The sequence below is a fragment of the Heptranchias perlo genome, chromosome 28 (genome assembly GCF_035084215.1).
Source record: "Heptranchias perlo isolate sHepPer1 chromosome 28, sHepPer1.hap1, whole genome shotgun sequence".
NCBI classification, from domain to species: Eukaryota; Metazoa; Chordata; class Chondrichthyes; order Hexanchiformes; family Hexanchidae; genus Heptranchias; species Heptranchias perlo.
The window spans coordinates 9,282,294-9,859,009 of record NC_090352.1 but is presented as its reverse complement, the minus strand read 5'-3'; the positions used below and the strand labels follow the sequence as shown (position 1 = coordinate 9,859,009).

At 44.5% G+C, this 576,716-nt stretch overlaps 9 protein-coding genes and 2 long non-coding RNA genes across 29 annotated transcripts; 4 read left to right on the top strand and 7 right to left on the bottom strand.

The window, feature by feature from the left end:
- Positions 1–10,615: 10,615 nt before the first annotated feature.
- nsun5 (NOP2/Sun RNA methyltransferase 5) lies at positions 10,616–28,220 on the bottom strand. Of its 2 annotated transcripts, XM_068008043.1 has the most exons (10): positions 28,073–28,216; positions 25,264–25,386; positions 22,832–23,003; positions 20,019–20,127; positions 18,927–19,065; positions 17,804–17,919; positions 15,638–15,816; positions 14,508–14,721; positions 12,559–12,723; positions 10,616–11,342 (listed from the first exon to the last, which is right to left on the bottom strand). In XM_068008043.1, the coding sequence occupies exons 1-10, from the start codon at positions 28,163–28,165 to the stop codon at positions 11,207–11,209; spliced, it is 1,446 nt and encodes a 481-aa protein (XP_067864144.1). In that variant the 5' UTR covers positions 28,166–28,216; the 3' UTR covers positions 10,616–11,206. The 2 variants fall into 2 exon arrangements, with proteins under 2 accessions (XP_067864144.1, XP_067864145.1); XM_068008044.1 differs by lacking the exons at positions 10,616–11,342; positions 12,559–12,723 and adding an exon at positions 13,937–14,148 and having other exon boundaries at positions 28,073–28,220.
- Positions 28,221–36,757: 8,537 nt separating this feature from the next.
- LOC137344844 (E3 ubiquitin-protein ligase TRIM50-like) lies at positions 36,758–61,436 on the top strand. Its single transcript, XM_068008045.1, has 6 exons — positions 36,758–37,162; positions 41,172–41,267; positions 43,222–43,452; positions 46,967–46,989; positions 55,574–55,698; positions 58,203–61,436. The coding sequence occupies exons 1-6, from the start codon at positions 36,758–36,760 to the stop codon at positions 58,748–58,750; spliced, it is 1,428 nt and encodes a 475-aa protein (XP_067864146.1). The 3' UTR covers positions 58,751–61,436.
- A 6,748-nt stretch (positions 61,437–68,184) lies between these two features.
- Positions 68,185–134,262, top strand: lig3 (ligase III, DNA, ATP-dependent). Of its 5 annotated transcripts, none has more exons than XM_068008042.1 (21): positions 68,185–68,275; positions 80,837–81,447; positions 84,437–84,544; positions 86,328–86,522; positions 88,773–88,924; positions 90,730–90,896; positions 97,783–97,860; positions 99,667–99,835; positions 103,950–104,105; positions 106,279–106,410; positions 108,229–108,308; positions 108,834–108,921; positions 110,063–110,140; positions 117,577–117,700; positions 118,905–119,047; positions 119,192–119,266; positions 121,735–121,881; positions 123,960–124,119; positions 126,037–126,128; positions 128,134–128,208; positions 132,392–134,262. In XM_068008042.1, the coding sequence occupies exons 2-21, from the start codon at positions 80,868–80,870 to the stop codon at positions 132,626–132,628; spliced, it is 3,036 nt and encodes a 1,011-aa protein (XP_067864143.1). In that variant the 5' UTR covers positions 68,185–68,275; positions 80,837–80,867; the 3' UTR covers positions 132,629–134,262. The 5 variants fall into 5 exon arrangements, with proteins under 5 accessions (XP_067864143.1, XP_067864142.1, XP_067864138.1 ...); XM_068008041.1 differs by having other exon boundaries at positions 123,960–124,131; XM_068008037.1 differs by having other exon boundaries at positions 123,960–124,134.
- Positions 134,263–136,076: 1,814 nt separating this feature from the next.
- Positions 136,077–142,856, bottom strand: LOC137299250 (hydroxycarboxylic acid receptor 3-like). Its single transcript, XM_067967912.1, has 2 exons — positions 142,811–142,856; positions 136,077–137,282 (listed from the first exon to the last, which is right to left on the bottom strand). Exon 2 carries the CDS (start codon positions 137,262–137,264, stop codon positions 136,275–136,277), a length of 990 nt encoding a protein of 329 aa, XP_067824013.1. The 5' UTR covers positions 137,265–137,282; positions 142,811–142,856; the 3' UTR covers positions 136,077–136,274.
- A 2,111-nt stretch (positions 142,857–144,967) lies between these two features.
- On the bottom strand, positions 144,968–152,396 carry LOC137299249 (hydroxycarboxylic acid receptor 3-like). The gene is made up of 2 exons (XM_067967911.1): positions 152,381–152,396; positions 144,968–146,354 (listed from the first exon to the last, which is right to left on the bottom strand). The coding sequence occupies exon 2, from the start codon at positions 146,334–146,336 to the stop codon at positions 145,362–145,364; it is 975 nt and encodes a 324-aa protein (XP_067824012.1). The 5' UTR covers positions 146,337–146,354; positions 152,381–152,396; the 3' UTR covers positions 144,968–145,361.
- Positions 152,397–158,253: 5,857 nt separating this feature from the next.
- LOC137299248 (complement factor B-like) lies at positions 158,254–207,887 on the bottom strand. Its single transcript, XM_067967910.1, has 18 exons — positions 207,733–207,887; positions 202,828–203,034; positions 198,509–198,694; positions 195,465–195,635; positions 191,871–191,945; positions 190,521–190,657; positions 188,922–189,054; positions 187,720–187,854; positions 182,997–183,077; positions 181,185–181,337; positions 178,561–178,691; positions 176,929–177,031; positions 173,315–173,465; positions 167,832–167,917; positions 165,202–165,332; positions 164,966–165,047; positions 161,794–161,843; positions 158,254–158,537 (listed from the first exon to the last, which is right to left on the bottom strand). The coding sequence occupies exons 1-18, from the start codon at positions 207,836–207,838 to the stop codon at positions 158,415–158,417; spliced, it is 2,241 nt and encodes a 746-aa protein (XP_067824011.1). The 5' UTR covers positions 207,839–207,887; the 3' UTR covers positions 158,254–158,414.
- Positions 207,888–211,146: 3,259 nt separating this feature from the next.
- rad51d (RAD51 paralog D) lies at positions 211,147–232,698 on the bottom strand. Of its 3 annotated transcripts, none has more exons than XM_068008034.1 (10): positions 232,328–232,698; positions 225,869–225,930; positions 223,675–223,793; positions 221,633–221,714; positions 219,015–219,149; positions 218,691–218,786; positions 216,248–216,338; positions 214,054–214,124; positions 212,961–213,125; positions 211,147–211,832 (listed from the first exon to the last, which is right to left on the bottom strand). In XM_068008034.1, the coding sequence occupies exons 1-10, from the start codon at positions 232,449–232,451 to the stop codon at positions 211,731–211,733; spliced, it is 1,047 nt and encodes a 348-aa protein (XP_067864135.1). In that variant the 5' UTR covers positions 232,452–232,698; the 3' UTR covers positions 211,147–211,730. The 3 variants fall into 3 exon arrangements, with proteins under 3 accessions (XP_067864135.1, XP_067864136.1, XP_067864137.1); XM_068008035.1 differs by having other exon boundaries at positions 232,370–232,698; XM_068008036.1 differs by lacking the exon at positions 214,054–214,124.
- Positions 232,699–239,317: 6,619 nt separating this feature from the next.
- On the top strand, positions 239,318–381,516 carry clip2 (CAP-GLY domain containing linker protein 2). The gene is made up of 19 exons (XM_068008033.1): positions 239,318–239,888; positions 240,065–240,276; positions 286,768–287,315; positions 326,144–326,268; positions 331,149–331,362; positions 332,216–332,413; positions 335,318–335,421; positions 337,112–337,172; positions 339,358–339,462; positions 343,531–344,445; positions 350,413–350,470; positions 350,585–350,668; positions 351,706–351,862; positions 361,742–361,901; positions 364,755–364,925; positions 366,187–366,273; positions 370,166–370,269; positions 372,137–372,245; positions 379,672–381,516. The coding sequence occupies exons 2-19, from the start codon at positions 240,174–240,176 to the stop codon at positions 379,681–379,683; spliced, it is 3,315 nt and encodes a 1,104-aa protein (XP_067864134.1). The 5' UTR covers positions 239,318–239,888; positions 240,065–240,173; the 3' UTR covers positions 379,684–381,516.
- Positions 335,326–366,845, bottom strand: LOC137344840 (uncharacterized). Of its 2 annotated transcripts, none has more exons than XR_010968479.1 (4): positions 366,566–366,845; positions 338,633–338,713; positions 337,821–337,917; positions 335,326–335,372 (listed from the first exon to the last, which is right to left on the bottom strand). It is a non-coding gene; the product is annotated as an uncharacterized lncRNA (long non-coding RNA). The 2 variants fall into 2 exon arrangements; XR_010968480.1 differs by lacking the exon at positions 366,566–366,845 and adding an exon at positions 364,774–364,839.
- Positions 381,517–407,906: 26,390 nt separating the features above from the next.
- On the top strand, positions 407,907–565,692 carry gtf2ird1 (GTF2I repeat domain containing 1). Of its 10 annotated transcripts, none has more exons than XM_068008024.1 (31): positions 407,920–408,089; positions 440,838–440,978; positions 451,564–451,705; positions 453,819–453,965; positions 457,368–457,551; positions 458,671–458,987; positions 474,544–474,642; positions 481,247–481,330; positions 489,339–489,522; positions 492,037–492,062; positions 495,672–495,716; positions 495,829–495,937; positions 503,625–503,653; positions 505,619–505,699; positions 507,514–507,603; positions 510,311–510,364; positions 524,778–524,843; positions 525,965–526,148; positions 527,603–527,652; positions 531,120–531,185; positions 532,490–532,582; positions 533,982–534,065; positions 538,448–538,631; positions 539,535–539,563; positions 543,121–543,288; positions 548,715–548,762; positions 551,504–551,581; positions 554,123–554,315; positions 558,479–558,516; positions 559,490–559,605; positions 565,458–565,692. In XM_068008024.1, the coding sequence occupies exons 1-31, from the start codon at positions 408,063–408,065 to the stop codon at positions 565,524–565,526; spliced, it is 3,225 nt and encodes a 1,074-aa protein (XP_067864125.1). In that variant the 5' UTR covers positions 407,920–408,062; the 3' UTR covers positions 565,527–565,692. The 10 variants fall into 10 exon arrangements, 9 of the variants coding, with proteins under 9 accessions (XP_067864125.1, XP_067864130.1, XP_067864124.1 ...); XM_068008029.1 differs by having other exon boundaries at positions 531,117–531,185; positions 543,154–543,288; XM_068008023.1 differs by having other exon boundaries at positions 407,921–408,089; positions 531,117–531,185.
- Positions 421,461–440,356, bottom strand: LOC137344838 (uncharacterized). 2 transcript variants are annotated; one of them, XR_010968477.1, is made up of 3 exons: positions 440,079–440,356; positions 436,940–437,613; positions 421,461–427,282 (listed from the first exon to the last, which is right to left on the bottom strand). It is a non-coding gene; the product is annotated as an uncharacterized lncRNA (long non-coding RNA). The 2 variants fall into 2 exon arrangements; XR_010968478.1 differs by lacking the exon at positions 421,461–427,282 and adding an exon at positions 430,382–433,604.
- Positions 565,693–576,716: the final 11,024 nt, after the last annotated feature.

Below are 576,716 nucleotides of genomic sequence, written 5' to 3'. Positions count from 1 at the left end.
CCCCCCGTCTTCGTCTCGTTTCCCCCCCCGTCTTCGTCTCGTTTCCCCCCCCCGTCTTCGTCTCGTTTCCCCCCCCGTCTTCGTCTCGTTTCCCCCCCCGTCTTCGTCTCGTTTCCCCCCCCGTCTTCGTCTCGTTTCCCCCCCCGTCTTCGTCTCGTTTCCCCCCCCGTCTTCGTCTCGTTTCCCCCCCCCGTCTTCGTCTCGTTTCCCCCCCCGTCTTCGTCTCGTTTCCCCCCCCGTCTTCGTCTCGTTTCCCCCCCCCGTCTTCGTCTCGTTTCCCCCCCCGTCTTCGTCTCGTTTCCCCCCCCGTCTTCGTCTCGTTTCCCCCCCCCGTCTTCGTCTCGTTTCCCCCCCCGTCTTCGTCTCGTTTCCCCCCCCCCCCCGTCTTCGTCTCGTTTCCCCCCCCCCCCGTCTTCGTCTCGTTTCCCCCCCCCCCCCCCGTCTTCGTCTCATTTCCCCCCCCCCCCCCCCCCGTCTTCGTCTCAGTTCCCCCCCCCCCCCCGTCTTCGTCTCGTTCCCCCCCCCCCGTCTTCGTCTCGTTCCCCCCCCCCCCCCGTCTTCGTCTCGTTCCCCCCCCCCCCCGTCTTCGTCTCGTTCCCCCCCCCCCCCCCCGTCTTCGTCTCGTTCCCCCCCCCCCCCATCTCCCTCGCGTTGACCTTTCCCCCCCCCCCCCCCGTCTTCGTCTCGTTCCCCCCCCCCCCCCATCTCCCTCGCGTTGACCCCCTCCTCCCCATCCCAAGTTATTTTTCATGTTGCTGGCAATATTTGGTTGTTCATACCCTTGTTCCCTCATGGTTAATATCCAGTAACTAACGAGGCCTTGGGTTGGGTCACATAGTGAGTCAGTGTTTTTCCACACAGACACATCTGTGTGCAATACTCAGTCATCTTCTGTTGATCAATCTGGAATTGAGTCACCTCCCCATCTCCATGACTGAAGACTGACTAACTTAGAGAGGTGGAAATAATTTAGAAAATCAAGTGCCATGTATTGGAGGGAGGACGAAAGTAAGTAAAGGGAGGGGCAGAAGATAAAAAATTGAGCTGACTTCTTTTGCAATACAACATCCAATCATTGATCGCATACATTGCTCTGTTCGAAGACACTACAATCTAACCATTTATAAATTATTTTCAGAGAATGTTTGTACTATTTCCATTGGATTCATCAGCAAATGTTGGGAGCATTTTACTTTTTAAAACAATTCTGGCTGGTCCAAGTGGCTGGGCAGATTGAAAGTTCCTCCTCGTCCCAGTAAAATGGCTGCCATTTTGTGACGTCTGAGTATGAATGTGTGCGGGTGATTGGCAACTTCTAAATTTAGATAAAATTGTTAAAAAAACAAAATAAATTTTATTTTTATATTTAAGCAAAAACTGCCTTCTACGTTCCTTCAAGCTTGGTTCATTGAGACTTAATGCTACACTGGTTAAATAGTATGATACTTCTGGTAAACAATTGTATGTACAAATTGGTTTTTAAATATGGAATATGAAGTTGGTGTGAGTAAGTTTGGGCAAAGAATTAATGGTGTGTGGAAAAACAGTTGGGATGCTGTAATTTTTCTTTGCTGAAAGTTGCACATAGGTTGGTAATACTCATGCCTGTATTTGGGCCAAAATAACATTGGATAAAATTTGGATGCCATTTTGTTAAACATATGTTTTTTTTAAATTTCCTTTTGCTGTCTCAGTAGATAAAGGTACATTCTGATTTAGCACTAAGCCATAGAGACAAAAAGTCCCAGGTTCAATTCCTAGCCTGTGCTGGGTTAGCGGAACACAGCTGGGTTGGCTGTATGTGCATTCAGCCCCCTAGACTATGGAAGGGAAAAAATATTAGCCATGATCTTTGTTTCTGATTGCTATCCAGTGACTGTTGAGGCTCACGTTTGAGCAGGAATGAAGGGAGCATTTCAAAGGATTTTTAAAAAGCCCAGACATTTTCTTTGATTGTTACGATACCCATTATCAACTGTATGGGGTGGAAGTGAAAATCTAGCAATGCTGTCCACGTCAACAGCTAGTGCTTTATTTTCTTTCAGTTGGACAGGACGAAAAGGGTCAGTGATTATTGGTATTCAGTGGAGAGTTTTCTACTATGTCTTGTGCATGATGGAGCATTGAAATTATGTTTGAAGCTACCAATCATTCTGAACAAAGTAAGATTGTTCCTCCTCCACAAAAATAACTTCGACATTCTAGATAAACATTTTTTGACAGTAGAAACTTTTTTTTTGGGATGTAATTTGTTCCTTTGTTTTGCACTTCACTCCTTTTTCTCCCCTGAATGTGTTACATAATGACTGAGAGTACATTAATACACTCATCTGTTGACTGACTGCTCCCCCCCACCTTTACCTCACCCAAATGATTGTTCCTTGATTGTCAGCAGGAGCAAGAACTCCAGTGGAGCCTTTCCCCAAAGACAGCAGACATTGAAGCCAGTTGTATTCACCCTACCACCATCGCATCAGAGATTGATTAACTCAGCACAGGACAGAGTCTGAACCTAGGATCTTCTTAGTCTCTATGGATTAGATCACATTTGGCAGTGCATTTAGCTGCTGACTTAAGGGAAGGTTGGGGGGAAGCTACTCCTTGGAACTAGTTTAAATCCATTTTGTGCATAAATGCATTGCTTGGCATGGTGCTGAACCATAAAAAGTAGGACAGAATTGGGTTCATTCTCTGGCATTTCCTGAGTTAGTGAATCATAACGGGTAGTCGTGTGGGGACTACAAATCATCAAGCCCCAGGAGGGGGCAGGGGAGGAAAGTGATTCAAGTTGCTTCTAATCATTTTCCAGTGCCTCTGGTAGAATGTCTGCATGTGTGGTGTCTGATGAGAACAGTTGGGCTCAACTCTGACCAGTTGGAACAGCCTGCTGACCCTGTCTAGGCTCACTCATGAAGAATGCCCAGTTGCAAGGTACCAGAGAGAGGCTGGTCTCTGAGAGATTGTACCCCACCAAGAGACTGCCTTCAGGTGAGGAAGGGTGGGAAGTGGAAGAAAATTCTTGACTTCTAGCTGTGGATTAATTTTTACTTGAACATGTGATTAGTTTTATTGCTTTACTGCCAGACATGCACACTGGAGTCTTGATTCTGATTTCAGGTGCCTGTTAAATGTCCACATTGAGTTTAACACTAACTATGAAGTCAGCAGTCACGAGCACCAATATTGTCTCGATCAGTTTTCTGGGGGCGGTCATGTGTCCCAGAAAATGGTGGTCGCGATTGCTGCTTCCCCAAGCCAGTTGTATAGGTGAGTTTCAAATTAGGCATCTTTAAAATTAGAAGTATGTAAATACATTGAATTGCTGCTCAATAGATATTAAGTGCAAGACACTCCTGACAACTTTGTGATGGGCAGCTTTGGTTTTAACAAGGTTATTTCCCTAGAATTAAGTAGATCATGGGACAGTAAATGAAGAAAACTGGAGACATCTGACTTTTTGGATTATTTTCCAAATTTAGTTTGCATCCCTGTTTTCTCCACTTTTAACTTGCTTGCATGACTTGTTTACTATCTTCAGCTTGGAGAGCAAAAACAAGTCTGAGCCACTGATCCCTCTAACAGTCAGCGTCTGTCAGTATTTTCCCTTGTAGAGTTAACCATTTTAGACCATTGCCTTGCCCTTAAGAGAGAATGTCATGCCACAGTAAGGTACTGCCATTTTCTACATCATCGCACAACTCATAACACTCATACCCAGCAGTGGCATGTGTGCTTGTGCTGCTGCCTTCTCGCTGCATTATTGAAGCATCAGGTCCAGTCCCCTTTATTTTAATAGCTCCAAGAATTTCAGAAATGTTTGAGTTATATTGCAGGTTTTAATGGAGGAGACTGCACACATGTACTAAAGCTGCAGACACTATTTGCCAGGCCCTTAGTACTTTTACAGTCACTGTCATTATTCACCTCTTCCCCTATCTTCTGCCCAATATTGTTAAGTGTTTAAAACTTTTTTCATTTATTATTTGCTTGAGTGGATAACTCAAAGGCACCACTCCGTGTTGTACACTGAAGTCCATTTAGGTGAATATCAGTTAAGTGAATAGTTTGCTTAATTAAATTACATCTCACTGCACTAATCATTTTCCTTCCCATTATCCAGATCATTTAAATCAGGTTAATATGCATGTATCTCGGGTTGCTGAGACTAACAGATCTTGGTTTTCTGGGTTTAGGATTTATCCTCCAATGAGGCAACAGCATTAAAAACAGCCCTTTCCAAACCCCTGGATCCAGGAAATTCAAACCAGCAAAATGAGAAATTGTAATGCAAATACAGCTGATGGTTGGCGGGAATCAAAGTGTGCTGGACTTGGCTAAGTGGGGTGTAACCCTACCAGCGGGAAAATAAAAACTACACCTGTCTGGATTTCTCAGTAGCTTAGTTTGAAGACTCTTGAACCCAGTGATGGGTTTCCACAAGAGCGAAAATAAAGGCCCTTTTATAGAACTTGGGGAGGTGTAAAACCCTTTTGCTTCGTCAGCTCTGCAGCTGATAGGTTATTATGCCTCACCTTTCCCAGAACCAGGATTGCAGCATGACAGCTGAGCACCTGATCAGTCCATTGTGACAGTCCACACGCACTTTGAGAACTTGCTTTGAATTTCTGCTTGGAGAGTTTGTTTATTAGATTTGTTACAATGGCACTTTCTTCAACAGCTGATCAGCTAGCTGCAATGTTCTGATTTTTCAAACTTGTGTTGGTCTGGTTTAAAATGGCTTTGAAACAATCTAACATTAGATGTTTTAGTCATTTCAAGGAATGGAAAGATCATTTAGGAGCATAACTCAAATAAGTGATGGCTGAAATGTGCTCTTGTCACCAGAATGTCACTGCTTCGTTTCCCAATCTGCGCTGAGTAAGCTGATCTCGGATGTGGTGCACTGCTATTGACCTCAGTAGCACTGGATTGAGGGGCTGGGGGGAAATGGCCAGGATCCTTGTTTCCACTTACTGTCCAGCGACTCCTGCTGGAAAGTATGCGTGTGTGGATGTCGGGTGCAAAGAAGACTGGGTTCAGCTGTGGTGCCATACACAGTTGAATAGCCAGTTCTCTCACTGTCTAGGCTTGCACATGGAGAATGGACACTCTACTGAGTTGCCATTTGAAAAATGGAACTGTAGCATGATTTGCTGTGATCAGAACAAGCAGAGAGAAAATAGGCAAAAAATGTATTCTAATCGCTGACTTATTCTTAGAAACATTGGGTATTTTGTAGTTTAGCATAATTTAGGACTGACAAAATGAGTGTGATTTACACTGGAGATTAGAATTAGTATTTTGCATTTGCAATGAAAACTGAAAATCTGCAATCAAAAACTGTGTGCACTTGACACAGCCTTTATGGAAGTGAGTAGGCTTCCCTTCTCCGCACAGGTTTACAGCAGAGAATGGGTTTCTGCTTATAACAAGAATAAGATCGTTCTAAGCCAATATTGAAGAATTTTTTTTTAAAGTATCATGTTGGTGTTGCTGCACCAGTGCATTGTGCCATGTAATAACAAGATGGTGGCTCTTGCCCTGGGGCTTCCTTCTGTGGTCCTGGCTGGACTAATGGGGAGTGAAGGCTCTTCACTTCTCGAAAGGCAAGGAAAATATTAAGACCCGAGATGACCCGAGGAGCGCTCACTGCCACACTCCCCCTTTCCTCAGTTGAAGTGTGGTGTTGATAGAGACCCAATGGGTCTCGCCTGCTCTCTTGGCTGGTGCTAGTAGTATGAGGAGGCAGATTGAATTACAAACAGTGGGATGGGTGTGCCAGTATTTGACGGGTGCCCCCCTACAATCAGTTTTGGTTCTTTTTACATAATCATTTCTTGCTTTGGTCAGCTTTAGTGAGACCCTGCACACTGCTGATCACAGGCTCGAGTCTCAGGACTGTCTAATACATGAAACTGCAAGTGTTAATTCTGGATGGGGCCATTAGGGAGGCACTGTAACAACATTGTATGTTCAATTCAGGAAGAAAAACTGACTGCCTTACATGCTGAGTTACAAGACCACTGGCTGTACTAATTCTTATCGTTTAGTTTTGTAATATTCTGATCTTTCCTCTTTTTTTTCAAATTGCTCCTTGGGATAATTTCAGACTGGGATATATCCAAAACAAAAGGACAGCACTAGAGCACCTTTTTGGGTGACTCATATTGTACAAGAACTGGGAGTGACTGGTAAATTCTCTCTGTAGGAGACACTTGAGTATGAAACCATGTCAAGCCAGCAATTTGAACTCTGGTTTCCCACGTGCATTATTACCAAGTCATTCTGCCTTAAAATCAGCAGTGTCAGGTGTGCTTTTTTTTAGTAAATAGAATAATCATCATAGTGCGAGCTAGTTCCCCAAGCAAACTTGTCGTGGTCCTGTGAACAAGGTTTTTTAGTGACCAGTTTTTACAGTTATTTTAAATGACTAAAGTTGACCTTTTCTTCAGACCACCTCTCTTTAAAAGATTTGATGCTGCATGCGAATCCTGTGGGGGAGGTTCCAGTATCTCCATCAGTACGGCACTAAACTCTGAAGTCATGAGTCTGAATCCCAATTTCACCTGTAATTCAATTTTGGTTTCTTCGTGTTAGCCCTCTGCCAAGCCATTAGATGGAGCACTTTCATGGCAGAAGTGCTGCCTTTTAGCGATAGGGAACAAAACCAGCACCACTGCATGTCAGCTGATCACTTGATGGCCAAAGAAATGTGGCAGGAATGTAGAAAGCTAAATTATGATTTGGGTGGGGAAAGGCCAAAGAACAAGCAGAAATAGTTTAATTGGAGTGTTTTGTTGTTTTGCACCATGTATGCTGTTAGATTTATAGCACTGAATACCCAACCATGAAAAATGGGCATATATCCCACTTGCACTTACATCCCACATTTCCACCTAAATTCTTTGTAGTAGGTGGGGAATTGATGTGGTTTACATAATTTCATAACTGACTACCTATTCTAAAGATCCATTTATACCTGGCCTACATTTTATCACTGGAACTTTTGAAAGTATCTCAATAAATAACTAGATTCCATTGATTCCCTCAATCTCAGTAACCCGTGAGGTTTGTTTCTATATATAGGAAATGTCTTGTGCTTAAACAACATTTTGACCCAGAAGAGGCATTTACAGAGTAAATACCTATGTACCTCTACTGAATAAATGTGGCAAGAAATTACACTGCTCCCAACACCATGTATGGTCCCCAGTGACTTTGAATGGTAACAAACATGTCTGAGTGACGAGTGCTGATGAGTAAGTTGTAGAACGGGTGGATGTGGAGATTTGTTAGTATGCTTTTTTTTTAAAAAGTTGTAAACTTCTATCATTGCTGCCTAGACTGATAGAACTAGTGAGTGAATGTGCAGAGGTAGAGCTGGCTGCGAATGGGCAGAGATCTGATTTTTGCTTATGTCATTAAATGGAAATGGTTTTAAATAAAAAGCTGTGATCATAATAGACTGACTTTTTTTTGCTCAAACTCTGCATTCTAACACCATTCCCTGAAGTTCCTCAGGGAAGTGGCCTTGACCCAACTATCTTCAGCTCCTTCAGCAATGACCTTCCGTCTGTCACAAGGTCAAGGGTGGGGCTGTTCGATGATTTTTCTGCACTGTTCAGCTCAATTTACAGCTCCTCCAGTAGTGAAGCAATGCATTCCAGCCTACAGCAGGACTTGGATAACTGCAGGCTTGGCTTACGGGTGGCCAGTAACATTTGTTCTAAGTACTAGCTAATGACCAACTCCCCCAAGACCTTCAGTGATCCCACCATTGCCATCTTGGGATTATCAGTGACCATAAGTTGAACTTCACCAGTCACATCATCGCCTTGGCTAAGAGAGCAGGGCAGAGGTTGGGTACTCTGATGTGGCTCACCTTCTGACCTCCACCCGCTACAGGGGTCAACTCAGGACCGTCGCGAAGGTACAACAACCTTCAAGAAGCTTGACACCATCCAGGACAGAGTTTGATCGGTCCCACGCCACTGGATTCCATATCCATTTCTATCACCAACGCACTGGGGCTGCAGTATGTACAATCTACAGGCTGCATTACAGCAATGCACCAAAGTTACTTCGATAGTATTTTCCTTCCCAGTGACCTTCACAATTAAGGACAAGAGCAGCAATGTCATAGAAAACTATCCTCCCCAAGTAACACGCTATGCTAACTTGGACTTGTATAACTGTTTTGTCAAAGCTGGGTCAATACCCTGGAATTCCCTACCTATTACGGGAGCACCATCACTACGAGGACTCCAGCGATTCTAAGACTCACCACCAACTTCTCAGGGTCATTAGGGATGGACAATAACTATGCAAGCATTGCTCATCTGCTTAAGAATAAAATAAACAGAAACTTGACTTTAGATTTCTTTACCAGTGGGGCGAGTATGGAAACTATTTTGACTCCCACGCATCGTGATGACCTGAAACTAGCTTCAGTTTTGATTTTTAAAAAAACTTTTGGATACTTTTGATTATGGTGCTTGCTCTATGTGCACAGTTCTACAGCAGTCCTCGCATACAGAGAAGGCCCAGCAATTTTCAGGGCTGTGGATCACGACTAGATCCCATCCAGGAGTGTGCAAGAAGAATGCTGTGGTCATAAAAACTTACAAGGTACGTTATCTAAACATCTCAGATGAATCTTTAATACTTTCACCTTATTCATCAAAGAGTCTATTGGAGATTTACCATCTCCTTGTAGGGATTATATTAGGTGTCTAAAATTTAGCTCACTGTTACTTTCATTAACTATTCCAAATTACATTAACAGTTACGCAAACCAATTCCTCCAAACTATTGGTAAAGTATTGATTTGGCAAGAAAAAGTTAACTCATTCATTTATCAAGAAATCTTGGACTAACATTCCTTTATGAACATACAATAGTACAATTAACTATTTTAATATTAAACATAAAAGTGCACAAGGTACTCCAGTACCTGAGGATGCAAAGACTGATGTTTATCACAGTAACCCAGGCTCTAATTATTTTGAAGTTGACATTACACTCACTGTCCAAGACTGACTAAGTCAGTGAGGTTAGCTTATGGTTAGACGCCACAGCTGATAAGTTAACAGCTTTAAATAGCAAGTCTACTAGATATGTTAAAGTCTAGTTAGTTCAGCTTATTACTGGTAATTTGCAGCTTTTAGCAATGATTCTTTGATTTTAAAACCTTAATCTTAACGACTGTGTGATTCTTAACACTGACTGTTTTCCAAGAGTTCACCAGGATTGTTACAAACATTTTTAGGTAACTTTTAGGCCATTTCTCCCACAAAGAGGAAAAGGACGAGAAGCAGAAGAGTCAAAAATCGCGGTTGAGAAGTAAGGAGGGTTTTAAGGAGACTTTAAGACAGAGGGAGGTGACAAGGTAGAGATGCTGAGACAGGGAGTTTGAGGATGGAGACATGGTGGCTGAAGGATCTGTTGCTAATGGTGGAGAGAAGAGTGCAGAAACAATAAGTTGGTATTAGGGGCGTGTATACAGAGGGATATGCAGTTGGATGAGATTCTGGAGATAGGGTGGGATAACTGCGAGGCTGATTGGAGCCTAGGAAGGACTGGGGTGATGGGCCTTTGTGAGGGCAAGGACACAAGCTGCAGCATTCTGGATGGCTTGTAGTTTATGGAGGGTGAAGAGAGGAAGACGAGCTCAGATCACTGGTGAAATCCAGCCTTGAGATGATAAAGATGTGGATTAGGGGTTCACCAGCAGAGGGGTGGAGGTAGCCAATATTTCAGAGATTAGGAATCTGGGTAGGAGGTAAAATAGAAATTAGGATTGTGGGGAATATAAAGCACAATAAAAAGTGAAAGGCTTCCATAAATATTCAAGATGTGGAGATGCCGGTGATGGACTGGGGTTGGCAAATGTAAAGAATCTTACAACACCAGGTTATAGTCCAATAATTTTATTTGAAAAATCACAAGCTTTCGGAGGCTTTCTGATGAAGGAGAAAGCCTCCGAAAGCTTGTGATTTTCAAATAAAATTGTTGGACTATAACCTGGTGTTGTAAGATTCTTTACATATTCAAAGCAGCAAGTGCTCATCAACAGTAGGGGTGCTGGAGGGATCCTAAGGGTGATGTGATAATATAGCTGGCACTTGGCCACCCCCCAAGTGACTGTCAGTGTTTACAGAAGAAACCACAGGCTACCTTCCCACTGCTAAGGTTCATTTCCAGGCCCTCTGTTGGAGCTTTGCCAGCATGTCTTTTAGTCTCAAATGTGATGGTCAAGTTCTCTGTTTTCTATTTCCCTACGCCCCTCTCTGTCTTCGCTCTTTACGTGCCCTTGGTTTAATGTTTTTCATTTCTTAATACTTTCTATTACTTCACTCAAATGATCTGTTATATCATCCAAAAATCACTCCACTGCTACTTCTGCTCTTACTCTTTACCCTTTTTTCAGATTCTACAACTATCCTTGTTCATCTCTCATTTAAGAACGGCACACACCCAAAATGTTGATTGCCTGATCTGTGTTTGCAGCTTTTTCTGTTTTTGTTTCTGAACTGTTTCCAGAGTAAGAAAAAAACACTGCAATGGAGAGTGAAAACCGAGTCTGGCTGTTCACACAATAAGTTAACTGTTTAACTTTTGTCTTCTCTTGTGCTTTATTTTTCCAATTACATTTCAGCCAGAGTTCAAATCAGGAGAAAAGAAATTTATAGCAATTTAATTGACCATATATAACAACGGAACAAAAATAGTGAAAAAGATTCAGCTGCAAAGGTATGACTCATCAAGAAACTTTACACCTTTTCTTTACTCCCTCAAGTCTTAGGGGTGTGAATTTCAGCAGATGTTGTGCACAACTGCCAGCCATAAATTTAGATCTGGCTAGACCACAGAGCTCTACTGGGCCTCAATCTCCTCTGCCAAAACCACCCCACTGTAGGATCCTGGAGAGCAAAGATAATGCACATCAGCTCTGTCCACTGGATGTGGATAGGGAATAGTAGCAACCCTACACAGGCTGAGGACTGAACCTTGAGATATTCCTGGTCTACAGTGTACAAAAGGGCTCATTTATATTCAGAACAATAAGATACACCCTATTCCATTCATGCTTTGTTTTAGTCCAAATAATTGCTAATGGACCTGAAGAGCCCGACAGTGTTGTTCCACAACGGATTCTTATGCTTTTCAGATTCCCAGTTCATCTCCTCCACACTGCCTGCAATGGTTAAACTTTCTGTTTCTTCACTTTTCTCTGTTTCTTCTTCCTAGTCCGAGCAGGTGAAGCAGCTTCGGGCTTTCCTTCTGATATGTTCACAGGAGCGAGGCCAAATGCAGGAAGTGACATCACCCCTTTAGCAGATCTGCAAACAATACAGGGAGTGGTTTCAATTTTACTACAAGCCCATTGCTTCGAACAAACCATGGCCACTTTGCATGATCAGACTACTCAACTTATTTAATCTCAAAGCAGGAGTGTCAACTTGTCCTCACACTTTTAAAGATGTGTTTCTGAAACCCTTAGGCTCTACTCTTCCACTCCTTTTGATGTCTTACCATTTAATCTATATTTCCCCTCATTCTTCCAAAATGTATCATCTCACATTATTAGAGTCATAGAGTTATACAGCACGGATAGAGGCCCTTCGGCCCATTGTAAATTTCATCTGATCTCTATCTACCCATTCTACTAACCTGTTTCTCTCAAGTTGCTTACAGCTCTCTTCATATCTAACCAAGTTCCATACTTTTGCATCATCTACATAATTTGATATTCCACCCCATACCCAAGTCCAGATTTTTTTTTAATACACAAAAAAAAAAGCAATGGTCCTATTGAACCCCAGGGAAGACTACTGTTTAAATTCCCCAGTCCAAAAAACATCCATTAACTGCTACTGTTTTCTGTCCTTCAATCAACTTTCTATCCATAATACCATGTGCCTTTATTTTATCAATAAGTCTCCCATGTGGCACCTTATCAAACATCTTTTCAAAAAATCCAGCATAGAAGTCAGCTTTACCAACCTTCTTTGGAACAACCCAAAACATCTCTTTATAACTCATACGCGACTCCTGATCCAGACTGCCAGCAACGTACTATGGGAAGTAAGCAAACCGCATCTAAAGCCTCAGATTTTTCCACCAAACCTTGCCACTGACACTGCTGTCTCTAACTGCACGAGTCCTAATCACAAATCATTAAACACAAACTATAAAGAACTTGGACTTGTATAGCCTCATCAAATCTCAAACACCTCAAAGTGCCTGTGCATGCGCGCACACACACACACACACACACACACACACACACACACAGCAACCAGACATGTGGAATCAATGTACTGAGTGCAGGACTAGATTGAGACTGTAGGTCGCTGAATAATCAGAAAAATCTGAACAAAGACACAGTATCACTCAACTGCCCTGGAGAATTGAACACATCGCCACCTTTACTTTTATGTTGCTTAAGAACAATACATAATTATTTCTACAATGCCTTCTCCAAGGTTTTACTTCACTAAAGGGATTGTTAATCAGGGTTTTGTGGGGAATGTGGACATTTTATAGAATTCTTACCTCTCTCTGTTTTGCTCTGTCTCCTTCTCTCCACTTTGCTTTTCAAACATGGCAACAAAAAACCCATTTGTCAGGGTGTCATTAGGTGTGGCCCTGATACACCGGGGACCTTCTGGGAATGAGTCCAGACCACGATATGGCCATGAGGGCATCAGATTAACCAGGCTGTATGGAAGAAACCAGTGACAGTCAGGAGCTTAATCGAACAGCAAACACTCCAACCCCTGAAATACCGTGCACTTTCCCACTAGCTTGTTCTCACAGTGTGAGCTTTTTATTTCCCAAATTTCTCTCCTCGATAGGCACCGACTCTCACTGGGGTCTGGTCTCACTGGCAGCCTTCCAGTATCTCAACCGAGTGATCACTCCTTGTGTGTGAACCTAGATGCGGTTGACAGGCTATTTAAATGTGGAAGAGATCACAACCAAGTCTGATCCTTTCCTGCCCCAATACCCACATACAAACTGAACAGTGGTCAGGAAACCTTGGCTGATTTTTTTTGCTGGGCCCAGGGGCCAATTGTAACACCACAGTAAAGACAAGGAATCTTGAACTGAGTCAGTGTAACCCAAAAAAGTTACTAAGGTAAAGATATTTGCTTATAGATTACCATTAAATGCAGCACTCCATCTTCCTGGAATCATGCACTATATCCAGCCATTACCCAAACAAGTCAGGAGCCGCTCTATAGGATCTTAGTGTAAAATGTCCATTTCGTCCTTGTAAAAGACCAGAATTCACCGCTGTATTCAACCTGAATCACTCCAGATTGAGCTCAGTGTGACTGAGAGTGAACCTGGATTCACTCCAGACCAAGGAGATCAATGTGACTGAGAGTGAACCTGGATTCACTCACTGGGCAAAAGTGAGTGAATTGTAAACACTTATCCCAGCCCATAATGATTATCTTTATATATTACTGACCTCTGGCTGATGAGACCCTGTATCTGACATTTATTTAAAGCAAAATACTCCAGGTGCTGGAAATCTGAAATAAAAATAGAAAATACTGGAAAAGCTCAGCAAGTCAGGCAGCAACTGTGGAGAAAGAAACAGAGTTAACGTTTCAGGTCGAAGACCTTTTGTCAGAACGCCCTGATGAAAGCTCATCGACCTGAAACGTTAACTCTTTCTTTCTCCACAGATGCTGCCTCACTTGCTGAGCTTTTCCAGCATTTTCTGCTATTTTATTTAACTTTTGTTCAACAAAAGTATCAAATCAATTGAATTAACATTAATTTCATGTGCACTTTGCAAATTACCAATTCACTTTGCCACAAAGCTCTATGAAAGAAGCCGGTAAGTTTAAGTCCAGAGCATTTTAACAATTAGAAGGAACACATTTCCATCAGATTAGGATTAGGCACACTGGCTTACCCGGTGGTTTAGGTGTTAACGGATGCGAGTAATTGAGTCAAACAATGCAAGAAGATTCCAGGTTCCACTTCAGCCAGGTTAGCTGGTCTGAGCTGGGGAAGCAGAGGGTCACTACCATTGGTCTCAGCAGCCCCCCGGCTAAAGGAGGAACCAATTCACCCAAGGCTCCCACGGCAGACTACCAGCACTGATCCCCGCTGGAAAGAGCATACCTGTAAATATCAGCGAGGACAGAATCAGACTTGGGTCTGTTGCAAATTCCTGCCCTTCTCAGCTGGATAACACGTCGTAGCAATGAGTAGTAATTGCTTGTGAGGAGTGAGAGAGTAACTGATGTTTCCCAGGTTTGTGTGGGCGGGAGGAAAGAGATAGTTAAAAATTGGCAAAAAATCCCACAAGTTGTCAATTCTAATCATTTAGAGTGGGGGGAAGGAGGGGGTTATAAATTGTGAAAGGTACTTTTGAGAACAAAGAATGTAACTGCTCGTGAAATGTCTTAAATGAGATAATCTAGGGATGGGGTTAAAGAACACTGCACTGAACTCCTCATATCAGATCATGGGGCCTCTACCTGATCTGGTTGCCGTGTTGCTGCAGTATCTCCTCAACGACATCCTCATTTTCCTCTCGATGGACCGAACAAGTTGAGTAAATGACCCGCTCCACGCTCGGAAAGCTTAGTGCATGATTGAGGGCTTTGCGCTGGAAACTTGCTAACGCCTGTAGACGTTGTGTGGACGACGACGACTCATCATCAGTGAGCTGATTCAAGCGGTTCACAATTCCTTGTTTTTGAAAAAAATTATTAAAAGCCTCAGTATTTGTGGATTAAATGAATTCCTGACATCAGAGCTATTCGGCGTCTGAAAGTCATCCAGTGGAGCTTGGATTCCATAGGACCAATAAGTACAGTTCAACAGATGTAGGAACCAATCTAACACCAACAGAGCAGAACTATTTTTGCCACTTTTCTCCTGACGGGACCACCTCACTTACACTGTGCTGCCAAACCACCACACCTCACCCAAATGGCCACTCTTTGCAGTAAGGGTCACAGGACAGAGATAGCTCGGGTGTTATCCCTCTCTTTGTTCTCAACCATCTCCTGAAAACCCATCGATTCAACCATGGCTTTGGTCTCTCTCTTTCCCCCATTCCTGCTCTGTGTCAAACTTTCCTTTTGTAAATTACTGATTACTTTAAGATTGCTACATAAATGCAAGCTGCTGTGGGTATCCTTCTGTTTTATGAGGGTACAAATCCAGCTATTTTCTCTTCAGTCTCTGAAGCCACATAGCTGTGACATGAAGTGTACAGGTGACCTACTCCCAGTCCTCCTCCAACACTGCTCCAACCTAGGCCTTGTTTCGAACCAGACAGTCTAGTTTCAAGGGTGACTGTTCAATAATTTTGAAGAATGAAAACCGTTTCGGAAAAGTGTTTTCAAAAACTGCAATTGCAAACAATCCTTTTAGAAAATTTCTCTTCTCTTAACTCATCCAATTAAATGTGACAGCCTTCTCTAATCTGGCTACTGAGAGGTAGGGTAGGAGCAATCCATCAAATCCTCCCGCCAAAACCATCCCCAACTGTAGCGCAGCAGAATCCAGGAACTCAGTGGCATCAAGCTGTAACCAACTCCCATCCCCTAAGGCACAACACCACTCTGCTGCCCAGCTGGTAGTAAGAGACTCTCCTCACCAGAGCCACTGCACGATGGGTCCAGTAGAATATGTTTTACATCATGGTACTTGGGGTTGCTGGCATCCACAAGTAAGAAGTCCTGATTGGCCAGTTCATGGCACGTAACCCCAGCCCTCAACAGCAGGGTGCCCATTGTAGCCAAGCGCTTGGTGTCGAGGTCAAAGGCAAAGAGTTTCCTTAAAAGAGGATTAAAACAGAGACAGGGTTCCATTGGTATTTTCAGAACAGACAGACACAACAGAAGACACATGTCTGGAGACAGATCACAAACCAGAGCATTATAGGACATGTCTATATACCATTCATATCACAAGCAATTTACCTGACACAATCCTCCCTCCCCCATGGGTATAACGTGACACCACCTGTCCTCTGCCTTTGTTCGGAACAGTAATGGCCCCTTTTGTTGCCACTTTCAATATTTTTGCAGCTGCTTATGTTGCATGGAGTGGGATTGTTGGCAGGTGCTAGATCGATTCTGATGCACTCTGTCACGAGTGAGGGGTGGGCGTGGTTGGTCGGTTGGTCAGTCGGTCATTCTGCTGTATTGAAGCCCTTGGTTCACACTAGGGAATTCTATCAAATTGATGTGGAAAAGAATGTGCCGGGAGGGAAGGGACGCCTGGAAAGACCTAAAGACAAGCAGAAGCACAAGCCTGGAGATGAAGTTCTGCAGCCAGGAAGGGCAGGTTGGGGGTGGACGTACTGAAAAGGTTCCCTGGAGCAAGTGGTGTAAACGTGAACATGTACAACTGAAAAAAATAAAACATTCATACCGTGGCTTTAGCAAAATTCATACCATTTCCTTGAAAGTGCGAGTGCAGGGAGAAAAGGCCATTGGTAATTTGGGTTTTATAAATGAGGGCACAGAGTACAAAAGCAAAGTAGTAATGGTAAATGTGGAGAATGTGGTGGTTAGACCACAGTTCGAGTACTGTATGCAGTTTTGGGTGCCCAATTATAGAAAGGACATTAAAGCCACAGAGCACATGCAGCGTTGATTAGTCAGGATCATGCCAGGGATGGGAAAACTAGATTGGAGGAGAGACTAGAGATGCTGGGACTATTTCCACTGGAGCAGTGAAAGCTTAAGCAGATTTGAGAGAAATTATGAAGGGTGAATAGGAAAAGACTATTTCCTCTGGTTATGGGAGTCAGTGATTAGCAATATTGTCAATGATAGAGGGAGGAGAGAGCTTAAGAGATCACGGTATGTTTTGCCACAGGGAGTGGTTGAAGCAGAGACCACTGCATCTTTTATGGGAACACTGGATAAATATTTTAAGGAGAGGAAGATACAGGGCTCTGGGGAGAAAGCAGGGCATGGAATTAATTTTTGGATTGCTCTAGCAATGGACCAACTAGCCTCCTTCTGTGCTGGAAACTTCTATGGTTCATGTGGTACTTCAACTTGATATTTCATGCACATTTTCTCTGGCACAGTACTATAAAATATACCAATCTTGTAGCTCTGGTGCTCGTCTCTCTCCCAACCCCTCCATGGAATTCCCAGTTGCCCTGAGTTCCATCCGCCCACTGCCTCCCCACTATGATGCTCTCACGGCCATGCTCCAAATTACCCCTCACCACCCAAGGATATTTCCAGATTTTGCCTGTCTCCACCCCACCAGTAACATTACCACATATTTACCCATGATACTTAAAGAAAGGGATTCATTTTACAAATATCACTTGTCTGACAGGCTGAAGCTGCTGTTATTCCCAGTTACCCAAGATCCCTCCCAGTGATATTCCCAGTGTTTCCTGATTGCCCCCGTCATACTCTCACACAGTTGCCCAAGTTTCACCTCCCCCTCCCACCCAGTAATATTCCCGACCAGTAGCCCCAGTCTCTCTTGTTTCCTCCCCTCCCAAACTGCAAGCTCAGTCCACCACCAGCAACCTGAAATGCGTGCAAAAGGGTCAAGTGTCACTGCTAGTAAGAGAGCTTCACTTTATAATGATATCGTTTAAAAATGTAACTGGTTATAATGGTGTCTGTATGGGAGAGCCACCTGCCAGTTTTTGGGCAGTTGTGTGATCATAGATTCAGCTCCAACCGGAAAAGGGCATTGTATTTGTAAAAGGAATCCCTTTCTTTAAGTATCACAGGGCTTCCTTCTTTCTTGTTCTTGAAAATACTGCGGCCAGACCAGGACTTACCCTTTATTACAGAGAATAGCAGCAAGATGGCTGGTCTTGTTCCCAGGGGCTGCACAAGCATCAATCACGTGAGAACCTCCTGGAGGGTTCAAGAGATACGCTGGGAGACAACTGGCCTGGAAATAATGGGGAGGGGAAAAAAAAGGCATTCAATGGACCTGTGTCAAATCTGCCCAGGAGACCCGGCTACAGTGAGTGATTCACCTGGTAGGTACGGACCACACTACAGCAGATTCATTGGGAGATACTGGAGCTGAGGCAGGACACAGTGTGTTGGAGCACCCAGAGTCCACCATTTACAACATCAGTGAAGCATGAACAGGCTGTCAGCCCATTACAAAATCATAACATTAGCAGCATAAGAGCTTTACACACTGCTCCTCCTGCTTGTGCAGCTCACTTGCAGATAGTTTACCATTCAATGAACCAGGGTTGCTGCATCAAGCACCAGGGCTTGGCAAATCGGTAACCATTAGTGTGCCAGTACGACTTCTCCTGGTGTTCCCAGAAACCCACCCCACTCCGTCAAATTCAGGAGACATCTGTCCTTGTTACCAGACACCACTGGTAATAAAATAGCCTGCAGTCCACCCCGGACAAGGGCTGAGATGGTTCCTCCATCTGATAGTGTAGGAGATAAGTAAATACAGGAGTGGATCATTCTACATTCCTTACAGTAAACATTGATTCCAGTGTCACAGGCGCCACGTGTAAAGGCATGAACATATGGAGAAAGAACACACGACACCATGAAGTTAGGAAAGGCCACTCAGCCTGTTGAGCTTACTTCTTTCATAGACCATAAGCAATCAACCCGATCATGGACTCTACCATTTCATCTTCTGAGGGAACATTCATAAATACTCTCCGATCCCCAAAGTTATAGGAATGTAGGAACATATTAAGTACGACTGCAGAATATTCATCCGTCGTCCTATCTCCACTGCTGCCCTCCACCACAACACCCGCATTCTCCCTCCCCAACAGGAGTATTTGATCTTCTCAGTCTAATGGGACATAAAAGCTCTCGAACGCTCCGGTATATCAGTTCCTATGAAACCCTTGCGGCCACTGTTATTCCAGTCCATCGTATGCAGCATCGGTGAAGTGTGACCAGGCTTACCTTATCCTGCAGAATGATATGCCCTGCTGTGTACAGGAAGTGTTCATGAAGATCAGTCTTTGGATGGAAAACCAGTAATTCTGGGAGGTGATGGTCACAGATGAACTGTTTACGAGTGAGATGCCTCAGATCATCTACACTGTGTGAAAAAGACTTCAGCTGTGAGAATATTGGACAGAAACCTGGGTACCTACAGACCTGTTAGTTTTGTATCAATAATTGGTAAAATAATGGAATTGATTATTCGGAACAAACTTGATGAATAAATATATGAAATTAATCTGTTAAATGGCAGCCAATACGGCTTCAAAGGATTCAGATCTTACTTGACTAACCTCTTTGACTCTGAAGCAAGTGACATCCCAAGTAGACATTGGAAAGTCCCATCATGTGGTGTACCTAGATGCCCAGAAAGCCTTTGACAAAGTTCCACATAAAAGGCTGTTGAACACAGGCAGTGGATATCTAGGTAAAACTTGGGGGTGGATAAAAAACGGCTAGAGAGGAAGTAGTGGGTACTAGTTAGGGAAGTGGTGTTGGGCTGGGGAGTAGAATGCCCCAGGGATTGGTGTTGGAGTCCTTGCTATTTCTATTCTATACAAACTGGATTTAGAAACACAATAGTAGTTTGTCAACCGCTCATGATACTAAACTGGTGGGTAGTCAAGCCTGAAAAAACAGCCACGGGATACAGAATGACCTTGCCAAATTTGCAAATAGGCATAGCTATAACAAATGAAATTCAATACAGATACGTGCACAGTGTTACATACTGGAAGAAGAAATGGGGGAACGTGCTTAATGAATGCTGCTCTAGCTACAGAGGATGAAAGAGATTGGGAGTGATAGTAGACTCAGCACTGACCATGTGAAGTCATTGCAGAGCAGTAATCAACAAAGCAGAAAGATCGCTGAGCTATGCTGTGAAACTGGTAAAGTCCGAGACCTTCAAGCCGAGTTCTCTGGTCAGGCTTCTCCAGTCCCTCTGAATGGCAGTCATGGGCTCTGGAACCATTGTTAACCTGCCCCGCTCTGTTCAACTCCCTTTGAAATCATTTCATGCTTGACCCTGGAGTAACAGATCAAACGTACCTGGTGGCCCGGCCCAGGTAAGTGTAATCCTCACGTTTGAAGTAGTCAATCACATCCTCCATGTTGTTTTTCAGCAGATTTACACGGACATAGCGAGGCAGCTGGCAACCTGGGAAGAAAGAAGCAGTTAGGGAAATTACAGAAGTGCAGCAGCCAATTTGAACACATGCCAACAAAATATGGTGCAGTCACAGAGTGCAAGAGGGAGGGGAAGGGAAAGGGAAAGGGCATCTGCCACGCTGATGGTAAAGGCCCTAATGCTAAATGTGACTAACCAGACTGTCCTGAGGAAGCTGACTGCGACAGCAGAAAACTATTTTGTCTTTCAATGCACTCCCTTCAAACGTCACTGCTGGTAATACATTTAACATAACAGCAAATGTTCAGGGAGAGATGATCGCAGAAATGGCAACATTCCCAGTGTGAAATTGAGCCAAACAAACCAAGGAAGTCTTAGGTCTGATCCCTAAAATGTGCTGAGTTAGCCAATCTCAGCTAACGAAGTAGTAGGGATGTTACAATTAGATAGACAAGGGGAGAAATAATCAGCCAGGATTCACAGCCCCAATTACTATCCTGGTAGAAAGTGCACGTGTGAATGGCAGGTGAACACAGGATCGTGCTCAGCTCTGATGCCACCTCCTACGAAGAAGAGCCACTCTTGGTTGTGATACCAAAAGCAAGCAGATGTCTGTGGAACTGTACCCAAGCAAGAGCCAGTCCTCCAGGAGAGGAGGGGGTAAAGTAATTTGGGGGTGGGGGGGGGGGGGGGCATGTTTAAAACAACAGCACTGCTGGGAATTCTTTTAAGAATTATTGTCTTGAGCCTTCTTCAACTTCTTACTGGGTTTTAAATAAAAGATACACAGATATGCACAGTAATGAGCCCGTTAACAACAACTTGCATTTATATAGCGCCTTTAACGTAGTTAAATGTCCCAAGGCGCTTCACAGGAGCGTTATCACACAAGATTTAACACCGAGCCACACAAAGATATATTAGAAAAGGTGACCAAATGCTTCAGAAGTAGGTTTTAAGGAGCGTCTTAAAGGGAGAGGTAGAGAGGCGGAGAGATTTAGGGAAGGAATTCCAGAGTTAAGAGCCTAGACAGCTGAAGGCACAGCTACCAATGGTGGAGCGATTAAAATCGGGGATTCGCAAGAGGCCAGAATTGGAGGAACGCAAAGATTCCGAAGTACTTTCCTCTTCCTTCAGTATCTTGGGACATTTCAGTGTCAGATTGGCTCAGTAGGCAGCATTCTGACCTCTGTCTCAGAAGGTTTTAGGTTCAAGTCCATTCCAGGCACAGCATAAATCAGTGCAATACTGAGGGAGTGAAGTGCTTTGTTTCATAAGACATTAAACCGAAGCCCTAACTGCCTGTTGAGGTGGATGTTAAAGATCCCATGGCACCATTTGAAATGATGTGGAGATGCCGGTGATGGACTGGGGTGGACAAATGTAAGGAATCTTACAACACCAGGTTATAGTCCAACAAATTTATTTTAAAATCACAAGCTTTCGGAGATTATCCCCTTCGTCAGATGAATGTGTGAAAAGGTTCTCAAATCGCATATCTTATACTATGTTGGGACAGCATCACACCAATCAAAAGGTGTCGTTGTTATTCAAACAGGCCAGTCACGGAGTCCCAGTACACTGGATATACATTGTGTCGATTACACAGGCAGGCAGAAAGAAACTCAAAAATGGCAGAGAGAGAGAGAGAATTTTAAAAAACATATAATTTTTTCACCCCCTTTTTGCTGGTGGGGTTACGTGTAGCGTGACATGAACCCAAGATCCCGGTTGAGGTCGTCCTCATGGGTGCGGAACTTGGCTATCAACTTCTGCTCGACGATTTTGCGTTGTCGTGTGTCTCGAAGGCCGCCTTGGAGAACGCTTACCCGAAGATCGGTGGCTGAATGTCCTTGACTGCTAAAGTGTTCCCCGACTGGGAGGGAACCCTCCTGTCTGGCGATTGTTGCGCGGTGTCCGTTCATCCGTTGTCGCAGTGTCTGCATGGTCTCGCCAATGTACCATGCTCCGGGGCATCCTTTCCTGCAACGTATGAGGTAGACAACGTTGGCCGAGTCACAGGAGTATGAACCATGTACCTGGTGGGTGGTGTCCTCTCGTGTGATGGTGGTATCCGTGTCGATGATCTGGCATGTCTTGCAGAGGTTGCCGTGGCAGGGTTGTGTGGTGTCGTGGACGCTGTTCTCCTGAAAACTGGGTAACTTGCTGCGAACGATGGTCTGTTTGAGGTTGGGTGGCTGTTTAAAGGCGAGCAGTGGAGGCGTGGGGATGGCCTTAGCGAGGTGTTCGTCGTCATCGATGACATGTTGAAGGCTGCGGAGAACATGGTGTAGTTTCTCCGCTCCAGGGAAGTACTGGACGACGAAGGGTACTCTGTTGGTTGCGTCCCGTGTTTGTCTTCTGAGGAGGTCCATGCGATTCTTCGCTGTGGCCCGTCGGAACTGTCGATCGACAAGTCGAGCGTCATATCCCGTTCTTATGAGGGCGTCTTTCAGCGTCTTTTGAAAAGCAGCAGGGAATTCTCTCAGTGTCCTGGCCAACATTGCTTCCCTCAACCAACACCACCAAAAACTGGTTAACCGCTCATGCGTCTCATTTATTCCTTCTGGGCCTTTGGGGTGAATAAAATGGCCGCCCTATTTTCTACAAAACTACAGTGACTGCACTTTAAGTGGTTGTGAAGCACTTCGGGACGTGCTAAGGATATGATAGGATGTGATAAATGCAAGTAGCTTCTTATATTTTGCCCTCGCTGTGCCAGAAGGATCCATACCTTTCGTGCTGGAAACTTTTGTTTCTATAAGGTCCTCATTGCGACTGACTTTCCTTTTCACCTTCAGTCTGGCGAGTGCTGATTTTAACTGAGAACGATGTTTCATGATCAGTGCTTTCCAACTCCCGCCACACTTCAGGCCCTTCCCAAAGAGGAGGTCGTACACCAGTACCTGTGTTTAAAAAGTCAATGTATCCTTTTTATCAAAGTTGAAAAACAGCTGTCTTATTGTATAAATTTCACACAAACAGGGTATCTATCAACAACCCTCTAAGATTGAAATACACCGTTCAGCACATTCTTCTCCCACTATCCCTATGTTGAAATTAAGACTTATCTCCGACTCTAACTCATTCTCTCAAAACTGTGGAAGTCCTTACCTCTCTGCCTTCCCTTGGGTCACTGGGCAATTGTAGTAGTTCAAGCTCTCCCTCTTCAAAACCTATCTCGTGTTAAGCCAGTTAGCTTAACATCTGTCATAGGGAAAATGCTAGAATCTATTATTAAGGAGGTCATAGCAGGGCACTTAGAAAATCTCAATGCAATCAGGCAGAGTCAACACGGCTTTGTGAAAGGGGAATCGTGTTTGACTAATTTATTAGAGCTCTTTGAGGAAGTAACAAGCAACGTGGATAAAGGGGATCTTGTGGATGTGGTGTACTTGGATTTCCAGAAGGCTTTTGACAAGGTGCCAAATAAAAGGCTACTACACAATATAAGAGCTCATGGTGTAGGGGGTAACATATTGGCTAACCAATCTTTTATCAACGCTAACAGGAAGCAGAGAGTAGGCATAAATAGGTAATTTTCAGGTTAGCAAGATGTAACGAGTGGAGTGCCACAGGGATCAGTGCTGGGACTTCAACTATTTACAATCTATATCAATGACTTGGATGAAGGGACCAAATATATGGTTGCTAAATTTGCTGATGACACAAAGGTAGGTGGGAAAGTAAGTTGTGAAGAGGACATAAGGAGTCTGCAAAGGGATATGGATAGGTTAAGTGAGTGGGCAAAAATTTGGCAGATGGAGTATAATGTGGGAAAATGTGAACTTGTCCACTTTGGCAGGAGGAACAGAAAGGCGGTATATTATTTAAATGGAGAGAGATTGCCAAACTCTGAGGTACAGAGGGATCTGGGTGTGCTAGTACATGAATCACAAATAGTATGCAGGTACAGCAAGTGATTAGGAAGGCAAATGGAATGTTGTCATTTATTGAAAGGGGAATGGAATATAAAAGTAGAGATGTTTTGCTACATTTGTACAGGGCATTGATGAGACCACATCTGGTGTGCAGTTTTGGTCTCCTTATTTGAGAAAGGACATAATTGCTTTAGAGGCAGTTCAGAGAAGGTTCACTTGACTGATTCCTGGGATGAGGGGGTTATCTTATGAGGAAAGGGTGGATAAGTTGGGTCAGTATACACTGGAGTTTAGAAGAATGAGAGGTGATCTTATTGAAACATTTAAGATCCTGAGGGGACTAGAAGGGGTAGATGCTGAGAGGATTTTTCCCCTTGTGGGAAAGACTAGAACTAGGGGCCACAGTTTAAAAATAAGGGGTCTCCCATTTAAGATAGAGACAAGGAGATTTTTTTCTCTCAGATGGATGTGAGTCTGTGGAACTCCCTTCCCCAGAGAGCGGTGGAGGCAGGGTCATTGAATATTTTTAAGGTTGAGTTAGATTGAATCCCTTGTTAATCAGGAATCTAAAGTTATAGTAGGTAGACGGGAAAGTAGGGTTGAGGTCACAATCAGATCATGATCTTCTCAAATGGCAGAGCAAGCTTGAGGGGCCGAATGGCCTACTCCTGCTCTTAATTCCCATGTACAACTAGAGTCCAGCTTCCATAAGCACACCAAGTCTTCTATGAATCTAAACCTGCATCTTTAGTCTCTGCTGTGAATCTCAGTCAAACACCAATGGAGAATATGTGGGATGCCCACCACATTCTCCTGTCACCTCAGACAGCAGAAAATACCATGCCACGAGCCCATTGCACGCAGTCTATACTATTGTTCACATTTATTTACTGATAAAATAATATATAAATAGAAATATCAGCAAGGCACCACACTTTAAAATGTATGTTATTGTAATGAGTCAACAGTTTGCATATAATGTGTCTTCTTCTTGCAGCTCCTTAGAGTTCCTATTGGCCCCAGCACATAAAGCAACACAATAAATAGAAAAATGAAGACCCCACATATTTTAAAGGGAACAACATGGCTGATGCCAGACCATTCTAACAGCGTCTTTGAACTTGGCTTTCTAGAAGAAAGATGAGAACTCTACACAAGGTAGTCATCTGTCTTTTGACACTTAACATGGGGAAAGATCCATGCAAGAAAGGTTAAAGGGGAAGGGTCATGATGGAGAAAATGACCCTAAAAGCCCCTATCCACCTAGCCATAGAAACATTCATACCTTGGCGACATTGATCTGCAACTTCTTCTCCTCCTTCAGCAGGTTCGTCGTGCTAATGAGTTCCTTCAACACAGGAGTGTATTTCAGTGTTTCGCACACCAGTGCAAAAAGCTGCTTAATGTTCTGAAAGGCAGAAAAAAGTGACCATTTTCTGTTCAATTCACCCCCACCTCCTTTATACCTTCTTCCCATTTTCAAGTTCACTTGGTCGACACCTGGCTGGGAAGCTGCATCCAGGCCTCGTACCAATGTTGCTTTGTTAGTGGCCGCCAGTAGGAGGTGCTGTGGAGTAACTGAGGAGACTCATTTTATAGTTTCTCTTGTGGAGAATGGGAAACGTCATCTCCTCACCCGGACAGCCCGGCCAAGATCAGGAATTCAACAGGTCAGAAATCTTGGGACAGGACTCTTAGCCCAAATCATTTCTAATTGAATTTTTCAACTCTGGACAAGAGAAAATCGGCAAGCACACCTGCGTTAGGTATGCCACAGGGCAAAAGCATATCGAACTCTCCCTGCTCTACCCGATAATGCCACAAGTACAGCAGAATGCCCATATTTCCCACCCTATCCACACAACTACACAGACTGTGTCACATTATTAATGCAAAGGGAATTGGACAAATACTCAAAGGGCAAAAATTTGCAGAGCTATGGGGAAAGGGATGGGGAGTGGGACTAATTGGATAGTTCTCCCCAAGAGCCGGCACAGACACAATGGGTCGAATGGCCTCCTTCAGTGCTGTATCATTCTATGATTCTATTCATAAACAAAACACACAGCCAGGTATGGTACTGAAGTGCTTTGGGACGTTTCACTACGTTAAAGGTGCTATATAAATGCAAGTTGTTATTGTTTTGGATTACATAACAAAAGTGATGAAGCAGAGACCATTTCAACATTTAAGAATAGGTTAGGTAGGTAGTTGATGGAAAAGGGAATAAAGGAAAATGGGAACAGGCCAGCACATGATATTCGGACAACTGCTCGTGTGGAGGAGGACCACCAACACGGACTGATTGGACAAAACTGCCTGTCTCCATGTTGTGATTTCCATGTCATTTCTATATAAAATTACGTAAAAATGCAGGAATCCCAGGTGATAAAACCACGATTTCGCTCCCTTCCATCAGAACAAACCGGTAGCAGGTTACCAGCCCCGACCAGGGGTCCCCGAGACACTCTCACCCGGCGGATCCCCCCATAAACTCTCACCCGGCGGATCCCCCCACAAACTCTCACCCGACGGATCCCCCCACAAACTCTCACCCGACGGATCCCCCTCACAAACTCTCACCCGGCGGATCCCCCTCACAAACTCTCACCCGGCGGATCCCCCCCACAAACTCTCACCCGGCAGATCCCCCCCACAAACTCTCACCCGGCAGATCCCCCCCACAAACTCTCACCCGGCGGATCCCCCCCCCCACAAACTCTCACCCGGCGGATCCCCCCCCACAAACTCTCACCCGGCGGATCCCCCTCACAAACTCTCACCCGGCGGATCCCCCCCCACAAACTCTCACCCGGCAGATCCCCCCCACAAACTCTCACCCGGCAGATCCCCCCCACAAACTCTCACCCGGCGGATCCCCCCCCCCACAAACTCTCACCCGGCGGATCCCCCCCCACAAACTCTCACCCGGCGGATCCCCCTCACAAACTCTCACCCGGCGGATCCCCCCCCACAAACTCTCACCCGGCAGATCCCCCCCACAAACTCTCACCCGGCAGATCCCCCCCACAAACTCTCACCCGGCGGATCCCCCCCCCCACAAACTCTCACCCGGCGGATCCCCCCCCACAAACTCTCACCCGGCGGATCCCCCCCACAAACTCTCACCCGGCGGATCCCCCCCACAAACTCTCACCCGGCGGATCCCCCCCCACAAACTCTCACCCGGCAGATCCCCCCCACAAACTCTCACCCGGCGGATCCCCCCTCACAAACTCTCACCCGGCGGATCCCCCCTCACAAACTCTCACCCGGCAGATCCCCCCCACAAACTCTCACCCGGCGGATCCCCCCCACAAACTCTCACCCGGCAGATCCCCCCCACAAACTCTCACCCGGCAGATCCCCCCCACAAACTCTCACCCGGCGGATCCCCCCCCCCCACAAACTCTCACCCGGCGGATCCCCCCCCACAAACTCTCACCCGGCGGATCCCCCTCACAAACTCTCACCCGGCGGATCCCCCCCCACAAACTCTCACCCGGCAGATCCCCCCCACAAACTCTCACCCGGCGGATCCCCCCCCCCTCACAAACTCTCACCCGGCGGATCCCCCCCCACAAACTCTCACCCGGCGGATCCCCCCCACAAACTCTCACCCGGCGGATCCCCCCTTACAAACTCTCACCCGGCGGATCCCCCCCCACAAACTCTCACCCGGCGGATCCCCCTCACAAACTCTCACCCGGCGGATCCCCCCCCACAAACTCTCACCCGGCGGATCCCCCCCCACAAACTCTCACCCGGCGGATCCCCCCCACAAACTCTCACCCGGCGGATCCCCCCTTACAAACTCTCACCCGGGGATTCTCCCCACTCCCCTGAGCACACGGCCCTCCATCCTCCTTTAATCTCCCGGTTTCCCTCAGTGTCTTTCCCCCTGACTGGAACACGGTGCTGTCATTCTTCCGTTACCCGGACCTGACCCCCCCCCCCCCCCGGGGCCGCCCCTAGTGCCGGGCCTGACCCCCCCCGGGGGCCGCCCAGAGTGCCGGGCCTGACCCCCCCCCGGGGGCCGCCCCTAGTGCCGGGCCTGACCCCCGGGAACCGGGGGGCCGCCTGATCGCCCTCACCTGATGGCCGCTGTTATAAACCAATGTTTTGACGGATCCCCGTTTCTGCTCCACTTGCTCCAGAATCGCAGCCGCCTTCACATAGAGAGCCATGGCCCGGTGCGGGTCACAGGTCACTGTCTCTGCCCACGTGCTTCTCCGCGGCATCTACATTTGCGGCAAAGACGTAAACGACATCTCATTCGCTCTACCGTCGATCAGTTTACGGTAAGAGTCCGGGCCTCTGTGTGAAGCTGCTGGGAGGAGAGCCTTCAATCAGTCAATCAGTCACGTGAGGTTGTTTAATATTTTTATAAACCCATCTTTGTGCTTCGTTCACGAGTAAATCTTGTATCAAACTGAACAAGTGGACTTTTTTCTGAAGCAGCTTCTATATTCTGTCCAAATTGGTTGCACCAAACACTTTATAAAATTTGTTGTCAGGATGTGGGTAATAAGGTCATGGGGAGAATTATTGCCCATCCATACTTACATAGGAAGGTGGTGGCGGCCCTTCCTGAACTGCTACAGTCCCTCAGCTGTTGGTGCTCCCACAATGGTGTTAGGTAGGGAATTCCAGGACATTAACCCAGTGATTTATATCTCCATGTAGGGATGGTGTGAGACTTGGAGGGGAAATCAGAGGTGATAGTGTTCCCACAACATTGCTGCTCTTGCCCTTCTCCGTGGTCGAGCTCGCAGGGGAGAGAGGTGCTATTAAAGTAACCTTGCTGAGTTGCTGTAATGCATCCCATGGCTCGTACATACTACAGCCACAGTGGTGATGGAGGGCATGGGCCTTGTTTCCAGTGCCAGGGGCACTAGTCAAGGAATTCCACCTCAATAATATTGCCCATCTTTGCCCCTGCCTCAGCCCATCTGCTGCTGAAACCCTCATCAATGCTTTTGTTATCTTCAGACTCGACTATTCCAATCCTCTGCTGGACGGCCTCGCACTCTCCACCCTCTATAAACTTCAGCTCATCCAAAACTCTGTTGGGCCATATCCTAATTTGCACCAAGTCCCGTTCACCCATCACCACTGTGCTCGCTGACCTACATTGGTTTTCGGTCCAGCAATGTCTCAAGTTTAAAATTCTCAACCTTTTGTTCAAATCCCTCCATGGCCTTATCCCTCTCCATCTCTGTAACCTCCTCCAGCCCTACAACCCTTCGAGAACTCTGCATTCCTCCAATACTGGCCTCTTTCGCATCCCCGATTTCCTTTGCCCCACCATTGGCGGCTGTGCCTTCAGCTGTCTAGGCCCTAAGCTTTGGAATTCCCTCCCTAAGCCTCTTTACCTCTTTATCCTCCTTTAAGACGCTCCTTAAAACCTACCTCTTTTACCAAGCTTTTGGTCACCTGTCCTAATATCTCTTAACGTGGTTTAGTGTCACATTTTGTCTAACACTCCTATGAATTGCCTTGGGACGTTTTACTACGTTAAAGGCATTATATAAATACAGGTTGTTGTGGATATTGTTTTCTGCTCTGTCTTGGGTAGTGTTTAGGTTCTTGAGTGATGCAGCTGCACCCATCCAGATGAATATTCTATAACTATCTTGACTTGAGCCTTGTAGCTGATGGAGAGGCTTTGAGAGGTTAGGAAGTGGGTCACTTGTCACAGAGTACCCTGCCCAGTGCCCTGCTCTTGCAGCCACATTGTTGTTATGACTGGTCTAGTTAAGTTTCTGGTCAATGGTGACCCTCCCCCTGTCCCCAACATGTTGATGGTGGGGGACAAGGTGATAGTGATGCTGTTTAAGGTCATGGGAAGATGACTGTGCTTTCTCTTGTTTGGGATGATCTTTACCTGGCACTTACGTAGTGTGGGTGTTACCTGCTATTCGTCAGCATAAGCATGGATGCTACACAAGTCCTGCTGTAGGCTGGTATGCAAGTATCCTTATCAGGGGAACTGTGGGTGGTGCAAAACACTGGATTGTCAGTGAAAAGCCCTCCTTCTTCAGCAGATGGCTGGGTTTAACCCTAATCAAACTGTCACAAGGTTGCAAGGTCTGGGGCAGCAGCACAGTTTCAGTTTGTAATTTGTTGTCCATTCATTTGAAGAACGCTATGAATTTGTTTTATGGTTCTCATATAGGCCAACCTAAAACTCAGAAAAGCTAACGAACAGTTTCAAAGAAGTTGGCACAGCCTCAAAAAAAGCTGACAACTCAAAAAACAATGTACAACTGAAAGGCAGCCCTGCATATATGCCTAGGACCAAGGCCACTGAGTAAGTTAAAAATCCTTTCTATTACACGGATTCCATGATTTTTAAGTGGCTTCAGATCGCACTCCACAATTTAGTTGTTTATTTCCGTGAAATCTGAAACCCAATGGCCTCACATGTGACAAACAAAAAGAAAAGTAATTACAGTCGATGCAGTGAGACATAGGAAAGAAAGGATTTGAGTTTATATGATGCCTTTCGCGACCTCAGAATGTCCGAAAGTGCTTTACAGCCAATGAAGTACTTTGAAATGTAGTCACTGTTGTAATGTAGGAAACTCGGCAATCAATTTGCGCACAGCAAGGTCCTATAAACAGCAATGTGATAATGACCTGCTAATCTGTTTTAGTGATGTTGGTTGAGGGATAAATATTGGCCAGGTCATCCGGGAGAACTCTTCAAAATAGTGCCATGGAATCTTTTATGTCCACCTGAGAGGGCAGACGAGGCCTTGGTTTGATGCCTTCTCCGAAAGAAGGCTCCTCCAACAATGCAGCACTCCCTCAGCGCTGCACTGGGAGTGTCAGCCTAGATTTTGCTGTTCTGCTCTGAATGAAATAGCTGATCAGACTGCAAACCAGGAGGGGGAGGCCGTATCCTGTCAAACATGGGTTCAATTTCGCAGTTATGCAAGCAAGTTTCGAAGAAGATAGCTGTACAATACCCTGGGGGTTATAACAAACAGTACTAGCAGGAAAGATTAAATAAGAAACTTGGTAAAGTGCACGTCCCAGGGGTGATGGCCCCACCAATCACATGACAACGTTGTTTGCCACCCACGGATCAACATGGTGACTGGATCTATTTAAGGCACGAGGCAGGTTTTGTTCAATGGAGCTTCGAAAATGGAGCTATTAATGATAACACCTGATAAGTGAATCATTGCAGTGATCAGAATACGTGATACCGGTCAACTGAAAAAAGATTGCACATACAGTACACAGTGCAACAGTAAAATAAGCCATTCGGATGTTCATGCTGGAAAGCAAACAGTGTTGAAATGAATGTGGCTTAATAGCATAGCAGTAATGGGCGCACTTTACATACATTTTATTACATGTATTGTCACAGAGATTCTATGTCCTCATTTTACTGTATGCTTTAGCTCCTTCTGTGCTGCTAAACTTCCTGGGTGGTTCCTCCCAGTCCTAGAATTTTTAATGAAACAGAGAGCTGACTTGGAGGTAGAAACTGCTACTCTACTGAAAGATTTATTATATATTAAAGATGCTGAGTGGGCTATAACATTCCATTTCAAAATGCATTAAAAGTTCCTGTCCGGTTCTGCCTGTGGAAAAACCTATTGTAAAAGTGTCAACAAGTACCCACTCTACCAGTTCAGCCCCCCCGTGGGATGAGAGTGTTTCTGGGTCACCAAGGAAAACGTCGTTAACTCCTAACACACTCCCTCCCTCCCAATTTCCCTCAAATGCTGGTCCGCTTGGTCAATGATGCAATATTATGGGTCACATGACCTCTCCCCTGCCCCCTCCCCCGATTAGTTACTTACCGAGAGTTTGGCAGCCGAACCAGTCCCGCCCCTTTCCCTCCTCTGATGAGACAGTTCATCAGCTTGTACCCCTCTCCCCTTCATACTCAGTTTGATAATGCCTTTTATTCCATCCTCTCACTTTCTTCCTATTCCTCCTGTCTTCTCCTCCCCATTCCCCTTTTCTTACCCTGTCTGCCCTCCCCATCCTCCCTGTGCCCCTCTTCTGCCCTCCCTTTCCCGTATACTCACCCGCTCACCCTCTTTCGCTCATCACCCCCCTTCCCCCCTCCTCTCCACCCCATCCCACTCTCCTATCCCACTCTCCTCTCCCCCCTCGCATTCCCTGTCTCCCCCCTCGCGCTCCCTCTCTCCCCCCCTCGCGCTCCCTCTCTCCCCCCCCCTCGCGCTCCCTCTCTCCCCCCCCCCTCGCGCTCCCTCTCTCCCCCCCCCTCGCGCTCCCTCTCTCCCCCCCCCCCTCGCGCTCCCTCTCTCCCCCCCCCCCTCGCGCTCCCTCTCTCCCCCCCCCCTCGCGCTCCCTCTCTCCCCCCCCCTCGCGCTCCCTCTCTCCCCCCACCCTCGCGCTCCCTCTCTCCCCCCACCCTCGCGCTCCCTCTCTCCCCCCACCCTCGCGCTCCCTCTCTCCCCCCACCCTCGCGCTCCCTCTCTCCCCCCACCCTCGCGCTCCCTCTCTCCCCCCACCCTCGCGCTCCCTCTCTCCCCCCACCCTCGCGCTCCCTCTCTCCCCCCACCCTCGCGCTCCCTCTCTCCCCCCACCCTCGCGCTCCCTCTCTCCCCCCACCCTCGCGCTCCCTCTCTCCCCCCACCCTCGCGCTCCCTCTCTCCCCCCACCCTCGCGCTCCCTCTCTCCCCCCACCCTCGCGCTCCCTCTCTCCCCCCACCCTCGCGCTCCCTCTCTCCCCCCACCCTCGCGCTCCCTCTCTCCCCCCACCCTCGCGCTCCCTCTCTCCCCCACCCTCGCGCTCCCTCTCTCCCCCCACCCTCGCGCTCCCTCCCCCCACCCTCGCGCTCCCTCTCTCCCCCCACCCTCGCGCTCCCTCTCTCCCCCCACCCTCGCGCTCCCTCTCTCCCCCCACCCTCGCGCTCCCTCTCTCCCCCCACCCTCGCGCTCCCTCTCTCCCCCCACCCTCGCGCTCCCTCTCTCCCCCCACCCTCGCGCTCCCTCTCTCCCCCCACCCTCGCGCTCCCTCTCTCCCCCCACCCTCGCGCTCCCTCTCTCCCCCACCCTCGCGCTCCCTCTCTCCCCCCACCCTCGCGCTCCCTCTCTCCCCCCACCCTCGCGCTCCCTCTCTCCCCCCACCCTCGCGCTCCCTCTCTCCCCCCACCCTCGCGCTCCCTCTCTCCCCCCACCCTCGCGCTCCCTCTCTCCCCCCACCCTCGCGCTCCCTCTCTCCCCCCACCCTCGCGCTCCCTCTCTCCCCCCACCCTCGCGCTCCCTCTCTCCCCCCCACCCTCGCGCTCCCTCTCTCCCCCCACCCTCGCGCTCCCTCTCTCCCCCCACCCTCGCGCTCCCTCTCTCCCCCCACCCTCGCGCTCCCTCTCTCCCCCCACCCTCGCGCTCCCTCTCTCCCCCCACCCTCGCGCTCCCTCTCTCCCCCCACCCTCGCGCTCCCTCTCTCCCCCCACCCTCGCGCTCCCTCTCTCCCCCCACCCTCGCGCTCCCTCTCTCCCCCCACCCTCGCGCTCCCTCTCTCCCCCCACCCTCGCGCTCCCTCTCTCCCCCCACCCTCGCGCTCCCTCTCTCCCCCCACCCTCGCGCTCCCTCTCTCCCCCCACCCTCGCGCTCCCTCTCTCCCCCCACCCTCGCGCTCCCTCTCTCCCCCCACCCTCGCGCTCCCTCTCTCCCCCCACCCTCGCGCTCCCTCTCTCCCCCCACCCTCGCGCTCCCTCTCTCCCCCCACCCTCGCGCTCCCTCTCTCCCCCACCCTCGCGCTCCCTCTCTCCCCCCACCCTCGCGCTCCCTCTCTCCCCCCACCCTCGCGCTCCCTCTCTCCCCCCACCCTCGCGCTCCCTCTCTCCCCCCACCCTCGCGCTCCCTCTCTCCCCCCACCCTCGCGCTCCCTCTCTCCCCCCACCCTCGCGCTCCCTCTCTCCCCCCCCTCGCGCTCCCTCTCTCCCCCCACCCTCGCGCTCCCTCTCTCCCCCCCTCGCGCTCCCTCTCTCCCCCCCCTCGCGCTCCCTCTCTCCCCGCCTCGCGCTCCCTCTCTCCCCCCCCACCCTCGTCCCCCCGTGCTAGCCCTCGCCCCCACCGCGCTCGCCCTCGCCTCCCATCTCGCACTCGCACCCTTTCCCCTGCCCTCCTCGCTCTCTTTTGCCCCCCCCCCCTCACCAAAGGATGCAGATTTAAAGTATTTGGCAAAAGAAGCAGAGGGGAGGGGGAGAAATGTTTTTACGCAGTGAGTTGTTATGATCTGGAATGCACTGCCTGAAAGGGCGGTTGAAGCAGATTCAATAATAACTTTCAAAAGGGAATTGGATAAATACTTGAAGGAGAAAAAATTGCAGGGATATGGGGGAAGAGCAGGGGAGTGGAACTAATTGGATAGCTCTTACAAAAAGCCCACACAGGCACAAAGGGCTGAATCCCTCCTGTCCTATATGATTCTATGAATTGATATTGCATAACTGAGGGGTGGGTTGATAGTGCATGTAGGTTGCACCATACCTTGATGGGACAGGCTGGATGGAGCAGTTGGTCTTTTCTTGTCCATTTCTATATGTTTGTATAACTAGATCCCTGAAAATATTTGTTGACTTTTTGCATGGTGAAACATTACCATGGAGTCAAACTATCTAGAATCTGTGCTGGCTTTAGACTGACTGACAATCTGTGCTCTATGAGCACACGGGGAATTGGGGCAAAATGTGATCTAGGAGCACACGGGGAACTGGGGCAAAATGTGATCTAGGAGCGTAAGTTTACTAGAATGATACCCGGACTTCAAGGGTTAAGTTACGAGGAGAGATTACACAAATTGGGGTTGTATTCTCTGGAGTTTCGAAGGTTAAGGGGTGATCTGATGGAAGTTTATAAGATATTAAGGGGAACAGATAGGGTGGATAGAGAGAAACTATTTCCGCTGGTTGGGGATTTTAGGAGTAGGGGGCGCAGTCTAAAAATTAGAGCCAGACCTTTCAGGAGCGAGATTAGAAAACATTTCTACACACAAAGGGTGGTAGAAGTTTGGAACTCTCTTCCTCAAACGGCAATTGATACTAGCTCAATTGCTAAATTTAAATCTGAGATAGATAGCTTTTTGGCAATCAAAGGTATATGGAGTTAGATCACAGATCAGCCATGATCTTATCAAATGGCGGAGCAGGCACGAGGAGCTGAATGGCCTACTCCTGTTCCTATGATCAGCTCATATTTGTCCAAATGCTCAGTCACTTTGTCCCTAATAACAGATTCTAGTAACTTCCCCACAACCGACGTTAGAGTAATAGACCTATAATTTCCTAGTTTATCTCTCCTACCCTTCTTAAATAATGGAGTGATATTGGCAATTTTCCAATTCAAGAAGACAATTCCTGAATAGAGAGAGTTTTGGAAAATCACGACTAACGCATCTACAATTTCCTCGCCTACTTCTTTTAATACTTTGGGGTGGAAACCATCGGTCCTGGAGATTTGCCTATGTTTAGTAACATTAGTTTCTCCATCACCATTTTTTTTTACTAATTTTGAATCTAGTTAGTTCCTCCCTTTGATTTATTTTTAGTTTTTCTTGTATCTCTGGTATTTTGTCCTCATCCTCCACTGTGAAGACCAGTACAAAGTAGCTATTTAGTAAGCTTGCCATTTCCTGATTTCCAATTACAGTATCACCTGCGAATGTCTTTAAGGGACCCACCCTCTTTCTCTTAACATATTTGTAAAAACCTTTAGTTTGTCCTTGATATCCCTCACAAACTTTTTCTCATATTCCCTTTTTGCAGCTCTTACCACTTTCTTTGTAAGAGACCAGTTCATTGCTTCACAATTAATCTTGTCTCACTACAGAGTTTATCAGTCTGTCTTCCAAAGATAGGAGAATGCACATGGTGGTTATGTGAGTGATCACAGTGTCCAGTAAAGCAAGAAAGAACTTGCATTTATGTAGCACCTTTCACAATCTCAGGATGTCCCAAAGCACTTTACAGTCAAAGAAGTACTTTTGAAGTGTAGTCACTTGTAATGTAGGAAACGCAGCAGCCAATTTGTGCACAGCAAGGTCCCACAATCAACAATGATATTAATGACCAGATAAGATGTTTTAAGTATTGGTTGAGGGATAAGTGTTGGCCAGTACACCGGGAGAACTCCTCTGCTCTTCTTCAAATAGTGCCAAGGAATCTTTTACGTCCACCTGAGAGGGTTTAACGTCTCATCCAAAAATCGGCACCTCCGACAGTGCAACGCTCCCTCAGTACTGCATTACATGCTTGAGTCTCTGGAGTCGGGCTTGACACATACGAGGGCTTTTATTGTTATGGTCCCTGGGTCATGCTATTATTTAACTAGATATTGGGTGGAAAGGTACTTTACAGTTTGTAGGGGATGCAGGGTCCATTTATACGAGTGACCAGTGATGCTGACCCCAAGATAATATCTAGTGCAGACCCGAAATTCATAACAGTGAGGTACCTGACAGTAGCCACTACCTATGGAACTGTGCCCCCGTAAAAATCACTGTTTCAGAGAGGAAGGTTAGAACAGAGAGCAAATTGGAGGGAAAAAAATAGCAAAACTAAAGACGGTTTTAGATTTCAAAGGCACACAGTCAAATGACCTAATTCTAATGGAATCTACAATAAATATAATGCCACCAGTCAGTCTTAATAAAAACAAGATAATATGATTACGGTGCTCAATGGTACCTTCCTCCGCCCTGTTGAAACTGCTTGAAACAAAGATAAGAGCTTCAGCCTGGTCAACACACTGGCAGGAGAGGAGCGATCACATTTCCAGTTTAAGAAATGGCAGCGAAGCAGAATTTTCAGTGCCTGGAAGACCAGCTCTTGTGCCCTATTTGTCTGGAGGTCTTCAAGCAGCCCTTGATGCTGCAGTGTGGTCACAGCTACTGCAAGAACTGTGTCCTCTCTCTTTCTGGAAACCTGGCCAGCTGTTTCACTTGCCCCGTGTGTCGGAAGGCGGTGGACTGCAGCAGATCTCCCCCCAATGTCTCACTGGCTCGTGTCATTGACACCCTGACGATAATGAGTGGGTCCAGCAGCGACCAGGAATCCTGCAGGGATCACAACAACCCCCTGAGCCTGTACTGCGAGAAGGACCAGGAGATAATCTGTGGGCTCTGTGGAATTATCGGACAACACAAGCAGCACAAAATAACCCCACTCTCCAGCGTGTACGAGAGGATGAAGGTAATGATCATTATCAGTGTATTCACCTTCTGCATATTAACCCTCAGAAACAGCAGACTTCTCAAGGTCCCTTTGTTGCCATTTATGAGAGAAATAGTGCAACACGTTGCAAACTGACTGAAGTGAGTAAAGCTGCGACGGTGAGATGCAGAAACTTTTTCCGTTTTCCCTCACAACAATCAGCGACTCTTGGCGGGGCTGAAATGGTTTGGTGTCAGCTTAAGGGTAAAGGTAAAAAGGATCCAGTATATTTTTTTTAAAAGTTCTCAGTAGAAAAAAAAATCAAGATGTGGCAAAACGATAGAGGTTGGAGACAGGAGATTGGGCCTGCATCACACGAAGAAAGGAACGGGGGGGGGGGGGGGGTGGGGGCGCTCATGGCCAAAGGAGAAGCCATGGAGACAAGGTCAGTGGAAGAAGAACCCAACATCTTGTTGACCCTTCAGTTTGTTGAGGTGCTGGTGGAGGACAATGAAGTTGAGTCCTTGCTGAGGCCAGATACTTTAGAGTTGGAAAAGAGAGGAGGGGAGACGTGGGTAAATACAGCATAGAGGCAAGGGTGGGGTTAATGGAGATTTGGTCAGAAGGAAGTAGGTTTGACATGGAATCCCATGTGGCCTGTGAGTCCTTTTGAGTTAAAAAAAAATCTGATTTTGTTTTGTTAAAATGGCAGCCCCATATTCACAGGAACTCACAAATTCTAAGCTAGGGTTAACCTGTGTATGGACAGGGACAATCAAAGAAGGAAAACTAGCAATAACATAGGTTGAGAAATCCATTGGAGCGTGTTTAGTGAAAAGCAACACAGATGATTCTGGGATTACATTTTGATGAGAGACTTATACAGCTGAACTTATTTTCATTGGGTAGAGACAAGATAGAGAGTGACATGATCCAGGTCACCATTAATGTGTGAGCCTAGAGAGCAGGCAGGATTTTCCTATCGTTTCCACTGGTCTAGCGGTAGTAATGGGTCAGGTTGAGAATCCCTACGTGGTCAGTTTTCAGTAAAATATTAAAATGTCTACGTGGCAAAGAAGCAGAATGCAAAATGGTTAGAAAGGGTTAATTAGTTAGTAACTGAGATTGGTACAGGTGGCCTGGCCTCCTGCTGGGCCATATGTTTGCGTAGTCAGCAGGTTTGCATGGTCTTATCAATGTAGAGTCTTTGATGTGATTCAAGGACTGGTCTGAATGTCTCCATGTTTATGGCAGATCAATATAGGTAACGAGCTTAGCCAAAGTTGAAAGACATTCCAGGTTGGGAGATAAGGAACAGAAGGAACAGGGAAGAACATTCCAAGTTGGAAGGTGAGGAAGTATCCCCTTTGATGTCTAACAGCAACATGATCAGCACATGGACGATCTATGATTGGCCGGAAATAATGTAACCCCGCATGGCAACCTATGCCCGGCTTATGATTGGTGTTGACCCTCGTTAAGTATGTTCCAACCCTATTGATTTGTATAAAAACGTGTGGATTTCTGTATGTTTCTTGTTCTTGCTCTGCCAGCATAGAGGGACTCTATCAGGAGTCCAAATCCATGCTGCAGATTAAAAACCCTGCTATTAAAGTTGTGCTGAACTTTAAAATGTATGCGACTTCAGTTTTTACTGAACCAGACTGAGGGGAAAGAATCCGGATCGTCAAGGTGGGGGTGAGATCTATTTCTGAGCTTGGCATATTTTCTGGCGTCACTTTCACCAGAGGCACCTGGCCAAGTATGGACAGGCACATTTATACAAAGCAGATGGAGTAACGTCATATGTCACACTTACCGTGACTATCGCCGTGGTAACGCAGGACACTACTTATGTCAGTGTTCAACGGGTGTCCATTGTTTCTGGCAGAGGCCGAACATCGTAAAGAATTTAAAGATCCAGATCAGGAATTAATTTAGGGACAATGGATTTAGCAGTTCTACGTCAGTAGATGGTGGGGGGGAAGTGTAGTAGAGACCATTTGAATTCCATACAATGGTAATGAATGCCAAGTGGTTTGGTTCATTGGAATCTACTCTACGACTAGGTATCTGTTTATCTTCAATCAAGTTAATTTGCATTAGATAAAATTTGTTGTATATACATCACCCTACAAGTTACTGCTGCTGATATCTGTGGATAGATGCTTAACATGTTCATATGGTACTCTCCTGCCTGTCATTTTAGTGGCGGCATTAACGCATTTCATATAACTTGGTAGGCCAACTTCAGGTTGACCCTTTCCATTACAAGCCTTGCACTAATAGCAGCAAAGAAAGAAAGACCTGGAAATGATTGTGCTAATGATCTATTTAAAGATCTGGATACATAGAAGTTATCTCTAGGTAGCATGAAGCTATTCATTTAGTACCATCAAAGAGAATGGAGGAGTAAATGGTGCCTCAACATTCTGGAGTATGTTTTCTGATGTTAGATCTCCAATACATCATTACCTACACACAGACCAAACCACACAACAAGGTAAAAGGAAATTAATTATATTCCAACAGTCCTTAGAGGCCAAAAAAAGTACCGACTTGGCAACAACACAATTGCAGAACCAAAGTCACTTTGTGGGAAATGATTGTTCTCAACTTAAAAGAGACTTTCCCAAAAACTAGTTGAAGAAACCTATGAAAACAAAAGACCGGAAGAGATCAGCTGGTCCATTGTACTGTTCCCAGTATATGGAATTCACCAACATACCCATAGGCCAGATGGTAGTTTGGGCCATTTCATCAATGGTATATGAACTATTATCATTTGGCAGCCTCCCCATGATTGCATCACTGGCAGCCTCCATAGATGTTCTGGCAGTTCATTCACCTTGTTTGAAGCTGAAGAGTCAGCTTGCATACATTCATTACTCTATGTATTTTAGTGGGATTGAAATGATTATCTGCATTATTGTCTTCAAAACAATGCCCTGGTTTTATTTGGGATTATCAGTTAAAGAACAAAGGGGGAAGTTAGAAGATATTTCTTCCACACAGAGCTAATAGAATATGGACTGCGATTGAGGCAGAGAATGCACCATCATTGACTAAGTATTTGAAAAGAAAGACTATAAAATGATAAGGGAAAGAGCAGGGAAAGCTCCAATTGGAGAGCTGGTACGCACAGATGCAAATGGCCTCCTACTGTGCCTTAATTTCTACAGCTCAATAAAGGAGAAATCTATTATGACTGGGCTATATATATCTCTGGTGTCAACTCAACTCAAATGGAACTCATATGCCATTCAGCTTACAAAAATGTAGATTTGTTTGTAAATCCCAATCAATCTGATGCCTATTTTGTAAACTAATTCTGGGAAACTCCCAAACTACAGATTGGCCCAAATCCATCTTAGCTCTTGGTGTGCAACCTGAACCAGTTAAAGTCTTGAGCAGAAAACAAATGCTTGGGCTCAGCAGTTGAATGGCATGCACTTATTAAATGGCCATTGCTGTTTGGGCCCCTTTGCTGTTTTGTAGCTGACTATTTTCCATGCCTTTCAGCAGTCTTTTGTGTAACTTTCTTTAAAAAAAAATTGTTTTCAATATTTTGAGTCACTTCAACTAATGGTTGTGCGCTAGCCAAGGTAGGTAGGGGAAAATTACTGTACAGAAGGACAAGCTGATTATGGGAGAGAATCTTATTTAGGCTAGGCCACAGAACATGCATTGATTTCCCCCTTGAGCTGCATGTGATACCATGTAATATCAAAGTGCTGCATTGACATCTTGCATAATAAAAGTGTAAGACCAAGTACTTGTAGCAATGAGCTGCAATGTTTTGGATTCTGAAGTGGCTTTAAATACAATCTAAGCAACCTATGTAATCCCACCAGATTTGCTATTACATGTAGATCTCTACAACCAACAGATGTAAGAATGATTGTCACTAACTCATGAGTGAGTATGATGAAGGAAGGTTTTCATTCACAGAGAAAACTTCCTCAGTCTAAATCTTTGGGTTGGGAAGGATGATGGTCCTGAGAAGAGACATTAGCTGCAGCCTAATTGATGTTGCATTTCTTTATAGGAACAACTCGCTTTGCTCATAACAGGAGCTCAGGTGCAAAAGAACAACCTGAAGGGGCACATGAACAAACTGACACACAACAAAACCCGTATCATTGTGAGTCTAATTTCACTGGAGATTGTTTATGAGGTCTAGTGCATGCTTTTTTTGAAGAGATCACCTTTGTACTGTTCCTTTTTGACCTAACATTTAATATGAATGGATAGATTATCCTTAAAGGAATTGTATCATCAGTCTTATGGGCAGACTTAATCCCTACCACAGTCAGCGTGTTCTGAAATGTGTTTTTCAAAACTGTCCTGATGGGGAACAGTTGACGCTGTAGTCTACACATAAGTATTAGATTTAACACTTTCTACTATGACCAGAAAATGATACCCGCGTGCATTCTGTGAATGGGTGATGTGTGCCACAGGATTAAAAAAGCCCCTTTTACCAATTTATTTCGCACTGGATGTTGCATGGTTTGCCCTCCGTGCACTCCTGTCCTCTCCAAAAGACAGAAAACACCACATTCAAGACCATATCATTCAGCCTAAAACTAATAAATCAAATTTATTTACAAGACTTATAATTACACATTATGCAAAAATAACACAGCAGAATAATTAACAAAACAAATACTTAACTGATACACTATTTTAAAATGTTAAGAGTCCTTTCTGGAATCTTTTAGCTGAAGACCGTAACATGAGTGCTTCTATGCTTCACAGAATCCCGTTTCACTGTTGAAATGGGGAAACCTGCAGTTGAACTGGGGAACTGGGAATTGATAAAACATGAAAAACTCTCGCCTATTACCATTCCTATGAGTCTCCAAGTCAGAATACAACATCTAAGATCAAAGGAGTTCTTTCCCACTCGGGGGCAGTTATATTATTAACCAATCTTGCCATTCAGACGGAAGAGTGTGAAATCCAGCCTTCCCAATTTAATGGGCTTTATGTTTGCTTTTGATACCTCACTTGCATATTAAATACTTTGGTCCCAAGAACAATTCTTAGTGAAGATTATGTGCTGAAATCTTCATAAGCATCAGTCATTTGCAAGCCCGGCAGAACTCCTGATGCAATTTGAAGGAGTGGGCAATTGTGAGGGTTTCGTTTTTGGGACTGGCCAGATAAACTGCGAGGTCTTTTCTATGTTCCTATTAAGATATAGTGGCTTCCTTCTCGACACCAGCTAGCTTGAGGGCCCACATAGAAATGTCTATTTCCCTAGACATGATGTGGAGATGCCGGTGATGGACTGGGGTTGACAATTGTAAACAATTTTACAACACCAAGTTATAGTCCAGCAATTTTATTTTAACTTCACAAGCCTAGACAATACTTGTGTATTGTTTTAATTCACTTCACCACCCCGCCCCCCACACACACAAGACAGAAAGCATTCCTTTCAGAAAGCAACTAACAGAGTTTCATATTAAATTCACAATACATTTTCTTGTTTTTCTGTATTTTATCAATAATACTATGGTCATGGCTCCTCTGATCTTTCTCATCTTATTCCTACCAAGCTCCAAATATGCTGCCTTATATTGTGCCCCCCCCCCCAACACACCGCATCCTCACTGTGTTGAAATCAAGAGTCATTGCAATGTCTTTTGCTCTAACTCATTCTTTCCCAGAACCTCAAAACTGTGGAACTGCTTTCCTCCCTCAGTTTCCCCTTCCTCCTACAATTTACCAGCTTTTAAAAAGCAATCTTGCCATTGCCTATTTATCACATTGCCTTCCCTTACTCTTTTCAACCTTTGCGGTGTATAGCACCATGAACCTTTGCTTACATCATCTCAGTCTCTCAATAAACAAAATTGCTTAGAGCCTAGAATATCGAAAACAGAAAAAACTCACCTAGAACCATACAAGTTTACAGCAGAGAAAGGAGCCATTCAGCCCTGTCTGCTGGCTTTGTACTTGAGCAATCCAAAACAAATCCTACTGTCCCATGTTCTCCCCAGTAACACTGTATCTTCTTCTGCTTCAAATGTTAATCCGATTTTCCTCTTGGGAGATTCCTACCTTTTATTTTCTCTATATTTCATAAGAATGAATCTGATGTCTGTAAATTGGTGATTCAAAAAGAATTCCAGGAGCTCAGAAGCTTTGTCGATGACGAAGAGGCCAACTTCATCCAAACCATACAGTCAAAGTGCACCAGTGCCATTGAATCAATTGATGAACAATTGGAAGAGATGTCCAAAACACTAAAGCAGTTTGTAGAAGTTGAGGTTTCATTGAAAAAACTGAGCAATGAAAATCACCTGGATTTCATAAGAGTGAGTACAATTAATTTTCTCTAAATCATGTTTAATTGAGATGTACCACTAAAGATAATTGAGCTGTAAAAATAGAAGTGAAGGTAAATAGATGTCTAGAAAAGAAATAAAAAGGAAATTTAGAAAGAAATATGGAAAGATGTTGGGTACAGAAGCTGTTGTGGTGTAATGTTGGACATTCAACTAGAAGATCCACCATTTCTAATCCCATCCTTGATTGTCATTCAAATGCTCTGTATTGAAGTTTTACCAGTTCAAAATTAGAGCATGCCATCCTAATGAGCAAGAAATACTATCTGGACCAGTCTGTCCAGCAGAAGCACATCTCCCGTTGCCTGATCTTAGATTGATGGGATCTGTTTCTGTTTTCTTACAGCTGAGCAACTAGGAGCTGAGGAACAATAATATCCCCAAAATATAGATTAGCACCTCAATAAAATGAAAGCCTGCGTAGGGAAAAGTGATCAACAAATCAGGCCACTAGTGAAATGATTACAATTAACACAGCACTAATGAATCAAGCAGATCATACTTAAAGAAAGCCATCAACAGATCCCAATGGCTCATGGGTAAATGCAGGGTTGGTGTGGTTACTGATCCATACAGATCAGATGATTCCAGGCTCAATCCCTGGTCTTTACTGAATTAGCTGATCTTAACTGGGACAGGGGAAAAGAATTCTGCAGTGGCCTCAGCTCTACTGGTTTATGGTGGGGAAAACTTAGTGAGGGTTTCCATTCCTGATTGTTATCCAATGACTGCTGGAAAGTGCAGGTGTATGAGCATCAGATGAGAGGCCCTCTATGGTTAAACACTTATTATGGAGGCTCAGATGTGCAAAATGCCCTCTTGGGTAGGGTCCTAACACCCATGGCACTGTTCCCTCGTAAGAGTCAGAACTCTCAAGGGAGGAGGAGGAGAACATTTTGAAAACATTGATTGCATGATGACCCACAAACTAGTCAGCAGTGTTTGCAGAAGTTCCTCTGTAGCCAGTATGTGATGCATATCAATAGCATTTACATGTCCATTTTTGTCCGTTTGACTTTCTGTGACTAAGATGTTCTGTTGTTAACACTATGCTGGTTTCAAAGTGGGTGGTGTCATGTTTTACAATAGATTTTCAGACTGTGCGATGTTTGGCGAAATTTTACCTGGTTTCTGAATGAATATTACATCCTTTAAGGCTTCACTCAAAAGTTATCCTGGAAACTTTTCCTCTCAGCCCCACTGTCCTTTTTCCTATCATTAGCTAACTGTCAAATACAGCTTTGGGAAACAGGTTGTCTGACGTGCGGACAACATGTCTGACCCACCAGAGTTTGCCTGTGTAGCTATGGTTTTGAACGCCTTGAACAGCACTCTGTTTTGGCACCTGATTTTCGTAAGTGTCTTTGGTGGAATCTAACCAGCTGCTTGTTGTGCCAATGGTAGAAGTTCAAGTTTCACAGCCATATAAAAGTGTAGTGAGCACAGCCACACTGTACAAACACAACTTGGTGATCAACTTTCTAAGCTGATGGTATGCTGCGTTGGCCTTTTTAATGTGGCTGTTGATTTCTTAGTTCAGCTGTGCATTGTGACTGAGTATGCTAGGTATATTAATCTAGCCGCAACATTTAGCTTTGTGTCCCTTGTGGTGACATTGAGTTCAATGTAAGGCTGATCTCGTGCAATTTGGTGCATAATTTCAGTCGACCCAGCAAGACGATTGGTGATAAACTAGAGATTTCCTTCTGGGTATTGATCAGTAAGTTCATGAATGGCACACAAGGGGCAGATTTTCAAAAGTGCGCTGTTGGCACGGACCCTCACCCGTTGGATGTGCATACCAGGATAGTGCGGACGTGGCCCCACAATTTCCCTCCATTCAAGTTAATGCCTGGTAAATCATGGAGAGAGTAGCATGATTGCATGATATACATGCCTGATGGGCACAGTTCTGTGCCAGAAACAAACATGTGGAAAGTTGGCCTAATTGTCTTATCTTAGTTTTGGCCCTTTGTCTGTTGAGGTTGAAACTATCACCATTTGTCCAGGTGCCCTTGTTTAGATCTGATATGCAATCAACCAGCTTGGCTTCAAATAAAAAACAACCTGAAGGGGTAGAGGGTGAGCACACAGCTTTGCTTTGCACCATTTGTTATGGGGAATGCATTGGATCCATCACCATCACTGTGTCCACCATGGTATCGCGGAATTGCCTGAATATGTTGTTAAGCCAAATTTGCTTAGCAGCTTCCAGAATCCTTCTGTACTAGTCATGTGGATAGCCTTTTATGATATCAATGAATGGCAACGGTATCTGTTAGGCCCTGAAGGCCATGTCAACCAACCCGCAGTTTTCACAAAATCCCATTGTGCTTCAGACAATATGTTATCCACAAGGTTTACTAAAAGTCAATTTCCTATCATTTAACTTGGATTTTCTCCCGATGATGAGAAGAAAGATGTGTGAAACAACCTGCAGATTACATGGATATAATAATTTCCGTAAAATACACAAAGATAAATACCCTTGTATTGTTTATATGTAATACATAGAATCCTGTTAATTCAGTAACTCATGATAGACATAAAAGCTGTATATAAGTCTGGCTTTGGTACTTGGTCGGTGACAAACTAATTGGAACTTGGAAGCAATGTGCGTGTATGATGAATGTAAAGAATCTTACAACACCAGGTTATAGTCCAACAAATTTATTTGAAAATCACAAGCTTTCGGAGGCTTTCTCCTTCGTCAGGTGAATGTAGAAATGAAATCCATGAACGTTTCGCATTTATATTCAGAGAACAATACCTGGTGATCACAGATAATCTTTCCAACTGCCCGTTGTCAAGGCAATCAAAGTGTTCAGACAGAGAGGTGTTACCTACAGGACCACCGAATATACAAACGGCCAGAACACAAAACAGAGAGAGAGAGGGAGAAACATTCTAAAGGAAGAGAAAGACAGAAAATGACCCGATGTATTAAAAACAGATAACTTTTATTCGCTGGTGGGGTTACGTGTAGCGTGACATGAACCCAAGATCCCTGTTGAGGCCGTCCTCATGGGTGCGGAACTTGGCTATCAAGTTTCTGCTCGACGATTTTGCTCGTCCATTCATGTATGATGATTTCACCTGTGTGAAGAGCAGAGCACTGGTGCTACACTTCAAAGCATTGACGTGGCACTGTGGGATGGTGGGACACAGGTTTGATCCTGCACACTGCTAACTTTCGTATCTCACTTACCCCTGTTACTATGGGGAAACTGTGAGCTGAGCCCAGGCATCTCCCCACCAGAGGGAGATGGAATTGGACAGGGAGTCTCTGCTGACCAGCTCCTGGTGGCTGATCGAGAGATATTAGCAGTGACTAATGGCAGATCCCCCAGCAAGAGAAGTGTGACCTGAGAGTGTGGAGATCTGATAGAGTTAAAGATGAAGAGAAAAATATTAGTTAACATCTTAGCTTTTTTTGTATCTATCATTTATAATGTTTTAATTTTATTTTCTATATATTTTGCAGAAGTACAGTTCGATCACCTCGGGGTAAGAGTAATCTCCAGTTTCTCAGTTATTTTATTTGGTGCTGATGGAGTGAGATTAAGAAGGTTGTTGACTGTATTTTTTCTGCTTGATCCTGGGCTTTTCCTGTCTTTCCCTAAGATCTGTCAAAACTCTCAATGGCCCAGAAGGAAATGACAGCGCCTGATGTAGTACTAAGTCATTCAGACCAGAAAGTGTGAGTGCCAGGCTTCTCGGCGTTAACTGAGCCCAAAGTTGGCCTTGGCACCCCTATGTTGGGGAGCAAAAAAATCCTGATTGCAATCTAGTGACCCCTGGGGGAAAGTGTGGCTATTGGATGAGGACAGGATGGGGCTTGGTTGTGATGATCCCTACAGCCAAACAGCCTGATGACATTCAGGGGCTAATAATGCAGCCCCCACTCAGGACTGTGGTGCTGGCACTGTTCAGGCACTCTGTGCAAATGAGCTAACCTTACTCAATAAGAACATAAGAAATAGGAGCAGGAGTAGGAATAGGCCATACGGCCCCTCAAGCCTGCTCCGCCATTCAATAAGATCATGGCTGATCTTTGGCCTCAACTCCACTTGCCAGCCCGATCCCCTTATCCCTTGATTCCCCTAGAGTCCAAAAATTTATCTTTCTCAACCTTGAATATACTCAATGACTCAGCATCCACAGGCCTCTGGGTTAGAGAATTCCAAAGATTCACAACCCTCTGAGTGAAGAAATTCCTCCTCATCTCAGTCTTAAATGGCCGACCCCTTATCCTACAAACCAAGGTAATCTTATTTGATTTCTTTTTAGGGGGAGATCTGAGGCTGGAATTTTGCACCAGCAGCCAATGAAGGGTTGTTATTTGGCCGCGAAGCACTGGCAGTTTCACCTGCCGGGGAAGGGAAAGGAAGGGGGTGGCTGGGTTGGAGGGGAAGCAGTGGAGGAGTTGAGGGAAGATAGATTTTTTTAAAATTTGGGGCCTCCCTCTCAGTGACAGTTCCAACTGGGTGATTGGAGTGCTGCTCAGGTGCCCCAGGCCCATTATGGAGATGCCCCGTAATTTAAATATTTTTCGGAATGCTAGTGATCCTTAAGCAGCGCTTGTGTGAAGGCTCCCAGGGTGGCCACCAGCATTGGCATACTGGGCACCTCGGGCATGTTGGGGTACCCCGACACTCTCTCTAATTATCCATGGTGTCCATTCGTATTATCAGCCCCTCACTGTCCAGACTCGGGCATGAAGATTCATCACTTGGATGATAACTGCTGGAGCTAATGGAACCCTAATCCAATAAGGACTCAGTGAGTTTGGGGAAGCTGGGGAGAAAATGGGAAGATACTCATTACTGGGTTATTGACCCAATTTTTTGTGAAGCCCTCATCACCAAATGAAAATTTAAGCAAGTCAGTGACCCCTCCCCCTGATTGTGAGGGAATGGGTTCAGTATGCACTCCAAATTCATTGATGAACTCTTGACTTCAAGTAAAATAAGTGTCTCCTTATCTCCAGTCATTCATTTCCTTCATTAATGGTGGATTTGATGACTCCCCATCCTCTTCCCATGCCAGCAGATTATACTTCATTGTTTACATCAAATCAGTTTGAAGATTTTACATTCAAGGTCTCCTCTCTCTACATCCATCTGAGCAATTTTCTTCATTATTTTAAAACCTGAAATATCCCAAATGAGAATAGAAACCTAGGAGTCGGGGATCGTCAGACAACTGGAGGTAATTGTAACCTAACTCGCCCGGTGGGAAACTGATGCAATTAATGGAAAGTAAAATCAGGCGGCTAATCTGATTGCGTCAGTTTCCCATCGGGCGGACTGGGTTAAAACTACTCTTGTTTCAACACACTGTCCTAACGCATTCTTTTCTTCAATTACTGAGAGGTAATGCCCAGTCTATGTAGGTGAAGAAACATCAGTTTGAGAAAATGCTAAATAAGATCAGGTGCTAATTTAAGAGAGGTGACCGCTAGATAGGGGTGAGCATCAAAGTAGGTTTGGTGATTGAGGGAATTTATTTGCTTTAGTACAAAAGCCAATGTGTGTGGGTGCTGCATTCCTCACTGATTAGACTAGTCTCTTTATAATAGGCCTGGTTCTGTTGTAGCAAACTGCAGATGATTCTTATCACAGCCTCAAATATTTACAAAAGTCATTACCTAATACAGAATGAGTGTTACTAATGCACGCCAACAAAGCCAAGAACAAATAGATTTTCTCACAAATAAGCTTACTACATTAGCATGATTGCAGTATTTACACAGTAAAAGATGTTTACAATTTTTAGTGCAGTGACTTTGCTCATATGACTCTATGGACTGTTTTCATTTCCAAATGCAACAATGACTACCTAAAATATATACAGGAGGCCGAGTCCCTTTCTGCCATTGGCAGCATGTATACAGAAGCAAGGAAGCGATGTTGAATTTGGACAATAGTAAACAATTTTACAACACCAAGTTATAGTCCAGCAATTTTATTTTAAATTCACAAGCTTTCGGAGGCTTCCTCCTTCGTCAGGTGAAAATGAAATCCTCGAGGATTTCATTTTCACCTGACGAAGGAGGAAGCCTCCGAAAGCTTGTGAATTTAAAATAAAATTGCTGGACTATAACTTGGTGTTGTAAAATTGTTTACAATTGTCAACCCCAGTCCATCACCGGCATCTCCACAATTTGGACAAGACATTGGTTTGGCCACAGTTGGAGTGGTTCTGGGCACCACATTATAGGAAGGATGTTAGAGCTATAGGAAAGGTACAGGGAAGATTCAAGAGTGGTTATATGAGTGCAAGATTATATAGTTATAAAGAAAAGCTTGAAAACTTAGGACTTTTCCACTAGAACGGAGAAAGTTAAAAGGAATCTTCAAAATTCTAAAAGATTTTGAGAGGGTAAATAGTGCAAAATTGTTTCCACTTGGTGGTGAATTGGATTGGATTATCAGTAGAAGAATGAAAGAGGAAGTTAGAAGAATGGCTTTTCACAAGTGGGTTAATAGAACATGGAATGCTTGACCATGAATTGAGGCAAACTATAGCATCAATTAAAATGGAATTGGATATGTATTTGACAAGGAAGAATATAAAAGGATATGGAGAAAGGGCAGGGAAATGGGATTAGAGTAGATAGCTCTAGCATTGTGCAAAGGGCTTTTATGAAGCATTTTATTGAAGGGATATTGATTGTGGTGAATGAAACATTTCAGGCACTCATTGTCCAGATCAAACATTTCTAGGTTAGGTACAGCTTTGCTAGATGCAGAGTAAGGCTCTCCAACAATGTGCCTTACTCCCTACCTCAAAAGAGTACCCTCCACTGCACCATAGAAAATTTACAGCACAGAAGGGGGCCGTTCGGCCCATCATGTCCCGCCAGCTGAGAAACGAGCCACCCAGCCTAATCCCACTTTCCTGCATTTGGTCCGTAGCCCTGCACGTCACGGCTCTTCAGGTGCACATCCAGGTATTTTTTAAATGAGTTGAAGGTTTCTGCCTCTACCACCCTCTCAGGCAGTGAGTTCCAGACCCCCACCACCCTCTGGGTGAAAAAATTTCTCCTCATTTCAGTTCTAATCCTTCTACCAATCACTTTAAATCTATGCCCCCTGATTATTGACCCCTCCGCTAAGGGAAATAGGTCCTTCCTATTCACTCTATCTAGGCCCCTCATAATTTTGTATACCACAATCAAATCACCCCTCAGCCTCCTCTGTTCCAAGGAAAACAACCCCAGACTATCCAATCTGTCATCATGGCTAAAATTCTCCAGTCCTAGCAACATCCTCGTAAATCTCCTCTGCACCCTCTCTGGTGCAATTACATCCTTCCTGTAATGTGGTGACCAGAACTGTGCGCAGTACTCAAGCAGTGGCCTAACTAGTGTTTTATATAGTTCCAGCATAACATCTCTGTTTGATATTCTATGCCTCGGCTAATAAAGGAAAGCATTCCATATGCTTTCTTAACCACCTTATCTACCTGTCCTGCTACCTTCAGGGATCTGTGGACATGCACTCCAAGGTCCCTCACTTCCTCTACGCCTCTCAGTATCCTCCCATTTATTGTGTATTCCCTTGCCTTGTTTGCTCTCCCCAAATGCATTATCTCACACTTCTCCGGATTGAACTCCATTTGCCATTTTTCTGCCCATCTGACCAGTCCATTGATATCTTCCTGCAGTCTACAGCTTTCCTCCTCACTATCAACCACACGGCCTATCTTTGTGTCATCCGCAAATTTTTTAATCATGCCCCCTACATTTAAGTCCAAATCGTTAATGTATACCACAAAAAGCAAAGGACCTAGTACCGAGCCCTGTGACACCCCACTGGAAACAGCCTTCTAGTCGCAAAAACACCCATCGACCATTACCCTTTGCTTCCTGCCACTGAGCCAATTTTGGATCCAATTTGCTACATTCCCTTGGATCCCAAGGGACTATACTTTTTTGACCAATCTGCCACATGGGACCTTGTCAAAAGCCTTGCTAAAATCCATGTAGACTACATCAATTGTGCTACCCTCATCGATTCTACTTGTCACATCCTCGAAAAATTCAATCAAGTTAGTCAGATACGACCTCCCCAAAACAAATCCGTGCTGACTGTCCTTGATTAGTCCGTGCCTTTCTAAGTGACAGTTTATCCTGTCCCTCAGAATTGATTCCAATAATTTGCCCACGACCGAGGTTAGGCTGACTGACCTGTAATTACTCGGTCTTTCCTTCGCTCCCTTTTTAAACAACGGTGCAACGTTAGCAGTCCTCCAATCCTCCGGCACTACGCCTGTATCCAGTGAAGTTTGGAAAATGATTGTTAAAGCCTCCGCTATTTCCTCCCTGGCTTCTTTTAACAGCCTGGGATACATTTCATCCGGCCCTGGTGATTTATCCACTTTCAAAGATGCTAATCCCCTTAATACTTCCTCTCTCACTATGTCTATCCCATCCAATATTTTACACTTCTCCTCCTTAACTTCAATCCCTGTATCATCCCTTTCCTTTGTGAAGACAGATGCAAAGTATTCATTAAGAACCATACCCACATCTTCCGCCTTCACACATAGTTTACCTTTTTGGCCTCTAATAGGCCCTACTCTTTCCTTAGTTATCCTCTTGCTCTTAATGTATTTATAAAACATCTTTGGCTTTTGTTTGATTTTACCTGATAATATGTTTTCATGCCCTATCTTTGCTTTCCTAATTTCCTTTTTAACTTCACCCCTGCACTTTGTATACTCTTCTAAGCTTTCCCTAGTATTGAGTTCCCGGTGTCTATTATAGGCTTTCTTTTTCTGCCTTATCTTACCCTGAATGCTTCTTGACATCCAGGGGGTTCTAGATTTGGCAGCCCCTCCCATTTACTTTGTGGGAACATGTTTACCCTGAACCCCTTGAATCACCCCTTTGAATGTCTCCCACTGCTCTGACACTGATTTACCTTCAAGTAGCTGTTTCCAGTCTACTTCTGCTAAATCACATCTCAGTTTAGTAAAATTGGCCTTTCCCCAATTAAAAACTTTAACTCCTGCTCTGTCTTTGTCCTTTTCCATAACTATGCTAAAACTAACTGTATTATGATCACTACCACCAAAATGCTCTCCCACTGCTACTTCTTCCATCTGCCCCTCTTCATTTTGTAGAACTAAATCCAGAACTGCCCCCCCCCCCCTCTCGCTGGGCTTGCTATATACTGGCTAAAAAAATTCTCCTGTATGCAATTTAAGAATTCTGTGCCGTCTATACCATTCACACTGTTTGTATCCCAGTTAATATTAGGGTAGTTGAAATCCCCTACTATTACTGCCCTATTGTTTTTGCACTTCTCAGAAATTTGCCTACATATTTGCTCCTCTATCTCTCCCTCTGACTGTTTGGGGGTCTATAGTACACTCCCAGTAGTGTGACTGCCCCTTTTTTTATCCTCATTTGTGCTCTCATTTTCTTCATCTCTGACAACAACCATCCTTTGGTCTTTTTGAGTGACATTGCCATTTAGTGCTGAACTGGGGACAGTTTTGTATTGTCGGCCTGTGCCCATTGTGAACTGTACTAAGACTGCCCAAACTCATTTTGTATAGCACCTTACAGACAGAGGAGACCACCATACCATCAACCTGGGCTGGATTTGAACCTAAATCCCAGAAGCGAAAGGCCAGTGCCTAAACCACTACACTGCCCATCTGTATTCTATGTAACTTTGTATTTTTCACATTTTAGTCTAAGACTATAGGAATATAGGAACAGGAATAGGCCATTCAGCTCCTCGTGCCTGCTCCGCCATTTGATAAGATCATGGCTGATCTGTGATCTAACTCCATTTACCCGCCTTTGACCCATATCCCTTAATACCTTTGGTTGCCAAAAAGCTATCTATCTCAGATTTAAATTTAGCAATTGAGCTAGTATCAATTGCTGTTTGCGGGAAAGAGTTCCAAACTTCTACCACCCTTTGCATGTAGAAATGTTTTCTCATCTCGCTCCTGAAAGGTCTGGCTCCAATTTTTAGACTGTGCCCCCCTACTCCTAGAATCCCCAACCAGCGGAAATAGTTTCTCTCTATCCACCCTATCTGTTCCCCTTAATATCTTATAAACTTCGATCAGATCACCCTTTAACCTTAGAAACTCCAGAGAATACTAAGTCCAGTTTTGAACCCGTAAATGTCTTTGTGCTTCTAAATTTTGTAGAGCATCATTTCTTTTTCCTGATTGAGATGTATGGTGTCACTGTTGGAGAATAGAACAGTACCCACTTTTTGAAAAGCAATGGTATCTGAGTCAATTAACTCCGTCCGAAAGCAGCCAAATAAATATGTCTGTGAATACCTGGCATTTCCAGGGATGGGTCAGGCAGAAAAGATTAAATGCTCTATGAGACACTTTGGGGGTAATTTTAACTTTTGAGGATAGTGTATAACCAGCGAAATCAGATCGGCTGCCTGTTATACATCTCTCTCGATTGATATTTCCATTGATTTCATTGAGTCTTCATAGTGCCGCGGGATTCAGAGGAACACAGATAGAATTACATAGAAATTACAACATGGAAATAGGCTGTTTGGTCCCGCCAGTCCGTGTTGGGAATATGTGGCCTTGGTTTAACGTCTGCTCTGAGAGATGGCACGTCTGACAATGCAGCACTCCCTCAGTATTACACTGAAGTGTCAGCCTAGATTATGTGCTCAAGTCCTTGAGTGGAGCATGAACCCGCAGTCTTCTGACTCCTGAATAAATGTTATGTAGTGCAAAATTATGGGTAATTTTCTGCTGTGCTAATGGAAGCAACAGCAACTTACATTTCTCTGCCGCTCATTTGTGCAGACCCAGGGAAATCTCCCCTATTACTACAAAGAGATATCTCATAGTTCTTTACAGGGTGAGCAATGGCCCCTGACCAGGTAGAAACCGAGTTTGGGGAGGGGGGTGGAAATCACCGTTAAGGAGATTTTTTGAAGGAAGGGAGGGAAGTGGCACTTGGAACTGGATTGAACCTGCTGTACCTCATCTCATGTAGGACTCTCATAGCCAGCAGAAAGAGAGTTTCATCCCTTTAACCTGCCTTTATTTAAAGCAAGATCCCAGGGGTGAAGGAGTGTGCTACTCATTCCTCTCAACCTAGCTCCATTGTTCGTAACCAAACATTTGCTCCCTCCTTTAGTTTACTTGCTCCTGTAGTTTGCTTACTTTTGGTGGCATCTTGGTCATTATGAGGCTCTTTATTTTACAGAATAAAGGAGAAAAAATGAGTTAGAAGCTAAAAGAAAAGTTTTGAGTTGTAGTGAATGTGGAATGTTTGCATCTACACTTTTTTGAAGATGAGATTTAGCAGTCATGGGTCAGTCGGTAGTAGTCTAGACTTGGTACCAGATTTATGGGTCAGTCAGTAGTAGTCTAAACTCTGGGTACTCGATTTATGGGTCAGTCAGTAGGAGTCTAGACTCTGGGTACCAGTTTTATGGGTCAATCAATCGGAGTCTAGATTCAGGGTACTAGATTTATGGGTCAGTCAGTAGAAGTCTAGACTCTGGGTACTAGATTTATGGGTCACTCAGTAGGAGTCTAAACTCTGTGTTCCAGATTCAAGCAGATGGAGCAGCTTAAACAGGTCAAGGTGGAACGAAAAGCAGTAACGATAAGACTGGAAGATCGGTACGATATTAAGAAACTCCTTCATGTCTCCATCGCTCAACCTGGAAGGAGTGAAAAGGAAAAATATATAAAACTAAATTTTAAGTTGGGAAGTATATTCACTGTCCTCATTCATGATGTCAGGGGGTGGAACTTCATGATGTCACAGGAGGACTGGGCCTATGTAAAGTGCTCGCATACTGGCACCACCCAGCAGTTCTAAAATATTATGCAAAGCAAAAAGAGGCGACTGAGAGATCTGAAGATTACATGGGTACCTCCCCCTGTTACCTTTAGGATTACAAGGCAATTCCGCAGAATGCACTTCCTCTTAAATTGTAGATGCAATCTCTTTCACTGACAGTAGATCCACTGCAAAACCAAAACTGGTCTGTTCAGAAAAACATGAAGTTTCACAATCTGAAACTAGTGTGTACGGTTTGACTGTTTAATGCATTTATGATTCTTTTAGGTGCGAACAGGTGCCACAGCCAGTGTCGGACAAAACCTTCAGCGCCATCTCCTTCAAACCTGGCTTTAGATATGATGATATCAAACTGACAGTGTGGAAGAAACTGCAAAAGAGGATTTTACCAGGTGAGTTTGAATAGTGTGGTCATGTTATCAAACAAGATTTAGTTGAGGGATCATGTTACCAGGTGAGATAGAGTAAAGGAATCATGTTTACCAGGTAAGAGCGAGTAAAGGGATCATGTGCCCAGGTAAGATTGTCGAAAACTTAATTACCTATTATACACAATGCATTAACTCCAAACACTTAAATCAGACAAGTAATAATTTATTAAGAAACTTGTACAAGTTGGAAGCTGTGTCCAAGCAATGGTTGGAACCACCTCTTCGCTGAGCAGATGAAATGGTTAACTTTTATACAGTTCAATTAGTAATGTCTGTCCATCATAGAATATGGGCGTACATGTACACTCTCATTGGTTCAAGTGGTTCGTCAATCAAAATTAGGGAACCTACCCTTTTGGTTCCCATGCCTGTTCAACATCACGAGACAATGTCTAGGGGAAAGTGGCTTTCCCCTAAGAAAGTGTCTTTATTATCAGTTTTGTACTCAGTCTCAAGGCTATATGGTCATTCATTTCTGCTAGTCAGACAGTTATCTCATAAGCAGACAATAGCTCTTCTGTGTGTCTTTGCTGGGAACCGAACATAAGCGTTCTATTGTATTCAGCTGGTCAGCTAACATGGTCAACTTATTCCAACATGCTTTGCTTCTTTTATGGTTCAGTATTTCTACATTAATATGGTCAGCTTTATGGTTTAAGTGTATTAGAAAGTCAATTTAGTCAGGCAAAACTTATAGTTTTCCACAAGATCAAGTAAAGAGGTTGTTACCAGGTATGTTTGGTGCATAGTTACAGGTAGAATTTACAGATTAATTTATTTATCAGAGAATATATTTTTGGTTAGTTCATGAACAACATCACCTCCAAGTCACACACCACTCTTACTTGGACACCTAGGGGGCAATTTTAACCTAACCCGCCCTTCGGTAAACTGATGGGATAGGGTGCAACGCTGGTTTTACACCCTGCCCAATTTTACTGTACATTGAAGTCAGTGGAGAATAATATTGGGCGGGGTGTAAAACGGGCGTTCCATCCGATCCCGTGGGTTTCCCACCCAGGAGGTTAGGTTAAAATTACCTCCATAATGTTGTTTCTTAATCGTCGCTGTGCCAAATTCCCTGAATTCCGTATCTAAAAACGTTGTCGAAACATCATCAGCACCAGGATTGCAGCAGTTGAAGGAGAAGGCCCCCCAGCACCTACTCAGGGATGGGGAATAAATATGGCCATGCCACCGTCGCCCATGTCCCAAAAACAAATAAGAGAAACGTGACACATGAAGTGGTCTGCATCTGCATGGGCGTGTGCAGTGCTTCAAGTTTCAGAGAAAGTCAAAGCACCAAATGCGGCTGGCCTGTATAACTTGGGCCACCACAAGCCAGACACTTTAAGGGCTGTTGCCCTGTAGTCGGTATTCCTATTGCAATCCACATAACTGTGGACTAATTGAGACTACCTGTTTAGTGCTGAATTCAGAACAGTTTCAAGCTGTAGACTTATGCGTCAATTGGAACTGGGATGTTCCAAACTCATTACTGAATCAAGTCAGCAGAAAGAAATTTTATTTAACTGAGTCTATACTCGATTCGAACCCAGGACTAGAAGTGAAACCGAGGTAGACTTTCCTCTGGGTGCCCACAGGGCATCCGAGAGGAGACAATTGTCCCTGTTTTCCTCCCCCAGGAAATTTGCATGGCCCGGGGGAATTCCAGGCGCCGGCCCATCCTGCAGGCCTGCATGAGTGGGGAAGTGCCAGGAAATCCCAGTGGGATGCAATAGGGGCAGAGACCTGACATTATATCTGCCCCTTACTCCTCTTCCAAGAAGCTCGACACCATCCAGGATAAAGGAGTCCGCTTGATCAGCACCCCATCCTCCACCTTAAATGTTCACTCTCTCCACCACCGGCGCACTGTGGCTGCAGTGTATCCTGTCCACAGGATGCACTGCAGCAACTCGCCAAGGTTTCTTCGACAGCACCTCCCAAAACCCATGACTTCCACCACTTAGAAGCCAAAGGCAGCAGGTGCATGGGAACACCATCACCTCCAAATTCCCCTCTAAGTCACACACCACCCAGACTTGGACATTTTTCGCTGTTCCTTCATCGTTACTTGGTCAAAATAGGAACTCTTTACCTAACAGCACTGGGAGTACATCCACCACATGGACTGCAGTAGTTCAAGAAGAAAGCACACCACCACCATCTCAGGGGGTACGAGGGATGGGCAATGAATGCTGGTCTTGCTAGCACCGCCCATATCCCGAAAATGAGTTTTAAAAATAATGTGCCTTATATGTTGCACCTTCAGAGGGACGGGCAGCGATCTGCGATATCCCAATTTGCGCAGGGGAATGCAGGGGAAATGCAGGTCCATAAAATTGACCCGTAGAACTTTAACTTGCAATCAGAATTTAAAATTTATCTTCTGTGATTCAGGCTGGAAGTTATCTCCGTATAGACTGGCTACTCTATGGAATTGTTTGTTTGGTTTCTTCCAGAACCAGAGGAATTAAAATTGGACCCAAGCACCGCACATCCCCTTCTGATCATAACCAACAGCAGCACCAGGGTAGAATGTGCAACGTACCTAAAGCGCTTGTCATTAGTACAGGAGCGATTCGACTACAACACCTGCATCCTCGCCAACAAAGGTTTTTCCTCGGGCAAGCACTACTGGCAAGTGATTGTCAACGACAAGATGAAATGGCGCCTCGGTGTCATCAAAGGCACTACAGGCCGCAAAGGGAAGCTGAACAAGACTCCGGAGAATGGAGTCTGGATGATTGGAGTGAAGGAAGGAAAGATTTATGAGGCATACGAGAATCCCAAAATCCATCTTCCGCTCTTGGTGAGGCCACGGAAGATTGGCATGTTCCTGGATTATGAGGGAGGGCGACTCTCGTTCTACAACGTGGATAATCCAGATGAGTTGAGTTTGATCTACACTTTTGATGCAGACTTTCAAGGGAAGATTTATCCAATTATTGACCTTTGCTGTGTCGACAGAAGCAATGACTTAGCTCCTATCACACTTTGCCGTGTATAAACACATCCAGTCACACAGCAAGATGCATCATGCAAAGAAGAACCGAGCGTGTCACTTTCTTTATGATGTCATGACAGCTGTTCAGGTGTCATAACTACTCCCTCCTGATTTTGTAACATAGCCTGTCCAATGAGAGGCAGCGTTTCATTCATGAGATGCTTCTTTTAAAATTACTAGCAGATCTCCTGGGTGGTTTGGAGCATGGTTGTGATGTTTAGTTGTAAGACTGTTTAAAGGGGCCTATCCCTTTATGGTTACTGATCTATGTGGGAAAGTAGTCTTAAATAAGTGGCCCAAATGCAGACAATTTCAGCTGCTCAAAGTGCTGAGGTCAACTAGGGGGGCAATTAACCGCTTGTAAATTTTGGGCTTCAGGTCAAAAGAACCAATTGTGAAAGGCTTGGCTTTCTATCTCTTTTTTTTCAAGATTGTATCCACCTGTAACAAAGAGTGATGTCTGGCATGTGATGTCTATTGGGTGACATCTGGAGTGTAACAGGAGTGGGACAGACATGTGCTGGATGCAAGATTTTTATTGTATATAGAATCATATCATAGAATCTTACAGCACTGAAGGAGACTATTTGGCCCATTGTGCCTGTGCCGGCTCTTTGAAAGAGCTATCCAATTAATCCCACTCCCCTGCGCCTTCCCCAAAAGCCCTGCAATTTTCTCCCCTTCAAGTATTTATCCAATTCCCATTTGAAAGTTGCTATTGAATCTGCTTCCTTTCGGGCATATCTTAATAACACGCTGCGTAAAAAAATGTCTTCTCATTGCCCCTCTGGTTCTTTTGCCAATTACCTTAAATCTGTGTCCTCTGGTTACCGACCCTCCTGCCAGTGGTAACAGTTTCTCCTTATTTACTCTATCAAAACCGTTCATGATCTTGAAAACCTCTATTAAATCTCCCCTTAACCTTCCCTGCTCTAAGAAGAGCTTCTCTAATTTCTGCACGTAACTGAAGTCCCTCATCCCAGGTACCATTCTAGTAATTCTCCTCTGCACTCTCTCTAAGGCCTTGACATTCTTCCTAAAATGTGTTGCCCAGAATTGGACACAATACTCCAGTTGAAGCCTAACCAGTGATTTATACAGGATTATCATAACTTCCTTGCTTTTGTACTTTATGCCTCTATTTATAAAGCCAAGGATCCCGTATGCTTTTTTAACTGCTTATGAACTTGTCCTGTCACCGTCAAAGATTTCTGTACGTAAACCCCCAGGTCTCTCTGTTCCTGCACCCCCTTTAAAATTGTACCATTTAGATTATAATTTCTGTCCTCATTCTTCCTTCCAAAATGCATCACTTCACACTTCTCTGCATTAAATTTCAGCTGCCACATGTCTGCCCATTTCACTAGTCTGTCTATGTCCTCCTGAAGTCTGCTACTATCCTCCTCACTACTACTTTTCTGAATTTCTGCAAACTTTGAAATTATGCTCCCTATAGCCAAGTCCAGGTCATTAATATATATCAAAAAGAGCAGTGGTCCTAATACCTGAGGGACACCACTGTGTACTTCCCTCCAGTCTGAAAAACAACTGCTCTCTGCTTTCTGTCCCTTAGCCAATCTCGTATCCATGCTGCCACTGACCCTTTAATCCCATATCATATAGATATTTGAATTTTTTTGTGCTTACTAAAATGAAGGATATAATTGCTGGGGAATGGAAGAATTCACCACTTTGAGCATCTAGTGTCAAAATCAAAAATATTGATTCGCATGCTGGCTTTCACCATTACAAAGCATTGTCCTTCCAATCCTCTGGATAAATCATACAGAAATACAGTAAGTTGTACAAAAATTACAATGAATTAAAAGAGAGCCAAAGCTGCCTAAACTACTGCTCCCCTGCCTTATAAAGGTGAGTAGCAGTAAATTAATTAATACAAGCAATGACTGCAAACATTATCAATGTGCAACAGCAGCACCTGTCTCACATCCCAGAACACGCAATACAGATCATTGGCTCGTGTGGGAAATGGCACTATCATGCTCCTGTAGCATTCTGTGCTCTTTCCAGGCTGGTGCTAAAGGCACATTGTTTTTTTTAGTTTATGCCCCTTAAAAAAGTGGAGGTTGGGGGGGAATTAAGTATAAATGTGTCCCTTTATTGAATATACTGGGACAACCCATGTCATCTTGATAACGCAATTACTAAAACCAATTAAACAATATTGTTAGTGCAGAGTAGAGGGAGCTTTACTCTGTTTCTAATCCATGCTATCCTTGACCTGCGGGAGCTGAAAGTCTAATAATGGCCCACTTCCCAGCACTAAGGCCTCTCACCTCTGAGCAAAAAAAACTCACCACAAATAAATTTAAGTTAATATCTAAATGAAAACATCCATATTTAATTAAATGTTTTGACTACTTGTATAAATATGATACACATAACATGAGTGTGAAATGATCACCTTACTTCTCATGATTTTGTTGCTTGTGAGTCAAGAGAATGTGATATCAGGGAATTCTAACTGGGTTTTCACACTTGTGCATACAGTATGAATTCTTCATGTGTCACTGGTTGTGAAATATCATGCACTAACTGTATATTTCCAGTGGCCACTGAATGAGAGTTGTGGAATAATATTGAGAATGGAATTCCATTATTGTGCCACCATTCTAACACCATGAGAACTGTGAGTGATCTATTAAATGGTTCGGTCTTTAATCAAAAAGGCTCGCAGGTGGTTTATTCCAAAGTATAATAGCTTTATTAAGAAGTTATAATAAGTAGTAAAGATGTTAAAATACAAGAATACAATTAAACATACTAATAAGATGTTGGGATATAACCTGGCAAAACTTATCACCATTCAAGGTTCCGAGGTGCACTTCTCATAGGTCCTTAATATTGCTTGAGCATGTCCAGCCTCGCTCCAAGAACGTTCTAACAAAAACAGTTTACTTCTCTGTATATATACATTTATTAACACAAACAGTTCTACATGGCCATGTGCAAACATGGAGCCTCCCATCAATCATCCTCTCTGTCTCATGGAGCTGCCATTCATTTTATTCCCTTTACATTCCAGATGACACACAACATCTGACATCATTGCCTCCCTTACGATTAGTTGTCTCCAACTTATCACTGTGTTTGCCCAAAGCAGCCTGTATTTTTGCTAAAGTATGGTCATCTTCCTTTACCCATCTTAGGCACATGAGATAAGGATGTTCATTACTCAAGGGTGCCTCATTTACATAAGAAAACAGAAAATGCTGGAAACAGTCAGGAGGCCAGACAGCATCTGCGGAGAGAGAACAGAGGAGTTAACGTTTTGGGTGTGGACCCTTTATCAAAACTGGCCCTTCATCTCATTGCTGTTTGTGGCTTCCAGGTTTGCCTTCATAACAGCAGTACTTCAAAAATAATTTGTTAGCTGCGAAGGATTTTGGGATGTTCTGAGGACATATAAATGCAAGCGCCTTTGTTCCGCCTCTCAGTTTGGAAAGTGTTATGTAAATATGAATATTTTTTCCGTTTTGTCCCCTCTTCTGAACTTCTAAACAGTGAGCATCAGCATTTTTTTAATGTATGCATGTATCCCCTCTTTTTCTCTCTCCTCTCTCTCTCTGTCTCTCCTTCCTCTGTCTTTCTATCTCTCTCTACCCTGTCTCTCCCTTTCCCCCCCTCTCTATCTCTCTCTCTTTTCATTCCTGTCTGTCTCTCACCACTTTGTGTCTCTCCTCTGTCTGTCTCTTCTCCCTTTCTCTGTCTCTGTATCTCCCTCTCTTCTGTGTCTCCTCTTTCTCTTTCTCCTCTCTTTCACTCTTCCCCTCATTCATTCTCTGTCTCTCTCTCTCTCATACACACACGCACACATACATATATATATATATATATATATACAGATAAGTGCTGGCTGGCCTGTGCATTTGCAGCATGTTCTGAGTTTATTTAAAAAGTAAAGCAGACACACCCCTGGGCTGGGATCACACATCACCGATTTGGGCAAGTGCCGTCATATCCTGGCAGTGTACCCTGAGCCGAATCCCTTCCCTGTACCGTGGGCAGTACAACGCGGTTCACGGCGCAGCTTTAGGAAGCGAGTAGAGAGGGGTCGTCTATCATGGTGTTTATTATAGCTCTTGCATCCAGCGCTTAGGCTGCAAAGTGGATGAATCTGGTATAGGTTCAGTATTTGCAGGGCTACGGGGAAAGGGCGGGAGAGTGGGACTAGCTGGATTGCTCTTGCATAGAGCTGGCATGGACTCGATGGGCTGAATGGCCTCCTTCCATGCTGTAACCATTCCATTCTAAGATGACCAAAAGCCTCTGATGATAACATACAGCTAACCGAAAGCCTTGTTCATAGGAAGAGCCGATATAATGCTTTTCCTAACAAGGTTAGCAATATTATAGAAAGCTTATATAATGCTTCTCTTACAAGAACTAAGTAAAAATAACTGTATGATTTTGTGAGAAAGAATATGCGCATGCATGTATGAGTGAATGTGTGTTTGTGAGAGTGTATGGTGGGGGGGGCGGTGGGTCAGTTTAAATTGAGGATTTGATAAGCAGATTCTAAAAAGATGTGGCGGAAATTCTGCAGCCCTTCCAGGACACTCCCACCATTACTATGGCAGAAAGGCTGCAAATTCGGCCAGGACCACATAGGGCAGGTCCAAGCCTGCCCAGCAGTCTCCACGGATACTTGTCATCCCCATTGTGGCGGGTGCCTGCCTGAGAAGCACCCTAGAGGCATGGGTGCCCGCCTGGGTTATGTAACTGAGGTGACCTTCCCCAGACCCTTCAAACTTTGGTAGGTTTTCTGGACCATGATCTTATCAGATCTCTATTGTAATGACAGCCACTTCAGAATTACCAATTCAAAGTAACTCCAAAACACTGATGCCTTTTTATTGGTGACTGTATTTATTAATATGAGAGATTGAATCAGAGTAAGACACTGGAGGCAGGGCAGCCACTTGTCTGCCTTTGTAGTGAACTATCGATTTTTTTGTATGGGTTGTCCAGAAATTTTGTTGTTTCGGTTTTTCCATCTATTTCTGTGTCTATAGCGTGGACATGGCAGTTTTAAAGGTTGTTAATGAATTGCCGCCATGAATAAAGCATAGCTCAGGACTCAGACCATCACCATACACTCTGTCCTGCCTTTATTCAGTCCTCTATCTGATTTTGCACTTGGGAAAAGGCGTAAAAAGTAGCAAAATTCCTACTGTCTAATCTTGCAACTGCCACAAATAGATTTTTTTAAAGATAGAATTGGTGAGGTGCACAATGATACTCAACCTGCAATCTTCCTTTTTTCCACCAAGTTTCTCTCTTCCTCCTCTCCTGAGGGCATGGACTCTTTCCTAGACGACAGTTTCAAAAGCACCAACTGGCCATTCTTCAAGTGACCGTTAGCAAGCTATTCAAATGGATGGGCATCACAACCAACCCTGATCCTGTCCTCACCCAGCATTTGCCAGAAGGGGATGCTAGACAGCAATTAAGAGCGGGAACCCTGGCTGATTTGATCTTTATCCCAGCGTGGTTAAGACCAAAAATAGCGCTCCTACTAGCACCCCAAACCGAGATCAGCTAACTCGACCCAGACCTGGGATTGAACCAGGGCTGTCCCTAGTCTGTGTGGCTCGGCTATGTACTGCCATAACCTCCAAGTCAGTGGAAGGAGTCTTCAAATAGATTTTAAATACTCAACAGTAGAAATGACTAAAGATGGTGTTCTCATACGAATGATAAACAAACCTCAGTACCAAATTCCGCTTTCTGCTGTTCCTGTCGCATTAACATCTTGGTTAAAATAGTGAGAGAAATTCTACGAGTGTGTTAAGTGTTTTCAGAATATCATCCTCAACAGTCATTTGTACCTTTAAAGCCAGATGTTTCCAATGAAATTTGGCTTTTTGTGAATCTACAAAACAGCCTTGCTTTCTTCTTAATACTGCCATGGACAGACTGGTGAAATGGTGAGAATCGTGAGAAGATCAGTGGCACAGATTGGAAACCCACTGGTGAATGGAGTTGAGTTTTGACAGTAACTCTACATTGAGATATGACAGGCCATCTGCAGACCTGTACTCTTTTTCCATTTGTTCTAGGAATGTGGGCAATGCTGATCCCTAGTTTCCCTGAGAAGTTGATCGTGGGCCTTCTAATTGTGCTTTGTATGAATTGTTTTTACAACTGAGTGGCGTACTGGGCAACTTCAGAGGGCACTAAAGGTCAACCATGTTGACTTTCTTTCAAAAATCCAGCAAAATAGCAGAACCAACTGAGATTTGCTTGATACTTTCGTGCCCTTTTGCTCTGCGGATGGAGCTTAAGATGGAAGCCTTGACTGTACATATATTACTAACGTTGATTCTGTCATCACAGAATGCATCAGATGTTTATGCAACCAAACCCAACTGGGAACTCTTGCTGTTTCTAGTTCCTGTCGTGCTACTGTCTCCGGGTCTTCAGTACATTTCGTACAATAAACTGATTAAGATTTTTGTGGAATCAAGTATACTTTTCTAATTCATAACACTAGATTCATAATTCAATATACAGAACATCTATTGAATAAATATGGAAGTTTGTACTGAATACAGCATGTACTTTTATTCGTTTTAAAATAAAATTGTTGCGTTTTTTCAGTTGGCTGAATTTGAGTTCATTGTTTCTTACATAACAGGGCATACAAGCTGCCCTTCAGGCACTGAGTATGGACATAATTCCATCGCACCTGCATTTGGTGTCCCTTCATGAACCCATCTCCCTCGTCTAAATTGTGTACGTTACAGGGACCCCCAAAGGAATTCCTATTAGCACTTTGTTTACTGCAACTTTAATTGCAGCAACAAGCAACAACATTGGAAGGAAGTATTTTTTAAACATCTTAAAGACTCAAAAATGGCATCATACACAACAACAGAAACTAACAAAATACAATTAAACTTCAATTAAAAAGCCATTTGTTTATCCCATAAGCCTAGGCTTAAGAATCCACCTACAGCAAGCCAGACTATTGGATTAGCCATGTCCCTATTTTATATAGGTCACGTGTAGTCCCTGAGTCCTGACAATCTGGCCTTCAAAGCCCAGGCATTTTACTCCTATTTGTGCTTATATTTCCTACTTGCTGATTTGTCCTCTTTGAATTATGTGGATCTCTTTTTTTTCAGGCTGTTGTTTCATTGGCGGATAAATCCTAAATCAGAGCACCAAGATCTGTTGGTATCACCAACTTAAGATAAACGTAAATTATTGGGAGCATGGATTTAAATTTTGGATGTTGCCCTGAGGCTACATGGTATGCATCTATGTGGCCCACAAAGACAAAAAAACGTGGGCTCTCCTGCGTCAGATCATAGGAGAGCTTTGGACTTGGATCTAGAGTTGCCACCTGTCCAGCTTTTGAGTCGGCTGGCTGGAAATTTCCAAGAGGTAAACTGGATACCAAGGGAGTTAAATTTAACTTTGATGGTGACACAAAACAGGTGGTAGCAGATCACGCTGTCCAATTATAGCCAATGGGAAGGAAAGTCAGGAAGGTTGTATAACAGCAGTCGATCCGCTACTGCCCACTTTGCACCCCCTGCTGATGTTGAATTTAAGCCCCCACCCCATCCCAAGTGGCTGATTTTCAAAATAAAAATCCTTTTGTCCACTTACTTCTATGACTCATTATATAGAGGCACTGGTTGTTGTGGTATCTGAGAAATATTCACCATCAGAAAAGCAAATCTCAGAAATCAAGCCATGATTCCCTCTGAAGTGCCCTGTCCATTATGCCACCATCTGTCATGTTATTGATTTGGCAAAAGGTGGTGACCTTTCTTGCCCCTTTAGTGTCCAAAGAGTCTGTATTATGCTACAGTGGTGTCTAGAGAGATACTCCACATGAAGAAATTGGGAATATCCAACATTAATTTTAGTAACAATTATGCTTATGGGCATTCAAAGATTTCAGGTCACAACTGAATCCAGCTCTGTTTAGTTTTCCTCTTGCAAAAATAATACAATGTTTTTAACAAAGACTGCAAGCAACATGTGTTGGGGCCATGAAAAAAATCGGATTGGAGCTGCCAACTCTCAAGTGATTACATTGTTGGACAAATGTTGATCTTTGTTTAACGTAAAAGAAAACAGAATTATTCCGAAGTGCTCTTTTTGGAAAGGCACAAAGTCACCAACATCAGGGAGATGTTAGGAACGAGAAACTGTACGGCAGCCAAAACACCAAATATTTCTGTGTTTATTTTCATGGTTAGAAACATCATTTGGATTTTTAAAAACAAAATGAGCAATTATCACCCTTAAAAAGTGACATTTGCTTGATCTGCTAGCATAAATACAACTGAGGAGGTGTAAGTTCCAATGTCAGTCAGTATTAGGCGTGCAATTAACCCCAATCTGAGATGATTGCCTTTATCTTGCTTGGATATGAGGTGGTTGTTGCTGGAACTTGCTACCCAGTCTGCATTTGCAATGCAGTTAAATGTGCAGTTGATATTTCCTGTGTTCCAGGGAACTGGCTAATTAGTCACTGGGGCTCTGCAGAGCTTAGGAAATTTGTATCCATTAACTTTAGTGGGAATGTGGATAAGTGGGGCACCAAGCTCTGACAACAAGCTTGCCTAAGTCTGGAAAGGCTCATTCTTGAAATTTTGCTATCTGGCAGACTGTTTGTTTGTATTTGCAGTTAAATCAATGGATTGAAATTTTCAGTGCTCCAGAGAGCTGCCCATCAGTCACCATGGCTCCCCACAGCATAGGAAATTTGAATCCATTGATAACTCCCTCATTGGGTGTGGGCACAATGTTGGTGCTTATGTCTGCTACTGATTCCTGAATAAATTGGTAGAATTCTTGCCTTTGAGACAGAAGGTTGTGGGTGCAAACACACCCACTTCAGTGAAATTTTGAGGGAGTATTGTATTGTCTGAGGTGCGGTATTTTAGATAGATAACCCTAACCCTAACCCTCTTTGTCTGCTCAGATAGATGTAAAAAAGTCACTATTCGAAGAAGAGCTAAGCGTCCTCTTCCTGTCCTGCCCATCATACCTCCCTCAATTAATGCTACAAAAAGCTAATTAACTGTTCGTTCATCTCATTTGCTGTTTGTGAGATCTTGCCCTGTGCAAATTAGCTGATATGTTTATATAACAGCAAGTACATTTCAAAAGTAATCCATCAGTTGTAAAATGCTTTGGGATGTCCTCAAGCTAGCATAGGTGCTACATAAATGCAAGTTCCTAAACCTCTTGTTAGAGCAGGCATCTGACAACAGTTTTCTTTAAACCTTGCGCTGTTTCTATGGCAAAATTTAGTCCATTTGGGGTAGTCAGTGGTGCATTTCAAGCAAACCTCTTAATAGTAGGCCAAGGTGTTTTTTTTGTGTGGGCAAACTGTTCTAGACCCTGGCCGCCTGGCGCCTTTAAATGGGGGGCCACGTCACCGCGGCTGAAACGGAGACAAAGCGGGAGTGCCGGGTTGTTAAAGGGGAGGTTCCCGTCGTGAGGCAGTGCAGGCCGCGGCTGTACGGGGTTCCGGAGCAGGTCAGTGAGACGGTGATAAGCGGTAGCGTGAAGGGATGGGAGAAGCGTGGGGTCACTCGGCCCTCGAGTTGCGGGTTGGGGGAAAAATCAGCCCTTCTCCCTGGGTTAAGAATGGGCTGCAGGGGGGGGCGCCCCCGGACCTGTTCGGTTCGCCGTATGATTCTTTATGGGAGACGCGTGGTTAATTTTGAAGGGGTTTGTGTATCCGGGCCTCGAGGCCTCGGCTTCCATTTTGTGGCGGCGGTGGGTCTACCCACCTCGGTTAGTGGCTTCGCCGCCGAAGGTCGGAGAAGCAAGTAGTGCGCGGAGAGTCGGCATTTAAAGGCGCTGCTCCAGTGGTTAAAGGGGACGTGTATATTTGGTGACCGTTATTTAATGCGTTGGGTGGTGTTTTGATATGTTTTAACCGTCACGCACCCCTTTAACCTAGAAGTTCTGAATGTGTTTCTTCAGAAGTGTAATGTAAACACTGGATTTACTTGGACCTGTGTCCCCCATCAGGCAGCTTGCTTTTATTTTTCTGCTCTGGCCACAACAACCTTGTTTTCTAGGTGAGATTTTATTGTACCTGAATACTGGGATAAAACATTTCGCACCCATGGTATATACGTTCAAGAAAGAAAGAACTTGCATTTATATAGCGCCTTTCATGATCTCAGGACGTTACAAAGCGCTTTATAGCCAATGAAGTACTTTTTTGAGGTGTAGTCACTGTTGTAATAGAAATGTGGCAGCCAATTTCTGCACAGCAAGCTCCCACAAACAGCAATGTGAGAATGACCAGGATCATCTGTTTTCGCTGTTCGTGAGAGATGAATATTGGTTAGGACACTGGTGAGAACTCCCCTGCTCTTTGAATAGTGCCATGGGATTTTTTTTATGCCCACCTGAGAGGGCAGACTTTGTTTAACATCTCATCTGAAAGATGGCACCTCTGACAGTGCAATGCTCTCTCCCTCAGTACTGCACTGAAGTACTAGTTTAAATTTTGTGCTTAAGTCTCTGGAGTGGGGCTTGAACCCACGACCTTCTAACTTGGGAACATAGCAACAGGATTAGGCCATTCAGCCCCTTGAGCCAGCTCTGCCATTCAATCAGATCATGGCTGATCTGCACCTCAACTCCATTTACCCTACTTTGCTCCAGATCCTTTGATACCCTTACCTAACAAAAATCTATTGCTCAGTCTTGAAAGCTCTGATTCTCCCAGCACCCACAGCCTTTTGGGGGAGAGAATTCCAGATTTCTACTACCCTTTGTGTGTGGGGGGGAAATGCTTCCCTTTTACTCCTAAATGGCCTGGCTCCAACTTTAAGATTATGCCCCCTCATTCAGAGGAAATAGTTTCTTTGTATCTACCCTATCGAATCCTTTTAACATTTTAAACATCTCTATCCGATTACCCCTCAATACTCAAGGGAATACAAGCCAAATTTATGCAACTTGTCCTCCATAATTTAACCCTCGAAACCTCTATCATTCTGGTGAATCTGCATTGCACTCCCTCCAAGGCCTGTATATCATTCCTGAGGTGTGGTGCCCAAATCTGAACACAGTAATCCAGATGGGGTCTGACCAAGGCTCTGCACAACTGACTCATAACTTCCAGCCCTTTGTATTCCAACTCCCTTGAGATAAAGACCAATATTCCATTAGCCTTTTTGATTGCTTTTTGTACCTAAATGATTTGTGTACTTGGACTCTCGAATCTCTTCGCTCCTCTACAATTCCTAATTTTTCACCATTTAGAAAAAACTCTGATTTATCTTTCTTGGGTCCATAGTGGATGACTTCACACTTGCCCACGTTAAACTGCATCTGCCATAGCTGGGCCCACTCACTTAATCTGTCTATGTCCCTTTGCAACTTCCTGCACTACTTACTGTCCCTCCTAATTTAATGTCATCTCTTTTCCTTCATCCAAGTCATTAAAAAATAGTGAAAAGTTCATATCCTTGGGGAACACTACTTGTCACATCCTGCTTAAAGGAGCTCTGCTGTCCTGTGGAATGGCTCACCTGTTTCTAAGTTTGCTTTTGCGCCATTTTAAAAAAAATTAAAAATGTTACGGCAAACCCATCAGTTCACATGAAAAAGGACAGGGAAAGGCCACCTGCTCAGAGACCAAAATTCTTGTATGTGATTGCTGCGACCATTACAGGCTGTCATGCCAGATGAAAATGCCAATCGGCTTTGTTTCAGGCTTGGCCAAGTAAATGACTCTCAGGACAGCCAAGAAGCTGTTCATGTTCCATCCACTTGAGCGGTAGAAAATATTTAACATTTGAACCACCAGCCTGTTGATGATAAAGAATTTGGGTCATCTTCAAAGTATCAACAACAACTTTGCGATTATATAGTGCCTTTTAATGTAGTCCCAAGGTGCTTCACGAGCATTTTCAAACAAAATTCGACACAGAGCCACATAAGGAGATATTAGGACAAAGCTTGGTCAAAGAGGTAGGTTTTAAGTAGCATCTTAAAGGAGGAGAGAGCAGTTTAGGGAAGGAATTCAAGAGATTAAGTGTGAAAGGGCTGCCTTGACCTTAGAGTGGTGTAATTGCTGCAGCTCTCCCTAATCTGGAGTATCTCTGCTTCAGTTTTTTTGTTTCCACATCACAGCAGAGATGAGAGTCCATGGAGTGAAGAAGGACCCACTTTGTGCTCATCAAAGTTTGTTAAAAGTTTCTGAGACAGACTGAAGATATTGAACACTTCTTATTTTAAAGCGTTGTGACAGTTTTAAAATATTGTATAAGTTAAGCATTGTATTGCTTCTGTGTAATTCTAAAACTTGTAAAGAAATTTGACTAGTCTTAGCCCGAATGATATGATCTGACAGCATGGTGTTTTCTGCCTTTCAAAAGTGAACATTTTCCAGCATTAAATATTATAGCAAAAAGAGTCATTGTTAAATTTGTGGCATTGCTTCTCCCTTTTGCGACGCGAATAAATGTAATTTTGAATTGTAGAAGTCACGGGTATGCCTGTGGAAATTGTAATTTACTGTGAACATGAAGAGAGAGAGTTGGGACAGAGTTGTAACAGGGTCCCTGCGTAGGGAGCATGGACTTTATTGTTTGAATGTGTGGGGAAGTTGGAAGCTGGCAAAGAATGTTAGAGAAGTCAAGCTTACCTATGGGCAATAGATATTGCTGAGTAGCCACGTTTGGATATAGCGACACCAATTTAACCACATGCACGAATTTTAGCTGAAAACACTCTCTCAACACTGATAAATGTACTTTGTGTGTTTATTTAATAATCATCTACTATTCAGTTGCACACTCTGCTTTTCGTCTTAACGTTTTACCAACAAATGCACAAAAAGTGCACATGCATACATATGAATGAGTATTGAGATCACAAGCCCAATGATGGTGTCATTTTTTATTTATTAATCAAAAATGCAATTAGCCACATCTGGATTCCCAATTAGCCACATGTCTAGTAGCTAATGTATTGGACAACACTGCTCTAGATGATATGGATTAGGGTTTTGGAGAAGTATGAATAGGAGATGGTAATGTTTTAGAGATGAAAGGAATTGTGACAAAGGATCAGATGTGGGTCAGGAAAGCTGAGATTGAGCAGAGAACTAAGGGCTGGACTTGGCATGCCAAGATTCCACACTGCTAAAACTTGACATGAAGTGGCAATAGGTGAGGCCAATGGGAGTTGAGGCCAGAGGCATGCAGGTGGTAGCAGGAACTTTGATTTTACTGATATTTAGTTGGAGAAAATTGTGCCTCATCTGGTTCTTAATATCAGACATGCAGTTGAAGAGAGTGTCGCAACAGCCTTGCAATCGATTGGGGAGATGAAGCTGGGGGTCATTAGCGTACGTTTGGAAGCTGACTTCTAGCTTTCATAGGATGTCAAGAGGAAACCTGTAAATGATGGTAGAGACCTGGGATATACCTGGGTGACTCTCTGCATGACAGGAGAAATCATTTCAGGAGATGTAATGTCTGTTGTGACGTATGAATGGAACTATGAGAGAGCAGTATCGTGCAAGTGGACAATGGATTGGTCATTGTGTGGAATGCAATGCAGAGCGTGAGAAGAGATAAAGAAATCATGGTGTGGTCACGCAGAATTTGTTTGTGACTTTGACTAGAGCAGGCTTGGTACTGTGGATGGCTGGAAGTTACATTTTGAGGGTCTTGAACAGGGAATGATGGGAGTGAAATTGTGAGGACTTGAGAGAAAGGGAAGTTTGGCGATAGGGCAGTAGTTGGAAAGAACAGAGGGGTTAATTAGTGATAGATTTGAGGGTGACAACAGTGCCCGAGGATAGAGAAAGGTTGAAGTTCTAGAATCATACAGCACAGAAGGAGGCTATTCGGCTCATTGTGTCTGTGCCGGCTCTTTGAAAGACCTACCAATTAGTCCCATTCCCCTGCTCTTTCCCCATGGTCCTGCAAATGTCTCCTTTCAAGTGTGTGTGTGTGTGTGTGTGTGTGTGTGTGTATATATACAAATCCCTTTTTGAAAGTGTAGAACCAGAGATTTATAGCACAGAAGGAAGCCATTTGGCCCATTCTGTTTGTGCCAGCTCTTTGCTAGAACAATCCAAAACTAATTCCACTGGCCTGTTTGCCTATAGCCCTGTTATCTTACTTTAAATATTTATCCACTTTTCCCTTTTTAAAAAATGCAATGGTCTCTGCCTCAACCACTCCTACGGCAAATCACCCCATGTTTGTAACAACTCTCTGCCTAAAGAAATTTCTCCTAACCTCTCTCTTCATTCTCTTACTGGCTGTTTTAAGTTGACGATAATGACTTTATGGAGCTGAGGAGGAGAATGTAGGAGCTTGGATGGAAAGGGTTACATGCAAGAGACTTAAATCAAGACCGGAGAAACTTCTTTACAGAGTTGGGAGGCTGTGGAATTCACTGTTAGTGGTTGAGACAGAAGTTATGTCAGCATTCAAGATTAGATTGGATAGATGGATAAAGGAAAGGAGGTTTGAAGGGATATGGGAACAAGGTGGGTAATTGTGATTAGAACAATTTGCTCACGCGGAGGGTAAATGCTAACATGGACTGGTTGGGCTGAATGGCCTGTTTCTGTCTTTTAACCTCTATGTATTTCCATGAATTAGGGGAACAGCCAGTGGTCTTCATAGACCAGAAATTTGATGACACTTTGGGAAGAAGATGGGAGTATCTGGGAGTAGGGATGGGTTTGGCAGAGATAGCCGTCTGGATGGTGGTGTTGGGTTTTTTTTGCTTGAAGTCGTCAATTTCTTTTTGATGCCGTTAAAGATGACTTAAAGTTAAAGTTGGTGGGGATTAAAAGGAATTTGAAGTTGTTCCTGCACTTTAAGGTAATCTTGAAGTAGGTTGAGGATATAGCTGTGGAAAAGGAATGATGGTACTGACTGAGGTGGCCAAGTTAGACCTGACAGTGGACATCTAGACCAGTAGCTCACCATGTGTATTCAAGTTTATGACCCATTGATTTGAGGCCATTAAGATGGCTGTTGTACTGGGGATTGGTGTAGATGTGAGACTGTCCAAGATTTGGTGTGGATAAAGATGTGGAAAGTGGAGGCAAGACAGTTGTGAAGCAGATTGATATGAGATGTTAATGCTGTGGGTGGCAGGCAAAAGGAGGAGGGAATGGAGTTTGGGGCATTTGTGAGGAATTTGAGATGGTAGCTTTATCCAGCTGCAGAAAATGAACTTGAAGGAGTTTGAGCCAAACAGCAGGATGTGTAATTAAAAGGAGTTGAAAGGCCCAGAGAGGGCCTTGATGATGATAACCTGATTTTGAGGGTGATTGCGACGATTATGTTAAGGGGGTGACCATTTGTGGATGGGGGAGTCAGAATGGAGGGTGAGGACATTGGTGCAGGAGGATGAGTTGACATGGAGGTTGAAGTCACTATGGATGAATTGTCTCTTGGTACGAACACTGAGGAGGGCCAAGGGTGGCTGTAAACAGTAGGATCTAGAAAAGAAATGAGAGGTCTGGTAGGAGGTGAAGTGCTACAGCTGGATGAGTAGGAGAACAGGCCAAGCTGTGCTTTTAGCAACTTGTATGTAGGGGGGAAAGAAGCAATAAAATATTGGGTGGAAAGATATTAAAAAAAAGATGATTGGAGAGAAAATGGCAAAATAATTGGAACCATTTAAAATTGTGTATCAAGTGTTTTTTGAAGGGCTGTATGCAGTAATAAAGCTACCCTGACATAAGTTGCTTTAGTACTGTAATATATATTGGAGTTTGTTTCAGCATCATGGTTTGTGAACTAAAAGCTTAGAAAAATAGTCACCCAGGGAAACAGACGTAATAAGAGATAAACCATCGCCATGAATCACGACTAGTTTCACTTAGCTTTCAACAAGTTACACTCTCAAGTAACCCCATTTATGTTACTTTCATTGATTTCCCTAAGGCTTTTGGCACAGCATCTCCATGAAGAAGCGACAAGCCATGGGAGTATATGGTAGGTGAGACTCAATGCATTGATCTCTTCCTTGTGAGGTTATCCACCATCTCCTATCCTGCTTGACTTCTTTAACAATGTGTTGGTTGGTATTGGATGGGACGACCTCGAGTGTCAGAGCATTTCTGGAAGTATTGCAGTGCTGATTTTTGCAGATAAATGTGCCCTTGGACTCCTTTGGCAATATTGTGAACTGTATTCAGCACCTTGAACAAAAGTACAATAATGCAGTATGATGGCGCATTCACTCATGCGTGGCGTTATGATCTTTGAATGAATCAAGAGGGGATCTGAAATGTATTTGGAAGGTACAAGGTGCATCTGCTGCAGGGGTTCTGATTAATGCCAACTTCAGCCTAAACAGAATCCTCTGGGATTATGCTGAGAAAGAAACTTTAATCTGCACTGGGAATTTACTGCCATTGAAGAAAGATTAAGCTCCTAGAATATAAGATGTGTAGAAATTTGTAATTGAGAATTTCATGGTATGCAACGGAAGGTCTTCCTCTGGCCCGTGTGCCAGATCCAAGACCAAGGTGTGAGATGGCATAAAGGAGAAATGGTTGTAGGAAGGAAGAGGGAGCTAGGTTGCAATGAGTTGTCAGAGTATCTTAGAGGGAAATTTAGCCTGACGATGTCTCTTTGCCATACCTCCTCACATAGTAGGGGACTTTAACTTTCCCAACATTGACTGGGACAGCCATAGCATTAGGGGCTTGGATGGAGAGAAATTTGTTGAGTGTATTCAGGAGGAATTTCTCATTCAGTATGTGGATGGCCCGACTAGAGAGGGGGCAAAACTTGACCTCCTCTTGGGAAATAAGGAAGGGCAGGTGACAGAAGTGTTAGTGAGGGATCACTTTGGGACCAGTGATCATAATTCCATTAGTTTTTGTAAACAATTTTACAACACCAAGTTATAGTCCAGCAATTTTATTTTAAATTCACAAGCTTTCGGAGGCTTCCTCCTTCCTCAGGTAAATGTTCAGGAGCTCCTTGAAGCCTACGCATTTATACATATAGAACAATACACGGTGTTTACAGAATGCCCTTGCAACTGCCCGTTGCCAAGGCAATCACCGTGTTCAGACAGAGAGGTGTCACCTGCAGAACCCCCGAATACACATTCAACAAAAAAACAAACAGGAAAAAAAAAACAGAGAGAGGCAGAAACATCCGGAAGGCAGAGAAAGCCAGCAAATGACCCATTATATTAAAAACAGATAACATTTGTTCGCTGGTGGGGTAACGTGTAGCGTGACATGAACCCAAGATCCCGGTTGAGGCCGTCCTCATGGGTGCGGAACTTGGCTATCAATTTCTGCTCGACGATTTTGCGTTGTCGTGTGTCTCGAAGGCCGCCTTGGAGTACGCTTACCCGAAGGTCGGTGGATGAATGTCCATGACTGCTGAAGTGTTCCCCGACTGGGAGGGAACCCTCCTGTTTGGCGATTGTTGCGCGGTGTCTGTTCATCCGTTGTCGCAGCGTCTGCATGGTCTCGCCAATGAACCATGCTCTGGGGCATCCTTTCCTGCAACGTATGAGGTAGACAACGTTGGCCGAGTCACAGGAGTATGAACCATGCACCTGGTGGGTGGTGTCCTCTCGTGTGATGGTGGTATCTGTGTCGATGATCTGGCATGTCTTGCAGAGGTTACCGTGGCAGGGTTGTGTGGTGTCGTGGACGCTGTTCTCTTGAAAGCTAGGTAATTTGCTGCGAACGATGGTCTGTTTGAGGTTGGGTGGCTGTTTAAAGGCGAGTAGTGGAGGTGTGGGGATGGCCATAGCGAGGTGTTTGTCCTCATTGATGACATGTTGAAGGCTGCGGAGAACATGGCGTAGTTTCTCCGCTCCGGGGAAGTACTGGACGACAAAGGGTACTCTGTTGGTTGCGTCCCGTGTTAGTCTCCTGAGGAGGTCTATGCGATTTTTTGCTGTGGCCCGTTTTAGGATAGCTATGGAGAATGATAGGTCTGGCCCAGAAGTTAAAATTCTAAATTGGGGAAAGGCCAATTTTGATGGTATTAGACAGGAACTTTCAGAAGTTGATTGGGAGAGTCTGTTGGCAGGCAAAGGGACGTCTGGTAAGTGGGAGGCCTTCAAAAGTGTGTTAACCAGGGTTCAGGGTAAGCACATTCCTTATAAAGTGAAGGGCAAGGCTGGTAGAAGTAGGGAACCTTGGATGACTCGGGAGATTGTGGCCCTAGTCAAAAAGAAGAAGGAGGCAAATGACATGCATAGGCAGCTGGGATCAAGTGGATCCCTTGAAGAGTATCGAGATTGCCGGAGTAGAGTTAAGAGAGAAATCAGGAGGGCAAAAAGGGGATATGAGATTGCTTTGGCAGACAAGGCAAAAGTGAATCCAAAGAGCTTCTACAAATACATAAAGGGCAAAAGAGTAACTAGGGAGAGAGTAGGGCCACTTAAGGATCAACAAGGTCATCTATGTGCGGAACCACTAGAGATGGGTGAGATCCTAAATGACTATTTCGCATCGGTATTTACGATTGAGAAAGGCGTGGATGTTAGGGAACTTGGGAAAATAAATAGTGATGTCTTGAGGAGTGTACATATTACAGAGAGGGAGGTGCTGGAAGTCTTAACGCGCATCAAGGTAGATAAATCTCCGGGACCTGATGAAATGTATCCCAGGACGTTATGGGAGGTTAGGGAGGAAATTGCGGGTCCCCTAGCAGAGATATTTCAATCATCCACCGCTACAGGTGAGGTGCCTGAAGATTGGAGGGTAGCAAATGTTGTACCTTTGTTTAAGAAGGGCGGCAGGGAAAAGCCTGGGAACTACAGACCGGTGAGCCTGACATCTGTAGTGGGTAAGTTGTTAGAGGGTATTCTGAGAGACAGGATCTACAGGCATTTGGAGAGGCAGGGACTGATTAGGAACAGTCAGCATGGTTTTGTGAGAGGAAAATCATGTCTCACAAATTTGATTGAGTTTTTTGAAGGGGTAACCAAGAAGATAGATGAGGGCTGTGCAGTAGATGTGGTCTACATGGACTTTAGCAAAGCCTTTGACAAGGTACCGCATGGTAGGTTGTTACGTAAGGTTAAATCTCACGGGATCCAAGGTGAGGTAGCCAATTGGATACAAAATTGGATTGACGGCAGAAGACAGAGGGTGGTTGTAGAGGGTTATTTTTCAGACTGGAGGCCTGTGACCAGCGGTGTGCCTCAGGGATCGGTGCTGGGTCTGCTGTTATTTGTTATTTATATTAATGATTTGGATGAGAATTTAGGAGGAATGGTTAGTAAGTTTGCAGATGACACCAAGATTTGTGGCATTGTGGACAGTGAAGAAGATTATCTAGGATTGCAACGGGATCTTGATAAATTGGGCCAATGGGCCGACGAATGGCAGATGGAGTTTAATTTAGATCAATGTGAGGTGATGCATTTTGGTAGATCGAATCGGGCCAGGACCTACTCCGTTAATGGTAGGGCGTTGGGGAGAGTTATAGAACAAAGAGATCTAGGAGTACAGGTTCATAGCTCCTTGAAAGTGGAGTCACAGGTGGATAGGGTGGTGAAGAAGGCATTCAGCATGCTTGGTTTCATTGGTCAGAACATTGAATACAGGAGTTGGGATGTCTTGTTGAAGTTGTACAAGACATTAGTAAGGCCACACTTGGAATACTGTGTACAGTTCTGGTCACCCTATTATAGAAAGGATATTATTAAACTAGAAAGAGTGCAGAAAAGATTTACTAGGATGCTACCGGGACTTGATGGTTTGACTTACAGGGAGAGGTTAGACAGACTGGGACTTTTTTCCCTGGAGAGTAGGAGGTTAAGGGGTGATCTTCCAGAAGTCTATAAAATAATGAGGGGCAAAGAAAAGGTAGATAGTCAAAATCTTTTCCCAAAGGTAGGGGAGTCTATAACGAGGGGGCATAGATTTAAGATGAGAGGGGAGAGATACAAAAGGGTCCAGAGGGGCAATTTTTTCACTCAAAGGGTGGTGAGTGTCTGGAACGAGCTGCCAGAGGCAGTAGTAGAGGCGGGTACAATTTTGTCTTTTAAAAAGCATTTGGACAGTTGCATGGGTAAGTTGGGTATAGAGGGGTACGGGCCAAGTGCAGGCAATTGGGACTAGCTTAGTGGTATAAACTGGGCGACATGGACATGTTGGGCCGAAGGGCCTGTTTCCATGTTGTAAACTTCTATGATTCTATGAGTATCTGAATTAAACTGCTGCCGATTAAGCCTGGTATGTAGCATTGGATTTGGATGTCTAGAAATTCAAGGTGGCTGCCATGTTGCAAGATTCCCAGTACAGATCTTTCCACAATACTGGGGGCTTATACTTGTTGGATAGATGATAAAGAAACTGAGACGTGGGACAACAGCTACTGCAAAGTAATGTTTGCAGGCTAGGTATGAGAACAAATGTTAATGTTTTTTTTATTCATTGGATGTGGGTGTCGCTGGCAAGGCCAGCATTTATTGCCCATCTCTAACTGCCCTTGAGAAGGTGGTGGTGAGCCACCTTTTTGACAACTGAGTGGCTTGCTAGGCCATTTCAGAGGGCAGTTAAAAATTAACCACATTGCTGTGGGTCTAGAGTCCCATATGGGCCAGACCGGGTAAGGACGGCAGGTTTCCTTCCCTAAAGAGCATTAGTGAACCAGAAAGGTTTTTACGACAATCTGGTAGTTTCGTGGTCACTATTACTGATTTTTATTCCAGATTTTATTTTATTCCCCAGCTGCAATGGTGGGATTTGAACTCATGTCTCTGGATTATTAGTCCAGGCCTCTGGATCACTAGTCCAGTAACATAACCACTATGCTACCATACCCATTCTAGGGTTCAGTGCTTACCCGGTTGGGTTGCAGAACAGCAAACCGATGCTATTGAAAGCCTGCATCACCAGTTGGTGCAAGCACCATTTTGAGAGGGTATGGTGATTATCCATGATGTGAATCACTGAATGGGAAAGACATTGGAGGGATGTTCCTCACCTCCACCTCCTGTGGTCAGAAATTACAAAAGGAAGAGAAAAACCCATGCTCGTAGTTAGTCGAGATATCTGCTGAGAGAAAGGCCTGGGCAGTTTATTGCATGATTAGTGCCCACCAAGTCTGTGCAAGCCTTAATCTGTTTTGATGCTAAGACCGTTTTTTAAAAGAAGAGTGCATTTAGCTCACTAAGATTGCATGGCTTATTTATTTTTCTTACAAGAGGTATGGGTATGAAGTTAAGTGAAGTGAGATGATTAGAACTGTTACCTTGTATATTCACTTGTGTCTGTAAAATAAAACAACTTAATGATCTGTATCTGGCATCATCATACTGAAGTGTTAGCCCATCTAATGGAAGGTTGGAGAAGTGCACATGAGGGCACGTGTGAAAGATACCATCTAGTTCAGGGGGTATTAATGTTATGTTCTATCCTGTAATAGTGGATTAGCTGCTATTAGCACTGACTGTAAATCCAGGAATTTTGCTTGTGTGAATTATGTTAACTTGTCACATTGTAAAATAGTCTGACCGCCTTGACTTTTAAAATTCTCAACCTTGTTTTCAAATCCTTCCATGGCCTCGCCTCGCCTCCTTACCTCTGTAACCTCCTCCAGTCCTACAACCGTTCAAGATCTCTACGCTCCTTCAAATTCTGGCCTCTCTCGTATCCCTGATTTTCAGCACTTCACCAATGGTGGCCGTGTCTTCAGCTGCCTAGGCCCTAGCTTTGGAATTCCCTCCCTAAACCTCTCTACGTCTCTCTCCTTTTTAAGACGCTTCTTAAAACCTAACTCTTTGACCAAGCTTTTGATCACCTGTCCTAATATCTCATTTTGTGGCTCGGTGTCAACTTTTGTTTGATAACGTTGCTGTGAAGCGCCTTGGGAAGATTTACTATTATAAAGGCACTATATAAATGCAAGTTGCTGTATAGGTTTCTGGTTGTGAGCAACGTCGCGGGAGATCAAGAGATTACATGATATATGTGCAATGATCTTGTTATAAATCAGTCTATCCTCTGACTAACCGGTGAGTAATGCCACAGGAGATCACTGTTTAGATGATGAGCTGTCTTCTCTTATTTAAGGTCTCTTTATTTTTTTCCCCCTTGTATTGCAGATGAGCAGGTAGCTGAAGTGAGAACTCTCCTATGTACAAGCTGCTTTTCCGCTTTGCAAATGTTTTGCTCAGACGAGGGAGGATTTGCCCAGTACGGAGTCAACTAGATAAGTCTGTGTCTGAAAGCCAAAGCAGCTGCACTTTGCTCCTTGAGCTCCCCGTTCCACATTCTCGACAAGTCTGGCCTGTCGATCCTTTCTCAGTACGTTTGGCTGTGACTGGGATCTGGTCGTCAGTGGAGCGCGCCTTGAGGCTGCACGGTTTTGGCCCAGTTGTCGTGACTTTCTGTTTGGTTCCTAGCTGCCCGTTTTTCACGTCAGAAGCAGGCATGCCTGTGCAGAGGTACTGCGTGGACTATGCCAAGCGTGGCACAGCTGGCTGCAAGAAGTGCAGGGAGAAACTCCCGAAGGGACTGGTGCGGATTGGGAGGATTGTGCCGAATCCCTTCACCGAGGCGGCCGAGATGAAGGAATGGTACCACATCAAATGTATGTTTGAGAAGCTGGAACGAGCCCGACTAAGTACCAAGAAAATTGATGACATAACAGACCTGGAAGGTTATGAAGAGCTTCAGGATGCAGAGAGGGATCTGATCAACCAGCATATTAAAGGTCAGAACACCAAGATCTGGAGGACTGATTGTATTTTAGATAAATTCATACAGTATGCTTCACTTTGTGCGGTAAACTCTTGAGCTTCCAGTGCCTTAGCAGGTGAAATATACCCCTCCTGTCATGTGGTAATAAGCTGTACGGATCCAAAGTCCCGTGTTTGATCCTTAGTCTGTATTGAGCAGAAGCTGGGACGTTGCAATTGCCATCATGCCCGTGGGTTAAGGGTTGGGGAGGAAATAGCCACTGTTCTTGTTGCTGACCACTATCCAATGACCCCAGTGGAAAGCATGCATGGATGGGCTGTTTGGTGAGACCAGGATCAGGTTTAGTTGTGATGCCTCCTGTGAACAAATAGCCCATGTCCATTCCCTGCCTGTGCTCGCACATGAAGCATGGCCACTTGGGTGAGTTTCAAGACTCCATGGAACTGCATTCCAGGTTTTTTTTATATTTCAAAATAAACTTTATTCATAAAATTTGTAAAGGTACATACAATGCAATTCAAGTCATGCTTCAAACAATACAATACAGGTCATACAATTTGCAATGGTACATACAGTACAAATCAGCAGTCCCGGTACAATCAATAGTTACGCACCATACATTGTAAATACAGTTCATGGCGCCCTAGGGTGCCTCCTTGCATTAGTCATTACCAGTTACAGATACAGTACATTTCGAGATGTTCATTTACATTCTGCCCGACGGGGTTTTCCTCTGATTCCAGCCCCTCTGTATACAATGGCGGGGGGTGGGGGGCTCTAAACGGTGGCCTTTTCCCTTAGAGCCTTTGTGTAGGTCGCACCTCGCTTCAAAGCGTCCTGCAACACGTACTCCTGCACCTTGGAGTGTGCAAGATGGCAACACTCGGTTGTGGACAGCTCCTTCAGCTGGAAGACCAACATGTTTCGGGCGGACCAAAGGGCCTCCTTCACCGAGTTGATGGCCTTCCAGCCGCAGGTGATATGTGCGTCTAGGGGAACAACCCATAGAGCACAGCGTCCTGTGTTACCAAACTGTTTGGGATGAGCCGGGACAGATACCAACGCATCTCTCTCCACACCCTCTGGGTAGCCCATCAGGAGTTGGAAGACGGCCTCCTCCCCGCCACAGCCTTGGGCAGCTCGCAATGCGCTGAGGTTCCGTGCATGATGGTGGTCCACACTGGGAGGGCCTTTCTCACCACCATCCAGGCTACATCCTGGTGCCTGTTGGTCAGTTCCGGCGACGAGATGTTATGCCAAATGGCATCGACAGTCTGGTCGGGGAAGAAACTGATTAAGTCCATCCTCTCAGTTCCTTGCAGGACTCTGAAGGCATTTTGTATTGACCACTGTCTGACGGTCTTGTGGTTGAAGGGGTTCCTCCTCAGGAACTTCTCCATCTGGGACGGATGGGAATGGTCCAGCTGGACGTGATGTCCTGTGCCTGCTTGGCCAGACCCAGCCTTCTCTGTGTTAGACAGGTAGAAACCCAGCACGTAGTGACACTGCTTGACATTGTTTGCGCACTTGGGCTCTACACCTATCCTGAGGCAGTTGCTCACAAAGGTAGCCATCAAGGTCAGAGCAGCATTTGGGATGCTCTTTTTAAAAAAATTTCTCCCCCCAACCCTTTTTACCTAGTGGTCCTGTGGACTTGTTCTACCTTGGACCTCCAGACATAGTGGAAGATAGCTTGGGTGACTGATGGTGGGTTGTGGTGAATGAGCCAGACCCTGGCCATGTAGAGCAACACCCCGAGTATCTCACACCTTATCACCAGGTTCCTGCTGGTTATGGAGAGGGATCGCCCTACCCACATACCAAGCTTCTGTTTGGCCTTGGCGATCAGCTCCTCCCAGTTCTTTGTGCAGGCCAGGGGCCCCCGGAACCAGAACCCCAGCACCTTCAGGTAGTCTGACCTGATGGTGAAGGAGACAAAGGACCGGGTCTCCCACCTGCCAAAGAACATGGCCTCGCTTTTATTTCGGTTCACTCAGGCCCCCGAGGCCAGCTCGAAATGGTCACAGATGCCTATCAGTGTGTGGACCCACTGCTGGTCGGAGCAGAAGAAGGTGACATTGTCCACGTACAGGGAGGCCTTAACCTGAGAGCCACCGCTGCCTGGATCGTCTCCCCCCACCCCGTGATACCCACGTCCTTCCAGATGGACACTGCAAACGGCTCGATACAACATACAAACAAGGCCGCAGAGAGAGGACAGCCCTGCCTGACTTCAGATCTGATCGGAAAGCTCTCCAACTCCCACCCATTGATTAGGACTGTGCTACGGATGGCCACGTGGAGCAGTCTGATCCAATCGCAGATTCCCACCCCAAAACCTATTCTGGAGAGCTCATCCATCATATATGTGTGGGATATTCTGTCAAAGGCATTCTCCTGGTCCAGGCTGATGAGGCAGATGTGGGTGATCACCTGGTCCAGAGCAGACTTGAGCCTACGTTCCATGTAGGGGCAGCTCCTTCAGAAGAAGGAAGAAAATTAAGAGTCCTGGGAATAAGCTGCCTATCTGTTGTCTAGCTCTGGCATGCCTATGTAAATGTTTGTAAACAATTTTACAACACCAAGTTATAGTCCAACGATTTTATTTTTAATCCCACAAGCTTTCGGGGGCTTTCCCCTTCCTCAGGCAGTGTGGAAAAGGCCTTTTCCACACTGCCTGAGGAAGGGGAAAGCCCCCGAAAGCTTGTGGGATTAAAAATAAAATTGTTGGACTATAACTTGGTGTTGTAAAATTGTTTACAATTGTTAACCCCAGTCCATCACCGGCATCTCCACATCATATGTAAATGTTGGTGGCAAAGTTCAGGAAATAGACCAGTCCAATGCAATGCTCTGGTTGTACTGATTCCTGAAATTTTACGGACTAATTTACATGGTGACCCGCCTCCCCTCCTCCAGTTTAGAAAAAAAGACCAGTGGTCCAAGGGAAAAGTTAATAGGTTTATGGGAAAAGTGTTAATGCAGCTTTCATTTTTTTCTAGAACTTGCAATCAAGAATGGCTTATTATCTTCAAAAATCAAGCCCTCCCAGAGCAAGCCAACCCCCACTGCAGTCACTCCATCGCCTCGAAAATTCTCCGGATTCTCTGGTAAGGACACACACTGTGCATCACAAGTAGTCTGTGATAGTAACTGAAGTAAATGGCACGAGAACGTTTTCCTATATATTGTGACCACATATTCGCTCCATCACCAAGACCACCTACTTCCACCTCGGTAACATTGCACGTCTCTGCCCCTGCCTCAGCTCATCTGCTGCTGAAACCCTCATCCTTGCCTTTGTCACCTCTAGACTTGACGATTCCAATGCTCTCCTGGCTGGTCTCCCATCTTCCACCCTCCATAAACATGAGCTCATCTAAAACTCTGCTGCCTGTATCCTGCTGGATGTTCTAATTCCTGCTGGATGTTCTAATTCGCAGCAAGTCCTGTTCGCCCATCACCCCTGTGCTCGCTGACCTACATTGGCTCCTGGCCCAGGAATGCCTCGATTTTAAAATTCTCATTCTTGTTTTCAAATCCCTCTGTGACCTTGCCCCTCCCTATCTGTAACCTCCTCCAACCCTCCGGGATCTCTGCGCTCTTCCAATTCTTGCCTCTTGCGCATCCCTATTTTAATCGCTCCACCTTTGGTGGCCATGCCTTCAGCTACCTCGGCCCTAAGCTCTGGAATTCCCTCCCTATACCTCTCCATCTCTGTACCTCCTTTTTTAAGACTCTCCATAAGACTTACCTCACCTGTCTTAATATCTCCTTTTATGTGGCTCGGTGTCAAATTTTGTTTGACAATCGCTCCTGTGAAGCGCCTTGGGACGTTTTACTATGTTAATGACGCTATATAAATGCAAGTTGTTGTATGTCAGCTTTAAATGTTTCTTTTATATTGGGGGAGGAGGAGGATTAAGGAGGTGAGGAACAGAGGGGAAGGAGTGCCTGATGCTGCAGTACTATTGAGAATTTTGAGGTTTTTACTTGCTCACCAAGGAGACATCTACTGGTAGTGAAGAGGTACTGCATCCTGTAGTGTAGCTTGTATCTGAATGAAGTTTCAACATGTTATTTGGCTATTGTGAACCTAGGTGGTAAGTAGTGGCAGGCTATTCATAAATAACAGACAGCACAGCTATTTTCACCTGACGGCGCATGCACTTTCTAGCAGGAATCAATAGATAGTGATCAGGAATGGCAACTCATTTTTCTAACCCCCTTCACAGCACAGAGTGCTGGAGCCAATTTTTGCCAAAGACAGATTGCCTAGTCATTTATGTCATTGTTGTTTGAGGTAACGTGCTTTGTGCAAAATGCCTATCATGTTTGCCTATATAACAGTAGCCGCACTTCACATTACTTCATTGTATGTGAAGCATTTTGAGATTTGCAATGAGGTAATTTCTTTACTCAGAGTGGTTAGAATGTGGAAGTTGCTACCACATGGAGTGGTTAAGGTGAATAGCATAGATATATTTAAGGGAAAGCTAGATAAGTGCATGAGGGAGAAAGGAATAGAAGGATATGTTGCTAGGCTGAGATGAAGTCGGGTGGGAGGAGGCTTGTGTGGAGCATAATCACTGGCGCACAACAGTTTGGCTGAATGGCCTGTTTCTGTGCTGTTAATTCTATGTAAGCAAGATGTGGATAAATGTGTTTTTTTTCTTCTTTAAATAGATTTAGGAAACAAAATTTGTGATTTTCAAAAAATGATTCTCTTGCAAATGCTGACTGACCTGCTGTGAAAGATGGGTTAATATTTTGGTGGGAGCCAGTCTGATGAAGGGTATCACCCGAAATGTCAGCTTACCTTTCTCTTGCTCTGCATTTACAGTAATTGATATTTCTTTCTGTACCTCTTTACCTTTTTAAAAAAAAACACAGCTAAAGCAGGGTCCCCTGATGAAGAGCCTTCAACCTCCAGCAGTACACTGTCAGCTGGGGTGTGTGACCCAAACCACAAGGATTGCTCCTTGAGGGAATTCCGTAAACTCTGTGCCATGGTTGCAGACAAGCCGAGCTATAATGCTAAAACACAGATCATCCAGGAGTTTCTGAGGAAGGGCACAGGTGCCGATGGTGAGTCCCATCTTTTTACTCTCTTGCACAGCTTCTATGAATCCCCAGCTCTAAAGGGAACAATTTAATTTTCCGAATCTGATTATTTTTGTATCCCTTTTTTTAATTTAAAAGTAGTGTTCTAAGAAATGCTCCTGAAACCTGTGGGTTTACTCTGCAATCTGTCAGTTGCTAAATATTAAATCTGTGTGCATCTGTTTTGTATTGCATTGTGATGTTCGTGGTAATTGTGCTTTTTTTTATGTTTTGGAATGCCTCAATGCCCAAAATTATGCCAAATCTAATATACTCCCAACCTCATTGCTGAGCTGAGTGTTTAAAAGCAGGGTCTGCAATTCCACTACCAGGACAAGGAAGCTGGTTTTAGCAATGTAAACCCAGGAAACTGGAGCAGAGATGCTGGTTTATGGTGATCCAAGCTGCAGAAGTACTGAGTGTAAAAGTATCTTGACTCCACTGGCTCCCTTGGATGAATGCTCCCAATGTTTATCATGCCTTTTTAAAAAAAAAAATGTTTGTATGCAAATATATGTATCCATCTACCAGCAGTTGGCAATTGACACACAAACCTGCTGAAATAATTTTTGTGTTTGCCTCAGATATTCTCTAGTTCAATGGTGCTTGCCGCTCCCATAAGCGCTCCTGACAACTTGCGTTCAGAAGTGTGCTCGTACTGCCCAATATCTAATTGTATAATAGTGTAACCTGGGGACGTAACAATTTTTGGCTCAGTGGTAGCACTCTTGCCTCTCAGTCAGAAGATTGTGGGTTCAGTTCCCACTCCAGAGACTTGAGCACATAACCTACGCTGACACTTCAATGCAGTATTGAGAGAGTGCTGCACTATCAAAGGTCTCATCTTTCGGGTGAGATGTTAAATCTGTCTACCCTCTCAGGTGGACACCTTTTTTAATTTAAAAAAAACAGATTATCTGGTCATTTATCTCATGGCTGTTTGTGGGACCTTGCTGTGTACAAATTGGCTGCCGTGTTTGCTGTGTACAAATTGGCTGCCGTGTTTCCTGTATTAGAACAATGACCACTTCAAAAAGTACTTAATTGTCTGTAAAGCGCTTTAGGTCGTGTGGTCGTGAAAGGTGCCATATAAATGCAATTTATTTCTTTTTCTTTTCTCATTTTCATTTTTTCTTTCTGATCTGAACTGGCTGTTCTGTCTATTCATGTGTCCTCACATGTTCTTATCTAATACTAATGGACTGAAAACACTTCAGTGAGATGAAGCCCGATATGAATTATTAAGCTGCTTTATTTTACAGACAGCAAGATACAGACTAACAGTTATAATCAAATTCTCTCGCTTTCCAGCTGACCATCCGAGCTGACTGCCAGTGATCAGGGATATTGCCCGTCTTATTTTGCTATTCTTTACCACAGGAAGTCAATGGGCTGTTCGATGATTCACGAGTGGTCTTGCAACAAAACCATCAACCCCTCCCCCCCCGCCATAAGAGTGGATTCTCAGTAGACACCCCACAATGGGCTCAAATAAAGTTTTCATCCCCATAATAATTGCTGTGGATATTTGTAGGAAGCCTAGGAGGGGATAACAAATTGACTATTTTCCCAGTCATTGTGGAAATATATTTTCAGTGTCTGGCTCATTAACCTATAATCTGCTCCTGGTCTCAGCAGCTGCAGCATGTGACTGGTGAGGAATTCTAAACCTGTGTGAACCCACTTTTACGTTGAAACACACAGGCATTACCAAGTTCTTCTCGATGGGAAAAAATTGGTCAAAAAATCCTAAAAAGTTACACTTTTTTTTCAGACCAGTTTTCTCCCATATGGAAGGAGGGGCTCACATTGGGGTACAGTTCCACAGGTGTTAGCTGTGATTATCCAAGCCTAGAGAGTGTCACCTTACTCATTGGGAGAGCTGCAAGTTTGGTTTTAAGTACCGATTGCACCCGCCACCACCCCCACTCCCCAATGCATCCACTTCAGAAGCAGCAGGGACCTTTTGTACTCAGTGTTTACTGTTTCTTTCTCATTCCATGTCCCCATCCTAACATCTAAACCTACCGTTTACACCACAAATTTTCATCACTTAGTTTGTATGATTGGACAGAATTCACCCAATGGCTAAACAAAAGGGATTTGAACTTTAAGAATAGTGTGGGGCTATTTCCTGGTGGTTAGTGTTTGCACTTTACCAGTAATGTAATTAAACCATATAGTTGCAACTCAATGTAGGCTATGTAATGGCGCCTGATTTTTTTTTCCCCCCAGGTAAATTCCACGGGGATGTATACCTGACTATAAAGCTACTCTTACCAGGTGTGGTCAAAACTGTTTACAACCTGAATGACAAGCAGATTGTCAAACTTTTCAGCAGGATATTTAACTGCAGCCTGGACGACATGGTGCGAGACTTGGAACAGGTTCGTTTGACTCAAACTCGTTGGCCTGGTATAAAAACAGAAACTGCTGGAAATACACAGTAGGTCAGTTTACATATGGAAAGACAGGTGATGATGTTTTGGGTGTGTACCTTTCATCAGAACCAAACACTTAAAAAAAAAATCGGCAATTCAGTAAGGTTAGAAAAAAGGAGCAGAATCAACAGATACACCAATTGCAGAGAGGAGATAAAGAACTAAATGACCTCAAACTGCTTAATAGAAGTCTTTTAAATGAAATAATAGATGATTAGTGAATTGAAGTGGCGATCTAAAAAGAGTGTGCAAATAGTGAGGACTAAAAAGACGAGGGCGAGGTCCACATGAACAAAAACATGAGGACATAAGGAAAATGGATTGGGGGGATAAAACAAGCTATAAATACACCAGATTTGAAACTTAAAACACAAAGTGCTGTGGGCCCGTTAGTCATGAGCTGACTTCAGATAGCCCCGTGTGCAGCAATGTATGCATTAACTCAGGCTTTTAACTGAAGGGACTGTTGGACTGAAACCCAATAAAGCTTTGTGATTTTTAATTGAGCTTTGTCTTCTCTTGGCTCTGTTGTAGGCCGTGTACTTGTACACTGACAACTTGGCTGAGATGGCACAAACTCATTTTGATTGAGAAGGCTCACAACCAACAGAGGAAAGATTTTCATTCTGCACTGAAGTAATTCTGGGAATCTGCTTGATCTTGATGCAAATGAAAGGAGTAAATGGGAAGACATTCTAAATCCCTCCCAGCATCCTTTATAAACTTGCCCAATAAAATGGCCCTATTAGGAATAAATAACAACACATCATTTGTACTGGAACTTTATAGCAGTACACAAATGCACTTCTGTGTTGAGTGTGTGTTTATAAGTATAGACTCTAGTGAATAAGTCTGACCTGTGGAAGGGAGTTGAGTGCAGGCAAACGCCAACATGAAGGGAAGCACCTGTGTGTACTATTGTACATTTTCATTGTCAATTAGCAAATGTTTTATCTTGGGAAGAGCTTTTATTTGTTCGGCATTGAAGATAAATTTGCATCTACTTTTAAAAACAATATATATTTGAAAATATTCTGAACCAGTGCTGAACAGTGAATGCTAAGAATGTTTGTGGAAAGGGAGTTCTCCCTGCCTGAGTGTGTTCTATACATGACTGGGAATGGACTACTTTGAGTACTGTGATCTTTTATACGTAAGTTTATGGATGTATAATTACCACTGTTTCTTTGTATATGCGAGTGTTTATGTATAGCCTCTGTTGATTTTCTCACTTTGATTCAGAAACTGGCTTTTAATGACTCCTGTTCTATGTCGCTCCTTTTTCTGTTTGTAAATGGTTGGTTTATGTGAAATTAATTGGAAAAGGGAGCTCTTGGAACCTCTAAGCCTCCAGGTGGCGCACTGGTCACAATTTAGACTGTAGATAAAAGAGCTGCTTGGCACTGCTAGGAAATGGTGCTGGGGTGGCCCTCGGTGACTAGCCCTCCAATTATGTTGTTCCTCCTCTCTTTCTTCATCTCTCTTTTATCCCCCCCACCCCCAATCACCTATAGCCTCAGTAAGTGCTCGGCTCTGCTTGGCATCTCCCCTTAACAGCAGCACCACTAAGTCCAGGAACTCATTGTGCAGGTATTGTAGGACACAGGTTTGCATCTGTCACTCACTAGCACAGTGTGCTGAGCTCCACCATGCTGCTTCAGGGGTTGTTTTTTTTTTTCAGTTGTTCTAAAAATAAATCTGGCAGTTGATCATGTTTATAATAATTGGGACTTTTTAAAAATACACTTTAGGGGGATGTCTCTGAGACAGTGCGCATCTTTTTTGAAGAGAGTCAGAGTTTCCCTCCTGCCCATAAAAGCATGATGACCATTCAAGATGTCGAGGCAGCTCTCACTCAACTGTCAAAAATGACCCGGGAAGAAGACCAACAGAAGGAGCTCCAGAATATCGCTTCAAAGTAAGTCTACGTTTCAGAAGTATCTTGTACTTTTTCTTGTGCATGTTTTGACCAACCCAGCAGGACATGGTTGGAAGGAAGGTAGTTTGCATTTTTGGGTCTTTTCTACCCTCCCTCTCCTACATATTTCAGCTTCTGTATTTTAAATTACTTTGCTAGATGAGTTCTTGGCTCCTCAGAGCCTGGAGAGTACCTTCACTGTCTTTGATATCTAGGTAACTTTTGGTAAAATGCCCAGGAGAACAAACAGAAAACTTTTCTTCAAATTTTCCTTCAGCTGTTTGGTCAATCCTATGCCTCCACAGGATCTTCCTCGCATCTTCAGAAATGATGTGGAGATGCCGGTGATGGACTGGGGTTGACGATTGTAAACAATTTTACAACACCAAGTTATAGTCCAGCAATTTTATTTTAAATTCACAAGCTTTCGGAGGCTTCCTCCTTCCTCAGGTAAATGTTCAGGAGCTCCTTGAAGCCTACGCATTTATACATATAGAACAATACATGGTGTTTACAGAATGCCCCTGCAACTGCCCGTTGCCAAGGCAATCACCGTGTTCAGACAGAGAGGTGTCACCTGCAGAACCCCCGAATACACATTCAACAAAAAAACAAACAGGAAAAAAAACAGAGAGAGGCAGAAACATCCGGAAGGCAGAGAAAGCCAGCAAATGACCCATTATATTAAAAACAGATAACATTTGTTCGCTGGTGGGGTAACGTGTAGCGTGACATGAACCCAAGATCCCGGTTGAGGCCGTCCTCATGGGTGCGGAACTTGGCTATCAATTTCTGCTCGACGATTTTGCGTTGTCGTGTGTCTCGAAGGCCGCCTTGGAGTACGCTTACCCGAAGGTCGGTGGATGAATGTCCATGACTGCTGAAGTGTTCCCCGACTGGGAGGGAACCCTCCTGTTTGGCGATTGTTGCGCGGTGTCCGTTCATCCGTTGTCGCAGCGTCTGCATGGTCTCGCCAATGTACCATGCTCTGGGGCATCCTTTCCTGCAACGTATGAGGTAGACAACGTTGGCCGAGTCACAGGAGTATGAACCGTGCACCTGGTGGGTGGTGTCCTCTCGTGTGATGGTGGTATCTGTGTCGATGATCTGGCATGTCTTGCAGAGGTTACCGTGGCAGGGTTGTGTGGTGTCGTGGACGCTGTTCTCTTGAAAGCTAGGTAATTTGCTGCGAACGATGGTCTGTTTGAGGTTGGGTGGCTGTTTAAAGGCGAGTAGTGGAGGTGTGGGGATGGCCATAGCGAGGTGTTTGTCCTCATTGATGACATGTTGAAGGCTGCGGAGAACATGGCGTAGTTTCTCCGCTCCGGGGAAGTACTGGACGACAAAGGGTACTCTGTTGGTTGCGTCCCGTGTTAGTCTCCTGAGGAGGTCTAAGCGATTTTTTGCTGTGGCCCGTCGGAACTGTCGATCGATGAGTCGAGCGTCATATCCCGTTCTTACTAGGGCGTCTTTCAGCATCTGTAGGTGTCCATCGCGTTCCTCCTCGTCTGAGCAGACCCTGTGTATTCGCAGGGCCTGTCCATAGGGGATGGCCTCTTTGACGTGGTTAGGGTGGAAGCTGGAAAAGTGGAGCATCGTGAGGTTGTCCGTGGGCTTGCGGTAGAGTGAGGTGCCCGTCTTTGATGGAGATTCGTGTGTCCAAGAAAGAAACTGATTCTGAGGAGTAGTCCATGGTGCGCTTGATGGTGGGATGGAACTTGTTGATGTTATCGTGTAGTCTCTTTAGTGATTCCTTGCCGTGGGTCCATAGAAAGAAAATGTCGTCGATGTATCTGGTGTATAGTGTTGGTTGGAGGTCTTGTGCAGTGAAGAAGTCCTGCTCGAACTTGTGCATGAAAATGTTGGCGTATTGGGGTGCGAATTTGGTCCCCATGGCTGTTCCGTGTGTTTGGGTAAAGAACTGGTTATCGAAGGTGAAGACATTGTGATCCAGGATGAAGCGGATGAGTTGTAGGATGGCTTCCGGAGATTGGCTGTTGTTGATGTTGAGTATTGATGCTGTCGCAGCGATGCCGTCATCGTGGGGGATACTGGTGTATAGTGCCGAGACGTCCATCGTGGTGAGAAGTGTTCCTGGTTCAACTGGTCCGTGGGTACTGAGTTTTTGTAGGAAGTCTGTAGTGTCGCGACAGAAGCTGGGGGTTCCCTGTACGATGGGTTTCAGGATGCCCTCGATGTATCCAGAGATACATCGAGGGCATCCGTGGGCATCGAGGGCATACCGTGAGGGTATCCACACAACCCTGCCACGGTAACCTCTGCAAGACATGCCAGATCATCGACACAGATACCACCATCACACGAGAGGACACCACCCACCAGGTGCATGGTTCATACTCCTGTGACTTGGCCAACGTTGTCTACCTCATACGTTGCAGGAAAGGATGCCCCAGAGCATGGTACATTGGCGAGACCATGCAGACGCTGCGACAACGGATGAACGGACTCCGCGCAACAATCGCCAAACAGGAGGGTTCCCTCCCTGTCGGGGAACACTTCAGCAGTCATGGACATTCATCCACCGACCTTCGGGTAAGCGTTCTCCAAGGCGGCCTTCGAGACACACGACAACGCAAAATCGTCGAGCAGAAATTGATAGCCAAGTTCCGCACCCATGAGGACGGCCTCAACCGGGATCTTGGGTTCATGTCACGCTACACGTTACCCCACCAGCGAACAAATGTTATCTGTTTTTAATATAATGGGTCATTTGCTGGCTTTCTCTGCCTTCCGGATGTTTCTGCCTCTCTCTGCTTTTTTTCCTGTTTGTTTTTTTGTTGAATGTGTATTCGGGGGTTCTGCAGGTGACACCTCTCTGTCTGAACACGGTGATTGCCTTGGCAACGGGCAGTTGCAGGGGCATTCTGTAAACACCATGTATTGTTCTATATGTATAAATGCGTAGGCTTCAAGGAGCTCCTGAACATTTACCTGAGGAAGGAGGAAGCCTCCGAAAGCTTGTGAATTTAAAATAAAATTGCTGGACTATAACTTGGTGTTGTAAAATTGTTTACAATTGTCAACCCCAGTCCATCACCGGCATCTCCACATCATGACTACCATCGACACCACAAACTGCCGGCTCACAGTGGAAAGGATATCCAAGAAGATCGCGCATTTAGACACAGACATCAAGTTTTTACAGAGCTGCAAGAAAGCAGACAAGATCCCGAAAGGACTCCAGATCACGAACCCACTCAAGTCCACATACAACTCGGATTACGCTGAGAGACTCTGCCGCCGTACCTCTCGCACACTCCGCAACCATCTCATACACCAACTCTACAGCAGACGCCACAACCTCGAAACCAAGATAGAGTCCATACTCTCAACCTGTACTCAGGACACAGCAGACCAGCTACGTTATACCGCCAAACAGACGAGGCAACGGAACTACGCTGCCTACATGAAAACCAAGAGCAGGAAGCTTGAGAAACTCTGCATCACCACCAGCAACCACCAAGCTTCCCCTGGTACCACGGTTGCAACCACAGGGAAGTCTATTGTCAATTTATCCGACCACACCCTTCAACCAGACGAAATCGAAGTTCTCAGCCGAGGGCTCAATTTCTGCCTCACTACCAAAATGGACCCCACTAGTCTCGCGGCGGACACAGAGGAATTCATCAGGAGAATGAGGCTCCGGGAATTCTACCACAAACCCCAAGATTTCAGCAGCGAACCCAATGAGACAATCGACGATCCGGAACAGCAGACAGAGGGATCCGCGGTACAGCAACCGAAGAGGAAAGAGTCAAACTGGACTCCTCCGGAGGGTCGCTGCCCTCAGCTGGACATGTATGCTCAAGCTGTCAGGAAATGCGTCAATGCCAGATTCATCAGCCGCACTCAGAAGACAGTCCAGAATGTCACCCGAGCACAACGCAACGCCATCAACGCTCTCAAGACCAACCGCAACATCGTCATCAAACCAGCGGACAAAGGAGGAGCCATAGTCATACAGAACAGAACAGACTATTGCAAAGAAGCATACCGACAACTGGACAACCAGGAACACTACAGACGGTTACCCGCAGATCCGACCAAAGAACACACCCACCAGCTCAACAAACTGATCAAGACCTTCGATCCAGACCTTCAAAGCATCCTACGCACTCTCATCCCACGTACTCCCCGCGTGGGAGACTTCTACTGCCTCCCAAAGATACACAAAGCCAACACACCCGGACGTCCCATCGTATCAGGCAACGGAACCCTGTGTGAGAACCTCTCTTGATACATCGAGGGCATCCTGAAACCCATCGTACAGGGAACCCCCAGCTTCTGTCGCGACACTACAGACTTCCTACAAAAACTCAGTACCCACGGACCAGTTGAACCAGGAACACTTCTCACCACGATGGACGTCTCGGCACTATACACCAGTATCCCCCACGATGACGGCATCGCTGCGACAGCATCAATACTCAACACCAACAACAGCCAATCTCCGGAAGCCATCCTACAACTCATCCGCTTCATCCTGGATCACAATGTCTTCACCTTCGATAACCAGTTCTTTACCCAAACACACGGAACAGCCATGGGGACCAAATTCGCACCCCAATACGCCAACATTTTCATGCACAAGTTCGAGCAGGACTTCTTCACTGCACAAGACCTCCAACCAACACTATACACCAGATACATCGACGACATTTTCTTTCTATGGACCCACGGCAAGGAATCACTAAAGAGACTACACGATAACATCAACAAGTTCCATCCCACCATCAAGCTCACCATGGACTACTCCTCGGAATCAGTTTCTTTCTTGGACACACGAATCTCCATCAAAGACGGGCACCTCAGCACCTCACTCTACCGCAAGCCCACGGACAACCTCACGATGCTCCACTTTTCCAGCTTCCACCCTAACCACGTCAAAGAGGCCATCCCCTATGGACAGGCCCTGCGAATACACAGGGTCTGCTCAGACGAGGAGGAACGCGATGGACACCTACAGATGCTGAAAGACGCCCTAGTAAGAACGGGATATGACGCTCGACTCATCGATCGACAGTTCCGACGGGCCACAGCAAAAAATCGCTTAGACCTCCTCAGGAGACTAACACGGGACGCAACCAACAGAGTACCCTTTGTCGTCCAGTACTTCCCCGGAGCGGAGAAACTACGCCATGTTCTCCGCAGCCTTCAACATGTCATCAATGAGGACAAACACCTCGCTATGGCCATCCCCACACCTCCACTACTCGCCTTTAAACAGCCACCCAACCTCAAACAGACCATCGTTCGCAGCAAATTACCTAGCTTTCAAGAGAACAGCGTCCACGACACCACACAACCCTGCCACGGTAACCTCTGCAAGACATGCCAGATCATCGACACAGATACCACCATCACACGAGAGGACACCACCCACCAGGTGCATGGTTCATACTCCTGTGACTCGGCCAACGTTGTCTACCTCATACGTTGCAGGAAAGGATGCCCCAGAGCATGGTTCATTGGCGAGACCATGCAGACGCTGCGACAACGGATGAACGGACACCGCGCAACAATCGCCAAACAGGAGGGTTCCCTCCCAGTCGGGGAACACTTCAGCAGTCATGGACATTCATCCACCGACCTTCGGGTAAGCGTACTCCAAGGCGGCCTTCGAGACACACGACAACGCAAAATCGTCGAGCAGAAATTGATAGCCAAGTTCCGCACCCATGAGGACGGCCTCAACCGGGATCTTGGGTTCATGTCACGCTACACGTTACCCCACCAGCGAACAAATGTTATCTGTTTTTAATATAATGGGTCATTTGCTGGCTTTCTCTGCCTTCCGGATGTTTCTGCCTCTCTCTGTTTTTTTTCCTGTTTGTTTTTTTGTTGAATGTGTATTCGGGGGTTCTGCAGGTGACACCTCTCTGTCTGAACACGGTGATTGCCTTGGCAACGGGCAGTTGCAGGGGCATTCTGTAAACACCATGTATTGTTCTATATGTATAAATGCGTAGGCTTCAAGGAGCTCCTGAACATTTACCTGAGGAAGGAGGAAGCCTCCGAAAGCTTGTGAATTTAAAATAAAATTGCTGGACTATAACTTGGTGTTGTAAAATTGTTTACAATCTTCAGAAATAGCAGAGCATCGCAATATCAGACCTTGTTTCAGACTAATGATCAAGCAAATGTATTGAACAAACAGTAATGTAATACATAATTACAGTAGACATATTAATCCAGCTCCTCAAAAGGAAAATAATGTTCAGTCTTTTTGCTAAACTATTTTACAGCTAATCTTTATATGCAAAATTATTTTATTCTTGTAGCTAAATTGGTGTGAACAGTCTAGACAAACTATGGCTCTTTGGATTTGAATTTTGTGCCAATGATCTTTGCTCTTGCATGAGCCTTCTCCTTCTGTTTAATATAGGTCTCATGTAGACCATAATCACATCACCTCTGAGTTGCCTCTTCACTTTTTATGTGGGGGGAGGGTTGTATATTTCTTTTGTATTCCACTTACAAACTGCTTGAACAGATTCAACTATTGGTCCATAGATTTATCAGCCATTAATTTCTGCCTCTCTAGTATAGTCAATTTCTTCCTCCGCCTTTCGAAGTTAATCTTTATGATCCTCCTTTCTCTCCTTCCAGCTTAAAATGAATTCAGTCATATTGTGGTCACTGTTCTTACTGCTAACTATTTCTAATTCATTATTCGTAACTAAACAGAGTATCACCTATTCCCATTACTGCGTACTGCTTGAATGCATTCAATAAACCTATTCGCTTTTCTCCATTTCAGTAACTGTCCTGTGTGTCTGAATGCTACATCTGTGTGATGATTGGCCTGTATTCTGGCTAAATAATCACCAAATGAAACAAAAATGTGGTCATTTGTGTCTTGCAGATGTACAGCTAATGACCTGAAATGCATTATCAGGTTGGTCAAACACGACCTACGGATGAATTCTGGAGCAAAGCACGTGTAAGTGTCTGAAAATATAATTAGAAAAAGTAACTTTTTAAACTGTTCTATAACTGCAGGTTTAAATTGGAGCTTTCATTTGCTAGTAAGTCTTGTAAATTTTCTGATGACTCTAGTATCTTCGCTCCAGAAATAAATATTTTTATTTCCCTCCGGTGTACTATTCCTCAGCTCAGTAAGCCTATAGGTGGCCTATAGCTCTACCTGTGTAATTGTACTACTAAGAGTCACCATTCTCTTCCATAACTGATTATAGAACAGAGTGTGGCAACCGAGGGTGCCATCATACTGATCGCTCAGGCTGGTATCTGTATAGTATTATGAGTAGATGGTAGACCTGAGTTGTACTGCCAACTGTGCCACACAGAGAACTCTGTTTCCCATGGGACTAATTTTAATTTTAGGAAAGAGCATTTGGAAATGTTTGCTTTCTTCTAACATTAAAAAGATTCTATACTGAGTTTAAAAAGTTCCCACTATATTCAGTTAATTACTTGACTGCCTTTCAAACATAGTGTTGTATGGTGCTGAAGTTGTACCACATCTGGTGTGCAGCAATGCAAGACTGTTTACTAGAGGTGATCTCATGCTGTTTGTTGGGAATCAGTTGACAGACCTGAATTCTGTGTTACATTGCTGCTTTTGTGTAAATGCACATCTAAACCCACGTTGTGTGTGTTGCACTAACTGAAAATAGCATGGTTGCCCATGCTTTTTAATTTTCTTCTTTCCAAAAATGTGTCTCTTTCTTTCACATCGTAGTATGCATCTATACCAAATACTTTATTATGAAATGCAAGTTTATTTTTCTTTTTTTATATTCAATCGATTCATGTCAAGACTTATATTTTGCAATAGTATCGGTGCCTTTTTCATTCTTCACCATCATATGCCGTTTTGGTCCTCATTAGGCTAACCATCACCATACTTGCAGCTGATATAGTTTTGTACAGGAATTGGCTTTGAAACACAAGGCTCCATTTCACCCATTCCCTTGATATTAAAAAGTTGTCCTTTCCAATCTTGCTATGTCTAACGTAATGTTTTTCCAGTGTTGCAAATTACTTGGCATTCCACTCTTTCAACATGATTTATTTCACAACAGCAATGCAAGACTTTGAAATATGGTTTCTTTAATGCTCAGCAGTTCTTTCTCCCCCCAGTAGTAGTTTGCGGCTTGCGGCACACGCCACACTATTTCCTCTCTGCATTTTGTTGCCTCCTTTGGTAATTGGGAGATACCTGGACACACCTAGAACTTTCATTCCTTTCATCTCCACACTTCTGGCAGTGGCTGTTTATGCAGACTCTTTTGGGCAGGCTGCACTTTATAGATTACCATTTAACTATTTTTAAGTTTCAACCTTGCACAACCAATTGCTGTTCGATTTGCCGACTCTCTAATCAAAGGACAGTGTGGTGCTGCTGTTGTGGGCTCCCCCTCTCTAACCAGTCCCTCAATAAATTTAGAATCCATTTCTCCTGGCATTGTCAATTGTGGCTCCACCCATTCTTGCAAGACTTCATACTTATTTTCTGTGTCTACTTAGATTCTGGGCTATTCTCCATTCCAAATCTTGAACGAGCTTCAAGTCCTTGTCCCAAATATTTATACGCATCAGAGCCTCTCGTTTTGTGCTGACTTTCCAATCTGCTTTTTAAAAAATTTCCTCCAGATGTATTGAATTCTCGAGTTACTTGTTCCATTTGACGGTGTTAACCAAATATACCAACTTCACTGGTTGTACTGGATTTCTTTTAGTTGCTAACCAAGTTGAATGTCCTATTCCTGTTGGTTTAATTTAGGTTGGATGCCCTAGACCCCAATGCTTACGATGCATTCAAAGCCTCACGTAATTTACAAGATGTGGTTGACCGTGTTCTCCAGAACCAACAAGAATCTGAGCAGGTACCAGGATTGAAGAAAATTCTCAGCATCAAAGCCAACCTTCTAACCCCAGTACAGCCTATGCTGGTAAGCAACAGAATGATGAATTTAGCTACATCAGATCCTTTTACAAGACAGAATGGTTTCCATGTTGCTGAGGCAGGGGAAGGGGCATGTTGTCTAGGGGTCAGCAAGCCAGGGTTTAATAGTGAAGGTCTGAGGATGGATAATAGAGATGAGATTTGGCTTTTTACTACCAGAACCAAAGTTTCTTAATCTTAAAAGTAGGTCTGAAATTCAGTTGTGCATTTCATATCGTACTATGTCAAGGTATGTTACTGCTTTAAAAAGGACAGTGCTGCCTCATGAGTGGAAATGACACAGCTTTACACCTGCAAGTATTAATTTTCACATGATTATCTCATCTCAATCAGACCATTGTGAAGAAGATGCATCTTTCCTTTGGAGCACTATGCCCATACCGGTCATGTACCTTTTATTGGCCAGCTCTTGAGTGGCAGAGGTTTGGGAGCAGATGATCAGAGACTGGTACATTATGTGCATGTGTTCACTTACAGATTTTTTTTTTCCCACCTTTGCCAGTTTCCTCCACACCTAAAAGGCACCGAACTCTTGCTGGATGGGACTCCATGGGCATTCCTTCATATGTTGCTGTTTCACTGTGGGCGCATCACAATGGAGCCCAATATTGCACTTTCCAGCAGAGGTCTCTGGATACCAGTCAAGAGTGGAATCCCTGGCTTCCCTTCCTCTCCTCCCTAGCCCATGGGTTTTGAGGCCAACTCTAGTTGCCAATCTAGGTAAATCTGTTGAAGGGGCATGTTGTCTAGGGGTCAGTCACACCTGAAACATTAACTCCTTTTCAGTTGCTGATTCATCTGTGCTGTCCAAAACTTTTCGATTTACTGTTTATTTTTTTCCCTCTTTGATTTAAGTTTCCACTTTTTCAACCACCCACTCATCACTGTTTGAAAGAGTCAGTGAGGCTGGGTTTAAAGATGTGACCTATTATGTCTTCAACCTGGATTAAGGAGTTGCTGATTTTAAGGGCTAATTGTAAGACTAGTAAAGCTCTGACGGGGTTTTGGTCAATTGCACAAGGTTCGGCTGATGAAACTGTGCACAGCATGCTTCTCACAGAAGAGGTTAATTTTAAAACATTTGAATTGAGCTCTTTTAGAGAAGACAGCTGGAGGTGATTGCAGTAGTCAGGCAGCTGAGCAGAAGTGTTTGCAGAAGTTGAGTGTGTTTGGGAGCCAGTGAGATTAATGGGTCGCAATGCTACTAACCGCAAAGTATATATTTGTGACCAACGAAGAAGGAAGTACTGTGTACAGTTGTGGTCTCCTTACCTAAGGAAGGATATACTTGTCTTAGAGGGGGTGCAACAAAGCTTCACTAGATTAATTCCTGGGATAAGAGGGTTGTCCTATGAGGAGAGATTGTGTAGAATAGGCCTATACTCTCGAGTTTAGAAGAGTGAGACGTGATCTCATTGAAACATATAAGATTCTGAGGGGACTTGACAGGGTAGATGCTGAGAGGCTGTTTCCCCTGGCTGGAGAGTCTAGAACTAGGGGACATAATCCCAAGATAAGAGGTCTGCCAATTAGGACTGAGATGAGGAAAACTTTCTTCACTCAGTGTTGTGAATCTTTGGAATTCTCTACCCCAGGGGGCTGTGGATGCTCAGTCGTTGAGTATATTCAAGATTGAGATCGTTGGATTTTTGAACACTAAGGGAACCAAGGGATATGGGGATAGGGCAGGAAAGTGGAGTTGAGGTAGAAGATCAGTCTCGTGGTCTTATTGAATGGGGGAGCAGGCTCAAGAGGCCTATTTCTTATGTTCTTATGAAAGAGAAAAAAACAAAACATTTGACTCTCCACAAATATTTTTCTTTTCATCAGCAAGTTCCTAACAGATGATTGAACTTTTTTTTTCTATTTCTAGGTGTTATTACACTTTTTTGCAAGGTTGCAGCAAGTATTTTTTTGACCACTGTTTAAACACCTCAGATTTGTGACTTCCCTGAAGGCATACTGGGTAAAATAACTGCAGTGTAGTACAAAACCATACAGACCATACTGTCCCAGTGTTGATTCCCTCATCTTTGCTGAATTAGTTGATGTCGGGCAGGGCAGCAGTTAGGTCACTACAGTTGGTCATAAGGTCTGGAGGAGACGGAGGGGGGAATTTGACCATTCTACAGTGTTCAGCTTCATTTACAGCTGCCCCTATAATGAAGTGGCCCATGCCAACATACAGCATCCAGGCTTGGGCTGACAAGTGGCAGGTAACATTTGCACTATGTAAGTGCCAGGCAATAACCATCTCCAACAAGAAAAGGCCCAACCACCTCTCCCTGATATTCAACGGCACCACCATCAACTATCAACATGTTGGGGATTGCCATTGCCCAGAGACTTAACTGGACCTGTCATATCAGCACTGGTTAAAAGAGTAATGTAAAGGTCGGGTATTCTGCGACGTGTAGTTCACCTCCTGACCCCTCAGTGTGTCTCCACCTTCGACAAAGCCCAAGTCAGGAGCGTGATGGAATACTCACCACGTGACTGATTGGGTGCAGCTGTAAAAACACTTGGATGGTTTTAAGCTTCTCGAGACAAAGCAGTTTGCTTGATTGGCATCTATGAACTCAATATCCACCCCTGCGTCACCAGCGTGCTGTGGCTGCAGTATGTACTATTTACAGGATGCAGTGGAGCAACTCACCAAGCTTACTTTGACAACACCTCCCAGCCTTACTACTAAGAAGGATGAGCCGCAACATCATGGGAACGGCAACACATCCAAGCTGCCCTCCAAGTTGCACACCATTCTGACTTGGACATATATTGGTGTTTCTTCAAAATCCTCAAATTCTCTACTGAGCGCTCATCGTGGGAGAACAGTCAGCAACAGTTCGAGAAGTTCCACCTCAGGGCAACTAGGGATGGAGAATAAATACAGGCTTGCCAGCTTCACCCTTACCCTTTCATTTAACTTTTATTTTGAAAAGCACCCCTGAAAAAAAAACAAGGAATTCTATTTTTGATCACTGTCCCTCCTGGAAAACTGGAGTAGAGCAGGGTCGAGCTTGGCTGTGATCTCTTCTACAGTCAAATGATGTAATTCTTGTTTAAACTGGGACAGCAAAAAATGGCTATTTGGGCACCAAACCAGCGGATTGCTGGTGCCTATGAAGCTGGACCCCAATCGGGGTTTGCACGTTGAGGGAGGAATTGGCAATAATTTAAACTTATCTGCTCTGTACATAACCATGATCCTTGAACTGCTTGTGTGTCGCCACCTCAACTTCCTTTCCACCCCGTTCTGGCCTGTCTGTATAAACGTTCATTTGTATAACTCACTATTAAATGTAATTAAAGGAATACATATGTCTTTTACAAATCAAGCACCAAGCTATGTTAAGAGGAGTAAGTTGTGGGCTTGTGTTTTTATTTCCAGCATATTCAGATCCGGGCTGAATTTGCTGCTGCGTTATGCTGGGAAACTTGGGCGGGAAGCAGTCCTGCCTGCCGTCCGCTCCTTGCTCCGTCTGCCCTGACTGCACTTTGAGCACTTTCTACTGGATATGATGTTGGGTGCATATTAACCCATCCAAATATGGACAGGTGTTTTATAATCGGAGGCAAATGAGGCCAATGCATTATACACTGTGTTTCCCATCATTTGTACCCTGGCAGTGCTGGGTGCCAGGGATGTCTGTTGTCCCTGATGCCCATTGTTGCTAAGTGCCTTGAGGGAGGGGAGAATTAGAATTTTAAAAAGCTTTGGGAATGGAGCTGCCACATTTCCATTGTTTCCCTGTGCCAGGAATGCTGGGACACTGAGGCATATTTCAGTATCCAGCTTCGGGCTCCCAACAACACTTCAGCACCCCCAGAAACTAGTGTCCAGTAGAGCAATTACAAAGATCGGAACTGGAACTTTTCAGTAATTGACCCCATCCCCATGTAAGGTTGACCTACAACAAAGGATGAGAGCATTATTAACATGTTGCACTGTAGAAAATAAAGCTTACAGAAAGGAGTAATTTTTTTTGGCCAAAGGACCCTATTAAAGGTACTTCACACTGAGACTGTAAATTTTAAATTTGTCTTTTTTGTCTTAGAGATTTTTTTTTTAAAAGTGTAATTCTGTTTTCTGACTTCAGGCTGAAGCTTGCAAATCAATTGAATATGCCATGAAGAAATGCCCAAATGGAATGTATGCAGAGATCAAGTATGATGGGGAAAGAGTTCAAGTACATAAGAATGGGGACACCTTCCAATACTACAGCAGGAGTCTGAAACCTGTGTTGCCACACAAAGTAAGTAAACTCTTCTTCCTCCTTCCAAAGGGACACTCCTTCGCTCTCTTCTCAATGTGTCACTGGGGTGGTGGGGGCACATTTGAGAGTTCACAACTTTACTTGGAAAATTAAATTTAAAAATTCTGCTTTCTCTGCTTGGCTCGCCCCTTCCGAAGACAGTAATTTATTCTGAGTTCTCGACTCCTTTAAACAAGTTGCAAAAAATCTTACTTCTAAAATTTGAAGGAGAATAGAGGCACGTTCGCTTTGTATCTGACATGATGTACCTACCTGGGACTGATTGCTGCATGCAGGAAGTGGGAAATGTTCTATTCTCTGTTCCCACTGGCGGAAGGATCGATTTAAGGTGATTGGCAAAGGAACCAAAGGCGACGTGACAAAAAACTTTTTTACGCAGCGAGTAATTATGATCTGGAATGCGCTGCCTGAAAGGGTGGTGGAAGCAGATTCAATCGTGGCTTTCAATAAAGAATTGGATAAATACTTGAAAGGAAAATGGGGCAACGGGGGAATAGGACTAACTAGATTGCTCTTACAAAGAGCTGGCATGGGCTCGGTGAGCTGAATGGCGGCCTTTTGTGCTATAACCAATCTATGATTCTCAAACGCTGAAATTTATTGCCTTTTAATGAGCCCAAAATTAACAAAACAGCAGGGCTAAATTTGGGCTGTAACCTAATCTCTTCAGGTGCTTAACTATTTTACATTACCTCAACCTGTTTAAATCACTCTCCCCTTATTTTGCACAGATGTTTTTATCTGCAATTAGTATTTTAGAAGTGAATGTTGCACACCAGCTATTCTGTGGCTTCCTTGAACAAGATTGCCAATTTAGTGAGATTTGTGCCAAATATGGACAGTGTTATACCATTGACTTGTGCCAGTTCCTGATAGGTTGAGACTGCCACACTCGTTTGTTGTAGAGTGAGAAATAAGAGATGGGACTTTCATACCAACAGGCTTCTGAAGTGAAAGGACAATGTTCCAATAATCCAGTTTTCCTGTTTCTTTTGGATTTTCTGTGGGAGGGTTTTTATTTCATGCTTGGCAGCTGTTGTCTCTGATGCATGAGGATGTTGGTGATTATTGCTGTGCCCAACTGGGGTGGAATACACACCAATACTGACACAATTATGAATTTCAGATCTTTACATAGGGTGAATCCGAGGGTTAAAATTTTCACCCTCATTGTTACTGCTGGGATTACCCCACCTCCTTAGTTGTCTTGTTTGGTGTTTTTTTTTCTCATTTTACTCGCTCACACTCAAAGCTATCGCTAAGGTATCGATTTGTGCCAACAACATAAATGCCTGGGCCAAGGATAGCCAAGTAACATTGATGTATTTTTCTGTTCCCTTACTCGTCCTTTTTTTCCATCTGTCTCCCCTTTGCTGTATTTCTCTTCACAGCTCACATTGCATTAGTTTCATCTCCCTGTTAAGTGTAAGAGTAAACACTGGAGGTTGGGCTCATTTTAGCATCCATTGTGATCATGAAAGCTCTCTGCTATATCTATAGGCTTGTATAGATTTAATTTGAGAGCTTTTCTTGCCTCTATGCATGTTGGGATAACCTTGCTTTGCTTTGCCTCACTAGCATTCTCATGCTCTCTCTCCAGTGAGAGAAACCAAGAATAATGCTGGGATTTACTAGTACAGTGAAAACAGATGGAAGATTGAGATCTTTGAACGGGTTGGTAGGTTTGCCTGTTCTCGAGCTTGTTTAGTTGGGTTTATGTGGTTGGTAGTAAATCATAGGGCTCTCCCTCCCTCCCAATTTTAAAAAAAAGTGTTGAGACGATTCAGCTCTACCAGAAACTGGTGTGCTCATTCCATGTATCGGAACTGGACTGGATCTGGTACCAGAAATCATAGTTTTGATGTAGTACTCTATGCTGCTAATCATCCTACAATATTACAAACGTGAAGAAAGTACCTACATTCACGTGACGTGGAGTGTCAGCCTAAATTACGTGTTTAAGTGAACCTATGACCTGTGGACTTAGAGGTCAGGGCACTACTTACTGAGCCAAGCTGATAACATGATGTTGGGTATGCCCCCATGCTCTAGTATGGTGAAGGTGCACAGATCTCTGTAGAGTTAGATTGTTGATAGAGTGCTTGTTCTAAAACTAATTAATTTAGCCATTTTTGTCTTTTTTTTGTTCTAGGTTGCTCATTTTAAGGATTTTATTCCCAAAGCTTTTGTAAAAGGTGACAGCATGATTTTGGATTCAGAAGTTCTGCTGATTGACACAAACACCGGAAAACCGCTCCCTTTTGGAACACTGGGTGTCCATAAGGTAATGTGATTGAAGGATCCGGGTTTAATTTTCAATAGTATTTTTACTAGAGTCTACGATGATTTAGTGGCTTCAGCACAGAGGTTTTTGGGCCCCCAATAAGGAGACCCAGGTTTGAATTAATTCAAGTCCAACGTTCATGGGCAAGAACTTGAATTAATGGAATTTTTTTCTGTGAATATTCTCCCTATGCCATTCCTCTCTGCCTTTGGAGAAGACATTGATTTGTGCTGGGGTATGGTTCCATGGATGCTAAAAGCACTCCAGATTCTTGACAAGTAACCATGTTTCATTTGTGAGCCTAGACAATGATCATGGAGGGCACATCAGCTAAGTCCAATCCTTTCCAGCAGAGGGTCACTGACTAGCAATCAAGAACCTTGGATGATTCCTCCTCCCTTCCCAATCTTGGGCTGCTGAGGCCGTGTAACTGCCATGCTGGCTGCGATCGGCTAGCTGCACGCACTCCAGCGATCGAACTTGGAGGCACACAGACCAAAAAGTTCCGATACATGCTGCCTTTAACTACTGAGCCGTTGGGGAAGATGAGTTTTATACCTAAAATCTCAATGTTGCTTTGCTCAAGTAATATATTTGGAGAGGGATGTTTGGTGTAGAGAATGAAGCATCAGTGCACTCAAAGTAATAAAACCAAAACTACTTCTGCACCTGAGAATTCTTCATCAAAGACTTCTCAATCTCATTTGGGCCATTGAGAATGTGAGCAACTTACTGTGTCTGCAATATCTAGTAGTAGGTTACAGAGCAGCAGAGGCTTAGTACAAGGTCATCTGGTTGTGCCTCCTTGATCAAGAAATGCAGTTTACTGAATGGTTGAGGAAGACGCTAATATTATTCAAATGATGAGTCATAAAGTGATTCGAAAGTTCTTCAGAATTGTAATGAGTGTATTCATGTGTTTTCCTTTCTTTAAAAACCAGCTCATGCAGAAAACATGACATGAAGTTTCTGTACCTACTAAATGCATTGCATTTTGATATGTTCCACTCTCGCCTAATTCAGCTCTGTTATAGACCATTTTACACTATTACCTGTGGTATATTCTGCTGTGTAGCTTTTATAAGATCACAAGAGGCCAGAAATATCTTTAAAGAAATACTCCAGGTTACCCACTGCGAGATTGTGAAGTTCCTAAATATACTGGTTCCCGTTTTGGCCATTTTTAAACAGCCTCTCGCTTCTACAGTATGTGCCACTATTTTTCCTTGCTTGAATTGGCCACCTAATAGTGACTGCTGGATGATGTGACTGCACAATACAATCACTTGCCATGCTTTTGATTTAAAAGCTTGTGTGCTTATGTTTGAAAGTGCATTCAGAGAATGTGCTCGATGGCTTCGTAACTGCTGGCGTGATACTAAGCCATACAAACTGGAAGGGTCTCTGGTTTGGTGCCTGATCTGTTTGAGATAGCTGATCTCGTCCAGGGCAGCAATCTGCTTCAGCACCCTGGGCTAGGCAGAGGAAAATTAAGCTGAGGTTCTCGTTCCTGATCACTGTCCAGTGACTCTTCATAGAAAGTGCTTGCCTGTGGACAGATTGGGCTCAGCTGGGATGCATCCCATAGTCTAATAGTTTGCTAACTATGTCTAGGCTCAAACATAAATAATGGCCGCTTGGGTGAGGTAGGGGAAGGCTGCCGACAGTGAAGCTATACCCCAGCAAGAGTCAGCGACTTCGGTTTGAGGAACGTACTTGGAGGCTGGAATGTTCTATTAGACTAGTGAACAGTAGAAGCTAAAATTGTATGTGTATTAGTTTGACAAATTGTTTCAAATTTATTTTCTTCCGTTCTAGAAAGCCGCCTTCAAGGATGCTAAAGTTTGTCTTTTTGTCTTCGACTGTATTTATTTCAATGGAGTCAGCCTCATGAACAGGTCTGTACATCTCCCATTGAAAATCTGCATGCATTTGAAATTCCTCGTGATTCTACATCTTAACAGACACAATGGTGTTTATTGAATTACTACTCATAAGCTGCTTTTATGTTGTGCTCGTGCCACTGGCTCCTGACTCGCGAGTCTCTTGCAGCCAGCAACAACACCAAACATAAATTGGCCAGATATTCAATGGCCAGCGGCCAATAAGACCCTTCTAAAAACTAGGTGTTCCTGGTCGCCCAGCTTTAGCAAAGCTGGCACGTTTATCCTTGATGTTGCAACTGATTGTGCATGTGCATCCCAACCTTTTCTCTTGGACCATTTGGCTTCCTGTCTTTAAAAAAAATATACACGGCAGGGGGCTCAATGGCCATCATCGCCACTTCTTATAATTGCAGCTTTTGGGGGGATGGGTGAATTGTAGGCTTTTATGGAAGGATGAGCAACAGACTGGCCCAATGGCCTCCTTTATCTGCACATGTCCTTGTGATTTATTTAAATGTGCTTTTTATATCTTTACAGATCAATCAGTGAGCGGAAGCAATTCCTTCATGATAACATGGTTGAAATCCCCAATCGGATCATGTTTTCGGAGATGAAACATGTGACTGTGAGTACAGTCATGTTTTAAGTGGAACTTTTTACAAATGCCTCACTGTTGGATGTCGTCATTACTGAAATTGTCTAGTTTTTCTTTCTTCGGTTTTGAATTGCTGTTCAATGGTAAAGGTAATTTCGCCCCTGAAGGGTCGAATGGCCTACTCTTGCTCCTATTTTCTATGTTTCTATGTAACACCAATTCATTTAGAAGCTTTTAAACAGGAAATTGGACTGATCCGTATGGATATGGGCTTGGTGGAGACAGGAGGGAGAAGATCGAACGGAGATTTATACAAGTTAGCACTCTCGGTGTAGAGCTTTGCACGATGGCAGTGCAGATTGGGAATTCAGGAATGGCAGTCCACATGTCCCACAAGATTTTTCACCAATAATGACTTCCTGCATTCCCGTCATGCAAAGCTTTGTGCCAAGACCGCTAATTCATAAAATCTACTCCGTAGTCTTTGTTCATCATTCAGATCCATGACGCGGATAAACAGAGCTAAACAGATTGAATGGCTTTTCATCATTCCTTCTGATCTCATGTTCTTATATTGCTACTTACTAAGGTCTTTCTGATATTTTGACAAAACCCTGTCACGAAGTGGTCTGTGCTTCTGCTAGAGCTTCAGACATTGATGCCAGGGTGTTTCTACTAGTGATGCAGTGGACTCTCAATTATATCAGTGTAATAACACAGGCCAGATATCTTTGTCCTATCGAATTGATCTCTTGTCACATTACCTATGATGCACTTGGTGCATGTCTTTATCTTTGGCTCCTTTTATAAGGAGGTGAGCACTTGATGTTGTAGGTCTGTAGCGTTAGACATTGACCAGTTCTACAGATTGGGGTCTTGTGTTACATAACTCTGTTCTCTAGCAACTTTGGTCAAGTTCATTCACTCTGGAATTGCAAGCGGCTAAGCTGTTGAGAAATTCTCCATCAACTCCCTCGTTAGCCCATGTAAACAGTTTCACTTTAAGCAAAATTCAAATCAAGCAAATGTTGTTACAATATAAAGGCAGTTATCAAAGAAATCATTCAAGTGTAGAGAGAAGTCACTTCCTCTGTAGCTAATCAGCTTATTTGATAAAACAGGTATAATTTTTACTGACTGTAAAATTTTATCTTGCATCCTGTTTTGGCAGAGGGCCTCGGATCTGGGAGAAATGATCAATCGGGTTATCAGAGAGGGCCTGGAGGGACTGGTTCTAAAAGACGTTAAGGTGAGACATTCTCAACACAGCTTGTTACAATATTCCTGTCTTCTGTAAGTGAGCTGAACTGATTGAGTAGGTGTTTATCTGTGTACGGTGATGATCTTAAAATATTGAGATGTGCCTGGATCTGCATTGTCAATTGCGTGAGTTTTTTTTAAAAAAGTATTCATTCTCGGATTGTAGGTGTTGCTGGCATTTATTGCCCAACCCTAGTTGCCCTTGTACAACTGAGTGGCTTACTGGGACACTTCAGATGGCAGTTAAGAGTCAACCAGGTTGGTATGGGACTGGAGTCACACTTAGGACAGCAGGTTTCCTTCTCTAAAGGACTTCAGCGAACCAGTTGGATTTTCATGACAATTCGATTGCTCCATGACTGCTTTTTAAAAAAAAAATTTTTTAAACTGAATTTAAATTCTCAACTTACAGCAGTAGCAGAGTTATTTTTAAACTAGTTGGTCTCACATGGCACTGGTCATAGGGATTGATAAAATTATCTTTTCTTCCTTTCCATCCTTTCTCACTCTCTAATTCATTGTGGTCCTCTATCTTCCTGTTTGCCACTCTTTTATCTCTTTGTGTGACTTTTGTACTGTGTCTGACTCTTTCTCACTGTCATCCTTTTTATAAGTCTTTACCCTCTTCCTTATCGCTCTGTCATTGTACGTGTGTCTCTACAGTTCTTGTGGTGTTTCTTTACTGATTGATTGCTAAAGTCCAGTTAATACTGCAAAATGTCAGCTGACTCGTACCATGAATGGGAGGGTACAAGCTATGCAACCTGGCGCCACATGCACAGGTAAGGGAGAAATTGGAATGTTGCGGAAGGGGCCTGTGGTCGATAGTTGGGCAGGTCTGGGTGTAGGCAGAAGAGAGGTATGGGAAGGAAGAGGTGGCTTAGGGCTTGGGTCAGGGTTAGGGAGCAGAGCAGACCGTGTCGGGCCTGGTAGCATTTCATGAGATGAGATATCTGGTGTTTGGCAGCACACAGCGGAAGGGGATCTGTTCAGAAGCAGACCCTAAACCACTCTCCTGTAATTTTAATGGCTGGAGCTGAATGCATACTTTCACCAATCTGTCATCTGTCATCTGGCATCGTCACAGGCTGGAGTGCACTGAAGTGAAACTGAACTGAACATTTGATTGGCTTTATATTGGTTTTTGGCTGGAGCTTTTGAATGGATCGTTTTTTAAACAGATAGTGATTTATAGTCAACAGGATGTTTATTTTTCATCACTGGGACATTTGAGCTCATCAGTCATTTTCAAGTTTGGATTTTTTTTTGACTGTTTTACAACATTCAGGGTTTTATGACAAATAATGCACTTTAGCAAACCAGACAAAATATACAAATTGGGAAGATCCTAAATAGATCATACCATAGTGTCGTCTGCATCTGGTACCACTTCAATTTAAAAATGTCAAAAATCAACCTTTTACATATAGAATCATAGAAGTTTACAACATGGAAACAGGCCCTTCGGCCCAACATGTCCATGTCACCCAGTTTATACCACTAAGCTAGTCCCAATTGCCTGCACTTGGCCCGTACCCCTCTATACCCAACTTACCCATGTAACTGTGCAAATGCTTTTTAAAAGACAAAATTGTACCTGCCTCTACTACTGCCTCTGGCAGCTCGTTCCAGACACTCACCACCCTTTGAGTGAAAAAATTGCCCCTCTGGACCTTTTTGTATCTCTCCCCTCTCACCTTAAATCTATGCCCCCTCGTTATAGACTCCCCTACCTTTGGTAAAAGATTTAGACTATCTACCTTATCTATACCCCTCATTATTTTATAGACTTCTATAAGATCACCCCTTAACCTCCTACTCTCCAGGGAAAAAAGTCCCAGTCTATCTAACCTCTCCCTATAAGTCAAACAATCATTCCCGGTAGCATCCTAGTAAATCTTTTCTGCACTCTTTCTAGTTTAATAATATCCTTTCTATAGTAGGGTGACCAGAACTGTACACAGTATTCCAAGTGTGGCCTTACTAATGTCTTGTACAACTTCAACAAGACATCCTAACTCCTGTATTCAATGTTCTGACCAATGAAACCAAGCATGCCGAATGCCTTCTTCACCACCCTATCCACCTGTGACTCCACTTTCAAGGAGCTATGAACCTGTACTCCTAGATCTCTTTGTTCTATAACTCTCCCCAACGCCCTACCATTAACAGAGTAGGTCCTGGTCTGATTCGATCTACCAAAATGCATCACCTCACAAATTAAACTCCATCTGCCATTCATCGGCCCACTGGCCCAATTTATCAAGATCCCGTTGCAATCCTAGATAACCTTCTTCACTGTCCACAATGCCACCAATCTTGGTGTCATCTGCAAACTTACTAACCATTCCTCCTAAATTCTCATCCAAATCATTAATATAAATAACAAATAACAGCGGACCCAGCACCGATCCCTGAGGCACACCGCTGGTCACAGGCCTCCAGTCTGAAAAACAACCCTCTACAACCACCCTCTGTCTTCTGTCGTCAAGCCAATTTTGTATCCAATTGGCTACCTCACCTTGGATCCCGTGAGATTTAACCTTCTGTAACAACCTACCATGCGGTACCTTGTCAAAGGCTTTGCTAAAGTCCATGTAGACCACATCTACTGCACAGCCCTCATCTATCTTCTTGGTTACCCCTTCAAAAAACTCAATCAAATTTGTGAGACATGATTTTCCTCTCACAAAACCATGCTGACTGTTCCTAATCAGTCCCTGCCTCTCCAAATGCCTGTAGATCCTGTCTCTCAGAATACCCGCTAACAACTTACCCACTACAGATGTCAGGCTCACCGGTCTGTAGTTCCCAGGCTTTTCCCTGCCGCCCTTCTTAAACAAAGGCACAACATTTGCTACCCTCCAATCTTCAGGCACCTCACCTGTAGCTGTCAATGATTCAAATATCTCTGCTAGGGGACCCGCAATTTCCTCCCTAACCTCCCATAACGTCCTGGGATACATTTCATCAGGTCCCGGAGATTTATCTACTTTGATGCGCGTTAAGACTTCCAGCACCTCCCTCTCTGTAATATGTACACTCCTCAAGACATCACTATTTATTTTCCCAAGTTCCCTAACATCCATGCCTTTCTCAACCGTAAATACCGATGTGAAATATTCATTCAGGATCTCACCCATCTCTTGTGGTTCCGCACATAGATGACCTTGTGATCCATAAGAGGCCCTACTCTCTCCCTAGTTACTCTTTTGCCCTTTATGTACTTGTAGAAGCTCTTTGGATTCTCCTTTGCCTTATCTGCCAAAGCAATCTCATGTCCCCTTTTTGCCCTCCTGATTTCTCTCTTAACTCTACTCCGGCAATCTCGATACTCTTCAAGGGATCCACTTGATCCCAGCTGCCTATGCATGTCATATGCCTCCTTCTTTTTGACTAGGGCCACAATCTCCCGAGTCATCCAAGGTTCCCTACTTCTACCTGCCTTGCCCTTCACTTTATAAGGAATGTGCTTACCCTGAACCCTGGTTAGCACACTTTTGAAGGCCTCCCACTTACCAGACGTCCCTTTGCCTGCCAACAGACTCTCCCAATCAACTACTGAAAGTTCCTGTCTAATACCATCAAAATTGGCCTTTCCCCAATTTAGAATGTTAACTTTTGGGCCAGACCTATCCTTCTCCATAGCTATCTTAAAACTAATGGAATTATGATCACTGGTCCCAAAGTGATCCCTCACTAACACTTCTGTCACCTGCCCTTCCTTATTTCCCAAGAGGAGGTCAAGTTTTGCCCCCTCTCTAGTCGGGCCATCCACATACTGAATGAGAAATTCCTCCTGAATACACTCAACAAATTTCTCTCCATCCAAGCCCCTAATGCTATGGCTGTCCCAGTCAATGTTGGGAAAGTTAAAGTCCCCTACTATTACCACCCTATTTTTCTTGCAGCTGTCTGTAATCTCCTTACATATTTGCTCCTCAATTTCCCGTTGACTATTTGGGGGTCTGTAGTACAATCCTATCAAAGTGATCTCTCCCTTCTTATTTTTCAGTTCTACCCATATAGACTCAGTGGGCGAACCCTCGGATATATCCCCTCTCACTACTGCCGTGATGTTCTCCCTAATCAAGAACGCAACTCCCCCCTCCTCTCTTACCTCCTGCTCTATCTTTCCTATAGCATCTGTACCCTGGAACATTGAGCTGCCAGTCCTGCCCCTCCCTTAGCCATGTTTCAGTAATAGCTATAACATCCCAGTCCCATGTACCCATCCATGCCCTGAGTTCATCTGCCTTGCCCATCAGACTTCTTGCATTGAAATAAATGCAGTTTAATCTAGACTTCCCTTGGTCTTTGCCCTGCTTTCTCAGACCATCTGTCCAGTCATGTTTTGTACACTCTCCCTTACTGCCTTTTGTTTCTGTCACCACTTTACTTCCCACTGACTTCCTGCATCGGTTCCTATCCCCCTGCCACATTAGTTTAAACCCTCCCCAACAGCACTAGCAAACACTCCCCCGAGGACATTGGTTCCAGTCCTGCCCAGATGCAGACCGTCCAATTTGTACTGGTCCCACCTCCCCCAGAACCGGTTCCAATGGCCCAGGAATTTGAATCCCTCCCTCTTGCATCATCTCTCAAGCCACGTATTCATCCTAGCTATCCTGTCATTCCTACTCTGACTTGCCCGTGGCACTGGTAGCAATCCTGAGATTGCTACCTTTGAAAAAGAAAGAAAGACTTGTATTTATATGGCGCCTTTCATGCCCTCAGGATGTCTCAAAGCGCTTTACAGCCAATTAAGTACTTTTTTATGAAGTGTAGTCACCATTGTAATGTAGGAAATATATTTATTAAGGTTTTATTTCAAGAACCTAATAATTATAATAGACTATAAACTGAAACTGGAGTACAGCCAAACATTTAACAATGTATAAACTCTTAAATTTTATTTTGCAAATTGTTCTCTTTTTCACATTGATGTATTGGTGATCTATTTAAAGGGGAGCACATTGGCACTGTCATTATGTACAGTAGTTCAATATGCATTAGGATCAAGTGTGAGGGGCTATGCTACACTTTCTTGGGGTGGTTTTGGGTTAGGTACTCTATGTTTACCTCATGTTGACAGAATCCACAGAAAGTCTAAAAGGAACATGCAAGTGCGACCTTGGTCACTAACTGGCAGAAGAGTGGAAGAATATTTGGGAATAAACCCACACAATCACATTTCACAATAAAATGTTTGAGGGTCAACTCAAACTCTCGCTGAACATACCACAACCCACGTAAGCTTCATAGATTGCACCCTGCCCTGTTGGGCATATCGTTGTGGCTAGAGTTACACATTTACACATACAATGACGACACTTAAAAAAAAAAGTACTTAATTGGCTGTAAAGTGTTTGGGACATCCTGAGGTCGTGAAAAGTGCTGTAGAAATGCAAGCCTTTTTTTCTTTTGGTCCTGCCCCTGATTCCAAACATTTTAGGAAGTGATTAGGGATGACACTAAGGCAATGACCAGATTTGATGTCCCCTCAATTCCACTCCCCTTGTCTGCTAAGCCTGTCCTTCGAACTGTAATGTTCAATCTGAAACACAATTGCTGCCGGCAGCAAGAAGGTGAATTTCCCCCCCACTATGGGCAATGCTCCCATTCCCACCACAAACATGGATTAAGCACCTGTGGGATATGCCAGTGAGAGTGCATGATGTGTGTCATCTTGCGGAGTCTGGAAAATATTGAGTAATCTGGTCCTCCTTCCTGGAGGGTCATACAACAAGTTTCTTCTCACAAGCCACACAATGCACCTCTCTGGAGGGAGGAAAGATTTGATGTTAGACAGTGAGAACATATCCTCATTGGTCCCCAGCTGTACAGTGAATGGGATATTTGAGCCAGTCAGCAATTTCCACACCCCATGGACATTTTCCTCTCACCCCATGGACATTTTCTGTTCCTTGTGTACACTTTTTTTGCTTGTTGGTATTTTTTTGCTATTTTTGATTTGCTCACATTTTGTCACTCGGGTTAATAATCAAATATCCAACTGATAAGCGATTAGTTGAGCTAGTCACTCTGGGCATGTAATGCTTTGTGTTTTTAAGCCCTTTTGAGGCAACATTTTCAGCTGTGACATTTTTGAAAACTGTGACACTTTGAACATATGCTAATGATGAAGATATCAATGAGCAAACAGACTTTAAACTTACTGTCATAAGCAAGAAATCCCATTCTTACATATAAACATTCTGCTGTTGCTGGATTTTTTTTTAAAGTTCAGTTGCTTCTTCTGATTCATAGAATCGTACAGTACAGAAGGAAGCCATTCAGCCCATCGTGCCTGTGCCGGCTCTTGAAAGAGCTATCCAATTAGTCCCAGTCCCTTGCTCTTTCCCCATAGCCCTGCAATTTTTTCCTTTTCAAGCATTTATCCAATTTGAAAGTTATTTCTTGATTCTGCTTCCACCACCCTTTCAGGCAGTGCATTCCAGATTATAACAATTTGCTGCGTAAAAAATTTTCTCCTCATCTCCCCTCTGGTTCTTCTGCTAATTACCTTTAAATCTGTGCCCTCTGGTTACCGACCCTCCTGCCAGTGGAAACAGTTTCTCCCTATGTAGTCTTATCAAAACCCCTCATAATTTTGAACACCTCTATTAAATCTCCCCTTAACATTTTCTGCCCTAAGGAGAACAATCCCAGCTTCTCTAGTCTCTCCACAACTGAAATCCCTGGTATCATTGCGGTAAATCTCCTCTGCACCCTCTCCAAGGCATTGTCATCCTTCTGAAAGTGTGGTGCCCAGAACTGGACAGAATACTCCGGCTGAGCCCCAACCAGTGACTTATAAAAGTTTAGCATAACTTCCTTGCTTTTGTACTCTATGCTTCTGTTTATAAAGCCAAGGATCTCCTGTGCTACTCTAACAACTATATCAACTTATCCTGCCACCGTCAAAGATTTATGTACCTAAACCCCCAAATTTCTCTGTTCCTGCATCCTTCTTCTCTAAGCATCTTGCCTGAACCCCCTCCCCATCGAGCCACTGGCTCCCTGGTGCCCAGATCTTGTGCAGCCAGTGCAAACCTAACCTAACCCAACCCAACCGGACTTGTAAAGACTGGTGGCCAAGTATATATTGCTCTCACAGAACCACAGAAAAGTATCTTTCTTACCCGAGGGGACCTCATGAAGACTAGTTAAAGTGCCGAGTCAGGAAACCCCAAGTGTGAATGGAGTGAGGACTCCGCTATCCTAATTGAGCAGCCACTTGCTGCAGTGTTGTAGTTATGGGTCCTCCAACATGCAGATATATTTTCAAATTAGAGAGGTTCTGAACATAATTGAGGTATCAAAGTTAGTTTTAACAATTTTTTAAAAATGTTTGCTTTTACTTTATTGTAGCTATCCTACCTAAATGTTTTGACGGTTAGTGAGCTTGTTTTCTGTGTGTAGAGTCTGTATGAACCAGGCAAACGACATTGGCTGAAAGTAAAGAAGGACTATCTCAATGAAGGTGCGATGGCTGATACTGCGGACCTCGTTGTGCTGGGAGCGTTCTACGGGCAAGGAAATAAAGGTAAGTCTGGCACTTGGGTGAAATTAAGATATTTCCACTAGCATGTTACTTTACATGTTTCTACTCCTGGATCTGTAAGCTGTACGGTTAGGTTGTCTACAATGATGCCTTCGGGAGCTATCCAAAACTACTTTCTACTGAAGGCTGTGCCCAGGGTGCACAGGTTCTGTATGAAGGAAGGGGAGTGTTGGTGTGGGGTGCTATGGAAAGGAATTTGTGTAATAAGAAAACACGTTACGAGGGAGCCATGGGTACCACGTCCTCTATATGACGCTGCGTTGAGGGGCTAGTTTATAGTCTTTTTCGGAAGTAAGAGTAGAAGTAAAAATAAAATTGAAGTGAAATCATTTGTGTCATACTTTCCATAGGATAAATGTTGAACATTTGTTGTGACAGATTTGTGGTTTTTCATTTAGTAATTATTAATTATTTTGATGTCTCCCTAGTACTGGGCCACCAACATAATGGTTACTTTCCTTCCAGCTGTCCTGATTTACTTTTATCTTGTACTTTCTCCTTTTCCCCCACACCCTGTCCGCAAATCCATCTGCTGACTCGCTCTAGGGTGCAGTTCGATAGATAGGACTGTCCTCCGTTACCTTGCTCAAGTGGCCATTATCACGTGACACTAGACATGAAGGTAGTCAGATCTTTCATCTGTGGGGGGCTATCACAGGCGACCCATATCCAAAATTCATACACACAGCACTTTCCAGCAGCAGTCACGAGTGATTTGATATTTTCTTTCCTCCTTTTCTATAATCCAGGAATGCTGGAGCCAATTTTAGCGTCCCCACGACTGTCCTGGTAAAAATCAGCAGAGGCCAGGATTCAGACTTGGGACTTTCCTGGCCTCGAAGCCTGAGTACCACAGCATGGGGTGCTGCATTTAACCAGTGAGATTGAGCTTATTGAGGGAACTTCACCATTCTAGTTCATGTGGACCAAATAATGGCTTAGTGGTCTTTGTCATGAGTTCTGTCCAAGTGGTAGTGGATCTTGAAATTGAACAGCCACCTCTAGGAGCCCCTCGGAGGTGATGGACATTTTTCTGCTTTTCCCTCTCCCATCACTAATCCAACTGATCTGTTCAATGTTCCTATCTTTTTAAAAAAAAATCTGTCCAGGCCCATCCAATTCTCTGTTTAGGTACATGGGTAAATGAGGGCCTGTGGAGTTATTGGATTCCTTGGACTGGTTTCAGGTGGGATGATGTCTATTTTCCTGATGGGCTGCTACGATCCCAATTCTTCGCAATGGTGCACGGTGACCAAGTGTGGAGGTGGTCACGACGATGCCACACTGGCACGATTACAGAATGAACTGGATGTGGTGAAAATAAGCAAGGTAATACGACATTTCCAATTACTCACTTTTTTTTCATGTTCTGCTTTTATAGTCCAGTTTTAGTATCATTTAAGCTTTTATAAAATCCTAACACTAAATTATTTCTTGGTGTAACTGTTTAAATAAACGTTCTTTTTGGTGCAGGATCCAGGCAAGGTGCCAGGTTGGCTAAAAGTCAGTAAGATCTACACACCTGACTTTATTGTCCGAGATCCAAAGGTAGGTTTACAAATTGTTTCGACTTTGGGTATTGCCATAGAGTCCCCTCATGTGAATTCTTATCAGGAAAGACTGAACAGGCTGGGGCTCTTTTCTCTAGAAAAGAGAAAGCTGAGCGGTGACCTAATAGAGGCCTTTAAGATTATCAAAGGGTTTAATAGGGTAGACGTGGAGATGATGTTTCCACTTGTGGGGGAGTCCAAATATAAGATCGTCACAAATCCAATAGGGAATTTTTTAAAAATTCGTTCATGGGATGTGAGCGTCGCTAGCAAGGCCAGCATTTATTGCCCATCCCTAATTGCCCTTGAGAAGGTGGTGGTGAGCCGACTTCTTGAATCGCTGCAGTCTGTGTGGTGAAGGTTCTCCCACAGTGCTGTTAGGAAGGGAGTTCCAGGATTTTGACCCAGCGACGATAAAGGAATGGAGATTATATTTCCAAGTTGGGATAGTGTGTGACTTGGAGGGGAACGTGCAGATGGCGTTGTTCCCACGTGCCTGCTGCTCTTGTCTTTCTAGGTAGCAGAGGTCGCAGGTTTGGGAGGTGCTGTCGAAGAAGCCTTGGCGAGTTGCTGCAGTGCATCCTGTGGATGGTACACACTGCAGCCACAGTGTGCCGGTGATGAAGGGAGTGAATGTTTAGGATGGTGGATGAGGTGCCAATCAAGCGGGCTGCTTTGTCCTGGATGATGTCGAGCTTCTTGAGTGTTGTTGGAGCTGCACTCATCCAAGCAAGTGGAGAGTATTCCATCACACTCCTGACTTGTGCTTTGTAGATGGTGGAAAGGCTTTGGAGAGTCAGGAGGTGAGTCACTCGCCGCAGAATACTCAGCCTCTGACCTGCTCTTGTCGCCACTGTATTTATATGGCTGGTCCAGTTAAGTTTCTGGTCAATGGTGACCCCCAGGATGTTGATGGTGGGGAATTTGGTGATGGTAATGCCATTGAATGTCATGGGGAGGTGGTTAGACTCTCTCTTGTTGGAGATGGTCATTGCCTGGCACTTGTCTGGCGCGAATGTTACTTGCCACTTATGAGCCCAAACCTGGATGTTGTCCAGGTCTTGCTGCATGCGGGCTCAGACTTTGCAGGGTTGACTGGACTTGATTTGCCTTTGTCGTGTCCGGTGCCTAGTGGTCCATCCGGTTTTATTCTTAATATGACTTTTTTTTAGCGAGATTGTACAACTGAATGGCTTGCTCGGCCATTTCAGAGGGCAATTAAGAATCAACCACATTGCTGTGGGTCTGGAGTCACATATAGGCCAGACCGGGTAAGGACGGCAGGTTTCCTTCCCTAAAGGGCAGCAGTGAACTGGACGGGTTTTTACGACAATCTGGTAGTTTCATGGCCATTACTGATACTAGTTTTTTTCACTCCAGATTTTATTTAATTAATTGAATTTAAATTCCCCAGCTGCTGTGGCAGGATTGGAATTCATGACTCTGGATTATTAGTCCAGGCCTCTGGATTACTAGTCCAGTAACATAACCACTATGCTACTGTACCCATAAAGCACATGAAATATGTTGTTTCAGTACTTTGCTGATTTTCATTAAAAAAGCCACAAATTTTTTAAAACAATTTTAACCCCCAAAATTCACAGGAATCTCCAAGCCTAGGCCAGACCGGGCGAGGACGGCAGGTTTCCTTCCCTAAAGGGCATTAGTGAACCAGATGGGTTTTTACAACAATCCGGTCGTTTCATGACCACCATTACTGATACTAGTATTTTAATTCTAGATTTTATTCAATTAATTGAATTTAAATGCCTCCATTGCCGTGGCAGGATTTGAACTCATGACTCCAGATTATTAGTCCAGGCCTCTGGATTTTTAGTCCAGTAACATAACCACTATGCTACCATACCCTTCATGAGAAACTTCTTTACCCAGGCAGTGGTAAGAATGTGGAACGTGCTACCACAAGTAGTAATTGAGGCAAATAGCATAGATGCATTGAAGGGGAAGCTAGATAAGCACATGAGGGAAAAGGGAATCGAAGGATACGCTGATAGGGTTAGATGATGTCGGGAGGAAGGAAGCTTATGTGGCGCATAAATGCCGGCATAGACCAATTGGGCCGAATGACCTGTTCGTGTGCTGTAGGCTTGATGAGTGATCTCCCTCAGTGTTGGATTAGCCATCCCTGTGTCTTTTAGTAACTTGGTACATCCAAGTGGAGGCCATATTTTTGGTCATTTTCAGGGATGATTGTATAAAGCTGACTAAGTGATGGTGTCCAGGTAAACCTGATTTGACATATTCCTATATGAAGATGTTCCCTGTCCTCCTCGGCTTGATTCAGGAAAATTCTGACGGACAATTCTGTAGGTTAAAGTCCTTTTGTGTTACTTGTCCAAGTTTCTCTTTTGCATGTGCGCTTTCTTTGAAAGATGTACATTTATTTTCTGACTCTAACGTTTTAATGCACACAGCAGTCACTGCTTTCCTCTTTCTCTTTTTCAGACAGCCCCAGTGTGGGAAATCACTGGAGCGGAATTCTCTAAATCGGAAGCCCATTCTGCAGATGGCATCTCGATCCGGTTCCCGCGGTGCACACGTATCCGTGACGACAAAGACTGGCAAACTGCAACCAATCTTCCTCAGCTCAAGGTAAATGACATTGCAGGTTGTGCAGCATGATGCTAGTCTGTTTTATCCAGGAGCTTAGGGGTTGATGTGGAAATCGATGAACTAGCAGAACTTGATTGGATTTTGCATGTGTATTACAGAGCTAGACAGTCCAGGGTACCAAACCATACAAAAATAAATCTGACTGGACCTAAGGAATGGAATGAGGCTCATTCAGTCCATTCCTCTGCATCTATTCTGTTAATCCATGCCCTACTGTGGGGGGGGCGGGGCAGGGAGGGTGAAGGGGCGGCAATATGTTTCACAACTGGGAATGAATAGTCCCCCCAATCCTCTGCTATTGGTGGGAGTAGTGTTTTCTCCAGCTGATTTCTGTGTCGGGTGCCCTAAGGAATGTTCTTTTTTTCCCCTCAGTCGCCAATAACTTTCTATTTAAATAGTTCTGAATCTGTATCATGCAAAGGTCGATTTATCCCTCTGTTCACGGGGGCCCTTTCAAAGAACAAAAGACTCTCAATACTGGGCAGGCTAGCTAATTTATGGACATTGACGGACAGGAAAAGACTCTGGTCCATCCAGCCTGTCCCCACACAATTGTGATACCTTGTGTATCAATGTATACACTCTCCACCCCGCCTTAAACCATATGAATGCCTGGGAGAGATGTAAAACCAGATGATAAACCTAGGTCAATTTGGGGAAATCCCTTTTTTTCCCCCCCGAGCAATTGAAACTAGTCCAGGAGATCACTCTGGCCCTGAGAATTCTATGCAGTACCTTCATTTTGTAAGGGGTGATTTCTGCCCCAATCAGAAACAGGTCCAGAGGTCCACTTTTTAAAAAATTCATTCATGGGATGTGGGTATCGCTGGCAAAGCCAGTATTTATTGCCCATCCCTAATTGCTCTTGAGAAGGTGGTGGTGGGTCACTGCCTTTAACCACTGCAGTCGCATGACTCTTTTGTATCTGGATTGTGCAACTGAGTGGCTTGCCAGCCATTTCAGAAGGCAGTTAAGAATCAACCACAATGTTGTGGGTCTGGAGTCTGGATATAGACCAGACAAGGACAGCAGGTTTCCTTTTTAAAAGACATTAGTGAGCCAGATGCACAGTTCCATGGTCACCATTACTGATACTAACCTTTTTATTCCAGATTTTATTTAATTAACTGAATTTACATTCCCCAGCTGACATGGCAGGATTTGAACATGTGTCTCCGGATTATTAATCCGGGCCTCTGGATTACTAGTCCAGTAACATAACCATTATGCTACCGTACCTGTCTGTATTCTCTGGGAAAAGAGCCACCAAAAACAGAAAATGCTGGAAATACTCAGCAAGTCAGGCAGCATCTGTGGGGAAAGAAACAGAGTTAACGTTTCAGGTTGATGACCCTTCGTCCCCTTCATCTTATAAACCTCGATCAGATTATCCCTAAGTCTATGCTTCTCTAAATTTACAACTAAGTTCTTTCAAGGTCTTTGGGATTCCTCAGCGACACCGTACAAGGCTCCAGATCTATTTGGGAGGATCTTGGATTGCCAGCATTGGCTTCCAACTCTTAACTCCAAAGGCAGTTCCCTGGCTGTGCTGTTCTATTATCTTATCCAGAGCAGTGTAGCCTGGATGTTGGTCCAGAGCATCAGGAGTCAGGTGCCAGGTATTCTCTTGGATACTTTGTAAGGTATGCTGTACTACTTATCAGATGCACATTAATCTGTCAGTTGGCCTGTTCCGGCCATAGGAACAGGAGTAGGCCATTCAGCCCCTCGTGCCTGCTCTGCCATTTGATAAGATCATGGCTGATCTGTGATCTAACTCCATATACCCGCCTTTGGCCCATATCCCTTAATACCTTGGATTGCCAAAAAGCTATCTATCTCAGATTTAAATTTAGCAATTGAGCTAGTATCAATTGCCATTCCCTGTCCTCAGTACTTATTGACTAATTATAAATAACATTTAAAATTTTGATTCCACGACTAACACTTTTTATTAGTACCCCCTTTTTAAAAAAAAAATTAGCCATTAATCACAATTTTTTTATAATCCTTCTTTGCTTTTACTAAGCTCTTCAATAACTTTTTTGTTTTTGCAGGAATTGTACAGGGTTTCTAAAGAGAAGACTGATATTGATATTGTGGCTTCTGGGAAAGGTGATGATGAATGGCCCTCTGGTGGTTCTGGGAGCACTGAAGCGGGTTCAAAACTCACATCACATGGTTCAAAAGGCCCTTCAAAATCACCTGGGAAGAAAAGTAAGAGCCAAGGTGGTGAGAAAATATCTCCTTGTTCAATTTAGGTTTCTGGAAACTGGGGATGTGGTGGAGTGAGGGGGGGTGAAGAGAGAGACCAAAACTATGGGTCATAAATATAAGATAGTCACTAATAAATTTGGCATTCGGTAATGCCATAAAGTCCCCTCACATGAATTCTTTTCAGGAAAGACTGAACAGGCTGAGGCCCTTTTCTCTAGAAAAGAGAAAGCTGAGGGGTGATCTGATAGAGGCCTTTAAGATTATGAAAGGGTTTGATAGGGTAGACATGGGGAAAATGTTTCCACTTGTGGGGAGTCTAAATCTAGGGGCCATAAATATAAGTCACTAATAAATCCAATAGGGAATTCAAGAGAAACCTCTTCACCCATAGTGGTTAGAATGTGGAACATGTTGCCACAAAGAATAGTTGAGGCTAAGATTATAGATGGATTTAAGGGAAGCTAGGTAAACGCATGAGGGAGAACTAATAGAAGGTTATGCTGAAAGTTAGTTGAAGAGGGGTGGGAGGAGGCTCATGAGCATAAACTGACATGGGCTGAATGGCCTATTTCTGTGCTATACATTCTATGTAATTCTATGATGTAGTGGGTTAGTAGTTTCAGCACTGGTACTGGAGTTTAGATCCAGTTTAGACTGATGGGCAGAAAGTTATTTTCTTGCCCTTGTGATAGGTGGTCTCTCTTCCTGTTGGGTAGGGGCCTGCAGCACAAAATGGCCTAGTTTTTCACCTCACTGAGAGCCCTCAGGAATAGGTGACAGTATATTGGGGAGGCGCCTTGGATTTTAAGTTGAGGCATCTTTTTATGGGCTAGTGAGGGATTTATCCTGCATCAAACCCATGCTGTGACAAATAAAAGGGAACTCAAAACAACTTTTATGTGTGCAGAAAGTGTTAGAGATTTTGGAAAATACAAAGATGCCAAATGAAATAAAGATGCAGTCTCTGGTGATACCTGCATCTACAAAGAGCTTGCAACTCAAAGCAATGCAGCTGAACTATGTGTAGTTGTTCAGATATCACTGGACAAGCAAGATAACTAATTGAGTTCCTGCATTTGTTTTGATGCAGGAGAATTGAAGCTGTCATCATGTGACCACCCAGCCTTCAACTAATTGCAGGCTAATTATTTTCAATGTGGCCTCACCTTCATAATGGACAGGGAAATCTGGGAGACTGAAACTGTAATTAGAAGTTAGGTGATGGTTAGAAATCAAGTAAAAGAAAGAGAAAACTTGCATTTACATGGCGCCTTTCATGACCTCCAGACATCCCAAAGCGCTTCATAGCCAATGAAGTACTTTTGAAGTGTAGACACTGTTGTAATGTAGGAAACATGGCAGCCAATTTGCACACTCAAGGTCCCACAAACAGCAATGAAAGGAATGATCAGATAACCTGTTTTAGTGATGTCGTTTGAGGGATAAATGTTGGCCAGGACACTGGGATAAATTCCCTGCTCTTCGAATAGTATCATGGGATCTGTTAGGTTTACCTGAGGGGGCAAATAAGGCCTCGGTTTAATGTCTCATCTGAAATGCGGCACCTCTTGCAGTGCAACACTCCCTCAACACTGCACTAAATGTAAAATTACAGTGAGAGAGAATGGGAGGAAAAGGGAAGATGAAGGGAGTATAATTAGTGTTTTGTATGATAAAGTAATAAAGCTCATTCTCCTGACATCTGACTAGCTTTATTACAGTGGGACATCAGTTATACCCAATGGGAGTGTTTAAGTGGTGGATAATGGAAACAGGCAGAGAATTAAGAGTCCCCAAATTACACACACAATCTGAACACTGGATCATTTTACCACTCCCGATTACAAGGCTTCTAACATTTTTTTAAAAATATACTGTTAACAGGAAAACTAATGTTTTTGTTTTAAACTATTTTAGCTAACAGTATCTCCAAAAAATCACCACCTGAAATTTCAGCAGGAAAAGGGATGAAGAGGAAATTACCAGCAGTGGCACAGAATGGAAAGAAGGTGACACCCATTTTTTGTTCCTTCAAAAATAAAAGTTTGCTCCAGTACATTTTGTTAGAATTTTAGAGTGGGCAGAGGGAGGCGTCTGTGACTCCTCGCCTGTGAGGTACCCATCCTCGCTGTACTGTCATGCAGAAAGATTGACTAGAGACCATGTGCTTTTCTATGGAGAGAGAGAGAGAGGCAGCAGTCTTGGAGTGTTGGTAGGAACTTGGGAAATTTTTTTCACCCCCATTCTTTTCAGCCCAGCATCATGTGTGGCTTGGGGAGGCTTGAGGGGGAAGGACAGAAAATCAGCTTAAAATGGGAGCCCATTCTCTACCAGAAAGAATTGGCACCTGGGTCAAATATGTGCCTTTTATAGTTGGTTAGTACTGAAATTAGACACAATAATTTTTAAAAATCCAAATGGCTCAAATAAGAGGACCTTCTAGTACAATAACAGAGGATGGTATAGTGCTCAGCAATTGCTTAGTGCCAGCACATTGATTGTTTCTTTCAGCACAGCATGCTAAATATATCAAAGGGCTAAACATAATCATTGCAACAATTTTCTCTTCAAATGTAATCCCTTGGATCCAGTTGTTTACAGTATAGATTTTTAAATCTCCCCTGCTGGCTGAATTTATCTAGTGATTAACTGAGCGGTATATACCAGGGAGGTCCCATGTTTTCCCTTCCATCTGTAGGGTTAGTTGATGTCACCTGTGGTAGCAGTAGGAGCACTGTGATTGGTCTCAGTATGCCTATGTTTGGGGAGGGGCAGGGAGTCAGCCAGGGTTCTCACTCCCAACCTTAACTGAACAACCCAATCTGGGTATGTATGGGATTTAGGTGAGGAGAGGATCTGGCTTGTCTGAGATGTCAATACCCCACCCCACAGCCAAATATGTGCCAAGACTTGCACGTGGGCAAGGCATTGGAGGGTACCTATGAAACTGTATCTCAGCAAGGAGTCAATGCCTTCACTGGAGTAGGGTGGGGAGAAAATTGGCAAGCAACAGCAAATAATGCTGTCTTAAGTGTATTTTGAGCTTGTTGAGGTCCTTTACTAGAACTAGGGGGCATAATCTTAGAATAAGGGGCTGCTCTTTCAAAACTGAGATGAGGAGAAACTTCTTCACTCAGAGGGTGGTAGGTCTGTGGAATTTGCTGCCCCAGGAAGCTGTGGAAGCTACATCATTAAATAAATTTAAAACAGAAATAGACAGTTTCCTAGAAGTAAAGGGAATTAGGTGTTACGGGGAGTGGGCAGGAAATTGGACATGAATCTAGATTTGAGGTTAGGATCAGATCAGCCATGATCTTATTGAATGGTGGAGCAGGCTCGAGGGGCCGATTGGCCTACTCCTGCTCCTATTTCTTATGTTCTTTTGTTGGCAGATGGCTTTCTTTAGATTGAGAAATCGAGGTGAACAGTCAAGCAGGACACCACCAAGATTGGAAAGAATAAAATACAATAAGACAAGGGAGAACAGGAAGTTACATAGTAATTGATGCCAAGCCTGGGTTTTAATAACACAAAGATTGTTGGAGAAAAGAAAGACAGTAAGGAATTTGCTCAGTTTGAAAGTCCTGAGAGAATGAGTTAAGAGTAGCAAATGACTCTTCATTTTCCTACTTGCTGGAGTGAAATTATGTATTTGCCACCTAGGAACTTAAGGGGAAAATTTACAGGAGACACTAACAACAGTAGTACAGTATTAATAAAATAATTAAAAGTGAGATTTTAAGTAAATCTGCCTGATTTTGTTAAAGGAAACCACACTTTATTCTCCAGCCCTGTGCAAGAGTGCCCATCTCTTCTGATGGCCTCGGCAAAATAGGGAACAGAGGTGCAAAGATATAGTCTGACATCCCATTACTCAATCTGTTGGAACAACAACATACAATGCAACCACACCACCAAAAAGAAACCTGGTTATGATACACCCTGCATCCCTACAAAGAATAACTGAAATTACCTTGGTGCCTGTTGATCTTGGCCATTTTTTTTTCTCAACAGATCAAATCACCTGTGACTGAAAAGAGTAATGGCTCTTTGCTTTCCAGTCCATCTCTGTCATCTTCTCCCAATCAGGTACTGCAATATTATTATTTTGTAAATAAGACATTCTGCTCAAATTTTGCAATATCTGTGAATACTGCCTTCCCCCTGCCTTTAATTCAACATTCCTTACACTGCGGTTCCAACAATGTCTCGCATCTTGTCTTTCCCTCATAGTGTCGCGATATATAGGGCTGGTCACTTGCAGGCATTGCTAGTCAGGAAGTCCGCTTTCTGACCAATGCTCACCGTAATTGCTGCTCCTGGCTGAGAGCTCCTGATCAGGGTATCAACCCTATACGTGTTTTTTAAATTCTCCCTCCTCCCTAAAGATGTTAGCTCTTGCTGGGATATAGTTCAACTGGCAACCTCCAATACCTTGCCCACATTGCTTTTCTTCATATGTGAGCCTAGACATTGAATGTTGGCAGGTTATTCAACATTAAGGGCACCTCACACTCCCTATCGAGCAGTGGTCACTGGATAGTGATCAGATGGGGGAACCTTGGCTGATCATTGCCCTCCCTAGCTCAAGGGCACTGAGGCCAAAAGTAGCACTGGCCTGGCTGAGATGATGAATTGAACCTGGGACCTTTTGGACTGCATGGATTAGTGGTATATTGGCCTGAGCCTTTACCCATTAAGGCATTGGATGAGCTTGAGATAAAAGTTTCTGCTCTGTCATTTGCTGTAAGGGTATTATATGTTCTTTCCTGGAGTGTTTCTTTAAGCCCTGTAGTGTTTAAATAGAACCAGAGCTGTTGTCAATGAGATCTTGCTGTGTACTGCAATTTCACTGCTAGGTAGTGATCATGTGCAGTAGCTTCCAGCTTCTGTCCTGGTGGCTATGTGGTAATAACCACAAGTCGGGAACTTGCACAGTTGTTCCTCATTCAGTCAGTTTCTAGAAACTACAGAGTGCTCCATTGTTCTGTGAAGTATCCTTGTCACACTGTACAAATAAAGCCTTGCAAAGACCAGCTTGATTGCTTCATGTGCTTAGCATGCAGATGTTTTCCTGATGTTGCAACAGGGGTGTCCATCTAATCTATTTCTGTGCTATATAAAGGAACTTACACTTGCTACAGTCTGTTTTACCCCTTAATTGTGTTCTGTGCTCCTTGTGTTGCAGAAGTGGGGATGGCCTCCAGTTTCTCTCAGTAGATTAGATTCGATAGACCTTGGCCTCCTAACAAATGTATTCAAATGGCTTATTCCCGAGAATTGAGCTGTAAGACTGACAGACCAGACCTCCATAGCAAGCATCAACAATGGTATTGTCCTTATCGGGACACGTCTAAGAATAAAACATGAAAATAAAACACTAAATCTTTTAACATAAGAACATAAGAAATAGGAGCAGGAGTAGGCCAATCGGCCCCTCGAGCCTGCTCCGCCATTTAATAAGATCATGGCTGATCTGATCCTAACCTCAAATTTAAATTCATGTCCAATTTCCTGCCCGCTCCTCGTAACCCCTAATTCCCTTTACTTCTAGGAAACTGTCCTATTTCTGTTTTAAATTTATTTAATGATGTCACTTCCACAGCTTCCTGGGGCAGCAATTTCCACAGACCTACTACCCTCTGAGTGAAGAAGTTTCTCCTCATCTCAGTTTTGAAAGAGCAGCCCCTTCTAAGATTATGTCCCCTAGTTCTAGTTTCACCCATCCTTGGGAACATCCTTACCGCATCCACCCGATCAAGCCCCTTCACAATCTTATATGTTTCAATAAGATCGCCTTTCATTCTTCTGAACTCCAATGAGTAGAGTCCCAATCTACTCAACCTCTCCTCATATGTCCACCCCCTCATCCCCGGGATTAACCGAGTGAACCTTCTTTGTACTGCTTCGAGAGCAAATATGTCTTTTCTTAAGTATGGACACCAAAACTGTATGCAGTATTCCAGGTGCGGTCTCACCAATACCTTTATATAACTGCAGCAATACCTCCCTGTTTTTATATTCTATCCCCCTAGCAATAAAAGCCAACATTCCGTTGGCCTTCTTGATCACCTGCTGCACCTGCATACTGACTTTTTGATTTTCTTGCACTAGGACCCCCAGATCCCTTTGTACTGCAGTACTTTCCAGTTTCTCGCCATTAAGATAATAACTTGCTCTCTGATTTTTCCTGCCAAAGTGCATAACATTTTCCAATATTGTATTGCCTCTGCCAAATCTCTGCCCACTCACCCAGCCTGTCTATATCCCCTTGTAGGTTTTTTATGTCCTCCTCACTCTCTACTTTCCCTCCCATCTTTGTATCATCTGCAAACTTTGATACGTTACACTCGGTCCCCTCCTCCAAATCGTTAATATAGATTGTAAAGAGTTGGGGACCCAGCACCGACCCCTGCGGAACACCGCTGGCTACTGGTTGCCAGTCCGAGAATGAACCATTTATCCCAACTCTCTGCTTCCTGTTAGATAACCAATCCTCCACCCATGCCAGAATATTACCCCCAATCCAGTGATTCTTTATCTTGAGCAATGATCTTTTATGTGGCACCTTGTCGAATGCCTTCTGGAAGTCTAAATACACTACGTCCACTGGTTCCCCTTTATCCACCCTGTACGTTATGTCCTCAAAGAACTCAAGCAAATTTGTCAGACGTGACTTCCCCTTCATAAAGCCATGCTGACTTTGTCCTATTAAATTATGTTTATCCAAATGTTCCGCTACTGTCTCCTTAATAATAGACTCCAAAATTTTACCCACCACAGATGTTAGGCTAACTGGTCTATAATTTCCAGCCTTCTGCCTACTACCCTTTTTAAATAAGGGTGTTACATTAGCAGTTTTCCAATCTGCCGGGACCTTTGCCGAGTCCAGAGAATTTTGGAAAATTATTACCAAAGCATCCACAATCCTTACTGCCACTTCCCTCAAGACCCTAGGATGTCAGCCATCAGGTCCAGGGGATTTATCCGCCTTGAGTCCCATTAATTTACTGAGTACCAATTCCTTAGTGATTTTAATCGTATTAAGCTCCTCCCCCCTCTTCCCCCCCCCCCCCCCCCCCCCCACCAGAGCCCCCTGTTTGTCCAGTGTTGGGATATTCTTAGTGTCCTCTACCGTAAAGACTGAAACAAAATATTTGTTCAGCATTTTTGCCATCTCCATGTTTCCCACCTTTAATTTCCCGGTCTCATCCTCTAAGGGACCTACGATTGCCTTAGTCACCCTTTTTCTTTTTATATAACTATAGAAACTCTTGCTATCTGTTTTTATATTTTTTGCTAATTTATTTTCATAATCTATCTTTCCTTTCTTAATCAATCCTTTAGTTACTTTTGCTGTCTTTTGAAGACTTCCCAATCTTCTATCCTCCCACTAAGTTTTAGTGTGTATACGGACTCAGCAATGAGCTGTTTTCTATTTAGGTTCTATGCCATCAACCAAATATAAATTGTCTAGGCAGCTATTTCAAAGAAAATCATAAAGCAGGCAAAATAGACAAATAACCGAGCGCAGACAAAGGGGTGTATAGCACAAGACTGGAATCAACACTCGGCATAGAGAGCTGACGCCTGTTGGACTGTTGTTAATCCAGTATGCTGCCGCCTCTGACCCTTGCTAATTATTATCTGTATTAAAACAACATAAGTGCTTCCTCTGGGATAATATGCCAACACTAACTTCTACTGAAGACTTTAAACGCTGTGCAAAACACAGTAACCCATCTGATTGTTGATGGGCACACTCGATTCGTAAAATGCTTGTTGCCTAAACCACAGCCTGCTATATTTCCTTGGATTTTCCAAAGACACCCGTAGAGAGTGTCCTTTGTTATTGAAAGCAAAATAGCAAAATAGAAAAACAGAAAAGGTACAAGAAATGGGGGAGGGGGAATCTCTAAGCCTTGTACTCCTATACACTCTCAATTTGGCTAAGGGTTGTGTATTCTCAACTGGCAAATAGAGTCTCAACTGATGAGAAATTCTGAATAACTTGGTTTGGAGACACTTGGGCCCAATTGATGGGTTTATGCATGTATCAAATGCTCCAGCTGATCATTGCCTCATCGAGCCCAGCAGACGTAGATTGGTGCCCTTCTTTGACTTAACTGGTAATTGCTGCTCTCGATTCACTGATGTTGAACTAGATGCTAAATTTTGTATTTTACGAAAGGTATTTGAAACCAGGGCAGGAGTTACTCAAACACTTTCTATAAAAATTAAACCAGAGACCTGCAATATTATCTTTCCTCAGACCCTGCTGGACATATTTACAGGGGTAAAGCTTTATTTGCCTGCCTCAGTGCAAGACTTCAGCAGAATCCGCCGGTACTTCATTGCATACGATGGAGACCTGGTTGCAGAGTTTGACCTGGCTACAGCAACGCATCTGGTCGGCGACGTGAAGGATAATACGTGTGCCAAACGTGTCTCTGTGAATTGGATCTGGGAGTGCATCAAGAAAAGAAGGCTGGTTCCGCCATGCTGCTAGGTTACATACTCCGGCGTAACTGCTCAAAAGGGTAAAGATCTCGAATTCGAGATTTAACTACTTTTTCCAAGAAATTTAAAACTTGTAATCAAGACTTCTGTGTCGTGGGAATGAATGAGATTGGCACATTGGAATTTTGTGCTTTGTATCATGTATGTGTTTGTAGACTTGCATAGTAAGAAGACCTATGCAAAGAAATACTGCAAATGTCTTCACTTTCTTTAACTCTCCTGTTTCTAACACGTATTGACGATTTCTGTACTGTGGTGCCGTGCCTCACTGTATTCAAGGCCATGGGAACGTGCATTCCAATCCACCGACCTTACGGGATGCTACCTTACAGAACAAAGTGCGAAAGGACAGCTTCTTGAAGAGCAATGGTTGGTGTTTAACCTAGAGTCATCACGACTTTCAAGAACTAACAAAAATATTGCATTCTTTTCTTTGTGGCTGAATTCTAAAGTACATCAATTTGGAAATGACTTTTGAAAATACAAATGCATCACTTTTATAACCTGACCCCTTGATTTTTAAGCTTTTAAAAAAAAATAAAAGCATGGAACAAGGTTTATTTGGGGACAAAGATTTAGGTGAAACTTCATAAAAGGTATCTTTCCCTCTTCTCAGCCTGATGACTCGGTGAGTAAATGCATCTCCTGGTGTGATACTCAACCATATAGTTTGAATCCTTGGTCTGTGCTTAGTTAGCAGGTCTCAGCCAAGCAGCAGTTGGGGTACAATAGTTGGCCTCAACATCCCTGGACCTGGGTTCTTCCTGCTCCTGATAGCTTTCCAATAACCCCTGTGGGTGTTACTTAAGGACATGGTTGATCTTGGTTGTGATGCCCTCCTGTCTCATGATGAAATAGCACCAAGACACCTGGAGACTGGCCCCTTGGACAAGGCACTTATGGAACCCTACCCTGGTGTGAGTTGGTGCCTGCAGAGGAGGAAGGGGAGAAAATTGGGGAGGGGTAAATATTTTCTCCACTTTCTCTCTTGAATTTTATCCGTTTTTTTTCCTGATGCAAGACCAGCCCATGCAATACCCAATTGCTTCACATGGACAGACAGGAGGGTTTAAATTGCTGTTGGAGTTCCCGCAACCATTCTCTGTGCTACGTTACCCATCGGAGTTCTCCTTAAATCACTACGAACTGATTGGCTTACATTTTTTAACCCCCTCTTCTCTTCCCCTGCCCCCCCCCCCCCACCTCCCATCTTGCAGCTTGACAAGTACCCAATGAAGCACCTTTTGGCAATAATATAAATAAGATGTGGGAGGAGAAATTATTTCAGGTTTTGGGCAGACTTTCCAAGTTTCTTCTCATCTGACTATGGTTTCTCTTCAAAAATGCATCTGATGGGAATGATTCATGTGTCCCAATGGTGACATTTGTGTTTACTGACTAACTTTGATAAATTCAAAATGTATTTTATTTTAGACTCTTCAGACTTCATGTATTTGCTTTTCACTAGCCTCTGGGTTGTTCTGAGGATCAATATATTGTGAACAATTGGTGCTGCCACATCAGTAAATAGCCTACTTCAAAAAAAACAAATGAATTTGTCACCTCTGTTAGTAATTTAATAACTGGGAAAGTGGGGGAAATAAAAACATATTTAGTAAGTGACTTCTCTTCACACTCTCCGTTTCTTTCTCCATGTGGCCCAGAAACACTTGGCTCCCTCAGTCCTTCACTCCTTTAGTGGTAAAGCAGAGAAATGGGAGGAAAAAGGGGAGGGGGGGGGGAAAGGAAGAGGGAAAGAGTGAAATGGGAGAGAGGAGAGAAAGGAGGGAAGAGGAATATGGAGACAATGGGCAACAGGCGAGTGGAGAGGAAGACAAACGGTGAATGGAGGGGAGAAAAAAGGGTGAAGCGATAAACTGAGGTGTCCTTGCCCTCCTTCAACGTCTCATCTGAAAGATGGCACTTCCAACAGTGCAGCACACACTGCAGTGTGTGCTGCACTGTTGGAAGTGCCATCTTTCCAGATTATGTGCTCAAGATTATGTGCTCAAGTCTCTGGAGTGGGGCTTGAACCCACAACCTTCCGACTCAGAGGGGAGAGTGCTACCACGAAGTCAAGGTTGACTATTGCAGACATATTTCAGATAGAAAAATTATGACACGGGGGAAATTTTAACCTAATGCGCCTGTCGGGAAATTGACGAGATCGGGTGCCACGCTGGTTTTACACACTATCTGATTTTACTGTCCATTGAAGTCAGTGGAAAGTGATATTGGGCTGGGTGTAAAACAGACGTTCCACCTGATCTTGTGGGTTTCCTGCCCGCAAGTTTGGTTAAAATTTCACTGAAGGATGCAGAAGTTCAGGCAATTGGAGAGAGAGATAAGGTAAGCCACAAAGGGAGATAGCAGTTCTGACACAACGAACTATAGAAGTTTAAGCCCAGCAGGAGGCCTGTTGGTCTATCCCACCAGTGCTGGCTCTTTGCTAGAGCAATCTAAGATCTCACATACCTTATCAGTTCAAGACAGTGGGCTTTATTAGGACATTGTAGTGACATTCATACCTAATACGTTGGAATGGCTACATTCATACCTAATACGTTGGAATGGCTTCATTCATTTGAACAGTGGGGGAGGGTCTTAGCTGAACAGTACTGTGGGTGTTTCTAATTTGGGGTAGAAGGGTTGATTGGCTCAAATAGCTAATCCCTGATTAACAACAACTTGCATTTATGTAGCGCCTTAAACTTAGTAAAACGTCCTAAGGCACTACACAGGATTCTAATCAGTCAAAAATTGACACTGAGACAAAGAAGGAGACATTAAAGAAAAGTGATGAGGTAGGTTTTAAGGAGAGTCTTAAAGGAGGAGAGAGAGAGAGAGAGAGATGGAGAGGCGGAGCGGCTTAGGAAGGGAATTCCAGGTGTTAGGGCCGAGACATTTAACTGGGGGAGGATCCTCTTCAGCTGGAAGAGAAGCTCAGTCTACAGAATTTGGAGTGGAGGCAGGGAACGCTTCTTAAATTTAAAGTCAATGTGTTTGGCAAATGCTGACTTGTAGAAGTGTAGCTAGGTCTGTATTGGGCTAGATAGTGTAATCTGTTGTTTTTTGATGTGTTCTGTTTGTTCATACACTGCATGTAAGGTAAACCCACTTGTTGCTTTGCAGTTGACTTTCTCTCCAGACTGTGCATCAGGCTGCGTTCTGCAAGATGGGAGAAATACACGTGCAACATTAGCATATCCAATGCGCATAGTGAGGAGTTTCATTGTTACGACTCTTCGATTATGCTATTGTAGGACTATACCTTTATTGTACAGGATAAGGGATCAGTTGATGGAGAAGTCTGGTGATTCTAAACTCAAAAGAATATTTAGTGCAAACCTGAATTTGTAACAGTGGACATTGAAATTTACAATAGGGAATTTTGACACAAGTGTGAGCAAAAAACTGAAATTTAGAAACAAGGTTCGTAGACTGGAAAAGCACACAGACGTAAGATTTTTAATATAATGGATATTCACACACCTCACTTCAAAATATATTAGTATAACAAAGCTGAAAATATTCAATTTTGGGCTGTCAAAGGTGAGTGAAGTTTGGTCCTGCTGCAAAGGATTTTAGGCAAGGTGTCATCATGTTCCAAATCCATGGCTGTTTGCATAAGTGTGTCACAGCTTTGATTCATTGGCATCTGGGTTGCAGCTGGCAGCCACAGGTTTTTTACAACATGTCCAGCTTTTGATGGCTTTAATGAGCTTTGATCTATACTTGGTGCCAGTATAATAATACACAATTGGATTCAGGACACCATTGAGGTATAAGCAGAGAAGGCTTGAATAGTAAGCTACACCAAGTTTTTGGAAAAGCGGACAGTTCTCGCGATCCACAGTAGCGATCAAAAAACGTGTCACGGCTGCAGGAAGAAAGCAGATAATGAAGATGGATAATACGACTACCATCATCTTGATAGCATGTTGGCCCCTTTGTAGAGATTGAGATGTTAACGCAGAATTGGCCAATTCCCTTTGGATGAATATAGTGGACACCAGCAGGGATCCAAATGGAATCATAAAACCCAAAACAAATAGGACAATAGTTGAAGGCAGTAAATTGTCGTTTATATTTGCTTCATTAAAGCTCATACAATGCAGTTTTCCGTTCATTTCAAAAATGTTGACGCTGAGAAAGGAGGTACTCGTGATCCCACCAGTCAACAACCAGATCAAGACACTGAGAACGATGGTACATTTCTTTGTAATTCTGTTTTGGGATTGGATGGGTTTGATGATCATGTAACACCGATAGTTGCTGATGCACGTCAGGAAGAAGACGCTTGTCAAAATACTGGAAAAGGTGAAGAATGTTTGGAGTTTGCACATAAAGTTTCCAAATATCCAATGATTGTTGTTACTGTAGTAAGAGATTAGGAGGGGGTAGGTTAGTGAGAAAAGCAGGTCACCCACACACAGATTGAGCATCAAAATATCAATTGGGGTTTTTTTCTTTACATGGAAACAGAATATCCACAGGGCTAGACTGTTGAAGCTTGCAGCTAAAATGAAGATGATTGTAAGAGGTGGAGGCATCATTGTTGTGAGGAACTCTTCATCCAACAGACATGTTGTATTAGTTGCAGTTGTGGCTGATGAATTGCCCATCTCTTCAGTAGAAGTAGCCTATATGTCGAAGACAAAAGTGCCATATATTGGATGACAATATCAGTTTATAAATTGTGATGTACACAGTAATTTTGAGAGTCAAGCAAAAATAGCATTGGACATTTTTTACAATCATGAAACACCCATGTTGCAGTAATGCTGTGTACTCAACATATTTTCGTAGCCTAATCAGTGCTGTTGCAATTGAAAAATGTTTGTTATGAATGCCCCAATATTCTTTCGAATGTATTTTTAATAATTAACTTCTCTGTACATTTTTTTTCTTTTTCAATTGCATCATTTTGCTGCAAGACCAGCTGAAAGAGAATTTTGTTTTCAATGGGAGGTAAGTGGTTAGCAAGATTTGGCTGATCCATTGGACTAAAGTAACATTGTTAACTGGTGAATAGCTCTACCACCTCTCTTGACATCTACTGCCTATGCTGTTGTGTTGCTTGTCTGGCAATTGGCCTTGGATGAGCTGCAGCTTCCTTCAAGCAAACTTTGGGAAGGCTGCAGCCATCGTCTTTGGGTCCTATAAATTCCGTACCTGTGCTACTGCCTCCATCCTCCTTCCTGGCCACTATCTCAGGCTGAACCAGACTGTTCACAACTTCAGCATTCTATTCAACACCGAGCTCAGTTTCCAAACCCATATTTGTTCCATCTCTTTCCACTGCCATAACATTGCTAACCTCAGTCCCTACTTCAGCTTATCAGCTGCTGAAACTCTCATTTGAGTCATTGTCACCTCCAGACTCAACTATTCCAATGCTCTCCTGGCCAGCCTCTCATCCTCCACCTTCGTTAAACTTTAACTCATCGAAAACTCTACTGCCTGTATCCTATCCTGCACCAAGTCCCATGCCCCCATCACCCTGTCCTCACTGCCTTGCATTGGCACCCAGCACCTCAAATTTAAAATGCTCATCCTTGTGTTTAAGTCCCTTTTTTATGGCCTTTCCCCTCCCTATCTCTATAACCTCACAGTCTTACAGACTCCCCACAAACTCCATTCCTCTGACTTTGGCATCTTGTGCATCCTCCCTCCCTTCACCCCATCATTGGTGACTGCGCCTTCCATTGCATAGCCACATGCTCTGGAATTTCCTACCTTACCCTCTACATCTCCCTCTCTTCCTTTTAAGACCCTCCTTTAAAATTCACCTCTATGGCCAAACTTTTGGTTCCCTCCTAATCTCTCTTCCTTTGGATTGACTTCTGTTTTCCTTATGCCTCTGGAGCACCCTGGGGAGTTTTTCTTTGTTAGAAGTGTTTTGTAAATGTATTGTGGTTGGGTTGTACAGGTAGAATGGCAGAACAGGCAAGGCTGGTATTATTTGGAACTTGCATGATGAGGGAATTTTTGAAAGCTTGGAGTGTCTAGTATGACCACAAATGCAATAAGTATCTCCAGATGAACTCAATGTTACTAAACTAAAAGCAATTGGAGGAATTCTGCATTTATACAGGAGAAGGAACACATTGCAGGAGATAGTCAGCTCAGAATTAGAGAGGAATAATGAAGCATAGGAAGGAAATGAGTGACCATCAACTGGGGGGGGAAACTCTGCTTGTGGCAGTGCAGGAAAGTGCTGGGGTCTGAAGTTGTCTGATAGGTCTCCAGTGCTGCTTACGTGTAATGTAGACCAGAGAGAAATCATCACTGCATTGTAATGCAAGGGTTGCTGGGGGAGGGGGAGGAGAAATGATGGCATCAAGGAAAGGCAAGTGTTAGTTATTGGGGTTTTTATCATTAGACGTTGTATAACCTTTTCTGCAGCTACGGCCAGCTGTCCCGAATGGTCCATTGCCTATAAGGTACTAGGATAAGGGATGTAATGGAGGAGTTGGAAAAAATTCTGGAAAAGGAGGATAAGTAGCACCAAGTCATGATTCACATTGGAATCAATGGCATTAGGGAAAAGCATGATGGTAGTTTGTGAAGGGAGTTTGAGGAGTTATGTGCCAATTTAAAAAGCAGGGCCTCAAGGGTCGCAATCTCAGGGTTGCTCTTGTACTGTTGGACTAGTTGGGAAGGAGCACATTAGACACATAATTGAATGACTTGACAGATGGTGTAGAGGGGAGAGTTTCACATTGCTAGCATTCCTGCTCCTCCTGGCCTTACAAGGAATGTAGAAAAAAAGTTTTAAACACTTACCTACCTGGGCCTCCTCTGGCCTCGACTCTTCTTCCCATTAGTTTCACCTGGCAGGAAAGCCACAATGAATTCCTTGCTCAGGCTACTGGTTAAAGTAGCAATTGGGTCACAATTACATTATTGGAACCCGATCTGCAGATTTAAAAGAAGGGCCCTGCAGGTTTCCGGCAGGTGTCCTTCCCGCCTGCTCCAAAGAGTGAGTTAAAATGGAATATTGTGGGATGTCGCTGGGCATGTCTCCCAGGTGATTTTTAACTGCCCTTCCGCCAGGATTCCACTGGCCAGGCAAGATTAAAATCGCCCCTACAGTTATAGCCGCAGAAATGAAAGTTTTTATTGAATGTAATCAGATGGAGTGTGAGCTGAATTAAGGGATCGATTATCATATTAGGATTACGTTATGGACCACTGAAGAGTGCAAAAGACATTGAGAATATGATTGGTATGCAGTTTAGAACTTTAGTGCTAGAGCACAACTTTCTAAAAAATGTAAACAATTTTACGACACCAAGTTATAGTCCAACAATTTAAAATCCACAAGCTTTCGGAGGCTTCCTCCTTCCTCAGGTGAATGTGGAAATGAAATCCTCGAACCTATCGCATTTATAAATCACAGAACAATGCCTGGTGATTACAGAAAAATGGGCAACTTTATACTGAGAGAGACTGGGATAAGACAGAATTTGTAATCAAAATAGGGAGGGGTTTTTAGAATGCAACCAGCATTGTTTCCCTCATCAGTCTAGCCATGAAGGATGCAGTGTTAGATCTGTTTCTGGGTAATGAAACAGGATAGACAAGCAACCTGAAGGTAGGAGAATACATGGAAAATAGTAACAATTTATTTTTATCAGTTTTCACCGTGAACCTGATTTGGAGTCAAAGATAAAGGTGTTGGAGTGAAAATTAGCTATTTTGGGGAAAAGATTAATTGGTTGACACAAATGGTAGATCAAACAATGGTGTAACAATGGGAGATATTTAAATATGAGATTGATATACGTATTACATTTCTATTAAGGGTGAAGGGGCTGTGTCAGAGGCTGTTGTTCCATGGATGAGAGAGTAGAGGAAAAAACATTCAGAAATGAGGCCTGTGATAAATATAAACAGCAATAAGACAAACCAAAACTGAGAAATATGGAAAGTGTTGATGGGATGCAAAAGGGGAGGCGAAGTGGGAGTATGATAGAAGACTGGTGATCAACATAAAGGGCTTTTATAAACAGAAGTAAAAAGATAGGGAAGACGTGGTCTCACTCAAACAAAGGGAGCCATCTTGGACAAGAGAGTGAGGGAATGGTGGAAATGATTACTGAATATTTCACCTCAGTTTTTGTAGATGCAGCAGAGAGCAAGACTGCAGGAGTACCTGAGGAGGATGTGGAAGAGCAGTTATGGAGATAAATATTCAAAAGGTAATAGGACTAAATTTTAAAAAGTCACCAGGCCCAGATGTTGTACATTCCAGAATACTGGAGGAGATAGTGAACGTACTAACTGTAGTAGCAGTTTGGCTCAGTTGACCTGTCATATGGTCATGCATTGGCTAGCAATCAGTAGTGTGAACTGTAGTTGTCCTTTCTCCCCTTTCCCTCCCCCCCCCCCCCCCCCCCACCTTTCTAATCCACTGAAGCCAATTGCATTATTCCTACCCTCACCTTGGGTGAGATCAACTAACAGCACAGACGGGGGGATTGAATGTGAGACTTTCAAGTCTGTATGACTGAGTACCACACCTAGCAGGACATTTATCATGAGCACCCCCCCCCCCCCAAAAAAAAATCCTAGCCATCCTCATTTAAACAAATGAAAAATCTGACAAAATACTAATGAACTATAAGGAAAACAGGAGTGCTCTTCATTTTCACAATCCATGTGCAAGGTGGATATAGTGAGACTACACTGTGGACAAAGCAGTACGTGATAGGTGTTCAGAGTGGGCTACTTCCTCATTTGGAGTTTAGTAGGTGGCCACCTGTCTTGGTACCAGACACGCTAAGGATTTTGTAGTATTAATATTGTTGAAAGAAAGGAAAAGACACTTCTTGCATTTAATATAGCATCTGATCACAGTTCTCAAATGTCTCGAAGCACTTCACAGTGAATTGTTTCGAAGTCCAATGGCTCATTATGTAGGCAAATCTGTCAGACATTTTGTGTTCAGCATGATTCCACAAATAGTAATGAGCTTGATGATCAGTTGATCTGTTTTGGTGGTATTGGCAGTTACTGAAACACATTTCTGTAAACCCAGAAGAGGAACCTCGCTGCAGTATTTCTTTAATAAATTGCTAAATTATTAAAGTGTAACTGTGTGTGCTAGACTATATACATGATGAGATGAATAACTCCGAATGATGGAATTTGATAGGGAAACTGAAGATATATATAGCATGTTAGTCAGCATCTGAAAGAAAAGGATTGGGCTTTTATTAAACCTGGTGAAGAGTACAACCCAAAATATTAACCCATTCATGTGGGGGCTGACCTGTTTTGAATTTCCAGCAGTTTCTCCTTTTTAATTTACATACATGGTGAATCTTGACTGATTACTGAGTAGCCTTGCAAAATGTTGTCCCATCTCTTTACATGTTGCAGTGTTTACTGAAGGGTTTAGTCAGGATGTGCTTCCTGTTAATGCTGCAGTGTAACTGGGTTGTGCTTGAGACTGAGCCAACTTGACTTGCCTTCCAATTTTCCCTCTACCCACTGAGATTGGGAACTCACCGTATGGGGAAATTATAGAGATGGAAGATCATCTGCCACTCTGCAGCACATTAGAGCACAAGGACACTTGGCTCTTTCACATTTTATTCATTCTTTCCTCGCCCAAGAATGTTCCTCCTCTCCTATTGGTGCTTATTTATATTTGAGTATAGTTCCATGAACACTGACTTTCTTCAGCTGCCTCGGCTAAGTGGCCATTATTCATGTATGAACCTCCAACAGTGAGTTTTACCAGGCTACTCCACTGTAGGGTACATCCTTAGCCTGATCTTTTTCTTTCTCTCGATCACCTGATAGAAATATTGCGTGTGGGAGCCATTGCTGATGGTTTTTTTTTAAGTTCCTTCTTCTCTCCCTAGCCCAGTAACACTGGTCAATCTTCCACTGCTGGCCAGCTGAGATCCGATCATCTAACTTGACACAGACCAGGTATTGAATCTGAGACCTTGCTGATCTGTTTCCTTTGGTACTGTTCCTGGTGGTGCATAAACACACTAAGCTATTATCATAGAAAGTTACAGCACAGAAGGAGGCCATTCGGCCCATTATGCCCATGCCCTTTAAACATTAATAGCTTTCTTTTCTCTCTTGCAAATACTAGTTGAAAATCAAAATTGAAAATCAAAATTCAAGGAATAATTCAACCACTTACCAGACTATGTGTTCGTGTTCTTCAGCTTGCAGCCGCGACAGTGAAGCAATCAACGAACGTGTTTATGAAGCCTCATTTCACAATCATTACTATGACTCGCAATGGTGATGAAACCGTTTTTCAAAAGGGGAAAAACACTGCTGTGTTTCAGGTGGAAAGAAAGCTATTACCCACTTATTCAAAACACTAATTGAAGGTGATGTTTCTTTTAATACAACCAGAAATGATGTTAAACGAACAGCAGGTCAGTCAGCAGCTGAAAGATAATAGTAGCTTAGTGCCTCAGCCGGGACCTTTCATCAGTATATTACCTGTTTTTTCTCTGAGGTTGACCAATCTACTCTGCATCTCCGGCATGTTCAGATTCTTTTTTAGATTCCTGACATTTTCTTTTCATCAATATGGAATGATATTTTATCCATCTTGTATCCATTGAACGTACTTATTTCTCTGTTTGTGAAATGATGTTTATTTTTCTCGTCAATCCTTCTCTTTAGGTCTTGCTGTGTCACACTCCATACTTAATCTGATAGGACAGGCAGCTGAACTGTTCCCAAGCCTCCGACAGTACCACACTGTAACCAGCAGTGGCCTTCAGGAACAGTTGGATGGTGAAGGGGGAGCTTGGCTACCTCCGGTGATCTTCTCCTCACTGTGGGAAAGTGTCCATTCTCCCACTGTGCCAGAGATCAGCTTAGTGTTAATCTAATAAGATATCCGTCATCAATATAGTTAACACCCTGAACCATTGGTACTATGGCATGTAATATGCAAATTCTCTCTGTTCTCTTTGTCTCCCTTTTCTTCTCCCTCTTTTTCTCTCCAGCTGTAGAAAAATTACTTGGCAGGGTGGTGTATTCTACTGATTGTCATACATATTATAAATGGGAACATCCAGAAGCATAGGCAGGTGTATGCAGTGGTGTACTTTTCTTTGCAGGAGACAAGGTGCTGATCTGATGCTGGTGATGTCGCTCTGCATTGGTCAGGGTCTAATACATGGGCTGTAGATATTAGGCCCTAACCAACACACAAGCATATCAAGATGAACACAATGTCACCCAAATGGACCACTTCCTTCCAGTCCTTATGAGGATAACCTGGGAAGTTCCAAACAGTTACATTCTGGAATAAGTAAGATGCTGCTGATTTTTAAGAATTGTTCAATGTCAGTTATGAAATGGTGGCGCTCTTGCCTCAAAAAAGAGAAGTATGGACGACTGCAGATTAGCAAGCAAGTTTAAAATATTTCATTTGTTGATCTTTGAGTCACAGAATTTGAGTGTGTCTTGGAAAAATAAGGCAACCTGTGAAAATGTAGTCTGTTCGTAGATTGGAAGTGCTGTATTTGTACTTGATATGTTTAAAATTATAAAAGGATTTGATAGAGTAAGTACAACAAAGAGATTTCCTCTGGTGGGGGAATCCAGAACAAGGGAATACAATCTTAAAATTAGAGCTAGGCCATTTAGGAGATAAATCAGGAAGCACCTTTTCACCCCACCACTAATGACAGAGGTTTCAGCCATCTCACCCTGAGGTGCTCTGTGTCTTGAGCTCCTCTCTAAACCTTTCCATCTCTCCACCATTTTAAAATCTTCTCAAAACTCTTCAACAAAGCATTCCATCAAGCCTCCCAACTCTTAGAAACATGGCTTAGAGTCTGCTCCTTTATTTCTTTTATCTTTTTAACTTTTTTCCTCTATGGGACATTATCTATTCTATATTAAAGGTGGTACATTACTCTTTCCACATTTTGTCAATAGGATATTTGATTTTAGACGATCACTAATGTGATTTTAGGTCTGACGCCTTTGAAAGGCATGATAGATTGGAAACCTGCTAGATTCAATATTATTATTTATATAATAACAATAACAATTTGCATTTATATAGTGCCTTTGCCGTAGTAAAACGTCCCAAGGCGCTTCACAGGAGTGTTCTCAAACAAAATTCTCACCAAGCCACAGAAGGAGATAGTAGGACAGGTGACCAAAAGCTTGGTCAAAGAGGTAAGTTTTAAGGAGTGCCTTAAAGGAGGTAAATATAGATAGATAAACACACAAGAATAACTTCAAAAATGCATTGGTTTAATATGAAGCCAAAAATGAATCAAACCATTTTGAGAAGAAGTTGCATTTATATAGAATCCTATCACATCCTTCAGGGAAATTCCAAAGCCCTTTCTAATAATTTACTTTTGAAGTGCAGTCACTGTTATTTGGGAGGAACTCACCAGCCACTCTGAACACAGTTGCAAACAATAAATGAGCTGAATGTCCAGGTGATCTGTTTTTGGTAATGTTAGTTAAGTGAAAAATGCTGGCGAGGACACTGGGTGCACTTGCTGCTCTTCCACAGTTAGTTCCATGGGGTCGTTAATGGCCACCTGAACCACTGAAACTGATGCGAGCTGGCCTGTTCAATATTTGATCTGAAGGTCAAAGGTGTAAGTGAAGTTCTGATACTGCTGCAAAGATTGCATTCCTTTGGAAGTGAAGTTGGCTCCGCATCAACATATTCCATATTCATGGCTCTTTGCATCAATGTGTCACAGTTTTGACTCACTGTCGGAATGGTTGCTCCTGGAGGCTATAGGGAGTTTGTTACAAAGGGCTGAGCCTTTGATAGTATTAATAAGCTTTGACCTGTATTTAGTGCCAGCATAAAAATACACAATAGGATCCAGGACATTATTGAGATAAAGGCCTAGAATACATGAATAGTAAACCACTACAACTTTTTGTAAAAGTGCGCAGTTCTTGTGATCCACAGTAGACAGGACCAGACGCGTTACATTTACGGGAAGAAAGCATATAATGAAGATGCACAATACTACTATTATCATCTTGATAGCACGTTTGCCTCTTTGAGATTGAGGTGTTAATGCAGAATTGGCCAATTTCCTTTGGATAAGTAAAGTGGACACCAGCAGGGATCCAAATGGAATCACAAAGCTCAGAACAAATAATAAAGCAGTAGAAGACTGCAATTTCTTCTGTAGATTTAGTTGATTAAAAGTTATACAGTGCAGTTTTCCTTTCATTTCAAAAAGGTTGACCCTGAAAAAGGAGGTACTCATGAGCCCACCAGCCAACAACCAGATCAAGACACTGAGGATGATGGTACATTTCTTTGTAATTCTGTTTTTGGACTGGATGGGTTTGATGATCATGTAACAACGATAGTTGCTGATGCACGTCAGGAAAAAGACACTTGCCATCAAGATAGAATACATGAAGAATATTTGGAGTTTGCACATAAAATTTCCAAATATCCAGTGATTGTCGTTACTGTGGTAAGTGATTACGAGGGGGTAGGTTAGTGAGAAAAGCAGGTCACCCACACACAGGTTGAGCATCAAAATATCCATTGGGGTCTTTTTCTTGACATGGAAGCAGAATATCCATAGGGCTAGACCGTTGAAGCTTGCAGCTAAAATGAAGATGATTGTAAGTGTTGGAGGCATCATTATTGTGAGGAACTGTTCATCTACCACACATGTTGTAACTGATGAATTGTTCATTTCTTCAGTAGAAGCCGACTATAAATGCTGGAATGAGAGTGTCATTTATTGGATCAAAATATCAGTTTCTAAATTGGTTACCTCTACATCAAAGTTGTGACAGGTTGTACACTAATTTTGGGAGCTAAGCAAACAATCAAATAAGCAAATATTGCAAAAGAACACATAATATCGGGAGACCTGCCTTTACAATAATGCTATATTGAACAATTTTAAATAGTTATTAGATCTATTGCACATGAAAAGCACTTGGCTTTAGTGGAATCTAAGCTTTATTGGTTCATGATATGAGCCCTAATAGCCCTTCCAATGTATTGCATTTGAGTCCAGGACATTTATGTAAATTTTAACACAGTAGTGGTCCAATTGCCAAGTCTTGGGGTACCCCACTTGGTATTCCCTCCCCCACCCCCACCCCCCACTCTGACGTAATCCTCTAACATGTACTGTTCAGTTTCTTATCCATTCTCAGGATTTACCCTGAATCCCCATTCCTTTGAGTTTAATTTCATGTGGAACTTTGCCAGATGCTTTTTGGAAGTTGATATATATCACATCATAGGGCTTCCCACAGTCCAGTTGAGTTGTCACTCCCTCAAAGAAGTCAAGGAGGTTGGTCAAGCAAGATCTTCCCCTTCTGAATCCGCACTGACTGCATTTGACGAGGTTATTGTTGTACAGACGATCCTTAAGTTTACTCCTGATAATTGGATTCCATTACTTTACGTGGAATGGAAGTAGGACTAATCGTTCTGTAGTTGCCTGTGACCCTTTTTGAATCTGGGCATCTGGGTTAGCAGTAAACTGTTTCCAATTTACTGCTAACCCAGTGCCTATTGATTTGTCTCATAATGATTGACAGTACCTCACAAATCTCCTCCCTTGTCTCTCTTGGCACACAGGGATAAGTACCATTTATTTTGAGCCCATTTAGCCTGTTTAGGGCCTAAAATCATAGAGAGGTTACAGCACAGAAGGAGGCCATTCAGCCCATTGAGTCCGTGCTGGCTCTATGCAAGAGCACCCAGCTAGTCGCACTCCCCGGCCCTATCCCCGTAGCCCTGCAAATGTTTTCCTTTCAAATACTTATCCAGTTCCCTATTGAAAGCCATGATTGAATCTGCCTCCACCACCCCCTCGGGCAGTGCATTCCAGATCCTAACCACTCGCTGTGTTTATAAAAAAAAAATTTCCTCGTCACCTTTTTTGGTTCTTTTGCCAATCACCTTAAATCTATGTCCTCTGGTTCTTGACCCTTCTGCCAACGCGAACAGTTTCTCTCTATCTAGTCTGCCTAGACCCTTCATGATTTTGAATACCTCTATCAAATATCCTCTCAACCTTCTCTGCTCCGAGGAGAATAACCCCAGCTTCTCCAGTCTATCCACATACCTAAAGTCCCTCATCCCTGGGATCTTTCTAGTAAATAAAAGCAGAGTTTATCCCTAATGCTCAATATGAGCTTAAGTCCTGGAGTGGGACTTGAACTCGCAACCTTCTGCCTCTGAGCTGAGAGTGCAGCACCTGAGCCAAGCTGCACCTTTTGTGCTTCCTAATATTCAGTGTCCGTCCAATTTATGTCTCGTTTATAGTGAAGACATTGATTATACTTAGCTTTGTTAAGAAAAGACAAGTGCAACATATCCTTTCCTGTGAATACTCAGGAACTAGTCATTTAGAATACTCACTCTTTCATGCTCATCCTACATTTCCTTTTATGGTTTTCACCTCTTCTCCGACTGCCTTCTTCCAGTTAGAGTACTGAAATAATTTTTTCTGTTTATACTTAGCTTCAGCTGCTATGCCTTTTTCCAAGTTTCTCTTTGCCCTTTTGGTTACCCTTTTAACATGTTTATGCATTATTTTGTTTTCATCCCAGTGAGCCCCTTCTTCCTCCCTGAAGGATTTCTATGGATAATGTTTCCTCTTTATCTCAAGTTGTTTTAATGCATTTAGCGTCATATTTGCTTAGTCGGAGCTTGTTGGTTACGGGAATGTATGTATTCCGTGTGCTTAGTAATATTCCTTCTAAAGATGTGCCATTTGTTTTATGCTGAAATGTTGTTGAACAATCTCCCCCACTTTATTTGTTTTAGTTGATCCCTCATTTCATTGAATTTAGCACTTTTATAGTTATGCACTTGGAGCCTGGTCGTAAGTATTTCTGACTCTAAGATAATGTTACATTTTCACTGTCTCCTAGGGGTGCTATAACTTTAGTTTCTTGTACATTTTCTGAGTTAATGAATACAAGATCAAGATGAGCATTGCTTCTCAGCTTCCTTGGCACACTGGGTCAAGAAGCAGTTGTGTATGACATCTACCACCACTTGGATTTTCTCTGCTTATATTAGGTTGATTAAGTCGCCCTTTAAAATAACTTTTATCTTTTCACATAACCTTCCCATCTCTTCATAGAGCAAATTTTCCTCCTCCTTCTGACCAGGTGCTCTATAGTATACCAGTAGCATAAGCTTTGATTTTTAGCATTAGATGTGTTTAACCTCCCATAGTTTCTACCTCCCCACAGGATTAACTACTTTTATCTCCTAGGTATCCCTGACACAGGGCTACGCCACTTTTGTTCACTCTATCTTTTCTAAACATTCCAAGAATGTTGTATTAATTTCCAACCTCACGGTTTAGCCATGTTTCTGATATTCCCACCAGTTCCTGACGGCCTCCAGTTCTAGCATCTTTTTTGTAAGGCTTCTAGTGTTCATGTATATACATCTTGTTCTAGATTTTTTTCCCCCCCTCGCGCGTTCTCTAATGTCTGCCTATTCTTGATCTCCCATTCATGTGAGTCTGAGTTTGAGTCTGTGGCTGCTTGTTGATTACCTTCTACCCTACGATCGGTCTGGTCTCGGACCGTTTCCTCTCTGCCCTCCCCCACCTGTCTAGTTTAAATTATTTTCTATTGCTGTCTCTGTTCCTCACTACTCTTTTTTTCCCCACTTTGTATTATTGCCCTCACTCCATGCTGCCAACCACTCATTTACCTCCTCAGTTCTTTTTGGTGGAAGTATTCTTTTATCTATGTAGCTTTTATGGCCCCTATATTATTTCTCCCCATGCCATTTATGCCCACTGGGCCCCTATCTGTCCCCTTCAGTATCCCTTCTACTCTTTCCTCAATATGAACTGTTCTAACTCCAGGTAGATTGCACACCACCTTTTAAAAATTCTCCTTATGACACAAGTGCCAATCCATTTTCCTGAGCAGTCAATTACCAAAAGCTACAATCTCTCCCTGACTTGGCTTTGACCTCTGACCTCTTTGTCCAGGCTGTCCTCTCTGGTTTTCTGGATATCTTTTCTTCTGGGACTTTATTACCATCTGCAGTGTTGGACAGTGGCTGGTATCTGTTTGCAAATATCGCTTGGGTTGTTACGCAGGTTTTCCAACCTCTTTGCTTCTTTAACCAACCGTAATCTATCCAGAATCCCTGTTTCCTTGGCTTTTCTCGCACGACTTCTTGTCATGACAACACTCTTCTCAGCTGTACTAGTTGCCAGCTCCAATGCCTGAAGGATCATGCTTGAGGACTGATGTTAGCCTGGCCATATAATTTACTTGAGATGACTCATTTACTGAATCCAAAGAGCTTCTACAAATACATAAAGGGCAAAAGAGTAACTAGGGAGAGAGTAGGGCCTCTTAAGGATCAACAAGGTCATCTATGTGCGGAACCACAAGAGATGGGTGAGATCCTGAATGAATATTTCACATCGGTATTTACGGTTGAGAAAGGCATGGATGTTAGGGAACTTGGGGAAATAAATAGTGATGTCTTGAGGAGTGTACATATTACAGAGAGGGAGGTGCTGGAAGTCTTAACGCGCATCAAGGTAGATAAATCTCCGGGACCTGATGAAATGTATCCCAGGACGTTATGGGAGGTTAGGGAGGAAATTGCGGGTCCCCTAGCAGAGATATTTGAATCATCCACTGCTACAGGTGAGGTGCCTGAAGATTGGAGGGTAGCAAATGTTGTGCCTTTGTTTAAGAAGGGAGGCAGGGAAAAGCCTGGGAACTACAGACCGGTGAGCCTGACATCTGTAGTGGGTAAGTTGTTAGAGGGTATTCTGAGGGACAGAATCTACAGGCATTTGGAGAGGCAGGGACTGATTAGGAACAGTCAGCATGGTTTTGTGAGAGGAAAATCATGTCTCATGAATTTGATTGAGTTTTTTGAAGGGGTAACCAAGAAGATAGATGAGGGCTGTGCAGTAGACGTGGTCTACATGGACTTCAGCAAAGCCTTTGACAAGGTACCGCATGGTAGGTTGTTACATAAGGTTAAATCTCATGGGATCCAAGATGAGTTAGCCAATTGGATACAAAATTGGCTTGACGACAGAAGACAGAGGGTGGTTGTAGAGGGTTGTTTTTCAAACTGGATGCCTGTGTCCAGCGGTGTGCCTCAGGGATCGGTGCTGGGTCCGCTGTTATTTGTTATTTATATTAATGATTTGGATGAGAATTTAGGAGGCATGGTTAGTAAGTTTGCAGATGACACCAAGATTGGTGGCATTGTGGACAGTGAAGAAGGTTATCTAGGATTGCAATGGGATCTTGATAAATTGGGCCAGTGGGCCGATGAATGGCAGATGGAGTTTAATTTAGATAAATGTGAGGTGATGCATTTGGTAGATCGAATCGGGCCAGGACCTACTCCGTTAATGGTAGGGCGTTGGGGAGAGTTATAGAACAAAGAGATCTAGGAGTACAGGTTCATAGCTCCTTGAAAGTGGAGTCACAGGTGGATAGGGTGGTGAAGAAGGCATTCGGCATGCTTGTTTTCATTGGTCAGAACATTGAATGCAGGAGTTGGGATGTCTTGTTGAAGTTGTACAGGGCATTGGTGAGGCCACACTTGGAGTACTGTGTACAGTTCTGGTCACCCTATTATAGAAAGGATATTATTAAACTAGAAAGAGTGCAGAAAAGATTTACTAGGATGCTACCGGGACTTGATGGTTTGACTTATAGGGAGAGGTTAGACAGACTGGGACTTTTTTCCCTGGAGAGTAGGAGGTTAAGGGGTGATCTTATAGAAGTCTATAAAATAATGAGGGGCATAGATAAGGTAGATAGTCAAAATCTTTTCCCAAAGGTAGGGGAGTCTATAACAAGGGGGCATAGATTTAAGGTGAGAGGGGAGAGATACAAAAGGGTCCAGAGGGGCAATTTTTTTCACTCAAAGGGTGGTGAGTGTCTGGAACGAGCTGCCAGAGGCAGTAGTAGAGGCGGGTACAATTTTGTCTTTTAAAAAGCATTTGGACAGTTACATGGGTAAGATGGGTATAGGGGGATATGGGCCAAGTGCAGGAAATTGAGACTAGCTTAGTGGTATAAACTGGACGACATGGACATGTTGGGCCAAAGGGCCTGTTTCCATGTTGTAACTTCTATAATACTATCACCCTCAAAGATCCCCTCCCTTCAGTCTGCACTTATAAGTTCCTGTACCTTGTTCTAACCTTACTGTAACAGTTTTTGCACCTCATCCTCATTCTATTGTATCTGGCATTCTCATTTGAACATCCCACCGCAAACACACCTCATGGTTTCCATCTTAGTTATACTTCTCAGCTGTTTCCCTTTCTTGTTGTATTTCTCTGTTGCCCCCCTTTGGTTTAACTTTTTTTTTCTAGCCCAAGTATTCCCTTTGGATTTTACTTCTGGCCAGTGCCTCCTTTTAATTTTTACTACCCTCGGGTGTTCTCATTTATTTTGGCTTGTCTCGGCCTGCTCTTTTTGTCATCTAATTTCCACAGATGTTCTCTTTCACCCTAATTCCTGTCAAGCACCCTCCCTTTAAATCTACTTCAGCCAGTGCTGCCCTTTAAAGAAATACCTCACCTAACTCAGCACAAACTAAAGCTGCATCTTATTCTGTTTGTTTGGTACCAAACCTAGTACCATCTAAATACCGAAACATTAGGGAGCCCTATGTTAGATTTTTAATTTTTTTTCTCCCTGTTTTACAAATACTCATTGGAAGATTGAAATTCAAGAAAAGGAGTCAATCACTTACCAGGCTGTGTCTCAATGTTCCTCAACTTGCAGTCATGATGGTGGTGTGCTCAGTGGACTGTATTTATCAAAGCCATATTGCACAATTTGCTATTCCTGACAATGACTATGAAACTTTTTTTTTTTTAAAAGTCAGTGGGAAGGAAACAAGCATCCAATTTGTGTTCAAATCACCTAATGAATGTCATGTTTCTTTTTTAATAGTCAGAAAATTCTGGAATTGAATGAGTCACTAAGTATCTTAAAGAGGAAAGGTGGGTTACTGTCTTGAATGGGACCTTTCACCTTTTAGGGAAGGAAACCTGCCATCCAAACTTAACATATAGGTTTGACCCATATGTGACTACAGGCCCACACCGAAGTGGTTGACCCAGTTTGACCATTATGTGACTCCAGTTAACATTAACTTTTTTTCCAGATTTTTACTTGCTCTGCATTTCCAGCATGATTGGGAATGATGGGTTGTGACCAACACTTGCTTGTGGTCTGCAATTAAGCAACATTTTGATGTTAAATGAATAAAATCCGAGGCATTAAAAAAATCAACATCTTTGCTTTATTTCCAAGTTTTAATTCTAGTTTTGTTTCCATAGCAATTAACCTCCGTAACATTGCCTTTCCAGTAAACCCATTTCTACCTCCACTTGAAGCCCTGAAATATCAAGCAAAAAAGTTCAAGGAATTAAAGTTCCAGGAGATGTAAGTATCTGCACTGATCAATTTCTCGGTCTATTTGGTGTTTGAATATCTGATACAGATTTCTTATTCCTATACTTCAAAATCCCTTAGGGAGACCTGTTCATTGTTCTAGTGCAGGATGAATTTGTATAATGCTGGTGAAAAAGTCTGCCCTCCATTTTGATAGTTGAATTCTCTAACTTCTCACCTTACATGTCCTATTTTGGGATCTTTTAAGTGTCAGCCTTGGCTCAGTAGGTAGCACTCTCGTTTCTGAGCCACCAAGGTTGTGGCTTCAAACCTCACTCCAGAGACTTGACCACATAATCTAGGCTCACACCCCAGTAAAGTATTGAGCGAGTGCTGTACTGAGAGGTGCTGTCTTTCGGATGAGATGTTACATGGAGGCCCCATCTGCCCCCTCGGGTGGATGTAAAAAGAGAGGGGGAATTTAACTTGGTGTCCTGGCCAATATTTTTATCCCTCAACCAATGGGTACTATGTGTACGGTAGCATAGTGGTTCTGTTACTGGATTAGTAATCTAGAGGCCTGGACTAATAATCCGGAGTCATGAGTTCAAATCCTGCCATGGCAGCTGGGGAATTTAAATTCAATTAATTAAATTAAAAGTCTGGAATAAAAAAAAGCTAGTATCAGTAATGGTGGCCATGAAACTACTGGATTGTTGTAAAAACCTATCTAGTTCACTAATGTCCTTTAGGGAAGGAAACCTGCCGTCCTTGCCCGTTCTGACTTATATGTGACTCCAGACTCACAGCAATGTGGTTGATTCTTAATCGCCCTCTGAAATGGCTTAGCAAGCCACTCAGTTGTACAATCTTGCTACAAAAAGTCATAAGAATAAAACCGGACGGGCCACCCGGCATCGGACCACTAGGCACCAAACACGACAAAGGCAAACCAAGCCCAGTCAACCCTGCAAAGTCCTCCTTGCTAACATCTGGGGACTTGTGCCAAAATTGGGACAGCTGTTCCACAGACTAGTCAAGCAACAGCCTGACATAGTCATACTCACAGAATCATACCTCTCAGCTAACGTCCCAGACTCTTCCATCACCATCCCTGGGTATGTCCTGACCCACCAGAGGTGGCGGTAGAGTGATATACAGTCAGGAGGGAGTGATCCTGGGAATCCTCAACATTGACTCCGGACCCCATGAAATCTCATGGCATCAGGTCAAACATGGGCAAGGAAACCTACTGCCCTCCCTCAGCTGATGAATCAGTCCTCCATGTTGAGCACCACTTGGGGGAAGCACCGAGCGTAGCAAGGGCATAGAATGTACTCTGGGTGGGGGACTTCAATGTCCATCACCAAGAGTGGCTCGGTAGCACCACTACTGACCGAGCCCTGAAGGACATAGCTGCCAGACTGGGCCTGCGGCACGTGGTGAGCGAACCAACATGAGGGAAAAACCTACTTGACCTCGTCCTCACCAATCTACCTGTCGCAGATGCATCTGTTCATGACAGTATTGGTGGGAGTGACCACCACACAGTCCTTGTGGAGACGAAGTCCCGTCTTCACACTGAGGACACCATCCAACATGTTGTGTGGCACTACCATGTGCTAAATGGGATAGATTCAGAATAGATCTAGCAGCTCAAAACTGGGCATCCATGGGTGCTGTGGGCCATCAGCAGCAGAATTGTATTCCAGCACAATCTGTAACCTCATGAACCGGCATATTCCTCACTCTACCATTACCAACAAGCCAGGGGATCAACCCTGTTCAATGAGGAATGTATAAGAGCATGCCAAGAGCAGCACCATGCATACCTAAAAATGAGGTGCCAACCTGGTGAAGCTACAACACAGGACTACATGCATGCTAAACAGCGGAAGCAACATGCTATAGATAGAGCTAAGCGATTCTACACCAACGGATTAGATCAAAGCTCTGCAGTCCTGCCACATCCAGTCATGAATGGTGGTGGACAATTAAACAATTATCGGGAGGAGGTGGCTCTGTAAACATCCCCATCGTCAATGATGGCAGAGTCCAGCAGTGAGTGCAAAAGACAAGTCTGAAGAGTTTGCAACCATCTTCAGCCAGAAGTGCCGAGTGGACGATCCATCTCTGCCTCTTCCCGATATCCCCACCATCACAGAAGCCAGTCTTCAGCCAATTCGATTCATTCCATGTGATATCAAGAAACGGCTGAGTGCACTGGATACAACAAAGGCTATGGGCTCCGACAATATCCCGGCTGTAGTGATGAAGACTTGTAGCTGTACTGGAACAGTTTGGCTAGAGGCGTGGCTAGTTCTGGAGCACAACACTGGCATCTACCCAACAATGTGAAAAATTGCCCAGGTATGTCCTGTCCACAAAAAGCAGGACAAATCCAATCTGGCCAATTACTGCCCATCAGTCTACTCTCAATCATCAGCAAAGTGATGGAAGGTGTCAACGACAGTGTTATCAAGCGGCACTTACTCACCAATAACCTGCTCACTGATGCTCAGTTTGTGTTCCACCAGGACCACTTGGCTCCAGACCTCGTTACAGCCTTGGTCCAAATATGGACAAAAGAGCTGAATTCCAGAGGTGAGGTGAGAGTGACTGCCCTTGACATCAAGGCAGCATTTGACAGAGTGTGGCACCAAGAAGCCCTAGTAAAATTGAAGTCAATGTTCCCATCAGGGGGAAAACTCTCCAGTGGCTGGAGTCATACCTAGCACAAAGGAAGATGGTAGTGGTTGTTGGAGGCCAATCATCTCAGCCCCAGGACATTGCTGCAGGAGTTCCTCAGGGCAGTGTCCTAGGCCCAACCATCTTCAGCTGCTTCATCAATGAGTAATGTCAGAGTTGTTACACTCAAACCCTGCTCTTACTCATTTACTTTTTTTCCTGATACTACTATTCTGATTGGCAAAAGGGAGGGAACCTACTTAACACTTTTAGGTTTGATTGGAGATTCAATGGTGGTTCATGAGAGCCAGAAGAATGTGAGACTCCAATACTGACTAGCTTCCAGAGGTCTGGTCATTTGCAATATAATACAAATGTAAGGAATCTTACAACACCAGGTTATAGTCCAACAATTTTATTTTAAAATCACAAGCTTTCGGAGATTATCCCCTTCGTCAGGTGAATGAGTGAAAGATTCTCAAATCGCATATCTTATATTAGGCTGGGACAGCATCACACCAATCAAAAGGTGTCGTTGTTGTTCAAACAGGCCAGTCACGGAGAACAGCACGTCCCAGTACACTGGATATACATTGTGTCAATTACACAGACAGAAAGAAAGAGACCCAAATGGCAGAGAGAGAGAGAATATTAAAACACATAACTTTTTTTTCCCCTTTTTGCTGTTGGGGTTACGTGTAGCGTGACATGAACCCAAGATCCCGGTTGAGGCCGTCCTCATGGGTGCGGAACTTGGCTATCAACTTCTGCTCAACGATTTTGCGTTGTCGTGTGTCTCGAAGGCCGCCATTAGGAACTGGATTGAGATTACCCAAATCCATGGGACCACAAAAGCCAGAATGCAGTGGAGACTTTTATCCCATGAATCTGGGCTGGATTTGGACTCAGTCCTGAGTGAAAGACCAGTGCCTAACCCTAGGTGACCTTTTTGTGATGCAATTGTGTCATCACTTGTGACTGGGAAATAAAAGTGGTTGTTGTAATCACAATACACTTTACGAGCCAAACTGTTAGAACCAAGTGGGATTTTCCCCCATTGAGTAACTGGGATGGAAATCCCTATTCATCACCGTTAACATTCTTCTGGTTTTTCTGCCTATTTTAGTTCATAATTTTTAAACAGTGGGCACCAATCATATATTGCTTGGAGGAGTTATTGATCTTAACAGAGTGAGGGAGCCTGAATTTGCACCAATAGAGATAAACAAGTGTGTGTGTGTATATGTGTGTATGTGTGTGTATATATGTGTATGTGTGTGTGTATATATATATATATACACACACACTCACACTCTCCAGCAGGAGTCGGTAGATACCCATTAGGAGGGGTTTTATCTCCACCCCAATCCATAGGTGCTGATGCCCATTATAGCACTACAATTGTTGCCTAGCTGAGATCCGTTGACTCAGCACAGGCCAGTCCTGAAACTTAGGACCTTCTGGTCTGTATAGCCCAGTCCCACATCACACTGCATTTAGTTGTGTGCACATTGATTAAATCCTTTGACACAGTCACTAGCTCCTCTCAGCTATTATCCTTGATAATTTAACAAATTGATGAAATAAGACATAGTTCTTTATAATAATTACATTTTTAAATGAGAATGGTAAGGCTCAGTTGCCCTTTTAACAAAATTGTACAAAAATGATAATTTTACAAATTAGTGGGTTGAAGAGTTTGGACCAGAACAATGCCCTGTTGCATGTTGAAACACTTCCCTTAACTATGAAGCATCTTAACCTGCAAATGATATTGAATTTGTGCAAAACATTATTAGGCCAAGTTTGGAGTATTGCATGCAATTCTTGGAATCCCATTACAGGATGGATTTTAGAGCAATGATTACAGCAAAGATCCACTAGAATGATACCAGGAATGAGAAATTATAGTTATGAAGAGAAACCAAGAGTGTATCTAATGGAGGTTTTCAAAATAATGAAAAGGTTTAAGAAGGTAAATAATGAAATATAATTTCTATTGGTTGACATTCCTCCTTTTTATATTTATCATTAAAAGAACAAAGGGAGAAGGTGGAGAAATGTTTTCATGCAGAAGGACATTAGAACATGGACTAGGTTACCACGTAGAAATTGAGTTAGAGATTTAACATAATTTGGAAGTGAATTAGACAAGGAAGAATATAAAAAGATAAGGGGAAAGTGCGAGGAAATGGGATTAATGCAGACAGCTCTAGTAGAAAAGGCAGCACTGACAGACACGAAGAACTAAATGGTCTCTTTAAATTCTATGATTCTCATCAATAAGTCTGATTGGAATATTTTGAATTTAGACTGCGAGATCTTTTTTCAGGTTCAGTTGTTTCAAGGTATCTGACCAAAAATGACTTGCTAACCTCAATGGATGAATGCTTAACACACCATACAACACTTGGCTGCTGTCTTAATGGAAATATTAATGCACTTAAAATACATTAGTTAATACTTGACAAAGAATGTCCTATTAATGTTACCTATTTGCCTACCAATATCACCAACATTAAGATTTAGCCTTTAAGCTTCAACTAGTACTGTTTAATACACAATTCTGCAAATTGTATACATGGGGTTGTATAGCTGAGATACTCAGCTCTTTGCCAGGAACGTCCAGCTTGCTGAGCACCTGGTTTGACATTCTGCTGCATGTAGTACATTCAGTCTGTGTTTGTGCTGTTGACTGTTTATTCATACTCCAGGTCTGTCACTCTCTCTTTAATCCAGCTCATCAGTTTGGGCACACTACTATAAAACCCCATGACGTTCTCTCCACAAACAGCCTTTCTCCCAAAACTGATGATGCCAACCTGTGGGTGTGTCAGAAAGAGTTCATTGTTAGCTTGGCTTCAGAACATGTCCCTGTTTGTTTTTGTGTGTACGCATCCGTCTGTGCATCTGTAACTCACACTGAGGATAGTAGCAAGTACTTTTTTCTTCCTCTATCAAGGATCAGACCCTCTTCTTTCAAAGCATTTCCTCTCCACTTCTCTCTTGGATCTCCAAATCTAAGAGTACCGACCTGTTCTCATCTTCTACCACCATGGCTGTGAGGCCAGATGCTGGGAGATGAGATGTGGAGTATGGCCTGAGATGAGGCTTGACCTCCGATTTTACCTCTTATGCTATTGGGGAAGGGCCTGGCCCCATTCATCGCTCTCTTGAAACGGCACAGCTGGAAACGAGAACTCAGTATATGAGTGTACTGTGGGTGTGGAAGCACAATGCTCCATTGCATTGTCTGATCATGGAATTCTTACATCTATAGGGCTGATTCCCTGATTAGGCACTCCCAGAAAGGAGTGGCTCTCACAGTGGATGCTGGTTGGGTAATGCTGTAAATGTAACCTTACATGATTCATAGGTGTCATTGACCAGTGCTATCAAGCAGCACTTACTCACCAATAAACTGCTCACCGATGCTCAGTTTGGGTTCCGCCAGTACCACTCAGCTCCAGACCCCATTGCAGCCTTGGTCCAAACATAGACAAAAAAGCTGAATGCCAGAGGTGAGGTGAGGGTGACTGCCCTTAACATCAAGGCAGCATTTGACCGAGTGTGGCACCAAGGAGCCCTAGTAAAATTGAAGTCAATGGGAATCAGGGGGAAAACTCTCCAGTGGCTGGAGTCATACCTGGCACAAAGGAAGATGGTAGTGGTTGTTGGAGGCCAATCATCTCAGCCCCAGGACATTGCTGCAGGAGTTCCTCAGGGCAGTGTCCTAGGCCCAACCATCTTCAGCTGCTTCATCAATGACCTTCCCTCCATCATAAGGTCAGAAATGGGGATGTTCACTGATGATTGCACAGTGTTCAGTTCCATTCGCAACCTCTCAGATAATGAAGCAGTCCGTGCCCGCATGCAGCAAGACCTGGACAACACCCAGGCTTGGGCTGACAAGTGGTAACTAACATTCATGCCAGACAAGTGCCAGGTCTCCAACAAGGGAGAGTAACGGCATTACCATCGCCGAATCCCCCACCAGCAATATCCTGGGGGTCATCATTGACCAGAAACTTAACTGGATCGGCCACGTAAATACTGTGGCTACAAGAGCAGGTCAGAGGTTGGGTATTCTGCGGCGAGTGACTCACCTCCTGACTCCCCAAAGCCTTTCCACCATCTACAAGGCACAAGTCAGGAGTGTGATGGAATATTCTCCACTTGCTTGGATGAGTGCAGCTCCAACAACACTCAAGAAGCTCGACACCATCCAGGACAAAGCAGCCCACTTGATTGGCACCCCATCCATCAGCCCACCGTGGCTGCAGTGTGTACCATCCACAGGATGCACTGCAGCAACTCGCCAAGCCTTCTTCAACAGCATCTCCCAAACCCGCGACCTCTACCACCTAGAAGGACAAGGGCAGCAGGCACATGGGAACAACACCACCTGCACGTTCCCCTCCAAGTCACACACCATCCCGACTTGGAAATATATTGCTGTTCCTTCATCGTTGCTGGGTCAAAATCCTGGAACTCTCTACCTAACAGCACTGTGGGAGAACCTTCACCACACGGACTGCAGCGGTTCAAGAAGGCTGCTCACCACCACCTTCTCAAGGGCAATTAGGGATTGGCAATAAATGCTGGCCTTGCCAGTGATGCCCACATCCCATGAACGAATTTTTAAAAATTGAAAACAATGGTGTGTCACCTAATGTTATGTGACTGCCTGAATACTACTCTTGTACTAAATGTGGCAAATTTGTTAAACATTGCACTTCAACATGGCATAACTTCATAGATACATCTAAAAAATGTACCAATTAATCTGTTCTGAAAACCACTACGGAGATAGTTGGGCTGTTTGTTTTTATGGTAGTTTTGAGGGGATGAAACGAGAAGGTATAAGTTGCACTAGAATTTATGTACCTGTGAAAAGTGAAATGGCACAGCAGTTCTCACACCAAGGTGAAGTGGGACTAGCTGGGGTGATCTTATCATACTGTACATTAACCATAACGAATAAGGGGTAGAATTTCCGCAGAGGTTCTCCCTATCTCCTGCCTTAACTTTGGTGGGAGACCAACGGTAACCCCAGAGAAATGACCTAGACAGCCGTTTCCGCTGAGTTACGGTGGGAGATCAGGGAGCCCGTCCGGAAATTACTTGTGTAAACCTTAAGCATGTAGCACACATAGACATTGGAAGCACAGTCTGTTCCAACCACACACAGCTACGATATCATAGCAGTTTATACAGGCCTCACTGTAACTTTTGCAGTCCTTGTATCTAGCTCAACAGCAGCCAAGGTAAAGCCCTGGAACGGAACATCTGCCCATTTGCTTTACTAAGGATTGGTTTGTGGCATTGCAAGGCCTAAAAAGTGGGCTTGAAAAATACATATTTTTTAAAATTTCAAATATAAACTACTTCCTCATAGTTTTTTGTGGTCATAAAGGTGAAGAGGTGTTAGTGTTGGGGAATGGAACACACTTTTGTTTTGAGCATCCAACATGTGGGGTCAAAGTCCAATATTTATCCCACTACACCACAGTTTTGTCCCCTACCCCTTCCAGTTTTACTCTTTTAGCTTTGGCATGTTTCAACCCAGTTCCTCAGCACTAATTGGCATTAATTCGATCACAAGGATGACTGGTATGGGAAATGGAGATGTCACACTGCTACTGCTGCCATTGAGGTTTCCCATCTGAGCCTGTGTTGGGCATAGTTGGAAGGCTATACCCTGCACCTGGCTGAGTACTATCTGACCTGGGTGCCTTGATGCTAACATTGGATTCAAAATACGGAAAAATATCTGGTTCACTATCTCTCAGCTTGATAAGCATATAGTTTACTCTTGTTAATTCAGTCATTTTTTTACGCACAAAAAAAATTATCCAGTAAGTTGAATTAAGTAAATAAAATGGCAACATAAAGAGTGTTTTAAAAAAAAATCTAATTTGAATGAATTCACTCTGAATTAGGAGAATCAGACTGTAATTAAAAAGAAATTAAATCAAATAATAACTGATGGAATTTGCAGTATATTCATGGCACCTATTGTTGATCATTTTTGAATATTTCATGCTTCAGAAAACAAAAAAAGCCCTGATCAAATACCTGAATCCACCGGTGGTTTCTCTGCATGACTAGGGGTCCCCCGGAGTCTCCTGCCAAAGTCAGTTGGGGAAAGTCAAACTTCAACAACCAATACCAAGGAGTTGTTACACTGTGAGTCTGATCAAACCAAATCCTAAGGGATGGTTTTCCTATCTCCAGAGCTATAGTTCTCCAGCCCTTTTTCCTCCTTTTACAGCTGGAAACTGAGCATTCCCCAGGTGTATCAGAGAAGAACAATCGCCCCTCTGATCTCCTGCGAAGGTTTGGTGACACACCAAATCGCTACACAATGGAATGCCAGGCTGGGCTCACAACCAGAGTTCCCACACAGCAAGCTCACTATCTTGTTCTCTGATGAACTGAAGGAGTCAAGAATACCTCTGACTCGTACACTTCCTGGCCCGTGGTTCCTGAGCAACATTGACGGGACTCGAGTTCAGGTCCTTTCTGAGTCAGGAAATGGTTTGTGATCCAGAAGGACTTGAAGGAAATGAGTGTGTTCTGCTTGCAGAAGTTGCCAAACACACAACTGCACTGCTTCCTGGGCCTTCCCATTCTGATTTGCCTGAAATAGACATGGGAAACTTTGGTATCACGATCTGACCAGAGTTTGATGGTGTGACCACCGAAGGGACAGCCAGCAGACTCCGCCTATCCACACCTGGTCAATGTAGGTCAAGCTGCTATTGAAAATAGCCCAGTTTGGAAAAAAAACCGTACCCGCCGACGTCGCCCAAAATCTGGTTCCTATTTTTTTGGCCGACAACCTGACCGCATCCTTCAAATAGCCCAGGCACCACGCAAGAGGGACATGCACCAACCCACCTGCCTATGGATGCTCACAAGGCTATAGTGACCCAACCAAACAAAATCCACTGGTCATCAACAGTACTTCAATAATGTTGTTAAAAACCAAAAGCATTCACCAGAAGCAGTCATCCATAAGTCACTATATAAAGTTCACTCCCTATCATTATGTGGGCATATGTAGTTCAATGTACATGAAACAATGTACGGAACTCCACAAAGGAGGCTTGTATTGATATGCCCTTCTATTTGATCTCATTCTGTTTGTTACTTGCCATTTCCCCCTTGAAACATGGTTGGTTAAATTTGGGAGCTGTGATGGTGATCCTGTGCCCTTGCACTCAATGGCAGTGCACAGTGGTACCTGTTTTTGTTTAATCCATGATTGAAATTTGTTTCTGGACTGATGTACCTTCTGACACTAGCCCCATGGTTATGTTTGTGTAAGAATGCTTTTATCTTTAAAGTGCAATGTCAAATTCAGGCTTTTTGTCTTCTGCCTGATCTGAGTTGCTGGAATACGTGCTTTGCCCAATGTTAGTTACCATAGTATAGTGAGGTGCAGAGCGTGGGGAGCCAGTGTGCCACGCACAGAACAGTAGGATGGCAGTACATACCCTGACCTTGCAAGCACTGAGGTTACGATGTTGCTACATTGAGGTGCCAAGCAGAGGATAGGAGCTTTACCACCTTGAGGGAGCAAGGAAAATTGGAGGGGAGGGAGGGGGAAAAGTCTCACCCTACTTCGCTTCAGTGTCAGTTTAGGCCTTCATACCTGATTTATACTACACATGTGATCCGAAGAACATGGCTAAACTCCACTCTTGGTGTCACAAGGTGTCTGTCATAGCTCAGTTGGTAGCACTATGGTTCAAGTCCCACTTCAGAGACTTAAGTGAAAAATCCAGGCTGACACTCCAGTACAGTACTGAGGGAGTTGGAGATGCCGTCTTTCGGATGAGACATTAAACCAAGGCCCCCACCCGCCCTCTTCGGTGAATGTAAAAGATCCTATGGCACTATTTCAAAGAAGAGCAGGGGAGTTCTCCCCAGTGTCCTGGCCAATATTTATCCTTCAACCAGCCGCACTAAAAAAAAAACAGATTACCTGGTCATTATCAGGTTGCAGTTTGTGGGACCTTGCTGTGGGCAAATTGGCTGCTGCTTTTCTTACATTAAAACAGTGACTACACTTCAAAAAGTACTTCATTGACTGTAAAGCGCTTCGGGACGTCCTGAGATTGTGGAAGGCGCTGTATAAATGCAAATCTTTCTTTATTTCTCGATACGCGCTTCTGTCATGTGAAGCTCTGCGCTGGACTCCTGCACCCAAATGGTCTGCCCTGACACGTCAATGCATGGTCCGTTTGTTTAAATATTTTTCTGGCATTCCCAGCATGTAGTGTGTGATTTGCTGGTAGCACCAGGGGAGAGGAAGGTCAGGGTTGGAATTTTGGGTGCCAACAGCTGCTAGCTGCCCGTAGCATATCACAATTCTTTTTCCATTTGGGTCACAAAGTACCAATTCAAGAGTAGGCCATTAGAGACCTGAATGAAGGAGGGCACTTAAGTAAGCCTATAAGGAGAAAGCCACCCAGCAGGCCTCCCATTTAGCACCCTTTCCAAACAGGCAATGTGTGCCTGGAATGACACTCAGACTCTATGATTATGGGAAGGCCCTCGCATTTGCCCAATTTTTGGGGCCTTGTTGCAAAGTCCCAGCATACTGCAAGCTCGCCGGCTGCACTGTGATACACCAGGACTCGTTGCAAGCCTTGGGCCTCTATGCCCAATAATATGGGACTGCTAACATCATATTAGCCTCTATAGTCGATGCAGATTCAGCTAATTCCTTCAGTGGCAATGCAGAATTATGTAGCCAAGGGTACCGTCAGAGTTCGACCTCTTCTTCATATTGGCACTGTTGGGAGCCAATGAAAATATGGCAGCTGAGCAGCAAGAGGATGTCCAAATGGTTGCCCCTTGAGTGACCGTATGTCACTGAGTACATGTTTAAAGCTTTATCTTTGTAGGGTTTCCCCAGTAGTTCAGAGGTTCTATGCAGTGAGAAACAGAGTCAATCAGAGTAGGAGCGCCCCCCACCCCCACCCCCACCCCCCCCGGTCAGTGTTGAATTAGCTGACCTCAGCCAGAACAATGATGGGACACTACAGTTGACCTTGGGCCCCTGGGTTAGGGAGGGGAAAATTATCCAGGGTTCCACTCCCGTTTGCTATCCTGTGACCACGCTGGATGGATGTATATGTGTAGAGATTGAGCGAGAACATTGACGCTGACTCTGACAATACCTTTAGGAGAGAGGAGGGGAGAAAACTGATGGAAGGAGGATGAAAGAAAGGCTTACCTCTGCAGCTGTCTGTCTCATCTCCTTTTGCACAGAACATGGTTTCAGTTAATGGGTATGGTGAATCGCAGGTCATACGATACTACAAAAGAATAGAACACTAAGAACACTGCAAGACTAGATCAGAGCTAGTACGTAAACCTTTTAAATACCAGAGAGCCCATTCTGGTCAACCATCCCAAAATAGGACATATGAGGGAAAAGAGGTACAAAAAGAAACCGGATAAACTACATACCTGAATGTACACTTGTGCATGGTGTAGGTCGAGAGATAATATACTTGACCTTCTATTAACGATTCCCCACCCACTCACATACCCTGACAGTACTTTTTGATTTCTTCCACCGTGACTTGTCAACACATCATCTGGGAGGAAAAATGAACATCATGTTTAGCTCCATTTATTCAACTGCTCTTATTATCACTGTTTTAATATACCAAGGAAGTGACACTTGAACTTATTGAATAGTCAGGAACCAGGCACTGTTAGTTGGTAATGGCCCAAGAGTGTCCATCACTGAGAACCAATCTGCCTCCACAAGCATATCTCCATATGAGAAGAAAAACTAGACCTAGTCTTCTGGGAGCCAAAGTAGGTCAGGTGAGGATGGACAAGCAGGACAGAATACATGGAGGGTTGAGGATGGGAGGCCACCAAGAAGACATATCAAAGTAGTTGAGTTTGGAGGTGACAAAAAACATGGATAAAGTTTCTGAGCTGGGGTAGAGGTGGACATTTTTGCAGAGTTGGTAATGCGCAGTCTTGATGCTGATAGGATGTTAGGTTTAGAGCTCAGCTTGGGGTCAAGCAGGATGCCAAAGTTGTGTGTGGTCTAGTTGAGCCTGAGTGAATGGTCAAGGAGGGGATGGAGTCAGTTGCAGGGGAGTGTTGCTTGTGGCAGGGGCTAAAGATGATGGCATTGGTCTTCCCAAAGCTCAGCTGGAAGAAGTTGTGACTCATTCATAACTTGGTGTTGGACAAGCAGTCTGACAAATGGTAACAATCGAAGGGTTGAGAGAAGTGGTGGAGTGGGAGAGCTGGATGCTGCCCATGCCTGCAAATATACACTGAACACCCAGTTCTACCTCTCCACCACCTCTCTCGACTCCTCTGCTGCCTGTTTTGTCAGTCTGATTGTCTAACATCCAGTCATGGATCAGCCACAGTTTCCTCTAGTTAAACGTTGGGAAGTCTGAGCCATTGTTTTTGGCCCTGCCACAAACTATACACTCTTTCCACCAATTGTATCCCTCTCCCTGACCACTGTCTCAGGCTGAACCAGACTCCCAGCCCATATACTCCATTACAAAGACCGCCTACTTCCACCTCTGTAATATTGCCTGCCTCTGTCCCACCTTAGTCCATCAGCTGCTAAAACAATCACATCGGTCATCGCTAGACACAACTATCCCATTGGTCTCCTGGCTGCCTTCCAGTTTCCACCGTCTATACACTTAAGGGCATCCGAAACTATGCTGTCCATATCCTATCCTGCACCAAGTCCTACTCTCCAATCATTCCTGTTCTCCCTAACCTACAATGGCTCCCAGTCCCTCAATGCCTCTAATTTAAAATTCTCATCCTCATGTTTAAAACCCTTCATGGCTTTGTCCCTCTCCATAACTGTAACTTCCTCCAGCCCTACAACCCATCCCAAAATCTCCATTGCTCCAATTCTGGCCTTTTGTACATCCACCCTCCCTTCACCCTACCTTGCCTGTGCCTTCAGCCACCTAGGCCCCATGCTCTGGAATTCCCTCCCTATGCCCCTTCACCTCCCACTCCACCTTTAAGATCCTCCTTAAAACCTACCTTTTTGACCAAGCTTTTGGTCACCCCTTGCAATATCCTTCTTTGACTCGATGCCCATTTATTTCTGAGTACACGCTGGTGAAGTGCCATGGGACATTTTTCTATGTTAAAAGCTCAATATAAAATTAAAATTGTTGTCCAGCTAAGGATGGACAGACAGTCTGCAATAATGTAGAATGGAAGACAAGACAGTGGGAGAGAACCCTCTCTTTAGGGTTAGCACTGACTAGTTTCAGAGATTTGCTGATCAGAAAAATGAATTTAGCCCACTAACAGGCATAATGTGGTGTGCTTTATTATTTTCTATGTTGTGCAGAGTGTTTTAAATTAAATTGAAATTCCTTGTAAGTATTCTGTTTGTTCAGATATTTTATTTAAAACTATAAGTAAAAATATTGTTGGTTTAAAATTGGCCTTCTCTTGCTAGAGAGTGTGTCAGCTCACCTACCCAAAGATAGGCTAAACGTATGTGAGGGTATGTAAATGTATAAATGCAAGTTCTTTCTTCTCTGTCTGAGATTATAGTAATGATGTGGAGATGCCGGTGATGGACTGGGGTTGACAATTGTAAACAATTTTACAACACCAAGTTATAGTCCAGCAATTTTATTTTAAATTCACAAGCTTTCGGAGGCTTCCTCCTTCGTCAGGTGAACATCGTTTTCACATCGTTCACCTGACGAAGGAGGAAGCCTCCGAAAGCTTGTGAATTTAAAATAAAATTGCTGGACTATAACTTGGTGTTGTAAAATTGTTTGAGATTATAGTAGGCAGTTTACATAACAAGCGGTGTCATTGTTACCACACCTGGATCACTGCATTGTCCTAGATATTGAGCAGTAAAGGTAAACGTCTGATCATAAGGGACACTGAGCCCACTAATGGGAGAGACCAGTGAGATAGAACCCGAGAGAATACCTAGAGCAGACCCAAAATTTGTAACAGCAAGCTATACACTAATCATCAACAAATCCTTATCTGACATACTAGTGGCAGTTATTGGTCCATCTGAGATTCTTTGTTAAAAGAGAAATCTTGTGAAATTGCATTACCTTCGTAATGACATACTTCATCCCAGTTATCCACTATTGAAAAAAGTAGCTGTGCACTCTTCTTTGTGCAAGGCAGACAAACAGGTCTGCAAGATATAAACAGGATTGATTCAGTTTGGTTATAGTATAGACATCTAGGGTGAGATGTTAACTCCCTCCGCCCAGTGGAAACAGGGGAGTGGCGGAGTTAAAATGGTGGACTTGTCATTCTGTTCTACCGCCATTTTTCTCAGAAGCCTTTTGCTGGGCGGCTGAGGCATCTGCCTGAATCAGGCAAGAGCCTCATTTAATCTGTGCAAATCGGGCTTCTATGATGTTCACAGGACCCCGATGCCATTTGGGTTGCCATTACTTGCCTACTGGATGGAGTGTACACCATGGATGTTCCACTCAGTATAATCTGATGGTATAGTAGAAGAGGTCTGAAAAGGTAAGGGCTAGAATTATTTTTGTGAGGCTAGGAAGAGCAAGAAGGCTCCTGTGGTCTCCGCAAGGATAATGTGGGCCATTGTCGCCCTGAGCTCTCCGTGTGGGCCTACCTCATATCCTGGCCAGGTTGGACTTCAGACCGCCCGATATTGCACCAGCCCAGAGCCAGCAAGCTGCTTCGGGGACGTCTGTTTTGCCAGATATGTTAATGAGGCCTCAGTTAGAATACTGGGTCCAGTTTTGGCCTCCTCACATGGTGGGTGATATTGAGGCTTTGGAAAGGATGCAGAGGTGGGCCACCAGTTTAATTCCCAGTTTGAAGCATCTTAGTTATTAAGATAGACCTAGGGTTGATATGATCGAGGTTTATAAGATGAAAAAGGGAATAGATTGTGTTCAAGTTGACAATTTATTCCAATTAAATAGGTTAGGGAGGACCAGGGGTCACAATTTTAAGTTGTATAAGGTCAGATCTAGGTTAGATGCCAGGAGGTGGTTCTTTTCCCAGAGAATAGTGGACTTCGAACAGGCTCCCTGTTCGTGCGGTGGACGCCGATTCGCTGAATTCCTTCAAATGAGAGCTGGACGTGTTTCTGGTTGGGGCGGAGATCACCTTGTCCAAAAGGTAGGAAATGTAATGCATAGAATTACCAGGGCCAGAATGATCTCCTGGACGAGTTTCAATCGCCTAACGGGGTTGGAGAAGAATTTCCCAAATCTTTTTCCCCCAAAATGGCCTGTGATTTTTAAAATCTTTCTTTTGCCTCTCCCAGGAGATCACATGGTTTTGTGTGGACTAGGGAGGAATCACAATTGTGTGGGACAGGCTGGATGGACCAGAGGGTCTTTTCCTCTCTGTCATTGTTCGTAAGCAGCTCAAGAGTCTTGAGAGAGGTGCAATGAATGTTTATCTCTAAACAAAGTTACATAGGAACAGGAGTAGGCCATTCAGCCCCTCATGCCTGCTCCGCCATTTGATAAGATCATGGCTGATCGATGATCTAACTCCATATACCTGCCTTTGGCCCATATTCCTTAATACCTTTGCCAAAAAGCTATCCATCTCAGATTTAAATTTAGCAATTGAGCTAGTATCAATTGCCGTTTGCAGAAGAGAGTTCCAAACTTCTACCACCCTTTGTGTGTAGAAATGTTTTCTAATCTCACTCCTGAAAGGTCTGGCTCTAATTTTTAGACTGTGCCCTCTACTCCTAGAATCCCCAACCAGCGGAAATAGTTTCTCTCTATCCACCCTATCCGTTCCCCTTAATATCTTAAACTTCGATCAGATCACCCCTTAACCTTCGAAACTCCAGAGAATACAACCCCAATTTGTGTAATCTCTCTTCGTAACTTAACTCTTGAAGTCTGGGTATCATTCTAGTAAACCTACGCTGCACTCCCTCCAAGGCCAATATGTCCTTCCAAAGGTGCGGTGCCAAGAACTGCTCACAGTATTCCAGGTGCAGTCTAACCAGGGTTTTGTATAGCTGCAGCATAAATTCTGTACTCTAGTCCTGTAGATATAAAGGCCAGCATTCCATTAGCCTTATTGATTATTTTCTGCACCTGTTCATGACACTTCAATGATCTATGTACCTGAACCCCTTAGTCCCTTTGGACATCCACTGTTTTTAACTTTTTACCATTTAGAAAGTACCCTGTTCTATCCTTTTTTGATCCAAAGTGGATGACCTCACATTTGTCTACATTGAATTCCATTTGCCACAGTTTTGCCCATTCACCTAATCTATCAATATCACTTTGTAATTTTATGTTTTCATCTACACTGCTTACAATGCCACCAATCTTTGTGTCATCGGCAAACTTAGATATGAGACTTTCTATGCCTTCATCTAAGTCGTTAATAAATATTGTGAATAATTGAGGCCCCAAGACACATCCCTGCGGGACTCCACTAGTTACATCCTGCCAATGTGAGTACCTTCCCATTATCCCTACTCTCTGTCGCCTTTCGCTCAGCCAACTTCCTAATCAAGTCCATACTTTTCCCTCCATTCCATGGGCTTCTATCTTAGCTAACAGTCTCTTATATGGGACTTTATATGGACTTTCAGAAGGCATTTGATAAATAACATCCATTGACATTCCCCTGTCCACTACTTCAGTCACCTCTTCAAAAAATTCAATCAGATTTGTCAGGCACGACCTACCTTTCACAAATCCATGCTGGCTCTGTCTGATTAACTGAAAATTCTCGAGGTGTTCAGTCACCCGATCCTTAATTATAGACTCCAGCATTTTCCCCACAACAGATGTTAGGCTAACTGGTTTATAATTCCCTGGTTTCCCTCCCTCTCCTTTCCTAAAAAGCAGAGTGACTTGTGCAATTTTCCAATCCAGAGGGACAGTTCCTGAATCTAGAGAACTTTGAAAGATTATAGTTAGGGCATCCGCAATGTGCTCACCTACTTCCTTTAAAACCCTGCGATGGAAACCATCTGGTCCTGGGGATTTGTCACTCTTTAGTGCTATTATTTTCTTCATTACTGTTGCTTTACTTATGTTAATTTTATCGAGTCCCTGTCCCCGATTCAATATTAGTTTTCTTGGGATTTCCGGCATGCTATCCTCTTTTTCTACTGTAAATACTGACGCAAAGTAATCGTTCAACATGTCCGCCATTTCCCCATTGTCAATGACAATATCCCCACTTTCAGTTTTTAAGGGGCCAATACTGCTCCTGACCACCCTCTTTTTCCTAATGTAACTATAAAAGTTCTTTGTATTGGTTTTGATATCCCTTGCGAGTTTCTTTTCATACTCTCTTTTTGTAGCTCTTACTATCTGTTTTGTGACCTGTTGTTGATCTGTGTATCTTTCCCATTCGCCAGGATCTGTGCCATTTTTTGCCTTTTTGTATGCCCTTTCCTTACGTCTTATACTGTCCCTTACCTCTTTAGTTGTCCATGGCTGTTTTTTTTGGCAATTAGAGTTCTTGCCCCTCAGGGGTATAAATCGATTCTGTATCACTTTAAAATAGTTACAATAAAATAGTTAGTATTTAAACTGTAGCTGCAGCACTGCATCATTGGACTCTCCATTAGTGGATCTAAGCAAGGGTCTTAGTCCCAACTAACATTTACGTTCAAGGCTTCGATCGAAGAGGCTCAAGATGACTGGTCATCAAATTTTTCCTGTCTCTCTGCTCAAAACTTCTACACCATGGTCCATTTGATATTTAGCACTCACTGTGGGTAATTTGAATTTTTATCACCGGGCAATAGCAGATTGGCCAATTTCCTTTTCCATTGAAGTTCGTCCAGCAGTAAAAGTTAAAATTTACCCTACTGTGTGTGAAATTGTGAGCATGAACTCGCATCTTCATACCTGTTGGTATGTACTCTACTCTAAGTTGATAACTTTTGTTAAAACACACCTACAACCTATCACCCTGAGCAGTATGATGTCATTTGGAAATTTTAAGACTGGAAAGAAACACATCGGCGTTTATATATTCTGTTTTTTTTGTTACCCCAGAACTTCAAGGCTCTGGGCCAGGAGCTCCTGTCAAGCCAGACTCCAGGCCAGGAGCGGAGACTTGTCGCACTCTTGATTTTTCCAGCCTTTCTTTTTAAACTTCTCTGCAAAATTTTCTGTTCTGAACTGTGAGCGAGACTGCACTCTGGAGCAAAGTCTCACAATTTCAGACCTATTGTACGTTTTTTTTTTAAACACAGCATTTACAGAAGCACTGATTGTCTGTTATGCTCATTGGCATAGCTTTCATGCTGATACAGTAGTGTTACACACTTTATGGGGACAGGGTGGCCATGCTGAATAGGGGTACATAAAGGTTATCCTACCTCATCTGGGACTGGGATATGGTTGGCTGACAGTGTGACCTCAGCTTCTATCTTGTGTCAGTCTGTCCCTCTCTCTCCAGGAGTGGGAGGTGCCTTGGAATGATTTAAGAGAGTGACTGATCGCTTGGTACTTTCCCAGCCGTTGGTGGGGGCTGTACGTAATGCACTCTGGCATATTCTTTTACTCATTTTTCTCTTTCCTTCTCTATCCTCTCCTGCAATGTACAGCAGTCGGTCACTTTCCGATAGACTCACACATGAAGAAAGTTCACCCAAGTGACCAAACAGTAAGCAGATGGGGAGGCATCAAAGTTCAGTCCAATCAACTTACTCGTGCAGTTCCAGCAGAAGTTTCTGGATGGACAGCATGAACGGGAACCTGGGAAATATGTCTGTTCCATTAGCCTGGGCCACTAAGCAGCATTGCTACTGCTTTCCTGGCTGAGATCAACAAACTCAGCACAGACCTGGGAGCTTCCCAGTCTGAATGGCTCCGTTACTCAATGCCTTAACCAGCTCAACCATTGGGGGAGTCTTCACAGATGCTTAATCCACGTGTTTGTGAAAGTTCCTCTCGCTACAAACTGGAAGGGTCCTATGTCAAATGAGTTCCCAGTGAGAGGGTGTTCCCAGCACAAGATGCACAAATGTTGGTCATAATAGAGAGAGACAACAAGGAAGTATAAACGTGGTGTCACATAATTTGACATTGGATTGGTAATCTGAGTCAGAGAGCGATGATAGATTGGCTGGTGAGAGAAATGGAAATGTTGCATTCGAAATGCTCTTCTGACGTAGGAATCAGTGATATTGTTGGCACAAATTAAAGGGAGATTTACCCTGTGATACTCATGCTTAATGTCGACGTTGGATGCAAAAAGTGATAGTGTTTCATTCTCCAGCACGGACGTCCCTCCCATGATCCAACAATTCACCACCTGGCCCCACCCGGAAAAAAACAGCTAATAACAAATTATGGAGAGAGCAGGCCAGTGGATTATTTTGGACTGCCCTAACAAAAAACTAGCACAGATAAGACCAGCCGAATGGCCTCCTTCCACGCTGTAACTTCTATAGACAGGATTAAATGCCTCACAAGCATCCTCTATCGTCAAGGCATTTGTGTTTTTGTAGGTCATTCCTCTCTTTTTGTATTTTACTGTGCTCTCCAATGAAGTGTTTAAGCAACCTTTTGTCATTCTGATACCCTAAAGGAGTGGTAGGTACCTCACATGAGCACTGAATATGATGGGATCTTTAACCTTCAAAAGGGCAATGTCATTGTTCATCTCAGAGGGTCTGCTGAAGTTTTCGTGGATAATCACCTCTTCCACAGTTAGTTCTTGCCAAATGTTCTGTCTTTCTCTTCTGATTGAACCTGCAAGGAAAGATTCGGCAGTTTATTTCCATCTATCAGACCAAAGTCAGAATGGATCCTCTTGTCCACAGTTTATATAAGAAATCCTTCATTGTTGTTATTGAAACCTTCTGTGGTAAACTGACAGCTGAAAGCAACGTAGTGTTATACTTACATTAAAGGTGTGAATATAACTGCAAACTTAAAGAGAAAAACAACATGTAGTTAATTGCAGGGAAATCACAGCTCCAATATTCCTCTCCATCTCTGCCCAACACCCAGCCACATGTCAGATGGGATGCACCTGAAGTGACATGTCTGTTGGCAAATTTCAGAGAAATACAAAAAATAATAGAGCAGTAATAGTCAGGGACTTCAATTACCCTAATATAGATTGGAGAAAAAACAGTGTAAAGGGCAAGGAGGGTGAAGAATTCCTAAAATGTGTACAGGAGAAGTTTCTTAATCAGTATGTTTCTAGCCCAATGAGGAAAGAAGCAGTGCTGGATCTAGTTCTGGGGAATGAAGTAGGGCAAGTGGAGTGTGTGTATCAGTGGGAGAACATCTGGGTAATAGTGATCATAATAATATAATTAGGTTTAAAGTAGTTACGGAAAGGGACAAAGAAAAATTAATGGTGAAAATACCCAATTCGAAGAGAGCCAGTTTCAGTGATTTGAGAAGGGATCTAGCACAGGTGGACTCGAAACAAAGATTGGCCAAGAAAACAGTAAATGAGCAATGGCAGGCCTTCAAGGCAGAGATAGTTTGGGTACAAACCAATCATATTCCCATAAGGAGGAAAGATAGGACATCCTAAGCTAGAGCTCCCTGGATAACAAAGGAAATAGAGGTTAAAATAAAACAGAAAAAGGAAGTTTATGACAAGTGTTAGGTACAGAATACAGTAGACAACCAGGCAGAGTACAGAGACTGCAGGGAGAAATTGAAAAATGATATGAGAGAGAATATGAGAAAAGATTAGCAGGTAACATAATAGGGAACCCAAAAATCTTTTGCAAACATACAAAAAATAAAAAGGATAGTTAAAGGAATGGTGGGGCCAATTAGGGACAAAGAAGGAAATCATCTCGTGGAGGCAGAGGGCATGACTCACGTAAAGAATGAGTACTTTGCATCTGACTTCACAAAAGAGGAGGATGAAGTTAATGTCGCAGTAGAGGAGGAGGGAGTAGAGATATTGGATAGGATAAAAATAGATAGAAAGGAGGTGCTAAATAGGTTGGCATCACTCAAAGTTAACTAGTCACCCACATGGGATGCATCCTAGGTTGCTGAGGGAAGCAAAGGTGGAGATAGGAGAAGCTCTGACCACAATCTTTCAATCCTCCTTGGAAATGGGAGTGGTGACAGAGGCCTGGAAGATTGCAATTGTTACACCCCTATTCACAAAAGGGGAGAGGGATAAACCTGGTAACTACAGGCCAATCAGTCTAATGTCATTGGTGGGAAAACTTCTAGAGACCATTATCAAGGGCAAAATTAATTCTCACTTGGAGATGGGTTAATAAGGGACAGCCAGCACGTATTTGTTAAATACGTGCAAATTGTGTCTGACCAACCTGATTGAGTTCTTTGATGAAGTATCAGAGAGGGTTGATGAAGGTAGTGCAGTAGATGTGTATATATATATATTTAGACTTTCAAAAGGCATTTGATAAAGTACCACATAACAAACTTATTCGGAAAATAGAAGCACACAGGATTAAAGGGACGATGGTAACTTGGGTACGTAATTGGCTAAGGGATAGGAGGCAGAGAGTAGTGGTGAACAGATGTTTTCTGACTGGAGAGAAGTATGCAGTGGGGCCCCTGGGGATTGATATTAGGACCATGGCTTTTCTTGCTATACATAAATGGCCTGGACTGGGTGTAGGGAATACAATATCAAAGTTTGTGGATGATATAAAACTTGGCAACATAGTGAGGAGGATAGTAGCAGACTTCAGAAGGACTTAGACAGACTGGTGAAATGGGTAGACACATGGCAGATGCAATTTAATGCAGATAAATGTGAAGTGATACATTTTGAGAGGAACAACATGGAGAGGCAGTATAATCTAAATGGTACTATTTTGAGGGGGGTGTAAGAGCTGAGGGACCTGGGGGTGCATATTCACAAACCTTTGAAGGTGGCAGGGAAAGTTGATGAGCGTATGGGATACTTGGCTTTGAAAATAGAGGCATTGAATACAAAAACAAGGAAGTCGTGCTAAACCTTTACAAATCATTGGTTAGGTCTCAGCTGGAGTATTATGTACAATTCTGGGCACCAAACTTCAGGAAGGATGTCAAGGCCTTGGAGATGGTACAGAGGAGGTTTACCAGGGATGAGGGACTTCAGGGAGATTGGAGAAGCTGGGATTGTTCTCCTTAGAGCAGTGAAGGTTAAGGGGAGACCTGATAGAGGTATTCAAAATTATGAGGGGTTTCGATAGAGCAAATCGGGAGAAACTGTTTCCTCTGGCAGGTGGGTCGGTAACCAGAGGTCATAGATTTAAAATAATTGGCAAAAGAACTAGAGGAGAAATTAGGAGAAATTTTTTCACACAGAGGATTGTTACGATCTGGAACGCACTACCTGAAAAGGGCAGTGGAAGAAAATCCATAAGAACTTTCAAAAGGCAATTGGACATGTACTTGAAGACTAATTTGCAGAGTTATGGGGGAAAAAGCTAGGGAGTAGTACTAAATTGGACAGCTCTTTCTAAGAGCCGACACGTGCACAATGAGCCAAGTGGCCGCCTCCTGTGCTGTAAGATTATGTGATTCTAATTGGTCCGTGCAAGCACTCCACCCCTCTCAGGATCCCCAGGAAATCTCTGGGCAATGCAAAGTGGGCAGAGACCTGGCATCATGGGGCTATGTTCCCTTCTTCCTCCCCTTTACACTTGGGAACTGAACATTCCCAGGCGGTGTTGGAGAGGAAAAACTGCCCCTATATATCTAGTGCAGATCATATATAAAGAAAGAACTTGCTCCTATCACATCCTCGGGACCTCCCAAAGAACTTCACAGCTGATGGATTACTTCGAAGTGCAAGCAGCTTTGTTATATAGGTAAATGCTGCAGCCAGCTTGTACACAGCAAGATCACATAAATAGTAAATGAGGTGGCTAGCTGGATAATTTGTTGTGGATGGTGTTGGTTGTGGGAGAAATGTTGGCCAAGACACCAGACCCTGCTTTTCTTCAAATATTACCCTGGGATATTTTACATACCCCAATATTTTAGGTCTCAGTTTAATGACTCACCCAAAATATGGCACCTCTGACAATGCAGCACTCCCGCAGTAGTGCATTCAATTATCAGCCTAGAATATGTGCTCAAGTACTGGAGTTGGGCTTTGACCCCCTAACCTACTGACTCACAGGTGAGATTGTTACCAAATAGGTCAAGATGACAATGGTAACTTGTTCCTTGAAGAATTGGAAAAAGCTTTAAAAGAAAGTCCGATTCTTACCAGCCCATATAGTTATATTACTCGTCATTCCCACAGTGTCATTAATACAATGTGCAGCAGAGAGAATCCAGCGTTTTGAGATGATCGAACCTCCACAAAAATCCTGTGCAGAGAAATGATGGAAAATAAAAGTAATTGGAAGAGCGACTTGAACATAAAATCAAGGCCAATTGGCCAGTGCCGTACAGAGAGAGTAATACATTGTCATAGGTGCCATTAATGTCTTTGGACATTAACATTCACCTGAAACAGGTAGATGGGGCCTCAGTTTAAAGATCTCAGATCACTATTTAAAGGAGTTCAGCCGGTGTCCTGGGCAACATTTTTCCCACAGCCAATTAAGAGATTAAATAGTCAGTAATCTCATTGTTTATGGGATCTTACTATAGAAACATAGGAACATAGAAAATAGGAGCAAGGCTAGGCCATTCGGCCCTTTGGGCCTGCTCCACCATTCAAAATTATCATGGCTGATCGTCTAACTCAATACCCTGTTGCTGCTTTTTCCCCATGCGCAAAACAGTTGTTTATGCTTAAATAACACTTTAAAGTAGTTCATTGTGTGTAAATATCTTTTAGACCTTTCTGAGAGATGTGATAAGGCAATATATAAATCCAGGTCTTTTTAGTGAAGAGGGTTACAACACTGCTCTTTCACCTTGGGTTTTAAGTCCTACTCAGACCCTAAGAAATGGAGGACATAAAGGGGATATGGAGCAAAAGCAGATAACTGGAGTTGTGATTTCAGCCATGATCTAATTAAATGGCAGAACAGGTTCGAGGGGCTGAATGGCCTATTCCTTTTCCTATGTTCCTAAATGTGGTGTGGAAAATAGAAATGTCACATTGGAGAATTAGGGGTTTCATTTCTGAGGTTTGGTTCAGGCAAATTATTCGGTTAGAGTAGAAGCACACCTGAACTTAACTTGTGCTATAACTGACCTGGGGAATACTTGATGATGGCACTAGCTTAAAAAAAAATTAAAGTAGCAATTCCTCAGGATCTCCCTCTCCATTATCATCACAACGTTAATTGGAGACACAATATTGACTCTGATCTCTTGATCTAAAGTAGCCTCTCCCAGAAAGGACCACTATTCTCATGCTAAAGGGGGTCTCACCAAATTGAGTTTTCAGTCACCAAAAAAATTCCTACAAAGGAATAAGATATTTTGGTACAAATAAGAAACTGTACAGAAAGGAACAGGCTTAGGAAGGCACAGAGGTCACGGGATTAGATTCGAGAGAAAAGCGGGGAGAAATAATGATAGCTTGGAATTTGAAGGATAACTGCTGGTACATTGGAAATGGCAAGATAGGTGAGGTTGGAAAGAAAAACATTGATAGCACAGGAGAAGTAGAAACAGTGATAGATGGGAGTTGGAGGTATAAACACTGATGGATGGAGTCTGGAAGAGGAAACACTGAATGGGGCTAGAAGGAGAAGACATTAATGGATGATAGGTAAAAGGAGAAACACCGATGGATGGGAGTTGGAAAGAGAAACACTAATGGGTTGTAAGTGGAAGGAGAAGCCTTGTTGGATGGGTGATGGATGTTATGCCTTATAGACATATTTTGCAACCCTTTTCAAGTTCTGTTAATGGGGAGCTTTAAAAGATGTTAACTTACTCTGCCTGGAAAACCAATGATGACTTGCCATGGCCAATCATACTCTTTCGATTTGATACCACCAAATATTCTCTGAATGGGTCTTTGTCTCACTTTCCCTCGGATGCCACAAGCAGCAAACTGTAAGTCATCTAAGAATAAAATCAAAACCCAATGAAGTGGAACTATTTAGATGTAGAGTTCTTCTGCTCTTGCACAACAAAAAGACGACGAACGATCAATGACGACGAACACCTCGCTATGGCCTTCCCCACACCTCCACTACTCGCCTTTAAACAGCCACCCAACCTCAAACAGACTATCGTTTGCAGCAAATTACCCAGCTTTCAGGAGAACAGCGTCCACGACACCACACAACCCTGCCACGGTAACCGCTGCAAGACATGCCAGATCATCGACACAGATACCACCATCACACGAGAGGACACCACCCACCAGGTGCATGGTTCATACTCCTGTGACTCGGCCAATGTTGTCTACCTCATACGTTGCAGGAAAGGATGCCCCGGAGCATGGTACATTGGCGAGACCATGCAGACACTGCGACAACGGATGAACGGACACCGCGCAACAATCGCCAGACAGGAGGGTTCCCTCCCAGTCGGGGAACACTTCAGCAGTCAGGGACATTCAGCCACCGATCTTTGGGTAAGCGTTCTCCAAGGCGGCCTTCGAGACACACGACAACGCAAAATCGTCGAGCAGAAATTGATAGCCAAGTTCCGCACCCATGAGGACGGCTTCAACCGGGATCTTGGGTTCATGTCACGCTACACGTTACCCCACCAGCGAACAAAAGCTATCTGTTTTTAATATAATGGGTCATTTGCTGGCTTTCTCTGCCTTCCGGATGTTTCTGCCTCTTTTTTTTCCTGTTTGTTTTTTTGTTGAATGTGTATTCGGGGGTTCTGTAGGTGACACCTCTCTGTCTGAACACGGTGATTGCCTTGGCAACGGGCAGTTGCAGGGGCAGTCTGTAAACACCATGTATTGTTCTATATGTATAAATGCGTAGGCTTCGAGGAGCTCCTGAACATTTACCTGAGGAAGGAGGAAGCCTCCGAAAGCTTGTAGATTTCAAATAAAAATTGTTGGACTATAACTTGGTGTTGTAAAATTGTTTACAATTGTCAACCCCAGTCCATCACCGGCATCTCCACATCATAACAAAAAGAAGGAATAACCGAATTTAATTGAAGCAATGAACCGAACTTGGAATCCAAATGCTCTGAATTGGTCCAATTCAGATTAGTTTTTGCAACACAGGCATGCAGTAGGATACTATAATTGCCCTTAAAGCTATAGGTTAGGACAAGAGAAAGGTTCTTCCTCCTGGTGGGTAACCATTGGCCCACTGCTGTAAGTATGTGTGTGTGGATGTAGGGTGAAGACTGTGTTGGCACTCCCTCCTGTGGTCAAATAGCCCACTGCTACTCACTGTCTCACACGAGAATGACCAGTTTGACAAGATAGTAGCTGGTACCCACTTCCAGGAAATGAAGAGGGGAGGGGGAAAAAAATTGGCAGGGAAAAGTTAGTTGGATGAATATCTGGATAGGAATAGAACTGAAGGATATAAGAATAAGCATTGATAGAGGAGATTGAATACTATGATGGCTCCTGAGCTGTGCGAATGATGGAAAAACATATCAAGGAAGACAAATGCTGCAAAGTCGGATGTAAGGTGGATGGATGGCCTGGAACTTTGCTTTACTTTAACTTCGGTGCCAGGAAGAACTTTTGCAGAAGTTCTTCTTGGGAGTTTATATGAAGCCTGTGACTGAGTGGCCTGTAGAAAGAAGGATTCAGAGTGTCTGACTGACTGACTGTTTTAAGAAAACAAATTGAACATGTACAGTAGAACAATTTACCTTTTATTTTCTGGTTGCAAACATATGCTCATGTCATTTGGTTAGCTGTATGATAGACACCTGTGAGTCATCATGTTTCAGCTGCCATGGCTGTGAGAGGGTCACTGTTAGGTAAGTGAAGGTTTATTTTTAAGTTTTGTGCTATTTCTGGCTCACTGTCTGTCCATTGACACAGACCCAGAAGAATTGGGAATGTCAAAGTGTGGACATTAGGACCTATATGAACTGAGAAAGTCAGAAGGTGTGGCACATGCTCTGATTGGCTTGGAGCCAAATTATAATTCCAGGCAAGGTTGGGGGGGAATTCGGTTAATTCCGGTTATCTGTGCAGTGCCTCTCAAATCCCTTCAGACGTCTTCTTTGTAAGTGAACCTCTTTGATTGCTGTACTATTGTTCAGGCTGGCTCATGCTCAGTAAACCTTCTTAAATATATATCATGGATATCAGGGTCTCTTAGTGTTTGGTTCATGGTCACAACATTGCACTCGAGCAAACAGCCCATGGCCCGGTCCGACATGGGACCTAAAAGTACCCTACAAAACTCCTCCCAGACGGAGGCCTCTAGCGTAGTGCCTCACCATCCAATTTACCTGGTGGCCTAGGACAAATTGCAACAGTGATTCATCAGCAAATCATCCAGCACTTGAAGAATTCACATTTGGCTAGATGGCTGCTGGTGCCTTCTCCATTGACCTGGATAGATTGGGACACGTTTGCAATGATTATGTTCTATGCAGATTAAATCTACTTACAGTTCTTTTTCTGCTTTTCTTGTGCTTCTTTCAGATAATGGTAGCTTGGTAGATAGAAGGCATACTGTTGACCTTCTGTTATTGTTCTCTTCACAGGTACCAAACTTTCAAGATACTGTTTGTGTATTTCCCCAATTCCGATAGCATAGATATCTGCAAAGTGAGAGAGGACAGGCAGTTGTAGAGGATGCTATTCAAGGGAACTTCCATTGTACCTGTGATATAGGGAGACTCATTTGGGAATGTGGAGAAAATAACTTAATAAAAAATATTAACAAATTATTCAACCCTAATTTCTACGTGTTGAACTGAGTAAAACTACTGTGTGCAGTGCTCCTGATGGCATCGATGATAAATTCACCACCTTTAGTGTACAGCCGAGGCATACAGGAAGAGCACAGGTATGATGAATCAGATGACCGTAACCAGTGTGATTGTATGACACTGCGATTGGCCTCAGTGCCTCTGAGTCAGGAAGGGGAAAAATCAGCTAGGGCTGCCACTGCTAATCGCTATCCAATGACCCCTATGGGAAAGTGCGTGTCAGGTGAGGACAAGATCGACTCAGCTGTGATGCCCTCCGCGGTACAAGGTCCTGCCGATACTCGCTGTCTAGACTCACACATGAAGAATGGATACTGGAGTGACTATCAGGTGGTGGCCAGATCTAGTCAGGTGAGATGGGAAGAAAACTTGGTTGGTGGGGTGGGGGAGGGGAATTAAACAACCTCTTTACATCTAGGTCACCCATATATTCTGGCATTTTAAAGGCCTGGATTATATCTCTTCTCAATCTGCTTGTCTCCAGTGAAAACAGGTTCAATCCCGTCAATCTGTCCACGTAATGTAAAAGTTTTAAGCTGTTATCATGCAGTTGACGGGATGTAAATTTGAGTCAGATATTGCTTAGGGACATTGAGGTAGGATTGATCCGTTCCCTGTCTAAATGGGGTCAATGTTAACTTTTTGGCGATCAACCAATGGACGGCGCTGGCCTCTCGCCTGTTCCAGCAGTGGAGAGGCCGGAGCCATTTTGAGGATCGGGCCTCATTTAAATAGAACCAGCGAGCTGCCTGCCCCAAAATGGCGTCCCCTTGCGGCTGGCTGGATTCAGGCTGGTGCAATATCGGGTGGCCTGGAGGCTGTCTGGTCGGGTGGGGGGGTGGATCATGGTCGTGGAGAGCCTAGGGAGGTAGCAGCCCTGCCTGATTATCTTTGTAAGGAGTTGTACAACACCAGGTTATAGTCCAACAGCTTTATTTGAAATCACAAGCTCTCGGAGCTTTCTGACGAAGGAGCAAAGCTCCGAAAGCTTGTGATTTCAAATAAAGCTGTTGGACTATAACCTGGTGTTGTACGACTCCTTACATTTGTCCACCCCAGTCCATCACCGGCATCTCCACATCATGATTATCTTTGCACACTCCTTTTTGGCTCGACTGCCAATACAACTGGTCGGAGCGTGCATGGTGCATGCCTTGATCTGAAAGTTGATCTGAAATTTTCTTTGTGACATTAACAGGTGCCAGCACCCCATTGTGGAGTCCTATTGAAAGAAAAGAAAAAAAAATTGTAAGTCCTGTCTGGTCCTGTCCATCATAGGGCCCCGATTTGCATATTAAAAGGGACCGGCCACCTGAAACAGGCAGGTTCTTCGGCCACCCAGGGGTCCGTCCCCATTTTGAGGCCATCACCATCCTGTTGCCGTCGACTTCGGCAACTTAAAATCGGCCCCAATACATTTTTTTTGACATTGTTGGTTTTGTGGTCCCCGCGGGTCACGCACACTATGCAGAGAGTTAGATGGATTACCTAGACAGTTTGGCAAATGTGAGAGTTGATCTGAAATTTTCTTTGTGACGATAAAAGGTGCTGGTTTCCCATTGTAGAGTCCTATTGAAAGAAAAGAAAAAGACTTGAAGTCCTGCCACAACAGAGAATTACTTCCCGAGGGAAACAGTTTTCATCACTGAAAAGGCCCATGTGCTGACACTGCATAGTGTACCTGTGTACAAAGTGAAGGAGGAATACATTCAAGATTGGAAAGGAAAAAGTTAAAGCAAACACTTGAAAGAAAAAAAGTTATAAACAGAAAATAACAACAATAATTTGCATTTATATAGCACCTTTTGTGTCTGTCTTCGACAGTAGTAGACACAAAAAGCATACCAGAAATAGTGGGGAACCAAGGGGCTAATGAGAGTGAGGAACTTAAAGTAATCAGTATCAGCAGAGAAAAAGTACTGGAGAAACTAATGGGACTGAAAGCCGATAAATCCCCTGGACCTGATGGCCTACATCCTAGGGTTCTAAAAGAGATGGCTGCAGAGATAGTGGATGCATTGGTTGTGATCTTCCAAAATTCCCTAGATTCCAGAACGGTCCCAGCGGATTGGAAGGTAGCAAATGTAACCCCGCTATTCAAGAAAGAAAGGAGGGAGAGAGAAAACGGGGAACTACAGGCCAGTTAACCTGATATCAGTCGTCGGGAAAATGCTGGAATCCATTATTAAGGAAGTGGTAACAGGGCACTTGGAAAATCATAATATTATTAGGCAGAGTCAATCATCACAATCATTTTATGAAAAGGAAATTGCGTTTGACAAATTACTGGAGTTTTTTGAGGATGTTTAGAAGAATGAGAGATCTTATTGAAACATACAAGATTCTGAGGGGACGCGATAGGGTAGATGCTGAGAGGATGTTACCCCTCATGGGGGGAATCTAAAATTAGGGAGCATAGTCTCAGAATAAGGGGTCGCCCGTTAAGACGGAAATGAGGAGGAATTTCTTCTCCCAGAGGGTCATGAATCTTTGGAATTCTTTACCTCAAAAAGCTGTGGAGGCTGAGTCATTGAATACATTCACGGCTGAGTTAGACAAATTTTTGATCAGCAAGGGAGTCAAAGGATATGGGGAAAGAGCGGGAAAGTGGAGTTGAGGTAAAAATCAGATCAGCCATGATCTCATTAAATGGCGGAGCAGGCTCGAGGGGCCGAATGGCCTACTCCTGCTCCTATCTCTTATGGTCTTATGTAACTAGCAGGGTAGATGAAGGGGAACCAGTGGTTGTAGTATGTTTGGATTTTCAAAAGGCATTCAATAAGATGCCACATGAAAAGTTGTTACACAGAATAAGGGCTCATGGGGTTGGGGGTAATATGTTAGCATGGATAGAGGATTGGTTAACGGACAAAAAACTGAGAGTAGGGATAAATGGGTCATTTTCAGATTGGCTGGCTGTAACTAGTGGAGTGCTGCAAGGATCAGTGCTTGGGCCTCAGCTATTTACAATCTATATTAATGACTTAGATGAAGGGACCGAGAGTAATGTATCCAAGTTTGCTGACAATACAAAGCTAGGTGGGAAGGTAAGCTGTGAGGAGGACACAAAGAGTCTGCAAGGGGATATGGACAGGTTAGGTGAGTGGGCAAGAAGCTGGCAGATGGAGTATAATGTGGAGAAATGTGAGGTTATTCACTTTGGTAGGAAGAATAGAAAAACAGAATATTTTTTTAAATGGTGACAAACTATTAAATGTTGGTGTTCAGAGGGATTTGGGTGTCCTCATACAAGAAACACAAAAAGTTAGCATGCAGGTACAGCAAACAATTAGGAAGGCAAATGGCATGTTGGCTTTTATTGCAAGGGTGTTGGAGTACAAAAGTAAGGAAGTCTTACTACAATTGTACAGGGCTTTGGTGAGACCTCACCTGGAGTACTGTGTATGGTTTTGGTCTCCTTACCTAAGGAAGGGTATACTTGCTTTAGAGGGGGTGCAATGAAGGTTCACTAGATTAATTCCTGGGATGAGAGGGTTGTCCTATGAGAAGAGATTGAGTAGAATGGGCCTATACTCTCTGGAATTTAGAAGAATGAGAGCTGATCTCATTGAAACATACAAGATTCTGAGGGAGCTTGACAGGGTAGATGCTGAGAAGTTGTTTCCCCTGGCTGGAGAGTCTAGAACTAGGGGAACTAGTCGCAGGATAAGGGGTCGACCATTCAAGAGTGAAATGAGGAGGAATTTCTTCACTCAGAGAGTTGTGAATCATTGGAATTCTCTTCCCCAGAGGGCTGTGCATGCTGAGTCGTTGAATGTGATAGATTTTTGGACTCTATGGAACGAAAGGATATGGGGATAGGGCGGGAAAGTGGAGTTGAAGTCGAAGATCAGCCATGATCTGATTGAATGGCGCAGTAGGCTTGAGGGGCTGTATGGCCTACTCCTGCTCCTATTTCTTATGTTCTTTAACATAGAAAAAACATCCCAAAGTGCTTCTCAGAGGTGTAATCAGACAATATCAAAAGGGATGACCAAAAGCTTAGTCAGAGATGGGTTTTTAAGGAGGGTCTTGAGGAGAGGGATGTGGAGGCAGAGGGTGGGAAGGGAGGGGGGGTTTAGGGAGGAAATTCCATATCAGGTGGCTAGACAGCTGAAGGAACAGCTGCTCATGGTGAAGTGAAGGGAGGGGAAGTGTACAAGATGCTAGAGTCAGAGGAATGGAGGGGAGGGGGGTGTCTGTAGGGCTGGAGGAGGTAACACAAATAGGGTCGGGATGAATTGAAGTTTAGAGAGTGGTGGATGGGAGGCCAGCCAGCAAAGCATTGGAATTGTCAAGTCTGGAGATAACAAAGGCATGACTGAGGGTTTTAGCAGCAGACAGGCTGAGGCAGGGGTGGAGACGAGCGATGTTACGGAGCTGGAAGTAGATAGTCTTTGTGATGGAGAGGATAGGGGGTCAGAAGCTCAGCTCAGGGTTGAATAGGATGCTGAGGTCGCAAACGGTCTGGTTCAGCCTGAGACAGTGGCTGGGGTGGGGGTGGGGGTGGGGGGTGGGCGGGGATAGAGGAAAGGGAGGTTGGAGCTGAGGTGGTAGTTTGCAAGGATAGAGGGGTCGAGGATTTTTTTTTTTGAGGAGATGGGGGGTGATGATGATGCTTTTGACCGGGAGAGGGACAGTACCTGAGGAGAAGGAAACGTTTACAATGTCAGCCAATATGGGGGCCAGGAAGGGAAGGTAGGTGGTCAGCAGGTTAGTGGGAATGGGGTCAAGGGAGCAAGAGGTGGGTTTCGGACAAGATGAACTCAGAGAAGACGTGGAGGGAGATGGGAGAGAAAGTGGAAAGAGCCAGAGGTGCAGGGCTAGAGTGGGTGTGGGAAGCTTAGGGGAGGCCTGGGCGTGGTGGGCAAGGAGGAGGTGGGGAAGTATCAGAGACAGCTGAACGGAAAACAACTGTGAAAGAACAGGAATAAATGAAAAGACTTGCATTTTATCAGGATATCCCAAAGCGCTTGAGAACCAAGGAAGTACACAACAGCAAACCCTCACAAACAGCAATGAAATAAATGACCAGATAATCTGTTTTAATGACATTGGTTGAGGAATAAATATTGGCCAGGACACTAGGAAGAACTCCCCTGCTCCTCTTCAAAATAGTGCCATGGGATCTTTTACGTCCACCTGAGAGGGCAGACAGGGCCTCTGTTTAATGTCTCATCTGAAAAGCGTAAGATGACAGCCAGTGATCAGTGAGTACTTGGCAATGGCGATCATTTGGAATTGACTTGAGTACACTATGATGATACTTAGTCAGTAGCACTCTCACCTTTGCATCAGGAGGTTCTGCAATTGAGCCCCACCCCTTGAATGCATAAATTGAGGCTGCAGTGCAGTACTGAGGGAATGCTGCATTCCCTCAGGAGGTGTCGTCTTTCCGATGAAACATTGGCTGACACACTGGCGGAGTGTCAGAAGGACCGCTGATGCACTATCGCCCAGGACGAATTTCACCCCGGTTAACTCTGTTCCATTGGTTCAAAGTGAATGTGAAAGATCAATGAAGAGAGGGGAGTTTTCAGGTGTCCTGGTCAACACCACCAAAAACAGATTAACTCATTCATCTCGTGTTTGGCTGTGCATGGGATGTTGCTGCCATTTCTGCCTACATAAAACAGTCACTGTGCTCCAAAAACAGTCATCTGTTGTGAAGTACTTTGAGATGTTTTGATTTGAAATGTGTTTTATAAATATATTATAACATTCAGCTGAGAACGTTACATGAGGGGACACACTTGTGTGTACAGATGCACACAACCCAAACACATACACAGTGACTGGCATAAGGGAACACACAAAATGTAAAAGCACCAGTTGATGTGAGAGAACACACACCAGCTGGCAATAGGGGATACCCATACACATTAGGAAATATACACACCCACCTCCCCCCCCCCCCCACCTCCCAACTAATGTGAATGAACAGACCCATGTGCAAATTGTCCAGAACTTTAAGAGGTAAACCGGATGCTAAACTTTTTATTTTAAATGAAAGGCTGTTTGTCTAATATGCTCATCTGTCTCATGAAGGGCAGAGAGGTCATCAGTTATTGAACGTATTTCATGAATTTTCATCAGCAGCAAAGAAGGCCATGATCCCACCCCTATTCGGCCCAATCCCACCAACCCAATCCCATTTCCTGCCCTATATACAAGTGCTTATTAAAACACACCCGTCCCCTCAGAGACTCACCACCAGTGATTATAATGATGACCTGCTTTGGGACAGGTTGTCCATTTTCGATCTGAAGTTTTACAGTTTCGTTGATGGAGGAGTGGACTAGCTCCAGAGCTATTCCCGTTCTTCTTCCCGTGTTGTTGTAATATTCTTCAACGGATGAAGGAAAATTTGCAACAACAAAAAAGTAATCATTAAACTGATGGAGACACTCATCCATGTTTATTGTTTGAATTCTCATCTCGTTCATCTTATTCTCCAAAACTGCTCCTTCATTGGAGACACATGCCCAAAAGCAAGGGGTATAAAATAAAATGAAGACAAAGAGAGCCCCCTTTCTTTTAATCACCGACAGCAGACTGAAACAAAATATCAGTGTCCATGTGGAACAGGGCACAAATTGACAAAAAAAGAAGAAATCATTGTAGTCTGAACTGGCTCTAACCACTAGTTATTTGCCACGCACACCAACGGGGCACAGTTGGGCCTTTAATAATCCAGACTTTTGTAGCAGCTACAGAAATGAGGCAACTGCAGAGCAGTGACCAGATAGTTGGAGAAAAGTTAGAAATATATCAGAATTTTCTGGGAATTTCCAGATAAACCAATACAAAAGGTGACGCCTAAAGTTGCCCAGGAAAGGGGATCTGCCTGACACTCGTTTGGATTTTGCTGACTTTGCTTTTGTTAAAGGGAGACCCTGTGTCAGAGCACAGGGCGAGCAGGGATGGAACCCAGGACGTGCATCCATTCTTTTTCTCTTGCAATCAGTGGATCAACCTTATTTCACTTGCATTTTCTGCTTTAATTTTATGTCTGATGCATCTGCAGTATTTTTTCCTCTATTTCTCACCCGTGTCTTTTACACCCACTCGACACGTTCTTTTGTCCTGTCTACACATCTGCGTTATCTCACTGATGATCTTTTTTATCATCCAAGTGTTACTATTAAGCAGTCTGCAGGCCATTTAACACATTTATGCTGTGATTGGTATATTTGTTGGTTCTCTCACCCTCTTCCCCCACCTCCCCCCCTTTTTCTCTCTCTTTTCCAACTGTACTAAAATTCCTGCTGATCTCTCGGTGTTCAGTTCCGATGAAGGGTACACACCCAAAGCGTCATGACCTGACTTTTCCCTTCACAGATGCTGACTAATGTGCTGTGTATTTCCACCTTCTGTTTTTTGTCCCAACTACAATGGGCTTGTCCAACTTACCTCTATAATCAACACGTTTGATTCTTTCTATCACAGCCTTAGGAGTAAGGTTTTCCTTGATGTCTGTGATCATTATGGAATATGATCCAAATGCGACAACTTCAAATCGGACCAGACCATTAACATCTGACACCTAAGGGACAGCAGGAAACAGGATCTCTCAAATCAAATATTGTATCATGTTCCCAATATAATTTGCCCTTTGTATGTGCTTTCAATTTTCATACATATGTAAGAGAAAGAATTCCAATTATAGAATATCTCATCTATTCTCAGAGTTCCACATACTTTGAAGTGCAGTTACTTTTGTTAAGTAGGCAAATACAGCAGCCATTTTGTATACGGCAAAATAGCAATAGATAGCATAGATTGAGATATCAGTGTTGATCACTGGTAGACCTCCCAGTTCTTCTTCAAACAGGACCCAGTTTAACCTTTTATCTGATGATGCAGCACTCCCTCAGTATTGCACTGAAATGGCAGCCTAGACTCAGTGCTTAAGTCCTTAGTGGGGGCTTCAACCCACAGCCTTCTGACTCTGAGGTGAGAGTGTGACCAACAGTGCCAAAATGACACACGTGCAATGTTAGTATAACGGTGACTACATGAATAAAGGTGGGAAAAGCACAGTGAGGCAAAGGAAGTAGACCCTTCTTGGTCCAGTAGGGTTCCCAGCTTCTGCCAAATTCAAAAACCAAAGACAAGGAGAGCAGAGCGGGGTAATAATCCTGGGAGTTGAGTTGTCAGGATTCCTTCACTGATGAAAGATCATTGCAAAGCTTAGTAGATAATGTCTGCATATTATGAGATACAGAATTAAGTGAAAAAAATAGGTCCTTGTTTTAAAAATGAAACAAAATGTTGGTGCCTTGTTTACATATTAGAAATTTTCAGACAGCCCAAAAAGTGGATTGTTCGTTTTGGAATTGGACAGGTGGTCACCTCAATGCTGGGACACTGGACCCAGGCCCCGACCAAAGCCACTCTGTAACTGACCATTAGGAATTGCAAAAGAGCAGCCCAAGCTGACTCTCTCTCTTATTCTCCCCTTCAGATAATATTATTCTAGATACAAACAATCTGATCCTCTCGATTAGATTCCAGCCTGTGACTCATTCCCAGCTATCCCCTATTTCAGGGAAAGCTCAAACACTTTGACTAGCGTTCTCAGATCTATACAAGTTAGTTGAAGATGCACTATGTAATATTAGCAGAAACATCTTAAAGTGTCCGTATAGCACAGTTTCAAGTGTCAAAACCAAGTGGTCATGAATTCTTTCTGTTACAAAGCTATTACAAAAATATAAATATCCATTGTTTTGTATATAAATGACCTGAATCCCTCAATTAAACTCCAAATCTGTAACTTACAGTTCTGTTAAGGGTCATGTTTTGAAATATATTTAAAATATTAAAATGACCCACCGAAGGAATAAACCGAAGACCAGGCCATTAATAATGTATGCAGTACATTCTTCCTTTTGTACCAGTCTGTTGTAACTCGTTCCTACTCCTGATCACCTTAGTGCTGACTCTTTGACACTTGAGAATGAACTTGTGGAACTGGGATAATTTGACAGTTCTAACAATCACACTTACCCTGTTAATAAAGGTTTTAACAAAGTTTAAAGACTTGATGAAGTTTTCGTTTCCAACCCTTCTTGAGGCATCGATGACAAAGAAGACATTGACCCCTCTTTTCTGACCTGGGTTGACTTCTGTTCTAGAATTAAGGTCTGAGGAAACATAAGCACGTGTAGTCAGACTGACTGAAGACAGCAGTATAATCTGGTCATACCGCCCGCACTGCAGGGAACATTAAACAGGAAGGAAAGTCTAGGGAAAGCGCCTGTGCTTGTTGCTCACAGCCCTTTCCATTTTATACTGACAATAATACACTCTTATCATAATATCGGTTGAAATTTTGATCTGTACAGAAATCCAACAGATTTGGGTTCTTCCACTGTCTTAGACTGCACTGTGAAATCACTGATGGGCAGGTGTCATGGAGTAACTCCACTGAATGTATGGGGGCTGCCTGTCAGCTGACCTGCAACCACCCAATCCTGAGAAATCATGTGACTGGGTATACTTTCTCCTGCTGCATAACACATGATGTGATACTTGCAGAAATATGCCCCTCAGTTGGTCGGCTTGGGTGTTGTGACTCACTGACAGGGTCACGGTCATTATTTCTGTAGATGGTTGAGTCAGGAGTCCTATTGGACACTGGGTTTGGGCAGTGCGTAGTCCCTGTGGGCATTTAGGAGGGTGATGGGGTGCAGGGACCTCCACATTCATCAATTGACCTGGACTGATTGACAAATGCCCCTCAGTTATATGTAAACAGACAGAACACTCTGGCACTGATGTCCTATTGTTTTCCCTTTAAGTGGTTTCTCCTCATGCTTGGCATTGAAGGACTAAAGAAACCAGATATGTCTCTATATGTACCAATTACCTACTTTCTGTACTATTGGCAATGTGGTATTTCTGTTGCAAAATCAACTAGATACTTGTAATATATGTGCATAAAGGTTGTGGTATGAGCCTATCACACTTCATATGTTACACTTTGTGTAAAACACCAACAAATCACAACTGAACAACTTTTGAACATAAAGTATCCAAAAACAAAAAGAAAGCCAGGCATTTGCTGCTGTTTTTTTTTCTGATCTTTACTTAACCTGACCTCTCCCCAAGGATGGAAGCCAAACAGCTTCAAATCTAGAGAAAAGTCCAACAGCAACTAGTTTCTAATAGGCCTCAGGACATGTGTATTTAAATCAGTCCACCTCAGGAAGTGCTGACCAGTAGCCTTAAAAGGTACAGGCCAGGTTAGCAACAAAACATCACAACCATGCTCCAGATCCCAACCTACCCATGAGCAACACCACAGGATAATAATAATAATAATAATAATGAAAATCAGATATGCATCAATCTTACCTGGATTGCGAACTGTTGACTCCAAGACATCCAATTCTTTTGCCAGGTCCTCCACGTTATCAAAAGAGTATTTGCCTATTCAACAACGAAATGTAGCATGTTACAGCCGCATGGGGAGAGATTGCTTGTGCTGTTGAATAGTCTGTGTTTTGCAGTAACTGCTTATTAATATAATAGGTTGTGTGGCAGCCTCAGCTTTCCAGGTTTCCTTTTCACACTCCAAAAGACTTTGAAGCAAACCAGAGATTGAATTCTCAAAGTTTTATTTCAAGCATGTTTCAGATTTAAAATAATAACTGCTATTTTTCTAACATGAGCTGTTTAACTTTTACTATTGTAAACAATTTTACAACACCAAGTTATAGTCCAGCAATTTTATTTTAAAATAAAATTGCTGGACTATAACTTGGTGTTGTAAAATTGTTTACAATTGTCAACCCCAGTCCATCACCGGCATCTCCACATCATAACTTTTACTACACAAGACAGTTAGTCAACACCTGTGATTAACAGTACCTGTGTTATCTTCTGTTGGTAGAAAACAAAACAAAGATTGTTTACTGAGAATAGATTTATTTTTCTTAGTGGAAAATTGTAGGGGATTTCAGTTCATTTTTCTATGTATTCTAAACCTAGCCAGTAGTTGAATGTGAATTAATACAATGTTCCTGATTGTCTGTTGTCCATATTAAACGTCACAAAACACCCCACAATTCTTCATTTTGGTTCCCAATTTAACTAAAAAAATTCTCTCCAAGAAAGATAACAAACCACTTTGTGAGTTTAAAACTTGATCACTGTGTAAACAATGTTACTCATACTGACAAAAGGTGGGAAGTGATGTTCCACAAGAATCGGTGCTGTGACCACTGTTATTCACCATTTACAAAAACAATTTTGACTTGGTAATTGGAAGTACCATCTCAAACTTTGCGGACAACACCAAATTGGGGGGTATAGTTAATACTGAGGAGGACTGCGACAAAGTACAAGAAGACATTAATAAACTTGCACAATGGACATGTAATTGGCAAATGAATTTCAACATAGATAAGTGTGAGGTGGTGCATTTTAGTAGGAAGAATAACGAGGCCACATATTCCTTCAAAATGGGGTAGAGGAGCAAAGTGATATAGGGGTACAGATACACAATTCACTAAAAGTAGCGACATAGGTTAATAAGGCCATTAAAAATGACAACAAAGCACTGGGGTTCATTTCTAGAGGGATAGAATTGAAAGCAGAGAAGTTATGTTAAACCTGTATAGAACCTCGGTTAGACCACACTTGGGATACTGTGTCCATATTATAAAAAGGATATACAGGCACTGGAGAAGGTGCAAAAAAGATTTACAAGAATGAAACCAGAACTGAGAGGTTAAACCTATCAGGAAAGATTGAACAGGATGAGGCTCTTTTCTCTAGGCTGAGGGGTGACCTGATAGAAGACTTTAAGATTATGAAAGGGTTTGATAGGGTACACATAGAGAAGATGTTTCTACTTGCAGGGGAGACCAGAAGGAGGGACCATAAATATAAAATAGTCACTAATAAATTCAATAGGGAATTTAGGAGAAACTTCTTTATCCAGAGAGTGGTTAGAATGTGGAACTCGCTACCACAAGGAGTAATTGAGGCGACTAGCATAGATACATTTAAAGGGAAGCTAGATAAACACATGAGGGAGAAAGGAATAGAAGGTTATACTGATGGGGTTAGATGAAAAGGGGTCGGAGGAAGGTCGTGTGGAGCATAAACATCGGCATGGACTAGTTGGGCCAAATGGCCTGCTTCTGTGCTGTACAGTCTATATAATTCTATGTAACAATCAATTTCTGAGCAATTTTGTTTTTTTTAATGAGTTGGTAAACACACTAATAGTGCACCAGATGCTTTAAGACAAGAACTCAAAGGCAGGTACTGCTGATGATGGGGGTAGCTATGAGGGAGGACTGCTTGATGGTCAAAAAAGTGCTTAAGATGGTCCAGGAATGGAAACTGACAGCCAGGAGTGTGGTGGGTGTTGTGTCTAATGGTCCAAGAGGGGCAAGGGCATTTTGGGCCCACTCGCCTAGACTCTCCATTCCCTCAAGGATGCCAGATGCCATCCCCCTCACCAATACTATAGATGGTTGTATACCCTAATGGACAAGGTGTCTGACTTTGGTGTTAATCATGCTGTTATCAGAAGATTGCAGGTTTAAGTCCTGTTACAGTCATTTTGCTCACTGGACATAATGTCTGAATCCTGCTCTACAACGCTGCAGGTTCTCTCTCCCCAGTTCTTCTGGACCCAGTAGCCCCCCCCCCCCCCCCCCCCACACCCCACAACTCCCTTCCTGTCTTCCATATTCCAGAACCATCCACAATGCTTAGAGCTCCCAGGCCCCCTCCCCTAATTGTTCCAACCCCCAGAATCCCCTCAAAGTACTGCTAGATCCTTAGACCCCCCACCCCAGTGTTGCCAGACCCCAAGTCCCCTTCCTATTATAAATAATTGTTCTTATATACTGTCTGACTCATTGTGAGGAACTCCATGGGACATCAACTAATAAGTGTATGAGTTTTGACATGTGCTGATCACTTCTCTGGTGTCACTTGCACATTTCTGTCAGTTAAAAAATATATGAAAAAGACAAAGAAAACCAGTCACTTCTTGCTAGTGTTAAATAAACTTTAAGAGCAACAGAAAATACCCTCTAATTGACCTTAAGATGTGGCTAAGAGCAATTAACTTCCAACTGACCTCAAGATATGCTGTTTACAGAAATAAGACCTTGTGGTCTAAGAACATAGGAACAATAGAAACAGGTGTAGGCCATTCAGCCCCTCGGGCCTACTCCGTCATTCAAATAGATCATGGCTGATCTGCACCCCATCTCTATTTTCCCACCTTTACTCCATATCCCTTGATATCCTTATCTAACAAAAATTTAATTTAATGTTGTCAGCCATTCACACTAGGAACTGGAATGAGAATCCTCAAACCCATTCTGCATAGCACCGATACAGCCAGGAGACAGAGGAATGTTCAATTCCATCAGCCTGGGCTCGATTTGAACTCAGGACCCAGAGGTGAAAGATCAATGTCTAAGCTGCACCCTGACACTGCAAGTCTAATATAGGAATTCTCCAGTTTCAATGGTATTGATCGTCTCCAACAAATAGGCTGGATTACACGCATCTTTCCTTTAGCAGCAGAGTAATACACTGTGTGTGACATGCTACAACACTCCTTTCCTTATAAAACATCGCATCCTCTGGCTTGGCATGAACATATAAATACATAGAATTTGCAGCATAGAAAGAGGTACAACTAGTCTGTGCTGGTGTTTATACTCCACACGAGCCTCCTCCCACCCTACTTTATTTCAGCCTATCTATTCCTTTCTCCCTCATGTACGTATCTGGCTTCCCCTTAAATCCATTCATGCTAATCACCTCAACCACTCCATGTGGTAGCGAGTTCCACATTCTAACCACTCTCGAGGTAAAGAAATTTCCTCTGAATTCCTTAATGGAAACAATGCCATGGGAGATCTGCTAGTTATGATAAAAGATTTAGAAAAAATAGCGAGATATAAAAAGGTTTACTTTCGCATCGAGGCTCCACTCCAGACCACTGGCCGGTTTCCAAGCATGTGCGTTTTGATGAACCCCGTAAAATGTGTTTGTCACAGTGGTATTGGACAGTTGAAAAGACATCATAATACTTCCCTTCTTTTCTTGCACCAAAAGGGATTCCAGGGTTGGGGCAGAATGTGTCTAAATGGAGAAAATAAAATCATGTTGAATATAGAGACCTTCTAATGAAAATAGGACAGGGACCCAGATTATGATTTTAATCTTGAACTAATACTACATCATCCTGTCGATCCTCCCTGTTAAAGGCATCGCATTTAAAGACACAGAATGAAGGTGTCCGCATGAGAACTGGAATACTTTTCCACCTTTGACTTTCAGTATCTGCATCGTGGATTGCTAGGTCAGGTAAAGTACATCTCATGCAGATGCAGAGTAAAGCTCCCTCTACACCTTTGAGGCACATATCATAGTCCAGTATCAAAAGAGTACCATCCCTGACATTCAGTTCCAAATGCAGCTTTCATTGGGGTTTCCCTCAGTGCAACTGTTAATTTGTTATCAATTTGTGCCAAATTATGACAGTGCATTTACTAATATGGGTCTGTGCCCATTAGGAACTGGGTTTAGACTTCTCAAACTCATTTCACCTCAGATCCTTACAGCCAGCAGGTAAAACTCCATCTGGATGGACTTGATTCCAGGTCCCAGAGTGTAGGAATGGAACGTAACCCAATGCCACAGTTATTTGGGAACACAGGAATGTCCATGGGAAGGATTAGGACATTGCGACCCATCTGGTCAATTGCAAGGTTTAAAAAATCCCATCGCATACTCTATCCCTAATGCCCCTCATTCACGAAAAGCCTATCCAGTTCACTCTGAATCTGCTAACACGATCTGCCTTTACCGGCTCCCTGGACAGCCTGTTCCACTTATTCACCAACCTCTGTGTGAAGTAGTTAAGTCTAAACTGTCTGTTCACCTTCCCTCTTCTGCGGTCACTCTGTGCCCCCAATTTACATTAAACAATTTATCCACATCCCTTTGAATCTTGAAAACTTCCTTAAGTTTTCTATTCCATTCTATTCCGCCTGCTATTCTACTGTGTAAACCTTCATGGTGTCCAAGGTCTCTCCTCATACCTCAGGTGCCTAATTCCTGTGTATCCTCCTGAAAGTCAGGAAGTCTCCACCATGCTATAGTGACAGGAATTCAAGTTTAACCAGTGATCTGTACAAGCTTGCTATTTTACCCCAGGCATATACAGGCTCTACACCCCAAGATCTTGTTTGCCTTCTTTACTGCTGCTGTCAATTGCACTGATGATTTCACTGAGCTATTCACCAGCTCTCCCCTCTGTGTTGTATCATGTAGTCTCCTACCATTCATCCTACATTCTTCTTATTCTCTTTCCCTACTCTTGGAATTGTCCATATTCATCTTAACCAACAGAAGTAAGGAGAAATTTGAAGATGAAAGGCTGCTGAACATAGCCAAAAGATGAATTAACTGCTATATTGAAGTGATTCCTTCTTCCTCTGCAGTTTGTTGATTTAAGTCTCCATGAAGTTGCCGCCTTTCCTGGTTTGTCTTCTTCTAACTTATGCTAAATACACACTTATTACACACTGTTATACAATACAATTGTCACGGCAATTGGACTATTCTCTGAACAGAGTTCAAACACAATCGAACACACTGTTTACAGAATTCATATTATTACATGAAAGATAAGTTGTATCTATGAGTCCAATCATAACTGTTGTTCTGTATGTTCAGTTGCTGTGAAATAAAGCAGTTTAGCAATTTGCATCAGGAGTGTCAGCCTGGAATATGTGCTCAAGTCTCCTAGAGTCAGTTGTGGCTCAATGGTAGCACACTCGTCTGAGTCAAAAGGTTGTAGGTTCAAGTCCCACTCCAGAGACTTGAGCACAAAATCTAGGCTGACACCTTAGTGCAGTACTGAGGGAGTGCTGCACTGTTGGAGGTGCCGTCTTTCAGATGAGTCCCCATCAGTTAAACTGAGTACCCATCTGCCCTCTCAGGTGGCCATTAAAAATTCCATGGCTCTAGTCGAAGAACGGCAGGGGAGTTAGTCTGATATCCAGGCTAACACTTACCCCTCAATAAACACTACGAGAAAACAAATTATCTGGTCATTTATCTCATTGCTGTTTTTGGGACCTTGCTGTGTGCAAATTAGCTGCTGTGTTTTCCTAATGTTACAACACTGACTACACTTCAAATGTTCTTCATTGTCTGTGAAGCTCTTTGGGATGTGCTGAGGAAGTGAAAGGCATTATATAAATACATTTTTTTTCTCATTTGTTTACCCACATAACAGCAGTAGGTGCATAACGTAATTCATTCTATGTAATGCACTTTGGGATGTTCCTGAGATATGTGATAAGGCCCCATATATATGCAAGTCTTTTTTTTGTTATATAAACTAAAAGGGTTAAATTTGCCAAGCACATATTGTACTCTTTAGAATTGAATGGGGTCAACCTGCTATAATAAGTTGAACTCAGCTAAGGGTGTGATATTGTAATCTGAATGGAGCTATACTGCATTACACGTTCTGTTTGTGATGACTAAGCTAACAGTCGTCCTATCATTGACTAGATAACGTAATGCAATAAAGTAGTTATCACTTTACATAGAACTGTGCCCTGTTCAGTCCTTGGTACCTTTGGAGTGAGCCCAGACAGTAAGTTAAATGTCTCCTTGTAATTGAGTCAGATTATGTCAGACAACTCAAGTTAAGGATCATGCTTTGTAGGTGTTTCAAAATTGAGATCGTTAGATTTTTGTTAGGCAAGGGTATTAAGGGTTACGGAACCAAGGCAGACAGATGGAGTTAAGATGCAGATCAGCCAAGAATGGCGGAACAGGCTCGAGGGGCTGAATGGCCTACTCCTGTTCCTATGTGTAAAATCCTTAGAAACAAATCTAAATTCTGATCTATTATTCTTACTAGACCATCCTATCTGCATTTGAAAAGATTGTTGTTCTCGTGAGCAGTGTAAAAGAAGTAAAAACCAAATAAATACCTTCAGAGTTACATCTTGGCAACGTCCCACTCCAATGGCCATTTGCCAAGCAGGTCCTCGTAGCTGAACCAATCAGCTGGTATCCATCAAAACACTGAAATGTGACTGAAGCTTTAACTTTGTAGGTGTTCTCAACAGGGGCAAACGATCCAAATTCAAAATGTTTTGGTGCGAGGCAAGTCATTTCTGCAATTACAGTTCAGGAGAGGGTTAAGATTAATTCCATGTGAGCCCATACTGTTTCCTGCAGGGGGTGACAGTAAGCCTATGCGTGAGACCAGGTGATGGTGGGGGAGGAGCCCACATTTAAGGGGCAGGCGCCTGATTTGCAGCTTCAATCCAAGTATCAAATGATATGTTGTCTCCCAGGGTTAAGGGACGCAATGGAGCTGAGGGAAAGACCCCTTGTGTAGGCCAGTCTGGACTCATGGTTCACATAGGAACCAACACGGGAGGAGTAGGATGGAGGTCTTGCAGGGTAAGCTTAACGAGTTAGGGACTAGATTATCGTATAAGAGGTTGAGGATGGTAATCTCCGGATTACTGCTAGTGCTACACAATGTACCTGGTTAGGGAGAAACAAATGCAGTAGCAAGTTGCGGCCCGAGTAGATTGTATAGAAGGGAAGGTTTCCGAGTCATTTCTAGGAGGAGGAAACTGTTCAGGCTGGATGTTCTTCACCAGAGCCCGACTGGTACCAGTGTCCTTCCCAAAAGAGCAGGTAGGGCAGTGGGAACAGAGTAATGGGGTAAAGGGTATGAGCAAACAGAGCAAACCAAAAATAAAGGGAAGTAAAGAAAGATGGAGCTAGAAAAGATACAGAGGCCAGATGTTATGGAACAGTGGAGGGGATGGTAGACAGCAGTTCAAGTACAAAGGCTAAGGACATCACCAGATGAGGAAATGACAATAAAATAATGGAGTAGGTCAGATTGAGGTGGGTGGCGGGGGATTAATTGATGTCTCCAAATTCTGTTCACCAACACCAGGAGACTTAAAAACAAAATCAGAGAACGGAAGGTGTACACTAATGAAAACTGCACAGGCAGAGGCATGAAGACATGGCTAAATAATTACATACACGGTTGGGGGGGGGGAATACAATAATATAAATTGATCCAGAGGAATAGCAAGGATACACTGGAAGAGGATGGCTTTTATGTGAAAGAGATTGAGAAATATGGCTCAGGAGCAGATAAAGTGGAAACAGTGTGAATCAAAGTACGTGATATTAAAAGGAAAAAAATGTAACTATTGGGATCTGTTACAGGCCTCCGGGTCAGGAGGGAAGCATCTGAGCGATTGCCTGAAATTGTCATGGAAGACTTCAACTAACCAGGGATATATTGCGACATCTAACATGGGACTAAAAGAACAAAAACGTGTTATAGGGCACAATACAATGGTTAAAGAACCTACTCAGGGGTGGGAGGGGGGTAATACTGCAGGGTAATACTAATCCTGATACTATGGAACAACCAGGGATGGTGGAGAAGGTTATAGTTAGAGAGCACCTTAGAAATAGCAATCATGATATGGGTGAGTTTGAAGTCAGGGTTACAATGGAGAAGGGGAGGAGTATAACAAAGACTCTCAATTTTAAGGAGGCAATTTTAAGGAGATGAGGGAACCAAGAGAGCCAGACTGGAACTAAGTGGGCTATACTGGAACACATTGTTAGAAGGGAGGAATACAAATGAAAAAATGGAACAGATTACTGAGAATATGGAGTCTCTAAATATCACTGGGGAAGAGGTGTAGCAGAGGAAGATGGATCTGATGTGGGCAACAAGGAAAGAAATGGGGGGGGGGGGAAGAACTTTCTTCAAGTATAGATCTAAAGGTAGAACCAAGGACAGAAATGAATATGAGTAAGGTAAATGATATTAAAAAACTGGTCAGGAGTACAATCGGAAATGGGGTTTAGATTGTGGGGAATATAAAGCACAATGTGAAAGGTTTATAAATATAGTAAGCAAATGATTAGCAAAATATTAGGAGCCCTGTTGAGTCCCAAAGGCAGACTGAGGGCATTCAGTTAGACTTAACGTTTGATTACTAAAGGGAGTAGGTAATGAAAGCAGCCAAGTCCTGGTAACCATCTTTAAGGAATCAATGGACTAAGCAGTGGTTCCTGAGGATGGGAGGAAAGCAAATGTAAAAACATATTATGAACAGAAGCATAAAAATAATGGCAGTTGATTTTTTTGTCAATGGGCGCTGACAGAGTGCCTTGTGGGTGGCCGTACGTATCAGTGGGTCCAGGATTTCCCAGTATGCAATGCCTGTGGATGGAGCTCCTCAAGACCCATCTCTCTGACCAAGTCTTCGGTCCTCCTTCCTAATCGTTCCTTTCCCGGCTTGCCACCCATTGTCTTACGTGTATTTACGAAGCGCCTATGTTAAAGGAGGGATATAAATGCACATGTTGTTGTTATTGTTACTATGTCTGACTCTGAGAGAAGCTCTGCCAGGTAAAGTTGTATTCGGATTCCATTTTGAACTGAAGACTCCATTTTGTAGTTAGAAGACAGTGTCTTCAGAAATTTGCTGAAACAGTTAGTATGTGCAGAATGTCAATAAGACAGTCAAACCTGCAAGGCTGGTACCACTGCCATCATGTAAGATGTATTTGGATTCCTATATGTTTACCCTTTTCCGTAAATGCAAGTAGATAAGACAATTTATGTTATGTCCTGAGACCGTGATGTGGAACCTTTTCACCCCCAATGAGCCAGTGCATCTTTGGAATGTTGAGCCAACGGGTCCTAACGTAACTAGGAGCAGGGTCATGGGACAGGTGTGTATATAATGGCTTTACAGAAGGTATAATTGCGAGCTACCGTCATGGGAGTTAGGTAGAGACCGAGCTTGAGCTGAGCAACAGTAACATGAGGTCTCCTGCATCCGTCGCATCGCCATGTGTGTTGTCTGTGAGTATCATTTTCCTACAATAAAATCTATGAATGAAGGCTTTACATCTGGAATTCTCATTCTCTCCAAGCTCGCCTCTATAATATACTCTCTAACACTAACAGTGTGAGAAATTCAAACTAAGTATGGGGTCTTCTTCCTTACAGATCCATTACGATCTGGAAAAGCAATGGAGCTACGCATCATAGGCTAAATATTACTCTTGGTGATAATTAAATTAAATGAGTTAATGCCCCCATTTACTGGGGAAGTCCAGAACAGGGGGACACAACCTTAAAATTAGATCTAGGCCGTTCTGGGGTGATGTCAGGAAGCACTTCTTCACACAAAGGGTAGTGGAAATCTGGAACTCTCTCCCCTAAAAAGCTGTTGAGGCTGGGGGTCAATTTAAAATTTCAAAACTGAGATTGATTGATTTTTGTTAAGCAAGAGTATGAAGGGATATGGAACCAAGATAAGTAGATGGAGTTAATATACAGATCAGCCATGATCTGGTTGAATGGCAGAACAGGATTGAGTGGCCTACTCCAGTTCCTGTGTTCCCATTAGAATAGTGGTCAGATGAATTTGGTACAAGTGTATCAAACTTTCGTACGATAACATCACATACCTGTATTAAAAACAGGCCATGCTTCTGAGCGGATAGAGATCACTAAATATATTTTAAAAGCCATCGACCTGTCTCTGCGACACTAACAGAGAGAAAGGATGTATTGATGCAAGCACAATGGGACTGGGAGGAGGGGGCTCCAAACACTTTGACTTTTTGGGCGTACTTCAGGTGCGTACAGGCCATTTATAAAATTTAAATCCTTCTTCCCGTTGGTTTACATATAACTCAAGTTGTTGATACTAACAGATGCTGGCGTTATAATTTAGGATTTATCCACCAGTCAGGCACCAGTGCAAAAATTGACATTTCCAGGCCCATGACTTTCAAACAGGACAAACGGGTATGAAATACAAGTGATCATGGAATTGAGTTGCCTGGGCTTTGTGGACTAGGTCTTGGGGGCTGTAATTTGGACACCCCTGTGTAATTGGGCACAGCTGACATCCATAGTGGGTGATTTTGAAGGGAATGTTGTGGGAATTTGGTAAGAAATGGGGCAACTTAATATTCATGGGCCAGGAATGTGTCACAATGAAAGCAATCTACTGGAAAGACTCATGTTGAATGTTTAAACTTCTACTTTTGGTTTACCAAGGTCAAAACCAATTTTTTAATATTAAGACTGATTTGATAAGAACATGCAGTCAATATAGAGCTGCATAACCCTTTGAATACTATATATTGATTTTTAACTCAATTAAAATCGACTTTCCCATAACATTGGAGTCGAATCACTGGAAAAGGGAGTTTAACATTCTAGATAAAGACGAACCGTTGCATGTTGCTTCAAGTGCTGTTTCACCATAAACATTTCGCAGTTGACTCCAATAATTGTCTCTGTTGCAGTATCTCCAACTGACTGGATAGGGTCGGAATCCAACAGGGCAAATGTAAGTCATCACACTTCTTTCTACTCGATTCTCCGGCCATTCGATCCTTCCTCCTTTAATTACCTCTTCATTACTGCAAAGTTGTTCTTCTATAGTATAACATAAAGAGCATAACATTAGAGATGGGTGTATTTATCCCCTCAATGAATATATTTATCCCCCTCCATGTGTATTTACCCCCCTCCAATGAATGTACTTATCCCTCCTTTAATAAATGCATTTAGCCTCCTCCAATTAATGTATTCCCTCCCGTACAATGAGTATAATCATCCTCTCCATCAAATGTATTCCCTCTACAATGAGTATATTGATCCCTTGCCAATGAATGTATTCCCCCCCCACTACAATATGAGTAGATATATCTCTCTCCAATGTTCTCCCCTCCGCTCCTGACTCTGCAGTATGATCCCACAGGTTTCAGGTACTTTTCTCAAATAGCCATTCCTTGTGTGCGAGGCTAGGTTTGTGAGTGTGGGGAGCCCAATCGTGTCCTTGCCTACTGTCATCACACTTGCACTTTCTACAAGAAGCCACGGGATAATGATCAGGAAAGGGAACCCTGGCTGATGTTTTTCAACATCTTGGCCAAAGGACACCAAGGCCAATTGTATCATCTCAACTGTCACCTTGACCAAGATTAGCTATTGAACCTGGGACCTTGTCTACTTTCATCTTACAAGTCCTTACAAATAGGGTTTTTTCTACCCAATACTTGGCAATGCCAAGGAAAGTCAGAGTAGTTTCCATGAATTATTAATATCCAGCAGAAATATGACTGGGATTTCAAAAAGGATAAAATATAGAACAACTTTTTTTTTGCAGAGGATTGTGCTCATCAAGATGAGTGATGTTAGTGCTCATGAACGAAACACTTTCCCATTTTTGGTACTCAGTGTCAGCATTAAACACTCCAGGTCAAGTTTAACGTGGGGAGCTATGGAGTAAAACTCCTACTTTGCCCAACACTGTGCCTCAGCACCAACCCCTACTGTACCAGTGTGGTATTTTCTGTTTCTCACACCTACCATCTGTGGCCTGTCTCAGTGAGATTACCATTGTCGTGCTAGCTTTGTACTGTGGGCTCACACCAACATGGAATGGGTTAAGACTTCCCAAAGCTCATGTCATGTAGCAAGTAGCAGAGAGAGGAAATCTTCACCCTGATAGCCAGGGTTAGATTTGAATCCAGGTCCCAGGGTTAAAAGGAGAGTGTGCAAACCCACTGTGCTATCCAGTTCCCTCGGGAAAAAAAGCTGTTACACCAAATTTTAAAATTGATCACAAACGGTTAATATTTAAAATATTATTTTTGAAAACATTTGTATCTCATTTATCCTTTGAAATTATATTAATGTCTGATGGACACGTGATTGAAAAAAGGACACAGAAAAAACAAATTTAACAAAGGGAGGCTCACCTGCAAGTGAGAGATAGATGAGATTCAAAGATCCAAACACAACACAGGTCAAATTCAGGAACCAGACTGATTATAAGATCCAAAACTGTGAAACTCCTTACCTGCCTCATTCTACATTTCCCCCTACAGCCTTTTAAATCCAAGCTTGACGTCAGGGGACACTGCTCATTGATTTATCTAATCTACTCTCCGATTCTTTTCAACCTCTGTGGCGTCCTGCTGTCTGGGTCTTGGCCCTTCACCTAAGCTTGCTAATAAGAGGAAAAAAATCCAACCCAATTAGATCAGACACCCTCACCTGTCAACCAAGCAACTCAATTTAAATACCTGTAAAGTACTTAGGCTCATAAGTCTAAAAGTCACTGTTAGTGATATTAGTGAACAGTTAACACACTCACATGACCTTCCTGTCTCTTGGGAATGGAAAATTCCAGGTATGTTTATACCATTAGAGGGACATCTGCTTTTTTAAAATTCATATTTGGGATATGGGCATCGCTGGCAAGATCAGCATTTATTGCCCATCCCTAGTTGCCCTTGAGAAGGTGGTGGTGAGCTTTCATCTTGCGCTGCAGTTCATGTGATGAAGGTGCTCCCACAGTGCTGGTGGATAGGGAGTTCCAGGATTGTGTCCATGTTTGGACCAAGGCTGTAATGAGGTCTGGGGCCAAGTGGTCCTGGCAGAACCCAAACTGAGCATCTGTGAGCAGGTTATTGGTGAGTAAATGTCGCTTGATAGCACTACTAACTCCCTCCATCACTTTGCTGACAATTAAGAGTAGGCTGGTAGGTGATAATTGGCCAGGTTGGATTTGTCCTGCTTTTTGTGGACAGGACATACCTGGGCAATTTTCCACTTTGCCGGGTAGATGCCAGTGTTGTTGCCGTATTGGAACAGCTCGGCTAGAGGCACAGCTAGTTCTGGAGCACAGGTCTTCAGTGCTGCAACAGGGATGTTGTCTGGGCCCGTAGACTTTGCTGTGTCCACTGCACTCAGCCATTTCTTGATATCATGTGGAGTGAATCGAATTGGCTGAAAACTGACATCTGTGAAGGTGGGAAACTCAGGAGGAGACCGAGAAGGATCATCCACTCGGCACTTCTGGCTGAAGATGGTTGCCAATGCTTAACATTGTCTTTTGCACTGCTGGCGGTAAGATATCAAAAAGAGCCCAGGGGTTAATGGTTGCTAACTTGTTAAAGATGCACAAGCAGTGTAAGGTGGCCATCAAGAAAGGAAAGAAGGTTTTAGGCTGCACTACTAGGAAAATCATGTGCAATACATAAAGCATTGTACTTAGGCTATAGGAGTCTTTGGTACACCAATAATTAGAGTGCTGTATCCAGTTTTGGATCCACACATAGCGGGAGATGTCGAGGGTCTGCAGAAGGTGTAAAGGAATGAGACTGAAATGAGCCTTGGAACTCCTAGTTATGAGGATAGGCCCCCAATAGTTAGGCTTATTTTAGAGAAAAGCAGGCTTGAAGTGGGGGATATAATTGAAATTTTGAAATGAGGAAATTGGTTACAGCCAGGTTGGATAGGTTACTTGAAATGGATAAGGATGGTGAGACCAGAGGGCATATATGTGAAATCTATAGACAAAGAGTTAGGTCACATGCCAGGAAATATCTATTGTCATTGTCCTCTGGAACAGATTATCAAGACATTTGGTGCAGTTCTTTAAAAGGAACCTTGACAAGTTCCTGAGAGAAGAGGACATTTCCATTTATAGTTGGATAATTCCATATATAATTGGAAAAACACTTGAAAAGGAAAAATTTGCAGGGCTATGGGGAAAGAGCGGGGGAGTGGGACTAATTGGATATCTCTTTGAAAGAACCGACTCAGGCTTCCTTCCATGCTGTATGATTCTTTGATTCTACAGGGTAATTAGTGGTTGGCTCGGATTACAAGGAGTTATGGGCTCCACATTTGCCTTAGAAAACTGAAGAGGAATTTCCCAGTTTTTCTTGAATTGGCCTCTCTTTTTCTTCTCGCTCCCAGGAGACCGAGTGGCTAGGTGTACTTGGTTACACCTTGTTTGGATGGGGGATGGGCTTGATGGTCTTATTGCACTCTTCTTTTCATATGCTCATAAGAGATGTTAATTCACTCATTTTAAATGGGTTAATACCTCCTTTAAGTAGTGGACAGAGGAATGTCATACAAACGTGTTCAGTGTCCGTCCATAAATATCACCAACAGTAATTTCTGGGCTTTGATCTTTCTTCTTGTTAGGCTGATTTATTTATTTTCTCAGTCTGTGTCCTGACACATGATTAATTACAACTAGCAATCAGTCTGTCCTGATATCAGTTACAAGTAGTCGGTAATTGGTATTGCCTTTACCAGATTTTATTACCAGACCAGTGTGAGTGGATTGCAATGCCTCCCTCTCTTGCCAGGAGAAGGAAACAACATGACGCCAAAAAAGGTCAAACTCTTCAACACCCATTGGGAGAGGGCTGATGGGCAAGGAAAGACAAGATCACATCCTGACCACAAATTTCTTTGGTCAGTCAGATGTCTGGCTTGCAAAGGATCCCATCGCTATGTTTAAAGAGTCTCCGAGGCAAGCTACTGAGAAATGTTTACCTGTAGAATTTCTGTTTTTCCCAATAAAGAGCGCCCATTCACTCCCACTGGAACATACCACACTTAACTAAGTCCAGGCAGCTTAGGTGTAGGTTTGCAGAGCCGAGGCTTAGTGTGCACAGGGGGTACTGCTGGAATTTAACCAGCTAAAACCATGCAGCTTACAATACAGAGTACTGTGTACTCTCCACTGCTTGACCAGCCAGGATCACTCTATCTGTTATGGTGGAGCCTTGCAGGGTTATCTAGAGCTGAATGGGAAGAATCCCTGCCCCCAGTGACAGGTCAACCCCTAACCCCTCCAGGTTCCATTAGTGAGCTGGACTTGCTGTTCAATTACCAGCAGTGCCCTGATGTACTGTGGCCCTATCTGATTCACATGGAGAGTTGACTTGGTTCCGAACTTTCATTACCAGGTGTGTTACCTTGGAGCCGTCGTGACTCTGAAGAAACCCTGCTTACAGCACAGACCATAAGAATAATGAGTCAACCCAACGTGCCCTCAAAAGTCTAGGTAGCTGCTGTACGCCTCCGCCCAGTTTCCCTGCTCCAATCACTGCCAACAAAAGACCCTAATCCTGAACAGTGTAACATTACTATCCCATTAGGTACAGTCAAGCTAACAGCCCCGATGTATCATGTATGCTCCTGCAAATGCCATATGAGAAAAAACCCATAAAATATAAGAAAAATGTACAACAACTGCACCAATAACTTAAATAAATAATTAATATAAATATATCACATAATTTAGGAAAGGAAGCACTGTACCACATATCACAGCAGGCAAGACTCTCATAGTTATTAAAAGAATAAATGCCATATCCATTCCAGGCAGCCTGGCCCAGCTAAAGTCCATTTTTAATTGGAGAGCCATCAGCAGAAAGAAATGACTCGAAACTCCGATTTCTAGAATACGACCCGTTCCATACAGTTCCTGTTGGTTAATGATTGCAGTTTGACCAGGCTGGAGGCAGGTTTTCTGATCTAATGCGAGTTATTTTCGGGAATGTTTTATTTGATGTTTGTTTTGCTGTTAAAATACTAATCATTAATCAATCTACACAGGGGGAGGTGGGACGGAGCTGTGATTATGTGACTTCTGATATCCTCTCTACATCAAATACTGCGAGTTTCAACAAAACACTTTCTATGTCCAAGATAGAACAGATCAAATATCTTCCAACCCCTGTGGCTCCCTACAGAGGGAGGACTTTCTGAACTGCTCCACGTTGTTGGGGGAGTTGCCGACGTGACGTTCTTCCCCAGGGCAAAGGAGGGACACTGCTATCTATGCAGGGAGCTTGGTGGGGAACCTGGGACCTATTCCTGCTCTCGTTTACCTCCTGGCTGTTAACGAAAGAATAACATCAGAGACCACATGGATCAAGCTGCCTGTTAAGAGACTGCTGTATTGGTTGGGTTAGAGATGAAGTCCTAGGGTGGTCTAGGGTATAAAGACTCCGGCCCTGAAATTGCTCGCCGCTCTGGTGGACTCCTGCTATAAATTTGGCGGGTGTCTGGCAGAAAGGCTGCAAACTCGGTCACTACCTGGATACGTTGTATGCTGGCCATAAGGCTAGAGTTTCAGGTATTGTGTTGTGGGGGCTGAGTCGCCCCCACCTGCACCTATGAGGCCATAGATCTAAGGGAGAGGTGGGGCCAGGACTCCCTCGGTCAGGATTGCCTATGCTCCAGCCCTTAGTTGGGAATTGGTGTGATATCGGCACAGGTACCATTGGTTTCAGCTCACCATAACTGGTGGAGGCAGGGCCAAATTGTGGGTCCAGGCTGAGATCGGGGGGTGGGGGAGGGGGCTGCAATTTTGTTTTCACTGTTGAAAGCAGTCCCATGTGTAAGGTGGTCACGGGAGTAGCAAGATGACTTTCGGGGGTTGAGGGGTCCCAGTACCCCCTCCCCCCCAGGCTGGCCAGTGGTTCTGGGGCTTTCAGCAGATGGAGGCCACCAAACCATCGATGGCCTGCTCTTGGAGGCTCCTACAATGACCCGGAAATCTTTAGTGGGGGTCAGCAGCAAAGTTCCATGGCAGGCACAATCCCAGCTCAACTGATGGGATCACACCCTGTGGATTCTCTGGGCTACACCAAAAGGCCCTAGTTTCTATTCCCATTCTATCCAGATATCCCTGCAAGAAAGTGCACGTGAATATTGGGGGAGAATGGGATTGTATCCTCCATGGTCAAACAACCTGCAAATACGCACTATCAAGGTTTTTGGCTACTTGAGCAAGATACTGGAGGGCAGTACACCATCATGAGTCAGTGTGGAACGGAAGAAGGAATAAAAGCAGCTTGCAGCAGACTATAATTTTTGATGACCAGTAATCTGTTTGTAAGGTTCCAGCCTTGTTTTGCTTAATTTGTTGAAGCATCGTTTGTTTATCCCTAACAAAATGGGAGGTAGCTTCAAGTTACAGGACTTCCCTGGACCCAGCTGAGAAGGTGGGATTGGCACCCGCCTGATTTTGATCAGATAATCCAGTTCGTGACTTATCCTGAATTTCCTAAAGTGGGCACAAAAAGGTCACATTCCAACTGTGCTACTGGTGTAAAAGTACCCCCCCCGGATCACCTTAGCTGCTCTGTTAGTGATATGGAAGTGGGAGTTACGCTGTTAGAGTTTTTACTGAATTGTCATCAGCGACAAAGCAAATTGCAAGGTTGGGATTTTCCACTCAGCCGCTTGCAAATTTCTGCCCTTTAAAATGAACCTGCAACAAATCATAAGCTGGTGAACATGAGCACAGAATTGGAAAATTCTAGCCCAGAACTTGCCATGATCCTACCCCCCCTGATCTGACCTTAACCTGGCCAATCCAGCCAGGATTGGGAGAGGGGAGGAAGGAATTGCATTTATATAGCGCCTTTCACAACCTCATGATGTCCCAAGCACTTTACAGCTATTGAAGTGTAGTCACTGCAGTCACTTTGCTCACAGCAAGGTCCCACAAACAGCAATGAGATAATGACCAGGTAATCTGTTTTAGTGATGTTGGTTGAGGGATAAATATTGGCCAGGATAGTGTCGTGGGATCCTTTACATCCACCTGAGAAGGCAGACCGGAAAGACGGCACCTCCGACAGTGCAGCACTCCCTCAGTACTGCACTGCGAGTGTCAGCCTGTATTTTCTGCTTCAAGTCTCTGGAGTGGGGTTTGAACCCACAACCTTCTGACTCGGAGGTGAGAGTGCCAAGGCTGGCATCTTGAAGCAAGGACCTTCTAGTCTGTGTGCGACACATTTTTAATTGACATCACTGTAGTGAGAAGGAAACAAGTCACCTCTAAGAAAATGCTGATCCATAGTTTAGTGAAGTACCACGTGCTCACTGACAGACCGAGACACGGGCCCAGATAGGAAGCTGAGATGAGATGATCAATGGTTAACTTAATGGTGTATTTTAGCAGAGGATCAATATTTACAAAAGACAGGATTTGAAATAATGTACAACACTTACAGTAATGGGTCAGTATATTTTTGGGAACATAAGAGGCAAACACTGGGCAGTGAGGGCAGATACTGGGCCTAACATTTCAGGAGCCTCAATGAAGGAGGGAAGATGGGGGTGTAGGATTATGGGCAAAGTATGCATGGAGTGTCCTGTGCCATCAAGGAGATGGAACAAAGTGCCTCGGGTCAAAGCACACAGTCAGTAAGAGCATCTTCCCAGTGGAATCTCACACCAGGCTTCTTCTGAATTACACTGGTGTGTGGTTTGCTAGGTGCCGACTCAGCTAAAGTCTGGATACAACCCCTGTAAGAATCACAGTGAAAGTGAAATACAGGCCCGTCAACAGGAGGAGTGAATTTTCCACACACTATCATTGCCTAAAATGTCCTCTTCCCATCCTGTGTCTGAAATGACATTTTTCAAACTATAATTTTAAAATCCATTTTTTAAAAATTGAGTCCAGACTCCATCTCGTGGCTGTTGCAGGAAGAGCAGTTTCTCACACTGTTTTACAGTTTGGGGCTTTTAACCACCGTTATCCCCTCAGTGGTTAGACCAGATGAGCCCCTTGTGAGCTGGGGAGTAGATGTCTCCGGTTCCGTACCCCTTTTCTAACAATGGCCCCATTTTGCAGTACCCCGAGCATTGGGATTTGTGTAGGGCTTCCTTTCAATTCAAATGTGGAAAGCACATTCAGTACCCGACTACGCAGGCTAAAATTACTAATTACATTTATTTACACTTTAGTTATACAGAAACAGTGATATTAGGCAGGTACTGCAAAGTACAAGACAGTATTGTTATACCCACTTAACAATTAGACTTTATAGCCTTAAAGGGACGTGGCTCACCTGAATAGAATATATTCTGCATTACATGGTATAACACTCCCATCATTCATAAATCAGTGCAAAATTCTTTTGTTGCTATTGTATTGTCTGACATCATTAACATGGCCACAGCTCCAGCTGAAGGAGGTGCTCCAAAAGAGAGTTGCTCTGTTCAGTATCCCAGCCCCCCCCCCCAGGAGAGGAAGGCTGAGGGCCCGGGAGGAAGCGATAGGCACTGTGAATCTCACAACAGCCTGCAGTGCACAGGGGAGCAGATGGGGCAAGAGGTCTTTTGATCTTCCAAAATGTGCCAGGATAAGGCTCCCCAAACAACTGCATCCAGTCTTCAGGAGGAGAGGGGAGAAAGAGGCCCCGAACTTATCAAACTGATCTTATTTTCTCAATACATTCATTGTACTACAAATGTTTACACATAGTTCTATATCTACAGAGTCCAGCCAGGCTTTATTATGTGTCGTCAAGGTCACCAGCAGCGTGTTGAGAGGAAGCAGCTCGGTTGGCCAGTGTTCCGCAGGAAGTGATGTCAAACTCTACGCTAACTCTGGTAGGCTGAAGGAAAAAAATACATACAAATGAGATCAAGGTTTGAAATGGTTCTGAGACAGGCGCGAGGACGGGATTGGCAGTGGATCAAGGAGCAGGGATATACCTGGAGAATTACCAATCATGACTCTGCTCCCTTGGGAGGTACCTGCTTCCCTACAGGGATAGACGGAAGGTACTGAGCAGAGGTAACCCCCAGGCCATGTTAGTAATGGGAGGGGGGGGGGGGGGGGAGAAGAGAATGGTGCGAAGATACCTGATCCATACTATTATCAGGGAGGCAGTCACCGTTCCCCTCCCCGCAGTTCACACTAGGATCAGGGAAGAGTCACTCCCCCAAGCCCCTCCTCGTACGAGAGAAGAGTCAGCTCCTCCCCTCAAGGCCATCCTAGTATCAGTCGAGTGCCCTCCAAGACATTTCTCCTCAAACGTGTAAATTGAAGCCTGTGTAACAATGTGATCATCACAGCGATGACTGTGTCTGTCCACATCCAGATTAAATTTATACGGGGGTAAAACAGGAAGGGATAAAATGGCGGTAGTTTTGTCACCATAGAAACAGAGGTAGATCTCACTAATCTGCAGTGTTGGCACCATGTACAGATGGTGAACTTGGGACACCAACTCTGCACCAGGAGCCCTGGTTCAGAGTCTCTATCTCATAGTGTCTTCTGCAGGACAAACGTGTCCATCAAAAGACGACAGATAGTTAGCAGTGTCCAAACCAGTTCCAGGGAAGTACCTCCTGTCCACGAAACTACTCAATGAGGAAAACGCTCCTCAAGGGCAGATTCTTTTCCTTCACCTATTCCTCCTGCTTCCAGTTTTTTGGTTTAAATTGAGGAGCAGAGGCAAATGGCAAAGGCCCTCGGTGCAGATTGGAAAGAGTAGGAGGAAGTTAAACAGTAGTCATCAGCGACTTGCCCACCTTGTAAAATGGAAAGACGGAGCGATGAGGAGTTCCAAAGTTTCTCAGTGTGGGAAAGAATAAGAAGGAGAGAGAGAAAAAGAAAGAGTGCAATGTGTCTTATGGGCCAATCCTCCGTGCTATTGGTGCGAAGCCGGCAGAGGAGGTAGGATGGTCCACCCGCACGCCACTTGTGGGTCTCCATACAGCGGGCACTGCCCACCCACCTGCCGGGATGATTTCAGTATCGTTGCAGTGTGCTTCGTAGGGTGCAAACCCGCTCCTACTGTTCTGTGCCGGAGGAGGACGCGGATGTTGGGGACGTAACTCCACGAGCGCCCCAGAGCTGGCTTCACCCCTCCGCTGGTGTCCTGGACGACACAGTTTGTCACCTGACAAGTAAGAACAGTCAATGGAATCGGTCCGCCTTTCTCCATGGATTTTGTTCATTCTTTACTGCTCATTTTACAATTAAACAGTTAACTCTGCCAAAGGTTCAGTGGGTAGATAATGACACTGAGCCATTCAGACTGGAAGACCCAGAATCTGTGCTGGTTTATGCCGAGTTACGTAATCTCTAAGGTGGTAATGTGGTGTTCCTATTAATCTAAGCCCCCGCTGAACTAGGAAGAGTGGGGAGGAGGGGGAGGAAGAGAAAAAAAAGTCAGCTAACACTCCTGACTTTTATCCATTGGCTCCTAATGGAAAGTACTGGGCGAGAGTGGAAAGAAAGAAAGAAAAGATTTGCATTTATACAGCGCCTTTCATGACCTCAAGTTTTCAAGTATATATCCAATTCCCTTTTGAAAGTTACTCTTGAATCTGCTTCCACCATCATTTCAGGCAATGCCGTGTTTCTACATTACAACAGTAACTACATTTCAAAAGTACTTCATTGACTGTATTGCGCTTTGGGTTCATCCTGAGGTCACGAAAGGCACGATATAAATTCAAGACTTAATTTTTATCATAACAACTCGCTGCATAAAACAATTGCTCCTCATCTCACCTCTGGTTCTTTTGAAAACAGTTTCTCCTTATTTACTCTATCAAAACCCTTCATGATTTTGACCACCTCTATCAAATCTCCCCTTAACCTTCTCTGTTCTAAGGAGAACAACCCCAGTTTCTCCAATCTCTCCAGACAACTGAAGTCCCTCATCCCTGTTTTCATTCTGGTAAATCACCGCTGCACCCTAAGAATAATAAATAATCACAGCTCTTTGTAATGCTTTGTACTGTTAAATTCAGCCCAACTATTTATTTAAAAATAAATAAACAGATCACAGAACTCTCTGTGGAACAGTTTCCTGTACTCACTATTACAGTGACACCCAATTCTTTGGCCATAGTCTTCAGTTCCCTTGCGAGCTGCATCATGAGAGACATACCTAAAAAATAAAACCCAAAGACACACACAACAGACATGACAGTAGACGGGAATAGAGTCAGATTATGCTTGAATTGGGAGACTGTTACGGGGCTGAGTCAAAGCCAGCCCTGCAGGGGCCGAGGGATTCTTACCCAGTGCAAAATAGCAGCGTGTGGTGTCTATCTCTGAAAAACATTTCGGCCCCAGAAATCTGCAGGAGTGGGGAGGCCGTGCAACTCGGCATAAGTGCTGAGATGCCCCCACTTGGGGCTTCTGCCGCTGACCCACCTAAAGCCTGTGGAGTCAGAGGGAGATTCCTTAACTGAAAAGCACTGGTGGGCACTTGTTTGCTGGGGAAATGGCCGGATCTGAGAACTGGGGCGGGGGCGCTAGGTCCCTCCCCCAGGAAGACACATTTCTGGAGGTCAGTAGTTATAAAAAGAAAAATTGGCACCAGACCAGGGTTGGAGAGACAGTTCCTTTCCCTGAAGAGCATTAATGGGTTTTACCACAATCCAGCCCATTTCAGTCATTTTTCTGGTGCCAGCTAGAAATTACCAGGTTTACTGAGTTCACTTTCTCAACTTGCCCTGCTGGGATTTGAACTAACGACCACTGGGTTGCTAATCCAATACCATAACTACTAGGCTATCCCACCTTCTCCTCTTGCGTATAGTTAAGCCACCTCCGCTCTGTTTGTCTATTCCCCTCCATTCTGCGGCCTTTCCACCCGGGGTTTGTTGCAGTCCCTGAGCAAATCTAGGGTTGCCAACTCTGGTTGGTCATATTCCTGGAGATTTCATCACATGACCTCCAATTGCCCCACCCCCATGCTCCCACCATTGGTCGCCCGACACATCCAACTGCCTTCCCACACCAATTGGAAAGCAAACAATCTTTGTTAATTGATTGGATGATTCTTGACTGTCAATTAAACAGCCTTTTCCTCCCCATCTGCAATATTTTTATAACTAATAAACAAAAGTGTTCAAAGAAAATGAAAAAACAAACAATTTATTAATGCCCCTGTGGTTTTTCTCCAGGATTGCTCACAGCAGTGTCCTGGAGAATAATCTTCAATTCCTGGAGACTCCAGGTCAATCCTGGAGGGTTGGCAACCCTACCCACATCATGCATGGATAACACCCCGACCACAACTCTTCATCCTACTGTTTCTACACTCCCAGCTGTTGTGCTGTTCCTCATTGGAACTCATTTCTCACTTATCCCCCAAGTCTTGCGGATTCAAGGGCCTCTCCATCTTGGGAGCAAACTTCACTTTGCACAAACCCACTCTCTCAGCATCTCAATCAGCTTCTCAAGGTACTGCTGTGGTTTCCTTTCTTCCCTTATCTTGCACCTCTGTATCCTGCTCACCATCCCTAATGGAAGAGATTGGTGGCTGACCTGCTCCCAGGCCAAGGCTGCACTTAAATATATAGGAGCATAGGAACAGGAGAAGGCCATTCAGCCACTCAAGCCTGTTCCGCCATTCAATCAGATCATGGCTGATCTGTAACTTAACTCCGTCTACCTGCCTTGGTTCCATATCCCTTAATACCCTTACTGAACAAAAATCTATCAATCTCAGTTTTGAAATTTTCAATTGACCCTCAGCCTCAGCAGCCATTTTTTTTGGGGGGGAAGTCGGGGGGAAGGAGTGTTCCAGATTTACACTCTCCTTTGTGTGAAGAAGTGCTTCCTGACATCACCTCCGGACGGCCTAGCTCTAATTTTAAGGTTCTGCCCCTTTGTTCTGGACTCTCCCACCAGAGCAAATAGTTTCTCTCTATCTACCTTATCATATCCTTTAGTCATCTTTAACACCTCAATGAGATCACCCCCTAGTCTTCTATACTCAGAGGAATACAAGCCCCTATGCAACCTGTCCTCATAATTTAACCCCTTTAGCCCCAGTACACGAGGAGCTGGGCGGTACTGCTGCGTGAATGCCTCTCCCTCCATCCTGCGCCCAGTGGCACAGCTGAGACTATCAATTCACTGTATGAGGGAGTCGCAGGCACAAACGTGCATCTCTGACATCCTGCGCCCCAGTGCAGTGCCCCTCACTCGTTACATTTAATTCTATAAAGCTTGATATAGCCAGCCCGCTTGAACAGAGCGTTTCAAACCATATCTCACCTTCTACCTGATGACCACCCAAAATGGAGGAAAGCACAGCTGAGGCCGAATCGACCACAACAGCTTTTACCGAACTGCGAGCGCCCGTCACCTGCGGAAACAGTAAGACCTGTCGGCACGAAAATCAACACAACGAGGAGGCGGCAGTAAACGCCGATTATCACGGAGCAGTTAGTTGCAAAAGGTGAGAGTTTATCTTCAGTATACACTGGTTGTTGGGACAATGCCTGGCAACGTGCTGGAGAAGGGAAGAGAGGGTGGGGAAGGGGGGGAGGAGGAAAGGAAAAGGGGGGAAGGAGGAGGAAAGGAAAAGGGGGGGAAGGAGGAGGAAAGGAAAAGGGGGGGAAGGAGGAGGAAAGGAAAAGGGGGGGAAGGAGGAGGAAAGGAAAAGGGGGGGAAGGAGGAGGAAAGGAAAAGGGGGGGGAAGGAGGAGGAAAGGAAAAGGGGGGGAAGGAGGAGGAAAGGAAAAGGGGGGGAAGGAGGAAAGGAAAAGGGGGGGAAGGAGGAAAGGAAAAGGGGGGGAAGGAGGAAAGGAAAAGGGGGGGAAGGAGGAAAGGAAAAGGGGGGGAAGGAGGAAAGGAAAGGGGGGAAGGAGGAAAGGAAAGGGGGGAAGGAGGAAAGGAAAGGGGGGAAGAGCAAAGGAAAGGGGGGGAAGAGCAAAGGAAAGGGGGGAAGAGCAAAGGAAAGGGGAAGAAGGAGGAAAGGAAATGGGGGAAGAGGAAAGGAAAGGAGGGAAGAGGAAAGGAAAGGGGGGAAGAGGAAAGGAAAGGGGGGAAGAGGAAAGGAAAGGGGGGAAGAGGAAAGGAAAGGGGGGAAGAGGAAAGGAAAGGGGGGAAGAGGAAAGGAAAGGGGGGAAGAGCAAAGGAAAGGGGGGAAGAGGAAAGGAAAGGGGGGAAGAGGAAAGGAAAGGGGAGGAAGGAGGAAAGGAAAGGGGAGGAAGGAGGAAAGGAAAGGGGGGAAGAGGAAAGGAAAGGGGGGAGAAGAGGAAAGGAAAGGGGGGAGAAGAGGAAAGGAAAGGGGGGAAGGAGGAAAGGAAAGGGGGGAAGGAGGAAAGGAAAGGGGGGGGAAGAGGAAAGGAAAGGGGGGGGAAGAGGAAAGGAAAGGGGGGAAGGAGGAAAGGAAAGGGGGGGGGAGAGGAAAGGAAAGGGGGGGAGAGGAAAGGAAAGGGGGGGGAAGAGGAAAGGAAAGGGGGGGGGAGAAGAGGAAAGGAAAGGGGGGGGAGAAGAGGAAAGGAAAGGGGGGGGGAGGAGGAAAGGAAAGGGGGGAGGAGGAAAGGAAAGGGGGGGGGGAGGAGAAAAGGAAAGGGGGGGAGGAGGAAAGGAAAGGGGGGAAGGAGGAACGGAAAGGGGGGAAGGAGGAAATGGAAAGGGGGAGGAGGAAATGGAAAGGGGGGAAGGAGGAAATGGAAAGGGGGAGGAGGAAATGGAAAGGGGGAGGAGGAAATGGAAAGGGGTGGAAGGAGGAAAGGAAAGGGGGGGGGAAGGAGGAAAGGAAAGGGGGGGAAGGAGGAAAGGAAAGGGGGGAAGGAGGAATGGAAAGGGGGGGAGGAGGAAAGGAAAGGGGGGGAAGGAGGAAAGGAAAGGGGGGAGGAGGAAAGGAAAGGGGGGGAAGAGGAAAGGAAAGGGGGGGAAGGAGGAAAGGAAAGGGGGGAGGAGGAAAGGAAAGGGGGGGAAGGAGGAATGGAAAGGGGGGGGAGGAGGAAAGGAAAGGGGGGGAAGAGGAAAGGAAAGGGGGGGAAGGAGGAAAGGAAAGGGGGGAGGAGGAAAGGAAAGGGGGGAGGAGGAAAGGAAAGGGGGGGAAGGAGGAACGGAAAGGGGGGGGAAGGAGGAAATGGAAAGGGGGGGAAGGAGGAACGGAAAGGGGGGGAGGAGGAAAGGAAAGGGGGGGAGGAGGAAAGGGGGGAAGGAGGAATGGAAAGGGGGGAAGGAGAAATGGAAAGGGGGGGAAGGAGGAATGGAAAGGGGGGGAGGAGGAAATGGAAAGGGGGGAGGAGGAAATGGAAAGGGGGGGGAGGAGGAAAGGAAAGGGGGGAAGGAGGAAAGGAAAGGGGGGGAAGGAGGAAAGGAAAGGGGGGGAAGGAGGAAAGGAAAAGGGGGGGGAATGAGGAAAGGAAAGGGGGGGGGGAAGGAGGAAAGGAAAGGGGAGGAAGGAGGAACGGAAAGGGGAGGAAGGAGGAACGGAAAGGGGAGGAAGGAGGAACGGAAAGGGGAGGAAGGAGGAACGGAAAGGGGGGGGGGGAGGAAAGGAAAGGGTGGGGGGGAGGAGGAAAGGAAGGAGGAAGGGAGGGGGAATCTGTAGCAGGACCTTTTATTTCACCATGACGAGGGGTTGGGGGGGACAGAGAAAGAGACTTTAGCAGCAGACATGGGGATAACATGAAAAGTTCTGTGTGCCTGAGTACCCTGATACTCGTGATCTGTACCCTATCACCGCCACTTCCTACCTGGCGTGTGAAGCTCGTCCTGAGGTCCTGCAGTACATCCAGCATGTGGTACACTTCAAACACACGCACCACCTCTATCCTCTGGAGAGCTTCACTCTGTGAAACGAGGGGGAGAAGGTGTGAGGGAGAGAATGGGAGAAAGGGGAGTCGTGGGTGAGCAAGGAAGAAAGTGAGGAGGAAAGAAAGAAAGAGCTTGCATTTATATAGCGCCTATCGTCCCAAAGCCCCTCACGACCAATGAGGTCCTTTTTAACAGTTGTTACTGTTTTTAACGTAGGGAAATGTCGAGGAGAGCGCGAGAATGAGAGCTGAATCTGCCCCTACCTGCCCCTCCATGCTGTCGACCTGGCTTTCGATCAGATGCAGGAGGCGAGAGGCGGTCAGTCCCCCTGTCGAATCAATGTAGAGGACTTTCTGCTTCAGCTCACATGATATGTTCACTGCTAAACTGAGGCACACCTTTAACAGCAAGTAATTGGAGAGGTTAAAACACTGAAACACATACACCCCGACCCCTAACTACCAGAACAATCCATTTGTGTAGTTTCGATTTGCTTAATCAATCAGCTGGCCAGAGCCAAAAATTCAGAGGGACAAGTTCACCAGGCAAGGCACAGAAATCATCACAACGAAAAGGCGCCAGTAAACCCGGAATATTTTGGAGCAGTCGGTTTCAAAAGGTGCCCGCCTGGCCTGAGTTTATCTTCAGTACGCACTGGTTGCCGGGATAATGCCTGGCAATGTTTGTGGGGGAAGAGGGGGGTAGGGAAGGATGCCCTGGCTAGTACAGGTGGCAGAATCGGCCCTCTCTTTGATCTACACTCCCGTTGACTGAGGCTGCACACTGGATACAAACCCATACAATATCACCCCTCGGAGATCTGATTGGATGTTTGATTCCTAAAGTAAGGCTACTTGCTGCCAGGGTACAAAGTATTATCGATAAAAGACCCAAAAGCTATTTGTGGGCTCATCAATCTTCCCCATCTACGCCTCTGTAAGCCTCCATTTGTGGCCATCCAGAGTCTGTCTCCTGCTCTCCAGAAAAAAACAGCATGGGAATACTATTGGGAAACAAGGTAATCCCAGCTCCCGGACAGCAAGGGAGAGGGCCATTTTAAAACCAAACTATGTCACGGAACTCACAGTCCTGCTGTTTGTTTTCCACCATTTTCTTCTGGGGAAACACCAGGCCTCCACCTGGCAGATGGAGGTGTCTGATTCTGCAGCTCACCGTGTGGGGAAATCACTGGCGCTGATCTGGGTCTTCTGATGCAGCACTCCAGAGAGCTCCTTAAGCAAGGCATTAGTTGGGATTATGGCCCTTGATAACAATTTAATGGGGTAAACAGGCTGAGCATGGAGTATCCACAGGCCTCCTGGTTTCAGTTTGGACAAAAACTTCACTGCAACAAAAACTCACCTTCTGTTCAGTGGCAAAAGTCATAAAACCAGATTTGTGTTGAATTATTTTTGGTTAGTTCACCCTCCTGCCGGGGCAGTATTTCCTGGCCAAGGTGGCAGGCAGGTAATAGGCTCTTAGGATCAGCTCGTATCAAAACCTCTGGAGCTGGGATCATGGGGTGCAAGTGTGGGTCATAAAGCTGGATGAATACTCTGGGTTTGATCAGCTTTAGTGCTGCGAGAAGTTTCCAGAACTTTTATTTCCTTGCAGGTTTAAACTGTAGACAGTGGGCCCAGGAGAGTGGGCGGGTTGGAGATAGTCCAGGTCAGGGAAATTGTACATGGTCCATAGAGGGAACGGGCTTGATGGGCCAAATGGCCTTTTCTGGTTCTGCACTTTATGCTTCCATGACCAGCTGCGCAAGAGTAATCCAGGGCACCGCGGCACCTGAACAGCCATCTCACCCACTAGGAAAACAGCTCGGCATTGCATAGACGGTGAAGTCATTATGTAGGGAGCCGGTATCTTACCCGTCTGTGGCATTACCAATGGCACGCCAATGTACCAGTACCTGTGCACCAGTACATCACATGGGCATCGATCATTAAATGAACATAGGAACAGGAGTAGGCCATTCAGCCCCTCAAGTCTGCTCCACCATTCAAATGGATCATGGCTGATCTGTACCTCAACTCCATTTACCCACCGTAGTTCCATATCCCTTGATACACTTACCCAACAAAAATCAATCGATCTCAGCCATGGGAGCTCCAATTGACCCTCAGCATCCACAGCCTTTTGGAGGAGTGAATTCCAGATTTCTACTACCCTTTGTGTAAAAAGGAGCTTCCCGATTTCACTCCTAAATGGCCTAGCTTTAATTTTAAGATTATGTCCCCTCGTTCTTGATTCTTCCATCAGAGGAAATTGTTCCTCTGTATCTACCCTATCGAATCCTTTTAACATTTTAAACACCTCGATCAGATCACTGCTCAATCTTCTATACTCAAGGGAATACAAAACCAAGTTTATGCAATCTGTCCTCATAATTTAACCCTCTAAGTCCCGATATCATTCTGGTGAATCTGCACTGCACCCTCTCCAAGGCCAGTATATCCTTCCTGAGGTGCAGTGCCCATATTCTTGTTTTAAATGAGAAACCAAGGCTCCATAGGAGCTTTTTTAGCAATGAGAAAATCAACAGTGAGGAAGGGGTTACATCGAAACCACAGCACAGAAACAGGCCATTCAGCCCAAATGGTCTATGCTGGCATTTATTCTCCACACGAGCCTCCTCCTTCCCTACTTCATCTAACCCTATCAGGATACCTTTCTAGTCCTTTCTCCCTCATGTGCTTATCTAGCTTCCACTTAAAGGCATCTATGTGCAGGATGAAGAATTTGGAGCTGTGGAGGAACTGAAGGGAAATAATGGATGGTTGGACAAGAGTGATTTTTACCCAGATAATCCCCAAGGACAGTAACGCAGCGTTTGCATTTAAAGTGCCTTTGTTGCCAAAGGCCAGAGGGTTCTTACCTGAGTTTTTCCGCTGCCTGGCGCTCCAACAAACTCGATCAGCTCTCCAGTGTAAAGGCCCGAGTCCAGCAACTTATCCAGGCTGCAGAAAGCAGGCAGAGATCAAATCATCAACAGCACTTAAAAACTGGATAACAAGGTGAGAGGAAGTCTGACCCAAACTCCTCAATGTTGCAGCAATACAAAGTAGTGGAGGCAAAACCTCATTCAAGATAGATGGGCTGAATGGCCTCCCTCACCCTTACTAATCTTTGTTGGGCACTTCTACATTAGTACTGGTTTACGTCAGAAATCAGGAGACCTGTGCCTATAAGCCAGCTCCCTGCATTTACACTAAATCCAGCAACCTTATCCTGCCGCCACAATCATAGAACTAGGGTAAGAGACAGGTTTAGGGAACTGGCTCAGGGACCCCGGCTTCCAGGATTCAAACCAAACAAACACCAGAAAAGCACCACAAGACACGCTGTTCCTCATTTTCTCCACTTTTCCTTTCCCATGTCGTCTGCAGATCGCAGTGATTGGCACAAGACAGTGGACATATTCAACTCATGTGAAGATGAAAATAAACCAGCCACCTTTCAAATCACATAACTAAAAAACAGACCCACTGAAAGAGTTTCAAATATTTAATGCATTTATCTCAACAGAGACTGTGAGTGAAACCTGAAGGAGCTCCTCGTGTTGGGTCACTGATTCCTCAGGATATCATAATGTACAAATCTATGATCCACAACCAGGTGGCACGGGTCCCCTGTTAATGGGGAATGAATATGGGACACAGAGGTCCCCTGTTAATGGGGAATAAGTACAGGCATACAGGTCCCCTATTAATGGGGAATAAATATGGGGCACACAGGTAGCCTGTTAATGGGGAATGAATACAGGCACACGGGTAGTCTGTTAATGGGGAATAAATATAGAGAACACTGTTAATATCCTTATATCCTGGATCTGGCAAGAATCTGTCAGTCATTCTATCAGTCATTTTTCACGATGTTATGATAACTTCACAAAATCTAGGAAACCTCAGAAGAGCAAGAAGGCAACAGAGCACTTCCAGATCATGAAAGTAAACCGTGGGCTCTCTGTAAGGTGACTGTTCTCAGTTACTCCTGCACTCTCCTGCCTATGTGTGAATGATGAGCAGAAAACAGGAAGTGCTAGGCCTTGGATGGGGTGCAGCGCAGATTCACCAGAATGACACCAGGGTTTAAAGGATTAAATTATGATGACCAGTTCCAAAACTTTGCTTAAATCCCTTGAGTATAGAAGATTGACTCCCTTCCTAACAGCACTGTGGGAGAACCTTCACCACACGGACTGCAGCAGTTCAAGAAGGCGGCTCACCACCACCTTCTCAAGGGCAATAAATGACGGCCTTGCCAGCGACGCCCACATCCCATGAATAAATTTTTAAAAAATTGTGGGGTGATCAAATAGAAGGCTTGTAAATGATAAAGGCATTTGATAGTATAGATAAAATAAAAAACTTGCATTTATATCGTGCCTTTCATGACCTCAGGATATTGCAAAGCACTTTACAGCCAAATGAAGTGCTTTTGAAGTGTAGACACTGTTGTATTGTAGGAAATGCGGCAGCCAATTTGCGCACAGCAAGGTCCCACAATGAGATAATGACCAAATAACCTGTTTGCAGAGAGACTGTTTCCTCTGGTGTGGGAATCCAGAACAACGGGGCATAATCTTAAAATTGGAGCTAGGTGATTCAGGAGTGGAATCAGGAAGCACTTCTTCACACAAAGGGTAGTGGATATCTGGAATTCCCTCCCCCAAAGGTCTGTGGATGCTGGATCAATTGAAATTTTCAAGACTGAGATTGATAGATTTTTGTTAGCTAAGGGTATTAAGGGATATGGATCAAAGGCGGGTAAATTGAATTGAGGTACAGATCAACTGTGATCTAACTGAATGGCAGAACAGGCTCAAGGGGCTGAATGGCTTACTCCTGTTTCTATGTTTCTAATGTTTACAGCGCAGCTTTCCTTTAAGGTGTAGCAGGTGGATCAGGCAGTACCTACTTCTGGTTTCCTGTAGACAAGATGGCCGTGGAACCCAGGAGTTCCTCGTAGAGATCAGCACCATTGGAAGGGAATGGAGAATACTGGGCAAGTAACACACGCCTCACAGCGACCAGCGTCTGTAAACAGCAAAAATACTGAGCATGACCCTTGTGACCAAGTACACTCGGATTGAATGTTCAGATGCAGAAATATATTTTTTAAAAACCAAGGTAGGTTTTCCCCTCTTCAACTGAGTGAGTAAAGGCACCATTTCCAACAAGAGAGTCTAACCACCTCCCCTTGACATTCAATGGCATTACCATCGCCGAATCCCCCACCATCAACATCCTGGGGGTCACCATTGACCAGCCACATAAATACTGTGGCTACAAGAGCAGGTCAGAGGCTGTGTATTCTGCGGCGAGTGACTCACCTCCTGACTCCCCAAAGCCTTTCCACCATCTACAAGGCACAAGTCAGGAGTGTGATGGAATACTCTCCACTTTTGCCTGGATGAGTGCAGCTCCAATAATACTCAAGAATCTCGACACCATCCAGGACAAAGCAGCCTGCTTGATTGGCACCCCATCCACCACCCTCAACATTCACTCCCTCCACCACCGGTGCACCGTGGCTGCAGTGTGTACCATCCACAGGATGCACTGCAGCAACTCGCCAAGGCTTCTTCGACAGCACCTCCCAAACCCACGACCTCTACCACCTAGGACAGGAGCAGCAGGCACATGGAAACAACGCCACCTGCATGTTCCCCTCCAGGTCACACACCATCCCGACTTGGAAATATATTGCCGTTCCTTCATCGTCACTGGGTCAAAACCCTGGAACTCCCTACCTAACAGCACTGTGGGAGAACCTTCACCACACGGACTGCAGCGGTTCAAGAAGGCGGCTCACCACCACCTTCTCAAGGGCAATTAGGCATGGGCAATAAATGCTGACCTTGCCAGCGAAGCCCACATCCCATGAACACAAAAAAAACCACTAGGCACTGCATTAACTGACCAGAGTATCTCAGGATCAATCCCTGATCTACGGTGAGTTAGCATTTCTCAGCAGGATGATGGCGGATGGGCAGGCTACCCTGGGGCTCAGAGTCCTGCGCTGGGAGGTGAGGGGAACATGGTAAGTATTAGCCCTTCATCACTGCTGGATCGTGCAGCTCTGTGGACATCAGCTAAGGACAGGATCAGGCTTGGCTGTGTTGCCTTCTACCGGTTGAATAGCCTGCCACCACCTACTGTCTAGGTTGGTAGATGAAGCAGGGACCACATGTTAGTGGTAACAGAGGGCTGCTGACATTCATGGAAAAATACCCCTGCAGGGAACCGAAGCCTCAGGAGAGGAGGCAAATAAATTGGACGAAAAACAACATGAAGGTGGTTGCTAATGACAGACGGCTCTTGAACTGAAGTGAGAGACTGAGCCGCTTCAAGACAGGAAGGAACTGGACTAACAATCTAGAGAATGTGAGTTCAAATCCCACCGTGGCAGTTTATGGATCTGAATTCAGTTTTTAAAATCTGGAAATAAAAAGCCAGTACCAATATATGACCATGAAGCTGTCGGATTGTCATTAAAAACCCAATGGGTTCACTAATGTCCATGATGTGGAGATGCCGGTGATGGACTGGGGTCGACAAATGTAAAGAATCTTACAACACCAGGTTATAGACCAACAATTTTATTTGAAAATCACAAGCTTTCGGAGATTATCTCCTTCGTCAGGTGAGTGACGAAGGAGATAATCTCCGAAAGCTTGTGATTTTCAAATAAAACTGTTGGACTATATCCTGGTGTTGTAAGATTCTTTACATTCACTAATGTCCTTTAGGGAAGGAAACCTGCCGTCCTTACCCGGTCTGGCCTTTATGTGACTCCAGTCCCACATTGACGTGGTTGACTCTTAACTGCTCTCTAAAATGGTCTAGCAAGCCACTCAGTTGTATCAAACCATGACTCAAACTAGGGATGGGCAATAAATGCCAGCCTTGCCATCGGTGCCCACAGCTCGTGAATGAAGTTTTTAAAAGGCTGCTTGAAATAGGAATGGAGCCCTGTTTAAGAGTGCTGCACTGTTCATTAGCTCTGACTGATAATCCCTTTTAACCATCACAAATGGCAGCTTAATACATGAGGCCCCGATCATTAAACTGGGTGCCTTTAGACTTCCAGGGAACTGTGTCCTCATTACCTTGTAGGAAATGGAACATTTCTGTGCCAGGTCTTCAACATCTACAGACACCAAGTCTACCACTGAAAAAGGAAAAAGATTGAAGAGTACATAAAACTATTAGAAAGAGCCACATCCTTAACCCCAAAAGCAGAAGCCCCCTCCTCTCAGTGCATCAGTGTGACACTTCCATCTCACATACTCACCATCCTTGCCACCTCTCAGAATGAGACTGACAGTTCAGTGCTCATTTGTGTGGAACCATGGATAGTCTTGTGATCTCACAGGCCCGTGTCCAGTACAAATTGGAATCTGATCCCCAAAACTCAGACCGGGTCCTTGTGACCAACAGAGAGAGGAGACTTTTATACATCAGACTGAGCTGGATTGCAAACCAAGACCCAGACGTAAACAGTGCTTACATTTATTTATACAGCATCTTTAATGGAGCAAAGCATCCCAAGGCACTTTGCAATCAGGGGTCAGCTAGCAGAGGTGGAAAGAGAACAGGGGAATATCACTGCATTACTCACTAATGAACCAGGAGGATATCACTACATTACCCATGAATGGAACAAGAGGATATCATTGCATTACCCACAAATGGAACAGGGGAATATCACTGCTTTACTCACTAGTGTAACTGGAGGATATCACTATTACTCTCTTACGCAACAGGCTGATATCACTGCATTACCCACTAATGGACCAGGAGGATATCACTACATTACCCATGAATGGAACAGGAGGATATCATTGCATTACCCACAAATGGAACAGGAGGAGATCACTGCATTACCCACTAACATTTCTGTACTTATTTACACAAAGCTCCCCCCCCCCCCCCCCCCAAATTCTCTACTCTCCGGAAGGTGCTGATTCTCAATGAGGCAAGTGTTCCATTGGTGCCAGGCAGCTTTCAGCACCTTGCCCAAGTGTTCATTCTTCATGTGAGCCTGGACTGTGAACATCAGGGGCCTACTTGAACATGGATAACACACACACTTTCCAGCAAGATCACTGGTTATTACATGGCTGCAGGATGGTCAGGATTGGGAACTAAATATACCAGGTTATAAGGTCTACAGGAGAGACAGGGAAAATGGAAGAGGGGGAGGAGTAGCCTTAGTGATTAGAGATGAAATCACTTCAATGATAAAGGAGGATATAATGAGAGGTAAGCAGCCAACAGAGACCTTATGGGTTGAATTGAGAAATAGGAAAGGATCTAAGACTATAGTGGGAGTTGTGTATAGGATCCCTGGCAGCAGCTCTGAGGTGCTAGATTGTATAAATGCAGAGATTAGACAAGCTTATAACAAAGGCAGAGTGGTCTTAATGGGGGACTTTAACCTTCACATAGATTGCGAAAAGCAGACTAGCAACAGTCAGAAAGGTAGTGAATTTCTTGAGTGTGTCCGGGATAGTTTTCTACAGCAGTATGTCCTAGAGGCAACAAGGAGGCAAGCCATACTAGATTTAGTAATGAGTAATGAACCAGATTCAGTTAACAGCTTAACTGTGCATGAACATCTATCCAATAGTGATCATAACATGATCGAGTTCAAGGTAGTGTTTGAAAGGGAAAAAAGTGAATCAGCTGCTAAGATTCTAGACTTGGGTAAGGCCGACTTCAATGGGATGAGACAGAGACTGTCCACAGTAAACTGGGCAAATCTGTTAGTGGGTAAAACGACTGATGATCAGTGGGAAATGTTTAAAGAAACATTTAAAGTGATACAGAACTGGTTTATACCCGAGGGGCAAGAACTCTAATTGCCAACAAAAACAGCCATGGACAACGAAAGAGGTAAGGGACAGTATAAGACATAAGGAAAGGGCATACAGAAAGGCAAAAAATGGCACAGATCCTGGCGAATGGGAAAGATACAAAGATCAACAAAGGGTCACAAAACAGATAGTAAGAGCTACAAAAAGAGAGAATGAAAAGGAACTTGCAAGGGATATCAAAACCAATACAAAGAACTTTTATAGTTATATGAGGAAAAAGAGGGTGGTCAGGAGCAGTGTTGGCCCCTTAAAAACTGTAAGTGGAGATATTGGGCTCGATTTTCGCACCCCCGAGCAGGTGCGTTCGCAGCGGGGGGGCTGCGAAAATCGGGGATTCCCGGGGCGGGTCTGGAGCCCAGCTCCAACCCACCCACTTCTGGGTTCCCCAGTGACGCGCTGACGTGTGCGCGCAGCCCCACACGTGGGACTCCCGCGGCAATTAATGCCGGCGGGGTGCCACTTAAAGTACTCATTAAAGTATTTCAGGTCGTTTACAAACCTGATTAACAAAACATTTTAGGAGGGGTGGGTTTTGCAATGAACTGAGACTGTTTCCCATACTGGGGGAAACACTCCCATTTCAAATGGACGTGTTGCAGCCACCAGCCTGTGGCAGCTGCAAAGGTCCATTTGACAGGTGGGGGAGGGGTGGGGAGACCCTCACTCATTGCAGGAGGCCACTCTGTCACTTTGGACAAAGTTTGGCCTCCTCCACCCTCCTCCTAACAATAAAATTCACAAACTTGCACACTTACCCCGGTGTCCTGACACATTTACCTACCTTGCGGACCCCCTCAAATGTACATCTTCCGGATGGGGGCCGCCGTGGCTGCAGTCATGACCTCCTCGGAGGACGAACAGCATCACCAGCCTCGCCGGCCACGCCGTCCACCTCTGACACGTGGAGCTCCACAACACAGCGCTGTGACACATCCACCTGCACAGCAGTTTTCAAATGGAGGGCTACCGCAGAGAGAGATGCGTCGCAGAGGGCACTACCCTCACCACAGGGTCCACAGACCGAGGCTCAGCTTCCTGGATCTCTCTGAGCAGCAGTGCACACGGAGGCTCAGAGTCACTCGACATGTAGTCGTGGACATCTGCAGCCTCCTTCATGCCGAGCTGCTCCCGGCTGGCCCGAGCACCATCTTCTTACCTGTCGCTGTCAAAGTCACCACTGCCCTCAACAACTTCTCCTCCGCATCCTTCCAGGGTGCCACCGGGGACATCGCCGACGTCTCTCAGTCGTCTGCACAAAAGAGCCCTGCAAATACACCTACACCCACTCTGCAGTGACACAATGGGTGGCATCAGTTGTGGGTCTTCATGGTGATCCTCAGGAAAGGGCATTATTGCACAAACCAGACAAGATTTGCAAAGACACGGCAGTAGTGGTGACAATATAATATGTAATGTGAGTTGATCAGAAATTAAATATAGGTAAACACCATGACAAACCCTCAAACACCCTTGTGCATCCCCTTCATGCTCACGACACGTTTGCCTTACGCTTCCTACTGCACATATGTGATGCATGCCCTGTGGCTGCAGCACAGGTAGTGGCAGGTTGAGTGAGGCTGACTGTGAAAGAGATGCATGAGAGGGTGAGTATGAGATAGAATCATGAGATTGTATGAGGATTGGGTTGAGTGGTAGTGGCGGGATGAGTACTGGCGAGGTGAGTAACTGCAGGTAAGATGAGGATGAGCTTTGAGTGGGTGTGAGGAGTGATGTGATAGAGTAGTGTTGGCAGTGCAGAAGGAGATGTGGGGTGGGGGTGGTGATGTGGCAGACGGAGTGTAGGGGAATGAGTAAGTGTACTCACTTCGGCTGACCTACTGAGGTCATTGAAGCGCCTCCTGCACTGTATGCAGGTGGGCGATATGTTGGTGGTGCAGGTGACCTCCTCTGCCACCTCGAGCCAGGCCTTCTTGGTGGCAGAGGCAGGCCGGGGGGAAGATCTCTGTCCTCCCCCTCCAGTAATACCTGGAGTGAGGCATCATTAACCTGGAAGCAGCCTTCCCCCTGGGTTGCTCCATGCTGTAATTTTTCCTATTGCCTGCAACAGCAGTCAGTGGAGGACTGCCCCTTTAAATAGGGCTCCTCCAGCTGACAGTCTATGCTGCGCATGCGCAGTCCGCCTGTTGCGCAGCTTTCCAAGACGAAACCTGGAAGCACAGGTAAGTGGATCCAATTAGCCTGCGATTCCGTGCAGAGCACCCTGATTTCAATGGACGCACTACCCACGCGCCCAGTCGACGCCCCGCCCTCCTAATATTGGGCCCATTGTCATTGACAATGGGGAAATGGCGCACATGTTCAATAATTACTTTGCGTCAGTATTTACAGTAGAAAAAGAGGATAGCATGCCGGAAATCCCAAGAAAACTAATATTGAATCGGGGACATGGACTCGATAAAATTAACATAAGTAAAACAACAGTAATGAAGAAAATAATAGCACTAAAGAGTGACAAATCCCCAGGACCAGATGGTTTCCATCCCAGGGTTTTAAAGGAAGTAGGTGAGCACATTGCAGATAATCTTTCAAAGTTCTCTGGATTCAGGAACCGTCACTCTAGATTGGAAAATTGCACGTCACTCTGCTTTTTAAGAAAGGAGAGAGAGGGAAACCAGGGAATTATAGACCAGTTAGCCTAACATCTGTTGTGAGGAAAATACTGGAGTCTATAATTAAGGATAGGGTGACTGAACACCTCGAAAATTTTCAGTTAATCAGAGAGAGCCAGCATAGATTTGTGAAAGGTAGGTCGTGCCTGACAAACCTGATTGAATTTTTTGAAGAGGTGACTGAAGTAGTGGACAGGGGAATGTCAATGGATGTTATTTATATGGACTTCCAGAAGGCATTTGATAAAGTCCCACATAAGAGACTGTTAGCTAAGATAGAAGCCCATAGAATCGAGGGAAAAGTACGGACTTGATTAGGAAGTTGGCTGAGCGAAAGGCGACAGAGAGTAGGGATAATGGGTAGGTACTCACATTGGCAGGATGTGACTAGTGGAGTCCCGCAGGGATCTGTCGTGGGGCCTCAATTATTCACAATATTTATTAATGACTTAGATGAAGGCATAGAAAGTCTCATATCTAAGTTTGCCGATGACACAAAGATTGGTGGCATTGTAAGCAGTGTAGATGAAAACATAAAATTAAAAAGCGATATTGATAGATTAGGTGAATGGGCAAAACTGTGGCAAATGGAATTCAATGTAGACAAATGTGAGGTCATCCACTTTGGACCAAAAAAGGATAGAACAGGGTACTTTCTAAATGGTAAAAAGTTAAAAATAGTGGATGGCCAAAGGGACTTAGGGTTTCAGGTACATAGATCATTGAAGTATCATGAACAGGTGTAGAAAATAATCAATAAGGCTAATGGAATGCTGGCCTTTATATCTAGAGGACTAGAGTACAAGGGGGCAGAAGTTATGCTGCAGCTATACAAAACCCTGGTTAGACCGCACCTGGAGTACTGTGAACAGTTCTGGGCACCGCACCTTTGGAAGGACATATTGGCCTTGGAGGGAGTGCAGCGTAGGTTTACTCGAATGATACCCGGACTTCAAGGGTTAGGTTATGAGGAGAGATTACACAAATTGGGGTTGTATTCTCTGGAGTTTAGCAGGTTAAGGGGTGATCTGATTGAAGTTTATAAGATATTAAGGGGAACGGATAGGGTGGATAGAGAGAAACTATTTCCGCTGGTTGGGGATTTTAGGAGTAGGGGGCACAGTCTAAAAATTAGAGCCAGACCTTTCAGGAGTGAGATTAGAAAACACTTCTACACACAAAGGGTTGTAGAAGTTTGGAACTCTCTTCCGCAAATGGCAATTGATGCTACCTCAATTACTAAATTTAAATCTGAGATAGCTTTTTGGCAACCAAAGGTATTAAGGGATATCGGCCAAAGGCAGGTATATGGAGTTAGATCACAGATCAGCCATGATCTTATCAAATAGCGGAGCAGGCACGAGGGGCTGAATGGCCTACTCCTATTATGGAGGTGCTGGAATGTAAGCCTGATTGTAAGTCACTAACTCAGCACAGACTGGGGATAGGGCTTGGGGCCTTCCTGGTCTATATAACACAGCAATATTTATATTTCCCAGGTTGCTCCCAGGAGTTTAATCTTTACTCCCTGGGGACTCCAGGACAATCCTGGAGGGCTGGCAACCAGAGTGAGGGGGTCCCCCAAAGTTCTTTGATTTCTGTCAGCAAATGTCTGTACTTGTTGACTTATTTTCCTTCCCCTAATAAAATGTTTGCATTCGGGTAGCTGACAGAAGAGCATCAATTTCACAGGGAGAACCCCCATACAGAAAAGTTTGAAAACTGCTGTTCCATGAACTGATGAGCCTGCCTAGTGATATCCTGGAGGCAGGAAAAAAACTTGGACCCAGTCCAACCCCATACACAGTGATATCTACTGCCATTTCCAAATGCATTCCAACAAACTAAAGGCTGGCGTGATTCCGCTTGCATCAGACGTTATTCTTACTCGGGGTTTTGGCAAGAAGTTGTGATATAACAGCCCCTTTCTAAAAAGGTCTCCATTTGGCATTACAACAATGACTGCACTTCAAAAAGAACTTCATTGGTCGTAAAGCGCTTTGCATCGTTATGAAAGGCGCTATATAAATGCAAGTTGTTTCTTTGTGAGTATACCCACCAGGGAGCCGGTAGCACGGATCAGAGGCTGGCCGCTCCCTACCTGTTCTTACGTTCTGTTCTTTTAAAGCCTGGATGAGCTGCGCGGTGGCTCCGGGACAGATTCCCTCCCTGAGGATCACCATGGTGGGATCGGCCACTGGGCTCCTCGTCTCCCGGGGCTGCGGGCCCGCACTCACACGGGGGATGGATAGACTTTTATGTAACGAGCGGCTCGGCCCTGAGTCCCCGGCAGTCAGCCTATCTCCTCTCCCGCCAGGACTCTTGCCTCCCGCTTCTCCGCTTGTTACATTTTCCCGCCAGAAACTGACATGATCTCATTCACTGTCAGAGTTCCAGAACATTGAAACATAATTGGACCGCCCCCGTAAATACTCGTATAATCCCGCCTTTAAAAACGGTTCTCCGGCCGTAAATACTGCTATAATCCCGCTTCTTAAAAGCTGCAAGAACACATTATAACCATAATTGAAAATAGGCACCAACTGGGACCACAATAATTGATTCCATTCCTATATCTTCCTGCCTCTTTTAATCCCTTGCCTATGGTGTTCTGTCATAACCTCTGTAAAATCCTCCTTTAGTAAACCCCACAGTTCAGTTGCTGTCTTTTTCCATCATCATGTCAGTGCTGTAGTTGATGTTGCGTTCTCTGATTTTCTTTCTCCTATCAGGTGATTTCAAATGTTCTGTCCTCTCTCCCGGTCTATTCCATTTTTATATGGATGACATCTTTCACTCATTGCCCAAACCTATCCACTCTTTCTGATGATTCTATTTTACATTCAGCAACCTAGTTTTGTTTGCATTGCCTCAGCAGTTAGTCAGGCCCAGAATGTTATTAGGTGAACAGGGACTAAGGGCACCATCCTTAGCCCTCTTTGCCTGTTGACATTCTTGGTCCTGCCAACTCCTGTAATCTCAATTGGAACTCCCACAACCCTTTCATTGCTGAAGCTGCCTCCCAAGAAATTGGTCTCCTGTTTTGTGCCCAAAGTTTCTTTTCTCAAAAATATACTCTCTATAAAGCCCAAGTCTATCCAAGGCTTGGATATCGTTTCCATATCTCAGAAGTCTCTTCTAACATCTCTCTTACACTCCAGGACAGGATAGAAGGAAGAAACTTGTTGTTTTGGTAGGTGATCCTTGATAGGCCTGTCTTATAGCAGCGTTGGCCAATCTTATGGAGCAGGGGGATGGATCGATATGGTGCATTCATTCAGTGGGCTCCATTAAAAATCCAAGCACACCATACACCAAAAAGGCACTCCAAAGATTGTACCTTATTTACCTTTTTGCTATTCCTGGTCTCATGTGCTCTGCTCTCCTATGTCCTCTTCTATTGCCTGGCCTGGTGCACTTTTTCTTCCACACAAGGCCACAAAAATGCCAAAAAGAACCATAGCCTAGGATGAAGAACCTTGCAGGTCACATTCAACCACATATTGCACACCTTCGCCTTATAGTGTATAGGACCTCAATTAAAATGAAGTGCAGGAGGTGATGGCTGTAGGGAAAATTTGTCTGACTGAAATGACCTTCATGCCTCTGTGAAGTGGTTTAACTGGAAAGATACTGCTCAAGACAGATCAGCTAGAAAAGACTATGGACAGGTTCTAACGCGCACTATGCAAGTGGCACCAGTGAGTAGTCCTCTTCTCCAAAACCTGAACAATTGTCTCATCCTTACTTCTGGCTAGAAGTCCAAACTTTGTGGATGAGCTGAGATTTGCATTGTCCATGTACAATATTGCACCATGAAGGTCTATGAAAGACTGTTTCAACTCAGAAGAAAGTCCAGGCACTTTTCAAACAGTGTCAAATATGTTCTAAAAAGGATATTGTATTGCCTTGTGGACTGTTTCTATCTTATTATTTTTAACTACTGTACTATTAGTATCTTTCTATGCCTCCCTCCCAATTTGAGGCAGGTGCTTCCAAAGTCACTGACCCATACTCCAGAAACTATACCGTGGTGCAGCGTGGGCAGAGTTCTGCAGGAACAGGATCCCGCTCGTTTTCTGTTCCCACTTGTCCCGATTTTTGCTGATAGAATGGGTAGACGGGAGCAGAAAATCAACCCAGTTGTTGGTTTAAAACTTTGAATCCTGGTTTTTAATAAGGAACAACAACAATAACAACTTGCATTTGCATAGCACCTTTAATGTAATAAAACACCCCAGGGCATTTCACAGGACCATTATCAAACAAAATTTGACAGTGAGCCACATAAGGAGATATTAGGACAGGTGACCAAAAGCTTGGTCAAAGAGGTAGGTTTTAAGGAGCGTCTTAAAGGTAAAGAGGTTTAGGAAGGGAATTCCAGAGCGTACGGCCTAGGCAGCTGAAGGCACGGCCACCAATGGTGGAGCGATTAAAATCAGGGGTGCACAAGAGGCCAGAATTGGAGGAGCTCAGCGATCTCAGAGGATTCTTGGGCTGGAGAAGGTTACAGAGATAGCGAGGGCCTAAGCCAAGGACGGATTTGATAACAAGGATGAGAATTTTATAATCGAGGCGATGTCAGATGTAATTTCTGTTGAATTTTAAAAGCGTGTGGTTATTTTGGGGACTTGGAAAGTCTATTACCTAACAGACATTATGTGAAATTAGGCGCTGTGGGCCATCAGCAGCAGCAGAATTGTATTCCAGCACAATCTGAAACCTCATGGCCCGGCATATCCATCACTCTACCATTACCAACAAGCCAGGGGATCAACCCTGGTTCAATGAGGAGTGTAGAAGAGCATGCCAGGAACAGCACAGGCGTACCTAAAAATGAGGTGCCAACCTGGTGAAGCTACAACTCAGGACTACATGCATGCTAAACAGCGGAAGCAACATGCTATAGACAGAGCTAAGCGATTCCACAACCAACGGATCAGATCAGTCGTGAATGGTGGTGGACAATTAAACAACTAACGGGAGGAGGGGGCTCTGTAAACATCCCCATCCTCAATGATGGCAGAGTCCAGCACGTGAATGCAAAAGACAAGGCTGAAGCGTTTGCAACCATCTTCAGCCAGAAGTGCCTAGTAGGTGATCCATCTCAGCCTCCTCCCGATATCCCCACCATCACAGAAGCCAGTCTTCAGCCAATTCGATTCACTCCACGTGATATCAAGAAACGGCTGAGTGCACTGGATACAACAAAGGCTATGGGCCCCGACAACATCCCGGCTGTAGTGCTGAAGGCTTGTGCTCCAGAACTAGCCGCGCCTCTAGCCAAACTGTTCCAGTACAGCTACAACACTGGCATCTACCCGACAATGTGGAAAATTGCCCAGGTATGTCCTGTTCACAAAAAGCAGGACAAATCCAATCCAGCCAATTACCGCCCCATCAGCCTACTCTCAATCATCAGCAAAATGATGGAAGGTGTCGTCGACAGTGCTATCAAGCGGCACTTACTCACCAATAACCTGCTCACCGATGCTCAGTTTGGGTTCCGCCAGGACCACTCAGCTCCAGACTTCATTACAGCCTTGGTCCAAAAATGGACAAAACAGCTGAATTCCAGAGGTGAGGTGAGAGTGACATGCCCGCATGCAGCAAGACCTGGACAACATCCAGGCTTGGGCTGATAAGTGGCAAGTAACATTCGCCCCAGACAAGTGCCAGGCAATGACCATCTCCAATAAGAGAGAGTCAAACTACCTCCCCTTGACATTCAACGGCATTACCATCGCCGAATCCCCACCATCAACATCCTGGGGGTCACCATTGACCAGAAACTTAACTGGACCAGCCACATAAATACTGTGGCTACAAGAGCAGGTCAGAGGCTGGGTATTCTGCGGCGAGTGACTCACCTCCTGACTCCCCAAAGCCTTAAAGCCTTTCCACCATCTACAAGGCACAAGTCAGGAGTGTGATGGAATATTCTCCACTTGCCTGGATGAGTGCAGCTCCAACAACACTCAAGAAGCTCGACACCATCCAGGACAAAGCAGCCCGCTTGATTGGCACCCTATCCACCACTCTAAACATTCACACCCTTCACCATCGGCGCACCGTGGCTGCAGGGTGTATCATCTACAGGATGCACTGCAGCAACTCGCCAAGGCCTCTTCGATAGCACCTCCCAAACCCGCGACCGCTGCCATCTAGAAGGACAAGGGCAGCAGGCACATGGGAACAACACCACCTGTACGTTCCCCTCCAAGTCACACACCATCCCATCTTGGAAATATATCGCCGTTCCTTCATTGTCGCTGGGTCAAAATCCTGGAATTCCCTACCTAACTGCACTGTGGGAGAACCTTCACCACACGGACTGCAGCGGTACAAGAAGGCGGCTCACCACCACCTTCTCAAGGGCAATTAGGGATGGGCAATAAATGCCGGCCTTGCCAGCGACGCCCACACCCCATGAGTGAATTTTTAAAAATGGTATAAACAATGCCATTGAACTGTAATCCATTTCTTCACATCTTTTTAAGGTATGTTATTGTTGCTTATTATTACAAAGACCAATCCCATAGATTGTGGTTATAGGCCTTCTTCAGAGATGCTGGCATTTTTCTGCATGCATTTCCAGTCATACTTTTCTGAAATCTAGAGGAGCCAGCATCAGCTCCTCATTGAATCATTCTTTATAGAAGTACCAAAGCTTTAGAGCGTAATTCTCCCCAATCCACCTTTTTAGATATCCAGTTCCTCCACCCCAGATGCACTGTCTCCTCTCCCAGACATGGAATGACCTGGACACTGCGTAACTTTGCAGCCATGCTCAATGCTGCTTTTTCTTTGAACTGGGCGGAACAGATCTGGAGGGTATTGGATTCAGAACAAATTATAATGATGTTGTACAGATCAATGGGGAGGCCAGTTCTGCAGTGTGGAGTGCAGGTTTGGTTGCCCTATCTCAACAAAAATATAGATGCATTAGGAACGGTGAATACAAGAGTAGCCAGGGTGACTCGAGCCCATAGAGGGCTAAGTTATGAAGAAAGACTGAACTTATTTTGGCTGGAGCAAAGAAGACTGAGGGAGGACATGATACCGGTCTTCAAAATAAAAGATATAGGCTAACGTGTTGTAAGAAAGCTATTTAACTTGTATAATAAACATATGATTAAAGGGCATAAGTACAGAATTCAAAAGCCTCAAGCAAAGTTAGAACTTAGTCAAAAACCATTCATTCCCGTAGAATAGTGAATAGTCATTTCGGATCAGTGACAGCTTAAAAGGGGGCTGGATCAATATCTGTTGAGAGGGAGGATTGAGGGTTATAGAGATATTAATAACACTGAGGGTTATAGAGGTATTAATAACACTGAGGGTTATAGAGATATTAATAACACTGAGAGTTTTAGAGATATGAATAACACTGAATGTTAAAGAGATATTAATAACACTGAGGGTTATAGTGATATTAATAACACTGAGGGTTATAGAGATATTAATAACACTGAGAGTTTTAGAGGTATGAATAACACTGAATGTTAAAGAGATATTAATAACACAGAGGGTTATAGTGATCTTAATAACACTGAGGGTTATAGAGATATTAATAACACTGAGGGTTATAGAGATATTAATAACACTGAGGGTTTTTGAAATATTAATAACACTGAGGGTTATAGAGATATTAATAACACTGAATGTTAAAGAGATATTAATAACACTGAGGGTTATAGAGATCTTAATAACACTGAGGGTTATAGAGATCTTAATAACACAGGGTTTTAGAGATATTAATAAAACTGAGGGTTATAGAGATATTAATAACATTGAAGGTTATAGAGATATTAATAACACTGAGGGTTTTCGAAATATTAATAACACTGAGGGTTATAGAGATATTAATAATACTGAGGGTTATAGTGATATTAATAACACTGAGGGTTTTAGAGATATTAATAACACTGAGGGTTATAGAGATATTAATAACACTGAGGGTTATAGTGATATTAATAACACTGAGGGTTATAGAGGTATTAATAACACTGAGGGTTATAGTGATATTAATAACACTGAGGGTTATAGAGGTATTAACACTGTAGGTTATAGTGATATTAAAAGTAGAGGGTTACAGAGATATTAATAACAACGCTGGATTATTTTCCCCCAGGCGAGGTAGGGAGGGAATTTAGGTTTATATTTTGTCTTTTGTCTTCCGGCACAAAGCTTCAATGCGACAGGAGCACGTTATGGTTATCAGGAATTGTACCAGCAATAAAGGGCCTGTGTGCAATAGATTTGGTCAGTCTCAATGTCATTGCTAATGGGTGCCAGGCCTCAGCACTAAAGTACCTATAATTCAGCACTAACTGGCAGTTAGCACTTTGTGGGCCCCCTGGGAACTGAGTTGAGACTGGACAAACTCATCTCACCCAGGACCATGTGGCCAGCTGAGGGAGGAGACTCTCAGACCATAAGCCTGGACTGCATTTGATCCTAAAGCCCCGAAGGGAACAGCCATTGTTCTAATCCGCTGTGCCACCCAGTCTCCTCTGCTGCTGCGCTAGTACTGAAATACTCGATACGGTTGTATGAGTGCCAGCAGCCCTCCAGTATCTCATTCAAAATGACAGCTCTTCACGTGCGAACTCAGTGAGTGTTGGCAGATATTCTACCGTGGAAGGCATCACAGCTGAGCCTAACATTATTCTCACCCAATGTCACGACTCTTACACTTTCCAGCAGGGGTCACTGGATTGTGATCAGGACCTCGAAGCTGCCTGATTTCCTCGCTCCCCATCCTGGGGATGTAGAGGTCAATTGAACATCAAGTTTTAGAATAATCATTTAAAAAAAGAATGATTTTGTTTTTAAAAGTATTTATTGTTCTTTGTGAGTGATTAAAACATCAGAGTTACACAGTGCTGCTGTGAAAACTACACGATTTAACTGTTTCCTCAGCACGACATGCTTTATGTGCAGCAGAATTTTCTGAGGCAGATTGAGAGCAGCAACACTCTAACCAGATTCGAGCTTCCGCCTTTGTTTGACATTCATTTCCTGTCCCAGCTGCTTCCCCAATGAATAATCCATAAGCCAGGCTGGCGAAGAAACAACAGGCAGCTGGAAGAGGCAGCGCCCTCCCCCTATCACTTTCCTTTTGTTCATTTATTCAGCAGAGCTGGGAGTCAATCACAGCTTTTCAGTGCATTGCAAGCCCTCCCGTTTGAAGCACACTGGATCAGAAGGAGCCAGTCTCTTGTGCTGGTTGTCCAGAATTAAGGAAATTTCAGTCCCGGGGGCAGTGGAAGCTCATTAGGCCGTCGGTGGCTTCTGCTGCTTTGTATAATTGCTGGGGTTTTTTTGTTGTTGCAGAAGCCAGCATTGGACAGCTCCTGGATTCCGAGCCCTGAATGACTGGCAAACGTGCTGTGCTTCATTCCTCCAATCCTCACCGGAGCGAAGAGGACGCAAGTGTGTCTGTGCAGCTCCATGTGACTGGGTGCTGTCAGCTTTTCTCAGTTTTTCTGCATCCTACCCGAGCAGCCAAAGGGAGAGGCAGGAGAGCTGCGGCAGGACTACAGCCCAGGGGCGGGCGTCAGCGAGAGCACCGAGAATCAGTGTAACACAGGGAGCTGGATGAGAGGAAAGAGACGGTAAGGATGCTGCTGAAACTACAATAGCGATGAATAAGGGGCTCTCTCTTGAAGCTGAAGCAGCTCGTGTGTCGGAGATTGGGTGGGCTTCTGTCATCTCCTTCTGCCAGTCAAGAGAGTCGGGTTGATTAAGGCTGTGATGCAGATTTTTTTTCCCCTTTCTGTTTAACAATTAGGTCCTGTCAGGATGGGAGGAACGGCAAGCTGGAGAGATGTCTGAGCTAATCACCAGCCCTCCTAGAGAACGAGTATTGTCTACGAGAGAGAGACGTAGACGTTAGGGAAATGAGCCTGCTGAAACCAAGTGGGCTGAAAGCCCCAGGCCGGGTCAACAAGCATTCCAGTCCAGTGGGCCGAGGCTCTGCAGCAATAGCTGGGCCTAAAGAAGGTAAGAGAACAGACAGCGAGCGTGTTCAATGAGGAACCATTGCCCTGTTTGATAGAATGGATATTATCAGCAGCTCGTTTTTCAGATTAATACAGTGATTGTGTTTTTTTTTCCTGAGATAAGAGCTACGTGAGGCGTTTTCACACAAATTCTTTGTTCGCTGCTTTTCCCTTCACACCTGTCTAAAGGGATGACATCAGATCTCACATCTGCAAATGCACAATTCACATAGAGCGCGAATGTGTGAGGGAAAATTAAACAGTGATGGAATCGCATCTGTCACTTGAGCATCCCAAGCAACTGTTAAGATTAATTTACTTGTCCTACTATATGTGGCTCGGTGTCAAATGTTGTTTGATAACGCTCCTGTGAAGCGCCTTGGGACCTTTTACTACATTAAAGACACTATATAAATGCAAGTTGTTTTCAACTGAACAGTGTTGTAGTCTTCAACTTAAACACTCTGGGACAATTTTGCAATTTCCAAATCAATTTTTTTTTAAGTTCCTTTGAGAATGTGATGAAAACTGTCCTTACCCATTCCTTTCTTCCTACCCCCAACATTGACTGGATCACATTGAGTGACAGTCAGGCTTTATTCAGTGAGGTTCAGGTGATTTTAAAGATCGCCTTATTCGCTCCTTTCCCCCGATATTAGGAATCTGCATCAGACCTAATTGCGATACACAAAATTAGCAGAATGATACGGGCTAGGCAGGAAAAATGCATTTATTGTTCCTGTGAGACTGACCTGGGGCATTTATTGTCCTGGTGAGACAGATCTGGGGCATTTATTGTCCTGGTGAGACTGACCTGGGGCATTTATTGTTCTTGTGAGACTGACCTGGGGCATTTATTGTTCTTGTGACACTGACCTGGGGCATTTATTGTCCTGGTGAGACTGACCTGGGGCATTTATTGTCCTGGTGAGACTGACCTGGGGCATTTATTGTTCTTGTGACACAGACTTGGGGCATTTATTGTCCTTGTGACACTGACCTGGGGCATTTATTGTTCTTGTGAGACTGATCTGGGGCATTTATTGTTCTTGTGAGACTGACCTGGGGCATTTATTGTCCTTGTGAGACAATCTATTTGCTGACTGCAAGGGTTAATATCAGATCTACCTTAATTCAGAAACAAGAAAGAATGTGGATCATTTAACCAATTCCTGTCTGCTGGTGTCTGGCATAGCTCAGTACAGCCAATCATTCTCCCTGCATTAAATATACAGTCTGCTGCCAATAGTCCAGTCATTTTGTGAATTAAAAAAATGTATTACCCAATAATTTGAGATAAGCAATGTAAATAATAGCACACAGTGGGAATTTAGTGCTCACAACAATTTGAGTTAGCTGATATTTTTAATTAAGAGAACTCTATAATTTTAGTGAAATGAAGACAAAACTGATTAATAATAATCTGTATTTAAAACTAGAAAATATCAATTCAGGTTCATGTGTGTATTCTGCTATTCAACTAGCCATATTAGGAACTATTGAAAAGTCAATGTTAGGTGGGTCAGAAAGGCCCTCAGCCAGACCCTCCAACTAGTCCCATAGCCAATCTGCTCACCAGGCAGCCTGCCCAGCCAGTCCACTGTCTGTGACCTCAGCCAGAATCCCAGCCAGTCAGTTCTTTCACAGCCTCTCAAATAGCCAGCCCTATGGTTAGTCCCTTAGCTCATGTCATTCAAGAGATCACAAGCATGGCTGAGGTGAGAAATTAAAGATTCACACTGGTAAAGTAGGAGGAAGTTTTCCCAAGTTGGGGCAGAACAGAAGGGGCTTTACTCTATGACTTCCAATCCCATGTCTGCCTCTCCCACCACTTCTTGTTCAAACCCCTAGAATCAGGTCTTCATTTTGCCCATAATCACCAACGCTGTCCTGTTTAACTATCTCTCCTTGTCCTTTCCACAACGTTCAACACAACCAGCCACTCCATCTTCCTCCACTGCTACTCCTTGGTGGTCCACCTCCATGACACTGCCCTCTCCTGGTTCCATTCCTCCTTGTTCAATGCCGTCAGTTTACCTCCTCCACTAGTTTGTCCTCCCATTGCCCACAGTCACCTCCTGTGTGCCCCAAGGCATCATACTTTGCTCCTTCCCAGTCTCTAGCTATATGCTGCCAGTCAGCAACATCATCTGCATTCATGTGATTTGTTTCCTTATGTACACCAATGACACACAGCTCTACCAGCTGGTCTGTACCCCTGATTTCACTAGGTCCGACTGATATCAAGTTCTGGATGACTCGGAACGTTTTGCAGATCACCAAGACTGAAATTATCTTGTTCAGCTCTTGCAAGAAACCTCAAGTCTCAGGCCCCATCTTCCTCCTCAGATGCTCCGTCACGCTGAACCTGCAGTTGTGCAACGTCCTGAGATGAGCTTCAAAGCCCACATCCTATCCATCACCAGGGTTGTTTACCTCCACCTCTGGAATATTGCATGTCCACCTTCAGACTCGCCTTCATCACCTCAAGACTCGACTTTTCCAACGCTCTCCCGAGCAGCTTCCCCAAGTCCACCCTATACATACTCCAACTCATCCAGAAATCTGCAGCTTGTATCCATCCCACACTGATACCCTGTCATCCCTCACCATCCACCCTCGTCAACTACCACTGATGCCCTGTCCCCAGAGGATCCACTTTAAAATCTTGCTCTTCGCCAGCAAAGCTCTCATTTACTTTGATTTACCCCATCTCTATGACCTTCTTCAGCCAAACATCTCAGTTTTGAACCTGTGCTTATCTGGCCTGGAGTGCAACACTGGCACCATCTTGCTCCACACTTTATCTTGATACATGAAAGTTCTTCTCCACCTCCTAAAAAGCCCTGAATTTGCATTTAGGTGCCAGTTGTGGCTCAGTTGGGAGCACTGTCACCTCTGAGTCAGAAGGTTGTGGATTCAAGTCCCACTCCAGGAACTTGAGTACAAAGTCCAGACGGGTACTCCAGCACAGTACTGAGGGAGTGTTGCACTGTCGGAAGTGCCATCTTTCAGATGAGATGTTAAACTGAGGCCCCATCTGCCCTCTCAGGTGGATATAAAACATCCCTCGACACTTATCATAGAAGAGCAGGGGAGTTCTCCCTTGGTGTCCTGGCCAATATTTATCCCTCAATCACCATCACTTAAAAACAGATTATCTGGTCCTTTATCACATTGCTGTTTGTGGGACCTCACTGTGCGCAAATCGGCAGCTGCATTTCCTACATTGCAACAGTGGCTACACTTCAAAAAAGTACTTCATTGGCTGTGAAGCGCTTTGGGACATCCTGAAGTTGTGAAAGACGTGATATAAATGCAAGTCTTTCTCCTTTCTATTTTATAAGTGTGGCTCAAGCTGACAATCATTTGATACCAATAGAAAACTGTTTCCTTGGATTTGCGGCATCATACTGATGGAGAGAAAGTCTTTAACGTCCTTTTTCTATTAAGGGGATAAAGTGTATGAAGCAAATTAAACAATGATCCCCTCGCTCGTATTGGTAAGGTTTAACTGGTCAGGAGTTAATGGCTCCCCAATGTCCATCTAAACTCAGGCTGCCACCGTCCCTGCCTGGGCATGTCTGCACAATGTTGAGTTGTTTGTGTGTGCATGGTGTGGCTCTCAACGACTCAGAGCAAACCAGAGAGTCCATTGTCTCTAAATTGAAGTGTGTGTGGCCTGCTTCATTCAGCACATGCTTCAACCTACTGTGTGGTGTATGTCTACCAGTACGAGGGAGATTGGACATTGCACCGGTAAGTAATACATTGGTTTCTTTGTGCACATGGTATTGGTGTGAGGTTGAGTCTAATTGGTTGCTTAGCTGTGCAGGCTCCAGCTTTCACACTGTTGCCCAGCATCAAACTACCAACTCAGTAAAGTTTCACCAGAGAGAGCATGAGAATTGTAGAGCCATTTGCAGCTCTTTATGAGGACTTCCATGTTAAATTCCCCCTCCCTCCCCCCCACCTCCCTGCACCAATTATTCCCCCTTCCATTCTACAGAGAGTGACGTTTGCTGAGATATGATTTTAAGGATCTGCTACTTTGCCCAAGTTGCTACTCCTCACCTAATAGTATTTTTTTTTATATTCGTTCATGGGATGTGGGCGTCGCTGGCGAGGCCGGCATTTATTGCCCATCCCCAATTGCCCTTGAGAAGGTGATGGTGAGCCGCCTTCTTGAACCGCTGCAGTCCGTGTGGTGAAGGTTCTCCCACAGTGCTGTTAAGAAGGGAGTTCCAGGATTTTGACCCAGCGACGATGAAGGAACGGCGATATATTTCCAAGTCGGGATGGTGTGTGACTTGGAGGGGAACGTGCAGGTGGTGTTGTTCCCATGTGCCTGCTGCTCTTGTCCTCCTAGGTGGTAGAGGTCTCATGATGTTCTGATAGGGTTAGATAAAGTAGGGTGGGAGGAGGCTCGCATGGAGCAGAAACACCGGCATAGCCCTGTTGGGCCAAATGGTCAACTTCTGTGCTGTAAATTCTATGTAATTCTGTGTGCCCGCAGGCCATTAACCATGGGGGATATCACAGCTCTGTCTGCTCTCGTCTTTACCCAATGTCCACAAGTATACACTTTCCAGCATAGAAAGTTGAATAGACATTGGGAAGGGTACCTGGTTGATTTGATTTCCCCTTCCTAGCACAGCACCCCTGGGTCCTCTTGTACCCTACCCCACTATGGTCCAGATTTAGCTTTGAACAGCCACATTCTGCACAGTGTGACGCATTTACCCATTGATCTATCTACAGATAGTGACGCTTGCTGAGGTATGATTATAAGCTTGCTGGATCTATCGGGGGAGTTTTCATAACATTTTCAATGTGGTTCTGCTGAAGAAGCTATAGTAATGGGTTAGATTTTACTCAATAGTCATCCTGGTGCAGAGTTTCTTGTGACAAGAATGTGTATCATAGAATCGTAGAATGATACAGCACAGAAGGAGGCCATTTGGCCCATCGTGCCTGTACTAGTGACACGATCATGTATTTCAACAATCTGTTTGTACACAAAGAAAATAAATGTTTGACAGCACTGTATCATGAAGGTGGTAGCCCTTTTAAAGGACCCTAAGTGCAAGGCTCCCTGTGTAATAGAGTTCCTCATGATAAGACTCCTTCTTGAAAAGGGATCAGGACGATGAGACTCCCTTTTTAAAGGGGGTACAGATGGTAAAACACCCTCTTTAATTTTCCGTATTGGAATTGCCTATCTTTTTATTTGTGCCACTTTGGAGTGAAACCCGTTCCAACACGTTAGACTGTGGGGTGTTCCAATACCTTGAATTTAATCCAGATGAATCAGAGCCTCATTGTTTAATTGTAAATATTCATTTACAATTAATTCTAGTTTAAGATTGAACATGCAGCTGTACAGAATTACATTGTAATGGAGAACCAGTAAGTTTGTAACTAAACCAATCCGGACTAACAAAAAATACAGTATCTGTGCCCTCGGAGTTTAAATCTGTCATGTCAGAAATACTTGTGCCTGTACTAATATCACAGTACAGGTGCCTGGTGGGGAAATTTTTAAAAATGTGATCATCTGATAGATATTCACACTGTGACCGCAACAAAGAAAATGGGCTAAGGCCTCCATTAAAATGACAGAGAGACGAGTTTGATAGGAGCACACTAAGCATTCGAGAACATCACCAACAGTCATTTCCGCTACACTTGTTTCTTGACTCGTGTTCCAGGCTGTGTCTGAACCATTACATGTTTTTAAGTCTCAGAACGAATCACTGAACAGACGGCCCTCACCCATTCTGTGAGACAGTGAATCAAGTGAAAACAAATCTATCTTGTTCTCTTCTTTAAACGTTTATTATTCTCTGTGTTTTGTTTATCCCCAAATCAGTTCATAGACAACTAACAATACTTCCATAATACATCAATGGAGCTTTACTCACCCGCCACCAGAGCAAAAAGGTTGTTAAAAAATTGTATGAAATAGCAGAGTACAAAAAATTCTTCATTACAGTAACTGCCACAGGGAAGAATACTGACATAATCCTTATGGGTTACTCTAAAATGCCTCATAACTAGTCTACTGTACGACACAATGGAAAAGGACATCAGTGCTGAGGAATGGGAATCGAGCATCAAGCACACTCAGGTTGGATTTAGCATGACCCAAATACAGAGCAAAGCTCCCTCTACTCTATCTCAAATGGGTTAATGCCTGCAGAAAAATAACAGACCTGAGAATTTAGTACGAGTATATCAAGTGGTTGCATGTGAAGTTTGCCAATTGGACTGTCTACCCTTGTGAAACTTCACACAATAGTTTGGCAGTGGTTTTCATGAAATCTATATACACATTGACTGAAAAAGTGTATGCAAATATAGTTTAAGATCTATTTCTTTTACTGCACTTTTTTGCACATATCAACTTGAGGAATGTACATGCTAGGGAATGGAGCACTTTCCACTGTTACGTCCAAAGGCCGATTTTCTGAGTGTATGTTGCCAGTGGGAGCTTCGCCTGCCAGTTGCACATATTGGGGATTGGTCTTCCAGTGTCAGCATCAAGCACTGCCAGCTCAGGGACTGCTTGGGTCAGATACAGGGTTAAGCCCCTGAAGTCTGCTCAAACAATGCACCCTAGTCATAACCTCAGAAGATCATCCTCTACTTCATTAGTGCAATACTTTCCATTTGCCTAACTAGCCACCTTTGTGATCTATCTGAGAATCACTGACCATTCTGTTGTGTCTGAGTGAGACTGTTAATTTAGTACCAACTTGTGCTTAATTATAGGCAGCTTTCTGCTATGGGAACACATCTTCCAGAAACCTAAACTTATTTCATCCACGACTCCTACATGAGAAGCGCCTCCCATCTATCTGACCTGGGTTCCAACCCAGCTCTCACTGTGTGCTGACCAGTGGTTAAAGTGGGCTGGCACATTTCGAATGTTGTATTGGTTCTTGGTAGGGCAACAGAAGAATGAGAGCTGGCCGAGGAGTTCACTTTCTTAGCTCATGACATACACGCTGTGTGAATGTCATAGAATTACATAGAATTTACAGCACAGAAACAGGCCATTTGGCTCAGCTGGTCTATGCCAGTGTTTATGCACCACACGAGCCTCCTCCCACCCTACATTAATTGGCATTCATACCTGCAGCGTCGCACAAGGTGTTGTAGGACAAGGACTTTTACCCAACTCCCACCGGTGGTTAAAGTGGGCTGGAACATTTACCGTCTGGTCTCCAATTCATAATTTCAGTCAAGACGCTCCAAGTAAGCATAAATTAATCCAATTCATTGAGGTCCACAGTTCCAAACTGCGTTGCGCCCGTGGGCTGCTCTCAGGAATGTTCCAACATGCTGCATCGTGGAGTTATGGAGAAATGGGAGTCTGTATCCATAATTCCCCACACTGCAACCTACTGATCTTAAACATGCCAAGGGGAGACCTGGCACGTTCTCATCGTAAGATGGGGAAAAAATACCTACAGTACCAATATATCAAAATGGCTGGGGCTGGGGATGGGTACGGAGGGGCGGTGGAAGTCCCACCCCAGCAGAACTCTGCTCTGAAGCACGGGATCAGGCTTGTCTGTGTTGTCTCTTGCCCCCTCCCCAGCTCTGCTCCCACCACCCCAACAAGGTCAAGTAACTTGTACAGTCTTAGACTAGACTGTCATATAAAGAATGTCCATTTGGATGATGCCTGAGTGCTCCTCCCTTATCTGTAGATCTGTACTACGTGAGTCGCAGGCTTCAAGAGAGGAGAAAACTGGGCCATAAAACACATCCCGCTAGACCTTACTGTTCTTCTATTCTTCTTTCATAACCAGTCAACCCCAACTTCCCTGTCAGCAGAAGGTCAGTTTGAGAGCTTGAGGCAGCCATCAGGAGAAAGTTCTCTGGGTTGTTGGTGCGTAAAAGGGCTTCACTCGTCCAATTGTTGTGACTGTAAAGCAGGAAGTTGCACTGTGGAAACGGCACTGTGCAGCTGTGTGTTCTGTCAATTGCTTTCTTTCCAAGAGCGCTTAATGTGAGCAGTGGCCCAGAGCATCACTCACTTCAGAGCCAGCATTCACTTCCAATTATCCACCCGCCCTGGAGAAAGAAAGAAAGAAAGAAGGGAAGGAGGGAGAAGAAAGGAAAGAGAGGACGATAAAAAGTGAAACAGGAGAACAGAGAAAGCAAGATAGAGAAGGAGGGAATGAAGAAAGAACAAGTGAAGAAGGGGGAGGAACAAAGCAAGGATGTTAAGGAGGGAAGAGAGAAGAGAAAGAGCAGGAAAGAGAGGAAGAAAAGGAGGAGAGAAAGAAAAAGAGATGGGGTGTAAAAAAGAAAAAAGTGAAGGAGGGGAGAGAAAAGAGAGAAAGAAAACAGGCTAGAAAGAGAGAAAGAAAGAGAAAAAGAAAGTTCATAATATGAGTTCTCAGTTGCTGAGATGACCTCGCAATGCTTCTCACTCCTGACTGCCTCATGTTACTTTCCTACCAATAATAAAACGTGAGGTGGTATAAGACTGAGTTCAGTGCCCTCTTATTTTTAGAACAATTACATCTTTATTTTTGATCTTGGACTAGTTTTTCAGCTTTCTGCCTCTCCGCTCCAATGCTTGGTGTCTTAAATGAAGGATACATGGGGATTCAGCAAGGAGTAATGGCTTTAATACTTACTACGTGAGTTACTGTCCCTTAAACCTCTTCCTTTTTATGCTACGTAGGTCAAAACAAACAGAAACCACAGAGCACAGTCATCACATCAAACCAAAATAATTATGGCGCCAAATGGTAATAGATTTTCATGTCTTGTGCAATAGAGAAAGGCATGTAAACAAATTCGGAGGGGAGTTTCAAGATTTAAAACCCTTACAACAGAAGGATTTTTGCCTCTCGGTCATTGAACAAAGAGTTTGTGCAGAAATTCAGGCCGTCACTTTGTTGTCAATGTTGGTGTTTATCTGTTCCATTGTCTCCCATGGTGTCAGACCTGTGCCATCAATTTAACGAGTGGTCACTAGAGGACAATGCTTCAAACCACACAGACGGAGGGTAATTTTGACTTTGTGCGATAATGTGAAACAGACCATAGCGAATCAGCATTGACTTAAATGGAAATAAAAATCGGGAGAGATGTCAAAATTACCCTCACGGATTTTGCAGCAGGGATTTATGGATAATGGTCTTGGGCCTAGCGAATCTTTGCAGGAACTATTCTAGAACGTTCCATGTGCCTCCCTCTCTCACTAAGCCCATCCATATGACGACCATCTTATAATTCGTCATCCGATCCAATATCCTCAACTTAACTCATTCCCAGATATCCATGAAATCAAACAGAGAGAATCCAATCTGATTTTATACCAAACATAACTTGGACAGGTTCAAGAGTATCTTTCTGCAGATCTCACTCCATGCAATTGCTGAGCACAATGCATCTTCAGCAGCTTTGCCAGCAGCCACTCTGTCTTTGTCAATAGGACTTACTCACAAATGACGATTAGCTGGTGATTCAGGGCTTTTTAAAGTGAGCTGGAAGCAGGATGATGTTCATATGAGAACTGTGGCTACGCTCAAACCTTGTCCTGAGTAGGTTATCTCGTTGTGTTCTGTGCCAGATATTTGAGGGGTGATTTTAACCCTGCCCGCCTGGCGGAACCGGGGCGAGCGAGTAGTTAAAATCACCTGGGGGACTTACGCGCTGACATCCTGCTCTCTTCAATCTTTATCTGCTCTTCTGAGCAGGTGGGAAGGACACCTGCCAGAAACCCACGGGGTCCTTCTTTGAATATGCAGATCAGGCTCCAATGATGTCACCAGGGCCCGACTGCTATTTTAACCATGGGCCTGAGCGGGGAACCCATTGTGGCTTTCCCACCAGTTCAACCCAGTGGAAAGAGGAGTCGGAGCCTGACGAGGCCTCCTCTGGGCCCCACATGGATAGCTTAGGCCTTGGCACACATTCCTCCGCCGATCCCAGGGCCCTCCCAAGAGCTCCTCCTCGGTGACTTACCTCCTGCCACCGGACATTGCGCTCCTGCCTGCTGACCAGCTTCAGACAGAAAACTGGCCGGTGGCATGCAGATGAGGCCCGGGCGTTAAAATCACCCAGCCCTCTCGCTGTCGAGGTCAGGCAGACCTGCCACCTGCCTCGATCCTCGCCTGCCCAATTCTCACCTTGAGTTAAAATCGGGGCTGTAGTGTTTGGTGAAACAGTCTGTTGTTTGATAATACTGCCGTTCCTCGAATAATTAAAAGAAAATCTGTACAATGAAAGTAAAGGGCTGCGATCCAAATCTCCCGGCAATCTCTTAAAATGTCTTTATTATTTCGTTCAGTGCACTGTAATCCAGTCTATATTAAAAAACACATTATGGCTCCCCCCAGCGGGTAATTGCAATGCCCAGTGAGTCACCGAGCCAGGACGGTCCCGCAAGGGATATCAAAACCAATACGAAGAACTTTTATAGTTACATTAGGAAAAAGAGGGTGGTCAGGAGCAGTGTTGGCCCCTTAAAAACTGAAAGTGGGGATATTGTCATTGACAATGGGGAAATGGCGGACATGTTGAACGATTACTTTGAGTCAGTATTTACAGTAGAAAAAGAGGATAGCATGCCGGAAATCCCAAGAAAACTAATATTGAATCGGGAACAGGGACTCGATAAAATTAATATTAGTAAAGCAACAGTAATGAAGAAAATAATAGCACTAAAGAGTGACAAATCCCCAGGACCAGATGGTTTCCATCCCAGGGTTTTAAAGGAAGTAGGTGAGCACATTGTGGATGCCCTAACTATAATCTTTCGAAGTTCTCTAGATTCAGGAACTGTCCCTCTAGATTGGAAAATTGCACATGTCACTCCGCTTTTTAAGAAAGGAGAGAGAGGGAAACTGGGGAATTATAAACCAGTTAGCCTAACATCTGTTGTGGGGAAAATGCTGGAGTCTATAATTAAGGATCGGGTGACTGAACACCTCGAGAATTTTCAGTTAATCAGAGAGAGCCAGCATGGATTTGTGAAAGATAGGTCGTGCCTGACAAACCTGGTTGAATTTTTTGAAGAGGTGACTGAAGTAGTGGACAGGGGAATGTCAATGGATGTTATTTATATGGACTTCCAGAAGGCATTTGATAAGGTCCCACATAAGAGACTGTTAGCTAAGATAGAAGCCCATGGAATGGAGGGAAAAGTACGGACTTGGTTAGGAAGTTGGCTGAGCGAAAGGCGACAAAGAGTAGGGATAATGGGTAGGTACTCACATTGACAGGATGTGACTAGTGGAGTCCCACAGGGATCTGTCTTGGGGCCTCAATTATTCACAATATTTATTAACGACTTAGATGAAGGCATAGAAAGTCTCATATCTAAGTTTTCCCATGACACAAAGATTGGTGGCATTGTAAGCAGTGTAGATGAAAACATAAAATTACAAAGCGATATTGATAGATTAGGTGAATGGGCAAAACTGTGGCAAATGGAATTCAATGCAGACAAATGTGAGGTCATCCACTTTGGATCAAAAAAGGATAGAACAGGGTACTTTCTAAATGATAAAAAGTTAAAAATAGTGGATGTCCAAAGGGACTTAGGGGTTCAGGTACATAGATCATTGAAGTGTCATGAACAGGTGCAGAAAATAATCAATAAGACTAATGGAATGTTGGCCTTTATATCGAGAGGACTAGAGTGCAAGGGGGCAGAAATTATGCTGCAGCTATACAAAACACTGGTTAGACCGCACCTGGAGTACTGTGAGCAGTTCTGGGCACCGCACCTTCGGAAGGACATATTGGCCTTGGAGGGAGTGCAGCGTAGGTTTACTAGAATGATACCCGGATTTCAAGGGTTAAGTTATGAGGAGAGATTACACAAATTGGGGTTGTATTCTCCAGAGTTTCGAAGGTTAAGGGGTGATCTGATCGAAGTTTATAAGATATTAAGAGGAACAGATGGGGTGGATAGAGAGAAACTATTTCCGCTGGTTGGGGATTTTAGGAGTTGGGGGCACAGTCTAAAAATTAGAGTCAGACCTTTCAGGAGTGAGATTAGAAAACATTTCTACACACAAAGGGTTGTAGAAGTTTGGAACTCTCTTCCGCAAATGGCAATTGATGCTAGCTCAATTGCTAAATTTAAATCTGAGATAGATAGCTTTTTGGCAACCAAAGGTATTAAGGGATATGGGCCAAAGGCGGGTATATGGAGTTAGATCACAGATCAGCCATGATCTTATCAAATGGCGGAGCAGGCACGAGGGGCTGAATGGCCTACTCCTGTTCCTATGTTCCTATGTTCCCAGTCCATGCTGAATTAGCTAACTTAAGCCAGGTCTGCAGTAGGGACACTACAATTGGCCACGGTGAGTCAGTCAGTCAGAGTTCCCCCAGCTTGATTGCCATCGTGTGACTTAGCTGGAAAGTGCACCTTTGAATATTGGGTGAGAACAGGACTGGGTTCAGTTAGGATGCCACCTTGACTTGGTAAAATAGCCTGCTGTCATTTGCGATCGAGCCCACATTCATGCATGAGGAACGGGCTCTTGGTTGAGGTACCAATATCCCAGCATGAGTCTGTATGTTTAGAAGAGGGGAAAAAATTGATTATTTTTCTTAAAAAGGCACTTTTCAGACACCTTTGCGCCACTCAATGAGTGAATGTCTTATCATCTCTCTTCGATCAATAGAAAATAGCTCAGTGCAAAGGAGACCACCTCAGTTTTAAAAGTGGGGTTTATTTGATTGATGCCACACTTTGGAGATTGGCTTACTTATGCTGATACTTTCAATATCTGTCAGGTTAAGTGTTATATTGCAATTCCACAGCTGGTGCCTTGCTGGGAGTTTGGTTTTGCTCAATAATGACTGCATTACTTGATAACCAGTATAACTTGCAGTTTTTCATTGTTACATTTATCTTTTTTAACTGTAGATATTCTTGGCTTCTGACTATTCTCTGAGCTCCCTAGATCCCCAGAAATCTCAGTAAAATATGTAGTGTGCCCAATAAATCTGTTTTAGATTATTTCAGCTACTGGTTTGATCCCACGCCTTCACGGGAGCCTGCTTATCTTCACAAGGCACCAGAATAACACTACACTGGACATTATTTTTAGGCTTTAACTGCCAAAGTGTATTAAATAATTATACAACAAGCAAATAGTAGCAGTGACACAATACCTGTGTGTGTAATGTGTTTTTGTTTGGATTGTCTAAACACAAAATTATATAACATTTTAAATATATGTTTTCTTTAAATTGAAATTACATGGACTGTATAACTATGAGGCTTTAATGTGGGGGCTAAATCTGAAGGGCACATCAGATGATGACTCTGTTAATTATTCATTTTGGTTCTGGAGCTCCCGTGATACAGCCTTGCACTGGGAGAGCGCACCGGAATTTGGGAGAGCAAAACTCTGGGCCGGGATCACTGAGGATCAAAATTCACCCCTGTGGTGTCATCACTGTGGAACAATAGGGGCCATGATGTGGAGATCAAAGAATCATAGAATCATAGAAGTTACAACATGGAAACAGGCCCTTCGGCCCAACATGTCCATGTCGCCCAGTTTATACCACTAAGCTAGTCCCAATTTCCTGTACTTGGCCCATATCCCTCTATACCCATCTTACCCATGTAACTGTCCAAATGCTTTTTAAAAGACAAAATTGTACCCGCCTCTACTACTGCCTCTGGCAGCTCGTTCCAGACACTCACCACCCTTTGAGTGAAAAAATTGCCCCTCTGGACCCTTTTGTATCTCTCCCCTCTCACCTTAAATCTATGTCCCCTCGTTATAGACTCCCCTACCTTTGGGAAAAGATTTAGACTATCTACCTTATCTATGCCCCTCATTATTTTATAGACTTCTATAAGATCACCCCTTAACCTCCTACTCTCCAGGGAAAAAAGTCCCAGTCTGTCTAACCTCTCCCTATAAGTCAAACCATCAAGTCCCGGTAGCATCCTAGTAAATCTTTTCTGCACTCTTTCTAGTTTAATAATATCCTTTCTATAATAGGGTGACCAGAACTGTACACAGTACTCCAAGTGTGGCCTCACCAATGCCCTGTACAACTTCAACAAGACATCCCAACTCCTGCATTCAATGTTCTGACCAATGAAACCAAGCATGCCGAATGCCTTCTTCATCACCCTATCCACCTGTGACTCCACTTTCAAGGAGCTATGAACCTGTACTCCTAGATCTCTTTGTTCTATAACTCTCCCCAACGCCCTACCATTAACGGAGTAGGTCCTGGCCCGATTCGATCTACCAAAATGCATCACCTCACATTTATCTAAATTAAACTCCATCTGCCATTCATCGGCCCACTGGCCCAATTTATCAAGATCCCGTTGCAATCCTAGATAACCTTCTTCACTGTCCACAATGCCACCAATCTTGGTGTCATCTGCAAACTTACTAACCATGCCTCCTAAATTCTCATCCAAATCATTAATATAAATAACAAATAACAGCGGTCCCAGCACCGATCCCTGAGGCACACCGCTGGACACAGGCATCCAGTTTGAAAAACAACCCTCTACAGCCACCCTCTGTCTTCTGTCGTCAAGCCAATTTTGTATCCAATTGGCTACCTCACCTTGGATCCCATGAGATTTAACCTTATGTAACAACCTACCATGCGGTACCTTGTCAAAGGCTTTGCTGAAGTCCATGTAGACCACGTCTACTGCACAGCCCTCATCTATCTTCTTGGTTACCCCTTCAAAAAACTCAATCAAATTCGTGAGACATGATTTTCCTCTCACAAAACCATGCTGACTGTTCCTAATTAGTCCCTGCCTCTCCAAATGCCTGTAGATCCTGTCCCTCAGAATACCCTCTAACAACTTACCCACTACAGATGTCAGGCTCACCGGTCTGTAGTTCCCAGGCTTTTCCCTGCCGCCCTTCTTAAACAAAGGCACAACATTTGCTACCCTCCAATCTTCAGGCACCTCACCTGTAGCGGTGGATGATTCAAATATCTCTGCTAGGGGACCCGCAATTTCCTCCCTAACCTCCCATAACGTCCTGGGATACATTTCATCAGGTCCCGGAGATTTATCTACCTTGATGCGCATTAAGACTTCCAGCACCTCCCTCTCTGTAATATGTACACTCCTCAAGACATCACTATTTATTTCCCCAAGTTCCCTAACATCCATGCCTTTCTCAACCGTAAATACCGATGTGAAATATTCATTCATGATCTCACCCATCTCTTGTGGTTCCGCACATAGATGACCTTGTTGATCCTTAAGAGGCCCTACTCTCTCCCTAGTTACTCTTTTGCCCTTTATGTATTTGTAGAAGCTCTTTGGATTCTCCTTTGCCTTATCTGCCAAAGCAATCTCATGTCCCCTTTTTGCCCTCCTGATTTCTCTCTTAACTCTACTCCGGCAATCTCGATACTCTTCAAGGGATCCACTTGATCCCAGCTGCCTATGCATGTCATATGCCTCCTTCTTCTTTTTGACTAGGGCCTCAATCTCCCGAGTCATCCAAGGTTCCCTACTTCTACCAGCCTTGCCCTTCACTTTATAAGGAATGTGCTTACCCTGAACCCTGGTTAACACACTTTTGAAAGCCTCCCACTTACCAGACGTCCCTTTGCCTGCCAACAGACTCTCCCGATCAACTTCTGAAAGTTCCTGTCTAATACCATCAAAATTGGCCTTTCCCCAATTTAGAATGTTAACTTTTGGGCCAGACCTATCCTTCTCCATAGCTATCTTAAAACTAATGGAATTATGATCACTGGTCCCAAAGTGATCCCTCACTAACACTTCTGTCACCTGCCCTTCCTTATTTCCCAAGAGGAGGTCAAGTTTTGCCCCCTCTCTAGTCGGGCCATCCACATACTGAATGAGAAATTCCTCCTGAATACACTCAACAAATTTCTCTCCATCCAAGCCCCTAATGCTATGGCTGTCCCAGTCAATGTTGGGAAAGTTAAAGTCCCCTACTATTACCACCCTATTTTTCTTGCAGCTGTCTGTAATCTCCTTACATATTTGCTCCTCAATTTCCCGTTGACTATTTGGGGGTCTGTAGTACAATCCTATCAAAGTGATCTCTCCCTTCTTATTTTTCAGTTCTACCCATATAGACTCAGTGGGCGAACCCTCGGATATATCCCCTCTCACTACTGCCGTGATGTTCTCCCTAATCAAGAACGCAACTCCCCCTCCTCTCTTACCTCCTGCTCTATCTTTCCTATAGCATCTGTACCCTGGAACATTGAGCTGCCAGTCCTGCCCCTCCCTTAGCCATGTTTCAGTAATAGCTATAACATCCCAGTCCCATGTACCCATCCATGTACCCATGCCGGTGATGGACTGGGGTGGACAAATGTAAGGATTTGCATAACACCAGGTTATAGTCCAACAGTTTTATTTTAAATCACAAGCTTTCGGAGTTTTCCTCCTTCGTCAGGTGAGTGAAGGGTTCTAAAAACGCATAGCATATATAGTCAGAGAACAATGCCTGATGATTACAGATAATCTTTCCAACTTCCCCCTATCACACCTTGGCTGGGAGACGATCATAGCAATCAAAGGTGTCGTTGGTGTTCAGACAGGTTAGCCACGGAAAACATTACATCCCAGTATACTGAATACACAATGAGTCAGATCACAAAGACAGAGAGAGAAAGAGACCCGAAAGGCAGAGAGAGAGAGAGAGAATATCCAGTTGTATTAAAAACAGATAACTTTTTTTCGCTGGTGGGGTTACATGTAGCGTGACATGAACTCAAGATCCTGGTTGAGGCCGTCCTCATGGGTGCGGAACTTGGCTATCAATTTCTGTTCGACGATTTTGCGTTGTCGTGTGTCTCGAAGTTCTTGAGGACGGCCTCAACCGGGATCTTGGGTTCATGTCACGCTACATGTAACCCCACCAGCGAAAAAAAGTTATCTGTTTTTATCTGATGACTCTGTTAATTATTCATTTTGGTTCTGGAGCTCCCGTGATACAGCCTCGCACTGGGAGAGCGCACTGGAATTTGGGAGAGCAAAACTCTGGGCCGGGATCACTGAGGATCAAAATTCACCCCTGTGGTGTTCTCTCTCCCTCTCTCAGCCTTTCGGGTCTCTTTCTCTCTCTGTCTTTGTGATCTGACCCTTTGTGTATTCAGTATACTGGGATGTAATGTTTTCCGTGGCTAACCTGTCTGGACACCAACGACACCTTTGATTGCTATGATCATCTCCCAGCTGAGGTGTGATAGGGGGCAGTTGGAAAGATTATCTGTAATCACCAGGCATTGTTCTCTGACTATATATGCTATGCGTTTTTAGAACCCTTCACTCACCTGACGAAGGAGGAAAGCTCCGAAAGCTTGTGATTTAAAATAAAACTGTTGGACTATAACCTGGTGTTGTGCAAATCCGAACAATAGGGGAGATTTTCTGCTTCCACATTCCTGGTAAAGTCTGGGAGCACATCTCAGGAAATTACACCCTGGGTCTTGCCCAAACAGAAACTCTCCCCTAATATTACAGATGGCCCACAGGAATGCAGAACCAGAGTGTCATTACGTGGTTCATCAGCAGAAATATAAGCAAATTATATACATCATGAACAGATCAGGTTGAACTTTCATAGGGGTTCTTCCACTCTTCCACCGTGACTTTGGTGGAACATCCATTGAAAGAGCGTAAATGCGTTTTTACGCCACATCTCCAGGATTTCCGTAGATCTTACACTGAAGTTACGACAGATAAACGGGAGAACCCCCACATTTCTCTGACTCTTCCAGTTTTGCCCCAAGTCATGTCATCGAATGACTGAAAGCCCTTGTACCAAATTCTCCTCTCCGCTATTTTAATGAAAGCACTCACCTCTTGATTGTAATGAGGTTGTAATACCAGCGAGAGAGGAATTTGTACCAAATTCCTCTCTCGCTGGTATTACAACCTCATTACAATCAAGAGGTGAGCGCTTTCATTAAAATAGCGGAGAGGAGAATTTGGTACATTCATGTAAAGTAGCAGTAACTTTTACCCTGTGCAGTACTCATGTCACCTGATTCTAATCGTGGTCTCTACTCTATTCATTTATTGTTTAATAACTATCCATCCTTGAAGGACAAAAAATAAGAAATTAACTCACTCTTTACTGGCTTATATCTCTCCCCTCAATTATTCTGTTGATTTTTTTTTGAATGATGTCTGTTTTTATGCCAGTTTCGTTCCCGCCTCTCCTGAAAGAGCTCACTGTTTGGGGTGGGGATGGAGAACAGTTCCATAGACACCTGCATCCCCTCCCTCCATACCTCAACAAGTGCCCGGCCTTCACGTGTCAGCCTAGCCAGTGAGTATTGGTGGGCTGTTGACTGTAGCAAGCATCATAGCTGAGCCTGATTCGGTTCTCAATTTCCAGCAGGGGTGGGGGGATGCTGGCACTGAGATCAATTGTGGCATCCCAACTGCCTCCCTGGCTACCAACTAACTCATCGCAGCCCTAGGATCAAACCTGGGATCTTCCTGGTTTGTACGAATCAGTGCACATCAGATGATGACTCTGTCAATTATTCATATCGTGCCCGACAGCCTCTGTGCTTGACATTGATAAATACTGTAGAAGGACCTGTTGGAGCTTTACCCTAAATCTGTCTCGGGAAGTCGACCTTAAATCTGAAAGACATGCCAATAAAATCTATTTTCATTGGACTTATAATGTCAATACTGTCTGTGGATTAAGTGGAACAAGTGATAAAGCACTCAACTCTTCCTGTAGACCATTCAGCCTCCCTGATAATAGATGGTACCGGAGACTTTCCTGACAATATGAAACAAAACCTTCAGCTGTTAATTCTGGATTGGAAAATATTGCACTCTGTGGGTTTAGGCATTAATGGGATCGATCTGAGTTTAGTTCATCTGTTCAGAGCAGGTCAGTGGAGTCCCCAGCATTTGTGAATATGTTCTGTATCCCTTCACGCTCAGCATCTCTCCCGAGGGTTTACTGACCACTTCATCTATCTATCAGCTTCGGGCAGAAGGAACCAACCATGATCCAAACTACGAAGAGGGAGGCAATTTAATTGTTTTTTTTTAGATTTCAGTAGCTTTTTTTTGGGGGGGGGAAAAAGGATAAATTTGGTACTTTTCAAGCTGAGGGACATTAGTACTGACAACTCATTTCCCACTTCGGGCACCCAATATCAGCGTCAAATACACACCGTTCAGGTTTAGCAAAAGTCCCACCATTCTGTCCCAACAAGACATCTCACCCTCAATCTCAGAAAGGTTCGCCTTGCTACATAAGCCCCAGCACCCCCTAAGGCCCCCCTCCTCCAGGGCAGGGGCTTTAAATGGGAATGGGTTTCAGGCAGGCGTAGGCAAGCATCAAAACCCCACCGATGGTATCAATTTGAGGCCTGGGCTATTTTAACTCCCCGGCCTCATTTACATCCCACCAGCTAACTGCCTGCCTGAAACAGACAGAAAGGGGCAACTGATGGGCTACTGGCAGTGAAATATTGGGCAGCCCGGAGGCCTCCCATTGGCACACATTGCAAGGCCTCGTGGGTGGGAATTGCGGGGGGAGGGGGCACCCAGGGAAGCAGAGGCCCAAACTTTCTTTGTGGGACCAGGGGGAAGCTAGATTAGGGGGTGGGGGATAATTGGACCAGGGTGTGCAGAGGTAATTCATCCTCTATGCAGTCTTTTATATAAAACTTTGCTTTGATATTATTATTTATTAAACTTCTACTCTGTAAAGCCTGGAACCTTTTTTCTTGGTTTATTTCCTTTATTTCCCATTTTTCCTGGATTAAACTACCTGGGCGGCCAAGTACACATTTTATCTGGAGCTAAAACACGGGCTAGCAGTCAGAAACATCCAAGTGGGATTGGTTAACTTGACGAAGGAAGCTTTCCCTTTGAATGTTATGGTTGTACCTGTACAAAGGTTCCTGTGAGACGAGCTGTACCACCTCAGCAGTAAAACGTTTGGCAAATATCCCATTCATTCATTCATAGATGCATCAATCGGAGGGAGTTTCCCCTGTGACAGGAATCTCTCTCGTACAGAAACTAATGTATTTTTGTCGCTGGCTGTTTATGAGGGACTGAACTCAGAGGGTCGGCCCAGAGAATTTAATCAGATGGGTGTTGTTGAGGGACCGAGCTCTGTGCCTGGATATAAGCAGTCACTGTTAGTCACTGTTCTGCTGAGTCCAGGTTTTTTTGTCTGAATCCGTACTGTTGCTGAATGGAGACTGTGTGCTGAATTCTACAACCTCCTTGCTCTGTCACCATGGTAACCTGGCAGGAGCATTGACAGTAAAAGCGCTTTCAGCTGTGGTTTTGTTCTTGGCCTTCTGATCAGTCCACTTTCATACTTCTGCAGTGAGAGGATTTCAACTCAGGCTGCAACAGAAAGGATTACGTTGACCAGTAAAACAGCTCCAATTGGCCGGGATGCTCTGTCCATCGATCCTGTTGTTACTAATGATTGAGGCCTATTTTTAGCAGTCCATTGTTCTAGTCTGTTGAACTGCAGAAAGAGTAATAGCTTAACCAGGAGCTTTAGCTTCCAAAACAACTTGGATTTAATAAATAGGACAGTGAAGAAAACTGGACTCTGAACCCAGCATGACCCTAATTAACCCGTCTGTAATATATTACACGCTGTGTATATTGTGCACTCCTTATTTGGGCGTCACCATTGTGTCACGCCCCGAGGTGGCATCCTGAGAAGACGTCTCCTTTATAAAGCTACCTGTCACACAGTCACACCTGCAACTGCACACTTGTAGCACTAGGTGAAGTTGCATAAGCTGCAGATCTCCATATCCGTGCCTGCAGCATCACTGATGCACTCTGAGGGAAATTTGCTTTGTCTTAACTCTCTGTGGCCAAAACCACGGGAGTTAATGGTTAAAACCTGAAAACAGCAATTTTGCCCAATTGAAATTCTTTCAATGTTTCCCTCAGCTCGATAGTGTTATTAAAAAGGTCGACATGAGTAAGAAAGGGCTGAACTTGCAGGAGGAAGCTCTCTGAAGATTCCAACCGCTGCACAAATGAGTAAACAAACCTTAGTGAAGAGAGCAAGAAAAAACTGATTTGTGCTTTGTGAAGTTTATTAGTGAGGAACTGGTGCAGTATCCAGCAACTGGATAGCCAAACTGAGTCCAACTCGAGCTGGTATAAGAGAGTTTAATGAATGGGTGATTTCAAAGTATCACCACAGTAGTGAGAGAAGTGAACAGCACTCAGAGAGGACGGATGTGGTGGTCATTGGTGGCTATATTGCAGTGAAGCAAGGGAGGAGGATAGGATGGCCAGAGAACACAAAGGGCATATGGTGGATGCATGACTTGCAGTGGGTGACTCAACTATTCCAATGCTGTCCTGGCCGGCCTCCCATCTTCCACCTTCCATAAACTTGAGTTCATCCAAAACTCTGCTGCCCGTATCCTAACTCGCACCAAGTCCCGTTCACCCATCACCCCTGTACTCACCGGCCCACATTGGCTCCCGGTCCGGGAATGCCTCGAAATTCTCATCCTTGTTTTCAATTCCCTCCACGGCCTCGCCCCTCCCTATCTCTGTAACCTCCTCCAGCCCTACAATCCTCCGAAATCTCTGCACTCCTCCAATTCTGGCCTCTTGCATCCCCGATTTTCATTGCTCCACCATTGGCGGCCGTGTCATCAGCTGCCTAGGCCCTAAACTCTGGAAATACCCTCCCTAAATCTCTCACGCTCTCTACCTCTCTCTCTTCCTTTAAGACGCTCCTTAAAACCCATCTCTTTGACCAAGCTTTTGGTCATCTGTCCTAATATGTGGCTCGGTGTCAAATTTTGTCTGATAACACACCTGTGAAGCACCTTGGGATGTTTTACTACATTAAAAGCACCATATAAATGCAAGTTGTTGTTGTTGTCTTGGGGAAGAGGCCCAGGGCAACAGTCAGTTACCTGGGCACAGCAGAGGAGCTGTACACAAGGAGACTGATGCTGTACTGAGGTGTCCATTCTGGGACACTAAGACCTCTCAGGACTGTCTGCCATCTGCAATGCATTAAGAAAGGCAATGAAAGTCAACACTGTTCTCATTTATGTGGCGGTGCACTTCCAAGAACCACATGGGGCAGCTGAGGGGTCAGCTACTTGGTTTGCCTTTTGGATAACTGACTATTTGACTTCTAGATAGAGTAAAAGTGAATTAATTTGATTATGGGTTTAATCTGTTTTGCTGGTGCATTTGCCTCTTGTGCTTTGTGGGGTCTCTGTGCTGGTTCTGCATGTGCCCTACTACTAAGCACTCCTCTAGTTAAAGGGGTAACACTGATGGGTGACTGCATGGTGTCAGCTGTGGCTCAGTTGTAGCACTCTTGCCTCTCAGTCAGAAGGTTGGGGGTTCAATTCCCACTCCAGGAACTTAAGCACAAAATCTAGGCTGACACTCTAGTGTAGTACCAAGGGAGGGCTATGTGATGGTACAGAGACATGAGTCCCAACTGGCTACTCCTGTGCTTTTCTCAAATTCTACTGATGAAGGGCATTTTCTTACAAAGTCCACTAGTCCGTTTCAGCATTGACCAGTGGACATCTAGTTCTTAGAATCTCTCGCTCATGGTTCCAAGTTTGGAGCCATATATCCAAGTTTGTCGATGACACAAAGATTGCTGGTATAGTAAGTAGTGTAGATGGGAGCATTAAATTACAAAGAAACATTGATAAATTAAGTGAGTGGGCAAAACTGTGGCAGATGGATTTCAGTGCAGGTAAGTGTGAGGTCATCCATTTTGGATCAAAAGAGGATAGATCCAAGCATTTGTTAAATGGTGAAAAGCTAGGAACAATGGAGGTCCAAAGAGATTATGGGGTCCATGTACTCAGGTCACTAAAATGTAGAAGTCAGGTACAAAAAGTAATCAAAAAGGCTAATGGAATGTTAGCCTTTATAACTAGAGGGCTAGAATACAAAGGGGAGGAAGTTTTGCTACAGCTATATAAAGCCCTGGTTAGACCACATCTGGAGTACTGTGTACAATTCTGGGCACTGCACCTTAGAAAGGATATACTGGCCTTGGAAGGAGTGCAGCACAGATTCACCAGAATGTTACCAGGGCTCCAAGGGTTAGGTTATGAGGAGAGATTACATAAACTAGGCTTGTATTCCCTGGAATATAGAAGGTTAAGAGGTGATTTGATTGAGGTTTTTAGGATTTTGAAAGGAATTGATAGGGTAGATAAACTTTTTCCGCTGGTGGGGGAGTCTAGGACAAGGGGATATAACTTTAAAATCAGAGCCGGGCCATTCACGAGAGAAGTTAGGAAACACTTCCTGACACAAAGTGTAGTAGAAGTGTGGAACTGTCTCCCACAAAAAGCAGTAGATGCTAGCTCAATTCATAACTTTAAATCCAAGGGTATTAAGGGATTTGGAACCAAGGCGGGTGGATGGAGTTAGGATACAGATCTGCCATGATCTCATTAAATGGCGGAATAGGCTCAAGGGGCTGAATGGCCTACTCCTGTTCCTGTATGTTCCTATGGTTGCCTGTAGCCATTCTCTAAGTGAATTTTAGCTGGCCATGACTGGACCCCAAAGCGCTCATTCATTAAAGATGGTCCATGGATTGTTTAACTGAAGTCACTGTTGCGGATACTATTACTGTAGCCACATGTTGAATAGCAGACTTCAATGCAGAAAACCATAGTTCCATGCCATCATTCGTGTGCAAATCTGCTTTTGGACTCTTCCAACCTATCCAGACCGCCTCCCACTGTTATACACAAAGAGGTAAGTGACTCTTCAAAATGGTCCTGCTGCTGCACCAGCTTCTGTATGAAAGCAGGCACTAAGACCTGACCACCATGCAACTGAGATGGGCCCCACAGCACCCCCTGATTATGTACCAGTTTTGCCTTTACACATACGAACACTGGCATTGAGACAAGATAGTTTGGTCCATGTAAATTCCATTGTATAGTACATTCTGTGTTCCATAATGGCATTTGTAATATATTTGCATACCCCTGCTACTTTTGCGTCCACTACCTTGCTTGCTACATCCTTGTTAACAACAGCTACTCTTTGTGTGTATGTGTCCTCTGCTTTACAATCTGCTCTGCAATTAGGTTTGCAGTGCCATAGCACTGAATCAGCCCTATTCAAAGTCACAAATTATATCCTATGTGACTGTGACTGTGATAAACTATCCCTCCTCATCCTTCTCGACCTGTCTGCAGCCTTTGACACGGTTGACCACACCATCCTCCTCCAAAGCCTCACCTCCATTGTCCAGCTGGGTGGGACTGCGCTCACCTGGTTCCATTCCTATCTATCCAGTCATAGCCAGAGAATCACCTGCAATGGCTTCTCTTCCCACTCCCGCACCATTACCTCTGGAGTCCGCTGAGGATCTATCCTTAGCCCCCTCCTATTTCTCATCTACATGCTGCCCCTCGGCAACATCATCCAAAAATATAACGTCAGGTTCCACATGTATGCTGATGACACCCAGCTCTACCTCACCATCACCTTCCTCGACCCCTCCACTGTCCCTAATTTGTTTTGCTGCTTGTCTGACATCCAGTATTAGATGAGCAGAAATTTCCTCCAATTAAATAATGGGAAGACTGAAGCCATTGTCTTCGGCCCTCACCACAAACTCCATCCCTAGCTACCGATTGTATCCCCCTCCTTGGCCACAGTCTCAAGCTGAACCAGACTATTTGCAACCTCGACCTCCTGTTTGACCCTGAGGTAAGCTTCTGACTCCATTTCCTCTCCATCACAAAGACATTTAGGTTTTTGCAGTGGGCAGGAGATGGGGACAAGGTCGATTTGAGGAAGGCCTGGTGGGGGTAATCTTACGAGTCGACACTCCCGCAGGGAGCCGCATCCACTGTGACACGTATCGTAAATTTGGGCGCGCACTGCCCACAATTTAAATTTTTCATATGCAGCCTGGAGGACAAGGTTCCCCACCAGGAACATGGACTCAAAAAGTTGCCCCCAGAGTCTGTAAGCCTAACATTTGCCCCACGAGTCATGTCAGCGATAGAGGCAGAACCCTAGACTGAAGAGTAGATATTAGCAACATGGCTGCATGAACTAAGACTCAGCCTCCATTGCAAAAAAAGTCTTTGTAATGAGAAAGACTTTTACCTTCTTTTTTAATAAGAAGGCTTCTTTAGGCCTGGTATCTTTGTTTGGATTACTGTATGGGCACTGTGTCTTTAATGACAGCACTTCGTTACCATGGCGACTACCCACAACACTACAGCTCACTGATTTCTAGTATTATACATTGTTTTAACACTGGAGGGAGGGTACTCTCAGGCTTTCGGTCACCGCTGGGCTAAAACTGGTGCTGTATTGGTGCTCGCTGTATAGTGTGTAGCTGCATAGAACTTTCCTGCTTAATTGCATATTGGGAGCAGCTATTTGATGCAGATCAGTGGATTATACAATCAACTGCTCTCCTTTTAAAAGACTGGGACGATGATTTATTGATGTTAGTTTGTTCAATAAGCCTGCTGCTGGATTCACTTCTCCTAATGGAAACCCAATTCAATTGCTGCAGTACTGCACATTACTGTCATGTCACATCCATTCCCCAACAATGGCCTTTCCTAATTGAGGGTTTGATCGGATGGGCAGGGTTATCTGCGATGAAATATTCATGAAAACAGACAGGAAACGTCACTCATACAATCGTGCCACTATTTTGGCAAGTTATGATAAAATCTTTTTTTTTGGGAAACTTTTGGGCCAATGTCGATCGTGTAGGATACCGGGTACCACAGGTGAACAGAGAAGGAACAAAGACAAGATAAATCGGGAAGAAATGGCTAGGTGATATCAAGCTTGAGTTTTTAGAGTCTGTAGATTCTAGGGCAAAGCAAAGACCGAGGGAGACAAGATGTGGTGATGAAGTTAGTTGGAACACTTGCTCATTCATGAGTTGGATCTGATGGGATGAAAGTCTTACCTGTCTCTCTATCAGCCTCTAGACTGATACTTAATGCAAATAGTGGTGTTGATGCAAGGTGTTGTGCTGTGAGATTTATAGGAGGGAGAGGCTTTGGGGTAGATTTTCATCTGGGCCCAGACCAAGAAGCCTGAGGATCGCCAGGAATTGGACCTTGGGCATCATCTACATACTCGGGGGGAGCCGGCCGCGCCTCCACAGGCAGCTCGGCCCAAGAGAAAAATCAATTTCGGGCGGCCTGCCATGTTGACAGCAACTCTCAGGTAAGTTCCGCGAAGGGAGTGTCGGAGCAGACGACAGGGAGGGGGCCGATCGCGAAGACTGTGGAGTCAGGGGGAGCACTCCTACTCCTCCTCCACAGAAAGGTATTTTTAAAAAACAATGTAACTTTAGTTGGTGGCTGCAAAGGCTGCTGAAGAATTCTGAGAGGAAAGGCCCAACACCTGTCCCACTCGTCGGGAACACATTTTGTAGAGAGGGGTCCTTCAACAGGCGTTAAGCCCCCTCATTAACATATGCAAGGGACCTAATGTTTTAGGCAGCTGACCGGGCTGTCTAATAAATGGGCCCAACGAGTTTAGCAGAGGGCCGAACACCTGTGCAGATTGAGCGCAGGCCTTCCCACTGCTAAATTGGTGTGCTTTGTGCCCGTTTTACGCCCAAAAAATGGATGCAATGCTTGCCAATATGTAACCCCTTAACTCCACTGGATTCTGGAAGTTCTGAGAAAGGGGATGACATGTTATGAGTGTATAGGCTGTCCATACTGCAGTACTCTTAGTACAAGTCATCTTCAGCAGTCAGGCTCAATCATTATGTGTATCTGAGTGAATGGGTTATTTCTTGACAGTGTTAAACAATGTGAACATAAGAGTCCAAATAGGAGCTCAGCCACATTCTCCAACCTGTTGTCCCCCATTAAGGCCACTATCGCACAGACATGGACAGGGCCAGAAAAGACCATCATGGTTCATCTGACCAGACCCAAAGTTTAAACAATCCCATAATCTATTTCTTATGTCCCTTGGTCACTTCTTTTGCCAAAAATCTATCCAGCTCCCTCTTCAATTTGCTGACATAATCAGCCTCTGCAATTCCCTGGACAATCTATCCCACAGAATCACCAACCTGTGTATGAGGCAGATAAATCTGAACTATCTGTTCACCTTCCCTCTTCTGAGTTTGAGTCTAAGCCTCCTGGTTACATATAAGAATAGCTTCTGGTGAGTGACACCAGCAGACAATAATCCTCAGTCAGTGACACCAGCAGACAATAGTCCTCAGACAGTGACACCAGCAGACAATAGTCCTCAGTCAGTGACACCAGCAGACAATAGTCCTCAGACAGTGACACCAGCAGACAATAGTCCTCAGCCAGTGACACCAGCAGACAATAGTTCTCAGCCAGTAACACCAGCAGACAATAGTCCTCAGCTAGTGACACCAGCAGACAATAGTTCTCAGCCAGTGACACCAGCAGACAATAGTTCTCAGCCAGTGACACCAGCAGACAATAGTTCTCAGCCAGTGACACCAGCAGACAATAGTTCTCAGCCAGTGACACCAGCAGACAATAGTCCTCAGCTAGTGACACCAGCAGACAATAGTTCTCAGCCAGTGACACCAGCAGACAATAGTTCTCAGCCAGTGACACCAGCAGACAATAGTCCTCAGCCAGTGACACCAGCAGACAATAGTCCTCAGCCAGTGACACCAGCAGACAATAGCTCCCAAAGACTGATACCAGCAGACAATATCATTCACTGAATGATACCAGCAGACAATAGCTCTCAAAGATTAAGAATGGCAGAAAATAGCATTCACTGAATGATACCAGCAGACAGTAGCCCACAGTGAGTTAATTTGTACAGTTGTACAGCACTGGAGGGCACTTGGCCCATCATGTCAGTGCCGGCTCTCTGAATGAGCTATCCACATAGTCCCAGTCCCCGGCCATTTCCCATCCCCTTTTACATTTTTCCTTTTCAAATACTTATTCATGTACCTTTTAAAATCTATTATGGATTCTGCTTCCATCACTCTTTCAGGTAGGGTATTCCATGTCCTAACAACCCTCTTCATTAAAAAAAATTCTCCTAACCTCTCCTTTTATTCAAGTGATGATCTTAAATTTATGCCCTCTATTATTGATTCACTGACCAGCGGAAATAGTTTGTCCTGATTTACCTTATCAAAACCTCTCATAACCTTGAACACAACTATCAGATTTCCCCTCAGTCTTCTTTATTCTAATGAAAAGTGTCCCGGTTTCTCTGGTCTGTGAACCCTGATATCATCTTAGTGAACCTCCTCTGCACCTTCTCCATGGACTTGACACCCTTCCTAACATAGGGCACCCAAAAACTGGACACGATATTCTAACTGCAGATTTGTATAGGTTTAGCTTTACCTCTTTGCTTTTGCACTCTATACCACTGTTTATAAAACCCAGGATCCCGTCTACTTTTTTTTAATAGCTTTATTAACTTGTTCTCCTCTTTCAAAGATTTGTGTATCTGAATCCCTAAGTTTCTGCTCCTCTGCTCCTTTTAATGTATATGTACTGTCCTTTTGCATTCTCTTAAAAATGTATCATCTGATATTTCTCCATATTAAATTTCATCTGCCCAATCTGTTAACCTGTCTATGTCCTAAAGTCACTTGTACTATTTTGTATGGTCTGCAAATCTTGATATTGTGCCCCATATATCCAAGTCAGGAGTGTGATGGAATACTCTCCACTTGCCTGGATGAGTGCAGCTCCAACAACACTCAAGAAGCTCGACACCATCCAGGACAAAGCAGCCCGCTTGATTGGCACCCCATCCACCACCCTAAACATTCACTCCCTTCACCACCGGCGCACTGTGGCTGCAGTGTGTACCATCCACAGGATGCACTGCAGCAACTCGCCAAGGCTTCTTCAACAGCACCTCCCAAACCCGCGACCTCTACCACCTAGAAGCACAAGGGCAGCAGGCACATGGGAACAACACCACCTGCACGTTACCCTCCAAGTTACACACCATCCCGACTTGGAAATATATCGCCATTCCTTCATCGTCGCTGGGTCAAAATCCTGGAATTCCCTTCCTAACAGCATTGTGGGAGAAGCTTCACCACACGGACTGCAGCGGTTGAAGAAGGCGGCTCACCACCACCTTCTCAAGGGCAATTAGGGATGGGCAATAAATGCCGGCCTCGCCAGCGACGCCCACATCCCATGAACCAATAAAAAAAAGTCCAGATCATTGAGAACAACAAGAAAGAACGAACCTGCATTTATATAGCACATTTCATGTTCTCAGGATGTCCCAAAGCCAATGAATTACTTTTGAAATGTCGTCACTGTTGTTATGTAGGCAATGATCCCAACACTGCCCCCTGGGGGAGACCACTGTTTACATCCCTCCAGTCCAAAAAACATCCATTAACAACTACTCTCTAATTTCCATCCTTTAACCAACTTTCTATGCTCGCTGCCACACCCCTTTAATACCAGCAGACAATAGCCCTGAGTGAGTGACACCAGTAGACAGTAGTCCACAGTGAGTGACACCATCAAACAATAGCCTTTAGCAAGTGACATCTGCAGACGATAGCCTTAGGACCCCAGTAGACAGTTGCCCTCAGTAAATGACAGCAATGTGAGATGGAACACAGCCCGTTGCCCTCCGATTTCACAAAGCACAACCTTGCCACCAGGATGACCAAGTGTTTCAGGCATTGGACCAATCGAGCCCCACTTCTGGTAAAGGTTCAATTTGATTACAGGCGTTTTTGTGTTCAGTGGTTGTAGTTGAGTTGGTCAGGCAATGGACTCGAATTCCACTAGGGAATTTCTGCACAGGTTCATTCCCTATGAACTGTGGTTATGATGTTGTAGTTCTTTGGTATTTCTTTTGAGGGTGACTGGGTGGTGCAGGTTTTCAGCACACAGTCTGACCGCTGAGTGATGGGCTCAAACCCAGCCCAAACTGCAGGTATAAAAGCCTCAGGGGCTGAAATTCCAAGAGATTTGCACTGGTCTCCTGTCGTAACTCGGGCAGGAGACCGAAAGAACCCCGTGGAATTTCAGCCCCTCTGCCTGCTGTCTTTAAGAGTCCTACATGACATGAGTTTGGGTATTAACACAATTTTTAGGGTCAGCTTGGCTCAGTTAGTAGTCTTGCCTTTGAGTCAGAAGGTTGTGGGTTCAAGTCCCGAATTGTCCAGATCTTATAGAGTTAACATAAGAACATAAGAAATAGGAGCAGGAGTAGGCCATATGATCCCTCGAGCCTGCTCCGCCATTCAATAAGATCATGGCTGATCTTTGAACTCAACTCCACTTTTCCACTCGGCCCCCATATCCCTTAAGGTTTAAAAAAACAAAATGAGGAGGGCAGTCAGGGGCTGGCGTGTTTGAGCACCCAGTTGGTGACTTTCAACCTTCAGGCTCTGCAGGGAACCGCGTATGTTGAGAATTTTCCAAATTGATGTGTGCTGATGGTGTTTTTATTCCGCCTGAAATACGACAGGCAGCTCCTTCACATTCATCTGTCACGGATTCCTCTATCAGGAATTACTGAAAGTCTGGCGCTTGGGGACTTGCAGCTCTCCCAATTACGATGATGGCGATACTCACCGACCCTCTCCTCCAGAACCCTCACCTGCCCGTGCACATGGATCAGAGAAAGACCAGCCCTCGCTGTGAAGGTTATCCTGGTGAGGGAAATACTGGTGGCAGAGCTGGACAGTGTCATCAGACGTTTCCCACATGGATGACCTGGTGTTACGTCTTCCTGCAGCCAGTGCCATCCAGAAAATAAAATCCGCACTCGGCCCTCTCCCTGTTAGGTGCATGGAGGCAGTTCAGGGTATCTCAGCCCTGTTTGGATGGAGCTGCACATTGATACATGGACCCAAAACCCCTTTCTGGGCACCTGTGCCTCACAATTTGTGCCATTTCTCAGAAATTCCCTCCATGCCATTCCGCTCATTGCTGCCGCACACACTCTGCTCCCTCGTCTTCATCTTCCTGCAGGATACCCCTGGAAGGAACATCCCACCGTTAACCATGGGTGTTAGGAATTCGTATCTGCCGCAGGCACCTACTTGGGCTCAGTGGTGTTGGTTAGTCCCTTAAAGTAGTCCGGTTGCCTGCTTTGTACGGAATTTGCCTTCCACTGCCCTGTATCTGCTAGTGCAGTGCAGTGCCCAGGAGTGTAACCATGAATGTCCCTTGTGATCTGGAGCAGATCTCCATGTCTCACAAACGTGCACTCTTTCAATCTCTCCTAACGAGGTGATGTTTGGTTCAGTTCGTAAACTGCTTTATTCCACAGTAGGCAAAACGTAAGTGACACTCGGTACAATCAGTATAACCTCTGTTTGGTGGACCCTTCACTTAATGTAAAAGTGTGAACTCTCTCTGACTAATGTAAGGAGTCGTACAACACCAGGTTATAGTCCAACAGCTTTATTTGAAATCACAAGCTTTCGGATCTTTGCTCCTTTGTCAGGTGAAGTTACCGGCATCTAAGGCAGTGGTTCTCTTATTGCAGCCACCTGGTGGCTGACAGACTCTTTGGAGTCTGTATCCTGATTTTTTTTAAAGCCTGTCTCCCTGACCCATCAAAAGAGTTGTCGACATCAGGATTCTGTATGTCTTCTTGAACGGCCAGACAGGCATTGCTTACGAACGGCCATTGTTTGGGATCTGTGTAAAACAACTGCCCATCCCACATTTAAATCACCTCTCACTTTGCCAGTGGATGGCCAATCAGCATGGGCTGTCTGGGGAAACTACAGGTTTCTGCCTAAAACACACATTAAGACAGCTCATTTGGGTCCTATCCTCTTGTACAGTACAGTGGCCTGAAACCAGTAGTTTACAGATGTCCAGGCCACCTGTTCATTTTGTGGGCTAGTACAAAACTGTGTTCGATATTTAAATACAGTGCTAGCGATTACAGCTCTCTCGCTACCTGAAGGAGCTGCTCCCCAATTCTGGCTTCACTTCTTCTCCATGTATTCAATTTTGGTCAACTGGTGTGCAGGGTAAGCAGAGCAAAGGACCTCCTCCTGGTGGGTCTGGTCCTGGGCCTGGCATAACACATCCTCCACAGGTCCAGGATATGAAGGATCACTGGGGAGGGTCCGTATGACTGCTGACCTATGTTCCAATCTCTCATATGTGCCCAGGTGATCCTGGACGATGACCATTCCATGTCCACCGGTTTGCTTGAAGCCTTCTGCAACTGTTGGGCACCACAGGACATCGTTTGTTTCACTGGCAAAAATGATCAAACTGTGCTTTGAACTCACTAACAGGTATTTTTAGTTTGTATGAGCGGTCCATTCTTTATTAATGGTCATCCTTCTGGGGGTGGGAGGGGGAGACACTTGCTGTTTTTCTCTATCCACCCAGTCAAAAGAGGATACAGCTCGTGAATAACCAAAACCAGTGAAACCAACTGTTTTAGAGCTGCACCACCCCAGGACTGTGAGCTCTGGGCTGTTAAATAGTTGCAGCTTAATTTTACTATTCATTTCCCATAAATGATCACTACTGATGAATCACAATGTGTAGGCTTTGCATTTATTGGCCTCTCTCTCAAAGCTTTTGAAGTACATCCCAGGGTAGACAAAAATGAGAAATAAACGTAGCTTTCAAGTTGCAAGGTTATAGATTTTTCTCTGGTTACAGAGCAACAATCCCAGTCTTTAGACTGTATGTGAGCAGCATAAGCACATTACTGAACTCAGTGAGATGATTCAAATGGCTGCCTATAAATTCAGGTTTACTGTGACCAGCTGACAGATTTAACAAAGGACTGTAAATTACTTTTTAAGGACAATTATATGTAGTTAAGTTTCAAAGTCTCTTTATGGCAGCCTATAGTGGCTTAGACAAGTCAATGTATATAATAGAAGACAATGGGACTGGGTGGTGCTGTGGGTTAGACACAAGTGTTTCACCTCTAAGACCTAGTTTGAATCCAGCCCAGACTAATGGGATAAAAGCCTCCTTTGTTTGCTCACTGTAAGGATCAACACAAAATGAGTATGGGAAATCTCAATCCAGTGCCTAATGGGCAATGGGCCCACATCCCTAATTTGACACAAATTGCCAATCTCAGAGAGATCACCAAGCCCTAATGGCTAAATTAATTTAATGCCCTGACCACAATGAACCTGAATTTAATAGGTAGGCACATGAATCTCCTCATTGAGTGTGGGAAATGGTCATATGCTGTGGGATGGGCTCTGCTTGGGTTCAGACCCATTGTTGGGAGAGAGCTTTACCCTTCATTTAACCTATACTGTACCTGAGTTGAAAGCGCTTGATGCTAATGTTGGGTACCTGAAATGGAAAATGTTCCTTTCCCCAGAACTAATATTCCTCGACTTGGTAAGCATAAAATTCACCAAAAGAAAGTTGTTTTGCAGAGTAGAGTGGTATAATAAAAAGCAGAGGGAGTTCAGTATGAAGCAGGATAGGTACGTGACATAGGGAGATGAGAGAACTTCATTCATTACTGTTTAGTTTAAAGGGTGGATTTTGTAATCTTTTATTTGCAAGGCAAGCAATAGGAAGCAAATTGTCTGATTTCACCTCCCCCACATGTTTTGTTTATGACATTGAACAAGTTCCAGTATGACACAAGAAAGAATAATCTGAAAAGGAAATGGCTTGGTGTTTTGGAATCTTTGGTTCAGCCTAGTAATGAGTAGGTTTATTGTGGTGTTTGAGTGCTGGATATTGACATTAAGTCTTGCTCCTAAATACGCCCTGTTAGGAAACCCTAAAGGTCTAGTCGCAGATGGCAGCCTAACAGCGCAATGCACAGATGTACTAACTTGCTATTTCTGGAAGGTAGGTTGTTTATCTTAATTCAGCCCATTAGGGGCAGAATTGAGCAGGTGCATAGCATGCAGAGTGAGAGAGGAGAGGAGTGGACTCATTGGCTGACACAGTAGTGTCAATAGACTCTTGGAAAAAAGTAAAGCCAAGCTTAAATATAATCCAGTGCCGAGGTGGGTAGATGTACTGTCACTGGGCTTATGCACACTAGGAAATTCTGAGTTATGCTGATCTTAGTTAGGGTTGTGATAGGGCTCAGTGACACTGGACTGGGAGTGGGGAATCGGTCAGGATTTCCCACTCCTGATTGTCATCCAGTGACTCCTGGTGGAAAGTGTGTGGATGTTGAGTGAGAACCGGATAAGGTTTGGCTGTGATTCTAACTGTCCTCAAATACCTTGTTGACACTACTGTCTAGAATGACGCTCCCAGTGCCCACTGAACTGTGCCGTAGCAAGAGGTGGGGAGAAAATTGGAAGAAATAAGATGGAATCTGTCTCTTATTATCAAAAACCTAACTTATGTTTAATCAGTGCCCATGTTTCTGTAGGTTTGCTTCTCAGTGAATTAACCCAGTCTCTGCAGCTTGATTAATGGGACTCTATCCATCTAACTGCAGAAGGGGAAAGGTGATGGGGAACTGACCAACAGACGCTAATTTTATTGTCTCAGCAGTCACCATATGTTATTCTACAGGGAATGTTAATGCAGGAAATGGAGTGAAATGGCATAGTCAGACAGGGATTGTCCTTTGAAAGATTTGAATTGGGATTTTGTGCTGTAGGAATAATGGGAACAGAATTGGGATTCCTCCATTTCTACCAGGGAGATGGAGTACAGAGGAGTATTTACTGGAGCTGCTGCTTCTCCTTATTAACCCATTCCTACAAGAAGAACAACCAATTTTGTAATTCAGATGTTTCCTCCTCTTTCCCCCCTCCCCTCCCCCTGATGTTGCTGTGGTTACTGAGTTGGGGAGTGCAGTTGAGGCTGGAGCTTCATGCAGTTCCGAGCTATTTTTAGAAGCTAGTTCAGCATCCTAAACGGCTTTGTTTGTTTTGCTACAACAGCAGAGATTGAGGTGCTGGACACTGAGCTTGTGTTTTACTAATGGAGCCATCCTTTGCTGTGCTGCTCCTGCAGTCGAGATGTCAGCACTGGGCAGGCAGAGTGGAGGTCAGCGCTATTTGTTAACAAATGCATTATTCAGAGTTGCAGATTTTACTTGCAGCAGAGGGGTATCTGGAGAATGGCCATGTGGTGTGTGCTGACGTGCGTGGCAGAGCTGAAACGAATAGCTGAGTGGGTTACAAGCCAGTCATGCATCAGAGCTTCCATATGTGAGGACATAAGCCTTGAGAGTAAAACTTGATGAATTTGTCAACTTGATGAAAATCCTGAAGGATGTCTATGAATCAGGATATATTTGTATAAAAGAGAGAATTCTTTAAATTTAAAAAAACCTGAAGTGAACAGTATTGCGGCAGGTGACTTAAACACTTCCCTAAATCCCTCCTTGTCTCCATGGACATCTCCTCCCTTAAAACCCTCCTTAATACTCACCTCTCTGGCCATGATTTTGATCACTTCTCCTTTGGCTCAGCATTTGTTTCTCCTCATGCCTCTGTGAAGTGTGTTGGGATGTTTTTCTATGTTAAAGGTGTAAGTTGGTTGCTGTGAAATGGCATCAGAGACCAGGGTGATGCTTATGAATTATGATATGGTGGATGGGAGCAAGAAAGGGGCAAGATCTTAAAACTTTCCTCACTGCTCAAGAATGAAGAGAGTGTCTGCTGCTTCCTCACAGCACTTGTGCTCATTCAAAATATTTATGGCAGTGCACCTGTACAGATGTGCGCGATGGTCATGATGTTTAGTGGCCTGTCCCTAGCAGAAAAGGAAATTGCCCTTTCTCTGACTTGGCATGGAAGAATTCAAGGCCACCAAGCGGAGGATGGGGAGGTGGAAGAAACATTGCAGCATCAAACTGAGACATCAGCAGGGGAGAAGAGCCATGGGCCTGGGTGTTGTGGATGGCTGGTGAGAGCGGATACCTATACTTCTTAGATTGTGAGACATTGGGATTTTAAATGCTGGTGGCACAGGCCTCTTTTATTGGATGCTGATTGATGAAACCTTATGCTTAATTGAGATCATAAAAGCCAAAATGTTTCCATTCTGCAGTAGCTTTTTCTGTGCAATACAACATGGAGAAGGAAGCCTGGATGATCTCAGACCTACTCAGGGCCTGAATAAGGCCCTCGTCTCAAGGCTGTAGCATTGATGTATTAGAATGAAAATTTGGAAGGCTTTGTGGGAAATGCAGAAAGAGGCCATTCAGTTCACACCTGTACATCCTCCTCCATAACATCTCCACCCCTGCCTCAGCTCATGTGCTGTGAAACCCTCATCCGTGCATTTGTTACCTCTAGACTTGACTATTCCAATGCTCTCCTGGCCGGCCTCCTATCTTCCACCCCCCATAAACTTGAGCTCATTCAAAACTCTGCTACCCATATCCTAACTCTCACCCCTGTGCTGGTTCGGGAACACCTCGATTTTTAAAATTCTCATCCTTGTTTTCAAATCCCTCCATGGCCTCACCCCTCCTTAACCCTGTAACTTCCTCCAGTCCTACAACCCTTCGAGATCTCTGCGCTCTTCCAATTCTTGCCTCTTGCACATCCTAGATTTTAATTGCTCCACTATTGGCAGCCGTGCCTTCAGCTGCCTAGACCCTAAGCTCTGGAATTCCCTCCCTCCGCCTCTCCTCCTTAAAACCTACCTCTTTGACTATGCTTTTGGACCCCTGTCCTAATAACTCCTTATGTGGCTTGGTGTCAAATTTTGTTTGATAATGCTCCTGTGAAGAGCCTTGGAACATTTTTATTACGTTAAAGGTGCTATATAAATGCAAGTTGTTTTGTTGTACTGACTCTCAAAAGAGCTATCCATACTTTGCTGCCCTTTCCCACAAACCCTTTTAAATTTTCCTTCTAATGTGTCCATGTTTTATGATGACAGCATCATCAGCAATGTTAAGGCAAAGTAACCACCCCCTTCTCAATTGCTCCATGGTGGCTGAGGATGCCAGTCGACAGCCATAATTGGATTCCAGCATAATGTTGGACCTCCTTGCCACTGCTTGGTCCAAGGTCGGTCTGCCCATTGTTATTAGCTGGCACAAAGCAGGTATCACTGAAAATAACAATTTGCAGAGTATTGATTTGGGATCAGAAGACCCAGCTGCTGATGTTTCTAGCCCTGAACATCTTTTGGAGCACCTTAGAGTTATTTAATGTGCCTGCTGAAATGGAATTTGAGATACATGTGACAAACAATGATCAAGTAATCTGCAGCGAGGTGCAGTTTGACTGACAGTTCGCAGCACAAGTCAGGCCAGTATATTGAGGTGACAGAAGATGATGAGAATGTCTCCCCTGTGATGAAGCCACCAAGGCAATGTTGGACAGCCTGGAGACTCCAGGCCTCTTCCTGAAGAAATGGCAGTACACTTCCTGTCCATCACTGAGACTGCTTGTTTCCACCTCCACAACATTGCCCACCTCCTCCCCATTGCCACTAAAACCCTTATACATGCCTTGGTCAACTCCAATTCTGTTGCTCATATCCTGTCCCAGACTAAGTCCCACTTGCCAAACACTCCCATCTTTGCTCAACTACACTGCCCCAACATACCACATTTTAAATTCTCTTCCTATTCTCTAACCTATTGCTGTACTCTCCTTCAACCCTCCCGAATGCTCTGATTCTAGCTGCCTTTGCGTTTTGCCCCCTCGTGCAGCCCCTCTCTTTCTCGCCCACCACCTTGGTGGTAGAGCTTTGAGCTCTCTCAGCCCTGCACTGTGGAACTGCAATCCTCTTCCTGTCCACCCTGTCTCCACATTTTAAAAACCTTCCCAAACTCCATCTCTTCAGCCAAGCTTCCTATTGCCTGTCCTAATCTTGCCTTTCCTGGTTTGGTATCTGTTTCCACATCATTTACTCATGAAACACCTTGGGACATTTTTAACAGTAAAGGCTGTTAATTTATATAATAAATTATATAAATGCTGAGTGGATGATTCATCTGGGCCTCCTCCCGATATCCCCACCATCACAGAAGCCAGTCTTCAGCCAATTCGCTTCACTCTACGTGATATCAAGAAACGGCTGAGTGCACTGGATACAGTAAAGGCTATGGGCCCTGACAACATCCCGGCTGTAGTGCTGACGACTTGTGCTCCAGAACTAGTCGCGCCTCTAGCCAAGCTGTTCCAGTACAGCAACACCACTGGCATCTATCCGATAAAGTGGAAAATTGCTCGGGTATGTCCAGTCCACAAAAAGCCGGCCAAATCCAGTCTGGCCAATTACCATCCCATCAGTCTACTCTCAATCGTCAGCAAAGTGATGGAAGGTGTCGTTTACAATGCTATCAAGCGGCACTGACTCACCAATAACCTGCTTAGTTTGGGTCCTGCCAGGACCACTCGGTTCCAGATCTCATTACAGCCTTGGTCCAAACATGGACAAAAGTGCTGATTTCCAGAGGTGAGAGTGGCTGCCCTTGACATCAAGGCAGCATTTGACCGAGTGTAGCATCAAGGAGCCCTAGTAAAATTGAAGTCAATAGGAATCGGGAAAATTCTCCAGTGGTTGGAGTCAAACCTAGCACAGAGGAAGATGGTAGTGGTTGTTGGAGGCCAATCATTTCAGCCCTAGGACATCGCTGCAGGAGTTCCTCAGGGCAGTGTCCTAGGCCCAACCATCTTCAGCTGCTTCATCAATGACCTTCCCTCCATCATAAGGTCAGAAATGGGGATGTTCGCTGATTGCACAGTGTTCAGTTCCATTCGCAACCCCTCAGATAATGAAGCAGTCTGTGCCCGCATGCAGCAAGACCTGGACAACATCCAGGCTTGGGCTCAGAAGTGGCAAGTAACATTCATGCCAGGCAATGACCATCTCCAACAAAAGAGAGTCTAACCACCTCCCCTCGAAATTCAACGGTATTACCATCGCCGAGTTTCCTCACTATCAATATCCTGTGGGGTCACCATTGACCAGAAACTTAACTGGATCAGCCACATAAATACTGTGGCTACAAGAGCAGGTCAGAGGCTGGGTGTTATGCGATGAGTGACTCCCCTCCTGACTCTCCAAAGCCTTTCCACCATCTACAATGCACAAGTCAGGAGTGTGATGGAATACTCTCCACTTGCCTGGATGAGTGCAGCTCCAACAACACTCAAGAAGCTCGACACCATCCAGGACAAAGCAGCCTGCTTGGTTGGTACCCCATCCACCACCTTAAACATTCACTTCCTCCATCACCGGCACACAGTGGCTGCAGTGTGTTCCATCCACAGGATGCACTGCAGCAACTCGCCAAGGCTTCTTCAACAGCACCTCCCAAATCCGTGACCTCTACCACCTAGAAGGACAAGGGCAGCAGGCACATGGGAACAACACCACCTGCACGTTCCCTTCCAAGTCACACACCATCCCGACTTGGAAATATATTGTCGGTGGGTCAAAATCCTTGAACTCCCTCCCTAACTGTACTGTGGGGAGAACCTTCACCACACGGACTGCAGCGGTTCAAGAAGGCGGCTCATCACCACCACCTTCTCGAGGGCAATTAGGGATGGGCAATAAATGTTGGCCTTGCCAACGATGCCCACATCCCATGAATGAATAAAAATAAATAAATATGTGTAGGCGTTTGATGTGTTTGTGTTTGATTGTTGGGTTCTCTGTTTTTTACCGATTTCTTTAATTCTTGTTATGTGCAGTCAGCCATGGCTCAGTGGTGGCACTCGTGCCTCTCAGTCAGACGATTGTGGGTTCAAGCCCCATTCCAGAGACTTGAGCACATAATCTAGGCTGACACTCCAGTGCAGTGATGAGGGAGTGCTGCACTGTCGGAGATGCCGTTTTTCGGTTGAGATGTTAAACCGAGGTGCCCTCAGGATGACATGAAAGACCCCATGACGCTATTCGAAGAGGAGTAGGGGCATTCTCCTCGGTGTTATGGCCAGCATTTATCCCTCAACCAACATCACTTTTATAAAAAAAAAAGATTATCTGGTGATTTATCTCATTGCTGTTTGTGGGACCTTCCTGTGGGCACGTTGGCTGCCGCATTTCCCACATTACAACAGTGACTGCACTTCAGAAGTACTTCATTGGCTGTAAAGTGCTTTGGGACGTCCTGAAAGACGCGATATAAATGCAAGATTTTTTAAAAAACAAAGTGAGGTACTGTTTTGCGTCAAAAGAAGGAAAGCAGCCTATTTGTGTCTACGTTTTATTTTAATATACTGGACAGGATAAATAATGCACCAGTGTTCATTGGTGTGTTGTCATCTTTGAATGCTTTGTATTTTAAAATTAGAATGCTAAAGTAGAAATGTCTGGCGATGTTATCATACCAACGCTTGATGCACTCGCACTGAATCCTGCCCATTTATCTTAAATTGGTTAGTGCTTTCGTCAAAACAGCAGAGAGGGGAATTTGGGACATGTTAAGTGTTCATAGTGTAACATAGCTGACCGTAATTTCCAGCTGATTTCCAAGTCTTACATACAGGAGCTATCATAATATGAAATCTGACAGCTAATAAAATCACATTCTGTCTGCACCTTTCACACTGTAAACAGACTGTTGTGTATGATGATAAAACTGCATTTACCCAAACTCATTGGATGTAATGTCATTGACTTTGAATATAAGATGGAAACCTTGAGGTAGATCGAGGCAGTAAAGAATTTTAAATATTCTTGAGGGACAAGGTGGATAATTCGTTAATACATTCCCACTGCTGTTTTTAAAAACTAAGACTTTGATGGAAGATGTGGAGGGAGAAGGGTTTTGATCTTCTGCATTAACTGTTAGCTAAAATCCACCACTTATCCCAGTTTGTTTCCACTGTTTGGACAAATCCAGTGAATAATGTCGTGACTTTAAAGGGCACCATGCTCATTATAGTTTTTGGCAGAGCTTTGGAACACAAGAGCCGGGAAATTCCTGGGAGATGCTCCCGCTCGGCTGGTGTGACTTCGCCAGAAGTGCGGCGGAAATCCTGTTTACACACAAAATGGGGCTTCCACCACACTTCCAGCAAAATAATGCTGGCAGAGCTGAGAAATTTCCTGGGGACTTACTGAAATGGACAGTGAAGAAGTACATTTGATGTCAGTTGTGGCAAGGAGATTCCATTTCCACCCCAATGAAAGATTGATACTTTCTTATAGAGTCATAGAAGTTTACAACATGGAAACAGGCCCTTCGGCCCAACATGTCCATGTCGCCCAGTTTACACCACTAAGCTAGTCCCAATTGCCTGCACTTGGCCCATATCCCTCTATACCCATCTTACCCATGTAACTGTCCAAATGCGTTTTAAAAGACAAAATTGTACCCGCCTCTACTACTGCCTCTGGCAGCTCGTTCCAGACACTCACCGCCCTTTGAGTGAAAAAATTGCCCCTCTGGACCTTTTTGTATCTCTCCCCTCTCACCTTAAATCTATGTCCCCTCGTTATAGACTCCCCTACCTTTGGGAAAAGATTTAGACTATCTACCTTATCTATGCCCCTCATTATTTTATAGACTTCTATAAGATCACCCCTAAACCTCCTACTCTCCAGGGAAGAAAGTCTCAGTCTATCCAACCTCTCCCTATAAGTCAAACCATCAAGTCCCGGTAGCATCCTAGTAAATCTTTTCTGCACTCTTTCTAGTTTAATAATATCCTTTCTATAATAGACTGTATGAAGACTGTACTTCTTTAGTAACCAGTTTCCCAGCATCACAGCAATCAGAATCAGGAACTATAACAGTGAGTGGGTCGGTACAGTCAAATCATCAGTAGCAACTGATTGTCTAACTTCCCACTGTACCTGCTGTGCGCACACAAATTAAATGCTGGTTCATTGTATATTGTCAGATGACACAACCAAAATATGACAGGGATTTGGGGATCCTGTCCTCCAGATCCCATTTCTCCAGTCATTTGTTCTTTTGTATTCAGTGAAGCAAGGAAAATTATTTTCTTTGTAAAATGGGCTGGTTTTTGCCCACTCTGCTCTGCAAGTGACTGTTGAGAAATTGCTGTCTGACATCTTCAAGGCATCTGTGTGAGCATTTACACTTTCCATTTAGCCTGGTTACTTCAGATGGGGTGAATTTTGCCAAGGGCTGCTGCAAGAAAACCTACTGCACAATTCACTCCTGTAATGTTTTTAAATTGATGTCTAGTGATATATAAATAACCCTCTAAGCTTGAAGCCATTTATCTCGGTCATTAACCATCAGCTGTGGAGCCCTGGCTTCAAATCCTGTCTAGGGCAAAGAGACGCAGAGAGTCACATCTGTGGTTAGATATGTCGTTCCTCTAGAGCAGAATTTCCCTGCACCCATCTGTAACCTGAGGCGGGGGGGGAGCGGGGGGATTCTTTCCCTGGGCCTTCTATGTAGTCTGGTGAAAAACAGCAATTCTTCTCATCAGCTTTTACTGGTGAAATGTAGAGGGCTGTCCTCGAACTCTCTGTGGTAAGGAGATTCCATGTAGAGAATTTCAGGCAAATGCAGAACTGCCAATTGTACTTCTTCAGGTAAATGAGAACCACTGTGTATTAGGACATTGAGGATTTGGCCTGGCTTGGTTATTCCACTTGTAAAGCTCATGATTTTAGAAATTACTACTCTTATTGTTCCACATTATTGTGTTGTGCGGTAATCAAAGTGACTTAGGAAAGAAAGGGACCATGACCCTTTGACAAGGCTGGTGCATGCACCAACCTGAAAATACTTGACACAGGAATTGTGTTATGAACTCAATGTAATGTAACTGAGCTGAACTGTTCCTCGTAAGGTGCTTTTTGTCGGAGGCCCTTTGTGCACTGAGAGGATGTTCCTTTCCTATTTCAGTATCGTAGAATCATAGAAGTTACAGAACAGAAGGTGGCCACTCGGACCATTACATCTGTGCTGAAGCTAGCTGTTCACTGAGACCTATCTATTCTAATTTCATTTCACTGCCCTTTCCCTGTACGGAAAAACGTTCTTCTAATCCTGAGTCTATGCCCTCTTGTTACTAATTCACCAACCAGTAGAAACAATCTTACCCTCTCAAACCTTTCATAATCTTGAAAACTCCAAAGGTTCCCCTTTAACTTCTGTTCCAGTGAGAAAAGTCCCAATTTTTGAGTCGTCTTAACTATATAATCTTTCATTCCTGGTAGCATTCTAGTGCATCTTCCCTGTATCTCTTCCGTGGCTCTGATATCCTTCCTATAATGGGGTGCTTGCAATACTCCAACTGTAGACAACCAATGTCTTGTAGAATTCAACATCACTTGCCTTCCCTTATATTCAATATCACTCCTCTTGTGCTTATGTCGAAATCATATTTATATAAATGGACAAGAAAAGAAGTTCCAGCACAGATCCCATGGACATACCGCTACCCACATCCTGCCACCTGAAAAACACCTATTTACCCCTACTCTCTGCTTTCTGTCCACCAGCCATCCTTTTAATGCGGCTACAATTCCTTTTAATACTATGTGCCTCAAGCTCCTTAACAAATCTCTTATGTGGCATCAAATCAAATGCTTAATGAAAATCCATGTATACAGCATCCACTGCATTCCCTTTATCTATACACTCTGATTGAATTTTAGGAGGAAATCAGTCAAGCATAGCCTGTCCTTTACGAATCCATGCTGACAGTCCCTGATTAGCCCATGCACCTTCTAAGTGTTCTGGACTCTAGGGGGTCGATGTTAACCCCACCCATGATGGGGCGGGTGGGAGTCGTGGGGGGTTAAAAATTAAAAATTGCAAGATGCGATCCCAATCCGCTGCATACTCACCTGCCGCCATTTTTACGGCGGGTGGTTGTGTGACATGTATGTGTCCTGTTTGCGAGAGGTGGGACATCTCATAATATTTAAATCAGGCTCCCACAGTACAGGGTGGCCGGGTTTCTGAGGGCTCGGGAACCCGGCAGCAAAATGGAGATGGGAGCAGCCGGATGAAGCAGGGAAGTGCTTTTCCAGCACTGCTTGTGAGCCAGTAGAAGCAGGAGTGGAGTGTTTCCTCTAGCCCCCCCCCCCCCAAGCAAGCCTTCTGCCAATCACGATCAGCTGCCTCCCTCCCTCCTGATTGTCATGCTCCATCCCTCCGACACCCCCCCTACCCCCCGCCCCCAAACATGCCCTGATCTTTCCCGATTCCCAGGGACCATCCTTGACTAAGGCTGCAGCCTTCTACCGCTGGCTTTGGCAGAGATGTTTAATCATACTTGTAATGTTAGCTGCTAACACAGAATCCCCATCTTTTGATAGTCACTGCATTACTTCCAGCTGGGAGGGTAACGTGAATGTCTATGCTGCAGGTTTCTTCTAGGCACCAAGAAATAATGAGACTGCTATTCCTTAGCACGTGATGTCCGATTACACCCAGGAGGTCGCTGGCACTTTATCTACTTGTCCAAATGCATTAAAAAAATGGAACAGTAAATAGCCAAGCAGCAGGGTTTCCATGGTGTCTGGGTGTACTGATCAAAATTTATGCAGCCTTGTGCAATGCCATGCCACATTTAAATCACAAAGACCATCTTTGGATGAACATGGAAATTGAATGTGATGTCCAAAATATGATATATACAATTGCCAACCTCATGCAATCAACCTAAAATTACTTTTCAGCCGATGCACACTCCTATCTGTCATTTTGGCTGGCTCCTAGATGTTTACTCACATTGAGGTAAGACTAATTGCCCTATAATTCCCCTTTCAAAAATAGGGTTGTAACATTTTCTACTGAGCAATCCACTGCCAAAATTACCAATTCTAAAGATTTTTAGAAAATTATAGTTAATGCCTCTTGTCATTTTCCCAACCTCCTCCTGTATTCTGGAATGGATACCATCTGGGCGTGGGGACTTTTTTCAACTTTTAATTCCATTTAAATTTTTAGTTTCCTTTTGAATCAATCTTGTGTCAGCCGTGGCTCAGCAGTAGCACTCTCCCCCTCTGAGTCAGAAGGTTGTTGGTTAAAGTCCCACTCCACAGACTTGAACACAAAATCTAGGCTGACGCTCCAGTACAGTACTGTCAGAAATTACATCTTTCGGATGAGATGTTAAATCGATGCCCCATCTGCCTTATCCGGTAAATATAAGTGATCCTATGGCACTATATTGAAGGAGAGCAGAGGAATTCTCCCTGGTGCCCTGGTCAATATTTATCCCTCAACCAACATCACTAAATCTGATTATCTGGTCATTATCTTGTTTGTGGGACCTTGCTGTGCGCAAATTGGCTGCCGTGTTTCCTACATTACGACAGTGACTACACTTCAAAAGTACTTCATCGGCTGTAAAGCGCTTTGGGACATCCTGTGATTGTGAAAGGTGGTATATAAATGCAAATGTTTTCTTTCTTTGAATATATACCTCCAATATTTATCCTCCTCAGGTACTCGACTTCCATCTTTCTCGTTATATTATTTAACGGGCAGTTGAAAAGACTATCTGTAATCACCAGGTATTGTTCTGTGATTTATAAATGCGAAGGGTTCGAGGATTTCTTGACATTCACCTGAGGAAGGAGGAAGCCTCCGAAAGCTTGTGAATTTTAAAATAAAATTGTTGGACTATAACTTGGTGTTGTAAAATTGTTTACAATTGTCAACCCCAGTCCATCACCGGCATCTTCACATCTTTCTCATTAAACATTGAGGAAAAATCCTTAATAAGCATCTGACATTATCTCATTCTTCTTCATCTTTAAGTGGTCCACCCACTCTGACTACTTTTGTTTATTTGACCTCTTGCTATTTCCTTTCATGTTGATTTCTAACATACCCTCTCTTAGCTTCCCAATCATTTTTTGCTTCTCTTCTATATATTTTTATATCTATCATTGTTTTATTTGCTGTTGTCCTCTCTCTATTTACTACTACTTTGTTCCAGCAACTTTGTCCTCTTGTGGACTAGGGTCACTGCAGTCCAGACATATTTGCAGGATTGTTTTCAAGATGGTATTATCTTCTTGCTGGCAATCTCTTCCCTGACCACTGGCAATATTGGGTGAGAATGGCCTGGATAGATTCACTGTTCTATTTTCCCCCTCTCCTTATCATCGGAGGAAGTGCCACTCTACAATGCCCCTCCCTCCCAGGCACCGATCCCCAGTGCCTATCCTCTACCCAGTGCCCCACCCTAGTGACTTTCCCTTCCCTAGCACTCTATCTCAAACTTTCCTCTCCCCAGTGCTCTGTTTTACATCTTTTCACGCTTTAGTCGGCCCTTCTCAGATTCTCAGCACTTGTGTTCCTCAGTAGCTCATTTTTCCTCATATCCTTGGCATCACACCTTACCTCACCTCAATGCTCACCCCACTTGCCCATTGTTGCTGAGGTCAGAACTTCCACTGTGCAACATTATGGGAATGAAATCCATTATTAGTCTGTGGTACAGCACATTCCCAGACTGCTACGTTGGTTTGTGCATGTTGTGGTTTCCTTATGCAATATCTGTACTAATAAGTACTGTACTGTTTACTCATTTATCATGTGATTCTTAATGACCACCTATATGAAATGGTGGGTAATGGGTTTGTCCCTTGAAAACTGATTAGCTCTTTTATTTTTCCTGCTGGTTTTTAGGTTCCCCCTTGCACAAGCAAGCATCGGTACCCACGTCTGGTGACAAATTGGCATCAAAAAGTGCCGAGGTGGGAGATGACTGCATTGGGGATTTTGCCATTGGGGAGCGTATCTGGGTGAATGGCGTGAAGCCTGGCATCATACAATTCCTTGGGGAAACACAATTCGCTCCAGGAAAGTGGGCAGGAGTTGTCCTCGATGAGCCTGTGGGCAAGAATGATGGATCGGTCGGGGGCGTACGGTACTTCGAATGCGAAGCTTTACGAGGCATTTTCACAAGACCCTCGAAGCTGGCACTCCTCCCCTCGAGTGACGGTGCTGGAAGTGATGCCCATTCAGGAGAGTCAATAACATTTCCAGTCCCCGCCTCTCATCATGGCACTGCCACCCCACCACTCTCAACTCAACGCATCAACTGCACAATCCCTCTGAGGGAAAGCATTTTGAACAGTTCCATGAAGACTGGGAATGAGTCGGGATCAAACCTGTCTGACAGCGGATCTGTAAAGAAAGGTGATAAAGACTTGAGAATTGGGGATCGAGTTCTGGTAAGTTCTTTTATTCCTGGTCCTAAGACGACATTATTTGATAGACTCCGGACCAGTAGATTGTCAAAATTGTTGATAACAGCTTTGGGCAACAGGGCCAATTTCAGACAGTGTGGGTTTAACAGCACAATGTGGAGATTTCTTGTACATTGTAGTTTCCCAGCCACAGCTTCCCCCAGTCTGTAATGCTACCAGAAGGATCGCCACCTGTTCCGATGTACTTCTTTCTCAAGGCAAGATCTGCTATTGTTTCCTTTTATGTTTCAAGCCCTTTGCTGCGGTAACATTTAGCTTGTGGTTGTTCACCAATACTCGATTTGGAGTTTGTCCATTTCAGTACGGAGAAAACTTGAAGCTCCCGCACTGTGCAGGCTGACCTCTTTTCCCAAACATCATCTCCTTATTTTTTTGGTTAACTTCATGCCAGTGCTCTTTATTTTTGATCACCCGGTGTGCGGAGGGGCGAGCATTTCTGAGAACCTCCTGGGCCTGCTCCTGGACCTGGGCTGAAACCACCATGCAGGATACGTTTGGTCACAGGGGAGAGTTGCTCCTACTGTTTGCCCCTTCTCCAAGCCCCAGTGCGCACCAGGGTGACCTTGGGGCAAGATCGTGTGGTGTCCACCGATTCCCTTCGGTGACTGATGGACATTGGTAGTCTCATAAACAATGAGAATGAAATCGCCATATTAGGAACATAGGAACATGAGTAGGCCATTCAGCCCCTCATGCCTGCTCCACCATTTGATAAGATCATGGCTGATCTTTGATCTAACTCCATATACCTGCCTTTGGCCCATATCCCTTAATACCTTTGGTTGCCAAAAAGCTATCTATCTCACATTTAAATTTAGCAATTGAGCTAGTATCAATTGCCGTTTGCGGAAGAGAGTTCTAAACTTCTACCACCCTTTGTGTGTAGAAATGTTTTCTAATCTCGCTCCTGAAAGGTCTGACTCTAATTTTTAGACTGTGCCCCCTACTCCTAAAATCCCCAACCAGCGGAAATAGTTTCTCTCTATCCACCCTATCTGTTCCCCTTAATATCTTATAAACTTCGATCAGATCACCCCTTAACCTTCTAAACTCCAGAGAATACAACCCCAATTTGTGTAATTTCGCCTCGTAACTTAACCCTTGAAGTCCGGGTATCATTCTAGTAATCCTACGCTGCACTCCCTCCAAGGCCAATATGTCCTTCCAAAGGTGCGGTGCCCAGAACTGCTCACAGTACTCCAGGTGCGGTCTAACCAGGGTTTTGTATAGCTGCAGCATAACTTCTGCCCCCTTGTACTCTAGTCCTCTAGATATAAAGGCCAACATTCCATTAGCCGCCTTGATTATTTTCTGCACGTGTTCATGACACTTCAATGATCTATGTACCTGAACCCCTAAGTCCCTTTGGACATCCACTGTTTTTAACTTTTTAACATTTAGAAAGTACCCTGTTCTATCCTTTTTTGATCCAAAGTGGATGACCTCACATTTGTCTATATTGAATTCCATTTGCCACAGTTTTGCCCATTCACCTAATCTATCAATATCACTTTGTAATTTTATGTTTTCATCTACACTGCTTACAATGCCACCAATCTTTGTGTCATGGGAAAACTTAGATATGAGACTTTCTATGCCTTCATCTAAGTCGTTAATAAATATTGTGAATAATTGAGGCCCCAAGACAGATCCCTGCGGGACTCCACTAGTCACATCCTGTCAATGTGAGTACCTACCATTATCCCTACTCTCTGTCACCTTTCGCTCAGCCAACTTCCTAACCAAGTCCGTACTTTTCCCTCGATTCCATGGGCTTCTATACTTCTATGCATGTTTAGTTGATCGGGTGTTGTTTCATTTTAGTGGTGCCCTTCTCCTGGGAGGAGGCACTTGTCAAGATATTTGTTCCAGTGGTATTGGTCTAGCTGAAGGCCTCTGCGGCCCACACACCTTCCTGTTTCTGGCAGGACCCGAATTGTAATATGTAAATTGAGGTCCAATAACGTAAGTAGCACCCTGACACTCTGCCCATTGGTACCAGGTATTGAGTGGCCTAACCTGTGGTCGTTGAAGGGACCGCTCCAAATCCAGGTAAGTTTCTGGTTTTTTAAAGAATTTTGTGGGACCAGGAGAAGCCAAAATCTGGACACGTGCTGCTGGCTTGTCCATGTGATTTTCTCTTTTCTTTCCCCCCCCCACTCCCACCCCGCCGGTGGTTGCTCCTCCCTCTTGCAGGAAAAACCTCTGGCTTGGCTCTGAGGAGATGCCACTGAATTTCCTGGCCACTCCAATTGGTGAGCTACCTGTGAACACAGGCTCAGTGCTTGCCGATTAAATGTAAACGAGGCCCAACTCTCCAAATGGCTCGGGCCTCACACTGAAGTCATCAGGTGGGTGCCCCCGGGTTAATATCAACCCCTAGGTGTCAAACTCGTATTTCTGTGTCTCATAGTTTAGAACAAAAAGTATGAAGAAACAAAAGTTAACACAAGAGCCAGAATGTGTTTGCAACATATAAGATTGTAAGAGGGCTTGACAGGGTAGATGCTGAGAGGATGTTTCCCCAAGCATGAGGGTCTAGAACTAGGGGACATAGTCTCAGGATAAGGGGTCGGCCATTTAGGACTGAGATGAGAAAGAATTTCTTCACTCAGAGGATTGTGAATCTTTGGAATTCTCCACCCCAATGGGCTGTGGATGCTCAGTTGCTGAGTATATTCAGGACTGAGATTGATAGATTTTTGGACTCTAAGGGAATCAAGAGATATGGGGATTGGGCGGGAAAGTAGATTTGAGGTCGAAGATCAGCCATGATCATATTGAATGGCAGAGCAGGCTCGGGGCTGTATGGCCTACTCCTGCTCCTATTTCTTATGTTCTCAATGTCTAACCTCTGAGTGACCATAACAATCTCACTTTTTTTTTTAAAAGCCAGCATTTATCCTGCGGTCTGAAGAGCAATTGAACTCTGACCTCACCCAGCGTTTACCTAACAGCAATTAGTTTGTGGCCATAACAGCTTCACTTTTTAGCAGCATAATAATACATTCTGCATGACATAGTATAACATGGTCCTTGTGCACCAGGAAATCATTCAATTAACTATGATCCACTAGTAATATGGTGAAAATGGTACATCTAGCATTTATCTCTGCCCATTCATACTTCAGGAGTCATGCATGCAATTTTTTTATCTCACTCCAAAAGGGTATTCAAAAATAGATAGAAAGCCAATCATTTGCAGCACACTCCACAGGAACAGAAAATACCTTATTAACACAGGAGCCAGAATGTCTGTAGTAAAGGCAAAGCAGGGTTCTAACCGGCAGCCTTAAAGGGGCGATTACATTGGCCTAATCCACTGTTTATTTAAAAGTAATTAAACTTTATGGCTTTAAAGGGACATATCAGAATAATATATTGCACATTATCTGCTGCGGGCCTGGAATTTCCAGCATTTTTATATGCGTAAACCGGGTTTCTGCCTGACTTCCGGCGAAGTTACGACGACGGAGCGGGAGCAGCTCCAAGGAAATTCTGAGGCGTAATATTTCTGTCCTGAAACATTGCATATCTGACTCACCAGAAGCAACACCAGGGGGTCGATTTTAGGATGGCCGAGCGGGCGCATTGGGGGCGGGGTGGGGGGTGCTCGTAAAATCGGGGAATCTCGGAGCAGGTCCGGATCCCGGCTCCAACCCGCCCACTTCCGGGTTTCCCAGTGACGCGTTCGGGTGCACGCACAGCTCCCGCATGCGGGACTCCCACTGGCAATTAAAGCCGGCGGGATGACAATTTAAATACTTACTTACCTCGTTGAGGTCCTTGACAGACCTCATTGACAGGAGATTTTGGCAGGGGTTCAATTTTCATGGATCCTCAGTGTGTTTCCCGTGCTGTGGGAAACACTCCCTGTTTAAGCAGACGTGTTTCAGCCAGCATCCAGTGGGAGATGCAAAGGATTTTTTGACAGTTGGGGGGAAAACCTCATTTATTGCAGCAGAGCACTCTGTCACTTCAGACAAAGTTTTGGCTGCAACACCTTTGTCTTTCCACTCAAAATTATTAATTTATACCCTAAATTCTGCTGTGCAAACGCACTTACCTACTTTGCGGACCCCCTCAAATTCATCACTTCATCCGAGGACAAACAACATCACCAGCCTCGCCAGGCACGCCGTCCACCTCCGCCACGTGGAGCTCCACAACACAATGCTGCGCCACAGGCACCTGCACAAAATAGTCGTGCAAATACACATACACCCACTATAGGGTGACCCAATGGGTGGCATCAAGTGTGGGTGTTCATGGAGAACCTCATGAAAGGGACTTATTGCATAAGCCAGTCAAGAATGGCCAAGATGTGGCAGTAGTGGTGACAATATAATATTTAATGTGAGTTGAACCAAAATCAAATATAAATAAAAAACATGACAAACAGTCTTGTGCATCTCCTTTGTGCTCACGAAACCTTTCCTTACGCTTCCTACTACTCATACGTGATGCACCCCCTGTGGCTGCAGCAGAGGTAGTGGCAGGTTGGATGAGGGTGACCGTGAAAGAGATGCATCAGAGGGTGAGTATGAGACAGAGCCATGAGATTGTATGAGGATTGGGTTGAGTGGTAGTGATGGGACGAGTACTGGGGAGGTGAGTAAGTGCAGGTGAATTGAGGATGGGGTTTGAGTGGGTGTGAGGAGTGACGTGATAGAGTAGTGTTGGCAGTGCAGAAGGAGTTGTGGGGTGGGGGCAGTGATGTGGAAGACGGAGTGTAGGAGAATGAGTAAGTGTACTCGCTTTGGCTGACCTAGTTAGGTCATTGAAGCGCCTCCTGCACTGGATCCAGGAGCTGGATATGTTGCAGATGCTGCTGACCTCCTCTGCCACCCCGAGCCAGGCCTTCTTGGTGGCAGAGGCAGGCCACTTCCTCCAGTCCTGGGAGTAGCCTTTCCCCTGGGCTGCTCCATGCTGTAATTTTGGCTGTTTGCTGCAGGAGCAGCACTGGAAGACTGCCCCTTTAAATAGGGCTCCTCCAGCTGACATAAGAACATAAGAAATAGGAGCAGGAGTAGGCCAATCGGCCCCTCGAGCCTGCTCCGCCATTCAATAAGATCATGGCTGATCTGATCCTAACCTCAAATCTAAATTCAAGTCCAATTTCCTGCCCGCTCCCCGTAACCCCTAATTCCCTTTACTTCTAGGAAACTTTCTATTTCTGTTTTAAATTTATTCAATGATGTAGCTTCCACAGCTTCCTGGGGCAACAAATTCCACAGACCTACTACCCTCTGAGTGAAGAAGTTTCTCCTCATCTCAGCTTTGAAAGAGCAGCCCCTTATTCTAAGATTATGCCCCCTAGTTCTAGTTTCACCCATCCTTGGGAACATCCTTACCGCATCCACCCGATCAAGCCCCTTCACAATCTTATATGTTTCAATAAGATCGGCTCTCATTCTTCTGAACTCCAATGAGTAGAGTCCCAATCTACTCAACCTCTCCTCATATGTCCGCCCCCTCATCCCTGGGATTAACCGAGTGAACCTTCTTTGTACTGCCTCGAGAGCAAGTTTGTCTTTTCTTAAGTATGGAGACCAAAACTGTATGCAGTATTCCAGGTGCAGTCTCACCAATACCTTATATAACTGCAGCAATACCTCCCTGTTTTTATATTCTATCCCCCTAGCAATAAAAGCCAACATTCCGTTGGCCTTCTTGATCACCTGCTGCACCTGCATACTAACTTTTTGATTTTCTTGCACTAGGACCCCCAGATCCCTTTGTACTGCAGTACTTTCCAGTCTCTCGCCATTAAGATAATAACTTGCTCTCTGATTTTTCCTGCCAAAGTGCATAACCTCACATTTTCCAATATTGTATTGCATCTGCCAAATCTGTCACATCTGACAGCCTGTGATGCAGGTGCGCTGTCCGCCCACTGCGCAGGTTTCCAACGGGAAACCCGGAAGCCACGCACCCAGTCAACCCCCCCCCCCCGCTGCTGCCAACCCACCTCCCTGGTAATATCAGGGCCCAGATGTCACACTTCAGATTTTGTTACAGATGCAAAAACAATCTTGAAATACTGGGTGCTTTTGACTCTCAGCCTGAAGCTGATGAGCACATTCCGAACTGCAAAATTCCTTGATCAAACAACAATTAAATTCGGGGCTTTTTTCTGAGCCTCGGTTCACTTAGCGACAATTAGACTTTGTGGCTTTGAAGGGATAGAATTTAATCTAAGCAGAATAATACATTGCACACCATATGGTATAGCACTCCTGTCCTCAATGAACAGCGCACCTTGACATCTTACAATGAGCAATGCCACAGAAGATCTGCTAGTGTAGGTATTTTACAATGTTTCTTTGAGCACGCATTTTGTCCAGCACCCGCTGGGCATCAATATTTATTGCAGATACAATATTCTTAAAAGGCAAGAAAGTCATTCACTTAACACTGGGCGCTTGTGACCTGGGGCCTGAAACTTAATGCATGTTGCAATCCACGTTTTCTTCAAACAGCAATTAAATGCTGAGCTAAAGACTGTATTGACTCAACAACAATTCAACTTTGCGGCCTTAAAGGGACATACAGCAGCAGAATAATTGTGCATTACATGATAGAACGCTCCTCTTGTACAGCAGCAACTTGCATTTATATAGTTCTTATAAAGTAGAAAATAATCCCAAGGTGCTTCACACAGGCATAATCAGACTGAAATGGATGCCGAGCCAAAGAAGATAGTAATCTCTAGATTACTCCAAGTGCCACGTGCTAGTGCGGTATAGGAGCAGATAAGACAGGTTAACTTGTGGCTGGAGAAATGGTGCAGGAGGGAGGGCTTCAGATTCCTGGGGCGGGAGGAACCTGTACAAGATAGATGGGTTGCTCCTCAACAGGGCTGGGACCAATGTTATCGGAGGGAGGTACACTAGTGCTGTGGGGGAGGGTTTAAAGTAATTTGCAGGGGGAAGGGCATCAGGATGGAGCATGAGAGAGGAGGTACAAGGTGCACAGAGGCAAAGAGCATTCGAATAAATAGGGATCAGACAGAGGGAGAATGCGAGGCAGACTAAGAAGGGTTTGGAGTCCACGTGTGTAAATGCACGGACTGTGGTAAATAAGGTTGGTGAGTGGTAGGCACAAGTAGCCACATGGGATTATGATTTGGACTCTGGAATCAGAAGTACAATTTCAAAATTTGTAGACGACACCAAATTGGGGGGTGTAGTTAATACTGAGGAGGACTGTGACAAAATGCAGGAAGACATTAATAAACTTGCAGAATGGGTGTGTAATTGGCAAATGAATTTCAATATGGATGAGTGTGAGTTGGTGCATTTTGGTAGGAATAATAAATAAGTCTCATACTCCTTGGAAAATACGAGTCTAAATGGGGTAGAGGAGCAGAGGGATCTGAGGGGACAGATACACAAATCACTAAAAGTAGCCAAGTAAGCCATTTTAAAAAAGCAAACAAAGCACAAGTTCATTTCTAGAGGAATAGAATTCAAAAGCAGAGAAGTTATCTTAAACTTGTATAGAACTTTGGTTAAACCACACTTGGAGTACTGTGAACAGTTCTGGTCTCCATATTATAAAAAGGATATAGAGGCACTGGAGAAGGTAAATATTTTTCGCACTCGGCATAACATCTCAGTTCTGGTATCAGGAAAGATTAAACAGGCTGGGGCTCTTTTCTCGAGAAACGAGAAGACTGAGGGGTGACCTGATAGAGGTTTTTAAGATTATGAAAGGGCTTGATTGGGTAGACATAGAAAAGATGTTTCCACTTGTGGGGGCGACCAGAGCTAGGGGCCATAAATGTAAGATAGTTACTAATAAATCCAATAGGGAATTCCGGAAAAACTTCTTTACCCAGGGAGTGGTTAGAATGTGGAACCCGCGACCACAAGGAGTAGTTGAGGCGGCTAGCAGAGATACATTTAAGGGGAAGTTAGATAAACACATATGGGAGAAAGGAATAGAAGGATATGTTGATGTGGTTAGATGAAGAAGGGTAGGAGGAGGCGCGAGTGGAGCATAGACACCTGCATGGACCTGTTGGGCTGAATGGCCTGTTCCTGTGCTGTACATTCTATGTAATATAACGGCAATAACGGAGACCTGGCTCAAACAAGGGGAGGAATGGGCACTTAATATTCCTGGCTACAATGTATTCAGGAAAGATAAGGAAGGACAAAAGGAGCGGGTGTGGCAAGATAGTGGTACAGCACTGGAAAGGGATGATGTAGTTGAGGGGTCAAAGACAGAATCTATTTGGTTAGAATTAAGGAACAATAGAGGAGCTATTATGCTACTGGATGTATACTACAGGCCACCAAATAATGGGAAGGAGATAGAGGAGAAAATTTGCAGGCAAACTGCAGAAAGATGCAAGAACTTTAGAGTAGTGATACTGGGGATTCAATTATCCTAATATAGACTGGGAAAATAATGGTATAAAGGGCAAAGAGGGGGAAGAATTCTTAAAATGTGTACAAGAGAACTTTCTTGATCAGTAAGTTTCTAGTCCAACGGGGAAGGAAGCAGTGCTGGATCTAGTTCTGGGGAATGAAGTGGGGCATGATTCAGTGGGGGAGCATTTGAGAAACAGTGATCATAATATCATTAGGTTTAGAGTAGTTATGGAAAAATCAAATGTGAAAATACTCCACTGGAGATGGAATAATTTCAGTGAGTTGATAAGGGATCTTGCCCAGGTGGATTGGAATCAAAGATTGGCAGGTAAAACAGTAAATGAGCAATGGGAGGCCTTCATAGAGGAGATAGTTCGGGTACCGACTAGACACATTCTCACGAGGGGGAATGGAAGGGCATCCAAAGCTAGAGCTCCCCGGATGACTAAAGATATAGAGATTAAAATGAAACAGAAAAAAGAGGCTTATGATAAATGTCAGGTTCATAATTCAGTAGAGAACCAAGCTGAATACAAAAAGTGCAGGGGAGAACTGAAAAAGGAAATAAGAGGGGCAAAGAAAGTGTATGTGGGTAACATAAAAGGGAACCCAAAAGTCTTTTATAAACATATAAATAGTAAAAGGGTAGTCAAAGGATGGGTGGGGCTGATTAAGGTCCAAAAAGGAGATATGCTTGTGGAGGCAGAGAGCATGGTTGAGGTACTAAATGAGTACTTTGCATTTGTCCTCACTAAAAAAGGGGATGCTGCCAATGTCAGAGTAAAGGAGGAAGTAGTAGAGAAATTGGATAGGACTAAAATAGATTAAGAGGAAATACTAAAAAGGTTGGTAGCGCTCAAACTAGAAAAGTCACCTGGTCTGGATGGGCTGCATCCTAGGTTGCTGAGAGAAGTAAGGGTGGAAATTGCGGAGGCTCTGGCCACGATCTTCCAATCTTCCTCAGATATGGGGAGTGGTGCCAGAGGACAGGAGGATTGCAAATATTATACGCCTGTTCAAAATAGGGGAGAGGGATAAACCCAGCAACCACAGGCCAATCAGCCTCACGTAGGTGGTGGGGAAACTTTTAGAGACAATAATCAGGGACAAAATTAATTGGCAGTTGGAAAAGTATATAAATGAAAGCCAGTACGGATTTGTTAAAGGAAAATCTTGTTTGACTAACCAGATTGAGTTCTTTGATGAAGAAACTGAGAGGGTTGATGAGGGTAGTGCGATTGATGTTGTGTACATAGACTTTCAAAAGGCATTTGATAAAGTACCACATAATAGACTTATTAGCAAAATTGAAGCCCATGGGATTAAAGGGGCAGCGGCAGTGTACAAAATTGGCTAAGGGACCGATTGAGAATAGTGGTGAATGGTTGTTTTTCAGACTGGAGGGAAGTGTGTAGTGGTGTCTCCCAGGGATTGGTGTTGGGACCACTGCTCTCTTTGATATACAGTATATTAATGACCTGGACTTGGGTGTACAGGGCATAATTTCACAGTTTGCAGATGACGTGAAATTTGGAAATGTAATAAATAGTAAGGAGGATAGTAACAGACTTAAGGAGGACATAGACAAACTGGGAAGTCACATGGCTGATAAGATGTAACACAGAGAAGTGTGAAGTGATTCATTTTGGTAGGAAGAATGAGGAGAGGCAATATAAACTAAATGGTACAATTTTTTGAAGGGGGTGCAGAAACAGAAACACATAGGGGTGGAAGTACACAAATCTTTGAAGGTGACAGGACAAGTTGAAAAGTCTGTTGTAAAGGCATATGGGGTGCTTGGCTTTATTAATGGAGGCATAGAGTACAAAAGCAAGGAGTTATGTTAAACCCTTATAAAACACTGGTTAGGCCCGAGCTGGAGTATTGTGGCCAATTCTGGGCACCACACTTTAGGAAGGCTGTCGAGGCCTTACAGAGGATGCAAAGGAGATTCATTAAAATTGTACCAGGGATGAAAGTCTTCAGTTACATGGAGAGACTAGAGAACCTGGAGTTGTTCTCCTTAGAGCAGAGAAGGTTGAGGGGAGATTTGAAAGAAGTGTTGAATGGTTTTGATAGAATACATAAGGAGAAACTGTTGCCAGTGGCAGTAGTGTCAGTAACTAGAGGACACAGATTTAAGGTAATTTGCAAAAGAAGCAGAGGCGACATGAGGAAACAATAATTTACGCAACGAGTTGTTGTGATCTGGAATGCACTGCCTGATAGGGTGGTGGAAGCAGATTCAATAATAACTTTCAAAAGGGAATTGGAAAAATACTTGAAGGGGGGAAATTTGCAGGGCTATGTGGAAAGAGCAGGGGAGTGGGACTAATTGGATTGCTCTTTCAAAGAGCCGGCACAGGCGTGATGGACCGAATGGCCTCCTGTGCTGTATCATTCTATGATTCTACGAGGAGGGGTGACTAAAAGCTTAGTCAAATGGTGGGTTTTGCAGCATATCATCCAACTCACCATGAGCAATACATGGGAAATCTGTTAGTATGTCATGTTTTTTGGTAACTGTTTTATGTAAAAAGACAACGTCTTGATGAAAAGGTGTTTGGGAAAACCTTTAGCTTGGGATGGAGAACAGTTATCCTTGATTTTCAGCATGGCGACGGGATCATGTGTCTCTATTGGTAATCTGATTGACATTATCAGGTATGAATGCCTGAAGCTTATTTTGTGCCCAAGGGGGGTCAGTGGACTCCCATGCGACCTGAGCAGTGCTGTAGTCATGGGGTATCCGTTCAATGGCTGCTGGAGTGGAGGCCCAAGTAAAAGAGAAAAGAGTTTTGTTTCGCCCTTACCGAGCCCTACAATTAGCTGCACCTTCTGCCTCAAGGTGGAAACCCTTTGCCGCCAATGTAATCCTTCCCCCACTGCCCCCCGCCCCCCCCCCAACATTCCAGAAACAACGTGCCTGAAATTTACTAGCATTTTGAAATCCGCACATTTCCTACAACAAACAGCAATTGAACTTTGACCCATGACTATGTTAACTGAACAATCCCCACCCAGCCCGTGCCAGGAGCACCAGAAAAATATTTATTTAAATGTGCTGATCAGACATTGTCATGTGAGGCCAGCTTACTTTGGCACAGGTGCACTAGGTGCCTTGGGGAGCTTTTCTGTAAATGAATGAGGGAAAAGTCTCGCTAGGGATTGGTGTTGGTTGACTGCAGGTCCATGGATGGTCAAGAGTAGTTAATCTCCATGAAAGGAGCCAGCACATTATCTTCATGATGGGCACAAAACTGGAGAGAAACCCAACTAACCTGCTAAACCTTAAAACAGCCCCAATCATACAAAGAAAATAATGAATCTAATTTTAAGGAGCTTGTCAAAAATTTCTTTCCCTTCCTATATTTGCAACCAGAGAGAACCAAAGCTAATATCTGGGACTATAGATGAACAATTAACTTGGGATCACAGATGACAGATAAATCTCCCAAAGGCTGGAGTTTGCACACTGTCTCATTCAACATTACTCTGCTAAAGTAAGTAGTTTAGAAAAAAAATGTAAAGTGATGAAACACATTGTGTTGGATATCATTACACCAATTGTATGTGATATCACTGTGCCATCATCCTGCTAATGGCACTGGGGTTAAATCATGTCTATAGAAGGATTAATCGATATTCTCGAGCTTCTCTCCGTTGCCTTATAGGGTTGGAAGAAATGAGGAGATTAAATGAGTGGGAGAGGGTAGATGGTGCATTGTCTACGGAGGATGGGCTGAACGGTCTATTCTCACTCCTTGCATTCTCGGGTTACAAGCGTCATTTTGATGATGTCCAGGGTCAATGACTTACTGTGATTTGTATAACATGGGATTCTGGGATTTTTATCTGTGTACCTGTCTTCCTGATGTCCTACATTAGCTATGAGGGGCTGAATGGCCTACTCCTGTTCATATGTTCCTAATGGTCATACAATACTTTGCTCGTATTCTTTTCTGTAAGAGTATAAATCCCTTTTTTTTTTTAAGTATTCCGTCCTTTTCCCTTTTCTTTGGTTTCTTCCCACCAAACATCATTCCTGACCGTGAGCTGAGGTGGACAAGCCATTCCCAGCCCTCCGCCAATTCAGCTTTGAAACCAGATGCAGGGCAGTGACCGAGGGCAGTGCCGGTGCCTCTCCCTTCAATTTTCCTTCCTTCAGCTCCTTGGTCCACTCGGTGCCTCCCGCAGCAGCACAGCGAAGAAAGTTACTCACCGCACGGATGTGATCCTGCATCCTACAGCTCTGCAGCGTAGTGTCTGGGCTCGACTGTCTTGCACCATCTGAAGGGGTCAGCTGTGGCTCAGTGGTAACACTCTTGCCTCCTGAGTCAGAAGGTTGTGGGTTGAAGTCCCACTCCAGAGACTTGAGCACAAAAACTAGGCTGACTCTCCAATGCAGTACTGAGGGAGTGCTGCACTGTTGGAGGTGCCGACTTTCAGATGAGATGTTAAACCAAGGCCCCGTCTGCCCCCTGCTCCCCACCTGTCCCTGTTGGTCTAGCATTTTCACTGCATTTAACAGAATTTAAGCAATATTCCCATCTATTTATTCATTTGCTTGTGTCTGTTTGCTCTGAGATGTTTGCTCTGTACACATTTACATTGGATTGAACCTGGGGCCCTAATGCAGTGTAGTCGTTATTTTGTGAACATAGAGGAGAACCTGTCAACAAATGCAGAGGCATGGGGCACTGGAGCACCAACATGTCGTATCATGGGGTGGTCGGTGTAGGTTCATGCCCACAATTCCTCAATTTCAACTTGGCCATAAATATATATTCTACTGTTGGGTGGTGTAGAGTAGATGGCAGGTACGTTCCTTCAGGGAGGTAGATATTTAAAACTCTGCACCAGTAGTTCAGGGTCCAAACAGTCAATGCCTCTCCCACCTGCTCAATGACCAGGGAATGTGAATTAAGGTAAGCTCACTACTAAGCAAAGTTCCCTGCGTATCATTCCATCCTGTATTGTTTATAAAGCACTTGTATTTCAAGGATTACTGCCAACCTTACCAGCACCCCCCTCCCCCCCCCCCCCCCTCCCGGGTCCATCGCCGTCCAGAACTCTGGCTGATATTCTCTGACCTTTTCATGGACCCCAGAATTTCCGACCTCTATGCACATCCCAGACTCCCCAGACTCTCCAAACTCCTCTGACTGCCAAGTGACACCAGAATCTCCAATCTCCAGGCCAATATCGGATCCTTTTTCAGGTTGAAGCTGGAGCCTGGGCTGCCTCCTCCCCACTCCTCCTCCTACTCTTAGCTCTCCCTCCTGTCTTTTTCCTGAGTAAGTCTGCATCTACACAATATTCTTCAATTTCTCCCCATCTCCTCCGCAACCCTCATTACACTCATCTTAGCCATGAAGCTCACCGCCTAGCCTTCATTCCTTCCCGTCCTCACTCCTTACCACCCAACTCTTCTCCTCAACTCCATGCTCACTATTATCAGAAAAACCAGAACAGTATCACAAAGATGCAATCGAATCAGGAAGATTATTCATCCGATCTAGCGCATCCTTCCATCGCAACTTATAGTCCCCCCGATCACTGTTTGTAACTGCCCACTGTACTGTCCAGAAAACCATTCCAGGTATTAATCGCTTTGTGTGAAGTGCTTCCTGACATCAGTCCTGAACTTTCCATTTACCAGTTAGCATCTATGTCCCCTCGTCCTGCAACCTCTTTAACTTTAAATAGAATCTGGATTAACCTCTTCTATTTGACTTTAGTATATTGTCGACCTCTAAGATCCCCTCGCATCCATTTCCTTTTAAAGGCTCAGGACTCGGGGTTTGCTAACCTTTACTCACAACTTAGTCATCTGACACCCATGGTCCTTCTCTTTACCCCTGTCAAGGTTTGGATGTTTCATTTGCAGAGGTGTAACCAAGTAACGAGGAACCAAATCGGGCCAAACCTGTGTTTTGAAGCGGGGTATGTGAGAAGGGTAGGTAACCCTTAACAAGGAAATTTTGGATGGGTATGTCCTTCTCATCCTCTCCAAGGGTTGCCCTCGTCTTCCCCGTACCTTGATACCAGAGAAGGGACGCAGTGTTCAAGGTGAAAGCCGACCACAGCTGTACAGTGTGGCGGCTTTTGCATTTTTGGGTTTGTTACTTTTTTTTAAATTGTAGTTACTTTTTGCATTCCACGTTTCTGACTATTCTCAAGGTCCAGAGATGATTATGGATGAGGAAGGCCATTTTAGTTCATCATTACAGAAAGGTGCTCAATTCTCTTCATTGTAGCATCCAATTGTCTCTTAAATGATTCCAGGGTTTTCATCTCCATCATTCTATCTGGAAGTCTATTCCATGTGTTGATCACACTCTGAGTGGAGAATTTCCTGCTATTAGTCATAAATTTACCTTTTACAACTTTGAACCAGGTTCCCTTGTCCGACATTACAATAGTGCAATAGGGACTACGCTTCAAAAGTGCTTCATTGACTGTAAAGCTCTTTGGGATATCCTGAGGTCATGAAAGGCATGATATAAATGCAAGTCTGTCTTTCTGCCTGTCTTTCTTTCTTTCCTGCTGCCTTTACCCTTTCTGAAAAAATATTGGTACCACGTGGCGCCATGTTCTGCCCCCCCTGCCTGCCCACACGCAATGCCGTGGCCCGCTAGTTTGCCCGCGCACAGAGCCATTTTCTCCCCCCTCCCCTAGCCCGCTGACTACCCACGTCTGGTGCTGTGTCCCCTGACACATTCTGAAGGCAAGTTTTTCCACCAGTGGACTTTCCCCTATTATTAAACTGAAGTGTGTATACTACAGCCAGAGTTACAACAGACTAACTATATTTCAAGCTACGGTTAGAGATTTTGTTAAAATAAATTGAGCTTAAATAACAGCTTGATGAAAATATTCCAATTCCTGTAGAAATTCATGGTTAACGTGTTACTTCATCTCAGTTGGAAGATGTTAAATCCCATCATGCTGGTGAAAGGAATTGCAAATTTTCCATAAATTCTGTTTTGTAACCAATGCAGCACAGTTCTTCAATCTCTACACTGGTACTATTTTCATTTGCTATTGTAAATATGTAGTAATGAAGATGAATGGATGGATGATTGTGTGGGCTGTGGATCGAGTACACTGGTCTCTGCACCCAAATTCCCCCCTAGAACAATTGGCCTCTGACCCTAAAAGATAAAGCAATTACACTTTGTGGCTTTAAAGGGACACTTCTGCTAAAGCACAGCTGTGCATAATATATTTTGTGTTACATGATATTATGCTCCTGTCCTTTCTAAAATACAGTCTTCCAAACTAACTTTTGAGAAGATCTGCCAGCGAGTATTAAAAAATCTTAACCCCAACCAAGCACACATGTATTCACTCCTCAACTTGTAATGTGTTCAGCATTAAGGTGGGAGACCAACTGAGTTTGGTCTGAATTGATCAATTGTAAATGATCTCTGTATCATAACATCTGTATTATAATTTCTGTTCTGCCATGCAGCGCCATAGAACTGGATACTGCTGTCTATTCTCTTTACAATTAGTTCTGTTCAATTTTATTTCCCCTCCAGTAGCTGAGAGGTGCAGTAGTTTAGCACAGTGTCCTTGTCCTTTCACCTTGGAGATCAGAGTTTGAATCCAGCCCTGCCTGACAGGGTAAATGCCTCGTCTGTCTGCCGGCTTTACAGGTCCTACGTTAAAGCATTATGACCATTCATGACCTCGTTACCATTGAGTGCCAACCCACAGCTGAAACTGCCTCCAATTCCCACTAAATAAGCTGCAACGGTCGGTGAGGTCATGAGGAAAGCTGGTACAGGAAATAGAAATGTCACTATTCGGTGAAAGGTGTCCTTTGTAGGTCGGGGGTTAAGGTATGTTGTTGAGGCAATTTATTTTACCTCCTTTGTGTGGTGCATTCCATTGGAGCAGCAACACGTTGCTCCATGGCGTCAATTCCCCCGTGAGCTGAGCTTCTGATCTCGGTCACACACCACGACAGGGCGGTGCTGATCAGAGATCAGACTCATCCCTACAGTAAGGGGAAAAGCAAAGGGAGGTGTGACAGCCATCCTCAGCCACTCTCAACCACCTCCTAGTGACTGTCTCCAGATCCTGGGCCAGGGCATTGGGTGGGGATAGGCTTATGAAAACATACTGTGGTGGGGGGGGAATTAGAATGAGCAAAAATAACAACTACCAACCCCTAAAAAAGGCAGAAGGTCTGAAGTGAGACATTCCCTACAGAAGGGATCAAAAAGTTTGTAACGTCTGGAGCAGCAAGGATGGGCTGCCAAGAGTACATATTTTAAACATCAATATGGGCAATGATGATAAATTGTGTTTAAGCATTTGCAGTGTAAGAGAAAGTAATAATGGAACAGTTATTTGAATATGATAATGAGCAAACAGCTCAATGTGAGGAGCTTTCTTCAAACAAGTATATAGTAACATTGCATCACAAAGATCCAACTGACCTCGAGACATTATGGAGCTGACGCCAGTGATGGCCCATGTAGAATGTAATGTAATCACGACAGGGACTAATCAGCTTTCCTCAGGGGAAAAACACCAGGAGAAAATGCAGCGTCTACTGTGCAAAAATGGTCTCTAATTCTTTAAACATGAACTGTGGTGTTGTATAATGTATGGCTGGGCTTGTTAACTTAATTCTGTTTCATGCAGAAGCAGAGTAAGAGGATGCTGCAGAAATTAATTTAATAGCTCGTTCGCTGCTTTGAGAGTCTTGGAAAAATCCAACCTCAGTTGTGCTGCTTTTGGCATTGTAAGCAGATGGGAAACTCGGAAAGGCCACCTGGGCTAACAAGCCCATCCATTTTTCATTGATCTCGGTCCACCACCTTAATGTAGGGTAATTAACCGAGGCTGGGCTCTCAGCATAGATGGAGTTGTAGGTTGGAGAGAGCGCCTTAACTCTCTATAGGGCCGGTTCTGCAAACTGCACTCTCACCTGGTGTGGGTGGAGCCCTCAACCCCTTCCTTCTCGAGAAATGCATCATAGGAACAGGAGTAGGCCATTCAGCCCCTCGAGCCTGTTCCAACATTCAATCAGATCATGGCTGATCTGTATCTTAACTCAACTCAAAATGCCTCATCAAAATGCCTTTGTGTACATTTATAATGTCTTTAAATATTGTCCATAATTTTATTATTTTTGTATAAAAATAGTTTCACCTTCTCAATTTTTTGCTTGAACCAGTTTTGTAATCCTCTTCAAAAGCTTCCATTAGCTCACCTCAAACTCTGCTCTTTTCCAAAGAAAACAAGCTCAACCTTTTAACCTTCACCACTTTCTTTCCACTTTAAGTGACTTGAACTGCGCACACTGGCGGTAGTTGTAACCTTCACCATTTGGTCGGTGAACTGGCAGAGAAGAAGGTCCACCAACACCATCTTCTCAGGACAGCCAGTGGTGGGCAATAAATGCCGGCCTTGCCAGAAATGCTCAGATCCTAAGAACGAACGACAAAAACCCTCGCCCATTATAGAACCCGTCCATGGAAATGAAAATCAAACGGGTTCTATACAGGGTGGCTGATCTGCTCTGCCAGTTTACCACACAAGGAGTGAAGGTGAAAATGATGCCCACTGTCTCTGCTGCACAGGGGTGCACAGGTGGTGGGTTGATAGTTTGCACCCATTATCTTCCTCATGCTGAGTTCCTGATTTATAGCCATGCTACTGTGGACCCTGGCCTTAGGCAGGTGCTCCTTAAAGTAGGGGAAGGACAACCTAAGGGAGGCAGCTGCTCTTTGAACTTTCTAGTGGCTGATGTCAGAATGGCACTGTTGATAGCTTGGAAATAGATTTCTCATCAGCGCTCACGACATGGATGCGATGTTGTGTGGGAACGTTGGCGAAAAGTTGGAGGGGGGGGAAGACAGTGGGCCGGATCGTGCTGGAGAGAGGGGCGTGCCTGTTAGACCTTTTTCTGCACCCTTCAGCTCAAAATTGTTTTGCACCCGAACTTGCTAGAAGTGCGAGCTGATAACGGTGTGGTGAGGGCAATGGGGCATCTGAAACCTCATTGAATGGTGGGACCAACATTGTGGGCTCGATTTTAGGGTCGGGTTACCTGCGGGTTTCCAGCGGGGGGGCCCCGAAAATCCCGATCTCCGATCACGTGACCGGATTCGGACGAAATCCCGGCCACTTCCGGGTACCGCGCTGACGTGCGGGGCTGCGCGCGAAAGCCCCGCTGGTGGGAATCCCGCAGGCAATTAAAGCCAGCGGGGTTCCACTTGAGAGCACTTAACTTGCTTGTTGTGGTCAGTTAATGAGCTGAAGCAGCTGTCAAAAGAGGAAGTGTGGGATTTTACGGTCAAAGCAGTCAGTTTCCCACACTGGGGGAAACAGGACCCTTCAAACCAGGCGTGTTGCAGCCAGCAGCCTGTGCCAGGTGCCAAGGTGCGCTCCACGGGGGAGCGCCCTCACCCACGCAGGAGGCCACCGCGTCACATAGGGCAACCCCTGCCCTCCACCAACCCCCGCCAAGCCAGAGGACAGACCGACACGAAACCGCAGCCCCAGTCCGAGGACCCACCCACCTACCCTGCACAACCCCTCACACCAACACCTGCCAGATGGGTGGTGCGTTGACATCGTCGGAGGACGAACAGGATGACCAGCCCCAGCAGCCTCACAGTCCACGCCGTCCGCCTCGGAGAGGTGGGGCCCCCCAACACGGTGCTGCGGCACACCCACCTGCACAGCAGGAGGGAGGGCAACCGCAGAGAGAGATGCGTCGCAGGAGGCACTACCCTCCGCACAGGGTGTACAGAGCGAGGCTCAGCTTCATGGACCTCTCCGAGGAGCAGTGCATACGGAGGCTCAGAGTCAATCGCCAGGTAGTCGCCGACATCTGCAGCCTCCTTAACGACGAGCTGCTCCCTGATGGACCAAGCAGCATCTTCTTACCTGTCGCCGTCAAAGTCACCACTGCCCTCAACTTCTTCGCATCCGGTTCCTTCCAGGGTGCCACCGGGGACATCACCGGGGTCTGTCAGTCCTCTGCACACAAGTGCATAAGGCAGGTCACCGATGGGTTGTTCCGCAGGGCCTCCCACTACATCAACTTCGCCATGGACGAGCGCAGCCAGATGGAGAGGGCGGTTGGATTCCATGCCATGGCCGGCTTCCCACGGGTGCAGGGTGTAATCGACTGCACCCACATCGCAATACGGGCACCTCCGCATGAGCCAGGGCTGTTCATCAACAGGAAGGGGTATCACTCCATGAACGCCCAGCTCATCTGTGACCACCGCCAGAGATTCCTACACGTGTGCGCCAGATACCCCGGCAGCTGCCACGATGCCTTCGTCCTCAGGGAGTCCGCCGTCCCGCCCATCCTGCAGGCACCCAACGCCGGCAACGGCTGGCTCCTCGGCGACAAGGGGTATCCCCTCCACACGTGGCTCATGACACCTCTGAGGAACCCCATCACCGAGCCGGAGCGTCGGTACAATGACAGCCACACTGCTACCAGGTCTACAATTGAGCAGACCATAGGGCTTCTCAAGATGCGCTTCAGGTGCCTTGATCGTTCTGGGGGAGCGCTCCAATACACACCATTCAGAGTGGGACGAATCATAGTTGTCTGCTGTGCCCTGCACAACATGGCCCAACAGAGAGGGGTGCCGCTGGAGGAGGCCCCATCCACACCCGCCACCCACATTGAGGAAGGCAAGGGCGAGGAGGAGGAGGAGGAGGAGGCGGAGGAGGAGGAGGAGGACGCGCCCGAGGATGTTGGACGACCCATGCGCCGAGCCGCGACTCACCGGGATGGTCGCCGGGCCAGGGACGCACTCATACGTCAACGGTTCTCCTAGAGTCAGACACTGCGAGGCGCTCGCATCTCCTCACCTGCACATGCGAGCGGCCATACCAGCCCCCTCCACTGAAGAGTGCTGCCAGTAATCCTGCACCCACAGCAGTGTGCCCAATGGGTGGCAGCAGGTGTTCGCCGTCATGATGGCCTCCACGGAACGCAACTACTGCACAAGCCGCGGAAGAATGGACGAGAGGTGGCAGGAGTGGTGAGAATAGACTATTTAATATGTGGAATGTGACATCATTTAAGAAACAAAGTACAAAATAATAAACACCCTGGTGTATTCCCTTTGTGATTATAAGGCCTTTGGAATTCTTCTCCGGGAACCCCTACGTGGTGCTACCCCTGTGGCTCCAGCAGAGGTAGTGGCAGGTTGCTCGTCTTCTTGCCTTGACCGGGTAGATGCTTTTGGCGGACGGCCCCTGGGTTTCGGTGCCCGTGAGGGCACCTCCACAGACTGCTCCTCCTGCACCGGGGCAGGGGCAGACTCGGCCACCTGGAGAGGAGGCACCATTGCGGGTGCTGGTTGAGAGGTGGGCGACGGGTGGGACGTGGGGACGCCTTGAGAGGCGTCCCCGCTTCCATGTCTCCGGTCACCATCATCCCTCTCTTGGCCTCGGCCCACATCACCCCTTCCACCCTGCTGGACGGCAGTTTGGATGGCATGTGTGAGGCCTTGCAAGGCCACCCCTAGTGTATCCCTCAGCCTGTTGGTGGCGTCGGAATGTTGCTCACCCTGAATCCGTACAGACGTTGTGAGGGCCTGCAAGGACTCGAAGTGGAGCTGTGCGTGACGCTCGAGGGAGGCCAGCCTGTCCTCCACCGCAGACAGTCCCGCACCTACCTGCGACACTGTGTCGTCGGTACCCTCCTGTGCCTGCGCCACCAATGCCCACATGCAGGAGGTGGACTCCTCCATCGCCTGCGCTATTGTGGACAATGCGCGCGGCACCTCTGCCAGCACCTCAGCAATTAGCTGGTGGCCCTCGACGACTCTCCTTTTCTCTGGTGGCCCCCTGGGTTCAGCATCTGGGTCCGGCTGAGCAGAGCCTGGAGATGAGTGCTCCCTCCGTCGCGGACCCTCCGCGGCTGCCCCTGCCACCAGGGTCTGCTCATGCTCACTCGTGCGCAGTGACTCACCAAGTGCTACCCCAACTAGTTGGCGAGGGGGACCCACCGAGGTGCGTGTCTCTGCGCTGGTGGATGGTTGGCTCTGATGTGACGATGCACCCTCAGAGACCGCCATGTCCTCTGAGGAATCGCCCTCCATGCTCGCTTGATCCAAAGACGCACCTGCAAGAGAACAGAGGGCACTTTGAGGCATGTGGACCAACTTGACAGTGCGCCTGATGGCAGGTGATGATACGGTCACTCGCGATCATGGGTGTTGAGTGTCAGCTTTCCCTTACCGCCCATTTCGGCAGCGACACACTCGCCATCGGCCACCGACAGGCAATGTCGCGTGCGGGCGAGGTCGAGCGCCTCCACCTCTGCGTCGGTGAGCTCCACCACTTGCGGCGGACCACCTCCGGTGCGTGCCCTTTCGCGGTTGTTCTTGCTCCTCTTCTCCTGTGAAGGCAAAACACAGATGTGTGAGTGGGTGCGTCTTGCATCGTGAGACGCATCGAGCATCGGTGTGGTTGGGTTGAGCGTGGCGCGGAACGGATGGGAGGAAGCGTGGGCCACGTGCCCATCCCATTGCATGGGGATTGGGGTGTGTGGTAGTGTTCGGGTGGGGTCAGGGACGGTGGGTACTTGCGTGCACGGCGAGGATGGTGAATGAGTGGCTGTGAGGATTGCTGATGGAGCGCAGTGGTGGCTGTGCAGGAGGGGGTTGTGATCTGCTTGGCGTGATGGTGGGGACGGGATGTGGGAGGGTGCGTTGGTGTACTCACCTTGCCAGACCTAGTCAGGTCATTGAAGCGCTTGCGGCACTGCTCCCAAGTCCTTGGGGTGTTGCCCCTGCTGCTCACCTCCGCCGCCACCTCTGCCCATGCCTTCCTGGTTGCGGCGGCAGGGAACTTGCGCCCATCCTCAGGGAAGAGTGTTTCCCTCCTCCTCCTCACGCCCTCCAGCATCAGCTGCAGTGCCAGATCTGAAAAACGGGGCGCAGCCTTTCCCCTTGGTTGAGCCATTCTCCCAGACCTCTTGCTTGCAGCAGGAGGGGCTTTGGGAGACTGCCCCTTTAACTGGAGCTCCTACATCGCGTCGACGGTACTGCGCATGCGCAGCCGGCCGGCACGCAGCTGGGGAGCGCAGAACCCGGAAGCAGGCCTTAATGGGTCCAATTATCCCGCGATCGCGTGGGGGACGCACACAATTACCCGTCCGCGTTTTCGACGCTCCCGGAGGACCACCCGCTGGGAACCCGCAGGCCTGCTAAATTCGAGCCCTGTATCTCCTTAATCAATGAGATTTATGGATTGAGAAAGAAACGACTGAGAAGGAAATAGGGTGAATTAGAGTTAAATCAAGTACAGAAATAGAGAGGGAAAGAAAGATTGGATTAAGAGAGAGAGAATAAAAAGACAAAGGTAAGAAGAAAAACATAAAAAATTTTACGTTTGACATTTTTAAAATCTCAAGAACAATTTGCTACCTGAAAGAATGAGACTCCACAGTTTAAATTGTTTACTTTCTGGGCTAGAGAGGTTGATTGGCATTGCATTAACAATTATCACATTGTTAAAAAGGTACTTGCACTGTTAATCCCCAGACTTAACTTTCTGTGGCGAGTTTAATGGGCAATTAATATTCAAATCCACCAAGTTCTTATAAATAACAGGGAGGCTAAGGGCAAGGTGTTGTTTGTGCGAAGCAAACGGAGAAGGGGCGTAAATCGACCAAGCTCTGGAAATTCGCCGTACCTCTTAATCCTTTGAATTTAGACATAGAAACATAGAATATAGGAACAAGAGTAGGCCATTCGGCCCTTCGGGCCTGCTCCACCATTCAAAACGATTATGGCCGATCGTCTAACTCAGTTCCCTGTTCCTGCTTTTTCCCCATATCCCTTGATCCCTTTAGCATTAAGAAATATATCTATCCCCTTCTTGAATACATCTAATGACTTGGCCTCCACTGCCTTCTGTGGTAGAGAATTCCACAGGTTCACCACCCTCTGAGTGAAGAAATTTCTCCTCATCTCGGTTCTAAATGGCAGACCCCATATCCTGAGACTGTGACCCCTGTTCATGTTCTCTTGTGATCAGATCCCTGTGACCCCTGAATTTGCTGGCCGATTTGCACATTAATAACGCCGTGCGTCATTAACACCCTGTTATTTTTACTGCAAGTTCTGGCCTAGTATGTTCGCTTTTAGGGCTCCATTTTACCATGTTGCAAATGTAACAATGAGCTTGTCTCCATCCCTTACCACATGAGCTTGGAAGATAGATCCAGAGCTCAGGACAGGAAATCATCTGGTTTCTTCAAAAAGAAAAGGGAATCAAGACATTACCAGCTATCAACTGGACAGTTTTTCTCTACCCAGCTATCTTGGCAGTCTGAGGGAATCCAGATGTCCAGTTCTGGTTGCCAAGACAATAGGAAGATAGTCAAGTAGTGAAGGCAGTGCAGTGTGGAGTCACAAGTTAATCCCTAGCGTCGGGGGTCTGAGTAATGAGGAAAGATGAAAGTTTTCAGCTTGGAAAGGAGGCATACGAGATGTGATCTTATACAAGATAGTTAAGGGATTGGAAAAATAAATCACAAATATTGCTTTGAATTAAATTTAGAGTAGGACAAAAGATCCCTGGTTCAAACTAGTTTTAAAAAAGTAAATTTAAGACTGATGTCAGGAGGTTTTTCATTGAGTGATCAACACATGGAGCGGACTCCCAGATAGAATAGTAGAGGTGAAAAAGCTCAAGTGATTTAAGGAACAATTAAATGCTGCAATGGTGGGATTGGAGGGCCTTTCTGGATGGATGAACTAAAACAGGTCAAATGGCCTTTCTGATCTGCAATTATCTTGTTGTCTTGTGATCAGATCTCTTTGACTTTAACACTACCATTGTTTGTGTATCACTTACCCTCTGTACCATCAGCAGTAGATCTCCAACTTATTCCTTACTGCATTTGTCAGCTGTGGGGCTTCTGCTCTGTCTGGCTTATCTGCTTAATGATTTATTAAACACTTGATTCCCTGGCATATCAGCTGCAAATGGGGTTAATTGAATTAGTAGCCTTGATGTGAAGGCCAGGAGCTCCTTTCTCGAAGTCAGATTTGAGCAAAGTCAAACATTTCTTATGCCCCCAAAATCTTATGCCCTCAACATCAACTTGCATCTGTAAAATGTGCAGGAAGATGCAGCAAAGCACTTTAAAGAGGACAAGCAATTGACGTTGAGCAGAAGGGAGAAGGGAAATGGAGAAAATTAGGGTGTGAGCTGAAGGCATGGAGGTAGAGTTTCCGCTAGATTGCGCTGGCTTTTTCAGCACAATTAGACCAAATCAGCACAAAGCATCGCAGAATTTCAATTTACATTGGGTGTAAATCACGTCCAGCGTAATTTGGGTTTATGCGATTTTTATTTTTATTTTGCGCCAGCTCAAAAATCATCTTGCTGAAGCCGGCCCCGCCCACAAAACTGGCCACACCCCCGATCGAAATAACGAGGATGGCGAGTTTCTGCCGATTGCGCCCGTCTGTGGCCGTTCGATGAAGATCTTCAAATTAATCTTGCATTCTTAGGCGCAAAGGCACTAGTAAGCACGGTTTAAACGTTTTAAAATATTAAACATTTAATTTACTAAGAAACTAATCAAGAAACACCAATGAAAGTAGTAAATGGTTCAGTGTAGTTTTTCAGGTCATCTTCAGTGATTTAAAATCACAGGTGGTAAACCCATTTTGAGCTGTATTAATAAAACTACACCAGGTTACCACTCTTAAATACATATTGGGCAGGATTTTGATGTGTGTGCCCACCACTCGTTAGACTTGCACTTGCCCACAGACTTTCTATGAGTTTTTGCATGGCAAGTTCCTGAAAAATTAGAGCTATTCAGCGTGGTGCCCTCTACAGGGCATCTGGGACCTGTGTGAACAGGGCAAGCAACTGTCTATCCCCGTAACCAATCAGATTGAAGCAGCGCAGAGTCTGAACCAGGAAGTGTAAGTTCGAATGGTGAATTCAAGGTCAAATCAGGTACAGAAAGCGAAATAAAGAGAGGGAAAGAAAGATTGGATTAAGAGACAAAGAAAAAGTAAAAATGTTTTAAATTTTTTTTTAATGTCCAACAACAATTAAAATCTGAAGGAATGAGACTCCACACTTGTTAAAGTTAATTTTCAGTGCCAGAGAGGTTGTTTGGCAGTCATTGAGACTTCCTATGCCGTTAAAGAGTACTTACATCGGAATGGACAAGCCCTAACTTTTTCTGTCGCGTTTAGTCCGTATGTTTGGCGTCAGTGCAGGAACTTCACCCTGTTCCATTCATTTGAACAGGGAACCAGCCGGTGAGATGCCGGTCTTGTGAGGGGCAGTGTATCTCGTTCAGCAACTTCCGGATTTCAACGTTTAACTGCAGGTGTGCGGTCGTTGGAATTTGCTGTCCGATTTGCTTAGAAATAACGGTGAGTGCTATTAGCCTCGCTGTTACTTTTACAGCAAAATCCGGCCCCACAAATACATCAATGAATATATTTTATTGCAAAGAAAAAGAAATAAATGATTACACTCTGTTAAGCTGCCGGATTGCGCTGATCCATGGAAGATTTTACGTTTGTAGTTATGTTGTTGCATTTTAGCAGAAACTCAGCCTGAAACCCCACCAGTGCAATTTTCGGACGCAATTTGTGCCCAAAATGAAAACTCTACCTCATGGGGTTTTGAGGAGGTTTTTTTTTAAAAGCAGGAGGGGAGGCAAGGCAGTGTGAACTGGGAAGGGAATTTCAGAGGATATTAGTGTAGTGCATCAACAAGAGGCCATCAATGGGACATACAGAGTAGCCTGTTAGAGGTGTAGAGAGTATATGTAGGCACATAAGGCCGGAGGAGATTGCAAGGTAAGGAGGGAGGGATTTGGAGGTGACGATAAGAATTTTGGAGTAAATATTCTGGAATGCAGGGAGCCAGTGGTTTGGGAACGATGGGTTATGGGTGTACGGGACTCTGTGTAGGTGAGGCATGAGCTGAGGGGTGGAATATTCTGAATGAGTTGTAAGAAGCAAAAGCACTGTTTAATACAGGGTCATTGCATTAAATGCTGAGGTGTCCAATGATCAGATCTCGGAGGCTAGAGAGCAGGAACGGCCCGTCCCACCTATTATCATGGGATGGCTGGGGTCATGCCTACTACAGGTGCAATCCCAGTTACATTCCTTGGGAAGCCCTAGGAAATTCCTGGGCAGTGGAGGATGGATGGAGACTTGAGGCAGTGGGTCTCCACTGCACTTACCTCTGCCCTGTGCCTGAGTAACGTTGATCCCCTGAGTGCAGGGCAGAGGAAAATCTGCCTTTTATACCTCACCACAATTGATGAATTGTTCCATCTCCTGGAGCCAGACCTACAACCACGGAGAAGTATCAGTGCTGCGCTTATAGTAGCGGCAAGAGTGATGAAGGCACTCTGATTTGTTTGCCATCTTTTCCTGGAAAGATGGTTCCTGCAGAAAATGGCAGGGAACTTGGTAAGGATCGGCCAATTTCAGTTCACTGCTGCATCACCAAGGTCACAGATTCTCTACTTTGACCTGCTATGGGTGACATTAATTTCAGCACTGGGATACGACAGCAGCAAAAGGGGCCACGGGGTTTTTATTTTGCAAGATGTGGCATTCCAAGTGTGCAGAGCAACATTGACTGCATTCATGTGGACATTCAAGCACCTGTGGAACAGCAGAAAAGGATGTCCACTCTATAAATGTCCAATGGGTCTGTAACCCCAGCCAAAGAATTCTGCAGGTTCATATACAGTTTCAATAAAGTACCATCATATCCATAGCTTAAGGGAATCATACTCCTTTCAAGGTGACATGATGAACAGTTGACTCCCCAGATGTGAGTGACCTGCTCAAAATGTGGCTCATTATCTGCCACATCACCCCCATGCCCTTCATCAAAAAACCTACAAGAGGGAGCAACCTAATCCAGCAGACCTTTGGGATGTTGAAGCAATATTCCAGTCCTTTGCTATGTGCTCCCCACACGATTAACAGCAGGGTAGTGGTGTTCAGCATGGTGTTTGAGATAGCACAGAAAGAGGCAAACACCGACTTGTGGATGAGGATCAGCAACGAGCCTTGGCACAAGAGTAGAATAACTAGGAGTTAATCAGGAGAAATCCATATCCAGTGGTGTGCCACGGGGCTCAGTGTTGGGTCCCTTACTGTTTGTGGAAAATATTAATGATTTGGATGGAGGGGGCATGATTGGCAAATTTGCAGACGACACAAAAATTGGCCGTGTGGTTGATAGTGAAGAGGATAGCTGTAGACTCCAAGAAGATAGCAATGGGTTGGTGGACAATTGTAAACAATTTTACAACACCAAGTTATAGTCCAACAATTTTTATTTGAAATCTACAAGCTTTCGGAGGCTTCCTCCTTCCTCAGGTAAATGTTCAGGAGCTCCTCGAAGCCTACGCATTTATACATATAGAACAATACATGGTGTTTATAGACTGCCCCTGCAACTGTCCATTGCCAAGGCAATCACCGTGTTCAGATAGAGAGGTGTCACCTACAGAACCCCCGAATACACAGTCAACAAAAAAACAAACAGGAAAAAAAACAGAGAGAGGCAGAAACATCCAGAAGGCAGAGAAAGCCAGCAAATGACCCATTATATTAAAAACAGATAGCTTTTGTTCGCTGGTGGGGTAACGTGTAGCGTGACATGAACCCAAGATCCCGGTTGAGGCCGTCCTCATGGGTGCGGAACTTGGCTATCAATTTCTGCTCGACGATTTTGCGTTGTCGTGTGTCTCGAAGGCCGCCTTGGAGAACGCTTACCCGAAGATCGGTGACTGAATGTCCCTGACTGCTGAAGTGTTCCCCGACTGGGAGGGAACCCTCCTGTCTGGCGATTGTTGCGCGGTGTCCGTTCATCCGTTGTCGCAGTGTCTGCATGGTCTCGCCAATGTACCATGCTCCGGGGCATCCTTTCCTGCAACGTATGAGATAGACAACATTGGCCGAGTCACAGGAGTATGAACCATGCACCTGGTGGGTGGTGTCCTCTCGTGTGATGGTGGTATCTGTGTCGATGATCTGGCATGTCTTGCAGCGGTTACCGTGGCAGGGTTGTGTGGTGTCGTGGACGCTGTTCTCCTGAAAGCTGGGTAATTTGCTGCGAGCGATAGTCTGTTTGAGGTTGGGTGGCTGTTTAAAGGCAAGTAGTGGAGGTGTGGGGAAGGCCATAGCGAGGTGTTCGTCGTCATTGATGACATGTTGAAGGCTGCGGAGAATATGGCGTCGTTTCTCCGCTCCGGGGAAGTACTGGACGACGAAGGGTACTCTGTTGGTTGCGTCCCGTGTTAGTCTTCTGAGGAGGTCCATGCGATTTTTCGTTGTGGCCCGTCGGAACTGTCGATCGATGAGTCGAGAGTCATATCCCGTTCTTACCAGGGCGTCTTTCAGAGTCTGTAGGTGTCCATCCCGTTCCTCCTCGTCTGAGCAGACCCTGTGTATTCGCAGGGCCTGTCCATAGGGGATGGCCTCTTTGACGTGGTTAGGGTGGAAGCTGGAAAAGTGGAGCATTGTGAGATTGTCCGTGGGCTTGCGGTAGAGTGAGATGTTGAGGTGCCCGTCTTTGATGGAGATTCGTGTGTCCAAGAAAGAAACTGATTCTGAGGAGTAGTCCATGGTGAGCTTGATGGTGGGATGGAACTTGTTGATGTTATCGTGTAGTCTCTTTAGTGATTCTTCGCCGTGGGTCCATAGAAAGAAAATGTCGTCGATGTATCTGGTGTATAGTGTTGGTTGGAGGTCCTGTGCAGTGAAGAAGTCCTGCTCGAACTTGTGCATGAAAATGTTGGCGTATTGGGGTGCAAATTTGGTCCCCATGGCTGTTCCGTGTGTTTGGGTAAAGAACTGGTTATCGAAGGTGAAGACATTGTGATCCAGGATGAAGCGGATGAGTTGTAGGATGGCGTCTGGAGATTGGCTGTTGTTGGTGTTGAGTATTGATGCTGTCGCAGCGATGCCGTCATCGTGGGGGATACTGGTGTAGAGTGCCGAGACGTCCATCATGGTGAGAAGTGTTCCTGGTTCAACTAGTCCGTGGGTGCTGAGTTTTTGTAGGAAGTCTGTAGTGTCGCGACAGAAGCTGGGAGTTCCCTGTACGATGGGTTTCAGGATGCCCTCGATGTATCCAGAGAGGTTCTCACACACGGTTCCGTTGCCTGATACGATAGGACGTCCGGGTGTGTTGGCTTTGTGTATCTTTGGGAGGCAGTAGAAGTCTCCCACGCGGGGAGTACGTGGGATGAGAGTGCGTAGGATGCTTTGAAGGTCTGGATCGAAGGTCTTGATCAGTTTGTTGAGCTGGTGGGTGTGTTCTTTGGTCGGATCTGCGGGTAACCGTCTGTAGTGTTCCTGGTTGTCCAGTTGTCGGTATGCTTCTTTGCAATAGTCCGTTCTGTTCTGTATGACGATGGCTCCTCCTTTGTCCGCTGGTTTGATGACGATGTTGCGGTTGGTCTTGAGAGCTTTGATGGCGTTGCGTTGTGCTCGGGTGACATTCTGGACTGTCTTCTGAGTGCGGCTGATGAATCTGGCATTGACGCATTTCCTGACAGCTTGGGCATACATGTCAAGCTGAGGGCAGCGACCCTCCGGAGGAGTCCAGTTTGACTCTTTCCTCTTCGGTTGCTGTACCGCGGATCCCTCTGTCTGCTGTTCCGGATCATTGATTGTCTCATTGGGTTCGCTGTTGAAATCTTGGGGTTTGTGGTAGAATTCTTGGAGCCTCATTCTCCTGATGAATTCCTCTGTGTCCGCCGCGAGACTAGTGGGGTCCATCCGGTTGGTGGAGTGGGCGGAAAAGTGGCAAATGGGGTTCAACCCGAAGAAGTGTGAGGTAATGCACTTAGGGAGGGCAAACAGTAAAAGGGAATACGCAGTAAACGGGAATATATTGAGAGAGGTAGAGAAAGTGAGAGACCTTGGAGTGCATGTGCACAGGCCCCTGAAGGTGGCAGTACAGGTAGATAAGGTTGTGAAGAAGGCATACGGAATGTTCTCCGTTATTAGCCGAGGTATAGAATACAAAAGCAGGGATGTAATGATGGAACTGTATAAAACGCTGGTAAGGCCACAGCTGGAGTATTGTGCACAGTTCTAGTCACCACATTACAGGAAGGATGTAATTGCTCTGGAGAGAGTGCAGAGAAGATTTACAAGAATGTTGCCAGGGCTTGAAAATTGCAGCTACAAGGAGAGATTGGATAGGCTGGGGTTGTTTTCCTTGGAGTAGAGGGGGCTGAGGGGTGACTTGATTGAGGTGTACAAAATTATGAGGGGCCCAGATAGAGTAGACAGGAAGTTCCTGTTTCTCCTAGCGGAGAGTTCAAGAACTAGAGGACATAGATTTAAGCTGATTGGCAGAAGGATTAGAGGGGACATGGTAAAACTTTTTTACCCAGAGGGTGGTGGGTGTTTGGAATTCGCTGCCTGAATTGGTGGTAGAGGCAGGGACCCTCAACTCTTTTAAAAAGTACCTGGACCTGCACCTAAAGTGCTGTAAGCTGCAAGGCTACGGACTGGTGCTGGAAGGTGGGATTAAAATTGGCACCTGGTTGTTCTTCGAGCCGGCGCGGACACGATGGGCTGAATGGCCCCCATTCTGTAGTGTATCTTTTCTATGGTTCTATAGAAACAGAGCAGCATGGTTTGTCAGGCTAAGATGGGGAAGTTCTTTCTCTAAGTGAGAACATCCTGATGTTTTCTGTTTATTGTAACCTATTATTATCTGGAAAACATAGACTTGGAAAGAAAAAAACGACTACAGGGTTATGGTGATGTCTTGTGTCTATTGACATTAATGATGAAGTGTATTTGTGTTTAATGTGATGCACCAGTGTGCCTCCTTTTGTGGGATCTGTATTGTGCTACTCCGACATGATGTAATACCGGAAGGAATAGACTTGGAGGCTTCTGCTGCTGATTGGGCTGCTTACCTCTATTGGTTGCCAACCCTGATGGTGCTGCCAAGAGGCAGGTTGCAGCAAGTGATTGGCAGGGACTGAAGAGCCATCCCTCTGTTCCTGTGCTTCAGCCTGTGTCACTGCTGGAGGCTGAGTGACTGACTTATTGGCCACTGATCTGGAGCGCAGACCGTTCATTGCAACAAGGTCTTCGAACCTCTCATCTATGGTTGTCTGGAGTCTGTCTCCAAGTACCTTGAAGCTTCAGTGCCTCACCAGGATCAATGGGAACATCTGAGGGAAACGCTGTAACTGTTCTCATTGCCTGATGCCTGGTTACCCCTGTAGATGCCACTGATTCTGTACGTTGCTCAAAGGCAGTCAGCACAGCAGAGAACTCATGTTGCACAACTTTGGCCAACTGTTCTCATTATAATCTGCAACGAGACAAGTGACTGGTTCTTCTGAAACACCCTCCATTTCATAGCTGGGCCCTGTGAGGCAACCACGCTTGCTACTGACCCCACCTTTACCCCTTCCACACCCACAAGACATAATTCACCCTGTGATTCTTCCTCTAATTCTGTAAACGCTCATGTGTGTATCTCTGGGCTGCTGCCTACTTCAAGTGTTGATGACCAAAGTGTAATCCTGAGGTATTGCTGAGAAGACCTGACTTGCTACAGCATGTAGCTCTAGCACATAAGTACATATTATGAAGTATCTTGCATAAATCTGCGGTTTGAGAGCCAAACACACAGTAATTGTGAACTGTTTATGTGAATGATAATCAATTTTTGTCTGCATCTTTGAAAAGGTTTCTTATTTTTGGCCTGCTCTGTTAGCTGTCAACCATCTTCATTATTGCCCTTGTTTTGTAATTGCGACAAGTTACTGGATCAATTTGACTCTTTTTTTATTCGTTCATGGGATGTGGGCGTCGCTGGCGAGGCCGGCTTTTATTGCCCATCCCTAATTGCCCTTGAGAAGGTGGTGGTGAGCCGCCTTCTTGAACCGCTGCAGTCCGTGTGGTGAAGATTCTCCCACAGTGCTGTTAGGAAGGGAGTTCCAGGATTTTGACCCAGCGACGATGAAGGAAAGGCGATATATTTCCAAGTCGGGATGGTGTGTGACTTGGAGGAGAACATGCAGGTGGTGGTGTTCCCATGCGCCTGTTGCCCTTGACCTTCTTAGGTGGTAGAAGCCGCGGGTTTGGGAGGTGCTGTCGAAGAAGCCTTGGCGAGTTGCTGCAGTGCATCCTGTGGATGGTACACACTGCAGCCACTGTGTGCCGATGGTGAAGGGAGTGAATGTTTAGGGTGGTGGATGGGGTGCCAATCAAGCGGGCTGCTTTGTCCTGGATGGTGTCGAGCTTCTTGAGTGTTGTTGGAGCTGCACTCATCCAGGCAAGTGGAGAGTATTCCATCACACTCCTGACTTGTGCTTTGTAGATGGTAGAAAGGCTTTGGGGAGTCAGGAGGTGAGTCACTCGTCGCAGAATACCCAGCTCTGACCTGCTGTTGCAGCCACAGTATTTATATGGCTGGTCTAGTTAAGTTTCTGGTCAATGGTGACCCCCAGGATGTTGATGGTGGGGGATTCGGCGATGGTAATGCCGTTGAATGTCAAGGGGAGGTGGTTAGACTCTCTCTTGTTGGAGATGGTCATTGCCTGGCACTTGTCTGGGGCAAATGTTACTTGCCACTTATCAGCCCAAGCCTGGATGTTGTCCAGGTCTTGCTGCATGCGGGCTCGGACGCATCATTATTTGAGGGGTTGCGAATGGAACTGAACACTGTATAAATGCATCGGATACCTGTAAATTTCTTTGATTACCATCAGTGGTTACCTGCATGTATTGCAGTTCTACATGATTAGTAGGTTATGTTTTTTCACTTTGGCACCTTTTTCAACTCCGGTAACTTTTCCTGGATATCCTGTCAGATTCTGCAGGTATGTGACCCTGCGTTCACAGCTGGGGCAATGGCCTCCCATTCCTCCTTAACCCTCTGATTATTGGTGGGTTGCACCTTTTTACCACACAGAGCAGATCTCCTTATTTTCACATCACTGATTACAGGACTGTGCACAGTTCTAGTCTCCATATTACAAAAAGGATATAGAAGCTCTGGAGACTTTGCAAAAAAGATTTACAAGGATGATACCAGAATTGAGAGGGTATAACTATCAGAAAAGACTGAACAGGCTGGGTCTCTTTTCTCTAGAAAAGAGAAGACTGAAAGATCTTTAAAATTATGATGGGGTTTAATAGGTTAGACTTAGAGAAGGTGTGTGGGGCAGGAATTTGTGGGGGAGTCTAAAACTAGGGCCGTAAATATAAGATAGTCACTAATAAATCCAATAAGGAATTCAGGAGAAATTTCTTTACCTAGAAAGTGGTTGAGGCAAATAGCATAGGTGCATTTAAGGGGAAGCTAGATAAGTATATGAAGGAGAAAGAAATAGAAGGAGATATTGATAAGGTGGGAGGACACTCATGTGCAGCATGAACCAGTTGGGCCGAATGGCTTGTTTCTGTGCTGTAAATTCTATGATTATGGTCTGCAGACCGTTACTCCATTTGTGCCTTACATTGTCTCTGCTGCCTCTACTTTTTCCCAGAAATTGCATATTCCAAGGCTGGATTGGCCCACAGAAAACTAGTTATAACAATTAAATGGCTATTTAATTAGTTAAGCAGTAATCTTGCCTCTGCAGGAATGATTGATCACTGTTACTTTCAGTGGACACTAACCTCCCAGAAAGCACATCGAGCAAAGTTGTGCAATCCTTTGGGGACATGCAACAAGTTCCTAATGAATGCAATGACGGCACGCTGAGCGAAATTTCAGCCCTTAACGAATTCTACACTGAGTTTGGAATTCCTCAACATGCTCTTCAAAATCAGCGAACCTACTCTGTGCAGCTTGCATCAGCCTGTGCAACAAAGCAAGTTCATGCCTATGGAGGATCATCTTGTTTTATTGATGGTCCTAGGAAGGCAACTCAGCAGGGCTATGGCCATGTTGCTCGTCCACCAGCTCTTTGTCCACCACCTCGGCCCCTCACACTCAACATGTTCTCGGCTGAACAGATCAACTTGTTGGGCATTTCAACATTTTCTGGTTTTATTTCAGATTTCCAACACTCAGTCTTTTTTAAAATTTCTACTGCAAGGCAGTACTCCAGAATGTTTAGTGGCTTTCATTATTCGGGTGTGGAGCTTTGGAAGATGTGCTAGGAGTTTTATTTTATTGCTTTTATTTGGCACTGTTATTGCTGTGAGTGTCAGTTGATTCTATTATTCATAGAAAGGAGAATTGATTAATTAGTTAAATCAGTGCGGTCGATTTTGAGGGACTGAAGGAGATCATTTCCGTCATTTATGTAGAGGGAGCAGGACTTGTGAGGGTTTCGGGGTTACTGCCGGTGCTATTTGATGCTGACTGCAAGTGCACAGCCGTTGGATTCATCTTTTTGTCAATAGTTGGTTGCTCATTGAAAAGTAGTCCCACTCGGATTGCATCCCATGTAAATAATATTTATTACATTAGCTGACCTCCATGGCTTTGCTCACTGTAAGGTAAAGGATATGCAGTTTTTAGAAGGAAGGGATCATCATACCATGTAACATACAATGCACTATTCTGCTTCTATTTGTAATCTAGCCTGTCCCTTTAAGAAATAAACTTGCATGAATGCACTTCCTGTCAACTGCCTGTGTAAACCAATCACATTGTCATGACACCCTCAGCCTCCTCTTCCCCTTCCCCCGGTATACATGCTGCAGCGCCATCTCTGGCCGATGTATGTAATTACAATGTGAGCAGTTTACATAGACCGTTTCTATTATAAATGTGATGTGGAGATGCCGGTGATGGACTGGGGTTGACAATTGTAAACAATTTTACAACACCAAGTTATAGTCCAGCAATTTTATTTTAAATTCACAAGCTTTCGGAGGCTTCCTCCTTCGTCAGGTAAATGTTCAGGAGCTCCTTGAAGCCTACGCGTTTATACATCACAGAACAATACATGGTGTTTACAGACTGCCCCTGCAACTGCCCGTTGCCAAGGCAATCACCGTGTTCAGACAGAGAGGTGTCACCTGCAGAACCCCCGAATACACATTCAACAAAAAAACAAACAGGAAAAAAAAACAGAGAGAGGCAGAAACATCCGGAAGGCAGAGAAAGCCAGCAAATGACCCATTATATTAAAAACAGATAACATTTGTTCGCTGGTGGGGTAACGTGTAGCGTGACATGAACCCAAGATCCCGGTTGAGGCCGTCCTCATGGGTGCGGAACTTGGCTATCAATTTCTGCTCGACGATTTTGCGTTGTCGTGTGTCTCGAAGGCCGCCTTGGAGTACGCTTACCCGAAGGTCGGTGGATGAATGTCCATGACTGCTGAAGTGTTCCCCGACTGGGAGGGAACCCTCCTGTTTGGCGATTGTTGCGCGGTGTCCGTTCATCCGTTGTCGCAGCGTCCGTTGTCCGTTGTCCGTTGTCCGGTGTCCGTTCATCCGTTGTCACACCTCCACTACTCGCCTTTAAACAGCCACCCAACCTCAAACAGACCATCATTCGCAGCAAATTACCTAGCTTTCAAGAGAACAGCGTCCACGACACCACACAACCCTGCCACGGTAACCTCTGCAAGACATGCCAGATCATCGACACAGATACCACCATCACACGAGAGGACACCACCCACCAGATGCATGGTTCATACTCCTGTGACTCGGCCAACGTTGTCTACCTCATACGTTGCAGGAAAGGATGCCCCAGAGCATGGTACATTGGCGAGACCATGCAGACGCTGCGACAACGGATGAACGGACACCGCGCAACAATCGCCAAACAGGAGGGTTCCCTCCCAGTCGGGGAACACTTCAGCAGTCATGGACATTCATCCACCGACCTTCGGGTAAGCGTACTCCAAGGCGGCCTTCGAGACACACGACAACGCAAAATCGTCGAGCAGAAATTGATAGCCAAGTTCCGCACCCATGAGGACGGCCTCAACCGGGATCTTGGGTTCATGTCACGCTACACGTTACCCCACCAGCGAACAAATGTTATCTGTTTTTAATATAATGGGTCATTTGCTGGCTTTCTCTGCCTTCCGGATGTTTCTGCCTCTCTCTGTTTTTTTTTCCTGTTTGTTTTTTTGTTGACTGTGTATTCGGGGGTTCTGCAGGTGACACCTCTCTGTCTGAACACGGTGATTGCCTTGGCAACGGGCAGTTGCAGGGGCAGTCTGTAAACACCATGTATTGTTCTGTGATGTATAAATGCGTAGGCTTCAAGGAGCTCCTGAACATTTACCTGACGAAGGAGGAAGCCTCCGAAAGCTTGTGAATTTAAAATAAAATTGCTGGACTATAACTTGGTGTTGTAAAATTGTTTACAATTATAAATGTGGACATAGAATCTTTTAAAAAAAAATTGTTCTTGGGATGTGGGCAACCCTGGCAAGGCAGCATTTCTGGCCCATTCCTAGTTACTTGAGGGTATTAAGAGTCAATCACATTGTGAAACTGAGGTCATATATAGGCCAGACTGGGTAAGGGTGTCCCTGAAGGATATTAGTGAACAAGTTGGGTTTTTATAACAATCATTTCCTGGCAGTTATCATAGTCATTTCCAGTCAGCCCACAAATTACCAGATTTATTGAATTCAGATTCACAACTTGCCCATGGTGGGATTTGAATTTATAACCTCTCCGGTTGCTAGTCCATAACCCCTAAGCTACTCTGTCCTTTGTAATAGAAATATAAAAATATTGACAGAATGTATGATTTAAGATGGGGACTAAATTAGATCCGTGCGCCCTGGTCCAATTATCCCCCAGCCTCTAACCACACTTCACCTGAGGTCTGCAACTGGTCTTGACTCCTCCCCTTGTGCAATGCCCCGGGAGGTTGACATATAGAAATAAAATATGAAAAGGGAGATTTTGCAAAGGTTGTACCAATGCCTCTGGTACACCTGACATTTCTAAAATAAAACCATGACAGCTCAAGATCCTTTTTCTGACTCATTCTGCTTTGGTTCATGTTGAATGATCCTGATATGGGGGTGGGGTGGGGACGGGGGGTGCGGAGGGCGGTGGAGTAACTGTTTACACCCTTACCCTACACAGATGGTTTGTATCAATTCTACACTCATGCTCCTCCAGTTGAATGGCAGCAGCAACACAAATACACAGCAACAGAATTGTCAACTGTGGCCTGGCTGTTGCTGTGATGGTGTGCAATTCTAGATCAGAAAATCCATGCTCACCTCCATTAATATTGATGTTAGGCCTACAGCTTACAAGAGCACAAAAGAAATTCTGATTCTTTCCATAACACAGCCCTTTATAGGATTCTCAACAGTGCTATAGAGGGTTTTCCGATGTATACTTTTTCAATTTATACATATTATTGAAGTTTTCCAGTGCTAATTCCTTCTCCCCTTCTGGAGGCTGGAACGATTTAGGCCACAGGCTACTGCAAACCACACAATAAGATTCTATGATTGGCCAATTGGCAGGACTGGTTCTTCTGTGCAACGCTGCATCTACTGACCTTGGCTGAGAATTGGCAAAATATGTGCAATGAAGGCAATGGTGGCTGAGGCTCAAACTTGTAACCTTGATGGGGGTCCAGTTCTTGATCACCATGGCTACCAGACATCTTCATGGTTTAAAAGGGAGTTTATTTTAATTTGATTTTTGTTTCAAAGGATGGAACTTAGAGAGAGCTGACTGGACATGTATCAGTTGAACTGAGCTGAGTTAGTTGGATGTAATCTGCAGAAATGACTGTTTGCTGATGGGAGATTATGGCAGGGCTGCAGCAGTCAGTGGTAATGGAATGAACTTTGTGTTGAAAAGATGATCTGGTAAATGAAAAACTGGATAAGCTCCAGAAAACAAAGGCATAACAATAATATGCTCTGAGATCCCATCTCAACCGTTAAATTGGAAATGTTTTCGGCATGCAAGCATGCATGGCCGCACTCTCTCAACATTTAAGTCAACTCCAAATAAGTTTTACAAACTTCTCAGGAGGTCTAGTGGACCCATTCCCCTCCCTCCTTCACCAAGCACTTTGAAAACCTGGCTTGACATTGCATGCTGCCTTCTGTGTCAAACCCAAACAGAACTCCCATGAGGCTGTCTCCTTCAGAGGGTCTCTCATCGCTGGGCTCTAGAGTCAGGCTGGGACCCAACACTGGAGTTCTGCAGCAACTTCAGCATCACAGTCGAGCAGAAATCACATTGCAGCAACAATATAAATGCACCTTTTAGATTACAAAGTCTTGACACTCTTAAGATGTAACCACCAGCTTTCAGGACCATGTTGGTTTATTTGTCAACTAATGCTTTGATGCTGTTATAATGGAGGTCTTCCTGAATGAGACCATATACGTACAACCCTATGACACGGTAATGATTGAAGTTTTCATTTACAATAGATTTTTATTGTTTTTTACAGGTGGGTGGAACTAAAACCGGAGTAGTAAAGTATGTAGGAGAAACAGATTTTGCAAAGGGCGAGTGGTGTGGAGTTGAGCTGGATGAACCTCTGGGGAAAAATGACGGAGCTGTTGCTGGTACAAGGTAATGAACCTTCTCATTAATCTCTCCATGCGCACCGTTAGGTAAGTTGTACTTTTTACTTCACCTCCCCTCAGTGTTCATAGAAATGTTACATGCAAAGAGATTGGTGCATGCAAACTAACCATTGGAATATCTTTTATATGGTACGCTGTATCATACAGCTCAGTATAGGGCAGCTGTCTTGGTTATCCGGTACCCCTTTTCTCAACCTTAAAACCTCAGACTTTAAGGTGTAATTTAAGGCATTTTAAGGATTGATGCTCTTTGACATGTGATCACCAACCAGCTGGTGTTAGACGTGGGTAGACACTGAATTTTCACGTCTGGTACTGGAATCTGAACCCAGCCCAGAAAGAAGGAATGAAAGTCACTTCTGTGTCCTGGCTGTAAAGGGTGGAATGAGCTTGAGCAATTGCTAAGGGGCATGGGAGAACAGCACAAAACTGCCACTAAGTTGGCGCTAATTGACAATCTCACTGAAGCCACAGAATGGTTTCTGAGATTGTGGATGTCGGCCATATTGCTGATGCAGAGTTGAGAGAGCTTTAAATTATATCTAATCATGCCTTACCCGACCAGGGACATGTTAGAGTGAGCCTTAAATTAAATTTAATCATGCCATCCTTGTGTAATTAAACAACCTTGGTCAACAAGGGAAGTGAGAGATAGTATAAAGGCAAAGAATGTTAGAGATCCCATGGACTGGGAGAGATATAAAGAACAGCAAAGGGGTGCAAGGAAAGTGGTACGAGCTCCAAAAGGGAATATGAGAAAATCTTGTGAGGGATATCAAGGACAAACTAAACATTTTTACAAATATATTACGAGAAAGAGGGTGGTTAAGAGTAATGTGGGTCCCTTAAAGACATTCGCTGCTACTATAATTCGAAATCAGGAAATGGCAAATGTACTAAATAGTAGAGGATGAGGAAAATATACCAGAAATACAAGGAAAAATAAAAATAAATGAAGGGGAGGTTTCTCAGACTGGAGGGAAGTATACAGTGGTGTTCCCCTGGGATCAGTATTAGGACCATTGTTCTTTTTGATATATATTAATGACCTGGACTTGGGTATAATTTCAAAGTTTACAGGTGACACGAAACTCTGTTTAGTACATTTCAATGTGGAAAATGGTAACAGACTTCAGGAGGACACAGACAGACTGGTGAAATGGTCAGACACATGGCAGATGAAATTTAATGCAAAGAAGTGTGAAGTGATACATTTTGGTAGGAAGAATGAGGAGAGGCATTATAAACTCAATGGTACAATTTCAAAGCGGATTCAGTAACGGAGACCTGGGGATGTATGTCCACAAATCTTTGAAGGTGGCAGGACAGGTGAGAAGGCTGTTAAAAAAGCACATTGTATCCTAGGCTTTATTAATAAAGGCATAGAGTACAATAGCAAGGAAGTTATGGTTAAACCTTTATAAAACACTGGTTAGGCTCAGTTGGAGTATTGTGTTCAATTCTGGGCACCACACTTTAGGAAGGATGTCAACTCCTTGGAGATGATGCAGATGAGATTTACTAGAATGGTACCTGGGATGAGGAAATTCAGTTATGTGGAGGGACTGGAAAAGCTGAGGTGGTTTCCTTAGAGCAGAGAAGGTTAAGGGGAGATTTGGTAGTTGTTCAAAATCATGAATGGTTTTGATAGAGTAAATAAGGAGAAACTATTCCCAGTAGCAGAAGCGCTGGAGATTGGCAAAAGAACCAGAGGTGACACAAGGAACCAATTTTTTTAACGCAGCGAGTTAAGATGATCTGGAATGCACTGACTGAAGGGAAAAAATTTACAGGGCTATGGGGAAGGAGCAGAGGAGTGGGACTAATTGGATAGCTTTACCAAAGAGCAGGCACAGGCACGATGGGCCGAATGGCCACCTTATGTGCTGTATAATCTATGATAGGAACTAACTAGATTCAATATAAGAAAAAAACATGGTGATGGAGAAACTAACGTTGTTAAAGATAAACAAATCTCCAGGACCCTATGGTTTCCACCCAGGGTATTAAAAGAAATAGATGAGGAAATTGTTGATGCATTAGTCATGATCTTCCAAAACTCTCTCAATTCAGGAATTGTCCTCTTGGATTGCAACATTGCCAATGTCACTCCATTATTTAAGAAGGGTGAGAGAGATAAACTAGGAAATTATAGGTCTATTACTCTAACATCGGTTGTGGGGAAGTTACTGGAATCTGTTATTAGGGACAAAGTGACTGAGCATTTGGACAAATCTGAGCTGATCAGAGAGAGGAGCATGGATTTGTAAAGGGTAAGTCATGTCTAACAAACCTGGATGAATTTTTTGAGGAGGTAACCAAGGTGGTAGATAAGGGAGTGTTTATGAATATTATCTATATAGACTTCCAGAAGACATGTGACAAGGTTCCAACATTAGAGACTGTTAACAAAAATGAGAGCATGTGGAATTGGAGGCAATCTATTGGCTTGGGTAGGAGGTAGAGTAGGGATAATGGGTATGTACTCAAATTGGCAGGATGTGACTAGTGGTGTCCCCCAGGGATCCGTACTAGAACAACAGCTTTTCACTATATTTATAAATGACTTGGTTGAAGGAATAAAGAGCTGTATATCTAAGTTTGCTGGTGACACTACATTAGGTGGCACGGTGAACAACGTAGATGGGAGCAGAAAATTGCAAAGGGACATTGATAGATTAAGTGAGCAGGTAGATGGAGTTCAATGTGGGAAAGTGTGAGGTCATCCACTTTGCACCTAAGAGAAAGAGATCAGAGTATTTTCTAAATGGTAAGAAACTAGGAACTGTGGAATAGCAGAGAGATTTAGTGATCCAAGTACAGAAATCATTAAAAGCTAGTGGACAGGTACAAAAAGTAATTAAAAAGGCTAATGGAATGTTGGCCTTTATCTCAAGGGCTGCAAAGGGATGAAGTTATGTCACAGCTGTACAGAGCTCTGGTTAGACCCCATCTGGAGTATTGCATTCAGTTCTGGGCACCGCACCTCAGGAAGGATATATTGGCCTTGAAGAGGGTGCAGTGCAGATTCACCAGAATGATACCTGGGCTAAAAGGGTTAAATTATGAGGACAGGTTGCGTAGACTAGGCTTTTATTCCCTTGAGGAGAATAGAAGATTTAAGGGGTGAACTAATTGAGGTGTTTAAGATGATTAAAGGATTTGATGGGGTAGATAGAAATAAACTATTTCCTCTGGTGGGAGAGTCCAGAACAAGGGGGCATAACCTTAAATTAGAGCTAGGCTTTTCGTGGGTGATGTCAGGAAGCACTTCACATAAACTGGAACTCTTTTTCCACCCCCTCCCCCACCCCCCACAGAAAGCTGTTGAGGCTAATCAACTAAAAATTTCAAAACTGAGATTGATTTTTTGTTAGGAACGGGTATTAAGTGTTACGGATCCAAGGTGGGTAGATGCAGTTAAGATACAGATCAGCCAAGATCTAATTGAATGGCCTACTCCTGTTCCTTTGTTCCATACCTGACCAGAGACAAGTTAGAGAGAGCTTTAAATTACACCTAATCAGCCCATACCTGACCAAGGACAGGGTAGATCGAGCTGCCCTGGGAGTATTACTGCAGATCACCTAGGGTGGATTTTGTGGATCTATTCTCTTGGTGCCCTATTTGTGTGTCCGGAGCACATTTTGGGAATTCAGGCAGGGAGCTCAGCGACCCCCACAAGATTTTCTGTCCATTTAAAATTAATGGATGGAATATCCTGTGGGACGCGTTAAGATCCCGGCCAGAATTCCCGGCATGCTCCCAGCTCATGAGACTCTGCACCAAGAGTAAATGTGTAAAGTCTCCCCTTATATGTGCGATCCTTTGACAGTCTAATAATGAAATTTAATATCTACGTTTGCTTTTTGCCCTTTTAATTCGTAGGTGCAACTAAAGCTGGAGTGCGCAACTTTTTAAAAAAACAACTCCCCAGTTTCTGTTCGGGTATAGAAACTAGTGATTAATCTCTGCTAAACCATATAAACTAGCGATTGATTTTATAAGTCAACTCATAACTAATTAGGTTCCCAATGTTTTCATGCTACATTTTACATTGTAGGACACTCTTCATCTCAGAATCTAAAAAGCCCCATTCAACCCAAGTTAGAGTACTAGTCTCCCCACTATTCATGAGTTCTAACCTTGGGCTGGTTTAGTTGGGAGTTTTATTTTGTAAAAGGCTAATTTTTCTGTTCATCCAGAGATCTGGATGACATGTTAATCCTGCAGATAAGCCGAGATATTTCTCCTCCCATTCGCTTCAGTGCAGTCTTTAAGTTGGACTGCAGCAGCCAATTCAAGTTGAGCATAACCAAAAATCACACCTGCTCTGAGTCTGACTGACTGATTCCCTGCTCTGAACTCACACTCAGGTCCAAGGACAACAGCAGAAGATTTTTCCCGGGCTACCTTTGCCTACTATTTGCTGGGACAGTTTCACAGAGCCGTATTCTGAGAATTCATCAAGTTGTCCCGTTTGTGACCCTTCATGTCAGACTAGCTCTCCTGTTGCCATAAATATCCCATTTGGAAACCTTATGAAATTCATGTACATCCACAAGTTGTTTGTTTGTTCCAGTGGAGGCTTTGTGCCATTTATAATGCAGGGCTGAAAATTTTGCTCGCTTCCTGCTTAAAGAAAAGGATACACACAATGAGACCAGTTTCTTAATAAACTCAATCAAAAGTTATCATACTCTGTACAACCTTTTTTTAATCTGAAGGTATTTACTGAATTTTGTAAAATGTTCTTGCGTAACTGTTTCAAGTTAAACCACAAATAAGGGATGGTGAGTTTAAAACAAGTGGTAAAAAGGTGTTAGTTCTGACACTTTTCTTATGTTTTTGTTTTGTGCCTCACAGATACTTCCAATGCCCACCCAAGTTTGGTCTTTTTGCTCCCATTCACAAGGTGATGAGGATTGGCTTCCCCTCCACTACTCCAGCCAAAACCAAGAAGAGCAAAAGGATGGCCATGGGGGTCTCTGCCTTGACGCAGAGCCCCAGCAGCTCCTCTATAAGTTCTGTCAGCTCTGTGGCATCTTCTGTAGGAGGGAGACCAAGTCGGACGGGACTGGTAAGAACCTGCTTACAAAATTGGAGCAATTAAATCTCTTTATTTTCAGTGAATCCTGGAATTACATGGTATCATATTGATGCCAATGTTTTGTTAACAATGTTCAAGCACTCAATTGAATATATTAAGCTGACGAAGGTAAAGCTGGTACTAATTTTTCAACAGTCTGTTCATCTCTGGCCTATCCCTTCTCCACCTTCCATTACAACCTGATTTGTTTTCTGTTGTCTCTTCCTCCCCATCATCACAACCCTCCTTTGGACAGTGGGGGGGAGAAAACTGCATTTATATAGAGCAGCACTCTATCACGTCTCTTGGAAACGTCCTGAAGCAATTCACATACAAGGAATTACAGTGGCTGTTGCTGCAATCGTGGCAGCTATTTTGCAAGATCCACCAATGAAATGGACAGCCAGGTAATCTGGGGTGTTTTTCGGTGTTGAGGGAGGAATATTGGCCAGAGCATCAGGAGAGCTCCCTACTCTTCAGGTGGATGTTAAAGATCTCGTAACGCTATTTGAACAGGCAGGTTTGATTTTAACGTCTTCAGCAGTACCTCCGGGATCAAGCACTCCCTCAGTACTGCACTGAAGTGTCAGCCTAGCTTATGTGCTCAAGTTCTGGAGGGAAGCTTGAGCGCTGAATCTTCTGACTCATGACAGTCTTATCAACTGAGTCAAACTGACTCTTATTTTCATTCTTTCAATCCTCCCCCTCCCCATTACAAATCTACCTGTCTCCTTGGAGTCAAATGTTGACCAACATTCTACAGTTACCAGGTGATGTTACTAATCTACCAGCTTTGGTGTATGTCAACAAACTGAGATTTATCCTTTTTTTCTTTCTCCTCCAGCTGACCGAGACGTCCTCTCGCTACGCTCGGAAGATCTCTGGCACGACCGCTCTGCAGGAAGCTCTAAAGGAGAAACAGCAGCACATCGAGCAGCTGCTGGCAGAACGGGACCTGGAGAGAGCCGAGTTTGCTAAGGCAACCAGCCATATCTGTGAGGTGGAGAAAGAGCTGGCTATCCTGAAGGCCACACACGCACAGGTACAAAATCTGGCAAAGGTGCTACAGTAGGACATAAGTCTCCCCGACTAACACATAATTAAAGACATGGGTTCAGACGTTCATTAAGGGACATTGACTTTGTCACTGGGGCAGAAGAAAAGGATGGAACAACTGTGCAGTCATTTTGTTGTGATCATGTTCAATTAATGCAATATTTTTTTGCAAAGCAACAATGCATTTCGAATGAAATTCATGGTGTTTTGTTAACACTGGCTTGCCAAACAATTAAAGGCAATGGGGTTGAATTTTATGATGATTTGTACTGGCAATGAGCATCTTCATCTGTTCCTAGGAAATTCCTTTTTCTGCTATTTTAGTGAAGGTGTTAATCCCTTTATTTTAAATTGGTTGCAGTCTCTTCTGAATAGAATCATAGAATCATAGAAGTTACAACATGGAAACAGGCCCTTCGGCCCAACATGTCCACGTCGCCCAGTTTATACCACTAAGCTAGTCCCAATTGCCTGCACTTGGCCCATATCCCTCTATACTCATCTTACCCATGTAACTGTCCAAATGCTTTTTAAAAGACAAAATTGTACCCGCCTCTACTACTGCCTCTGGCAGCTCGTTCCAGACACTCACCGCCCTTTGAGTGAAAAAATTGCCCCTCTGGACCCTTTTGTATCTCTCCCCTCTCACCTTAAATCTATGCCCCTTGTTATAGACTCCCCTACCTTTGGGAAAAGATTTAGACTATCTACCTTATCTATGCCCCTCATTATTTTATAGACTTCTATAAGATCACCCCTTAACCTCCTACTCTCCAGGGAAAAAAGTCCCAATCTATCTAACCTCTCCCTATAAGTCAAACCATCAAGTCCCGGTACATCCTAGTAAATCTTTTATGCACTCTTTCTAGTTTAATAATATCCTTTCTATAATAGAGTGACCAGAACTGTACACAGTATTCCAAGTGTGGCCTTACTAATGTCTTATACAACTTCAACAAGACATCCCAACTCCTGTATTCAATGTTCTGACCAATGAAACCAAGCATGCTGAATGCCTTCTTCACCACCCTATCCACCTGTGACTCCATTTTCAAGGAGCTATGAACCTGTACTCCTAGATCTCTTTGTTCTATAACTCTCCCCAACGCCCTACCATTAACAGAGTAGGTCCTGGCCCGATTCGATCTACTCCTGGCCCGAATAATGCGATTATTTTGTGCAGTTTCATTTAACTAAATAATTCTTCACTATTTATTGTACAGTTCGATACAAGTCGTTTTCAGCACTGAAAGTCAACACTTTTCAAAGTCACGGTTAGAAGTTTGTCGCATTCCAAGCAGATATGCTTAGGATTTGGTAGAGTTTTTTTTTAAAAAGAGGTTGTTCTAGCTGTATTCACTGATTTGTTGAATTTTACTTTTACCTACTTGTATTTTACACGAGTGGATCTCCTGTGGGATTGCTCACTGTTGCGATGTTTAGCTCTCAGGCCTGTCTGGCCTGTCCCCTCTCAGGCCATTGCTGAAGTACTGCCTTTTGGGGAGGTGGTGTAAATTGGCACATCTGAGAAATTGCAGCTCCTTGTAAACGTGTGAACTCAATCACAGGGCAATTGTAACTGCTCGCAGATTTGCGGCTCCAGATCAGTATGAAATGACTGACATTCTTTGTCACACTTTGTTACATATGTAAAATTGTAAAGTACAATATCTGGAGTATGACAAACCCACGCTAGATACAACTATTCTGCATATAATAGATGGAATTCCCATCCCCAACATGGGTGCTTTGGATGAGATGGCAGTCAGGCTACCCGGCTGGATGTGTAGCAGTTCCTGTCTTTCCCACCTGCACTGTTTTGTAACAACTTGCTAGTTTTTCCTCATTCCCTATTGGGAAGCACCACATTGTTCACCTTGAGGAACTGACTGAGACTGGGAACGTGTCCGTGCAGGATACTGAAGCCTCAGCCTGCATCCTAACACTCTAAGACAGCAATTAGTACACAACCCACTGGGCCAATGGGCTGACTCACACCTCACCTTTTTATATTCTTCTGCATTTTAAATCAAAAAATTAGACTGAACTTTCAGTTGCGATTATTCCATCTGCAATAGTGTCAATTCTTGAAGTTTGCTTTTATTTACATACATATTTGTGTCTCTTAGCTCAAGACCAAAATAAAGATGTCTCTCTATCTGTTACTATTCCTCTGCTTGTCTCCCATTCTTTCTAATTCTTTCTGTTTTGCTCTTTCTATCTACCTTCTACTTTTTCTGTTCTGTGCATCTGTCTATATCTCACTTGTTCTCTCCCTGTCTCTATTCTAAGGATCTCTCTCACTATGGTTTTCTCTCTCTCCCCCTCTCTCTCTCTTTCTGTGTCTCTCACATTTTCTTGTTTCCGCTTTGCAGAGATGTGAAGTTGTGGTATATTTTCGCCTGAAATTCCTCTGTTATTCTAGTAACGGCACTAACCCATTTACTTTAAGCAGGTTAACACTTCTGCTAAAACAGCAGACGGAGGAATTTAAGGCAGACGTGTTCATATCCATTTATCACAGTGTAATTTCAAGGCCCATATCTGGTTATACCACATTTGTACCCTGTTTTACCAGCTAGATTGCCTGTTGTTTAACAAGCAATTTAAGTAAATTGATTGTTTGACCGAACAAAGTCCGAGACATCCGTTAGAGTTTGTGCTGTAGACATTCTATTGGGTTCAGTGACAGTGGTCTCTCCCATAACTGGACTCTGTGTCTCTTACAAGCAGTTTTTACTGGTCAATATCTAGTCATACGACAGCATGACCCGGGGTCCGTTGGAATGCAACCCCTTGTTGTGTGTACTGGACACCTATATTTCAGTGAAAATTCAATAGACAGAAGTCATTATCCAGATAAGAAGTGACTAATTTTTATTTTTTGCAGTATGCATCAGAGGCTGAGGCGAATCTTCAGCAAGTGCGATCCCTGCTGAACAGTGCTGAAAAACAAAAATTGGAACTGCTAAACACACTGGAAGAGGAGAAAAGGTAAAAGGGGTTTTAAACCCAGGGGGAATGGGAGGGGAAGGGGAGATGGTAAATCCAGGGGAGGGGAGAGGTGGTAAATCCAGGGAGAGGGGAAGGTCAAGGGGAGCTGGTAAATCCAAGAAGAGGTCAGCAGCAAGAAAGAGGAAGCTGGATTCGAATTAAACCCAATTTTTTGGATAAAAATTTCCTCCTAAGTTTGAGCAGCCTGAAACCAGTTTCTACTGACCACAGATCCACAGTACAAATCGGTGTACTTGACTCTCAATTAACAATCTCTCTCTGAGGGGCTGGTGTGGTAAATCGAAACGTCACTCTGATGCAGTAGTGGTTGCTTGACTGAGGTTGGGGCTAAGGACAGAGCAGAAGGAAATTTGCTCTACCTCTTAGTTCTACCTCATGGCCAGTGCTAAACTAGGGTTGCCAACCCTCCAGGATTGCCCGAGAGTCTCCAGTAATTAAAGACCGATCTCCAGGACGCTGCTGTGAGCAACTCTGGGTAAAAATCATAGGGGTATTAAAAGAAATGGTGTTTTTTTTCCCCAAAATTTTCTTTGAACACTTTTGTTTATTAATTATAAAAATATCAGACAAGTGGAAAAAGGACTGTTGACTGAAGGTGAAGAATCATCCATGTAATGGAAAGTCTACTCACTTTACGATTGAGGTAGGAAGGTGGTGCTCCAGGAGAATGGACAAACCAGGTGACCGATGGCGGGACAGTGGGGGCGGTTTGGTTGAAGGCAGGAGGTCATGTGAGGAATCCTCCAGGAATATGTCCAACCAGAGTTGCCGACCCTATGCTAAACCCAACCTGAGAGTGCACGGTGTTGACACACTTGCAAAAATGGGAAGGTCTTCAATCCTTAACACTGATGTCCTCACCTCGATGAGCACAAAAATTCACTGTAGAAACGACTATAAACTTGTGTTGCTTTGGTGCTGTTTTTACAGCATGCTGCCTGTTTTGCCATTTTACCATTGACAATGACTTGCATTTATACAGTGGGTTTATACAAAATCTTTAATATAATAGATGTCCCAAGGTGCTTCACAGAGGGGAAAAAGATGCCAGGAAGTAAAAGGAGTTAGTAGAGACGACCAAAAGCATGCACAAAGAGATGGGTTTGAGGAGGTTTTAAAAGGTGGGAAGAGTTTTAGTGAGGTGATGGGGTTGAGGGAGTTCCAGAGAGTCTGGCTGAGATTGATGAAGGCTGTGTCGCTGATGGTGGATCAGAGGGAGGAGCCGTGCATAAGAGGCCAGAATTGGAAAACCAAAGCGCAGGAGTTGGGACATAGGTCTGGAGCTAGTTGCAGAGGTGGGGTGGGTGAGGCTGATGAGGAACTTATGGGAACAGAAGTAAGTCATACTGCCCTTCAAGGCTGTTCGGCCATTCAATTAGATCTTGGTTGATCTGTACTTCCACCATTGCTCCATATCCTTTGATCCCCTTACCCATCAAAAATCTATTGATCTCAGTCTTGAAAAGTTTAATTGATTCTTGGCTTTCACAGCCTTTTGCAACTAAAATCCATGGTTTTACCTCTTCAGTTTTTGCAGCAAAGAATGTTAGTCATTAAATCTGACTCGAGCGAGTCACACCGAAATGTTTGGATTTGTGACACGATAGTGTGTATAATATGCCTGAAGGTTTAACTTTAATTTTACTCCTTTATTTTTATGGTTTAACAGGAAAATTGAAGATCTCCAGTTCCGAGTGGAAGAAGAATCAATTACCAAAGGAGATTTAGAGGTAAAAATGTTTAACACAGACAATGCGATCGGTGCTTCGATAGATAAAATACACTGGGCTCTTCATTGAGAAACCCGAGCTGAAATACGTGCCTCGACTTGCATCCCCTTTCTGGCATTTCCACAAATTGTGTTTTTTCCCCTCCACCCCGTTTTAATGGCACCATATGGGGGTGACCGAGCAGGGGCGCATCAGCCAAGCACAGCCACTGGAGGGCAGATTGGCTAAACAGGAGAGTTGATGGCCTTTGTGGAGATGTCTTCAGGTGGTTGTGTTCTGCCCTCCCATCCAAGAAAGACACCACACATTTGGCCACCCTGACGTATAGGAAAGGAAAAATTAAACAAACAAAATAGAGCATTTTTATTACCTGAAGGGGTTCGTAGACATGCTCCTCCAATACCAAATGGCTTGGACAATTTGCCAGTGAGCTCTGAATGGGCAATTGTTCAGCAAGGTATCCACCTGCATGGAACCCTTCAGTGCCTGAATTAAGTAATTCAGAAATACCATGACTGGGACATTATGGAAATAATCCTAATCGTTTAATCCCTTTTCTAACACTTCATACCAATGAGTTTTACTTGCTGCAATGTGATGGACCTGAAAACAGACTTGTACATAGGTTTAGACTTTAACATTTGTTACTTTCTTTGAGAGGAAGCGATCATTCCAGTTTTTCATTCCAAGGGGAAAGATAGTCAGCACTTCCACTAGAGGGCAGAATCGTAACTCGACTGTTTTCCTGTAACGGGGTGGATTGGAAAGAATAAGAATGGATTAATTTGATGCATTTTACTTTGAGAAGGTATCTTGATCATGCTGCCCCTATGATGTTTACAGCTATGAACTTGTGTCAGTCTAGTATTTTTCTTCCTGTATGGAATATATTTCAGTTCTTTTATCTATAGAGGTATAAAGTTCCTCTTTTGATTAGCTGCTTAATCTATTTTTTCCCTGTTGTGTCTAAGTGTATTTTATGATAAGATCCTCTGTGTGCAGTAACCTGTTGAATACAATGCATTCCTGACAAACTGCGTGCTGTTGATCAATGGGATAAATCCAGTTGGTATCAGTAGTAACTAGCTGGATTCTGTTTTTGGACCATTTTCGAATGGGTTTCTGTTCCAGTTTAATAAACTGTGAGCCAGTTTTGATGTCTGGTAGATACAATTCAATCCATTTCCTACCATGGAGGCTGCTGCTAGTCACCCAGCTCAAACTAGTTGAATAACTGAACTGGAATTTCCCATATTGTGTCAGTGAAGGAAACGTTTCTCACTGTGGGCTTGATTTTATTTTTGAAGTTCATGTTGGTGCTAGTAACACATCCATGTGGTGAAATTACACGTGCCTTTGAATTCCTGCTATTTCCTTATTTAAGTCACGGTATAATACTGGGGCTCTTTCATGTCCAGCTGCATCTTTTAACCATGTGGATGAAAAGGATGACTACTTACATTGTAGGCCAGCCCAAGGTTTATTTGACTCTTTCTGTAGTTTGAGGAAAGCTCTTGTCTTATCCAAGGTGGGAGACCTTTCTGCAACACAAACAAGCTGAAGTTATAATGCAGTAACTGCACCCAAAAATCCAGGGCCTAACGCCCATAAAGTCTGAAGTGTACAGGAAACAGGTGCAATCCCAATTCCAATTTGGGCTCCTTCTAACAGTGCTTCCATAGCTTTTGTTATTTCCACAAGAGAGGAAAGAGGGAGGGGTGCTTCGGTCCTTCGAGCATCCTTTCTCAATGTAATGATGTGGAACCGTGGCACACTGCATCGCGGCTCCATGCTTCACCACAGTCTCTGCATGTAGGGTTACAGTGATGACCTCCAGTACTGCTGAGTTCCCAATCTCGGTACTGCAGCTGTGGGTGCAAGTCCAGTGATTCCTCCATGGGTGGGCAGTTCAGAAGAATGAAAAAGAAAAGTGTATGACTAACCTGAAGGCTCATATGTTTATCTATAGATCTGTTCCATACGAAATGTCACACTCTTTTCCGAATTGCTCTGAATGGCTGATGCATATTATGGAAGGTCATCAGATGTCATTCAGGAGAAGCCTTGCCTTCCAGTTCGAGAGTTTGACTTTGTAACTTTTTTGCCTTTCCCTCCTCCATTGATCTTATTGTGCTGAGCTGTTACAGTCTGTCTCTCTTTCCTTTTCTTCCCTCGGGATTAACAGACTCAGACAAAGTTGGAGCATGCCCGTATTCGGGAGCTCGAACACAGCCTGCTGTTTGAAAGGGCCAAAGCTGATAAACTCCACAAGGAGTTCGAAGACACTCGGGTAAAACCAGTTCATGTGCCTCCCTGCCCACCTCACCCCTCAGTCAGTTTCATAGCTTGCCTGCGAACGGCTTGGCATCGCAAAAGTTTCATTTTACTTTCAAGCATATTGGGTTTGTTTTCTGTCTTGCGTGTTGCGTTGGAAAAGAAATGGTGAGATTTATTTTTTAATTCTGTGTTTGAAATCCTTTTTATATTTCTGCTTGGTGTGGTTTCTGCAAAAACATTGCTTGGCACATTCTCTAATTTGCTAAATCTGTAGCAGGAAGCTGAGCTTTTTGACGAACCTGTGGAGGCTCGGCTCCCTGATACGCCCTCTAGGTCTGTCTGAGGCATTGGCTGCATGTGAAGCAATAGGATATATATTTTTATAAATTATTAAAAAAAAGGTCAGCACTCCACTCTGAGGAGCTGGTAACTGGCTTGAATCGTAAGACTTAAATCAGATTAAAATATCAGATACATTGTCAAAAGTTGATCTTAATTAAGAATTCACATTAAAGGGATGGTACTGTGGGCTTATTGTCCTGTGCCCTTTGAACTTTGGGATTAACCTTAACGTTAATTGCAATTCTGACGAGCCAATCATACCAGAGGTAGATTGCCAGCCTGCCCTCTCTGGCATGCCATTTTTTAAATTCATTCTTGGGATATGGGTGTCGCTAGCAAGGCCGACATTTATTGCCCATCCCTAGATGCCCTTGAGAAGGTGGTCGTTGTTATAAATTGGGTAGCCAGGTGGTGAAGGATAGAATATTAGAGCCTGGTCTTCAGTTGCTTCCAAGCCTTTATTCACAGAGCTCCACATTACACCCATACCACACCCCAGATCAGCTCTCATAAATGGATACAAGATATACACCACCTGATTACAAATAACACCAATTGTTATAAATCACATGGATACACTGAACAGTGGTGAGCCTTTTTCTTGAACCGCTGCACTCCATGTGGTGAATGTACTCCCACAATGCTGTTAGGTAGGGATTCCAGGATTTTGACCCAGCGACAATGAAGGAACGGTGATTATATGTCCAAGTCTGGATGGTGTGTGGCTTGGAGGGCAACTTGGAGGTGATGGTGTTCCCCCAGACCTGCTGCCCTTGTTCTTCTGGGTGGTATAGGTTGCAGGTTTGCGAGGTGCTGTCAGAGATTTTGCATTTTGTGCAGGAACAAGGGAGGGGCATCAGAATGAGCACAGGGGAGGGGAACATATGCTATGCTCCCTCCATGCTCGCCAAGTGTAAGTGCTGCCCAGTTTATGGGTACTGCCAGGCCTGATCCTGTTTTCACCTCTTGGCTGTTGTAGCATCCAGGTGATGCCATGCAGGTGGTGGAGAATATAATGAAGAAAATATGAAACAACAGGAAGAAATATTTCTTCCAAACTACAGGTGCCCCTTCCACCCAGTGCTGACAAACTTCAGCTTCCTACCCTGTGCTACCATATCTTAGCCCCACCCCACCGTGCTACCAGATTCTTGTGTATATATGTATGGAACTGATTGTACACAGTACATTTGTAGAAACTCTCGAGAGACTGTATATATTGGGCCAGAATTTACTGTAGCTGGCGAATGAACAGCGCCAGCCATTGGTTAGACTTGACCTTGCCCTTGGCCATATATTTTCTGTGAGCTTTTGCACTGCAAGTTGCTGGAAGTTAGAGATACAAACGGCGCAGCACCCTCTACAGGGCATCTGGGACCTGTGTGAACAGGACAAGCAACTGTGCATCTCCTTAACCAGTCAGACTGAAGAATCGTTAATGAGCAGCACCGAGTCTGAACCAGGAAGTGTAAGTTAGAATGGTGAATTCAATGTCAAATCAGGTACAGAAAGCAAAATAGAGAGGGAAAGAAAGATTGGCTTAAGAGAGAGAGATAAAAGAGTCAGAGAAAAAGTTTTTTTAAAAAATATTTAAATTTTTTTTAAAACCTCCAACAACAATTAAAATCTGAAGGACTGAGACTCCACACTTGTAAAAGTTAATTTTCAGTGCCCGAGAGGTTGACTGGCAGTAATTAGCATTTATCACACTGTTAAAAGGTGCTTGGACTGAAATGGTCAAGCCCTGACTTTCTATGGTGAGTTTAGTTCGTATCTACCACGCAAGTACAGGAGCTTCATACAGTTCAATAACTTGAATGGTGAGTCAGACAGCGAGATGCCGTTTTCGCGAAGCTAACGGCGGAGTGGCGCATCTCGGACAGCGATTTTCGGATTTTCGCATTTAACTGCACATCTGCCCTCACCTGAAGCTGCTGTGCAATTTGCACATAAATAATGGTGAGTGCTGTTAGCCTCACCGTTATTTTGACAGCAAATTCTGGCCTGTTATATAGAAAATAATGTGCAATGTCTGTTATTTCATAGTATAGTATGGTATAGCACAGAAGAAAGCCATTCGGCCCACTGTGCCTGTGCTGGCTCTTTGAAAGAGCTATCCAATTGGTCCCACTCCCCTGCTCTTTCTCCTTAGCCCTGTAATGTTTTTCCCTTCAGGTATTTATCTAATTCCCTTTTAACAGTTACTATTGAATCTGCTTCCACCGCCCTTTCAGGCAGTGCATTCCAGTTCATAACCACTCGCTGTGTTTTTAAAAAAAATATTTCCTCATGTCGCTTCTCGTTCTTTTGCCAATCACCTTGAATCTGAGCCCTCTGGCTACCGACACTTCTGCCACTGGGTTTTTCCTTATTTACTTAAAAGATTAACCCACAATATATCACATAGAGAATAACATTGAGAAATAATGCTTACTTTACATATTATATGCTGTTAGTACTAATACATTACTGGGAATAATGCACATGATACACATGTACTGTATTAGCACTGATAAATTATTGTGAATAACACACATGATGCATAATATATACTGTATTAAGCCTTATTACATTCAGAACCCAGTAGAATAGTAATGATACTATAAACTGTTCTGCAACACTGTTTAATTCAATACAGTAACATTAGCAGAGGCATTGAGTACCAATCTAAAGAGGTTGTACTGTGGATGTGGGAGATGTTGGTGAGACTCCATCTAAAGTACTAGGCACCTAAGCACAGAATGGATATTACAGCCCTTGAGAAGACAGAGAGGTGAGATGATTTCTGGTACTGGGAATCCACATTGAGAAGTTTTTTTTTTAAAAACTTGTTCTTTTTGGAAAAGAGAAGGCATTTGACATTTTCAATATTATGATGAGGATTGGCCAAATTGATTCAGGCAAATTGTTCACCAAAGTGAAGGGTTCAAAAAACAAGGGCCACAAATTGAAACACAAGAACAGGAAAAAATGCATATTTTTTTCTTGCATAATTATAGAATATAATAGTGGATTCAGTTACCAGATAAGGCCTTTGAAGTGGATTATATAAATGGATGCGTTTCTAGAGAAAGGATTGACGGATAAGGTTAGCAGATAGGTAGGTTATTCGCGTGTCACTTGGGCAAACTTGGGTAACACAGCGACAGCCAGAGAGAGCTGTGTGTCTCTCTCTATCTGGGGCTCTCGCGCTCTCCCTCTGTGGGACTATCAATGGGCACCAACAATGAGTCCTGGGTATCTAACTTTAATGTGAGTGGACAGTAACCTATGGCCTTAGATTACCTTAGGTTGCTAATCTCTGGTGTGAAACCCACTGGTAATGTACTGAGAATGAAGATATAATCTAATAAAGAAAGTGATGGTTTGCCATGGATGGGTTGAGCTCGGGGTAATTTCTAGCACTTTTCCATAATTGACCCAAGAGTTCCATGCAGCATGACATAGACAACGCTTCATATACAAATCAAATTGACTAGATATTGTGGCACTATGATGCTGCCAGTGTGCTTTTATTACCCCTGTTGTACATACCAATTGGCAATACTCCAGCCACCAAACTGAATCTGTGAGTTCTTAACTGTGTCTAAAAAAAATAAAAGGTCTGGAGTGTGGAGACTTTACAACAGATAATATATAGAAGCCATAATGTCACACTTGTCTACAAACCATTAATAGAAGCCATCTGAGCAACAGTATGTTGGGTATTAACTGCATTTTCTTTGCTTTCTGGCTCTAGCTCACAACAGTAGCTGAAAAGTCCAGGATTGTACAGCTTGAGGATGAACTAACTTTGAGGCGCAGTGAGATTGAGGAACTGCAGCAGAGATTGAGAAACTCTAACAAGTCGGACACGCCTGAGCACAGCCTCAATCTACAGTCAGAGGCTCTCAAATTGCGAGAGCAGTTATTAACTGTCAACAAGGAGCATCAAACTGAGAGCATCTTACTGAGGGAAAAATATGAGACTAGATTGCAGGAGTACCAGCAAGAAATGGAAAAGCTAAAAGCCACCAATGAAAAATACTTGCATGATATCGGTGACCTCCGGCAGATGCTGCACCAAGCAACCAAGGAAAACATGGAGATGATGGACAACTGGAAGAACAAATTGGACACTTTGGTGTCTGACCATCAGAAATCTCTAGAGGAACTTAAGGTCTCATTGATTACAGGCAGTGATGTTCACAACAGTGAGCTTGTGGAGCTAAGAGCCACCATAGAACGTCTGAAGATGGAGCACCAGCTTGAATGGGAGAACCTTAAAGCCAAGCATGAGATTGAGATGGCAGTCCACATAAAGGAAAAAGAGGACTTCAAAATTAAGCTGCAAGAAGCCAAATATGAACTGGAAGAATGCAGTTCCAACTGGCGAAACAAATTGGAAGTTACAACAAGTCAACACAGGCAAGAGCTCCAGGTGACCACAGATCAACTCCGAAATACTGAGCTGAGACTTGTTGAGCAGCAGAAACTTCACGTCGGGTACAAAGACCAAACACAGGCCATCAGCTTCTTGAAGGAGCAGATCTCTTCGGCTGAGAGAAAAATGATGGACTACGAGGCTCTACAGAAGTCTGAGATCCAACACAAGCAGGAATTTAAGAATCTTCAGGAGAAGCTGCAAGCATTGGAAGCTCGCCATTCTTCTGAAGTATGCGAATAAAAAAAAATAAATATCTCTCTGGTCTGTCTGTGGTAGGAGAAATCATGTTAGTCTTGTTGAGGTCTGATTAAAATCAACTCAGAATATATCAAAGAAAAATTAACAATTAATAATATCTGGGCTTAAAGCATATTAAAATCATAGATGTCTTCGGAATTTGATCTTAATTAAATATTAAATAGACAATGCCGTGGGCTTATTTTTATGTGGCGTCTGTGCATTAAGTTGAAGGCCAATGTTACTGTTGAGTTAAATGGCAGGGGAGAAAAATATGTTTGCCTACATGAAATGTAACTTAGATGGTTCATTAATTCTTCTGAGCATAGTTGCTGCACACTTTTGCATTCTTAGTGCTGGCAATCACAGCCAAGTGCTTGGGAGGAAATGGCCAACAGGCTACAGGAGGTTTAAAGAGGCAATTTCCAGGATCTGCCTGTGTCTCGGCAAGTTTATCCAGTGAGTCGCTGAGCCAGGGTTTGCCCCTTGCTCTGGGGGGAGTTGGCTATTTACTAGGCAGTGGAAGACATACTATGGTGCTCTGTGTTACGGAGGAGGAAATTGGCCACTCCGAATCACGGTCCCGCAACCATCTCAAAGCTTGTGTGATTAATGGCCACTTGGACCAGGTCCTGGTCGGGGGCGCGGAGGGGAATGGCCTGGCCCTACCCCAACAAAACAAATCAACGCCAGGCGGGGAGGTAAGAAAATGAATGAGAAAGCAGACTTCAAAATGGGAAAAGCAAACTAATGGGCTGCTAGATGACAGAGTGCACTACATGGGGTCCCGTTCTCCACTCCAATTTCTGACTAGCTACCACTACAAATAGAAAGAACTTGCATTGATATAGCACTTTATCATGTCCTGAGGATGTCCCAAAGTGCTTTACAACCCAATGATTACTTTTGTAGTTAGATAAGGTGCAGCCAATTTGCACATGGCAAGATCCCACAAATAGCAAATGAGGAAACTTATGTCCATCTCAACAGGCAGACGGCCCTTCAGATATTGGGGGATCAATATTCACTTCTATCGCCTGGTGTTAAAGGGATGGTAATGGCCTCAAAATGGGGTTGTAGCCTTACTGCCCCTTTAACACCAACAAAGCGGCCGGTGACATTTTGAAAATGGCCTAACGCTGGGCGTCCAAAGCACCCGCCTGTCTCAGGCGCTGGGCTCCTTTTAATATGCAAATTGGGGCGGCCTGATATCAACCTGGTGAGCTGCATCGGGAGGCCTGTTTGGTGCCCCGCAGCTCGCCAGCCCGATGTTAATGAGGCCAGTGCCGCCTCTTTGCCACAGGTACGAGCGATCGGCTGGCACGGTCCGCCCATTAGTCACCCAAACACTGAGATCGAACCTGGTATCTTTTCCCAATGCAGCGCTCCCTTAGTATTGCAGTCGAATGTCATCGTCGATTAGGTGCTGGAATCCGCAGTGGGACTCGAACCCAGAACCTTCTGTCTCAGGGGGCAAGAGTGCTGCCACTTACCGTAGCGAGCACTAACCTATCGGAGAATGGAGAATTCAACTTAACAGCAACAACTTGGGAATTCTCCACTGACTCCGAATTGGAGCAGAAATCTTTCGCAGGAGCTTTTTTTTTTAATTACTGCAGTAAAGTCGTGGCCAATAAAGTGCTATTGGTTGCAGAGTCACTTGCATTAGCACTGCACTTCGTTCATCTGTACAAAAACTGTCCAGTCATTCTGGCAGTTGTTTCCAGCTGGAGTGAAAATAAAGGCACTGCAGTAAATGCTATACAGTTTCTCAGATAAATACATCGACTAATGTTTGTCTTCATTTCCTGAGTAGGCAGAGGGCTGAAAGGGTGCACAGAATCCACAGGACCCTGCCAGCTTCTGCCGTCAGACATCCGCGGAAGATCACCTCCTTTCTCGGAGCTCACCAAGTGGGATATACTGCAGAGCCCTGCAGTTTGTTGGTCTCTGAGTTGTGCCATCTCGTGTGACCCTAGCTGGCTGCAGCCCACTGCCTGCGGTTGTTAAATTAACCACTGCTCTGAGTTTTTAATGCATTAGGGTCGTTACAGGCTGGCCCGGGGAGAGGCGGCGGGGGGTGGTGTGGTGGAATTTGATGGGAGTGAATAGCCCTTCAGTACAACACTGTGGCCAGAGTCTCACCGGCTCTCGGCTAAGGTGCAAACTGTGGTATGTGCACATTTAAGATTGCCCATTTCCCAAGGGTGCAGGGCACCTTCAGTTGTAGATATTTGACTATTTGTGCTCCACAAGGCTAGGTTGTGCTTCACAGAAGGGATATCACCCCAATCAGTGTGGAGATACTGTGTGCTGTCAACTGGAACATCTTCTGTATTAATGCCTGGCATCCAGGTGGTTGCCATTACTCCTACAACAGCAACAGTAGAACATTCAAGGGAGAGGGCAAGCTGCATGGATGGGTATTTGGGGATTCTGGCTATCTTCTTCAGCCTTGCCTGATGACAATGATCACCATGACAACCAACAGACCAGAGGAGTGCAAGAGTTAGGCCCATGCTGAAACCAGGGTGCTCACTGAAGAGTGTTTCAGAATCTTTAAACCATTCCATTGTCTGGATTGCTTGGAGGGTGCATCATAGCAAATGAGAGAGGGTAAACATGATAGTGCCACATGCTCCATAATACTGAGGGAAGCATCAACTCACAGGACACCAAAAAGCTGTATTTCTGTGAGCAAGAACATATCATACATCACCTCCACCCACCTATTGACCCCATGTAAACTATGACCCTAGCCTGCAACCTTTACTACTGCCAACTTGGATCAATATAGGCCCAAGCATTCATTCAGTAATATTCAGCATTGCAGAAGCTCTTTTTGAATAAGGAGAATTCATGCAGTAAGTTTTATCACTTATGTTTTATTTCTTTTGGGCTAAGATGGATTTCGAGGCTAAGCGGATTTCCTCACGTGTGGATGGTAAAAGAATCAGCAGACAAGCCAACTCCATCCAATTCAATGCACAAAAACTTCAATCACGTGAAAAGTTTAACAATTTTTTTTAAAGTTGCAATTTTCACACTAATTTTACTTCAGTTTTCTTTCGACTTTCCTTTCTTGACGTCTGTTTCAGACTCCTTCAATGTATCATTCATTCTGCAACTTCAGTTTTTCTTTGCCCCCTCAATCATTTATTGGGACCCAGGGCAGGAGAGGAGGAGGAGCACAATGGTGAGATTCAGTGCTCAACGTCCCTGCAAAATAACACTGCATGTCATAGCGTGCATGGCTTTGCTTCAACACTGCCACCTTTGGACTGTCCTGGAAACGATGATGACTGCCTGTTCCTCTTGTCCTCTGTAGCGGTGATGCTGACTCACGGTTTGCGGGAAAGTTATGGTCCTTCGCTGGAGCTGCTGGCTGGGCTGGTGCTTTACCATAAGCTACGGCATCATTTATTTAGTGATGGCACTGATGTCTTTATCTCTTGCTTGCTTTTAAAAAGCTAACCCTCCTAACTTAAGGATCTACGTGTGCCAGTCTGTCTTGCTCAGGAACAGTGTATCATGCATGCTGACCGTAGAGGAAATGCAGGTGGGAGTGTGTGCAGGGTGGGGGGTACTTAACAAACAATCTATTTAATGTGAAATTTTACGTTCTGTGGCGCACACTCCTTCTCAAGGGTACTCCTCTTGCATTTCCTCTATGTGCTCTCCAGGCCGAGGATGTAACTGCCATAATTTCTACAAGCTGAGGGCTGCTTGATGAAAAAGGCTAACAGCCTCTATGCACAAACAAGCTTGAAGGCTTTTCACCAGTTCCTCAGCTGGCCATAGGTGGTGTTGCCCATACTTGCAAGGATTCAGAGGTCTGTCACAAGCCACTTGCCATCTCAATGGCTGCGCAGGAATGCCAATTGTTACATCCTGCACATAGGCACTCGAAACAAATCAGAGGCCTCAGGGAGTGGTTGGATGTGCATCAACAGAGACCTTTGCATCTGAATTCTCTCCCTTAAACTAGTCTTGGTATCTTCCTGCAATCTGACATCCAGAGCAGGTAGGCAGGTGCTCAGCCTCCACATGCTACAGCCCCATGTTGTCTGAGATTGATGGTGCAATTAGCACCTGTCAGCACATGTCTGGGAGAACCCCTGCTCCATTGTGCTAGTCAATTGGCCCCTATTGGTGAACACTTGGATCGTACATTCCTGCACAGCACTTAGACATTCACAAGTTATTCTCCATAAAGCATCCTCTGTTCCAAGGGATCCTGTCAAGTGCTCTTCGTTATTAAGCAACCCAGGAGTGACAACAGGCGTAAAGAAGCTCCTGCCCTCCCTGATGACTGCGCTGGTGACTTGCGCATTGCTAACATCACCAGGGGCTCTGTACTGTTCCTGTGAAAGTGAGGTGCAGGTGATTGTTGCTGTTCGGAAGGCTTCCTTTGCCGATCGTGGATAGTCTATATATGCTGGGAGAGCATATGGATGCACATGTTGTCCTGTTTGGGCCAACAGAAGTGTTTGAGCTCTGCTAACCAAGTTATGGATCCTTTATACAACCGAGAATGTTTTATTTTGTAGACTCTTGTCAGACAGATATCAGAGAGTGCATGTTTTCCAACGCAGGTATTATCCCCAACGGCAAGGCAATGGAAAAAACCCATAATTTTACAAAAACAGGCCAGAGCGATTGATTTGGTAATCAACCAAATGGAGGAAGGGGTAGATGCAACAGGACATCTTCTATCTCCATGGAAGATATCATTTATTAAAAGAACTTGAAAAAGGATCTGGGACTTCTTCAAAGGAACATGCTTGGTGAGGTGTGAGAAACTGCCCGACCAGGTAGACGTGAGTGGCAGACTGCAGTTCTTCGGTTCACCCAGTTTAATCATATTGCCAGGTCACTGTGGTGAGACAGATGGCACCAAGATGTCCACTTGCATAAAAAAGACTCCATTTAAAGGACTCTTAAGAATCTCAATATGCTGTGTTGTTTTGGTTTCAGAAGATGATTACAGTATCAAGTTAAAGAGGGTTAACTACAGTATTGCTGCTTTAACTTGCTTCCCATGTAAATTTCTTTCTTGCAATAAACAATTCATAGTTTAGCCTGAAATACATGGTCTGTCAGCATGGTGTTTTTCTGCCTCACGGAGAGCGTAAATTCAGTACTCCCACACTCCCTGGGAGGAGCTGCACTCGAAGGAAGGGAGGGTCGGAGAATCAGTGCTACAGTGTTTTTAGACCCATGTTGACTCGTGCTCCCTCGGAGTGTAATTCCCTGCTGAAAGCACCAAATTTACTCTTGGGGTTTACAGTGGCGTCCCATACTATATTCAGTATACCACAGCAGTAAAAGGTTAGACTGTTAAACATGAAGTGCACGACATCCCACTCACCACGCCCATAAGGTTACGCTTCATGTCAGAAGAGACATAAGCCTATTTATTGAAATTGCCTTTTGCAGCAGGCACTAATGAGAGAGTGTTGGCAGACAGGCTGAATTGTAGCAGAGGCTTTAACCCACACGAACCTGTTCATAGGCTTGTATTCCACAGTGTAATTTCAAGGCCAAAGTGGCTGTTCCTCCACTTTTGGCAGCATCCGTGAACTGCCTTGGGGAAATTATTAGCAGCATTTGGTGATATCATTATGCTGGCTAAAATGCATAAGCACATTCGAAGTGTCTGAGAGTGGAAGATAAACCATGGATTGTTCCGCTACTGAACAGACACAAGGGTAGAAATTATAATTGACGCTGTTATCCTATGAATACTCAATGCACTTGATGAAATTGCTCTCTGCTTGTTAATGTTCTGTGGTTAATGTCCACATTAAAATAGTGCAAAGGAATTCTGTATAAATGTGTTCAGTGTCTGTATGAGAACACCAGTTGTAATTTCCGTTCTATAGTCAGGCTTATTGAGCCTTGAGAGCTCGTATCTTGACCGTCCCACCTCACTAATGCTCATTGATGTGTTTACAGGCTATGCTCAGCAATGACATCTTGAAAGAGAAAATGAAAATGAAGCAGTCAATAGAAGGTAATTTTTGAAGTAATTTAGGATATTTCTTTTCTCAAATTTTACTTGAAGAAACTTTCATACAGGCCCGAGCTAAACTCTTACTTTCTCTGCTTGTTGGTTTGCCATCTTTAGATTTGTTAGACAAGCTCGGTAAAAGGGAAAAGGATGTTTCTTCAATGTCATCTCAGATTGAGCTATTAAAGACCCAGGTCATTGGTAAGTCAGTGAAGGCAACAGCCATTTTGTATTACACTGATTCTCTTCATTATCTAAAGCATTATGAAAAAGAAGTGAGTAACCTCGTGAGGAATACTTAGTTCTCTTAAACACGCTGAGAAGTTAATTCTTCTCTCCCTTAAATCATTTCCTCCTGTGTATAAAGTACTTATTTGAGTAGAAACAGTCAGTTTGTTCCTCAATGGAGAATAAATTTGAAGTGTTCTCATGTTAAAATCCTTTCATGGAATCGCCCCTCCCTTTCTCTAACCTCCTTCATCCCAACAATCTTCTCAGAACACTGCGTTCCTCCATCTCTGACCTCTTGTGCATCCCCCACTTCCTTTGCCCCACTATTGGCAGCCGTGCCTTCAGCTGTCTAGGCCCGAAGCTCTGGAATTCTCTCCACGAACTCCTTCGCCACTCCACCTCTCTCTCCTCCTTCAAGTCACTCCTTAAAACCTACCACTTTAACCAAATGCTTGGTCACCTTCTTTGGCTCGGTGTCAATTTGTGTCTGATTACGCTCCTGAGAAGTGCCTTGGAACGTTTTACAACATTAAAGGCGCTATAAGAATGCAAGTTGTTACTTGGGTGAGGTACCAGAGGATTCTTGTTGACTGTGTAACATGAATTACTGGCACCTTTTGGTCGCTTCCCTTAACTTCCTTCCCACCTGCTCGTGCTCTTCTAAGCCCATGTAAGTTGTTGTTGTACTCAATCAAAAATGCAAAATGTGAACTTTCTACATACCACTGAATACCTGAGATTTATATAAAGCGTTAAGTGTTTGCACACCAGCTCAACTAGTTCATTCCCAATCTGTGGATTTAGAAATACAGGAAAAGGGGGGGGGGAGAAAAAGAGGGATGAGGAGACCAGATACTGTTAGTTTATGTCTGTCAAACTCTTGCTTATAAATGGCTTATGCTGCATTTGACTTTCATGCAGTGGATTTGATTGGTTGTATAGATCACCTAGCTGTAGAACGGAATGTTATTCCATGAGATTAGTGACCACAATTTCTGTTTCCACAGCTCTAGAGCACAAGTCCAAATCTTCCGAGAAAAAGGCCGAGGCAACGACAAAGGAGAAAGCCAAACTGGAAATGGAGCTGGAGGCCCTGACTCGCAAATCCCATGATGCTTCAGGACAGCTGGTCCTCATTAGTCAAGAGCTGCTGAAAAAGGAAAGGTGAGAGATGTTCTTAATCCACAGAGACACCACTGTGTGTGTGTGTGTGTGTGTGTATGTGTGTGTGTGTGCAGGGGAAGCAGCCAACTATCTAAAGGCAAAGCCAAACAGACATGACTAAAAATGGGGGTGGGGGTCAGACAGCTGTGAGAAGCTTTACAAACATGACTGAATAGCCAGGCAAGGGGAAATACACCTGTACAAGTACTTGCAATTCCTGCTGATTTCTCTGCAGATTGGAAGAAAAATTGTCTTGTATGGATTTTGTCATTGAGGCAACTTGTTTTGGTAGGATATAAAAGTGTTTGGATTTTATCTTCTTTTATCGAGGAAGTCATAGCAACACAGATGTGCAATGCTGCAATATCCTGAATGAAATTACTTTAACTCAAACAACAGTAATAATCGTGGAAATAGTTTCATGCAACTTAAGTTCATTCAAGTGCTCCCCTCCCCCATTGAGCAGCACTTCTACCCAAACCTCCCCACCCCCCCCAACCCCACCCACCAAGTTTGGCAGCATTTCAGCCCTTGCCCCATCCCCACTGAGTAGAGCAATGAATTGATCAATACTTCCTCTTCCCCCCCGCCAAAAAGGGTAGGGAAATTGTCCCTTGCTGCTGCATCTCCCCCCGCCGCTCATCGATCATCAAAAAGGGCCCTAGGATAGTTTTTTTTCCTCCCCCTCCCCCTCCCCCCAGCCACCATAGGAACATAGGAACAGGAGTAGGCCATTCAGCCCCTCGTGCCTGCTCCGCCATTTGATAAGATCATGGCTGATCTGTGATCTAACTCCATATACCCACCTTTGGCCCATATCCCTTAATACCTTTTGGTTGCCAAAAAACTATCTATCTCAGATTTAAATTTAGCAATTGAGTTAGTATCAATTGCCGTTTGCGGAAGATCCAAACTTCTACCACCCTTTGTGTGTAGAAATGTTTTCTAATCTCGCTCCTGAAAGGTCTGGCTCTAATTTTTAGACTGTGCCCCCTACTCCGAAAATCCCCAACCAGCGGAAATAGTTTCTCTCTGTCCACCCTATCTGTTCCCCTTAATATCTTATAAACTTCCATCAGATCACCCCTTAACCTTCGAAACTCCAGAGAATACAACCCCAATTTGTGTAATCTCTCCTCCTAACTTAACCCTTGAAGTCCAGGTATCATTTTAGTAAACCTACGCTGCACTCCCTCCAAGGCCAATATGTCCTTCCGAAGGTGCGGTGCCCAGAACTGCTCACAGTACTCCAGGTGCGGTCTAACCAGGGTTTTGTACAGCTGCAGCATAACATCTGCCCCCTTGTACTCTAGTCCTCTCGATATAAAGGCCAGCATTCCATTAGCCTTCTTGATTATTTTCTGCACCTGTTCATGACACTTCAATGATCTATGTACCTGAACCCCTAAGTCCCTTTGGACATCCACTGTTTTTAACTTTTTACCATTTAGAAAGTACCCTGTTCTATCCTTTTTTGATCCAAAGTGGATGACCTCACATTTGTCTACATTGAATTCCATTTGCCACAGTTTTGCCCATTCACCTAATCTATCAATATCCCTTTGTAATTTTATGTTTTCATCTACACTGCTTACAATGCCACCAATCTTTGTGTCATCGGCAAACTTATATATGAGACTTTCTATGCCTTCACCAAAGTTGTTAATAAATATTGTGAATAATTGAGGCCCCAAGACAGATCCCTGCGGGACTCCACTAGTCACATCCTGCCAATGTGAGTACCTACCCATTATCCCTACTCTCTGTCGCCTTTCGCTCAGCCAACTTCCTAACCAAGTCCGTGCTTTTCCTTCGATTCCATGGGCTTCTATCTTAGCTAACAGTCTCTTATGTGAGACTTTATCAAATGCCTTCTGCAAGTCCATATAAATAACATCCATTGACATTCTCCTGTCCACTGCTTTAGTCACCTCTTCAAAAAATTCAATCAGGTTTGTCAGGCACGACCTACCTTTCACAAATCCATGCTGGCTATCCCTGATTAACTGAATTATTCAAACATCCTGCACGTCCCTCCATCTTCCTCCTCTTTCGCTCTCCTATCTCCCTCTTTCTTCCCAGTCACCTGATCCACCTTCCCCCATTCCCTTACATTCCCCTCTCCCTCTCCCATTCCCCTTTCCTCATCCTCCTCCTGTTCTCTCCGGTCCTCCCTCCCCTTCCCATTACTTCCACTCCCCTTCTCTCTCTCCCATTCCTTCTACCCCTCTCTACCTCCCACTCCCCTTTTTCCACTTCCCACTTCCTCATCCCTGTCCTCCTACTCTGCTCTCCTGTCCTCTCTCCCCCTCCGTGCTGCCTCCACTCCAGATGCCACAGACCAAATGTTACACATTAGACTCCATGTTTAGATACAGATGCAAAAGAAAGTTTATTTTAAAAAACTAAAGCCTGAAATTTACAAGCAATTTCATCTTCCCTCTGATTAATGTGAGCAATTTATAAGTAGCTACAACTACCTGGCTGTGCCAATTTAAAGCAGTGGCCTTAAAGGTATAGGCTAGGCTAGCAATTAAACATCACAACTGTGCTGTAGATCCAACAATATTCAGGACGTTCACTAATATTCATGCTATTTGTAAACTTGCGACAATTTTGCACTGTAAGTAATTGAAAAGCAAGTGTTCCAGAACTGACGGCAGCAGCTTGTGCTCAGCTCAGTGTCCTTTCGAAACATTGAAACCTGCAAATACATGTGGTCCTCAGGTACCCAGTTTGAACGTCTGTATTGAATAGAAAAGTCAGATTCAATCATGCCGTGTTAATAGGTTGAATGCCGGTAGTGCTAGTAAATTTCAGCAGTCCTGTTAGTGAGGTGCTAATCATGTGTACATAATCATTCACAATGCAAGGTTCACATTGTAACAGAATTGTATGCTATTACTCCTCGGCTTTGCCTTCTCAAGTTCAGATATGCTGCATCACAGCAATATAACTAGTGGCATTGACATCATAGAATAGATACGGCATAGAAGGCGGCCATTCGGCCCGTCGAACTCATGCCGGCTTTTTGTAAGAGCAATCCAGTTAGTCCAATTCCCCCGCTCTTTCCCCGTAGCCATGCAAATTTTTTCTCCAAGTATTTATCCAATTCCTTTTTGAAAGCCATGATTGAATCTGCTTCCACCACCCTTTCAGGCAGCGCATTCCAGACCATAACTATTCGCTGAATAAAAAAAGTTTTTCCTCCTATTGCCTTTAGTTCTTTTACCAATCACCTTAAATCTGTGTCCTCTGGTTCTCGACTCTTACGCCAATGGGAACAGTTTCTCTTTATTTACTTTATCTGAACCCTTCATGATTTTGAACACTTCTATCAAATCTCCTCTTAACCTTCTCTGCTCTAAGAGAACAACCCCAGCTTCTCCAGTCTATCCACGTAACTGAAGTCCTTCATTCCTAGAAACATTCTAGTAAATCTTGTCTGCACCCTTTCGAAGGCCTTCACATCCTTCCTAAAGTGCGGCGCCCAGAATTGGACACAATACTCCAGTTGTGGCCGAACCAGTGTTTTATAAAGGTTCAACATAACTTCCTTGCTTTTGTACTCTATGCTCCTATTTATAAAGTCCAGGATCCCGTATACTTTTTTACCTGTCCTGCAACCTTCAAAGATTTGTGCACATATACCCCCAGAACCTCTGTTCCCACACCCTTTAGAATTGTACCCTTCAGTTTATATTGCCTCTCTTCATTCTTCCTGCCAAAATGTATCGCTTCGCTCTTCTCTGCATTAAATTTCATCTGCCATGTGTCTGCCCGTTCTAGCAGCCTGTATATGTCCTCTTGAAGTCTATCACTATCCTCCTCACTGTTTACTACACTTCCAAGTTTTGTGTCATCTGCAAATTTGGAAATTGTGCTCTGTACACCCAAGTCCAAGTCATTAATATATATATTTAAAAAAGCAGTGGTCCTAGTACCGACCCTGGGAAACACCACTGTATACCTTCCACCAGTCTGAAAAATAACCGTTCACCACTACTCTCTGTTTCCTGTCACTTAGCCAATTTCATATCCATGATGACCCTGCCCCTTTAATTCCATAGGCTTCAATTTTGCTGACAAGCCTATTATATGAAACTTTATCAAACGCCTTTTGAAAGTCCATATACACAACATCAACCCTCTCTGTTACTTCATCAGCCCTCCCTGTTACCTCATCAAAAAGCACAATCAAGTTAGTTAAACACTATTTGCCTTTAACAAATCCGTGCTGGTTTTCCTTTACTAATCCACACCTGTCCAAGTGACTATTAATTTTGTTGCGGATTATCGTTTCTAAAAGCTTCCCCACCACCGAGGTTAAACTTACTGGCCCGTGGCCTGTCGTTGCCAGGTTTATCCTTACACCCTTTTTTGAACAAGGGTGTAGCATTTGCAATTCTCCGGTCCTCTGGCACCACCCCCATATCTAAGGGGGATTGGAAAATTATGGCCAGCACCTCTGCAATTTCCACCCTTCCTTCCCTCAGCATCCTAGGATGCATCCCATCCGGACCGGGTGACTTATCTACTTGAAGTGCAGCTGGCCTTTCTAGTACCTCCTCTTTATCAATTTTTAGCCCATCTCAACTACCTCCTCCTTTATTGTGATTTTGGCAACATCTTCTAGCTTGGGAGAGACAGATGCAAAGTACTCATTTAGTACCTCAGCCATGTCCTCTGCCTCCATGCGTTGATCTCCTTTTTGGTCCCTAATCGACCAGCCCCCTCCTCTTCCTACCTGTTTACTATTTATATGCCTAAACAAGACTTTTGGATTGCCTTTTATGTTAGCCGCCAGTTTATTCTCATACTCTCTCTTTGCCCATCTTATTTCTTTTTCATTTCTCCTCTGCACTTTCTATATTCTGCCTGGTTCTCACTTGTATTATCAACCTGACATCTGTCATATGCCCCCCTTTTTGCTGCTTCATCTTACTCTCTATCTCTTTCGTCATCCAGGGAGCTCTGGCTTTGGTTGCCCTACCTTTCCTCCTCGTGGGAATGTACCTAGACTGTACGCGAACTATCTCCTCTTTAAAGGCTGCCCATTGTTCGATTACAGTTTTGCCTGCCAATCTTTAATTCCAATTTACCCGGGCCAGATCCATTCTCAACCCACTGAAATTGGCCCTCCTCCAATTAAGTATTTTTACTCTAGATTGCTCCTTGTCCTTTTCCATTGCTAATCTAAACTTTGATACTATGATCACTGTTCCCTAAATGTTTCCCTACTGACACTTGCTCCACTTGAACTACCTTATTCCCCAGAACCAGATCCAGCAATGCCTCCTTCCTCGTTGGGCCGGAAACATACTGATCAAGAAAATTCTCCTGAACACACTTCAGAAATTCCTCCCCCTCTTTGCCCTTTACACTATTACTAACCCAGTCTATATTAGGATAGTTGAAGTCCCCCATTATCACTACCAATGGTACTACCACATCATTGGTACACATGCCCTAGGCACCAATATGGGAGCAGCCTGGGCTTTTCTCCGATCTCCTTGATACTCTGTACATTTGTCTCAGCTTCTCCTGTGTCCTGCATGCTGTCCTGTCTGCTTCAAGTCACTTTATGCATCATCTTGTTCTTTTCACTGCTGAAACACTGACTCTTGAATGTGCTTCATTAATATAACGACCACTTGAAATCAAGCCTGAGCAATTGGGCACGGAATCCAGTTAATTGGTACTAAACAAGCTCTTAACAGTTAATGCCAGCCAATATGTTAACACAAGTTATACCCATTTATTCCTAAGATCAATTTTTAGGAGTTGATTTAAAACTTAGCAACTACTCCATAATCACTAACCCACAAAATGACTAGTTCTTAACATTTGTGTGCACTAAATCTAACACACACAGCAACTTTACCCCCAAAATGACTGAACAATACAAGATAAAAGTAAACCACAGAATTTAGTGCCTATAGCTACTAAAGGTTTCTGGAATAAAATAGTGGAGTTGGGGATGCATGGAGTGGTGAAATGTTGTGATGTTATGTAGCGTCATTCACATCCTCAGGACGTCCAAAAGCGCTTCACAACAAATAAATTACTTTTGAAGTGTAATCACTACTGTCAGCAATTTGTGGACAGCAAGGTCCCACAAAGTAATGAAATTAATGACCAGGCTTTTGGTGATGTTGGTTGAATTCTCCTGGTGTCCTGCCCAAAAAAACAAATCAATTAATCATTTATCTCATTTCATTTGCTGTTTATGGGAGCACGTTGTACACAATATTTTACATTTATATAAGTGCCTTTAATGTAGAAAAATGTCCAATAGCATGATGCAGAAGTGTAATCAGACAAAAATGAACGCAAAGCCAAAGAAAGAGATATTAAGAGGAGTGACTAAAACCCACCTCTTTGACCAAGCTTTTAAAGAGGGGATTAGTGGGAGCTGCAGATGGAGGGGTTTAGAGAAGGAATTCCAGAGCTTAGGGCCTAGACGGCTAAAGGCACAGCCACCAATGGTTAAACGAAGGGAGTGGGGGATGCACAAGAGGCCAGAGTCAGAGGAACCCAGAGTTCTCGGAGGGCTGGAGAAGGTTACAGAGATAGAGATGGACGAGAATTTTAAATTTGAGGTGTTTGGTAACCAGGAGCACAGGTAGGTCAAAAGCATAGGGTGATGAGCAAGTGGGACTTGGTGCGGGATAGGATACGGGCTGCAGAGTTTTGTATCAGCTGAAGCTTGTGGAGGGTGGAGGATCGGAGGCCGTCCAGGAGAGCATTGGAATTGAGTCTGGAGGTGACCGAGGCATAAGTGAGGTTTTTTTGCACCAGTTGGGTGGAGGTGGCCTATTTTATGGAGATGGAAATAAGTGGTCTTGGTGATAGAGAGGATATCGGGTCAGAAGCACAGCTCAGGGTCAAATAGGACGCCATGGTTGCAAACAGTCTGGTTCAACAGTGGCCGGGAGGGGGATGGAATTGGCAGTGAGGGTACGGAGTTAGTGGCAGGGCCAAAGACAATAGCTTTTGTCTTCCTAATGGTTAACTAGAGAAAATTGCGGCTCATCCAGGACTAGATGTTGGACAAGCAGTCTGGCAACACAGAGCCAGTGGAGGGGTTGAGAGAGGTGGCGGTGAGGTGGAGCTAGGTGTTATCGGCATACATATGGAACCACGGTTTCTGCTGCACTTCTGGTAGAGCATCAGAAAGACCCAGAAAATTCAGGCCCCATGTCTTTGAATGATGTTGGAGCATGTAGGTGAGAAATGGGAGGGGGCCCAAGAATAAATCCTTGCGGGACTCCACATCACCTCTGTGTGAGGGTGGGAAGAAAAGCCATCGCTTTGGCTACGATTGGACAGGTAAGAGTGGAACCAAGCAAGAGCAGTCCCACTGAATTGGACAGAGGAGGAGAGGCGTTAGAGGAGGGTGGTGTGGTCAACTGTGTCAAAGGTTGCAGAAATTCCAAGAAGGACAAGGAGGGATATTGCACCATGGTCACCGTCACAGCGGATGTAACAAAGGGCAGTTACAGAGCGTGGCAGGGCTGGAAACCTGATTGGTGAGAATGAAACTTGGAGTTGTGGGAAAGATGGGTACAGATTTGGAAGGCAATAATATGTTCATGGAATAAAAACAGAAAATGCTGGAAACATTCTGAAATTGACCTGAAACGTTAACTCTGTTTCTCTCTCCACAGATGCTGCCTGACCTGCTGAGTATTTCCAGCATTTTCTGTTTGTTTCAGATTTCCACCATGCACAGAATTTTGCTTTTATTTGTTCAAGGTCTTTGGAGAGGAAAGAGAGGTTGGCGATGGGGCAGTAGTTTGCAAGTACAGAGGGGTCGTGGGTAGGTTTTTTGAAGGGGGGATGATGACAGGTTTGAAAGGAAGGTGGACAGTACCCGAGGAAGGGGAACCATTTACAATATTGTCAGCAATTTAGTGGGAATGGAGCAAGACAGACAAGATGCACTCAGAGAGGGCACGAGGGGAGATAGAAGCAAAATTAGAGAAAGACACGGGTTCAGGGCTAGGACGGGGGGAGCATTGGGAGAGATTTGGCTTAGTGGACGAGGGGAAGGGGAAGGGTGCGGAAGCAACCGAGGCAGCTGAACGAATTGTCTCAATCTTCATGACAAAGAAGTCCACTTGTTGGAGGTGAGGGTGAAGGGAGCAGGGGAGAGGGGTTTAAGGAGATGGTTGGTAGTGGAGAAGCCGGGGGTTATCTCTCTCTAGGATGATCCAGCAGGTTGACTGCCCTGTTTGCCAACATAACAAAAATAATTCATTTGATGTGAAACACTGTGGGATGTCCTCAGGATGTGAAAGGCGATATATAAATGCAAGTTCATTCTATCTTTAATAATGGATGAATTTCTAGCAGTATGTACCAAAGAGGATAACACTAAAGCCTATATTTTCTGATTAGTGTTATTTTACAGCCAGTGTTACCCTGTTTAAAATAAATTGTTACTGTTGGTCTGAAAACATGCTGATTATAAAATCTAGGCTTACCTTACTATCCACCTTATACATCAAATATCATGTAGGATGTTGGAATCACTGTGGCAGAGATGCTTGATAAGTTAAAGGGACTGAACACAAGTAAATCCCCTAGGTCAGATAGTTCATATCCCAGAGTTCTGAAGGAGGCCAGGGAGGAAATTTATGGGGCATTGACTGTCATCATGAAGGAATCACTGGATATTGGGATACAGGACTGAAAACAAGCAAACGTACCACTTACATTTGGAAATGGTGACAAATCCAACCCAGGCAACTATAGACCCATTATACAAATATCAGTAGCAAATGCTTTCGCTTTGCTGATTTGGAAGCTCTTCTTCCTGTCTAGTGAATGAAACTGGCTTTGCATTGGCTCATTGTTTCTATTTGAATCAATTAGATCTATCGGCATGGCTAAATTAACAGAATTTGGTTATTTGAGCCAATCATAGGTTTTTGCCCTACGGACATGTGGTCTGGGAATTTCCTCGAATTCTCCCAATCGGCCATCGTAATTTCAACAGAAGATCGGTGGAAAAGCCTTATAAAGCACATAAACGGAGTTTCTGCCAATCTTCCGCCAGTTGCAGAGGCCAATTGGGAGAACCCTCAAAGAAATTCCCGGCAATGTTGTTTTTGAGTGTGACACTTTTGAAGTGCTACATAGAAACATAGAAAATAGGAGCAAGAGTAGGCCATTCGGCCCTTCGGGCCTGCTCTGCCATTCAAAATGATCGTAGCTGATCATTTAAATCAATACCCTGTTCCCACTTATTCCCCATATCCCTTGATCCCTTTAGCATTAAGAAATATAACTACACTTTAGGCGTGACACTTTAGGCATGACGTTTTTTGAAGTGTGACACTTTAGGTGTGATGCTTTTGGAGAGTGTAAGTTTCGGTATATACAAGGCTTTTAATTAGATTTGGAAGAAGTTTGCTCAGGATGATAAATGTTTTGAACAATGTGCTAGGAAAGATAGTAGAGACAAAGCCGTTGGGGTGTTGAAAATGTCGTTGAATGCTCATCTGGGAGAGTTAGGGTACTAGAGGCATGAGCTTTAATGAGTTAACGGGATGTTTCTTGTCCTTGATTATTCTTCAGTTCTTATAGCCATTGTTTAAATGCTGGATCACACCAGGCTTATTGTCAGCAGCTTGGGCTGTTCTAAGCTTTTATCATAGCAGCTTTCCTCCCCACCCTCACCAGGCGGGGATGTTGCCAGTTTTCTGTTTGAATTAGTCTTGGATCAGACTAACAATATCATGATCAGAAATGCACTCTATCTGCACCGTGTCACAATGCTTGCACGCTGATGATTGTCTCTGCTTTTTCTCCCCTCTTCAATTTGCCCACTTGCCCCTCATTGTTGATGCTTTCAATGATCCGTGAAACTAGGAATCTAAACGAACTACGCTCATTGCTATTGGAGACCAACCGTCATTCCGGTGGAGGGGAAAAGGACCTCAGCCGGGAAGTTCATAAAGCTGAGTGGAGAATGAAGGAACAGAAGCTACAGGAAGACATCAGGGTCCTCCGAGAGAAACTATATGTTCTTGTGAGTAAACGGCAGCTCTTTGGGGCAATAATGATCTTCAATCTAGAAGGTGCAACCTAGACCATTAGCAGTAGGGATCGGTGAACCTAAGGATTGGTTTAGATTCTAAGATCAGTTTAGTTTGACCTCAAAGCCGTTATGTTTGCTGACCCAGAGCCAATCTGATGAGGAAAGTTTGCCTCTGCTCTGAGTTTTTTGTCACTTTCAGATTTCTTGAAGACGAATGAAAATAAATTGCTTTTCTTTTGATAAAATATCCAAATTATCTTCGCATCAGTAGTTTCTGTGTTCCAAATCTGGCTTCTGTGTGTACTGGATTGAGTCGGAGGGACCCAAGACCTTATTTACCTGGTCAAAAATGGTTGCAACATTGGAAGGCCAGAGGAAGGAGGGAAGTTTGGAGGAAGAGTCATTCAGGGTGCAGTTGCACACCCTGGTGGATGAGCATAGGGTGGCCATGGCAGAGGCCCCTCTCTGGGTTGACTATTAGTCTTCTCAACTGTAGAATGTTGCATGAACATGTTGAACCTTGGGGTGCGGGGAGGAAAATAAAATTGAAATGGAAAGGAAGAGGGTATTTGTGGTCAAACTTGGAGGATTTTGGTTAGCGACAGAAGCTACATCTTCCTTCTGATCTGCAGTTTGTATAAAGACACTGTGCAGCACTGGAACACTTATAAATGGAAAAATGGCACCAAAGTTCATTGAACACAAACCGCAGTGATTGATCTTTTTTTTAATGATTTTTTTGTTCGACTTTTATGCGCTCCAAGAGATGCCAGTGCTGGGAATAAAAAACGTTTCCATTTTGTGCACACTGTGTCAGCATTGAGCATTCCCAGGGTAACTACTGCACAGATTAGATGAATTATGGAGTGAGGAGTACTTTTCTGAGGCTGACATTAAGACAAATTGTTAGACCAAAATGAAGCGGGCTCTGGGCTACATAATATAGGACCTTAAGGAATGCTGGTTTTGTGACGTAGAAACTATGATATTAAATTAGTTTTGATAGTGCATTGGAAAAAAAATTACTCTTGTGTTATATTATTGTCTAGATCAGCTTCATAACAGAGAGAGACAAAGAGAAACAAAGGACAGCCCATTTTACCAAGGTATACATAAATGATGCAGTGGGGTTTATGCTGGAATCCAGAGCTAATTAAAGCAAGGGATCAAGGCAGAGTGCTTTAATTAACTCAAAATCTTTCATTTCATCATAAATCCTGCCTGATATTCACTGTACGCATCAGTAATATTCCTTAAAGGTTCAGAGTTTGGGCTGAAGCACTTTTTTTGTTCTGCTTTTTCTTGGTACTTCTTTGGCTGTGAAATGCTTTGGGATGTCCTGAGGTCATGAAAGACTCTATATAAAGTGCAAGTTCTTTCTTTCTTTCTAGTGACAGGAATTTTGAGTTTAGCATTTTTATTCTGCTTTATGCTGGTGTGGCTTTTTTAAATACAAATTTACAGTAAGTTTTTTTGCAATGCAAATGTCTCCAAGAAATAATGGCCCGGAAATTGCTCGTAAAATAATGGCGATGCTAACAGGGCTCACCGTTGTTTCAGGGAAAATGGAAGAGCAAGTTCCGGAAAGCGCACATGCGCAGTCAAATGCGGAAATCCGGAAATTGCTCTACCTGATTCCCTGCTTCTCCGAAAGCTTCGTGGTAAAGGGATCTAGCCGGCTGCAATCAATGGACCAGTGTGAACTTGCTCTCCTGCCCAGCTGAAAACCAACTAATCTCTCCAGAAAAAAAGTACCCTGAGTTATATCAGGTCTAAATTAACTTTTAACAGTGTGGTACGTATTAATGACTTTTAAAAATGTGGAGTTTCATTACTCCCGATAATAATGTTTGTTGGACATTTTTTTTTTAAATTTCAATTTAAAACTTTTAAATTTTTTAACTTTTTCTTTGTCTCTTTTATCTCTGTCTTTTAATCTTGCCCTCTCTTTATTTCACTTTCTCTAACTGATTTTATATTGAATTTACTGTTGTAGCTTTCGCCTCCTGGTTCTGACTCTACGTTACTTGTCAAGAATGCTTCACGGTTGAGGGGAAAGGGAGAGATCTTTTCTCTGCACACACAGCTGACAGAAGCCCAGGATTGGACGCTGCACTTTTTGCAGCTCACCAATGAAGCAAGTTGCTGTCCAAAAGCCCGCGAGTAGTTAGTGGGCGAGTTTATAACTAACCAGCAGCGGGTGACGTTGGTTCGCCATTCAGCGTAATTTCCGGGCCAATGACTGCTGTCCAACCGTAGATTCAACCATGTGTTAACTGCAAGTAATATGTTCCAAATTGCTATGATTTTCCATTGTTATCACAAGAACTCATTTAAGCCTATCAGACCCAGAATGCTAGAGTCAACATTGCTCACGACCCAATATAAATTTAACAATGGTGCAGTAAAGTCCATTTCATCCCAATGGAGGCAGACCTTATCTATGCTGCTGGAAGTGGCACTGCTATTTAATCACTACAGCTTATAGAGCAGTTTCACGCTCGCTGAGCATTATAGGTAAGCTCTGCCTCCATTTGTACAAAACTAACTTCCTTTCTCTTGGCCCATTAGCGGTAACAGGAGAAAGGTAGATAAGGCTAACGAGTAATGAAGAAGGGGAGAAAAAAGCAGTAAGAGGAAACAAAGTAAGTACTTCACAGGCTGGGTGATGACACTCACCAGGCAGTGAAGCCCCCATTAAACTTTACTGAAATCATTGTGACCAAACCGATTTTCTGTTTGAGATCTATAATATTAAAGAAGGTTGAAGCGAAATAGAGTTTGTTTTATTTTAAAGATCTGTCTAATGCACACTCTGCATGACAGTGATATTTTTCTCTTTAGAGTACTGAAAAGTACAAACCTGATCAGAAGCGGCGCCCAGCCTCACTGCAAGGCACGGAGACAGACACCGAGATCTCCAAACTGCAGCACAGGTTGGTTAATACGGAGGAGACTTTGCGGAGTGCCCTGGAGCAAAACCAGCAAATGGAGAAACTGATGGAAGCCATGCAGGTAAGAACCCAGATTCCCACTAAACCTCTCCACCTCTCTCTCCTCCTTAAAACCTACCTCTTTAACCAAGCTTTTGGTCACTTCTCCTAATATCTCTACGTGGCCCGGCATCAAATTTTGTCTGATTACGCTCCTGTGAAGCACCTTGGGATGTTTTACTACGTTAAAGGCGCTGTATAAATACAAGTAGTTGTTATTCTTGGCCACTCAAGGCTAGATAAATTTACATCAGATTGTACCACAATTCTGCTCCACCTGGGGACGCAGCATGGTAACGAGCAGAGAGAGCCGTAAGGGGTCATTTTATCATTTCACGCTCCCAGTACAGAGCATTACTGGGAGCGCATATTGGCAATTCGAGCATGTGGGCCCCATGATTTCATCTGTTAATTTTAATGTCCATAAAATCATGGGTGGGGGGGAGGAGGGACGGAGGGGTTGTGTGCCCAGATTCCTAATACGTGCTCCCAGCGGGTAGAGCCCTGTATCGGGATTGTGAATTTATAAAATTACCCCTATACAGACGATGGATCCAGTTGTGCTCAGCACATTGAAATATCAACACAATTGGTCAAGGTTGAGTATAACACTGGATTGGCTTGTCCTACCACCACAAACACAGTCATCCTTTTAACTAGTTATATACCTGCAGTCACTTTTTTTAACTGCTGATCTTGCAGCTCTTTAAATGACATGGCATCAAGTCCTGTTCTCCTATCACCCCTGTGCTCGCTGACCTACACTGGCTCCTGGTCTGGCAAAGCCTCGATTTTAAAATTCTCATCATTGTTTTCAAATCCCTCCATGGCCTCGCCCCTCCCTATCTCTGAAACCTCCTCCAGCCCTACAACCCTCTGAAGTCTCTGTGTTCCTCCAATTCTGGCTTCTTGCACATCCCCGATTTCCTTCACTCCAGCAATGGTGGCCATGCCTTCAGCTGCCTAGGCCCTAAGCTCTGGAAATCCCTCCCTAAACCTCTTCGCCCCTCTCTCTCCCCTCCTTTTAAGTCACTCCTTAAAACCTCTTTGACCAAGCTTTTGATCACCTGCCCTAATATCTCTATGTAGCTCATGTCAAATTTTGTCTGATAATGTTCCTGTGAAACGGCTTGGGATGTTTTACTATGTTAAAGTTGTGATATAAATGCAAGTTGTTGTTGCATTTAACTATGGACAGTTTTCTGTTAGAGTACTGGGATCGACACCATAAGCTTCTCTACAGTCTACAGGTGATTTGTTTCCCGTTGTCTCTGTTTTAATAGACACTGGATAGTGCCGGCTCTGCAAATGGGGTTCATCAACGAGGACAACTTGAAGCTATGACAGAGAGTAGATGCTTCAAGCAGGAGGTGAGTAAGAATTTGACATTTTTAACACATTCAAAAAATATCTATACATGTAAACAAAAAATGGCCGTGATATAATTAAATCAGCAATTCTAAGTCTCACAACATGGGACAATTAAAGGCCGTTCGGTCTGTCGGACCCGCTCCTTGTACAGGCAATGTACAACTGCATTGAACACGGAGATTCCCCCTCCCATGATCCTTCTTCCTAATGCCCATGTGAATTAAACAAACAATATCTCTCAATATCTCAACAGCCCTCAATCTCATTTCTCAACAAGTATAAATTCAGTACCTTTTGAAATGTATCGTTTGATCCAGAATTTTGTTCTCCATGTCCAATATCCTCCAGAGGGAAAAACATTTCTAATCTGAACCTTGTCCAAGGTTTGTGAATTTTCTAATCAAGTTTTGTTCTCACTACTTCCCTCGACCTTTCGTTATCCTAAACAAACTGCCTTGACCTGACATTGCTTTTCAGTTTTATCTGGCTCCTGGTAGCCACATAAGCTACCTCCACAACGAGATTTAAATCATTCCCTGGCATTACATCACTGGTTACTATATCCACAACATCTTCTACACATTCAAAATGGACATTCTGATGGGAGCAGCCTGATGTGTAAACAGCCTGACAACAGTTTCTGGAAGCAGACTACGTCTCTTGCAAATGGAAACCTTTTATTCTCTGTTGCACTGTGAGCATAGCCTGAATCTAATAATTAACCCTGATCACATAAATTGTTTACTGGAGTTCACTCAGGATGCCCACTACACAGCCTGTCAATTCGGATGACTGAAGAGGTTACACTGATAGGCTGTTTTGTGTATGCTAAACAACTGTCCATATTTATTTTCAATTCAAGATAAAGATAAATCAAAAAACCATCAGCAAACTACACATCAAAATAATTCTACCAGCCACATTGAGTTATTACCCTTTTCAAAATGCAGCACACAGTCTGCAGTCTTAAAGTGCATATTTCGGGATGAGATGTTACACGAGTCCAGACATCCACAGAGGCTGGTGTGTCCTTGCCAAAACTGCCAGCCAATGAAAAATTCAGTCTGCTCTACTTGTTTTTCCTTGAAGACACTGCTGTCCATCAATCAGGATCAAGGAAACAATCATTCAGACCTTGTGCCATCAAAACACAATTCCATGAAGATGTCGGCCTCAATATTCCTCCTTCCACCCCTTGTCTGGGCGCTGTGCCCAAAGTGTGCTGCACCTATCCAGGCCTCAGGAGTACCTGAATTTGGTGGACAGGGTCATTTGGTGGCCAAGCTGCACCCAGTGCAGGCCTGTCCCCTGGCAGAGCGTTACACCTAGAAACGGGGGCAGGACTGGCCACTGGCCAATTGGAGAGCAACAGCCAGAAGGCTTCCAGGACCAATAACCATGGGAGGCTGCAGAAAAAGGTTGAACTTACCTTCTCGGGCCTCTTTTGCTTTGCTGCCTGATCCCCTTAGACCCTCCGACCTGAGGTAGTCCCAGCATAAAGCCTAATTCCAGCTTGTTCAGGTGTCTCTCACAATGAGTTGTTTAGTCCCGCGTAGAGGAAATGAAGAGGACTATCAGATCGTTGTCTGAGACTCAAACTTTGCACATCTGGTCAAGGTCTGATTCACACCTGGTTCAAAGCACCTTTATCTCAACTGATTCCTGACCAAAAGGAATTTGTCCTTTCTTGTAGCCTGATTATCTGCTGTCTTCTCTGATGTACCTAGTGAAGGAGCAGCCTAAATTTTGAACCCAGCAATTTGAACTATATAGCAAAGACAGAAATTCTTATTCTTTCAAACCCATCCCAGTATTGTATTTTAGAGCTATGATCTATTGTCTGTATCCCAATGCTGCAATCCATCCAAGTCTTGAATCTAGTATGGACTCTACCCCCAGTACTATACTCACCCTAGACTTGCAACCCATAATAGATTCTGTCCTAGTATAGCAACCTCTCCAAGATCTGTAATCAATTATAGATTCTACTTCAGGACTGTAATCCATCCTAGACCTGTAATCTGATTTATTTCATTTTAGCTGCACTCAGTTGTTCCATTTCAGGTTTTTCCCAACACCCTGTAATCTGATAGAGACTCCACCTCAGTACGGTAATACACTCTAAATCAGTAATCTAGTACAGGCTGAAGCTCAGTAATGTAATCTGTCAAACACTTAACTTTTTGCTTTTTGCTGTAATCTATAGGGGACTCTATCTAGTGCTGTAATCTATTATGGTCAATTATCCAGTGCTGTGACATATTGTGTAGCCTGCCAAAGTATTGAAATCTATTGTAGGCGTAGCCCAGCATAGTAATCAATTATAGTTTCTATGCAGTACTATAATTGTGGATTGTACCCCAGTACTGTAATCTGTTGTCGATTGTACCCCAGTACTGTAATCTGTTGTCGATTGTACCCCAGTACTGTAATCTGTTGTCGATTGTACCCCAGTACTGTAATCTGTTGTCGATTGTACCCCCGTACTGTAATCTGTTGTCGATTGTACCCCAGTACTGTAATCTGTTGTCGATTGTACCCCAGTACTGAAATCCATTGTAGATTATACTCCGGTACGGTGATCTATCCTAGAACTGTAATTTATTGCAGACATCACCCCAGCATGTAAATCACATCATTCTAGTGATCTGAAAGAACATCAGAATGAAGCCTTTTCCTGTTGGTCATACAGAATCCATGAAAATTAGAGACCTGTTATATTAAAGGAATGCCCTGGGGTGGCTTTCTATAATGTAACTATCAAAGTACTGTCTCATTGCTCAGCTAATTATTTATTCATTCTGGTGGTATTCTTTGTTAGAAATAAAAATATCTGGCTTCCCGATCTGTGCCACCATTTTCTCTTCACTCATTTCAGACGGAGGCTGATACTTTCTGGAACGAACCCCGCCCACCCTTGGCATTGCTCCCACTGCCCTCTCCCTGGAGCTGGTTTTCTCCATAACATGTATTCAGTCAGTAACAGTGTACAGACGACATCTCCAGTTCTTGATATCATCAAGAAGAAGTCAGAGGCTGCCTTTTAAAGAAGTGATTTTAAACCCAAGAACGGGTGGGTTGGGGGCGGGTGGGAGTTGAAAATAATTTTTTTTGGGTTGCAACCGCAAAATTTTCGGACTTTGCATTCCCTGCGGGAAGCCTGTTCTTTAACGCATCGACGTTAAGCCCGGAAATAAAGCCGGGTTGCAGTCGCGACCCAAAAAACAACTATTTTCAACTCTCACCTGCCCCCAACCCTCCCATTTTTGAGGTTTAAAATCACCCCCAAGGAGATTTTAATTACAATATTGCTCCTTGGAGACTCACTGCTTTCCCCACGTTGACTGGTACTGTATACACAACCTGCCACCAGATGGTGCTCTATTCAACCTAGCTGTTGACTTCTTCAGCATAGCATTTCACCTTACCAAAAGGACAAGAGCTCTCACATCCTGTTTCTTGGGATTTTCCCATTAGAAACTAGATTGAGACTGCTAAATTAATTTTGCGTGGGACCCTTGAAGCCAGCAGAAGGGAGAAATCTTTTATTCAATCAGTGCTGGTTGCATTTGAACCCAAGGCCCAGAGATGAAAGGTCCATGTCTAACCAACCATGTCACCCAATCCCCTCTTTAGAAGAGTTTTAAGATGTTAAAACTTAGTTTGCGTGTTCAGCTCTAGTTATAATCTCAGCTGTGACCATTCAAGCTAAGGATAAGGGTGAATCTAGGACACAAAAATTCAAGCTCGCACATAATTTGGGAGGATTGATTCAAGAGAATTTGACCACTTACAAACTTGTCTCAGATCTTTGTCAGATTGTGAGCTGAGGTGAAATACTGTCTCTTCACGTTCAGTCACTTTATCTCCCGATTTTCTTTCTCCTCACAGGAATACTCGAGGCCACGTTCTCCGCAGCGCCAACACGACTCGAGTCGAGCGAAGCAGTTATTGGTAACGGAAAACAGAAGAATAGAAAAGCTCTTCAAGGAAATGTGCGGGTCTCTCTGCTATTCATGTCTCTTCTGGTGGCTGCTGTAGCAATTCAGAAACTAAGGGTATTCACCAGAGAAAGTGTTGAGCCATAACACCCTGCATCGTGACCTGGGGACAAGGTTCTGGTTGGATCCCCTCATACCACTGAGATGCCAACTTCTGCCAGTTGTGTGCCAAGTAAAGGCAAAGCACATGGGCGAGGGAGAAGGAGGAAATTGAGAGGGATGGCAACCCTGGGCTTGCTCCTCTGTGCATCTACTGATTAGCTCAGAGCAGGATTGGTGGAGTTTTGGGCTTCAGTTACCCTTGTGCCTCCCGCCCCCCCCCCACTCCCCCACCCCGGCAGATGGTGCATTGGACTTGGGCTCTCAAAAATAAAAATAAATTGATAATTAAATAAAAATAATAAATGATATGGTCCTAATGTTCCCATCGACTCTGAGCTGTTCTAAGGAACTTTTGCCCATTGTTTTTTCCTTATGTTGTAATTGGCATTGGTCCTGTTTGAGCAGTTAGTGCGTTGATGAAATCCCAACATTTTCACTCTCGGTAGATAGAGCCTGCCCAATCCAAAAGGGGAAAAAAAAAATCTCCCAACTGGAATTGCTTGGAAATCCTTCACACTGAAATTCTTTAAATCTACCACAGAAGCGTAGAGGTTTACAGCACAGAGTGAGGCCATTTGGCCCATTGTGTCTGTGTCAGCTCTTTGCTAGAACAATCCAAAACTAATCCCACTGTCCCCATTCTCGCCCCACACTCTGTATCTTCCTCTGCTTCAAATATTTATCCAATTTTCCCTTAAAAGATGCAATGGCCTCTGCCTCAACCACTCCCTCTGGCAAAGCATTGCACACTCCCCAATTACTGCCAATTTTAAGTTGATGGCCTCTGACTCCTCAACCAGATGCAATAATCTTCACTCTTATCATAATTTTAAAAATCTTAATAAATTTAGAAACCTTAATTAGATCTCCTCTTAGCCTTTTCTGCTCCAGATGAAATAATCCCAACATCCCAAGTATCTCCTGATAACTATAGTTTCCCAGGCCTGGCATCGTCCTGGTGAATCTGTGCTGTATGCTCTCTATAGCTTTAAAGTCCTTTCTATCATGGGGCACTCAAACTACACACATACTCTGTGACCAAACCATTGTCTTGTGATTACTTCTTTATTCTAATGTAGGTAGTCAGGCTGTACTAGAGTGGTGAAATCAGGTATTAGGGAATGAAGCAGAAAATAAAAACCGTCTCAAGGGGCAATTAGTGTGTTAATGGAGGGAGAAGGGTTTGAGGGATAGGGTAAGAAGGTTGGCAAGTGGGATTGAGATCTATTGAAGAAGGATGTACTTGTTGCCCTTTCCTCTTCCTAAACATTCTTATGTTCTTGCTTATCTCGACCTAGATTGTAGGATTGAATCCTTTAAAATGATCCGGGTATCTCGAGCTATATTCCTTTCATAATCACACAGACCTGCAGGAACATGTACGCCTGTATCCAAAATCTTCTGAATCATCTAGATCTAAATCCTGTTGATTTGATGTATTTGTGGTATTAACTATTTTGATTGACAGTGGTACTAATACTTTTATAATGACCTCACTCTCTAAGATTGAATTTGTCGAAAACGTGTACGTTGAGGTTGTGTTCCACCGACATGGTCCACCTCCATTTTGAACAGCCCAATACCCTCAGCTTCTCTACGGGAACATCTAGCTTTAAAATGCCCCAGGAGCATTCCTTTAGCAAAGGAAATTAAGAGCATCTTTTTTCCATAGTGTGTATGTCAAGGACATTGGAAGATTTCAGGTAAAAACCATTTGTATTAGGAGTGAATAACTTAAAAGGGGTTCTTCTGTTTATAGAGAAGAGATGAGTGTTTGTGCTTCCCCTGAGTCACTACAACTGAAAGGCTCTGGAGACCTGTCTGGTAGACAATCCACGTCAACAGATCGAGCCGAGACCACAGAAAAGGTCAGTAACTCTCTTCAAAAACACTTTTTTCTTACTGAGAAACAAAGGTAAGTGGACAATATCAAAGCCACGCTGCAGGGAATCACCAAGGTTTGAAAAGAATAGGAAAGATGATGAGTAAATCAAAAAGTAATAGTTATGTGATGCCAAGTTTGGCTTTTAAAAACTTGTAGATTGTTGGAGGAAGGGAAGACCTGAGGGGGGAGGGTAAAGAGTTCCATAGTTTCAGGTACCAGGAAAGACTGAGTCCTGGAGTGGACATTGTAATGGTGTGTGTAGATTTGAACAGCATGGATATGCCAGGAGGAAGGAGTATGTATTTACAAGAAAGGAAAGCTCAGAAGATCAATGATCATAGTGGTATATCAAGAAAATAGGCAAGAAAGGTTGTGACAGACAGTGAGAAAGGACAGAGGACCAAACTGAACAGAGGTCACGTAAAGGACAGTAAGCCCGTCATTCAGACCTCCATATAAATGCTTTGCTTTTACGATTTTAAACAATCTTGTAATTTGCTTTTATACTATTTTTGCTATAGAGTAGCCCTTTAAGTCCTGTGTAATTTTGTGTTAGGACTGCTGAAAGTTCTGAATTATGCCCCCCAGAGAGCCATGTGACATTCACCTGCACAGCTGATATTTTATTAGTGTTTCCTAGTCTTCAGTTAATGTCATTTCAGTACCAAGTTTATTTACCATTCTTTTTCTTTATACCTGTCTTTATGATAAAAATTTGTTCCACTACATTTCAGCTTTTGGTGTAATTCCCTATTCCTGCCAATACTGGTGAGTTTTAGATGGATTAAGACAGAAGTGGGCAGTTTACACTCAATTTTCCTCTATCAGCACGTTGGCATAACTTCATGTGTAAGTTTGGACAGAGCTAAAGAGCATTCGAGTGGTGGGAGAGGAATATTGTGTGTAAGGAAGAAAGACTTACATTTATATAGTGCCTTTCATGACCTCAGGACATCCCAAGGTGCTTTACAGCCAATGAAGTACTTTTGAAGTGTAGCCATTGTTGTAATGTCACAATAGGGGGAGAAAAGTTCAGAAAGCCTTTGGAGAGCCTTCAAAGACACCTCAAATGATTAACAGTCTTTGCCAAGTCTTTCCTGTAAACTTGAGCTCATCCAACCTCTGCTGCTCGCATCCTCACTCGCACCAAGTCACATTCACCCATCATCCCTGCGCTCACTGACCTACATTGGCACCCGTCCAGCAACGCCTCGATTTTAAAATTCTCATCCTCATGTTCAAATCCCTCCATGGCCTCACTCCTTCATATCTCTGTAATCTCCTACAACCCTCCAAGATTTCTGCACTCCTCCAATTCAGGCCTCTTGTGCATCCCTGATTTTAATCACTCCACCACTGGTGGCCATGCCTTCAGCTGCCTAGGCCCTAAACTATGGAATTCCCTCCCTAAACCACTCTGCCTCTACTTCTCTCTCCTCCTTTAAGACGCTCCTTAAAACCTACCTCTTACCTGTTCTAGTATCTCCTTATGTGGCTCGGTGTCAAATTATGTCTGGTAACGCTCCTGTGAAGAGCCTTTGGATGTTTTACTACATTAAAGGCTCTATATATATATGTACGTCGTTATTGTTGAAGAGACAGGAGACTAAGAAGTGGCAGGGAAAGGAAAGAAAACACAGGGGTTGGGGAAGGCAAGCGGTCAGAGGGGATGGCAAGGCAAAGGGATTTTTGAAGGGGGGGGGGTTTCCACAGGGTGAGGCAAAGTGGCTAAAAAGGAATGGCCACCAATTGTGTGGCATGAAAGAAGCAGGAACAAGAACTAGACTGGTGGTCAAGGAATGGAGAGCGGAGGAGTGGATGTGGAGCAGATCTTAAAGCTCTGGAAAGATTTAAACACAAATAATCGGATCCATTACAGGATACATGAAGCCAGCGGAGATCAGTGAGGATGGACGTGCAGATAGGGTTGCCAAATCTGGTCGGAGGTATTCCTGGAGATTTCATCACATGACCTCCTCCCACCATTGGTCACCCGAGACGTTCATCCTCGTGATGCTCCGCCTTCCCACACCAATTGGAAAGCTAAAAGACTATTTGTCACCCAATTGGTGAGTATTACTTTTTTTTTTTCTCAGTGGTTTAACTAGGAGCTTAAATCAAAAATTTAAACTAGAAAAATTAATTAATTAATAAAACTAAGAATAATAGAGCCTGAGGATAAGGAGAGCGGACCTGAAGGATTCCGAGGTCGAGCGGATAAAGAACGAAGCAAGCAAACCTAAAGTGACATCAGCACAAGGGAAGGAGCTGATTTGTGTCTTAAGTCTTTAGTTTATTTCTATTAAGTTTAGTTGATAATCTAATAATCTGAGGCATGGCAGGGCAGCTCAGGCCCGTAGAATGCACGTCTTGTGCCATGTGGGAACTCCAGGACACTTCCCATGTCCTGCACAACCACAGGTGCAGGAAGTGTCACATATACTGGAGGAGCTCAAGCTCCGGATTTCGAAGCCTGAGCAGTAGCTGACGTCACTGCAGTGCATCCGCGAGGCTGAGTGTTTCGTGGCTAGCACGTTTCAGGAGGTGGTCACCCTGCAGCTTAAGAGAGTGCAGGCAGAGAGAGACTGGGTGACCGCCAGACAGACGAGGAGAACCAGGCAGGTAGTGCAGGAGACCCCTGAGTGCATCTCACTCTCTAACCAGTAGTGAGGGAGGGGGTTCCTCTGGGGAGTGCAGCCAGAGCCAAGTCCATAGCATCGTGGATGGCTCAGCTGTACGGGGGGGGGGAGGAGAAAGGCCAGAGAAGCAATAATGATAGGGGATTCAATAGGTAGGGGAATAGACAAGCGTTTCTGTGGCCACAAACATAATTCCAGGATGGTATATTGCCTCCTGGTGCCAGGGTCAAGGATGTCACTGAGCGGCTGCAGCACATTTTGAGGGGGGTGGGTGAACAGCCAGAGGTCGTGGTCCATATCGGTACCAATGACATAGGTAGAAAGAGGGATGAGGTCCTGCAGGCAGATTTTAAGGAGCTAGGAAAGGAATTAATAAGCAGGACCTCAAACAGAGTAATCTCCAGATTACTCCCGGTGCCACGAGCTAGTGAGTATAGAAATAGGAGCATAGAGCGGATGAATGCGTGGCTGGAGAGATAGTGCAGGAGGGAGGGCTTTAGATTCCTGGGGCATTGGGGCCGGTTCTGGGAGAGTTGGGACCTGTACAAGCCAGACAGGTTGCACCTCAACAGGGCCGGGACCAATATCCTTGCGGGGAGGTTTGCTAGTGCTGTTGGGGAGGCTTTAAATTAATTTGGAAGGGGGATGGGAGCCTGAGCGTAGATTCAGATGGGAGAAAAGCAGAACTGGAAATAGAAGGCAGAAAATTAGTAAGTGAGTTTGGAAGGCAGAGGAAACAAAGGTTAGAAAATAAACAACAAAAGTGTTTGGCAGTGCTTAAAAGGTATAGACCTCAATGCAAGGAGTCTAATGAATAAGGCAGATGAGCTGAGGGCACAGATAGACAGGTGGCAGTATGGTATCTTAGCTATTACAGAAACATGGCTTAAAGAGGGGCAGGAATGGCAGCTCAACATTCCTGGTTACAGGGTTTTCAGACAAGATAGAGAGGGGGATTTAAAAAAAGGAGGGTGGCAATTTTGGTTAAAGAAACAATTACAGTTGTGAGGAAGGATGATGTGTTAGAAGGATCATCAAATGAGGCCATATGGGTTGAGCTAAAGAAAAAAAAGGGGCAGTCACACTACTGGGATTGTACTATAGACCCCCAAACAATCAGAGGGTGATAGAAGAGCAAATATGTAGGCAACTTTATGGGAAGTGCAAAAACAATAGGGCAGTAATAGTAGGGGATTTCAACTACCCTAATATTAACTGGGATACAAACAGTGTGAAGAGTATAGCGGGCGCAGAATTCTTAAATTGCATTCAGGAGAACTTTTTTAGCCAGTATGTAGCAAGCCCAACAAGAGAGGGCGCAGTTCTGGATTTAGTTTTAGGAAATGAAGCTGGGCAGGCGGAAGGAGTATCAGTGGGAGAGCATTTTGGTGGTAGTGATCATAATTCAGTTAGATTTAGCATAGTTATGAAAAAGGACAGAAATAGAACAAGAATAAAAGTTCTAAATTGGGGTAGGCCAATTTTACTAAGCTGAGAAGTGACCTAGAAAAAATGGACTGGAAACAGCTACTTGAAGGTAAATCAGTGTCAGAGCAGTGGGAGTCATTCAAGGGGGAGACTCGAGGGGTTCAGAGTAAACATGTTCCCACAAAGAAAAAGGGTGGGACTCCCAAATCGACAGCTCCCTGGATGACAAGGAGCATACAGGGTAAGATAAGGCAAAAAAGGAAAGCTTATGTCAGACACCAAGAGCTCAATACTGCAGAAAGCCTAGAGGAGTGTGGAAAGTGCAGGGGTGAAATTAAAAAGGAAATTAGGAAAGCAAAGGGAGGCCATGAAAAAATATTGGTAAGTAAAATCAAGAAAAACCCAAAAATGTTTTATAAATACTTTAAGAGCAAGAGGATAACTAAGGAAAGAGTAGGGCCAATTAGAGACCAAAAAGGTAACCTATGTGTGGAGGCGGAAGATGTTGGTATGGTTCTTAATGAATACTTTGCGTCTGTCTTCATAAAAGAGAGGGACGATGCAGAGATTGTAGTTAAGGAGGAGGAGTGTGAAATATTGGATGGAATAAACATAGTGAAAGAGGAACTATTGAGGGGATTAGCATCTTTGTAAGTAGATAAATCACCTGGCCCGGATGAAATGTATCCCAGACTCTTAAAAGAAGCAAGGGAGGAAATAACGGAAGCTCTGACCATCATTTCCCAATCCTCCCTGGATACAGGCACGGTGCTGGAGGATTGGAGGACTGCTAACGGTGTACTGTTGTTTAAGAAGGGAGGGAGGGATAGACCGAGTAATTACAGGCCAGTCAGTCTAACTTCAGTGGTGGGCAAGTTATTGGAATCAATTCTGAAGGACAAGATAAACCATCACTTAGAAAGGCACGGATTAATCAAGGACAGTCAGCATGGATTTATTAAGGGAAAGTTGTGTCTGACTAACTTAATTGAATTTTTTGAGGAGGTAACAAGGAGGGTCAATGAGGGTAGTGTGTTTGATGTAGTCGACATGGATTTTAGCAAGGCTTTTGACAAGGTCCAACATGGCAGACTGGTCAAAAAGGTACAAGCCCTTGGGATCCAAGGGAAAGTGGCTAGTTGGATCCAAAATTGGCTCAGTGGCAAGAAGCAAAGGGTAATTGGTGATGGGTGTTTTTGTGACTGGAAGGCTGTTTCCAATGGGGTTCCGCAGGGCTCAGTACTAGGTCCCTTGCTTTTTGGACTTAAATGCAGGGGGCATGATTAAGAAGTTTGCAGATGATACAAAAATTGGCCGTGTGGTTGATAGTGAGGAGGAAAGCTGTAGACTGCAGGAAGCTATCAATGAACTGGTCAGGTGGGCAGAAAAATGGCAAATGGAATTCAATCCGGAGGAGTGTGAGGTAATGCATTTGGGGAGGGCAATCAAGGCAAGGGAATACACAATAAATGGGAGGATACTTATAGGTGTAGAGGAAGCGAGGGATCTTGGAGTGCATGTCCACAGATCCCTGAAGTAGCAGGACATGTAGATAAGGTGATTAAGAAGACATACGGGATACTTTCCTTTATCAGCTGAAGCATAGAATATAAGAGCAGGGATGTTATGCTGGAACTGTATAAAACACTAGTTAGGCCACAGCTTGAGTACTGTGTACAGTTCTGGTCGTCACAGTACAGGAAGGATGTAATTGCGCTAGAGAAGGTACAGAGGAGATTTACGAGGATGTTGCCAGGACTGGAGAATTTTAGCTACAAGGAGAGATTGGATAGGCTGGGGTTATTTTCTTTGGAACAGAGGAGGCTGAGGGGTGATTTTAATTGAGGTGTACAAAATTATGAAGGGCCTAGAGTGGATAGGGAGGACCTATTTCCCTTAGCAGAGAGGTCAATAACCAGGGGTCATAGATTTAAAGTGATTGTTAGAAGGGTTAGAGGGGAGCTGAGGAAAACTTTTTCACCCAGAGGGTGGTGGGGGTCTGGAACTCACTGCCTGAAAGGGTGGTAGAGGCAGAAACCCTCATCGCATTTAAAAATTACTTGGATATGCACTTGAAGTGCCGTAACCTACAAGGCTACGGACCAAGTGCTGGAAAGTGGGATTCGGCTGGGTGGCTCATTTTCGGGCGGCGTGGACATGATGTGCCGTAAATTTTCTATGATGCTATGATTGGATGATTCTTGACTGTCGGTCAAACAGCCACTTTTCCCCATCTCCACTATTTTTATAATTACTGTTATAAACAAAACTATTAAAAGAAAATGAAAAATACCAACTTTTTTTTAATGTCTCTATGATTTTTCTCCCGGGTGTTGCTTGTAGCAGTGTCCTGGAGATTAATCTTTAATTCCTGGAGACTCCAGGGCAATCCTGGAGGGTTGGCAACCCTACAAGTGGAGTTCGGCGTGGGAGAGGACACTGCTGGCAGCGTTCTGGACTAGTTGTGCTTTGTGCAGAGCAGAGGTGAGAGAGCATTGAAGAAGCTGAGCCTTCTAGTCTTGAAGGTCTGGAGAGAGGTAGGGACAGAGGCAGCCAATATTGCGGGGCTGGAAGAAAGCCTTCTTAGCAACGCTTCAGAGATGGGGAAGGACTAGCCCACCAAGGCTCTGCACCTCCAAGTAAGGCTTGAGGTGGCAACCAGGGAGTTTGACCAAGACTGGGGCATTGCCGCAGGTGCTGCCGGGAGCCAGAGAGGATTGCATTTGGTTTTGCCGGCCGTAAGCTGGCAGATGTTAGAACTCATCCTAATATAATGAACTCTCTCTCTCTGCACACTACAACTTTGAATCATCCCACCTCACCGCGCCCAATGCTGGTGGATCTGATAGGTTCTAATCCCTACTCCCCACCTTCAGTGAAAACAAACCATTCATTTCAATGACTGTGGACTACTTGCCTGCAGTACTAGTTCACCGACACAAGATGGCAAGAGGACCTGGCGAGCACACTAACAGTATCCATCAACAGAATGTAAAGGAACATGAATATAATCCCGGGTCATGGTCTGGGAGGGGAGGGGGCGATGCTGACACTTTTTGCATGAAGTGTTGAAAACTTCTGATGATCATCATTTCTCCAGAGCCTAATAATTATTATTAAATCGATAATAATCTTGATCACACGATCTAGCGGCTTCGCAGGAAATGTGTGTTGAGTAAGAAATAATATGCATCAGCTACTCTTTCCCCCCCACTGGGTGGGACGTCTTCCCCCAGGCATGGACGTTTCTCCACCCCCCGGGGCAGGGACTTGCAAATCAGGAGATAGTGTATTTCTTTCCCAGTGTGTTTCTCTCTTTTTATCTCTTTCTCTCTCTCCTAGGTCCAGCACTGATGCAGGAGGTGATTACGAATGGGACAAGTCAGCAGTTTGCTCATCGCTCTGTGCTTTTTGCAGACAGCTAACAGCTGCACCAACTGGAAGACTCTTGTGTTTTTTTCTACTGCATTCTATCGATGATAGAGCTTGGAGTTTAAAGCCCTCGTGTCATCACTGGAGCCATTTTAGGAGGGGAAAAATGCCTTGCGAATCGGGCAGTTTCCAGCAGCCACCTTTTTGACATCATCCATGGCAAGAACAGTGAATGACACCAGAAGTGTTCCTGCACAGGAACATTGTTGCCCCATTGTCCTGTTTACTGACCATATTTTTTTGCTTGCAAGCAGAACAGTCGATGACACTGGGCTTTAAGAAGAAGTGTTTTTTTTTTAATGAGGCTGCATAAGTAGTATTTAATATCAGAGGGGCAAAACTGCATAACATCCATATTCATTCACCTGAGGCCGGAGCCCATTGCCAGTCACAGCCTTTTGTGTTCCTACCTCTCCCTATAATGCAGGAAATTCCCATCAATCGCTTTCCCACGTTTTCTGATAATAGAGGGACAATCATAAAGTTGAGGTTGAGGTTCGCTGTTCAGGATAATGGGAGAGACAACACACTGCTGGTCAGCTCTGAAACAGTGTTTTTTCACCTCAGGTTAAATCCAGCCCAAACTGGCATGCAGAAAATATCTTTGTGACAGCTGTTTTGTGTTGCAAAAGTGAAGTTTGTTTGGTTGTGTGCATAAACTGCAAAAAAAATTACCCACCACTCATTATTCATTTTGGAGCTTGGAGTTGATGCACTTTCTTGGGATAGAGTAGAGAGAGCATTACTCACCGGGTAACTCATATTAAGAAAGAAAGACTTGCATTTATATCACACCTTCCACGACTTCAGGACATCCCAAAGCACTTTACAGCCAATTCAGTATTTTCTGAAGCGTAGTCACTGTTGTAATGTGGGAAACGCGACAGCAAGGTCCCACAAACAGCAATGTGATAATGACCAGATAATTGTTTTTAGGTGTTGGTTGAGGGATAAATATTGGCCAGGACAACAGAAGAGCTCCCCTGCTCTTCTTCCAATAGTGCCATGGGATCTTTTACGTCCACCTGAGAAGGCAGATGGGTCCTCGGTTTAACGTCTCATCTGAAAGATGGCACCTCCAACAGTAGAGCACTCCCTCAGTACTGCACTGGAGTGTCAGCATAGATTTTGTTCTCAATTCTCTGGAGAGGGACTTGAACCCACAACCTTCTGACTCAGAGGTGAGGGTGTTACCACTGAGGAATGGCTAACACTATATAAAAGCATTTATATAGCGCCTTTCATGTCCTCGGGATGTCCCAAAGTGCTTCACAGCCAATGAAGTACTTTTGAAGTGTAGTCACTGTGTAGTGTAGGCAAACAGGGCAGCTTAATTGCACACAGCAAGATACCATAAACAGCTATGAGATAAATGACCAGATTGTCTGTTTTGCTGTTGGTTGAGGGATGAATTTTGATCTGGATGCCAGTTGAACTCCTTGCTCCTCTTCAAATAGTGCTGTGGGATCTTTTACGTCCACCTGACCAGGCAGACAGGACCTCGGTTTAATGTCTCATCGAAAAACAGCATCTCCGACAGTACAGTACTGCACTGGAGTGTGCTCAAGTTTCTGATGTGGGACTTTAACCCACAACATTCTGACTTCCAATGAGCCAAGCTAAGATATACATTATACCTGACTTGGGCGTACTTGATGCTGATACTGGATGCCAAAAGTGGAGGGTGTTCCATCCCTCAATACTAACATCCTTTACCCTGATGAGCACAAATATCCATTCAAATATGGAGGGAGGGGGTAGTTTGTGTTATGGAGGGAGGGGAGAGAATTGGCTTTCTTGAGATACCAGTTGTCTCCCAGTTGGCCACACATACCAGGCCTCTACTCTAATAATGATAGCTGACCCTTTCACTGCTAAAATGTGCAATTTTATTGTTATTTATTAATATCCAACATTAACCTAGCTCCAGTTTCTATAAGGAAATCTCAGCACACTAATGCATTTTTAATTGATCACAAGCTGATCATGCATGGAATTGTTCACTGGTGGCCTGGAGCATGGCTTTGATGTTTAGCTACTAACCAGGCCTGTCCTTTTAAGGCCAGTGTTCAGATACTACTTCTGGGGAACTGGTCTAAATAGGTCTTGATGTCAGTCATAGCTTGATTGCTATTTGGTGAAGGAAGTTTGCAGATTACCAGGTGCTCATAAACTTCTCGTCAGACAAAAAACTCTCACTTTTATATTTGCTTTGAAATGTGATATCTGGAATGTGATGTGTGCTCTTAAAACTTTTATATAGTTAGATGTAACAACAAAAAGCTGGGTGGGGGGGGAAAGAGTTGTTTGATATTGACCTCCCCTTTGTTCTCTTCAATGAAATCTTGTGTCACATTCTAACTCCAGTAGACAAGTTACCACTAGCCTCTGCCAGTGCTGCTCTGTAACCAGCTCGTTCGAGGCTTGTAAGCTTCACCCGAGGATACGACCATATCAAGAAGTCAGCATGTGGGAAACAGAGTTCTGGGGATCCAGGGAAATTTCAGCCTCCCTGTCCCCGTCATTTTTAAAAAGATTTTGCACTCATTGTAACACTGAAACAAGCTGTAGTATTTCAGTAAAAGGGTACCCAGGTATCAGGAGTTTTGATTAGTGTAATATTAAAACTCATACAACTAAACAAAATATTAAAAATGTAAAATTTCTGTGTTTAGTTGAACTATGAACCTTGCACCCAACCATTGACAAGAAATGCTGAAATATATGCCCAGCTAATTAACAATATTATGCATTTATTTAATATTATTTAAAAGGCACACTATATAAGTATCATTTATAAATAGAGACAAATGTTTTATATTTTTTGTTGAGGATTTATCGCCCTTTTTTTGTATGAGTTTTTGTGTCCTTCAGGGTGAGGAGTGTTAGTATTGGAGGAAAAGCAACCCCTAGCATTTCAGGCATACAGTATTAGCATCAAGCACTCCTGCGTCAAACTTAGCCCAGTTAAATAGAGAGTAAAGTTCCCTCTACTCTGCCCCCAAAAACGTGCCTCAGGCCTAACCTCATAAGGGTGCCCCCTACTGCACCATTGTGGCATTTTCTAATTCTCAAACTGGCCATCCTTTCTTGTCTGAATAGGATTGCCAATTCAGTGTTGAGGTCTGATGAATATATGTTTTAACCTTTTTGTCAACTATTTCTTATTTTCTCCCCTTTCCCCTTAGCATCCCTTCACTACATGTCTCCCCTGACCTTCAGGGATGGCTGGAGACCTGCTCCCCTGATCTTGTATCTTCCCTGCCTTCCAGGAATGTCTGAGGACTTGTGCCCTCCCTCACACCAAATCTTGCCAGGCTACATGAAGTGGTTGAAAACCCTGCTACCTAATCATGTACCTTGCCTGGAGTGTCTGAAGCCCTCATTTCTTCCCAACAACATGGCAAAGTTTGGAAATTCATTGAAGGCAATGGCAGCGAATCTGCCTCCTCGTTTCATAGCTTCCCTCGTGCCCGTCTTCCATAAAGCAGGACACAATGAAGAAACATGGACACCATTCCCTGTGTCAAACAGCTACAACTTCTACAGGTAGGGATGCAGAACGAAATTCTTCGGTGCATATTTCTTTAACAAGGAATTATGAACTCAATTTGGTTAAAAACAATTAGGAAAGTAACTTTTTTAAAAAATAGAATAAAAATTTAAGATGGGAATTACTAACTGGAGCAATTGGTTTAATCTTTAGATGAAGTCACCATTCAAATAAACTTTTGGAAGTAGACTATTCACACACTCTGGTGCTTTTCTGTTTGTGTTGTGCAGTGTGGCCTTGGGTCACTATAAACTGGTTAGCAGTGATCCAGAGCTAGTTTAATTTTTCCATAAATTTTCTCCCCTCCCTCCCCCCTTATTCTCCTGATGCTGTTGACCTTTACTGCTGTTTACTTTTATTGCCCAATATCTAGTTATTCAGTAGCAGGACCTTGGGGGCCATGACAATCAGACCCCTCATTGTGTGAACTGAATCTTACACATGCCCCCATGTGTGTTTCTCCTATTACCTGGTAGGCAGACAGATGAACACTATTGACAAGGCCAATTGTAAACCAAGAAACTGATTTATTTTACATATAATATGTGAATGATTAGAATAACATTTACAGTGAATTTTAATTTATTTCAACATAACAGAAAATATCAAAGCACGGCACACTATCCACTTTAATGAGCTAAATTCTCTAAAACTAGTTGGCACTAAACTTAAGTTTGGAGTTCTTGCCCTCTAACGCTGTCTTCCACTCCTGATAACTGCAGACTCTATTCCCCAGCTAAACAGGAAGCCAAAGACTTGACCTGTGACCTGCTCCAACTCTCCATCTCCAGGGATTGGCCAGTTGACCTGCCATTTTCCTCTTAGGAATATGTTAACAAACCTCATTGACCCAAACTGATGTGGTTTATGAGAAACAACATTCTGGGTGTACTCTTCAACTGGGTCTTATTACCAGAATGTGTGTCCTGTGGATTTGATGCATTCTGAGCTAAGTTTAATTTAATAGCAACATTTTAATATAAATTACCTGAAATTCCTTCTAGATCAAATAGTCAAAAATCTCAAAACACGAGAGTGGGGCACAGTTTCATAGGTGCTGGGGCATCCTCCAATACCTCATCCCAAATGGCCTATGAGCCTTTACAATGAGTATCAGCAAGTTGTTTAACCATGTGAAGTATCACGGCTGAACGCAATCTTTTCCCCTCCCTCTTGTACTTCCAGCAGAGGTGGTTGGATGGCAATCGGAGATGGGAGTCGGTGCTAACTGAAAAACACTGTAGTGACCCTCCCACTAACCTGGCTGGGACCAGCTAACTCAGCACAAACTGGAGATTGAACGCAAAACCTTCCTGGTCTGCATTGATCAGCTACTCACTGGATATTCTTACAGAGGAACATAGGAACAGGAGTAGGCCATTCAGCCTCTCGAGTATGTTCCACCATTCAATTAGATCATGGCTAATCTATATCTCAACTCCATTTACCCGTCTTGGTTCTGTATCCCTTAATACCCTTGCTCTAACAAAAATCTTTCAATCTCGGTTTTGAAATTTTCCATTGACCCAATATCTACAGCTTTTTGGGAGCGAGTTCCAGATTTCCACTACCCTTTGTGTGAGGAAGTGCTTCCTGACACCAAGGCTGAATGGCCTAGCTCTAATTTTAAGGTTTTGCCCCCTTGTCCTGGACTCCTCCATCAGAGGTAATAGTTTCTCTCTATCTGCCCTATCAATTCCTTTAATAATCTTAAACACCTCCAGAGGCACTGGAGAATCCAGGGATGTTTTTAACCAGTTTAGTGCAACTGGGGGTCATAATTAACCATAAGCCCTGCCCACTGGAAGTTTCATGCTGGTATGAGTCTAATCAGAGCACTGACTGTAAATTGGTTCCAAATTATTAAAACACTGTGGTTTTGTTAAACACCACGAACTTGAAATCTTCTCCATAATTTAAATCCTAGGCTTATTTTGGTTTCCACACATTTCCCTGAAAACTGTAACCCACGATGAATAGGATGTTATGTAGATTTAATTTATTAATATTGCAAATGTCGATTGATATTTAAGGTGCAAAGTTTAGTTTGGTTGCCTTTCCAGTCAAAATGTGAAGTAGTTATCCGTAGTGAAATAAAGTGCACTAATCTCGGTAGACGTTTACGTTAGCAAGGTAACTAACTGTGAAAAATTACTTGCATTTCTTTCACACCCTGCACGTGACCTGTCCTGGTTGACTGGCCTCTATCTGTCTAGCTTTTATTCCTCATGGTACAAAACACTAAGGAATTTGTTGCATTTTCCCTCTCATTTCCAAATGCCGTCTTCCTACATATATATGCACAAACACTATAAAACGCTGTATAAAATCTGGCTGTTGTGACTATTCAGTTCTCTGTAATGTGACTAACACAACACATGCTTCCAGTGTGGAGAGTGTAAGTAAAGGCTTGGTGAGAGAGGTTATTGGGTTGATTGTTAGTTCTGTGGCCTGAATCGTGTGGAATAGGCCTATTGATTCTCTCCCTGGCATCTGAACAGGAACTTAAAATGGCCTCCAGGGGTCAAAAATAAACAATTTTGTGGCCTAGAATGAAATACCAGATTCTTTTCCAGATGAGATCATCTTGATTACCTCTAACAACAAAAAAACAGCAAATAGGTCATATACGGTCAGGAATTGTGAGCCACTGACTCAGTCACTCGTCCACGTAAGTGTAACTATGATGGCTGCTTGGCCATTTTTCTTTTTGAAGAGCATCACTGTGCATGCATAGGGGCTTTGCAGGTGCAAAATTGTAATTTTTTAAATGAGGGTACAAAATCCCTTCTCTTTCTCCCCCACCCTGCCCATTTTTTCTTCCCCAGCGGGTCTTGCCAGGCTACATCTCTCCAGCAGCCAATAGGAAGGCAACCTGCTCTTGGGCCTCTTATTTAAAAAAAAGGCCCCTCCCCATCCGGCTACTCGGAGACGTAGAATATTAACTGGCAACTGTGCTTCTAATTCTAGACCCTCCCCCCTTCCCACTAGACACTCCCTATTGTGAGGAGGTGCCCATTCAGAACCTTGGTACAGTAGCGTGGTTGAGATTGGAAACTCAGCAGAGCTGGGAAAGGAGTTTGAAGCATTGTCCCTCCACACATTGGCACTCCAATCTCAATTCCGCTCTTCTAACCCGTCGGAAGAGAAAATAGGTGTGGACATCACATACAGGACTGTACGTTGTGTTCTGTACCCAATCGGTGTAACTCGCTCATACACGCTGTTTATTATATCACCCCCTATGCACACACACTGGCATTTTGTTCTTAAACAGGGTTTATAATGAGGTTGCTTGACAGAACCAATATAATGAAACTTCCAACAGGGATTACAGTTGCACCATAATAAATTAAAACTGTCTGCGTTTGATGTTTGTTTCCTAGGTGAATGTGTAGATAACCAGTTCTCCCTGTCGCTTCTGCTTAGTCACCTGGAGCATTTGTCATGAATCTCTGTAATGGGGCTGTTGAATGAATGTGAGTGCAATCAGAGGTGCAATGCATCATGGGAATATCCCTCTCCTGTAATGTGGTACGGTGGAGGTAATACAGCTTCTTTAACTGCGCACAGGAAATATGACACGGCCCCATTCTACTCTGGTACTTATGATGCAGATTATAGTCAGACCCAAACAGAATTCCCATTGTTTTCTTAATGTGTGGAGCTGGTTGTGAATATTTAATCTTTAACACTCAGTTATGGCTAATACTCTTACCCATTACAGTAAACTGCATGGAGATGTACATGTGTTAACTTTGTTTTCAAAATAAAATGAATCCTGTCTTTTTTGGCTGCTTTAATACACTGATATTAGTAAAAGGACATCTTGCCTCTCTACACTTTTCTCAATGTTGGCATCTGCGATTATAATGGAATATCACAAAACAAATCTGCATGTAACTGTCCCATCACCATTCCAAAGGTCACCTGGGTGTCTGACACACTTGAAAACCCACCACCCTACTCAAGAGTCTCCAAACCAAACGACTGAGAAATCCCCACAGGTAGAGTCTCTGCTTACCTGCTATGAGATACACACACACCCCTCACGGACACAGCCCACTCTCTGAAATCCAGGCAGCTTAGTCACAAGCTAGGCAACAACCAAGATTTAGGGACCTCCAGAGGTAATTCTGCAGTTTAACCGGCTAAAGCCTCGAAGTTTACCAGCATAAAATGCTGGTCAGCTTCCTGTTGCTTGTCCAGCTACCTGTTTGGGCATTGGCCTAACTCGCACCAAGTCCTATTCACCCATCACCCCTGTGCTCACTGACCTACGCTGGCTCCCGGTCCAGCACTGCCTTGATTTTAAAATTCTCATCCTTGTTTTCAAATCCCTCCATGGCTTCGCCCCTCCCTATCTCTGTAACCTCCTCCAGCCCTACAATCCTCTGAGATTTCTGCACTCCTCCAATTCTGGCCTCTTGTGCATCTCTGATTTTAATCGTTCCACCTTCAGCTGCCTAGGCACTAAACTCTGGAGTTGTCAACTGTCAACAGTGGCCTGGAGTATTGAAGAGCTGCCTGACTTGGGTATCGGATTACCAAATGTGCCACGGAGCGTTCATTCTGACCCATTTATTTATCACCAGCTGTGTCATTCTGCGCAAGACAAAGAAAACATTATTTTTTAAAAACCCTAGGCCAATTCAGGGTAAACTAAATTCTAGGAAGTTCCTCTCCGACCTTCGAATGTGATCAAAACAAGTGACCATGAGACACATCGTCCAATATCCCACCTACCTTTTGTTCGCTGTGATATCAGCCACAGCTCCCTTTTGAAAGCTTGCAGTGAGTCTGCATTCACTGTGCAATATGGCAACAGTCGATGACCCTCTGCAAAAATGAGAAACCTCCTGATATCTAACCAAGTTCTTTGCTTACATAACTTGTACACATGACACTGATTCTCCCTAATTTTAAAAGTCTATCCACGTAGACACAGCCTAGTCCCCTCATTATTTTAAATACCTCAATCAAATTTCCTTGAAGTCTACACTTTTCTGTAGTAAAAGTGCAAAAAAGATCATAAAGACTCAGCTCCCGAAGCTAACATGGTGATTAAGGGCTTTTTAATCTCGGAATCAATCTAGTGGCCCTCTTCTGAATCTTTTCCTATATCACTCACTAAGTGTGAGGGGACCAAAACCAGACACAGTATTCTAAGTGAGGCCTAACCAGGGTTTCGCACCAGCTCGTCAACTGGGACTATCTGATCCAATCTTATTTCCCTGCCTTTCCCTTTATCCTTTTATAGTCTCCCTTTTCAAATACTTATCCAATTCCCTTTTAAATGATGTTATAGTCTCTGCCTGAATAGCCACTTGTTGTAAAGCATTCCATGCTCTAATAACTCAGTGTGTGGAAAAAACATCTTCGAACTTCCCCCTTTGTTCTTCCAGTGATAATCCTGAGTCTATTCCCCTGTGCTAACGATTAGTAAAGCAGCGGAAAAATTCTTTTACAATTTACCATATTAAAGCCTTTCATCATTTTGAAAACCTCTATTGGAGCCGCATTAACCTCCGTTCCAGTGAAAATTGGCCCATTTTTAAATTTTTAAAAAAATAATTCTAACCTCTCATTCCTAGCATCATTCCAGTGAATCTTCGTGTACCCTTACTCTGGCTATAATATCCTTCCAGTTATAGGGTGCCCCGAACTATACACAATACTCCCACTTGTATAATGCCTTGTATAAGTTCAACAGCACTTCCTTTTATATTCAATGTATAAAACCCTGAAGCCAATTTACCATTTTTTGCTGCCAGTCATGTTGTTAAAAGATAAATTTGGTATTGCATTAGAGTCACTGAAGAGTATTAAACTTCATTCAAATTGTACTTATAGGATTCTAGAGTAAATGATTTTAAAAACCAGAAAATGGCATTTCAATTCGTTCAAACAGGAATAGTGCCTTAGCTTTTACAGTGCCACACAACTCTGGATGTTTTCTACATAAATATAAATCAAAGGTGCTTTACAGAGGGGAGGGAATAGAAAATAAAGGAATTAAAGTAACACATTCTGAGCTACAGGGGGAGAGTGAGGAGAGAAGACTGAAAGAGATGGGTTTGAGAAAGTTTGTAACGGCAGAGAGAGAAATAAGAGGCAGACGGCTGGGGCAGTAGGTATCAACTGCAGTTCAGTATTAGCACTTTCGCTTCTGAGTCCGAAGATTGTGGGTTCAAGACCCACTCCAGAGACTTGAGCACAAAATTTGGGCTGACACTGTACTGTAGTACTGAGGGAGTGCTGCACTGTTGGAGGTACCATCTTTTGGATGAGATGTTAAACTGAAACCCGTCTGCCCTCTCAAGTGGACGTAAAAGTGGACAAGGCACTATTTTGAAAAAGAGCAAGGTGTCCTGTCCAATATTTATCCATCAACCAGCATCACTAAAACTGATTACCAAGTCGTTATCACATTGCCGTTTGTGGGACCTCCCTACATTACAACAGTGAGTACACTTCATAGAACTTAATTGGCCTTAAAGAGCTTTGGGACATCCTGAAGCTGTGAAAAGTGCTAAATAAATACAAGTCTTTCTTTATTTCTTAAGTTAGGGAGGAAGTTCCAGACAGTAGGCTGAGGCAGCTGAAAGCGCTGCCACAAATGGGGAAGTGAAGGGTGGGCCGCGGGGTTTCACAAAAGGGCAGAGCCTGTGGACTACAGGGTGCAGGAGAGGATAGGAAGCGAAAGGATAGGACTTTGGGGAAGGCGTCAGAGATAGGGTGGGCCGGGGCCACAGAGGGATTTGAAGATGAGGATATTAAATTCAATGCATGGGAAGACAGGGAGCCATGGTGGGTGTGCAAGACAGGGATGGTGAGTGAGTAGGACTTAGTGCGGGTCAGGATATGTGCAGCTGAGTTTTGAACTAGTTGGAGTTTGTGCAGAGTGGTAGATGGGAGGCCAGTAAGGAGGAAGAGATGACAGAAGCATGAGGTGCATGTTGGTGGGGTGAGGTAGCAACACACGTGGGAAATTTGCTGAAGTGGTCTTGGTGATAGGTAGGATATGAGGTTTGAACTTAGTTCTGGGTCAAATAGAATGCCCAGGTTTAACATGGCATAGTTCAGATTGAGTGTGTGGCCAGGGAAGGGGATGGAGCCAGTAGCGAGGGAGCGGATTTTATGGTAGGGTCTAAAGACGATGTCGTCAGCCATTTTGTTTCACCCACGACTTGATGTCAGACAGCAGTGTGCTTAGAACATGTGACCTGTCCAGCTCCAGGCGGACAAAGAGCTGATGACCTCAGATGCCCCTCGAATGTAACCTGAAGTCTTCCTGTTCCTATACAAAGCACGTGACAGTTTGTGAAACCAGCTGAGTAAACTTACTAAAGCACGGAAGGAAATATCATTCTCACCAAGAGTTGGATTACATTGGGATTTTGTCCTTAGTATGGGTAAGTAAATAATCTCACGATTCCTGACTTTGCTCAGAGAGGGACTATTCCCTCAGGGAGGATAGCAGCCCCTCTCGTTTGACCAGTAAAGGTAATGGCTTCAGAATGTTACCCTCTCTAAGGAATATCAAGGCCACCAGAGGGGATACTGAGTTCTTTCATTTCGATCTAGTAGGTGAGTTTGCTCTGGACCAATTACTTCACCTTCAGAAACCAAAGTGTGTTTCAGATGGTAGTGTATCCGAGTGGTCGAAGGCGCTGGACCTAGGCTCTAATCTCTGTGGGGGTGTAGGTTTGAATCCTCTGCCAGAATTTCTCAGATCAGCTATGATCTCATTGAATGGTGGAATAATTGGTCCAGAGCACTGTAGGAGAACCTTCACCACATGGACTGTAGCGGTTCAAGAAGGCAGCTCACCACCACCTTCTCAAGGGCAATAAATGCTGGCCTTGCCAGCGACGCCCACATCCCGTGAATTAATTTTTAAAAAACAGGCTCAAACAGCTAAATAGCCTTCTTATGTTCCTAGATGGTTAAAGTGTGTGTGTGAGCATCTATGTATGTGTTTATTTTGTGCTAAGTATAACTAGCAAGAAAATGAATACACCAGTGCCAATCTACCTGTAAAATGCTAAATTAATACCGTCAGCTTTAGTAAGTTATTGTAGCTGTGACTAGTGATAGCACAACAAAATTTGGCTTTTATAAAGTGGATAACTTTTTTTCTGATAGTCTCAATTCTCTTAAATTCAAATATGTAACTAGAGTGATGCACAACTATGGCTAAACAGATACTCTACTGAAGACATTCAGGCCCTCTACTCACCTCCAGTCCTTCTGGACAAAGCTCCAAGAGTCCACAGGGGCCAAGACAAAGTTTACTGTCCCCTCAGACCCTACCCTTGGCCTACTTGACCTGCTGCTAACAGAAGAGTTTTCCTCAGCCTGTAGATTCTCACGTTAGTGGCAGGAAAGTGCAACCTGTGGCAAAACATAGCACACTGTTCACCCCCCTCCCCACGACAAAACAATTGTGGAGCATTCTGTTAGTCTGAATGCACGGGGTGTACATGAGACTTGGTAAATATATTGGAGATATGAGGTCCCTTACTACTGGCACATCTCCCAACTACCCACCCCACAAAACCCTAATCCCACCACAGAATCAGTGTCAGATCAATGAGACCCAAATGTCTCACTAAACAAACTAACATCCTGGCACATCACCCATAGCCCTACCCTCACCCAGTGCTCCCTGACCCACCCTTCTTACTTGATCCAAGCTGAAAAGAAAAGGCCCTGATGCAGTCAACCTTCATTATCTAGTGCTGACAAAATGTACTGAGCTTTGTAAGACACTCGCTGTAGGTAACTGCTAGTACCATGTAATGTAACCTGTGATGTGTCATAACCTTAGCAAGAGAGAAAACTTTACTAAATTCAATCAAAATCTTTTAAAAACCTTCAACTCTGGTCCATGTGTGGAATTGAAGCACTACCAAATCACTCCATTGTGTTGACTTTGATAGTAAGGGCTCCCTATCCTAACTCACGTGAGATATAGCATGGAAGGTGTAAAAGGTTAATACAGCAATGACCTTCACACGCATGGAAAGAGTCATTTCTCCTTTAGGTGTCTGCAGGCCTCCAGGACATGGTATAGCTATGTGACAGCCTTCATTGTGAAGCAGAGATGCTACAGACAGATCATTTCTGATATTGCTCAGAAGGGCTGTCTGGGTTTGTGAATGTGTGTCCTGGAATAAGGAGGGGTTGCCTGATGTGTAGTTTTACCTGCCTTTCCCCTCATGAAATGGCCTTCACCCTCCAAAGCTTCAAGTGCCAATGGAACCACCAAAGAAGTTTCTATTGAGCACTTTTCTTGCTGCAAGTGTAAGTGCATCTGCAAGCAAAACTGTTGTAGGAAAAGGAATGATAAATAAATGTCTTGCAATGAAAAAAAGATCAGGCATACACAGCAACAAGAAGTAATGCACTAAGGAAACAGCGATGAAGTTGTATAAGTCAAAAATAATTGAACTTTTCAACCAACACTAAAAAACCCAACATAACTTTTAAGAATTCAGCTTATAAAGACTAGGCTAGCCGAATAGTCATTCACCCATTTTATATGGGCGAGTTATAGTAAGGGGGAGGATATGTGAACCCTGGTGTGCAACCAATTTGTGTAGGAATCAGAGGGAAAACGTGGCTCGTGCTGCTCAACAGGAGGGTCTCCAAAAAAGCTTAGAAACTTCTTCACTGCAAAGTTAATCTGCAGCAAATCTGACATGCTATCTCACGCCTGGTCCTATGACCTGCTCTCCAGACCTGTGAGGTTTCACAAGCAAGGGGAGCCTTGCAAAATTTACCATTATATATTCAAGATTATTTGGGACTGAAGTTAAATGATGTCCCAGTGGAGGACACAAAATGAATTAGTCTAGCTTGAAGTGACAGGTATGCAAAGGGTAAGGGCAACCAGGGGATTTGCCATCGACCCCCAGGGCAAGGTAATGTTAAAGATCACATTTCCTATGACAAATTAAGAAGAATAGGTACTGAATGTGATAATCATGGGTGACTTCAATCAACCCACTATACACTGGCAGACTGGATAAATGCTTTTGCCAATTCAAGACATAGGATTTGAACCAATAAGTGGTCTTGTTTGCATAAGATATATGATCAAACAGTACAGTTTAACACGGTGAGATATATACTCTCCTACACTCCTGAATATATAAAACAACAAAGAGGCCACTTGCTATCTTTCTAAATACGGACCTTTAAGCAGAAGACCACTTAACGTAAACTCTCTGGTTCAACAGCACTTTAGACAGTCAGCCTAACAGCTGGAGTCTGTGAGTTTCAAACACTCTGACTGCTTTCTCTTTCTAGACTGCCTGTGAACTGCTAATATAAATATGTACGGTGACGTCTCTGCCCACCAAACTGTCAACTACAGAGGGCTCCAGCCAATCTCTCCAGAGGGCCATGCCCTCATCTCAATGAGCTCAGAAACAGCTCTCAATCAAGGTCACCAACCCCAGGTTAGGGCCTTCCCATCAAACTGTGTCCAGGGGTCACCCCCCAACAGATGCTGAAACAGAGGCAGCAGATGATACACCTGACAAGATTTAACTAAACCAAAGAGCCATTCATCAAAACCGATGGAAGAAAATCTTTAATACTGGCCTAAGATGCTTGTCCTTGAATAAGTCATCACTGACTTAGCCAACTGACACTAGGAGCTATTGTCCTCAGTTCATCAATTTTTGCTTACGAAGAACACTGCAATCAGTTTGTCTGGAACTGAACTGATGTGCTTTCCTTTTAAAAATACTCTGCATTATGCAAATTTAATGCTTTGCATTTTGATTCTAGCATTATGAAAATGCAAGTTAAAACAAGACAAAAATCTTTTTTCTTTACCAATAGCGATATTGATGGACAGTTAACGGCGGTAATTTTCCAACGTCACCCTCCCAGCGAGGAGCCTCGCCAGTTAAGAGGGGAAATTTGAGCACTACTGCAGATAATTTTCTGACCAGTTAATAATGGTTGGAAAAAAAATCACATGACGTGAGTGCCCAAATGTCCAATCTAAGTTCCTGGCGGGCGATATGAATGTGTGAAGCATTAGCCAATAGTAATTTCTAGCCTTACACGGCCGATACATTATTTGAGATAATTTGGAAATCAGCAGCAGGACGGATTAAGACAAAAATGTATTGCTTCAAAAGGGCAAACAACAAAAGATTGAGAGAATTAAAAGAAGTTAACTGAGAGATAGTTCTGAAGGATGTCTCAGTTGAAGGAAAAGGGAACATTTTTTAAATCAATGTTGAACGTGCAGGATAAGTACATGCCTTAAAGAAACAAATGTAAACTAAACAAATAATCCCCGAAGTGGATGAATGGGGCAATTAAAATGGAAATTAGGAAAAAAAACACCCGAATATATAATGGTGGCAGGGAGCAAGGAGGAGGTGAACTTTGCGAAGAGAACTGGGACATACAGACAGTTTAAAGACACTTTTATAAATATGTTAATGCTGCTAGCTCCTGGTGTGTAAGTTCTGCTCAGCCAGTGGTGACAGTGCAGACCCAGTTTTTGCTCAGTCTCCCAATCTACCAATTGCCCCCAGAGCTCCTGAGACCGGTCACTGAATGCACTGAGTCAGAGTCTGTGCATCTGTAGCCTGACGTCGTGACACAAATCCCTGGACAGATGCCATAACACCAGCTGTTGTGACGTCATTGCTTTGCACATGCCCAGTAGCCAAAGCGTGATGGTCACTTCCACAAGCACAGATTCGCTGAGCTTTCAACGCGGATCAAACTTTTACAGAGATATCTTTAAGTTATTGCCTTAAAAGAGATTTGTGAGGTGCAAAAATTGGCCCTGGAGGCAACAATACCTAACAAGGCCTTGCAGAACAATAAAGTATTCCTGTAGTATCATAACAGTAAAGTAATAGACAGGAGCTTAGAAATCTAAAAGATAAAAATGCAGGTGATGGTGAAAAGATAGTTAAATTACTAGTGCCAATACCACAGTCTCATTAGAGATCTGTAAACAATTTTACAACACCAAGTTATAGTCCAACAATTTTATTTTTAATCTCACAAGCTTTCGGGGGCTTTCCCCTTCCTCAGGCGGTGTCACCGCCTGAGGAAGGGGAAAGCCCCCGAAAGCTTGTGGGATTAAAAATAAAATTGTTGGACTATAACTTGGTGTTGTAAAATTGTTCACAATTGTCAACCCCAGTCCATCACCGGCATCTCCACATCATTAGAGATCAGCATTCGCAGGGAATGCATCATTGGAAATCATAGGGCACGTAGCCTGTGATATTGCAAGACTCTGCTCCCAGTGCAGAGCCTTGCTAGATAGGAGCGCGGATCAGAGGTAGGGCTACAACACTATAGGGCCTGTGACCCACAATCCCACCCAGTGAGGCTCCCCATCTGGATGGACCATCTCAAAAATCTCCCCAAATAGTTTAGCTGGAAGGTTGTATGTGCAAAGTTTCTAATTAAGCTGAAATCCATTAGAATCCAGGTATTGTACTGAACGGAATACAGGAATAAAGGGTTGGAAGCTGGTCACAAGGCCAGGAATCAGACAGTATGGGTGGCAGATGTATTGCCAGACTAGGGGGAAGTGACGAGCTTGGAGCTCTCGTTTCCCATTCACATGAATGACATGGATTCTGAAACCAACTGGAGGATTGTCAAATTTGCGGATGACATAAAATAGGCAAAACAGTACAATCTGAGGATGCAGCTAAGGATTTGCAGGAGGATTTGGATCATTAAGCAAATGAGCAAACAATGACCAATAAAATTTAATACCGAAAAATTCAAAGTCTTGCAGAATGGATGAAATAATGTTCATACAGTGAATAATGGAATAGAACTAACACAGACTGACTCAGGAGAATAAAAACCGAAATACTGCTGATGCTGGAAATCTGAAACAGAAAATGCCGGGAGCATTCTTCAGGTCAGTAGCATCTGTGGAGAGAACAGACAAGTTGATGGTTTGGGTGCGGTTCCATTTCTGTTTTTGACTCGGGATAGTACCTGGGTGCCAATATCAACATCTAGACAATGTGGTGTAGCAATTTTTAAAAAGCAAACAAGTTGTGGGATATAACAACAAATTACGTACAAAATGTCCCAAGGTCTTTACAGAGTAGTACCAAGGACAGAAAACCAAGCCTAGAGAGAGGGTTTAGGAAGGGAGATTGGGAGAAAAGTTACTCAGCCACATGGTCAGACACTCGTGGGTAGCATATGCCTGAATTTTCGATACGTACTCTCTGTGGGCGAGGCTCCCTGCTGGGAACAAGAAGTTGAAAAATATCCATGTGTAGTCAGACTAGTGGAATACCAACCTCCTGAGATAATGCTGAGACTGTATAATGCCTTGGTCAGACCACACCTGGAGTACAGTTCTACTCACTGAGTTACAAAGGGGAAATGGGATCACTTGGAGGAGGTGCAGAAAAGAGTAACAATTCACCAAGTTTCAACAATCCTCTGTCATTTTGTTGTGAGTTGTTGTGATCTGGAATGCACTGCTTGAAAGGGTGGTGGAAGCAGATCCAATAGTAACTTTCAAAAGGGAATTGGATATATACTTGAGAAGAAAACATTTTACAGGGCGATGGGGAAAGAGCAGGCGATTGGGACTAATTGGATAGCTCTTTCAAAGATGGGCCTTCTGTGCTGTGTGATTCTGTGATTCCATATTGCCGGAGGCCCATTTGGCAATTAATTCAACATCCTAAAGTGAAGTCATAGCCCCAAATAACTGCCTGACTACTTTATATTGTACCTTCCCTGTGTGTTGTGAAGCAATCATAGCTAAGGGGTTGTGTGGTGTTACTATCTGTGTTTCAGTGAGTGTCCATCTACAGGTCCCTGTCTGACCATAAAATGTCCCTGAGGAGCTTTCCTTTCACCGTGAGACACTTGATATCTGTCATCAATTTGCACCCAGTCATTTGGACCAACCATGAAACGATGAATGAAATTGCGGCCTAGCAATAAAGGCAAGATAACAAATTCTCAATTATCCTAATTGAATTTACCCCCACCAGCTTTCAAATCTACCATAACAAGGACTGAACCTACCAATCACCCCTGGAATATCACTGACAAATCGTGCCTTCATCATAGAGGATGTGCCATAAGTGCCCAGTCGGGCTGTGAGCTGCCTATTTGACATAGATAGGTGTGAAACCCTGTTTATCAAGTCCATTTTTTCCCCCCTGAAGCTGGTAATAAATCTGAAATCCACCCCTGCCTGATGGGTGGCAGGTTTGAGCTGGTCACCTCTCCTCAGAAAACCTTTCTGGGTTGTTATTGCTCTTTCGAGTTGGTAGCTTCTTTGACTGTAATTAATTCCTCCCCTTTGTGACTAATGTTTCCCCAATGTGGGCCGATACAAATTGTGAAGTTGAATGTGCCATAGTCAACAGATTTCAGCTGCCGGTCTTTTTGCTGGAGATTTTGTGCTTGTAAAGAAGAAAATAGCACCTTTCATGACCTCAGGACATCCCAAAGTGTCTTACAACCAATGAAATACTTTTGAAGTGTAGACACTGTTGTAATGTAGGAAACGCAGCACCCAATTTGCACACAGCAAGGTCCCACAAACAGCAATGAGATAGTGACCAGATAATCTGTTTTAGGTGTTGGTTGAGGGGTAAATATTGGTCAGGACACTGGGGAGAACTCCCTGCTCTTCTACAAAATAGTGCCATGGGATCTTATATGTCCACCTGAGAGAGCAGGCTGGGCCTCAGTGTAACTTGTCATCTGAAAGACCACACCTTCGACAGTGCAGTACTCCCTCAATGCTGCACTGGAGTGTTAGCCTAGATCTTGTGCTTAAGTCTCTGGAGTGGGACTTGAACCCAGAAGCTTGCGAGAGTGCTACCACTGAGCCACAGTTGACACCTAAAAATACCAGCTCAGATCCCACTGCACTTTGATAGTTCATGGTAAGCCTTGTTTAGAATTATTGAGACTCGATAGGAGCCTGCAGAGCATGGTGACTGTTAATGTGGAGTCCACAAATGGGGGCAGCAAGTCCTAAGGCCATTGCTTTCAAACTAGGATTTTCTGCAGGATAAATTCAACCCTGCTAAAGGATAGGAAATCTTGTTGAAATAATTTGAAGAATTCCTCCTACATCCTGATTTCCCCTTGGCAAAACCATGAACCATTGGCGAGCTTCCCCTTCCGGATAATGAGGATTTGGGAAATTATCCGACGTCATCTTTTCCTTATATTCTGACAGCTGATTCAGTCAGTCCCTCGGAGACTGTACTCCATCGTTATTAAGCAAAGTGGGCTTCCTTTCCTCTCCTGTACTTCTATCCGACCGAGCAGTGACCACCGCAAGGCAGCTGTCGTTTGTCACAACAGGTTCCTATCAGGGGTTAATACCAGCAAGCATGGCTGGTGCCTGTATCAAACAGGGGATGTTTATTGGCAGGGCTTCCCAATGGGGTGCTCATCGTCAGGAGGGTGGCCATCGTCAGGAGGGTGCTCATCGCCAGGATCTGGTTCTTTGTTTCAAACTGGGTGTGTTTATTGGCAGGGCTTCCCAGTGGGGTACTCATCACCGGGCTACTTCCGCACATAACTCCTGTCATTGACTTAATTTCCCCTTCTAGAGCTGCCAGATCCCAATGCAGTGTTTCCCTATAATGGACGGCCTATATGTATGTCCCTCTAGGCATCCATCTATTTTTCCACATTATGGAGGAGGAAAAAGATCAGAAAAAGCCTAATTGCTAGCACCAAAATGCAGTTAAAGAGATGGTAACATCATTGGATGGGTCCTACAGACCATAAGGTGCCAGGTTCAGTCCTTGGTTTGCGCTGAGTTAGCTGATCTCAGCTGGAGCAACAGTTGGGCTCCCACAATTGGCCTCAGTTCCTGGTTTAAGGAGGGGAAAAGCAGCACGGGTCCTCACTCCTGCTCACTGACCATTGACCCTGGCAGGAAAGTACATTTGTGCGTGGACAGAATTGGTCTCAGCTACAATGCCTTTCATGGTCAAGTATCCTGCAGGTATTCAGTGTCCAGGCTTGGATGTAAAGATGGCCATTTGGGTGGCATGCCAGATGGCAAAAGGTGTATTGGGAACTGTACCCCAGGAGAGTCAATGTCTTCAGGAGGGGAACAATTGGGCAAAAATAAATTTTCAGAAGCTCAAGTTTTTTTCTATAACATCTGACCATCATTCACTCCCTGCTTCAGCTGCTCTTTAGGTTAGTTTTCAGTTTTTTAGTTAAGCAAATCGGACAGTCTACAGAGACTGGAGTTAACATACCAAATGCAATCCCACCAGCAATTGGGAACCTCTTGCCTTTCATTTGATGTAGAGATTCTGGAACACACTGCCTGACAGGGTGGTGGAAGCAGATTCAATAATAACATTCAAAAGGGAATTGGGTAAATAGTTGAAAAAGAAAAAATTGCAGGGCTATTGGGAAAGAGCAGGGGAGTGGGATTAATTGGATAGCTCTTTCAAAAAGCCGAGACAGGCATGGTGGGTCGAATGGCCTCCTTCTGTGTTGTATGATTCTACGATAACCTTCTATTTGATGCACTGATGAAATGGATGAACACTGAGCTCAATGAAGAAGTTTTATGGATGCATTTTATCAACAACTTAATAATTGTGTGAGACTAATCTTGGTAAGTATTGACTATCTACAGTGCTCGTTTTTTAAAATTCATTCTCGGGATATGGGTGTCGTTAGAAAGGCCAGCATTTATTGCCCATCCCTAATTGCCCTCGAGAAGGTGGTGGTGAGCCGCCTTCCTGAACCTCTGCAGTTCGTGTGGTGAAGGTTCTCCCACAGTGCTGTTAGGTAGGGAGTTCCAGGATTTTGACCCAGCGACGATGAAGGAACGGCGATATATTTCCATGTCGGGATGGTGTGTGACTTGGAGGGGAACATGCAGGTGGTGTTGTTCCCATACACCTGTTGCCCTTGTCCTTCTAGGTGGTGGAGGTCGCGGGTTTGGGTTTGTTGTACTGTCCAATATATTGTTGTAGCATGAAGACTATTCTGGGTTGTTGCATCCTGTCCAGCTTTTGCATAGGAAATCGACATGCTTTGCTCAAGTACCTAACCAGAGAGAAGCAAGTTTCACACAGGCTCAATACATAACCAGCAAGTGCAGGAGAGCAAAGAGTAAAAGATCCAACTTCCACGACTTAAAGCTTCTGTGCTTTATCCTTTTTAACGTGTTGCTGTAAAATTAACACAGACAGACAAATTACATCGGTGGCAAGGAGGGACAGTATCAGCTCACTGATGAAACAGTGCAACCCTCCGTGTAGCTCAGAGGACATATTCCTCTCCGTGTGCGTACGCTGGCTGAAGAAGAACCGACCCAATTGGAAGCCCTCGATATCATTGAGGAAGTAGAAGGCCCGACACCCTAGGTCTTGCCTATCGTTGTGGCACTGAGGCCAAGCAACCTGCCAAAATGTGCCTTGAGTTGCAGCTGCTTGTCCAAACCATCAATGGCCATTGGCCCCTACACATTACCCCTGGAATAGGTGACATCATTACAGATTTAGATTCTGCAGAAGTTCTCTCCAAACTGGACATAAATTCAGAAAATGCTGGAAATGTCAGAGTTCTGATGGAAGGTCATCGACCTGAAACATTAAACCCCTACGTTCCTCTCTCCACAGATGCTGCCTGACTTACTGAACGTTTGCTGCTTTTATTTCAGATTTCCAGCACCTGCAGTATTTTGCTTTTTGGCCTTAAATTCAGCCCACCACCAGGTGGAGCCCTATCCCGAGACCAAGTACATTAGCAAGTTCACAATCCATTTCGGACCCTGGAAACAGAAACACTTATATTTTGTCATTTCATCAGCTGGTGACATCTTCCAGAAGTGAAATCCTTCAGAATGTCAGAGAAACAATACCTGCAGTACCCAGAGTGCTTAGCATCAGTGACGATCTCCTCAGTGCTCAACACCACCCAAGAAAGAAAGAATGTGCATTTATATAGCACCTTTAGCAACCCCAGGACGTTCCAAAGCACTTCACAGCCAATGAAGTACTTTTGAAGTGTAGACACTGTTGTAATGTAGACGATTTGATTCAGTCATTAATAAACTGATTTGATTCAGTCAGACGCTCGTGAAAACAATCCAAGCAAATGTGAATATAACAGCAATACTAGTCTAGAATTTTTCAGTTATGTAATCTCTAAGAAAGGTACATCAGCAGGTCCATAGAAGGTAGTGGATATAAAGCATTCCAGTGAGCCAAAGAACTCCAATGAAGTAAGTAGCCCTTCGGAACTCACCCACTGCTGAAACAGTTACTGAAACAAGGGCGACACATGATGCCAGAATAGAGCATGTATATATTACTTCCTCATGTGAAACACAAACTTTATCTGACAAGAGTGACTTCTGTGTGGCAACGGAGTTATAATTCCAAAGAAATTATGGAGCTGACCCATTGTCTTAATCCATGGTGGGCATACAGGTGTGGGAACAGATGTGGTACCCAGTATTGACAGGGTTGCATTAGCTGTCTACCCTGCAATGCCAGTCTGAATGACAATTCCAAAACACCACTGGAGCTGAAGGAATCAGCAACTAGTCCATTGACTGAAATCAGTACTGACATTTGCAGCCTCCCTAAGGGCAGACAGATAGTGACAATGGATGACTGCTCAGGATTCCCAGAAGTTGACACTGTGACAACAACCTCAACTAAAGCCTGCTGAAGCACAACAAAATCTTTTCAGCAATGGGTGTTAAAAGTGACAATGGCCCACTTTTTTTTTTCTTTAACCCAAACTCAGTTCCCATTACCAGGAATTTTGCAGTCAATTTTCCCACATTTGAAGAGATTGCAAGGGTCAACTCAATGTGGGTGCAATGGGTGGGCCTCACCTGGAGTGTGAGCTGTGTGACAACACTAAGAAACTCTTTGCATTCCTGCAGTAGAAAGGAAAACCTTTAACCAAGAATTGGTACAATTCTCAGGAACTACCCCACATAGCTCCACCAGCAAGGTTACTGTGCGAAAGACCTTTACAGATTAAACTTCCCACTCTGGCCAAAGGAGGAGAGGGCTCCTGAGATCTATCAGAAACACAGAGCTGCTAAGAAGAGGAAAAGACACAGCAACAGACACAAATCAGAATGCCCAGCATCTCTGAAAATAGGAAATGTGTTCACAAAGAATGTGGAACTGCAAGCCCTTGACGTCCTATCGCCCTCAACCCTATTGGGCCAATGAGGGAAAAAAGGAGATAATGATTATTGCCAAGAAAGGAAACCATGAGATTATCAGGCACATCTCCCATCTGAAGGGTCATGATGGGAGTCAGTACTGAACCTTCCCAATGAGCTCAGGGAAGATGGTGATGACTTTGTCACAGACTGAGATCCAGCGAGATTTCCAACAGATCAAGTGAATGCAGCTCAAAAAAAAGCTGCACTGACATATACCAGAAGGACAGAAAGGAGACCTCTTGTCTACCCAATACCTTAACATACTGTACTTAGAGGTTAGTTTAGATGGTTTAAGGCTGCCTGATGTTGCGTTACTTAGTTTAAAAGATTTAAGTTGGTTTTAAAAAATATAAAGAGGGATGTAATATCCAGATATTATTACTGTTGTATTCAGAATATTGTTACATTTAATCTAGTTCTTAAATGAGTAATCTACATTTTTTGCTTCAATGCAGAACAAAGTCAAACCAGTTAACAGGGGATGCAAAAAAGGTAGAGAATAAAATGTCCAATCTCCACAACATAAAACTTCTGTGCTATCTCATTATTAATGTGACTTTATAAAAGACACACTGACGGACACACTACAACAGTAAGGAGGAAGCAGACTGCTACGGATCACAAGGTTGATACGGACCAGGAAGGCCATTTGAACCATCCTAGTTCATCCAACCAGAAAGAACCTTCAGTCTGTCCGTGTCCCCCCACCCCCGGCCCCTCCACCGCAGCGTCCAATTGTTAAATGATTCCAGGGGTTTTTTTCCCAGGCAAAAAAAACCCAAGTTTCTCTCAGGCTTTCCTCATAATTCAACCCTTCCCAACGCATCTCCCGGTCTCAGTGTTTGAAGGGCTTCTCTGAGAAGGCTGGAAGTCAGGCCTTTAATTCAGAGTAGAAATCCGGAAGTGTTCTACCAGATATGTGACAGACTGATTCACATGGAGAGTGCCAGCCAGCCAGCACTGGTTTCCATGGACTTTGTCTTTCTTCAGACTAATGAGAATGCGCGACTTTTAACAAAGTCCCTCTGAGCCTCGTGTTAGTAGTGAAAGTTGCTGAGGGTTTCACTGAAGAGACAAAGATGCTCTGTGATTGATCTTTTTAGTGACTGACTGTTAAAATCACCCAATGGTTAGCTGACAAGCTCTATGAGCTATGTTTCTCAACATACGTCTGCTCCATTTTACATTAGTTTGAAGTGTCTTTTCGACTTTTCATCTAAGACTTTCTCTGGAAAGTAAGACCATATTTTTTTTAAAGTGCAACCATTTGGACCACAATTAAGAGCGAATAATTCAGACTGAGAGCACTGATCCCTGCAGTTACTATCTCCTTCGGAGACAGTTTTCACTGTATTGTACACTATTCTTGTTCACTGGTGCATGGTCCATTTCCAGAGAGACAGATTTTCCTGCAGCCCTTTCCCATCAAATGAATAAGATTTCCCACAATATTTAACTTCCAATCGATTCAGATGTTGTGAATCCACAGTGAAATAGGAGGCCACATTTTCTGCTTCTTGATTGCTTTTAATTGTGATCGATGATTTCTCTATCGGTGAATACTATGAGTGGCAAAGGTTCATTTTTCTTCACACACTAGTTTATTTGTCACTGTTTTGCTGATGCTCATGGAGATGTTTATAAAGTTTCCAGGAACACTTTGTCATTTTCTGGATTGTTTGTGTGTGTGAGACTCTCTCTTTCTTTCCCTCATTTCTAGATTTCTATTGTTGCTAGTTTTACTCACAGATCAGAGAAATAGAGATGGGGCCAGGCCGGGTGTGACTGTGACGATGGTGGGGCCAGGCCGGGTGTGACTGTGACGATGGTGGGGCCAGGCCGGGTGTGACTGTGACGATGGTGGGGCCAGGCCAGGTGTGACTGTGATGGTGGTGGGGTCAGGCAGGGTGTGACTGTGACGATGGTGGGGCCAGGCCAGGTGTGACTGTGATGGTGGTGGGGCCAGGCCGGGTGTGACTGTGACGATGGTGGGGCCAGGCCGGGTGTGACTGTGATGATGGTGGGGTCAGGCAGGGTGTGACTGTGACGATGGTGGGGCCAGGCAGGGTGTGACTGTGACGATGGTGGGGCCAGGCCGGGCGTGACTGTGACGATGGTGGGGCCAGGCCGGGCGTGACTGTGACGATGGTGGGGCCAGGCCGGGTGTGACTGTGACGATGGTGGGACCAGGCCGGGTGTGACTGTGACAGTGGTGGGGGTCAGGCCGGGTGTGACTGTGATGATGGTGGGGCCAGGCCGGGTGTGACTGTGACGGTGGTGGGGCCAGGCCGGGTGTGACTGTGACGGTGGTGGGGCCAGGCCGGCTGTGACTGTGATGGTGGTGGGGCCAGGCCGGGTGTGACTGTGATGGTGGTGGGGCCAGGCCGGGTGTGACTGTGATGGTGGTGGGGCCAGGCCAGGTGTGACTGTGATGGTGGTGGGGCCAGGCCAGGTGTGACTGTGACAGTGATGGGGTCAGGCCGGGTGTGACTGTGACGATGGTGGGGCCAGGCCGGGTGTGACTGTGACAGTGATGGGCCAGGCTGGGTGTGACGGTGATGGTGTCAGACCAGGTGTGACTGTGATGGCAGTGGGGCCAGGCCGGGTGTGACTTTGACAGTGGTGGGGCCAGGCCGGGTGTGACTGTGACGGTGGTGGGGCCAGGCCGGGTGTGACGGTGATGATGGTGGGGCCAGGCCGGGTGTGACTGTGACGATGGTGGGGCCAGGCCGGGTGTGACGGTGATGGTGGTGGGGTCAGACCAGGTGTGACTGTGACAGTGATGGGCCAGGCCGGGTGTGACTGTGACGGTGGTGGGGCCAGGCCGGGTGTGACTGTGACGATGGTGGGGCCAGGCCGGGTGTGACTGTGACAGTGATGGGCCAGGCTGGGTGTGACGGTGATGGTGGTGGTGTCAGACCAGGTGTGACTGTGATGGCAGTGGGGCCAGGCCGGGTGTGACTGTGATGGCAGTGGGGCCAGGCCGGGTGTGACTGTGATGGCAGTGGGGCCAGGCCGGGTGTGACTGTGATGGCAGTGGGGCCAGGCCGGGTGTGACTGTGACAGTGATGGGGCCATCCCAAAGCACTTTACAGCCAATTAAGTCCTCTTGAAGTGTAGTCAGTATTGTAATGTCGGAAACAAGGCAGCCAATTTGCAAACAGCAAGGTCCCACAAACCGCAATGAGATAAATAACCAGATAATCTGTTTTAGTAACGTTGGTTGAGGGATAAATATTGACCAGGACAACAGGGAGAACTCCCCTTCTCTTCTTCAAAATAGTGCCATGGGATCTTTTACATCTACCCAAGAGGGCAGATGGGGCCTCGGTTTAATGTCTCATCCAAATGACACACCTCTGACAGTGCAGCACTGACGTGTCAGCCTGGATTTTATGCTCAAATCTCTGGAGTGGGACTTGAACCCACAATCTTCTAAGTCAGAAGGTGAGAGTACTACCCATTGTGCCATGGCTGACACCCAGGAGTGGGCATGATGCAAAGGAGTGCCCTTGCTCCAAGTTGTTTTAATGAGTCTGGTTCACTAAAATTTAGGGCGTAGGGCACCCTATAGAATTAGTGAACAAATTACCTACAATTTATGAAAGGTGCATGCACGTGATCCCGTGTACTTAACTGAACACTAATGTTCCCTTTATCTCTCAAGTTTTTCTCCTCTTAACTCATTCTCTGCTGAAGGTACTGACTCAGGTTGGGGGGGGGGGGGTTTGCTTCACTGTGCCAGCAGCTCACTAGTACCTCGCCTGAGGGTCACTCTCCATGTCTGAGAGCTCAAATAAACATCATGGGATACTGGCGTTCATCTGAAATTCTTCTTTTTGACAGATGCATTAGCCCATTTATTTTAAGCAGCTGAAAGCCTCCTTCAAAGTAGTAGCGAGAAGAATTTGAGATGAATTTGTCAAGTTTTCAAAATTTGCCTTCCCATAGTGTCAGCTTGGCTCAGTCCATAGCACTCACCTCTGGGTTAGGAAGCTGTAGGTTTAGGCCCCACTCCAGGACTTCTAGTACGGCCCCATATCACATCCTGCCTGGCATGTGCTGAATTATCCAATCTCAACCAGCGCAATGATAGTGGAGCTACAATTGGTTCAGGTGCCTCTGGTTAAAAAGACAAACGGGATACTTTCCTTTATTAGCCGAGGCGTAGAATATAAGAGCAGGGAGGTTATGCTAGAACTGTATAAAACATTGGTTAGGCCACAGCTTGAGTACTGTGTACAGTTCTGGTCACCACATTACAGGAAAGATGTGATTGCACTAGAGAGGGTACAGAGGAGATTTACGAGGATGAGGCCAGGGCTGGAGCATTTTAGCTATGAGGAAAGTTTGGATAGGCTGGGGTTGTTTTCTTTGGAACAAAGGAGGCTGAGGGGAGATTTAATTGAGGTGTATAAAATTATGAGGGGACTAGATAGTGGATAGGGAGGACCTATTTCCCTTAGCAGAGGGGTCAGTGACCAGGGGGCATAGATTTAAAGTAATTGGTAGAAGGATTAGAGGAGAGCTGAGGAGAATGTTTTTCACCCAGAGGGTGGTGGGGGTCTGGAACTCACTGCCTGAAAGGGAGGTAGAGGCAGAAACCCTCAACTCATTTAAAAAGTACTTGGATGTGCACTTGAAGTGCCGTAACCTACAGGGCTACAGACCTAGTGCTGGAAAGAGGGATTAAGCTGGATAGCTTTCTTTCGGCCGGCACAGATACGATGGGCCGAATGGCCTCCTTCTGTGCCGTAACTTTCTATGATTCTATTCTATGAACAAAGGAAGAGAAAATTAGCCAAGAGTATTGGAGCTTGGAATGCTTTGCCACAGGGAGTAGTTGAGGCAGAGACCATTGCATTCTCTAAGGGAAGAACAGAAAAAAATATTTGAAGCAGAGGAAGATACAAGGCTACATGGAAAGTGGGGGACAATAGGATTTAGGGGTCAGCCATGGCTCAGTGGTAGCACTCTCACCTCTGTGTCAGAAGGTTGTGGGTTCAAGTCCCACTCCAGAAACCTGAGCATAAAATCTAGGCTGACACTCCAGTGGGAATGCTGCACTGTTGGAGGTGCTGTCTTTCAGATGAAATGCTAAAGACTCTTAGGTGAATGTAAAGTGATCCCATGGCACTAAAGAAAAGCAGGGAAGTTCCCACCAGTGTCCTAGCCAATATTCATCCCTCAACCAACATTACTAAAAAACAGATTATCTGGTCATTATCACATTGCTGTTTGTGGGACCTTGCTGTGCACAAAATCAACGGTCCTGGTATCCTGCACAGCCCGTCTACCCCTGCCCGAGCCTTGGCTCCGTGCCTCTCATCCCCATAGCTGCCCAACCAAGATCAGGAACTTGCTGTAGAAGGGTACCTGCATGCTCAAACATGCGTCCTGAGCAGAGAATTCTTCTTAATGTGTGTCATTTTCTGGGATTAAATCAAAAACAACATCCAAACCCACAGCGGTTGTGTTGTGGCGAAGCTGGGGCATAGCAGCATTCAGAGAGTTAACAGAATGGATATCAAAGTGAAGAGCAGAGAGGTGAGTTCAATTTACTATCAGCTGTCCGCTGTACTGCGCAGCCTCTGCACTGTAAAGTTAACTCCAGGATATGTTTTTAAAACGCATTACTTATTTATTGTTTGCAAAGGAACGCTTGATCTGCTGACGCTTCGGGATTTCCGCTGAGAGTGCAAATTATGCTTTGTAGCAGGTATATGTTTTTTTTCCCCCTTCAGTATCGACGGGATGACGAGCCGCGGACCTAGGGTAACAGTGCAGTCGGCCATTTGATGCGTGTGTGTATATCTGTCTCTTTCTATCAGCCCCGTGGGAGGATCACATGCTCTTTCTTTCTAATCTACACCCTGAAAGGAAGGGCATATTTAGAAAAACCCTACCGAACCCTTAAATCCTGCAGATTAACGAATATAACTACTTAATGCACGTTTTCTCTTTTGCAACCCTTACAGTTTGACACGAGTAAAGAAATAAGAAAAAAAAAATATCGCCGAAAATTCGAAGATCCCCTAATTCAGGGCGTAGTTTGTTTAATAACACGCGTGTATTTCAATTAAGTACAACTGAGTGGGGTTTTTCGGGGTGTTATAATGCAAGAAACTGACGCGCGCGGTTTCACGCGCTCTTTCTTGTCAATTTCGCTTATCTCCACCCCTTTTTTCTCTCTCTCTTGTCAATTTCAAGGTGCCGTAATTTGGCGAAAAGAATGGGACATGTGTGTGTGTGCCTTAATCCGTATGTAAATTACAGCCAATGAAGGAGTGTGTAGGACTGGAGCTGGGATTAGCAGGGGCGAATGAGTTTCTGCTTTACTGGGATTAGAGAACAAAGGCTAGTCTGAGCAGAGCCAGCAAAAAAAAAATCTGCCAAACCTCCTTCAGTGCCTAGTCTGCAATCAGGACAAAAAGACACCCCTTTTATTATTTTTTTTTCTGTATCAGAAAACACCACGGATTGTACATTTCAAAAAAAAACAAAAAGCAAAAAAAAAATCGGACTGGTCTAAAGGACGTTGGGAAGTTTTTGTTTAATATTTTTTTAAAAACAGAAGGAACTCCTGTGTGTTTGTGTGTGTGTGTTTTTTTTGGGAGAGAGAAGAGAGAGATCAGCGCTGTGGTGGGTCGTCTAAATTTAAAGGTGTAAGTAACAAAAAAAAAGAAACAAACAAGAAGAGCAACTTGTCACAATGTTTCATATTTTAAAGATACATATTGTATCCTGCGGCGACACGTGACTCGCTGGGATACAACACGCAGCCTGAGACCAGTCAGTGAGGTTTCAGCCGTGTTTTGAGGAGGGGGGGGCTTTTTTTTTTATGGACGCCGCTGTTTTAATTAATCTGACATTTTATACGCGGCACCCCTTCCCCCACTGGTAGCTCCTGGTAGTTCCAGCTCCGATCTGTGTGCAGCGGTCTGCTGTGTGTCTCACAGAAAGAGAGAGAGACACACAAGTGTCCATAGGCCGAGACTCCGCACTGTCCCCTGGTCATTCACCAGTCTCCGTCAGTTTTCAAATTCGGTCGATTTCCGCAGTTTGTTGGCGAGCTGGAGTGTGAAACAACCCCCCCCCGCCCCCGCCCCCGCCCCACCACCAAAGGACCCCGGTGACTTACTCCCAAGTCTTCACTTAAACATCACTGCTGCAAAGTGCCGGGTTTTACAAACTTGTAGCATTGTATCATTATTAATAATAATCGCTGTATTGTATTGTCTGAAATGTTTCTCTTGCTGATTCCCCCCCCCCCCCCCCCCACAAGCTTTTGACTTTACTAGTAGCGATTGGGTTCGTTTAACCTTTTGATGTTTGGCTTTAATCTACGACTTTACCCATGGTTGTGGTTCCTCTAACTGCTAAGTTTTTTTTTCAAACTGTGGACTCCAGGGGTCCCTTAAGGTCAAAAGCTTCTTCGATAATTTTCTGATATTTGTTGACTTTGATGTTATTTGTGTTGCTGTATCTTAATAAAACCCCAGTTTCTGCAGCGATGGTGCTGGAGCCCTTTGGGTGGCTGACACTGTATCAGCATTTCGGAAGGGGGTTCCTGGGAGTGTGGCCATACTCGCAGGGGCTTCCCAGGACGGCCTCACTATTCGTTGGGGTTCTCCCCAAGAGAGTCAATATTTATATGATGTCTCTGGGAGTGTGTCAGTATTTGCAGGAGTCTCCAGGAGGGGGCTGATATTTGCAGGAGGGTGTGGGTTGTCAATATTTGCAGGGGGTCCCAGAAACAGAACAATGAAACTACTGCCCTGTTAGTAAGATGTCCCTTTCACTGCAGTCTCCTGGAACCACTATTTCCTTTGATGGAAGTGCATGAAATCATTAATATAACAATTTGTGACCCAGCGGATTTGTAAAAGAAAGAACTTGCACTTATATAGCATCTTTCATGACCTCAGGGCGTCTCAATGTGCTTTACAGCTAATTAAGTACTTTTGAAGTGTAGTCACTGTTGTAATGTAGGAAATACAGCAACTAATTTGTGCACAGCAAGCTCCCACAAACAGCAATGAGATAAATGACTAGATAATCTGTTTTTGGTAGTGTTGGTATGAGGGATAAATATTGGCCAGGATACTGGGGAGAACTCCCTGGCACAAATAGTGCCCTGGGATGTTTTACATCCACCTGAGAGGGCAGGTGGAGCCTTGGCTTAATGTCTCACCTGAAAAATGGCACCTCTGGCAGTGCAGCGCTCCCTCAGTACTGCACTGGAGCGTCAGCCTAGATTTTGTGTTAAGTCTCTGGAGTGGGACTTAAACCTTCTGACTGTGAGGTGGGAGTGCTACCACTGAGCCACAGCAGACACCTAATTTGTAAGATGATGCAGGACTCTTGTTACACCTTATCAAAAATAAATGTTAAAATTGCCACTTACTTGCAATGCAGAAAGTGGATGCCAGGAACCAGCTTGGTATGATGTCCTTGCATTGCTTGATGCTGTGTGTGACATCATTTAGGTGTCATCTTTCCTTGAAGCACTTTGAGTTCTGTGCTCTTACCCCACTTCTCCCTGATGGACAACCCAAAGGCTTTTATAATTTTCTCCCATCAGTTTTGCATGAGGCTTATTTGGTATATCAGTGCAAATGTGTTGTAGGAAAAATTGCATCTAAGCTAATAAATTGTATGATGCTCTTAAGTCATTGCCTCAGATTACTCTCACCAGTACTTCACTGCAGTGTTGCACAGTTTGTAATTCTCTCTGCAGACCCAAGATTGGGAGGACAGTGTCTAATTGTACCACTGGTCCTTTTGACAGTCCAAGTGAACATGGCGCAAAATTTTACTTCGCATCTGTTACATTTTATTGAAATCCGAGTTCCAGAATTCCATATTTATGTTCTTTTCTTCCATCGTGTTGAGCCCTCCCCCATCAGCATTCTCTGCCAGAGTGCAGTCAGGTGAGCACTGGCCTCTGCCAGTACTGCTGGAAGGTTTGGATGAAGAATGGCGTTAAGCCCAGAATGCCATCCTACCACCTTCCCATGACTCCATTAAGTATCTGATGTACTTCTATAAGGTCCTGTATGAGATTTCCTCTTTGAGGCTGAAGAGTCCTGGTTTATCGAATCATTCCTCATAGTTCTTCCTCAGATACTGAGGATCAGTGTTGTTGCTCTCCACTGCATGGCCTCTGGGTCTTTGTTGACCTTTCATGTCACGTTAACCAGACCTGTACCCAGTACACCAGGTACATCCTGACCAGGGCACAGTGTTGCCTCTGAGGATTTGAACTGAACTGATTTGGCAATAATTTATTAACTTTGTTTATTGCTACCTCATACTTTTTGGATATGGTGAGTGATAAGTCATTAGACTCTCCCTTGGCAAGGTAACGGAGATTGAGTCACGTTCAGGTTTTCGTAATGACAAGACCAGCCCAGGTTATTAAGTGGGAAATGTTGGGGAACAATCTGCATTCTACCTCTCCTTGATAGTTAGTATTGCACCATCAAGCCTGCACAGCCCTGCTTAAAGTTGCCCCACTTTACTTCTGTTGGCAAGGCGTCCAAGTTAAAACTGCCCAAGTTGCACTGAGGTTTTTGTGCTGACAATATTGCCTTTCATAGGCCTAGCAAAAGAGGCAGAAGTTAGTCAACAGCTTACTTTGCTGGCCTTTGCGTCTTGGAAGTCTGTAGAGGGACGAGGTAGGACTTAGAGACAGGAAAATGTAAACTATAAAACTGGCAAAAATTTCTTTAAATGGTTTAAAGGGATTGTGTCATCTTGGAAGAGAGTCTTATTGATGAACTCAGTGCCAGGAATGATCTGCATTACAAAACCATCTGATCTCGCCTGTGAGGACAGGGTGAATTTGGTATATAGCCAATTAAGCCATTTGAGCATAAACCGTCTAATCTCTCCTTCTCAACAATCTGCTGCGGTAAGACCTAACCTCATTCCCAACCCATAAGGTTTTCATTGTAATTGGCCTGGCTTGCATGTTTTCTCACTCACCTCACCTACTCCCAGGAGATTACATAGCACCTAGTGAGTAAGGAGTCGCTTGACAAGATGCATAAGGCATCACAACTGTATGGGACAGGCTAGATGGACCAGTGGTCTTTTCCAGTCTGATATTTTCGTATGCTCGTATGTTTGCAGATTATAATGGGAGTTGCCTTGTAAAATCATCACTTTACCGTATTTAGAGTTGGTTTTTTTCCCCTTGTGAGTTGGGCAGTCACTTGATTTTTTATTTTTATTTTTATTTATGTTATTGAATCATCAAAAAGTCTTGGTCTTTATAAAATGCGAATCCTGGTGTCTGTGGCGAGTCGGAGGTTGAATTTGTGTTTGCTGTTTTGGTGGTGTAATGATGGAACAAGTTGTGTGCAGATAAAAAGATCAGTCTCTGAGAGATTAAACACCATAGTTACATTGTTCAAATACCACGAGATTAGTTTCCTAGGAGATGGATACCGGTCGCCATGGACACAAGGGGTCCTGGAATTAGGATTGCGATTTTTTTTTTCATCCTAGTCACGCAAATGTGTGTGTCGGAGGGGGGGAGGTGGAGACACAAAGATACTGTATGGGGATCTGCACTGCGTCTCAGGGCAGCTGCAGCCTGTTACATGTTCCACTCGGTGACACAGCTGCAGCATCCTCCTGCTTGGAGTTGCAGTGTCTTCACTCCTCAGTGATGTCATTCTTTTATACTTATTATCTCAAAGATTCAAAGTCCTCTGTGCGCTGGAACTCTGCAATGTCAGCAGTAGCTTTTCAGGCCTACTTGCGTTTATTGATTTATTGTGTGAGGTATTTATAGGGGCCATTGTTACAAATGTCGAAGGTCTTCTCCTTCTTCCTTGTTCAATGCGTTATATTTTTACAATTCGAAATTGATTTTCTTCCCCTTTTTCTTCCCCCCCCCCCCCCTCCTCCCCAAACCCTTCCAGTGGCTTCCTCCCACACTTTGTACTGTTGGGTCGGAGTGGCAGCCATAAATACAGTCTCTCATGCCTATCATCTTACTGGGTGCACTGTGGGTACATGAATCAAATTGCTGGAGGGCAAAGCACACAGCTACAGTCCAAAGAGCCCACCGATGTACAGAGTGCTGACCTTGGTGGGGTAGCAGGAGCGCTCCTCCAGTTTAAACTTAAAAGCTAATGTTTGGCAGATTGTTGGTGGTGGGGTTGTGCTGTTATTGACTCTCTGCAACTTCACTGGTTAAAGGTACAGCTTCATCGCTGAGCTAGCTGGTCTCTGCCAGAGCGGCACTACAGGCATTAATCTGGCCTCTTGTCCATCCCCCGCTTCTTTCACCACAACATTGGCGGCCGTGCCTTCAGCTGCCTAGGTCCTAAGCTCTGGAACTTCCTCCCTAAACCTCTCCACTTCTCCTCCTTTCAAGATGCTCTTAAAATCGACCTCTGTGACCAACCTGTCTTAATGTCTCCTTCTTTGGCTCGGTGTTAATTTTTGTCTGGTAACACTCCTGTGAAGCGCCTTGGGACGTTTCACTACGTTAAAGGCGCTATATAAATGCACGTTGTTGTAATCGGCCCCAGCATACCTGGGCTAGCGAGAGGAAAAATCAGTCGAGGTTCCTACTCCTGATTGTTATCCAGTGACCCCTGCTGGAAAGTCCATGTGTGTGGATCATGGGGTTCAGGCTCAGCTGTGAGTCTGCCCATAGCTGAGTAGCCAGCCAATATTCACTGTCTGATCTCGTGCATGAAGAATGGGCATTTGAGCAAGGTAGTGAAGGATAGTTGCTATCTGTGGAACTGTCCCCCAACAAGGAGTTGATGCTTTCCAAAGAGCAGGGGCGAAGCCAAGAGAAAAGCGGTGGGAGGGTAGAAGGCATAGGTCTGATTAAGACCACTGCAGAACTGGATGGTAATTTACTCGCACCCCAAACCTGTTATACCGACAGGAATGATCTTTAGTTGGCCGCTGATTAGAATGCTTGCAAGCGAGTTTGAAGAAGCAGGGGCGTTCCTACAGTTTAGTTTGCAACTTTTTCTTTAGATGATAGAATCCACGTTGAAAAATGTAAATTACGTTCTTGCTTGTCAGGCTGATCATTCCTGTTGTTTTACCTTACTCCAAAATGGTGGGGATGCTTCCTCAATAACTTTTGTTGTTGCCAGGATTGATTCCATCTTTTCCCTCAGCATTCATTCCTGGTGATCTGTTGTTCACTGCTGTGCTGGTTGGAGATTCGTCTAAAACTGCTTGCTCTCTGCTCGGGACCCATTACTCAGATATGAAGTATCTCCATTTCAATGTGTGGAAAGTGGTCTTAAATCTGGAACAGAAAATTATGTTGCTTTCACAGTGGTTTATCTGAAACTTTCCATAAAATATTACCAAAAATATGAATGTACAGTAGACACTTGTATGTTGGGGGATAGAGGATATGTATTACAGAAAATGATATCCCACATCTAGGAGTATGTTGCGTGGAGAATTAGTCTTTGGAGGCTGTAAGGTTGTTACACTTTTGAGAGTGTCATTTTCACATCGTTCACCTGACGAAGGAGGAAGCCTCCGAAAGCTTGTGAATTTAAAATAAAATTGCTGGACTATAACTTGGTGTTGTAAAATTGTTTACACTTTTGAGGGGCTTGGTGTAGGTGCAAAACCTCACGAGTTTTAACATGCTGTCAAATGTGTTGGGGTCCAGGGTTATGGTTACCATCAGTACTGTTCTGGCAAGTATATCTGAGCTGCTCGACATCATTTGACTGAAAGAAAGCACATTTCCCAACAATTGTCCAGTAGTTTAATGCCGTTATCGGACCAGACAAGAGTTGTACTGAGAAACGATACAGCATGTGTTACTAATGTGCAATACATTTATATTTTAATACATGATGTATTACTGAAGTATAACAGTCCTATATATTACATAATATAGAGGGTGTTACTGGACTATAGTACTCCCATAGACACTATATAATATACTGGTATAATATTGCTGTAGAAATCATCGTCACGGATTTAAATATCATTTTCAGTTTTCCTTAAAGAAATAGTATCTTTTGATCCTAGATCATATGGATCATTGATTGAAATTGCTAATAGTTGCATTGATGTAAATAGCAGGGGTTTACTGTAATCTGAACAAGCTACTTGTGTGTCCATTTTGAAAGGTTCCATTTTAGCTAATGGATCCATTTGTCTGGTGAATCATTGCAGCTATATACCTGTGAGTCCTGTTATCCAGTCTAGCATTGATGGATTTATTCAAATATTTCTATGTGTAGCGTTGTCAGTTGTATTTATGAATGTTTCTTTGTTAAATTTGTCTGACTTCAAAAGAATTAAGGGGTTAAAAGCAGTACTACAATCCCTGTTACTTCTGCTATTTGATCAGTCTAAAGGATCAATTCTAACTCTCTGCCTGAGGGAGGTGATTTAGTTTGATAGGATATGTTACACCAATACGGAAAGTGGTACAAGAAGACAAAACATACTAAATTTACCAGTAACCAAAAAGCCTATCACATTTCTTCAAAAGTAGTTCTTATGAAGGGTGATTGACCTATTGCAGACATTTCTCAATGTATTGTTTTGTAATGTATTCAGTAATGTCGAACTTTTATGTCTAATTATTCTCTGATTATATTGTAAATATGTAGATTTTGTAGTTTAGAAAATCTGATCTGAGTTTGATAAGTGCCACTCTGAGGTGAGTTGGTAGAGTAGTGCGAGACTATGTATAATCCAGTAAAGAGATTACTGCAAGTAGGATAATTGTTAATCCTTGGATCATGTAACTCTACAAGGGCAGTTTACTGAAAAGACACAGCTTCTGAACTTCAGGAAACATGGTACACTTAGAGCAACTGCTGTTGAACTGTTGGGAGATAGAGAATGGTTCTATAAAATATTGGAAATTGCATCTATTTTCCAATACATATATATATGAAATGTGAGAGCGTCCATCATACTCCAAACTGTCAAAAGTATTTTTTTTAAAAGAAGACAGAAGGTATGTTTTTTTTTGACCTAGAGTTGGAACTTTGCAAGTACCTGGTAATTTGCAAACTTTCCTCACCAAAATGCAATTAAATCTGATTCACATATGGACCTATTCAGACTATTTCCATACAGGGAGCACCTGAGCAGTGATCTTAGAGACTGGGCAAATTAACTGAGGTTACAACACTTTGGTGTATATGTTATACTGGGTCAATGTAAAGTAATACACTTTGTTTTTACAGAGGTATAAAACTTTATATTCCATAAGGCAGGGTTGGTAATATCCCATATCCAAGAAGCTATACGGAGTTTGTGAGATATTAATCTGGATTGCAAATTAGTTTGACAATCGATAGTGGAAGGTGGTGCTAAGTGGAAGGGCTTTGTCTGTAGTGGGGGGAGAGGAAAGGGGCAGGAACTTCCAAAATCCACACAGGCTTGTTCTGGGTCCACTACAGTTTGCTTATACGAGTAATTAAACTGGGGGAGAGTATTTGTAATATTTGTTGATGCCACCATGGATTGCTGCCAGGTGCTCAGTGTAGGGCAGGTTCAGGGACTTTGGCAAATCAAGTTGATGGACTGAAGAATGACAGAAGAATTTTAATGTGGATGAAATTACACATTTTGTTCTGCCCCAGGGCAGGTCGTAACTCAAGTTATGAGATTCTTGAGTCACTTACTATGGAAGAGTAGCTGAGTTGGTTTCCCATTGCCTTCCTCGCTGTTTTTATCTTTAGAGTACCTTCTCCTAGGTGGGCTGCAACCAAGGCTAAAGAGCCCCACCTACCCTTTACAACAGGGGTGGGGGGGTGTCCACCGATGGACGTCAACCCAGTATTCAGAGCCGGTGCTCCGGTCGGTCTCCACTCGCTGGGGTTGTCTGGAGTGGGGCCTGAGCCCAACACTTCTGACTCAGGTGGGAATGAGCCAAAGTCTCACTCTGAATATACAGTCATGCACATTAATCTAGGCAGCCTGTATACATAATGGATGGGTGTGTATTGACACAGATGGGAAAGGAGAAGCAACTGAAAGTATCAGGTCAGTGTGAGACTCCTAGGGCAGGTTAATGTGCACTGGTATGCATTTCAGGCATTCTATAATTGGGATAAAACCTAGGGAATTCAATTATATAACAAATTATTTTAACCATGTGCATTTCCTTGGTAAGATAACATTCAGATTATTGTGTACAGTTTTGGATGTCATACCTGCAAATGGGCATTAATCCATTGGAGAGGGTTCAGAGAAGAGCAACAAAGATGACTCTGGTCTGTAAAGAGAAACCTACAACATTGAATTTGTGTTAATTGAAAGGGAACATGATTCAGGTTTTAAAATGATGTGAGGAATGCTAAATAAACCAATTATTTAACTTTACACCGGAAATCACAAGTACAAAGGTAACAAGCATGACACCAGACAAATGGATAGAAAAAGTTTTCAACAGAGGAGGAAGCGTATGGAATAGACTCTCATCAAAAGCACTCATTTAAAGAAGGAGCTAGGTGGATAATTGGTTAAGAATAGGATAAAGGTCATTAGGATAAATTATGATTACACACTGGAATACTGGCTCCAGTCCTGTTAATGGGATGCTGTCTATTGAATGAGAACTGAGAAAGGCTGAATAACGTGGACTGATTTCTGAATTTTCTTCTGATTGCCTTCAAACAGCAGGGAGAAATTTGGCAGAGTTTTATCTTCTTGGTGGTTGGCCTATTATTGACCCATCTCAGGAGTACAGAGAGTCCACAGTTGCAGATTGTGTTGGAAGGAGCTGGACTCGATGAGCAGTGACTTTACAGTACTTTGTTCTTGCCAGTTGCTGCCTTGAAACACACTCCAATGATTTATTTTTATTTAGGATATAGATAGTACGTAGGATATTTTAAAAATTATGTCAGAAGGAGGTAACAGTAATAAACGAGTGAGAAGTAACTTGTTACTGTTCTGAAACTGAAGTGAGAACCGAGTTTTGTTCTTATTTTGAATTTTGCTGTCATCAAGTTGGGGACTTTAGTGCTGGCAAGTGGAATACTTTCTATTTTGCCACCAGCGTTAACTTTGAGCACTCTTGGGCAGGTAGAGAAAAGCTCCCTCCATTCTACCCCCAACAATGTGCCTCCACTCTGATCTCGGAAGAGAGTCTGATCTTGTACCAGTGTGACATTTTCCATTTCCCATACCAGCCAATCCGTGTTCCCTCTGAATATGATTGCCAGTTAGCATGGAATTAGGAGTAATTTTGTGTTGTGGGCTCATGGCCAGTAGGAACTGGATTGAGACCAAACTCATTTCACATGTAGGTTAAAATATAATCGGAACATAGGAATTGTTAGACAATGAAAGACCAAGGTCCATCTAGTTCATCTTCTACCATCCAGGTAGTCGCATGATACAACGATAATGGAGTTGTTGACTAATCGTAGCAATCAATTAGTCTACAACAGACCCAGGCATGAAGCGAGGAAAACCCCAGTGGTGGAAAGTTCTAGGAACCATAGATCCAAAGTTAACTTTTCCCTCCCGCGCGTGCTAAACTATAATGCCTGCTTTGATCTGATCGGGTGTATTTTCCGTGTGCCTCTTGCAGCACACGGACTAAAGTGCCTACTCGATGATGAAGTCATCACCCCCAAGCCAGTTGTGCCAGTTCCAATGCACCGCCAGTCTCCAGACCAGCAGCCTGGCAGTGTGCCATTTGATAGCAAGCTAGCCTAACTTTAAGAAGGAAGGAGCTGATATTGTTTGGCTCGCTGCCACTTGAATTGCACATCCTGGTGACTGTTCGGAGCATGACCTTGATCACTAGATGCCTAGCTCAGTAGATGCTTGTGGCCTACACCTCCTAGGCTGAAGGAAACTGGTGCCAAGTGGCCTGTAGGTGTGGAAGAGAGAGACAGCTAGACAGAGAATGGAGAGAGATAAAGGGACCAATTTTAACCCTACTGCCTGGCAGAAGCTGGGCGGGTAGGCAGTTAAAATCGCACAGGTCAATCACCTGCCCCAGAGCTGACCTTTGGCGATTTTCACCTGTTCGACTGAGCAGGCGGCAAGGACACCCACCCAAAGCCAGTGGGGACCTTTTTTATGTAAGCATGTTGGGTCCAGATGATGTCATCAGGACCCGACGGCAATTTTTACTCAGTGGCCTGAGCGCGAAGTGGCACTGAGGTTCCTGCCAGGCCAACCCAGCAAGAAAGCGGATTCAGGCCAGAAGAGGCCTAAAATGGTAAGTTTTAACATTTTCCCACAAGGAAAGCTTAGACCTCCCTGGCCGTGACATTGTCTCCTCCCCGCCCCCGCTCCCCCGAATCGTGGGAACTCCCACGGGACGGCTCAGCCACTTTTCGATTTCCTATACAATTTCCCGCTGCTTCCTGCCTGGAGCGGGTGGCAAGTTGGCCGGTGGGATTTAAATGAAGTCTGGGTGTTAAAACACCCAGCAGTTAAAATCGGAGCCAGAGATGAGAGAAATCCAAGCTGAGCCTTGTTTGCGCTGGCTCGTTGCTATCATTGAACACCTGGAGATAGATTAGTGGAGCCGCCTCATTTTTGCAGTGTACTAGATGCTTATGTTTTCGTCCTCTGTAGGAAAAATGTTTGTGCCTGGGCAGGTATGTTGTAGCTCCTCTGACCGCCAGTTCAGTCTACTCAGATTGGCATCAATGTAAAACTTGCCACTGAGGAGCAGTTCAATATATTAATGAGAGTAGGCATTGTAGGTCTGAATGCAGTGGTTGATGGGAAATAAATCGTGTGGCGCTTGGCGTATAACTGATAACGCATGACTGAATTGTGTCGGTCACTTAAGTGACTCTTCCCCCTCTAATTCATTTGTCTCCATTGTGTAATACACATTTGTCTTAAATAATTTTAGTCAATTGTTGTGGGTTTTGATTGTAAAATGGATTATTATGGTCTGTCTATATCCCTCGCCTACCCCAGATGTTCAGCTCTAAGGGACATTGTCTTTGTGAAAAGATGTTTAGCAAACCCATTTTGATTATTTTTTTGTGCTCATCAAAGTGAGGGATGTTAGTGTTGGGGTATGGAACCCTTTCCATTTCAGGCATCCAGTGTTAACTTCAAGTTTTATCAGGTCAGAAAAAGCACAGCCAATGGCAGAGCAAGGCTCCTTACACTCTACCCCAACAACGTGCGTCAGCCCCAATCTCAGAAGAGGATCAGTGCGGCATTTTTCCCATTTCTCATAATAACCATCCGTAGGCCTGGCTGTTGGTGCGAATTGATGGCGAATTAAGATCAGTTGTCCTGTGTTCACCAGGAACTGGATTGAAGACTATTCAAACTCATTTCACATAGGATCCTTACAGCCAGCAGACAGGGGAAATTTTAATCTCATCAGTCAGGGCTGGATTTGAATCCAAGTCCCACAGGTGAAAGGTCAGTCTCAAACCCACTGTGCCACCCAGTCCCAGAAATATGCATTATTTTCAGTACGTTGTCATGGTGAAATGGTGGGATGATGTGTTTTGATGGAATTTACTGTACCTTCTACTTGCAAACAAATGAGAAAGGTTGGTCAAACACTTTTCCTGAAGGCAATGCCCCTTTAATATATCAGAGTTAAACTTTATCATCTGATTGAGCATTCAGTGTGGGGAGCTGTGTAGCTGAGAAAGAAATGCTGCAATACAGTGAGAGAGAATGGGAAGTTACTGGCCAGCTGCTAGAAAGAGACAAACTGAGGGAACTGTGAGGAAAGGCAGAGATATAAAGATATCTAGGGTCCAGTGGAACTTTCAGAGAGAGAGAGTGTGGCCAACTTGGATAAAATATAAATGAAAACCAAGGATGAGAAATGAGACTAAATAAAGAGATTAACTGGGAAAGAAAGTTCATGTGTAGATGTCTGAAGTGTTATAAATGGTGTGGTGAAAGATAGAATACTAGAGCCTGGTCTTTAATTGTTTCCAAGCTTTTATTCAGAGATTCCCCTTACACACACACCACATCCTAGATAAGCTCTCCCATAAAAGAATACAAGAGAGTCCCCAATTGATACCCACCACCTGAATACAATTAACACTCATTGATAAATCATACAATTAATAGGAAGACCATTCAGGACCACTGTTGTTCACAATTTACATTAACGATTTGGATTCGGGAATCAGAAGTACAATTTCAAAATTTGTGGACGACACCAAATTGGGGAGTGTAGTTAATACGAAGGAAAAATGTGTCAAAATGCAAGAGGACATTAATAAACTTGCAGAATGGGCAGGTAATTGGCAAATGAATTTCAATATAGATAAGTGTGAGATGGTGCAGTTTGGTAGGATGAATAAGGAGGCCACATACTGCTTGATAATAAGAGCCTAAACGGGATAAAGAAGCAAAGGGATCTAGGGGTACAGATATATAAATCACTAAAAGTAGCGACGCAGGTAAATACGGCCATAAAAAAAAGGCAAATCAAGCACTAGGGTTCATTTCTAGAGGGATAGAATTGAAAAGCAAAGTATGTTAAACCTGTATAGAACCATGGTTAGATCACATTTGAAGTATTGTGCACAGTTCTGGTCTCCATATTACAGAAAGGATGTCGAGGCATTGGAGAGGGTGCAAGAAAGTTTTACAAGGATGATACCAGAACTGAGAGGATATCCTTATCAGGAAAGGCTGAACAGGCTGGGGCTCTTTTCTCTAGAAAAGAGAAGGCTGAGGCATGACCTGATAAAGGTCTTCAAGATAACGGAAGTGTTTGATAGGGTAGACGTAGAGAAAATGTTTGCACTTGTGGGGGAGTCCAAAACCACAGGTCATAAATATAAAATAGTCGCTAATAAATCCAATAGGGAATTTAGGAGAAACTTCTTTACCCAAAGAGTGGTAAGAATGTCGAACGTGGTACCACAAGGAGTAGTTGAGGCAAATAGCATAGATGCATTTAAGGAGAAGCTAGATAAGCACATGAGGGAGAAAGGAATAGAAGGATATCCTGATAGGGTTAGATGAAGAGGGAGGAGGCTCTCATGGTGTGTATACACCGGCATAGACCAGTTGGGCCAAATGGCCTGTTTCTGTGCTGTAGTTTCAACGTAACTTGATGTAATGCCCTCAATCCAGAGCACAAATGTAGAATTCACATCTGATTTAGTAAGAACTGGCTCCCTAGGTGATGTCTTAAAACTGATAGTAAAAAAAGAATGGCTTCATTGGTTTAAAAAAAGAATGGCTTCATTGGTTTAAAAAAAGAATGGCTCCATTGGTAAATGTACCGCTTGGTGTGGAGCTGACTTGTCCAGACCAGGAGTGTCATGGGTTTGATCACTGGTCTGAATTGAGTTAGCTGATCTCAGCCGTGATGCAGTTGGATGCCCTGGGTTAGGGAGGGAAAAATATCAGCCAGATTTCCTGCTCTTGGTCAGTTCCCAGTGACTCATGCTGTAAATTGTATGCAGGGACACTAGATGAGAACAGGATTAGACTCGGCAATGATATGTTCCCACCTTAATAATGTGACACTCGTTGTCCGTGGTCACTTGGACGAGGTACAAGAAGGTGGCTAGTGCCTTTGGACCTCTACCATAGCATGAAACCGTGCCTTCAGGAGAGGAAAAAAATGGAGGGGAATTAAAGCAGTGCCTATATTCAAACATGTAATTGCTCTGCAAAATGTGATACTTATGTTGCTGTTGAGGGAGATCTTTGAACAATGCCAACCCCTTCTCTTCTACAATGAAAGAGGTACTTCGATGTTCCACTTTCTTCTCCTGCCCCTAAAAGAAATTTGCCATTTCAGATCCCACCTTACAGCTGGGAGTCTCTCTATTGCACTGACCTACATTGGCACCCTGTCCCCCAATGCGTTGACTTCAAAACCCTCATCGTTGACTTCAAATCTCTCCAGGGTCTCGCCACACCCTGTCTCTTTGACCTCCTCCAACTTTGTATCCCTTCTCTAATCCTTCAGTCCTCTAACTCTGGTCTTTTATGCATCACACCTCCTTTAATCCCAATATCAGCGGCACAGCCTACACTCACCTTGGCCCTGTGCTCCTGGAACTCCCTCCCTAAACCTCTTCACCTCTCCGCTTCCCTCGCCACCTTTAGAAAACTTCTGAGAACCCGTCATTTTGACCAAACTTTTGGTCATTCCTTCTGACTCCCACATGGCTTAGTGTCAGTTCTGTTATCCCTTTTATTTATTTCTGCGCGCCCCCCCTCCCCCACACAATGAAGTGACTTGAGACGTTTTGTGTGTTAAAGGTGCTATATAAATGCAACTTGTTGTTGACATTCGTCAGCAGCTCCATAGGGAGCTTTGCTGACCATTATCCTTTCCCACTCAGGATGGTGATTATGAAGCATCAGAACTAAGGAATTGTATCGCATTGGACATGATAAGTGATATGATGTCATTGCACTCTGCTATTTAAGCTGGTAAATTGGCTTGCAAGACAGCTCACCAGATAATGCTGTCCCTTTAAGGGGGTAGGTGTGGCTCTGACCTTGTGAGCCCTTTTGCTGAGGTGTGTGGCAGTAAATAGAAGTCTCAGGTTACTTCTGCAGCCCCTGGCCAACAACTCACAATTTTTGAATCTGTTAGTTTTGTAGGCATCCTTTTTGCAGGACTTGATATGGAGCCCTTGACTAATCGATTCTTGATAGCAGATGGGCCGGAATTCCGTCGGCTCAATCTGGGAGCGCACTCGCTCTGAATCGTTAGTACTGATGGTTTGCTGCGTTCATGGGCTGCATACAAACCCAATGATGGGAAGTTCCTCCCCTCTTTGACGTGCATTCACCCTTTGCAAATGGAGCATTTTGTACAATGTAGCAAGTAATAGATCAAAACAAGTAGTCTTCACCTGCCAAATTCAGAACCCATTCTCATCAGTGACCAATGCAGGATTTTCACATCGTTCACCTGACGAAGGAGGAAGCCTCCGAAAGCTTGTGAATTTAAAATAAAATTGCTGGACTATAACTTGGTGTTGTAAAATTGTTTACAATGCAGGATTGGCTGCTACTTTAAGAAAACAAGTAAGACTCCCTGGGAACTTAATGACTGAACAGTAAGGCTGGTGCAGGATGTCTTAATACGTGGAGTACTGCAGTTATTGTTAGTTTTTAATATGCTGGGTATTTCTTAATAGGTGTTCTTCAAGTTCTTCATTGAACCCTTTGCAAGGTGCTGCTTCTTGCCCGATGTTGTCCAAATGGGATACATCAGCCAAGAGATTATAATGGTTGCTTTGAATGGTAAAACATGTCAAAGATTCTGGATGGGACCTATGCTCTACAACTGGCATAGGAAGATGCTGAGCAAAGCCCTGGCAGGGAGAGGGAGGATGTGATGAGTGGAGATTGGCAGAAATGAGGGATCTGCTGAGTGGAGACCAGGCATGAGGAAAGAAGATGCTGAATTGAGCCCAAATAACTTTCCATGGGGGGGTTGGGCGGTGGGGGGGTTGTGGAGAGGGACCTAGACATTACTCTGTGCGGAGGGAGGAGAGTGGAAAGGAGAGTTGCACAGAGTTGCCCTTGAATCACATCTCCAAGAAGCTGGTTTCAATATGGCAGGTCAGCAATTGTCCCCCCCACCATCCTCAGCCAGGGTCAAAGTGTGAGAAAGACCAAAGAGAAGGGAATTGTAAGGAAACAAATCATCTGGGGGTTGGCCAACTTGCCTCGTACCTGGTAACTGACCTCCAATTATCTGATCTGAGTAGTTTCTAAAGCTTTGAAATGTTCTTGATTTGAGATATGGGAGTGGAACCGAGCACCTCCAACTCATACGTGATTGAGTTGTGTTGTATAACTGGAAGCTTGAAGGAATTCCCTCCTGTTTGGTAAAACTGTGGGGTCCGAATTGTTCTCTACCTTGTCCCTCTTGATCTCCCTGATAATTGCTACGAAAGATTGTTCAGTTGCTGAGAAATCACCTTAAACATACATAGGGTGCTAGCTGGGTTTGTTTTGAAGGAGTACACCAGGACAAGGCCATACGAAGGCTTCAGCCTTAAGTTTATTAAATGAAAGATAGAACGTGCATGTACAATTTTTAAAAATACTCACCCGCCTGACTGCTATCTTCATTATATTTCTGAGGTTAATGAGTCTTCACCTAGCTATGGCTTCCAACGACCTCTGCAACTAATTAGTGACTTTTAACCTTTTACTCCTCTTCTTAAAGAGACCCCACTAGGTTTACACTGCCATCCTCTGCTATTTCACAGGGTTGCCTATTGTGTATCTGCCTTTTTTAGAAAAAAAAGGGCTTTTCCCCCTTTTTTTTAAGAAGAGAATGCCCATTGTGGGTCGTTTCCCCCCCCCCCCTCTTTTAAAGAGAGTAAGGTTTGTGGTCAGGATGTGTGTGCCTTACAAGATTTTTAATTTTTAAAGCCCTAGATGATAGGGCTTTAAAGACAGTTAGCATCCGAGGATATTTTTATAAACCTGTTATAAGGGGCAAACAATATTTAATAGGGAAAATAATTAAAGCTCACATATCATTGGAAACAGGACTTGTAAGTTGTTTTCAGTACATTTGAGAGGGTGGGTTTCGTGGATGGATTATGTTTGTGGAGATTTTACAATTTCCTCCCTTTTTAAAGAGGGCCTCTGTCATGAATCCCCTTTTTTTAAAAAAAGAAAGGGCTCTCATTTAAATATGACCCTTTAAGGTTTCAGTAGTTAAAGGGTCAATTTTTTATTGAAGGTTTTTTGGCCTGCTGTTGAGACTTTGGTAATCCTTAGTACTCCCTCCCTGTATTCTCGGAAGCTAGAAAGCTCCATGAATCACTCCCAGAGGCTCCTTCGCTGATAGAAGCCATTTTTGCACAGAGTACAATGACCTTGGTAGGCTGAGCCTGAGATTACAGCAGCTATTTGGCTAGGCCTGCAGAGCCAGTGCTACCCAGGGCTGTCTGCAGTCAATAAAGGCAGTTACAAGCCTGAAGTGAGCGCAAACTTTGCTGCACCTAAGGTCATTGGTGCTGATAAAAGGGCTTTGTTAGCAAAGTAAAGACCACAGTAGATTGATTCTTATTTCACAACACTGCATACACTTTTGTAGCATCTTTACCATAGTGAAACATTCTACAGTGCTTCACAAAGAAAAGGGTGGGGGGGTACTGATCAGGAAGTGAATTAAGATCTTTCAAAAATGTTCTGCACTGTGGATAGTTTATCAGTGAGTTCAATATGGACGTTTCACAGTTCAAAATATAATCCACCCATAAAACCCACCCTCTTCATTGCACTGCAGGCAACTTACAAGTCCTGTTTGCAATGATATGTGAGCATTACCTTCCATACTTGTTTGCCCCTGTAACGGGTTTATAAAAAACAAATGGACTGGTATCCATATTTAAAGCCCTATAATTTATATATTATTAAAAATCTTTTGTAGGGCACGCACTTCCTGTGCACAAACCTTGCTTCCTGTTATAAAATTTTTGGTCGTGCTTTTCTGGCAACGTTTACCATTACTAATTGCTATGTCAACATGTTTTATTCAATTTTCTGCTACAACAACTGTCACAATGTAGTGGCAGGCTCTGGCCACTAGGTGGCTCTGTAGAGCGAATTTCTGAAGTAGTTTTCCCAGCTCTGTCGCCATCTTATTTATATCTTTAAAAAAACACATATTCATCAACTAACTTTGTTATTTTATCTGCAAATTGACGTCCTCGGCCTCCCGTGCAGTGCACCCACGTGTGCAATTCTTTCTTTGTCCTGTGGAAGGTCCTTGCATATTTTATAAGCTCTAACATGGATCAGTTCTTCTGTAAGGACATAAAGAACAGGACAATTACCTGTGGAATGTCCTTCTTGGAGCAAAGGGTGCGATGCAGCTGAGACACTTTGAGATGAGCTCTCTTTTCTACTCGTACTAAGGTATTGGGTATTTGTTGCTTTCTCATGGCGCCATTCAGCATTACATTAGCCCCCACCCCCGCCGCCATCATTCGTCTTGAGTTCCATTGTGGTATGTTTTGAGATCTTTCTCTCACACACACACACACACACACACACACACACACACACATTCTCTCTCTCTCTCTCTCTCTCACACTCTTAGCACACACACTTTTCAATTTGTGTTCCAGTACTTTTTTGAGACGTCTTTCTTTCTCTGGAATTCTAGTGGACCAGGGGTACGCTGGGATAATATAGAACAAAGGGATTCATGTTTATCTTGTCTAGTCAGGGTCTTGAGACGAGTAGGATTTGTTTGCAGCCTGCTCTTGTCCTAGGTTTTACTTTTCTTTCCATTTCCGTAGCAAATAACCAGTGGGTACAGGAAGAGAAAAAAGTTCCATACATGCTTATTGTCTAATGAATAAGCAGCACCTGAGCGGCAAGAACCTTATCTATATGCAGAGCTGTGTTTGCCATGTGTTTTGTTGTTAGGACCTATACTCCTTAAGGCTGTCTTCTCCTGGTTTTGGGGCAGGCTTCATTGTTACAGCTCCATGCTCCCAAAACTGCTTCAGAGTTATGATGCTGTTGGAAAGTTTACCCAACAATGTGAACTGCACTGTTACATAGTTTGTTCTTGAGATGTTTAATCTGTGGACATGATCATTGATGTAGTCAGAAGAGGTGCTAGGTGCCAGTGAGGGGAGGTATTGAGTGGGGTTCGGGTCTGTGCTGGTTCCTTCCTGTTCCTACACATATAAATGAGCTGGAATCACAATCTTGATGAAAAGCAGTTGAATTTGCAGATGATGATAAGATGGGTGGAAGTGGGGGGTTTGGGGGAGAGGGGTTTGGGGGGTGGACTGTGGCTTCAGAGGCAGAAGCCAAGATATTACAAAGAGAATTTGACCACATTTTGCACCTGGGCTGATCAGTGGAAAATGTAATTCAAAATAGGCCAATGTAAAGTACTATACTGAAATAGGTATGTCTTCTGTGGGTGGGATTGAAGTTGCCCGGAGGTGGGGTTGAAAGAGTCCTGGGAGGGAGCAGGTTTAATTAACTCATTGCTCATTGCAAAACAGTGTGAGGCAGAAATAAACAAAACAAATAGGACGCTGGTTTATATTGCTAAGCAAGTTGACCTAAGGTCCTCTGAGATCATGGTGAAGCTTACAGTGATGGGCCTGCACCCGGAGTGCAGTTCTGGTTGCCGTGACATAAGAGGACTTACCTGGCCAAGAGTCAGTACAATGAGGCCAATCTCTGGTGTCAGAGGGAAGAGTTGTAAGGAACTGCTAGATACACTAGGCCTCTTCAGCTTCAAAAAGAAAGGTCTCAGGGGGACCCTTATAGAGGTAATACTACCACGACTACCACTACTACTACTACTACTACTACTACTACAACATTTTATATAGCGCCTTTAGTGGAGTAAAACATCTCGAGGCGCTTCACAGGAGCGTTATCAAACAGAATTTGACACCGAGCCACACGAGATATTAGGACAGGTGACCAAAAGCTTGATCAAAAAGGTAGGTTTTAAGGAGCGTCTTAAAGAAGGAGAGAGAGGTGGAGAGGCAGAGAGGTTTAGAGAGGGAATTCCAAAGCTTAGGGCATAAGCAGCTGAAGGCACGGCTGCTAACAGAGAAAGTAAACTAAAACTCTCAAATAGAGGAAAGGGACACAAGTTCCAGGTTGTGAAGGGCAAATTTCAGCGATGTCAGTGAGTATTCCTTTACACAAAGGATGATCAGGTTGTCTAGAAGGATGGTTGAGATTTTAGGAAACTATTGGATGCTGCAAGAGGAAGATGGTAATGTTGGTTGTCTGAAACAATGAGATGGGCTGGGTCAGGGGGGTCTTGTAATATCACCTTGCATTCCCTGTTTGCAGATCTGGCAAAAACAACATGCCATTCATGTTATCAGGGCTGCACTGTCCCTTGATTAAAATTGGCACAGTTTTGGTGACTTGGTCTCAGGACTAATGTGTATATCATATATAAATACTTGAATTTTACTCCTGTCGCTTTGTCAAGGTGGCTATTTTTATGTTTACAGTTCAGTCGGAGGGATCAGACTTACATCACAGAATGGTCCTTATACCTGGTTCTCTTTCGCCCACCCCACCCCTCACTGCTATAATATGACAGTCCAGAAACAGTGCCTTGTATCTCCTGAAAATCCATCCTCTGTGGATCAGCTGGATTAGGAGAAAAATATAAACTCTAACCTTATGCAAACCATCCTGTGTGTCCTGATGAAATTACTTTCTGTTGCAGTGGAATACTAAATATTAACTGATACAGAATCTGACGACCGTATGCACCCACTGGATTTGTGAGAATTCGTAATTTTCCAGGATAATCCTAATCCTTTCCGTATTCCTGATTTTGGTGCAGCGATGCCTCTTCCTGATGAGGTACATCTGGCTGATTCCCAATCCCATAATGCTTCCCATGGCACAATCTAAATCTATTCTGGCTGGATCCAGTCAGCTGAGGTTGGTTTATTTTTGGTCTAGGTTATCATGTTCCTTGACTCGGTCACTGGGGATTTGAGGAGGTCACATCATTCAAACAAGAGCTGTAGCAATCGTTATCACCGGGGAAGCTGTGTTGCACTGAGGTTACAGCCTTAGACGGGATGTTGCAATGCTTTGTGACCTGGTGTATATTTTAGGAGGGCCCACCCATGGTGAAGATCTCATGTGGACATGTTTGGGAGGGGAGGGGTTTTGGGCAGACTTTGTTCCTGCTTAAATCCTACTTGAGGGTTGTTATATCGATCACAGTAGATAGTCTGTCGCCTCATTGCACTGCCCCTGGATAAAAATACAGAAAAAGTGTTGGGGGGGAAAAAACATTTCACCATTGGCGACAATTCACATTCAAAAATACAAATTTGAAAGATTGTATTTGCTTTTAAAAAACTTTTTATATACAACAACAACAACTTGCATTTATATAGCGCCTTTAATGTAGTAAAATGTCCCAAGTCCCTTGTAAGGCCGTTATCAAACAAAATTTGACAGAGATATAAGAACAGGTGACCAAAAGCTTGGTCAAAGAGGTAGGTTTTAAGGGACGACTTAAAGGAGGAGAGAGAAGCTGAGAGGTTTAGGGAGTGAATTCCAGAGCTTTGGAATCGAGCTTAAATGAATCAAAAGCTTAAATTAAATATATTTTGGTGAAGTTGCTTGTTTGTGGATGTTATATTGTTGTGAAATTGACTCCACAGTATTTTATCACTACAGGAAGCTGGCCTGGTTCTCTTGAGCTTGCAATTCACTGCTCCTCGCCCTCTTCCCTATGACCATCTGCAGCCAGGAAGTGGTGAATCTCTAGAGATAACCTAACCCCTTACATTAATACCAACTGTAACATGCAGATTAGGGTGACCAAACTAGCTTCAAAGAGTTATTAGACCAGCAGAGCAAGGGAGTTAACACAAACCCTTGAGTTTTGACTGCACCCATGCTCATGGTGACTTGTCTTCCTCACTCAGGCTTAGTCAGTCTTCATTTGGTCAGTAGCATTAAATGTTCATCGGGGTAATTTAAAAAAAAATCTCGACTGAGGTAGACAAGAAAATGTTAATTCTTGGTAATGTTTGATGTATTTTTAGAAAGTCCAATATCAATATTCTCTCTAAAAAAGTTGCGTAGGCTGAATGCTGTGAGGTCAATGCAGTTCATGTACGTCCATTATATGCAGTGCAAAAGAACACTGATGTAGGATACTTACTGCTACATAATGTGCTTCCTGGTAATGAGAAACTGGAACTCTTGTGAATTAACCATGGCTGCAAATGTTTAAATTACCCATACAGACTGTAAAAACATTTACTGCTGCCAATTTAGAGAAATTTAACAAGATTAAACCTCTAATTGACCTCACTATCTGTTTAGACCATTCCCCCACAAGGAGTATCTAAGCAATGGCCTTAAAGGGCCAGGCCAGATTAACAGTGAAACATTATAGCTGTGCTCCAGATTCCAGATTGCCCATGAGGAACATCAGGGGAGCTCAACCAGATTTTGTGTAAAACTGCAGCTTATATTGGAGTTGGATAAAGCTCTGTGCATTTTATTATCACTTGGTGTGCAATGGGAAAATACCCTTTGTGCAAACAGCGAACAAGAATCTTTTTGCAAACACGTGTTATTACTCTTACGTGTTGGTCCATGGACAAAGTCATTGTATAGAGGCAAGGATGGAGGCAGCAGACCTTGGGCAAGCATGTTGTCCAGGTCTGACCGAGGATAGGTGTTAAACATCCACAGTGGATGAGTAGGCAGGCCGCAGCTCTGAAGTGTAAGAGATGGGACAGAGGAAAGGTGGAGGAAGGTGAATGCTTATCTAGGATATGTCTGAATGTGGTAAGGCTTAAAGAAGACTTACTCACTGAAAATATTCTCCATCTAAAACCTCCACCCCCAGAAAGACAATTAGAAAATATATATCTTTAGAAGAGCCATTTCAGCTCGCGCTGTTCCGACTACGTTTCTGGCTGCCATTTACCTCGGCAGGGATCAGGCTCCTTCCCGCTTCTGGATATCAGCATCCCTATCCCCTCCTCCCCCTCCTCCCCCAGTGCTTGAACATAAATCCGAGGCTTAGCAGGAGCCAGCTTGAGAATGATGTTCTTCAATTCACGGGGCCACTTGTCCTGATTTTCTCTCTTTTATTTAGTTTAACCCCATCACTGGAACATTGACCCAGTGAAAATGAGATCAGTAAATGAATATTCTTTGAAGGTCATGATTTCATCTTGAGATGTGCTGTAAAAATTATGCATCACGATTCTTGTTGCTGGCTTTCCATTTATTGGGGCTTTTCCAATTTTTAGATGATAGTTGACCTTTCACAACTTGGATGTATTGTGGATTAATCGTAGAACTTTCAATGAGTAACACTGCTTGACTGTGAGATTCTGATTTTAGATTGCTGTTGCTTTGTGCTAACAGGCCACCTCGTGAACACTTTCTATCTTTGTTATCGATTAGCAGATTGCAGAAAAATCTATACTTGATCCTAGCCTAACAGCCTAGTGGACCAACTATTTCCCATTCACTCTGGGGTTGCCAACCCTCCAGGATTGTCCTGAAGACTCCCAAACAATGCTGCAAGTGATCCAGGAGAACAACCGCAGGGAATTTGGACTTTTCCCTTTGTGGCTGCATCAAATCCCTCACGTGCCAAAGCAAATATCAGTCGGTGTCTGGTGCAGTTTCAAATTGGATGACTTTTGCCCCCCTCCGAAGAATTTGTTTCAAAGCAACTCTGTCCCTAACGGCATTACATCATCTGTGAAACCTCTGGGAATACATCCATCCGATAGAAATGCAACACAGGAACTATTTCCCATTCGTTCCCATTGTTTAGAATTTCTGATCAATGCACAAAATATTCCCAGTTTTGTTTAATGTTCAATTAATCATTATTCAAATCAATCCCGAAATAGTACAATTTAGAAACTGATAACTTTCAATGTGATGTTTTTGTGTATTTAAATCACTCTAAGAATGATTAATTGGACCTTATGAAGGTGACTAATCAGACTATAGCGTAGAAATGACTTTTAATGATAATAGTCAATGAATGTGTTCATATGACATTCCTGTCTGGCATTTTAGTGGCAGCATTAACCCATTTAAGATACACAGGGTAGCACCTCGGTTAAACAGTGGGCAGCGGAATGCCATACAAATGTGCTAAGCATTCGTCCAGCGGGTGATTTCAAGGCCTAGAGGAATGTGTGATTAATCAGACGGTATCTGGCACAAAGATCTGCAGTTGCCTGTATTTTTTTGGAAACTGTACAGAAATCCTGACCCAAGGAATCTAATGATAAGTTGGTGAAGATTTAGCTTGTGCTGAATATTATTGAAGTTGCACTGTAGTGTTTGTTGTTAAGGTTAGTCGGTAGTTTTGGTTTATCTTTATAGTTTTGATTTATCTGCCCCACACGGTTGAAGCAAATTTCCAGTTTAATGCATCCAAATGAGCAAGCACAGGAGAGTGTCGACCCTTTTTTAACCTTCCGTTAGCTGGGGTGAGGGGAGGGGAGTTTTTCATTCAGGAAGTACTGAAACATCCCATCACTAACTTCTTCAAGGTTAAGATAAACCGTGTGAACATCAGACAGTGGAGTACTCTATTTCTCAATGACACTAGGGACCCTGTGTGGAAATAGAAGAATACCGTATAAGATTTCTGTGTGAATGGAGTTCTTGATTGTTGTGGATTAATTCTTCATCCAACTTAAATCGTAGACAACACTTCAGGCAATAGACTGTTACAGATTGTTCCTTTTCTCCCCTCCTACTCTCCTGAAAGTGTCAACTTGTAATGGGATACAGCTCACAGGTCCTGACTGCCCTCTGTTACCTCATCCAAGTAGTTGCTGGGACTGCTAATTGTGCTTTGCACGTTGCACACAAATGCGGTACCGAGAGCCAACCTACAATGCAAGGTCAGCTCATTTACATGGTGTCACGGAATTACACGCTGCGAGCACATCAGGGTTACGACTCAAGTTGTGCAGAATCTGCGGGTCTTATAGGGTGACTGGTCACCCTGAAAACTGTGCTGCTATTGAGGGGGAGAAATGGTGGAGCAAATTGACAAAGCAGAATGGCGCCATTTGGAGGTCCTGGAGAGAATGGAGCTGCACCAGAGCCTACTGGATGAAGTTGACTGAAAAAGGCAATGTTATCTCGCCTGTGCACTGATCCTGGGCATGTGATGAAGAAACTTGTTGGCCTCTGAAGGGTTGCTAAGATAAGTGTGCCCATGCTTTGCCTAATTTTACAATCTCGCCTTACAATGCATCTTAACAGTACTTCACTGTAAGCTTACTAGAGAATCACAAAGCTGAAGAGAATGTACTGCATTCTGGCAACTGTTCATACACTTATCACTTGCTGAGGCATGCCCATGTTCTAGCAGGGCACTCTGTATTGCTGCCCTGTGTTTCCCATATGGACCATTAAATGTGGCATGCAACAAACGGCAAACATGCTGCTGCATGTCGATTAAGGTGGCCACCGCCTTGGTCACCTAGGTGACACACATCCTCATTCCAACATCTGCCTCTTTACTAAATGCTTGCAGAAGAAGGCTGCACATAACATGTGGCAGTGTACGCAGATTGGAGGGTACTGCTTATGTGGAGAGGGCCCGAGAAATTGTGGCCTGGAACTAATAGAGGGAATGGAGGAAGTGGAGGCTGAAGGCCCACCCCAGCCTCATGGATAGTATCAACGTTTGTTTATAATTCTTCATTTCCATACGCACTCACTCATTCACTTCTTCACACTAGCATTGTATAACACAATAGAATATCATCCCACAGAAGCTGCTTCACAGAATTTCTTACTGCTAGCATTCTAAGATATGTTCTTCTGGTTCTCTAGGTGCTCTGAAGGAGGCAAGATCTAATGTCTGGCCTCAACTGACCATCTCTCAACAGTCTGCATTTCCCACTCCTACAGTGGCAATCTCCATCATAGATACACCCTGTCTGTCTCTGATGTACGGGTCAAATTGAGGTGATGAGTTACGAGCTACGTGAAGGAAGTGCATCACATAACATTAATTAACAGTTATATGGGCTACAGTGTATTGTTTTGTGTGTGTGTGTAATATCTATCTATATCTCTATAATAATCTTACATCTATGCATTTTCTGACACTTTGCCCATTATAAATCCCTATGTGCACATTTTTAATAGAAACTGCCTCTGTAAATTTGTCATGTTGTAATTACACTCTTCTGCCAATGGAGGTGCTGCAGCACCATCAATAGTAGGAGGGTTTATTTATAGCGAGACTAGTTTACATAGGCAGTTTCCATTACAAATATGGACATAGAAATTCAAGATAGAAAAAGTAAAATAAAGTCAAATGACTTTGAAATGGGGGCTCGATTATGTCTGCACACCCTGGCCTAATTATCAACTGATCTCTCCCCACTTCACCTGAAGACTACACGTGATCTTAACTCCCCTGTATAACACCATGGGAGATTGACTAGATCGACTCTTGCACTCCTTGTCATCGATTCCCATTATAAATTCATGTGTCCACATTTATAATGGAAGCTGCAGTGCCACCAGTGGTTGGAGTGTGTAATTACAGTGTGGCCAGTTTACATAGGCTGTTTCCATTATAAATGTGGACATGAGAATTTATAATGGAAAAAATTGACAGGAAGTACATGGAGATGTAGATCTTTTCCTGCGCTCCAGACATCGCACTTCAAAGTGTCAAAAGTATTTTTTGTTTCTAAAAAAAAAAGCTAGTAATTTTCTGCTGATTTTCTGTATCGGAGGAGCTGCCATTTGATGGAGAAACACTGGCCCTCCCAATGTACTTAGTTTCTAATTGACCTCAGAATGTGCTGACCTTAAAAAGACAATTGTAAACAATTTTACAACACCAAGTTATAGTCCAGCAATTTTATTTTAAATTCACAAGCTTTCGGAGGCTTCCTCCTTCCTCAGGTGAACGTTGTTGGAAATGAAATCCTCGAAATGAAATCGCATTTATAAATCACAGAACAATGCTTGGTGATTACAGACAGTTTTTTCAACTGCCCGTTGCCAAGGCAATCAGTGTGCAGACAGACAGGTGTTACCTACAAGTTCTCTGAATATACAAATCACCAAAAAAAACCAAAAAAACAGAGATAGAGAGGTAGAAACATAGAAAAGACAGCAACTGACCCGTTATATTAAAAACAGATAACATTTGTTCGCTGGTGGGGTAACGTGTAGCGTGACATGAACCCAAAATCCCGGTTGAGGCCGTCCTCATGGGTGCGGAACTTGGCTATCAATTTCTGCTCGACGATTTTGCGTTGTCGTGTGTCTCGAAGGCCGCCTTGGAGTACGCTTACCCGAAGGTCGGTGGCTGAATGTCCTTGACTGCTGAAGTGTCCCCCGACTGGGAGGGAACCCTCCTGTCTGGTGATTGTTACGCGGTGTCCGTTCATCCGTTGTCGCAGTGTCTGCATGGTCTCGCCAATGTACCATGCTCCGGGGCATCCTTTCCTGCAACGTATGAGGTAGACAACGTTGGCCGAGTCACAGGAGTATGAACCATGTACCTGTGACTCGGTGATTTGTATATTCAGAGAACTTGTAGGTAACACCTGTCTGTCTGCACACTGATTGCCTTGGCAACGGGCAGTTGAAAAAACTGTCTGTAATCACCAAGCATTGTTCTGTGATTTATAAATGCGATTTCATTTCGAGGATTTCATTTCCAACCACGTTCACCTGAGGAAGGAGGAAGCCTCCGAAAGCTTGTGAATTTAAAATAAAATTGCTGGACTATAACTTGGTGTTGTAAAATTGTTTACAATTGTCAACCCCAGTCCATCACCGGCATCTCCACATCTTAAAAAGACAGGCAGACAACATGCAGCCCTACTCTAGCAGTTGAACGATACATTGTGCGTTACATGGTGTAGTGCTCCTGTCCTTATAAAACAGCATATCATCCAACTTACCATGTGTGACACAGGGGATCTGGTAATTTGTGAAATAAGACTAGTGCCAGCACTGAATCCACCCTACACTGAGTTCACTCATCGCTGTTACTGCGACAAAAGATTTTGTTCATTAGAGAAAGTTAAGAATTGGACTTAACGCTGTTCAGGTCCCATCATTAACTCAGCAATCTTGTCCTTTTACCTGTGCAGCTTAAAGGAGGCAAAGGTAGCAGGAAATGGTTTCAGTATAAACGATTTGCCTCCACTCCAGTCTGGGCAGTGAGAATATTCCTACTTTGCCACAAGTTGTTTCGAAGTCTATTTGTTTATGTCCTTGGTACTTGCCCTTTCAACTGGAAAGCTTCAGTCTGTCAGCTGACCTGCACCCTACTGAGTCCCAAGGTGGTGCTTCACTATGGGGGAAGGGATGTGGCTGTGAGGGGGGTTTTCTTTGGGGCGGGAGCAGTACTTTAATACCAAAATTATTGACCTCAGCGTCCCTCAGTTAGAGAGGGGGGGGAATTGACCATGGTTCCCACTCCTGGTCGCCATTCCATATCTTCTTCTTGAAGTAAGTGCGTATGTGTGTTCTGCAAGAACAGGATTGCTTCAGCTGTGATCCTCCCTGGTCAAATAACCTGCTGACACTCCCGACTAGATGTAGACATGAAGAATAGTGACTTGTGTGGTTCCTGTGAAAGAAGAGAAAATTAGTACAAAATGAAGGAAGAAACAGAAAGTAGTCCCACCCATATACCTTCTCCTTTTATTAACAGTTCAGTGGACAGAGACTTCATCTCACAGACTTGAGGAGGAGAGTTCAAAGAGAGATAGTCTTGAGTCCCACAATTGTGTGGATTTTACAACCATCAGAAAAGGGCTGTCTGTATTTTGAAGCCTGTGCCAACTTAGTCTTGAAGAGTTAAATTAATGCAAGAGGTGTTCTGTCTTGGGACCCACATTCAAAGAGAAATCAAGTTGCCTTTTTGTTGTTTTCATATATCAAGAAGTGTAGGGAAATTCTCACTGTATTAAACTAAACATTGTTCTTTCATTTATCTTGTGTAAACAAACCATTTATTGGTTCAAAACCTGTGCCTTATTTCAATATAGTGCTTATTCTGCCTGCCTTCCATAAAGAGAGGAGAATTCACATGGTGATGTGTTGCATTCCAGTATCCAGTGTGCAGAGTAAGAGTTTCCCATTACGGTCCCTGGGTTATGCATGTTACTGTTTTTCCAGATATTGAGGGCAGGAAAAGTTGCACTCTGGACTGTTAGGGACGTGAAGTCTGCTTACAGAAATGACTCGATGCTGAACCTGAAGAAACTATAGACCAAAAATTGTGGCACTTTGCCACCAGTTATAGGCAGATTTGAGGCTTTAAATCTTGTCTGTCCCCAGTTTCTGGCACTACAGTGATTCACTCTTAAAATATATGATGGACATTTTACTTGAGTGCACTCCTCCCCATTGTATTAATCCAGTTTATCCTCCGTCTGCCTCAGTTTCTAACTTCTGATCTCCAGGGTTTGCCCATTCTTTGGGTAATTCTGTTGGTTTGCTTCCTTTGATGTGTAATGTCAGACACAGGCAGTCTCTCTGAAAGTATTGAGCTCTGTCCCCAGGGCGTGTATGCAGTATAGGATTGCAGAAGTGTGGTGGAGGAGAAAGGGTGAAGTAATTGTGACTCTCGTGTGACAACAGTCACTTTTATATGGGTCTTCTAATTCGGATTCTGGCATCTGTGAGCTGGCTCCTGGCACTTATGCTGTTAAATCTGGATTCCAGAGACCAGCGGCAGATTTGTCGACCCAGCTTCACCTTAAAATTCCTGAAAGGAGCAACCTACCCCGCCCCCCCCCCCAAACTTTGGGGGAGGAATGGCTTTCAAGCAATGAAGAAGCTTAACCCCGATTCTTCACCTTTCGGGTGCGACTTTCCGCTGGGAGTGCAGGATGACCTGTGCTTGCTGATCTACATTGGCTCCCGGTCCGCCAAAGCCTCGTATTTAAAATTTTCATCTTCATGTTCAAATCCCTCCATGGCCTTGCCCCTCCCTATCTCCGTAACTTCCTCCTGCCCTACAATCCTCCGTGATCTCTGCGTTCTTCCAATGCTGGCCTCGTGTGCATCCCTGAATTCCTTCATTCCACCATTGGAGGCCGTGCCTTCAGCTGTCTAGGCCCTAAGCTCAGGAATTCCTTTCCTAAACCCCTGCACCTCTCCTCCTTTAAGACGCTCTATAAAATCTACCTCTTTGGCCAAGCTTTTGGTTACCTGTCCTAATGTCTCCTTCTTTGGCTCGGTGTCAATTTTTGTCTGATAACGTTCCTGTGAAGCACCTTGAGACGTTTTACTACGTTAAAGGAGCTGTATAAATGCAAGTTGTTGTTGATGGGTGAATTTATCCTGTAATTTCTTCTCTTCGAGAATGGAAGTCAGCTGGTGCTTTTTGTTGCTGTGACGATCGTATAAAGCCCATTAATTGGTTAACAGAGCATGGTCACCCGCAAAAAGTAGCAGGAAACTATTGTAATGCTCAATAAGCACGTTTGATTGCATCAAAGGGTCACAAGGGTATAACTGTGTGTATGCAATCTGCAGCGATTACAACAGGGGCGATTTCCCTTTAAGAAATCCCGAGTGAATGTGAAGGTGACTCATGTCAAGATAGTTGGAGCCCACAGCTGCGGATGTTTTTAAATGGATTATTTCAAAATCATCATTCCACTGGTTTCGAGGCCACTACAGGCCGTCTCATTTAGATTTCAAGACAGCCCACACAAAAAAGCTCCAATTACTTTATAGAACTGCCTTGGTGCCTGTGTTTAACACAGGGCTGTGTCTCTGAAAGAGTTAACATCTGAGCTGGGAAAGATAAAAGTTGGTGGTAGACTTTGAGCTGTAGTGAAATTAAAACAGTCCAAAGTAAACACAAAAGCAAAAACAGCTTGCTGGAAATCTGAAACAAACAGAAAATGCTGGAAGCACTCGGCAGGTCAGGCAGGTTGGATGAGAGAATGGTTGAGGTGTCGACCCTTTGTCAGAACTATGTACAGTTAATACAGTTTGTGCTTTATCTTTAACAAAAGGTCCCATGCTGTAAGACAACTCCGAAAGGAGGATTATGCTGAAACAGTTGCGACTACTCACCCAGTGGTTCGATAAGTTGATCCAATAAGTAGCTGGGCCATACAGATCTCACTCAGGGCCATTAGTGCCCTTGGGTCGGAGGTGGTGAAAATGAGCCAGAGTTTCCATTCCTGCACACTGCTGGAAATGTGCAGGTATGGGGGTCGAGGGAGGACAGGGCCGGACAGTGTTCAGCTGGGATTCCTGCTGACGTTCGACGTCAAGGTTCACGAGTACATGTTGGACATTTGGGAAAGGTGCCAAAAGGTGACCAGAGGCTGTTAGAACTGTACCTCAGCAACAAGTCAAAGCTTTGAGGAGAGGAGGGGAGGGAAAAAATTGGCAAGAAGTCGCTAATTGTGTTTATATTAGTAAATGACTTAGCAGTAGTTGCCTTAGCAACCAAGAAGGTCAATTGCAGTGTCAATGCATTTTCAACAGCAGGGAATGACCAGTTCAGACGTCAGTATAGACTGGCACATAGTTTGTACAACATGGTCCTTGTACAACCAGCAGCAGGCCGTACACGACTGGGGTAGTGGGGGGGGGGGGCAGCAGCAGGGGGGCGTGGCTGGAGAAATGATTGGTGGGGGGGGGGGGGGGGGGAGAAGAAACAACAACAGGCCACGCCGGGGAGTTGGGGGGTGGGGGAAGAGGCGAGAGAAAAGAGAGAGCGGGAGGAGGAGAGGAGAGGACAACAACAAGCAGCGTGGGGGGGGGGCAGTGATGAACAGGAAAGTTTCTGTAATGGATGTCTTACTGTTGTTATCTGTTCCACAGGTAAACATGGCACATATAGGGAGTTTGGAGGAAGGAGCCAGGAGTAATAACTGTCACGAACAGCTACTTATGTGTGGAGTTCAGAGCTTCTCAGACAAGAAGGACATTATCACCAGCTTGGTCTCTGCCTTGGACTCAATGGTCAGTACAACCTGCTCCAGTAAGACCGGCTACAGAGCTTAGTGAAAGAGAGAATTTCTCATTCAGCAGCCCTCCAGTTGAAAGAATCCTGATTTAACTTTGCCTGCATTTCTGCTGTCTCCCTCAGTAACGTTTCTTCAAACAGTCAATGCTGGTTGGACTCCAGTTTGATTTCCTGACCCCAGTCCACTGTGTTCCTGATCTCAGCCATGCTGCCATAGGGAAGAATGGGGAGGCGGGTGGAATCAGGGATGGTGGTTGCGGAATCAAAGAGATGGTCATCGCCAGGCCACTGTTATGGGCCTAGCTCCAGCTAGCTCGGGCTGCACAGATAGAGGCTTAGGTGCAGGATTTCATGGCAGGAGTTGTCAGATCCCCTTCAATGTTCCTTTGCACCACACAACAGCAACAACTTGCATTTATTTAGTGCCTTTAACATAGGAGAAATGTCCCAAAACGCTTCACAGGAGCATTATCAGACAAAATTTGACACTGAGCCACATAGAGATATTAGGACAGGTGACCAAAAGCTTGGTCAAAGAGGTAGGTTTTAAGGAGCATCTTAAAGGAGGAGAGAGGGGGAGGTTGAGGGAGAGATTTCCAGAGCTTAGGGCCAAGGCAGCTGAAGGCACAGCCACCAATGGTGGAATGATTTAAATCATGGATGTGCAAGAGGCCAGAATTGGAGGAGTGCAGAGATCTTGGAGGATTGTAGGGCTGGAGGAGGTTACAGAGATAGGGAGGGGCGAGGCCATGGAGGGATTTGAACACAAGGATGAAAATTTTTTAAATCTTAAATTTTAAAGTATTAAAACCTCCCTCAATGCCTCTAAACTCTTGCACCACTGAGTTCTGAGCCTCCCATTCCCAACTACTCTAACAATCCCACACTGCTCCAATCCCCTGCGCCCACACCTTCCCACGCCACTCCAACCTCCTCCTCCAATTTCTCCCTCCCCTGTGTATTGCACCCTTCTCCTAGACACCCTGACCACACCCAATGCCGCCGTCCACCTCCAACCCACTACATGTTCCCCCCCCCCCCCCACCAATCTTCCTCTGTCCTTTCACTTTAACAAAAGAGATGTACAAATTTGCTTCATCAACAAAGTAGCATCTCTAAGAGCCACACAGAGGAGGATAGAGAAGACACAGTATGTAGAACAAAGAGCGAACTTACAAATTGTTGCCTCCACACAAAATAATTCAACTGTCTAAGTCATACAAAGAACAAGAGAACCAATAGACAACAAACATGAACATAAACAGCAAGGAAAGAATCACACGGTTGGAGAGAACCAGAAAAATTATAACCGGAAAAGACAAATGTTATTTTATTCGTTATCAAACCCACAACACCTCAGCTATATATGATATAATACATTGTTCATTACATGGTACAGCACTCCCTGACTTAGAGTGAGCAATTCCCTGGGGGATTCTGTTGTTATATATTAAAACCATGTGTCACATTGCAGACATAATGCTTTGTTAAAGCTGCAAAACAATAGTAAAATGCTCGGTACTTCTGAGCTGCAGCCTGAAACTGACTGGAATGTGCTATTCTGCGTAATTCCCAGATCAAACAGATACTAATTCTAATAGATCTCAGCCTTTCCTTAACCATTATAGATTGTGATCTTAAAAGGGACTTTAGCATTAGAATAATATATTGTCCATAAGAGGGCATAGTACAGCTGCCTTTATAAAATACCATGTCATCCAATTGATGGACTAGTTGAGGCGAATAGCATAAATGTCTTTAAAAGGAAGCTGGATAAGCACATGAGGGAGAAAGTAATAGAAGGATATACAGATAGAGTTAGATGTAGTACGGTGTGAGGAGGCTTGTGTGGAGCATAAACACCGGCACAGACCAGTTGGGCTGAATGGCCGGTTTCTGTGCTGTAAATTCTATGTAATCATGAGCAAATCCACAGGAGACCTGCTAATAATGCATTAAAATTATAAGTCTAGCATATGCCGATATCACAGTCATTATGTCATATTTTGCTGCTGCGTGCTTCAGAGCTGTAGCCTGAAAATGACCAACATAATCCAATCTGAAAACTTCCTTGACCATACAATGATCAAACTCTGACCCCAGGCTATATTTACTTAATAACAATTAATCTTTGTGGCCTTAAAGAAATACCTTAGCAAGATAATACTTTCTCTATAATACAGCATAACACACCTGCTGTTAAAAAAAAATCAGTATCACCTATCTTACTGTGATCAACGCCACACAAGATCCAGTAGGAAACAGTACATGAAAAATGGCAAGTTTGGTGCACATTTCTCTCACACTTCAAGCATCACATTTTATATGCAAATTTATTGCAATTGATTGGCTTAAATTTTGGAAGCAATGGACAGGAAAGCGGCGAAGAAACTGCCAATGAGAAATTACTCGGGACCTTGAAAAGGAAAAATTTGCAGGGTTATGGCGAGTGGAGTAATTGGATGGCTCTTTCAAAGAGCCTCTTTCAGAGGCACGATGGGCTGAATGGCCTCATTCTGTGCTGTATGATTCTATGTGAAAACAATGAATAAGTCTGGACAGACAGCGAAACAAAAGAGAAAAAGAGTACCAAACAAATCACTCTGAAAATATTTTTGAAATCTTTTTGGCTGCCATCTTTGTTTTTCAGTAACTAAAAGAAATATTTCTGAAAAATGTCTCTCCATAAAAGAAGACATATCTCGCAACATGATTAAACTTATCTGTAGAATTATCTTGTATATTGCAGTACTTTCGTTAATGTTTTTACTCAGAGGCCGCAATATCTTTGAGTTCATTCCCCACACATTGCTGACAGAGGCAAGTCTCTTTAGCTATCAGTTCCCAGCAAACACCTGTGTCTACATTTCCCAGCAAGGGAGGGAGCTGGGGAAGATAACATAAGTCTGAAGAAAAAAGAAATAGGAGATGAGAGTAAAGGTCAGACTAAGGTAAGGAATAAGGGTAACTTGAGCAGTCAGGGAACAAATACGGTTATGGAATCATAGAATGGTTACAGCAAGGCAGGAGGCCGTTCGGCCCGTCGAGTGTATGCCGGCTCTCCGAGAGCAATCCAGCTAATCCCATTTCCCCGCTCTTTCCCCGTAACCCTGCAAATTTTTTCCCTTCAAGTATTTATCCAATTCTTTCTTGAAAGCCACAATTGAATCTGCATCCACCACCCTTTCAGGCAGCGCATTCTCGATTATAACTACCTGTTGTGTAAAAAAGTTTTCCCTCATGTCGCCTTTGGTTCTTTTGCCAATCACTTTAAATCTGTGTCCTCTGGTTCTCGACCCTTCCGTCAATGGGAACAGTTTCTCTTTATTTACTTTATCTAAAACCTTCATGATTTTGAACACTCCTATCAAATCTCCTCTTAACCTTCTCTGTTCTAAGGAGAACAGCCCCAGCTTCTCCAGTCTATCCAGGTGGCTGAAGTCCCTCATCCCTGGAACCATTCTAGTAAATCTTTTCTGCACCTTCTCTAAGGCCTTCACATCCTTCCTAAAGTGCAGTGTCCAGAATTGGACACTACTCCAGTTGTGGCCAAACCAGTGTTTTATAAAGGTTTAACATATTTTCCTTGCTTTGTACTCCATGCCTCTATTTATAAAGCCCAGGATCCCGTATGCTTTTTTAACCACTTTCTAAACCTGTTCTGCTACCTTCAAAGATTTGTGCACACACACCCCATGTTCCTGCACGTCCTTTAGAATTGTACCATTTAGTTTATATTGCCTCTCTACATTCTTCCTGCCAAAATGTATCACTTCACACTTTTCTGCATTGAATCTCATCTGCCACGTGTCCGCCCATTCCACCAGCCTGTCTACATGCTCTTGAAGTATATCGCTATCCTCCTCACTGTTCACTGCACTTCCAAGTTTTGTGTCATCTGCAATTTTGGAAATTGTGCCCTGTACACCCAAGTCCAAGTCATTAATATATATCAAAAAAGCAATGGTCCTAGAACCGACCCTGGGGAACACCACTGTACACCCCTCTCCAGTCTGAAAAACAACCATTCATCACTACTCTGTTTCCTATTACTCAGCCAGTTTTGTATCCATGCTGCCACTGCCCCCTTTATTCCATGGGCTTCAACATTGATGACAAGCCTATTATGTGGCCCTTTATCAAACGCCTTTTGGAAGTCCATATACACCCTATCAACCGCATTGCCCTCATCGGCCCTCTGTTACCTCATCAAAAAACTTAATCAAGTTGGTTAAACACAATTTACCTTTAACAAATCCATGCTAGCTTTCCTTTATTAATCCACACTTGTCCAAGTGACTGTTAATATTGTCCCGGATTATTGTTTCAAAAAGTTTCCCCACTACCGAGGTTAAACTGACCAGCCTGTAGTTGCTGGGTTTATCCTTGCACCCTTATTTGAACAAGGAAGGGTGTAACATTTGCAATTCTCCAGTCCTCTGGCACCACCCCCTTATCTAAGGATGTTTGGAAGATTATGGCCAGTACATCCGCAATTTCCACCCTTGCTTCCCTCAGCAACCTAGGATGCATCCCATCCGGACCGGGTGACGTATCTACTTTAAGTAGAGCTAGCCTTACTAGTCCTGCCCCTTTATCAATTTTTAGCCCATCCAGTATCTCAACTACCTCTTTTTTGGCAGCATCTTCTTCCTTGGTAAAGACAGATGCAAAGTACCCATTTAGTACCTCAGCCATGCCCTCTGCCTCCATGCGTAGATCCCTAATTGGCCCCACCCCTCCTCTTACTACCCGTTTACTGTTTACATGCCTATATAAGACTTTTGGATTCCCTTTAATGTTGGCCGCCAGCCTATATTCTCGTACTCTCTCTTTGCCCCTCTTATTTTCTTTTTCGCCTCCCCTCTGAACTTTCTATATTCAGCCTGGTTCTCACTTGTGTTATCAACCTGACGTGTCGTATGCCTCTTTTTTTCTGCTTCATCTTATTCTCTATCCCTTTTGTTATCCAGGGAGCTCTGGTTTTAGTTGCAGGTTTTAGTTATAGAACATAAGTGCAAAATGAATGTTAAAAACCAAGGGAGGGGAACAATTATTAAAAACAAATTAAATTGCCTGTACAGCAATGTGCACAGCATCCAAAACTAAACAGGTGAACTGGAGGCAATAATTCATAGCAAGGAGCCAGATGTGGTAGGGATAACTGAAACACGGCTACATAAGGAACAGAACTGACAGTTAAATATTGCAGGATATAACGTATTTAGAAAGAATAGGGAAGGAAGTGGGGGGTGTTGCTGTACTAATTACAGACAACATAATGTCAATAGAAAAAAAAGACATAAGTAACATTAAGATAGAAACATGGATTGAGATAAAGGATAAGAAGGGATCAATCACATTAATAGGTATATTCTACAGACCACCTAATAGTGGAAGGGAAGTGAAGGATGAAGTATGTAGATAAATACATGAAATGAGTAAAAAAAAAAATTGAATAATAATCATGGGAGATTTCAACTACCCCCAAATAAACTGGCAAGAGGTAGAGAAAGGAGAAAAGAGATTGGAATTTTTACAGTCTGTACAGGACTCCTTTCTTACCCAGTATGTGAGAAGTCCAACAAGAGAGGAATCACTGCTGGATCTAGTAATGGGAAATGAACCAGAACAGATAAGAGAAGTAAGCGTAGGATAACATCCAGGCAATAGCGATCATAACATAATAACGTTTAAAATAATAATTGAGAAAGACATAAGTAAGACAAAGACCAAAGTAATAGATTGGGGAAAAAAGTTAGTTTTGAGGGGATGAGAATGGATCTAGGGAAGGTAAACTGGAAAAAAAAAGACAAAGAAATAGAACAGCAGTGGGTAATATTTAAAACAATGATCAATAGAGTTCAGGAGAAATATATTCCTCTAAAAAGCAAGAACAAACTAGCCAATAATAAAACACTGGATGAATAAAGAGATACGGGTAAAATCGACACTAAAGGAAAAGGCAGACTCTAAGTACATAGACAATAAACGAGAGGATGACAGAAGGGAATACAAAGAGGTTAGGAAAGAAGTCAAACAAACAATTAGGAAAGCAAAGAGGAACTATGAGATTAAATTATCAAGGAATATAAAAAGAAATAGTAAAGTATTCTACAGACACATAAATAACAAAGGAAAAATCAAGTAGGGGAAGGGCCAATAAAGGATGCAGAAGATAAACTCATAGGTGATGACAGTGAAATGGCAGAAATATTGAATAGTTACTTTGCCTCTGTATTTACCAGGGAGACTAACAAGGTGGGCAAGACATTAAAAGAAGATATATATATAAAAAATTTATTAGAAATGGGGAAAGTGCCAGTGGACAGGCGGACAGCTAATGTTATTCCTATATTTAAAAAGGGAGATAGAACAAGTCCAGGGAACTATAGACCAGTTAGCTTAACGTCGGTGATAGAAAAGATAATGTAATAGAAAGACATCTAGAGAACGAAAATGTAATAGAGTAGTCAGCACGGATTTCAGAAGGGAAAGTCATGTTTGACCAACCTTGTTCAATTCTTTGAAGAAGTAACAGAAAGAGTAGGCAAGGATAATGCAGTAGATGTAATATATTTGGATTTTCAAAATGGCTTTGATAATGTAGACTCGTGGCTAAGGTCAGAGCATGTGGAGTCAGGGGACAGGTAGCAGAATGGATAACAAGCTGGCTACAAAACAGAAAACAAGAGAGTATGGGTGGGAAGTGGTGTTCCACAGGGATCGGTGCTGGGACCACTGTTCACAATTTAACGATTTGGATTCGGGAATTGGGAGTATAATTTCAAAATTTGTGGACGACACCAAATTCGGGGGGGGTGGGGTGTAGTTAATACAAAAGGAAAAATGTGACAAAATGCAAGAGGGCATCAATAGACTTGCAGAATGGGCGTGTAATTGGCAAATGAATTTTAATATAGATAAGTGTAAGGGGTGCATTTTGGTAGGAAGAATAAGGAGGCCACATACTGCTTGGATAATAATAGTCTAACCGGGATAGAGGAGCAAAGGGATCCAGGGGTACAGATACACAAATGACTAAAAGTAACAATGCAGGTTAATAAAGCCATTAAAAAGACAAATGAAGCACTAGGCTTCATTTCTAGAGGGATAGAATTGAAAAGCAAAGAAGTTTAAACTTGTATAGGACCTTGGTTAGACCACATTTGGAGTATTGTGCACAGTTCTGGTCTTCATATTATAGAAAGGATGTGGAGGCATCGGAGAGGGTGCAAAAAAGATTCACAAGGATGCTACCAGAACTGAGAGGATATCCTTATCAGGAAAAACTAAACGAGGAAGTGCTCTTTTCTCTAGAAACTGAAAGACTGAGGGGTGACCTGATAGAGATCTTTAAGATAATGAAAGGGTTTGATAGGGTCGACGTAGAGAAAATGTTTCCACTTGTGGGGAAGTAGAACACTGGAGGCCGTAAATATAAAATAGTCGCTAATAAACCCAATCGGGAATTCAGGAGAAATTTCTTTACCCAAAGAGTGGTAAGAATGTGGAACTTGCTATCACAAGGAGTAGTTGAGGCAAATAGCATGGATGCATTTAAGGGGAAGATAGATAAGCACATGAGGGAGAAAGGAATAGAAGGATATGCTGATAGGGTTAGATGAAGTAGGAAGGGAGGAGGCTCGTGTGGAGCATAAAGGCTGGCATAGACCAGTTGGGCCGAATGGCCTTTTTCTGTGCTGTCGTTTTGATGTAACACCTGTGCCTACATTTCCCAGCATGCTGCAGTGTAAGCATGTGTACTGTGAAGAAAACCCCAGCATGCATCAGTATTAGTCCCTGAGAAAACATGAAAACTCAAAGTCTGAGAGGGGAAAAACGGTGATAAACAGTCGTTATGATTTTGTCTTTTCTTAAAACTTCAAAACAAAATAAGGTATAAAATTTAGAACTTTTGAGTTATGTTTTGACAAGAAAACTACTTTTTGGGGTTATTTATTCACTGATGGGGAGGGGGGAGAGGGAAAGAGGGTTTTCAACTTCACCACTGGGGCAGTAAACCGGTGGAGCCAATCGCCTGCCCCTTATGGAGCCGCCTGGTTTTTCTCCATTGGTAATGAAAATCGAGAGGGTTCTGTAACAGGCGGGCGATCCGCTGGTTTACTGTCCAAGCGATGAAGGTGAAAATTACCGCTGGAGAGTCTGAAAAAAATATATTCGCACACATATACATACGTGCACACATATACATACGTACACACACACAGGCACGCATAGATGCACAGGCACACACATATATACATAAACATTCATGGATACATATATATATGTATATACACTCACAGACCCCCACACACACACCCTGAGAGGTAGAAGCAAGTTTTCTAATGTTTGTCTATAGGCAATGCCACTGGAGATAAGCTGGAATTAGAGTGAGTGATTTGGTCTGGCAAAGATTGATGACTGTTGCAAGGAAAATGACTAAAGTAGCAGTCTGTTGTGGGAAATACCTTTCTAACAGTCAGTTTTTATCCTCACCGACACTTTAATTTCAATTAGCAGTAGATTCTGCCTCTCCCAGCCCATCTTAACATTAAGTGAAGTTTCCAGCTGGCTACTGTAGCAGCTGGGTTTATAGTGAGCAAGTGCTGAGTTCATTGGCACCATTTAAAATTGGAGTTGGATTAAGTTGCCAGGAAGCAGGATACATGCTGATGGTATAAGCAGTTGAAAGTAGCCAGCGGGAAGCTACCTGCATTCTTAGGCAGGTGTAGAAAGATAGAATGCCACAATTTAAAACATCCGGCTGAAAGGTGTCGGTGAGTAGAGAAACTGACAGTTCTCCCGGTGACCTGGCAACATTTATCCCTCAACCAACACCTAGACTAGATGATCTGGTCATTTATTTCAATGCTGTTTGTGGGGCCTTGCTGTGTGCAAATTGGCTGCTGTTTCTTACATTACAACAGTGACTACACTTCAAAAGTACTTCATTGGCTGTAATGCGCTTTGTGATGTCCTGAGGTCATATAACGTGCTATATAAATGCAAGTTTGTTGATCTTTCTCTTTTAACTATAATAATGGTATAATACTCCTATCACTAAAATGGCGTCTCCTTCGATTTGCCAAGAGCAATGCCATTAGAGGTCTGCTTGTAATACAATTAAAAATAGTACTACTGCATGTATTTGCTGTTGCCTGCCGAATTTTCCTGTCACATTAGGTATCAAAGTTAATTGTAAACAAGAATCCCAAACAAATTTCTGTATCACACTTTGACCTGGTTTACAAAGAAAGATGTAATTTCAGACAAAGAGCAACAAATGCCAACTGAAGAGGTAGGACATGCATGAACTGAATGGGGGGAAAAAAGCAAGTAAATGTCTAGTAAGGAAATTCTAACGACATATGAAAACAATAAGTGACATACAAGCAGTCAGCAGAAACAAAACCAAGGAGAAGCTGAACTAATCAAATCATTCGAAAAATGTTGTCAAGTTTTGAGCCACCATCTTGAATTTCCCTAAGCTGAAAATTTGCCAATGAAAGTAATTTATAATGAGGCACCCACAAATAATCAAATTATTCTGCTAATCCTGTATTATTGGTCCCTGGAAAATGTTTCCTCATGAGGCCTTCTCCTGTATCAAGTGCTAGAGCCTCAATTTGGAGTACTTGCCTGCAAGCTGAATTATGGGGTTGGGTTTTGCAGCCTTGTTTTTCTGTAAATGCTGTGATTCCTCCTGGTGTTTGGAGTCCATGTCAATTGTAGGAAGTCCCTCCCTTCAGAGTCCATGTCAATCACAGGAAGCTTCTCCCTTCATTTTGCCTTCAGAATGCAGGTTAAGAGACCTTCCCTCTGAGTCTAATGAACATTCACACAGTGTGTGCCAGGACTTGCTGTTTGTTAAGCTGAGTTGCCTTTCCAGTCCAGGAGCTAGGAGCGGAAATTCGGGAGCGTGTCTCCCACGATTTCCCTACCATGGGAATTCCTGATATGCCGTCCCGATGCGTGAAAGAGAGAAAGGTTAAAGTTTCAGATAAAGGATGAGGAGTCCCATCTTCAATTCTATCAAACTTCAATTTATCTTTCACTTTTGGATGTTGGTCGGCTCATTTTCTAGCAATTTCTTCTTCAATTTTGGATGTCCAGGAGTCTCGGCACCATAAGAACAGAGATCTCAAAGGCAAGTAGCAGCTGCTCTCTGCTGGTAGAAAATGTTCACTCTGAAACTGGATTTCAGTGCAGCTGGGGAACATAGGAACAGGAATAGGCCATTCAGCCCCTCGAGCCTGTTCTGCCATTCAATTTAATCATGACTGATCTGTATCTTAACTCCTACCCGCCTTGGTTCCATAACACTTAATACCTTTACCAAACAAAAATCTATCAATTTCAGTTATGAAATTTTCAATTGACCCCCAGTCTTAACAGTTTTTTGGGAGAGAGGGTTCCAGATTTCCAGGGGTCAGGTAATGGAGGTTTGTTCTGTGTATTAAACACCATGAGCATTGGACAGCTGAACTTTCTTTTGCAATCTATGGATGTCGACTTTCTGCTTGTATCTGGCCCTACCCAGAGACTAACGTGCTTGTAATCTTTTGCTTTCTGCAGTGCACAGCGCTCTCAAAGTTAAACACTGAAGTTGCCTGCATTGCTGTTCATGAGGAAAGCATGTTTGTTCTGGGAACAGAGAAAGGAAAAGTGTTTCTAAATGCCAGAAGAGAGCTGCAAAAGGAATTTGTCAAATACTGCAGTAAGTTTACACAACGCGGTTACTGCCTCACTTGGGCATCTCGAGCTGTTGTGTGAGCTTCTAGCACTGGCACAACAGGCTGAATGGTGCCCTTCCTTCTGTGCTGATATTTCCAACATTCTATAATGTCCCACTCCAGGACTTGTATATATAATCTCGGCTGACACTTCAGTGTAGTGCTGAGGGAGTGCTGCGTTGTTGGAGGTGCCATCTTTTGGATGAGATGTTAAACCGAGGCCCCACCACCCCCTCAGGTAGGTGTAAAAGATCCCATGGCACTATTCGAAGAAGAGCAGAGTTCTCCCAGTGTCCTAGTCAACATTAACCCCTCAACCAACACCACCAAAACAGATCAACTGGTCATTCATCTCATTGCTATTTGTGGGATCTTGCTGTGTGCAAATTGCCTGCCTCGTTTGCCTACATAACAATAGTGACTACACTTCAAAAGTACTTCACTGGCTGTGGCACGCTTTGGGACATCCAAGTGCTATCTAAATGTATGCTCATTTTAAGGAACACACTAATTTTTGCATTAATTATGGAGTCTGTTCAGAGATTGAGGGAGAGCACTTAATGCTTCATTTAATTTACATGAAGAACAAAGGACTTGTTTGTGCATCTAGAATAATGTGATGTCCATTTTGTAAATGATCCCAGGCGAACAACCAAACTCTGAATTGTTACAGGATCCTTTGGTATTAGAATAGAACCATTTTCAATGCTTCCCCCCCCAAATTTAAAACAAAATGGATACCGGGACTCCAGTCTACAAAATGGCCGCTGCTGCCCCATCCGACTCTCACCATTTGAAACATGTTTTTCCCCTCACCTGCCTTAGTCAGTGAGGCTGAAGAAATCACAAATAAGTAAAAGTGGTAACTAATATTAGAAAATGACAAAATCAACCATACCTTACTCTTTTAAAAAATAAATTCTATTTTTGCTGAATTCTTCAGCTATTCCCTGAGCAGTGTTGAAGGATTGGAGGTTGGGGAGGGGTGGGGGCGGTGGTTAGTTGCTGTGTGAGCGGGCAAGAGAGTAGAAGAGGCTTTTTTCTTCCCTTATCTGCTGGTTGCTTAAACTGCCCTTTGTATAGATGAGGTGGTGCCACGATGGCAGGAGCACAGATACCTGAATGGTGACGTCGAATTCAATAATAAGCAGGGTACCTCAGCACTGATGTGATGGCAGGCAGGGCAGATTTAGGGTAATAGAGGGACGAGCTGAATGGCCTTTTCTCATTGCTGACCTTTCCTTGAGTGCTGTGGGTGCCAGTCACACTGAGGTATGACAGACCCTGAAGCCTGGCCCATATTGACTGGGGGGGCATAATGTTGAGTGCAGACTGTGTGCTTTTCCACAGGTGGACGGGCAAATTAGCACCTCTTATTGGCCAGATTGAAAGCATAATTAGCAACAGCCTGGGACTAGATTGGCCCTGTGTCCCTTCAGGTGAGGTGGAGAAGGTCAAATACATGTGTTTTTATAAAAGGAGGGAGAGGATCCTGAGCAGTGAGAAGATCAAAAACAACGAACATTAATGTTATTTTCAAGTTTGCCCAGTGGTGGCGTGTGTGGTAGGTTGAGGATTTATTCCTTATTTTAATCATGTCATTAACAGGAATTGCTGAAGCACTACCCCAGCGAAGGATAATTAACTGCAATCATCCCAGGTCACTTTTTTTGTTCAGGAGCAATGTAGGCAGAGACCTGGACGTGGGTCATCTGCCTCCCCTCTCAATGACGAAATGGTGCCAGGGAGGAGAGCAAACGTGTACTACTTCCAATTTTTATTTCGGCCGGCTGGGGGAGGCGGTTGTGGATCTTGCTCAAACTTGAAACTTAAATAAAGTTTTAAAAGCAGACTATGGCTAAGCCTATCGCACCACCAACAAGCTTAACACATTGATCTGAAATTCCTCACTCCCTTATTTTAGTGGAGGTGCTAACCTGTTCACTATGAAAGGGTTAAAGACTCCGCTTAAAATAGCGGAGAGACAAACTTCGGACGAACAGGGTAAGCATTCCTACGCTGATAAACCCACACTCTGGTTTTAGGGCTGACACCTACCCTTCATCTGTTAACTAAATCTCCACCTTAATCCGGCAGCAAACTGGAACGCACAACTGCGGGAGATGGAAATGTTGAAAATGGTGGCAGACAATGGCCGAAATGTTCAAAGGGACTCGCCGGATCCCATGGCTGACGTTTATGTCCTGCGAAAGATGGTGGAAGAAGTGTTTGCTGTGCTTTACAGTGAGTGTGTAAGATTTGTGGGATTGTTTACTGTACTTGAGGAAGGGGTTGTGCTAGATTTTCAGGGAGGGTTAGATTTACACAAAGCAGAGTAAAGAGCACAAATGGGCCACAGAAGTGCACAGGCCCTTTTATAACCACCCTGTTATACAACTTCTGGCACAATGCAGATTGTTGAAGCTAGTCTCTTAAATGGGTCGCCAGATTTCATTTGAGGCAGGCATCTGCCTCTTCAAGTTTAGATTAATGGAGAGAAAGTCAGCTACAATCCTGAGGTGTCTGTTAACAAAAGAAGGCTCCACATTACCGGAGCAGTGATAAGATTACTGGACCTTGGGCGTAGGTTTAATTCTAGATGATGTGTTCATTCACCTTTTAATGCTGAAGGAGAGTGATAATTTTTTTTTCTTAACAAATTCCTACATTTTAAATGAGCACAGTCTACGTGCCAAACCGGGTTTTATTGGTTTGCAAGCATACATAAGAACATAAGAAATAGGAGCAGGAGTAGGCCATACGTTCCTTGAGCCTGCTCCGCCATTCAATAATCTCAACTCCACTTACCCGCCCAATCCCCGTTTCCCCTAGAGTTCAAAAATCTATCTATCTATCTCAGCCTTGAATATATTCAACAACTCAGCATTCACAGCCCTCATGGGTGAGAGAATTCCAAAGATTCACAACCCTCTGAGTGAAGAAATTCCTCATCTCAGTCCTAAATGTCCGACTCCTTATCCTAAGACTATGCCCCTTGGTTTTAGACTCTCTAGTCAGGGGAAACAGCCTTTCAGCATCTACCCTGTCAAGCTCTCTCAGAATCTTATATGTTTCAATGAGATCACCTCTCATTCTTCCAAACTCCAGAAAGTATAGGCTCATTCTACTCAATCTCTCTTCATAGGGCAACCCTCTCATCCAAGGGATCAATTTATTGAACTTTTGTTGCACCCCATCTAAGGCAAGTATATTCTTTTCTTAGGTAAGGAGACCAAAACTGTAAACAGTACTCCAGGTGTGGTCTCACCAAAGCCCTGTACAATTGCAGCAAGACTGGCTTACTCTTGTACTTCAACCCCCTTGCAATAACGGCCAACATACCATTTGCCTTCCTAATTGCTTGCTGTACCTGCAGGTTAACTTTGCAATTATAGCATATATAATTTTATAAAGGGCTGGCACACGAGATTAGGATAGTTATTCATGTGGAGGGTAAACACTCCAACGTTCCCTGTTGGAATTTGTATGTAGCACAATGCTGTAAATCACGTTGAAATGGATTATCGCTGCTTTTGTTTTTGATATCGTCCTGATGAAAATTGTGCACCCCTCTTCTGGCTGTTCCCTCAACTCTTGAAAATGCAATGACACAGCCTCTTTTAAGATGTTAAATTGGGTAACAAACTGATAGCAATTGGGTAGTAGGACATTCTGTTCTTGTAAAATAGGCAGGTATCATGAACAGTTGAGAGTCAGTAAATGGGACTAATTTTCTGGAGTGCATCAGATGACCTCTTCAGCCACCCGTATGGTTTGTGGACATTTTTTGCATCCTTTAATTAAACCCAAACCCAAAACTCTCTTTACTCTGTACTGCCATGTTACAGATGGTTCACCTATGGAATATGAATGAGTTCCTCACACGAGGCAACAATCCAATCAGATCTAGATTCCTGTGAGCCAGCATTGATGACAAGTCCAAAAGCTCCAAACTCAAGTTCAGCACCAGGCAGTTGTTGCTGTAATCATGGTAACTCGTGCCTAGTGACCATCCTACTTCATTGTATTCATGGTTTGCAAAAAAAATGTAACTGGCAAACCAGGCCAGAACTCCACAGCAAAAGAATTATGTTTATTAATGAGCTCAAACACTTACATGGTATAATAAACACTGCAAAGAAAGGTGATGAATACTGTTTCTTTCACTTGTGTAGAAGACCTGTGTCTCTTGCTGCTGGTCCAGTCACTCTGTAATCTTAATGCCTCCTTCAATAATGGAAATTTCTTGCAATTTTCTTCCCTTCTTTCCTAAAGGCACTGACTTCTGCTGGTTTACAGTTCCACAGGCCCTGCCTGGCTCTGCTGGGGTACAGGTCGAGCCTGGCTCTGCTGGGGTACAGGTCGAGCCTGGCTCTGCTGGGGTAGAGGTCGTGCCTGGCTCTGCTGGGGTAGAGGCCGTGCCTGGCTCTGCTGGGGGCACAGGCCGTGGCTGGCTCTGCTGGGGGCACAGGCCGTGGCTGGCTCTGCTGGGGGCACAGGCCGTGGCTGGCTCTGCTGGGGGCACAGGCCGTGGCTGGCTCTGCTGGGGGCACAGGCCGTGGCTGGCTCTGCTGGGGGCACAGGCCGTGGCTGGCTCTGCTGGGGGCACAGGCCGTGGCTGGCTCTGCTGGGGGCACAGGCCGTGGCTGGCTCTGCTGGGGGCACAGGCCGTGGCTGGCTCTGCTGGGGGCACAGGCCGTGGCTGGCTCTGCTGGGGGCACAGGCCGTGGCTGGCTCTGCTGGGGGCACAGGCCGTGGCTGGCTCTGCTGGGGGCACAGGCCGTGGCTGGCTCTGCTGGGGGCACAGGCCGTGGCTGGCTCTGCTGGGGGCACAGGCCGTGGCTGGCTCTGCTGGGGGCACAGGCCGTGGCTGGCTCTGCTGGGGGCACAGGCCGTGGCTGGCTCTGCTGGGGGCACAGGCCGTGGCTGGCTCTGCTGGGGGCACAGGCCGTGGCTGGCTCTGCTGGGGGCACAGGCCGTGGCTGGCTCTGCTGGGGGCACAGGCCGTGGCTGGCTCTGCTGGGGGCACAGGCCGTGGCTGGCTCTGCTGGGGGCACAGGCCGTGGCTGGCTCTGCTGGGGGCACAGGCCGTGGCTGGCTCTGCTGGGGGCACAGGCCGTGGCTGGCTCTGCTGGGGGCACAGGCCGTGGCTGGCTCTGCTGGGGGCACAGGCCGTGGCTGGCTCTGCTGGGGGCACAGGCCGTGGCTGGCTCTGCTGGGGGCACAGGCCGTGGCTGGCTCTGCTGGGGGCACAGGCCGTGGCTGGCTCTGCTGGGGTTATGATTCCACAGGTGCCATCCGGCTCTGTTGGGACACAGTTCCATCCTACTATGCTGGAGGTGTGATTACTTTTAATGCCACAAAATCCTGTTCTTGTAGGTAAAACATTAATTGTTGTTTAGTGAGGGAAGTTTGCAGATTTGGAAAATGCTGTTAAATTTTTGACTCTGGGTCACATTTTTATAAATCATTTTTCTATTTACAGCATAATCATTGAAATATTGACCATATATCAACATCACTGCAAGATTGGGGAAATCTGTCTGCTGTGAAGTAATGTGGGAACATTTTACGGGAATTACGACCTAATGGATGTTAGTTTGGAGTTTCTATGTAATTAATTCTCAAAACCCATTTTGATTTCAGGCGAGGCCCTGGGAAAGTCTTCAATTGTTCCTGTGCCTTATGAGAAGATCCTGAAGGACCCACCTTCTATAGTGGTTCATGGGCTGCCCGATGGCGTCTGCTTCAAACGACCCTCAGAGTACGAAGCTCACACTCTAAAAAGGATTTTAGAGCGAAGTAACCGAATTCGATTTACTGTGAAAAGGTATTTACCCACAAAAGGGCTTATTAGAGGAGAGAAGGACTGACTGACTCACTCACTGAGCCGTTTCTTAGAGGATGGAAAGACTCAAAGATACATTGTTTTCCCTTCCTCTCCAACATGCAGCCAAGCAATGCTTGAGGTCAAACATAGAACAAGGAGCGTGATATTAAAGTATTTTTCTTTGTAATGAAGAAGGAAAGGACTTAAATTTATAAAGCGCCTTTCACAACCTCAGGACATCTCAAAATGCTTCACAGCCACTGAAGTGCTTTTGAAGTGCAGCAACTGTTGTAATGTAGGGAAACTCAGCAGCCACACAGCAAGGCCCCACAAACAGCAATAATAATGACCAGACCATCTGTTTCAGATGGCCAGGACACCAGGAGAACTCCCCTGCTCTTTTTCAAATGGGTATCATGGGATCTTTTATGTCCACCTTAGAGGGCAGACGGGGCCTCAGTTTAACCCCTCATCCAAGAGACAGCACCTCCGACAGTGCAGCACTCCCTCAGTACTGCACTAAAGTGTCAGCCTGGATTATGTGCGCAAGTCTCAGGAGTGCAGCTTGAACCCACGACCTTCTGACTCGGAGGCGAGAGTGCTACCCACTGAGCCAAGGCTAATCTGAAATTAAGTACTGTAGATGTGCAGTCTGAACCGCTCGTATCTTTTAAGGGTGAAATTGTGAGCTGTAATACTGCGATGATTGTGATAATACTGAACTGGTCTCCAACTTCCACTGTATTCCCCCCTCCCTCAATCTAGAGGGTCTCTGAATCCCGTTCTGTAGCTCCCAACATTGTGGGTCTCTGAGTCATACCTTAAGTATATCCTTATCTAGAGGGTCTCTGAGCCCCACTGTGTGTACTCCTTTATCTAGAGGGTCTCTGAGCCCCACTGTGTGTACTCCTTTATCTAAAGGGTCTCTGAGCCCCACTGTGTGTACTCCTTTATCTAAAGGGTCTCTGAGCCCCACTGTGTGTACTCCTTTATCTAGAGGGTCTCTGAGCCCCACTGTGTGTACCCCTCTCATTTTACGGTTTAAAGTAGACCAAAACTGAAAGTGGAGATAGTTAGCACTATTCTCATTTTCCTCTCTTCCCCCCTCTACATCTCCAGATCATTTGAAGATGATCTTCAAGAGCTGAGGACCTGTGGGGAGCTGAATCGGGAAATCCAGCCTGGAAAAAGCACTTGTGATTTTAATCGGGAGAGTCCGGTGGCTAAACTATCCAATCAGGATGCGAACAATGTACGGACACCACCACAGTTCCTTTATGACCTCCCAGGATCCAGGATCCCATTGGATTTAAACCAGAACCTTCTGGCTACAAGGCCCACTACAAACTTTAACCATGAGCTTCCACCCATTGGAGCCTCAATCATGATGGACTCGAATAAGCTTCCTCCTGCTCGGGACTGCGCTGATGATACTGGTAAAGGCCTTTTATATTCAGGGGAACCCAAACCAGCAGCACTTGGCTGAAAGAAAAGGCAGCAAGCACCCTGATGGTTTGTAATGTGCTGAATGGTCAGGGTTATAAGATATGAAGTTTCTTTAGCTCCCTCTGGAAATTATATTGTGATCTGCATTTTTTTTTCCAATTTTCTTTTTGTTGATGAGTTGTGGGTGTCGGTGTTAAGGAATGGAACAGTTTCCAATTTCAGGCATCCTAATGTCAGTATCGATCTCTCCCAGATCAGGTACAGCACAGCCAGTTTCAGAGTGAAGCTGCCGCCAACTTACCCCAACAATGTCCCTCACCCTCTATCTCCAATGAGTATCCCCGCAACACCAATGTGCCATTTTTCCAGCCATCCTTTGGCCTCTGATTTAGAACCAAGGTCTGAATTCATGGATGGAAAATCATGGGCAGTGCACACGTGATTTCCTGATGTGCTTAATGGATGGCCAAGATTTCCTGCTGGTAGCCCAAATCCAGAATGCTATTCCCTTCGCGCCAAATTGAGGGCTTCGTGCTGTGTCCCATTTTAGGGACTGGGTTGAAACTGGCCAAACCAATTCCATGTTGGACTCCAGAGCCCAACAATCTGAGCTGGATTTAAACCCAAGGTCCAAATGGTGAAAGGCCAGCCCCTAACCCACTGCACCACTGATTGATATCCTTCATCTACAGATCCCCCGTCCCCCCCCCCCCCCCCCCCCAACTCCTCCGCGGGTAATTCTGAATCTCCACCGTTACATGCACATTGATGGCCTGATTGGTGTGGCTGCTGCCTTTTAGTAAACCCAACAGCAGACCGGGTATGGGATCGGGACGGTGCAGGGGGCACAGTGATGGCTTGAGTTCTTCGATGGACTTTGCTGATGATAAAAGCCTTCACGTCATGAGACACACAAGTAAGTGTAAAAACTGGAATTTTATTTAAAAGACAGCGTTGTGGTGTCTGATTTACATCTGGGAGCTTCCAGACAGCCACTGTGGTCCAATCCTGAACTGGTGGCAACACTACTTAAGTGTTGCAGCCAACTTGTCCAACCAATGGACTCATTTGAAAGAGAAGAAGGGAGAAAGGGGAAAATCTTGCATTATATTCGACAAATATGAGGTGAATGACTTGTGTGTGGGAACACGAGTCTAATTTCCCCTGACCATCTTTCAGCCTACTTGACTTGTTGACCCTATTTCTAGCGACGTGGTCCAGGGCTGCACACCAGCTCTCTTCACTGATTCCAACCCTTCTTAACCAGCTAGCATTTAAAAAACTAAAAATGCACGGCCAACTTTGCTTTGTCAGTGCAATAATGTCAATTGCTTTCCGTGGAGCAGGATTGGAGTATTGAATTAACACCCGCCACACTGAAGGAATTAATTCAATACTTTGCAAAACATCAAGGAGGAGATGTTGCCATTTGGTGGTGTTTTGAGGTACGGTATCTGTATATCTTTGACTGATTGCAGCAGTAATGGATCGGATATTACAATTTATTATTTGAAGCAGCCTTGGTGCCTTCAATACATTGGCTGTTGGGTAACAGTGAATGCCCTGGGTGTTGAATATGAGGAAAAACTTTTTTACACAGCGAGTGGTTAGGATCTGGAATGCACTGCCCGAGGGGGTGGTTGAGACAGATTTAATCATGGCCTTCAAAAGGGAACTGGATAAATACTTGAAAGGAAAAAATTTTCAGGGCTACGGGGATAAGCAGGGGAGTGGAACCAGCTGGATTGTTCTTGCATAGAGCCGGCACTGACTCGATGGGCCGAATGGCCTCCTTCCGTGCTGTAACCTTTCTATGATTCTATGCATATGAGGTGGGTGCCTAGCTTGCTGATGCCTTGAGCTAGCAGGCAAGGAACACACTGTAGAAATGACCTTGTTAGTCTTTTTTTAAAGGGTCTATTATAAGGTCCCCCACCATGGCTCAGTGGATTGCCTGGCATGGTGCTGACCCCTATAGACCAGGAAGGCTCTGGGTTCAATTGCTGATCTCAGGCAAAAATGTGGGTGCAGGTGTTACAGAGGCCTCAATGATCATGAGCAGGGAGGGGGAAATCAGCCAGGGCTCCACCTGCTCCCTGGCATCTACTTGTGCCATTCTGTTCTGTGTGAATATCAACTCCCTACAGGTTTTTTTTTAAATCCCCTCATGCTCCTGAGAAAGTGGACCAACTCCATTCATTGAATTTACAGATGGTCTGGGTAAGTCAAGAAAGAAAGAAAGAACTTGCATTGACATTGCACCTTTCATATCCTCAGGATGTCCCAAAGCATTTCACAATCAATTGAGTTACTCTTTTGAAGGGCAGTGACTGCTGTTAATTAAGTCAGACAATTTTTGCATACCCTGGTTCCACAAACACCAGATGAGGTTTACAATGGAATAACCCACTTTTGGTGGTACTGGTTGAGGAAAGAATGTTGACCAGGATATTGGGAGTGCTTCCTGTTCTTATTCGGAAAGAGCCATGGGATCTTTTATGTCCACCTGAGCAAGCAGACCGATTCAAAAGACGGCACCTCTGACAATGCAGCACTCCCTCGGTACTGCGCTGAAATGTCAGCCTAGATTATCGCCGGGAATTTCTTCTGGGCTTCTCCTGCTCCGCCGTTGTAACTTCAGTGGATACTCCGTTTACGCACTTGAGAGGGATTTCCATTGATCTTCCGCTGAATTTATGGCGGCTGGAAGGGAGAAGCCCAAGGAAACTTCCAGAGCATGTATTCAATTCAGTAGCGAGTCTTCAACCGACAACCTTCTGAGGCGAGAGTGCTACCAACCGAGCCAAACTGACACCTAAAGGAGATTTGGTTGTGAATCCCGGGTGAGGACGCATGCCATATCATTTGTTGTCCAAGTCACCTGTGTGGCAAAGCAGTATTGCTCTAGATCGCTGCCACATTAAGGTGCAGTATTGCTTGCTGACTGAGCAATGCCGTCTATTTAAACTGCCAGAAAATATGGGCCTCACAAAATTGTTCACAGCAAAATTGAGTACACACATCAATTTGGCGGTTCCTAAATTCCACAAAACAAAGGTATTTAACTTTCTCGTTGTTTTAAAAAAAAGAGTAAAATGTAGTCCTGAGAATGGATAATAGTGAGATTGCAGTAACCATAAGGCAACAAATGGCTAATGATGAGTTATAAGGCCTTGATTCGATGAGGGGACCGAGTGTAGTGTATCCATGTTTGCTGACGATACAAAGCTAGGTGGGAAAGTAAGCTCTGAGGAGGACGCAAAGAGGCTGCAAAGGGATGTAGAGACAGGTCAAGAAGATGGCAGATGGAATATAACGTGGGGAAATGTGAAATTGTCCACTGTGGTAGGAAGAATAGAAAAGCAGAATATTTTTTAAAAGGCGAGAGACTAAAATGTTGGTATTCAGAGGGATTTGGATGTCCTTGTACACGAATCACAAAGTTAACATGGAGGTACAGCAAGCAATTAGGAAAGCAAATGGTATTTTAGCATTTATTGCAAGGATGTTGGCTTATAAGAGCAAACACAAAAAGTCAACCTACAGGTGCAGCAGGTAATCCGGAAGGCAAACGGAATATTGGCCTTTATTTCTAGGGGGAATGGAGTATAAAAGCAGGGAAGTCATGCTACAACTGTACAGGGTGCTGGTGAGACCGCACCTGGAGTACTGCGTTCAGTTCTGGTGCCCTTATTTAAGGAACGACATACTTGCATTGGAGGCAGTTCAGAGAAGGTTCACTAGGTTGATTCCGGATATGGAAGGGTTGTCTTATGAGGAAAGATTGAACAGGTTGGGTCTATGCTCATTGGAGTTTAGAAGAATGAGAGATCTTAATGAAACATACAAGATTCTGAGGGGCCTCGATAGGGTAGATGCTGAGGATGTTACCCCTCATGGGGGAATCTAAAACTAGGGGGCAGAGTCTCAGAATAAGGGGTCACCCGTTTAAGATGGAAATGAGGAGGAATGTCTTCTCCCAGAGGGTCGTGAATCTTTGGAGTTCTTTACCCCAAAAAGCTGTGGAGGCTGAGTCATTGAATACATTCAAGGCTGAGTTAGACAAATTTTTGATCAGCCAGGGAGTCAAAGGATATGGGGAAAAGGTGGGAAAGTGGAGTTGAAGTAAAAATCAGATCAGCCATGATCTCATTGAATGGCGGAGCAGGCTTGAGGGGCCGAATGTCCTACTCCTGCTCCTATGGTCTTAGTAAGGAGGTCTTGCTGGAATTATAAAGGGCTCTGGTGAGACCACACCTGGAGTACTGTTTACAATTTAGGTCTCCTTACTTAAGGAAGTATATACTTGCCTTAGAGGGGTTGCAACGAAGGTTCACTAGATTGATGAATGGATTGTCCTATGAAGAGAGATTGAGTAGAATGCGCTTATACACTCTGGAGTTTAGAAGAATGAGAGGTGATCTCATTGAAACGTGTAAAATTCTGAGAAAACTTGACAGGGTAGATGCTGAGAGGTTGTTTCCCCTGGCTGGAGAATCTAGAACTAGGGGTCATAGTCTCAAGATAAGAGGTTGGCCATTTAGGACCGAGATGAGGAGGAATTTCTTCACTCAGAGGGTTGTGAACCATTGGAATTCTCCACCCCAGAGGGCTGTGGATGCTCAGTCGTTGAGTATATTCAAGAATGAGATTGATAGATTTTTGGACACTAAGGGAATTAATGGATATGGAGAGAGGGCGGGAAAGTGGAGTTGAGGTTAAGGATCAGCCATGATCTTATCGAATGGCGGAGCAGGCTCGAGGAGCCGTATGGCCTACTCCTGCTCCTATTTCTTATGATCTTATGCCCATGCTCATTGTTAGTGGGAGGAAATGTTATGTCTTTTGGCTGTTTGTTGTAAAAAGGCCACAATAGTCGGCAGGCGTGGGTGACTCCCACCACAAAGCCGCCACTGGAGAGAGTACTCAGTAATAGGTGTTATGCTGTTACCTTTTAAAAGTAATAGAAGCAGGTGCTAGCATTACACAGTAAGCATTACCAATGTCACAAAGTGTCACTGAATTGTGACAACAAGAAATGGGTGTGACAAATGGGAAGCCTGAAGACATTTTTGTTATCTGTTGGTCAATCTCCTGTGGAGTTGCACACAAGAGAGCCAAAACCAAGTGAAGTTTTCAGGTGAAACAGGGTTGAAGGGAAGGGGATAATTGGATCATGGCACACTGACGTAAATCAGTCCTCATTTTGAAGTCATAAATTCTGCCCTTAGTTTTGGATTTCCATTTATAAACCCCGATGTCCATATTTATAATGGAAACTCCCTATGTAAACATGCCACTCTGTAATTACAACTTCCTACCAGTGGTAATGCTGCAGTTTCTATTATAAATGTCGCACAGGAATTTATAATGGAGGAAAAAGTTGTCAGGATGTCCACGCGGATGTATTTTGGTATAGAGCTATCTACATTTAAATGCGTCATGTTTGTACATTGCAGTACCTGCTTTGTTTATAACTTTGTCATATCAGATTTACTGGGCATGATTTTAACCTAACCCGCCCATTGGAAAACTTACGGGATCGGGTGTAATGCTGGCTTTACACTCTGCCTGATTTTTTTTTTCTCCATTGAAGTCAGTGGCGAGTTAGGTTAAAATTATCCCACTGAGTCCGTACCTGCCAAGGTAGAGAGGAGAAAACCATTACACAAGAGTGCAAATCAGCTGTTTTGGAGCAGAGTAGAAATTCCAATCAGTGAAATTAATACTAGGTTCCTGTGTGTGTTATTTTTACACAACCTTCAACCCAATTCTTCTAAACAGTGCACATGGGAGGTAAGTTAGGCGTTTGTATGGTGAACTCTGCCGATTGGCATATTGAGTGAGTGCAGTGTTGGTGATTTTATTTTTTCTGCACCCGTTTACCTCCCATGACTTCAGACTTCTCCAGCCCAATGGGAATTATGGAGCTCATGGTCATTAGTTTTCAAAAACAGAGATTGATTTACAGAATCAGCTTTGCACTTTGTAAATATTTTACCTCGGGAGGTGGACACAGGACTGCAGAACCACCAGAGGTGGGTGTAGAACAGTTAGCCATGGTTACTATTCAAAGGGATATGGTACTAAAGAAATTACTGGGACCCGATGGTTTACATCCTTGTATTTTAAGGGAAAGCTGGGAAAGAAATAGTGGAGCCTCTGACTACAGTTTTCCAAAATTATGTGGGAAAATTATTTTAGAGTATGGCAAAGGTGACTCCTTTAAGCCAGGAAATTGTAGACTTGTTGGTCTTACTTCAATTGTTGGATAAACTACTAGAGTCCATCATGCAGTTGTTGAGCACTTGGAGAAAGATGAATTAATCAGGGTCAGATTAGCACAGATTTCTAAAAGACAGGCTGTGCTTGACGAATCATAAAGAATTCATTGAAGAAATAAGAGATGATCGATTTAAGGAAATGCAGTGGAGGTGGCTTATATGGATCGTCAAAAAACATTTGATAAGGTACCACATAAAAGACTTAGGATAATGGCAAATGGAATTTGGGGGAATGTGGCTACATGGACAGAAAGATGGGGGTTGGAGGGCAGAAAGCAAAAGGTTGGGGTAAAAGGAAGATTCATGGACTGGAAAGATGTGGTGGTCAACAAGGGTCTGTGTTGGGGCCACTCTCCTATGTACTATATACATATCATGTAGTGTGAGACTAGAGTTGTGTCTAGGCCACGTTGAGTAGGGGGTGACAGGCTCCCTTCTGGATGGGCCTGATGAATTTTTAATGCACTTTGATCTTCATTTATTTTTGCTCCAGCCCTCAAATGACCAGATTTATTCAATTCAATTCCACAATTTGTCATGGTGGGATTTGAACTTACAATCTCTAGGGTGCTAGCCCAGTACCATAGCCACTACATTACTGTACCCACTACAGGTTGTGATGGGATGGGTAACTCTCACTACTCGTTGCCACTGTTGTGATATGATTTTAGGATATTTTAATGAGCCGTTACCTCTTGCAGTGCCACACTTCCTGTAAGTGGACCTAATATTCCCTACAAACCCTGTGGGTTTTTGGCCCTGCAGAGACCTTTAGGACTCTCATGATCCTGGACTGTTAGTGCGCTCTGTGCTTTTTCTCTCCAAATCACACTGGAAGAACCAGCTGGTTTTATTTACAGAAATTAAACAAGTGAGACACGTGTGGAACAGCACTGCTTATATACAAAGGCAGCAAAAACTACCAGGTCTTTTAAATGTGCCGCCTGCTCCACTAGCAATAAATGTATTGAGAGTCTCTACCAACAGTCTGTCACAAGTTCCTGCCTCACCCAGAACTGCCCTGGTATCCACACTTTTCATGGTTCACTCTTTCTCTCTGTCTCCCAGGCTGGAGGCTTAAATATCCAATTGGCTTTTGAACTGCCTAGAATGCATTATTAATACTTAATATTTCCTTTGACTGACATTCCCATTTCCAGGTTGAATGAGCCATAGTAGAGAGATGTTCACATCAAATTGAATTTTCCTGGGCTTTAACACATTAAAGCTGTATAGAAATTGAAAACAACAGCCATTTTCCAGAAGTCAGATACACTGGAGCTGGGTGGCCATCTTAGACCTACCTCAGCCTTGGGGTTACATTTAAACAGAGCACAACGAATCAATTTATATTTCTACACAAAGCTAGTTCTGTCTCAGTACCTATCTACAGTGACGTACATTTATACTGTGTGTGTGTGTGTGTGTGTGTGTGTGTGTGTGTGTGTTCACTATGACCAGTAAATAGGGACAATATATATTGTGACCCTTATAGAATGACCTATATACAGAAACAATACATACAGTGATCTGTACTTTTTAAAGAAAGAAAATTTATATATCGCCTTTCACGACCTCAGGATATCCCAGTGCTTTACTGCCAATGAAGTATTTTTGAAGTGTAATCACTGTTGTAATGCAGGGAAACGCGGCAGCTAATTTGTGCACAACAAGGTTCCACAAACAGCAATGTGATAACGACCAGATAATCTGTTTTGGCGATGTTGGTTGAGGGATAAATATTGGCCAGGGCACCGGGAGAACTCCCCTGCTCTTCTTCAAATAGTACCGTGGTATCTTTTACATCCACCTGAGAGGGCAAACGAGGCCTCGGTTTAGTGTCTCATCTGAAGTGTCAGCCTAGATTTTGTGCTCAAGTCTCTGGCGTGGCACTTGAACACACAACCTTCTGACTCAGAGTCGAGAGTGCTACCACTGAGCCAAGGCTAATACCATATACAAGGATAATACATACAATCATCTGTAAACAGTCACCTTTGCATAATAACCTATATACGGTGACATGGAATTTGTCACGGGAGCCTTCAAGATTATGAAGAATTATGGTAACACAAATGGTGATCTGGTCAGTAAGACAGTAACGAGAGGGCACAAATTCAAGAAGAATGAATCCGCGCACTGTTTTAAAAGGGAATTAGATAGAGAGTTGTCAAGAGGAATGTTAGAGGGAATGGGAAGCAACCAGGAGAGTGGGATTAGACTAGGTGGCTTATAGGGAGCAAAGAGAGAATGAAAGAAAACTTGAATGACCAAATGACCCCTTTCTATGATTTTATATCTGTTTGGAAAGGCACATGAGGCAAAAGAGTATTGGGTCAGGTCACTCTGCGGGGGCAGGTCACTCTGCGGGGGCAGGCACTGTGGGGGAAGGTCAGTCCACCTTCATCCTGAAAAGCTCAGCTCTTGCTGGGTAGCTGGGTTTACAATACTTGGACAAATCAAACACATTGGGCCAGAACTAGGCAACGATCACTGCAGCTCCTGCAAATTAAATTAACAAATGTACTTACTGCAGGCTCAGTGGCGTCAATTTGCTTGATTTTAAACTTTTTTTCAAAAAATTGTGCGCTATCAACCCAGCCTCTGAGCAGCGTGAGTTGACGCGCATGGAACAGTCTGTCAGGAAAAGAAGACATGCCCACAAAATCTGTCAGGAAGAGAAGTCACGCCCACAAGAGGCAAGCAAAATTCATTCATTTAAAGTTCGTATTCTGAAGTCATTGTCAATAAAAATTTAATTTTTTTAAAAATAAAAAGCCAAAGAAATAATTGAAATAAATTAAAGAGAAACATTTTTTAAAAATTAATTTTTAAAAGTTTGTTTTTAATGACCAAAAACTGTTTAAATAAGGAGTAATATGAGACTCCACATTTTTAAAATTTAATTTTTAGCTATTTGGCAGTCCTTAAGACTAACTGCGCTTTTAAAACTTCGTTTAGACCTGGTGTTTTTATGGGTACCTTTTGGTGGCGTAATGAGTTACCTTCCAGCTGGGCAGATGAGCAAGTTTGCGATTTTTCAATGATTTCAACAATTGCAGTGTGCGATGGCCCTTTAATTCGCAGTTGTCAAATCGCCAGCGAACCAATAGGAGCAAGTTCACGATTTCCGTGTTTTAGTGCACATGTGCAAACGCTCCTTCGATTCGCCATTAAAAATAGAGAGCGCTGTTGAGCTCTCCGTTATTCCAGGAGCACATTCAATTTAAGAGCTCAAGTTACAATCGAATGCATGGAAACCATTGTACGAACTACACAAAGTACTGCCATAATTCATCCAACTCTACAAACCACACCCCCCCACCCCCACCCATCATGTTCCTTCTAATCAAGTGATCATCGTATGGTTGGGAGATGGGTTCTATCACCATCGCTAAGTTTTCTAATATTTTGGTGAAGAGGGGTTGGGGGAGGTCATGTATTTTTCATTTAGGGACATGCAAGTAATTAAGTCACAAAGTTAGGAGGGAGGGGGTGGTTCATGAGTTTCCAAAACAGGGGTCATGCAAGGGCCCAGTCAGTTCACTGGTACACACCATCCCATCTCAAAGACCTTCCTAACCCCACAACGGTGATGGACTCCATTATAAATTCATTTATAAATCACTATGCCCAGGAGTCACTTCCGTTATGTCCAAGCTGGGGGCAGGAAGATTAGAGATCAGAAGAGTATAGGATTATGCATTCAGGTTATTAATATGATTCTCTTTACCAGAGACTGGCAGTTCATGAGGAGATCAGGGTGTTACTTCTTGTATTACGTCAAAGGAGGTAGTCCAGTCATTCATTGTCACATATCAGTGTCCCTCTCCTGCCAGTGTCAGTCCCTGCCCTGCCCTGCTCTGTCCCTTGCCAGTGTCAGTCCCTGCCCTGCCCTGCTCTGTCCCTTGCCAGTGTCAGTCCCTGCCCTGCCCTGCTCTGTCCCTTGCCAGTGTCAGTCCCTGCCCTGCCCTGCTCTGTCCCTTGCCAGTGTCAGTCCCTGCCCTGCCCTGCTCTGTCCCTTGCCAGTGTCAGTCCCTGCCCTGCCCTGCTCTGTCCCTTGCCAGTGTCAGTCCCTGCCCTGCCCTGCTCTGTCCCTTGCCAGTGTCAGTCCCTGCCCTGCCCTGCTCTGTCCCTTGCCAGTGTCAGTCCCTGCCCTGCCCTGCTCTGTCCCTTGCCAGTGTCAGTCCCTGCCCTGCCCTGCTCTGTCCCTTGCCAGTGTCAGTCCCTGCCCTGCCCTGCTCTGTCCCTTGCCAGTGTCAGTCCCTGCTCTGTCCCTTGCCAGTGTCAGTCCCTGCTCTGTCCCTTGCCAGTGTCAGTCCCTGCTCTGTCCCTTGCCAGTGTCAGTCCCTGCTCTGTCCCTTGCCAGTGTCAGTCCCTGCTCTGTCCCTTGCCAGTGTCAGTCCCTGCCCTGCCCTGTCCCTTGCCAGTGTCAGTCCCTGCCCTGCTCTGTCCCTTGCCAGTGTCAGTCCCTGCCCTGCCCTGTCCCTTGCCAGTGTCAGTCCCTGCCCTGCCCTGTCCCTTGCCAGTGTCAGTCCCTGCCCTGCTCTGTCCCTTGCCAGTGTCAGTCCCTGCCCTGCTCTGTCCCTTGCCAGTGTCAGTCCCTGCCCTTCTCTGTCCCTTGCCAGTGTCAGTCCCTGCCCTGCTCTGTCCCTTGCCAGTGTCAGTCCCTGCCCTGCTCTGTCCCTTGCCAGTGTCAGTCCCTGCCCTGCTCTGTCCTTTGCCAGTGTCAGTCCCTGCCCTGCTCTGTCCCTTGCCAGTGTCAGTCCCTGCCCTGCTCTGTCCCTTGCCAGTGTCAGTCCCTGCCCTGCTCTGTCCCTTGCCAGTGTCAGTCCCTGCCCTGCTCTGTCCCTTGCCAGTGTCAGTCCCTGCCCTGCTCTGTCCCTTGCCAGTGTCAGTCCCTGCCCTGCTCTGTCCCTTGCCAGTGTCAGTCCCTGCCCTGCTCTGCTCTGTCCCTTGCCAGTGTCAGTCCCTGCCCTGCTCTGTCCCTTGCCAGTGACAGTCCCTGCCCTGCTCTGTCCCTTGCCAGTGTCAGTCCCTGCCCTGCTCTGTCCCTTGCCAGTGTCAGTCCCTGCCCTGCTCTGTCCCTTGCCAGTGTCAGTCCCTGCCCTGCTCTGTCCCTTGCCAGTGTCAGTCCCTGCCCTGCTCTGTCCCTTGCCAGTGTCAGTCCCTGCCCTGCTCTGTCCCTTGCCAGTGTCAGTCCCTGCCCTGCTCTGTCCCTTGCCAGTGTCAGTCCCTGCCCTGCTCTGTCCCTTGCCAGTGTCAGTCCCTGCCCTGCTCTGTCCATTGCCAGTGTCAGTCCCTGCCCTGCCCTGTCCCTTGCCAGTGTCAGTCCCTGCCCTGCCCTGTCCCTTGCCAGTGTCAGTCCCTGCCCTGCCCTGTCCCTTGCCAGTGTCAGTCCCTGCCCTGCCCTGTCCCTTGCCAGTGTCAGTCCCTGCCCTGCCCTGTCCCTTGCCAGTGTCAGTCCCTGCCCTGCCCTGTCCCTTGCCAGTGTCAGTCCCTGCCCTGCCCTGTCCCTTGCCAGTGTCAGTCCCTGCCCTGCCCTGTCCCTTGCCAGTGTCAGTCCCTGCCCTGCCCTGTCCCTTGCCAGTGTCAGTCCCTGCCCTGCCCTGTCCCTTGCCAGTGTCAGTCCCTGCCCTGCCCTGTCCCTTGCCAGTGTCAGTCCCTGCCCTGCCCTGTCCCTTGCCAGTGTCAGTCCCTGCCCTGCCCTGTCCCTTGCCAGTGTCAGTCCCTGCCCTGCCCTGTCCCTTGCCAGTGGCAGTCCCTGCCCTGCCCTGTCCCTTGCCAGTGGCAGTCCCTGCCCTGCCCTGTCCCTTGCCAGTGGCAGTCCCTGCCCTGCCCTGTCCCTTGCCAGTGGCAGTCCCTGCCCTGCCCTGTCCCTTGCCAGTGGCAGTCCCTGCCCTGCCCTGTCCCTTGCCAGTGGCAGTCCCTGCCCTGCCCTGTCCCTTGCCAGTGGCAGTCCCTGCCCTGCCCTGTCCCTTGCCAGTGGCAGTCCCTGCCCTGCCCTGTCCCTTGCCAGTGGCAGTCCCTGCCCTGCCCTGTCCCTTGCCAGTGGCAGTCCCTGCCCTGCCCTGTCCCTTGCCAGTGGCAGTCCCTGCCCTGCCCTGTCCCTTGCCAGTGGCAGTCCCTGCCCTGCCCTGTCCCTTGCCAGTGGCAGTCCCTGCCCTGCCCTGTCCCTTGCCAGTGGCAGTCCCTGCCCTGCCCTGTCCCTTGCCAGTGGCAGTCCCTGCCCTGCCCTGTCCCTTGCCAGTGGCAGTCCCTGCCCTGCCCTGTCCCTTGCCAGTGGCAGTCCCTGCCCTGCCCTGTCCCTTGCCAGTGGCAGTCCCTGCCCTGCCCTGTCCCTTGCCAGTGGCAGTCCCTGCCCTGCCCTGTCCCTTGCCAGTGGCAGTCCCTGCCCTGCCCTGTCCCTTGCCAGTGGCAGTCCCTGCCCTGCCCTGTCCCTTGCCAGTGGCAGTCCCTGCCCTGCCCTGTCCCTTGCCAGTGGCAGTCCCTGCCCTGCCCTGTCCCTTGCCAGTGGCAGTCCCTGCCCTGCCCTGTCCCTTGCCAGTGGCAGTCCCTGCCCTGCCCTGTCCCTTGCCAGTGGCAGTCCCTGCCCTGCCCTGTCCCTTGCCAGTGGCAGTCCCTGCCCTGCCCTGTCCCTTGCCAGTGGCAGTCCCTGCCCTGCCCTGTCCCTTGCCAGTGTCAGTCCCTGCCCTGTCCCTTGCCAGTGTCAGTCCCTGCCCTGCCCCTTGCCAGTGTCAGTCCCTGCCCTGCCCCTTGCCAGTGTCAGTCCCTGCCCTGCCCTGTCCCTTGCCAGTGGCAGTCCCTGCCCTGCCCTGTCCCTTGCCAGTGGCAGTCCCTGCCCTGCCCTGTCCCTTGCCAGTGGCAGTCCCTGCCCTGCCCTGTCCCTTGCCAGTGGCAGTCCCTGCCCTGCCCTGTCCCTTGCCAGTGGCAGTCCCTGCCCTGCCCTGTCCCTTGCCAGTGTCAGTCCCTGCCCTGCCCTGTCCCTTGCCAGTGTCAGTCCCTGCCCTGCCCTGTCCCTTGCCCGTGTCAGTCCCTGCCCTGCCCTGTCCCTTGCCCGTGTCAGTCCCTGCCCTGCCCTGTCCCTTGCCCGTGTCAGTCCCTGCCCTGCCCTGTCCCTTGCCCGTGTCAGTCCCTGCCCTGCCCTGTCCCTTGCCCGTGTCAGTCCCTGCCCTGCCCTGTCCCTTGCCAGTGGCAGTCCCTGCCCTGCCCTGTCCCTTGCCAGTGGCAGTCCCTGCCCTGCCCTGTCCCTTGCCAGTGTCAGTCCCTGCCCTGCCCTGTCCCTTGCCCGTGTCAGTCCCTGCCCTGCCCTGTCCCTTGCCCGTGTCAGTCCCTGCCCTGCCCTGTCCCTTGCCCGTGTCAGTCCCTGCCCTGCCCTGTCCCTTGCCCGTGTCAGTCCCTGCCCTGCCCTGTCCCTTGCCCGTGTCAGTCCCTGCCCTGCCCTGTCCCTTGCCCGTGTCAGTCCCTGCCCTGCCCTGTCCCTTGCCCGTGTCAGTCCCTGCCCTGCCCTGTCCCTTGCCCGTGTCAGTCCCTGCCCTGCCCTGTCCCTTGCCCGTGTCAGTCCCTGCCCTGCCCTGTCCCTTGCCAGTGGCAGTCCCTGCCCTGCCCTGTCCCTTGCCAGTGGCAGTCCCTGCCCTGCCCTGTCCCTTGCCAGTGGCAGTCCCTGCCCTGCCCTGTCCCTTGCCAGTGGCAGTCCCTGCCCTGCCCTGTCCCTTGCCAGTGGCAGTCCCTGCCCTGCCCTGTCCCTTGCCAGTGGCAGTCCCTGCCCTGCCCTGTCCCTTGCCAGTGGCAGTCCCTGCCCTGCCCTGTCCCTTGCCAGTGGCAGTCCCTGCCCTGCCCTGTCCCTTGCCAGTGTCAGTCCCTGCCCTGCCCTGTCCCTTGCCCGTGTCAGTCCCTGCCCTGCCCTGTCCCTTGCCCGTGTCAGTCCCTGCCCTGCCCTGTCCCTTGCCCGTGTCAGTCCCTGCCCTGCCCTGTCCCTTGCCCGTGTCAGTCCCTGCCCTGCCCTGTCCCTTGCCCGTGTCAGTCCCTGCCCTGCCCTGTCCCTTGCCCGTGTCAGTCCCTGCCCTGCCCTGTCCCTTGCCCGTGTCAGTCCCTGCCCTGCCCTGTCCCTTGCCCGTGTCAGTCCCTGCCCTGCCCTGTCCCTTGCCCGTGTCAGTCCCTGCCCTGCCCTGTCCCTTGCCCGTGTCAGTCCCTGCCCTGCCCTGTCCCTTGCCCGTGTCAGTCCCTGCCCTGCCCTGTCCCTTGCCCGTGTCAGTCCCTGCCCTGCCCTGTCCCTTGCCCGTGTCAGTCCCTGCCCTGCCCTGTCCCTTGCCCGTGTCAGTCCCTGCCCTGCCCTGTCCCTTGCCCGTGTCAGTCCCTGCCCTGCCCTGTCCCCTGCTAATGCCAGTATTAGTCCTGCCAGTCAGTACCTGTCCTGCCCTGTCCCCTGCTAATGCCAGTATTAGTCCTGCCAGTCAGTACCTGCCCTGCCCCTGTCCTGCCAGTGTCAGCACCTGTCCTGCCCTGCTCTGTCCCTTGCCAGTGTCAGTACCTGCCCCGCTTTGTCTTCTGCTAATGCCAGTATTAGTCCTGCCAATCAGTACCTGTCCTGCCAATCAGTACCTGCCTTGCCCCTGCCCCTGCCCCTGCCCTGCTCTTTGCATGTCCTTTCTTGAAGGAATGGCTGATTGCTGGGGCACAGCTTCATGCTGAGTGGTGTCTCTCCCGCACAACTTCAAGCCCTACTTCTGATTAATAATTGAAGGATTAATAAGGATTTTTTTTTCATCCTTAAACCTGGGTAATCAGTATTGGCAGACTATTCGATTGTGGGGGCCATCACAGTTGAGACTGACCCCCTTCCCCTCCCCCCCCCCCCCCCCCCCACATCTTCCCCAGGTGTACCCGCTTCCAGCAGTGCTATAAATACTGGATAGTGATTAGCTGCCTGCTGTCGCTCCTTCCCCTCAACCTTTCCCACTCCCCCCGGCCTGGAGAAGCTGAAGCAAAGTGTAGCAACCCCACTGCAACACTGGCCGAGATTGGATCCTCTGAGCCAGCGAGGGAGGGGGAGGGGGAGGGGGGTGGAGGCAAGAAGTTGCCTTTTTAATAAAGGGGAACTGAACCTTCAGGGGACTGCCGATTACTCTGCCACATCCTACAGGTGAATTGGAAACAACATGGGGACATCAGTGAGCTGGCCACCTGCCTAATCTCCGGACATATGTCCAGTGTACCGTGACTGTCTCCATCTCGATGCTAACTGTGTTCTCCTCATTTCTAGGTAAAAAAACAACAGGGTTTATTGGTGAACTCAGCAACATCTCTCAACATTCACACGTTTCAAAGCGGCTTCTTTTTTCTATAGTACACGATAAAGCAGGTAACACATTTTACATGTTCTCTCGGGAGCATAGAGGGGAGGTGGTCTTGACGCAGTGCCCAGTAGTGCAGCAAGGGTCCTGTGGGACCTTTTTTGAGGGGATCATCAAAGGGTGAAGCTAGAGGGACCGTGCCACCGTCTTAGGAAATGGTGGAGGTTAGTGCACTAGGACAACGGGCTCCCACGGAGGGTGGGGGGCGCAGTTAAAGGTGCTCTATCATTACATGTGATTGTGTCACACGGACGGGCAGATCCCAGATCATCCCAGGATGTAGCTTCCTGTAGAACCCAGACAATCGTGAGGGAGGGATTCAGAGACATGGAAGTGCAACTGCCTTGCACAGATCAGTGGCCTGTGCGAGGACCTGACCTACGTGGCTCCCAGCAGCTACCTGCATAGCACGGGAACTGGCCATTGGCTCTCAAGTTGGCACCAGTCCCATTCCATCTGCACAAATGACGAAAAATGATCCTGAAAGCATGCAGCTCCCCTGCAATGAGTACAGCGTAGGAGATTCCTGATGCAGATTCAGGACATTATTGGTTCATTGGCATAGGGCAATAGATCCCCAAGACCATATCTTTAGGTGGTCACTTCCAAGCGACATGGGCCATGAAGTATAAGGATAAAGCACAGCAATGCATCACATTCACCACATTCATTGCACACGTACCACACAAATAAAGACAATGTACATTGCAATCAGGTTTTCTTTTAATGCATTCCTCAAAAAAAAATCAACCAACAGCATTAGGAATGGGAACACAATACGTACAGATGGCAGCACAAAACAAATAAACTAAAGCAATAGGAGGGGTCCTAATTAGAACTCCGTTGTGGTGACTGTTTTAAGGCTCAGTCAATGAATTTTGGCACTGAGAGTGTGATGAGAGTGACGCACCAGTCTCCAGATCATTGACTCTTGCTCTGCTTGTGGCTCCCACCTGGCGTCGTTCTCCTGGTCTCGCAAAGCTTGATGCTGCGTGTGAGCACATTCAATTCTCGGGTGAGGCCTCTGCCTATAGTGTACTGTCATAGTAACACCCTCTGGGACGTGTTGTAAGTCCCCCCTCCCCCCCCCCCCCCCCCACTCCTATCGCTCTGGCCTGAATGGTCGAACAAACTGAATTCTTGCTTAAGCATCCCAAATGTCTACTTAATGAGTTTTCCATGTGCCTCATTGCATCTGGGACACAGGGATTACATAGGGGTGCGTTTGCAGTGGATAACCAAGATTTCCCAGAAACTAACCTTCCTCCCTTTCTCCTTGGTTGAGTTGGGTCACGCACGACTGATTTGCACTGAGCGCTCCCTGGGAAGTGTGCAACAATATGCACAATTTTCCGGTGGTGGTCGCACTCCATTTGCACATCCGTAGAGTACAGGCCCTTCCGACTGAGGTGCATGATGGCATTCTGTGCAGGTGCACAAATAGCACGTGTGCAGTCTGTAACTCCCTGTACTCCAGGGAAGGCACGGTTCCTGTCTTGCTGCTGCTGCGGACCCCCGCTGATTCCTCTGTAGGTGGTTCAGTTATGAAGTAGGAAATCTGTGGCCATTTTAATGCAGCTGACCCCACAGATAACTCTTGTGGGTGACCGGAAGAGTAATATGGCTTAGTAGTTGAGGGTCGTGGTGCCTTTTAACCGCCACAGTGTTAGGGTGCAGGTGCTGGTGTGTGCCTAAAGGTCTTGTCCTTTCAGACTGTAGAATGTCTCCCTCCACAACCCGAGCTTTCTTAAGCACTGATCTTTTGTGAAGCCCAGGTAACCAACCCACTCTCTTGAGGTCCCCTGACTGCATGGAGTACTAGCGGGTATGGTTTGTCCGCCCCTGATGTGCTCTGGCCTTCTGGTCTGCCATCTCCTGTTCCTACATGTCTAATCAGTACAGCTCTGGATGCCTTGCCATGCTCTTTGCAGAGAAATAGATTCCTCCTCCATCAGTTGTGTTGCTGCTGTGTTCCTTCCTGCTCCTGCTCCTGCTCCCTCCACTGATCTGACACCAGATTTAAAAGTGTTAGGTATGTCGGAAGACCTAGGCTGTAGAACTTTGGACAAAACCCTCTTAATTGGCCCTTAATGAGGCTTCAACAAACGGTGGTGGAATCAGAACCCATAATAGCATTTAAAAAAAGGAAAGTTTGAAAAAGCTGGGGCATGGGCCTCAGTGAATAGCTCTTTCAGGGAGCTGGCACAGGCACGATGGGCTGAATGGCCTCCTTCTGCACTGTAAGATTCTATGATTCTATCCACGTCTGTTCGTCACACGGCCTTAACCACAGAAGGAGTTTTGGGAGAAACACGAAACAGACATTTCATTAGCGCCTGCTCCGTAAATTCCTCCATGTTGACGCTCTGTGCACGGGTTAAAGGCGATAACTGGGACTTCCTAGCCTTGTGTTGGTATGGTCCAACAAAGTTTGTCACTGAAAATGTATTAAAATGTAGCTTTAGGGCCCTCTGGAGCCTGAGTCAGTAAATGCATTACCCAGCATCGGGCTGAGTACACAACCCAATAAAAGGTCTGTGCTGATTTAGCCAATCTCTGCTGGGATAGTGTTGGGGATATTACAATTGGCCTCGATGCCTTTGGGCCAGGGAGGGGGGAAAAATCAGCCAATGTTCCATCTGCCAAGTGCTATCCAGTAGCCCCTACTAGAAAGTGCAAGTTTAAGGGCAGGAACTAGCTCAGCTGTGATACTCTGCCCTCCCCCCTCTCTTTCTCCTCCCCCCCCCCCCCCCCCCCCTGTTTGAATAGCTGCCAGCATTCATTGTCCAAGCTCACATTTGAAGAGTGACCACTTGGGTGAGGCTGCGACTGCACTGAGAATGATACCACAGTAGGATTCACCACTTTTAAAAGAGGATGAATCAATCGAACAAATAAGATCGGAATAAAATACAGCTTTTCCATCCATCTCCTTTACTACAGTCAGGCAGCGATACCCTGTACTGAAAAAGTTTTCTTCCTTCTGCCAGAGTGTTTGTCTAAGTATGAATTACAAAGGAAGATTTAGCAATCCTGATCATCACAATTCAAGGAGGGACCATTACTCAAAGGGTAGGACTTTTGCCCCTGAGTCAGAAGTTCAAGCCCCGCTCCTGGACTTGAGCACATAATCTAGGCTGTCACTTCAGTGCTGAACTGAGGGAGTGCTGCACTGTTGGAGGTACTGTTTTTCAAATGAGACGTTAAACCCAGGCCCTGTATGCCTGTTCAGGTGGACATTAAAGACTCTGTGGCACCTTTTCAAAGAAGAGCAGGGGTGTTTCCCTGGTGTCCTTGTTCGTTCTAACACCACCAAAGAAGGTTAACTGGTCATTCATCTCATTGCTATTTGTAGGACCTTGTTGTTTGCAAATTAGCTGCTGTGTTTGCCTATAAAATAACAGTGACTGCACCTCAAAAAGTACTTCACTGGCTGTGAAACACTTTGGGACATCTTGAGAATGTGAAAGTCACAATTCCCCACCCAGTATTTCATGTCAAAGTATGTTGTGTCTTTTTTTTAAAATACTCCTACCCACAGGCCAAAAGTCCTGGTTTTAAGGATGTGATTTTATCAGGGAGCCGGGAAGGGGGTGGGGGGATGGGGGTGGCGGGAAGGAGGAATTCCTGATGGGAAACCTGGAAGTATGGGTTTCCTGGACGTCCTTACGATTTTGACGTAAGGACGTCTTTTATTTATTTTTTGACGGTTTCCCGTCCGACAGGCCGGTCTGATTGACAGGCTGGTCTCAGTCGGACGGGAGAAGAGGAAAGAAGAAAGAATGGGTAAGTGCTAGATGGTGGTGGGGGAGGAGTTTATGGGGATGGGGCCTCAGTCGTCGGGGTCGGAGATCGTGAGGAGGGGGTCGGAGATTGTAAGGAGAGTCACAATCTCCAACCCCCTCACTGATCATAACTCCCTAAATCACTAATACTATTCTATTAATTTAACATTTAATCCCTGCTTAAAGAGAACTTCAAGACTGATAGGCCAGGTACAGTAGAGAAATGAGGAATACTCAAGCGCCATCTAATTTTTAATATCTTTGCATGATTTATTTATCTGTGGAACGATCATCTTATTCCACTTGGTTTCCAGGATTCCTTACTTCTGGAATAGGCTGTTTTGGCTGTGTATATTCCATTGGATCAGTCACATTTACGATATTTTAAGGTTTTGGAACTGAACCTGAATTCCTCCTCGGTTTTCTGAACGACATCAGTTCATGCTCCGAAAAAGGATGTTTTAATAATTTGTCTCTATGCTCATCTACACCGCTCTTTGTCTGCCTCTTTAGCACTGTAAATCTAGATGTGTTTTACAATTGGCAGTTCCGAAAGCATTTGAAGTGAGTAAGTCTCTTACTGGTGAGGGCCCACGTTGGCACCAAAGCACTTCATTTTGCTTTTAATATTTAGAGCAGCTACGAGTCTCCGAGCTGCAATTTTAAATGAGCTGAGTAATGGATTTATTGAAATACAAGTGGTGAAGGAACTGCCAGGGGACACCAATGTACAAACTCCTAACGTGTTTGTCTGAAATTCCTCTCTTCACTGTTTTAGCCAAGGTACTAATTCATTTCAAATAAATAGATTTATACTTCCACTAAAATAGAAGAGAAGAATTTTAAGCGAAGCTGTTAAGTATTCCTACACTAGTATCCCATGGCGAATCCGCTTGCTCGCTCAATTTTGGGGTCCGGGTGTGAATCAGCCCAGAATGATGAGATGAATTCTCTTCTCTCAGGGATTATATAAGTGTCCTGTGCAAAATGAGTCTCGAGCTGGGATCTGTGCGTGCGTGCGTGCGTGCGTGCGTGCGTGCGTGTGTGTGGAGCCAGGGAGCAGAACTGCCCCCAGGTTAGCAGTCTTATTCCATGCAACCATAGGATAGCTGGTGTGGGGAAATATTAAGTGGTATTCTGATCGGGGCAGGTTGTTGGATAGAGAAGAGTGAGTTTTATATTGCAGTGCTACCCTCGGTCACAGAATACTTAGTGCTGATAGTGGGATACACTCCCCAGTGTTGCCATTCCTCACCTTGATGAGTACTTTCTTTTAAGGGTGTGACGCTGACTGTATTTATTGTTATAATCGCTGCTAACAGGATTTTCAAAATAACAGTGAGAAGCCCTCAGGAGAGAGTTAAAATAGATTTTCCACAAGATATGGAGATATTTAAATGCCCTGCACATTTATATTAACAGACAGAAATAAAATTGAGCAAATTCAAATGAAACTTTCTCCCATTATCATGTGTCTTGTCACCTTTGTGGTATAAACAGAATGGGCAGTGATAAGCTGTTGACTATAAAACTTATTGTACTCAAGAGTAGGGCTTACACACCACCTGCAGTTCTCGAGAGCTATTGTCAGTTTGGCTCAGTGGTAGCACTCACTCCACTGAGTCAGAAGGCTGTGGGTTCAACTCCCACTCCAGGAGCAAGCACATAATCTAGGCTGACACTTCAGTGCAGTACTGAGGGAGTGCGGCACTGTCAGAGGTGCCGTCTTTCGGATGAGACATTAAACTGAAGCCCCATCTGCCCTCTCAAGTGTTCGTAAAAGATTCCATGGCACTATTCCCAAGAAGAGCAGAGAAAATCTCCCAGTTTCCTGGTCAATATTTATCCTTCAACCAACATCACCAAAACATATTGTCTGGTCATTTATCTCATTGCTGTTTGTTGAACCTTACTGTGCAGAAATTAGCTGCATAATAGTAACTTCACTTCAAAAACAATTCATTGGCTCTAAAGCATTATGGTACACCCTGAGGATATGAAAGGTGCTACATAAATGAAAGTTGTTTCTTCCTATGTAGGCCCCTCACTGTACTCATTGGTTTCCCAGCAAGTACAGTAATTTCCTGTTAATGCAAAGGTTGCGACAGACACACAGTGCATTGAAGGGAGTTGACCTACGTGTTACTGTAAACAATGCTATTCACTCTCATTTTGTCCAGGGTCACCATTCCAAAAATGTCTTAGTTGAAGTCCATTCTCAGGAATGCTACAACCTGCTCCGTTGTAGAGTGATAGGATGCAGGTTTGTGCTGACGATTCTGTACATTGTGAATTCCCTATTTCAGTCCTGTCACCACGGGCAATCATTGAGTGGAGATCAGGCAGTGTCCACTGGGACAGGAGTAACAGAAAGCCTTCGGGGCCGGATGTTCCACTGAAGCTTTAGCTCCTGCAGTTTTAATAAGAGCCCGTTCGTTTGCAATGGATGTTGGAAAAGCCCTGTTGTGTCACATCCCCTTCCTTTAGCTGGAGAGCATTGGCAACAGAGCAAACAATGATGAGTCCCAACTCTCTGGACATCCCACGACTGGGGCAGGCCATGAATGGAGCCCAGAGACATGTGGTGAAGGAACTCTGCCAAGCATCATAGGTGAAGTGGGGTGGGAGTGAAACACATGTAGCAGCCCCCCACGACCCACGTTACTGCTGTAAAGGAACAATGAGACAGGGAGAGTCTGTATACATTTGAACTCCGTACAGGCAGGGCCCGTTATGTGACTGAGGGAAGCGTGGACCTCCACAAACCGTTACTCACAGGGTTCCCTGAGTGGGAGAGATTTACAGTATCTCCAATCTTATTTCGCAGAAAAATGGAACTTGTACATTAAAGAAACGGAAGACATCAATATTCTGAGGGAATGTGTGCAGATCCTCTTCAACAGCAGATACGGTGAGTCGCTGATTCCAGGTGGTACTTGATCTAACCATGCATTCCATAAAATGCCAATAACCCACGCTGACTGAAGGCGATGGCAATGGGACCGATAACAGGGTCATTACAAGTTCATGTAGACGTCGGGGTTGTCGGATGTCTTCTTAAACTGCCTGAGACTCTCAGTAATTTGGGGTCATTCTGGTTTTGGTCTGTTCAGGGACATTGTTGCAGTATTGGGAGTTTAGGGCTGTGATTTGAAACTACGTTTCCCATATTAGCCATCAGGAAAGTTTGAGCTACATCTAATGGATCCCAAATTATAACATTACGTTTACCATGTACAGTCTTGTCTCTAGCAAACACAGCAGGTGATGTGATCTAAGTTTACACAGCTGTCAGGAATTGTATCAGGACCGTGCTGTCCCTTCAAACCAGATTCAATCAATCCCATTGAAGTGAATGGAAACATGAGATTAGGGCGAGAAATGGTACGTTCTGAATGGAGCTGGGTAATTTGGACCACATTTTCTACCCATACTTCCCATTAAACGTTTCTAAAGAAGGGTCTAAATGACCATATCGTAAATATCCTATTCAACTCTGTGTACATCATTAATATCCCACTCTGTATATATCGGTTTTATTTAAAAGTACTTTTCCTGTTTTCACATTCTTGGGCCTCCTGTGCCACACAAACTTTCTTGGCCTAGACAGCAACCACCTCCTGCCGTGAGGCCTCTAACAGTTGCTTCTCAAGGCTGGACAGTGACCCAGGAATGACTGTCCCTCTGATTTTTTTTTTCCCCTTTCTCACAGTGTAGAAGTAGCTGCTTTCACCCAACGACACCCCAGATATCCGCTCGGCTGACGCTGTGAGCTCAGTTTTCAAGGGACTGTACACAAGAATCCCTGCCCTGCCCCTGTGTGGTGCAGTGCACTGGGCCCCCACCTCAGGACGTGTGTGTATTGTTAATCACCACAGAAATTTTATTTCTTTACTTGCAACTGAATTCCACACTTGGGGCTCGGTCGGTGGGAGGCCCGGGGGCTCGGTCGGTGGGAGGCCCGGGGGTTCGGTCGGTGGGAGGCCCGGGGGCTCGGTCGGTGGGAGGCCCGGGGGTTCGGTCGGTGGGAGGCCCGGGGGCTCGGTCGGTGGGAGGCCCGGGGGCTCGGTCGGTGGGAGGCCCCAGGGGCTCGGTCGGTGGGAGGCCCGGGGGTTCGGTCGGTGGGAGGCCCGGGGGCTCGGTCGGTGGGAGGCCCGGGGGTTCGGTCGGTGGGAGGCCCGGGGGTTCGGTCGGTGGGAGGCCCGGGGGCTCGGTCGGTGGGAGGCCCGGGGGTTCGGTCGGTGGGAGGCCCCGGGGGTTCGGTCGGTGGGAGGCCCGGGGGTTCGGTCGGTGGGAGGCCCGGGGGCTCGGTCGGTGGGAGGCCCGGGGGCTCGGTCGGTGGGAGGCCCGGGGGCTCGGTCGGTGGGAGGCCCGGGGGTTCGGTCGGTGGGAGGCCCGGGGGTTCGGTCGGTGGGAGGCCCGGGGGCTCGGTCGGTGGGAGGCCCCGGGGGTTCGGTCGGTGGGAGGCCCGGGGGCTGGGTCGGTGGGAGGCCCGGGGGTTCGGTCGGTGGGAGGCCCGGGGGCTGGGTCGGTGGGAGGCCCGGGGGCTCGGTCGGTGGGAGGCCCGGGGGCTCGGTCGGTGGGAGGCCCGGGGGTTCGGTCGGTGGGAGGCCCGGGGGCTCGGTCGGTGGGAGGCCCCGGGGGCTCGGTCGGTGGGAGGCCCCGGGGGCTCGGTCGGTGGGAGGCCCGGGGGCTCGGTCGGTGGGAGGCCCCGGGGGCTCGGTCGGTGGGAGGCCCGGGGGCTCGGTCGGTGGGAGGCCCCGGGGGCTCGGTCGGTGGGAGGCCCGGGGGCTGGGTCGGTGGGAGGCCCGGGGGCTCGGTCGGTGGGAGGCCCCGGGGGCTCGGTCGGTGGGAGGCCCCGGGGGCTCGGTCGGTGGGAGGCCCGGGGGCTGGGTCGGTGGGAGGCCCGGGGGCTCGGTCGGTGGGAGGCCCCGGGGGCTTGTTACAGGCTGTGTCTGGTTCTGAGGGTTCCGAGCATGTTGATAGATGGAAAAACCAACAGTCTGTGCACAAAGCCCAAACCAATAAAGTAATTCATTTTTGACAGCTTGTTATTTTGTAAATACCTGAACACGTATCAGGTCCCATTCCTTTTTTTCATTCACTCTTTCAAGTCGCTAACTGTAGGTGAAGTGACTGCAAAGAAATGAACATCATCACACAGTTTAGTAAATATAACAGCACCCTGTATTCAAGGTACGAAATATAGAACAGTCTGCCAGTTCTGTCAGCCCAATGGGGAGTTTGCAGGATTTTATTTTCAGAGGTGGGAGTATATATTATGCAGATTTAGTTAACAAAAATGAGCCTGCTATGGGTGGAATAAGCATCTATATCGTTAACATTGCGATTGCCAATCTACAGGGTACAAAGCATGCTGATTGGTTGCTTGATTGTTTTTAATGAATGTTACATTTGAGGCAATCCAAAAATACTTACACACTTCTCTCACTATTTCTCAAACAAATTCCCATTCACGAAATAAGGAAAACATCAAATCCTTGGGAAAAAATTCAAATGAGATGGATTAGAGGCCATCTCAATCCAGTTCTGCGTAGGTCCAAATGGCTAGAATAAATTTTTGCTTTGGACAATCTTGCCCAGAGAGGCTGAAAGGAGGATGATCTTGGGAGGACTATTCTTTTGAGGTTTGGAGCTCAGGTACATTATTGGGGCAGGGTAAAGGGAGCTGTACTCTGCATTAAACTGTGCTGTATCTAACCTGGGAGCACTTGATCTAGACTCTGAGTGCAAAAAGTTCCATTTCCCCAGCAGTGATAAGAACATAAGAAATAGGAGCAGGAGTAGGCCATACGGCCCCTCGAGCCTGCTCAGCCATTCAATCAGATCATGGATCTTTGACCTCAACTCCACTTGGCCGCCCGATCCCCATATCCCTTGATTCCCCTGGAGTCCAAAAATCTATCTATCTCAGCCTTGAATATATTCAATGACTCAGCATCCACTGCCCTCTGGGGTAGAGAATTCCAAAGATGCACAACCCTCTGAGTGAAGAAATTCCTCCTCATCTCAGTCTTGAATGGCCGACCCCTTATCCTGCGACTATGCCCCCTAGCTCTAGACTCTCTGGCCAGGGGAAACAACCTCTCAGCATCTACCCTGTCAATCTTATATGTTGCAATGAGATCACCTCTCATTCTTCTAAACTCCAGAGAGTATAGGCCCATTCTATTTAACCTCTCCTCATAGGACAACCCTCTCATCCCAGGGATCAATCTAGTGAACCTTCGTTGCACTCCCTCTAAGGCAAGTATATCCTTCCTTAGATAAGGAGACCAAAACTGTATGCAATAATCCAGGTGAGGTCTTACTAAAGCCCTGTACAACTGTAGTAAGACTTCCCTACTCTTGTACTCCAACCCCCTTGCAATAAAGGCCAACATGCCATTTGCATTCCTAATTGCCTGCTGTACCTGCATACTAACTCTTTGTATTTCTTGTATGAGGACACCCAAGTCTCTCTGAACACCAACATTTAATAGTTTCTCATCATTTAAAAAATATTCTGTTTTTCTATTCTTCCTACCGAAGTGAATACCCTCACATTCCCCCACATTATGCTCCATCTGCCACCTTCTTGCCCACTCACTTAATCTGTCTATATCCCTTTGCAGAGTCTTTGTGTCCTCCTCACAGCTTACATTCCCACCTAGCTTTGTATCGTCAGCAAACTTGGATACATTATACTCGGTCCCTTAATCTATATTAATGACTTCGATGGTAAATAGCTGAGGCCCAAGCACCGATCCTTGCAGCACCCCACTAGTTACAGCCTGCCAACCTAAGAATGACCTGTTTATCCCTACTTTCTGTTTTCTGTCCTTTAACCAATCCTCTATCCATGCTAATATATTACTCTAACCCCATGAGCCCTCATGTTGTGTAACAACCTATTATGTAAAGCTGTAGACTGCAGGAAGATATCATTGCCTGGTGAGGTGGGAAGAAAAGTGGCAAATGGAATTCAATCTGGAGAAGTGTAAGGTAATGCATTTGGGGAGGGCAAACAAGGCAAGGGAATACACAATAAATGGGAGGATACTGAAAGGTGTAGAGGAAGTGAGAGATCTTGGAGTGCATGTCCACAGATCCCTGAAGGTAGTAGGATAGGTAGATAAGGTGGTTAAGATGGCATATGGAATACTTTCCTTTATTAGCCAAGGCATAGAATATAAGAGCAGCGAGGTTATGCTGGAACTGTATAAAACATTGGTTAGGCCACAGCTTGAGTACTGTGTACAGTTCTGGTCACCACATTACAGGAAGGATGTAATTGCACTAGAGAGGGTACAGAGGAAATTTACAAGGATGTTGCCAGGACTGGAGAATTTCAGCTATGAGGGAAGATCGGATAGGCTGGGGTTGTTCTCTTTGGAACAGAGGAGGCTGAGGGGTGATTTGATTGAGGTGTACAAAATTATGAGGGGCCTAGATAGAGTGGATAGGAAGGACCTATTTCCCTTAGCAGAGAGGTCAATAACCAGGGGGCATAGATTTAAAGTGATTGGTAGAAGGATTAGAGGGGAGCTGAGGAAATTTTTTTTCATCCAGAGGGTGGTGGAGGTCTGGAACTCACTGCCTGAAAAGGTGGTAGAGGCAGAAAGTCTCAACTCATTTTAAAAGTACCTGGATGTGTACCTGAAGTGCCGTGACCTACAAGGTTACGGACCAAGTGCTGGAAAGTGGGATTAGGCTGGGTGGCTCATTTTCGGCCAGTGCGGACAAATGGGCCAAATGGCCTCCTTCTGTGCCGTAAATTTTCTATAATTCTATGTGGCATCTTATCGAATGCCTTTTGAAAATCCAAATATACTACATCCACTGGTTCCCCTTTATCTATCCTGCTAGTTACATCCTCAAAAAACTCTAATAGATTTGTTAAACACGATTTCCCTTTCATAAAACCATGTTGACTTCGCCTAATCATATTGTGATTTTCTAAGTGCCCTGTTACCACTTCCTTAATAATGGATTCCAGCATTTTCCTGATGACCAATGTCAGGCTAACTGGCCTGTAGTTCCCTGTTTTCTCTCTCCCTCCCTTCTTGAATAGCGGGGTTACATTTGCTACCTTCCAATCCACGGGGACCATTCCAGAATCTAGAGAATTTTGGAAGATCATAACCAATGTATCAGCTATCTCTGCAGCCACCTCTTTTAGAACCCCAGAGTTAGGCCATCAGGTCCATGCGATTTGTTAGCTTTTAGTCCCATTCGTTTGTCCAGTACTTTTTCTCTAATGATATTAATTGTTTTAAGTTCCTCACTTTCATTTACCCCTTGGTTCCCCACTATTTTTGGTATGCTTTTTGTGTCTTCTACGTGAAGACAGATACAAAATATTTGTTTAACGCATCTGCCATTTCCTGATTTCCCATTATAATTTCTCCTGTCTCAGCCTCTAAGGGACCAACGTTTACTTTTGCTACTCTTTTCCTTTTTACATACTTGTAGAAGCTCTTACAATCCATTTTTATATTTCTGTTAATTTACTTTCATATTCCATTTTCTCCTTTATCAATTTTTTGGTGGTCCTTTATTGGTTTCTAAAACTCTCCCAATCCCCAGACTTATTACTCTTCTTGGCAACATTATAGGCCTCTTATTTCAATCTAATACTCTCCTTAACTTCTTTACTTAGCCACGGGTGGATCACTTTTCCTGTGGAGTTTTTATCTCTCAATGAAATGTACACTTGTTGAGAATATTGAAATATTTCTTTAAATGTTTGTCGTTGCTTTTCAACTGTCAAACCCTTTAATTTAATTTCCCAATCTACCTTTGACAACTCTCCCCTCATACCTATGTAATTGGCTTTATTTAAGTTTAAGACTCTAGTTTCTGACTTAAGTTACTTTCAAACTCAATGTGAAATTCTATCATATTATGATCACTCTTCCCCAGAGGTTCTTTTACTGTGAGATTACTAATTAACCCTATCTCATTACATAATACAAGATCTAAAATAGCCTGTTCCCTGGTTGGTTCCATGACGTATTGCTCTAGGAAACCGTTACAAATACATTCCATGAACTCATCTTCCAAACTACCTTTGCCAATTTGATTTGCCCAGTCTATATGCAGATTAAAGTCCCCCACGATGACTGCATTTCCTTTGTTACAAGGTCCCATTATTTCATGATTAATACTCTGTCCAACGGTATTGCTACTAATTGGGGGCCTATAAACTACTCCCACCAGTGTTTTCTGCCCCTTGTTATTACTAATTTCCACCCAGGCTGATTCTACTTCCTGATCTTCCAAGCCAAGATCCTTTCTCACCACTGTCCTCATGTCATCCTTTATTATCAGGGCTACACCTCCTCCTTTTCCATTCTGCCTGTCTTTTCTAAATGTCATGTACCCTGGAATATTTAGTTCCCAGCCTTGGTCATTTTGCAGCCATGTTTCTGTAATGGCTATTAGGTCAAACCCATTTATCTCTATTTGTGTAATTAATTAATCTATCTTGTTACGAATGCTCCGTGCATTCAGATAAAGAGCCATTAATTTTGACTTTTTCTCACTTTGACCTTACTTGTTGTTGCACTATTATTGGTAAACTCTCTGTCTCTTCCTGTCACACTCTGCTTATCTTTACCCAAATCACTACACTGTTCTATTGTCTTAAATTTTCTCATCAGATTTCTAAATTTCCCCTCACCTGACCCTTCCCCCACGCCCCCCCCCCAACTCCTTTTTCAGTTTAAAGTCCTATCTACAGCCCTAGTTATTTGATTTGCCGGGACATTGGTCCCAGCCCATTTTAAGTGGAGCCCGTCCCGTCGGAACAGCTCCCTCGTTCCCCATTACAGGTGCCAGTGCCCCATGAATCGAAACGCCATCCTCCCACACCACTCTTTGAGCCACGCATTTAACTCTCTGATCTGTTTGATCCAATGCCAATTTGCGTGTGGCTCAGGTAGTAATCCAGAGATTATTATCTTTGAGGTTCTGCTTATTAATTTAGACCCTAGTTCCTCAAATTGACTCCGCGTCCCACCCCCGCCCTCGCTCCGCGTCCGGGCTTTATCCCCCCCGCCCTCGCTCTGCGTCGCCCCCCGCCCTCGCTCCGCGTCCGGGCTTTATCCCCCCCCCCCCGCCCCGCTCTCTCGCTCCACTCTCGCCCCTCAATTTCATGAATTGAAATTGAACAATAATGTAAAATTTGTGCCTGGTATGCACCCCTTACACACCAGATGCTGCACTTCAAGGTTTGGCCCTTTGTTAGAGTTGCAAGGCAATTTTTTAAAAAACGAGATAGTCATTGACCTGGAGCCTGAAATTTTGCAGGCAGTTGCAGTTACCTCTGCAGTTTAGGAGCAGCTGTAATGACCTGGATTTGTTCAGTTGGAGCAGTGGCCTTAAAGGGAGGAGTGAGATTTACCAGCTAAACGTGAGCAATGCCAGGGGAGATCCAACAGCATCTTAAAAACATTTCACTTGTGCAGAACTTTCATTTTTGCTTAGTTGCTGTTAAAATACCACCCCCCTCCCCCCGCCCCCAATGTTTATAGAAATTGGAGCCACTTATTAAGCTACACCTTAAACTTTGGGGAGGTGCGGACAAGTGAAAATATATATCCAACTCATCAGACACTTGCTGTGAGATACATGTTGCAAAAGGTCCATTTGGTGATGTTAGAGAGCTTCCCCAGTGAGCAGGGTGATCAAGAATGGACAAAAGTCACCCACTGCGTCAAATGAGACTGGCATTCAAATCATGCCATCTGGTTGGCAGCCAGGCACTGTACCCCACTGCTTTTTAATTGTGTCTATACAAAAATTTTGGAATTTCTTCAACAAAAAATGTTTTTTGACCAGAATACTGATGCATTGCTCAGAAAGCTGGGAAGTGTTTCCATATTTTAAACTGGTGTCATCTCTGTTTTCTGTAGCTGAGGCCTTGGGCTTGGATCATATGGTTCCCGTTCCGTACCGGAAGATTGCCTGCGACCCAGAGGCAGTTGAAATAATAGGCATTCCGGAAGGAATTCCCTTCAAGCGACCTTGTACCTATGGGGTTCCCAAATTGAAACGGATCTTGGAAGCAAGGCATAAAGTTCGCTTTGTTATTAAAAGGTAAGATGGGTCCAGAAGATGTTGCAGGCCCCAGAGCCTCTCTGGGATTTGTACTGCAGGGGATTCCACCAGTGGTAGACGGGTTTTCAAAATCCTAATCCTAATCCTAATCCCAATCCTTTCAAAATTCTTCCTCTAAAACCCTGGTCTGAACAAAAAAGGTTCAATTGGAATTTTGTTTTTTTAACACCTGAAGGCATTTTGTTTTGCTTTGATACCGATCCATTGGTGCCAGCAGCCTGCTGGTACCTTGTTTAATGGCCATGCTTCATGCCAAGGCAGTGAGTGTCAGCAGACTGTTCAACTGCACATGGCATCATCGCCAAGTCTGATCCAGCATTCATGTGTCACTTTCTAGCAGTTGCCACTGGGTAACGATCAGGAGCTGGAATCCTGGCTGATTCTGCCCTTCTGAAGGGCACTGGTGCCCAACAGATACCCTGGCTGAGATAAACTAATTCGGGATCGGGTGGAACACCAATTCTACACCCTGTCCAATATTACTCTCCACTCACTGCAACGGGGTGTAAAACCAGTGTTGACCTGATCCTGTCAGTTTCCTGATGGGTGGGTTAGGTTAAAATTGCCCCCTGGGAATCAAACCTGGGACCTTCTGGCTTTTATGACTTAGTTCTACACCGGGTGGTACCTTTACTTACAAGGCCATCAGGAGAGCTCAGTATAATTGTGAAATTAGATCCCAATCACTGTTGAGATTCGACTTCACTTGCGATGGTTATCCTAAAATGTTGCGTAGACTAATGCCGTATTTAATTTATACAGATCACAATAGAGACTGTTGGAATTACTGCCTTTTCAAACTATATTTTCCACTCTCTGCGCACCAGACACCAATCCTGGGTACCTGCTTCCAGGCCACTACCAAGTCTGCTCTGCAAGTGGCCACAAGGAGGTGCATCCAAGGTGACTCACCAACCAATTTTCCACCCCCACCCTGTGGGGAAACAGCTGGCCTCTGCTTGTTACCCTTCCCCAAAGGCACAACTAATGTTGGGAATTCGCAGACGTGCAAAATTCTGGCACCTACTTTTATCCTGCCAGTCTGTTGGTCTGTGTGTTGGGGTGCGGACTAGTCTATGCTGAAAGGACTGTCTTTCAATGTGCCAACTTAGCTTCTTGGCTCCTGTTAATAGAGGGAGGTGAGCATGTGACAAAAATGTCGTATTTTTGTCAGTCTGGTTTTGGTTTGGTGGCTGTCCCTTTAAATCCGGTCACAGCTGTTTAAAAAAACGATAGCGGTTTAAATTCATTTACCAAATTTAACTCAATACAATGTTAGAAGATTTGTTAGTTGCAGGCATTCGAGGAAAATTCAAACTTAAAGAACACATTGAGCTAAGCTTTGTACAAGAATTTGAACTGCAGTTTTTCTTTCAACTGCTTATGTGGTATGACTGGATTTAAAGCTACAGAAGCCAAGTGTACCCTCTAGGACATCTGCAGCCTCACCCATCCCCCCCCCCCATACCCCGTACCCCAGACAGCGAGTGTGACAGCGATGATGTGATGGGCTCCGTATTGTACCTATCATTCCAGCTGCTGTCGAGGGACAGAAGACTGGTAAGAGGTGCGCTGCTGGTCTAACAATGCATAGAAGGAGAGGGCATTTATTTTTAATTATGTAAAGACATTTGTGAAGCACCCCACCTCTAGAGGAATGAGCAGTAGGAACTCTGACTGACTGACTCCGTAGCCCTGAGGCACTGTAACCAGTTTTAGTGTTCCTTGGCTGAGGTCAGTTAACAGCACAGATCGGAGGTCAGACCTGGAGCTTTCCTGTTCTGTATGACTCACTTCAGCGCTGCCAGTTTACTTATCAAATGCACCATTGGGGAGCTCGGCTCCCTGCTGCAGTATTTCAGAATTGTGAGTGGTTTTCTGCAGTATCCATCAGTGACGACACTCTACACCACTCAATACTGGTTAAAAATAATGTTTGTAGAAATTTTTGGGGAATTGACCTGATCCTCCTCATCTCCAGCTATTTATTCCGCTTCCGTCACTCTCATTCCCCCATTCTTGCATCTACAATTCTGGAACAGGAGCATTTACTTAGTAAAGTGGCGTTTCATGCAGAGGCTCTGAACCACCAATCAATTGATGGTGTCCAAGTGTTAGTGAGTGGGGGTTGGTGGGGGGGTGCGGGGGTAGCTCATGAGATGAGTTGCACGAAAGAAAATTAAAACCAGAAGTTTTGCATTTCCACTTCTTGCTGGGTTTCTGGCTGCGGTGGTGAGCAGGTGCTGTCATGTGGTCTCTTGCGTGACCTGCTCACATCTGACACCGTTGCTGTTAAACTGGATGATTAGATCAGGTGGGTTGGCCATGTTCTCACATGCCCTCTGCTCTTTGTTCTGCATTGTGCAGCTGGCTGGCTGCTGATCTTCGTAAAGTTTTAGTCACTAAAGCAGAAGGTTTGTGCTGATTGAAATGCTTAAGTCTTTTATAAAAGCCAAATTGACCTTTTTTTAAATTTTTCTCCATTTCCTGCAGGATGTTTGATGAACGAGTTCTGACAGGTAAGCTGGAGTTGACTATTGGACAATGGTAAAGTTAGGCAGAGGTTGGAGGGCGTTACTTTTCCTGCTACAATCCTGAGCTGTTCTGTTGAGATGCACATCATCAAAGCCGTCACCTCAACTTTCTTTCAGCGGGCACTTTAGATGGATGGATTTGTTGGGACTCCCACATTAAAGTTACCAATTGAGCACCTGTTGAATTAATTACAGGTGGATGTGTGTGTTGTTCTTGGACACCCTTCTTCAGTCAAGCAGTAGGGTGGCCTAGACTGTTCCTTCTCTTGGTGGATCTTGGGCCAAATGGCAGCTTTCTTGAAGCGTGGACCTCTGAGGCCAAGACATATTCTTGTCCCAGTGGCCTGCCGCAGAACTGCCCAAGCTATTTGCGCTGCAATGTTGGAGTGTCAAGACACTTAGGTATTTGAATCGGTGAGCTCCAGACTGCGAGAACAGCATCTGTACTGCCAAGCTCTTTGCTCCTCTTTGCAATGCAATGGGCTTCCAAACACAATCGCCTCTCTGGCTCAAACAGTTGTGTAGCATTAGTCTAGTGTAGGGAGCGTCTCACCACAGATCTTTCCAGAAAATGAACGACTTGTGATGCTAGTCGGCTATGAAGCAAAGAAAGACTCCCCCTCCCCACTGCTGAGCTGGCCTATTTGTTCCAGGAGAATGAACACACTTAGCATGGTGTTTAAATTCACACCACAAGCCTGCAGGCTGCAGCCACCCACAGAAAGACAGGTGTTCTTATTGTTCCATCTGTGTCAGTTATTATCCCTTGGGGGTGGGTCTGGTGGTGGGGGGAGCAGCCCTGTGACTTGCAATGCGTAAACAGCACAGTCTGACTCTTAACATGGTGAAAGAATTTTATTAACCATGCAAAGTTTACCACGTCACTGCTTTCATGTTCTGTAATTTAATCATTCATTGCCAAAGAGGTTCTCAAATATGATGTGTCTTTACCTTGAAACATAATCAGACCCGAGGCATTTTATGCCATGGTTAAAAGTTTAGAGATCCAGGATAATGCTGGGGTTACTGCTTTTGCTGGCAACCTAGCTCTCTAAATGGGCACAAGACCATGACACAAATTTAATTTTGCTGCCAAATTGATAAACTAATCAAACTTACAGAGGATAAATCCGCTGGTCCGGATGGATTGCATCCGTGCATACTAAAAGAAACTAAGGAAGAGGTAGTAGAGGCACTATTACATTACAGCTAATGTCAGTCCTATATTTATAAAAGGAGATAGAACAAGTCCAGGGAACTATAGACCAGTTAGCTCAACGTTGGTGGTAGGAAATACAATGGAATCTTTATTCAAAGATGTAATAGAAAAACATCTAGAAACCGAAAATATAATAAAGAAAAGTCAGCACGGATTTTAAAAGGGAAAGTCATGCTTGACCAGCCTTGTTGAATTCTTTGAAGTAGTAACAGAAAGAGTAGATGTAATATACTTGGATTTTCAAAAGGCCTTTGATAAGATACCGTTCTGTGGACTCGTGACTAAAGTCAGAGCATGTGGAGTCAGGGGACAAGTAGCAGAATAGATAACAAGCTGGCTACAAAACATAAATCAGAGAGTAGAGATTAAAGGTAGTTACTCAGACTGACAGAAGGTGGGAAGTGGTGTTCCACAAGGATCGGTGCTGGGATCACTGTTGTTCACAATTTACATAAACGATTTGTACTTGGGAATCAGAAGTTCAATATCAAAATTTGCAGATGACACCAAATTGGGGAGTATAGTTAATACTGAGGAGGACTGCGACAAAATACAAGACGATGTTAAACTTGCAGAATAGGCATGTAAATAGCAATAGAATTTCAATATAGTTAAGTGTGAGGTGGTGTATTTTGGGAGGAGGTTTAAGGGCGCCACATATTCCTTGGAAAATAAGAGTCTAAATGGGGTAGAGGAACAAAGGGATCAAGGGGTACAGATTCACAAATCATTAAAAGTAGCAACGCAGGTTAACGAGGCTATAAAAATGCAAACAAAACACTGGGGTTCATTTCTAGCGGAATAGAATTGAAAAGCAGAGAAGTTATGTTAAACTTGTATAGAACCTTGGCTAGACCACACATACTGTGCACAGTTCTGGTCTCCATATTATGTAAAGGATATAAAGCCTCTGGAGAAGATACAACAAAGGTTTACAAGGATGATACCAGAACTGAGAGATTATAATTATCAGGAAAAACTGAACAGGCTGGAGCTCTTTTCTCTGGAATAGAGCAGGCTGAGGGGTGAGCTAATAGAGGCCTTTAAAATTTTGAAGGGGTTTGATAGGGTAGTCATAGAGAAGAAGTTTCCACTTGTGGGGGAGTCCAAAACTAGGGGTTATAAATATAAGATAGTCACTGATAAATCCAATAAGGAATTCAGGAGAAACTTCTTTACCCAGAGAGTGGTGAGAATGTGGAATTTGCTACCACAAGGAGTAGTTGAGGTGATTAGCATAGATGCATTTAAGGGGAAGCTAGATAAACACACGAGGGAGAAAGGAATAGAAGGTTATGTTGATGGGGTTAGATGAAGTAAGGTGGGAGTAGGCTCGTATGGAGCATAAACACCAGCACAGGCCAGTTGGGTGGAACGGCTTGTTTCTGTGCTGTAAATTCTATGTGATTATGGGAGCCACAGGAGTCCTCCATATGTTTCTCAATGTTTTGGAAAGGATTCCAGCCAGCAGATAAAAATGACCCCCGCTAAATGCACTAGTTTCTTGTTTAGATGCAAAAGTTTCCAAAGACAGTAACTCCTTAGCAAACCTGACCGGGTTTGTGATTTCCTTTCTGAACTGTGCAAAGTGCAGATGTCACAGCCAAACATTCAGGAACAAAAAGCCCAAGAACCACATCCTGTCTGTGTTAAACTCCCATCACAGTAAATCGGGAAATAACAGGAGGAACTCCACAATCTCACACTGCCAATTGGGGGCCGCGCCCACAGGGAGCAGGGCTTGGAGTTGTAGCCGCAACTCTTCAAATGCTCTCACCGTGAGTCCAACCCTTCCTTGGCCGTGCAGGATAGTGGGATTACCTCAGATCTGTGTGTGTCTATTAAATCTGTATATTAAATGTCCTGCTGTCTGTTTATTTTTTTCTCTCTGTTTCCAATTTTCTCCCTTCCTCTCGTAAAGTGCTAATTCTTGGGTGGTGACCCAGCGGCTCCTGTGAGCAGGAAGGTCGCTCGACTGCGGAAGGCATCACAGCTAAGCCGAATGCCGTCCTTGCCCGCTGTTCACACGTGCACGTTTTCCCACAGGAGTCGCTGGATAACTATTAGGATCGGGAACCCCGGCCTTTCTCCCCCCTGCCCAAACTCAGGGCACCAAGGCCAACTTTTGCCCCATTAGCACCATCCCAGCTGAAATCAGATCATTCAGGATCTCTATTCATTTAATATCAGTTCATCGGGTCAAAAGTACATCATTTTGCATTTTGTTTTCAATTTAAAACATATAAACATTTGAAATCAATACCCCTATTCCCCACTCCCCCGCCCATTTAATGCTGTGAACATGTGTTGTTGCCTTGTTTAATGACCCAATTATAATCAATATTTTTAATTATACTTTTTTGCAACCTCCGCAGAAGGACCTTGCTATGATCGGACCTTCGAACCACAGCAGACCATTGGTGAGAAAATACTCTCCTATTCACGTCACTCAATTCTTTCATGTAATTATAAGCCTCCAAATCAAGCTGTTCTTGCACAGGCAGCTTAAACTGTACCTGCTGTTTGTTATAGGGACCAAATACATACGGGAAGGATCCAAGCAAGATGGCCACTCCCCTTTGGATGAAGAGCCCCACAGAACAATGACGCTAGACATGGCCCCTAACAACCATGTCTGCCGGTAGGAAATGGCTAATGTTATCAGTCTTTAATGTGAGCAGTAATTAAAAACAAAGAACTTACATAGTGTTTTTCACGACTTCAGGACGTCCCAAAGCGCTTCACAGCCAATTAAATACTTTTTGAAGTGAGTCACTGTTGTAATGTAGGAAATGCGGCAATTTTCACCCAGCAAGGTCCCACAAACAGCAATGTGATAATGACCAAATAATCTGTTTTTAGTGACGTTAGTTGAGGGTTAAATATTGGCCAGGACACCGGGGAGAACTCCCCTGCCCTTCTTAGAATAGTGCCATGGGATATTTTACATCCGCCTGAGAGGGTAGGGACGTTTACATAGCACCTTGGGACGTTTATATACTATGTTAAAGGCGCTATATAAATGCAAGTTGTTGTTGTTGTTGTAGACGGGGCCTCGGTTTAACATCTCATCCAAAAGACGGCACCTCCGACAGTGTAGCACTCCCTCAGTACTGCACTGGAGTGTCAGCCTAGATTATGTGCACTAGTCTCTCGAGTGGGGCTTGAACCCACAACCTTCTGACTCCGAGGCGAGAGTGCTCCCGCTGAGCCACAGCTGACAACTAATTAATCATCAGATAATTGAAGAAAAATATCCCATCACAGGTAACCCTTTCCTCCCAACATTCATTTATGCAAGACTGATCACTAATATAATCCCTCCAATATTTATAAGAGCACGTTCCTATTTCAAAGTTTCTTCACACTGACCACATTATATCCATCTCCACTACTGACTCACTTATACGTACACATAGATTTGCTTATTATCAACTTCACACGCAGGCTACCCACACAATCAACTATTTGCAGATACAGAAACCATCTCCACTGCATCACACTTGTTCCATGACAACTAAGTGGTCCATAGCTCACTTTTCAAACAAAAAATTGAAAATTACTTTTCTGGGCTGTCATGGATCTTGTTACACACTTGATGGGGTAAAGTTTCCATTTTGGGTGCAATTGAGAAATTGTGCCCAAAATGCACTTAAAATTGCACTAGTTAGCTTACAGTTCAACTTTCTGATAAAATTCATTTGCATAATCACAAGCATAAAATCTTCCATGAACCAATGCAATCAGGCAGCATAATAGAACGTAATTTCTTTTTTCACTTTCCTTTTAAAAAGAATATTCCTTGATGTATTTAAGAGTGGTTATATGTAGTTACTCAGACTGACAGAAGGTGGGAAGTGGTGTTCCACAAGGATTGGTGCTGGGACCACTGTTGTTCACCATTTACTTAAACAATTTGAACTTGGGAATCGAAGGTATAATTTCAAAATTTGCAGACGACACCAAATTGGGGGATATAGTTAATACCAAGGAGGACTGTGACAAAATACAGTAATAAACTCGCAGAACGGGTGTGTAATTAGCAAATGAATTTCAATACAGATAAGTGTGAGATGGTACATTATGGTAGGAAGAATAAGGAGGCCACGTACTCTTTGGAAAATAAGAGTCTAAATGGGGTAAAGGAGCAGAGGGATCCAGAGGTACAGATTCACAAATCATTAAAAGTATAGATGCAGATTAATAAAGCCATCAAAAAAAACAAAGTACTGGGGTTCATTTCTAGAGGGATAGAATTGAAAAGCAGAGAAGTTATGTTAAACTTGTATAGCACTTTGGTTAGACCACACTCGGAATACTGTGAACAGTTCTGGTCTCCATATTATAAAAAGGATATAGAGGCACTGGAGAAGGTGCAAAAAAAGATTTACTAGGATGATATAATTCACTAGGAGGGTATAATTTCAAAATTTGCCGATTTCACAAAACTCGGAAATGTAGTAAACAATGTGGAGGATAGTAACAGACTTCAGGAGGACACAGACAGACTGGTGAAATGGGCAGACACTTGGCAGGTGAAATTTAACGCAGAGAAGTATTAAGTGCTGCATTTTGGTAGGAAGAATGAGGAGAGGCAATATAAACTAAATGGTACAATTTTAAAGGGGGTGCAAGAACAGAACTTGGGGGTGCACATACACAAATCTTTGAAGATGGCAAGACAAATTGAGAAGGCTGTTAAAAAAGCATTTCAGATCCTAGACTTTATTAATAAAGACATAGAGCACAAAAGCAAGGAAGTTATGCTAAACTTTTATAAAACACTGGTTAGACCTCAGCTAGAGTGTTGTGTTCAATTCTGGGCACCACACTTTAGGAAGGATGTCAAGGCCTTAGGTTGCAAAGGAGATTTACTAGAATGGTGCCAGGGATGAGAGACTTCAGTTATGTGAAGAGATTGGAGAAGCTGGGGTTGTTCTCCTTAGAACAGAGAAGGCTAAGAGGAGATTTGATGGAGGAGTTCAAAATCAAGAATGGTTTTGACAGAGTAAGTAAGGAGAAAATGTTTCAGTGGCAGAAGGGCCGGTAACCAGAGGACACAGACTTAAGATGCAAAAGAGCCAGAGGTGACATGTGGAAACATTTTTTTATGCAGCGAGTTGTTGTGATCTGAAATGCACTGCCTGAAAGGACGGTGGAAGCAGATTCAATAGTAACTTTCAAAAGGGAATTAGATAAAATTTACAGGGCTATGGGGAAAGAGCAGGGGAATGGGACTAATTGGTTAGCTCTTTCAAAGAGCTGGCACGAGCATGATGGGCCGAATGGCCTCCTCCAGTGCTGTACCTACTATGATATCAGAACTGAGAGGTTATACCGATCAGGAAAGATTGAACAGGCTGAGGCTCTTTTCTCTAGAAAAGAGAAGACTGAGGGGTGACCTGATTGAGGTTTTTAAAATTATGAAAGGATTTGATAGGGTAGATGTAGAGAAGATGTTTCCACTTGTGGGGGAGACCAGAACTAGGGGCCATAAGTATAAGATAGTCACTGATAAATCCAATAGGGAATTCAGGAGAAACTTCTTTACCCAGACAGTGGTTAGAATGTGGAACTCACTACCACAAGGAGTAGTTGAGGTGACTAGCAGAGATACATTTAAGGGGAAGCTAGATAAACATATGAGGGAGAAAGGAATAGAAGGATATGTTGATGGGGTTAGATGAAGGGTGGGAGGAGGCTTGTGTGAAGCGTAAACATCAGCATGGACCGATTGGGCTAAATGGCCTGTTTATGTGCTGTACATGCTGTGTAATGTAATTCTATATAACCTGGTGCGGTTTTATTAATACAGCTGAAAATGGGTTTATCAGCAAAAATAAGCATTTTTAATAAGGGTGTCCAGTCCTCCACCTGTGAGTGACCAGATTTAAAATCACTGAAAATGACTTTAAAAAACTATACTGAATCATTCACTAGTTTCATTGGTGTACACTAGTGAGCTTCTTATCAAATTAAATATATTTTGATATACGTGCCTACTAATGCCTGTGTGCCTAAGAAAATGAGTGAAATTTGAAGAGCCTTCATGGAACCAGCACAATCGGCGGGATCTCGCAATTTCGACCTAGGGGCGTGTCCAGTTTTGTGGACGGGGCCTGATCCGGGTGAATTAAATCTTGAAACAGTGTAAAAGATCGCCGAAAACACAGACGTAAGTGGTTTCAGGCGTGACTCACGTACGTTCAAAATTCCCCGATCTCTTGCGCTGGTTTGGCCGATTCCGCCCAGATTAGGTCGATACTGGTGTAAACAAGCGGAAACTCGGCCCCTATATATGTATTTTACAATGGTACAGAAAAAAGAATTCCATCAATATTAATGAATTAATAACTAAATATATGTGGATTAAATCAGATAATGAATGCTAACTCCAGAACAATATATAAGAAATATTGTATCTGAAATTCCAATATCTAATCTATATTAGATAAAAGAGTATCAGACAAATCTTTTCTCCTTTCCTAGCATGCACATAACAGAAGATTGGATCTACCATTCATGTTTAAGCTTTTTAAAATGCCTGAATCACCTTTGGACTATCACACATAATCCAATCTGAATTACATGATGCTTACCCAACCAAACCAATCATAACAGGGCCACGGTATAACTCTGACTGAAGTGTAATTAACTCCAGCCATTAAAGATGAAGTCAGACATAAAGTTGCATTAACCTAACGCTACTTTATTTAACAACATCTGTAACACCATTAATACCGCCATGCAGTTAAATGTTGAGGATTACAGAAGTAACTGGATGTTCACTATTAATCAAGTCAAAATCATCATATCCTCAGTAGTAGTTTAAGTGTATCACAGTGTCTCAGCATTAGCTGGTTTTGTTCAGTAACAGTGTAACAAAGTTAGCTTGATATCCAAAATTACAGCAAGGTCCAAGATTACAGTACAGTTTAGCAAGGTCCAAGATTACAGTACAGTTTAGCAAGGTCCAAGATTACAGTACAGTTTAGCAAGGTCCAAGATTACAGTACAGTTTAGCAAGATCCAAGATTACAGTACAGTTTAGCAAGATCCAAGATTACAGTACAGTTTTGCGAAATTAGGTTTACAGTTAGATTTGAGGTCTAACAAGTAGGTCTCCGTGTGCAGGATATCCATTTGTGACATGAACATAAAATATACAACTTCATCCTTTGTAGTAGGTTGACTACTGTGGCATTGATAGTTCTGCTTTCCTCTGGGATGCTCAGACTTCACCTCTGGAGACACCTGTGATGAGTCTTATCCCTGGTCATTGTTTTCTTTCATCGATCATCATCTTCTCGTCTAGCTTAACAAATCTTGCATGTACGTTGGACCAGAATTTGCTATCAAAATAGCAGTGAGGCTAATGGCACTCGCCATTATTTATGCACAAATGGTACAGCAACTTCAGCCAAATGTGTGGTTAAATGCGGATATCCAAAAATTGCTGTCCGAGTTGTGCTGCTCCACCAATAGCGTCGCAAAAACAGCATCTCGCCGTCTGCCTCACCATTGAAATGCATTGAATGGCACGAAGTTGCTGTATTTGTGTGGTAGATACGAACTAAACTCGGCACAGAAAGTTAAAACTTATCATTTCAAGTCTAAGTACCCTTTTAACGAAGTGATAAGTGTTAATTACTGCTAATCAACCTCTAGCACTGAAAATTAACTATTACAAGTGTGGCGTCTCATTCCTTCAGGTTTTAATTGTTGGAGAATTTAAAAATGTAAAATTTTAAAAAATTTTTTACATTTCCTTTCTGTCTCTTTTTTTCTCTCTCTCCTAATCCAATCTTTCTTTCCCTCTCTTTTATTTCTCTTTCTGTACCTGATTTGACGTTGAATTCACCCACTCTAATTTACACTTCCTTCTCAGTCCTTGCGCTGTTTATTTCACAATCCTTCAATCTCACTGGTTAAGGAGATACACAGTTGCTTGCCCTGTTCACTCAGGTCCCAGATGCCCTGTTTTTCCCTCACTGCGCCATTATCAGCTCGCACTTTCAGCAACTTACCACGTAAAAAATTTTTAAAACCCCAACGTGCAAGGGCAAGTCTAATTAATGACAGACGTCGGTCGTTAGATGCCCTGCTACAGCAAATGATGGCCCATTATTTTTCTGTATTGCTATTCGGTACTGCCCTTTCCTTTCTAGGCTCAGGCACTTAACTAATAACAATGGAGATACAGCTTGTAGTTTTGCTTCTGTTCAATTAAGTACTTAACCTTTCAACAATTCTTAACTTTGGAGATTTGCTTCCAAATCTTTTCACGACGTCCTTTAACCTGTCCAGAAACCTTCTGATTTGGGTGGGGCAAAGCATGGCTTCAACTACCTTATTAACCAGGAAGTCCCATTTAAGGGGACATAACCATTGATGATCTATCAGTGCAATCACATAGATCCTTTTCCAAGGTGCCATTCAATGGGAATGCATGTGAAAGAAGCTGTAATTGCTCGATTTTAATTAGTTTGACAAGGAACAGGGTTCCATTTCTACTTCCTTCGTTTGATTGCATAAATCATGATGAGGATGGCAGGTTTCTGATATCAATAGTTGATCAAGGTTTTCCTTCGCACATTAACCAGTTTACAGGTCTGCTTCTTTGGCAGGTCCATTTCATTCTAGTTAGTGGATTTAATTAGGAACATGTGCTGTACTCTCATATATAAATCCCTTGCCAAAGGATTTCCCAGTGTGCAAGGATTAGTTTTTCTTTTAGTTTTCCCAGAACACCTATAGTGCATCATATGCTCATAGTTTTCCTACAATTACTCATAGTACAGCAAGAGTGAAGGGTCTGCATTCCATTATTTGTTCATCATTCTCAGGATATGGGCATCTCTGGCAAGGCCAGAATTTGCTGCCCATCCCTAGTTTCCCTGTGAAGGTGGTGGTGGGCCTTCTGTTTCATACAACTGGGTGGCTTGCTAGGCCACTTCAGAGGGCAATTAAGAGTCAATCACATTGGTTTTGGACTGGAGTCACATATAGGTCAGACCCAGTAAGGAGGGCAGGTTTCCTTTCCTAAAGGACATTGGTGAACTGGTTGTATTTTTACGAAAATCCAACAGCTTCATGGTCATTTTTACTGATACCAGCTTTTTATTTTAAAAAGAACTGAATTCAGATTCTCAAACTGCCTCTGGTGGGATTTAAACTTGCGCTCTCTGGATTACTAGTCCGGTAACAAACAGTACACTACTGTGGGGTGGCAACAGCCTCTAGTACTTCACACAAGCAGCCAATCTTCATAGGTCAACCAAACAGCAAATGTTAACAGGCTCTTCAGCAGATGGAGCTCAATTCTATCCTCGCTGTATATCCACATACTTCAGTAGGGATTACTGGATAGTGAAAAGGAATAGGAGCCCTGGCTGATTGCCCCACCCCCAGCCTAGGATCCTGAGGCCAACTACAATGCCCCAACTCCCCCTCAGCTGAGAGAATAGACCAGGAATCAAACTTGTCATTATGGTCTGTGTGGCTCAGTGCAGTTCTGGGCAAAACGGACAAAGCCATTCATATTGTAGGGAAAAATGGTTCGCGATTCTTTAATACTTGGCTTGGAATTTTTGTTTTAGCTCTGCCTGTTGCTATTCCCAATGATGTCTGCTTCACAATGCAATATTTTTTCCTTCAAATTTTCTAAACTATAAGACAGCAAAAAGCAATTCAAATTCACTGGTTGTATTTACATTCTAAATATCTCTGAGATGATGCTTCCTCCTGATTGGAAACACAAAAATGTGTTTGCACAATAATGCCAACTATTTCTCCAAAAGCAGGACAGTTTGAACGAGCACATGTCTATTTAAAAGGGCACCATCATGAAAAATTTTGGGCTAACACCCTCCCCCAATTTTACTTGCAAATCAGTGATATAAATCCCGTCCAAATGCGTCATCACATCAGCTATGGTTGGCATCATCACAACTAAAAGGATACACAATTCTTGGGCTGTTCTTCCTCCCCAAGTTTTTTTTAAAAAGTATATCAAACACTTCACGTGGACAGTGCCTCTTTAAATAAAAAAAAATCAGCAAATATGTTGTGGGGGCTACAGTTTTAATTATAATGGAACAATAAAATTGCAATGTATTATAAACCCTCTAAATGACAGTAGATCTCTCAACTAATTTTTAGAAAAGTCATCCATTGTTTCCCCTCTCCATTGAACTCATTGAGCAGATGCCTCCCAACTTTAGATGCAAGTACAAAGACTTCTGACTGTTGGTTGGGTCTCCCAACTCTTTAGGTTCTACCTTGTACTATAAAGTGCTGGATTTTGAAATGTATTTTTCTCTTATCAGGTCTATGAAGATGAAAGAAATTGAAATGGGTGAGTAGCTGTGTGATTTCTGGATTACAGTCGCTTTAAAAATTGCACATTCAGCCTCCTGTAATTGCGTTTTTTTTTAGTTATTTGCACAGCTTCTCAGATCGTGTTAGATTCCACAATGAATCGTTCTTTCATAAACGTGTATTGAGAGTCCCCTGGTTAGGAAAGTACGAGGAGTGTGGACCTACTTTCTGCAAGCAACCCAGTTTTGCTTCCTCCCAAGTTCCCCACCCACACCCACACTTTATCCTTGCTGCTGGATCTAGAGAAGGACCTCGGCCCAACTGGTGAATACAAATCCAGAAAAAGCCAAACCAAACCAACTGTGTGGCTCCAGTAATGAGAAAAGTTGACATGTTAATTATTCTTGTGCCCTCACCCTCTTACTGGTAGCAATTTGTGTGACAAATAGTGTGACTCCTGGTTGCTGCTAATCACAAACCAAACCCATGGGATGAAGGCAGAAGGTCAGTGCCATATATTCTTTATGAACATTGATACCTTTAAATTTTGCAAATTTTCTCCACTGCTCTCCCAAAGACATTGACTCTTGCCATGATACAGACGCTGTCAGCCCTCCAACACCTCGCCCAAATGGTCAGAGCACAAGTGCAAGTCTGGAGAAGCTGCACTGAGCGGGCAGGTAAATGTCGAGTGTGTCATTACAAAGTGATGGTACATCAATTGATAAATTCCCCTTTTGTTAGGACTCTTGACACATCACCAGGAGAGTCCTCAGGGCCAACAGTGGGAGAGGAAGATGGCCCCTCCCCATTGCACTGTGCTCATCCCCCCCCCCCCGTGGAGCTCCCGCAGCTGTGGGCGTGCTGTTTCTCGCCCTCTATAATGTATTTTTAAACCAACAAAAAAGTTTGTGGAGCTCCTGTTCCCTCAACTGTTTTAAAGCTGTTTCTTAATTATCACTAAAATCCATAGTGATTTCCACATAGAAACTATTGCTGGTGATGTCCTGCAAAAAGCTAACTCATATCAAACTCCTCTTTCTGCTACTTTAACGGAGCCGTAACCTATTTTTTAAAAAACGCATTAACTCCTCTGTTAAGAGTGGAGAGTAGGGTTAGAGACAATTGTTTGTACAGTAACATCACTGATGGTAATTTTCATGTGTGCAGTTTTTGCAGGTTATTTAACTTGGACTGTCAGCATAGAAATAAGGGACATCAGTCTAAATGAAACAGCCTTAGGATGGGGGGATGGAAGACATTTGTTTTTTTCCACAGGGTAATCGATATGTGAAGCAGGGTCCATAGGGCATCAATTAAACTCTATAATCTATTAAGAGAGAGAGCTGAAGATTATAGAGTTAAATGCCATATGGACAAGAGATCAAATACCACACAGGGCATGGGAGTCCTGTTGGGTTGCAATCATGAAAGATCATATGGGGAGAGTAGTCAGTTAATGGGGAGGTGAGATTGATCAGATATTCTGGAGTCCTGTTGAATCATGTCTGAGATTGAGGAATCTTGGAAGGTTAAATAGCTTGAGGAGAGTCCATGATACATGTTTTGTTGGAAGGAGCAGGTTAGAGAGCTACCTCTGAATTTTTCCTCCTGTTTTATCTTTCCGGAGTCTCCCCATGGTTCCCAGTTGCAGGGGGAGGGTAGGAACCTGATCCTGGGATCCACCAATAATTCAGTGTGACTGGGCTGCCAGTAGACGTGTAAGAGGCAGACTGTCGACCCTCTGATTTGTTCATCCATCCTTCCCTCTCCTGTGTCGTGCCTGGCTTGTTGCGTCTCCAGAGCAGCTGAGATCGGGCACTGAAAGGGAACTGCACAGTCAGACGTTCCGTGGCAAAGCAGATTATCCTGGGCCACCCAGAGGACCTGGCTCTTTAACCTGACTCTCGCTCCCAATTTGTGGACGTGCTCCCCTTGAAATCCAAGCCTTGGCCACCTGGTTTCCCCACGGTGACTTTCCTCTTCTCCCCTCTATTCGCAGGCACCTCCATTGATCTGTCGACAATGAAAAAAGTGAAAACAGAGCCAGAAGATTCGGAAATTATTCAAATTACTGTTCAAGGTAAAAAGTAAATAAAGCTGGGCTCGTTGGATATTAATTGCTGAACAGATTGTATTTGGTGAGCAGTCACCTGAAATCTGAGTGCAAGTTTGTGACTGTCTTCTGAGCTTCGTTTGTTAAAGGAATGACAGAAACTCCGACACTAATGATGCCAGCGGAAAACTCCCCATCTCAGTTCCCATTTTCATCACCGCCTTTCCTAGCCTTGCTCCTTCTCCGCTCCCTCCCTCCCTCCCTCTTTCAAAGCCGTTGACTCCTAAGAAGAGTGTGGTTCATGTGTGAGAAACTGTGGACAAATTTAAATATTGACAAGCCACACACCCCAAACATGCAGCAACTGAACGTAAAGACGACGGAAGGTCTGGGATTAACTTTTAAAGCCTGTCCACTTAAGGCCGCTGTTAGAATATTGTGTCCAGATTTTTGCTGCCCTGCTTTAAGAAGGATGTCAAGGCGGTGGAGAGGGTGCAGAATACATTTGCTACGATGGTAGCAGGGATGAGAGGTTTAAATATAAAGATAGAAACCGGGCCTCTTTTTATTAGAATAAAGTCGGTTCTGATAGAGGTGTTCAAAATTACAAAGGGTTTTGATGAAGTAAATCAGCAAAAACTATTTCCACTGGTCAGCGAGTCAGTAAGATGAAGCAGATTTATTTTTTGTGCAGAGGGTTTTTAGGACGTGGAATAGCCGACCAGAAACTGTGATGGAAACAGAATCTAGAATAGCCTTTAAAAGGGAAGTGGATAAATAATTTAAAACCAAAAATTTATTGGGATTTGGGGAAAAGGGCAGGGTAATAGTACTAAGTAGAGAGCCCTTTCAGAGAGCCAGCAATGGTACAATGGGCCGAATGGTCTCCTACTGTCCTGTAAGATTCTAGATTCTATAAATACTTTATAAAATGCGGATCGCCATCTCTACTGCACCAAAGACATGTGCACAGGCTGTCTGTACAAGATTATGACTGAGCAGCAGCATAAGTGCTGCTAATGTTAAAGCCAAATCCAGTGTTTATGCCGGGGACACAGGAGCTGTCGCCACTGTAACTCAGCATTCCGTACCAGTCCAGAATGTCTGCAGGAAAATACCAGCACCAAAGTATCACATCCTGGTTTTCCGACCTGTGGAGCGCTCTGGTCTGTCCTTTGTGTGCAAGGTTTATAAGGCAGAGTGACCCTGGTGCTTATTGGACCAGGGTTGGTGGAGCATGTACTGGGTGAATGGAAAGCTTTAGTTTGTGCTGTGGGCCGTCTTGTCCCTGGACTCGAGCAAACACTAGAGATGAGGTAGCCAGATTGTTGTCCTTATTCCAGTTGCATTCTGTAGTCATGTCACTTTATATATATATATATATATATATATTTTAAAAAGCCACATCTGCTGAACATTTTCAGTATCATTTTCCTATTTTCAGGCCATGTCTCTAAATTTGCACATGCAGGGATCAGATGGCTGACATTTTGACTAGATTAAAGTTGCTACTGATTGATGATAGGCATTTTGAGAGGCCTTTTTTAAAAGCCGTGCACTGACAACGAGGAGCAGGGAGTCAGGTGGTTCCTGCAGCCTGAGAGATCGATCTGCAGGGAACACAGGGAGATCTGTACCTGCTACGGTCTGTAATTTTTGCTGCTGTGTTATTAAAGTGACAGTGCTGAATGAAATACCAGGAGTGGACAGTACGAGGGACTGGCCATTTTGCCGTGTGTGTAAGAGTGTGACCAAGTGATCAGAGTTATACCCACTTGGATTACCTACTCAGGGATGACCCTTTCTCACAAGATAACCAGACTTTCTGCTTCTACTGACAGATCCAAATGCTGCCTCAGAAGATCTCAGTGAAAACCTATCTGATAAATCAACCTCCGAGGAACCCGACCTACTGCTGGAATCTCCCTCAGGTACCTGTCCTCTCCATATAACTTAGTACCACAGCAGAAACCTCCGCAAATTATAATGGCCCGGAAATTGCTCAAGAAATAACGGCGAGACTAACAGCGCTCACCGTTATTTCAGGGCACATCGAAGAGCAAGTTCCGGCCAGCGCACATGCGCAGTCAAACACGGAAATCCGGAACTTGCTCTTCCGGATTTCCTGCTGATCTGACAACTTCGCGTTAAAGGGACCTCGCCGGCTGCAATCAATGGACCAGCGCCAACTTGGTCTCCTGCCCAGCTGGAAACTAACCTCGCCAGAGAAAAGGTACGCTGCGTTATATCAGGTCTAAACTAACTTTTAATGGCATGGTAAGTATTAATGACTGCCAAACAAGCTCTCAGGCACTGAAAATTAACTTTAAAAAAATGTGGAGTCTCATTACTCCCGATTTTAATAAGTTTTAGACATTAAAAAAAAATTAATTAAAAAAATTTAAGATTTTTATTTTTTTCACTCTTTCGTTGTGTCTCTTTTATCTCAGACTTTTAATCCTAGTCTCTCTTTATTTTGCATTCTCTATCTGATTTTATAGTACATTTACTCATCTTATCTGACGCTTCCTCGTTCTTACTTTGCGCGGTTTGTGAATGAGCTTCACTTCCTGGTTCTCAAAGCATGGCTTGCTTCAAGCTGACTGGTGGAGGGGTCAGAGAGATCCTTTCCTCCTCTCACAGCTCAGAGAAGCCTGGGGAACGATCGCTGCACTCACCCACCTGCCTCCCCAGTGTTGGAGCATTTCACCATCACTTTGCTCCATTGGTGGACACATCTGGCAGATGTGCCTTTTTGGAGAAGTGTGTGGCCAGCAGAGTGAGTCGAGATCTGCTCTTCACCACTGCTGGGTTATCCCAGTGCCAACACATACTGTGGGTGTTAGTCCTGTGCACTTGTATTTAATATGACATTTGTTGGGACTACAGGCTTTTTTTGATACATATTAATGACTTGGACTTGTGTACAGGGCACAATTTCCAAATTTGCAGATGACACAAAACTTGGAAGTGTAGTAAACAGTTAGTAATATACTTCAAGAGGACATAGACAGGCTAGTGGAATGGGCGGACACATGGCAGATGAAATTTATCGCAGGAAAGTGGAAAGTGATACATTTTGGCAGGAAGAATGAGGAGAAGCAATATAAACTAAATGGTACAATTCTAAAGGAGGTGCATTAACAGAGATACCTGGGGGTCTATGTGCACAAATCTTTGAAGGTAGCAGGACAGGTTGGTTAACCAGGACAGGTTAAAAAAGTATACGGGATCCTGGGCTTTATAAATAAAGGCACAGAGTACAAAAGCAAGGAAGATATGTTAAAGCTTTATAAAACACTGGTTCAGCCACAACTGGAGTATTGTGTCCAATTCTGGGCACCGCACTTTAGGAAGGATGAGAAGGACTTAGAGAGGGTGCAGAAAAGATTTACCAGAATGGTTCCAGGGATGAGGGACTTCAGACACGTGGATAGACTGGAGAAGCTGGGGTTGTTCTCTTAGAGCAGAGAAGGTTAAGAAGAGATTTGAGAGAAGTGTTCAAAATCATGAAGGGTTTAGATAAAGTAAATAAAGAGAAACTGTTCCCATTGGCGGAAGGGTCAAGAACCAGAGGACACAGATTTAAGATGATTGGTAAAAGAACCAAAGGCGACATGAGGGAAAATATTTTTACGCAGCAGGTAGTTATAATCTGGAATGCACTGCCTGAAAGGGTGGTGGATGCAGATTCAATTGTGGCTTTCAAGAAGGAATTGGATAAATACTTGAAGGGAAAAAATTTGCAGGGCTACGGGGAAAAGCGGAGAAATGGGACTAACTGGATTGCTTTAACAAAGAACCGACATGGGCTGAATGGCCTCCTTCGGTGCTATAACCATGTCCACATCTATGTCCACATCCATAAAGAACCTGCTCCAATTGAACTGCTCAAAGCTTATACAGTCAACAAGGAATGTGGAAACGACATCACAACGTAACCAACAAGTGCTTTATATCATTAATATGATGCACCTTACACCACATGTCTCCTCACCCCCACCCCCCACCATGATGTGGAGATGCCGGTGATGGACTGGGGTTGACAATTGTAAACAATTTTACAACACCAAGTTATAGTCCAGCAATTTTATTTTAAATTCACAAGCTTTCGGAGGCTACCTTCTTCCTCCTTCCACATCGTTCACCTGAGGAAGGAGGTAGCCTCCGAAAGCTTGTGAATTTAAAATAAAATTGCTGGACTATAACTTGGTGTTGTAAAATTGTTTACAACCCCCCACCATATCATCCTTCACTTGGGAGTGTGCACTGAGAAGATACAGACTATAGACATCTCCACACCCACTGCCAGTGATGCTGCATGATGGACCAAGAGCAGGCCCTGTGAGAACTAAGCTCTGTACTGAGTGAGAGCTGCTCTGCCAAATGGCTTAGCTGATTTATTTAAGCTGAGACTGATGACTGCAATTTTATCTTGCTGCTTTATTCAAGCAACTGTTTAACTAATAACATCCTGGGACAGTGCTAGCAAGTAATAAATGGCGAGATGGAAAGGTCAAATACACTTTAAATTGAGGGAAAGTTTTTTTAAAACACTGAAAACTTTCTGCAAAATATTACTGGTGGCCTGAAACTAAACTGGTGTGTTCCCCTCCCCGCCCTCCCTCACCATCTTAGATGCTGCACCGGATGATGTTTCTAACCATGAGGATCAACATATGGTGGTGGAAGGTCAGTAATTAATGTCATTGATGCAGAAAATAAGCAGGCAGCAGAAAGCCGTCTAAAAACGACCTTGTGATTATGTTATAGAAAGATTAGTGCAGAGAGCACGTCAAAAGTATTGGGAGAAGAATCGGTTGGAAGGTATTGGGGGATGAATCGGTTGGAAGGTATTGGGAGATGAATCGGTTGGAAGGTATTGGGAGATGAATCGGTTGGAAGGTATTGGGAGAAGAATCGGTTGGAAGGTATTGGGGGATGAATCGGTTGGAAGGTATTGGGAGATGAATCTGTTGGAAGGTATTGGGAGATGAATCGGTTGGAAGGTATTGGGGGATGAATCTGTTGGAAGGTATTGGGGGATGTATCTGTTGGAAGGTATTGGGGGATGAATCGGTTGGAAGGTATTGGGAGATGAATCGGTTGGAAGGTATTGGGTGATGAATCGGTTGGAAGGTATTGGGAGATGAATCGGTTGGAAGGTATTGGGGGATGAATCGGTTGGAAGGTATTGGGGGATGAATCGGTTGGAAGGTATTGGGGGATGAATCGGTTGGAAGGTATTGGGAGATGAATCGGTTGGAAGGTATTGGGAGATGAATCGGTTGGAAGGTATTGGGAGATGAATCGGTTGGAAGGTATTGGGAGATGAATCTGTTGGAAGGTATTGGGAGATGAATTGGTTGGAAGGTATTGGGAGATGAATCGGTTGGAAGGTATTGGGAGATGAATCGGTTGGAAGGTATTGGGGGATGAATTGGTTGGAAGGTATTGGGAGATGAATCTGTTGGAAGGTATTGGGAGATGAATCTGTTGGAAGGTATTGGGGGATGAATCGGTTGGAAGGTATTGGGAGATGAATCTGTTGGAAGGTATTGGGAGATGAATCTGTTGGAAGGTATTGGGAGATGAATCTGTTGGAAGGTATTTGGAGATGAATTGGTTGGAAGGTATTGGGGGATGAATCTGTTGGAAGGTATTGGGAGATGAATCTGTTGGAAGGTATTGGGAGATGAATCTGTTGGAAGGTATTTGGAGATGAATTGGTTGGAAGGTATTGGGGGATGAATCGGTTGGAAGGTATTGGGAGATGAATCTGTTGGAAGGTATTGGGAGATGAATCTGTTGGAAGGTATTGGGAGATGAATCTGTTGGAAGGTATTGGGGGATGAATTGGTTGGAAGGTATTGGGGGATGAATCTGTTGGAAGGTATTGGGAGATGAATCTGTTGGAAGGTATTGGGAGATGAATTGGTTGGAAGGTATTGGGAGATGAATCGGTTGGAAGGTATTGGGAGATGAATCGGTTGGAAGGTATTGGGAGATGAATCGGTTGGAAGGTATTGGGGGATGAATTGGTTGGAAGGTATTGGGAGATGAATCGGTTGGAAGGTATTGGGAGATGAATCGGTTGGAAGGTATTGGGAGATGAATCGGTTGGAAGGTATTGGGAGATGAATCGGTTGGAAGGTATTGGGGGATGAATCGGTTGGAAGGTATTGGGAGATGAATCGGTTGGAAGGTATTGGGAGATGAATCGGTTGGAAGGTATTGGGAGATGAATCGGTTGGAAGGTATTGGGAGATGAATCGGTTGGAAGGTATTGGGAGATGTATCGGTTGGAAGGTATTGGGGGATGAATCTGTTGGAAGGTATTGGGAGATGTATCGGTTGGAAGGTATTGGGGGATGAATCGGTTGGAAGGTATTGGGAGATGTATCGGTTGGAAGGTATTGGGGGATGAATCGGTTGGAAGGTATTGGGAGATGAAGCGGTTGGAAGGTATTGGGGGATGAATCGGTTGGAAGGTATTGGGAGATGAATCGGTTGGAAGGTATTGGGAGATGAATTGGTTGGAAGGTATTGGGAGATGAATCGGTTGGAAGGTATTGGGGGATGAATCGGTTGGAAGGTATTGGGAGATGAATTGGTTGGAAGGTATTGGGAGATGAATTGGTTGGAAGGTATTGGGAGATGAATTGGTTGGAAGGTATTGGGGGATGAATCTGTTGGAAGGTATTGGGAGATGAATTGGTTGGAAGGTATTGGGAGATGAATTGGTTGGAAGGTATTGGGGGATGAATCTGTTGGAAGGTATTGGGAGATGAATCTGTTCGAAGGTATTGGGGGATGAATCGGTTGGAAGGTATTGGTAGATGAATCGGTTGGAAGGTATTGGGAGATGAATCTGTTGGAAGGTATTGGGAGATGAATCGGTTGGAAGGTATTGGGAGATGAATCTGTTGGAAGGTATTGGGAGATGAATTGGTTGGAAGGTATTGGGGGATGAATCTGTGGAAAGGTATTGGGAGATGAATTGGTTGGAAGGTATTGGGGGATGAATCGGTTGGAAGGTATTGGGAGATGAATCGGTTGGAAGGTATTGGGAGATGAATCTGTTGGAAGGTATTGGGAGATGAATCGGTTGGAAGGTATTGGGAGATGAATCGGTTGGAAGGTATTGGGAGATGAATCTGTTGGAAGGTATTGGGAGATGAATCGGTTGGAAGGTATTGGGAGATGAATCTGTTGGAAGGTATTGGGAGATGAATCAGTTGGAAGGTATTGGGAGATGAATTGGTTGGAAGGTATTGGGGGATGAATCAGTTGGAAGGTATTGGGAGATGAATCGGTTGGAAGGTATTGGGAGATGAATCGGTTGGAAGGTATTGGGAGATGAATCGGTTGGAAGGTATTGGGGGATGAATCGGTTGGAAGGTATTGGGAGATGAATCGGTTGGAAGGTATTGGGAGATGAATTGGTTGGAAGGTATTGGGAGATGAATTGGTTGGAAGGTATTGGGAGATGAATCGGTTGGAAGGTATTGGGAGATGAATCTGTTGGAAGGTATTGGGGGATGAATCGGTTGGAAGGTATTGGGGGATGAATCTGTTGGAAGGTATTGGGAGATGAATCTGTTGGAAGGTATTGGGAGATGAATCGGTTGGAAGGTATTGGGGGATGAATCGGTTGGAAGGTATTGGGAGATGAATCGGTTGGAAGGTATTGGGGGATGAATCGGTTGGAAGGTATTGGGAGATGAATCGGTTGGAAGGTATTGGGGGATGAATCGGTTGGAAGGTATTGGGAGATGAATCTGTTGGAAGGTATTGGGGGATGAATCTGTTGGAAGGTATTGGGAGATGAATCTGTTGGAAGGTATTGGGAGATGAATCGGTTGGAAGGTATTGGGAGATGAATCTCTTGGATGGTATTGGGGGATGAATCGGTTGGAAGGTATTGGGGGATGAATCTGTTGGAAGGTATTGGGAGATGAATCTGTTGGAAGGTATTGGGAGATGAATCGGTTGGAAGGTATTGGGAGATGAATCGGTTGGAAGGTATTGGGAGATGAATCGGTTGGAAGGTATTGGGAGATGAATCTGTTGGAAGGTATTGGGAGATGAATCTGTTGGAAGGTATTGGGAGATGAATCGGTTGGAAGGTATTGGGAGATGAATCGGTTGGAAGGTATTGGGAGATGAATCGGTTGGAAGGTATTGGGAGATGAATCGGTTGGAAGGTATTGGGAGATGAATCGGTTGGAAGGTATTGCGAGATGAATCGGTTGGAAGGTATTGGGGGATGAATCGGTTGGAAGGTATTGGGTGATGAATCGGTTGGAAGGTATTGGGGGATGAATCTGTTGGAAGGTATTGGGAGATGAATCTGTTGGAAGGTATTGGGAGATGAATCTGTTGGAAGGTATTGGGAGATGAATCTGTTGGAAGGTATTGGGGGATGAATCGGTTGGAAGGTATTGGGAGATGAATCGGTTGGAAGGTATTGGGAGATGAATCGGTTGGAAGGTATTGGGGGATGAATCGGTTGGAAGGTATTGGGGGATGAATCGGTTGGAAGGTATTGGGAGATGAATCGGTTGGAAGGTATTGGGGGATGAATCGGTTGGAAGGTATTGGGAGATGAATCGGTTGGAAGGTATTGGGAGATGAATCGGTTGGAAGGTATTGGGAGATGAATCGGTTGGAAGGTATTGGGAGATGAATCGGTTGGAAGGTATTGGGGGATGAATCGGTTGGAAGGTATTGGGAGATGAATCGGTTGGAAGGTATTGGGTGATGAATCGGTTGGAAGGTATTGGGAGATGAATCGGTTGGAAGGTATTGGGGGATGAATCGGTTGGAAGGTATTGGGGGATGAATCGGTTGGAAGGTATTGGGAGATGAATCGGTTGGAAGGTATTGGGGGATGAATCGGTTGGAAGGTATTGGGAGATGAATCGGTTGGAAGGTATTGGGAGATGAATCGGTTGGAAGGTATTGGGAGATGAATCGGTTGGAAGGTATTGGGGGATGAATCGGTTGGAAGGTATTGGGAGATGTATCGGTTGGAAGGTATTGGGGGATGAATCGGTTGGAAGGTATTGGGGGATGAATCGGTTGGAAGGTATTGGGGGATGAATCGGTTGGAAGGTATTGGGAGATGTATCGGTTGGAAGGTATTGGGGGATGAATCGGTTGGAAGGTATTGGGAGATGAATCGGTTGGAAGGTATTGGGGGATGAATCGGTTGGAAGGTATTGGGAGATGAATCTGTTGGAAGGTATTGGGGGATGAATCTGTTGGAAGGTATTGGGAGATGAATCTGTTGGAAGGTATTGGGGGATGAATCTGTTGGAAGGTATTGGGAGATGAATCGGTTGGAAGGTATTGGGAGATGAATCGGTTGGAAGGTATTGGGAGATGAATCGGTTGGAAGGTATTGGGAGATGAATCGGTTGGAAGGTATTGGGAGATGAATCGGTTGGAAGGTATTGCGAGATGAATCGGTTGGAAGGTATTGGGGGATGAATCGGTTGGAAGGTATTGGGTGATGAATCGGTTGGAAGGTATTGGGGGATGAATCTGTTGGAAGGTATTGGGAGATGAATCTGTTGGAAGGTATTGGGAGATGAATCTGTTGGAAGGTATTGGGAGATGAATCGGTTGGAAGGTATTGGGAGATGAATCGGTTGGAAGGTATTGGGAGATGAATCGGTTGGAAGGTATTGGGGGATGAATCGGTTGGAAGGTATTGGGAGATGAATCGGTTGGAAGGTATTGGGAGATGAATCGGTTGGAAGGTATTGGGAGATGAATCGGTTGGAAGGTATTGGGAGATGAATCTGTTGGAAGGTATTGGGGGATGAATCGGTTGGAAGGTATTGGGAGATGAATCGGTTGGAAGGTATTGGGTGATGAATCGGTTGGAAGGTATTGGGAGATGAATCGGTTGGAAGGTATTGGGGGATGAATCGGTTGGAAGGTATTGGGGGATGAATCGGTTGGAAGGTATTGGGAGATGAATCGGTTGGAAGGTATTGGGGTTGAATCGGTTGGAAGGTATTGGGAGATGAATCGGTTGGAAGGTATTGGGAGATGAATCGGTTGGAAGGTATTGGGAGATGAATCTGTTGGAAGGTATTGGGAGATGAATCAGTTGGAAGGTATTGGGAGATGAATTGGTTGGAAGGTATTGGGGGATGAATCAGTTGGAAGGTATTGGGAGATGAATCGGTTGGAAGGTATTGGGAGATGAATCGGTTGGAAGGTATTGGGAGATGAATCGGTTGGAAGGTATTGGGGGATGAATCGGTTGGAAGGTATTGGGAGATGAATCGGTTGGAAGGTATTGGGAGATGAATTGGTTGGAAGGTATTGGGAGATGAATTGGTTGGAAGGTATTGGGAGATGAATCGGTTGGAAGGTATTGGGAGATGAATCTGTTGGAAGGTATTGGGGGATGAATCGGTTGGAAGGTATTGGGGGATGAATCTGTTGGAAGGTATTGGGAGATGAATCTGTTGGAAGGTATAGGGAGATGAATCGGTTGGAAGGTATTGGGGGATGAATCTGTTGGAAGGTATTGGGAGATGAATCGGTTGGAAGGTATTGGGGGATGAATCGGTTGGAAGGTATTGGGAGATGAATCGGTTGGAAGGTATTGGGGGATGAATCGGTTGGAAGGTATTGGGAGATGAATCTGTTGGAAGGTATTGGGGGATGAATCTGTTGGAAGGTATTGGGAGATGAATCTGTTGGAAGGTATTGGGGGATGAATCGGTTGGAAGGTATTGGGGGATGAATCGGTTGGAAGGTATTGGGGGATGAATCTGTTGGAAGGTATTGGGGGATGAATCGGTTGGAAGGTATTGGGAGATGAATCTGTTGGAAGGTATTGGGGGATGAATCTGTTGGAAGGTATTGGGGGATGAATCTGTTGGAAGGTATTGGGGGATGAATCTGTTGGAAGGTATTGGGGGATGAATCGGTTGGAAGGTATTGGGAGATGAATCTGTTGGAAGGTATTGGGGGATGAATCGGTTGGAAGGTATTGGGGGATGAATCGGTTGGAAGGTATTGGGAGATGAATCTGTTGGAAGGTATTGGGAGATGAATCGGTTGGAAGGTATTGGGAGATGAATCGGTTGGAAGGTATTGGGGGATGAATCTGTTGGAAGGTATTGGGGGATGAATCTGTTGGAAGGTATTGGGGGATGAATCGGTTGGAAGGTATTGGGAGATGAATCTGTTGGAAGGTATTGGGGGATGAATCTGTTGGAAGGTATTGGGAGATGAATCTGTTGGAAGGTATTGGGAGATGAATCTGTTGGAAGGTATTGGGGGATGAATCTGTTGGAAGGTATTGGGAGATGAATCGGTTGGAAGGTATTGGGAGATGAATCGGTTGGAAGGTATTGGGAGATGAATCGGTTGGAAGGTATTGGGAGATGAATCTGTTGGAAGGTATTGGGAGATGAATCTGTTGGAAGGTATTGGGAGATGAATCGGTTGGAAGGTATTGGGAGATGAATCGGTTGGAAGGTATTGGGAGATGAATCGGTTGGAAGGTATTGGGAGATGAATCGGTTGGAAGGTATTGGGAGATGAATCGGTTGGAAGGTATTGCGAGATGAATCGGTTGGAAGGTATTGGGGGATGAATCGGTTGGAAGGTATTGGGTGATGAATCGGTTGGAAGGTATTGGGGGATGAATCTGTTGGAAGGTATTGGGAGATGAATCTGTTGGAAGGTATTGGGAGATGAATCTGTTGGAAGGTATTGGGAGATGAATCTGTTGGAAGGTATTGGGGGATGAATCGGTTGGAAGGTATTGGGAGATGAATCGGTTGGAAGGTATTGGGGGATGAATCGGTTGGAAGGTATTGGGGGATGAATCGGTTGGAAGGTATTGGGGGATGAATCGGTTGGAAGGTATTGGGGGATGAATCGGTTGGAAGGTATTGGGAGATGAATCGGTTGGAAGGTATTGGGGGATGAATCGGTTGGAAGGTATTGGGAGATGAATCGGTTGGAAGGTATTGGGAGATGAATCGGTTGGAAGGTATTGGGAGATGAATCGGTTGGAAGGTATTGGGAGATGAATCGGTTGGAAGGTATTGGGGGATGAATCGGTTGGAAGGTATTGGGAGATGAATCGGTTGGAAGGTATTGGGTGATGAATCGGTTGGAAGGTATTGGGAGATGAATCGGTTGGAAGGTATTGGGGGATGAATCGGTTGGAAGGTATTGGGGGATGAATCGGTTGGAAGGTATTGGGAGATGAATCGGTTGGAAGGTATTGGGGGATGAATCGGTTGGAAGGTATTGGGAGATGAATCGGTTGGAAGGTATTGGGAGATGAATCGGTTGGAAGGTATTGGGAGATGAATCGGTTGGAAGGTATTGGGGGATGAATCGGTTGGAAGGTATTGGGAGATGTATCGGTTGGAAGGTATTGGGGGATGAATCGGTTGGAAGGTATTGGGGGATGAATCGGTTGGAAGGTATTGGGGGATGAATCGGTTGGAAGGTATTGGGAGATGTATCGGTTGGAAGGTATTGGGGGATGAATCGGTTGGAAGGTATTGGGAGATGAATCGGTTGGAAGGTATTGGGGGATGAATCGGTTGGAAGGTATTGGGAGATGAATCTGTTGGAAGGTATTGGGGGATGAATCTGTTGGAAGGTATTGGGAGATGAATCTGTTGGAAGGTATTGGGGGATGAATCTGTTGGAAGGTATTGGGAGATGAATCGGTTGGAAGGTATTGGGAGATGAATCGGTTGGAAGGTATTGGGAGATGAATCGGTTGGAAGGTATTGGGAGATGAATCGGTTGGAAGGTATTGGGAGATGAATCGGTTGGAAGGTATTGCGAGATGAATCGGTTGGAAGGTATTGGGGGATGAATCGGTTGGAAGGTATTGGGTGATGAATCGGTTGGAAGGTATTGGGGGATGAATCTGTTGGAAGGTATTGGGAGATGAATCTGTTGGAAGGTATTGGGAGATGAATCGGTTGGAAGGTATTGGGAGATGAATCGGTTGGAAGGTATTGGGAGATGAATCGGTTGGAAGGTATTGGGAGATGAATCGGTTGGAAGGTATTGGGGGATGAATCGGTTGGAAGGTATTGGGAGATGAATCGGTTGGAAGGTATTGGGAGATGAATCGGTTGGAAGGTATTGGGAGATGAATCGGTTGGAAGGTATTGGGAGATGAATCTGTTGGAAGGTATTGGGGGATGAATCGGTTGGAAGGTATTGGGAGATGAATCGGTTGGAAGGTATTGGGTGATGAATCGGTTGGAAGGTATTGGGAGATGAATCGGTTGGAAGGTATTGGGGGATGAATCGGTTGGAAGGTATTGGGGGATGAATCGGTTGGAAGGTATTGGGAGATGAATCGGTTGGAAGGTATTGGGGTTGAATCGGTTGGAAGGTATTGGGAGATGAATCGGTTGGAAGGTATTGGGAGATGAATCGGTTGGAAGGTATTGGGAGATGAATCGGTTGGAAGGTATTGGGGGATGAATCGGTTGGAAGGTATTGGGAGATGTATCGGTTGGAAGGTATTGGGGGATGAATCGGTTGGAAGGTATTGGGGGATGAATCGGTTGGAAGGTATTGGGGGATGAATCGGTTGGAAGGTATTGGGAGATGTATCGGTTGGAAGGTATTGGGGGATGAATCGGTTGGAAGGTATTGGGAGATGAATCGGTTGGAAGGTATTGGCGGATGAATCGGTTGGAAGGTATTGGGAGATGAATCGGTTGGAAGGTATTGGGAGATGAATTGGTTGGAAGGTATTGGGAGATGAATCGGTTGGAAGGTATTGGGGGATGAATCGGTTGGAAGGTATTGGGAGATGAATCGGTTGGAAGGTATTGGGAGATGAATTGGTTGGAAGGTATTGGGAGATGAATTGGTTGGAAGGTATTGGGGGATGAATCTGTTGGAAGGTATTGGGAGATGAATTGGTTGGAAGGTATTGGGAGATGAATCTGTTGGAAGGTATTGGGAGATGAATCTGTTGGAAGGTATTGGGAGATGAATTGGTTGGAAGGTATTGGGGGATGAATCTGTTGGAAGGTATTGGGAGATGAATTGGTTGGAAGGTATTGGGGGATGAATCTGTTGGAAGGTATTGGGAGATGAATCTGTTGGAAGGTATTGGGGGATGAATCGGTTGGAAGGTATTGGTAGATGAATCGGTTGGAAGGTATTGGGAGATGAATCTGTTGGAAGGTATTGGGAGATGAATCGGTTGGAAGGTATTGGGAGATGAATCTGTTGGAAGGTATTGGGAGATGAATTGGTTGGAAGGTATTGGGGGATGAATCTGTGGAAAGGTATTGGGAGATGAATTGGTTGGAAGGTATTGGGGGATGAATCGGTTGGAAGGTATTGGGAGATGAATCGGTTGGAAGGTATTGGGAGATGAATCTGTTGGAAGGTATTGGGAGATGAATTGGTTGGAAGGTATTGGGAGATGAATCTGTTGGAAGGTATTGGGAGATGAATCAGTTGGAAGGTATTGGGAGATGAATCGGTTGGAAGGTATTGGGGGATGAATCAGTTGGAAGGTATTGGGAGATGAATCGGTTGGAAGGTATTGGGAGATGAATCGGTTGGAAGGTATTGGGAGATGAATCGGTTGGAAGGTATTGGGAGATGAATCGGTTGGAAGGTATTGGGAGATGAATCTGTTGGAAGGTATTGGGAGATGAATCTGTTGGAAGGTATTGGGAGATGAATTGGTTGGAAGGTATTGGGGGATGAATCGGTTGGAAGGTATTGGGTGATGAATCGGTTGGAAGGTATTGGGAGATGAATTGGTTGGAAGGTATTGGGAGATGAATTGGTTGGAAGGTATTGGGAGATGAATCTGTTGGAAGGTATTGGGAGATGAATCGGTTGGAAGGTATTGGGAGATGAATCGGTTGGAAGGTATTGGGGGATGAATCGGTTGGAAGGTATTGGGGGATGAATCTGTTGGAAGGTATTGGGGGATGAATCTGTTGGAAGGTATTGGGGGATGAATCGGTTGGAAGGTATTGGGAGATGAATCTGTTGGAAGGTATTGGGGGATGAATCGGTTGGAAGGTATTGGGGGATGAATCGGTTGGAAGGTATTGGGGGATGAATCGGTTGGAAGGTATTGGGAGATGAATCGGTTGGAAGGTATTGGGAGATGAATCGGTTGGAAGGTATTGGGGGATGAATCTGTTGGAAGGTATTGGGAGATGAATCGGTTGGAAGGTATTGGGGGATGAATCGGTTGGAAGGTATTGGGGGATGAATCTGTTGGAAGGTATTGGGGGATGAATCTGTTGGAAGGTATTGGGAGATGAATCGGTTGGAAGGTATTGGGGGATGAATCGGTTGGAAGGTATTGGGGGATGAATCTGTTGGAAGGTATTGGGGGATGAATCTGTTGGAAGGTATTGGGGGATGAATCGGTTGGAAGGTATTGGGAGATGAATCTGTTGGAAGGTATTGGGGGATGAATCGGTTGGAAGGTATTGGGGGATGAATCGGTTGGAAGGTATTGGGGGATGAATCGGTTGGAAGGTATTGGGAGATGAATCGGTTGGAAGGTATTGGGAGATGAATCTGTTGGAAGGTATTGGGAGATGAATCTGTTGGAAGGTGTTGGGAGATGAATCTGTTGGAAGGTATTGGGAGATGAATCGGTTGGAAGTTATTGGGAGATGAATCGGTTGGAAGGTATTGGGAGATGAATCTGTTGGAAGGTATTGGGGGATGAATCTGTTGGAAGGTATTGGGAGATGAATCTGTTGGAAGGTATTGGGAGATGAATCTGTTGGAAGGTATTGGGAGATGAATCGGTTGGAAGGTATTGGGAGATGAATCGGTTGGAAGGTATTGGGAGATGAATCGGTTGGAAGGTCTTGTGAGATGAATCGGTTGGAAGGTATTGGGAGATGAATCTGTTGGAAGGTATTGGGAGATGAATCGGTTGGAAGGTATTGGGAGATGAATTGGTTGGAAGGTATTGGGAGATGAATCTGTTGGAAGGTATTGGGAGATGAATCGGTTGGAAGGTATTGGGAGATGAATCGGTTGGAAGGTATTGGGGGATGAATCTGTTGGAAGGTATTGGGGGATGAATCTGTTGGAAGGTATTGGGGGATGAATCTGTTGGAAGGTATTGGGAGATGAATCGGTTGGAAGGTATTGGGGGATGAATCGGTTGGAAGGTATTGGGGGATGAATCTGTTGGAAGGTATTGGGGGATGAATCTGTTGGAAGGTATTGGGGGATGAATCGGTTGGAAGGTATTGGGAGATGAATCTGTTGGAAGGTATTGGGGGATGAATCGGTTGGAAGGTATTGGGGGATGAATCGGTTGGAAGGTATTGGGGGATGAATCGGTTGGAAGGTATTGGGAGATGAATCGGTTGGAAGGTATTGGGAGATGAATCGGTTGGAAGGTATTGGGGGATGAATCTGTTGGAAGGTTTTGGGAGATGAATCGGTTGGAAGGTATTGGGGGATGAATCGGTTGGAAGGTATTGGGGGATGAATCTGTTGGAAGGTATTGGGGGATGAATCTGTTGGAAGGTATTGGGGGATGAATCGGTTGGAAGGTATTGGGAGATGAATCTGTTGGAAGGTATTGGGGGATGAATCGGTTGGAAGGTATTGGGGGATGAATCGGTTGGAAGGTATTGGGAGATGAATCGGTTGGAAGGTATTGGGAGATGAATCTGTTGGAAGGTATTGGGAGATGAATCTGTTGGAAGGTATTGGGAGATGAATCTGTTGGAAGGTATTGGGAGATGAATCGGTTGGAAGTTATTGGGAGATGAATCGGTTGGAAGGTATTGGGGGATGAATCTGTTGGAAGGTATTGGGAGATGAATCTGTTGGAAGGTATTGGGAGATGAATCGGTTGGAAGGTATTGGGAGATGAATCGGTTGGAAGGTCTTGTGAGATGAATCGGTTGGAAGGTATTGGGGGATGAATCTGTTGGAAGGTATTGGGAGATGAATCTGTTGGAAGGTATTGGGAGATGAATCTGTTGGAAGGTATTGGGAGATGAATCTGTTGGAAGGTATTGGGAGATGAATCTGTTGGAAGGTATTGGGGGATGAATCTGTTGGAAGGTATTGGGAGATGAATCTGTTGGAAGGTATTGGGAGATGAATCTGTTGGAAGGTATTGGGAGATGAATCGGTTGGAAGGTATTGGGAGATGAATCGGTTGGAAGGTATTGGGAGATGAATCGGTTGGAAGGTCTTGTGAGATGAATCGGTTGGAAGGTATTGGGAGATGAATCTGTTGGAAGGTATTGGGAGATGAATCGGTTGGAAGGTATTGGGGGATGAATCTGTTGGAAGGTATTGGGAGATGAATCGGTTGGAAGGTATTGGGGGATGAATCGGTTGGAAGGTATTGGGGGATGAATCTGTTGGAAGGTATTGGGAGATGAATCTGTTGGATGGTATTGGGGGATGAATCGGTTGGAAGGTATTGGGAGATGAATCGGTTGGAAGGTATTGGGAGATGAATCGGTTGGAAGGTATTGGGAGATGAATCGGTTGGAAGGTATTGGGAGATGAATCGGTTGGAAGGTATTGGGAGATGAATCGGTTGGAAGGTATTGGGAGATGAATCGGTTGGAAGGTATTGGGAGATGAATCGGTTGGAAGGTATTGGGAGATGAATCGGTTGGAAGGTATTGGGAGATGAATCGGTTGGAAGGTATTGGGAGATGAATCGGTTGGAAGGTATTGGGAGATGAATCGGTTGGAAGGTATTGGGAGATGAATCGGTTGGAAGGTATTGGGAGATGAATCTGTTGGAAGGTATTGGGGGATGAATCGGTTGGAAGGTATTGGGAGATGAATCGGTTGGAAGTTATTGGGAGATGTATCGGTTGGAAGGTATTGGGGGATGAATCGGTTGGAAGGTATTGGGGGATGAATCGGTTGGAAGGTATTGGGAGATGTATCGGTTGGAAGGTATTGGGGGATGAATCGGTTGGAAGGTATTGGGGGATGAATCGGTTGGAAGGTATTGGGAGATGAATCTGTTGGAAGGTATTGGGGGATGTATCGGTTGGAAGGTATTGGGAGATGAATCGGTTGGAAGGTATTGGGAGATGAATCGGTTGGAAGGTATTGGGAGATGAATCGGTTGGAAGGTATTGGGAGATGAATCGGTTGGAAGGTATTGGGGGATGAATCGGTTGGAAGGTATTGGGAGATGTATCGGTTGGAAGGTATTGGGAGATGTATCGGTTGGAAGGTATTGGGAGATGAATCGGTTGGAAGGTATTGGGGGATGAATCGGTTGGAAGGTATTGGGGGATGAATCGGTTGGAAGGTATTGGGGGATGAATCTGTTGGAAGGTATTGGGGGATGAATCGGTTGGAAGGTATTGGGGGATGAATCGGTTGGAAGGTATTGGGTAAGAATCTATTGAAAGAAGAACATGCATTTCTACAGCACCTTTCATGTCCTCAGGATGTCCCAAAGTGCTGTACAGCCAGTGAAGTACTTTTGACGTGCAGTCACTGTTGTCATCTATGAAATGTGGCAGCTAATTTCGCACAGCAAGGTCCCACAAACAGCGGTGAGATAATGGCCCGATAATTTGTTGATTGAGAGATAAATATTGGCCAGGACACCGGGGAGAACTCCCCGGCTCTTCTTCGAATTAATGCTGTGGAATCTTTCACGTCTACCTGCAAGGGCAATGGGGCTCATCTGTAAAGATGGCACCACTGACAATGCGGCACTCCTTTAGTATTGCAATCAAGTGTCAGCCTCGGTTATGTGTTCCAGTCTGCAGTGGGGTTTGAACCCACAACCTTCTGATTCAGAGGTGAAAGTGCTACAGCTGAGCCCAGGCTGACACCTTAGGCATTGGGATAAATATCTATTGAAAGGTACTGGAAGAAGCAACGGGGCAGTCAGTGAAAGGGTAACGGGGCAGACTGGTAGCTATCTGGTGTGTGGTATCATGTAACTGGCAATAAAGTATCTTGAGGTCATGTTCTCTCCTCCCTTGGTAATGGATTCTCAATAGTTAAAGGGATCTGTCTGTATTATTTTGTGATAATTACCAGCTGTTATATAGATCTATTTCTGATACTGTTCTTTCCTTAGAAGAGTGGAAGGAAAAGATTGTACAATTGAGGAAACAGGTGGAGAACCTTTTCAACAGAAAGTACGGTGAGTTAGAAGACTTAGTGAATGCATTTGTAACACGCATCACATAGAGCTGCTTTCAAGGCTCGAGACCCTCATTATCACAGAGAGCTTGGGAGCAGCTTCACTTCCTCTCCCTCAGCGTAACACATTAACTTTCTGCTCCACTGATGTCGGGGAGTACGGGTGGCGGGTAAAACTAATGTATGACGTCACTGGAGGGGAGCGCTGTGACGTCACTGGAGGGGAGCGCTGTGACGTCACTGGAGGGGAGCGCTGTGACGTCACTGGAGGGGAGCGCTGTGACGTCACTGGAGGGGAGCGCTGTGACGTCACTGGAGGGGAGCGCTGTGACGTCACTGGAGGGGAGCGCTGTGACGTCACTGGAGGGGAGCGCTGTGACGTCACTGGAGGGGAGCGCTGTGACGTCACTGGAGGGGAGCGCTGTGACGTCACTGGAGGGGAGCGCTGTGACGTCACTGGAGGGGAGCGCTGTGACGTCACTGGAGGGGAGCGCTGTGACGTCACTGGAGGGGAGCGCTGTGACGTCACATTGGGTCAGTTCTGGGCACCTCGATCCTGCATATTTAAAGCATGAACTCCAGGAAGGAGGTGTGGCTGAGAGAGACTAATAAGTGTACATTATACCATTTTGGCTTTTGTGACAATTCACAAGAATGAATTTCACCTTTTACGAAGGATGAAATGTTGGAAAATAAAGAATAATCCTCTATCTTTCTTATCACTGACGGCTGTGTGTGACTGCTGCCTATAGTACCAGAACCAGAAAGATGGAGGTGAGTGCACTTCCTGTGTTCTTGGGCTGAAATGTCATATTATTGATTAAACCGTCGTCACATGTGAAGAAATAGTCATCACCATTGGCCAATAATAGATGACAGGAGTCATCAGTGAATGATGTCAGCAGGCACAATCTGAGACCATCGTTTTCTGTCAGCACAAAGCACATGAGAAGTTCTCTCCTTTTCAAAGTAAATTTTCAGCTTGAGCAAGCAATAAAACCAAGCCCGTGGATAGGTTTCTGGCTCTAAATTGATGTCCAGTATAGCAGCCTTACAACACACTCACAATCACTTCTGCCAGTCTTGGATCACTCCAGCCGGTAACTGTCATTTCTGTTTCAGGTGAAGCAATGGGATTCTCTGATCCAGTGAAGATCCCGTATTTGAAATTCCAGTCCCATCCCGAAGACTTGTTTGTGGATGGTTTGCCGGAGGGTATCCCATTCAGGAGACCCAATTGCTTTGGAATTTCAAAACTTCAGAAGATTTTAGAAGCGAGTGAGGGCATTCAGTTTATCATCAAAAGGTAAGAATTCTTGGAAAAGAGACAGACTATTAACAGGTTAATGACCCTCTAGCTTGAGATAGCTTAAGTCTTGAGACATCAAGAATTCCTCCTCCCCACTCACCCAGGGCAGTGCAGATGTGAAACAAAAAATACAACACACTGTAGAAATCTAACACAAAAAGGAATCCAAAAATGCTGGAAACATTCAGCTCGTCGAGCACAGCCTCTGTGGAGAGAAGCAAAGTTAATGTTTCAGGCAATGTCCCTTCACCAGAAGCAGAAAATATTACAGATGAACAGAGTGAAGGAGGGGGACGAAACAGATAAAGAAGACAAGAAAAATAGGAGCTGTCAAGTGATTGGGTGGAGAACGGGAGACAGTCAACTGACAGAAGTGATAATGTGAGACAAAGGAGGCCGGATGAGAGAAATTAGAGAGAAAGAAAAGGCAAAATCAAGACCCAGGGAATGTGAGAGTAGTTGAAACAGAGGGACTAAGCTGGAGAGGGGGAGCATGAAAACCTGGCAAAGTGGAGCAGCCTCGAGGCCCAGGGAGTCTGGTGGAAGGAAAAGGCAGCAGTCCACCGGTGGTATGTCGATGGGGGATCCCCAGCACCCTCCCATCCCCTCCCCCATCCCTGGGGGGGGGGGCACAGTTACACTCACTCTATATCAACACCTGCTGTCAGAGAGAAATTGGGAGCTGTGGTTAAAAGCTTGAAGTTGTTGAGTTCAATATTGAGGCCAGGCTGCTGCAAAGTGACGAGTAGAGAGAAGTGGGTAAGTGAACGATTTTTCAGGAATACGTGTCATTTGAAAGTCACTTGGAAGTGACTAAAGACCCAGTTAGGAATGGAATCAATGACGATAAATATAAATGTTGACCGATTTCAACTAGTATCTGTTGAATTAAGAATCTGCACATGAAAAGAATCCAGTCCTCCTTAGTTCAAAAATCATATCCCCTCATTATCTTCTGCCTCAACTGAAAGATCTCCTTGATACCCAGCTCCCTTTGTAAAATAGCTCATGCTTCTTCCCCCTTTATGTTGCCTCCATCTTTTTTTGTCCAGTGAGAAAAGATTTAGCCAGCTTAAGGACCCTTGTATTTTTGTGGATATAGTTCTAGAACTTTCCTCCAAATTTCTGCTCGTGAGAAAACTAATGAATGCCCGCTTTATTTGTGAATGAGGATACCTAACGTGACTACAAAACACTAACTCTCTACGGTGACGGTATTCTATCCACAGTGCACTCCTGAAAGGAAATGCAGTAGCATAATCCACTACCCCACCCAGCAATGGAAAATAGACTCACTGTGTTGTAAGTTTAAGATCAATCTCCTGGTTCAGGGCCTTTGGCAGAGGGTTTGCTTTATTTAATCTCTTAATGCTTTTTTTTTTAAAAGAAGGACACCGTTTTTATTTAATGAAAGCTGAGTTCTCATTAATATGTTCATTTTACACTTACAGACCACAGCTCTTACTTGAAGAATCATGTAAGGAGAGAACGAATACAGGAGGTAAGAAAGTAGTCTGTATTGTCACACAACAAGTGGTGACACATCAGATCCCACCACGGCAGTTTGAGAATTTGAATTCAGTTAAAAAAATAAACCTGGAAATAAAAAGCTGGTATCAGTAAAATAAAAGTGACCATGAAGCTATTGGATTGTTGTAAAAACCCAACTGGTTCACTCAGTTCCTTTAGGGAAGGAAACCTGTCGTCCTTACCCGGTCTGGCCTACATGTGACTCCAGTCTCACACCAATGTGGTTTACTCCTAACTGCCCTGTTAAGTGGCCTAACAAGCCACTCCTTTGTATCGAATTCAGGGCAACGAGGAACGCTGGCCTTGCCAGTGACGCCCACATCCTGAGAATGAGTTTTAAAAATGTACCAACACAGAGTCCAACACTCAACTTGGTGGACTATTCGTGCTCTCTCTCAGTTTAAAATATTTTACAAGCCAGTTTCTTGCCTATTTCCCTCTTCTCCATGCCATGCATCTTCTGCAGCTGGGAGAGGCTGAAGATCCGCTCCCAGGCCCTGGTAGTGCCATGTCCTGCAGCCGACTGCCTGAGCATACGTTCAGGCAGCCCAAGGTGAGTCCTTCCTTGCCTCCCCTGACCACCTGAAATGATCTCCAACAAGTCAAGAGTTGAGATCACAAACTTTCTATGAGAGGGAATTATGTGGATGAATCTGCTGTTGTAGCAGTCCATAGCACAGTGTGTTGGGGCTGCAGATCGCTGTGTGCTGTGAAATCTTTTCAGGCATATCCTTGTTTGGAATCAGCCCCCTATGTCAATGCTCGGTCAGGCTCGCGATATCCCTTTAAATTCTGAACGTCCAGGTTTTAAATAGTACATTTTCACGCATTCATTAATGACCAGTAATGTGCACAAAGATGGTTTTCTTTGTGTTTTTTTTACATTGAATTATAAGGAATGTGCAGAATTGAGGATCTTGGTGCAGAAATCTGCAGCAGTGTTTCAGGTCTGTGTATTGGATTCAGGAAGAGAGGTTAGAAATGCAGTGAGATCCTAATTATATATAATTTTTAAAAAGTAAGAAAAGATTCATAAAATCACATTCATATCTAGCGTATAAAATCCTTGAGGTGGTAATGCTGTAATGCCCCAGTCCATTGAGTCACTGTAACACCTGGTATTCTTACTTCCACCACTGGATGGCGGTATGGCATCTAAAACCAATGTGATCAAATCTCCTGATATTCTTGCGTTTATCCAGAGGTGATGGTGGAACTTCTCTCAGCCTTTTACAGCAAACAGAGCTGAAAAGACATACCATTTCTCTGACTAACCCTGCGCAAGGCCATGGGAGATTCAGGAATATATAGCTCTATTTGTGGTAAGGGGCCCTAGCAAAACTGAGGTCAGTATGAGGTCAAAGGGAAACCCTCCAGTGGCTCGAGTCGCAGCTGACACAAAGAAAGATGGTTGTGGTTGTTGGCGGCCAATCATCACGGGCCCAGGACATCGCTGCTGGAGTCCCTCAGGGCAGTGTCCTAGGCCCAACCATCTTCAGCTGCTTCATCAGTGACCATCCCTCTGTCATAAGGTCAGGAGTGGGGCTGTTCACTGATGACTACACAGTGTTCAGCTCCATTCACAACTACTCCAATAACAAACTAGCCCATGGTAAGCCTACGGCAGCATCTGGACAATTTGGGCTGACAAGTGGCTGGTAAGATTCGCACCACACAAGTGCTAGGCAGTGACGATTTCCAACAAGAAAAGGCCCAACCTACCTCAGATCTTCAACGGCAGTAGCATCGCCCAGTCCCGCACCATCAGCATGTTAATGGTCACTATTGACCAGAAGCTTAATTGGACCAGTGATATCAACACTGTGGTTGCAAGAGTAAGGCAGAGGCTGGGTACTGTGTGACGAGTAGCACATCTGACCACTCAAAGCCTTGGCACCATCTACAAAGCTCAATTCAGGAGTGTGATTGAATAGGCATCACTTGCCTGGATGGGTACAGCTACAACAATACACAAAAGGCTCTCCCCTGCTACTGGATTCAATATTCACTCTGTCCACTACTGGCACACTCTGGCTGCAGTATATACGATCCACAGCAACCCATCAAGTTTACTTCGACAGCACCTCCCTCCCCTGCAACCTAAAGGAGGAGAGAGAGAGAGGTAGAGAGGTGATCTCTTCTTCTTTAAGATGCTCCTTGAAACCAAGCCTATAGTCACCGGTCCTAATATCTCCTTATGTGGCTCGGTGTAAAATTTTGTTTGATAACGCTCCTGTGAAGCGCCTTGGGACGTTTTACGACGTTAAAGGTGCTATATAAATGCAAGCTGTTGTTATTGTGTAAACATTCAGTACACTGATATAAACTGCATTCCAAAAGTCATTCAATCACTTAAGTGTGTCACCATAAATCTCATCTGTTGCAGCCGCACAAAGCAATAATTCTGTGCTGTGATATGTAACAGTCACTATATTATACTTCAGTACAAGCTCAGAGAGTTTAGTTCTAACATGACCTCAAGGTTCCAGCGATAATACAAACCAGGTGAGCTTACCTGTTTGTGATTTCAGCAGAATCCTTCAATTGCACTTCAGCCTTGTAATATACTGTCAGCCAAACCTTATTCTACAGATAGCGGATCAGATGATGTGGCGTAAGGGGAGTCGGAGGATCTGCTGATATATAAGAACAGGAGCATTCCTTAGAAACAACTTGCGCCTGTAGAGTGCTCCTCACCACGGAAGGACCCGCCCCGCCAAGTGCTTTACGGATCAGAGAACTAAATGGGCAGGAGGGAAGAGAATGGAGTGAAGGGGCGGGATTGACTAGAAAGGGCTTCTGAAATTAGGGAGAGAGAGGAGAAAAGATGGAGGGAGTACCAAAATGTCTCCAGAAAGAATAATGTACATCTAATGTTGTACACATGATGTGCAGGATCATTTGTTAAGTAAAAGTAATGGCTTTGTATCCAGCACGAACAGGTTGATTGATGGGTTGTTCAATTGCAGTCCTGAATGCAGAGACTGGCCAAGCTCAATCTTCTTCCATCTTGACAGGAGTCCTTGCACATGTGTCTTTTAATTTCAGTTGGGCAGACTGCAAGGATAGATGGTGTGCAACCCAACAAGCGTAGAGCGTATGTTGGGTGCTGATCTGAGGTCAAGGAGATAGTGGAGAGTGCTGTATCTGCTGTGCTGTACCCGACTGAGAAATGCTGGGTGGAAAATCACTCTTGTTTGCCCAGCGTTGCTGTGTCAACCAAAACAAAAAGGTCGGACTGATATAAAAACAGAAAATGCTGGAGAGCACTCAACAGGTCGGACAGCGTCTGTGGAGAGAGACAAAGAGTTACCGTTTCAGGCTGATGACCTTTCATCAGAACTTCAACAGAATAGGACTAATAGTTGAAGCAAATGGACAGAAGGAGAAGGATTTCACATCACTTTTACCACCATGTCTTTGTGTTTATTCTAGCAGCAACACAGGAGTCCCGTGACTGTGTGAAAGATGAGGCAACACAACTGAAGAGACAGATCCAGGCAGGTTAGTGCAATGCAGTTTCACAGTTGGATATGAAGAATAGCCCTCGCTCCAGGTCTCCATTCATCTATGTATAAACCATCTCAACCCTCCGACTAGATTCCAGCCTGTAATTCGCTTGCGAGAATCCATTATTCAATACATAAACCATCAGAAGACCTGGACCAGATTCCCGCCTGTAACTCACTCCCACTATCCATTATTCTATATGTAAACCGTTTATATCCTTGAAGATGCAGCTTGTAACCACAGCCAGAAAGCCATAACAATTAAATGGAGTTGGCAATTTTTTGGGTGTTGAAATAAAACCAATTTACTGTAATTGAAACCTCTTGACTACTCAAGGCAGCTGAAATGAACTAAGTTTCCCCATTGCTGCAGGAAATCTCTTGCACACGGCTGTAGAGACAAGCAGAACAACAGCCAATTAACAAGAGGCTGTCGGGCCTTCTCCACCCTTTCAAAAGTTCAATGGACTAAACTACTTCATGAGCAGCAAATAGACTAAACCACTACACAAAAGAGAACACACAGAATGTCCAACGAATATCGGAAAATTATTTTTTATTACTTCAATACACAGTGCCACAATAAAAACACATTATTTTCACAAAACAGAATAATATAGAGGAAACTGCAAAAAATTCACCACAGCGGTGAAGCATACTACATATTTTTAAAGCACTGAGAACCTTAGATTATTGGCTGACACCCCTACCTGTTCTGTGTGTCACACTAGTAACAGGCTCCACGTTGCCTGAGCTCGATGTACCTCACTGCGAACAATGTTATAAGCTGCCTTTTGACATTTTAAACTCTACATCCGAAAGACCACCATCTTTGAGTCGGCTCCCAGCATTTACGCTGCTAAAACCGGTGGAAGAGTTGTAGTCCCAGATTTTCATGGGTCTATGAGTCTGCTGCTGAGACAAGGGAGTTGGATGATGGTGCCATTATCAAGCCCCCTAAGACATAGAATTACATAGAATGTACAGCATCTAAACAGGCCATATAGCCCAACCGGTCCATGCTGATGTTTATGCTCCACACGAGTCTCCTCCCACCCCCCTTCATCTAACTCTATCATCATAACCTTCTATTCCCCTCTCCCTCGTGTATATCTGGCTTCCCCTTAAATGTATCGTAAAAGTCAACATAAGTGATGGAGTAAGAAAAGGATGTGACCTCATGGGGACAGAAGGAAGTGTGAACTTATTGGAGGGGAGCAGGGGAAGAGGAGACTTAATTATCGACCAGTGGTACAATCTTATCTTCACAGTAATGTCAGTTTTTCTTTTTTGTGTTAGAAACACCAGATAAAGCGACAGTGAAGCACCTGACAAATTCAGATGTAAATAAATCAAACAATTCCCTAAACATCATTGAAGTGACGATCCCAGGTAAGAAAGAGTTATCCTGCATCTTGTGAGTATCTGACAGCCACTCAGTGACTTTAAGTGCATATGATAGATCATAATTACAAGCTGGGTTTTACTCATGTCCCTCTCTGGGTAGACAGATATCGCTGCACTTCAACAGAAGCAAAGGTTGAGTTTTTCTAGTTGATAGCAGACTGTATTCACAGACCTGCTGACAGCACTAATATACTGGGGAACGCCAAAATTTATTCAAATATAGGTCCTTGAGGTTTAATAGAGGCCTTTCACTGGTGCATTGAATACTGGGATAGCTGCAGCTCCATTGAGTTCCTGGTTTTGTCTCAAAAGCAGGAGAAATGGGACGTGCACACAAGTGTGAGATCACAAGCCTGAGGTGGAAGGGTGGGAGATTGGAATCTTGCATGTCTCCGCTGACTGGGGGAGAGTTGGTAGGTTTGCTAATAGCTGTGTAGGCCATACGTGAAATGAGTTTGGTGCAGTTTCACACCAGTTAAGTGATCACACGTCCACAACACAAAACTGTGTGTCATTTTACCACAGGACATTTCATTTAATTTTGAATCAAATGACATTTGACCGTTGCTTGGGTGACCCGATAGAGGAATCCACAGATGCTCCAATGGGCTGTGCCGTGTGCTGTGTGTGTGTGACAGGATGTCGTGGCTGAAAAATGGTGCTTGACCCAGGAATGCCTGAAGAGGAGAGAGAATTTTCTTTTAAATGAGACAATTAAAACTTTCAGATGTGCTGGGGCGGGTGGGGGGTGGGGCTACAGCCCATTCTTGGGATTTGAGTGAGATTCATACATGACCCGAGCTTCCCTAATGCAGCCTGTCATCTGAAGCCATTGAGGACTCGGGAGATTTGATGTCTGAAATGAATGCTGCATGAGTGTGCACATCCAGCCCAACATGTTGGTATGGTTACTTCTGATAATTAGCCACGTAACACGATTGCAGAAAATCGGCACAGCTGGAGTCATGCTCCTTTGAGAATAAAACTCCGTCCATCATTGAGGGATATATTTAAAGTGAAAGCCAATCTGGTCTCTGGGACCCTTCACTCCAGTAGTTACTGAAGTACGCTAGGAGCAGGTGGCAGTGACTGCATGCTATCTCTGAACATACATTGCCTGCAAGAGCAATGATCCGTGAAGCTCCCGCAACTGTATTATCAAAATCCTGTGCACGAGGCTTACTGCCATTCAGACTGGGAGTGGTGCACCAGCAACACCAAAGTGTGACCCAGTTAATACATGTCACAGTAATCAGTGTGAAACGTGTTCTGGGACCTTTTACGGTGACTTAAAAATTGAATGTCTGTCACCTGTGGGCACCCATTCTTTGGTTTCTATGTTCTCTGGAGCCCAACTCTAGTTGTGTAAAAAATTTTTTTGCAGAAAATTATGATGCAAAACTTACAAGAGTGGACATTGCCAATAATCTACGGGAGCAAGTGCAGGACCTGTTCAATCGCAAATACGGTAATTTCTTTGACTTTTTTTTATTCGTTCATGGGATGTGGGCGTCATTGGCAAGGCCGGCATTTATTGCCCATCCCTAATTGCCCTTGAGAAGGTGGTGGTGAGCCGCCGCCTTGAACCGCTGCAGTCCGTGTGGTGACGGTTCTCCCACAGTGCTGTTAGGAAGGGAGTTCCAGGATTGTGACCCAGCGACGATGAAGGAACGGCGATATATTTCCAAGTTGGGATGGTGTGTGACTTGGAGGGGAACGTGCAGGTGGTGTTGTTCCCATGTGCCTGCTGCCCTTGTACTTCTAGGTGGTAGAGGTCGCGGGTTTGGGAGGTGCTGATGGCGAGTTGCTGCAGTGCATCCTGTGGATGGTACATACTGCAGCCACTGTGCGCCGGTGATGAAGGGAGTGAATGTTTAGGGTGGTGGATGGGGTGCCAATCAAGCGGGCTGCTTTACCCTGGATGGTCAAGCTTCTTGAATGCTGTCGGAGCTGCACCCATCCAAGCAAGTGGAGAGTATTCCATCACACTCCAGGAAAGCCCCTTGTAGTTAGTGGAAAGGCTTTAGAGAGTCAGGAGGTGAGTCACTCGCCACAGAATACGCAGCCTCTGACCTGCTCTTGTAGCCACAGTATTTATATGGCTGGTCCAGTTAAGTTTCTGGTCAATGGTGACCCCCAGGATGTTGATGGTGGGGGATTCGGCGATGGTAATGCCGTTGACTGATCTCTACAGTGGTCTCCATGTTTAGAATGTAAAGCTGCAACTTGCTCATGGGAACCGATGCTATTATAATGTGGCTGGAACTGGCGCGAGTCAGTTGCCTGTTACCATAGTGACAGTTTGTCTCATGCAAAGACGCCTCAGGGTAAACGCTCCTTTCTGGGCACCCGACAGGCACGGCCAACCTGAGATACGCTGCGAGTGTAGGGAAGCAGCTTCCCGCCTTTCCCCCTGCCCCATTTGGGCCTTGCACCTGAACATTGGAGGGGGGCGGGGAGGAACCAGAAACTCCGCTCCAGGCCGGAGAGATCTGCGGCTTCAGACCTGGCCGCTGATGGACAGCAGTGTCCGGAAAGCCCCAAGGACTTTAGATTGTGCAGGGGAGAGAGGAATTATTTTGAAGTTGCCTGTGAAGTCTTCGGCCTATCCCCAGCCCATGGGGTCGTGGGAGCAGGTCATTGCACCAGCGTCCCTCAGGCCTCCCTATACATGTGTGTCCAACACCAAAAATGAGGCTGTCGGACAGGTATGCCCCTCCCACCTCATTAGAATATGAAGACGGACGTATTGCAAGAGAGCGTCAGTTAATCCCAGGGCAGGGCAGGGCAGGGCAGTGCGGCCGGAGACATGGTGTAACTGGTCCCACGCCACTTTTTCCTCTTCACGCTGATTCCCCAGGCACGGCAAAGAGCAAAATCTCCCCCCAATTTCTGACCAGTTGGTCTAGACCAGGGGTGTCCAAACTGCGGCCCGAGCCCCTAGCATCCCAGTCCTATTAGTTCTTCTATTTATTAATTGCTTTGGTTTGTCTGAGTTTCGTGAGTCTCGGGGTTTGGAAAAGGCGGTTCTCAGCACCGTCACCTCATTGATGGTTAAATCCTAAATCAGAACACCAAAGGCTGTTAGTATCAGCAACTTCAGATATCTGCAAGTCAGTGGGAACAGGGATTTAAAGTTTGTGGCTGAGGTCACCAGTCTGCAATTTGTTTCTCCATTCACTTCAATGGATGGGTGTGAGAAACCCCCTCCCCTATAGAGGGTCTCCATTGCAGGATTCTGATGTTTGATATCGCAACTACTCTGGCAAATCCATGTCAAGGTGAAACCGACATGTCCGATGTGGGGCACACCTGGAATGGTAACCCACTCAGACAATACCCCCTTCAAACCGGTGTGTCCCTGCTCCTCGGTGCAGTGCAAACGGGTACCTGGCATCCGAGCAGAGGGAACTTTGATCAGCCTCGTTTGTCTCCGGGCAAGAGAGAACGGGGCCCTTTTTATACATGAATAAGGATCGATGCTGCAGCCAGCACTCGCTGTGTGTTTGGCTCTGGGTGCGATGGTCTCTGTGTGAGGCCAGATTCAGTCACAACTTCACCAGTGGTGCTGTAAATTTCCCACCTTTTTCTGTTTTGGAAATGCTGCTCCATATCACCGGCTAAAGAAAGCTTTCCACATCCATAAAATTGTAACAAATTAAGGGAGTTACCCGCAGTGAATAGTTGAGCTTGATTTGGACCAATGTTTTTTTTTTTGCAGCATTTTTTGATATTTTGAATGCTTTATACACTATTTCCGTCACTAACTCCTTCACCGTTCACTTTCTTTCAAACCAATTGTGCAAGGTGTACATTACACCTTTGTCCTTTGCTTCAGCCCGGCCAAATTCATTGGACATTTTTTAACCAGGATTGTTGTCCTTATAATAGCCACGGATTTACAGTGCTGTGACAGGCCAACACACTGCGCAATCGAATGACGAAATAGGGATTTGCATTGAGAGCTCTCTACTCACTGACTCCTCTCTGGCACCTTGGTCTCTCTCTTATTTATTTAAAATGCTGTGTAACTTTTATCACTGTCCTTAAGTAGATTTCCTGCTGCAAATAGGACAATCATGTGGATTAAAATCACATCCTTGCTCTCTGGAAATTTGTTCCTCTGTTGCTGCTCCGCACTAACACAATGGGCCAGTGGGAATTATTTATTTAGTCTTTTCAAGATATTCATAACTTGGGGAGAAGAAGACAACAGCAGCTTACATTTATATGACACCTTTAATGTAGAAAGATATCCTAAGGCACTTCAGAGGCACAATCAAAAAATGGACGCCAAGGCAAGAAAGGGAATATTAGGAGGGATGACCAAAAGGGTAGTCAAAGAGAACATGGAACACCTTACACGTGGGTCATATTATACACGGGTCCCCTTAGACATTGGCCCCTTTGAGCCCAGGCCCCCTTTCACACGGGTCTGTTTACACTCGAGTCACCGTACACATCTTCACATTCCCTCTGCAGTTTAAGTCCATCGCACCCTTTTGTTGACCTGTTGATGAAAGTACCTGGAGGTGTAATTGGACCGAACGTCAATTTAGCTTGGGGGCAAATTTTGTCTTTCCCACCTCTTGGCCGAGATTCAGACTTACCTAAAGAAAGTAAAAGAAAGGAAAAAGCTTGCTATTATATTGCGCGTTTTATGACCTCAGGATATCCCAAAGTGCTTTACAGCCAACAAAGTACTTTTGAAGTGTAGTCACTGTTGTAAGGTAGGGAAATGAAGCAGCCAATTTGCACGGAGCAAGGTCCCACAAACAGCAATGAGATAATGACCAGAAAATGTGTTTTTAGTGATGTTGGTTGAAGCATAAATATTGACCAGGAGACTGGGAAAAACTCCACTGCTGTTCTTTGAAATAGTGCTGCGGGATCCTTTACACCACCTGAGAGGGCAGAGGGGTCTCGGTTTACCATCTCAAAGCAGAAAGACAGCCTGGATTATGTGCTCAAGTCCCTGGAGTAAAGATGAAGAACACTGTTCTGTTTTTGAATTACTGTAAGTTGCTGTTTGGAGTGAATTTGAGGGCGTTCAATGGACAGTCACAGTCCACTTCCTGTTTGTGTGAGGGTCTTTTGAGCATTGTTTTCGATTCTCCTGTTAATCTTGAGAGAGTGTCAGCTGAAGTATAAAGGAGTAGGAGTACTTACTGCAGGCCCAGGGAGCCAGGCCAGCACAGCACATATTCAGCCAATAGAGCACCAGCTGATAGCATTTTAATCTGAGACAGAAGGTCAAGAGTTCAAACCCCACTCAAGGATCTAAGCACATAATCTAGGCTGGCACGTAACTGCAGGAGTGAATGAGCATTGCATTTCAGAGGTGCCGTATTTCAGATAAGACATTAAACTGAGGCCCAGTCTACCTGTTCAGATGGTCGTTAAAGATTTCATGACACAATATGAAGAGTCAAAGAGTTCTCTTGGTGTCTTGGCCGATCTCCTCAACCAACACTACCAGAACAAATTATTTATCTCGTTATTGTTTGTGAAACCTTACTGTGCACAAATTGACAGGTCTAGGTTAATGGTTACCTTGCATTGAACTGTTAACTTATTTTAACTTCATCCTATAGCTGATTTGTCTCAGTACTGGTAATTTTAAGGATACACCGATTGTTTCTTAAGCATTGGATGAGAATGACCTGTTGAGAATTGCCCAGCTGCTGCTCAGTGTCCCCTTCAACACGGCAGCTGAGTTTGGTAACTCACCGTATGGGACAAGACGCTGTGTCCCAGCGGTCTGTGCCACCCCTCGTTTACATTGATTCGTGCACGGTGTAGAAATTGGAGAGATATTAGTGTTATTGCCTCACTTCTCATTATTTACAGGTGAAGCTTTAGGTATAAAATACCCCGTTCAAGTTCCATATAAACGTATAAAAAGCAACCCTGGCTCGGTTATAATTGAAGGGCTTCCACCCGGTATTCCATTCCGAAAACCCTGTACGTTTGGATCCCAGAACTTGGAGAGAATCTTGGCCGTGGCCGACAAAATCAAATTCACCATAACCAGGTAACGGCAACTGGGAGCTGTAAGTAACTGGGTAACGACTGGGAGCTGTAAGTAACTAGGTAACAACGACTGGGAGCTGTAAGTAACGAGGTAACGGTAATTGTAACCCTTGAACCTTCCTTTGGTCTCCCTCTGCCTGTGTGCGTGTGTGTGTGTGTGTGTGTGTGTGTGTGTGTGTGTGTCTCTGTCTGTCTCTCTCTCTCTCTTCATCTCTATCTCTCTCTTCATCTCTATCTCTCTCTTCATCTCTATCTTGTCTTCTCCCTCTTCCCAATTTCTGATTGCCTGGTTTTGCTGTGTAAATATCTAGTTACAATAAAGATTCAAGTTGCGGGGGGAGAAAACAAACAGTGATAGTCACGTTAGAGAGATTGAAATTGGGATTTTCCCAGCCAGAGGATTATGGATACAAAGATGCACCATTCTGGACTAGAGTTCATGTCACTTGGTTGCATTTACCCACCTGTCTTGACACTCACCCTAGAAATCATACAACTGCGCCCCAAAATTGTGCCTTAGACCCTGATAATCCTGTGACCTCTGGAACATGGTTGCTGATTATTACCAGTTTAGGGCTGTGGGTCCTCACCCTGTGTTAACACAGCCAGCCGGGGGAAGAAGCTTTCATCCCATTGGTGGGGGCGGGGTTCAAACCCAGGTGAAAGGGCAGCATCTAATCCAGTGTAGCACCTGGTCCATAAACATACAAATTATAAATACAGCAAAGGAAATTCAATCTTGCAAGGGTTTTAAATGTAGCTGTGTTCTTTACTGTTTTAAGACTATTTTCTATATGCTGCCTCTTTTAATGGCTAGCACTGTACATGTGCCCAGTTACATTCTGATGAATAGTTTTTTTGTTGCAATCTTTTCTCAAACTTGTATGCTTTGTCATTTTTACAGGCCTTTCCAAGGACTCATCCCCAAACCTGGTAAGGATATTTTCATACATAAATAATAACTTAATAGCATTAATTACTTCCCTTGTACTTCAATCCTGGATGCTAATGGTAATTCCAAAAAGCTGCTAAGTGGGCACTTTACCCCCTATCTTCAAGGGCCTGTAGTAAGCAGATACCCTAGGTGTTCAGGGATGTGATTTCGCCAGGTGATTAGCGGACCAGATATGCTGCCAGCTCTCTCCCTCTTTCCGTGGTACAGACAAGGTCCAGACACACAGGGCAAAGCCAACTTTCTAAGGGTGATTTACGAATTGCCAATCTCACATTCCCAATGTGAAGCTTCACCTGATGGGTGAAGCTTCACATTTGGAGCACAAGTTCATAAAATGACCTTCTGTCTGTATCATGAGGACTGGAGCCCCTGTTCTGAGTGAGAAACAACTTCAATTGTGCACGAAGGACAAACATAAAATTTTTAAAAAACTCTCACTGGCGGTATTATTGGCCCATGCTCCACTGGGCAGCTGGACAGCACACCTCACTGGCGGTATTACTGGCCCATGCTCCACTGGGCAGCTGGACAGCACACCTCACTGGCGGTATTACTGGCCCATGCTCCACTGGGCAGCTGGACAGCGCACCTCACTGGTGGTATTACTGGCCCATTCTCCACTGGGCAGCTGGACAGCACACCTCACTGGCAGTATTACTGGCCCATGCTCCACTGGGCAGCTGGACAGCACACCTCACTGGCGGTATTACTGGCCCATGCTCCACTGGGCAGCTGGACAGCACACCTCACTGGCGGTATTACTGGCCCATTCTCCACTGGGCAGCTGGACAGCGCACCTCACTGGAGGTATTACTGGCCCATGCTCCACTGGGCAGCTGGACAGCACACCTCACTGGCGGTATTACTGGCCCATTCTCCACTGGGCAGCTGGACAGCACACCTCACTGGCGGTATTACTGGCCCATGCTCCACTGGGCAGCTGGACAGCGCACCTCACTGGCGGTATTACTGGCCCATTCTCCACTGGGCAGCTGGACAGCGCACCTCACTGGCGGTATTACTGGCCCATTCTCCACTGGGCAGCTGGACAGCACACCACACTGGCGGTATTACTGGCCCATGCTCCAGCAGGAGACCCCCCCCCCCCTCCTCACTGACTGTGTTCCGCTGGATAGTCGAAGACCATCCCTCGACAGACAGGGTTGTTTTTATTTACAAGAGAAGTTTTTGGACCTGCATTTATAAAAGGTAATTCTATGAATCCTGCCACAGAGCTCTGCCCATGGGGAGTGCGTATCAGAAATTCAGGCGCAGGTCAGTCACTCATTCGTCCCCTCACACACAGACGTACATTGCAGCATAGAGGCCTAACTGCAAAGTCTTGCCATGTTCCAAGGGGGTTTTATTATTAACATTGTGCAACATCCTCTTTTCCTGCGTTGCCCATTGACCAGCCCCAAACTGAGCACCTCATACACTCTCCATCGCCCACTCCGACAGTGTCAGACACAGGCGCATGTCCATCCTTCCTGGGAGGGGGATCAGTTACTGAGTTTCAGGAGAAAGTATAGGAAGGAGAGGAAGCACAGAATACAAGTGTAGGAAGGAGACAACCTGTTGTCTTGCACACTTCTCAGCTGTTGAGCCGAGGGATCGAGATCGCTCGGGGCCTAGCTATAAACGTACTTTAGTCATTCAACATCAACACTTTGTGTAGTGAGTAGAAGGTCTCTTTCAGTACAGCCCCCCTTGGTTGAGGTTCTTAGTTCAGGCTTAACGTCCATCACAAATGCTCTGACTGGCGTCTGGAGACTTTTTGAGCTCCTATCTAGAGCAATCCATCTTGTCTGGATTCATCACGTTGTGGAACTAGCTCGCGCAGGCCTTGGAAAACCTCATTGCTGCTCACAGATCTGTTCCCACACAGGTGTCTGGGTACGCTGAGGGCGTGCCCAGTAGCAGCAGAATGACAGAAACTGGCATGGGTGAAGGAGATGTCTTTCAGAATGATGCCAAATCCGTAACAGCGCACTGCCATGCCCTAAGGATTGCAGAGAAGGTTCAGAACAAGGCAGGCACCGCCTTAAAACCTGAAGCACTTGTAGTTGCAGGGCCATCTACTGACCCAGCACGCAAGGGTACTGGACCACCTCCGTCCCTAGAGGTAGTGAGCAGCCAACCACCTCACTCCCCTCTCCCACTTAGAAGCAGAACATGGTTAGGAAGTAGAAGATGCACAGAATATGTCCTCACAAAGTGGAAATACTGGGGTAAAACACACTGAACGTGCTCGCCCCACACACTGTAAGGGCCAATAAAACTTGGTATAATTGGAACTGCAATGACTTGAGATGGGGCAGCGTGAGGTAGTTGGGGGGGAAAGCTGCCGTGGGTCCCAATGTGAAGCGGTGGGCAGTGGCCACAGTCGTTTATTTGACAGGTCATGTGGTGGATGTGGAGCTGACTGTTGTAAATTGGTTCAGGCGCTCAAGTAACTGTCTGTAGCAGCCTGCCTTCCACTCTAGCTGAGTGACCAGTGATTGGGCAGATATGTCATCTGGCTCTTGATCAGTGTTATATTGAAGCAAGTACCCTTAGCAGGGCAATGTTGTATTGTTGCGTGGGGAAATGGAGCCCATGCAAATATGGCAAGTGTAGATTGGGAGATTTGTCATTCATCTGATGTGTCTTGGAAGGACTCTGTGGAGTCAGAGTTCAAAGGTTACCTTGACTGCTACTGACACATCTCTGACCTGGATGTGGTTTGCAGGTACGACTGCAGAACTGATCCCAGTTCCTTGACAGTTTCCTTGGGGAATCATTGTCACCTCATGGAAGTGTCTTCCAGCATGTCCAGGTACAAATGTCTGTGCCTGTACAGACCGGTAACAACATAAGGGTGGATCTTAAAACAGCATTTAAGGTGCTAATTTACCTGGATGGCAGGCCTCCTCTGGGCCCCCTCCTCCTCACCACCACCGCCTCTGGGCCCCCTCCTCACCACCATCTCTTCCATAACCATGCAAAAACAGAGCAATGCTCATCTAAGCAGTGCAGCCAAGAGGCCGACGTAGCAGATGGAATCGGCTTTAAGGAGATGATTACACAGATTAAAGTCCTTTTGTGCTTAAGCAGCAAAACTAAGGCTAAGAAATAACTCCCAGCTCTGCAGAATTATTGAAGGTGAAAAATAAGCAGCCCACTTTAAGAAGCTCTGTTAAACGCAAGTGAAGGGCCTTAGAGTTTTCCCTAATTTATATGAAAGGCCCTTAATCAGCCTTACACATAGTCTGCGTACAGGCTCCAAATGCTCCAGGTGCTTCTTGGCTGCATTGGCAGGCACAGTGCACATTGGGCATGGAGTAGGCCTCAGGCCTGTGTTCCTGATAATATGAGGTGCCAGCACCAGAAGCATTTCAACACTACATATGTTACGGACCGCATTACAGGCCCGCATTACAGGCCCACGTCTTCTTCATCTTGAAGATTGATTTCTCTAAAGCCCACCTCACTGGCCTCTCTGCTTCCACCCTCTACGCATTCAGCTAATCCACAACTCTGCGTTTCCCACAAGGCCTGCACACTCATCAAATCTATCCTCACCCAGTGTCACTGGCTGCCTGTGTCCCAACAAAAGAATTTCAAGATCCACAGAAGGCAAAATACTGCTGGAAATCTGAAATAAAAACAGAAAATGCTGGAAACACTCAGCTGGTCAGGCAGCATCTGTGGAGAGAAGAAGGTAGGGTTAATATTTCAGGTCTATGACCCTTCGTCAAAACCGTCTGAACTGTTTTCCTACATTACAACAGTGACTACACTTTAAAAATACTTCATTGGCTGTGAAACGCTTTGGGTCGCCCTGAAGCTGCCCATCAGCGACATCATCCGAAACCATGACGTCAGATTCCACACGTACGCTGACGACAAGCAGCTCTACCTCACCACCAACTCCCTCGACTCCTCCATTATCTCTGAATTGTCACATTGCTTGTTCGACATCCAGTACTGGATGAGCAAAAATTTCCTCCAACTAAATATTGGGAAACCAAAGCCATTGACTTCAGTGCCCGCCACAAACTCCGTTCCCTAACCACTGGCACCATCCCCCTCCCTGGCCACTGTCTAAGGCTGAACCAGACCATTCGCGACCTTGGTGTCCTATTTGATCCTGAGATGAGCTTCCGACCACATATCTGCTCCCATCACCAAGACCGCCTACTTCCACCTCCGTAACATCGCCCGTCCCTACTCCTGCCTCAGCTCAACAGCGGCTGAAACCCTCATCCGTGCCTTTGTTATCTCTAGACTTGACTATTCCAATGCCTCCTGGCCGGCCTCCCATCTTCCACCCTCTATAAACTTGAGCTTGTCCAAAACTCTGCTGCCCGTATCCTAACTCGCACCAAGTCCCGTTCATTCATCACCCCTGTGCTCACTGACCTACATTGGCTCCCAGTCCGGGAACGCCTCAAATTTAATTTTTTTCCCCCTACTTTCAAGTCCCTCCATGGCCTCGCCCCTCCCTTTCTTTGTAACTTCCTCCAGCCCTACAACCCTCCAAGAGATCTGCGCTCCTCCAATTCTTGCCTCTTGTGCATCCCTGATTTTTATTGCTCCACCATTGGCGGCCGTGCCTTCAGCCTAGATCCTAAGCTCTGGAATTCCCTCCCGAAACCACTCTGTCTCTCTACCTCTCTCTCCTCCTTTAAGATGCTCCTTAAAACCTACCTCTTTGACCAAGCTTTTGGTCACCTGTCCTAATATCTCCTTATGTGGCTCGGTGTCAAATTTTGTTTGATAACGTTCCTGTGAAGCGCCTTGAGGCGTTTTACTCGGTTAAAGGTGCTATATAAATGCAAGTTGTTGTTGAGGTTGTGAAAGGCACTATATGAATGCCAGTTCTTTATTTTTCCTTCCTCCCCAAGCAAGATGAAGGCAAGCCTCTCAGATCTGCCATGGAAGTTGTCAAAGTGGTCAGCAGAGGCTCCATCATGGTGGCTGCCACAGTGGTGTTAATGGAGCTGACTGCTCGGTCCTTCTTGGACAGAATGGTCTCCTTGATCTGGACAAGGCCTCCATGCTCCACGACATTGTGCGCAGGCTGCCCAGTGCACCTAGCGTTTCCTGGTAGATGCCCATGAGCTGCGTTCAGTAGCCTGGGCCCTCGATTTCTGCAGTAGAACTGGTGTGCGATGTCACACACCAGCGAGCTGCCCCCGTGGCATCCTATCCTCCTGCCCTAGCTCCTCGCACTTGTACCCAGTGAGTCACCATGTGCGACACCTCCTGTAAGCCAGCCTCTAAAGTCCGCGTTGTGCCAGTATCTGAGCTGGTGCTTGTGAAAGTCAGATCGAGTGACAGTGCATCTTCCTGAAGGCTCACCCTCTCTTCCTCGACTGTCCACATTCTCACCCACCTGAAATGAAAGAGAGGGATGTGGGATAGCTTGTGGTGTGAAGGGAGAACAGAGGGACAGAAGTGAGCGGTGAAAACATCTGCAGCTTGTCATGCAGCGTGTGTGGGGTGTGGGAGAAGTCAGAAGGGACGAAGAGGATTAGGTGTAAGAAACCCTGTGCAGCATCTCCTCCAGCATTACCAGTCGCCACGGCCTCAACTCTGTCCCTGCCCATGATGGCCAGCACACTTTGTTTGAGGGGTGAGAGGGTGTGCAGGCAGGCTCTTCCTCCTCCAGTGCCAGCCTGCTATCTTCCACGCCACCTTCTCCTGCAAGAAAGAAGGGAGTTTGTTAGTGAGAGTCTTGCAAGGTGTTTAGAGACTATGGCTGTCATGGTAGACTAGCTGATAGTGTGTGAGATGTGAGTTGTGGGTAAGTGAGGGTTGTAATCATGGTGAGTGTAAGTATGAAGACAAGGAGGTCTGTTGCAGTGATTGTAGGAGAATGAAGGGAAGTTGGAGAGGGGAGTCTTGTGAGTGCTGTCAGTGTTGTAATTAATAAAGCTGTGACTGTTGCAGCTGTGAGCAGAGAGCAGTATTCTCATCTTAACAACTCTAATTAGATCATTACATTTCTTGCATTGCAGCCATGCCCTGGGTGCAGTATCCTGGCATTGACATGCTCTGCGGTTTCTTCCTCAGTCTCCTGAGTTGATGCCTGGAGGGCATCCTGCCCCCTGGTGGTTAGATGAGGTCCCTCCACCTGTCCACTGGCTGCACCTGGGCCTCCAAGGCAGCTTTGGAGAACCCTGGTGCCCTCTCACTACTTCCTTCAGCCATTCAATCAGAAGTGTTTCCCTGGTGCCTGCAGCCTGAATGCAGCCTTTTAAGAGGTGCTGGCTGCCTTTAAGTGGCGTCGTAGATGCCTGATATCCACAGCCACCCACTCCCAACTTTTACAGACGTGCAGCCAGTGAGTAGTGCCATTAAAACGATCAGGCAGCACCAATATCACGTGCTGCCTGAGTCATTTGCAACAAGCGTCGGTGGTGCACGCCCTACCCTCTGCGCGCCCGATTACCGGCTGAATGTATCTGGCAATCTGTCATTCTTTAATTGTGCAAGAAAAAGCAACAGTTGTCCAAAAGTAAATCTGAACTTGTTCCTTAATAAAACTAAACAGGCAAAGCAACTAGCCTTTCCATGACTGTAAATATATGTGCAATAGACGGTAAAAGTGGACAATCCCAGAGCTCGCTGGACAAGCTGGGCCCTGGGACACTTGTGGCAGCTTGAACCCCTTCAGCATCCTTGCTTTCCATGACCTAGAGCAGAGAAGGTTAAGGGGAGATTTAATAGAGGTGTTCAAAATTATGAGGGGTTTTGATAGAGTAAATAAGGAGAAACTCTTTCCACTGGCAGGAGGGTCGTTAACCAGAGGACACAGATTTAAGGTAATTGACAGAAGAACCAGAGGTGAGATGAGGAGTATTTTTGTAATGTAGCAAGTTGTTATATACTTAAAAAGGAAAAATTTGCAGGGCTATGGGGAAAGAGCAGAGGAATGGGACTAATTGGATAGCTCTTTTAAACAGTCAAGACAGGCACGATGGGCCGAATGGCCTCCTTCTGTGCTGTAAGATTCTATGAAGTCCATGGTGAGGTTCCTGTCCACAGCAACATTGTGCAGCATATCTCAATATTTTTCAGAATTTCTCCTGTCCAAGCACCTGAAACATTGTTTTAACACCCCAAATGATACACTGATTTGTACTGCACCCTTATCTTGCCCATGAAGCCTACCACCTGCTCCCTCAATCCTCTCCCACCCAACTTCACTTCCTCTGTCCCATTTTTACAAACATCATTAATTTGTATCTATCTTCCAGCACTATCCCCACCGCTGTTCCGATCACTGATACCACCCCCCTCTTCAAGAAACTCACCCTTACTCTTCCATTATTTCCCACTACCACCCTATCTATAACCTCCCCTTTCTCTCCAAAGTCCTAGAAAACATCATTACCTCATATGTACACTCCCATCTCACCTTTTCATGATCCACCTACAGGATTAGTAAAAGTTTCAAATGACATCCACTGTGACTGTGATTTTACATCACTTCTCCTCCTCATAAGCCTGTCCATAGCCATCGACACTGTTAACTGTTCCATCGTGCTCCAGAATCTTTCCTCTTTGGTCCTGCTCCAAGCTACTACTCTATCTCCGAGTCCCCATTCGGGCATGCTACAGTGCAGGTGTTAAATTGCTTCAAACAGCTTCTCCTCCTCTGCTTGCACCGTCACCGTGGGCTATATCTTTGGTCCCCTCTTCTTCACCATTTCTGCTTCACGATATCATCAGAAAGCATGAAGTCAACTGACGACATCCAGCTTTATCTCTCTGCCTCCTCGATCAATTCAAAGGCTGTTGCTACACTCTCCAACTGCCCAGCATCGAGACCAGGGTGAGCCAAAATTTACACCAGCTCAAAATTAGCAAACCAAAGCCATCTTCTTGGCTCCAGTGAGCATGCCTCTACCCTTGACTCAATCAACCTCCCTAGCTGCCACTCCAGGCAGTCAGGAAGGGTCGAACTTTGCCGTACTCCTTGACCCTGAACTCGGCTTTCTCTCCATCATCTGCTCTATTACCATGACTGCTTTCTTTCACTTCCGCAACATTAAGTACCTTCACTCCTACCTCTTCCTAATCCCCACCATTGCCGAAACCCTAGTCCATGCAGTCAACAGAGCTTTTTGTAATGCTCATCTAATTGCCCTCCCTGTCTCCACCTTCTAAAGCTTCAATTCACCTAAAACTCTGCAGTCTGCCTCCTTGCCCACACAAAGTCCTGTACCCTCTCTACCAGTTTTGCATAACTGTTTACATACATCGACTCTTTCACTAGATTTAACTAACAGGTATTCAGTCAGCCCAAGTATTTGTTGCTCGGTGTGTTGATAAAAATAAGTAGCTGTCAAGTAGGTGTCCATTACAATGGAACCCAATTGTGTGCACCTCTGATGTAAGCAAAGCCAAAAGCTTGAAAGTGTTCCCCCGGTCCTGAAAACTTTCAGTAACCCATAGTGAGCCCACATATGCTAAGCCAGCCTGTCTCATGTAACCATGCTTTATTCCGGTATGGGAATATTCTTGGGAACAGGATCTTTGTCCCTCTGTTATTTCCGAAAAGTACCTTGAACTCTGTTTTATCTCAACCCACCCCAATGTCTCCTCTCGGACGCAATGATAGTACAGTCTGAGGCCACAGACATCGAAGATCAAAGCTGTTTTTTGATCAGCCTGATAGATGTGCGATTTGAGTGGGATAAGCTTCGGTTAATGTGACTTCCATCTGAAAGGTCATGAGCTTGAATCCTGCCCATCACTCCAAATTGCTTGCCTTGATTTGGATGAGTTGAGTCCATAGATGGAGCATCACATGACAGCAAGGTGAACCGTCTCAGGGAAGATGAACTGCAAAAACCTATTGAAGTTTATCATGTTGTTAAATTGGATTGACCGATGCCCTATCTAATCAGCTCCACTTTGAAAATGATTAAATATCACTGGGGCATGTAATATTTAAGTGAGTGAGACTGGCTCTCAATTTATAATGACCTGGCATTTCAATAAATGGGTAGACCCCATTTAGTCAGAAGTTGAATAATAGGAGCTGCTTGTTTTATTTTTTTCTAATAACAGGATTCTGTACTTGTAACTGATATTGATTCTCGCACTTTCTCTTTTGCTCTCTCCACATCCAAGCACCCAGACGAATAACATCACTGGAAAAAGCTTATGCTGCTTTACAGGGTAAGCTCCCTACTCCCCTTACTGTGTCTTGAATGATGTGGAGATGCCGGTGATGGACTGGGGTGGACAAATGTAAGGAGTCGTACAACACCAGGTTATAGTCCAACAGCATTGTTTGAAATCACAAGCTTTCGGAGCTTTCCTCCTTCGTCAGGTGAAGACTTCATCTGACAAAGGAGCAAAGCTCCGAAAGCTTGTGATTTCTAATAAAGCTGTTGGACTATAACCTGGTGTTGTACGACTCCTTACATGTGTCTTGAATGACTGCAAGTGTAGCTCTCTTAATATACATGAGGGCTTTCTATCATATTTCTGCTAATTGCTTTCATTGACAGGGGGAGGGTGTCTCTCCATGTGAGATGAGGATTGCACACCCTGATACAGTGAGCAACAGATATTGCCCCCATATGTGGTTTCTCAATCCTGAAGCCAATGGTTTAATTAACCATCACTGATGGTTGACCACAGTCTCTCTAGTGACCTGTAGACAATATTGAAACAGTTTACGCACTCATATTGAATTTTAGTTCAGCCAGTTAAGTGGAGAATGTCTAAGCTTTGGAGTAAAGCTGACAGTGAGTTGAAAGTTCTGTTGTTAGGGGGGTTGGGGAAGGGTACACAGTGCCAGAGAGAGACAAATACATCTGTCCACATGTCACAAAGGAGAAAAGGTAGTTCCATTTTTCACTAAGAAACAATCTGTTTCACTTTCCACACAAATACTCTGTTGTATTTCTGTAACTCAGCAAGGCTCTGAATTGGATGCAATGGGAATAAAATCCACTTTATACCCATCACACTCCGTTCCATTTATGGTATTTGTGTTGGCTTAGAAAGATAAAGAGAAGCCAATTATGTGGGTGGAGCACTTTCAGTATGACATCCTTCCTCCCTATGTGCCCATAGTCTGTGTTTTTAAACAGTGTCTTATCCATTAATAACTTACCTCACACAAGCAGCTAGATAAAAGGACAATATTTAATGGAAACGGATTGACTTGGGGAGAACAGTGGCTTGGAGTAGTAAATTCCAGATCTCGGCCACACAATCAGGAGGAGGCACAGAGTGGAGGCCTGGTGATTTCCCCAAAGAGAGACAGGGAAAAATCAGCTTGTGGGTTGCTCTTGGGAGTTAACACAGCTGAATCCACTAATTAGCTTCCTGGGAGCGGGTCAGCTGCTGCCCCAGTTCCCAATATATGGTGCAAGGCACACGAAGATCTCAAAGAAGGTACAGGGATAGAGAGAAAAAACAGATATGTTCTGCTGATGAGGCTAAGGTCCTTGTGGATCACCTATGTCAAGAGTTGTTGATTGCAGCGTAAAATGATCCCCATGGAGACTTGCTGCTGATTAACCAAGAGCGCTACAGAATTCGCCAGAGATGACTTCAAAACAAAAAGCATCGCTCCAGAGTGGGTTCTTAATTATTGCGATCTATGTTTTGAGTAAGGCGTTGGTAGTTCACTTCGCAGCATCATCTACTGTTGGACAAGACTCAATGTTACAAAAGATTTCAGCATAGTGATATTTTGAGAATTGAACATATTTTTCTACTTTTATGGTTTATTTCCATGCATGAGGCAGAATTTAACTCTGGTGTGACAGTGTAAATAAAAGTCATGTTAAATACACCATCCATTCAGGGTTCTGACTGTATCTTATAAGATATTTTAGTTTTTAAATTTCAAATGAGAGCAAATGGCCTGGTACTGTCACTGCACGTGTGATGATTCACTGCAGTATAAACCCTGTGATGGGAGGCCGGTGTGAAATGTCTGGCATCACTGGTTGGAAATAACATAATGGGTCGCTGGTGTGTAAATACTGTGAGGGGTCGCTGGTGTGTAAATACTGTGAGGGGTCGCTGGTGTGTAAATACTGTGAGGGGTCGCTGGTGTGTAAATACTGTGAGGGGTCGCTGGTGTGTAAATACCGTTAAATGTCGCTGGTGTGTAAATACCGTGAGGGGTCGCTGGTGTGTAAATACCGTGAGGCGTCGCTGGTGTGGAAATACTGTGAGGGGTCGCTGGTGTGGAAATACTGTGAGGGGTCGCTGGTGTGGAAATACTGTGAGGGGTCGCTGGTGTGGAAATACTGTGAGGGGTCGCTGGTGTGGAAATACTGTGAGGGGTCGCTGGTGTGGAAATACTGTGAGGGGTCGCTGGTGTGGAAATACTGTGAGGGGTCGCTGGTGTGGAAATACTGTGAGGGATCACTGGTGTGTAAATACTGTGAGGGATCACTGGTGTGTAAATACTGTCAGAGGGTGCTAGTGTGTAAAAGCCACCAGGTGTTGTTGCTGTGTAAATACCATGAGGGTTCGTTGATGTGTACATACCGTGAAGGGTCGCTGGTGTGTAAATATAGTGAGGGGGTCACTGGTGTGTAAATACCATGAGTGATTGCTGGTATATAAATGCCATCTGGGGTTACTAGTGTGTAAGTACCATCAGGGGATGCTGGTGTGTAAAGGCCGTCAGAGGTTGCTAATGTTTAAATACCGTTAGGGATTGCTGGTGTGTAAATGCCATGAGGGGTTAACTGATGTGTAAATACAGCAAGGGATCGTTGGTGTGGAAAGTCAGGGGATAAAGGTTTGAAATATCGTCAGGGGGTTTATTTCCACTGTTCTGGGACCAGCCAAGTGATGTTTGCAGCGTTTTTTTCATGCCGCACCTGTACATAAATCTACTCAATGTGATGATTATTTTAATATTTTGGTAAATTTTCACAATTTAGAGGATGAAGAGGCAAACCGACTTGGAGAGAAGGTAATACTCAGAGAGCAGGTGAAGGAATTATTCAATGAAAAATACGGTACGTTTCCTCGGCTATTTCAGTGTTGAGTCGAACTTTTTTCACAGTCTTAGCTTTGTTTTCAAATTACAGCTTTATAAAATAAATATTTATAATTAATATTTTGGTAATCTTTCAAAATATTCATTTTATTTTTAAATTCTATTTTCTTCTTGATTTCTGCTGAGCCAGTGATGCTTCCCCGCTGCAAAGTAATCCCCATCATCTACACCCCTCTGAATTGTGTTACAGTAAAATTCTGTAGTAATATAGTCAAAATAGTTAGCGTAAGTTTAGCTCAGCTTCGAAGACTCATTAGCACTGTTCGTATTTAAGACCACACTGAAATCTGGAAATTTCTCCCCAAAAAGGCTGTGAATGCTAGGACAATTGGATCTTTCAAGACAGAGATGGATAGATTTTTGTTGGGTAAGGGTATCAAGGGATATGGAACCAAAGCGGGTAAATGGAGTCAAGGTACAGATCAGCCATGATCTAATTGAATGGCGGAGCAGGCTCGAGGGGCTGAATGGCCTACTCCTGTTCCTAATGTTCCTATATATTATTTTGCACCCTTGCCTTGCCTGAAGTTGAGGTCTTATCCCCGGGATATGGTTCTGTGGGAGTCGGCAGCCCTCACCTGAGTGGTCATTCGAAGGAAACTTAGAATCATGAAAAAGCCATTTGGTTCTCAAAAAGCCCACCTTTGACTCTTGATTTGGAACCCATAAAGCGAGCATTCGCAGGCTATTTGGCGATGGGAGTTGGGAGAGAAAGACATTACAGCCAAGCCCAATTCTGTCTTTCATTGACATCCTCCCATGTGACTTTCTGGAAGAAAGTGGTGGATAATGATCAGGGGCAGCACCCTCGACTCATTCCATTCTCTTTAGCCTGGCCTCGCTCAGACTAATTGAGATCAGCTAACATGGCACATCATGGGATGGAACTCTGTATCTCCCTGGTCTGTTTGCTTAGTGTTACAATGGGTAGTGCATATACCCAGGAGCCATGGAGGGAGCTGCAAGATTATACATGTAGCCATTCTTAATGTGAGTGCTGGCAGGCTACTCGACTGTGGGATCACAGCTGAGCCCGATCCTGTCCTCACCCAACATCCAGACTGCATTTTCCAGTAAGACTGTCAATAAGGAACACGACTGTGGCCAATTGTAGCACTGTCAGCACCATGTTGGCACAGGCTGGGGTTTGAACCTGCAACCTTCATGGACTATGTGACTCAGTTATACATTGACCATTATATTCATCAACTGAGTCTCTTGAAGGGGCAGGGGGCCCTGGCAGCTGGTTTAAAACATGACTGCAGCTACCGCAATGATAGTTAAAGCAGTGAGTAACTGGGCCGTACATCGAGAAGAAGGTGCCAGATTCAGTCTCCAACCTGCCCTGGCTTCACTGATCTCAGCCTGAGTGCTACGCTTGACTTCAGCGTCCTCAGGATTGGGGAGGGGAAGAGCAGCCAGGATTTGAGGATGATCATTGAGGACAGAATGAGGTTTGGTTTTGATGCCTGTGTGATCGAACAGCCTGCTGAAATGTCACAGTCAAGGTTCTTACATCAAGAATAGTCACTTGGCTGAGGTACCAGAGAGTGCAGGGTTCATTAGGAATCATAGCCCAGCAATACCTTCAGGAGGAGGCAAGGAGATAGATTTTTTTTTTGAAAGAAACAATTTATTTTGGTCAACCATATACCTCAAATGCTTAGAAAGCCATCATCATGTTTAAGAGTCTCCAAATCAAGCTACTGAGAAATCTACACCCACCTGTAGCATTTTGGTTTGCGCATTATGGACTGCACATGCTCTCTCTTCATAGGGACACTTCCCACTTGCCAAGTCCAAAGCAGGTTGATAAAGCCAAGTGTGCCCAGGGTTACTGCTGGAGTTTAACCAGCTAAAACCCTGCAGCTTACCAGAGCGGCTTCTTACTGCTTGACCAGCTAGGACCATCCTACATTTGGCATTGGTTTGCATAGTTATCTGGAACCAGGTGAGAGGAATCCTAACCCCCACACAGGGATAGATCATCAACCCTACCAGGTTCCATTAGTGAGCCAGACTGGCTGATCAATCATTAACAGTACCCTTGTGTGCTTCAAGTATCAGATTCTCCGCAGAGAGCTGATTTAATTCCAAGCTTTTGTCATCATTTTGGAGCCACTTTGACCCCAAAGAGATCCTGCTTTTATCTTCCTCCTCTCTTCCACCACCAGCCCCCCCCCCCCCCCCCCACTGCCCCTTCTGGAGCATAGTCATTAGTTAGTCGTCAGCCAACCGACAAGTGCTGACGTGTACACTCACAAGGAAGACAGCAGATACCAGGAACACCTCACAGCATGGTGAGCAACTCTACTCTCCCCATACTATGTGTGAGTGCACTGCCACCATCTCCCCTGACCACTGCGTGGACATATTTTAAAAATGCTTACAATATGGGTATGAGGGAAGTGGCACAGCATTATCCAAATTGGGTGTATATCCTGAGATGGGGTGATTTAAAGCCCTTTGTAGTTTATACTTGTAATATATTATCTTTCAGGAGAAGCTCTGGGACTGAATCGGCCTGTTTTGGTGCCATACAAATTAATCCGAGATAATCCGGACGCAATTGAAGTGACTGGGCTACCAGATGACATCCTTTTCAGGAACCCAACTACTTATGATCTTAGCAGGCTGGAAAAAATCCTAAAAGCCAGAGACCGAATTAGGATGATCATTAAAAGTCAATTACAGTGAGTGGGAAAATCCTTATCATTAATCCATATCAGTAGTTCAGTTCCACATGGAAGTGGAATTGTTACTCAGCTGAGTTACAAATATGTGGAATTTGCTCATTTCATGTTCAGTGTTCAAGAAATAAATGTAGGTCTCCAATCCTAGAAAAGACAATGGCTCACTGATTTAAATTACTAATGGCTGCACCAACGTAAATTGCAGGGTTTCCTGTGAGCAGCACAAGATAATAGCTTATTCATTGTGAATGTCTAGGAACATGTGTATCCTAGAAACATGTTTATCCAGTGATTCCTTTAGATTATATTATCCAGTAGAGCTCCACTCGCACATGTATATTTTCACATTGTGGCTTTGATAGTTCTGAAATATATTACCATTAAATAGTCTGGTTCAAAAATAACTGAGTGGTTAAGAACAGGGCACGGAAAGGGTTTGCGCAGATGAAAGGCTCTCTTTGAGCTCCCTGCTTGAGGGAGACATTTCAACTTATGTTACACTGATATGAAAGCAAAGAACTTTTTTCACTGGTAGCAGGGTCGGTAACCAGAGGACACAGATTTACGATAATTGGCAAAAGAACCATGGGGGAGATGAGGAGAATTATTTTTACGCAGCGAGTTGTTATGATCTGGAATGCACTGCCTGAAAGGGTGATGGAAGCAGATTCAATAGCAACTTTCAAAAGGGAATTAGATATATACTTGAAAAGGAAAAATTTACAGGGCTATGGGGAAAGAACAGGGGAGTGGGACTAATTGGATAGCTCTTTCAAAAAGCCGGTACACGCACAATGAGCTGAATGGCCTCCTTCTGTGCTGTATGATTCTATGATTCTATGATTGCTTTGTCAATGTCCAGCACTTTGTCTTTAAAAGCTAAGAAGGCTTAGCATTTACATACAAAGATGTTTCTTACGAAGGGTAATTAACCCATTATGGGCATTTCTGATTGTTTGCTCTCATTTTGCTGAATGTTTTGCGCTTGATATCTTTATTTAATTGTAAATAATATTAACTACTGTAAGTCTGTCTATTGAAGTTTAATATCCACCATTTGAAGTGAGTGAGATTGTGTGGTACAAGGCTGCATTTAATCCTATAAGAAGATTACTGCAAGTAGGACCAGTTGTTAACCCCCTGGGTCACACAACTCTGCAAAAGCCAATCCCACAAAAGTGCAGCTTCTGGATTATCGGTTTGTTTATGGGAACTGTGCGAACTATTGGGACAGAATATGGTGCTATGAAAAGTAGCAGATAGATTCCACTTTAATAACATAGTCACGTATGATTCAGATAGGGGCCAGCTGTCCAATTACTTCTTCTCTTGTAAGATATCTTAATAACATTAGTAAAACATAATAATCATGAAGTTATTTCTTTACGTCAGCATTTTACTGGGGGGAAGGAAGGATTAAGGCAGAGGGCTGATGTCATGTGCAATTGTCCCACAGATCCAATGTGAAAAATAGATAAGTGTCTTTTCTACAAACTTTTTTTCACTTCAACACTTTAAAAAAATTAAACCCCATTTTAATTAATTTTTTCCTTTCAGTTGTTGATGTAGTTTTGTCTTGTTAAATAGCAGATAATGACAGGAAGATGTCAACTGGCTGACATTCCGTAATTTCATAATCATACTGAATATATCCATAAAGCAGTGGAACGGCCATACTAGCACAATTTAAAGTGCCACAACAAGAACTTGCATTTATATAGCGCCTTTAACGTAGTAAAACGTCCCAGAGTGTGTCACAGGAGTGTAATCAAACAAAAATTGACACCAAGCCAAAAAAAGAGATATCAGAACAGGTGACCAAAAGTTTGGTCAAAGAGGTAGGTTTTAAGGAGGGTCCTAAAAGAGGAGAGAGGTTTAGTAAGGGGAATTCCAGAGCTTAGGGCCTAGACAGCTGAAGGCATGGTTGCCAATGGTGGGGGATTCACAAGAGGCCAGAGTTGGAGGGGCACAGAGTTCTTAGAGGGTTGTGGGCTGGAGAACGTTACAGAAATAGAGAGGGGCGAAGCCATGGACTGATTGGAACACAAGAATGAGAAATATAATGTCCCATAATTTGGATCAAATTTTTTTTTTGCCTTTCAATTTTTTTTCCAGTTGGGGTCAGGAGGGCATCAGTCAAGGGAGTGGGTGGGAAGTTTGTGGCAGAGGAGGCCCAAAGTTTCCTTGTGGAGCCTGGAGGAACACTCCTGGCCCACAAGGAAACAAAAACAAAATTAAAACAACTAATTCCTCTGGGCTGTTTCTGGCCCCGGATCCACTTGCTGCCAGGTTGGTCTGGACCGGAAGGCACGACGGCCTCCCCACACAGGCCTGGGGTTAAAATTGCAGTTGGATCTGCATATTTAAAGCAGGCCCCCACTGCCTTCAGGTGCATTTCCCGCGCGCCTGCTGAAAATAGGAGGTTAAAATGACATCCAGGCAGTAGGATCGGAGGAGATAAGTCACTGTACTGATTCTAATTGCCTGCCTGATTTCCTCCAAGAGGGCTGGGTTAAAATTGGGCCTCTGGAGACAACATTTTTTGAAATAATTCAATTTGTAATGAGTGATAATTATCTGCTTTTAGTAAGTGGGGCGTCAATCTTGCCATTTATTTGTTAATTTTTACTGCAATGAATGGGAGTGCCAATTGCTTCTGTTTTCTGCTGGGTTGGTTTGTTCTTTTGATTTTGTTGGCCATTTCTGGCAGAAACTTGGCCATTCCGTGCAGTGACGCTTATTTTGTGCCTCAAGTGACTTATCAGTCATTGTAACCAGTAAAATAATAACTGAGGCCATTAATCCAAGGCTGGAAAGTGTATAACTGTAGAAAATTAAGCAAAGCAGTGAATTTGTCCAGCCTGGTTCAATGTCATGGCCATTTCTAGCTTTTGCAGTACTGATTTATAGATCGACGACATTATAACCAAAATGTTTTGAGCTTCTGTGTATAATCAACCTTTGAGTTTTGAAATCAGGAACTACAATTAAACTACAATTCCAGTTTCTTTGTAAAAAAAAAATGTCAGTTTAGCTCAGTTTGTACTCTCTCCTCTGAGTCAGCAGGGTGTGGGTTCAAGCCTCACTGTAGACTTGAGCACAAAAGCCAAGCTGACACTTCAGTGCAGTACTGAGGGAGTGCTGAATTGTTCGATGTGCCGTGTTTCATTTGAGACTTTAAATAGGTGGACCTAAAGGATCCCAAGGCAGAATTTGAACAGTATCAGGGCACTCCCCTGGTGTCCCGGTCAACATTTATCCATCAACCAATATTGTCAAAAACAGATTATCTGTTTGTTTATTAATTTTCTGGTTGTGGGACCTTGCTGCATGGAAATTAACAACCATAGGTCAGCTGCAGCTCAGTGGTAGCGCTCTCACCTCTCACCTCTGAGTCAGAAAGTTGTGGGTTCAAGTCCCAGAGACTTGAGCACAAAGTCAAATTGGAGGTGCCGTCTTTCAAATGAGACGTTAAACCAAGGCCCCATCTGCCATCTTGAGTGGATGTAAAAGATCCCATGGCACTGTTCGAAGAAGAGCAGGGGAGTTTTCCCCGGTGTCCTGGCCAGCAGTTATCCCTCAACCAACATCACTAAATTAGATCACCTGGTCATTATCACATTGCTGTTTGTGGGATCTTGCTGTGCGCAAATTGCTTGCTGCATTTCCTACATCACAAGAGTGACTACACTTCAGAAATATTTCATTGGCTGTAAGGCATTTTGGGACATCCTGAGGTCATGAAAGGTGCTATATAAATGCAAGTTCTTTCTTTCACATTTACCAACATAACCTGACTTCCACTGGGCGTGGGTGGCCACCCCAGTCTTCCTGCATTGCTGCTTTTTGAAGTCGGACTGCACTCTGTCCCAGTAAAGCAGAACATCTGTACGGTCTGATCCCATGATTACATACACTTGGACGTTAAATGCTAATGCAGAATCTTAAAGCTAGTACCTAAAATTGGTGAATGTAACTGGACAGTATTTCACATGGTGCTTTAGGAATGGCATGCTGCAACAATAAGTAAAGAAGAATCTCCAGTTTGGATAGGCCTGCCGTTAAAGAAAACGGAAAGAGCTGTCACTGTCAATAGCAAATTAACTTTATTCATTGATAACTGCACTGGAAATGACTTGTTTTTATTTCCTGATCTTTTACAGGCCTTTTGCAGAGATTTGTAATGAAGCATCTAAATCAGGTGAGAGAGCATTGTACCTATTCCCTCACACAATGCTGTTGTAGATGTTCCCACACAAGCTCCCCCCTAATGGATCTGTTGATTGATTCTCTGTGACTGAGCCAAACAGACCAGGATGTTTCCAGCTTCGATCCAGGATGGGTTTGCTGATCTCAGCCAGGGGTGCAGTAGTGGTGCTACAGTTGGCTGTGGGGGAGAGAGATTGAGTTCCTGGTCCCGATCACTATCTAATGACTCCTGCTGGAAAGTGGGTCTGTGTGGCAGGGCGTGAGTGAAATAAGCAGAGAATATCAGTGGCTGCCCTAGTGAGATGCTGAATCATAATGAGCACAAAGTTCCCAGGATGGCAGTCTGTGTTTGAGTTAGCTGATCTCAGCCGGTGTAGCAGTATATACGTGACAGGCAGCTTCACCACCCTTAGATCAGGAAAATCAGCCAGGGCTCCTTCACCTGATCAGTGAGTGGCCTGTGACCCCCTACCAGAAGTGTGTATATGTCTGTGCGTGGAGACATCAGGGGAGGATGGGACTAGACTTGGCACTGGTACCACTGTGATTAAATAGATTGTTGCCATTATGAATTTTTTAAAGTTCATTCTTGGAATATGAGCATTTATTACCCATTCTGAGTTGCCCTGAGAAGTTGGTTCGCTCGGCCACTTCAGAGGGCAGTTAACATTCAACCACGTTGGTGTGTGATTGGAGTTGCATGTAGGCCAGACCAGGTAAGGATGGCAGGTTTCCTTCCCTAAAGGACATTATTGAACCAGTTGGGTTTTTACAACAATCCGACAGCTTCATGGTCACTTTTTTACTGATAACAGGAGAGGAAGGAAAGAAAATTGGCATGGGAATAAGGTGCACGGTGCCAGCCAGTGTAATAAGAGAGTATCGGTGATACCTGTAGATTAACTTTGGGACACATGCTGGTAAAGCAGGGTAACATCATGTCCTTTACATTTTATCTTTCTAAGCATCCAAACAAGATGCAGTGCACAAACAGAAGCGAAGAAGAGTGTCGGAGGGGAACGTTGTACCGTCATCCTCTAACATGGAAGCAGGTGTATCTCCAAATCCAGTCTCTCTTGTGGTAATGATTTTTTTATATATATATTAAATGTTATTGGATGAGCTTTTTGGTCATTAACTGATGGCACATCTGAATAGAGGCTGTGCTCCAGCCTCTGCCGGTGCTGCTGTAGACTGAGCTGTTAGATGACGTGCAGGAGCAGTTCCCCAGATAGCTAAGTCTGTAACTGTCACACCGGACGAGGCACTGAGCCAACAGACCCGGCCTCGGGATCGATCTGTGCTGAGTTAGGTGATCTCTGCCAGGGTGGCAGTCAGGGCACTACAATTGGCTTTAACACCTCTTGGCTGGAGGCAGGGGGAGGGAAAATTACTCATGGTTACAACTCCTGGTCTCCCTCCCAGTGACCTTGCTAGAATGTGTAGGGTGACAGAATTGAGTTTGGTTTTGAAGCCCCCTGCTTATTCAGTGGTCATTGGGCAAATACCAGTGGACTGAAAGTCTCCAATGATCTATTAACCCCGCATTAGTTGGAGGAGAGAAAAATGTGGGGGGGGGGTTAATTTACTGAAAGTTTTTCCTGTAAAATAGCTGACAGAAATTCAACAGAGAATTCCTGATGTGCTAGATTGTGAAAGGTTGGATTACTGCGCTAAGCTCACTGTCTGATATTTCTTACATCTTATATTTGGTGTATAAGTTTTTATAACGTTTATTTTTGAGTTTCCTTCAATGTGTCTGGCAGAGGTAGTGTGACATATTAATGGTTTTCAAACTTTACTGTGTGCAAATGCTGACACTTCCAGGGGACCCTGTAACTGTAGACTCAGTTCCAGGTATTCCCTATAGCTATAGATGCTTCCAGGAATCGCCAGTAACTGACACTTCAAAGGACCTCTTGTAACTATAGATGCATTTCCAGGAATTCCCTGTAACTGACACTTCCAGAGACCCCCAGCCCCACCTCTCTATTAACACGTTTCCTGGAATTCCCTGTAACTGACACTTCCAGAGACCCCCAGCCCCACCTCTCTATTAACACGTTTCCTGGAATTCCTGTAACTGACACTTCCAGAGACCCCCTGTAAATTATTGACACATTTCCAGGAAATCCCTGTAACTGACAATTCCAAGGACCTGATTTGACCCTGAGATAAGCTTCCAATCACAGCCGCTCCATCATCAAGACCGCCTACTTCCACTATGGTAACATTGCCCGTCTTCGCCCCTGCCTCAGTTCATCAGCTGCTGAACCCCTCATCTATGCCATTGTTACTTCTAGACTTGACTATTCCAGTGCTCTCCTAGCCAGCCTCCCATCTTCACCCATCATAAACTTGAGCTCATCCAAAACTCTGCTGCCCGTATCCTAACTCGCACTAAGTCCCGTTCACCCATCACCCCTGTTCTCGCTGACTTACATTGGCTCCTGGTCCAGGAACGCCTCGATTTTTAAAATTATTCTCCTTGTTTTCAAATCCCTCCATCGTCTCGCTCCTCCCTATCTCTGTGACCTCTTCCAGCCCTACAACCCTCCGGGATCTGCACTCCTCCAATTCTGGCCTCTTGTGCATTCCCAATTTTAATCCAATGGTCATCTATAGGTAACAAAGGCATGGATGAGGGTTTCCGCAGCAGATGGGCTGGGGCAGGGGCAGAGAAGGGTGATGTTATGGAGGTAGATGTAGGCAATCTTGGTGATGGAGCAGATATGTGGTCGGAAGCTCATCTTGGGGTCAAATATGATGTCAAGGTTGCAAGCGGTCTGATTCAGCCTCAGAGTGTGGCCATGGAGAGGAATGGAATCGGTGGCTAGGGAACGGAGTTTGCAGCAGATACCAAAGACAATGGCATTTGTCTTCCCAATATTTAGTTGGAGGAAATTTTTGCTCTTCCAATACTGGATGTCGGTCAAGCGGTGTGACAAATCAGATACAGTGGAGGGTTCGAGAGAGGTTTTTTTAAAATTCGTTCATGGGACGTGGGCGTCGCTGGCAAGGCCAGCATTTATTGCCCATCCCTAATCGCCCTTGAGAAGGTGGTGGTGAGCCGCCTTCTTGAACCGCTGCAGTCCGTGTGGTGAAGGTTCTCCTACGGTGCTGTTAGGTAGGGAGTTCCAGGATTTTGACCCAGCGACGATGAAAGAACGGCGATATATTTCCAAGCCAGGATGGTGTGTGACTTGGAGGGGAACGTGCAGGTGGTGTTATTCCCTTGTGCCTGCTTCCCTTGTCCTCGTAAGTGGTAGAGGTCACGGGTTTGGGAGGTGCTGTCGAAGAAGGTGGTAGTGAGGTAGAGCTGGGTGTCGTAAGCATACATATGGAATCTGACGTCATGTTTTCGAATGATGTCGCTGAGGGGTAGCATGTGGATGAGAAATAGGAGGGGGGCCAAGGATAGATCCTTGGGAGATTCCAGAGGCAACGGTGCGGAAGCGGGAAGAGAAGCCATTGCAGGTGATTCTCTGGCTACGACTGGATAGATAGGAATGGAACCAGACGAACGCAGTCCCACCCAGCTGGACAACGGAGGAGAGGTGTTGGAGGAGGATGGTGCGGTCAACCATGCCAAAGGCTGCAGAAAGGTCAAGAAGGATGAGGAGGGATAGTTTACTATGGTCACAGTCACATTGGACGTCATTTGTGACTTTGATAAGGGCCATTTTAGTACTGTGGCAGAGGCGGAAACCTCATTGAAGGCATGCAAACAAGGAGTTGCGGGAAAGATGGGCATGGATTTGGGAGGTGACAGAACCTTTGGAAAGGAAAAGGAAGTTAGAGATGGGGCAGATGTTTGCAAGGACAGAGGGGTCAAGGGTGGGTTTTTTGAGGAGGGGGTGATGATGGCAGATTTGAAGGGGAGTGGGACAGTATCTAAGGCAAGGAAACCATTAACAATATAAGCTATCATGGGTGCCAGGAAGGGAAGTTTGGTGGTCAGTAGTTTGGTGGCAATAGGATGGAGGAAGGAGTAGGTAGGTGTCATTGGGAAGATGAGCTTGGAGAGGGCATGATGCAAGACAGGAGAGAAACTAGAGAATGATGCGAGTTTAGGGCTAGGGTAGGGGGGAAACTGTAGGGAATGTTTGATTTGGTGGGCCAAGGGAAGGGAGGGAAGTGGCAGAGGCAGTGACAAAGAAGTCCATGAGCTCCTCGCACTTGTTGGAGCTGAGGTGGAGGAGACAGGCGAGAGGGGTTTAAGAAGACGGTTTGTAGTGGAGAAGAGAAGCCGTGGGTTATCTTTGCATTCCAGGATGATCCTGGAATAGTGAGCAGTTTTGGAAGAGGAGAGCAGGACCCAATAGTGCTTTATGTGGTCCAGCCAGATCTGGCAATGAATGGCTAAATCAGTTGTCCATCATAAAGAATCAAGTCTACGTACCTTGGACTTAAGGGAGCAGAGATGAGGGCCATACCAGGGTGAGGGAGAGTAATGGTTTTAATGGGGACATGGGCATCAAAGGTGGAGGTGAGGGTGTGATTGAGCAGATCGGTAGCTGCAGAAATGTCGTGGTGAATGGAGGGCCAAAGGTTAGATAGTTGGGAATTTGGAAGAGCCTTTGTAAGTGACTTGGGGGAAGAGTTTTTTCCAGGGGTTGACACACAAGGAAGTGGGGATGTGAGTGAAGAGGGATACAAGGAAATGATCAGAGATGGCCTTATCCGCGATTGACATGATGGGAATAGAAAGGCCACGTGAGATGTCAAGGTTGAGAGGGTGGCCGTGAGTGTGGGTAGGGGAGTTTATATAGAGGGAGAGATTAAGGGAGGATAGGAGGGCAGTGAACTCAGAGGAGAGAGGGCATGATGAATTGAGATGGAGGTTGAAATCACCGAGGATGAGAAGTCACTTGGTGCAGAGGCTGAGGGAGGAAAGCAGTGTAGACATCTTGGAGAGAAACTTGGCATGGTACTTGGGTGGGCAGTAGAGAACGAGGATTATAAAGGAGGTGAGAGGGGTGGAACAAGGTGAGATGCTCAAAGGAGGAAAAGGTACCAAAGGAGTAGGGGGACAGACCAAAGTGTGATTTGGTGATAAGGGCCACACCGCCACCGCGGCGGCCTGGGCGGGGCAGGAGGTGGAAGGTATAGTCAGATGGGGAGGCTTCATTAAGGGGGAAGGTGTCATCACCCGTCAGCCAGGTTTCTGTCAAGACCATGATGTCGATGCAATCATCCACAATAAGCTCATGGATGGCGATGGCCTTGTTCACAAGTGAATGGACATTCTAGAGGGAGATGCGGAGAAGGGCGGTGAAAGCTGGTCCGCTGGCAGAGTCCACAGGGTCAGCACTGGGAGGGGTGAGTGGGACGGGAAGGAGATTGTCAAGATTAGTCCCCAGCGGGCGCGCTGGGCGGGAAGGTCGGCGAGAGAGTAGGATGGGGCAGTTGGGGTTGCTGCTCGTAAGGAGGCGAGCGTCTCGATGGAGGAAGCCAAGAGAGGCACTGAGGGATGCTATAGGCTTATCTAAGGGGGAGTCAAGCCTGGGACGGCGGCAGGAGAGTAGGAAGGTCGAGGAGTGCTGAAGGGTTGGAGTTGGGATTTGAGGGCTGAGTACCCGAGAAGGGAGAAATTAAAGGAGGCATGACGACAAGAGAGAGGGGCCTAGGGAGAGGTAAAGAGAAAAGAAGAAAAAAGGGGAAATAGAAGCGATGGGCTCGGGTCTGGAGCGGCAGCAAAACACGCCGTGAATGGACACAGGGAAACTCAAGTCGCATAGGCGTGGCTACAAAGCAAGATCAGGATAGGTATGTCCTGGTAATAAAAAGGGAATAGAGAGGAGACAATAGGAGGGGGTCCACAGTTAAAGCCAGAGGCCCCGTGGTGGGATAAAGGTAATGTGGATTGGTTGGAGTCAGCTTGGAGCATCGATGAACTGATGTCCAGGTTTGGAGACAGGTGTGGAGGGAGACTGAGTCCAGAGGCTATTTGAAGGGTAGAATATCGGAGGACGCACTGCTGGAGGAATTTCCATGTGAATGAAGAGGCAGGAGGTGTGCAGAATCGATCGCGGGACAGAAAAACAGTGGCGAAGTTGGAGGCCACAGTAAGATCCAGAAGTGGCGGGAAAATGGACGACGGCCCAGCAGAGTGAATTTTTGGCCAAGAGCCACACTGTAGCAAAATAAAGGTGAAAAACCAGTAGGACAGTCATAAGCTCAGCAGGTAAAATTAGCAGTGGGGGATAGGCTACAGCAGCGTTTCCCAAACTATTTTGGCTTTCGCCCCTCAGTATTGAAGGTGAGCACCCCCCTATAAATGTAAATGTTAGATATTTGTTGATAACTTACAAAACATAAAACAAAGTTCAATAAATCACAAGTATAAAAATAAAACCTACTGTTTTCCTAATGGTGCTGGCTCCTACCTACAGGTCTTTACCGTAAAGCAGCGTTTCCCAAACTGAAGAGGTCGGAAAAATAAAATATTTTCAGAAAAAACGATGTTGAGGTGTGTCCCAAAGTGAACACTTTTGTCGTGCTCCCTACACGTGCAGCGGTTTGGGACACGGCCTTAGATTACGATAATCCACTCACATGACCGGGGAAGTCCCACGAAATGGCAATGACGTCACTCCAGCAAATGAACAATGGGCTGTGCCCTCATGTGTTTATCTAGCTTCCCCTTAAATGCATCTATGCTAGTCGCCTCAACTACTCCTTGTGGTAGCGAGTTCCACATTCTAATCACTCCCTGGGTAAAGAAGTTCCTCCTGAATTCCCTATTGGGAATACCTATTGGTATTCCTATTGGTATAACTCTCAATAGGATGGTATAACAGTTCATTCTATCTGTTGTTTAGCTTTAAGTATGTGTGACCTAAAAGAGCAGAAATGGATGTGGTTCTGTCCTGAGCTCAGCGTCTTTCCCATTCTGTACATTGACATTGTAATTTTGTTCTCTCTTTGCAGCAGTGGCCGATGTACCTGGTAGACTACGGTGCGGTCAACATGCAGATCCAGGGGCCTGTAAATTTCTAAACGGCACCTTGCTCAAAAACCAGCATGATTTTGAAAACACATATGTAATTATGTACCATAACTGTATAGTATGAACTGTAATATTTCCTTCTAGAACATGTCCTGATTTTTACACTGTCTCCATGTGATCAAGGGCTTTAAATAAATGTGCTGACTTGCACTCACACATGCTGGCTACTTTATTTGTAATAAAGGCGAGTTCATGAAGACTTGTATGGCAATGACATTTCAGACATTCCACCAAAGGGAATCCTGGACTATTTCAGTTGGATCAGGATTGCAGTCAATGCAAGGAGTATGCTGCGGAATTCACAAGGAAAGTCTTTTTGGAACTTCGTGTTATGTCCAAGAAAGAAAATAGTGAAGGATGTTGCGCAGACCCTGTTTGGACAGCACTCGTATACCTTCTTGGCGACAGAGCAGCTTTATTCGTGGGACCCATTTTTTAGGCATCCCGGGAAACAGGCGTTAGGCCGTTAATTTATATAGTTAAGGTACCTAACACCTGAACGACCCGATCCAGAAATTAGTCAATGCTGGATTCTTCAGCGGCCACCAACAAAAGGTAATTTTTTTTTTAATTTATCGATCCTCGGGTCTCTCAGTTCGGACACATGCTGGTCGCACAGCGCCAATACTGGGCCTGATAATGAGCCCAGACTAAAATGTACCCCCACATGTGGCTTATCAAGCTTATGCAGTGAGTAAGCTGAGCCGTACAGACCAGGGAGGCTCCATGTTCAACACTCAGTCTTTGCTGAGTTAGCACATCTCATTACGAGCATTACATTTGACCCCAGTACCCCTGAATGAGGAAAGGGGAGAATCTTCCAGGCTTCCTGCTCTTGAACGCTATCCAGCAGTGTTGCTGGAAGGAAATAGGTGGAGAGAATGTGAGAAAAGAGCCGGTTTTCTTGTTAAAATGTTTTGTGTTTCACCAGTTGACTGATCAGAGTGGCCAGTTAAGCTGGTGTTGTAACTATATGGCCCACTGGAGGGCAGGGTCTAAGCTACCTTTGGAGTGATTGGAATGACCAGTGTATCGTTATGTTAGGCCACTAAACAAATCACAACAGGCAGAAGTTCATTTCTTCTGATTCATTAACAAGCTGGTTACCTACTCATCAGACCGAGATGGTCACTCAAATAATCCTTGTTGGTAGCTAGGACCAGAGTAACATTGTCCTGATCTATAACATTATTCGGTTATAACTGCAAAAAAAAGTCATTTCAAACAGTGCAGAGTAGCAGAGGAAATGCTCTGTATTTATAAAGCCTTGATCCAGGAAAAACAGAGGCATAGAGTACAAAAGCAAGGAAGTCATCATGAACCTTTATAAAACACTGATTCGGCCACAACTGGAGTATTGTATCCAGTTCTGGGCACCGTACTTTAGGAAAAATGTGAAGGCCTTAGAGAGGATGCAGAAAAGATTTTACAAAAATGATTCCAGGGATGAGGGACTTTAGTTACGTGGATAGACTTGTGCTCTAGAACTAGCTGTGCCTCTAGCCAAGTTGTTCCAGTACAGCTACAACACTGGCATCTACCTGACAATGTGGAAAATTGCCCAGGTATGTCCTGTCCACAAAAAGCAGGACAAATCCAATCTGGCCAATTACTGCCCCATCAGTCTACTCTCAATCAGCAGCAAAGTGATGGAAGGTGTCGTCGACAGTGCTATCAAGCAGCACTGACTCACCAATAACCTGCTCACCGATGCTCAGTTTGGGTTCCGCCAGGACCACTCAGCTCCAGACCTCATTACAGCCTTGGTCCAAACATGGACAAAAGAGCTGAATTCCAGAGGTGAGGTGAGAGTGACTGCCCTTGACATCAAGGCAGCATTTGACCGAGTGTGGCACCAAGGAGCCCTAGTAAAATTGAAGTCAATGGGAATCAGGAGGAAAAACTCTCCAGTGGCTGGAGTCATACCTAGCACAAAGGAAGATGGTAGTGGTTGTTGGAGGCCAATCATCACAGCCCCAGAACATTGCTGCAGGAGCTCCTCAGGGCAGTGTCCTAGGCCCAACCATCTTCAGCTACTTCATTAATGACCTTCCATCCATCATAAGGTCAGAAATGGGGATGTTCGCTGATGATTGCACAGTGTTCAGTTCCATCCGCAACCCCTCAGATAATGAAGCAGTCCAAGCCCACATGCAGCAAGACCTGGACAACATCCAGGCTTGGGCTGATAAGTGGCAAGTAACATTCGTGCCAGACAAGTGCCAGGCAATGACCATCTCCAACAAGAGAGAGTCTAACCACCTCCCCTTGACATTCAACGGCATTACCATCGCCAAATCCCCCACCATCAACATCCTGGGGGTCACCATTGACCAGAAACTTAACTGGACCAGCCATATAAATACTGTGGCTACAAGTGCAGGTCAGAGGCTGGGTATTCCGCGGCGAGTGACTCACCTCCTGACTCCCCAAAGCCTTTCCACCATCTACAAGGCACAAGTCAGGAGTGTGATGGAATACTCTCCACTTGCCTGGATGAGTGCAGCTCCAACAACACTCAAGAAGCTCCACACAATCCAGGACAAAGCAGCCCGCTTGATTTGCACCCCATCCACCACCCTAAACATTCACTCCCTTCACCACCGGTGCACAGTGGCTGCAGTGTGTACCATCCACAGGATGCACTGCAGCAACTCGCCAAGGCTTCTTCGACAGCACCTCCCAAACCCGTGACCTCTACTACCTGGAAGGACAAGAGCAGCAAGCGCATGGGAACAACACCACCTGCATATTCCCCTCCAAGTCACAAACGATCCCGACTTGGAAATATATCGCCGTTCCTTCATCATCGCTGGCTCAAAATCCTGGAACTCCCTTCCTAACAGCACTGTGGGAGAACCGTCACCACACGGACTGCAGCGGTTCAAGAAGGCGGCTCACCACCACCTTCTCAAGGGCAATTAGGGATAGGCAATAAATGCCGGCCTTGCCAGCGATGCCCACATCCCATGAACGAATAAAAAATAAGCTGGGGTTGTTCTCCTTGGAACAGAGAAGGTTGAGAGGAGATTTGATAGAGGTATTCAAAATCATGAAGGGGATAGAAAAAGTCGATAGAGAGAAACTGTTCCCATTGGCGGAAGGGTCAAGGACCAGAGGACATCGATTTAAGGTGATTGGCAAAAGAACCAAAGGTGACATGAGGAAAAACTTTTTTACACAGTGAGTGTTTAGGATCTGGAATGCACTGCCAGAGGGGGTGGTGGAGGCAGATTCAATCATGGCCTTCAAAAGGGAACTGGATATGCACTTGAAAGGAAAATAATTGCAGGGCTATGGGGATAGGGCGGTGGTATAGGACTAGCTGGATTGCTCTTGCATGGAGCCAGCACAGATTTGATGGGCCGAATGGCCTCCTTCCGTGCTATAACCTTTATTATTCAAGGGGGACAGTGATTTCACTATTTGGAGGATAAAGAATGCATTTTAGCTGCTTTTATCTTGCACAAGATTACACATGCTAGTGGCGTCAAGTTGCAGCGCATGGGTCGCACGCAGCCAACTGAAACCCAAAGGTAACCTTGCTGGGATAGGGAGAAGACAGTGGCCAGGAAGAACCAGTGAAATAAAAGACTGTTCAAGAACCGTGAGTGAGGAGTCGGTGCCAGGAGCACGGGTCTGCCACTCTGTGAAAGCAGATGTTATTTTAAAATGGCAGGTCGGGGATGTCTTAATTAACAGTGATGTCTTGCACAATGAGGTGTGAAACATGAAACCTGTTAAATGTGTCTGATGTCACAATCGGAGGCATTGGGTGGATTCAAGCTAATTGAGAGCTGCTGCACTTTTAGCCAATTTTCCCCTTCTCCCTCATGCTTTGGACCCTGGCAGCTCAGCAAATTGATCCAGCAACTAACTGAGCCATACAGTCCAGGAAGATTGTCGAGTTGTGAGGATATGGGTTTGCACCTGAAATGTCCGCTGTCTCGTGTTACTCAACGGATGTTGCCCAGACAAAAGAGAGAAGTTCAGACACACAAAGGAAGAGACAGAAGTTCAGGCAAATGGAGGGAGGGAAGAGAAAGAATTTCAGCCCACAGGGAGATGGAGTTAACAATTCAGACACCAAGAACTATAGAAGTTTACAGCACAGCAAGAGTAGATTATATTATTGTGTGTGTGCCTGCTCTTTACTAAAGCAATCTAAAAGTAATCCTAATGCCCTGGTCTCTACTTATAACCCTGTATCTTCCTCTGCTTCAAATATATGCTTAAAAGATGCAAAGGTCTCTGCCTCAACTCTCTGTGGAGTTGCATTGCATGCTCCAATAACCCTCTCCATAGAGAAATTTCTCCTAACCCCTCTCCTCACTCTCTGAGCTCATTTTAAATTGATCAACCCTTCTCTCTGACTCCCCAACCAAAGGAAATAGTCTTTCCCTAAACCCACCATAATTTTAAAAACCTCCATTAAATCTCCTTGTAGTCTTCTCCAAAGGAAATAGTCCCTGTAACTCAAATCTCTCCTCATAAATGTGAGAGAGTTCGGATACACGTGGAGAGTCAAAGTAGGGTAGATTTTTGCCTTCACCGCCTGGGTGGTAATCTGATGGGGCAGATCGTACACTCTTTATAGAACTTGCTTGATTCTCATTCTATATATTTCAAGAGAGAGAAAAAAATATACCAGGGTTAGAGAGGAGAACCATGGGCACACACACAAGGCGACGGATGAACTCAAGAGTGGAGTCACCCATGAGGACGTGCCGACAAAGCATAAAAATAAATAACATCATTTTGTTCTAGAACTTCAAGATTTTGGTCCCAACAATGTTAGGTGTGCCCAACTCTGCTAAAGAACAGAATAATTGCATAGGATTCCTGCACCAATCACTATTCAATGGTCGTCACTAGAGGTGCATGGCTGTGGGAGTTTGGTGAGAATAGGATTGCCTCTAGGCTGTGATGGTCCCACGCTCATATAGCACTTTAATATAGAAAAGCATATCAAGGTGCTTCACAAGAGTTGGGGGGGGGGGGAATTTAAACACCAAGCAGCAGTTAGGAGTATTGGAGGAAGTCTAGGTTGGCTTTGAGGAACCTTTTGAAGGTGGGGCAAAATGAAGTGGGGGGGGGGTCTTAGGAAGGAAGAACCAGAGAGTAGAGCTGTGAAGGCTGAAAGCTCGACCCACAAAAGTGGATTGGGGGAGGGAAGGCACATGATAGTGCAGAGTCAAGTGAGAGTGAGTTGAGATGTACAGCTGAAGGAGGTTGGATGAAATGAGGGCATAGTCAGATTGATAGAGGAGGATGAAGACTTTGAAGTCAATTCATTAAGGGTTGAGGAGCCAGTGGAGGCTGATGAGTACAGGATTGATGGGGGGGTTGCAGGGCTTAGTGCAGAATAGAATGTAGGCAGCAAAGTAGTGAATGAGGTGAAGTTTTGGAGACCAGCAAGGAGTGTGATGGAACAAATCAAGCCTGGAGACATCAAAGTCATAATTAAGGGCTGCAGCAGCAGTAGAAATGAGGTGTAAGCAGAGGCAGGCAATATTGAAAATAGAAAAGATGTCTTTGTTAATGGACTGGATGCTGAAGCTCAGCTCAGGCTCCATCAGGAGACTGTGGTTACACACTTCTTGGGTTTAGCCTCAGTGAGCAGCTGGGAAGAGGGATGGAATCACAGCACAATGCAGAGTTTCTGCCAAGGCTGAACAAGATGGCTTCCATCTTGCCAGTGTTCAGTTGATTGGAGATTTGGCTCATCCATGACTTGACACAAGATAGGGAATCAATGCACAACAACAGATGTGGGATCAAAGTTTGTGGTGGAGAGGAAAAGCTAGCTGTTATTGGCATACATATGGAAGTTGACCACATGGTTAGGGATGATCTCTCCAAAAGGCAACTTGTATGTGAGATATATGAGGTGACCAGTGAATTATGGTATGCCAAAGGTTTCTGTACAGACACATGAGGAGAAGCCATTGCTGGAGATGTAATGGTTGTGCTAGGACAAGTAGGAATGGAGAGTGTTAGGAATGTGAAATTTGTAATATAGACAAAGGCTACAGTCCTGCGTCTGTATGCCAAGAATGAATTCAAAACGGAGTCAAACGCTTGTAGTTTATTAAAAGCTAAATGTTACATGCTTACGGCCAACACCGAGATGACAAAAGATGCTTTGCTGCAGAAGACACGCACAATGCTGTTGGTTGAGCTCAACCCTCCCGATGTCTCCCTTCTTCATCTCTCAACCTCCAGTGATCTTGCTTTTAAGTTCAGCGAAAAGGCCATTACATCACTTCCTCCATGACTTGGTTTTACATTGGTTATTATTAGCTCAATATACCAAAAGGATCCACAGCACGATTTCAGGACATAACATAAAAAACCTTATCTATTTATTTGTACACAAAAGAATAAACATATAAATGTATCCATGAGAAGATTAGAACTATCCAAGGCTATTTTATATGACGACAGTTTCAGTCTTACAGATTTGTTAACATTTCTACAGATATTGCATGTCAGCTACATCTGCAGGTTTTTTCATTCTAAGATTTTAACTACAGAACTCATAAAATGAAACCAAAAGCGATTCACGTAAAATGGATTTCTTAACTATTTCTCAATCTTAATCTCTTAACAAGAAGGCAGCGCTACAGAGGTGGATCATGGAGCAGAGATGGTGGTGGAGGATAAAGTGGTCAAATGTATCAGGGGCCACAAAGAGATCAAGAAGGCTAAGGAGGGATAATGTACCACAGTCACGTTCACACAACATATTGTTGAGGACTTCAGCCAGGTTGGTCTTGGGGCTGTGAGCAGGAGGGAAGCTAAACTGGAGAGATTTAAATCAAAAAGTGGATACAATTTAGGGAGCAGTGGCATATTTAAGGACCTCTGAGAGAAAGGGAAGGTTAAAAATTGAACTCGGGGATCAGGAATTAGAGATGGACTTTTTAAGGAAATACATTGCACAAGAAGCGCTGAATTGACATTGACATTTCTGGATTTAATTGTGCAATTCATCTCATGCGGATCAATTATCGATTTTAATTGAGTTTAACACTAAAATCAACAGTGATTATGTTATATTATTTGTTAAACATTAATAACAAAAATCAAATTTCTTCAGCCACTACTCATAGCAGCTGAGACAAGGTGGGGAAAGAAACCTCAGCACATTTACCAACTGCAGCTGGATATCTTATGTAAATAGATTTATTTTTGTATTGTAAATATAAGCAATAGGACAATGTTTCTGTGTCTCTAGATAATGTCCTTACCGGCCGAAAACAAATTTATTTCCTTGCTTTTTCTTTTTTTTTTGCTTTTCCCCTTTGGATGTCTCTGAGGCAGAAGTTTTGGGTTCAAATGTCACTTCAATCATGAGCATGTAATCTAGTACTGTTTGCACTGAGGGAGTGCTGTGCTGTCGGACGTGCCTACTCTCAGGTGAGATGTTAAACCAATGCCTATTCAGGTGGATGTAAAAGATCTCAGGGATCTACTTGAAGAAGAGCTGAGTTCTCCTGTCTGCCCTAGTCAACATTCCACCAAAAACAGATTAACTGGCCATTTATTTTACTTGCATTTTAAAAGTGATTCATCGGCTGTGACTTTGAAACATTCCGAGGACACGCAACGTACTATATAAATGCAAGTTCTTTTTTAAAAAAATTAAGTTAATAGTTTTTATTTAAACATTTAGCTGTAAACCTCTCCGATTCATCGTCCAGTTTGATTTCAAATGATTATCAAAACAAATTGAAATATTATACATAAATAGACAATTTGACTTAACAGTAAAAAAAATAATTTATTAATTGTTTTGAATTCAAATAGAAACAAAAGTTGCTACAAATGTGTAATCAGTACTGTCCGTTATGTTTCTCTCTCTCTGTCACACACACATACACATAGCCTCCCCCTTTTAAAAAAGACACTCACGATAAACTTTATCTGAGTAAAGCTTTTGACATTTGTCTTCTAGCTTTTCTTAAATAATTTTGAAAAACAGCCAAGCAGATAACATGAGAGGCCGAAGACAAACAATTGTTCCAGCTGGATTGGTAAAATGCCACTGGTGTATCACAGGAAGTTACGCACATGCTCAGACTGCAGGGTCTGCCTTAAGCCGACAGAGTCACAGCACTGTTCAAAAATATCATGTCCAAACCCAGGCTTTTAGGAGAGCCGAAGGCCTTCAAGTAAAAATATTAATGAAGGTACTCAAAGATACAAAAGACAACTTTATAATTAAGTTTAACCATGCTATTATGAAATTTGTAATTGATAATTAAACGGCACAAACCTTATTTTGGACATTAGAAATTTCAGTTGCTGAGGAACAAATCAGAGGGTGAAAATGTTTTCAAAAAATATTTTGAGCAATTCAATTAGTTCCCCTCCTTTTATTCATAGGTTCTCGTAACTATTCATTCGGGATTTATTATTTTCTTACGCCCCTAGTATTTTCTTATTGGTAGTTTACTAGTTTCTTTCCTCAGATTTGATTCATATGTTTGCCATTTCTTCAATTCTGATTTCTGCTACCTAACTTTGAGCCAAAGTGTGACAGTGAAAATGTAACATCACGGGAAGTAAGTATTTACACAACATGAAATTCACACAGAACCAAGACTTTTTATATGTGATGGATCTATAAGCCCTGTGCCTATATTTAAGTAGCAGATGGAAAGAATACAAATATATTCCCGTAAGGAACAAAGGGAGTGTATTGAAGGCGGAGGTTTAATAGATGAATAGGAAGATTGGATCAAATTTGAAACTAAAAAAAGCTTTTAGCAGTTATAGAACAGATAATAAAAAGAAAGCCAGGATAAATATAAAAAATAGGAAAATTACAAGAAGGTAGATTAGACAGATTAAGGGGAAATTTTAGAGAAAATGAGCAAAAAAACACAAATGACATTAAAAAGGCTTTCCGCAGTACATTAATAGTAAAAGGATAGTCAAGATAGAGGTAGAACTGTTAAAAGATGAAGGAGCCAAGCTTGTAGTGGATGGAATGGGAGAAATACTAAGTAAGTACTTTGCCTGAGGTTGTCGATATTGGGATTATAGAACCACCAGATGTGGGTGTAGAACTGATAGTACAGCTTTTTTACTCAAAAAGAGATGGTACTAAAGAAATTACTCAAACTTAGGAAATAAAAACTTCCATTGAGATAGCACCTTATCAGGTCAAGGCCATGGAGAGGGTGCAGAAAAGATTCACTAAGATGATACCAGAGATAAGAAGCTTTTGTTCTGAGAAGAGGCTGGGACTGCTTTCATTAGAACATAGATTAAGAGGAGATATGACAGAGGCGTTCAAAGTTATTTGGATAAGGTAAATCAGGAAAAACTGGTTGGTGAGTCAGTAATTAGAGAGCATAAATTTATGATTATCACCATAAAAGAACAAAGGGAGAAGTTAAATACTTTGGGACATCCTGAGGCCATGAAAGATGCTTTATTCAAGTTCTTTCTTTCTCTCTTTCCTTCTTTCTCCTTTTCTTTCTTTATCAAGTTTTAATTTGAAACTGATTACACAGCAGTAGTACACAGTCCCGATACGCTTGAGATTGAGAGTTGTAGCTGTAGTTGATGACTAAGCAAACATTTTATCTATGTTTTTGAAGAGCTCCTTTATCTGCTGCTTGCTTGCTCATGACACCCAGCCTGACTGCAGTAGATTGAAGTTTTTCTTTATTCATTGTATGTTCAGTATAATGTGGAGATGCCGGTGATGGACTGGGGTTGACAATTGTAAACAATTTTACAACACCAAGTTATAGTCCAGCAATTTTATTTTAAATTCACAAGCTTTCGGAGGCTACCTCCTTCCACATCGTTCACCTGAGGAAGGAGGTAGCCTCCGAAAGCTTGTGAATTTAAAATAAAATTGCTGGACTATAACTTGGTGTTGTAAAATTGTTTACAATTGTTCAGTATAAGCCAGCAATGGAAAAGAAAATACAAGAAAGGTGGGCCCAGTAAATTTGTTAAACTTGCATCATTTTTTGCTGCTTTATGTTAAGTCTTACCTGAAACTGGCTGCATATTTTTGCAGAACATATTACAGGGGTGGTTCAGCAATTCTACACTCCCAGTGATCCTCAGGCCATTTCCTGCAGGTGAAACTTACAGGACAATTTAGAGAAATATAAATAACAAACAAACAGTCAATGACCAAAGAATGGGTGACTGGGGACTCAGGCTCCATTGAGCTACAAGTGCATTTTTCTGCTTCTTTTGAGTTTAACTATGTTATATTGGCAAGCAGTATTTTTTAATGTAATTCCAGTTGTAGGATAAAAGAAAAAACTTACATTTATAAAGCATCTTATCACATCCACATCCCAATGCATTTTACAACTAATGGATTACTTTTGAAGTGAAGTCACTGCTCTAATGTAGAAAATGCAACAGCCAATTTGCGCACAGCAAGGTCCCACAAACATCAATGAAATAAGTGACAAGATAATCGGTATTTTTTTTTAGGTGTTGCTTGAGGGATAAGTCTTTTATGTCCACCTGAAAGGTTAGATGGAGCCTCAGTTTAACATCTCATCCAATTAAGAATTGGAAGATAGATTATGAAAATAAACTAGCAAAAAATATAAAAACAGACAGCAAGAATTTCTACAGTTATATAAAAAGAAAAAGGGTGGCTAAGGTAAACGTAGGTCCCTTAGAGGATGAGACCGGGAAATTAATGGTGGGAAACATGGAGATGGCAAAAATGCTGAACAAATATTTTGTTTCAGTCTTTACGGTAGAGGAGACTAAGAATATCCCAACACTGGACAAACAGGGGGCTCTTGGGGGGGGGGAGGGGGGAGGAGCTAAATACGATTAAAATCACTGAGGAATTGGTACTCAGTAAATTAATGGGACTCAAGGCGGATAAATCTCCTGGACCTGATGGCTTACATCCTAGGGTCTTGAGGGAAGTGGCAGTAGGGATTGTGGATGCTTTGGTAATAATTTTCCAAAATTCTCTGGACTCAGCAAAGGTCCCGGCAGATTGGAGAACTGCTAATGTAACACCCTTATTTAAAAAGGGTAGTAGGCAGAAGGCTGGAAATTATAGACCAGTTAGCCTAACATCTGTGGTGGGTAAAATTTTGGAGTCTATTATTAAGGAGACAGTAGCGGAACATTTGGATAAACATAATTTAATAGGACAAAGTCAGCATGGCTTT

What these genes read in the sequence shown, in the direction of transcription:
- LOC137299248 (XM_067967910.1), bottom strand. Translation starts at nt 207,838, where the DNA reads ATGGCTCTCCAATTAAAAATGGACTTTAGCTGGGCCAGGCTGCCTGGA. An exon ending in AGTGGAGCCTCGATGCGAAA is followed by an intron (nt 191,946 to 195,464) that starts GTAAACCTTTTT and finishes GTTGTTGAATAG; the next exon opens with GCAAATACTCTTTTGATAAC. An exon ending in AGAAAAGCAGAAAAAGAACT is followed by an intron (nt 178,692 to 181,184) that starts GTAAGTAGATTT and finishes TTTTATTCTTAG; the next exon opens with ATGACTTACAGTTTGCTGCT.
- rad51d (XM_068008034.1), bottom strand. Translation starts at nt 232,451, where the DNA reads ATGGTGATCCTCAGGGAGGGAATCTGTCCCGGAGCCACCGCGCAGCTC. An exon ending in TCCGTGCTACCGGCTCCCTG is followed by an intron (nt 225,931 to 232,327) that starts GTGGGTATACTC and finishes TTCCTTTTTCAG; the next exon opens with TGGTAGACTTGGTGTCTGTA. An exon ending in TTGTCTACAGGAAACCAGAA is followed by an intron (nt 221,715 to 223,674) that starts GTAGGTACTGCC and finishes TGCTTTCTGCAG; the next exon opens with CCTGGATAAGTTGCTGGACT.
- LOC137299249 (XM_067967911.1), bottom strand. Translation starts at nt 146,336, where the DNA reads ATGAACAATTCATCAGTTACAACATGTGTGGTAGATGAACAGTTCCTC.
- lig3 (XM_068008037.1), top strand. Translation starts at nt 80,868, where the DNA reads ATGTACAAGCTGCTTTTCCGCTTTGCAAATGTTTTGCTCAGACGAGGG. An exon ending in GAAGGGCACAGGTGCCGATG is followed by an intron (nt 86,523 to 88,772) that starts GTGAGTCCCATC and finishes TTTTCCCCCCAG; the next exon opens with GTAAATTCCACGGGGATGTA. An exon ending in TGTCATCTTCTCCCAATCAG is followed by an intron (nt 128,209 to 132,391) that starts GTACTGCAATAT and finishes ATCTTTCCTCAG; the next exon opens with ACCCTGCTGGACATATTTAC.
- nsun5 (XM_068008043.1), bottom strand. Translation starts at nt 28,165, where the DNA reads ATGGCTCTCTATGTGAAGGCGGCTGCGATTCTGGAGCAAGTGGAGCAG. An exon ending in TTTATAACAGCGGCCATCAG is followed by an intron (nt 25,387 to 28,072) that starts GTGAGGGCGATC and finishes TCTGCCTTTCAG; the next exon opens with AACATTAAGCAGCTTTTTGC. An exon ending in ATATCATTCTGCAGGATAAG is followed by an intron (nt 17,920 to 18,926) that starts GTAAGCCTGGTC and finishes CATTATTTCCAG; the next exon opens with GCCAGTTGTCTCCCAGCGTA.
- gtf2ird1 (XM_068008023.1), top strand. Translation starts at nt 408,063, where the DNA reads ATGGATATCAAAGTGAAGAGCAGAGAG. An exon ending in GTTCGCTTTGTTATTAAAAG is followed by an intron (nt 489,523 to 492,036) that starts GTAAGATGGGTC and finishes CATTTCCTGCAG; the next exon opens with GATGTTTGATGAACGAGTTC. An exon ending in ACTGCTGGAATCTCCCTCAG is followed by an intron (nt 507,604 to 510,310) that starts GTACCTGTCCTC and finishes TCACCATCTTAG; the next exon opens with ATGCTGCACCGGATGATGTT.
- LOC137344844 (XM_068008045.1), top strand. Translation starts at nt 36,758, where the DNA reads ATGGCAGCGAAGCAGAATTTTCAGTGCCTGGAAGACCAGCTCTTGTGC. An exon ending in GCGTGTACGAGAGGATGAAG is followed by an intron (nt 37,163 to 41,171) that starts GTAATGATCATT and finishes ATTTCTTTATAG; the next exon opens with GAACAACTCGCTTTGCTCAT. An exon ending in ATCACCTGGATTTCATAAGA is followed by an intron (nt 43,453 to 46,966) that starts GTGAGTACAATT and finishes TATATTTTGCAG; the next exon opens with AAGTACAGTTCGATCACCTC.
- clip2 (XM_068008033.1), top strand. Translation starts at nt 240,174, where the DNA reads ATGAGCCTGCTGAAACCAAGTGGGCTGAAAGCCCCAGGCCGGGTCAAC. An exon ending in GGAGCTGTTGCTGGTACAAG is followed by an intron (nt 326,269 to 331,148) that starts GTAATGAACCTT and finishes TGTGCCTCACAG; the next exon opens with ATACTTCCAATGCCCACCCA. An exon ending in TTACCAAAGGAGATTTAGAG is followed by an intron (nt 337,173 to 339,357) that starts GTAAAAATGTTT and finishes CGGGATTAACAG; the next exon opens with ACTCAGACAAAGTTGGAGCA.
- LOC137299250 (XM_067967912.1), bottom strand. Translation starts at nt 137,264, where the DNA reads ATGGGCAATTCATCAGCCACAACTGCAACTAATACAACATGTCTGTTG.